Source organism: Pithys albifrons, chromosome 1 (genome assembly GCF_047495875.1).
Source record: "Pithys albifrons albifrons isolate INPA30051 chromosome 1, PitAlb_v1, whole genome shotgun sequence".
NCBI lineage: Eukaryota > Metazoa > Chordata > Aves > Passeriformes > Thamnophilidae > Pithys > Pithys albifrons.
This window is the reverse complement of record NC_092458.1, coordinates 77,859,834-78,436,549: the sequence shown is the minus strand read 5'-3', so window position 1 is coordinate 78,436,549 and position 576,716 is coordinate 77,859,834. Positions and strand designations below refer to the sequence as shown.

Here is a 576,716-nt window from a genome sequence, read left to right as displayed (position 1 = left end):
ATGTATGTGCTGAAAAGTGAGTCTGCAGAGAAAAGAACAGCACTGCAGGGTGCCTTGTTTACTTCATGTTATTGACATTATGTCAGATATGGTCAAAAGACAACAAAAATGATTATTTTTTTTTCTAACCACTACCACTGTAGACTTAGCGTGGAAGCTAAAAGCCAAAATATGATCTTCCTGGCTCAGGAATCAATAACACCAATAAGGCATTTACAGGTCATACACTTCCCCCAACTGCACCTGTATCATTCAATTGTGAGAAAAAATCAGCCTTCATTTACATCCAAGGAAGACAGCTGATCTGCTGCTGCTGTTTCACTGGAATAACTGGAACTCAAGGGCATTGTACTAATTTATCCAGTGGAGTATAAATCCCTCATCTTTCATGGGAAGGCTCAAAGGCTGAGTTGAGGCATTCTCCCAATAGACTTGCACAGGATTCAACTGGATAACATATTCTTTTTAAACCCTGTTGTAAACCATTGTGTGATGTTGCACTGTTCTTTCATGTTCAGTACTTTTCCCAGCATCTGCTTACATCCTACAAAGGGTGTGTTATGTAAATCCCCCACTGATCTCACAGGCCTTATCAGAGTCCAGTGGTGCTTTGAAGTTACTAAAGCAAAAGGGCTAGAGGAGTGCATGGTATTAATAGGTGCTACCACAAGGCTACATCAAACCCAGTGTTGAAGAACTGTCTTCGCATTCTACTGTCACAAGTCACACAAGTCTGGAATGAAAATTAATAGATAATAAATCTGTCATTCCAGAATACACCATTTTATTATAATGTCGACACTAGATGAAACTCATTGTTAGAGAAACTTCAGGAAATCCTCAAATCAATACATATAAGCAGCTACCATCCCTTCCTGAGCATCAAGGGAAAAGGGATTTGCTGAATATAAGTTCCCCTTTCACTGGGTCTTTAAGACCTCTATTCTCTGATAATGGGATGAAGAGAATTTCAGAGTTATAATTAGATTAGATTTTGTAGAAGTGAACTTTAGCATATGGATTGCAATTTACTCCTCCTGACAGTTGGAACAAAGTGCAGAGATGAACGATGCCATACCTGTTAAACAAAAGGTCAGATTCAAACCACAATTGAAGTGCCAGAAATAAGGCTTCCAATGAGTATTCAGTTGTGTATGCTCCAAATTTCAATCTTGGAAAGCCCATTCAGCTGCCTAGTGACATTGGCAGCTGAACTCTGGAAGGTCTCTCTTCTAGTGTTCCTCTACATACTTGAATCCCACCAAAGGACCTCAGGTGGGTACATAACCCCTTGGATAAAGCACTCTTGGGTTTGGCATTGGACTTTTTGCCTTGAGTTGGTCATTGTACTGAGATTAACTGTTACTGACTGAATCAAAGTCAGTAGCAAGGACCTGACCTTCAGATCAGAATTTCTGGTGCTCTCCTGGTTGATAATTTCAACAGTCTCAGGCAGAAGCTGACATTAAACTCAAATTTTCAATTCCCAGAGGAAGTTCTCTATCCTTTGGCTGCTACATTAGAGAGGGATGTTATCACCACCACTAACTCCTGTGTTTTGAAACAGAACCAATCTATTCTCTGTACTTGGGACAACAGGAGAAAAGTTTCTCTCTCAGGAGTGACCCTTACATCAGGAAGCACAGTCTTACCTACGTGAGAGAAGGGTGCAAAAATAAATCCCTGCCTTCTGCAATCCATTTTGGGCTTGTCTGGACAGTCCTCAGCCCAGAGTGTGACTCTGTTTGTGCCCTGTGTCTCATCAAGGCACTGGGAACTCCAAATTTAACAATTCAACAAGTTTGATAAATTGCTTTTCTGATCCTATCTTTTGTTTTGCCATCTGGAAAACAGGTACAGTGATGTTGTTCCACTATTGCACCTTTTAAGTGCAAGGAGGACAATTACTGGAGAGCTTTGTCAAGGGCTGGGTGATACTTCATACATGTACATTATATATATGTACACTATACACGTATGATACTGTAAATGCAATATTTTACAAAACACATCACAATGAAGTTCTGTTCTAAGTAGGATTCTAGTATTTTTCTATGTATTGCTTTCCATTAATAGTATATGTGTGACTGGAGAAGGGACATTTGAATGAATTATCTTCCTGGTTTTCATGTAAAGTGCACTCATTTCAGAGAATAAAAGTAAAATATATTAAAACTTGATTGTCAGATTGTCAGGTCAGCAATTTCTCCCAAGTTATATTTTTCTTTCCCTCCTTTGCAGCTTTGGTTGCAATTTAAATTGTCAATCTAAAAAGAGAAACTCCACTTTTCTCAATACTTGCTCCTGACCACACTGAAAGCAGGAAGCATTAAAAATTTCATGAGAAAGCATATTATGATACTCCAAGCTGGCTTGGCTGAGCAAAAGAATTCCAAAGAGAGCAGTTATGCTTTAAATAAAACTTGAAAATTTTCTTTATTAATTAAAACCAAACAATGGGATGATTCCTTGGCTGATATAACCTGTGATTATTTGGCATATCAACTTAGACCAGGTGAATATTGCACTCTGGGCCTCCTCCATTGATTTGTACATGCAAGGGACATTTCAAACAAGTATCTTCCCTCATAGCAGGAATGGATTTAAAAGTTAAAAAGGAGGTGTTATGTTTTTTTAAATGATTTTTAACTGTGCTTAACTTGTCTCAAAGGATTTCTTTTTTTAGCAATCCATAAAGTTTTTATATCTCCTTAGGATGATAAAATGGTGTTTAACAATATGGAAAAGGTGTAGTGGTCCTATTGGTATAGCAATGAATTCGTGGTCTCATCCAAGCTGCCAGATGGGAATAGTCCCTTGGCTATGCCCTGACCACTCCTGTATTAGCTGAAGGAGTGTTAGGTAGCTTGAGTCAAAACATTCCCAGAAAAACCTGGAAGAACCTTGACTCTTGAGCCTTATGATTGACCCCAGATCAGTGTTTAAATCATATACTAGTCCTGTCTTATTTGTTACTGTTTATGTAGCTTTTAGGACGATGAAGAAAAACATTATTTAAAATTCCTTTGTTGTACTGTCTTTATGTATAAGTTAGCAGTTTCAAAGACACGGGATAGGGAAAGATGAAAACATGTAAATAACTGTGGACTATGTACACTGTGACCAGAATTCAGTCAAAAAAGAAGGAAGAGCGACACACAGAGAAGGCTGAGTGAGATATGTTGTCTATACAGGCAAAAAATATTTCAGATTGGCATACAACTCCTTTGAAACAGGAAATTAGAAGTATATCTGCTCCTGGCCGTGTGAGTTCCCTGATGGCAAACACACCAAGCTATAAAAGTCTTTCAACTATGTATCCAAAATGTTTGTACCAATGTTTGCTGCTATTACCAGAACTAATTTTATCATTTGTTCAGCCTCTCTGGGGTTCATTGTGACACTTTTTTATGTAGCTGAGATGTAGCTGTTAACATCCCTGATGTTCCTTTTCCACTTTTTGTTTGCAGTTTTGTAGATTAAGAGCTGTCTGAATTTTTTGGTTGTGCAGATCTAACAAATATCCTTCTCATTCAAGCAGCTCTCTTCTCTCCTGCTTTTCCAGCTGGTCTGTGACACAGTGTAATGAGGAGGAAAAACCTCTCATTGCCTGTAGTCTTATGAGCAGTCATCTAATTCATCAGCAATTTTGTTTTGAAGGAGAAGCAATTTGTAGTCCAGGTGATAATGAAAGACAGATGATAATGGGAAGTAGCTTACATTTAGAAACTTGTGTTTGGTTTGGTGTCCTGTGGTCCAGCACTTCTGTCAATTTAAATTAACTTCTTACTTCATGTTATTTGATCATTGCACAACTTATGGACATTTGCTATTCTGTGAAGGAGGTTGCAGATGGCAAACAATAAAGCCATAAGGATCTCCGTCTTTGCAGTTTGTCATGCTTTGTCCTTAGCTCCAAAATTTGGAAAGTGCATAGTGATATTAGCAAAACAGTCCAATTGGGCTACACAGCTCCCTGAGAGTTCAGATTAATTGAAGTGTAGTGTCACGTCTGTTCTGTTCCCGCTCAAGTCTACTGCCCTTGCATGGCCAGACACACAAGCTTGTTCACATGTGGCGTGACAGGGTGCTGTGAGTCTTAACTATTGAGTGATTTGCTCAGTATCATAAAAATCCTCTGCTTGGGATGGGAGCTGAGCTCACTGTCTGAGGCTCCCACCACAGTACTGCAAGCATGAATCCTAGATTTCTAAGTACTGAGTGTGAAGAGGGATCAAATACATCTGGAGATTTTATATAATTGTAATTTTGTATCTTGATTTTGGCCTCACTGTATCAATCACTACCAAACACTATGAATTTCCAGCCATTAAGGTAGGTGAATGTTTCTGACATTCTGGGTGATGGCCTTTGAAAAAGACAGACATGTGATCAATAAAAGGTTTCTTCTCTCTAAGTGAGGCTCAGATAAAGTGTCACTACAATCTACAAATCTTAGTCTTTTCAGCTCAGACATGTCCCCATTAATAGTAAAACAAAAGTAAATAAAACTGAAGCATCTACTTTCCTGAAAGATCACCAAAATGCTTATTTTGCCATTTAGGCATCTCACCTGAGAATATATAGGTCTCTTTTTCACTTATCAGTGAATTAGAGGTAAAAATACTGGTAATGATAAATTTATTTGAGTATAAATCCTGGAATTCCCTTAAGAGCATCTTGTTTGTTTTTTCATCTTATTTTTCATTATTTGTTACTGAAATTTCAGCTTTTCAGTTTCATATCAAAACAATTAAATTTCCTTCCCCATGGAGGAGCGACAGGCACACTTTTCTATTTACTGTTATTGAGTAGAAACTATTCCCTTTTTCATTATGGAAATAGAGCCAGAAATAATTAGGAAGTATGGTAATAATATATGCAAATCCCAGCACTAACAATTTGTGAGATGTTCCTATTTCATGTGATAGCAAAGAGCGTTTGACTTTCAAACCACATAAATACAGTATGCTTTGTAGCACTAGAAGGAAACAACTCCAGATGATACACTCAGTTATCTTCCCAACAAAAATAAAAGCGAGGAAAGGAACCTTGCTATTCTCTTTTTTTTTTTTCTATAACAGTAATAAAAACAGGTTTTCTAGGTCAACTTGTCTCTTTGCCTCGTATCACAAGCTGCTATGTTAAATATTCCTTTCCCACAAAGTGGTGGAGAATGAGCTTTTACTTTTGTGTCTTCTTCTGAAAAGTAATTCTTCATGCTAAACATTTTCAAAATTTTTGGCAAATGTTGGTTCCAGTCCTAAGGACAACTTTCATGTAGCATAAAAAGTTCCCTGTCTCTTTCATGATTTGTTTATGAAAGGAAAGCAAACAAAAGCAATCTGAGGCTGGATGTGGCACTAAGTGCCATGATCTAGTAATCACAGTGGAGTTGAATCAAGCATTGGACATGATGATCTCAGAGGTCTCTTCCAACTCAGCTGATTCTATGATTCTATGAAAACTCTTTAAGCTTCTGTTTTTCTGTACTCAACAAGGTAAGTAGTTTTTATCTTGCAGTTAGGTTCTTTCTGAAAGTCTTGACTTCTTTTGCAGTCCTTCTTGAATATGCAGGGACAAAAATTTTGTCCAGAATCCCAGCAGGAGATTTTTTAGTGCTGAGGTCTGAATGAATAATACCTCTGCCATACATATCTCATGAAATCTGTCTAGATGATGAGATTCCAACATGGGGGCCCTTCTAATGTCTTGGTGCGTAGAATGCACAGTTAAGTAGGTGTCCAAAATCAGAGATTCAGTGACACATTGAAGAAGCAGAAAATGTGTTATGGAAATGATAGCTCAACACATGCTGCTTTCAAGTGAATCTCTCAAATGTAAGCCTGAAACGTAGCAATCAAAAAGGTGGTCTAGAGTCAAACTCTTCAGTTTTCCTTCCATCCTTGTGTGAAGTGGAGTGAGAGAATAAATAAAGCTCAGGCCCCCTCTGTTCACACACTCAAAACCTATCAGGATTTGGTTCCTTATCAGCATTGCTTTTTCTGAGCACACATCATTCATATAATTTTTTTGTCAAATCCTGAGTCCCTGAAGGATTAGTGCTCACTTTAAAAAACTAATATGAACTCAAATTTGCATTTCCCATTTCACTCTTCCTCTCTAAGTACAATGTAATTCAGACCCATTTGACTGATATAAATTGCATTTCAGAACTAGCTAGTTAATTATGCCAGAGTCAGACAAAAAGAAAATAAGATGGAGGAAAAGTAACTTAGATTTGACTCACTAAAATGTAGCCTCTATATTACCAAGAAGTTGTAGTTTTTAAGCAATCTTTAATAATAAAGTCAGCCCTTCTCATGTAGCTCAGTTTAACGTCCAATAAAGCGGAGTGAAGTAACATTTTTAGGTTTGATGAAATGAAAAAGTGAGTCGTGGAAATACTATGTACAACTGAGTCAAAAAGTGTTTTTCAGAATGTTCAGCAACAATGCTAAACAAAAACAAATGAAAATTACATTTTGCTGTTAGGTGAACCTGACATACTTTGCTTTACGTGGAGTTTTTGATCTCTTGGTGTCACCTCAATTTTCTTTTGGTTTCAGTCACTATTTGTAGGAGATATATTTTTCTGATTTAAGGTCTAGAAAATGCACATGACCACCAAGCAGTGCCTCCCCTTTCTCCTCTTCTGATGTCAGAAGCAGGTCACTGCATCCAAGCAAGGTTCACCTCAGCCTTGGCAAATGACTTTTGCTGCATCTTCTGATGGACATGAGAGCACATGTTCAAGCAGCACATTCAGCCTGGCTCTCATGCTTGCAGCTAGAGAGAACCCTTTCAAGCTAACAGTGCCCCTTACTGAATCTGTGATCTTAGGACATTTATGCAACTGTATTTCAAGCAGTTTGTATCTAAAAGGATGAGTGCTAGTTACTATCACTGAGGCCTTGTTATGATTGCAAATGAGATTTCTACATTCCCACAAGGAGTTTAACTACTTTCTCTGGCTGACTTCCAGGGAAGCCCAGGATTTAATTTCTTTAGACAGTTCTGAAAATTCTGTCCTGCTTAATTAATGTCTGTTCAATGCTTTGAACATGTTAAAAATGTGTATAAATGTGAAGTATTCTTGCTGTTCATGAAATATCCATGCAGCAGGTTGAAAGGTATTTCTGTGAACCATATAGCAAACACTTACAAAGAAGTGATCAGATGCATGGCTGTGAAGCAATTTTACAGACAATTTACACACTGTAACAGAAACAGAAATAACAAAATACGCAGAGTGAGACAAACATTTCAAGCAGCTACAGTTTTACTCAAAAGCAATAAGTGTTTAGGTGATACAGTCTGGAAAAGTGGTCTTTTGAACTTAATGAAATTCAGTTTAAGACTACATAAAAAAATCAGAGAAGAAAAATTTGACTCCCTAATTTCCTCTCTAGTGATTAAACAAAGATTTAGCACTTATGAGTTTTCCTGATTAAGTGCTGCATTGCCCTAATTTCCCAAGTGTATCAGTAGAAGTTGTTGGGTGCTCAGCACTGTTGAAAAATCAGGTCACTTTTGTATAAGATTATGGAATGAAATTTAAAAGATCTCAAAATGAAATTGTGAAAGCATATAGAGAGTGAAAGCATACAGGGGTTGGAAGCAAGGATAGGTATCCTGGAAGGATAGAAAAACTTTGTCCAGACATCCAAGGACAAACTTAGGAAAGATAAAGCCCATCTAAAACTATGTCTACCTGGGTATGTCAAAGACAAGAGCTTCTATAAGTAAAGAGCTGATAGAAGAAAAACTAGGGGAAATGTGGGCCCATTATTCAACTAGAGAAGGGACCTGGTTAGAAAAAATGTGATTGAATACATTTTTTGTCTTGTTTTTTACTGTCAAGACAGCACTTCAGGAATGCCAGCTCCCAAAGACCAGTTCCAGGATGGAGCAAGAAAATTGCTCAGTGGAAAAGAACCAGGTGACAGAGTATTTAAGCAACTTGAACTTATATAAATTCATTGGCCCTGGTAGGATGTTCCTGAGAGTACTGAGGAAGCTGGCATATGTCATTGCCACTTTTGATAACCTTTGATCGATTGTGATGATGGGGAGAAATGGTTGAAGTCTAAAGAAGAATAAGTATCACTCATCTTCAAGAAGAGGGACTCAGGAAACTATAGGATGATCTGTATCACCTCAGTCCCTGGAAAATTGAAGGCTGGAAAACCACTTCTGTGCACAAGAAGGACAAGAAAATCATCGGGAATAATCAGCATTCATTGATCAAAGGGAAGCCATGTTTGATCAACTTGATAAACTTGTATGATAAAATGACTGACATGGCAGATGAGGGGAGAGCAGTGGACATTGTCCACCTGAACTTCATTAAAGGTTTGATATTGCCTCTCATAAGATCCTGATTGACAGGGTGTTCATGTAGGGGCAGTCTACTCTAAGTAAGTTTGCTGATGACAAAAATCTAGGAGTGGCCATCCAGAGGGACCACAAAAGGCTGGAGAAATGCACTGACAGGAACTAAAGAAAGTCCAACAAGGAGATGAGCAAAACCTTGCACCTGGGGAGGACCAACCCCAGTCACCAATACATACTAGAGGCCAACTATCTGAAAGGCAGCTTGGTAAAATGTCCTGGTGGTCACTAAGTTGAATGTGATCCAGCACTGGGTCCTTGATGCAAAGAAGGCAAATGGAATCCTAGGCTACACTAGCCAAAGTACTACCAGCTGATCAAGGATGGTGATCCTTCCTCTCTACTTGGCACTGCTGAGGCCACCACATCCGTGGTGTTTCTCAGTACAGAAGAGACTTGGAATACTGGAGAGAGTCCAGTGAAGGGCCATGAAGATGACTGAAGGACTGGAGCAACTCTTCTGTAAGGAAAGGCTGATAGAGCTGGGACTCTTCAGCCTACAGAAGTGAAGGCAATTCCAATATCTATTATTTTATCATAATTTTATTTATTCATTTATTTATTTAAATTCCAAAGAGCTGCATGGTCTTTTTTTTTTCTTTTTTTCCTTTTTTTGGGGGGGGGTGGGGGAGGTGGGGGGAGGGCAGGAAAGGGGTTGTGGTTTGTTTGTTTATAAAAGCATAATGACATAATGGATTTAACTACTGGTGGGGTTTTGTTGGGTTGGATTGGGTTGTTTTTTACCTGTTTGCTTATAAGGGTCTTTTTAGCCCTATTTTTAAAATCTGAATCTAGGTAATATGTCCACAGTTGCTCTTAATCTTTGAGTACATAACTCCTTTTGAGAACCTTAAAAAAGGGAAATATCAGCTAATAGACCTCTTTTGAAATAAAAGAATAATATTCTGTTAGGATTATTTCAGCAGCTGTTAGATGTCAGTATTGTTCCATGGAAGTCCAATGGGAAGGAGATTTCTACAGCTTGTAAGCAAGATAGCTCTTCAACTGTGAAGTTTGGAAGAGCTAGCTGTTGGTGTTCAGCCCCTCATCTATTAACAAGAGACTTTAAATTACATACTCAGTGGAGCAGTAATCATTAGAGCAGACTCAAGATGCACAATAGAGATTTAATTTCACTGGAACTGTTCCTAATGAAATTCTGTGTGGTGCAGATTATTTGAATTACAATTTTGGGTGGGCCAAAGAAAAGGTATATGGAAAAAAAAAGTGATGCTGTCTAAAAATAATCATTAAGATCCATTCCAAAAAATTAAACTAAATATGATATGTTAGTTGGGCAGTCCAGCTTTTTTTCCAACATATAATGTATTTAACCTTTCTGTTTCTTTCATGTATTTGGTTTTCTACTGTCTGTATAATGAAATATCTTCTTTTTTTTCCTAAGTTTTGAACAGTGCTGCATAATACCCTGGGGAGTTCTCCAAGGTTATTAAATCCATTGCTTTGCTTCAAGTTACTAGAGGCTACATTAACTCTTGCCTCTGTTTGGAAAGCTGCTATATTATTTCTGGTCCTCAGCAATGAATAATATGATTATTACCTTAGGGAATACAAATGAAAACATTAGCAAAGTACATTTTCCAATATTTAAGAGTGTAAGCCAATCCTCAAAACAAAAGTTGCATGTTCTTGAACACTGTCTAATAACATTAACCTGAAATCACTTGATTTAATTGCCCTGTTAAGCAGTTTATTGCATTACTTATGGGATAATACAATGAGTTCAAAGTGGGTTCATTGCGTTATCTTATAAACAATGTAGCACATCATTAAACAAGATGATAGAAATCAATGTCTTTTATAAGAAACAATTATGAAGGCTCATGGAAAGTCTCTAATGTGAGCAGCAGAAAGACCTCACTGTGAAAAAAAGGCCTTTGCAATGATAAATAGACAAAGCAATGTCAAACTATAATTCCCCAGAATCAGATTAGAAGCACAATTCTCCAAATTTGTGAGTTTCCCTCTAGTCTGATATGCTGTTCTAAGTCTTCACCCAGGAGTACATGGAAATCTTTTCCTTGGCTTATGGGTAATATTTCTAACAGGAATCTTGTCAGTTTTGTTCTTAGTGAATTTAGCATAGATGTGTGACCACTTTCCAAGCATCTAACTTGCAAACTTGTGATATATTTTGACTTGTGCATCCAGAGGGAATGCAAATAGAAATGTTCAGGAGAGCCCAAAGAGAGAGGACAGCTGATCTGATCTACTCTGGAAGAAGTAATTTCATACAGTCTGAGAGAGCTGACAGCACAGAGAGAAATGCTGGCTCAATATCACTCTACTGACCCTCTGTCTAGTGTATCTGCCCTTTCCTGTCATGACACCTTCAGACTTGTTTTGCTACAACCCTGGGAACTTATATATGTGTTGTATGAATGAGGGGTCCACTCCTTCAGAAATGTGAACTAACCAAAATACTGGAATACCCTTCCCAAGTTTAGAACCAAAGTGGGAGTGGCTCAGTGATCCTAAATGATCTGCAAAACCTTTTGTTGCTGAGCTTCAGAGTCCGAAGGTGATGGAGGGAAAAAGTCTAGGAGATGTCAGACGTCCTGGCCAAATGCCTGTCCTACATTGGGAACAATTCACGCTCTGCCTTTCAGTAGCTGCTGCAATGCTGCCCATCTCACTCACAAGGCATTTCCATGTGCACTTGAGGGAGTTTCAATTAACCAAAGAAATTCTCAGAGTGGGGAACTAGTGGATAAGTGATTAGCTTCATACGTCTGCCTTTTTCCTGGTTTGCAACTCAGCTGTGCAGAGAATTCAGGGTTTAACTTTGGTAAAGAGCATTTTTCTCTGGTAAAAGTGAGGTCCTTGCCATAACAAATGTTGTAAACTTGGCTTCCAATGAAAACATAGGCTAGGTTCCTCTTAGTAAACTATACATTTATTCCTTTAGAAATTTTGGACATATTTCAATAAATGAAAATAAAGCATCTCTTTAATACAGGGTTTTGTGGTTTTGTTTTTTTTTTCTGGTGGAAAGTTATTAAATGGGAGGCGCAAGCTCCAATCAAAAACATTTGGCCAGTTCAAGTGCCAGTGGAATTTATCTGAAAGTTTGGTAGGGTATGAGAAACAAATTCTCTCTATATCATGGATGTTTTCTAGAAAAAATGATCTCATATGATGAGAGCTGGATAGTTTTAGTCACCAAAGCCATGGTTTATTGGCTATAAATGTTTATGAGGGTGTTCAGTGTGAGGAAACTGATTGGTTTCACATATAGTACTTGTAAGACCATCAGATAACAGCTTTTATTTACTACTTCAATAAAGTAACTTTAAACAAAGTGTCCTGATCTCCTGTGACTAATCTACACTGCTTTGTATCTCCCTCTGAGATTTATTCTCCGACCAGATTTATAGTTTTACTTAACCTCAGCTTCAAACATCATCTATCCTGATCCTGCAGCAGAATTAAATAGAATTTCTTCCACTCTCTTCCAATGGATGTTGAAAGCACTCCCTGTCCTATCTGTGTGATCCTGTGATCAAATAGAGCCATTCCACTATTTGGAAATTGGTAGTGCAACAGAGATAAATGATGCTACTATTATTCACATTTCTTCACTGAACGGGTTGTCAAGCACTGGAACGGGATGCATAGGGAAGCAGTTAAGTCACTGTCCCTGGAGGTATTTAAAAGATGTGTGCATGTGGCACTTAGGGACACAGTTCAGTGGTGGACTTGGCAGTGCTGGGTTAATAGTTGACTTGATGATCTTAAAGGTTCTTTCCAACCTAAATAATTCTGATTATTTTTAGCTTTGAAAGTAAAAAATACCTGAGGTCAGTAGATGAACACTTTCAGTCTATTCTATGGCCTGAAGAATTAAACAGCAGGAAAAAGGTATACTTTGCACAGACACATATATAGATGATCCACATGTGCCTGGCAAATCCAGAACTTTTGGCATTTATCAGATTGTCTGTGCGTGTGATACATATAGGACTTAGGCATAGGAGGCAGTCTGATACAGGATATATCATGTTTTTTTGTTTTTTTTTTTAAATTTGCCCATATTGGAAATCCTGATACTATGTTACGAAATTGTCAAATTCTCAGTTCTAGTATAATGCCTAATGAATGCTATCCTGATCTTTAAAAATCTTGCCATTTAAGGAGAGTCAATGTTAATGAACAGGCAAGTATGTTTTGCCTGCTTCTACTGAGTTTGGAAGCAATCTTCTTGTGAAATGGGAGGCTTAAATTCCTTGTCTTTACTCTTCTCCACCAAAAATAACTATGTTCAGCAGCAAGTCACTGAAACAAAGAGGCCCTGGTATATTTGCTTTTGAAAGAGTTTGCAGTTTTAGCTTTAGTTGCAAACCTCCCTTGGAGAGTTCTTCTGTGTAAGCGATCTTAAATTAATAGGGAAGTTTGGCCTCAAAGAAGATAATAGTGAAGTGCCCTTTACAAAAGGGCAAAGATTTTACTTTCTGTAATAATAGTCAAAACCTCTGTATTGACACTTCTACAACTCAAAAAGTTATGGACTGTATTACTGTATTACTGTACTGTACTATATTTTACAACTCATTTAGAATGAGCTAGTAATTGCTTGAGAAAAGGTAACATTAGTCTTAGTTTTTTTCTTTGAAACCCATGATTTGACTTCAACTTTACCAGTGAGGAATACTTAAGAATGGTCTGACATGCTCCCAAAGAAAGAAAATTCTAGTGACAGAAGGTTAAATCACAAGAGTCACATGAGTCTAAGCAATCCGCATAGGTTTTGAAATTGCTCTTCTCTGTTGTTGTCTGGAAGAAAATAATCAAAGAAATTCAATACTTTCCCTTTTTATTGATTTATTTTTATTTTTAGAACACAATTTCATTACTTGAATTAGGTTTCAATGGTCTGGTTTTAGCCCTCATCCTTGGCATGACATATTAAATAAACTTTCCAGCATTAAAAGGCTAATGCAATATTATGGTTGTTAGGGCATCTAAAAGTTAAACAATTGTAAATAGACAAAATTGGCAGCAGATTTTACTCTTCCATTTTCATGTAAAACTGCTGAAGGATTTCAGAGCAACTTTTCCTGAGATCATAGTGTTAAGAACTTTCTCACTGGGCTAAACAAATTTTCTCACTCTTTCTTGTCTCAGGCAGTGGCCAGCAATGGATGCTTAGGAGAATAGTATAGGGATATTAATTCATTAAATTGAAATGTCTGAAGCTGTCTTATCTGTGTGTCAGATAATAAGTCTATGGAGTTGCTCCTGAGCCGCTTTGTGCACAGCCTGGAATAATGTTATAAAGCAACAGTTATTTCAGCTTGCCATAACTGAATTGCAGTGCTCAAGAGATCAGTGCAAACATCTTTCACGTACACTCTAGCTCCAGGAGGGGGAGGCAGTAAACACCTCAGTCCTCTATACCTGCCTTTTCAGAACCTAAAACCTGGGCAAACATATAGTGATAGTCTCCCAACTAGCCCTGCCAACTCCTGGAACTCACAGTCGCCCTGCGCTGGAGACTATGAATAGAGCTACAATCCATCAGTCCAAGCTTCGATCAATGCAAAAAACCCTCTTATTCATCATATAATAATTTAAAGGGAATATTGGCATACAGTCCACCTGAGAATATTGAGGACTGAATGCCACAGTTTATCTTTAAAACAGAGAGAGATGTATTGGACCCAGCAAGATGGAGGCAAAGGGAAAAATAAGTGGAGTAAGATAGTCCCAGTAGTTCTCTCATTATTCTTTGTGAGCAGAAATGGAGTTATACACTATGTCCATGTGCTAAAATGTAGTGAATATTTTACCTGAAGGGCACCCTTCATCCAAACTCCACCTTTTCACATTTTAAAGAAGATAAACGTACTCCATTTCTATAATTTTTGCCAGCCAGCACAATGAAAGCATCTTACAAGCCTTAATGAATTTACCTTTTTGCATTTCAGCATGCAGAGGAAAATAATAGAGGAAAATTAGCACAGTTACATTAAATAAAGCACCTCAGTGAATGGTGCACTCATTATTTTAACAGATAGCTGAGGTGAAAAATGATGTTTTTCAGCATTTATAGTACTGACAGTCTGGATATTGTAGAGAAAATAAAAGAAAAAAAGGGTTGTAAAAGTGGAGTTTATCTCAAAGGCATCAAATAGAGACATCTCTCTTGTCCCATGTATGTTAGATGGCATGTTAGAAAAACTATGCTTAAAGTTCAAACAGCAAATTGGAAAACTACTTGATATCTGAAAAAAAAATCATATCATCATTGGGAGAGTAAAACTTTATACAGAAGCTTTTCACAGAACAGTCAGTTGCTCTATCCAGTTCAGTGGCTTATGAAAAACTGATACATAAGCTTTATAATAATAGACTTAATATTTTGGGGGTTGCCTGATCTCACATGGTTTTTTGCCAAAAGACTTCAGAGTAGAGGCTTACAGTGCCCAACAATACTGCCATTCACAAATACCACATGAAAAGAGATAAGCAATAGGCAGGTTAAGAGCAAGGATGAATCTTCCTTTTAACTTGCAAGCAGAGAATGTGGTAATTTGCAGTTTCTAACCATATTGTACGAACTATTCTGCAACAGCCTTGGTAATACAAGCATGTATCCTCTGAAGTATGGGTCCAAACTGATTTTAGCATCATTAACAACAAATTCTTGTAGGTACAGCATATTTCCTGTATTCCCTAACCCAGATGGGCTGCTGAAATGCTGCATTACTCCTTTGTTTCTTTCCAGCTCCTCCTGGTCACACACAGAGCTGCAGTAGCTGGGTCACAGACTTTGAGAATGCCAACTGTGAAATGAAGGAGCAAGAACAAGAACTGTTTGATGCTATTTCCCTTATTTTTTTTTGGGAGGGGAGAGGGGGGAGGTTTGAAGTGATTGCTTTCGTGCTGTGACTGTATTGACATGTGAAGAGTCAGATATTTGATCATCTTGACCTTTTACAAGCTTTTATACAATGAATATTTACATATACACAAGGATATATGAATATACATAAACACAGGTATGGGAATGTAGTTAAATGCATACATGTAGATCCATGTATCCATCCATTCACATGGAAAACCTTCTGAAAGGGAGATGGAAAGTAACTGTCTTGTCCCACTGCATCAGACAGTCCAGTCACAGAAAGGCACTGACACAGAGATAAACACATATGGTCCCTGCTCGGTGTTCAGGGCCTTGTTAAGTCCCTGTCACCCAGTGACTGGATAATTCCTGTGCGTAAAACAAAGAATTAGCACAGACAAGCATCAAATCCATTGTATGTGCAGGCTGCTGTTGGTCTTTTCTTGTCTTGTGGTAACATAGATTCGGAACCTCTGGATAAAACCAGTTTTATGTGAGAGAAGGACTGTTCTGCATATTGACTCCAAGCTTATCCCATGAGCATTTGAAAGGCTGCTTAGTTTTATCAGCAGTAACATGTGCAGCTGTATAAACCTGCATTAGCAGGTTTCTTGTCAGCCCACAATAGCCTCATTTTTAAATGATCCCTACTTCCTCAGGAAGTGCATTTGAAACTAATGTACTTAAAAATTTACCTCAAATGAGAAAAAAAGATGTGTCTGTGGTAAAACAATGTCATAAACAGAGACCTTGTCTTCATATTTTCTCACATACTGGAAAGTTTGGGGCTGGATTCCATTAGATGATCAACTGGGAGATGATACAGCCTAATATTTCTCAACAGTTTGGCTCTCTTGGGACCTCAGAAATCTGCTCCCTGGAGCATCAGGTGGAGAGTTAGCAGATTCAAACAGACAGGATACACCGGAAAATTACCATTTAATTCTCAGAAAGCCGAAATGCTGTGAATACTTACTTTCAGGATAGGTTTGTTCCCGCTTTTCAGAAGCTTGTTTTGTTTCTTGAAAACTCCCTATGTGATCTATTCATTTTCCAGTCATCTTTAGTCCTTTGACATTACCTAGAGTTTCTACAAGACATTAAGAACAAAAACATCCCAGGGGACTAGAAAGTTTGAAAACTCTTGGCTACTTGTTCTAGAGGAAAATTCTGGTGGAGACAACTTTAGATTCCTTCCCACTTCTCCTCACATCTGCTCTGAGAATCTCAGGGGATCTTGAAGAATGTGGAATTTCTTCAGCAACGTTTTTCAACCTGCTCATTGCTATTCTGCTCACTATAACACAAAAATGACACACCATTATTTTAAATTGGTGAGAACAGCACTTCAGGTATCAGTATGATTTTACTGAAAACAAATGTACAAGCATGGTGTTTGTGCAAGGAATCATGCACAAGTTTTGTGTGTGAAATAGAAAGGGACAGATTAGAGTTGGGAAGAAGGACAGAAATTTGTGAGGCAAGCCCTTGGCAGACAGAATGCAGGAGAAAAGAAAATGGATGTTTGCACATGCATGTTGATCTGAATGGCAGCTATGCACAGGGCAATCACAAGATGGCCATGTGCTTTTGGCTAAAACTTAAGTAGATTTGGACTTTGCTTTAAATTAGAAGTGTCTGGCCAGATTATAGGAAGTCATCAGACTTTGAGACCAAAAAGGAACATGAGGACACCTAGAAAACTCATGCATAACTCAGGGCTTATTTCTGTCCTATTTTAGGTCCAATGTTTTATATTGTTTTTTAATAAGTTTTTGAGACAAACTAGCCTTGATTTTAATATTTGCAGAAGTCAATTATTAAACCTTAGATAAATTGTGTCAGTGATTCTGAGGACACATGTACTTGCTAGCTGCCTGCTTGTGATCTGTTGCTGTCTTCCAGGCTGATGGTGGCCTCTGATCTTATGCATTCCTGAGCTTCTCCTCCGAAGATCCCGTGTTCAGCATACTTCACAAGACAGGATGGCATCTAAATGTTTGGCATGGGGACAGAGGGAGGGATGAATCTGGCTCAGTTTCCTGGGAGTCCAGGATATGCAGAGAAGGGTACACTGATTATTTCTTGCAAAATTTAGGTTATAAAATTGAAATTTAACATTTGAATATGTTGTGCATTTTATAATTTCTTAAGGCACAACTGAACAAAAATTTTTAAAGAAATATTTTTGATATTTCCAAAACATTTCTATTTTTGAGATAGAAATCCATTTTTTCCCCAGGCCGCCTTCTTTTTTTTTTTTTTTTTGTATTTACACAATTCAAACCCCTTAAAATCAAAATAACGATTTTAAATTTTAGTAATTTGAAATTATTTAATCCCTAGTGGATGATTATGAGTTTTGCTAGGCTGATTGTTTCGCATCCTTTGATTACCAGTGTTATGGATATAACTCATTTGCCCAGAACCCTGTTGTGAAACAGCTGGACACCTCATCACCTTGAACAACCTTTGGGTCTATGAAAAGAATAGAGCTCTTTCATTGGATGTTTCAGATTGTAGGGAACTGAACCACCCTCTCATAAACATACCTCTGTCTCACTGGCAATAGAGCATGCAAAATTCTAGCACAGCTGTCTCTAAGGTCCAAGGTTAGGTGAGATGGAGCTGATCTAAAAGTGCTTATGAGCAGATAGGTGCCCCCAGAGGAGCACACTCCAGCCTTCCCTGAGCTGATGAGACAGACAGTAGCTGTACATTGGAGGTGACAGAGTCACACTACCATGGGCTATTTGCAATCTAATGAGCCTACCTTTCAGCAGTGTTTATTAGCCAGACACCAGTCATCACACTAATGGCTTTCGATAGGAGCTTCCTCACATCTGGCTGTCTCTATGTGAGCAGAAAAAGTCTTCCCTCCTGCCAAAGTGTGAATTCTCTGATATACACAAGTCACTTTTGGGTACCCTTCTAAAATTCTTTTATCATTTTGTCCAGCTCATGAATTTTCCCATATTTATCATTTGCCCGTTTCGTTTTTGCTTGTTTGGATTCTCTCCTGGTTAATTCTTTACACACTTAAAACAAATGCAGAATTCTTTCCAAATATCTCCAAGACTCCTAGAGGGAGACTGTATCAGATGGAGTGACTAGTACAGTGGGTACTTTAAATTACATATCTCTGTTTAACATGGGATAAGATGTGCTCTGATTGAGCTGGGAGCCTATAGTGGCTGTACCATGAGCAATGACCAGATAATATACAAATAACTACATTTACTTGTCCCAAAGTAATTTGTTTTGAATCGGTTCAGGCAATTTAAAAAAAATGCAGCAAGTTCCTGAGAATCTGAAGGCTGTGCTGCCAACAGATGCATGACAAATGCTGAATAGGACAGAAAATGATTCAGAACTAGCCTGATTTTTGAACAATCTCAGGTTCAGGGCAAGCTGAGAAGAATTGTGGCTATCACAAATGATTAGGACCATTCCTAATGACAAATAGCCTGGGATAACTGGATACATGTTGCAGTGCTAGTAGTGATTGACTTCTTTAATTTAATTGAAGAGAAGAATGTTTACAGCTTTCTTGGGATGCTTGCTATTCAAGTGATATTTTTTAATTAGTGACAGAAAAAGTCTGATTTCTTACTATGATGACATTAAAAAAAAAAAGTGAAACACTTTTGACCCAGAATAATCAGAAAGGAAGACAGAATAATTCTTAAATAAGAAAAGGTGCTAAAATTTAGGTTTTAAGATAGAGGAGAAAGTGGACTGTTTTAATCCCACTGTTAGTCTTTTACCTTTAATCCTTTGGCAAAAGAAGCTGCAGCTACTGCTCTGCATTTGATTTAGCCAGCAGTAACACTGACTCGGTAAAGGGCATATGATACCCACTCAGCTAGCATCAACAAAAACAGTAGGATAATCACTTGATGTTCACAGAATTTCCTGGGAACCACAACCTAAAATTCATTAATAGACATGTTCCTTCTTCAAGTGTACACACCTGTGGCATAGATTTTCAACAAAACATATCCAGATGCACCTAATTGCAGATGTGACATTCTTTTTGCTTTCCTGTTTTTGTTTTGTTTTGTTTTGTTTTTCTTTTCATTTAATGTTGTAAGAATAATTGGGAAAAGGAGGTTAGGAGGTAACTTCTAACAATGCCAGACTCTTTAATCTGACAGGAAAGTGGATGATACAATTCGGCAACTGAAAGTTGAAGCTCAACAAAATTAAACCAGAAATGCACTGTAAAACTTTAGTGCCAGAGGTCAGGACAACATGCCTAGAATGAATTTTCCATCACTTGAAACCTTTGCCCCAAGTAAAGCCTTTGCGTCTTTCTAAGACATATGTTTCAGGACAAGCAGAAATTGCCTGGATCATTACAGGAATTAGTGGGTGTAATTCCAGTACCTGTGTTAGGCAGAAGATCCATGTAGACACATAGATTTGACTCAAGAGCTAAACCATCAGGAATTATGTTTATTGATAATTTCAATTATTGTCTCTATATAAGATTAAATTTTACACTAATGATATTACACTTAAGGCTAGTTGGGGATGCCACTATTGGAGGCAGCCTGGGCTGCAGTGACCATTCATTGGTAGAGTTTGCAGTCCTGGGGGATATGGAACAGGTCAAGAGTAATGTTAGGCCCATGAACTTTAGGAAAGCAAACTTCCAGCTCTTCAAGAAATAGTCAATATGACTGCCTCAACAACAAAGGAGCAGAACAGAGCTACCAAATCTTTAAGGAAATCTTCCATAGAATGCAAGAGTGACCAATTCGCAGGAGGAAGAAACTGGGTAAGGAAATGAAGAGACCAACATGGCTGAGTAGGGACCTGCTAGTCAACCAAAGGGGAAGAATCAAATGCACATAAACTGGAGACAAGGATAAGCAACCTGAGAAGAGTATGGAGGTGAAGGCTGTTTGTATAAGAATGGGTTAAAGAAGGCCAAGGTGAAGCTGGAACTGAACCTGGAAAAGTATGCAAAATTGCAAGAAGGACTTTTTAAGGAGAAAAGTAAGGTCAAGAAAGGTGTATCCCCTGTTATGCCTCAGTCCAGAAGCCTTAAGCTTTACCAAGCACTTCACCTCAATTTAGACCCTCAGTAGTTCCCACACAAAACTTTTGCAAGTGTCTTAGATCCTTGATACCTTGAATCTGGAGAAGAAGCTACACTTTTTTCTTCAAGAGAATTTCTTTTCTTTCAGTGAGAAAATGGATGTTTTGTCAAAATGGGTTTACAGGAATAACATGCAACCAAGGAACAGATTCCATGAAAGCATTATACCTAATAGCAGGCTGCTCAGAACAAAAGGACTCCCCTGCCTCCTTCCAAACAGCATTCTGAGCTCTGCTTCTATATCCTTCCAAGGCTTTTACAAGCCAACAGGCATCACTGTGGACTGGAGAACCTTTGTTGCACTCAGCAAGCACCAATCCACAATTTAAGTGAAATATCACAACTTAAGCAGAATACCGCTCAGTCAGTTTCAAGTTACTGACAAGAGGAAGAATAAAGGAAAAAAAAGAGAGATTGAGAGAAGAAAGAATAAAGAGAGAAAAAGAAGAGAGAAAAATGAGGTCACATGTTGGCAGCTTCCAGGCGAGCAGGCCAGGGCAAGACAGAGTCTATGTGTGCCTCTTTTATATGGCCTGGCTACTGCAGCCACTCCCTCTCTAGGCAGAACACCCGTGTCACTAACCAGTGAGTGACTTCCTGGCTAAAGTGAGGGTGCCAGAGCCAATCAGAGGCCCGGGGGTCATGGCGTGGGCAGGCTACTGTATTCATTGGCAGATGACTCATGTGGCTCCTGTGCCATGTGTATCCCACAAAAGCCTTGTTGTCTCCAGGCCTTTCCATATGGGCAGGCCTGGCCATGTGCCTGAGGCCTGGCCCTTTCCTCTCCCTGCCACAACACACACACAGAAAAGATGGCTGATTTGACCCAAGAATCAAACAACCCAGTGGGATACAAATCTGGAATCTAACACCCTCATGATAAACAATGTTGAGAAACAGGTAATAATGGATGAAGAGAAGGCTAAAGTACTCAAGAAATTTTTTGCCTTAGTCTTCAATGGCAACCTCTCTTTCCATACCTTTCAAGTGAATGGACAGCAGGATGGGGGCTGGGGGAGCAAAGTTCCTTCCACTGTAAGAGAAGATCAGGTTCATGACCACCTGAGGAACTTGAATGTACTTAAGTCTTATTGGATCTAATAAGGTGCATCCAAGACTCCGGACGGAATTGGCTGACGTAGTTGCCAAGCTATCCTCTAAGATACATGAAACATCGTGGTAGTCAAGGGAAGTTCCAGGTGTTTGAAAAAGGGGAAACCTACTACCCATCTTTAAAAAGAGTAGAAAGGAGGACCCTGGGAACTTATGACCTGTCAGCCTCACCTCTGTGCCTGGGAAGATCATAGAACAGATCGTCCTAGAAGCAATGCCTCTACATGGAGGACAGGGAGGTGATTCGGGACAGCCAGCACAGCTTCAGCAGGGGCAAATCCTGCCTGAACAACCTAGTGGCCTTTTATGATGGAGTGACTAAATCAGTGGACAAGGCAAGGACTCTGGTCATTTATCTGTATTTACATAAAGCCTTTGACTTAGACCTCTACAACTTCCTCATCTCTAAATTGGAGAGAGATGGATTCGATATGTGGACTGTTAGATGACTAAGGAATTGGTTGAACAGTTGTATCCAGAGGGCAAGGGTCAATGGCTCAAAGTCCTGATAGACATCAGTGAAAATTAATGTCCCTTAAGGTCTGTATTGGGACCAGTATTATTTAATATCTTCATTAATGATGTAGACAAAGGGACCAAATGCACCTTCAGCAAATTTGCAGATGACACCAAGCCGAGTGGTTAATATACCTGAAGGATGGAATGCCATCCAGAGGAACTTGGACAAGGTCAAGAAGTGGACCCCAGGAATCTCATGAGGTTTAACAGGCCCAAGTGTATAGTGTGGCACCTGACTCAGAGTAATGTTCCTGTATCAACACAGGCTGGGGGATGAACAGACCAAGGGCATGCCTGCTGAGAATGACATGGAGGGTGCTAGTGGATGAGATGCTGGACTTGAGCTGACAATGTGTTCTCACACCCCAGAAAGCCAATTGTGTCCTGGGCTGAATCAAAAGGCAAGTGGCCAGCAGGTGATTCTACTGTGAGGGAGGTGATTCTGCCCTGCTGCTGTGCCCTTGTGAGACCCCAGCTGGAGCACTGCATCCAGGTCTTAGGTCCCCAGCACAGGAAGGACACTGACCTGCTCGAGCAAGTCCAAAGGAGTGCCATCAAGTTCATTAGAGAGATGGAGCAGCATTCCTGTGAGGAAAGACTGTGAAAATTGGGATGAAATTCATTACAGTGATGGTGGTGAGACACTGGTACAGGTTACCTAGAGAAGTTGCAGATGCCCCATCCCTGGGAGTGTCCAAGATCAAGCTGGATGGGGCTCTGACCACCTTGGTATAGTGGAAGGTATCCCTGCCAATGGCATGGGAGTTGGAACCAGAGGATCTTTAAAGTTTTCTCCAATCCAAACCATTCTATGGTTCAGCGATCTTCTCTTTTGTGAAGAAAGAAATCTAGTAACTTTTCAAACATCTGTGACCAAATGGAAGCATTCATGCTATCTGACATTTTGGATATGGGTTTTAACATCATATGAGAATTATACTCTTGGGTGAAGGGGGATGTTGCACTGTACCTTAATTTCATTTTCTTCAAAATGTTGATCCTATTGTTCTGAGATCACATGACTGTTGGATAGAATCAAGAATGACACTCAGAGGAAGAATCATTTGATAAGATGTAGGTATCTCCATCTTCGGTAGCCCCTTTCAACTTTCTTTCTACGTCAGTGAAAAGAAATGGCTACTTTCATCTACTCATAACATCTCTATATGGAATAGACAGACAGTATGTCAAATGTTCTTCTGTATTCCCAGTGATTACACGATTAGAGAAGGAGCCATCCAGAGAATAGATCTAGTCATCTAAATTCAGATGATCGGTTCCAAACTTACAGTAAAAAATGCATGGGCATTTTTGTTTATTGCAAAGAGGATCAGGTCTCTTATTTAATTTAATTTACCCTTATTCTCTGTGTTAGAGATCTGGTCTTATTGAGAATCAGAGAAGACACAAATTCTCCTAAACTTACTTAAACTTTCTGATATCATGAGTTGCAAAATACAAGAATACTGTTGCAGAAAAGGTTACTTGAGCAACAATGAAGATACTAATAGATTTTTACTAGAATTGCTCTATGAGGGCTCTGGGCCTTGTTCAAAATCCACCAAAAGCAAAGGGAAACTTCAAAGTTTGATCGTTAATTTCTATTCTCTCCTGAAGCTCTTGGGGGGGGGGGGGGGGGAAGGATAATTAGTAGGCTTTAAAAGAATGAGAGATAAATTAGAATTCTTGAAGTTTTTAATGTTCTAAACTAGATAGTTTTCATCACTCAGTTCCTTAATCTTCTTCTTCCAGTTCTTGCCCATTTAAAATAATAACTGTGCATGTTTAGAAAGAGTAAGGAAATTCTTGAGCTCTTCTGGCTTATTGGATTGCTCTGCTAAAGAGGATAAATGGGCCATAGTGTGGTAACATAGTTATAATTGTTATTTATGGAACTTCTGATTCAGTCAAATTAGCTTGTCAGAAAGGTAGAGAAACAGTGCACACAGTTTCAAGATGCTATATACCGAAAGCAAAAGGTGTAGGAAAAGCAGCTTGAGAGGCTTTTTGTAGGAAAATGCTAAAATGAATCTCCGAGAACAGCACTGGGAAAGCACCATGAACCGACAAGCTGCATACATGACACACGTGTTGTTGAAGTTTTAAAATTATGCGTTTTGCCTGTAATGAGTTTTGGTTACAAAGTTTCTGTATCCCCCTCCCTGCTCATTATCACCTTCCTGCTGGGTGCCAGCCCCACCATGTCTTCCCGTGTTCCTCAGAGGCTTTTTGTTATCCCCAGAAGCTCGTTAAGCACAGCATTGTTTCTTCCCAGGCTGGGCGAGCCCCTCCTCGCGGGACCCCAGAGATCAGGACGGTCCCAGCCCCAGCCCTGCAAAGCCACTGCAGGAGCCGAGTGAACATGCCTGGCCATGCCTCCACCGGTCCAGGGAAGCTATTGTTTCCTCATGGACTGTCGCGGCCCCTCCCAGGGGGAGCCCCCGGCCTGCCCTCGAACTGCCCTCGCGGTGGCAGCAACCAGAACTTGCACAGAACCACCCTCGCAACTCCGGGACAAACTGGGGCGGCTCCCACCAGTTCGAGCAGGGGAGCCTTCGTGCTGGAATGCCTCTGCCTCGTGTTACTGCGGTGGCCGCTGCCCGCTTCTGCTCCATCCTAATCCTATGGGCTACCACCCCTGTCTGTCCCCAAACCATGGATTTCTATTGGATATTAGTTTCTCCATTTTCCTATTTGCTACCTGAGCACCTAAGCCACTTCCCCGTCAAGGGTTCTTACCCAATCCAGTTCCAGCTCCAGCACCTTCCTCTTCAGGACCTCATTAAAGCTTTGTGTGTTTCACAATGAACTGGTTTTAGCCTCTCATTTCCAGGACCAACCTGATTTCTTTCTCAGCACTCCCTTGGCTCTGGGAGTTTTCCCCCCAGTGCTGCATAGCTATTGTCTTTCTGTGAAAGTGTCGATCAATGTGTCAGTAATTATGGCTTTATAATTAACCTTCATCTTAGAACTCAGTTAAAGATTCATATGGAAATAGAGTTTTGGCACCATCTGGGGGGTTTGACCATTAAATTTTGCTACTTAATGTACTTTTAGCATAGGTTTCCTGCAACAGTTTATGCTTACCACTAATGGTCTGCTATGAGGCATCAATCCTGCTGGATTAAAGAGCAGTATTTAGAAATGTTGCCAGAAGCTCAGACTTAGGCTCAGGCTGGTAGGTGGCAATAGTTTTGACCAGTAGGTCCTCTGGGAAAGATCATTCCTCCTGTTGCCTCAGCTGAAAAGGCATACTGGCAAGCTACAAGATCCATAGCCAAATTCCCATCAATTCTTCATTCTCTTACTTCCACTGGTATAGAAGGGTACACATCAATTCAATTCTTTCTCTCACAATGCTGGAAGCTTTTGTATGGGCTGAAGTGGAACAGTTTTTATGGGGCAAAAGTGCTTAGAAGTGATCAAGCCCCTTTTCCTCTGTAAGGTTGTAGCTACCAGTGAGCCTTAGAAAGGAACAATTAAAGTTCATTGAGAAAAGTGATTTCAGAAAAATGTCTAGCTACAGTCTCTAAATTTTTAAAACCTTGTAACATGTGTATGCTTAGATATTTCCACTTGGGAATGATAATTCTAAACTGACAAAAACTGAGGAAGGGCCATTTATCTGTCAGTTGGACTACATGGCTTGATACCACCCAAAGACCCTGGACATTGAATGCTGACAGGGAAATCAGAGGTGGCAGACAGCAGAAATTTCTTTCTGGGTAAACTACATGAAAATGGGTAAAAAGTAGCCTGAGGTTCATGTAGATCATGTGTACAGTATAGATTTTCTTTCTTATAGTAGAAATGTTACCAGAAGAAGAGTTATTCACCATTCCTTCACAGATATTGTTTGTGGAACTCTAAACTGTCTATAAATAATTTTGAAAGCTGTACCTGCAGTGGAATCATCGTGCATGTGCTAGCATTACAAACAAGAGCATATTTATTCAACGAATCATAGGATGGTTTGGTTGAAAGGGACTTCAAAGATCACCTAGTTCCAACATCCTGTCATGGGCAGGCGTGCCCTCCACTAGATCAGGTGCTCACCCATTATGACCTTGAACACTTCCAGGGATGGAATACCTAAAACTTCTGTAGGCAACCTTCTCCATTGCCTCACTACCCTTACAATAAGGAATTTTATCCTAAATCTTATCTAAATCTCTGCTCTTTTAGTTTAAAACCATTCCCCTTGTCCTAGCAGTATCTGCATGTTTAAAGAGTCACACTACCTCTTTTTTATAACCCCTCTTTAAGTACTGGAAGGTTACAATGAGTTCTTCCCAGAACCTTCTCTCTTCCAGGATGAAAAACTCCAACTCTCTCAACCTGTCTTCATAGGAGAGGTACTCCAGCCCTCTGGTGATCTTCTGGACACATTCCAAAGGGTCCACATTTTTCTTTTGCTGAGGATCCCAGGGCTGGACACAGTACTTCAGGTGGGGTCTCATGAGAGCAGAGTAGAGGTGAGAAATCATCTCACCCAGCATGCTGGACATGCCTCTTTTGATGCAGCACAGGATATGGTTGGCTTTCCAGGCTGTGAGCATGCGTTTTGGACTCATGTCCAGGTTTTCATCCATGAGAACCTCCAAGTCCTCCACAGGACTGATCCCAACATACTCTTCTCCCAGTCTCTACTCATGTCTGGAATTGCCCTGGTCCAGGTGCAGCACCTTGCACTTGGCCTTGTTGAATGTTACAAGGTTCTTGTGGGCCCATTTCTTGAGCTAGTATAGGTCCCCTTCAATGGCATTCTTTCCTTCTGTTGTGTCAACTGCATTATTGCCATTGTCAAAGAATTATTCTTTGTATCCTTGCATCTCTTGAAGCCAAAGCAAGTGAATAATGTTTTTCTGCTTATGAAACTTTGGGCAGAATTTAGATTGTCCAGAATGCTCTACAGGGAGAGATGGGCATCACCATTAGTCTGCAAAAAGTACAGTCATCAGCATGAGACAGATCCAGGGCATTTTACCTGTGAAAGTGCTGAACAAGTATAGTAGGTATAACAAGACATATTTCTTGTGAAAAAGGAGAGGCGTGCTAGGAGAACTGTAGACACCTTCATTATCAGTGTCCAGTGAAACACAGATTTCTGTGCACCTGACTCAAAAGGATGACACCATTGCACAGCTCCCCATCTAAGATGAAGGCTCTTTCCTGCCTTTTGCACAACAGGTATGCAAAAGGTTGACATTAGCTGAGTGAGACTAGTCTCTTGCAAGCTTCTGCTGTAGTTAATGAAGGGGGCAATTTTGAACAGGCACCTAAATCAACATCCCAGTAATAGTCTCCAGAGGATCCTATTTCGTTTGACTGACTGTAGTGGGAGACTAAGGAAGATGTGAGACAAGATTTAGCCTTTGTGACTACCTTTCTCCGGCTTGAAAATACGATGTGAATGGAAACTTCATTCATCATCGTTAGGTTCTTGCATTAATGAGGTATTTTTGGTCTTTTATGTAACACTGAGGGAATATATTTAACATTGGTCCCTATTCAAAAAGCCCAAAATAGACACCTGCAATACAGTTCCGAGTTATAGCACTTCTCTTGCATCCATAGGGAGAGTAGATGACTTGAATTATTCACCACTGGTGTGATAGTAAACTCCGTCATAGACTTTATAGCTTAATTAGGCACATAATATTTTGATTTAAATATGGCCCATTTATCTGTATTTATTTCATGTGGGACTCATCTTACCTCATTTTAATTATAACAGTGTTTGCAACCTAGTGAAAGGGTTTCTCTGCAAAGTTGACAGAGAAGATCAAGCATCTCCAGAGTGCAACAAAAGGAGTTTTGTAAGAGATAAGTGTTTGTACTCCATGGGATGAATTGCCCTTGGGAGGTTTTGAGGATTAAATAAACATTTATTACTTATCTTTAAAGCAATTGTCATGAGAGGTCCTAATTCCATTCCTGGAATTTTGGAATCTATTTGGATGTGTTATAAAATAACAATAATGAGCATTAAAAATTTATTAGACTGCAGTGGATACTTGATAATTAAACAAGATTTTGGTATCTATCTGTGCTACTGTTTTGGGGTTCCTGCTGTGTTCTGCAGCAGAGTTTTGCCCTAATTCTTGTTGCCTAAATTTGAAAAAACATTATGTACCACATTATCTTACAATGAGGAAAGAACCTCAGGTTATAAACAAAGCATTTGCAGAAATAGTAAGATTTAAACACTGTGATTCTTTTGGAAGTATTTCTATCACAGGAACAGAGTTTCAATCCAGAAATCAAGCCATCCTTTGCTCTGGGGAAACTGTTTTAAGTCAATCAAAGCCCCATGAATAGGAATGCAATTGGAACAGATGCCTTTTTTTTTTTAATAATGCATTTCACTGGTAGAGGAGGCGTTTGTATTCTAGTTAATAATTCAAAATCAAAGAGGGGGTAAAAGTGAGAGAGAGAAACAGATGTAGGGGGAAGGCAAAGGAGTTCAGAATATCCATATAAATATTGAGGAAGTTTTTTGGAAAAAAATTGCTTCTGCAAAAAGCAAAAAGGAAAAAAAAAAACAAGCCAACAAAGTAATCAAATATATAGGCCCTCATTGTGTTTTAATAATCAACTCCATATATGAACTATGTCAAGATCAATACAGATATAAAGACCTCATTTGGTGAAGTTATGCTGCATTACAGAAAAAAACGAATAATAAAAAGGAAGAGCATTTCACCTACTGGTTTGTAGCCTGAAGCCCCCTGAGTCTGCATTGCAAAGCAGCCCAAAAATGTGTTGATAAGCTTCTTTGTGAAACACCTGCTACCAACAGAAGGCATGTGGCATTCTGATACTACCTGGAAGAACAGTTCCAAAGACATGCTTTATCTATCAAAAAAATGTACAAAGTCAATTTGATCTACAATTGGATTTCCCATGAATGAGACAGGAACAGAGTGAGGCAAAAATAGATTCTTGAATATTCCTTATGATTTTACAGTTGAAAGTATCTTCATATTGCAACAAAACCTCTTAACACATATAAACACAGGTTTTCACATAATCTCATTTCTTTTTCATTTTGACACAACCATTTCTTGGAAGAAAAGTAATCTGTTAGCATCTGGCATTGAAAGAGCTAGTTTTTGCTGTTATTTTCAGTTGGTTTTTGTTTTGTTAAACACAGAACAAATTTAATAAAATCTGTCTTGGTTGTAGGATTGCCTGCTGGTATAAATATGAAAAAAAAATTATGGCAGCTGTTTGAAACCTCCTTAAAATTAAAATCCGGTACCATCTACCAAATCATTTTGACTGCTGCTTGGGCAAGATCTGCAGATGACTGCACATTGCTTTAAAAAAGGCAAGATCTTGGTCTTTAGTGGTAACAGATTTCTGGATGAACTAAAGGACCCTTCGTCCAGAACTACAACTTGCTTTTTACCTCTTCCTCTGTTATATTTCTCCAGGGAATATCACGGAAGAAGAAAATATTTAAGGTGTTCTAAAAATATTCTGCTGCAATTAGCAAGCAATATGTTGCTGCTCTAAAAATGCCAAAGATAAGGTTTTTACACTGCATTCTCGTAAGTCCTGCCCTCTACAGGTTTCTACAAGGAGGAAAAAGAAAAACGTTGCAGATTTTAATTAAAAATACTTTCAAGAGATTAGACAAAAAGTATTAAATATTTATGCCCTAGGTGCATGAGGATTGATTTCCTTTTTGGGTTACTGCAAATAGGGCTGCTACATGCTCAGTAGTTATTCTTGAAGTAAGACCTTGGTGCCATGCAGATGGTGGCAGTGTCTGCACAAAATTTTCTAAGCTCCCAGTTGTGTTTTGAGAGACCCCATACCATATTAAACAGGAGTTTTTGCTGAGATAAATGAAGCTCTTTTCTCAGTGTACAGCAACAGTAAGGAACACAGTCAAGAAAGTAAATCTTACACTCAATCACTGTTTACACAAGTTTCATACAAAACCTGTGAAACTGAAATAAATTTAAAAAATAGAGATGACTTTTCTGTATGAGTGTCTGAAGGATATCTGAGCACAGTACAAATGCAAAGATCAATGTGTAGGGCTCAGAGCTACTTTACATGTTCAACAAATGTAAAATCTGCAATTAACTGTTAGAACTTGTTTCAGCAATTTAAGTTACCTTGAACAAAATGCTTAGGGAACAAATTCTTTGAGATGAGTTCTATTGCCTGTTCAGGGAAGACTTCAGTGTTGCCTTCTGCCCTTAAGACAGAACTGGTAATGCCATATAGAGGCTACCGTTACTATGGATCAGCAGGAAACAGAAACACGGGGAGAAAACTATCTCTGAAGAAAGACATCTTTTTTTTTTTCTTAGTTTCTGGTTAAAATATTCTAATTTTGACTGTTACAAAAATGTGAAAATGTCTGTGGGAAATTGAGATTTTTGTTTAATTACAGAAATAAAATTTTAAAAATGAAACGAAACCAAAACCAACCAACCAACTATACACACACACAAAAAAAAAAAAAAAAAAAAAAAGAAATCACCAAATCCCCAAACCAAACCAACAAACCAAAAAAAAAAAAAAAAACCACAAAAACCCCAAGGGAAAATAAAGCAACCAAAGGATGCAAAATGTTTTGACAGCACATTCTGTCATATCATCCTGAGTCCAAGAACTGTTCTATATTGTTATGTTTATTGTACAGGACTCTTCTCTTCAAATACAGTTGCCTGTATTTGATCTTTGGCTTCCTATATATCTACATAATTGCACACACACAGACACACACACATATATAGATATATATAGATATATACACATTGTGTACATCCTGGGTTTCTTCAGAACCTGAAGAGCTCTCTTCAGGAACCAAAGAGGGAAATTATTATATCAGAATTTGAATGGTCTTATCCTAAAGGCAATGTCTAAAACAGGTGAGTTGAATTGCTTCCTGAAGGTGCCTACCCTGGGCACTGGCTGGTCAGTTTTAAACATTAGCATTTGTGGTGAGATGGATTCTGTTCATGGCTTCGAAGTATAATTCAATTGAAATAAACTCACAGAAGCCAAGTTGGCAAGAAAGTTCACAGAAAGAATTTTAAAATATAATACTCCTTTTTCCTTCTATTTCTTCTTAAGGAAACTCATAGAACAGTGAGAAAGTAAGTTTCATCTAGCTGAAATACCAAAAATAAGACAGATGAACACATATGGAAAGTTTAGTGGCAATAATGTGCAAGTCTAGCTGAAGGTCTAAACTGCAGAAATTATGGAATTTGAAACATGGTCCTGGGTAAGCATTGCTATGAATTTGGTCTTTTCTTGTACCCTTCTGTGAGTTGCACACTTTATCTCCTGCCTGGTAACAGGAGATAGGACCAGTTCTGTGTGTTCTTATGTCAATGCCAGAATTTTACAACATTTTAAAAGGCAATAATATCCTCTGTTTCACAGACTAATTCAATCTCTTTTAGACAATAAACTGTTTGAGTTAAATGACTGTTGAGTTAAATCCTCTGCTTTTAGCAAAGACTTCCTGAGTTTTCCTTAACTTTGCAACATGAAAGAGGTTCCCCTGGAACAATACAGTTTCCTCATAAATCTGGTATTTCTGAATTCCTGTTAAAATTTATTTTAGGACAGCCTGACTTCTACTCATTCTCTTTGCCAGGTTGCAATAAATGTGTGTTATATTCACTACATTTGCTTCTCAAGCATAGAGCATGAAAAGACAGAAAATCCAGTTCTTTGATGACTCTTGATTCATTAGATATTAATTATCCTAAGCAATAATATTTTTTTCTTTGATAGGAATTGCATTCCCTTCTAAGCGCTCAGGATTGTTATTATTAAAATTCACAGTTTGAATGAAAGGGTCAAAAGCAAGAAGTGGATATTTTCTTCCATACATAACCATGGTGACAATCACTTCCCTGAGAAACAGTTTAACTCTTGGCACTGCTAGCTTTTTTGGCAATGAAAAAAAGGTCATGTGATCCCAGTGACATCTATCATTTTTGACCTCTAATAAAAGTGATGTTTTCCCTTCGGGAAAGACAACTAGATGGATTATGTTTGGAATAGGTTGTATCATCAAATCAGCTTACCGAGGCAGTGGCACACAATGGAGATGGCAAATTTCCACACTGCTAAACAGTGGGAGTCACTGGTTCAGGTCCAGTAAGCCGTGGGACAAAAAGAAGGGAGTCAGGAAGAAATATAGTGAAATAACTCACAAAATAAAATAGAAATGGCACCAACTTTTTATGGCAATTTGACCAACTGCTGAGAAGACTGGAGACACTTGCCTTTTTTTGTGACCTTAACAACGCCTCTGAATGTGCAAACTCTAAAATTGCTAGTGCAATTTGCTAGAGCAGAGTCAGCTCATTCCCATTGCTTTAATGTTACACTGACATCTGTGAGGTTTGATGGTGTCCAAAATTCCAAATAACATATGTTTCAAGTTCAGACAATTGTAATGTAAATTTTATTTATGTCAGTGGAAAGAAAATTTTAAAAGCAAGAATCAGTAAACTTATATGAACAACTAAATTGTGCCTCTGTCTTAAAGAAGAGAGAATGGCCATAGAAATTTTTTATCATACAGAGATGTTAGATGTGAAAATTTATTTAGTATTTGGATAAAGTTCTGTGACATTTCACAGACAAGCAAGATCGGGCTTATATGTGACTCAAGTATCGAGTTAGGAATGTAAGTCCAGACACTGACAAAACACAATATTTGAGGCAGTGTTTGAGACTGCACAAAGTTCCAAAGAAATCAACAGAACTTTTTTGTGGGTAATGGACTTTTGAACTATAGAAAACAGCCAGTAGGCAAAACCAAACAAACAAACAAAAAAAAAAAGATAGGTCTAAAAAATAAATAAAAAGTAGCTCAATTTTCTTGCCTTTCAGCAAGGGTTACGGTTAGTTGTAAATATTTCATTTTTGAAATGCAAATCAAAGCCACAAGTTTAGAGCTGCTATGAAAGTTTATTCTATCCTAATTTTTTTCTTTTGTTTATTTTTTCCTTTGAAGTAAAAACTCAACAATAGGTCCTTAAATATGTGAAGATAGTGTAGATTTTGAAAAGTTAGCAAGGAGGAGGATTTATTGGTATTTCAATCTGTAAATTGCTATTCATGCTGCTCATCTTGTCAAAAAAGACAGCAGTAAAAGGTCATCAGTTCAAAGAAGACTATGATTTATACTTTCATTTGTATGGCAGCTCTTATCCCATAGGATTTTAAAGCACAACACACACAGACACACAAACACACACAAACGCATAGACCATAGACTTTTACTGCATCATCTTTTGTTGTCAGAATTGTCAGAGGCAAGACAAGACAATGTTTTACAGAAGCACAGGAGTAACTTAGAGAAAAATGGACCATTTTTGGGAAGTGGTAAATACTTGGGTATCCAAAACAACCTGTTCAGTTACAGTCGCTGTGGCTGTATGTATTACCAAACAGTTAAAAGGGTAAAATATCTACATCACTTTCTTCAAAATCCATGTTTATGAAACTGCCTTGTTTACTCCATTCAAACAGAGAGCCTGTGTTTGCTTTTCTTTTGCTTTGATCTAAACCAAGTAGGTAAAAAGAAGGGAAAATTTGGGGGTTCATTCAGACCAGTTCAGCTTTTCATCCAAACTGTCACTGACTGAAGTGGGAGTTTGCATTAAAATGTATTTTAATGTAGTTAAGTGATGAATTATTTATCCTTTGTTTTTCCAGAATGCAGTAGTGAAGTGAGATACTGTAAAAGCCATAAGTCTTTGTGTAATAAGATTATTATCATCTTATATGCTTACCCTACAGCTGCAACTTATGACACCAGCTTTATTTAGACAGGTGCTGTATGCATCTGAACAATTCTAGGTCTGTGATCTGAGGGAGACACATAACAGATGCCAACTACTAGGCAGAAATGCTTTTTCTTTTTTCTTTTTTTTTTTCCCAGTCTGAAACAGCTTAGTTGCAAGTTACACAGCACAATGAAAACAACTCTGATATGGGGTATTTAGCTGACCTTCAAGCTAACAAAAAAGATTCCATCAAGATCTACTCATCTCCTCACCAGCAGACTGGTTGCATGACCTAGCTGCTTTGGAAACACAGCCCAAACTTCAGAGATCCCTTGGGAAGAAAATGATGTGAAAATATACTACTACGAGACAAATGAAAACTCCCACTCATCAGCACTGACCACTTAACCAGACACTGGAGGGCATTAAATTTTTACACATCCACCACATTCCCTATTGCATTCCAAGGTTAAAATGATCTGACTTTTTTTTACTGCCTTAGTTTATAGATAATATAAAACTTAGTATTGCAGTACACTAATTCATAAAAAGCCTCTAGTTTCTTTAGCAAAAAAAGAGAAAAATAAATGCTGTGTGCTATGTCAGCTGAAAAAAAGTTTTGCTCAGCCAGTTGCAATTTTTACTAATGCAGATACAGTAAACATAATAAATCCTTATAAAAATTCAAATTCCTATGCTCTCTGAGCCATTTCAGTCCATTTGTTATTTCCCTATAATTTATTCAACTCCAATCTCTTTTTTCACCTTCAAATCAGAAGTCTTCCTGGTGCAATGGATCTATTAGTATGTATTTATTAAATCACATGTTAATATATAACGGCAGTAACACTAGATTAGGGAAGAATTGATTAGATTAGATTTTGTTTGTTATCCATGGCAAATTTTTGAGTCACATGTCATTCTCTTTCTGAAAGTCCTGAGGTTCCCATAGGAGTGACACAGGCAGATGAAAGAAGTGTAGCTCCCTGGGCCCATCCTCTTGGTAGGGATAAGGGCAAAACAGGGTAAGTGTTAAAGGCTGTCTCGAATTCTGCAGAAGTTATCTATTACTGTGCAGATGTGAGAGGTATAATGAGCTCTGGGTAGGAAAAGGAAGAGCTGCACTGGGTAGATACAGGCTTGGCCAAAACACAGTATACTAAAAGTGAGAGCAGAGGAGCAGGTGGGATCCTGTGTAATTCTGTTTTGAGAAGCAGGTGCAAAATCAACTTGTATCTAAGCAGGAGCATCAATAAGAGCAAAACCACTGATGCTCGGCCAGGAATATGAATTTTTCTTAGTCAGGACTGGAGGTGTATCAGAGAGGACAGCTCCATACACAAACCAGCATGCCAGTGTCCAGGTAAAAGATACAGGCATGGCATGGTAAGATGCTCATCTCAGAGAGCCAGGGTTCTCAGCTGAGTGTGCTGCTTTCCATGGCCACAGCAGCAGCCACAGTGTAGGCAGCACTAGGCCTACATAACCTTATATTTTTTCACAGTGCAATGGATGCGTTGACCCAATTTCTCCATAGGCCACTATTTCTTGACATAAATCCATATTATTTCCAGTAGTTCTTAGATTTCAAAACTAGACTGTTATAATATTTAGTATAAATTTTATATTTTGTATAAATTTGACGTTTTATGTAAACTACATGTAGCTTATCCCTGAAATAAGGACTGTCTGAAATACTATTCTGCATTGTAAAATAAGACTCTTACTGGTTAGGAAAGTCCCTAGCATGCAAGAACTTTTTTTCCAGGTAAATAACATTGGAAATTGCTTTTTCTGGACATTGTTTCTAGGTCTAAATTCGTTTACTTTATACACCATTTAAGCACTGGAGTATTGTATCTCTTTCTGCTAAACTAAAGATCTCCTGATTGTCATAATTCTTTATGTAGAATCTAATAGACAAAAGTTGTTCATTACCTTCTCTTTGTTGAGCTAAAGAGACTGAAGTCCCTGAGTCCAATACTGTGTTCCAGTAGCATCTTTGTTGTTGTCACTGAGGGCTTGAAAAGTTTTGAAGAGACAACGGGCCAAAAGAAACAACCCTGATTATAGCAGCAGAATTTTGTTTACAAAGGCCATATTGTCTTTTCCTGCATAGAGATTTATTGTACTAATATAGCAAAACAGTTTTGGAATCACAGTAGTATCCACAATAGGAATGTTTTGCAATATGTAATGCTGAGTTGCCTCGCTTGAGAGCACTGGAGAACCTGTGACCCTAAGGAAAGAGTGTGGTCCTCTGACCCTGAGCCATGGTCTCTCTTTAGTGTCATCCTTTTCCTTCAAAATGACCTTGATTAATGCATTTCATCCCTTTTTTACCTTTTATAAAATAAAGTTTGTTTTAAGAGCTCACTGTATGTATGGCTTTGCTTCAGGCAATACTTTTGATCTCTGTGAAACTTTAAAAACTGTAAAAAACAAATGGTCAGGCCAGATGGCCTCAAAATGATCACTGTGGAATACAGTGAAAGAGATTTGAGGTATCCACATTACTGTATAGAAATTACCTCTGTCTTACATTTGTGAGTAAAGAATGAGTGTGATTGACATTGCCTCCTTGGTAGCAGCCAGGCTATACTAAAGCAATAGCATACCCCAACTGGTGTAAGATGATGTGGATACTTAGAGGGTGTTCAGGCTTGCTTGGAAATGATAGCTGCAGACTACTTTTAGTTTACTAAATCAGGATCTCTCCAACTAACAATTTGTCATGCCTGATTTGTAAGAGGGTACAAAATGTTCGACTTTCTGCAATTCTTTTTCTTTCTTTCTTTTTTCTTTTTCTTTAAAGAAAAATAGCTTATTAACCTGTCATTGTTTCCAAGCAGAATTCTTTGGAAGTTTAGTTCACAGAAATGCTTTCTAATACACTCAAATTTCTCTGACCTAGAAGGCTTTCAGAATTGATCATCCTTCATGGACAATTCTATGAGTGGTTTTCTGTTTCTTTGGCTGAATTTAAGATGGAAAAAAGGTACAGAGACTGTTCTTCTAGTGAGAGGTAGAAGATCTTTAAGTCAAACTGCAGGTTTAGACAAGCTTTAAAACAATTAAATTTTTAAAGTGCTGAATAAAATTAATTTATTTTTCCAGTTGTGTTTTGTGAAATAAAAAAAGGATAGCTTAATTTATTTTTCTTTTGATATTTGGACAGTTTTGTGCAGCAGGTAGATTAACATCAGTGGGCATCTCTGGTGTTCATCTGTGAAATTGATATTACATGAAAGAGATAGTGACAGGGGAGAAATACCCCTTTCCAGAGGAAGCACTTCCAAGGACTGGTTTGCTGCTCTTACTGATTTAGTACCAACCTTGGAATTCAAGTGACTTGTTGCTTCATATGTAGAAGCTGGACTTTGACATGGAAGCTTGGCTGAGAAGCCAGAAGTTCAGCAAGAACATAGACCAAAAGGGCAGACTTGGTGATGAAAAGCTATGATTAAGCAGCCTATGATTAGATATTACAAATTATGTGAATCAATTCCTCAGGACCTGATGGGTTACCCATAGCTTTGTCCATCATTTTAACTTCAGGTTTTTGCAATCATGAGGTTGGCATAAATCACCTGTAACACTAAAGGCTCTAAGATGGAGTTAGTGTGTAGGATGGAGGAAATCTATAGACAAAGTTGTGTTACTCAGTCTGTCTCTGCATTGTTGATATGATATGCATGCACTCCACACTTGCTTGGCAAAATAGCTGAACAGCTAATTTTGATTGAAGAAACACAGGAAATATGATAAAGATATGGAAGTCTTTATGGACATGTTCAAAGTATTGAAACAATGGAATGTCTTCTTACATGTACTCTACATGTTCTTTTGTGTTACTCCACCTACAGTGTACATAGAATTGAAAACAAAAGCCCAAACAAGCTATCAAACAAAAGCAAAACAAAACACAACCAAAACCCCCATACAAAACTAACCCTCCAAAACACACCACCACCACCAACAAAAGAAACCCCCAGCCATAAGACATCCCAAACAAGAACTGAGATGTTTAAGAAATGTTTTGACCAGCAAAGTAACAACTGTTTATGCTGTGCACACTATTGAATACCTCATTTGCCTTAAAAATAAGGGACAAGTCCAGCTGATGTAATTAAGAGTCCAGTGCTAATACAAATGTTTAAGACCTGAGAGTGACTGAAAGCAGAATTCTTCTGTGGCTGTGAAATGGATTCATAACAATAACCTAGGAATTCAAAGGTAATAAAATCTAATAAAAACTAAGCAACTGGAAAAATATTCAACTGTTAAATTTCCTTAAAGATTGCAGTTACATTCCATTGATTCTAACATGTTTGCATTTTTTCAGGTAAGAATCTGACCATGAATCTTGCTTATTAAAGCTGTTTCATTTCATTATTGGTCTTGTCTCATTCAGGACTGAAGGTGAGTGGGGGTGAGGATGAAAATGAATAAGCCATGTCATTTGAGGGAGTGAATCTGAGTAACAGAAGGAGTAAGGCTGATCCTACAGCACACTAGAGACTGCCAAATATTGATGTGAAATTCCCTTTGCCTGATGAAGGCTAAGGCATCTTTTCCTAAAGGAGCAGGCTGGAAAGAAAGCAAACCAACTAAAAATTCTGCCCTGTTCTTAGTAGACCTCCATGGCTTTCAAATATTGAAAACCAGATATTCTTCAAAATTGAGATCATATTTTCATCCATATGCCTGTAGTTGGATGCAAACCCTGTCAATCTGCCTTTACTTGATGAAAAAAATGAAGCAAAGAAACCCTTTCAAATGCACAGTACAGTCATGTGTGTAAGGTTTGGCACACAACGAGGAGCTGGTGGCTGGGTGCTGGAGGCCTTAGTGTCTGGATCAGCATGCAGTGGATGCTAAGACTTGAGTAAGCTAGGTTCAGGAGCCCTGACTTTTAAAAGGAGCATTACTCTCACCCATCCTCCCACAAGACTTCCTGCAGGTAGGATTAGAAAGATAATGTGGAAATAAGGGGCAAAAGGAAGGCAAGAGAGTGATTTGTGAAATTTAAACAGAGCTTCTCCCAAGAAGGACCATAGAGTAATACACAACAATCCCCCACTCCCCACCTAAAAAAAAAAGCAACAAAAAAAAACCCCACCAAAAAACCCCCGGGATCCATAACCTTCCACACCCATACAAATGGAACACTTGAAGATCTCTGCCCTGTTTCCTTAACCTACAGGCAAAAACAATTGTCCCCACTCATAGTTACTGTTTTCTTTCCATTTTAAATATCAGTTTTCTGGACTTACGTGCTATTATGTACCTATTTAAGACAACATCTCATGTAGCTTAGTATTGTGTATATATCTTTAGTGAACCTAAAAACTAAAAGAAATATTAGAAAAAAATCATTGCCTGAGCCATCTGTAAGGATATATTTTTAAGGTCTACATTTTTACTTTCATTTCCTGGAATTCTGGGTTCATTAAATTTCAGAGATGACACTTACTGTACCTTACTGTGACTACAGAAACAAGGAAGCTATTCATAGGTACTGTGCAGACATAACACACTGTGCCAGTGTCTATCAAGAGCAACTCCTGGGTCTTTTTCAGTCTGCTTTTCTGTTTGGTTGTTGATCATACTGCTTCATGAAGTATAAAATAAAAAGTAATACAAACTTATATTCACTTTAAGTTTGACTGATGCCAGTACACTGGTATTGGATGAGATTAAAGGTGCAAATAGCCTGATGTGGAACAAACAGTAATGGATTATGAAGAAATTACTTAAACAGTGATGAATGAAATTATTGGAGATTTGCAGACTTCCTGAGGTGAAGCCTTCTTCTTCTGGACCATTCTATTTAATACTCCTTGCTGGACTCAGCCTCCAGGGAGATCCCTGTACTTTTTAAAGCCTCTTTATGCTTATCTCCATAGGATCCTGTGGCAATGAGTTTCACATTTAATTTTGTGATTTGCACGCTCACTAGGCTCAAGCTCTTACTACTGCTAGTAGTGCTGTTACTAGTCCTACTACTATTACTATTGTTTTTATCATTACTAATTTTCAGGTGTTGCGCTTATTAGTGTCTCATCTGGACAGGAAGCAACTCAGCATGCAGGGCAAGTCGATGGCCCTTATAAGAGGTTTGATATACAGCTCCTCAGCCAGCACAGCCTGTCTGAAATAGTGTTAGAAGAGACTAGCAGCTTCCTTATCATTGACAAAGGGTTGGGTGTTGACTGGGTCAAAGCTTTTCACCCTGAACTCCAGAGAAAATGTTCCAGGCTGTGGCAGTCTTACCCTGGGCTTTCAGATACTTGGCTCTTCTGTTTTGCTACTCCTATTATGTTCAACTTTCTAAGTAGATTGTCCAGGAGGCCTTTGAAAACCCTCTCTGACACTTTTAAAATATTTGTAGACATCTTGAAGTGTTTCCTACTTGCGATCATATAGGATCTGATCGCTCCGATTATTTGCTTCCCTCTAGTTAGTGTGTGCTCTCCTTTGGCCAACCTTTCTCCTGACTGAGGCCTTTTGAATGCATTCCATTTGTGCTGCAAAATCTCTGGAGAGGCTGAGAGCAGATGAAGGCCATGCCCTTCTCAACACATCTCAAAACACTTAACAAAGTTCAGTATCATTTATTCCCTTTCTGTAGATAGGGACAGTGAAATGGAGAGAGAGCCAAGGACTAGTCTCACTTGCCAAGGAAATCAATGGCATAGCTAATGCCAGATCTCTTAGACCCAGAGAGTATTTCTAGATGCCAAGCCTGTGCTGGCTGGGGAAATGTAATCCTGAGTAGCAGCACAGCAATTGCAGACAATGCCTGTTGGGCTTTCCAAAGAATTTTAGGATTTTGATGGTTGACTTTCTTTCCATCTGGAACACATTGAAAAGTTCTCCAAGGAAAAATAATAAAAAAATTAAAAATAATAGGATGCTTTTCCTTCTGTTTTGAAATGTTTCATGTCAACAGAACTGAAGGGTTCTTGTTTTGATAGGGACTCAGAAAATTTACTTTTTATTACAATACATGAAAACCTCAAGTAATAAAACAAAGGCAAGGAAAGGGTGTAATTTCAAAATGAAAACCACAAAAGCACAGTTAATTTGGATGTCCTGACGGTTCTGCCTCCATAAAAGTCTTCACTGAGAGATTTTAAAAAACAATTGGGCAAAATGAGCTGACATCATTTGCTTCTTGGGTTTCAATGGCACCAAGCATTGGTTAGCATATGATTCCACTGTGATTTATCACTTGTTTAGCTGTTGTACTCAGGTATGGAAAAAACCAGTGAAATTACACAGTGGACATATGTAATTACAGATTATCCTTCCTGCTCTCCTAGAAATCACTTGGCCATGACCAAGAGCAATAGAGCACTGCTTAATAGTACTGGAAAAACAGAGATTTCTCAAGGCAGGCTCAATGAAATGGGAACACATGTACTTTCCAGGGTGCAACATATCAGTAGCTGACAATAAAAGTTGCAGTGACAACTTTCTAACCTGGTTCCAGCAAGGAGGGAAGACTCTTAGCTTTCCAAAGCCTTGTACTATTCATCCAAAGCCCCTGCTTTGCAATCATGGAGTTTTCTCAGCTAGGCTGTTTTACTGTGTGTTAGTTACAATTCTGAACTAGTTTGATATTGACATACAAATCTTTTCACAATTCTTCTCTGAAATAAAATTGAAACGCAGCTGAAGGAGTATGCTTTATCTGGTTAATTTAGCCAGAGAGGTGTTCCATTTTATAATAAAGAATCCCTAAGGGCATGTGATTTGGTTTAATTTTTCCCTGGTGTTTATCACTGTGTATACTTCAAATTCTGTTAGTATCTATAAACACAGCAGCAGGTACTTGGACCTTACAAAGATTTCTGGAGCCAGATCCAGAGAGATGTAGAGTAATGGAATGGCAAAAATCCAGGTTCTAAAATAAATGTAATCTGTCTACTGCTAATGAGAAACAAAACACCAGCTTCAAACTCTTCCAGAGGATGAAACCACCACTTGAATGTTTGATTGCACAAGGAATTTAAGTCTCCTCAACTGCATTTGGAATAAAACACAACATTTCTGAAAGACCTGTATTCAAATGAAGGCACTTATAGTCTGCTCATATAGTTTTATTTGTATTACAGGAGCAGCCAGGAAGCCCAGACAAAAAAATGTAAGAGGAGGAAAAGTGATGAAGCATGTGTACTTGGTGATGAAACAAATCAATTAAAAGTTACTGCAAAGCCAGGATGTAAAATAAGGACTCCTGGATTTCTGCATAGTAGCTGCTGCTACTTCTTTCAGCAGGGTACAATATTTACACTGAAAATCAGCCTATATTCTATAATTGGATACCTTTTAAATGGTCCCTTCTCCTCTATTTGAGGGAGAATGCTGAGAAAAGCAGAAAAAGCAAGGATTAAGTTGTTTCTGTTTTGAGAAATGGCACTGGATGATCTCACTCATTTCCTTTTGAGACAGAAATTATTAATGCAGGCTAGGTTTGGTTTGGACAAAATTGAAAGAACAGCATTCCAGGAGCAAATAAACCTCACAGGAGAAAGACACTCTGACAGGTCATTTTGTCTGTGAAAGGTATCAGCCTCAATGTGATGCTGAGTAACAAGGAGAGAAACTTGCAAAAGAGCCTTAAAAGGAAAGTTTAATGTGTTTAAGAAGTTTTACTGAATTGGAAAGAATTGTTTGTGGAATTGATGTTAATTCCAGTGAGAAGAACAATTTTTATGGGATTCAAACTTAATATTCAGGCTACAGAAGTGTATATCTGCAAACTACAGAAGGTGCTAGAGCATAAAAGACAGCTCCACAAAGCAGAAAGAAGACAAAGCAGCATCTGATATGGATGTTAGTATCAAAAGAGCTGTTAATAGAAAAATTGCATTATTATAATTATAAATTAACATAATGAGGAAGCAATAAGGAAAGGGAGTCTTCTGAAAAATATGGTACTGAATATTCCAGAAACAGATGTACTTTCTAATGGGAAATAAGATTCCCCTTACAACTCCATATGTCAGGTCTGAATTTGCTGAATTAAAGTTTAAATAATTTTAAATATTTTTTATGTTTGCATCCCTTACCAGATTTATGCAGACTTAGTTCAGGCACAGAACCTAATTGTCTAATTTGGGACGTCATATCTTAGTCAGTGGAAGATGCTACACACCTTTAGAGATCTCTTAAGCCATGAAGATCTGAGCTGTCCTAGCGAATTTCTGATTTCCTAGATAGACAATCTCTTGATGGATTTAGAAAGACATTAAAGCACTCACAGTCCTAACTTGTCTTAGTCTCTGATGTTAGGAATGGTGGATTCTCTTATTTTACCTACTAGTGAATGTCCAAAATTGTTCCTCCAGACTTTCTCTGAACTTTCTTAATGTCTCTAACACACAAACCCACTGAGGGTGTTAGACCCTTAGATGACAAGTCCATTCTCATACAGGAAAAGTTTAGAGGTTTATGTAATCCCATTCTTTAATTTGAATTATATGAAAAGTGTAGCTTTTGAAAGAAAATAGTCTGACAGAGAATTTTTAACATAACTGTAGAATGTTGCCATGTTGGACAAGAGCTTGAAACCAAGGCTCTGCTGAAATAATTGTTGTTACCACTTAGACTCAGTCAGTGAAATACAAGAGATGTTGCAGGGTAAATCCAGAGTGACATTTAACTTTAGGTGCTCTGACTCAGCCTGTACATTATGAAACAAGACTTCCTAGGTGGTCTTTAGAATCAATCACAGAGTATCTGTTGGATACTAAAGGATATATATAGAAATCCAGAATAAAAAAGCCAAGGGTAGGAGGGACCTCCTGTGATAGCGGAAATCGCATCAGTTAAACCTAAAGCTCATAGTTCATTTCCAGTGAGCATCTGCACTACTAAATATCATAGTTAATCGCACTTTGATTGATTACAACACGTACATTCTTGGTTTATAAACCCCAAAGGAGTTTATTTGTAGTATGTGTAAGTGAAGTTCAAGGGACTGCTTTGAATGCAGACATCTCCATTGTAGGAATATGTGCTTGGTTAGATGAGTCCTATTTAACCATTCATAACAGCAGATATGAACTCTATTTTCCAAGTGCTGTTCAAACTTAAAATACAGTCCCCATCCAAAAGCATGTGCAAATAAAGACTGGACTAGATAAAAACTGAGATAAGAGAAGGAACTCAGGAAAATAAAATGACTAGTATTGTAAATGGTAAGATTTGGTGTACCAAAATCTTGTCCTATTTGGAGGTATTTTTTAGGTTACACAGCAAAGAAAAAAAGTATTTATTCCTTCATTTTTGTTCTATAAGTTTCCTTATTTTAATGTGACTGTGTTTTATTAGCTCAAAATTGTCCCTGTGGAGATGGGCCACACTGTAATTTGGACAACAGTGGCCATTTTTCGCAATCAAGTTTAATTCATTGTGAATGACACTGTGCAACTGATTGAAAAGATGAACATAGAAGTAACTGATCACAAAAATACCTCATTGTGCACTGATGGAATGCTATTTCATGCATTATAACAAACTTGGGGCCATTAGCACCAGGTGAAGTTTAGTGTGCATATTTTAACAGAGCTTTTGGAAGGCTTCCTTACTTTCTCCCTATCCTTTATGATTTTAATGAAAACCAGCTTGTTCAATTTAAATTAAACAAATTATAACAGATGGCTAAACAGACCCCATATTTCTTTATGATTTCATGAAAAGTATAGATGCAGAAGTGCTGGCATGTCTGTCAAATTGAGTTAAGCTCATTAAAACTCATTCTATTAAACTAGTCAGATATTTTCAATAAGCCACTGTGAGGAAAACAATTTTAAGTGATGAACTGATACTACATGGATCTTGAAATGCTGTACTATGTCTGTCAGGATGCAGACAAAGAATCTAGAAAAGCAAAGAAAATCAAGAGATTCCATTTTAGATTTCTCATTTGAATTAAAAGATATCCAGATGTATATTATAGAATCATAGAATATTTTAGAATATTTGGAAAAATCCCCTAAGGTCATTGAGTCCAGCAGTTAACACACAACTGCCAAATCCACCACTAAATCATGTCCCTAAGCAACACATCTACACATCTTTTAAATACCTCCAGGAATGGTGACTAAACTAGTTTCCTGTGCAGCCCATTCCAATGTTTAACCATTCTTTCAGTGAAGAAATTTTTCCAACTTGAACTTCCCCCTTAAACAATTTGAGACCATTTACTATTGTATTATTACTTGTTACACGAGAGAAGTGACTGACAACCTCTTTTCACATAGTTGCAAAGAGCATCAAGGTCAGCCCTGAGCCTCCTTTTCTCAAGACTAAACAACCTCAACTGATTCATACACTCATACAAGATTTGATGTTCCCTTCACCAGCCTTGTTGCCATTCTTTGCATGTCCAAGCTTAACTAAGTCAGAGAATCTAAGACACTCATATTTAAAATTCATATTCCCTTTAATAACAAAACTAATAGTCACAGTGAAGTTTTCAAATGTGGTGATGTCAACTGTGCTCACACAGAAACTACTGTCTTCATAATGAGCTAGCTGTGTAGCCTGTTGTCTACCATGGTATCACAGTAGAATATGAAGAATTGATTCTGAGGTAGCTTCAAGTGGATTGGAGTCCAGTATTTTAAAAACATTAGGCCTCACTCTGCTTCTTAAATACTTTTGCTTTCCCCTACTCCAAAATATAATACATCTTTCAGGAAGGGTAATTAAGTGTTTTACTAAATTCACTTTTTGCCTACTTATTGTCCATTAGTAATGCAGCACAGCTCTGTAGACAGTTGGCTTGGAACCCAAAACTTGTCTCCAGCCTTGTGCTACTGAGCTCAGGTTCCACTTTCCTCTGAAACAGACAGAAATAAGCAATATTTAAAATGCAATTGTATGTCAGAACTATAAGACCTGTATGGATACAACAGTTCTTTCCTACGTCTTTCACTTCATGATTCTCATTGTTGCCTGTTCTGGCATTTCTCCAACCCCGGAAAGGGAAGAAAAGCAGTTTCCTGCCCTTGCACTGAAAAAGTAGTACATACAGATGAGGCCAGGAGATAATCAACTTCACTGCTGAGAATGAAGATATCAGTAAGATACAACTTCACAGCATCAAATAATTAATATAATTTGGAAAGATCAGATCCATTGGTAGCTATTAAACACCCAATGGTCTCATCATGGATTCCAGCTTAGGAAGTCTCTAATCAGGCCTTCAGTTTACCTAAAGCTTTTGTTACAAGCTGTTGTCTACCTTTGGATATTGGGAAGTTACATCATGGTCATTTTCGCCCCACAGTGATGGAAGATGGAGCCCTGTTCCTAGAAGGAGACCGAGGCAGGTGTGTGCATAGTACATTGGTTATCAAACAGCAACCATCGTGATCAGTTTTGATTTTTAATTTGTTATCAAGCTTACCTGTAAACAGACCATGTCATGATGTCTGGCACGTTCACTTTGAGACTGCACTGGTGCACAGCTGCAGTGTGGGATGAAAGCAATGCTCACACTATCCCAGTATTTACACGTGGCTGGTATTATGGCTTCCCATAATAGTAATAGAATGCAATGGCATGTTAAGGAAAGGATGGTATCATCAGCTACCTCACTACAGCACAATCAGAGTAATGACATACTCAAAGTTCCCAAAGAACTAAAAAGGCTTCAATTTCTCATTCTTTAGGGGGAAAGAAATAATGGTGATCCTTCAGGGAAAGAGAACCAGTGCCAGAGGGGTTTAGGTGTTAATCTCAGCAAAGTCCAGGTCACATTCTCAATTTGCACCACACACTGTACCAGCAGTGATTTGAGCTGTGAATGGAAGCAATCCTGCTCCTTCAGCTTACAGCTAGAGGTCACTGAGCATAAATTTTGCCTATCTTAGCCCCATATCCCACCAGCTGCAAGAGTTTCCATGGCTTATCTGGACAAGCCCAGGGGCCTCCTCTGCTCAGAGAGAACACAGTGAGATTTAGTGTAGTAAAACACTTTTAAAAGGAGTAAGAGAAACAGTGGGATAGCTGAGGATTTGCAGTAAAGGGGTCATCTGATGTAGTGGCAATAAGAACAAGCCACCACACTACATGGAACTTCATTCCAGTCCCATGTTCCTGCCACCATTATCATAAATAATATCAGTAACAAATATAACATCCTCCCCACGATACTCTCTATCTGCTTTTTAACAAGACAATCCAGAGCACTTTTCACTGCTGTCTGTTTAAAAAACTTCTCATCTGTAGGCAAAACATGCATTTCTTTATGAGTGTTTGATTTTAGAAATGCCAAAGCAGTATGTTTACATTTGTTGAAAGGAACTGAGGTACTTTCATCTTAATTAGTTAAAAGATAAATCCCTAGCTGTCCCAGCACAGTGGTGCTTCATCAGTGATGCAGTATGGACACTTCACGCTCCCGTTCTGGAATGCAGATTCAGCTGTTGCCCCATGGTTCATCTGAAATCCTGCAGCACCCATAGTGTATCATGGAGCTTTGTTAGATAAGAGGTATCAGTGGAAACACATGGAGGAGTAAGGAAATCAGCAGACTTCCACCAGTAACATCAGTCCACAGCTAAGCTGACTGAAAACTAAATATTTTAATTTTTGGTAAAGTAACATATTTTTTTCTTTTTTGAGATTCATCACAGAAAACTTTTATTTGTTAGATCTTCTATTATGATAAAATTTTGGTGCCAAAGTTTGAATTATTTAATGAGGGAATAGGGAAACCCCTTAAAATGTTTGTAAACCACTGGTTATGAAAATCAGAAACTTATTCTTTTCATTTGCCCCTTTTTTTTTAAGCAGAACTTCATATTTTGATTAAAAAATCAGCTTTAAAATGTTCAAGTATAAAACATTTTGCTTTCAGTGTAAAAAAACTTTGCTCATGAAATTTCCTTTCTTATTACTTTTTTTCCCCAACAACTGAATTTTTGTCTTTCAAGTCTGCTTATTCTTATGCACACCAGCACACACAAAGGTCATACCTCGAAAGATAGTTAAAACCCCATTCCCAACAGTAATGGAGATTAAATTGGAAAACATTGTTTTTTTGAAATGCCTTTTTCTCATTCATTAATGGGCAAATGTAGTAGAACCATTTCATTAGCAATTCAAAAGATGAGTGTGTGTCATGAGCCTTGTAGAACCAAGACAATTTTTCCAGTCTGTGCTGCATTTAGTGCTGTGGTTTCTTTCCTCATGAGGTGTATTCTCAATAACCACCATTAGGACTGTGCAGTAGATGTAGCAAGGGACCTAGTTTGGTCTGTGTGAATAATGTGTATGGGGATGAAAACAGAAAAGGTGAAAGAAAGATGATTGATAGAAGACCTGGGATGTTTTGTAATTAGAATTACTTTATAATACTTAATGCAACACCATCAATTATATATGTCCTGATGATCATCCTCTTCATCCTTGTTTAGGCCTTAATGAACATTATACTCAGTTTCAATTACTACCATATACAACCACTTTGTACAACTTCCTCGCAAAATGAAGGAGCATTGAAAACAGAGTAAGAAGCATTTAAAATGGCAAGTCCTGAGCAATTATACCATGTTGCCTCTTCTAGAGTCAAAATACATTTTCTTTGGCCTTAATAAGTCTCCGCTGAATGATTTTCAATCAAGAAGAAGAGGAAGATGGATGATGCAGCCTGGCGATCAGTGATCGATAGATAGTGCAGAGATTAATCCTCAATGGCACTTGGGAGCCATCCAGTGTGTCTGTCCTGATCCCCCTCTCATCCCCACTGAGATAACCATCAGAATGCCTGCACACCCTGTTTTTGATTCTGTGGGATGGTGCCTTGACCCAGCCTGGATGTGGCCAAGGACCATGCAAACAGCCAATGCGTGCACCCACCCTGTAGCACTCATGCCTCACAGGGAAGAAAAGTAGAGCTAGCAGAACAAATATAGCAGGGGTTTTCAGTGGCAACATCCTGCTTCCACTGATTTTTTTCCTGATGTGCTGAATTCTGTACTGAGGAAGGAAACACAAACTGAAACAAAACCCTTGAACCCACAAGGAAAAGATTATATGCACATATGATGTGGCATGGTGTATTGGAACCATGGAGACAGTGGGCAAGAAATTTCATCCTCCAAATCTCAGCTGTCTCTCAGAAAAAGAGACAGAGCTTCCTACTGCACTGTTCTGCCGCAAAAGAAAAATTAATTAAGGATTGCTTTTCGTTTGCTATGACCTCATCAAAATTCTGGCAGAAAGAAACAATAATGAAAGATCTTTATCAGTTTCTGAAGATTTGGAAAAGACAAAACAAAGGAAAAGCAGCAATTGACCAGCTGAGTAACTGATAATTACAATCTTGTGTGCATTTCTGTGCCTAAATTTAAAATAATTGTTTTGGACATGGAGTATCCAGACAGGGAATGAAAGAGACCATTTTCAAGTTCTGCACTTTTCAGGAAGCCAAAAAAATTTTATTTTCCACAGTAAGATAAGCTCCATTCAGCATTATTTGTTTTGTGGTGTGTCATGCCCCTATCCCCAGCAATTGCCTCAAAGGAATGGCAAACAAAAAGCTATAGAAATTTCACTGAAGTGACTGATAGCTTATTGGCCAAACTTAAACTAATTCATTTATCCACATGATCATAGAATCATGGAATGGGTTGGGCTGGAAGGTACCTTAAAAATCATCTAGTTTCAATCCCCCTGCTATGGGCAGAAAGACTTTCCGGTAGACCAGGCTGCTCAGAGCCCCACCCAACTTCGCCTTGAACACTTCCAGGGATGAGGCATCCACAACATCTGTGGGCAGTCTCTTTCAGTGCCTCACCATCCTCTGAGTAAAAAATTTTCCCTTACATGTAGTCTAAAGCACTGCTTTGTTAGTTTAAAACAGCTCCCCCTTGTTCTATCACTATGCATGAAACTTCTGAATTTTTGGGCATTTGCAATTAAAAGACAACTATTGACATTACCTAGTGTTAAAGGAGAAAACTCCCTGATAGCAATGGTAAGTACATTTATGCTCAACTCACTCTATTTCCTACGGAAAGGGAGTCTATGGCCAAGAGACACACCTATGCATCCTGAAACAGGTTCTGAAGTCTAATAGAGACTGACAGTATCATAAAGAGAAATAATCTGGTGTCTGTGCAATTTCTGAAATGCAGATCTCTTTTTGTTGATGTTTACATAAATGAACCTACCTGCTGATAGAGCTGGACAAGCCCCCCAGCCCGTAGTACTGAGGCTCTGCTGGTGTGTGGTTGCTCCTTGAGTATTTGTATTTCTCCTTATGTATTTGTTTTTATTAATTGGCACGTTTTCTTCACTCAGACTTAACAATCCACTGCCACAGGTTGGATTTCTTTAATATTTTTAAATCATCACAACCTGAAGTTTAAAAAAACTACAAAACCTCAATTTGTGAAACTCTTATGTTTTCCATTTAAGATGTTCCATACAGAAACAGAATCAAGTGCATATTACCAGAGATTAAATAAGACTATTTTTAGGTAGAGTTAAATTGCACTCACACAAAGAGTCTCTGATTATCTTTTTCTATTGGAAGTTTAATGCTGCTCAGAGAAAATAACAGCAAAGGGCTATGATAACTGCCAAGAAAATACGTTCAGAGGAAATAATATGAGTCAGGGGAAATACTTGTCTAAAACTAGAAAAAGGAAGAAATAAAAATTGAGCATCAAAATAAAAAAAAAAAAAAAAAGGTTTTACAGCTTTGCCAGTTAGGGAAGACAATAAATTAGGTCAATGAAGCAGCAATGAAGAAGATGTTAAAGGAAGAGATCAGGATGTTCAGAGGACTAGCACAGTGCCTATACATGCATTGTAAAAAGGAGTAGCACGCTCCTGCTTTTCCCCTCCAATTGTTCTGCCCCCTCAAATAAGTGAAATTCCTCCTCACTCATCTTAAATAACAGTCAAGTAGACAGGAAAATGGATATGGTAGAATCTATATCGCCATTGCCCTCACTTGTGGACTTGAATAAAAACTTCTTATGTACCTTTCAAAGCTTTGGAATGACTGAAGAGACCCCAGTAGAAATGACTGTACAACTGTCACCGATAGGGACAGCTGTGGGACAGGGAATGACAGCCAGCCTTTCCTGCCTCTGTCTGTCCCACTGACCCTTGCAGCAAGGCTTGTCCCAGAGAAGCAGGTTCAGTCTTGCCCTGTGTGGATGAGGACAGGATTTAAGGTCAGCCTCAAAGGGGACAATGGATAATTTAGGCATTGGCAACTCAGAGACAGACAGAAGTCTAGAAATGCAGGGATGGATCAGGGAGTGCTCTGGATTTAAGTTTTTTTTCTGACCTAATGCCTTAAGAGAACAATAAATATAACTCTCATTATAAGGCTCTCCAGCAAAGAGGCATTCTTTGAGGGGGACTAGATAACACCTTATCAAAGAATAAAAAAGTGTGCAAAACTATCCTCAGTATGATCACTTTGCATTCTTACTTTCCAAAATGCCGTTTACTGGGCAACATTTATAGAGAGAAGTAATTAAAAAATGAAAAATTACAGTCTCCTAATTTGCAAAGAGCAACACATTAAAGATGATTCCTTTCCTTGGAATTTAATTTTAACAAAGACAACCGGTACATTCCCTCAACTCCAAACACTTATTTTAGGGCATTTTTTGTTGTTGTTGGTGGTGGTTTTTTAGCATGTGTTTTTTGGTGGGTTTTGCAGGTTTTGTTTGTTGGTGTTTTTGTGTTTTTTTGGGTTTTTTGTTGGTGTTTGGTTTTTTGTTTTTTAGATAGCAAGATGCAAATAATAAAAAAAAAATTAAACCATAAATATTCCTACAAACCTTTCCCCCAGTCTGGAAGATTTCCCTTAAACAAAGGAGATATTCAGTGGGAAGAAAATTGTATGTTAATTCATTTTTCAATTTCTCTGTACATATTTCTCATTTTGAGCTTTTTAGTATCTTAGCAGTATTTTATTATTATCAACAAAGACAGCAATGAGAAAAAAAAAGTGTTTCTTTTCTTTCAATATTTGCTATAGCTTGCCTAATTACTCTGCTTGGCAAGAGACATGAAGCACTACTGAATTTTCCAACCTATTTCTTTTGAAGGGTAAAATACTTTTGCCTTCCTCTCAAAAAGCCTCCAGAATAAGACAGAAATAAATGTTGCTAAAATAAAGAGAAAAAAAGAAGAAATAAATAAAAATAAGAGTATATAAATGTGAAAATGTGGCTGAGTTTGGAGAATTCAGATTTCACGAGGTATTTGCACAAACAAGCCACTTCAATACCAGAGCATCTCAGCTGGCCCAGATTCTGCTGGCTTCTAGGCCCATTTGTTTGAAAGATGTGTACAGCAAACACAACTGGCATAAAAGCCTCGACTTTGCTGGAAGTACTTTTGCTATTGAGGAACAAGAGAGAGGCTATTGAAAATCCCTCTGTGGCTTTCACTTCCCTGCTGAAATCACAAGTAGATGACTACAGTAATAAGATCAAACCTCCTGTTTAATTCAGAGCTTGATTAAGATGTAGATGACTCTGTAGCAGCTTGTCCTTGTTCTGTCTGTCATAATATTTAAGACTTTATTCTAGACTAGAGCTTTGGTTCCCTCCTGATATTTTCAGCTAAGTGTATATTAGTGCTGTGGACACAGTATTTGACTAATCAGTGTGAAAAGCACATGGCAGTTATAGATCAGCCATTTAGTTGTGTTGCTGTGTGTTGGAATATTGATTTCTGTGGCTCTTTTTTTTCTCTCTGCATTGATAATGCTAAGTACAGGTGACACTTGCCCTCATTTTGCTGAATTTCTCTGTTCATGGAACTGACATATCTTGCTAAAAAAAAATGTCAGCACAGAGCAGACAGAATAGAGGCAGGGCAGCTGCTGCACATCCAAGGACCAGCTCAAAAGGAGCGAGAGGTCAGCCTGCTTCCATGCTGTCTCAGAGCTTCACAGCTGCATTGGTACAAAGGCTGCTGGGTTCTTGCTGGTCCACTGATTTCAAACATTCATTGGAGATCCTTTGTATTTAAGCAGGTAAATGCACAAAAATCAATTGGATGCTTTTCCAACACAGCCTGTTTTCTAGTTCTATTGAAATCCATTCACTCGGCTGAGAACAGGCTTGGGTATGCAGGTTAAAAACTTCCAGTATGCCCATATGAATTAAGTATCTACATCCCAGATGCTTACTATGAAAATTGATGACCTTGTTCCTCTCTCAACAGGGCCTGACTCTCCCTCCATCCTTACAACATCCATTTATGCCATAACTATTAAATCATTATAATTCACAGAACTGATTGGGAGTTACCTTTGCATGCTGTGCTGCAAAGCATATAGCAGCTCAGTAGCTGTTACAGGAACAGCAGAGGCACGAGCTGGAAGAGGGATCCTGTGGGCAGCCTTGGGGGTGGTAGGCAGATCACTGTAGTCCTTCCATGCCAAAAACCATTGCCCCATCCATCAGCACCTGCATGGCCCCCACAGAAAGGTCTAGCAACAAAACTGTGAAACCACATCAGTCAGAGGTGTAGAAGAAGCCCTGCAGTCTAACACCCTTTTAGTTATCTTGGCAAAACCCTGGGTACACATTGACAGACACCTGCTTTTCCTGGCTCATGCTGTTTCCAGCCATGGTATTAGGTACTGATGAAAAAGGTTTGGCTGAATTACACAGCTTCCACAAGAAAGGGCTCTGCCAGTGTTAGGCCGTGCTGAGAAAATGTCCTTCAGAGGCTAAATCTAGTGTGAAAAGAAAAATTGAAAGTGATTTCAAAGCTTATTCCCAAACATATATTCCTTCCAATCACTCAAATAATAGGCTAGAGGAAGAGGTTTTTTTGACATTTTGTGTCCTCAGTGGAAGAAAAGAGCTTGACTGGTGTCCTCATCTTCCAGGTCCAGCAAAGTTTGTGCATTAACCCTTAAAGAGACATCCTTTGTGTTTGGCTGAGTGGACTGACATTTGTGCTCAGGTAGCTCAGTTAAAGACAGGCATTACAAAAATCCTCACCAACCTTTTTAAACCATAGTTTGAGTTGGTCTTGGGCAGCCACTGAATGTTGCCAGTGCTGGCTCAGTTGATAACTTTTCCACAGTGTGAGTGCTCCAAGGAGAATTTGCCAAATGTGACAGGTGGCTAATAATGGCATGGTCCAGTGCCATGGATTGCACTGCAAGACGGTTGTTCCTACCAAGCAAACTTGTTGTCCATTTTTTCAATCACTTTAAGCTTGAAATGCATACACTAGGACATACCATACGTAACTGCCATGTACAGATAAAAATAGGTGCCTTAAGGGTCCCCTCTTCGATTCACAAGGATGCAATTTTTGTGCTAAAACAACAAAAGGAGGGCACTCACCTGAAACATATTTTAAAGAAGATTGCATGCATTATTGACACTGCTAGTAATATTTCATTCAAATGTCAAAATCCCCAAATAGATAACATGTCAAACTAAAAGAGAATTATAAGAAAAACCAACTTCCTCCTGCATCCTTCCTGATTCTGCTCTAGAAGTGCCAGTCAGATCCTTGAGGAACTGAAGTGTGAGGCGTAATCCACAGATTCCTTCACTAAAATCTGTGCTTAGGTCTAGAGCTGGAGATTTATGGACAGATTGTATTTTCCTGTTTTGATTTTTTTTTAATAAAACCCAGAATTTTTAAACTGTCTTCTGCTAATGGATTTTGTATTACACTCCTGTAATCATGACCCAAAAGGGAAGGGAAAGGTAGGGAAGAGAATATTGATTTTTATATTGTACAAGTTTCAAATTTGTATTAATGCAGTTTTCCCTCATGTCCTGCACAGCACACCGTGCATTTGCCAATTCCTACAACGTTTTTGCCTGGGTCACCCTCATTTAGACAAGGAGCAGGCTGCTCCCATTACTAATGCAAGCATCCAGCAAGTTGGTGCCTTCAAAGCTGTGCCAGACTTCTTGCCTCCTGCTCCAGTCTGCATCTTCTCTGCATGTTTCCTGCGGAGTATTTAATTAGCAATGGTGCCCAGGGTTTCCTGCAAAGCAGAAGGGGGAAAAGAAATATGCGTTAGCGTTACATCAAATATGGGAGTTAAGGAAAGGATGATTTAGAGCAAGCAGAGTTGCTTCAATTCTTGTTGTAATTGGTTCTTTCACAGAAGGTAGGAAGCACAGAAAAGGGGCAGAGAGAGGACAGGAATAGCTACAGAGCTCAGAGGATAAGTCGCCTTCCTGTTCATTTTGCTACCCCAATAGGTTGTGATAAAAAGAGATAGCAATCAATCTTAGATGAAAGATGCAATCTTCTCTTTCCTCATCTCCTCTTCCTCAGGAGTAACGACACCTGAGCCCATCTCTTTTCTGCAGCAATTCACCTGGTCTTTCAGGAGTTTTGGAACATTAAAAGCACATGGTACCATTTTACCAAGAATATCAAGCACCCAATGAGACTGGAGAGACTGTCAGATAATGACCAGAAGAAGACATTTTGCAAACACTGTGTTCTCATCTTCTGTGTATCTACTACCTCTCTGAATGGTTTAGGAAGTCTACCTCACCTCATATTTCAGACATGCTTTAAAGAGCCCAGTTACTCAGGACAAGGCTATGATTTCTCACTCTTTCTGTGAACTCAAAAAACTGCTTCTCCAGTTGTATCTTCTCTGCCCTTCTGATGCGAGCCCAAATCAGAGCATACCGCTTCCCTGCCCTTGCAGATTGTTTTTTTAACTTTGGCAGTAAACTTGATCAACTCAGCATCCTCATATTTCCCCTGCTATATGTCTCCAAGTATCTAACTTAATGCGGTCATCTCACTTTTCCAGTGCTCTCTCACACTATGCCACACTTCTGACTGTTTAATCTGTCACCGATATTTCTGTTCTCTCTTTCATTCTGCAGAATGTTTTGATGTGTTTTGTATGAAAAGTGTGTCATAAACAGTAAATGGCTCGGTCAATGTTCAGTGTAGGAACACATACTGACAAAAATGGCAGAAGGTGACAATGGGAGCCTTGGCCCTGTATTTGAATTGCCAAGTGCCTCTATAGTGTTTCTGTGTGTTGATAACACAGAATGAATAAAGGGAGAATATGGTTCACTTGTCATTTGCTTTGACATCTGGGATAGTACCATTAAACTCTCTAGTGTTTCTGCTAAGAAGCTCACATTAAAGAACAGAAGAGTTCTTATAGCCATTAAATGAACTTAATACCTTTGTCACTCTGGTGTCTGTTTTCTGGAGACACTTTGTTTTAGTTACATTACATGCTAACTACCTTCTACATCAACCTGTAACAAAACTGACTCAAAAAATGTTGTGATGGTTTACTTGTTCTGTGGATAAGGCATCTTCTAAATGCTGTGAAAGCACACTGCTGACTTGTGAGCAGCAGCTAGACCTCCAGCCCTGACATCCTTTTGTGTGAGCAGCATTGATCCATACATTGGTGCAGTGCCACAGGTCTATGTCATGTTTGGTAGTGTTAAAGAGCTCAGTTTTAACTACAGCTGTGTATCTTTGAAACTTGTGCAACGGCAAAGCCCAAGTCTCCTGTTTGAAAACTCTGATCAAAATCAAAATGTGTTAAAGTGACTTGAGGAATAGACAAGGGAAGAAAAAGAAGATAATAATTGAATTGCTCTTTTGACAGGATTTCCACCAGACTGTTTCTCTTTGTACCGTTTTGGTAGAAAAATAAATGTCATTTGACCTCATTGTTTCTTTTATACTTAGTCCTAGGGTAAATAGATTATGGCAATGCCCATTCAGAGTTTCCAGAACCATTAAGATGCAGAGTAAAATGTATTCTCAAACAATGCACACACATGGAACTTTAATTTCATAATAGCTCTGCCACCATGTGCAGGATACCATCCAATTCTGAGGACAAATTTCATGTCAGTAAAAGAAACAACTAAAGGAAAACAAAGTCCAATAGGAAAAGAGAGACTTGCAGCAAATACTCCAATATCCTCCAGAAATAGGAAAGAAGAAAACAAATATCACTCCTAATTGTGCTAAAATCCCCATCTATTTTTCTGCTGTTATTATTAAGATCGATCATAAACCTAACATAGATAGCTGTTTAGAAGGAAGGTAGCAAACTTTAGATGATGTAACAGAGAATTTGCACAGTCAGACAAAGGATTCAGAGACAACATGCCAATATGTCGGACCCCAATTTTTCTCCCTTTCTGTCTTGCTTTTTAAGATAACTACATCAGTTTGGACTATTCAGTTGCCCACACAGCACATAGCATGTATCTCTCAAAAAGTTAAGAGCAGAATTGGGATTCTTTATGATCAGCTCCCTACTGTGTACTAACAAGCAGTCATGTAACATACTGAAAAGGTGTGAGCATGTCAAGCTCTTTCTCCAACTGGATATAAAAATAGGAAATAAGCACCAAGACAAAAGTATGACAAAGATATCAGCAACAGTGTCATAGAATGGTTTGTCAGATGTGTGAGATTCATGATACTTGCAAGACTGCTCTGCTTTTAGATAAGCACTGTGAAAGCTCATGCTCTCAGAAGTAATTTTGATACCTTGAATCCAAGATGTTGGAAATTTAGTGAAGGCCTTATGGAAAGATTGAACTTTTCATCCATTATGCCTCTAGCATTAAGAAGATGAAGAGTCTTTTCCCTCAAAGGAGATTTGACATATCTTCCACATCATTTGCAGCCATTAATTATAATTTTTGGTTTGCTAATTTTATCCTCTTGCAGTATCCTCAGACCTGTTTGTATTTGTCAGTGTGCTCCAAGGAAAAAGATTTTAGTTCTGAAGTTGATTTGGGGGAGTGTAGTTTGGCATCTTTTTGTATATATGCATGAATATTTTGAAATACAAGGATGTGTTTTAAGTTCTTTGAGACTTTAAAATAAACCTTTTACATTAGACAGATATATTTTTAACAAAATTTTCATGAATGTTTTAATCCTGTCTGTCAAATGTTCTTTGTGGCATTTGGTTAGATAGATATACAGGGCATGAGACTCATTTTTGGTTCCCCAGGGAAAAAAAAAGGTGAAACTTCCATTTCTGTCTGCTATGAATAATCATGATTCTGCATTTGAATGTCATGCTTTGAATATCCTATAAATCATCACTCTGTAGTAAACTTACCTCAAATAAAATACGGAAATAAAGGTTTTCAATATCATTGAATTGTACAATTACAGAATGATTTATGTTGGAAGGGACTTTAAAGATCATCTAGTTCAAATTTCCCTGCCAAAAACACCTTCCACTAGACTGGGTTGCTCCAGGCCCCACCTAATCTGGCCTTGAACGTTTCTAGGGATGGGGCATCCACAGCTTCTCTGGGCAACCTGTGCCAGTGACTCACCATTCTAACAATAAAGTATTTTCTCCTAATATATAATCTAAAACTGCCCTCTTTCAGTTTAAAGCCATTCCCCCTTGTCTTGTCACTACAGGCCCTTGTCAAAAGTCTCTCTCTAGCTTTCTTGTAGACCCTTTAGGTACTGGAAGTTTCTGTTAGGTCTCCCTGGAGCCTTCTCTTCTCATGTCTGGACAACCCCAACTCTTTCTGCCTGTCTTCATAGGAGAGATGTTCCAGCTCTCTGATCATTTTGTGTCCTTTCTCTTGACTCATTTCAGCAGGTCCTTGTTCTTGTTGTGCTAGGGATGACAGAGATGGATTCAGCACTCCAGATGGGGTCTCATGAGAGCTGAATAGAGGGGCAGACTCATCTCCCTTGACCTGCTGGCCACACTGCTTTTCATGCAGCCCAGGATATGGATAACTTCATTGATCACAAGTGCATATTGCCAGGTCTTATTCATATGTAATCCACCACAGGGTTGCTTTCAATTCAGTCATTGCCCAGCATGTGCTTGTGATTGGTCCAGCCGAGGTGCAGGACCTTGTCCTTGTTACTTGTCATGAGTTTCACATGGGTCCACCTCTCAAGTCTGTCCTGGTTCTTCTGGATGGCATCCCTTCCTTCCAGCATGTTGAATGCACCACACAGCTGAGTGTCATCTGCAGACTTGCTAAGGATGCATTCAATCCCATAGTCCATCTCACTGACATAGATACTAAACAGCACCATTCCCAACACCAACCCCTGAGAAATGTCACTTGTCACTGCTCTGCACTTGGACATCAAGTCTGACCGTAGATCTTTGAGCATTCCTTACCCATTAGGTGGTTCTTCTATCAAATCCATGTCTCTCCAATTCAGAAATGAGGTTGTTGTGCTAAACACTGTTGAATGCCTTATACAAGTCCAGGTAGACTACATCAATTTCTCTTCCCTTGCCCACAGTGCTGCATCCCCATTGTAGAAGGCCACCAAATTTGTCAGGCACCATTTGCCCTTAGTGAAGCCATGTTGGCTCCATGGTCTTGCTGAGTGCAGAGAAAAATTGATTTAAGAGGAAAAGATGTAGTTAGCGTGGTTACATTCTTATTTCCCTTAGCTTTGGGAACTAAATGAAAGGTGTAGTGTACAGTAGTGGGAATAAACTGTTATTGCTCAGGGTTGAGTTGCAACCACTCTTTTTGAAATAAAACCATACTATTTTTCTTTAAAACATTATTTAATTAACCCATAATCTGCGAACAGCAGAAGTTCTCCAACAGTTCTACACAATCTTTTTCACAACATACGTAGAAGAGATGTCTAGAATAGATTCAGTTCTGAAAAGAAAGCCTCAGGTTATTTTCATTGAACAGTTTTTATCTTAGATATTGTGAACATTATAGAAATATCTGACCTCTAATTCTCCTTAAGGTAGAAAATATCAGCTCCTTGGGACACCATTGTTATATCTCTGTAAAGAAAAAGATAAAAAACATCAGAAAAATCTGTACCTCTACAGGAGAAGAATTCCTGCTGAATTTCAAGCCATTTCCTGACATCCAAGAAGCTGAAAGTACACTTCATAACTCTTATGTCCCTATGACCTTGGTGGACTTTAAAGACTTGGATGTCAGACTTTCAACTGTGGAATGTAAAACTAAGCTGTTTGACAAACCACATCAGTCAGTGCCTCTGAACAGTGGCTCAAGAATCAGGACTTACCCTTTCTCTATTGAATGATTTATCAGAGTGGTAGAAAATATTGAGCTACTGCTTAAGAAATGCCAGAGGACACTGGACCCAGGAGGGATAAATGCATTATTCATGACACTGATCAACAATATTCATAGGGAACAGTAACTACTTACTTTTCCCACTTTTTCAGTAGACTTACATTGTATAAAAGAAAATTGCACAGTCACTCATCTTTATTCATAAATCCCAGAGCAAATAGTTTCCCAAACCCTTCAGAAAAAAATGCATGTGCAAAAGTTTATTATGTATGTATTAGTTTCCAGGCCATGTGTATCCTGATCTATGGGGAATAACTGGGAGATGGGAAACAAAGAAAGGAATCTGCCAGTTCACCAGGCACTTTGGACCTGTAAAATCCACTGTCTGCCACCATGAATCAAGAGTAGGTTTGTTTCTTCTTTCAGTTGCCAGGTTTGCAACACAAAAACTAAAACCATAACAGTGTCGCTTAAAATAAAAAAAAGCTCTAAATGAGCTGAACTAAACAATGAAATGTTCATTCTCTGCCACAGATTAGTGCTCACCATGGTTATCAGAGGCCATTTGTTCTGTTTGGCAGGATGGATACAAATACCAGATTTAGGGCGAAGAGTTTTATTTGGTTAAATCTGAAGTTCTACTGTTATTAACTTCTCTCTGTCACTACCTACACAGGGGGAACTTCTTGCCTTAACCCTGCCCATTTCTGGGACGTTTTCATGCAGATTATCTTCTCTTACTAGGTAAGCTGAAATACCTTCCCCTATTGCAAGGGCAGGCCACTCACACACACAACACTGTGCATCAGCTGATATAAATGTGGTCATTTGACTATGTGGGAGTAAATACCATGTTTAAACACAGGTATATAGTGTCAATGCAGAGATTCTGGTATACCTTACCTATCTGTGGAAAGATTTGTCTCTTCTGTAGGTCCTGTGTCACATTATCTGCTCTTACATTGATACTTTGGACAACTGAAGATGTCTGAGAAAGTACTAGACATCTAGATTTATGTACTTGAGTTGTTCTTTTCTTTCTTTCTTTCTTTTCTTTTTTTTCTTTTTTGCTTTTTTTTTTTACATCAGTTCATTCCATATACTGGGAACAACAGTTGTGCCTCAAGGGCATGAAGTACTGAAATATCAGATTACTGAAGAAAATGCATTTGCCTTAGATCATGTCATGTGGAGCTCTTAGAAAATCATCTCTGCACCTAGAAAAACTATCTCAACCTGTCGCAGGTTTGGCCTAGCTGTTGCAAACCCTGGACTGGCCCCCTTCCCCCTCCCAGAACCTTCCCAGCAAAGGAAAGGGAAAAAAAAACAGAAAAGACACGCACTCTAAAGAAACTGAACTGAATAAAAAGAATAAATTATATTTACTAACATTTACAAACCACACTGTATACACACTACATAGAATCCCACCCCCCAGGGGAGAGGGGAAGGGAGAAAAGGGGATTGATTAGCCAGAAAATAGGGAAGACACCAACCCAACCTAAAGAAACCGAATGAATCAAAACAAACACAATTAAAAACCTCAAGGAAGGGGAACAAGAATGAAACAATCTCACCCAGGACAGGAGAACCACCAGGGACCGGAGGGACCAGACTCCAACCACCTCCCACAAGCTCCTCAGCCCAGGAAGGGAAGACAGGAACAAAACCACTCCCCCACTGCTATGTGGAAGACCCGTGTGGAATACTTGTAACTTCCTTAGATACAATGGTTACTGAGGAAGCCATGGGTCAAACCATTACACAACCATACTTTGAAAAAAACCAAAAACTAATGTTAAAGCTTTAATAATTCATCAAAATCCTGTTTAAATAATAATAATAAACCATATAACTAAATACCTAATCATCCAGATCCTGATTCTGGTGGCACACTGTTTATTAGGTTCTCAGTAAACTAATCTGTGTGATTTACCAAGCTAAATGCTTAAAAGGTTAATTGAAGGTTGGAGTAGGATACATTATTGAGTCACTGACATATTGCCTTGATGTTATGAATAATCTGGAAGTAGTTAAATAGAGTTGCAGCCACCTTTCCCAAGTCTAAACTTGACCTGCAGTCTTTCTTGCGGGAGCGTTGTCACTTCTTTATGTCTTACAGGGTTTTGCGTAATTTGGTTTTTACCTCCCTTCTCAAGAATATGAATTATTAATAACATGAATACATTCAGGGAAGAAAAAACAGACCCTATCACAGTTCCTCAAACCTATAAGAATTTGAAAAAAGGGAGAACAAAAAAAGTTAAACAACCATACCTGAGGTTGCTCGTTTGCATGCCAACAAAAGATAGTGAAGGAACTACAAAGAAGCTTTGAAATGAGGATTATTAGAACAAGAAGAATTTTGAATTAATCAGGACCAGCTTGTATAAGCAGATCCAAGATGCCAGAGGGTTTGGAAACTCTTTTTCTGTAAATCACTTCCTATCACAGAGACTCTTCGTGAAAGGAAGATGGGAAGGTGAGCTTAGGGGGCAGATGGGGAGGAGGTGGTTCTATCTATGACATGCTCTGAATTAATGCAGATGTCAGGCAGCAGCTGAGTGTATGGAAATAGAACTCTATATCAAAACAAAGCTTTTGGAACTACTGTGCTAATGATGAAGGGCAGACCTGCAGCAGGTTTTATTTGTCAGAGATTCAGTGCAGGTAAAGCAAATCACACTGAATTTCTATCCCTCCATTTTGTGCTATTTCTCCTCCTCTTTCAGCCTCATCTTCTTTCATTTTTATGATAAACAAGACTTGAACTCTGCTGAGCCTCACAATTCTGCATTTCATTGATGACTCATTAAGATTTTATCATTCCAGTGACATGTTATTGAACCCAGTTTCCTTAGGGGGCTGGTCTGGTGATTACAGGAGTAACCAGTGACTGCTTAATCACCCACTTCATTATATGCATATTAATAATAAATACCAGGAGGTAGACAGTTATAATTACATCGCTAGTTTAGGAAGACATGAGCCTATAAAATTTGGCAATACTGAAATATAAATTCAGTCATAAATATCACACAAATAGATGTGACTTGGAAGGTGCAGAGAAAGGTAAGAACATAAGCCTGGTTATTTTAAAGAGTTATTGTCATGATAATTGTGATACTGTTTAATTAAGCAGAAGAAAAATACTTCCTTGAGCATGAGCACCATAGAAGAGAAGAGGCAATATGATATTCCCATATCTGGTTTGGAACCATTTTTTATCATGGAAAGAGGCCCCAAAGAACTCTTAAAGCTGCCTTGCTGTGATATTCTTTGGAGCAAGAGGCTGCAATTTTCTATGTCCATAATGTCTGTGAAGTATGGCCCATATGTCCAGGGTTGCTTTTTCACGTTTGATCAGAAGATGCTTTGCAAAGTTGGGATTTTCAGCATTGTGTGCAGTTCACCAGACATGCCAGCAATACTTAGCAGATAGCCTCTTCTAACAAGCTGTGGCAAACATGCTGAAAGGTTTGACACCATATGATTCACCACAGTGGCAAAAATGCTGAGTTGGATGTGTGCTGAACTGCAGACACAGACAGGAGAGGGCTTTTTCTGGCTTCCTATATATACCTATTTTAAGTTTAGATTAACTGCCATCTGAACTACTTGCTAGAGAAACACAGGGTGACTATATAAGTTTTGATACTTAAGTTAAAGACAATGTTGATTGAGGCCTTGTGAGGGAACATATTGGACCAAGAAGTCATAAACAGCAATGTTATTACTCCCAAAGCAAGATTATGCTTTCATAGCTGAGGATTTCTGAAAACTAGAGGTTTCTAATCAAACCTGATTTTTCTGAAAATCCAGAAAAAAATGCCTGCCTGTTCCCCACTATGTTTAAAAAGAGGCTTGGCTTTATTTTATTTTGAACAGATCAATTTTTTGGTGCAGCACTTTGTTTGCACATAACTGAAAATATTATCTGCACCATGCAGCTAAAGTAGTTGTCAAAAGTAAAGTGAAGACAGTTCTATCCTGAATAGGACTAAGAAAATTCTAGCTGAAGTTCAGAAGGTAGATACTCAGGCAGCTCATTGCTTCATTAATTTCCAAGAGCTTCACTATTTACGTGTCACCTTAAAAGTCAGACAGCTCAAATGAGCAGAAGCTGGAAATGTTAGTTTGAGTTTCTTCAGGTAAGGGCTTTAGTGCTCCTGACAGCTAGCTATTTCATAAAACAAGAGGTTCATAATTGTGCCAAGCCTTGCAGACAATTTAACATAATTTGAGTAATATGTGAGCTTGGCCTGTAAGGAAAATAACCAGTGTATATCCTAAAAAGTCTTAGACTAACAACCATTGCCAATACCTCAGTGATCATTTGTCTGAAGTGTCTCTGGTGCAAGGCTAGTTTGACACCTACAGGCTTGAAGAAATTGGCTGGCCATACCACCAGTCCCGGAATATTTTGTCTCTTGAGGCATCTTAGTATTTCAACTCTTCTTGCCTAGCAATCCCTCCAAGCGTGTGCATCCAGAGACAGTCCTGACTGTACACAGCTTCTGGCTGGTGTGATGCCTCAGTTTATAGGGAATTCATCATCACTTGTCAGGTTTGTACTTTTTCCCAGAGAAGAAAGGTTTTGTGAAGTTATTAAGCTTCAGTAGTTTCTTTTAAAATATAGAACTTGGGAGAAATATGGGGAAGTGGATCCAATGAAATAAAAGCAACAGTTAGAAAAAACAGAATCAATGATTTGTGGAAAAAAGGTCATGTATATCTTAGACTTCTTGAAAGACTGTGCATTAAAACTGAAAACCATTGAAGGGTTGACGAACACGAATGGGAGATAAAGGAATGCATCTATAGGTGAGCAGACATTCTTCAGGTAGACAGAAGCACATAGGGATGGTTTTGAGCAATGACATTCTTTGTGCTCATGTCCACAAATGCATACATGAAGAAAAGAACTGTCAGCTCATTGTCCACCAGAAGAAACGTATAGAAAAGTATAGGAAAACTGGGACACAAAATTTTTTCTTTATTGAAATGGAACCACTGAAAGTTCTGGCACCAGAATATGTATTAAGTGGATCAAGAAAAGAAAAGCAGCTATAATCCAGCCATTTAAAATTTACAATACTTTTATAAAAATAGATTCAAACTTTGCTAATATGCTTTTTGATTGACTATACATTTTCATCTCACTTCCATTGCTCCCTCAGGCTCCACATCCCTAGTTAGGCAAATAGTTGGCCTTTACCAGATGGCATTAAATTGAATTCACTATCTGAGTTACAATTAGATAAAGCACTCAGTTTTAATCCTTTATTCTTCTGAGTTACTGAAAAGATAAAACCCCTACAGTCTTGGCCCCTGAGGCTTCCCACACAATAGCATATTGCCTCACCACAGTGAAATATGCATGATTGGTTAGACTCTTCTCTAAAGATACAATTAGTAACTTGAATTCTGAGCTGTTTTATTGAAAACAGAAATAAGTATTCCAAAACCATGCCTCACAGTTTCCCCCCTAGTTTCAGTAAAGCTTTGGTTTGAACAGAACAAAGTATAAGAGTTACCTGCTTATAAGTAGAGAGATAACATCAGTCTAGACAAGACGAAACTGCAAGGAATTTTGTAGCACACAGTTGAACTATCTACTGAAGATGAGCTGGAGAAGGGATTTCCAAGAGCAGAGGCAAGAAAGAAAATGTACTTCAGAAATTAGTACTTTGAATAAACAGAATAAAAATAATCCTTATCTCAACAAAGGTTAAATCTTACCTTGACACTTATTAACCTCCTTTGTGGTAGCTTCTGCTCTTTTTTTTTTCTTTTCTTTTTGGAGGGAGGCACATCTCTTTTGGCTTCTAGTTCAACCAATGGCAGAAAGAGGGATTACTTTCCCATTCTCTTTCTTCACTGCACCTCCCATAAAGAAAGCCAAAATGGGCACAATAGTGAATAGTACCACTAAAGATCTCTGAACTAGAGTGTGTTGTTTACTCTTGGTTTTTACTCTGAGAAAATTAACTGTGGAATATAAGTATTCAACTACACCACTCAGCTCTTAAAAAAGATAATTTGCAGGACGTTACTTCTTATTAAAGCTCCAAGTATGCAATAACAGGAACGTTCCAATTCAAGCCACTTCCCATGTAACTACATACTCAGATTGGTACATCTATTTGTATTCCATATGTTTAAATGACCTTCATAACCCCGAAAAAGTCCAGGTTGCTTGTCCATTAGCAGACAGATCTTCAGGCACTGAGTTACCAAAGCAAAACATAGGTTCACAGAAAAAAAGTTAAATGCACTAATACACAACTGAGAATTTGTCAGTTTTCCAATGACTTTTCTAGACAATATGATATTTCCAGGCTCAGTACAATGATGGATTTCATAGGAGCTATACCAGAATAAATCTCTGATGTGAATCTGCAAAGTCAAAACGTCTACAGAGTTTGATTTACTCTAGACTTACTTTCTCAAGTCCCATTTTGTTCAGATCAAATAAATCTGCACTAGAGATTGGCCTGTGGCCAATATTAAAAAAACAGTAAAATGAAGAAACTCTCCTTGTAAAATTGATTCAATCAGTTGTTAATGCTGCATCTTTTTTTTCTTTTAGTTATTAACCTCAGACAGTTTTGTGGATGTGAATTCCTTCTTCTTTATTCTGAACATTTTTAAGGGCTCTCATGACATTTAATAAATGTTCTGAGTATGACAACATGATGATGGTGTGGGGCAGGGAGGTTATGTTTGAAGTGTGTGCTGTATGCGTAATTTCAAGAATGTATCTGCCCCACAGTTAATGCCCAGCACATACTTCCTTTAGGATTCTAGTGAAAAATGAGGATGCTTGGTCATGTTCTGTATAGTGGTGCGATTTCTTTGTTGTGATTAATTGGTTTGGAATACACAGTAAATATTTGAAAAGAACTCTCTCTTCTTATTTATGCCCTCTTCAGCTTTCCCTTCATGTATGCTTTTAACACCCACCTTTTAAAATTTGCAGCCATGACACCTTCAGAAGATAATCTGAGTAAACTATGTAAAAGAACAAAGCCCTGGGACTGCCTTCATCCTTATACATCTGTATAATATTGACCAAACATGAGAGAGTTTTAATCTGGTTTTGATTCAGAGGAAATGAGTAGACTAGAAAGTAATGAGAAATAAGAATTTGTGTGGTAGATTCGGAGAGGAAAAGAGAATGGGTATATTCATCATGTCACTGTACTCCTTTCTCAAGCACCATTTTGAACATTTACCAATCTCTGAATACTCAAGACAGGAGCTATAGTTGTCAGGCTTCAAAAGACTTCTTTGGAAGGAACAGTACTCTTGCAGTACCTTCTGAAACAGTGCATTTTCAATTAATTAAGTTAGCATAAAATTGCTCCAGCGTGAGTGGGAAAAATTGATAATTTAAGTAATAAATGTCAGCTTTGAGGAAGATGCAAGAATAGTGATCATGTAATTGTTAATGTTGGAAGAGAACTCCAAAATCATCCAATCCAACCTTTGACCAATGTCCTAGTTACGGTGGCCTGGACCAGTTTATCACTATGTATGTCTAATCAAAACTGTATTCTACACCCTCTAAGTAATTTCTCATGAGCTGTTAATAATGGCTTGTTTGCAGCAGCTGCCCAGGGCACACCTGATACCTCAGGTTACAAGCTGGGTGTTAAAGAACACTGTGAGACAGGGGAGTGTTTCTGTCTTCACACCAGTGACTCAGGTGTGATAACTCCCCTCTGGTGAGGCATTAGCACTTTCACACCGAGCCTGAGGGGTCATGTCTGCTAAAGGGCTATTAGGGGTTGGCACAATAGGCAGTTGCAATGACCTAGACCATCAAATATTCCAAGATATTCTATGAGTCACAGAGCTAGATCACCAATTGTGGAAGTCCCTGCCCTGGAAGAGATACAGGACATTCCCACTTGAACCTGAGCATATATAATCTTTGGGTTTTGGGACTTCGTGTACTACTCATTGGACCCACAGTAGGATCAGAACCTCAATAGGACTGCTACTGCCATTCTCAACAACACTCTGACCATCATCCTCACCAACAGGTTTTCCTTTTTTTTCACTTTGGATTCAGGGGGACCATGCAGTGCTCAGCACAGGGGCTAATAAACACCATTCTGTTTGTGCCCCAGGGTCCCAGGTTAAGCATCTGTTCCTTGTGGGCTAAAACCATTTATTCTCTGTATTATTGTATTTATTGTAGTCTTTATTAGTAAATTGTAACTCTGATTTATAATCTGTCTTGACTCGGGCTCATTTGTCCTGCCAGTTTACCTTTAAACCAGCACAACCAAATACCACCATGCCCTCTAAACCATATTGCACAATGCCATGTCCAATCGTTTTTTTGAACACTTTCAGGGAGGGTGACCCCAACACTTCCCCGGGGAGCCTGTTCAGTGCTTAGCCACTCTTTCAATGAAGAAAGCTTTTCTGATATTCAGACTAAACCTTCCCTGACATAACCTGAGGCCATTTCCCCTTGTCCTATTCCTAGCTGCCAGGGAAAAGAGTCCAATCTCTAACTCACTATAACCTCCTTTCAGGTAGTTGTAGAGAGCAATAAGGTTTCCCCTGAGCCTTCTTTTCTCCAGACTGTACAAGCCTATTATCCTCAGCAACTCTTCATAAGACTTATGTGATGTTCACTTTCCACTGAAGTCTCCTAAACTTGGTCGGATAAGAATCGACTCACAAACTTGAAGTGAAAGAGGCACTTCAGCATCCTGCCATCTTCTCCTGCACTATTTTCTAGCTGACTTTTTGCAAAGTCTGTATCATGTACTTAATGAACTGGAAATTCCACTCTGGAAATTTTACTACCCTGATCTGGAACTATTTTCAATATATTCATCTGAAATTTCCCATACACACTCCAGATCTTATGGCAATTTTATTTCTTCAGTTTGTCATAAATGTCATATATTGACAAGCATCCTACCTCTAGGATCACTGTGCCAGCTCACAGAAGATGCTAAGGCACAATGGATCATCAGCATTATTTTTTTTCGGGTCATTGAGAAAGAAAATGAGAGGACAAGATAATAAAGATGGAGAGATGAGTAATTAATTGAATAAATGATGACAATTCAACTATATAGAGGTGTTCATGGAAACATGCTTCAGCTTCATACTTCAGTAGAGAAATGTTCAGGTAAGGCCATTGAGATGACCTACTAGAAAAGCTCTACAGTAGGAATACAAAGAGAAAACTGGGAGCTGTGATACTTCCATACTTGATCTTTGGGAAAATAAACAAGTTCAGTTGCTACTATGAGACTAGATACCCGAAAGGAAGCAAAAACTGTTATAAGTAGCCAGGCTCCCGAAGTGATTAGAAAAAGATTATGTCCCTTTTCAGCTGAGATTTTAAGTGATTTGTCTCTGTGAAAAAAAAAAAAAAAAGAGGGGGGAAGAACTTGATCTACTACAGGCTTGGATTTGGACAAGGTCAGAGAACTTCCTCATGTTATTTGGAAAGTAAACACTATGGAGAGAATATAATTAGGAAGCCTTTATTTTTTTTCCCCAAGAGATCAGATATTACTGCAATGATTGTGATACTGTTCCTGAAGATGCCAGTCAACTGAGTTTTCCAGGAAATCACAAGAGAATATTATGGCTTTAGACAGAATCTTGAGAGGAAATAAAGATATTATAATAGTCCTTTTTCCTCCCACAATTTTTTATTTTTTTCATGTGATCATGGCTCAGTTTCAGTTACCTATAGAAATGAACAAATAACAACTGCAGTGGAGGACCCTGCTTTTGAAACTAGCTTAGAAAGGAATTGGAAAAAAACTAGATTTCTAGAAGGCAATTACATCTGTATTTTTAGTCCAAGGACTGTACTGTCAAGAGCCTATTCCTAACAAAAGGAAATCTTGTTGGAAGGGACTTTATTCCTCACCAGATGATTATTCAATCAAGAAAGATGCTAGTAAGTAAGGAATGTGCATGCATAAAATGGAAAAAGAAAGGCATCATTATAAAAAGTAAGGTTATATCCTAGATACCAAGAAGTGTGGAAGTGGAGAGAAAATTATCCAAATGTGGGCTATGCTCATCTTTGCAAGACATTTTAAAAGAAATGGCTAAGTACTATTCAATTAAATGGAAAATTACCTGCAAATTATATTTGCTCATGACTCGGTTATATTGTATATCATTAATGTATAGGATGTCACAATGTTACACCAAAAGATGCAGGGGAACTCTGAGATCAGAAAAAGTAGGAAAACAAATAGCATAAGGATGAAACTCACATACATTGCTATCAGTGGAGATACTATCAGTAGGAAATAGCTGAGAAAGAGGAGAAAGAAGATGTGTGAAATGACTGTAGCAAGACAGCAAATCACCAAAGTTTTTCATGTAGTAAAAAGAGTTTATTCTCACAATACTGCAAGAAACTCGGTTGGTGCTAATAACATCAAGGTTGTTGCTTTGATCTCCATACGGGCCTTTCACTTAAGAGTTGGACTCGATGTTCCTTGTGGATCCCTTCCAACTCTGAAAATTCTGTGATTCTGTGATTCTGTGAAATGGAGACCTCCTCTGGTGCTGTCCCAGTCTCTGATGTTCAGAAAATATTAATTCAAACTGAAAAGGAAGTAGAAGAAACCTTCAGAAGTGCTCAAGAAATAGAAGAGTGAAAGATCTTTGTTTGATCAAACTTGTAAAATAAAACCTCAATAGGTGATAAGATCTTTCTTTGAAAATGTTTCTGAAGAATGAACAGCAGGAGGAGGAAAAGTCACACAGTCTTCGGCAGAAAACCTGTGTGCAAATACATAGGTATGACACAGATGCAAGCAAACGTAGCCTGAAAATTACAGAGGTTTATGTTTTGCAACAGCTTTTGAATGATAGTAGTAATGGAGACAAAAAATATGGAGGAATTCAGAACAGCTTGCTAGGAGTATTAGTAAAGCTGAAGTGGTTAACCTCAACAAGAACAGGGAGAGCTGACTTGATCTTATTTTCTCTTCTTGAGCTTCGAATCATTACAGCACTTTGACAATTATGTTACCGTTTTTCAACCCTATGTCTGGATTTAGAATGTGAAGGATTTTGTATCCCACCTATCCCAAAGGTTTGAATACTTTAACTGTGTGTTTCTGCATCTAGGAAAAAAGAAACACTCTTCACTTTAAAAAGTGCATTTGCTAGCACCCAGACTATGAAAACTGTAGTCATCTCTTTTAATTAGACATAAATTTTAATGCCAGAATCAAACTAGTCTTAACAAAAAATGAGAATGAAATTTGGGATGTAAGTTAGAAATTAAATGGCTCATCAGCAGTCTTTTTGTTCTTTTGTGAGGATAAGCACCTTCCACAAACATAACCAATTGCCTGAACACACCTGAGGGATTTTTTTGAAGCACAGTATAAAGAACGTCTTTCATAAATAGCAGTAAAAAAAAAAATCAATCCAAAATGTGAGATATACCCAGTGCTTTAAAAAGCAAACAAACAGACCAACCAAATTGATTTGACTTCCTATAACATTCATTTATGTTGTACCAGTTTAAACATCACCAGTTATTAGTGCTACTTTTGGCTTCTGTGCTGATACTAAATGTTAGTAAATCTAACCCAAAGAGCTGAATTTTTGTAGCTGTTAGGTACTACCAGTCACACCAGCATAAGTAACTTTAGACAGCTCCACTCTGTTATCATATACAGAGCCATTTTGAATATTTCACTAATTAATTTATCAAATACTAAGTTTCCAGCAGTAAGAAACAGAGCAATTGTTTAGGCTTCTCTCTGTGTGTTTTGTCATTTTCTTTTCTATGCCAAGTAAATTATTGCTGTCTTGATTATGAATTCATGAAAGCTCAGAAGAAACTTAATTATAATCTGTATTTAGAAGGTTAGCGTGTTGCCTATATATCTGATTTGGGAAGAATTACACACAATATTGATTCTGGAGAATAAAACATTTCCATAGAAAGAAGGTACCACTATATTCAGTGACATCACTACATTTCTATTGTCCTTCAGTGATATTTTTTTCATTCAGAAAACCTATGGGCTGCCACAGAAACATGCTGCACTACCTACCCTTTGCTTTGAGTAAATTTTATTCTCGGCCATAATTAATCCATTTCTCAGTAATGGCAAAAGTAATGGCAAAACAATGTTATTCTTTTATTATTTAATAAATGCATTTCTTCAGTGCCAGTAAATTAGATTGTGGAAAGTGGCATGGGCTGCTGAAGGCTTGGAGAACAGATTATTTCTTTGCTCAATACTCCCAGCAGTGGCTATGGGTACCAAGGAGGTTCAGTAATGATACTTGACTTTGGTATCTCTTTTGTTTATTTGCATAATTTGTCACTATCTTTTATTAGCAAAACTTCAGGGAAGTCAACCCAGCAAAGTCTCTTTGCATCAGAGGGTGCCTCTCAAGAACACGAGGAACACGAGGCAGTGTGCTGGTGCCGACAGTAATGATGCCTCTGTGCTCCAAGCAGGTGCCACCAGCCACTGCTGAGTCCAGAGCTAAGAGATTGCATAGTCACTGTGCTCAGGAGAGGCCAAAGGGCCCAAACAAGAGGCCAGAGATGCTCCCTCAGAGTAGTAGTGAAGCAGGTACATGATTTCTTGGACCTGACTGACTGCAGAACAAGACCAATTGAAGCAGGATTGAGTTCTGACTCATTTGCCTGTTTTGCAGGAACAGTTGTAAGCTACATTATATAAAGACTAACTCTCTACTGCACCACACTAGTGTTATTGAAGTATAATGCTATTAAAATAGATACAATTGCCTTAAATTAAAATGGGTGTCATGCACTGGAGAATCAGATCTGCAGGAATGAAAGGATTTCTTTTTTGTAAAGGACAGGTTCTGAGGCAAAACAGATTAGTAAATGCAATTGATGTACTTTCTTGTCAGATATTATAATAGCTTCCATTTATTTGTGCTATTTTTAAACAAGCACAGAATTAGACTTGTAATTTTTTTCCAATGAACTAAGAATCTCAGTGAACATGACATATTATAAGACTCTAATCCTGTGAATTGCAGACTGGCAATGCCAGACACCATACAGAAATATATCAACATGTTATGGCTGCTTGGAATTGCTTTTTCTTTCACAGAGTTATGTATTGTCTGTTTCAGTTTGGATTTTTTTTGGTTTTTTTTTTGGTTTTGGGGTTGTTTTTTTTTAATCTACAGGCTATTAAAATTATCTAGAAGGAAAAACAAAGTACTTTGAAAGATTTCTTTCTACACGCCATATGTTGCTAGAAAATTGCTTACTTATAGATGTAGCACATATTAGAACAATGCAAAACTGCCAAAAAAGCTTCAGGTAGTCTTCCTACCCACACATAAAAAGTGTCATATTTTGAAAAAGGTAAATGCATCATATATGAATTTTTCATCTCATAAGCCAACGGGACTGCCTGAGTAGCCTCTAGAAAACCTGTCCAAGACGTGTTTTTGCAGACTAAGGGCTATATGAACAAATGAGGGAACCACAGGGCTGGAAATATGCTTTAATACAATATGTATGAAATGTGGTGGGTCTTGGCCAAGCTTCTGGAAAACATGAGCTCTAGATTAGAATAACAACTATGTTCAAGTGACATCTTCAAAATCACAAAAATATGATGCTTTCTTAAAAGCTGATAAGTTTTAAGGGCTTAGCTTGTGAGAATGAAACATTACGCTTGTTAGGACATCTGCCTCTAAGCTCAGCAGGAAGATGAGAAACTCTAAGAAATGAAAATAGGGCACATTGGTTGATCTAATTTGTCTTTTCCTCTTTTCTCCCAGCATTGCAAATAAGGATTGTAATTCCCTCTTCCCCAAGATATCAGCAGTTAATAATTCACTATGATGATTTGGGACATTTTATATTTAAAGTCTGCATACAATCTCATTAAATAGCATTATGAATACTTGGATGAATATCTTCTTAAAAAAAATACTTTCTTCTGCCACCACAAATTGTATGCATTCAGCAAATGACTGGCCATTTTTAACAAGAATGAATGCAATTATTTTACAGTCCATACCTATTAAAGGTGAAGTCAGTGGGAATTATTGGAAAGGAGGATTTTTAAGGTTGTCATTTGTGTCTATAATTTGCAGAAAATTACCTTGCCCAGAAAAATAAATAAGATGTGGGGGACTTCAGTGAAATCTTTGAATGTGAAAACACATCAGTCACTGATCTTTGCCACAACCCCATGGTGATATTTTCATTCATTATTTTATTAACTAAACCAAGAAACAAACAGTAAAAAAGCTAATATGGGCAAAGAAACCCTGAAGCAAAGCCAGAAGAGTGGATTTAATTCTTCTGCAGGATATATGAAATCAGACTAGCAAAAAAATACCTTAACTTTGTGTCTTTATATCAGGTTTAGTCTCAGATAATTTAATCTATTTTAATAGCATAATGCTTTGAATTGCTGTAATTCATCCAAACTGTGGGGAATATCTGGGATGCTGCCCTTGTTCACAGCAACTGCAGAGTGGGAGTCACCTGAAGTCCATTTCACCTTGCAGGTACCATGTGGCTGTTAATGGTAAATATCAGACAATACATAATACATAATAAAACATTGCACCAGGGTAAAGATAGATGACAAAATGAATCACACAGATGTAAAAATCCAAAAGAAAAGTGAGAGGATGTAGGTATCTGTCACTGAAGCCCTAAATAATGTCCTCTTTCAGCTACTGTGCCTTTGTGAAAATGGAATTCAGATTTCTAAGTTAGATATTTTTGAAATATCTCTGATCTGCTTTGACCACAGAACCAGACATGTATAACAAATGATCACTAGCCTCTCTATGTGTTATAATACTGACTTTTGGAAAATCCTTGAAAAAAGAAAATGTGGTTTAGATCTTCAGGTCATATTGGCTTCAAGCTATAAACCCATCAGTCTGCAAGGAAGAGACCTACTCTATGCTTCCTGCTCCATGATGTGCAATGAAATGAGTATTTGCTGCGGTAAAAAACTGATGGCAAAACTCAATAGTTAGATAAAACCCCTGACTTACAAAGGTACAAGGCTAGAGTCTGCCTGAATGAGAGCAGAGGTAAGTTGCGGGTCACCCATATCTTATATAGTTATAGGGATGTTAATAAGGATGGGGCTGGATAGGAGAGGTGGAGCTTCAGCAGTTCTAGTTTTGAGTGGGAAATCCTCCGCTCTAAAAAGATTTTAATGAAATAGAAAAATTCCCATTATGTAAGCACATATGTTTGTATACATATGTGTACAAATATTTGTGTATGTTTGTATATGTATATATATATGTGTGTGTGTATTTGTGTTTACATAGTACCATGATTCTGGTTTGCAGCACAATTTGCTTGAAGTGGAAGCAGGTGAAGATCCTTAGATCAGTTTTGCCCATATTGCTACTCGTCCTGTTCACAAAAAAACCCAAAAACAAACAAACAAACAAAAAAAACCCAAACAAACAAAAAAAAAACAAAAAACCAAACAAAACAAAAAAAAAGGTGTTTAGACAGGCTCCAGACTAAAGGACAACAAGGTCTCAGAGATGGAAGCTAGTTGAGAGGAGCATTCACACTCACTCACTGCTCGTTTCCAGCTCTTTGTCATCCCTCCCTCCTTCTACATATACTTCAGGCATTTCTTAGTTCCTAGAAAGTATCAATGGTTTTGATGTGGCATATTGGAAATGCATTACTGATGCTTTAATTGGCACAGGCAAGACCTGTGATGGTGTTGATTCCATCTGTCACAGCAGGTTGTCTTTTTACACCTCAGTATTTTGAACATTGATAAAATACTTGATATTAGATTTCCAGGTAACTCAGTGTGCTTAAATAAGCTACCTGACCTTCCATCAACTCAATTTCATCCAACATTTCTCTGAAATTGTTCTTAGGTTATGACCTTATTGAGTAAGTTTCAATCAAGAGTGAATTTTTGTGACGTTTTGCAAAGCTGGGAAATTGAGTATTTATAATGGGAAACATGAAACATCTTTACCTATAACTACACTGCTAGAAGCTGAAATATTAAAAGTGCTTATCCTTTTTTTTTCACTTCACATTGTATAAGCTATTATACTGAGGAGTTGGAAGTACAATTTAATTTCTCTCTCCCAGTATATTAAAGGTAATATATTTTTTTAGTTCCTTTCACTGGTGCTGTTTTACATTTTACCCTTTAGCATCCAATAAAAACAAAATAAGAGAAAAAGACAGAAGAAATGAAACTGCTGCAGAAAATAACCTCAGAGAACAAGACAACTCCATTTACAATCTAATAAAATATTTTTCATGAGTATGGAGGGGTGGAAAACATTCTGTAATACTAAGTAACTCAAATCTGTTGTGTTGGGAGGAAATGAAAAAGTCAGCTGTCTTTGTGAGAGGGGCCATGCTTCATACAACTGATCGGCATCTACTAACTAAAGAAATTAACTGATAATTAGGAGACAAAGGCACAGTAGCCACTATGTTTGATCAGTAAAACTCTACAAAGAACTTCGGTATTGACTTTTTATCAGTCTTTTTACATTGTTTATTTGTTTGTTTGTGTGTGTTTTTTTCTCTGGCTGACAGATCTCTTGTGAAGCAGTTCTTACCCTACTCTGATCAAAGCCTGATGTAAGTCTGCCTAGCAGTTCTGTTTCACCCAGATAGCCTTAAAAGCCAAGAGTTATTTTGTCCACCCTATAAATGTTCTTTCAGTTTCTCTGCACCCTCAGGAAATGAACTCTGGTCCACTTAAAACTCATTTACTGCAGTTTCTCAGGTGCAGCTGAATTCTTCTTGGACAATATAATGGGTTTTTAATCAAAAAGAAGACTCTAAGAGATGGTAATAGAAACAGGAACTTCTATTTGCTATAAAATAAATTTCTATTCTATTCTTTGTGTCACAATTGACAATTTGTACAAATACACAAAGACCTTCCAAAGACAATTCAGCATTTGTGCAGGTAAGCTTAAAACAAAAGTCGCAAGTAAAATTAATCAACATGTGGTCTATGTAATTTGTACTGAAGATGAGGGTTATACATTTTTGCTAATCTTCTCATCTGTTGCAAAGCTTGTGTTTCCTTTTTATCCCTGTCATTCACTGCAGGTCTTGTTCTTTCCATAAACTACCTACATGCAGAGGTGAAGGGAAACCAAGAGTGCTATTCTCCTTAAACTGAAGTTTTACTCTCAAAAAGAAAGATAAAAATTGCATTTGATTTCCTGCTGTAATCAGAACTATACACTCTTCTTTGTTAACTAACTCTATTGTTCATCTCCTCCTATCCTTGTGAGAATCTCAGAGACAATGTGCACACACATATATGCTTCCGCTCAAGCACTGAACAATTCAAACACAAAATCTTTATTCCCATACAGGGATGAGAAGAAATGCAGTTCGATTTTTCAGAACCTAATTTTTTTTGTTTACCTGCAAATTCTTTTTCTTGTAGGCAATGAAGATTTAATCAAAAGAATAAAGAAAGCTTTGTGATGGCTACAGACTCGCATCTCTTTCAGCACCTCTGTGAGTCACTGAGATAACTTCCAGTGAACCGAACCTTAGCAGTTCTCCCAGTGTTCATACGCTTAGACATGCCTCTGCATAACATGACCTTCACTGCTGCACACAGTCAGTAAGTAAAAACGTAGAAGAAATCAGTCATAAGTCTGATTTTGTCACACAAGCCTTCAAGGTTTCTGTTTAATGCAAAACCGTTTCTGTCACTGCAGTAGTGTGGGAGCTGCTCTTCCTACAATGTTGCTATTCAAATGAATCTGAAGAAATCAGTTCCTAGTCCATTTCCTTACAGGTGGTTTTCCATATCTGGAAGGACCAACCAAGATCCTCAATGCTGGGGCACTGTCTTCAGTAAGAGCCGAACATCACTGTGAAACGTGAACTTGCCAGAACACTCCAAACCCTTGTTTTCTGCCTATCCTTGCTGCTTTTTCTCAACTTGGTGTGACTAAACTTCAAGGAATTACATTTTGATGACAGGTTTGGGAAAGTCACTGTCATCTGTTTTTTTGCCACTCGACTTATCTCAAACAAGACAAGGTCCAAACAAAAGCTGATGACTGCATCAGGAAGCTGAGCACACTTAGTTTCCAAGTGATTTCAGAGCTTGGTGCTTTGTTGTTCGAGGTCATGTCTTTACAAGACAGCAAGCTGAGCAGTACAGAGGTTTGCAGCTGAGAATAAGCTGAGACCTACTTTTCACCAACAGTACACACCTGGCCATGAGTATTGATCACCTGTGCCTATCATTTACTTTTTTTCTTATTCCCTTTCCATGTCTTTTTATTAGTTACAGCTGTCAGATATTTCTCACCTCTCCAATGTTGCTGGGAAGTACAGCAATGGGAACAAGTGAATGTGTGTTCTTGCCTGACAATTTTCGGGAGGCAGAGCTTGACTTTTTGGCAGTTGAAAGAGCCTTGGGGGAAAGGTTTGGGGCCACCCAGCTGAGCAGATGTGAGGCAGCAGCTGGGGAGTGCTGTTCCCAGCAACTCCTCCAGCTGTAATCGTTACCCATTAGTGAGCAGTGGCAGCGTTGCTCCATCACTGTGTTGGATCCAAATGCAGGCCTTCTGCTTCCTCCACAGAAATGATTCCTTACCTCCTGCCAGTCAGCCTCATCTTCTCTTTTATTAATTACAGGCTCAGCTGTGAGTCCTTCCACATGCCCACTCTGGGAGTAATGGTCCGTGAGAAGTCTCATTAGTCTCCTGTGTGGACTGCCCACACTTCCAAATCCCTCAGAGGAAAGAAAGGAACTGTTAACTAGAAGCTGCTCTCCTTTCCTATACAGGTGAGATGTGTCAGGTCCAGTAAACAGGAAGGAATGAGAAAATCTGATGCCATCTCTTCTCAGTGTAGTCTTTGCAGGCCCAAGCACGAGAGGAGGCAGTAAATAGCAGTAGCATGCTTCCATGAGCACCAAGTCTCTGTCCTTCTCTGTCTATTTTCATCCTCAATATCCTGAGAAGCAATTAAAGCCCAGTTCAACATTGCAACCCTATTATTCTGAGTGGTATGAATCTATGCTAAGTCATAGGTCTCTGCTTCTACCATTGAGAATTTAATAAACCAACCCACTAATCATGAAAATATGTGGATGCTGCATTACTTTAGGCAGGTATTGAACCTATGTGAAGTAAATCTATTGGCAGAGTCTCTCTGTATAAAAGAACAGCAACAGGCTATACCAGTGTGCCGAAAGGCCAGCCAGAGGGGAAGACGGCCAGCTTGGTTAAATAGGGAGATTCTGAAAGAAATCAGGGATAAAAAGAAAGTTTACAGACTATGGAAAAAAGGGCTGGCTACTTACGAAGAATTTACAGATAGAGCTAGGTCATGCAGGAAAAAATTAGGGAAAGAAAAGTGGAATTTGAAGTAAATTTGGCTATTTCAGTTAGGGATAACAAAAAGTCCTTTTATAAATACATTAATAACAAAAGGAGGGGCATTCCATTCTCTGTTGGACTTTGAGGGAAATATAGTTAAGGAAGATGAGGAGAAGGCTGAGGTACTTAACACCTACTTTGCCTCAGTTTTCACCAGTAAGACAGGTGGCCCTCAAGACAACTGGCCTCTGGAACTGGTAGACAGGGAGAGGGAGCTGAATAGCCCTCCTGTATTCCAGGAGGAAATAGTTACTGACTTCCTGAGCCAGCTGGATCCTAACAAGTCTATGGGACCAGATGGGTTCCATCCCAGGGTGATGAGGGAGCTGGCAGAAGAGTTTGCCAAACCGCTCTCCATCATCTTCCAACAGTCCTGGCTCTCTGGGGAGGTCCCAGATGATTGGAGGTTGGCGAATGTCACCCCAATCCACAAAAAGGGCTGCAAGGAGGACCCTGGCAACTACAGGCCTGTCAGCCTGACCTCCGTGCCTGGCAGGGCTATGGAGCAGTTCATCCTGAGTGCAATCACACAGCACCTTCAGGGTGGACAAGTGTACCCTCTCCTGGATTAAGAGCTGGCTGGAGGGTCGACCACAGAGAGTGCTGGTGAATAGAACTGCATTCAGCTGGCGGCCAGTCACCAGTGGTGTTCCCCAGGGGTCTGTGTTGGGTCCAGTCCTGTTTAACATCTTTATTGATGATTTAGATGAGGGGATTGAGTCCATCATCAGCAAATTTGCTGATGACACCAAGCCGGGAGGGAGTGTCGATCTGCTGGAAGGCAGGAGGGCTCTGCAGAGGGATCTGGATAGACTTGAGTGATGGGCTGATTCCAACGGGATGAAGTTCAACAAGGCCAAGTGCCGGGTCCTGCACTTTGGCCACAACAACCCCCTGCAGCGCTACAGGCTGGGCACAGAGTGGCTGGAGAGCAGCCAGGCAGAAAGGGACCTTGGGGTACTAATTGACAGGAAGCTCAACATGAGCCAACAGTGTGCCCAGGTGGCCAAGAAGGCCAATGGGATCCTGTCCTGGATCAAAAATAGCGTAGCCAGCAGGACCAGGGAAGTGATTCTTCCCCTGTACTCTGCGTTGGTGAGGCCACACCTTGAGTGCTGTGTTCAGTTCTGGGCCCCTCAGTTCAGAAAGGATATTGAGGTGCTGGAGCGAGTCCAGAGAAGAGTAACAAGGCTGGTAAATGGACTAGAGTTGGACCAAGGGTTGGACTCGATGATCTCTGAGGTCTTTTCCAACCCAATCAATTCTATGATTCTATGATTCTAAATTTATAATCAGAGAATCACAGAATCACTTATGCTGGAAAATACCTTTACAGTCATCAGGTCCAACCATTAACCCATCACTGCAAAGTCTGCCACTAAACCATTTCCCTAAGTTCCACATCTACATGTCTTTTAAGCACCTCCAGGGATGGCAAATCAACCACTTCTCTGGGCAGCCTGTTCCAATGTTTAACATTTCCATGAAGAAATTCTTCTTAATATCCAGTCTATCCTGGTGCAACTTGCGGCCATTTCCTCTTGTCCTGTCACTTGTTACTTGGGAAAGAGATCAACTCCCATCTTGCTACAACCTCCTTTCAGGTGGTTGTAGAGAGTGATAAGGTTCCCCCTGAGTCTCCTTTCTCCAGGCTACACACCCTCAGCTCTCTCAGCTGCTCCTCATTAGACTTGTGCTCCAGACCCTTCACCAGCTTCTTCACCCTTCTCTGGGCATGGTCCATCACCTTAATGTCATTCTTGAAGTGAAGAGCCCAAAACTGAACACAGGATTCAAGGTGCTGCCTCACCAGTGTCCAGTGCAGGGGGACAATCTCCGCTCTGGTCCTGCTGGTCACACTGTTGCTGGCACAGGCCAGGATGCCACTGGCCTTCTTGGCCACCTGGGCACACTGCTGGCTCATGTTCAGCTGCTACAGACCAACAACACCAGGTTCTTTTCTGCCAGGCAGGTTTCCAGCCATTCTTCCCCAAGCCTGTAGTACTGCTTGGGATTGTTGTGAAGGACCCAACACTGGCCTTGTTGAACCTCATGCAATTGGTCTCTGCCTGTTGGTCCAGGCTGTCCATATCCTTCCATAGAGCATTCCTACCCTCCATCAGATCAACACTCCCGCCTAACTTGATGTTGTCAGTAAACTGACAGAGGGTACACTTGATCCCCTCATCCAGACCGTTGATAAAGGGAAAGATTTGGTTCATAGGTCTCAGCTGTATCAGGGTCCACAAATTTGTTCACAGTGAAACATGGATCTGGGATGAATGGCAGGCTCAGTAGCACTGCTGGCAAGCCAATTTCCTTATGTCCTCCAGATCTGCTGTGAGAATTACACCTTTTCTGCCTGGCTCCCTAGCCTTGTTTGTGACATGGCTGTGAATATCTACAGACACACACATGTCAAAGACACAGGCAGGAAAAGGGAGCAAAATAGTACCATTTCAGAACATTTTTCCCCTCTCCCATATCTTGTATATCCACACTGAAAGTTCTGAATTTCCATTTTAATTATTTTTATCTCTGCAGATAAAAATGCACTCACGCATTCAGAGGTGGCATTATACAAGATTGAAAATGACAGTGACAAGTTGTACAATCCTGGGGGTGATGATTTGAAGTTTTTTTCATGGTATTATGTGAAATCATTACAATAAAACAGTCCATACAGTGCACTCTAATAGCATCCTCACCACAGTATTAAATCCTATAAGTAAATTTCCTTGCATTTCTGCTGAGAACTAATGAAGAATGAAGATTGCATTATCTCATGACCGTTTAAAGATAACTCTTTAGGTCGCTTAATTAAATAACTGCTTGGAAAGGACTCACAGAAAGATTTTATTTTGCATATGTCCACAGGACGAAGTTACCCCCTTCTTCCTTCACCCTGTAACACACTCAGAGTATGTTTGGGTACTGGAACAGGCTTCCCAGGGAAGTGATCACAGAACAAAATCTGACAGAGTTCAAGGAGTGCTTGGGCAATGCTCTCAAGCACATGGTGTGATTCTTGGGACTGTCCTGTACAGGGTCAGGAGTTGGACATATGATTCTTGTGTCTTCCATCTCATGGCATTCTATGATTCTATGCACGCACAGGGACATCTGTGCCCACATGCACACCAGTGTGTGCACACAGAGCCACAGCATCCCACAGAGCCAAGAAAACAAAGGTGTGAATGCATGTGGTGCAGGAATGCACAGAGACCCCTGTGCATGCATGCTGAGCCGTGTCACAGAGGTGTAATCATGCACCCAGCCACGCACACACAGAGGACTGCATGCACAGTAAAGTAGGAAATTAAAAAAGGGTAGCAGGCACTCTTAAATTTTAAATTCATTGCTTGCTCTTTTAAATCTACAAGAAGTTCATTTCATGTGTTGGACACTGCTGTTTCTATTTTTTTTTCTTTAAATTGAGGTCAAGTCAGATGGAGGGAAATTGCAAGTGTCCTAAACTCCCACTGAAGATCCAGGGACTGATGAAATTAAGAAATTTTGAAATTCATTCCAACAAGGGTTTAATAAGTGACAACATTAGGTTTAAAATTTTCATATAGAAAATTATGAGAATAGAACAGCTGAAGGCTGGGTTATGCCTAAATATTCTCCATTCATCTCTTCCTATTTTACATTTTCTAAAGGAATAACTACACTGACATAGGCTCTAGAAGAGGAACTAGGAGAAGAGGAGTATATTAAAATGCTACTTCTGACACACACCATTTCCATCACTGATCTTATTTTCAAACAGTGCCAGCTTCCAGCCATTCTTTGTTCATAACTGGTGACTTGGAGTATTTTGAATACTTCACAGTGAATGTTTCTACTGATGGACAGTTCCTGCATGATAAATCCATTTCATTGTGTTGCCAATGGTTATGTGGGATACATAATTATTAATGTGTAATTCCCATATCTGTCTATCTAAGATGCAATATAATTGGGTGAATAATTTATAGCAAATAATTTAAAATTTGTGCCCATTTCCTAGTTACATATGATCCCTAAATACATTATACTTCTCTGAGATTAATTCCTTATTCAGAATAACTTACTTTAATTATGAAAACTCAATATCAAATATATTAAATCAGTAGAAAGTATTTCATTGAATTCTATGAACTCTGCTTATATGTAAAATTATTAGTCTGCTCAATAAAAGTACCCACAGTCATAATTTTCCAATTCTTTTGACTGGAAATCTTTCATTGCTTTGTTTGGATATGCACCCATGGAAACAGATATACCATGGACATTCAGCCTCATATTTAACTTTACATAACTCAAGACCCTTTAAAGATCCCATCAACCCATTTTTCATCTATTTAGGCATCTAAATATCTCCTTTACATAATTCTTCAGATAACTCAATCCTACCACACCATACATGTTTCACAGCTCTCAGCTTCTACTGCCTTATGCACAGGAATGTGTTTTCTCCCAAAACTAAAGTATTAAAGAGCCTCCAGTAAGAGACCAAGCAATATAAGACAAGTTAAGGGAAATTCCTAGTTAAAATACTCATACACTATGAACTTTAGCTAATTTTGATACAATCTAAAGGTAAGGCTAATGGAAGAGACTAACAAAATAGACAATTAATGGCTGACAATCTATTACATTGCCAGTAGTCAAAATCAAAACTTGCCAATATAAATTGCTTGTTTCCAAACCAGTAAATGCTACCAAGAAAAAGAAAACCCCCAAAATTCAAAGCTGCTTTTTCTCTGTGTAGTAGATTTGGGTTTACATTTCTTTGAATTAATAATTCTGCTTTGTTTTTTATTGTGCCTTAAGCAGTCATCTGGCTTCAAAGAACTGCTGTGCTTGCTTTAATTCCTGTACAGTAGAAAATACCTGATTACTGTAATGATCTAATGGTTTAAAACATGGCCCTTTTAAGCTTAATGGTGGCTCATTAAGTATTCATTCATTAGACAATGCTGTTTGTGATAAATATACCATTAAATCACTATAATGCACATTGTCAACTACCAGCATGAATTAAAAGGCACATGTGCCAGTAGTCATATGTACTGCCATCATCTTGAACAATTATGCCTTAAAATATTACTGTCATAAAATTTCCTGTATTGAAAACTAGGATTTCTAATCTCTGTAAGACGATGCTGTTTGATTTCCAGCCCAGGCATTTGGTGTATATTGGGCTTCTGTGAAAAGATTGTCCTAGTTATCCTGAATAAGGTTTAGCGACACATTTCCTTACATAAAGCCAGGTCCTCAAATGAACTGGGAACAAGTCTTTAGAAAGGAGGATTAGAAATTACTCTCAAAGGAAATCTTGGGATCAGTGGGAACTGGGATGATCTGGGTTACCTCCTTTGAGTCTGTGCATTCCAGACTGATTTTGATAGCCTGTACTAAAATCACCACAGAGGAAACCATGTGTATTGAGTACTTTTGTAGTCCGATAATACACTATTACCGTGGCTAGTAACACATTATAGGATTTTACTGAGTTTGCAAGGCCTCAAGAGTGATGGCTACCAGGCTTGCTCTGCCTGAACTTGGCCAGCTTGCACCTTTATTTAATCAGTTTATCTGTGATAGCAATTTGTTTAATTTATAGGTGTCAGTGGATAATTTGGTTTGGTTTTGTTATCTTTGCAAGGTATGATCATAATTTTATACGGATAGCAAAAATTATCATGATCAATGATGTTGTTTAGAGAAATACAGGCTTGGTGTGACAGAGGAGGCCTTGAGAGGTGGAGAGGTGTGATATGTCTCAGAGAAGTGCAGCCGTGGAGTAATAAGAGATGGGACACAGCCTGGTATTTTGTACCCCATGGTTATAAACAACACACAAATAATTAGTCAAAAAAATGCAATCTTGGAGTTGGTCAATGATAGACTTTAGGGAGAGAGGAGTAATAGCTAATGAATGTAAAGGGCATAATCTATAGTAAGTACAGATGTAATGTGGAATTAAAGAATAATGTAGAAAGAACTAGGTGTAAAAGTATGTTAACAAACATCAAAATAATCTAAAATGGATCCTAGAATGAAGAAACACAAAGACGAAACACGAACTCAGTATTCCTCCTGGTGAAAAATACATGTGCTGACAACTCAACATCTTCACCCCATCCCAGAACTGAACAACTGAGCTTAAGACTCAGGAAAAGTAGAAAAAACACTAGGAAAAAGGATGTGTATAGCATTTTTAAATTATTGTGTTTGTTATTTTTATAATTACTGTAACTTTTTTTGTATTTTTTCTCTTTGTAAAATAGTCATATCTGAACTAACAAAACTATCAAACAGACTGTTCATACTAGCAATGAATTCTTGACTCTTAGTCTATAAACAGATATTTGAGCATGACCAGGACATTGCCACTAGGAATGTCAGTGCCTAATGTCTGTCAGCTAGTTGGGAAGCATCAACTATCTTGCCCACAGTTTTTTATTTTGTAGATTGGTGTTTTTATAGCCAGTGGTGGGTGTGGGACTTTGTCTGCTACAGACAAGGGCTAAGTCAATAATTTTTTTATTGTCCAGTGTACCAACAAAGTGTGCATTGCTCTTAAACACAGAATCAGTCTATAGGTAACTGTTCCCTGGGGCATCCCTTGATCCTGAATTCATGCATTATCAAAAATAACCATGTAACTGAGAAAAAAATTGAGGTCTTCTTAGTATGAGTTATATAGAGTCTGCTCTGCACTAGAAAAGTGCTTATTTCTGCTAAGAGCTGTAATGTGGTTTTGATGTTGTGTCAGCTTAAAGCTGGATCTCATTCTTTATGACAAACTCCCTGATCATCTGTCATGTGCTTGGACCAGCTCATACTCTGGCTTAAGCTTGGTGATAGTTAGGCAGTTGGTTCCCAGAAGTGTAGAGACATATCTAAACTACACACACTCCCATCCTGTCAGTATGGATACAATTAGCTGGAGTTGACTGAAGGGGAGAAGATGAACCCTTGCTTGGACATTTCAGAGATGTAAGCTGAGATGCTATGAAGGTTTAACACTAAATTCTCCTGCCATGCCTTACCTCTGTCCTGTTCTTATCCTCCAGGGCCTCTAGTACATCCTTACAGTTCATTTCCACACTCACACAGCCACCTGTCCAAAGGCTCATGTAGGGCTCTGACAGTCGCACAGCCTCTGCTCTCTGCTAGAAGGACCTGTGTAGACTGGGCCACGCAGTTGATATCCATTGCACATGGACTTCTTTAGCTCAGTCAGCGGGGGGTAATGCTCCTGGGATCAAAAAGTTCAAAGTTTTAACCCTTCTATCTCTGAGTAGCTTTGAATAATTTAAAATGAACATATCTGGCAATTCTAGAGGAATTACACTGTTTTAATTTGCATAATATCTATTTCTTTGGAAATGAAAAACAGAATTTCAAAGACATATATGAAGGATGAAATTGCTGAGTAACAGGGATGAATTTTTTCTAATGCTGCTTGAAACTCTTTGAAGTTCAGGCAGGTAAAAGTCAAACAGGCAAAGCATAATGCTACAGAATTAGTAAAAATTAATCTGGAATTCTTTCTTCTTGATGATTTATTGCAATCTCTTTCCAACTTAGTTGTGTTCTTGGTTCTCCGCTAACTAGCTGATGTTAGAAAATACAGATCAGATACTTCCATCATGGGCTGTACAGTACCTCATTATTACAAATTTATATCACAAGCACATAGTTTTCTTCTTTTCTTCACTCCTCCCTTTAGCTCTGTGAAACATACAGCAGGATCTTGTACAAACACAGAAGAGGTAGAGGAATGAAGTAAGTAATGACATATTTTATCTTTTCTGGATGCTCTCTCACTAGAGCCAACAAACATTTTCCCAAGGACAAATTAATTCTTACCTCAGACCCATTCCACTTCCCTCCTGTGTGTGTTCCAGACCATCTAACTGCATCTCCTTCTGTACCTGCCTCTTATTCATCAGACAGCTGTGAACTTAATTCATCCAAAGTGCAGAAGCAAATTAATGACTTACACATTTGTGGTTGTCTTGTCCTAAAACATCCTGAGAAAACTGCTATGTGTACACTTTTTCAGAGATTAGCTTCTGCTATGGTCTGATGTAACATTTGATCAAAATAGAGGACAGCAATTTGTCCTGCTAATGCCCAAAACACACCTCAGGAGACTGAATTATGTGACTGAAAATGTTCCTCTACTCCTTTATTTCCCTTCTTTTTGTATTCATGATTTTACTTATATTTCTTAATACTAAATTCACACAACTTCTTGCAACTGATTTATTTCCCAACTGTCTGCTTTTTGTATTACGCATTTATATTCTTTGGAAATCATTGGAAAGAGAATTAAACAGAAAATAAATCAGGCATCTCAATCATGTAAGTTTGCTGCTGGATAATCTTTTGTTTCAACCTCTATATTTCATGGGCTTAAAGTCAGAAACCAGGTTCTCTCTTTATTTTCCTGCCTTCTATCTCAGCACATGGATTATAGCATGCATGGATCCTTCTATTTATATATAATTGTATGATATTTGGAGCTTTATGGTAAAGGACTCAAGTGAAATAACTAGACCTGTGTCAATTAAAACTAATGCCGAGTCCAAACCAGTATCCAAAAAGCAAAGGGCTTGCTAAAAGTGAAGAGAGAAACTGTTCTCTATGAAACAGTCTTAAGTAAAATTAAATCCAATATAATCCTCTTAGTAAGTAATATTTGACAGTTCAGTCATGTTTCTCCTGGAAGAAGGGACTTGCTTATTTTAAGCTCCCTGAGAGACAATTTGCATAATGATGATCTTCTCAATAGTATTAGATTGATTTACCATTTCCAAATGAGTATCTACAAAAACAGTGTTTGAAACAGGTGCTTACATACTTGTTTCCATGGTCTATTGAGGCTTACAGCAGGACAAACTCCTCCCTGTATGTATTTCTCTCCCAACTAGTATGGTCTCAGTCTCAAGCCACAGCTGTCCATTTTTTTATGCTTTTGGCCAGTCATCAGTCCCACAACACCTACTTCTGTAGGTCTCTAGAGATAAGGACAAGCATGCAAGATTTTGCCTAACCAGACAGAAATGGTAAACTTTCCTTGTAAAAGAATCACAGGAGTCTTGCTCTACTTCTGGAGAAATATTCCTTCAATCAATACAATGGTCTAAATGTTATTTAAATGTTATTTAATGTCAATACAGTGTCTAAATGTTATTTAAATGGTTCTTCACCCATAAAGGAAATGAGAGTAAAAAGTAGAGGTGGTGGTAGGAAAACAAAAAGACAAGATTTTAAAACTTTGACAACACAGTCAATAGAGAATATACATGGAAAGACCAATTATATCTAATTACACATCTTCCCTGTTCATTGGCTATATGCTATAATTCTCTATTTAGGGTCAGAAGGCGCCTATGACCATGTTGACTTGTAAAGTGAGTTTTTTAGCAACTAGCATGAAGAGTTCTTGCAAGGCTTTCCTGTCTCAGTAGCTGTGAATTTGAGCACACTGAAGGTGATCAATCATATGAGATGCAGCTTTGCATAACTCTGTCTCAGCAAGGGATGGTAAAAGCTCAGTGGTTAACATACCTCATGTCTTCAGGCACAGGCCATTTTTGTGCTCCCCACACGCTGGCTCTCAACCAGAAGATATTTCTTGTCAGAAATGGGAAGGAGGAAGAGCAGAGCTGCTTCAAAGCTTTCTCCACCAGTATTAGAACTTTTATAGGAATAAGGCCATGGTCTTACTTAGTCTGATATCAATTGGTTATGACTTTTCTCCACTATTGCAATTTCTACTGCATTAGACATGAAAAGGTAATCCTTGGGTTTACTTCATTAGATATGGATCAGAGTTGAGCACCAAATAAATTTTAACCCAAATTTCTTCAGACAGCTTAAATCTTAAATATTTGTCTTTCAGTCTCTTCTAGAATCTCTGATCCCTCTAAAGCAACATTTCAAAAAGTACATTTCTACTAAAAGAAAGTGTTCTGCTAAGTGTGTTATCATGACTGGCATGTGGATTTACTTTCCAGGTCTTCTATGATATTGGCCTTTACTGTTACCTTCTCAGATCCTGATCTTTACTGTTTCCTTCTCTGATGAAACACATCTCTTTGGTTGCTTTTCAGATTTTTTACAAGCATTCATCTTACAAGTTTATGCTGAATGCTTGTCTCCAGACTGACTGCTGGTGAGGTAAAGGACTGGTATTATTTCTTCAGTGTTGAGACTAGCTCCAACTCATGTGAAAAGTCTTTTTACCTTCGGACAGGCTCTATGATAGCCCTTAAAGTTTCTCAAACTCAAGAAGCCCCCACTGGCTTTCCTTTCAGAACATATACCAATACTGAATGAATAAACTTGCTAGGGTGCCCAAATCCTGTACTTGTAGTTTCAAAGGTAAGCTCAGTCTCTATCTAAAAAAGAATAGGCCTGAGTAGCTGCACAATTGTTCTCATGTCAGAGGCACAGACATACATGGGTTGTAATAGGCAATACTCACGTTAAATCTGGGTCTGGAATCAGATGTCTTTGGCAAGGCCCCTAACTATAAGTCGAGATGAACGAGGTGGCTCTGTCACTGGTGCTGGTGACTTCATGTGCATCAATGACCATTTCTGAGATTTATTGGTTACTATTGTAGGCACTTGGGACAGATAAACAATCACAGTGATTTTTATATTGCTCCAGAGCATGAAGTAAAATTGTTAAAACTGTCAATGTGCATGATTCCAATTACATGCCTTGCTGAGGAATTACAGCAATTTTTGTTGGCTCTGAATTGAGACCATTCCGTGTTGACCTCCCCTGTCTCTGTACTGCTTAACTGTGCCACCTGGGGTGACTGTTGTTCTTCATTGTTTTTTATGCTTAAGGAAGTTGTTGCCTTTATGATTAAAAAAAAAACAACACACAACAAACAACAAAACAAAAAAAAAGAAAACAAAACAACCCCCCCCAAAACAACAACTAAAAAACACACACACACACAAAAAGAACAAAAGTGTTTTCATTTTTTCCTTTTGTTAACATTGCAGACATCATCTTCTAGCAACAGAAAGTCTGTGTGTGTATCTGTGTATGCATGCATGTTTCAGCTGCCTACATGGGAACAGTGTTCAGCACAAAAAGACCTTTGTAGTCCTTGTTCCAGAGTTGCTTTAGTGATACATACACAAAGAAGCTTTGGGAATGAAAAATATTGTGTCTGTACAGAAAATTATATTTTCTTTCTTCAATACTTTTCAGTGGCACTTAACATGGCCATGTTGGTTTTGACTGGAGCAGAGTTAATTTACTCCACAGTAGCTAGGATGTGACGGTGTTTGGATTTGTCCTGAAAATGGTGTTGATAATATAGGGAAGCTTTTGTTATTGCTGAGCAGCTCTCGCACAACATCAAGAGGGCAGGGCATGGGAAGTTGGGAGGAGACACAGATGGGATCGCTGATCCAACTGATCAAAGGCATATTCCATATCATCAAAGACGTTATGCACTGTCTTTATCTCAGCTCATGAATTTTCGCATTTTCTCACTCTCTTGTGTGGGGCTGAGCTAGAGTTAAACACCAAACATGAAGGGAAGAGTTAGTACTCTACAGAGATGTGGGAAATGATACCTGTATTATTGATGACCACCACTGAGAACTCTCAACTGCCTAAGAGAATGCCTTCTGCCAGGGTACTGTCTTTCCCTGGAGCTTCAAAACTGCTCCAAAGACAGAACTATTATTTCTTTGAGGAAAAAAATTGATCCTTACAAGTAAGATCTACTCTAGTTATGTCATACATTCTGTCAGCTTTTATTTAACAGCATGACATGCATGTTAGCAGCAAAGTGAGTCTGACAAAATTGTTCTACTTGATATGGAAAGAATGATCTGGTTCTGCACATAAACTACCAGTTTGCTTTAGAATTGTTATTTGGACAATAAATATTGCAAAGAAAATTGATTTCTTATTTCTTCTTCTACAAAAGAACAAGGGCATAATCTCTATAGTACTTCATAAACTTGATTTGATTTTTTGAAAGCTCTCTCAAGTGAATACCTCTTACCTAGCAAAGGAGTTTAGCTCTCTTGACTGCAATATATTCTCTACTTTAAAGAAAAAAAATCTAGTGTATAAAAGGAGATGAGAATATAATATTTTCTTATCAGAAAGAAAACATGAAAATCCAGTAGTATTTTCCAGTGGGGAAGAACATTACAAAATTATCAATAGCTTAGCTTCCTTCTCCTAGACAAATTTAGAGATGGATAGAAAAAAACTATACAGTATTTTAAAAGATGGCATAGAATGAATAAGAGAGGTTGGGACAGAAGACCATTTGTAGAGCAGAATTGCCATCAATGCATGATATTTTGCTAATATAATCTGATCGATGTTATTAAAAATATTTGAAAGTTTTCACTTAGATTTATATTGCCAGGCATGGAGAAACTACTTAAAAAAGACTCACTTGTTTTGGAAATATTGTCTCTCTGTGTCCTATTCCAGAGTTCCTACTCAGAGACTTGAAAAAGGTGGTTTTACTTTTTGCTATCACATTGTCACTTGCATTCATTCCAGCTCTACTCTCAACTCACTCCCTGTCTGGCTATTATTGGAAAGCATGATGGCCCTTCTGAACAAGACTTTTCATGAGATTACGATTTCTATAATCAGCAATGGATCAGGTAGAAAAAAGGACATATAAATGTTAGAACCCATCATCCTATATATGCTGTTTATATGACTCTTTAGAAACAGATATTCATCACACAAACTTTAAGTACCTAAGCAAGCCATAAGATTATAGATGTCATAGGCATTTATATTTATTACAGACATTATAGTCATTACAGACATCACTACATCTTGGTCAAATTACTATATAGTGAGCACAGGACAACTGGTCTCACAGATTCATCACCTCCATCAGCCACACAATTGAAATGTGATAAATCCAGGCCTTGAAATTTCAGAAGGCACACCTAAAAAGTCTGTCTAAGAACGCAGATTCTTAATGGCAAACTCTAGAAATAGTCCTGTGGAGGCATCTTGAGTATCCCTAACTTACAAATCATGGCTGAAGAAATTCCCCGTAAAAATCTTAGAAGAGTTGAGTAGCATTCACTTCCCTCCAGATACAGGACAAGAAATCACAGACTACTTCTGTGTGTTAAAAATATCTCTTCTTTGTTTTGATGCCAAAAGGGTTTTTTTTTAATTTTTCAATTTTCATATTTTGTAGATTTTAAGAACACAGTAGATGGAATGCTGTAGATTTTAGTGAATTAATATTCAGCAGCTTGTAGCATAAAGTCCTTCTATCTCTACCCCTGCTCCAGAACAGGCAGCTAAGATCTGCCAGCTATTTAGTCTCTTCCTCAAGGTACCTGATTAAAGCATATCGGAAGAGAACATAAACATGGAGCAGCATGACCCAAAGCCCTGGAGAGCGTCCAGAGAACCTTTGTGTGCTGAAGAAGAGGGGGTGGATGAAGACAGAGGGTCCCAACGACCCCAGCCCCAATTCAACAGGGGTGGGAACTGGGAGGGGACAGAGATGGAACTGGACATTTGGACAGTAGTGATTGGATAAGTTATAAAAGCTATAGAACTTAGAGCTTGCATGCACACGCGTCGATGTATTCCTGGATGAGCGGGGTTGCTCATTAAAGTGCCTGCCCATTATCTTATCTCCTACAAAACTTGGCTTGGAGTCTTTTTTTACAGACTTTTATGGCAACAGTTTCTTAGATTGTTTTAGAACATAAGAGCTTATTGATACTGAAGGACTTACAAAGCAAGCAGAAGGAAGAAATTTTTCTGTACTTTAACAGAGGTAAGGTGACAAAGTATACATTATTTAACACAAAATAGCTATGTGTAAATAATGCATATAGTATGTTCCTGAGTATTTTTCATTACTGTTTATATTAATTTTTTTTATTTAAACATTGAAAATTAAATTGCAATCAGTCATTGCAGAAGTCCTTTCAAAGTTAAGGCTACGAAAATAACATTGGTTTGGGTTTTCAGAAAATATAGCTGAAACAAAAATAAAAAACATCTGCAGCAACAGATTATGTATGACCTCAAGGAGATAATATAAGAACTTAGCATTGACAGAATGGAAGATAGAGAGCCAGAGGATGAAATTTTAGAAGCTGTTGAAACAGGAGGCTTAGAAGATGATATTCAGGTAGTGGTCTAGACGAGTGTCTGGGAAAGCATCGAGTAGAGCCAAAGGAGAGATGCATGCTTATGACTCTTGCAGGGTGGTTAGAATGGAACAAGTGATATCATATGAAAAAACTGTGGTGAAATCTAGTGAAGTACTCAAAGAGAACAGGGTCAGTACATACTGATGCAATATGCAAGACAGGGCAGCCAAGATGCAAGGGTTATCAGAGCTATTTCATGTCAGAGGAAGGCACAATGATGAAGAAGCAAATCTGAGCTATCACGCAGTGGAGTTGTTTACATACACTTTAGTTAGAACAAGGACTTCAGTGAATCTGAAGGAAACAATTCACCTCTGGGCTTGTTCTCATTCCAAGGTTATCACACTTTGACGTGCTACATAAAATTAGCTGGAAAGAGTAAGCTTGCCTGAGGTCCTTTTCTGCTCTTTCCCAGTAGAGTTTCTGTTACTCTTGTGACAAGTTGATTGAAGATTATCCTCTTTTCCCCAAGCTTTTCTCTGCCTTTTCTTATCCAGCCTTTCATAATCCCAGATTGTGCAGGTGCCATACATAATCTTCTGTGTTATCAGGAAACAGCACTGCAGGGTTCCATTCAACCAGCACAAATTGTCTTCTTCCATTGCTGCAGCTCTATAACTATAAAAAGACAATTATATATACTGTGAGAGAGCTGATGACTGCACCTTGGAAGGTCGAAAAATTAATAGTGTCTTCAGTCTTCTGGAGATTTAATAGCTTAAAGGTGAAAGTTGAAGATCAGTGCTTAAGATGTTGCCATGCTTCTCAAATTAATTATTTTGTTACATTTTTTGGTGAGGAATGTGAGCAAATTGTTGTCTATATTTTGCAGATGTGTCCCCTTAGTTTGGAGTGCAAGTCAGATGAATAACTACTGTATCTTTCTTGGTGTTGTGACTATCAGACAGCTACAGTTAATGACAGAACTGATAATATATATATAATCAGAAAATAGTGAGACTTCACAATGTTGGTAGACTTATTGTGTGAAGTCTTCAGATCAAGTTCACACATGTTGCATCATTACCTCAAGTGTATGGTCATGATGTGAAGTAGAAATTTCTCATTAGCTTCCCACTGTGTCTTCATATATCTTCATATAAACATTGAATTTAATTTGTCAAGGAAGTATTAAGACCTTAATCCAGTAACTGATCTCTTACACTTTCCACACTGAGCCATAGCTTCAAGAAGAAACTAAAGCCAGATTAAACAAATGGATGAAAAATAACACCAATTAACTGATCATGAAAGCCTCACTACCTCTTCTTTCTTCTAATGTCACTAGAATTTGCACATACTAATTATCAAAAAGTGCCTTCCTCACTGACAGTATCTAATAACCTGGTCTGGTCTCTGACAGGGTATAGGCAGGGGCCCAGCATGAACATCCTGATGCTGATTTCAGAAAGAATCTAAACATTGCTTTAGCATCTGCTTCAAGTCTTTATGCTGCTGGAGATGCTTAGGATCACAGACTTCTTCAGGACAGGATGAAAGAAATAGGTTTCCATCACCAAAAGTTCAAACAAAAGGTGTGAATGAATCATTATTACCATTTGTAATTTTTGGCAGTGTAAGAGAAAATACTCCTGAAAGGTTTGTTCATTTTGTAAGACACCCTCACACTCTAAAACTAAGGATTTTTTATTTTCCTTTTTGTGAGCTATAATAACCATATATTTCCCTCAGTAAAGGACATGCAGGATGTTGAATAGGTACATGGGCACATAAGATTCTTTTTTATCATCATTTCCTCCAGTATAATTCAAAATAAAATGAATGAGGTGCATCCTTATGTTAGTATTGCCCTATGTGACACTGGCAAGGTTGGTATTTGTATGGTTTGTCTATTTCACAAATGCTATGCATGTCAATTAAAGCTGCTTGTAGGCAGCTTTAGCCTGTGCACCTGACAGAAAGGCAGATTTGTTTGCATTGTAACCATGAATTGATGCATTTTACTTGGTTTTTATTAACTATTTCCTCTTCTGTTCATTTCTCAGGATGTTACTAAGCAAAAGTTTCCCTGTGTCTACTGCATGACAAAAGTTAAAAAATGTATATTTCTGCTGGATTATACATTGTAATCATACATGTTCAGGCCAGGCTCTGAATGAATTGATTAATTTCCAACCTTCTGGAATCTGAGTCCTGAGGCTATGCTCATATATAGTCAAGATATTTCAATTTGTGGAAAGAGGTATTTTATACAGTCTATAGACACACAATCACCGTAGATAGAGGAAAAGTTATCAAAACAGCATCTGAAAGTAGAAAAAACCAGCATACCTCACTAGAGTCCAGAGTCCAAATCTAATTTTGATTCATCTTCTAGAACACCAGTGTCTCCCTGTTGGCTACAGAGAGAACATAGAAAGACCAGCTTTCTATATTTGGCATCTAATTTATATACCTAAAATACGATGATGTGATTACTCTCTGAAGCCTGAGTTCATCTACCATAAATTAGCCATCTGGAGGTTTTAAATGATTAAGTATCAATCCATGATTCATACTGCCTATCCTCAGCGCTCAGTCAACATCAGCATCTGCTATTCATCCAGATTTAGGCAAGTGAAATTTCTTATCATACATGCTTAAGCTGCCTATTTTGTTCATCTACAGAACCCTCCCACCTCTGCCCAAATTATATACCTATCCCTTATAGAAGTCCAGTTACAAATAATCCCCTTAAGGCCAGCTGTCAAAATCTAAAACTTTCTGAATGTTAGAGAACTCTTAATTCTTGCTGAGTCTCAGACTTATGTAAATACCCAGCAATGGATGATCTCAGACAGAACACTCACGCTTAACCCTGACGTCCTCCATGCCATCTTGACCTTGGAGTTAATAGTGAAATCAGAGAGGCAGAAGAGGAAGTGAGACACCAAAGGGATTTTTTTTTTAACCTAGGAAACATTCTTTGGACGGCAAGGCCAACTGTCCACTTAATGGATGATATTTTTGTTTTATTTAGCTCCACATTTTTTTAACGTGATGAGGCACTGGAACAGGTTTCCCACAGTAGCTGTGGATTCCCCATCCCCAGAAATGTTCAAAGACAGGTTGGATGGGGTTTTGAGCAACTAGTGGAAAGTGCCCATGCCCATGGCAGAGGGATCTAAATTAGGTGATCCTTAGGGTCCCTTCCAACCTAAATGTTCTATAATTTCCCAATCCTTCTGTGGACCTAGAGGTATTTGCATTTTGCCACTGATGGTGTCAAATTCCAGTATTCTTTTAACTTTGGCACTGTCCAATCATCTAGTGACAGACCATGGCAAGTATTAAGTGACTTACCTTTTTTGTTGCCTACTCTGAAACAAGGTTCTGGGTGTAACCTTTGTCAAAGGAGACAAGAGGAACACTGGCATGTACAAAAAACTTTTTACTGGCCTTCAGGTGCCATCTGCAGAGGTCAGGCAAAAAGCCAGGGGCCTTATTCAAGATGAAATCCTATTGATCCAAAGTACTGTAATGGCTACAGAGGGGAATTGGTTGTTTGGCCTGGAGAGGAGACAACACAACAAAAACCAGTCAGCTGCCCTTCAGGAGCTGATTTATTTCCCTTGACCATCTGATTTAGGAGAAACAAATCTAGCTTTGCATTCATGTAAATTTTCTCTGATTATTTCTGGATCAATCAATCCTATCCCATAAAAGAGTAATCTGAGAAGTCTTAGAAATGCATAGTCATTATATCGCAAAATCTTGTAACAGTATGCACCGCATCAGTTGGAGGGATCCAGTGAAATTATAAAATGCAGGTGCCCTCCAACAGCCTTCTGTGAAATTCATTCATATGAAAATGTTTCCAGGGAACTTCCTATCTCATGTACAAGTAAAAAAAAAAAAAAAGGCTTAAGAAGTATATCACAAATAAAGATCCTGGGAAATAACTTTGTTCTTCTGCTTTATCCTTAGAACCATGCTTATGAAAAGGTATTTCAAGTTAGAAGTGTGTTTGAGGTGTATGTGTGAGGTACGTATGACTGTGTTTTGAACTTGTTACATTACGTCTACCATGCAGAAAATATGAGCATAACTGTTAACGAGACAAAAAAATCTAGTGCATTTACATTTACTACTAACCTAAATGAAACAACAGTTACTAAAACTAGAGTTACCCTGATTGTGATGTAAGCACCAATTTTTATTTCAGGAAGAGATGGAACCATATGGTATTCAATCAGTATCATCTAGATATAAAGGGACAGATGTGGAGAACGGGGGCATGATTATAACAACAAAGCTCTTCCTGCTGAAGTTTATAATGTTACCTGAATAAACTCTTTCCATAACAAAATTACCTGTTAGCAAAACACAGATCTTTCTGAATCCTTGAGACTTTGTCTGGATATTGCCACTTTAAAAGATGGTAAGGTTTAGGTAGAATGCTACCTAAAACTTTGCTTGCATTCCTGTTCTCTTTTGTGGGTCTCAGCTTCTGTTTTAGAGGGTTTTCTTCCATGAGTTAAAAGCACTATTGCTGATGTATGGTGGGCACCATACTTGGGGGAATCACAGTAGCCTCCCTCCTTAAGAACTGTGAGGTTAAAGTTGTTTATTCATAAAGCTGGAGTTAAAATTACCTTTTTTTCCCATAAAAATGTTTTTATTTTAAAATCTGATTTATTCCCCCATCAGGCTTACCTTCACTTCTGTGATCAGCCAGAAGTTATTTATTTCTGAACAACTTCTTTAACACAGTTTCCACTAGTTAAAATCATAAGTCAGAAGAATGTTTGTTGCACCCAAGCTCTCAAAGAAAGTAAATGTTGTGTGTAGTGCTCCCTTACCTACAAGATATACAACGATTTTTGAAATTAGTATCATTAGCATATTTACAGTCAATGACCTTCATTTTTCATTATTTCCTCATTTGTCTACGAGCAAAGAGAAATGCACTAAATTACCCATGGTGTTAATCTATCTAGATGGAATCAAACTAGTACCTGTGTTTGTCATTCTAAACGTGAAATACATGGAAAGAAAAGTTTACTTTTCAGAGAAGAGTTATTTGCTTTATTTTCTTGGACTTACACATTGTTGTTCGTTATAGTGTTAAGGCAGTGAGAAAAAGGAAGTGTTTGAACTGTGGTGCATTGTATATGAGGCTAGAAAGCATTAAAACAGGACTCCAATTTTTTTAAAAAATATATCTATCTATATATAACACATATATAATAAAGATGCTTTAATTTGCATTTCTTATTATTTGAAGTTCATCAAATTGTGAGCCAGAAAACTTATCAAAAAGTCACTTTCTGAATACTGGAACTAAAACAGGAACATATTAGGAAAGAAATACAAACAATACTCAGTGGTCTAGTAAGAACTAATGCTTCCACGGCTCAAGTGAAACTTGCTTTATGGTGGGAACTAAAAAAAGTACTTTCAAACACAGTAAGATATTTATTAAGACTGAAGACTATGGAATTCATCCAGACTTAAACAGCTAGTGTCAAAGGATTACCTTCAGAGTTAAATCCCTCTGTTTTGCTCTGGCTGCTAGGAAAATTCCAAGAGAATTATGTTAGAGACTTGCAACCCAGAGTGAAAGCACAACTGATTAGATAAGGAATACAAAAATGCTAGTATGACTAAATTATGTCTTGATCATACTGTGAAACTAGTAACAGTATTAATTTCCATTTTAAATAACATCAATATCTCAGCTCCACTAGTTTTGTTGGGCAAAGATAGCCTGATTTTAAGAAAATAAGACAAAGAAGGGGAGCCTGTATTGTTGGCATGGCAAGTAATTGGCTACAGTAAACCTCAAATTTCATCACAAATTTAGTGTCAACAAGTCATCCAGATGATTAGATCCAAACTTGTACAGGACTGTCGGACAAACAGAATGTTCTCAACACAATGCAGCTTCTCAAAGTTACACAATGCAGGTTCTTAACTACATGGCAGCCTGTGTGAAAGGCTTTTCAGTGAGTCAGAAATCTGGCAAGAGACTCTGATTCCATTAGATGAAAAACAGACAAGACATAGGAAACCTTGCAAATAGCAAAGAAATAGATTTAAATATGGTCTCATAATAAGAAGCACAAAGCCTCACAAAGTTTATAAATAATAAAATTATCTCTGTCTTCTCATGTTCTTTGTAGACAAGCAAAAACATATTTTGTAATACTTTGTTTCATTCCAACAAGTATCTAACAATCAAACTAAGGTTTAAGAGGTCAACATTTATATTTGTCTCAAAGGGTTCTGAAACAATGTCTGTCTTTTGCAGCTGCCAAGCTCTGGGAAGTTAGGTTTTGCAGACCCATTTAGCATTGAAGTGTGTACCCAGTTTCTCCCAGTTTCTGCCAAAGATTAGTCAGAGTTGCCAGGTGCCTATGGGACTAAAATTAAACCATGTGACAACCCAGAACAGATGAGCTCACCAGAGCAGCAGGGTAGGGAACAGGCACTGGGTTTTCATTTGCTATGTCTGGATGGCACAGTGAATTGCACCAAGCTGCAAAACAATTTGTTTTAAGGCCAAAGGCTCTGACTGGTCCTGTCTGCAGAGAAAAACTTTTCATTCTGATGACTATCTCATGTTGTATGTTGTTATGCACCACCAAATCATCAGGTAGTAGGAATCAACAGTAGGAACAGTTACAATGCAGCTCTCATGTTAATAAGGACTAGTAATTAATGTCACTCTTAGTTATGGATATGAATAATTCTTCCAGTGTATTGTTTGTGCACTCAGATAGGAACCACATGCAACTGGAGCAGAAGAAAACATGGTACTACAGAGTTCTGCTCAAGCTAAGTGTGAGTTCTTTCTTTGTATCCTAGATTGCTCATATCAAGTTCAACTCTTGAAAAATCATGGAGAAACTCATGTTCCTTTTCCCAATATTTAGCATTCTAGACCTAAGAGAAAAGTTCTGTCTTCTTAAGGCAATCAGTCTGGCAGATCTCACTGACACTTTATAAAGAATTAAGCTTGACAAAACCAAGTAATGTCTAGACATGAGAAATTGTACATGGACACCTTTAAAATTGTCCTGAGGGTATGGAACAAAAGTTAGGAGTTTTACACCCCTTGAGGTTTTTTTTTCCTTTTATTGGAAAGTAAGGTCACAAAGCTGAGACACAAAGCAAATATTATCCTAACATATAAGTAGGAAATTGAAAAAAAAATCCTCTAATAACTATTACCACCTTGATAGCAATTCAAGAGTGCATTGTCTGATCTAAATTTAGCCAAATACATAAACTACAGCTTTTGCTCAGTACAAAGGTCAAAATGCAGGCAGAAAATTTTCAACACAGGTAATTTCCTCTGAAACATTGTGATATTGTATTTCATTAATATTCTCCAGGTATCATGCGTCAAAAATAAGTAATTTACACAATTCCTTCTCTTTCTCTCTTTTTTTTTTTTTTTTTTTTTTTTGTGGTGGGAGTGTGGAGAGATAGCAAGGCATTTAATACATTTAATACAGCCCCCTAATAGCAACTGAAGCACACAGGAAATAGTGCTAATTAAGCCAGAGGCATCGTGTCAGGGTCCTGTTAATCATATGTTTTCATGTTGGTTTTGGGCTCAGGGCCATGTTTACACTCCCTGTTACTGATATCAATAAAAATGTACTATGAACAAAAATGTCATAACAGAAGACAGAAGGTCTCTGTGGAAATTAAAGTTCTGTGTGATTGAAGATCCATGAGGATGAAGCTACAGAGCTGACATACTATTCTGGCCCTCCCTTCAGAACCTTGTAACCAGATTACCTATGGTACCTCTAATCTGAAGACCAGCTGCATATTTTCTGCTTTTCCATTTACAACTTTGTTTTCTCCATCATTGAGACCTTTCATCACAAGGAGAGTCTCAGTTCAGAAAAGCACTTTGGTGTCAAAATTCAGCACAATTAACAAGAATTTAATACACACTTAATTTTGACAGTAATGCTTACTAGTTAAATGACCAGTTAAGTTTACTAGTTAAATTACTAGTTTTTTTTTTTTTTTCAGGGGGAATTTTGTTTTTTTTTCACTCTGTATTGGGATTTTTTTTCATTTGCTATTATTCTGAGAATATTTGGAGCACTAATAAAATAGGCATTGAAACCCACTGAGACAGAGATTTATAGCTCACACAGTCTGCAGCAGAGCAAGGCTTTCAGCTAAGTCACTGGGTGCTTCAACTTCAAAGGATGCTGAGTGCATTGAGATCCTTCCCAGAAAGATGTGTAGGCCCAGCTGGAAATATGGCACGCACATACACACCCCTTTAAGACTGGCACATGCAGTTAGTAATACAGTCATTGTGTTAAAGGGGAGAGGAGACAGGCAGGAAGAGAGCTGGAGTACTGGGGGATGGGAAGTAAAGGTGTATCTGGTTGCCCAGGGGAGCATCGTCCAACCAGCTACCAGTGGTTTCATAAGTAGAACATTTTCACTCCAGGAATAGATGTCTTAGGGTACAAATTCCTCTGGCATAGTCTGGCTAGCTTTCTGTGCCCTGTGCCCCCAATTCATATAGATATCTCTGAGAGAGTAGAATACATGTTGTCACAGCACTGACATTGAAAAGATATGAACAAGGCAAAGTCTGTAAAAAGAAGCAAGATTTTTATGAGACCAGCTAATGTGGCTGGAAAACAGAAAGGCTTTGAGCCACATGGAGCCTTGAAGAACAGCTTGCTTGCCTGGAAGTTCTCTGCTTTTTTTTCAGATACATCAGTTGATTTAACATGAAGGATTACCTGTCAGCACAAAATGGTGATTCTTTTAGATATGGCAGCAAAAAGTCAGTGATAGTTGGTAGACAGCTTATATGGGAAGACTATAACACACAAAGACATTGTCTGAGACCCGGAAATTAACTCAATCACAGAACAGGACATACTTGTAAAATCTTGTATTTCATTCGTTTTGTAGAAAAATATTTGTAATTACAAGACTCATACAACCTTGTGATAATGTGTAGTCTGCTATAAAGGAAAAAAAAATCCTACAATTTCCATTCTGAGCCTCAGAATAAAAGGTGAATAACTTTACGGAAAATTTATTCCACCTATAACATGCTTCTTTTATCAATTTATTTCAGAGAACTTCCCGAAAATTAATGAACACCACTGAAATGATTTTCTTGCTGACTCGGTGCCTAGGGGATTACCAGCCTGACAGAAAGAGGAAAAATATATATAACACACTTCTGGGTACAGAAATAATTTTCTTTTTATCATAGATAAACAAAAAGCAGCAATACTTTTTACTCCAGTAATTTATGAGCAAATAGTTTCACTGACACTATAATTTTGCAGCTACTCAAACTCAGAATGATTGCATGATGGGATTTTATTTGAGATGTGTAAATTAGAATTTCATCATAAACTTGGAATATTCAGCAAGGCTCTCTGTCTTCACTTGAATTCATTTATATACATTAAAAGAAAACAGAAACTCCATAAAGATCTTAATGAAAGACTACATAGAAAAACAAGGATTTTCAAGTACTGCTGCCTGGCATTTCAACATAACTAACATTAAAAAAAGGAGTACAAGAACAGAATCACATCATCTTATGTTGTAAAAGCCTTCAAAGTAAAACTATGGGGAGCAAGAACACAGCACATATTTGTGGGTTTACAAATTCTGTCCATGTTGTATGAAGTGATGAATGTTTCATAGATTGCTGGATTTTGGACCCTTGGTTTAATCATGTAAACCAATGCATGTTTCTTCATCCATATTTGTTACAAAACAGAACTCACAGGCCTCCGCCAAGAGATTGGTACTGAAAAAATATAGTGAGAGACATCTTGACCAAACAAAGTTTCATCTTAAACACCCAAAAAAATAACAGAAGTTTCTAACAGCAAGATCTTGAGATGGAAATTAAGTGATTTTACTGTACTGAATGTGGAAAAACCTGTACTGAGCATGGAAAATCCTCCCAAACATAGGGTGAGAACAAAAAGATCTTTAGTTCAACCAGTAAATAATAAGATATAGACAGATTTCACATTAGTTTCTCTGTTGGACATCAGAGGCATCTTGGGGAGGTTTCTGGCCTTAGATTCAATGTGCTTGTCCACACACTATGAAGATCTACATCTGAGCCTGTATTCTCAGCTGTCCACTTTGTCAACAGGGAATAACAAGTTCTTTTAGAGCACGATTCATCTTATCTATCATAGACATCTGCTGTGGGGTAAATTGAATTACCCTGGCAATGACTCAGTCACTCTGGGATTGCAAAGGGAGTCTGGGATGACCAAGTCAGGTGAAGAGATTTATAGAAAAGGCATGTAAATTTGAATGAATGAATCTTCCTCCATGTGTCAAAGGTGTAAAATGCCTACAGTGAAGCAAAAAGGAGAAACAAAGGCGGAAGTGATAATTTGCTTCTACAGTTTTTATTTGTATATTTGTCAGTGCAATGCTAACAAGGTAAAATGTAATTTAGAGCACATGTTTGACCTGGATGAATTTCTTTCATTTCTTCTGCTAAGGAATATTGCAGTCCATACAACAGCACACAAGTGAGCTTTGGGGAATGAAATAAAGGCAATATGCAGGCTGCCTTCTTCTTTTCACTCTGCAAAGTCAATTTACTCTACACTAAAAGGACTGCCACTAAATATGACCCCCTCTGTGTGAATTTGAGGAATATGATTATTCTTAGAACAGAGCCCAATTTTTTTTTCTTGCAGAGCAGATGATAAATAGGTTGGCTACTATAAATTATTAACTTGCGGCTAATTGTATAGGTTAGATGCTTAGTGGATAAATCAGAAGAGAAATTATTTTCTAAAAGAGAAGAAATAAAGCAGCAGTGAAAATTACAGCACCGTTGGCTGCTCTTTTCTAGTTCATCTTAAGAGTAAGATCAGGATTAGGCAAATATATGAAATAGGAGAGAATTTGAAAAATCAGAGTGAAGTTGCAAAACTTATAAAGTCAATGAAGTAATGAAAGACATTAAAACATTGTGAAAGTATTTGCAGTATATTATACTTCTGTGTTTTGTCAATGGGTGGTTCTTCAGTTACATACTTGGATTAATCTTCTTATGACTCCTGCATATTTCTTTTTTTTTTTGAGACTATTTGTGGGTTCACCAAATAAGTTTCTCTGATGCTAAACAAAAGCAAAAGTGTAGCTTGTATGGTAACACTTCACAAATCTGTTTAAAAGCACAGAAGGTGTGATAATGTTCAAAATATGTTTTTTCACATGGGGTATTTACCTATGTCTAGAAGACACCATTTACAAACTTTTAAACTACATTAGAAGCTAGTTTTACACGGAATTTAATTAATTTTCATATTTCTAGCTTCATCACAATTATGGTCATTGCTACACCTACCAAAACAGGAAGGAAAAAGGTGAGGATTTGAGGCCCATTGTTTTCATAGGTCCCACACTGGCACACCACAGCCCATTCCATTTCTGTAGAGTTCATAGGGACAAAAATATTGATAGGAAAAGTGGAGAACATTTTAAAAAACAATTATATATGATCCAGTAGAATACAACACAAAACCAAAAAATTTTTAGTCACAAATGTAACAAAACTAGTTGATGGAGATAAAGGCAGAAATCATGTTAATCAGTAGTCATGCCAAGAAGTAGTGAAGCACTGGAGGTTGAAAATTGCAAAAAATTGTGGAGACACGCCAGTTCTGCTTGTGGAGCAGAAAGTAACAGTGGAGTGGAAAGTAACTGCAATACCATCAAGTGCACAGGAGAGAAAGTTGCTCATGAGCTGGTTGTGTCTATGAAAAAGTCTGTGAAAGAATCTCTTTAAAAGATCTCAGGAGAAACAGAATATCATGAAGTGCCCTATAGTGCCCATGAAATGCAAGAGTCTCTTCTTATGAGTACAGTCCTACCACTATCCCAGCTTTCCCCATTGAATAGAACCATATAGAGAAAATGGCAGTGTGAAAAAATCTATTTCAGGTAAGAGAGGATGTGAGGAGAGGAAAAAATCCTGAATGCATAATAGTTATGACTTTGATCACTCTCCTTAACAGTTTCTAAAATTGTGGCTACTTTTATACAGATAAGAGAAGTGGAATGAAGAGTCATTTTTCCCTCTGAAATAGCTTAATCATAGTAACAATTTTACACTGAAGTTACCTGATGTATTTTTGTATTTGTTCTTGCCATGTTGTATTTAATATTACTTCAATGAGGACAAAATAAAAATAATTGAGTAATATGTGGATTCAGATTCTAATGGGATTTCTACAAAAACATGAAGTACAATATTTGACTACAATGATATTTCAGGTCATCATTATTTTGTGATTTTAGGACCTATTCAATATGCTCACTACTCTCCGTTCCAAGTTTTCATATTGCTGAAATCTTGCGGTTACACAACTTTATTAAGCTGGTATTATATACAATGTCAGACCAAAGTAAAGTACTATGATTCTCTTGTAGATTTTCATCATTAAAAGGAAAGTTTTTAATTGTGAGATTTGGAAAGAAAGAAATCTAACTAATTAGCATTCAGATTGTTTATGACACTACAAAATCAAGAAAATAGTTTGAAATTAATACTATCCTTAAGTGTGAGACGTTTTGTGAAATTATGCATCTGTTTCTTCACTGGAAAATCTGTATGCCAGCCAAGGCATAGCAAGGCAGAGAGATTGCAATTAAATCAGATAAAATTTTATTATGGTGCCCAGTTCGGGATCTCAGTAGTCCAGGTAAGGGATTTTTAGCATTCTCAGTATACATAAAATACACTTTGAAAATAAAGATAGACTGTAAAAGCTCTATGTTAAGGTTCCCATACCTACTTACAATAACTTGAATTTTTAAATTGACAGACATTCTAAATATTTAGAAAAGGCTCTAAATATCTAATCTCATGACCAATTACCATAATACTGACAGGACAAATATTTACCTGAGAGTCCGTAATAGCTTAGTTAAACACAAAAAGGCAATCATGCAAAATAGAAGAAATACCTCTTAAAGACCCTAGTCACAATTTTTATAAACTGAATACAGACTGCAGTCAAAGAAACAGCCTTTTTCAACCACTTGTAAAAAGCTCTCAATTCAAACTGAAAAAAACCCAAAACATTTATTTGCCCAGCTGAGACAAGTCATAGTAACAGTTTATCACTTTCATGGGTCTTGATTCAGACATTAGTCCCCAATGAAGGAAAATATGAACATACTTAAATTTAATTTCAGAGGCATATCTGCATATACCTAAAATTAAGCATGTGCTCAAGTAATAAGCACAAATGAATCTTCAAGGCCTAGAGTCCAAAGACCTGTTTTGCATATCATATTCAATATTGCCTAGACACACTAGTTTTATTAAATATTACAAATGAGTTTGGTTCCTCTTGTTTTCATTACTGTATCCACTTTTATTTTACATACACTTCAAGTAGCTTATTTTTGGTCGGTTATGCATTATGAAAAGGCTCTATTTTTTGTGTGATCTCTATAAAGACATTAACTACCTGAACAATGGAAAACACATATATTGGTATATTAAAAGCAGTCCTTGAAGCAGGTTCTTATGATAAATTGAGCCATACAGTAAACTTTATAAAATGTTAGTAAAAGCTTCTAGTTTTTTATCAAAAGTCCAAAGAATATTATTTACTGCTGATTAAAACTTACCTACTACAGGTGTTTTGAACAACCTGAAAAGTTCACACGACTGAAGAGAAACATTGATCAAGAAAGAATGAAAGATAATGCTGCATTTTATGTGTTCTTTGGCTAAAGCAAAATAGAAAGGCTGAATTCAGCCATGTACCTAAGTGTCAAGTGATGGTATAATAAAAGATCCACAAAACTCATACTTCAGTAACCCTGACTGAGCAAAGACCTTAATGATCAACTAGGCTCATTTACTCACAGAATCATGGTTTGGTTTGGTTGGTTTAGTTTGGTTTAGTTTAGTTTGCTTTGGTTTAGTTTGGTTTGGTTTGTTTGGAAAGGACTTTAAAGATCATTCAGTTCCAACTCCTTTGCCATGGGCAGGGACACCTTCCAATAGACCAGGTTGCTCAAAGCCCTGTCCAACCTGGGTTTGAACACTTCCAGGGTTAGATAAGTGCTCAGTCCTGTGAGGCAGACTCAACAAGCTGCATTTGAGGGATGTGATATTCAATTTAGACTTGACTCACAGCACAGATCACTCATTTTTCTGAGTTGGTCATTCTGTATGTATGAAAGGGAAGAAGGCTTGCCTCTAAGCCTTGGGTTCACAAAAGTGAAGATAATGAGTGTTGAAACATGAAGTTCCAGGTTGTGGCTGCAGGGGTACTCCTGTATGAGCTCAGCCACCTCTGTGAGTCTACAAATCAAAGCCTGCTGTTCCGTGACTTAAGAGTACAAGAAACACAGTATAAAATGGAGTAGAATCATAGAATCATAGAATCATAGAATCGATTGGGTTGGAAAAGACCTCCAAGATCATCGAGTCCAACCCTTGGTCCAACTCTAGCTCATTTACTAGATCATGGCACCCAGCGCCACGTCCAATCTGCATTTAAAGATCTCTAGGGATGGTGAATCCACCACCTCTCTGGGCAGCCCATTCCAATGCCTGATTACTCTCTCTGTAAAAAATTTTTTTCTGATATCCAACTTAAATTTCCCCTGGCAGAGCTTAAGCCCATGCCCCCTTGTTCTATTGCTGAGTGCCTGGGAGAAGAGACCAGCCCCCACCTGGCTATAACTTCCCTTCAGGTAGTTATAGACAGTGATGAGGTCACCTCTGAGCCTCCTCTTCTCCAGGCTAAACAACCCCAGCTCCCTCAGCCTCTCCCCATAGGACTTGTGCTCCAGTCCCTTCACCAGCCTTGTTGCTCTTCTCTGGACCCGCTCCAGCATCTCAATATCCTTTCTGAACTGAGGGGCCCAGAACTGAACACAGTACTCAAGGTGTGGCCTCACCAATGCAGAGTACAGGGGAAGGATCACTTCCCTGGTCCTGCTGGCCACGCTATTTTTGATACAGGACAGGATCCCATTGGCCTTCTTGGCCACCTGGGCACACTGTTGACTCATGTTGAGCTTCCTGTCAATTAGTACTCCAAGGTCCTTTTCTGCCTGGCTGCTCTCCAGCCACTCTGTGCCCAGCCTGTAGCGCTGCAGGGGGTTGTTGTGGCCAAAGTGCAGGACCCGGCACTTGGCCTTGTTGAACTTCATCCCATTGGAATCAGCCCATCTCTCAAGTCTATCCAGATCCCTCTGCAGAGCCCTCCTGCCTTCCAGCAGGTCGACACTCCCTCCCAACTTGGTGTCATCAGCAAATTTGCTGATGATGGACTCAATCCCCTCATCTAAATCATCAATAAAGATGTTAAACAGGACTGGACCCAACACAGACCCCTGGGGAACACCACTGGTGACTGGCCGCCAGCTGGATGCAGCTCCGTTCACCAGCACTCTCTGGGCCCGACCCTCCAGCCAGCTCTTAATCCAGGAGAGGCTACACTTGTCTAAGCCATGGGCTACCAGCTTTTTCAGGAGTATATTATGGGAGACAGTATCAAAGGCCTTGCTGAAGTCCAGATAGACCACATCCACAGCCTTCCCCTCATCCACCAGGTGGGTCACCTGATCGTAGAAAGAGATCAGGTTGGTCAGACAGGACCTGCCCCTCCTAAACCCATGCTGGCTGGGTCTAATCCCTTGTCCACCCTGAAGGTGCTGTGTGATTGCACTCAGGATGAACTGCTCCATAACCCTGCCAGGCACAGAGGTCAGGCTGACAGGCCTGTAGTTGCCAGGGTCCTGCTTGCAGCCCTTTTTGTGGATTGGGGTGACATTCGCCAACCTCCAATCATCTGGGACCTCCCCAGAGAGCCAGGACTGTTGGAAGATGATGGAGAGCGGTTTGGCAAGCTCTTCTGCCAGCTCCTTCATCACCCTGGGATGGATCCCATCTGGTCCCATAGACTTGTTAGGATCCAGCTGGCTCAGTAAGTCGGTCACTATTTCCTCCTGGAATACAGGAGGGGTATTCAGCTCCCTCTCCCTGTCTACCAGCTCCAGAGGCCAGTTGTCTTGAGGGCCACCTGTCTTACTGGTGAAAACTGAGGCAAAGTAGGTGTTAAGTACCTCAGCCTTCTCCTCATCTTCCTTAACTATATTTCCCTCCAAGTCCAACAGAGAATGGAGGTTTTCCTTGCCCCTCTTTTTGTTATTAATGTATTTATAAAAGGACTTTTTGTTATCCCTAACTGAAATAGCCAAATTTACTTCAAATTCCACTTTTCTTTCCCTAATTTTTTTCCTGCATGACCTAGCTCTATCTGTAAATTCTTCATAAGTAGCCAGCCCTTTTTTCCATAGTCTGTAAACTTTCTTTTTATCCCTGATTTCTTGCAGAATCTCCCTATTTAACCAAGCTGGCTGTCTTCCCCTCCGGCTGGCCTTTCGGCACACTGGGACAGCCTGTTGCTGTGCATTCAAAATCTCCCTCTTAAAACATGTCCATCCCTCCTGGACCCCCTTACCTTTAAGGGTTGTTTCCCAGGGTATGCTCTGAATCAGTTCTTTGAATAGGCCAAAATCTGCTCTCCGAAAGTCCAAGGTAGAGGTTTTAATGGTGACTCTCCTTACATCCCTGAGGACTGAAAATTCTATTATTTCATGGTCACTATGCCCCAGGCGGCCTCCAACCACTACATCATCTACCAGCCCCTCTCTGTTTGTAAATAGTAGGTCTAGCAGGGCCTTCCCCCTGGTAGGCTCATTTACCAGTTGATGAAGGAAATTGTCCTCTATACACTCCAGGAACCTCCTTGACTGCCTCTTCTCTGCAGTATGAAGCTCCCAGCAGATATCTGGCAGGTTAAAGTCACCCACAAGAACAAGGGCTGGAGATTTTGAGACATCTGCCAGCTGCTTGTAGAATAATTCATCCCCTTCATCATCCTGGTTGGGTGGTCTGTAACAGACACCCACAAGGGTGTCAGCCTTGTTGGCCTTGCCCCTGATTCTGGCCCACAGGCACTCAACCTTGTCACTGCTGACCTCAACTTCAACAGAGTCAAGAGACTCTCTAACATATAAAGCCACCCCTCCACCTCTCCTTCCCTGCCTGTCTTTTCTGAAGAGCTTGTAGCCCCCCATAGCAGCACTCCAGTCATGTGATTCATCCCACCACGTTTCTGTGACAGCAACTATGTCATAGTTTTCCTGCTGCACTATGGCTTCCAGCTCCTCTTGTTTGTTTCCCATACTGCGTGCATTGGTGTACATGCACTTCAGCTGGGCCATTGATTTCATTCTCAACTCAGGCTCTATGCTCTTAGGCCTGTCTCTGGAGAGCCCAGTTGCCGTCCCTTCCCCCTTCAAACCTAGTTTAAAGCCCTCCTAACTAACCCTGCCAACTTATGGGCTACAGTTCTTTTGCCCTCCCTAGATAAATGAAGCCCATCTGCTTTGATGAGACTGGGCAACACGGAGTTCGCGCCATGATCAAAAAACCCAAAATTTTGACGATAGCACCATCCCCTAAGCCACCTGTTGGTAAGCTGGGCTTTCCTAAACCTCTCCTCATTCATCCCAGCTAGCACAGGAACTGAGGCAATTACTACCTGTGCTCCTGTCCCCTGAAGAGATCGGGTCAGTGCCTTGAAATCTTTTTTAATTACTCTGGTACTCCTTTTATTAATGTCATCACTTCCAACCTGGACAACCAACAGTGGGTAATAGTCTGAGGGTTGGATAAGTTTAGGAAGTTTTTTGGTAATATCCCTCACCCTGGCCCCAGGAAGGCAGCAAACTTCCCTGTGGGACGGGTCTGGCCGACATATAGGGCCCTCAGTTCCTCTCAGAAGGGAGTCACCTATTACAACAACCCTTCTCTTTTTTCTCTTACCTGTAGTCGTAACCCGTCCGGTAGGCTGGGGGTAACCAGAAGATCTTGTAGATAGATCCTCCTCCTGACTGTCCTCCAACAGACTGCCCGAGTCCAGGGCCATATACCTGTTTTTTAAGGGCACCCTGGCAGGTGAAAGGGGTCGAGAGGGGGTGTTTTTGCCTCTCTGACCAGGCACCTGTTTCCATTCATCCCCAACCCTATGGTTTGTTCCGTCTGCCTGATGGCAGGAGGGGCTGGGCTTCACCACCTCCTGCTGGGCTTCCTTAGGGGTGGAAAGGGTGTGACTCCACCAGTCAATTTCCCTTTCACTCTCCCTTATGTTTCTGAGCCTATCAACCTCTTCCTTTAGCTCTGCCACCAGACCCAGCAAATCGTTCACCTGCTCACATCGTATGCAGGCACTTCTCATACTGTCCTCTGGTAGTAGGTCCAGGCTCAGACAGTCTATGCAGCCGGAGGCCTGAGTGGCTGCATCCTTTTTAGAGGGTTCTGTCTGTATTGACACCCCTCTACTGGTGACAGGAGCAACAGCTTTCATTTTTCTGGGAGGCATGACTGCCTTAAGCTGGGGGGAAAGGTAGAAAGAGACAAAGAAACAAATGAACAGAGGAGAGAAAAAAAAAAAAAAAAAAAAAAAAAAAAGAGTTGAAGTGTCCTCTTATTGCTATGTAGCAATCGACTTACAATATCTGGAATGGAAAAAGTCCTGTCAGAAGTTGACTTGTGAAGAAAATGAAGAAGCTGATTCTAATGCCTTAACAACTGAGGTTTTAATGTTGTTTAAATGTACAAAATAGTTTCTATTGTCTTTTTTGCAAAGTCACTGCTTCTCCTTCCCAAGATCCCTTGAGACTGATGTTATCGGGGATCTGGAAGGAAGTTACAAAATGGATGTTATCTACCCCCTTTCTATTGGATGTAAACTCCTGATTCCTATTGGCACATAGCCAAACCCCCTTTGTTTCCTATTGGTAGATTTTGGATCCCTCCAAGGTCCATATAAACCCTGATCCTTTAGCAATACATTCTCCTGTCCCTCTCCTGTGGTCTCTGCGTCATCCTTGCGGGCTCCCTGTGGACCACATGGTTGGGGGCATCGGAGGGAGGACACCTCTCTAGGTAACAAGCTAAGTCCTGGACCTGGAGAACCACCCAACCATTGCATTACTCCTTGTGTCATTTCTAAGTTGTGGATGGTTTTTCTACAGAAAACTCCAAAAACATAACAAACTTCCACTCTGCATATCCAACCAGTCGGATACATCTTCTTCCCTTCCTCGCCGCATCTCATGCAACTGTAGCCTCCTGACCTGGACACTTATGTGAAACGTAAGAGCTGTGGGCTCATCTCCTGTTAATCTGAGGTAGATGACTGCTCTAAGTACTGCCACCACTATTTTTACTGCTTGAATTATAGTTGAAGTGAATTAAGGTCTAAGAATTTAATTGGAATTTTCCTAAGACTTAGGCCCATACATAGCTGTTTTCATACCCAAACTTAGGAAAAGATTTTTTGTTTATTTGATTTTTCTTTAGGCAGTAAGTTCCATGAAGACTGAAATGCCTGCCTTGAGAAGATTTGGATGGGAATGTTCAATACTTAGCACATTACAGGTACCGAGTTAGCTTAGACAGCTTTTCGTGAAATCATCTCAATACTTAGGCACCTACTTAGCAGCAGACTGTTGAATGTGAATCTTAGGACATCTGTGTATCAGTCTCCACTTAACCCCACAGTTTGTACCTGTCTTTCTTATATCTCAGGGTCTGTTTAAGCATGAAGAAGCTACAGGAGACTGATTTTGCCTTTATATTTGAATTCAATGGCACTGCCCAAGGCACATCCACTCAGTTAATCCCTGAGGTCTCACAGTAGTCTGGGGGCCACAGTACCCCTAGGGAATCATAGCCATACACTTTTCCTCATGTCAAGTGTCAGAGAAAAAGCATATAAAGGGACTTCAGCCAAGCATGAGGTAATTCAGCCCCATGGTAGACAGCAGCACCACATCCACCAACCATCCACAAATGGTTTGTGAAAGGCGAAGACAATGCTTCTCTAATAATACAAGTGGATGGATGCTGTGCTTCAAGTCTTGGAAAGAGATCAGTTCTTTAGACTTGATGGGTAACATGTATCTTTTTTTTGAGCTGTAAATGAAAGGTAAAAAATTAGGACAGATTACCAGCATGTACCAGCATGTCGCATTGCTTAATTATTGTGAAAAGATGAAACATAAGAGGAAAAAAATGCTCTGTATCTCTTTATTTTGCAGAGTTAATACGTTTGTTTCTTGGGTACTGCAGCATCTTCAAAAATGTGAAAATAGCTCTGTAAAAATTGGAACAAACTTTCCTAGAATTTTTTTCTATATTCTTTATCCTCTTTTATCCCCAGCTGAAGAAGAGATTCAGCGCAAACCACTTTCTGCATTTATTACAAGCCTTGGCACAAGACAGATTTGTTTGAATGTTCATATGGACTCGAGCATGTGAAAAATATGGTAATGGATTAAATTTTTCTCCTTTTTTTGGACATTATTTATTAATTTTAACAGCTGGATGGTCCCATTAAGTGCAACCAGTCTCACCAATGTGTAGGAAGGGATGACACCAACAGCCTTGAGCAAAATAGCCTAAATAAAAGCTGAAACAGAAGAAAAGGAGAGTGGGAGGCTATTTTTTTTTAAGTCAGCATTAACATTCCCTGATTTTGTTGTCATGACAAGGGTTGCAACAGGAAGGGGCACAATACAGATGTGTCATGAGTGACAGAAATCCAAATTGGTGGAAACAGTCTTCACTCATTCCCATTACATCCTCAAGGTTGTAATCTCTGTTCTCTCCTTAAGTACTTTTTGCTCCATGTGAAATATTCTCAACCCTTCCCTTCCCTTCCCTTCCCTTCCCTTCCCTTCCCTTCCCTTCCCTTCCCTTCCCTTCCCTTCCCTTCCCTTCCCTTCCCTTCCCTTCCCTTCCCTTCCCTTCCCTTCCCTTCCCTTCCCTTCCCTTCCCTTCCCTTCCCTTCCCTTCCCTTCCCTTCCCTTCCCTTCCCTTCCCTTCCCTTCCCTTCCCCCCTCCCCTTCTCCTTCCCCTCCCCTTTCTCTTCCCCTCCCCCCCTTCCCCTCCCCGTCCCCTCCCCACAAAAGGCAGTTCTGTAATACCCAGGTTTTCTAGGCTGCTGTTTCCACAGGACCTACTTGAATGTGCCTGACCCCATTTCAGTGTGGTGTTGAATAGCATGGCATCAAGATTAGAAGAAAGAAAGAAAAAAAAGGACAAACATTATACAATAAAAACCTTAATCATGTAGTTATAAGTTTAAAAAAAGGTTTGAAAGTCTGTTGCTTTGTCTTTCCCATTTCATATGGTCCTGCTGTTAAAAAAATTTCCCTGAGGTTCCTGCTGCAGCTCTCCTATAAATGATTCTCTTTGATCTGAATCCAGTGGAAGCAGGGCTTTTTTTCAGTCTTACAGAGGCAACGATTCCATATCACAGCACTGAAACTCTTGACAGCTCAGTGGGGGTAAGAAGAAGAAGCAGGATTATCTAAAAAAGAGAAAAAAAGAGGAAGCAATTCAAAGTCAGACCAAAGATGACAGGAGAATCAGGACAGCAGCTGTACAAAATCGTACTTGATCTCTGCCAGAGATGTAATATGTAGGGGTGAATGACAACTTCTAATTAAAGTTGTGAGTGATTACCATGGAAAAAATTACACAAGTTTTTGAAGACCCGGAGTCGAAGATGAATCACTTTTATTTGTGATAAATGCTAATTTAAAGTTATGAATTTTTAGAGGAACATCTGTGGCATTTTTTTTAAATTCACTCCATAATTAAATCCTTCATTTTTTAACTGAAACTTTTAAATTGTCTTTTATCCAAGCACTGACTGTGCACTACTGTAAATAAGGAGGAAGACATACTGAAAACAAAATTTGGAAGAGACCTCATATCAGCAGCCCTCATTTGAAATGCCAGGAAGAAGTTATAAATACACTATCTATTGTAGTGTAATAGATTCACAGATCTGCATCAAGCAACTCAGGATATTATTTTTCAGATATTTTGGGTTGTTTACTTGTCACATATACATGTGAACTGAATTCATATCCCTTTTCAACGAAACACACATATATAAGCATTATTCAAACACATGTGTCGACTCACTAGAAAGAATATTTGGAAAATGAATTCACAGATTAGCCAGCTTCTGTGCTGTTTTCTCTGCAGAGTTGTCTCAATTGTTGTCCAAGGTGATATTTTTCAATACAGAAGTCTAAATCATGTCACTTTCTACTGATTGCTTCACATTTCTCAGACAGGGCAAAGGCCTAAGGAAACTAGCTAGTACAGTTTGCTTAGCATGAAGTCTTTGTATGGCTAGATGCTGATTTGCCACCTGTTGATCTCACATGTTGATCACCTCAGTTGATCTCAGAAGGAAATTTGCAGGAAGAGCAAGCAATGCGTGGGAATACTTGAGTATTGCCATGTTCTTCCCTCAAGGCTCCCTGGGCACAGCGTAGGGTGGTATGAAGGGCTTGGGCACAAAACACCTATCAGGGACCATACCAAAGGTTGCACAGCATAGATGTTCAGTAAACAGTGACCCAACACAAAGCCTCTGTAGGCTTTTTGAGCTATATGTGCAATTCTTAAGCCTCAGATGATATCAAGATTATAGAGAAAATGAATTTATTTCTTAATCTATTCCCTTCCCTACATCTGGTTATCTAGGTTCTCCATGCTATTCCTATGTTTCTAAGATACTCTCCATCCATCATATCAACTCTATGTTTGTTAGAGTAAAAATAAATAGGTTCCAAGTAGTAGTGTCACCTAAGCATGGCAATAAACATAAAGAACAATTTTAGAGTTGGTTATGTACAGAGGAATGCATGGGGTTTTATGAGACCAACTTGAATCTGAGTCTTGTTTCCTTCTGTTGTAGTTTGGGATTATTATGTAAATTCTCTCCCCTGCCACTTAACTGCCCAGGCCAGCGGTTAACAAAAGAAGCAGTTAACTGTGATCGCTGGGGTGGGGGCAGGTTTGTCTCTTTTGGTTTTTTTTTTGGATATTCTCCTCAGTCTTGGCTCGGCGGAACGGGGGAGTGGGGGCTCCAAGGAGGCAGGCTGCCCTGCTGGTTACTGCTGGGGTTTTCCCTGGCTGTCTTGCCGCTGCCTACTTCGGATTACTTTTTCCTGCCGTGCTGCTACCTGCCTTGGATTTGCTGCTGGTTGCTCGTACCTGTCTGCTTCTTGGACGGGGAACACAGGGGAAAGAGACTGAGTCCATCTGAAAGCCCACTGCTCGTCTGTTTCGCTGGAGAGGGACTGAAACTCACTCTGCAGCCAGCGGGCTGTGACAAGGACACTTAAGTATAACCTTTTCTCCCGGAGGAAAACCTGCTGGGTTTTGTTGTTGTTGTTTTTTTTTTTTCTCTTATGGTGTTGGGGAAGTGGGTTGCACTAGTCTGTTTACATATATATATATATATATATAGCAGTTATCCTTCTTGTATTAAAATTCCTTTTCTTAAATTTGATAAAGAGTGGTGTGATTATTGAGGAGGAGGCCCCTCCCCTGCTTGTGGGTAAAACATTTTGGTTTTTCCCCTCAAACCGAGACATTTCTTGGCGCCCAACGTGTGGGGCTTGTAAACAAAGAAGGATAACTGCTATTTTGTGGCACCATGTGGGTCTTGAGCTTAGGGTTCATCAGGACCATCCTGTATAATATATTGGCTTTTTGTTGGTACAAATTCATGCCAAAAGGAGCGGCAGGTTTAAGTCTTATCAACAAATCAATGAGCAAAACTCAAATAGCCGCAATTATTATTGAGTTCTTACTCTGGATTTATGGTGCCATGAATTCGATGCCTTTGGATGTCATGTGGGTGGTGCTCTCCAGGCTGTTTTCCTGCCGCAACCTAAGCTGCTACCTCTGGGGATTCAGTGATAATAGTACGGACCCTTGGGAAGGAACAAAGGGGAATCTCTTCTCCCAACCCTTTGTCCATTCCCCATTCAAGTCTGCTACAACAGCTTTTGAGATGTTTAAATTCTCCCTGGATGCCAGAGATATCTTGCTCTTTATGGTTTTTCTGCAGGGTTGTATCCCTGCAGCTTACAGAATGTTTGAAGGTAGGGCCAGGGTTTTTCCAGAATGCATTCAGAAACCTAGCCCAGTGAAGGGGGAAAAGCGAGAGAATAAAACGCCTGATGCCACAGTGAAGGGAGAAAAGGATGAGGCTAAACCAGGAGGACAGGCCAAGCCTATGGAAGTTGCCCCTATTCAGAAAAGGAAATATAAGACCAAATTAGACCATCCAGCAGACGATGAGGGGGCTGCTGCACCTCCACAGCAAGCAGACCCAGAGCCTGAGATCATCACTGAGTCATTGTCATTTGATAATCTCCGTAGTTTGCGGAAAGACATTGCTCGACACCCGGGTGAGCCCATCCTGACTTGGTTGATCCGAGTTTGGGACCTTATGGGTGAAACCTTACAACTGGATGGTGCTGAAGCCAGGTTTTTGGGGGCTCTGGCCCAGGACGTGGCTATTGAACAGGTGTTCGTGAGGGAATCAAAGCCCCTTTCACTCTGGGCACGACTTCTAACGAGTGTAAGAGAGAAGTTTGTTTATAGAGAAATCCTGCAGGAACATCATATTAGGAAGACTTGGAAGACGATGGAAGAAGGAATTTTACGTCTGAGGGAGATGGCAATGATGGACGTGCTTTTTGGAAGAGGTGGGTAAGCCAATAATGACCCTGACAAGGTCAGATGCACACCACATATGTGGTGGGACCTTTCACGCTCGGGGCCAGCTGAATACACCGATTTCCTGGCATCCATGTATAGGGAAGAGAACCATGAAACAGTGGGCGCAGTAGCAAATAAGCTCCGGATATATGAAAGCATGACCCACAGCCCAATGCAGGCCCGTATTTCTGCTGTAGAGACATTGGTTGAGAGTCTCAAGACGCTGCCTGCAGAGGTAAAAGCGATCAGAGAGGAAATTAGGGAAAGTCTCCAAGTGGCACCAGTGCGAATGAGAACCTCTGAAGTCAGAGCCAGACGCCCCCCAGCCAGAGGAAGTGGACAGACCTCACGAACTGAGATGTGGTACTTCCTGGCCAAACATGGAGAAGACATGGGACGGTGGGATGGGAAACCCACCCGTGCCCTTGCAGCCCGAGTACAAGAACTGAAGGAGAATGGAAGAAGGTCAGTGAGAGTAAGTGCAGTCCCAGTTTCCCACGGGCAAGAATCTGACCCACAGGAGGGCACCTCCCAGGTGTACTCATCGAGAAAAGGTTCTGACCGCTATGACCAGGATCAGTGTTAGAGGGGCCCTGCCTCTAGCCAGGTAGAGGCACGGGACAACCGTGTCTATTGGACTGTGTGGATTCGATGGCCTGGTACATCAGACCCACAAAAGTATAAGGCTTTGGTTGATACTGGCGCTCAATGCACATTAATGCCATCAGGACATGTGGGCTCAGAAACTATTTCTATTTCTGGGGTGACAGGGGGATCTCAAGAGTTGACTGTGCTAGAAGCTGAAGTGAGCTTGACAGGGAGAGATTGGCAGAAACACCCCATTGTGACTGGTCCAGCCGCCCCATGTATCCTGGGCATTGACTACCTCAGGAATGGATATTTTAAGGACCCAAAGGGGCATAGATGGGCTTTTGGAATAGCCACTGTACAGACAGAAGGGATTGAACAATTGAACTCATTGCCAGGTCTCTCAGAAAGTCCTTCTGCTGTTGGACTGTTGAAAGTTGAGGAACAGCAAGTGCCAATTGCCACCACGACAGTGCACCGTCGGCAATACCGAACGAACCGTGATGCTGTGATCCCCATCCATAAGATGATCCGTGAACTGGAGAGCCAAGGGGTGGTCAGCAAAACCCACTCACCCTTCAACAGCCCCATCTGGCCTGTGCATAAGTCTGATGGAGAATGGAGATTGACTGTGGACTATCGTGGCTTGAATGAAGTTACCCCACCGCTGAGTGCCGCTGTGCCGGACATGCTGGAGCTCCAGTATGAACTGGAGTCCAGGGCAGCAAAGTGGTATGCCACTATTGACATTGCTAATGCGTTCTTCTCCATTCCTCTGGCACCAGAGTGCAGGCCACAGTTTGCTTTCACCTGGAGGGGCGTGCAGTACACCTGGAACCGACTACCCCAGGGGTGGAAACACAGTCCCACCATCTGTCATGGACTGATCCAGACTGCACTGGAGAAGGGTGAGGCTCCAGAACACCTGCAATACATTGATGACATCATTGTGTGGGGGGACACAGCAGAAGAGGTTTTTCAGAAAGGAGAGAAAATCATCCAGATCCTTTTGGGAGCTGGCTTTGCCATCAAACGGAGTAAGGTTAAGGGACCAGCCCAAGAGATCCAGTTCCTGGGAGTGAAGTGGCAGGATGGACGCCGTCAGATTCCAACAGAAGTCATCAATAAGATCACAGCAATGTCTCCACCTACCAGCAAAAAGGAAACACAAGCCTTCCTGGGTGCCATAGGGTTCTGGAGGATGCATATCCCAGCATACAGTCAGATCGTAAGCCCTCTCTACTTGGTAACCCGTAAGAAGAATGATTTCCACTGGGGCCCTGAGCAGCAACAAGCCTTTGACCAGATCAAGCATGAGATTGCTCAGGCTGTAGCCCTTGGACCAGTCAGGACAGGACCAGACATACAGAACATGCTCTACTCCGCCGCCGGGAATAATGGCCTGTCTTGGAGCCTTTGGCAGAAGGTGCCTGGTGAGACTCGAGGCCGACCACTTGGATTCTGGAGCCGAGGCTACAGAGGATCTGAAGCCAACTATACCCCCACAGAGAAAGAGATCCTAGCCGCCTATGAAGGAGTCCAAGCCGCCTCAGAGGTGATTGGCACAGAAGCACAGCTGTTTCTGGCACCTCGACTACCAGTGCTGAAGTGGATGTTGTCAGGACAGGCTGCCTCTACACATCACGCCACTGATGCTACCTGGAGCAAGTGGATTGCCCTGATTACGCAGCGCGCCCGTATAGGAAAATCAAATCGCCCTGGGATCCTGGAAATCATCACAAACTGGCCTGAAGGTGAAAATTTTGGTCTAGCAGATGAAGAGGAAGAGCAGGTGACACGTGCGGAAGAAGCTCCACCATACAATCAATTGCCAAAAGAGGAAATACGCTACGCCCTCTTCACCGATGGCTCCTGTCGCATTGTAGGGACTAATCGCAAATGGAAAGCAGCTGTATGGAGTCCCACACGACAAGTTGCAGAAGCTACTGAAGGAGAAGGTGGGTCGAGTCAGTTTGCAGAGCTTAAAGCCGTGCAGTTGGCCCTGGACATTGCTGAACGAGAGAAATGGCCAAAGCTTTACCTCTGCACCGACTCATGGATGGTGGCCAATGCTCTCTGGGGATGGTTAGACCGATGGAAGAAAACCAATTGGAAACGCAGAGGGAAACCCATCTGGGCTGCCGATATATGGCAAGATATTGCCACCCGAGTAGAGAAGCTGATTGTGAGAGTCCGCCACGTAGACGCACACGTGCCCAAAAATCGGGCCAATGAGGAACATCTCAACAACCAACAGGCAGACCGAGCTGCGCAAGTGAAAGTATCACAGACAGATCTGGACTGGCAGCACAAGGGAGAGCTGTTCTTGGCTCGATGGGCCCATGATGCCTCGGGCCATCAGGGCAGAGATGCCACTTATAAATGGGCACGAGACCGAGGGGTGGATTTAACCATGGACATTATCTCTCAGGTTATCCACGACTGTGAGACATGTGCTGCCATTAAGCAGGCTAAGAGAGTGAAGCCCCTGTGGTATGGTGGACGCTGGGATAAGTATAAGTACGGGGAGGCCTGGCAGGTTGACTACATCACACTGCCACAGACCCGCCAAGGCAAGCGCTATGTGCTCACCATGGTGGAAGCAACCACAGGGTGGCTGGAGACACACCCAGTGCCTCACGCCACTGCTCGGAACACCATCCTAGGCCTGGAAAAACAAGTGCTGTGGCGACATGGCACCCCAGAACGAATTGAGTCAGATAATGGAACTCATTTCAAAAACAGCTTAGTTGCTACCTGGGCGAGAGAACATGGCATTGAGTGGGTGTATCATATCCCCTACCATGCACCAGCTGCCGGGAAAGTTGAGCGGTGTAATGGACTGTTGAAAACCACTTTGAAGGCGTTGGGTGGAGGGACTTTCAAACACTGGGATCAACACTTAGCAAAGGCTACATGGCTAGTCAACACTAGAGGCTCTGTCAATCGAGCCGGCCCTGCCCAATCAGAACCCCTTCACACTGTAGATGGAGACAAAGTCCCTGTAATACACCTGAGAGGTATGCTAGGGAAAACAGTCTGGATCAACCCTGCCTCAGGCAAAGGCAAACCCATTCGTGGGGTTGTCTTTGCTCAAGGATCTGGTTCCACCTGGTGGGTGATGCAGGAAGATGGAGAGACACGATGTGTACCTCAAGGGGAACTTATCTCTGGGTAAACGACTCATATTACTGTATTTGTAAATACTTAATTATTTGAAAGAAAATTTAAGTTTAATGTAGAGTATCGGCATGGAAGAGAATTTAGGGGTGGATAATGTTGTAGTTTGGGATTATTATGTAAATTCTCTCCCCTGCCACTTAACTGCCCAGGCCAGCGGTTAACAAAAGAAGCAGTTAACTGTGATCGCTGGGGTGGGGGCAGGTTTGTCTCTTTTGGTTTTTTTTTTGGATATTCTCCTCAGTCTTGGCTCGGCGGAACGGGGGAGTGGGGGCTCCAAGGAGGCAGGCTGCCCTGCTGGTTACTGCTGGGGTTTTCCCTGGCTGTCTTGCCGCTGCCTACTTCGGATTACTTTTTCCTGCCGTGCTGCTACCTGCCTTGGATTTGCTGCTGGTTGCTCGTACCTGTCTGCTTCTTGGACGGGGAACACAGGGGGAAGAGACTGAGTCCATCTGAAAGCCCACTGCTCGTCTGTTTCGCTGGAGAGGGACTGAAACTCACTCTGCAGCCAGCGGGCTGTGACAAGGACACTTAAGTATAACCTTTTCTCCCGGAGGAAAACCTGCTGGGTTTTGTTGTTGTTGTTTTTTTTTTTCTCTTATGGTGTTGGGGAAGTGGGTTGCACTAGTCTGTTTACATATATATATATATATATATATATCAGTTATCCTTCTTGTATTAAAATTCCTTTTCTTAAATTTGATAAAGAGTGGTGTGATTATTGAGGAGGAGGCCCCTCCCCTGCTTGTGGGTAAAACATTTTGGTTTTTCCCCTCAAACCGAGACACCTTCTGTCAAAGGAATTCCAGTGAGATCTGGGTGACTATTTCTTTGACCAGTTTGTTGAAGAACCCCATGAATTACTTTGAAAATTTAGCAGGATAGATATAGCATAGATGCAGAAATACTAAACTGAACATGATGTGTCACATATGAAGGCTAAAGTGAGGACAAAGTCAGCAGTTTAGACATTTGCAGTTCATAAGGGTAAGTGTCTTGGCTTTGAGAGGAAATCAGTCTCTTAACAGACTTTTTTCTTGTTTTGAAGAATTTACTGGTTTCTCTGAATAAAATGAATCAGCATGTATATCTCCATGGTATTTTTTTATCTCTAAATATCTGAAACATAATGTATGACATTTTCAATAAGATCAGTATGTTAAAATGCAGTCACATAGATAAATATTTTCCAAACGCCTTTCTTTACTGGCTTACTCCAGAATTCAAATTGCTTTTTATACTTAAAAGTAAATCTGAATTCTGAGATGTTAATTATCACATTTTCATACTATTCAGTTATTGTATACATGTAGGCTGTTGTTAGATGATCTTAACTTTAAAAATGTGGCAAAAAATTTGCATGTTTGCTTCTGCCATTGTTTACATTTATACTTAGCTTTACAAAGCAGAAAATGAAATTGTGCTTTTCTTTTGCAATTCTCTATACTTTGAGAACAGGATATAAAACATGCAAGTCAAATTTTAGGTCTATATTCCTGGTTTGTTTTTTTCCTGAAACTACATACTATTATGAGTTACCAATTAAGTTACATATGCAAGCACTTTGTCTCCCTGTGAGAATCAGGAAACAGGTAATTAAGGCAATTAATTAAGGTAAAATTAACATGCAAATATAAATGTACATCTGCCCAATATTTCTCTTTCCATCTAGCCTAGGAAGCATGGCCTTGAAGCTGTTATCATTTTCTATATCAGCACATCTCAGAGCTATGGCAATAAGATGTTTGGAGCACCATTCTTACCTCAGCAAGGTCTCTACTGCACTATATTATCCATGATACTTAAGCAAATTACAGAAGAAAATAAGACAAAAATCTTAGAAAACTTTTCAAAATAAAATAAAAATCTGGACAAATAAACAAGGGGCCTTTTCTCATTACAGAATCACAGAATGAGTAAGGTTGAAAGGTACCACAGTGGGCTCATCTGGTCCAACTTCCCCGCTCAAGCAGGGTCATCCTAGAGCACACATCAGGAGATAGTATCCAGATGATTCCTGACTATCTCCAGTGAGGGAGACTCTACAACCTCTCTGGGCAATCTGTTTCTGCACACAGTAAAGAAATTCTTCCTTGTATTCAGATGGAATTGAATCCTTCTTGACCAAGGGAAAATCTCTTCCAACATTCCTTTACCATGGTGTTCTGGGACAGAGATTTCTGAGGGTTGATCTTGTGAGTGAAAGACCAACGCAAAGAAGGCATTCAGTAACTCTACCTTATCTGAGTCCTCTGTTACCAAGGTCCTCCCCCCAGTTAGTTATGGGCCCACATTGCACTTTGTTTTCCTTCAATTATTGATGTATTTGAAGAAGCTCTTCTTGATGTCCTTTATATTGCTAGCTAGATTTAATTCCACATGGGCCTTGGCCTTCTTGGTCTCATTTCTGCTTACTCTGACGTACTCTCTTATGTGGCTTCTATTAGTCAACAGTGGATATTAACCAAATAAGGGTTTGAATCCTAGGAATACACAAATGACATTCCTTTGTTTAGGGGAGAGAATCAAGACATAAAATCACCTAAGTCCTGGTCATATAATCTCATGTTAAAATTCTTCTTGAAAGGGTTTGTATTTTTGAGAGAGGACAAATATTGCATTTTTGAGAGAGGTCAAATATTTTATTTTTGTATATTCATTTACTGTTGTCCCGAAACCAGTCTGGATTTAACTCGCTGTTCAAGTACCTCATGAAAATGCCTCAGCTGTTTGTTGACTCTTTTTTCCACTGTTAGGATGGGATTAATCACCCTCTGGGAATACTGGCCTCTATTCTTTACTCTCCAAGTTTCTTAGGTACCAGAAAATATCTTTGAATCATTTTAGTTAGCAGGAGATATTCTTATTTCCTGTTTACACACCAGTGTACTCAGAAAAATCAAAATTTTGTCTTTAAGAATTTTCAGGGTTTTTTTACTAGGTTAATCAAATTCTATCATCTTCATTTCATATATAGATTGAAAATTGAGCAGCATTTCCTGCACCTACTTCTGCTTGACTTCCTGTTTTTCAGAAATGGGTGACTAGAAAAACATAATCCCGCAGATTAGTACTCATCAAGGCCTTGTATAGTAGTACTACTATTTCCCATTCTCCCAGTATCAACAACTTCATATAGCAAAGCCTTGCTGTTCTGGGGCTTATAATGAGATAATGTTATTTTTGAAATTATAGAATTTCCACAGGAATATTCTTTATGCAGCATATGAAATTGACCTAAGTTCACTGCACTGCCTGTGTTTATAATATTACAGCTCTCAAATACTGGCCTTGTTTTCACTTGAACATTTAAATGCCAAAGTGTAAGTGAAATTTACAGAGGAGACGACAACTAGAAATACTTTGTAATCTTTAGCGACAGCTCTGCTAATTCAACCTGAATCCCAACCACTAACTTGAGTGACGCTCTTTTAACTCTCATCACCCATATGGAAAGTTCTGTAGGAGAGTTAAGATTATCAAACTCCTTTTATACAGTCCCCACTTCTCAGGAAGTTTTTACAGGTGCCATTAATTGCCAAGCAGTTCTGGTATGGTAATGGTGGTGCACACCAACAGTCCAGGATTTTAAATAATATTTGGATTTCTGTGCTTTTTACAGAAAAAAAAGACATCATTTCCCAGTAGTCCTAGCAAAAATTATTCTGAAAGCACATGGGAACAAACTTTGCTCAGTACACTGATGTAAGTTTTAGAGAGTGCTTGCCTTTTAAAGAAGATGCTTTGCTTATTGTTTAGCATTAGACTTGTTCTAATACTTTAAATCTCCAATCAAGGACTAAAAGACATCATTATTTAAAAAATGTAAAAAATGCAATTAAAAATATTAATTATATTTCTAGATAAATATTGAAAATATTATTTTTAAGGATAATATTCTCTAAAAGCTGTAAAGTATTCACTGTTCCAAGAATTAAATGCTTCTTTTAGGTTTTTACTGTATCACACATTTAAATAAAATATGTAAAGCTGACATTTTATGTCATCTCTCTATAAAATAGGGCAAGCTCATAAACCAGTCTGAACGCAGATGATAACAATATACAACTTGGGTTCAGAGAGCACACATTCATAAATCCAAAAGTGCCTTTTGAAGTTCAATCCCTTATATTTGTCCCAGCCTTATTCTGCCCCCTTATGATAGAGGTCTCTTCTCAGTCCTACGAAAATCAGATTTGGTGGGAAATGCAGTTTTGATGGCTAGTGTTTTGGATTACATCACAAGCAGCTGTACATTGTCGGGGCAAAGGTCATTGACTTGTGCAAGGTAAGCTGCAAAGCACAGACAAACTCCCTTTGTAGCATTGCATCAGGCTGTCGCCAGATCAAAGACAGAAAAGAACTCATCAGCTTCACTCATTAGCAAGCAGTCTCTTTTGTGTGCAATCCTTTGGGTGTCATTATCCAGGGACATTTCAATTTCATACAACAGTGACAGCACACTTCAGATTTCTCAAACACGCTCTTCTGACTGGTTTCACATTTTTGTGCCTTCATTTTGCACTGATGGAGGAGATTCTTGATGAAAGCAATGATACTATGAGCCCCACAGACAGACTTGAAAATGAGAAACAAGAGATGGTAGAGGGTGATTACACAGCTACATCAACTACAGATATCCTCAGAGGAAGCCATGTGAATCCATTGCACCAGCATGATTCACACCCAGACCCATTAACAAGTTGGCTGATTCAAATACTACTGCAGCAGAAAGAATAACCTCCAGAACAGAGTAGAAAAGGTCAGCCATCTGTCAGAGTCAGTGGCTGCCAAGATTAATTTTGATCATTAACATCTTACAAGCAGGTTAGACATGAACAAGGAATAGTTTGATATCTTCCCTGGACCCAGAAAATAGTTTGCTGCTGAAGTCCTAAAGTGGCCCACCAAGAGATAAGGCTAAGTATCCCAGAGGGTGCTGGGGAAATATCCAGACTGTCATGAAGAAAATGGCTATGCAAAAGGTTTCGTACCCCTTGATTCAGAGCTATTCTCCAGCTTGTGCCCTCTGTAATAGTGAAGGTAAGGGAGAAGAATCTCCTTTATTTCAAGTTCTCAGGACACCAGTGAAGATCTTCCATTGTTGTAAACCAAAGTAACTGGAAAATAGCAATTTGCAGCATATTGTCAGCATGTGCAAGGCAAGCAGAAAGGTTTTCAGTGGGATATCCAGCTGGCTTCCTTTGGCCAGAACTCCCAGCTGTAGTTAATCAAGCACTTATGTCAGCAGAGGTACATCACTTTCTGCTAGCTAAAAGTCTCATACAAAAACTCCAGTAATGAAGTATTGATTTTCACTACCTGATGACTTCCAGCTACAGGTTTTCAGATAATACGAAGTTAAAAGTCTTTCCAAATATTATTATTATGGCCAGGCTACACATGACAATGATAACCTGGGAATTTCACTGTGTTCTCCATTGCTATTGTGCTTATTGGAAGAGGGTTATATTTGTTTGTGAGGTCTGTTTTCATACAGGTCTTTAAGTTTAAAAAGGGTCTCATCTAATTGTAAAATTAAGGTAATGATATTATTTTCCTGAGATTATGAAGCCAAGTTAATTAGCAGTTAAAAAGAATTTTGACATGTCCCGATAAAAGGCAGGTTCAAGTAGAATTATCTTGGTTTTCTCTAACATGGTCTAGCTCTGTAATGCATAATTATTCCAACATGCACCTTATTAAAACCACATGTTTTATTTTTTGTTCATTTTTATGTTTTCAGTTTAAGTTTTACAAATTTTATAACAGGCCATTCTAACTTTAAGGATCTTACAGGGGTGGTAAATCTTTAAATCAAATTGACTATATCAGGGAACTGTAGACAGGTGAGAAAGTATCAGTTACAGCAAATACAGGTCACAGATGTTTATAGAGAAAAAGGAGAAAGAGACAGATTTTTAAAGAGGGTTTAGTTCATACTATATTTTATGACTTTTAGAAAAATTTAAACACTTCAGCTAAAGATTTGCACCGTAAGGCACTTGATTTTAATAAAAATGCTTAACTACAGAATGACAAGTAAGCAGTTGTTCCAAAGCCATCAAACACTATTTCCAGATTAGCATTTTGTTAATAGCACTGGCTTATGGAATAAGACAAAAAAGAAGCCTTGAATGCACATCTTAAGGCAATATGAGATATGGTTTGTAGAAAGCAAAACTAAAATTTGTTATATCAATGAAAAAATCTATAGATTTGAAAATTACTGATATATTCCTGCATCATAAGCAATGGGCTTTTATTCTAACTAGAATCTGGAGTGCTTCATGAGAAAAAAATATCTCTTTTTTTCCTGTAGAACTGTTGCCAAATATAGGAAAACTTACACTGAGCAGGCTGATTATAGCTGTTGTGCAGTCACTATCTGTAGTGACATCCCTGAGCAAAATAGTATGGAGTTAGGCAAAGATCAGCTATTAACAAATATGAGTGAAGTTAATATCCTTGATCCAACAGTTTTAAAGAGATCCCAGGACTGCAATGTCATTGGTGACTTATATGTATATGAATAGAACAGGTTGCCCAGAGTGGTGATAGATGGCCCATCCTTGGAAACATTTGGACTGGGCTCTGAGAAATCTGATCTAGCTGAAAACGTCCCTGCTCATTGTAGGAGTTTGGACTTGATGGCCTTTGAAGGTCCTTTCTAACACGAACTATTCTATGTCTCTCTATGAAGGACAGGCAGAATCAGAGTAAAATATGGTGTGCTCTCTGGCAAGAAAATACTGTGATACAATCTCAACATTAACTAACTGGACAGCATTTCATGAACATGACTTTTTACCAATATCAGTTGGTTGGAAGAAACTGGTTTGTCTTGACAAACAAGCAAGCCCTTAGTATTTCATATATTTACACCATCTACTTTGGAATATAGAAGTTCAAGTAAGAAGGAAATCTTCCAGACTGAAATTTCCATCTGGTCCAGAGCAGTGAAGCATGACTCCTTGTTCTTGACATAGTATATTGCTTGCCTAAAGCTATAAGACTAGATTCATGGTCTCCATCCTTATCTTCAAGGCCCACAATATCCCAGAAGTACCATTCAAACACCAGGTACTCCATATTTCCATTGTAACCTATATATAAAACTCATGCATGCTTATAAACAGGATTCAAAACAAACCTCTGTTCACAGTCTGATTATGAGACAAAGGTGGTGAATTTAGGCAACACATTTAATGCTGTCTTTATAGGCAGACAGGTATTCTGCTAAACACTGAAAAGCACATGTAAAACAATTGAGACTCTCAGACTGCCTTTACAAGTGACTTCATATGGTAGCTTAAGACTTCCTTACAAACATAACAGCAGGTCATCTTGCTGTATTCCCACACTCTCCTCTTGCAAACATTATTTTGTAATTTTTTAGAGAAACAGACAAAATAAACCCAGGATGAGAATTTGACTGCTGTTGATGGTAGAATACATTTAGAAACATGAAAATAAAAGAAAATCTGTACTACAGTAATTGATAAACCAGCCATTAAAGGAAGCATGGAGTAATTAAGGAGACAGGAAAGAGCTTCCATCACAGAAAAAGAAAATAATAACTACATCTGTTCTACAGAAAGGACATTGTAAACTAGTAAACTATATCACTCAAGATTAAAGTTCCCGAATTTGCTTTGTTTGCTTGCTTGTTTTCATATGAAGTGTCATTTATCAGAAGTAACTGCTTCATAAAAATTGGCTGCAATGCAACACTTTCATTTTCAAGCATGGCTTACAGTAGGGTTACAGAGTATCAGTAATGAAGGTTCTACGTTATTTCCTAATCAAAACTTTAATAGGTCTGATACAGAATCTTTTGTTACAACTCAGTACCAAAGGTGTCCTATTGAGAAAGAGATTAGAAATTAAGGTACAAATCAAAGTCCCTGAAATATAAAAGCATCCATGAATAGTACTTATAAAAAGTATATGACACCTGGAATTCTAGGATCTCATCTCAGAGGTGAAAGATTAACTAATAGACTGGATTCCTTCTACAGTTAACAGAGGGAGGTACTGCTCTTGCAGATTAGGAAAATGTGTTATCTCTCTGGAGTTCATTGAAGGGATCTATTCAGTTGGCACATGAGGTATAGATGCCCAGTGGACAGCATTCCTATTTCTAAGGTTCAAGCACTTACAATTCAGTAAAGCAAAAACAAAGTTAGGCAGCCAATTTGGGATTAACTCAATTTTACCATCACCAGATAGAGAAATAGTAGTTTGCACTGACAGCAGCTCATTTGACCACATGATTAGATAAACTATGTGAACCCCTGCTATGGTTTGCATTGGTCTTCATGCCTTAAGTGTATGTATATAATTTTAAAACCTGAAATAAAATTTGATGGAAGTTATGGATATGAAAAAATAGCAGCATCTACAATTTATTATGATAGCATCAGACTTCAGGATGTAGGTGTAAATCCATCCTTCAGGGACAGAGAATTCTCATCCACCATTATCATGTCACTGCCTGATGCAATAGTAGCTGTATCCAAGAGAAACCCTTACCATCTATAGCCCAATCTTATGCATTAGGATAAAAGATATAAGAAAATATAGAGGGCGGATTTAAACCAGGAGTTATCAAGCTCTTTATGTCAATGGTGGAATGTATTTAAAGGATATGTCCATTCAATTAACATGTTTAAAGTGATTATTTCACAAATTTGAGTTAGGGAGTTATGTTTTAAGCTACTGTGATATTTCAAATGAGCAGCAAGTGATGGGAAATTCATAAAACTAGATGATTACATATAAAACATTAATTAGTGATACACTAAACACCTTCTCTGGCAGTTAAATGCCTCCCTGACATCTGATCCCATCAGATCTCAGAACCTAAGCAGGGTCAGCCCCGGTTAGTACTTGGATGGGAGACCTCCTGGCAATACCGTGGGCTGTAGGTTCTAGTCCTGAGGACTTCACTGTCACCATCCAAGCTTGCTCGGCCGTGGCAGATGAACCTGAGGAGTTAAAGGGTGGGGCCAGTTCTGCTCATGCTATGCCTCACCTAAAAAATCCACTGTGCAGGCTCAAAGGACACACCCATGTGGGGAGAGCCCTTCCTAAATCTTCATTCGCAAAGCCGAGCCATACATATATACATACAAACACCTTCTCTAAAATTAAACCAGCAACAGTCCTTCTCCAGTTGTACCTCTGTCATCCTAAATAGATTTCTGTTTTGGAGATGGACAGTTCTGCTGACTCCAGGAGCCGTGTGTTGAACATCTCATACAGTTAAGTGCCACATAGCCATAGATACCCCATAACCATGGAGATGAAATATGGTGTAGGCCAGGACATTTCACAAACTGGAAATGACTGCTCATCCACAGGCATCCTGGCATTCAAATTATAAGACAAGGACAGCGTAGGCAAGCATGATGAAGCAAACCAACCATGCCAGCCCGAATAATCCCTGCTTGCTCCTTTCTCACAGCCAGGCAGCTCCTGTACCTACTGACTTGTCAGCACAAGTGGCACAATTTAAAAGACCTAATCAGGTTTCTGTGTTGCTTAAAAGCCTCCTCTCCATCATTGTTTATTTTTGCTGTCCTCCCCCCTTTCTTCACTTTATGCATAAAGATATATAGAGTATTCAAACATACTACCTTGTAACTTGATAGTGATCTGCCCCAAGGTGGGATGGTTTAACAAGTTTTTAGTCTGAGGATCTCTATTAACACCAGGGCACAACAATGATTAGGAGATCAAAGCCCAATACAGTAAAAGAAAATTTCTGTCTTTTACTGTCAAAGCTAAAAGTTACGGAATTTGAATGCATATTTTTGCCATCCTGATGTTTTCCCCCGTAAATAATTATAGCTCGTATTCATTATTCAGATATTTAAAAAAAATTCACTGCTTTATTTATTGACTTTGAATCTATTTGCATGCACTGTGCCCTCTCATCAACTCAAATGCTAATAAAGATTCCGTGTACCATTTACAACAATAATCATATTTTTATTTTTCCATATTTATTGGTGAGCCTGCTTTGTCTACTAGATTATACATATAATTCTACTCTAGATTCACTAGTAAGAAACTATTGTATGATGAGAACAATGTTTATGAAAATGTAATTTACATCCTTTGTGTTAGGGAAAGTCAGTCACACTAAGTAATGTGTATTTTAGGGGACATATTAGATACCAGGAATACTATTCATGACTGAGAACTCCCAATCATTGTGCTGCAAAAGATTGTTTTGTATCATTTGCAGAAGGCTGAATCCTAGGACTGGGGTCTCCTTTCTGCTATATCTAACATCATTTAAATTACAGTGAAGGAAGAAAGGAAGTGATGGTTGGTGTGGAGCAATGGGACTGTGTGATGACTGATTTATTACGTCAGAAATTAAGATTGACTGTGATCTTTTAAAATAGATTTTTCCATCAAGAAGTAGCATGCATTTAAGTTCTCTATTTGTCTGCTACATGCAGTGACATTGGCAGCACATTTTCTTTACTGAATTGCAATGGTCCCTTCAATTGAACGTGTCTCCATCTTCAGTTAAGTTAGACCTTCCAATGAATTCTGCCTGTTAATGCTTGTGTGGTGAATTGCTTATACAGGCAGCAAAAATTATAAAATTGAGCTGAAAATTCTTCTTCTTTATAATAATTGTATATAACTATGAAATAACAGAGGATTGGAAGGTCTTTCTCTGTCTGACCTTGAACTGTTAATAAGCGGAGAAGGGAAGTTTGTTACCAGGTTTTGTCATTCTCTGGCATGAGGGGAATATACCTCCTTTCCCATAACTCTTATAGAAAACCTAGACAAGGCTTTGGCTATTCAGACTCTGTACATGGTGAGTGTGATGGCTGGAAATTTCAATTGAAGTTAGAAATACAGAATGATAAAGATTTCCTATGGATAATATCTTGCTAAAACTGGAATTATAAAAACAGTGCTCTTGAATATGAAGGAAATAATTTTTCTTTACCTAGAGTATTTTCTGGTTGGGGAAAAGTTTGAAGAGACTTCTTTCAAGATACAGAAGTAACCCTTGTTCTAAAAGAATGGTTGCTCTTATTTTCACCAAAATGCTTTGAGAAATTCAGCCACTTATATTTATTACAACAAGATGTGACTATTGGTCTCGATGGAAATGGTAGAATTTCCCACCTGTGAAGGGCTTCATGTAAATCTCTATTTCTATTTCACGAAATCTCTATTTCTCCCCTTTCTTACCCTACCATGTGTCCTTCACATCCCACACCAAGTAGGATCCTAGTTCCATCTCTTTGTTTATTTCCACCTTTTCAGTTCCATGGTTTATTCAGTTTGCATGGCAAGGTTTTGCTAGTGGAGAGCTTCAGGAGTGGCTTCTGTGAGAAGCTGCTGGAAGTTTCCCCCATGTCCCACAGCGCCAAGGCCAGCCAACTTGAAGATGGACACACTGCTGAGCCTAGAGAAAAAGAAGGCTGGAGGGAAAGTGTTTTAAGGTTTGGTTTTTATTTTCTTGTTATCCTACTCCAGTTTTGTTTGGTAATAAACTAATTTCCCCACATCAAGTCTGTTTTGCCTATGGCAGTATTTGGTGAGTGATCTCTCCCTGTCTTTCTCTCAACCAACAAACTTTTTGCTATATTTTCTCTCCCCTGTCCAGCTGAAGAAGGGAGTTATAGACTGGTTTCAGTGAGCATCTAGTCTCCAGCCAGGGTCAACTCACCACACCTTGTCATAATTCACCCTGCAATGTACCATTCCAATGGTATGTTAAGACACTTTCCTAAACTGTAAAACTGATGAACGTATAGGTAGCAAGAAAAGTGAACTAACAGGAAGGTATGGGATGATATGCAGCAAAGCACAGATGATATAACTTCTACGTACTCAAGTAATACCAGCTGTGACTCCCTACCACCTATTTCTCAGTAGGATAAGGTTAGTCAGCCTGTAAGAGTCTGTGTTAGTGATTCCTAATTCCCACCCCCTGCAACTTACTTAGGAATTTGCACAGCTTGCAGCATATGAAGCATCATATGCCCTTGGGTAACATAGGAGGATAGTTAATTTCAAAAATCAGAAGGAAGTTTTGGAACTCACTCAAATGTCTGCCATTCTTGAAATAGAGATATTTCAAAAACTTAATGGATAACTTAAACAAAAATCCCAAACAAACAAAGCACTAAGACATTTAAAACAGAGAAGTTTGCTATGCAAGGGACAGCAGTCAAAGCCTTGAAAGCCTTGATTCAGTCCCCAGGCATGGTGGGGGAGTACAACAGTCCTGAGATGTTACCATGTAAAATGAACAGAAGAAAGCAAGAGAAGGTTGTTTTTACTTTAATTTATGACCAATACTTAGCCCCAGAGGCCTTGATTAAGCCTAAATTCCACATAAACCTTGGTACCTCTTTGTTGGCTCTAGGCTTTCAGAGGCAGCCAGCCAATAGGAAATACCAGGCTCAGAGATTTAAGTGGAATTTAGGCTGGCAGAAAGTTGGCTGAAGTATGATTTTCATATAATTGGTTTTTCTTATTATTAAGATAACTTTAAAAATATATTTACTTGGACTCTAGAATAATATTTCTTAAGTTTTCTCTCTATGACCAAGTCAAAAACATGTTCAGTCCTTTTCATTTATTGTAAAAATCTGGCAACACCAGTGATAATAATGACAAAGCCACGTAATTTAGCCAAATGTGTTTTAAAGACATACCTTCAAGCAATGGGAAAGAAGGTGCTAATTTTTTTTTATTTTGCTTCCAATAACATTTCAATGTGTAAGAGAAGTTCCAATGTGGGTTTTTATGAATTTACAATCAGACTAGTGAAAGACCATGGTTACCAATAAATTATTAGTAGTCATTGAACATAACTACAATATGTCTTGGCTCTGGGAGTTTACTGAATGATTAATTTCAGTTTTTCCTGTGTATTGTAGTTTTGACCATTTAAAAAATTTCCCCCTCCAGTACCACACTAGTTACAGCACCACACCAATTTAATGGAAAGCACAGCTGTGACGAGTATCAAGATGACATCTTAACTGTAAATTTACTGAAGTCAAACAGCAAAAAACTTTAAGAATGCCTTCTAATGTCACTAAAGGTTTCAGGATGTGGAAAAAAATTAAAAAAATACCTTCATCTAACTTCTTTTCTGTAAAATGAATATTCATTTAGTGATTTCATATAAGCTAATAACAGTTAGAAATACCTCAAATCATTCAGACTCCAAGTCTTTTTTTAAGCAATTGAAAATTTTAGGTTTGATCCAAGTTATCTGGTTTTGTCATAGTCAGCAACAAAAAAATCATTATTCCTCCTGCTCTATTCTCAGGAGGTAGAGAAAGCAGGTCCAGTTCACCACAAATTCTGAGTACAAAAGATGCTGCTTAAAAAGGGTAAAATAAGATTGATCTAGCAATATAGTTAAAATATAATGATCCAGATGAAACTAGTACTTGATCTTGGACCAGTCTGTGAGCACTGAGCAATGCCTGAAGACTGGGATTCCAAAAGTCATTTTAAAAGCTTCGGACTGTGCTCTCAGTTACAAAAGTGTGTTTGAAAAGAGAATGATGCAGAGGGAAGAACAATAAAGGTCACATTTCTCTGAAGCCTCAGAGAGTGTGTTTAACAACAGCCGAGCCTCCAAGGATTTTAATCTTTCTTTTCAGGGTATCACAACAGCAGAGTAAAAATGAAAATGTAGGTAATGATTTACCCAGAACTGGAATTATTTTAGAAGCCAAAGGGATAATTTCATGTTAGTAATTTTCTGACTATTGTAATTATCCATTTTTAAACAGTTGGACAAGTATTTATAAACAGTTATGTGGATACTCAGGGCTGGAAAGCTACTACAACACTCTTTTCCAAGGCAGCCATACAGTGATGTTCACAGCATAACTGGATAAATCTTGCTTGGCTGATGTATCACCACAAGCCCGGAAGAGAAAAGACAGATGCTAAAGCCTCAGAATGGGTCTCCCAGGAAAGATGTGATCATAACTTATTAGGAGCATGCTCTAATTACAATGGAAAAACATATAAACCATTTTAATATTTATTTTTAGCATAAAAACTGCTATCTTAAATACTGATGAATGAATCACTTGAAGGAAGCCATATGAATGCTTGAAGAAAAGTTACTTATCTAGAGTGACTGGAATATTTCAGCCTTGTGAGAAGCCTGAAAATCTGTTTCATTGCTGTGTGAATTTCAATATGGATCATGCATGACTCTGGACTTTAAACTAGCCTATTTTAAATCCATAATATGGGCATCTTCCTGCATTTTGCTTAGTTTAGAAAAACTTGTTTGTCCATTCACTTTTCCATAATGTGTTTTGCTTTATACTTTGAAGTGTACAATACAATCGGAGGTAGGTGAACAGGAAGGTGGGCAGCAAAATTGTGCCAAGAAACACATTTTAGGACAGGATTTACTAAACATGTATGAATGCTTTCTTCTCAGTAGTCATTCCTACTACTGTTTCATTGGAAATGACCCACTATCAGTCTCAAATGGATGCCTGAAGTACTAATACATTGTAGACTGAAGGATTATACCTCCAACAGGAATCCAGCAGAGGTGCTTATCTAATGCATTCTGTCATTAGAAGAGAAAGATACAGAGGGAAGAACAGTAAAAGAGGCTGTTTGGACACCAGTGAACAACTCACAGCACTTCAAAAAGAAGCTGAAGTTGTAAGACAAGATTTAGTCAAGTGTTCTGTAATAGTGAATAAGTCCTGATGTTCTGTGTAATACAAAGAGATGAAAAAATTCCTGTGTTAAAAACAGAATTATCTTTATTTCTTTTTGGTATGAGAAAATTTTGTAGCTACAAAGGATTATTCTCCCTGGGTTGTCACACAGCATCACATGGTTCTTAGCTTATTCACATAAAGAATTTCTTGAATATTTGTTGTATATTCTCCAATTTCCCATGTTTCTGGAGAGTTTGTCAGTAATATAAATTATTGGAATATGGTCACATTTCAGTGTAACTTCAAACATTCATTTTTAATGTGAAATAGTAACCTTGCTGATGAACAATTTTTTCTTCCAAAGAGATTCTTCTCCCCCCCTTCCTTCTTTTTGACTGATGCATATTCCTTTTATTGACTACCATGGCAATGAAGAAATTTACGACAGGATGTGAACAAAAACCTTGTGCTCCCTCAGGTATAAAACTTTTGTCTAAGTTTTCTTTGAAGTAGCTGAAGCAGCAACAGAAGTCTGCTGAACTACTTAAGCCAATTGTAGAAGTATTGTATTAATAAGTAAAATTTCATCGAATTCTGGGGAACATTTGCTAAATGAATGTGGAATTCTCTCACCTACTCTTAGAGTATTTTTAAACCATCTGTGTTGATCACCTCATTATTATAAGAGGTTCACAAAGCCAAGTGCCAGGTCCTGCACTTGGGTCACAACAACCTGTACAGTGCAACAGGCTGGGGGCAGAGCGTGTGAAAAGCAGCCTGACAGAAAAGAAACTGGACATGTTGGTCAACAGCAGCTGAACTTGAGTCAGCAGTGTGTCCAAGTGGCCAAGAAGGTCAATGACATTCTAGCTTGTATCAGCAATAGTGTAGCCAGAGACAACAGTGCAGGGATCATCCCCCTGCACTCAACACTGGTGAGGCCACACCTTGAATCCTGTGTTTAGTTTTGGGCCCCTGACAATAAGACAGACATTGAGGTGCTGGAGCATGTACAGAAAAGGACAACAGAGTTGATGAAGGGTCTGGAGCACAGATCTGATGAGGAGCAGTTGAGGGAACTAGCTTAGCCTGAAAAAAGAAGGTTCCGGGGGACCTTATCACTCTCTACAACTACCTGTAATGAGGTTGTAAAGGACTGGGAGGTCAGTCTCTTCTCCCATGTAACAAGTGGCAGGACAAGAGGAAATGGCATCAAGTTGCAGGAGGGAGGGTTTAGATGGGATATTAGAAAAAATTTTCTTCATGGAAAGGGTTGTCAAGTATTAGAACAGGCTGCCCAAGGAAATGGTTATCATCATCCCAAGAGGGATTTAAAAGACACTTAGGGACATGGTTCAGTGGTGGACTTGGCATGGCTGAGTTAATGGTTAGACTAAACAACCTTAAAATGTCTTTTCCATATGAAATGATTCTATGACTCTGTGGTTCTGTGTTTCTAGAAATGTCACTTAGGGACACAGTTTGTGGGTAGACTCTGTCAAGTTAGGTTAATAGTTGAACTCAATGATCTTAAGGGTCTTTTCCAACCTAAATTATTCTATGATTCTATGATTCTTTCCCATAAACTTTAAAAGAGGGAGTGTGAAAGATAAAGCTGCTGCTGATTGTGTGTCTTGGTGAAAAACAGTGCTGAGCAGGGTTGAGCTGATTCTTCAGAATTTTTCCTGTTCAGGATGACCTCTGTTTTCAGGGGCTGACCTCCTGACTCCAGAACCAGCAAAGCATTTTGGTGTGTGTGAAGTGCTGGAAGCATTGTAGAAATTTGAGATCATCCCTTGCATTGTACCACAGGAGTTTTCTCTTTCCCAGACTGTAGAGACTGCTAAGTCTTGAATCTTTTGTAATGAAATACATTAGTTTCTTCTCTGGTCAAGTCAGTGGAAAATGAGTCCTGGGCACTTTCATATATCCAGTAAAGCAATCAAAAATCAATTAACAAGTTGTTAAAGGGAAGTAACAACTTTTAGTTTTTGTCACTCTGACACTGCATATCAGGCCATTTAAGATTTTTATCCATAATAGTGCCAAGGAGCAATAGAATCCTAAAAGCATAGAATGGTTTGGATTGGAAAAGACCTTAAAATCACATAGTTCTAAATAGCCTGCCCTGGGTAGGAATACCTTCCACTCGACCAGGTTGCTCAGTGCCTCATCCAACCTGCCTTGAACACTCCAGGGTTGAGGCATCCACAACTTCTCTGGGTAACCTTTTCTAGTGCCTCACCACCCTCACAGTAAGACCCACAGAGGCATCTCATCAGGTCCCATGGACTTTTTCAACTTTAGGTTCCTGAGATGTCCTCAAACCTGATCTCCTACAGAGGGTAGTCCTTTCTTCTTCTATTCCCTATCTTTGACTTCTGTGACTTGGGCGGTGTGGCTGGAGCACTTGATGAAGACTGAGGAAAAAGGTTTTTGAGTACCTCAGCCTTCTCCAAATCCCAGTAACACAGTTTCCCATTTTATTCTGGAGAAGGGTTGCTTTTTCCATATTCTTGCTTTATCACCAATATATATAGAAGCTTTATTTGTTGCCCTTGAAGTTCCTGGTAAGATTTGTGTTATGGGTTCACCTAGGTGGGCCTAAATTTGAGCTTTGAAGTTTGGACTAGGCCGAAGCTGTCAGCTGACGTGAGCTGGGCTGAGCTAACAGCTGACCTCTTCTAGCCAGTAATTTTGTATTCCATACCACATTATGACATCATCTCCAGGGAAGCAGGAACCAGTGTGGGAGTGGTTAAGGCAGTCGTTTCTCAGCCCTCCTCTTGGGAGGACGCACGATGCTGTCCCAGGGGGGATGGAGAGGACCAGGCCCACCACTGGCTCACAGGGTATCTCAGGAAAGTAAAATGTGTTGTTCTGGGTCTCTCCTTTCTGCTTGAGTTTGTCTCCCTGGGGAACAAGTCTTTTCTTAAGTAATGTGTAGTTAAGACAGTAGAATTTGTGTGTTCGTTAAGAAGTTGAAGTGGGGAATTTGTTGTTGCAGACTCGTGTGAGTGTATATTTGTACTCTCTTCTAATTGTCTCTTTCTTTCTGTGAAAAATATATGTCGTTTCAGTATAAACGCGGTTTGAAGTGTTTTTTTTTTCTTTCCCCTCTCTTTTCCTCCCTTTCCCTGATGTTAGGAGGGAGGCTTTTCTCTCTGTGCTTGGAGGGGTTGGCAGTTGCTTATCTCAAACCAAGACAATTTGATTCTCTCAGGGCTTCAGTTTTCATGATCCCTCTCTGCTCAGACAATCTATCTGTATTCCTCCCAGGATAACCATTCTTGCTGCCATCCTCTGAAGATTTCGTTTTGTGTTTGAGTTTGTCTATGAACTCCTTCATTCACACAGGCCACCTAGTGTTTGTGCCTGAATTCTTCTTTCTTGGGATGCATCAATAAATATCAACCAGCCTTCTTGGACCCCTCTTCCCTTCAGGACTTTATCCCATAGCACTCACTAATTAGATCCCTGAGGAGGCCAAAGTCTGCTCTCCTGAAGTCCAGTGTAGTGAGCTTGTTGTGCACTCTCCTCACTACTCTAAGGATCTCAGACTCCACTATTTTGCAGCAACTGTAGACCAGGTTGCTCTTGAGCTTGACAGTCCCCACCTTTGTTGGTTAGAATAAAGTCCAGCATGGCATAAGGGAACAATGTCCAGTATAGCACACCTCTCCTTGTTGGCTCCACTATCACTTGGAGAAGGAGGTTGTCATCAATGCCTTCCAGGGACCTCCTGAATTGCCTGTGCCCTGCTGGATTGTCCCTCCAGCAGATATTAGGGTTGTTGAAGTCCCCCATGAGGAAGCACGGTTTGTGAACATGAGGCTGCACCTATCCCCATAGAGGTCTTCCTGGTCCATTTGGTCTTCGTGGTTGGGTGGACGCTACCAGGCACCCATAGAATGTCATCTCTCCCTGCACTCCCTTCAATCCTGATCCATAAGCTTTTGGTCATTCTGACTTGGAAGATCCTGCTAAGCATGATGTTTGAATCATTTAAATTTATTGGCATCATAGATTTAAGCACTTTCAGCTTTATTGCTGCCCTTTCTGTTTCAGAGTAGGACATGTCAGGTTTCATTGTAGGAAATGTTCAGCTGAGATCTTAAACCCTGATCCAGCTATCTCAGCATGATAGGAAGAGCTAAGAGTTTACACAACTTTAGTTTTCTTGGTTAAGTAGGCTAATAAATAAATTTTTGTGGTCAGGTACAGCTGCAAGGAAAAGGGTTTCATTTCACATAATACTGGTTGTGTTCAGTATACCCCAAACCACTTAGCAGAATATGACACTTGTACACTGCAATGCCATATGTGTGTGAACATGGCAGCTCAGTAAAAGCTATTAATTATGGTGAGTTTAGCTCCAGAACTGTCTGTATTGTGCTCAGTTCTGAACACATTCATTTCTAAAGCACATTCAGAGCTCTAAAGCAGCTGAATCTCCTACTTTGTAAGTAGTTCTTTTGCCTGTTTGAGTTCTGAAGCCATGAATTTCAGTTACCAAAGGATGATACAGGGTAGAATGATAGATGTTGGCTCATACCTAAAGAGTCATCCAAGCAATGGAGTACATAGAAAAATTAATGTATTTCATCTTGTCACATTATATGCCAACAGATTGATGCCAGCCTAAGAGATCAAAATAATCCTTAAATGATCATTTTTTTTTCTGCTTAACACTTCATACACGGGTTTTAAATGATGCCCTGCTTCACAGCAAGTTACAAAGGGAATTTTCCTGAAGGACTTTATCTGTATCAGGAATTTAAAGAAAATAATTATATTCTTGAGTATTTCAACTACCCTTTGACTCAGAACTTGACATTCGTAACAGAAGCTAGTTCAGAGTGGTTTATGTTATTCCACTAAGAAATCTTCTTTGTCAAACTGAATAATTTCAGTTTAGAGATTTTTTTTTGTTAATTTCTCATTTTGACAAAAATCTGTTTTGTTTTAAAAATTTTAAATGCATCATTTTTATATTGCTTCAAATTACTCTTTCTTTCAAATGTGTGATGTAATACAAAACAATAGAAAAACAAAATTTGAAAATTTCAGATAAAATAGATTTTTTAGATACTATAAAAAAATTATACAAACTGAAGGGAGGACTTAATCTGCTAGGATGGCACCCTCATTTTGATTTTTGCTTTCTTTTTGTGTTCTGAAAAAGTCTCTCTTCCCACCTCTGCTTATTTAGGAAAGAACTCGTATGAGCAAACACATAAAGAACATCTCAATAATTGGAACTTTCAAACAGTTTTTACTGCAAGAAATGTTATTTTTGATGTACTAAAAATGCCTTCTGGGTCCTACTGTGCTGTTTTAAGTTCTTTATGTTTCATAATCCAGTCAGTTTCTAAGATGCTGACAGATTACCTGGTAAGGCTAATATATAATGATGCTTATTAAAAATGTGTCTTTGCCACCAGATCAAATTCTAATGCTGTGTTTAAGGCATCCAGCCTTTCTTTATAGGTGACAATGAGATACACACTTTCCTACAGTCTTCACTGGAATCTTATAACAAAGGCTATTGACACATCCCTTGAATCTACAGGAGTGTTGTTTTCCCTCCAAGATAATACCTGTCGGTAGAGTCCTTGAAGTACTTTGCACCTAGGCTCACAGCACAATGCCGGGTTTTTGCCTTTCACTCCCCTGTTATGGGCTGGCAGGATAGCTGAAGAACTGGATTTCCCACAGAGATGAAAGCTGACTTAAGTGTGTCACATGCTCCTGTGTGGACAACTGCTAATTGTCATCTCTCAAGAAAACATCTTCCAGGAAGAAGATAGAGTCTAAGTGGCAGTTTTTATTCTTTAGATGTCATAAAAGAATGTAGTTGGATAAAGGACTTTATAGAAAAAAAATCTGCTCTTAGCAAGAAATTGCTTCAACTGAGGCAACTTTTCCGTAATCAATTCCCCAAAAGTAGAAGGAGTAGGTAGTATTCCCCAACCTCAGTTTCTTCAGGAATTTTTTTAAACATTTCTTAAGAGGTATGCTAACCAAATATATTAGAACAACATTAGATTAATTAGAGTTGTCCTGTATTCCAGCCAAATAAACAAAAAATCTGACCACGAATTCTATAGCAATGCTTAACCTCTAGAAGCAGTAAATATCATCTGATCATTTGAGGCTAACAAGATCAGTAGATGCCTAAGCATAGGGCCCTTCCTTGTTCCCAAATTTCAATAGTTCTTGCTCCTTTCTAAACTGTGTAGCAGCAGAGAGAGAGATTTTCCTACAGAAGTATCAGATCTCCCTGTAAGTCCCTGGAGGAACAGGTGCCTGCAGTAGGCAGTCTGAAAATTGCTCAGTTCTCCTTTCTTCTACTTCCCTTGTGCTACATCTGTGAGACTGACAGCTCAGCTCATGAGGATTATGGTGGGACAGCTGGAAATCATTGCCCTGAGCTGCTAATCACTAGTCCTCAGGCAAAGATGGTTTCCTGACCTAGTTTATGTTTGTACTGAAGTAGATTAAGCATGTTCCTACAAACATCTGTCACATCTCAGCTCTTGGGGCTGTCACCTCTACTGCAGGATAAGGAGCAATGATTGAGAGCTCTCCAGTGTTGACATTGAACTGAGGAATAAGCAACTTTATGGACCAGGATCTGGAAGAATATCCTTGTCTGATTATTTGAATTACTCAGAGTGGTGACAAAATAGGATCCTTTGGCCAGCAGTGAAGCCCAGTGATAGAGATACCTTCCTCCCTTAACAGCAGTAGTGCTCAGGCCCTGGAGGACTTTGTACCTTTTCACCTAAGATGCTGTAATGCTGGTTTTCCAAAGTCTCTGTGGCACTTTCCCCTTGTTTTTCCCAACCCAAAACTGAGGTGCTATTGCCCCCACAGCCCTGTCCCTGCCAAACCCTGCTGTTGGTATTCTCATAGGTTCTCATGAGAAGCAATGGCTACTAGAATGGGAAACACCTTGCTTCACTTCTTGCTTTGCATGTTTCAGGTTATACAAAAGAAACCAAAAAAAGCAGCAAACTAGATAATAGTAAATTATATACTTGACAAGTACTATCCAGGGCTACATGTGCAGAGGCTTGGCAGCCAACTGATGTGCAACATCTGTGCCCAATTAGCATGCTCCAACCAAGACTAATAGTTTCACAGGCAGAAACAAAGAACAGGAAGCTTGAGAAGTTGCTGAATAAAAGTATTATGATGTTAGCGTAAAAACACGGCAAAAGTTGCCATCATTGTTGTGATCATCACCATCATCAAACATCTCTGCCAGGGGAGTTTTAAGTTGGATATAAGGAAGAAGTTCTTTACAGAGAGAGTGGTCAGGCATTGGAATGGCCTGCCCAGGGAGGTGGTGAATTCTCTGACCCTGGAGGTTTTTAAGGTCAGACAGGACATGGCACTTAGTGCCATGATCTAGCAATCAAAGTGGGGTTGGATTAAGCATTGGACTTGATGATCTCGGAGGTCTCTTCCAACCCATCTGATTCTATGATTCTATGATTCTTTGCTGTTGCTTCTTTCTGCATTGGAGAGAACCCTCACTGGAGGACACTCATCCTGGACACCCACCATGGTTCCTCCTGCCTGGCTACTGGAGAGTTTTCCCTTTCTTGTTCCCTTTCCTCTTCCTTTTCCCAATGCTTTTCTTGTTCTCTTCTCTTTCTTTCTCTCCTTTTTTTTCTCAAAATGTAGCTTTCAACATTGGAGTTGATGTGTACAATCTGCTAAGGACCCTGCTCACACATCTTCATGCATGTGGACATGTCTCACCTTCCTTCGTGCAACAAACATCCGTACAATTAATTGTGGGCCTGTTAGCACAATAACAGGGTGTATCAGCTGCGAGTATATGAGTTACAAGACATCATGATCTATCAATGTTAGAGTGAGAATGTGGAAGATTTTACTATTCCATGGACCATGCTTAAATCGAAGTCATCCTGCGAGCATCAAATTCACTTAAAGCATAAAGTTATACAGGTAAAGTGCAGTACTTGATAATTTATAAGATGCATTTTTAAAGACTTTTATTAAAATAATTCTGCTATGTCATAATTTTTACCATCCTTTCAGCTATATCTCTTTTGTTATTTCATAAAATTACCAACATGCTTTTAAAAATATCTGGAATAATTAACCTCTAGCATTTCAAGGATATAACATCTTTTATTATGCAACCCTTTTGCACTTCGGCTGTGGTGTGAACTCTGATCAAAACTAACAATTTAAAAATGTGCTTAACTGTTTCTATAACCCAAGTTCCACTGGGCTCAGAAAACTTGCAAGTGTTTTAAGATAGGAAGTATAGGAAGCAGCATTAAGAAGTAATGATGCTTTCAACACTAATATTTTTCTGAGTTTTGTGCAGCTTTGGCTGCTTTTCACTCTTTAATGAAATATCTATATGATTCTGTTCCAGCCACACTACATTGTGCACTACAATGGTAGATTACTAATTAACTATTTACTTTCCAATTAGCCATTACATTGAAATATAGCATGACCAAAATTTTAAATACACATCTTTTAGCTTCTCTCATCTTCTTAAACTTCCTTTCCCACATCAGTCTTTACCACAGATCACCATAGGATCAAACTTGCTATTTGGGCAATCTATGAAGCTAGACTTTAATACTTGAGTTCCATCATCCTTTTTTTCTCTTTCAGATGATGAAATTTACAAATGGGGATTGGCAGGTTCTGATCCGGCTACTTGAGAATTTTATTAGTTTTTCCTTGACCTAAATTTCTTTTAGAAAAATAAGAATAGGAAAACTGAAAGTTCAAAATAAATTTGAAAAATACTTAAACTTTCAAATTATTCTGTATTACCTTTCTCTTCATATTTTCAGTAGTCATTTCCACCTCTAACAGAATCCAAGTGTAGAAAAATAATCTGTCTGATGATTCATATACATTCTGTATACCAGCAATTTCAAAACAAACAATTTCTACCTCCGTTCTCAACTCTTTTGCCAATTTGAGGCTTGAAAAGTGTGGAACACTTTGGTAAAGCTCCAGAAAAGTATCTTCAATTATTTTTATTGGGATATTAATTCAATAATGGGCTGTAGAAAATGGTCTACAGATAGAAGACTTTAATTTGCTTTACATTTCATTTTGTGCTTTTTTTTTCCTGGGAGAACTTTGCAACATTTAACAGGCCCATTACATTACAAGAGTGAACAGCATGACATATTTCCTTTATCTTAACAAATCCAGAGGCATAGTTGTTGCTCTCCCTGGTAGCAAATTGTCTGAGATTACTGATGTAGTGCAGAAAGTGTGGAAGAAATCTTCTTTGGCAGTTCCAAAGTGAATCATGTCTTTTGCATGAGATACCATTGCTCCATTTACTTTATGTTGTAAGTTAGAATAGAGCATTTCCAATTGGTAATAAATTTATTGTGAATTAGTAAAGATTCAGTTTACAACAATACAGCAAAAATCTGCACTGGATAGACTTTAGTCACTTGGGTATCTTTCACACTGGTGTGTTTCTATAATCTTCAGCAAGCTACAGTGTCAGTGACAGGTAAGCTTGTGAGTATCTATGCTAAGGGGGATCTACCATCTACATGAACAGCTGGAGGCTGTTTCGGGCACCCTTCACATCCCTGGCTATAATGAGAGCATGGACATTCAGTTCAGGGGTGACACTTTCATGCAGATGCCCAAATTAAGGTATCTTAAACTGAAGTAGCTTTCACTGATTATTTCTTATGGTGCTATGGGACATCACATCTGCTGACAAGGATGGATGACAAAATTAATTAAATTGCTTTATTGTTTCATCAGACTTTCTATCTCATGGCTTGTTTTATACTGAGATAGTAACTTCTGTTGACTAGGAACCACTCTAGTAAATGAGCAATACTGCTACAAAGTCCTTGGCTGGTGTTCCTAAGTGTAATAATAATACAATTATATCTCTAATTTTCTGTGATGTTGCACAGTAAAAAAAGCAGTGCCTATCAATTAACTGAACATAATGACTAGAAGAGAGGCTTGGGAGCCTGGATGAATCAAAACTCTGGGTTGTGCTCCTGCTTTTTATGCACTCTCATGAATTTTCCATCAAAGTATACAGCAAATGAAATTATAGCAGACATCACTAACTGCAAGCAAATAATGAAAAATATTTACAGAAAATATTTCTAATCCCATTTTATGGATGAGGAAAGTGAAACATACAGAATTAAGGGTTTAATGCAAACTCACCAATGGAGCCTATAGCAGAATTGAGAGCTGAGTAAAAACTTCTTTCCCATTACAACTTTAAGGTTTGTTTCCCCATTTGTGTACACTATTTGTTCATCTGCTGAGAAACACTTAATTGACAAAAGCTATATTGAGTGCAGAGCCTCAGACAACCAGGAAAGTAAAACGGCACAAAGTAATTTTTTCCACTAAAAAAGGAAGAAATTAGTGTCTTCATGTGTCCCCCTTCAAATTCCTCACCTCTCAGTAACCAAAACTCCCTGTAAAAACTTGAGCAACAGCCCAGAAAATTGATTTGTTTGCACCACAGATCTCACAGATGGATGAAAGGAATGGAAATTGCTCAAACAAAGCAAGAAGACTGACTCAGAAAATATGGTAATAAAGCTAATAAAGTTCAAAGTCAAAGTACAATTCTTTGAGTGTCTGGCAAAGAGAACAGTGGTTTAAATGCAGCATGCAAATGAAAAGTCTTTTGGAGCCTGTGAAACTGAGATCATTTCCACTGGCACCATAAAATAGTGATTTCTTAGGCCACATTCTGGTCATGACTTTTTCAACCAGAAAATGCAGTTCTCAATTAAAAAGTTCTGAATTAAGATTTGAAAGTTCTAAAATATGTAAAAATCCTCAAAAGAAGCTGATCTCTATATATCCCAAGACATAGAGTTTTGCTCTGCAATTACTATGTCTAACCCATAGCATGTTTTCAAAGTTCGGTAGATTTTGAGAAAAGCATAGTGTAAACAAATTGAAGTGCCAAAAATTTGAACTTATTTGTATTAACCACATTTTATCATGCTCAATTACAAAAATTGCTTGCAATTTTTAGTGTGATTTTCTTTCACTTTCCAATATTACAACTTTGTATTCTTTTCTCTTTCTATTGATATAAGAGCCTTCAGTCTCACAAATCTCTTGTCTGTGGTAACGAGTGACAAGACCTGAGGGAATGGCCTGAAGTTGTGTCAGAGCAAGTTTAAGTTGGATATGAGATAAAAGTTCTTCACCCAGAGGCTGATTGGATGCTGGAACAGGATCCCCAGGAAAGTGGTCACAGCACCAAGCCTGACCGAGATCAAGAAAGTGTTTGAATGATACCCTCAGGCACATGATGTGATTCTTGGGGATGATCCTGTGCAGTGCCAGGACTTGAACTCAATGATTCTTGTGGGTCTCTTGCACCTCGTCACATTTTGTGATTCTGCAAAATTATGTAGGCAGCCATAGAATTTGAATAGAAAATTTTTTAGTCCTTCATGGGTAAGCAATGAATCAAGCACGTCAGAAGGAAGGTTTCCCGATTATCAGACAATTCTTATTGCTCTTTCAAAAGTGATTTACAAATTTCTTCTTATATTGCCCATGAAATTTCAGAATCAATCCAGATATTACGTTGAAGGAATGGTCTAAATAGCATTTTCTATTCACTTCTTATAGAGGAGAACTTAAGAAAATAAACATTCTTTTTTTTTTCTTATTACTAATACTGTGATTTCCACTATCTAGAAAAATGCATTAATCCCTATATCCCACAACTGAGAATTGCTGTTTACTTATTCAAATTATTCAGACTGTGGGCCACAAAACCCAATCTAGCTCTAGACAGTTTTGTGAATAAAAACCTGTAAATAATTTTCAAACATAGATTTTTGTAGGGAAGTATTATAATACTGTGACTTTAGTCTCCCCTCTAACATTGTATCCTTGTCATTTTTGTAGTTTATGAGTTGTACATCAAAAAGAGAATCCTAAAATGATGCATCCACAGCAAGTTTTCTCAATCAGGTCCCCCCTCTCACAACTGCCCAGGAAAAGGAGAAAAAAAAAATCCATATTTCAATTATAAACCTTGTAAAACAAGCAGATTTAGAGATTTCAAGTTCCAGTTCAGCCCAATCTCCAGCAACAATGGAATTTCTGGACATTAGGTTGAGGTGGAATTTACTCCAGTGTTTAATCAATTGTAAACAATGTTTTTTGTGTCATGTATTCAAGTGCTATATTAGCCCTTGGACAGATAAAACAATTGAATTTCATTTCCCTCCATTGAGTCACAGTGAAAAGAAAGTCAGCTGTCTAAAATAAAAATTAGGGAAGATATACATGCTTTTTATAGCCCTATTTCATGATGCTTTCAAGAACCAATAGGAAGTGATGTCCAGCTGTCAGAATTAACAGGCATAACATGCTCTGGCAGAAAGAAAACAACAAAAAAAATCACTTGGGGCACTCCAATGCCATATAGGGTAGACATGTTTGAAAAGTGTTATCTTGCATTAGTGTGAGTAGTAGACATGAAGATATAGGAGTGATGCTAAGGAAGTCTGACTTCAGGCTCCTCAATTTGGTCTGAAAATCAGCTTCCTAATGTGGTTCTACTAAACTTCCATGTTTTATAAAACACAGGTACAGTCTGAGTTGCCTTAGAATATTTCTCACAGAAATGAGAATGAGTTGGATGTTCTCTTTTCTTTGGATTTATTTATTTGTTTGTTTGTTTATTAGTGAATGTGGTGTAGTCTTGTCTGCACTCAAATCTGCATTTTCCATCAGTAGACCTCACATAAATAGGAACATGGATGATCAGCAAGTAAAATATGCCATTAATCCACTGAACTCAATGGACTAAAGAGTTGGCCCAAAGCTTTCATTCTGTTTCATTTTGGTACAGATTGACAGGACATATTTCTGGATGAGATTCAGAGACCTTTCTCTAGCCATTTAACAAGGTCTTTCCTGGGGTCTATAAAAACCAAAAGCCAAGCTCAGTGCCTCTTTTTACCATAGTTCATCCTATGTCCCCTGTTGTGTATCTTTTCTGGCCTTTCTGTTAGAATTTTCATTACAGAATATACAAAAGAAGGTAACAGTTACCTTGTGAAGAGGCTATGCTTGTCATGAGGATATTTTTTGTAAGATTACATTTTCCTGTAGCCTTCTAGGGTTAGGTATGAAAATCACCAGCCTTGAAAATAAGGACGTTACTTCCCCAACTTTCAGATTAAATGAAAACAGCCAACCAAAAATTATTTTTCATTCAAAGATGATTATAAGAAATACTGTTGTGGGGAGTAGGGGTTGTCTTTCTTTAATTTTATGTTGTACCTTTCTGAACAGGTTGCACCCACTAAGTCATGTGAATCAGATAATTATGATTAGCCCTCCCAATAGTCCTGTCAAAAATGAATGTTTATACAGACAGTGTGTTATAACCATTTACTATTTTTCTCTAGCTCACTTGGCTGTGAATTTATATGGGAAGTATTTAAATAAGTGTTCCACTTGGTAGAGCTGACTGTCTAAAAAAATAATATGGAGGAAGCTCAGAGAGATTTATTAGAAAAAAAATTTTAACCATTCTACTGTAAACATATCAGTTTTTATGCTTTTGTGCAGAATCGTGTCTTTACTCAAGATCAGATTGTACAAGTTGTAACATAGGACTTGGTAGGTAAACTGAGGCAATAAAGCACATACCTAATAATCACATTAATAAAATATAGAATTAACAATCAAGGTTTTCTTTCTTCTGTCCAGTTGCGTTTCATATCTTCCCCTTTGTCTGTATCCTTTAGGTTAAAAGACCTCTGATAGCGAGACTTTTTCCCCCTGTATCTATAAAGTAATAGCACAGCCAAGCACAACTTCAGTTCCCTTTGGGACATTTGTGTATTGGTTGGAAATATTGGTATCGATTTTTTCCCATTATTTTCTTTTTATAAATTTTCTTTTTAGAAATTTAAGTCATGTCCCCCTCTTTTTTTTTTTTTGTAGTCTCTAAACTGATCAATTTTTGTTTACATTCTATTTTTTTAAAGAGACGCATTTTCTAATTTTTGATTCCTTTTGTGAGTTTTAAGGACAGAAGTGAGATATTTATTTCATTTACTCAAATAAAGTAAATTGGAATTTGGAATTCCTTTAGTACAACAGGAAAAAATGTAATTGGGAAAATATATTCTTTCTCAAGCATTAATATCTTTCTAAAAATTCATCATTCTCCTTAATTTCGTGCTCTGCCATCTTCAAGAGAGTTAAAAGGGAATTTTTTGTCCTGCATATTGAAAAATTCTGATTATTTTTCCCTTTTCATTCAGAAGCAGATTGAAAAAATAAATAGTTTTTTGTGGCATGATTTTTCAGAAAATCTTTTGGGGCTGATCAAAACAGTCATGCTTTGTTCTCCTGAGATATTTTGAAATGAAAAATCAAAACATTTTGCTAAAAACACTAAAATGGGACTTTTCAGCACTTCTGAAGCCTGTCATTGCTGAGTTTGATTCTAAAACTAATTTTGCCAACCCACAGACAGAAATGCTGAACTGGTGCACACTGGTGCCCACAGAAGGGAGCAGTGTGTGTAATGATAGTTTTCATTATGATGTTTCTCCTATAGTTTTACTCACATCCAGTTGGACAGTTTTGAAGCACAGATTTAACTTTGAATTCATGTATAAGCATCACTGTATGAAGCAGATATTTAAGCATGTACTTACCCTTCTCTTAGGAATACATAAATATGTTCAATTCTTTACTGAGTAGGGATACACTTAAATTCCTCAACAACATGTTGCAGGGCTGAGGCCTCAGGTTTTTAAAGAAGGACGCATGGATATGACATGAAAGAGCATCAACCAACAGCAAAAGTTTGGATTTTTCATTCCATTGCTAACACATTAAAAAAACATGCTTTAGAAAGATCTATATTGGGTTAACTACTTCAATGGTAAGATGATAGTGATGTAGCACTGTCTATCTGCATCAGTTACAGAAGGCCTGAATTGATTTATAATACACTGCATGGCTTCTCTTACAAACCATCAGATCTTTGACAGGGGGTTTAAAAACTGGGTCAATTCCAAAAAAAAAAAAAAAAAGGCAGAGAAAAGAAAAGATTAAAAAGAAAAAGAGGCATTCACTAAGAATAATGTTTAAAAAAGAGTAGGTCATATGTTTAACAACAGACATTTTCTAGGCAAATCCTTGTGATCTCCTTTGCCATAGTGTTTTATTCTTTTTTTTTTCTGTGAAAGTCTTTGCTTATACAAAAGGGAGATAAGGTTTTGTCTCGGTTTGAGGGGAAAAAAACAAAATGTTTTACCCACAAGCAGGGGAGGGGCCTCCTCCACAATAATCACACCACTCTTTATCAAATTTAAGAAAAGGAATTTTAATACAAGAAGGATAACTGCTATATATATATATATGTAAACAGACTAGTGCAACCCACTTCCCCAACACCACAAGAGAAAGAAAAAAAACAAAACAACAACAAAACCCAGCAGGTTTTCCTCCGGGAGGAAAGGTTATAGTTAAGTGTCAATGTCACAGCCCGGCTGGCTGCAGAGTGAGTTTCAGTCCCTTTCCAGCGAGACAGACAAGCAGTGAGCTTTCAGATGGACTCAGTCTCTTCCCCCTGTGTTCCCCATCCAAGAAGCAGAAAGGTATGAGCAATCAGAAGCAAATCCAAGGCAGATAGCAGCGTCAGCACGGCACGAAAAGTAGTCCGGGGTAGGCAGCAGCAGCCGCGTGGCCAGAAAAGCAGTCCGGGTACAGCGGCAGCGAGACAGCCAGGAAAACCCCAGCAGTAACCAGCAGGGCAGCCTGCCTCCTCGGAGCCCCCACTCCCGCGTTCCGCCAAGCCAAGACTGGGAAGAATATCCAAAAAAAACCCAAAAGAGACAAACCTGCCCCCACCCAAGCGATCAACAGTTAACTGCTTCTTTTGTTAACCGCTGGCCTGGGCAGTTAAGTGGCAGGGGAAAGAATTTACATAGTAATCCCAAACTATAACAGGTTTCTTTTTTTTTTTTTTAAAAAGAGGAACATGTATCCACCAAATAAGATATTATGACAGTGTTACTAAATTTCTGCATGGCCTGACTCAGGTAGTCTTCTTTAAAAATCCTGTTCTTGTCACTTAAACTGATAGGATTAGGGTTAGGTGGACCTTTAACCCCACTTGACAGGGCCAGTTTCATATTCTTATTGGATGAGACATAGAGGACGGGAGAGATCTGACATGTTTCATTAACAAGCCTGTTCTTTAACTGTTTGGTGAAGCCTCTGTCAAGGTATCCTTTCTAATCCCCTTGTCCTGCACCACTGGGGAGCCTTATCTCGCTAGTGTGATGTAAGCAATCTGGAAGACTGATAGTAGAGGCTGAAGAGTACAGGTCTGTACTCATTTAACTGCTAAGTCTTATATAGACTACATAGAAAACTGAAAACTGTAACAACTACTACTGAGTTTTTTAGTATTATTATGCATTGTTTAGACGACAATTCATTTTTTTTCTCCTTTTCATTTCAATCCTTTTCTGTTCAATTTCTTCAAGTGCACACTATGGCATAAACATAGCATCAAAGAAATCAATACACTGAACAAGCCAGTCCCATTCCCAGTTTTTAACCAGAGTTGGACGATACCAGAAGATTCAGGGGAGGCTTTAAACAACTAACATCGTAGAAGATGGGATCATCTGCCTCACACTTACCTCACACTCTAATAGTTTTTATTTTTATAAACACTGAGTAACAGGATTTAACATATTTATTTTTGTTCTGATTATTCTTGTTCTCTAACTATATCTCCAAACTCTTTTTGAAACTTGTGGTATTTTTTGTCTCAATAGCTTATTATGAGAATGACTGCATGGTCTGTACCCATGAGAAAAATATTTCTTTTATTCATTTTGAATTTACTTTGGATGGTATTTATTTCTTTATCGTGCTTCTATTCTTACAAGCTCTTCTTTTTTCAGTGTCTGATTCTTTTCATCAGAGAAGACCATAAAGCTCTAAGAGTATTTCTAAACCAGAACAAAGTCGATTAGTCCAGTACCTGCCTCTAGTAGTCGACAACAAAGAATTTGAGAAATTTCTGTGGCGTTTACAAGCCTGTAGAAATCTTCACCTCATGGCGGTCTCTTTTCTGTTTTGTTTTGGGTTTTGTTGCTTGATTTGTTTTTGGTTTTTGTTTTATTTTCTTGAGGATTTTCTTTCATGTATTTTGCCCATTCATTTCTCACTCATACAGGTTTTATCAGGTACAATATTATGAGTATCACAAGTTATACGAAGTACCACTTTGTTTTGATTTTCCAGACATGCCACATGCTAGTTTATTTAAATTCCCTTAGTTCTTGCATTGGAAAAAACAGTAAATGATGATTCCCTTCTGGTCTACTCCTTGACTCTCCTCATTTTATTGACTTCTGCTGTGTGTCCCTTGGTGCCAAATAAAGGCTTGTGCTGACCTGTAAGGAAGAAGGACTTATGCCCAGATGATTAAACACAGCCTCCTGCACTGTTCAAGCTCCTCTCCCCATGATGGCACAGGGCCACCTGAAAATCAGGAGAAAACCAGATATATTACTATGTGATTTCTTTGTGCCGGTTGACTGTGCCAAGGCTCAGGATATATTTGCTTCTTTAGACCATTGTACCCTGCATCCAAAGCTAAATGAAGGATCTCCCACTGTAGGCATGACCCAAAAACAATTTCTCTGAGGAAAGAACAAGCCCTGAAATCATCCTTCATGACATTATTTTGCATGATTTTTTTTTTCTAGAGAAAGAGCTAAAAATATCTGTTTTTCTGGGCTTGTTAAACTCCCAAATGCCTCTGATAAATGGAAATGTTTTGGAAAGTTCAGCAAACACTATTACCATTCCATAAATATGAAAAGAACCTCACAGCCAATGGAAAAGGAAAAAAAAGTCTGTTTTTTCATGCTGTGGACACTCTGACCTAATGAACAAAGCTGCTGGATGAAGAACTAAATACTGATCCTAACTGACTGACTAGTCAGCTTTGGGCTACCCCATGTCTTATTTTCTTGCCTGCAATGTGGTACACCCTTTCTCAAGGACAGTCCTTCCCTTCACAGGTTTCTTATACTTTACCTCAGTAACATTTAGAGTTTGCAAATGTGATGGTTCCCTACAATAAATGGATTGGTGAACCTGACATGTTAACTGACTTTTAACTCCAACATTTATTTTTTTCCTGTTCTATCTCATAGTGAGGTCAGGATAGCAACAGGGAATGAAATTCAAAGGGAATAAAATCCCTAGTTCAGGTACAGCTGAGAAAATTTTCCTTTTTTTTTTCTTTCAATTAAAAGAGTAATTCAATATGAATTTTATTTTGCTTAAAAATAAAATTGCTTGCATGAGTTAATGTCAATCATTTTATTCTGTTTTCTTTATATTTTAAAAGACATTTCACGTTTTTTAAGCCAAAAATACTGTTTTAATACCAAAGAATTGACTGATTTTCTCTAAGGTGTGTTGAAAATAACATTCTCATATTTCCACGGTAAAATATTTTACTTAATATTAGATACTTTGAAATGTCAGAAAGAAATGATTCAGCATTTTAATTTCCCTCCTCCTTTATTTCTAAGTTGAAATTATTATGACTAGATTCATTTCCACCTACTCTCACTCCAAAATCTTCCTACTGTTTAATTTTCTTTTCCTCAAATGCACACTGATTGCACTGAATACAATGGCTTGATCCAGCCTAACTATCGATTTCTACATTGCACATTAATCCTGGTATTTGGAAGGTCTTACACTGTTAATCCATCACACTAGTAGGGAAGTTTTAGTGCCGTACTGCAAAGGAGACCTCGAAATATCAGAAGACTCAAGGAACGCTCTGACCTTAGTAATTTTCATTAATTTCAGTTCCTACAGACACCAAAAGTCTTCCATTCTCTCACTGTTTTAGTGAATGAACAACAGGTTTCCTCAGTTAAGAAATCCAATTTAAAACTCATCAGGGAATTATACCATTATCCTGTAACCCACATACAAGGGAGAAAGCAAGCATGAAGGAACTGTTCAACCAGGGACTAAAGTGAGTGGGTTATTCTGCAAGTAATCCATTCACTGATCAATTTTAGTGGGAGTTTTGACTAAATCAGGACAGAAGAAGCACAGAATGAGTCTAAACCACCACCACCTGCACAGCAATATTTCTGAAACAACTACTTCATAAGCTTTTTAAAGCAGCTGGACAAAATCCATGCAAGTAATTTCTCAAGGGATTTGTTCCAGAAATATTGCTTTTAATATGTATCATTCCAGTTACTACTTTTTGACCTTGCATATTTCTGGATCTCTGGCATATCCTATAACATAAAATAAATATTTTCCCCACTAAAATTGGTGTCTGCTTTAGATTTTGTGTTTTATTTGAAAAACTGTGTAGTAAGTGATTTTTCCATCCCAGTTTTAATTTAACAACCTCTGGTTTCTTGATGTATATCTTGTAATACAACTCCATCTAGTTTCTGTGGGTTCAGGTAAATTCCTATTTTTGTCTGTTCTTAATAAGGTCATGCAGGTCTTTGGCATTCTAAGGAGGCCTTACACCATTCATTTAAAGGGTTATTAAATCTTAATGATTTCTCATTTTTTTTCTTAATGAATTTTAAAAGTACTGCCCTCTCAAGTTTCCTTATTTGTCACTACAACTTTATCAGAACTCACTATTCTTTCCAGTAGCTAAATGATTTACTTTTGATTCATTGCCCTTCCCTGACTCTTGATTTCAAAGATCCAAAATTCTCAAAGGAAATATTCAATTTTGCTTTTGGACAGTTAAGCACTTTTTTTTTTCTTCTTCTTTTTAAATGCAGATACATGGTACATCTTTGTTCTAACTCTAGTTTCTTAAGGAAATGGTCAGTTTAAATTGTCCTTTTTTTTTTTAACGTTCCCAATATTTTATGCTGTCATCTTGAAACACCTCATGGGTTTGATTCTCCTCAGCATTAAGTGAAATCATTCCACAAATGATGCAGTCTGGCTGCAAAGCTGGTCTCTGGGTGTAGCAATATTTCTCAGTGGAGTACTGTCCATAGCAAACTCTCCTTCTCTTGAGTGGACTTGTGCACCTTTGAGATGGTCTGAGGCTGAGCCTGGAGGACTCTGCTCTGGCACCACATGCAGATAGCTGCTCTCTGGCTAATCCTCCATAACGTCTGCAGATAGCTAACATATGCTCTAATCCAAGCTTTTATCCATCGGCTTTGGTACAAACTTTGATCCAACCTTATTACCTTGCCTTAATCTTTCCATATTGAACATTCCTTTGAAGCAATTTTTACTTGGGACATTGACACACTTCTCACTAACTCCCTCTCCTGGTTGCACCTTCTCTGCCTCACTGAATCAAAACTACATTGCAAAGATATCACAACACACCATTCCATGTTTCATATTTAAACCTCTGCCTCCATTTTGCTAATTTACTCTGTCTATAAGCAAGAAATTTTTGCTTTCCTCAATCTACTCCTCTGGTGCTATCATATCTTGGAAACTGTTATCAGTTTTTCTTCCTTCTCATCCTCCGTAAGGGTATTCCATATTACAAAACTTCACAGGGGTTATGCCTCTAGGACACAGATACCACAGACATGCCCCACAATACTTATTCTCTTTCTCTCTGCATGCAGTGTCCTAGAGATATATGGTATCTCTTTGTATTGTTATGAAGCCACTTTAGGGATCATCTAAAACAAGACTAAAGTTATCTCAGTGTTGTTTATCTTTTATCCTGTTGAATCTTCATGAGGAATTAATTACTTATTGAAACGCAGTTCTTGTTCTTACTTAAGTTTTTTTTTTAATTTTATTTTATGAAAAAGTATGTATATAAATTCATGTATACTCAGAAATCATGGAAAATGCTACGTGGATTGATCTGCCAGGAAGAGGCATGCTCATGAACTTGTATGTAGAAGGCATTGGTTCATAACCTGCAAAGCATTAAGAGAAGCAGATTTAATTCAACACAATAATATATCCCTTTTATGAAAACTGTGTCAGACAATTCTAGTTTAGGTGACAGGAATTAAGAGGTGAGACATTTTTCTAATTAAATTAGTAATCAAAAATATGAGATTGAAGAATTCACACAAATTCACATAAATGTGGCTAGAGGAGTCAGCATTGTGCTCTTGCAGCCAAGAAGCATAGCAGCACCATGGGCTTTACTATCATAGAATCATGGACTAGTTTTGGTTGGAAGGGACCTTAAAGATCATCCATTTCAAATCCCCCTGCCATGGACAGGTGCCACTCACTAGGTCAGGTTGCACAGAACCCCATCCAACCAGTCCTTGAACACTTCCAGGAATGGAGCATTCACAGCTTCTCTGGGCAACCTGTGCCAGTGCCTCAATACTTGATTCTTTGAGTAAAGAATTTCTTACTAATATCGAACTTAACTCTCTCTTCTTTCACTGTAAAACCAGTCCCCTTGTCTTATCACTATCTGCCTGTGTAAAAAGTCACGCTTCCTCTTTTTTATAATCCCCCTTTAAGTGCTGGAAGGTAGTAATGAAGTCTTCCCAGAGCCTTCTTTTCTCCACGCTGAACAAGCCCAACTCTCTCAACCTGTCTTCACAGAAGACAGCCCTCTGATCACCTTTGTGGCCTCCTCTGGACTCGTTCCAGCAGGTCTTCTTATGTTGGGGACCCCAGAGCTGAATGCAGCACTCCAGGTGGGGTCTCATGAGGACAGAGTAGAGGGGCAGAATCACTTCCCTAGACATCTTGGCCTAGCATAATCCTAGCCTGCAGGTCAAGAGGAGTGATTATTCTGTCTCCTTACCACTTCTGACATTGTGTTTGGAGTACTGCACGCATTTTTTAACTCCCTGGTACTCTAGAAAAAAATTATAAGTTTCATCAATTTGCCCATTGGAGGACAAATCTTGTGGTTAGAGCATGAGACACCCAGGAAGAGGCTGAAGGATCTGGGCTTGTTCAGTCTGAAGAGGAGAAAGTTGGGTAGATACCTAACTGCTGTCTTCAGCTACTCCATGGAGGAGTTTCAAGATGACCAGAGTTTTCTGAGATGCCCAGTGAAGGAAGAAGAGGCAGTAGTCAAAAGCTGCAGCATGGGAAATACCAGCTAGGCATAAAGAAAATATAAATCATAATGAAATTTGTCAAACATTGGAACAGGTTGTCCACAGAGGCTTTGGGAGCTCCATTTGGGGATTTCCAAAGCTCAGTTGAGGAAGACCCTGAGCAACTTGTTTTAAGTTTGAAGTTAGACCTGCTGTGGTCTTGTTGGATTAGACGACCATTAAAGATTTCTTCCAACCAAACTGACCCCATGACAAAGGAAAATTTGAGGTTGTTCGCTCCAGGATGGAATGCACTCTGGGAAAAGTAAGGTTTGTTATAGACCAAATTCTGTCCATGGAATCTATGTACAATGCCCTGAAACTTAATTTAACTGGATCACCTACTATAAGGAAAGCACTCAGACGGAAAATTAAAATCAAAACTAATTATAGCTTTCCATTGTTTGATTTATCAAATACAATAACTTGTTACTTACACCTGGTAGTTAAGCATAAAAAAATAAATTTACCTTATCTCTTTCTATCTCATAATAAGAAAGTGAATTCATGTTCATCATGGTGGCACCTCAGTACTCCAGCACTAGTGATATTAAACACACTTACTGTTCCCACACTGTGATTAGGAGGGCCAAGGAGTAGCAGGGTAGCTCTCCACAAGGTTGTGGGGGGAAGGAGTTTCTCAGACATAGTCATGATGAGTCATCACCCAGGACAGGCTCTGGCTCTCTATTCAAGCCTCAGAGCAGCACAGTGGGAAAAATACCTGTATCATAAGGGACTCCTCAGAAAATAATAATTGTCTGTTATTATTCATAGTCTAAGGATCTTGCAAATCTTGGCCCATAAAGGGGCCTCTTCTGTACTGAAGCAATAAAAATGACAATGAAAAGAAGATTGTTCTGCATCAAAAAGAAAAGAACATTTGTTGAATAAGCTGCTCTACCAATATAAATAATGATGTCATGGTCTAGATCTTTGTCTCTCTTTTTGCTCATTTTTAATTACCTTTGTCTAGTTTACTTCTTGGACATAAAAAAATAGATTTTTTTCTTTGTTTCACTATCCCTTGATTTTTCTTTTTAATTTTGTTTTGATTTGCTTTATAATTCCAGGTGTCACTAACTCCTGTATAAATTATATGCATTTCATGGAAAGAGCAGGCAAGATTCTGCTTGTACTCTGCAGGGAAGCAACCCTCCAGATAACTATATCCTCTTTCATTTATTTCCCACTATATTAAGCAGCTTTCCTGGATTAAAAGTGTTGTATCAGGAAAGATCCCAGTTGCATCAGCTCATCAAAGATGCCAATGCTGGAAATGTAAGATAGCACCACTTTGAAGGATTCTACACAAAGTTACACATATGCATATTCAACAAAAGGATCAGACACTTTCAGACAAAGAAGGCAGTTTTGAAGAAATGAAATTGAGAATGTATTACACTTAAAGCACTCTTTCTCAAAACAGAAAGAGAGAAATGGAAGGGACAACCTTGCCTTGTCAATGCCATGTTCTTCACTTTCCTGAGAATATCTTGTATTCTGGTTCCTGAAAAATATTTTTCTAATACTGTGACAAAATTCTTTCTCTGAGCTAAACTGAGTATCTGACCATCATATGTACAAAACAGAATACATTCACTACATGAGATTTTTCTTTCAGTTAGCTGCAGATATATGATCTTTACATCCACTAACCTAGAAACAAAGGACTCTATCCCTTCACTTCCTAGTACCAGAATAATAATCACTTGACACCAGAAAATGAACAAAATGTACAAAATTTCTCTTTCTGCAAAGCCAGTCACAGCACTCAGAAATATTATTCCTCCTAGCTAAAAAGCTAGTAATTCTCATCTTTTTTCCATTAAGTTTCAGAAAAGAAATATGAGAGTCTCATACATTTTCTTCTCTCATTTCCACTCTCAAACCTCATGAAAAATTGAATAATGTCTGTAGCAAGCACCCCTTCCCCGTAGTTTTGCATGATTTGTTGATCTATGGAAATTAATTGCAAAATATCTTGACTTCTTCCTGCAAGGAAGCACAAATCAAGCTTCCTTCATGTCAGAAAAAAATGGAGCTCTTTCAAAGAAATGGTAAGAGATGAACTGTATGACTTTGACTGATTAATCAGACTGTTTCTTTCCCTAGCAATGCTTGTATAAAACTAGAATAAATTCTTTGGCTTCCTTGGTATTTCTAGAGTTTTACTCTGACCTGAAGAAACACAGAATGTCAGTGAGAAGGTGATATCATTCTGGTATGACACCATTTAACTCAGTTCATTGTAGTGGAGATACATCTGGTGCATATGGGCTTGACAACAGACTCAGGTCCAAACTGTTGATTAAGATTAAGACCAAAAAAATAAGTTTTTTACCCTCTGAGGTTATTATGCTTCTTTCCTTTTAAATTAGATTGCAGAAATATTAAATGCTTTAGAAGATTTGAATAAGACTTCAATGTATTTACTCTATCATTAATAATGCTTCATCTGTATTATTAATTATTGGGGGGGGGGTTTCAAATTTGAGTTAAATATGTTTTTAAATTTTAAAATATATATATATATATATTTATATTTATATATTTATATATATATATGTATGTATGTTTCTGTTAAGCCCCACAATCTTTTAAGTGATAAGTATGGGTCCCATGTATGTGTTTTATATTACATTTCTCTGTTCAGTCATGCCACAGATGGGACTAATTTGAAGTTTTAAAAAGTACATGTTCCTGGCTGTCTTTATATTTTGTTTTATATTCTTTTTTTAGTATTTTTGGAGAAGAGGTAGACTATAGGATTAACTTACGCAGGAGACTGAGGATTAGATACCTATGTGAGAGTAAATCTGTGATTTGAAAGCAAGACAAGATTTAATATTTTGTAAATGAAAATATCTAAGGAGACAATTATATGCATATAGGGTGCTGACTTGTTGAGTGGTGGGACAGCCAAGCCGCTGTCTTTGAGACTTGATTTATTTTAGTGCTATATAATAATATTTACAAGCTCGAGGCAATAAGTTTCTTTCGCCCCAGAAGAGCCCCACTGTGGGTTGACACCTTTGTTTGGACAGGGTGGAGCATTGGCTGGGAACTGGTATCTGAAAAAGCAGGCCAGCCAAAGACTTTAGCCTCCTAGAAACTAGGGATAAAAAAGGCTTTTCTCATTTGGGGCAAGGTGGTAAGAAAAGCTAATAAATAGTCTGCATTAATGCAAGAGAAGGCCCAGGAAACCTGTTGCTCAGAGATGAAATTAAGACAGCCTGTCTAGATATGAAAGTTCTCATGTTGCCTTTCTGGCCATGAATGTATATTGTTCAGGCAGTCTGCATGAATGTTCTCTCATGGACAATTTTAACCTGCAATTAATGTCAGGTGTCCTAATTCAGTTTCAGATCATAATTTGCCCCTGTCTTCCTTGTCCAGAAAAGTTCTGAATGACCAGCCTTCTTCTAACAGCATAATTAACTGTTCTATTCACTTCTAAGCACCTAAATGGGGGACTGAGCCTCACTGAATGGGCTACATTGTCCACGAGCACAAGACTCAGTTTTTTTTCTATTCCTTTCTAGTGCAGAGGCACTGAAGAAAAACATGCTGCCATCCACCCTGATACAGCTGTTTATCATCTATAGAGGACATACTCCATAAGTATGTCCTTTGAAAACAGCCTAAAGGAAACCTGAGGAAGACTCTGAAGAAGGAATATACCCAGCCAAATATATTTTTAAGATTGGTGGGGTGTGGGAGCAGAGAGCTATGAGACACCTACCTGAGAATTTCTGTTCTATCCAGTTTATTTTCAGTTTGTCAAAGATGTCTCTAGGTGGCAATCCTTAAATTTAATACAATCCTTAAATTTAATACGAAACACAAACCCATTTTAAACTGTCTATGGACCAGACCAAAAATATCCCTTAAAACAACAGTTATGGGCCAAATGTTACCTAGATTCATTGTGAGGAGTGGAACCGAGAGGGGCATGTGGAAGTGATCAAGGGTTCTTCTGAGCAAAGAGAATTTTTTGTGCTCCTTGTGAGCCCAACAAGTTTACTAAAAGAAACAGGGCACAGGTTTACAACCTTTGGTTCTTAGTGCTAACAGTTCAAGATAATGGACAAAGGAGGAAAGGCATATAAGTTCAAACATGGGTTGTATTGTAGACAGTAGCAAAACTCTCAAACAGAACAACTAAATGGAAGTGGAGAATGGACAAAGGCACATGGTGAGAGCAAACAAAGCAAGATAAAAATGTGTGTTGGTAAGAAAAGAGAAAGATGAGAGAGAGAGAAAAGAGCAAAAATATAATGAGGGGTTTTATATATAATGTAGAAGAATAGAAGCAAAAAGGAAACTTTCATTAATGCCCTTTTGGTTAGTTGATCTAGACAGCACACAAACGCATGATGCAGGGAAATTGAGGAATAATCTAACAAGGGAGTAAGCATGCCTGCACAGAGGAACAAGTATGGGTGTTCAATTTCAATGGAGCAATCATTGTTAGAATTGACACTGCTGGGTAAAAGTGTAAGAAATAGAATCATGAAAAGAAGGGGCGACTGGGAGAAATTGGAAGGTGCTCAAAGTAAAATTCATGCTTGCCTCAGGGAATGTTGTGTGTGTGTATGCTGCCTACCCAGAAAATACCCTGTAAAGGAAAAGGTACGCCGGTGTGAATGAAAAATGCTCTCTACAAAGTAATCAAGGTTACAAAGGGACTAAATGTGACAGATAAAATGTGGATTATGGAAGGGAGAGATGAGAAAGTGTAGAGAAAAGAGTAACACATGAGGAGGCAAGAGAAGTAAAAGAAATGTGTTAGGGCAGGAAGGTCATCCAAGGAGATTATAGACTAGAATATTGTAAATATAAGATATTAACCAAAAATAGATATGGCAATGAAATCAGGTTAATTCTCTGCCTCACAAAGTAAAAATAAAGGACAAATGTTAAAACCAGACTTGAAATTTCCCCAGGGAGGAAAAGAAGTATTGGAAATAATACAGGAAATCTTGGTCATGCCAGAACAGGTAATCAAAAATAATGGTCAAAACCATACATATCAAGAATATGTATAGAAAAAAAATCTCAAACTACCTCTACTCAATTATACTTTAAACTTTCTTTGTAAGGGAAAAAAAAAAGAAAAGAAAAAAAGAGGTTAAAGGAGAGAAGAATAAAGATTTCAACTCACAGATCTCTTTTAAAGCATATTGATGACAAGCTAAAAGCCATATTTAAAATATCCAGCCCACCAATTCTTCCCTTTTCTGATAAAATAAATGTCTTTGGGAAAGAACACAATAAAACCACCTCTCAAAGTCTGTACTTTTCACTCTCTTGTAATTCACATACCCATTAAGGACATAATTTGCTACCACTGAAGCCAATGGAAGCATATAGTGCTGATTTCACTTGGCATTGAGTCAAGTCCCAACTAACAGTACAATCTGCATGCCTGTACTGGAGCAATGGTATAGACCATCACTGCCCTTTGTGCTGAAGGTGTCTCCACCACCAAATTCATGCATGTTCATCACTTTATGTCTCAGACTTCCTAGGCTGAAAGAGGGACATGTAATTGGTGCCTAAGTGTTTGAGATCACTCAGTGAAAAATTCTGGATTTTACACATATGAAAACTGCTGAAAAAGCTGCTTCTTGGGACACACAGAGGAATAAATCACTAAGTATTTCTGGATTTCCCTTTTTTGCATGCACAGCCTATATAAAATTACAGGACAGAAGACCAGTTGCATCTACTCTCCAATGCTTCTTCAGTTACTCATATTCCCTTGTGTGCACTGAAGTGCAGGTCAACAGGAGGGAAAAGTGCTATTTTTGTTCTCATGTTCTTCCCTAAATTCCTTCTCTACTGCCAAATAAGTGTAATGATACACTGCCACTTCCTCAGGGAAGATTACAACCATTGTGTTTTCAAGCAGTACTCAGTAAAGATATCTAAGACCCATCAGCATAGTAGTCTCAGAATAATCAGCTGTGAGGAGTTACCTATTTGACACTTCATGCGAGGTCTGTGGTTCTAAAGCTATGGCAGCTTTTTATTACCCCTTTTTTCACTGTTCAGAAGCAATAGGGCCTCTTCTAACAAACCTACAGATGGCTGAGCTGAATCCTGCTCTGAGTTGTTCTGGAATTAATTCAGAGATATTTCAGCACCAAAGAAGGTGTTTTCCTCAGCACAGCATACTGATATGGGCATGTAATGGTTACACTCTTCCCCCCCCACCCCACCCCCCTCCCACACACCCCCCAGTTAAAAGTTCTTAAAGGCCATTTTCATGGAATCAGAATGGAATTGGATTGGAAGGGACCTTAAAGATCATCTAGTTTCAATCCCCCTGCCATGGGAAGGGATGCCACCCACTAGACCTGGCTGCTCAAAGCCCTGTTTAGTCTGATCTTGAACACTCTCAGGAATGGTGCAGAGACACAGACACAGCTTCTCTGGGCAACCTGCCCTGTTGCCTCACCACCCTCACAGAATATCACATTAGATATTCTTCCTAGTATCTAACCTAAACCTGCTCTCTTTCAGTTGAAAGCCATTCCTCCTTGTCCTATCACTACAAGTCCATTCCTCTCCAGCTTTCTTGTAGCCCCCTTTAGATACTGGAAGGCTACTGCAAGGTCTCCCCAGAGCCTTCTCTCCCATAGGTTGAACAACACCAACTCTCTCAGTCAGTCTTTGTAAGAGAGGTGCTCCAGACTTCTGATCACCTTGGTGACCCTCCTATGGAATTGCCCCAATAGGTCCCTGTTTTTCTTGTTAGGGGCCACAGAGCTTGAGTCTTTTGAGAGTCTTTAAATGTCAGTAAATAACTTAGTCACACAGTACTCCTCCTTCTTTGTTCCCTGGATGACAGACATAATGTTGCAGAAGTACTGGACTGCAGTTTTTTCTTGCTTTTATCTTAGGTATAAGTGGTGTCTCATACCTTGCTGGAAGGGAGAAAACATATGTGGAAATGGGACATGGACAGCAACAGAAATAACACTTCTTTGAGTATATTGAATTAAAATTTCTACTGAATCCAGACGAATAGTTTTCTTCCATATTCTGTATATCAAGAAGTGATTTCTGATCCATCTGAGAATTTAACCAATGGGGTTTATGTGGATATTTTCAGAGGTGTGAATCCCAGCTGGTGGATTCACACTGCCTATACTGAAATTAGACTGATTTGCACCAGATGAGAGAGATTAAGTAGCAAATCAGGAAACCAGAAGCAGAATCCAGACTCCCTTGAATCACATTCCCATAAGCATCTTGAAGACCTTTAACCTTCCTAAGTGCCCAGTTATACACTTCCTGGTGTATATATTTAATTAGATATCTTATATTTGAGACTGTATTTAAGCTCAACTCTATCAGTAGAGAAATTCCAACTTCAGAATAAGAAGGATCTGTACAAATGAGCCAGCCCCCAGTTCAAGCAGAGCAGCCAGAAGAAGGGGTCATTCTATAAAAAAATGACATTGTCAGTGAGGTTTTCACACAAACATCCAAGCTTTTGTACCAGAGGCTTCTCTGCAAGAACCTTTTGAAATAAACTGAAGATATAACTACAAGTGCTCAACACATTAAAACACTAGTAGATGGCAGAAAATGTGTATTTGGGCTACATTTAAAAGACAAATGAGGAAGGTACAAGCAATTGATAAAACAAATGGCCACAGTGTAGGAGAATATTATTGAACATGCTAAGCTGCTTGGGGAGAATCCAGATAGCATGTGAGCAACTGCATATTCTGGACAATCTTTTGATAATTAATGGAAGGAAGACGGGAGGCCAGTTACAATCACCTCTGCCCACTGTTTTGAATGCGAAGCATAAATCAGCTTTTCAAAGTCTCTGTGGAAAGCACCGAGTAACTTTCAGGTGATAGGCAACTAGGGCACTCACCTTCAGTAAGCAGGCACATTGTTCTAATGGCTCTTTATGAGGAATTAATTATAAACAAAAAGATATAATAATATAGGAGAACAAGAGACTGAGGAGTGTTTTGTAAAATATTGCTTATATATTAGAGAAAACATTTGAGGTAATTCATCAGCTCAAGAAGTCAACATTTGCCCAGGCATAAGACAAGCTATTTAGGCATCTCCAGTGTAAGGATCCATTCCAGATATCGAGGATTTCCTTTGTTTTTACAGGAGAAGACACTACAGGGACATTCTCTCCTATTCTATTTCTCTGCACCAGGATAAGTTCAACTGCACCTAGAAATGCCCATTTCTCTCTTCTGACTATGAAGTGGATTGCCAGTAAAACAACCCCAGATCTAGATGACTGTGTGCAAATGTCCCATTTAGTCAGATCACACACCCATACACGCATGACCAACACCAGTAGGAAATGCTTAAACTGGACATACAATTTTTCATGTTAAGGTTTGAAACTGAAAGGAAAGACATTTGGGATGGAAATTGTTGGCTGAGTTTCTTCTCTTCTCTTGAAGGCTCTGCGGTTCCCTTTACACTGAGACATGGAGTGTGATCCAGAGATCCTCAAGCTATCAGCAACCCATGTGTGTGAATATAGTCCCACAGCAAAGCTTTTTGCTTAACACCTCATCTTCAGAAGTGGTATAATCATGTTATCAGAGCCAAAGAACAATATGAACAGGAAAATACTATTTTGATAGCTTAGCATCATGCTTTCTGGTGTGTTGGATTTCATGACTCGAAGAACCAGTATGAATTTCTCTGCATGCATGGCACAAAATACAACTTCGTTCTTCATTTATTACTGCAATGACCTCAGTATGATCTCCAGTTCATTTTCTTCACTAGTGCCTTGGTCAATAAGAACATTGGGAAAGGTATGGATAATATAGTACACAGTGTATTCTATATTCTCTTAGGGATTGAAATCAGATGATTTTTAAGGTAATTTCCAACCCAAGCCTTTCTATAATTATAAGGGTTTTTTCTACAACTAAATGAGATATTTTAGCTGCAGATTTTAGTGACTGAAAACTGGAATAAGAAACAATGAAATATGTAAAGATTGTTTTTCAAACGTAAGTTCTTACCAAAAAGAAAAAGTTTTCTGTTCCTAAATTTAGATTGCAATTAGTAGACACTTAGGGGGAAAAAACAAAACAAAACAAAACAAAAAAAAAAAACAAAACAAAAAACAAGCAAGCTAAGTATTTTGAAAAGTCAACATTTGATCTAAAGTAACATCTTTTCAAACTATTTTCATTTCATATTCACAAAATTTTGGTTTTAATATCACTAGTCCCAATAAAAATGAAAAATGAATGTAAGTATCTTCATATATTGAAGTTTCAGATAAGAGGCATCATAATGCAGAAGTGGAAAGTTTATGAACTTCTTTCAGCAGCTTAGACTAACACAAATGCCTAAACAAAATTTTCTTGTGGTAGTGTTCTAATATAATCCATCTATAGAGATTCTGCTCATCTTCTGATTGACTAGTGTTTGTACAACATTACAGCACCCTTCATGTTGTCTACACATATATTTAACATATGTGATATGTTAAATTTGGGGACCCCAAAATTACCATATTGGTACTAGGCTAAAAAAAACACCTTCAGAATTAGTTTACAAGCACCTAAATCTTGCCTTGCTGCTTGGGTTGAAATTAAGCATTCATAAACATTCTGATATGGATGGGTACAGGCACCATAGAAACCCACAACATAGTGTTTCAAAAGAAGCTGCTTAAACTAATGAAGAGACAATCCCTACATCTCTCCTCATTAATGAACTACTGTATATATCTAAAAATCTGCCTGGTTAGGCCATACAAATATGACAGGGAAGGATATGTCCAAGAATCACAAGTTTTAGTGATTGATCTCAGATGCCATATAATTGTACATTTTAGCACTGTCAGAAAGATATATCCTCATGGGATTTTGATGCTGCAAGTACAAGGTGGACACGAGAAAAGTTCTATGCATACCGACAGATGCCAATAGCAGTCATAAGGCTCCTTCAGATATAATTAATCTCTAAGGCATAAAAAAAAGGACATCCTTTTCATGCAAAGTATTATTTGTTCACAGTGCAGATCAGTTGGAAGGCAGACCTAAAAAAGCTGCGCAGCTGGCTGTGCTGCCATAAAATGAAGTTTAAATGAGAAAAAGGGCACTATTTGTCTTCTGATTTATGAGCATATAGGGTTCACTTGGTTCACATTTTCAAGTTTTTCTGTACACCTGTGACAAAAGAAATTTAATTTTCTTAAATAGAAAGAAAGCTGAGAATTTTACTTAACCACATCATTTTGCAAGCTAGATATGGAACACATCATCCTTTCCTTTTAAGTATTTTCCTAGGCTTTTACATAATGGTCTTGATTCTTAACAAAATTCCTTGTAATTTTTGATTGTAATACTGACTGCAGTTGAGCCTGATCACCTTATATCTGATCCCAAATCTCACCTTCAAAGCAAAATTTTGTTTTTAATCTGCCTCACCAATATTCTGACTTACCATTTCTAGTCTGATGTCATATTCTTTAACTGTTCATATTCTTTCTAATCAAGATGAATTATTCATCATTTGGACACACAAAAAGCGTAGACAGTTTTTAAAGACTGGAAATAGTTCATACCATTAAAATAAACGTCCCTGAGAAACATGCTTTCCTTTTCTGATCCTGTCTCCTGTTTTCCTGCAGAAAATGCTTTCAGCTTTCAGAGCCTTTTTTCTGGATATGGTCTTCATTCTTCATCAAATTACCCATTCATTGCTCTGCACAAGCATGTGGTCCCACATTGGTCTGGAACATATAGAGGGTTATTGAATTACATGGTTATTTGTGACCTGTAAAATTGATACCAAGTTTATTATAGTGCAGCTGACTTAGTTTCAGGTTTCAGACATTATTAATCATAATAGAAAAGAGTGTAACAGCAGGAGCATGTCTCATGGAGGAGACTTCAGACTTAAATTTGTCCTATATGTAGGTTGAAAAACAGTTAAAACGATCCATATTTTAAGCAGAAATGCTAACCTGTGAGATCTCTAGTTCTTACATTTTCTCTTCTGACATCTAAACACATATGGATAGTTACAGCCTTGGAAGTTTAACATTGTTTTATCTGGGGAAAAAAAAATTATAAATAAAGCTCAAGATAGACAAGAAAATCACCCAGTTCAGGAGTTCTTCATTCACACTAATTGTTGAAATAGTTTTGCAAAATGAAAATTTATGAAATACTGAAGGATAGATTAAATTTACCATAGGGCAAACAGGAATTATTCCTATGTAAATGAAAACAGAAGAGTTTTGGGAAATCAGTTGCCTAGAGATGGCCTATTTCCATTTCACTCAAAGTCATTAGTATAAATCTAACACTTGAGCAGGTAAAAGCCCTAACATACAAAGAGAGGGACCTACAGTTAGTTCCTCTTCCAGTGCATTTACAGAAGTAGTTAGAAAAAAAAAAGGTATACAACAAGTATTGCTTTTTCTTTTAAGTAAAATGTATATTTCTATAACTTCTGAGAAAATCATCATGTAGGAAGTGTTTAAGGAGCTATGGCTCACCCTAGAGCCCCCTTAATGCCATGTTGTAGGGCAACAGCTGTGCTATCAGGGGCTTTATGATAATTTTTAATCTTGACAGCTGACTCTAGATGACCCTGTTTGAGCAGGGGAATTGGTTAACATGAGTTCCAGGCACCCTTGGTACTGAGGTGTGTCGGTGAAACTCCTTGCTACACAATGACATTGAGGCCAGCAGACAGGGAAGGTAAACCCAGCTTCTAGTTATAATAGTAAACACTAAGATTTTGAAGATAGACAATGTGTTATCCTTCAAAGGCTCAGGCTACAGAAAGACAGTTGGCAGATACCTTTAAAGCTGCATTCTTGACCCATAGTTTGTAATATGCAATGCTCACTATGTCATCCTCAGGATCTTTGCACAGACAACATATAGGACATTCATTACTATGCTACTATGCCTTCATTTAGTCAGGGTCACTGTAAGAGTCTTCTGCATAGTGTGGAGGGAGACAGTGAATCTACCATGTAAATAGTTTGGTGCTTTAAATTCATGCTTACTTTCAAATGTGGGATGAGTCTTACTGAAGGCAGGAGGATTTTACAGAGTATGGGAATACTTTATTTAAGAGACCTCACCTTTGCAGTTTACCTGAAACAACACTAGGCAAAATTTATGGAGTGGTTCACTAAATATTATTGCCCAAGACTCCTCAAGAGCTCAAAGACAATGTGTTGACACTACAAACACAGGAGAGAAGGAGAACATAACACAGCCATTTATACTGTGTTTCTTTACTCTGTCAGATCCTCCAGACTGCAGAAGCTCTTAGAAACTGTCAATTTATTTTAGGGGTGTGCAAGGATATTCAGCACTGATAGCAAATAATTTTGCATAAAGCTTAAAGTTCTAGTATATACAGGAAAGCTAAATCCCCAGAGTACCTCTCAGCTTCAAACAGTGCTGCTTACGAAAAAAAAGTGATTGTGCATGCAAGGGAAAATCAGAAATAAAACCCATCTATGCTGAAAAATGGAATACCAAATGGGGGGATAAATAATATGCAGCTTCAAAGTAAGTCTTGCCACACAAATCCTATAATCACTGTGAGAAAAAGGGATTATGTAAATATATTTGGTGCTTAGAAAAATTACATATTCAAAATTATTTAATTTCAATATCCACTGTAAGTTACACAAATAAATACCTACTGTACCTGCATTTTTCCCATCTGCCTCTTTGTAATTTTTGACAATTACTATCTAAAAGCTAGACAATGGACGGCCCATGTGACAAGTTAGATTTGTTTAACAAATATTTATCATGTATGCACCATGTATGCATCATGATTTTAGAGCAAAAAGGACTGATGGTTAGTATACGAATGACAATCAAGAAATCCTGGAACAGCCTTCCCCTTCTTGTTAGCAGGAAGATATTTTTATGTCTCCCTGTCTGGCCACTGGTCCACTTGGTCAAAATGTACTGCATCAGATGTGGAAGGAGGACACAGGAGATAGAAACAGGGGAAGAGAAGGAAGGTTGTGAGGTACAGTAATAATGATGGCTTACATATGCATGTAGCCAAGGCCAGAAGGAAAAAGGAACACCCTTGGACTATCTCTTCATCCCAGAAAAAGTCTAAATATTGAAAGATACTCAGCTTCTGGTGAAACTATGGGGCTAGAAATAAAAAAGGAATGATAGGCCTGAACATCTAGAATTTCATGGTTCAGTGTGGTAAGGGTCTTTTCTGTTAAGGAGGGAGTTACAGATTGGAGAAAATAGTGTAGCAGTAACTGTCCAGGTAACATAACTCTGTCCAGACATGCATGGGTTGCATGGTGACCCAGGGATGAGGACAACAACCTCCAGTACTTGGATGAAAATTACACGTGATCCTAAAATGAAGAGACTTCATATAAGAATCTTCCCTGAGAAGACAGAAGATAAAAGTAGAAGCTGTCTTAATTCACAACTGCAATTTTTAAGAAGCAAAGTGACTATAAGATGTGCTAGAATGAGTCAGAGCAGCTATAAAACCAAGGTAAGGAAGACTGCAAGACAGAGCTTGCAGCAAAAAGGACAGCCTAAAACAGCAGGGTGGCCAAGGGAGAGGAGATTGCTAGGTCCTCACCAAGTGATGAGTTATGGCCTTGCTCCTTGGAAAGCTTTAACAGCCTCCAAATACAGCAGCAAATGATGTGGGAAGGAAAATCTCATGCTAAAATGAGGTAATATCTTGGCCTGGAGATTTGTAAGAGATGCCCCAAAATGTGAATCTGATCCTCGATGCTGACAAATAAGTGACAATGAAGGTTAAATGCAGGTGTCCAACACCAATACTCATACTCAATGATGTCTGAACACCAGTCCTTACTATACATGTCTTTAAGACTGCTCCACAAGGCAGGAAAGCATCATCTTGTGGCAGCAGAAGCACAGAAAGACAGACAAACTCAGGGATAGGTCATTGTGATGCAGGAAAATCAAACAATACTGCCTTGTCTTCAGAAAATACTCAGATCACTGAAAGACCCTTCATCTCCAGCCAAAACTCCCATGAAAATAAATCACAGGGATAGATTAACAGATAGGATTTAGAACTTAGAGGAAATGGGGTTGAGTTTTGATTCAGGCAGCCAATATCTGTGGTATTTTACACTGCACCTAATTCAGTGGCTCTTCAGGTCATTGTCAAAGAGACAGACACCCTCTCTTTTCTCCTCACTCCACCCCATCAACTTGGCATTATGTCTCCTTTCATATGAAGATCAAATAATCCCCTACAGGATTTAGATAAACAAGGAGATTTCATGAAATTTTTTTTTGTTCATTTGTTTGTGTGTTACCAGTTTAGTTTTCTACAGATCAACTGGACCAGCTGACTCACAGATCAGCTTCATCTCTAGTATATGAGAAATGTTAGAGGTGTACAGCTGTGGATTTAAAGCTGAAGGACACATTTTGGAGTGCACTGAGAAGTCACATCAGTTTGAAACATTCAGTAGGTTACAGATCATGTCTCTTCTAGTCACAATTTCCTTAGGAAGAATGGAATTATTTTTTTTTCCTTCTATATAAGGAGGTTGGAAAAACATAACTCCATAATGATTATGGACCACTAATCAGTGAGGACAAAATAGATAGGAAGTAGATAGCAAACAGTGCCTTACCTCAAAGTCTTTCAGTTTAGCAGAGTTCTTGTTCGACTGTCTGACTTTTTAATCAATTACCAGTAGAATTATTTTTTCTCCAGAATGGAGGCCAGAAAATAAATTTTTTCATCTGTCAGCAGTACTGATATTTAGTGAAAATTTAAAAAAAAAAAAAAAAGAAAAAGAAAGAAAGAAATTGTCCTGAATCAAGTTGAAAACTCTTAACACAGCACAGGAGGTCTAAAAGAAATGAAGTAAGAGAACTATGAATTATTGCATCTCACTTGAGTTTAGTGTTGACAAATGGAATGTCTATCAGCCAGACACCCTGACCTGTCTTTCATCACCCAAGAGGAAGAGTCTGTCTAAATGCTCTGTCAAGGTCAAACACTTTTCTTGAAAGGGAAAGCTCACTCTTTATTACATTGACTACCTCAGGCTTAGAAGCCTAAGTATCCAAGTCCAAATATTCAAGTCAAGCAGTCATTTTTCTAATCAGTCACTAAATATTTAACATGCATATTCTCAAATATAAAAAACCCAAACAAAGTTAACATGACATTAATATTGATGTAGGTTTAATGCAAAAGTTAGAACAGAGTGAAAAAAGAGAAATCAAGTTTCCTGCGCCTTCAACACCATCAGGGAAAACATTAGTCAGTGTAATCCAATTCTTTGACTCTTGCAAGATTGTCTTTCCCATCAGAGCTAACACAGCAGTCTTTGTCACAGGGTTCAGGTCACTTTGCCTACAAGTATCCATCCAGAAAGCTGCTACAATGATTATTCCCTAATTTATCATTTCCCAGAGCACCAGAACATGAATATCTTAACTGAGGCATCATGCCACTTGTCCATCTTCACTCCCATTCCGCAAACAATCTTTGTTCCTCTCCTGATTTTTAGCACGCATTCAGGATTGAAAGTTTTGGAGAAAACTGTGGCCATCATACTTCAAAAAACCCACAGTGTCCTTTGTCCTCTGACAATACTACTGCTTATAAGGAGCTCATCTTAAACTTCTATAAAGCCACTTCCTTTTTCTTATAAATAATTCTCTATAAAATCTTACTTTGCTGTGGTGCTCACAAAATATCAGTGGTATGCCCTGATATTTTTTATTAAGTAATGTACTGTATCCTGATCATGATGGTATCATTTCTGTACTTATTGGTGTTATTTGCCATTTATTGACATCTGCCCTTATCTTATCTGCAGGCTTTAAGTACCAAGGATAGGGACTGTAGTATTTGTCCTCAGCTGCATCTTACCTTGGCCCATGGAGTGGAAGCATGTAAGAAACACAAAATTTGAGTCCCATTTCCTTCAAATAAAAATTTATAGGTTCTGATTCCTCAGTCATGTGCCTTATCCTAATAAAATATTGCACCATTATTTTGTGTGGAAAGCTGGCACTTTGAATGGGCCACCATCTGGAATTTCATTTTTACATATGGTCTGTACTGATGACTGAAGTTAATATTGCACCTACATTTCCATTTCTAAAGTACATTACCACAAGCTTTTAAATTTAACCTCTAAAAATTAAATTATGTGTTCTGAGACATCCATAAAATGGCTTTCAAAAACCTGAATGTAAACAGTTGTTACGTTTGAGGATGAAAAATCTGTGTTTTATTGTTACAGGATTTTTGCAAATCATATTGTTGTAGTTTGGGATTATTATGTAAATTCTCTCCCCTGCCACTTAACTGCCCAGGCCAGCGGTTAACAAAAGAAGCAGTTAACTGTTGATCGCTTGGGTGGGGGCAGGTTTGTCTCTTTTGGGTTTTTTTTTTGGATATTCTTCCCAGTCTTGGCTCGGCAGAACGCGGGAGTGGGGGCTCCGAGGAGGCAGGCTGCCCTGCTGGTTACTGCTGGGGTTTTTCCTGGCTGTCTCGCTGCCGCTGTGCCCGGAGTGCTTTTCTGGCCACACGGCTGCTGCTGCCTACCCCTGACTGCTTTTCGAGCCACGCTGCTGTTCCTGCCTGCCTTCGATTTGCTTCTGGTTGCTCGTACTTTTCTGCTTCTTGGACGGGGAATACAGGGGGAAGAGACTGAGTCCATCTGAAAGCTCACTGCTCGTCTGTTTCGCTGGAGAGGGACTGAAACTCACTCTGCAGCCAGCCGGGCTGTGACCTTGACACTTAAGTATAACCTTTTCTCCCGGAGGAAAACCTGCTGGGTTTTGTTGTTGTTTTGGTTTTTTCTTTCTCTTGTGGTGTTGGGGAAGTGGGTTGCACTAGTCTGTTTACAAATATATATATATATATATCAGTTATCCTTCTTGTATTAAAATTCCTTTTCTTAAATTTGATAAAGAGTGGTGTGATTACCGTGGAGGAGGCCCCTCCCCTGCTTGTGGGTAAAACATTTTGTTTTTTTCCCCTCAAACCGAGACACATAAAATACCTCTGATGACTTGAGAGGAGAAGAAAGAGACTTGAAACTTGGACAGTGAAGCATGACTTGCTGCCATGGCTGCATGTAATCCCAAGTAAAACTGTTTTAATTTGGTTCTTTTCTAGAGTTTTAAAATGTGTTTTTCATACACAGTGTTCTTCATATTTAACTGTAAGCATCTTGCCAAAGCTCCATTGCCATGGAACATGTGAGAAATTTGATTAAAAATTTCCAATAAATTGTCAATCCCTGTGCAGTACAGGTCTTTTGCAAAGAACTAGAAATTAAAAGGAAGAATTTTTAAAGTTATATACCTATGTAGAAAATGAATCTGAAATGCCTATACACATGAAGCATGTTTAAAGAGATATTAACATACAAACCCACTAAACCTCAAGAGAATCCATGTAAAAGAAACAGATGCAATTTGTAAAGCTGACAAAATATGTATTGGTGCAATCAGAATTAATTAAAGAGGAAGAGCATATTTCTCCAAAAAGAATAAAAGTTTCTCCTTTAAATTTATCCATTCTCTTATAGTAAGACTCATACTTTATTTATCATTAAATAACTTTCAAAACTTTGTAATTACTATGCATCATATGTGTTTCATAAATTTTTATTCTTGTGATATCTAATCAAGTAATTTGTATTTTTCATAATTTATAGCATTTTAAGGCCAGGAAAATCAATAGCATGATTTAATCTGAACACTGAATAACCTATCTTCAGATGGACCTTGATAGGCTAGAGAGATGGGCTGATTCCAACGGGATAAGGTTGAACAAGGCCAAGTGCCGGGTCCTGCACTTTGGCCACAACAACCCCCTGCAGCGCTACAGGCTGGGCACAGAGTGGCTGGAGAGCAGCCAGGCAGAAAGGGACCTGGGGGTTTGGATTGACGGGAGACTGAACATGAGCCAACAGTGTGCCCAGGTGGCCAAGAAGGCCAATGGGATCCTGGCCTGGATCAAAAATAGTGTGGCCAGCAGGACCAGGGAAGTGATCCTTCCTCTGTACTCTGCGTTGGTGAGGCCACACCTTGAGTATTGTGTTCAGTTCTGGGCCCCTCAGTTCAAGAAAGATATTGAGGTGCTGGAGCGGGTCCAGAAAAGAGCAACGAGGCTGGTGAAGGAACTGGAGCACAAGTCCTGTGGGGAGAGGCTGAGGGACCTGGGGCTGTTTAGCCTGGAAAAGAAGAGGATCAGGGAAGACCTTATCACTCTTCTCTCAGGCAACCAACAGTAGGACAAGAGGGCATGGGCTTAAAATCTGCCAGGGGAGGTTTAGGTTGGATATCAGGAAGAAGTTCTTTACAGAGAGAGAGAGTGGTCAGGCATTGGAATGGCCTGCCCAGAGAGGTGGTGGATTCTCTGACCCTGGAGGTTTTTAAGGTCAGACTGGATGTGACACTTAGTGCCATGATCTAGCAATCAAAGTGGGGTTGGATTAAGGGTTGGACTTGATGATCTCAGAGGTCTCTTCCAACCCATCTGATTCTATGATTCTATATAAAATTTCATCCAGTTGTTTCACACAGAATACTACCTTCACTCAGGTGCCTGTTATGGCACAAAAATCTTTTAAAATTGCATCAGGTACAGACACCCAAAAGTCAATTTCTGATGCTTGAAAAGTCCTAATATGGTGACAAAAATCTCAGAAGAATAGAAAATCACAAAGTAACAGAAGCTCAGCAATATGCTTCAGTTGGCAAGACTGAAAAAATATTGAAATATTGAAAGAACTGATTGGGGGAGAGGAAACTCAGTTCTATAGCCTAGGTCCCTTCTGAGATTTAAAGACAATTCACAGAATTAAGACAAGTAAGGGATCATGGGCATAGCATGTGCCTAAGGTGAGAAAGCCCTCTCTCTAATACACTTTATGGTTTTATACTTTATTATAAATAGGTATGAGTCCTGGAATCTGATACAGTCTCCTAATGCCTGTGCACCTCTAACTAACAAGACATGAAATTACTTCCAGTCTAGCTTTTTACCCACAAACAAATGTATATCTTGCACCGTTATATTGCATAACACACAGACAGACAACACGTGCACATGTGAAACAGCACCACTGCAATCCCACATGTGCAGCTGAAACAAATGCATTTCCAGGAAATTCATTAAACTGAAGTAATCCTAGTACAGATTCATTCAGCTGCATTTTGATTAGGCTATGAGGGCAACCTTCTTTTTTCTACTAAAAATGAACTTTAAAACCCAGAAGAGGTGCAACTTTATTTATGTTTTAAATACTGCATTACATAGGCTTGCCCTCACTGCATTAACATCTTGCAGCATTAAGACCTTCTAGAGTACTAAGGCATGTTATAATAATAAAAGTGACCCACCAAGATTTAATAACTCTCAGTATAGGTTTCAGGTGAAAAACAGTAGCTCTGTGCTGTAGGTACTTTTCATACTCTTATAAAAAGTCCTGGATTTATTTGATGACTAACATGACAGTGATCATTTGATTCTTCTTCAAGCAAAATATTATCAATAAAGTTTGACATTCAGTAGAACATGAGTTAAAATTGAATTATAAGCATCATTTGAATCCTAAAGAGGTTTTCTCTTTCTTGATATTACAAACAGAAAAATAACTGTATTGAGAATGCCCTTGAGAACACAAAAAAATGGCTACTTCTGAAATGAAGTGCAAAATATTTTAAGAAAACAGATGTGTCTTTTGCTGATGCACTGAATGATACTGGAATACTGTCAAGCTGTAGGCTGATAATTGGTTTAGTATAGAATTATAATATTCTAATAGACATAAACAGGTGGGTTGAAGAGCAAAACACATGCTGAGCAAATCTGGAAGTTTATATTCACTTCTTCAAAAAGAAAGACATACGTATGGCCTCTGATTTAGTGATCTAAAACCAGCTCACTTCCATGTGCTCATTTCATCCTCCTGCATGTTCACTTTGAGGCAGCTGTGCATGAAATGACTCATGCATTAAGAGAAGCCCAGCTTCCGAATCATCAGACAATGACTTTGGTCTTACTTTTTTCTCACCTACTCAGATTTCCATCCATACTTCACAAACTTCTCTTGGTTCTATTTCTTTTTATAAATCACATGCTCTACAATTATTTTCCTGTTCATATAATTCCACAGAAAGACGATCCAGTGGAAAGCTCCTTGTCGTATTCACAGAAGCTGTCCTTTCACTCCGTCTTTTTCCCATGTTGTAGTAACAGCACAATTTGCAGCCATGGAGAAATATTGTTCAGTGAGCCTTCAGTGCCTTTTTAATCTGTCTAGATTTGATTTAAAGACTGCAAACAAGGAGAAACATTAGATTATGGTCAGTTTCAAGAGACTGAGTTAATGCTATCTTAGTAAATTACTGCCCCTTAAATTGAGACTGTGTAATTGACTTTGAGTATCCTCTAAATGCTTGGCTTCATTTAAAACGCTTTAGTTCTTTTGGTCTATATGAGTAGTGATTCAGATCAAACTCTTCAATTTTGAACTCCATCAGACTAGGGAAATAAGAAAGCAGGTAGACATGAGTACTAGTATCAGTTTTTCTCTCCCTTTCTACCCTTAGCCATGTCCACACCTAACCTCTGCTAATTCACTCTTCTCTGAACATCCCAAGAAAAGATCAGATGCAGTCTGTTTACCTTAAAATCTGAACAGTGAAATTATTTTTGTGCATAAAGAGCAAAGTCATATTAAAAAAAAAAATCCACACTCTCTATATCCATATATTTTAGGGGCAGCCTGAAGAAAAATTATTATTTTTTCTTGAACTCAATAGAGAAAGTTTGGAAAGTCTTCCCCAGGCACTAAGCAAGCTTCTCTTCTTTGAAAACCTTACGACCAGAGTTACTTCCCAGTCAGCAGTTATTTTAATTATTATCTTCAAGTGGAGAACTGAATTAAAGTAACTGCTGTGCTGGGAGTCCCTAATGTGTGCTTCATCTGATTTTGAAGTGTTTGATACCTCTAGAAAACTTAAAGAGACTAAAATCTTTGCAAAATACATAAATAAATAGATAAATAAATAAATAAAATGTTCTAAAATTAAAGTTGTTTCAGAATGAAATTAGCCCTTGTTACAGTTCTCAAGAATCAAAAGGCACTAATGAGAGTGAAACCCTTACACAAAAGATGATGTACAGACTGTTGTATCCTACAGACACTTCATAGCCTCAGTGCTGTGTCCCAGAGGAGTCCGGTTTAGCCTCAGGTCCTTCACACATTTTCATCTCACCACCGTGGTCCTTCTCCAAGCAGAGAACCCAACATGTCAGATGCAGCTGCTTGGTCTGGCTGTGGTGTGTATGTTGAAGCCTCCCCACACCCTCTGACAAGATAACACCATTCCGCAGTCCAACAGGCAGTATATCAGGTACCGAATCAGAAATCATTGAGATTGCTGCTTCTTCGTGGGGGATTAGAAATGGTTAAGAGCAGAAGTCCATTCTGGTTTTGTGTCCTGTCTGGAACAGTAGCCAGAAATGGATACCAAGGCAATAGCTTAAAAACAAAGTATTAGGGCAATACTTCCCTAAAAAAAATAGCTTCCCAGTCTCCACCGTTTTTCACCTCAGACTTTCCAGTAACAGGTGCCTTGGTTTTCCTTGATCTCCAGTTAATGGTTTAATCCCATTTCGAACTCATTTAAGTTTGCAGCATCTATGTCATCCTGAGACGAGGAGTTCCACAATCTAACTATGTGTTGTGTGAAAAGCCAGCTTCATTTGAAGCTTTTGTCTGTAGGTTTCCCTTTCATGTTCCTCAAATCTCATACTGGAAAAAAAAATCACACATTCTCTTTACCTTTTTCATATAATTCATGCTTTTGTAGAGCTTTAATGAAACTCTTCTTCAGTGTTTCTTTTTCCAGAGGGATGAGATGTGGTACATGTTTAATTTTAAGTCAACATGCATATCTCTGTTTCATGGGTTCAGGAGGATTTCCATGCATGAAATAAAAGATGCTAAAACACAACTGAGGTAGCAAAGCAAATTTATTAGTAAACAAAGCAAATGTATCCTGTTACTTGTGATAGAAAACAATACATACTGATCCCTGTACTCTTAACAAGCCACTGAACAGGGGAAGGAGATGGAGTGTGGTACTCACCAGGGAGGGTAGGCAGGCAACACACCTTCAGGGTGTCCCCTGGATCAAAATGATGTGCATCTGGTTCTCATCATCCCCAGCCTAGAACCACACCTTATGTCTCCTCTCTCTGGAGTGGAATTTTGCCAGCTGCAGCATCAGCCTGTGCATGGCCAATGTACCAGCTGAGGCTGCAGCAGCTCAAGATGCTGACTCCAGGTTAACAGTGGCTCTATTCTTTATTAGTTCTTCGTCAAAAGCTAAGTTTTCAGCAGTTCAATGTTACACTAATTTTTCTTTCTCCAAGGCTGTTTTCCACAGTGAAACTATGCAGTATTTTCTCATACCACATTGACAAACACAATCATGGACCGAATATGACAAGGTCTTAGACACGACATCTCCCTGACACACTCTATCTTCCAGACAGACACTGAGTCTCCTAGTGCATTATAATAGTACCCTCAGTGTTTTATGTGGACCCAGAGACCACACTGGCTGTTATGTGAGAAAGCAAAGGTTTTCAGCACGAGCAAGTTTTCCTGCACTTGTGTGACTTTGTATGTTCAGTCTAACAAGAGCATTAAGTCTTCATAAATGCCTCTTTATACCTGTCTAGTCATTACCTTCAGCAGGTCCAGAAGTGACTCTGCTGATGGAGCACAGATGTCTGTCTCCCACAGCAAACAAGTTTTCAAAGCCATCTCTGTAACTGATTTATGACTGAGGTACAGTTTATTGCTGGGTATCTCTCTGATTATGCCTCATGAAGCCTTTCAAGACTTAAAGGCATTGTGTTCTGTAGAGACCATAGAATGGTTTTGGCTAAAGGGAGTTTAAAGATAATCTAGTACCAATACCCGTGCCACAGGCAGGGAACTTTCCACTAATCAGGTTGCTCAAAGCCTCATCCAGACTGACCTTGAACACTTATGAGGATGGAGCACCCACAACTTCTCAGGGCAACCTTTTCCTGTACCTCACCACCCTCATAGTGAAGAATTTCTTCCTAATCCCAAATCTAAATCTACTCTCTTTCAGTTTAAAGCCAGGTTGTTTGAATGCTGAATCCATATTTAATCCCAGTGCTGCAGAGTTGCAGACAGGCTGTGTGCACAGGACATTCAGTGCTGAACACCAGCATCATGAACATCTCTCTCTGTAAGGTGGACATTGAGACATTTTCTATCTCTAATAATCTCAGCAGGATAAGGCTCTCCAACATTGCTGAGCTCATGCTTCCTGCTGACAGTGGCTCATTTGACAATGCTCCTTGACTTCTTCACTTCCTAGGTACAAAAGGAAAGGGCACCAGCTTTTGCAGATCTGGTTAGCACTAACAGCATAACCACAGCACTTCTCTTCATCTTTCTTGCCTCTGTCATCATTTCTCCGACAGGCTAATGCCTCTTGCACAACAGGCCTCAGCCTGAGTGGGGTAACCAAAGTTTATTGAAAGTGTCTAAAACTGTAAAGAGGCTCCTGAAATTTCAATCAATGTTTATTCAGAAATCTTTCAAATTGAATCATATATGTAAAGCCCTGCAGCCAAGACTCAATTCAGATTTCTTACAATTACCTAAAATAATTTCAAACAGAGTAAATCTTCTTCTTTTCAAGCTCTTTAAGATCAAAGAGTCAGCCTTCATCTTTTATGGCTTGTCACATTAAAATCCTGAAGTACCAATCAAAGGACACCTTTTCTAATGCACTTCTATTATATCCAGACTATATAACTGTGCCAAAATAGAAATTGGGTGGAAAGACATTTGCTTTATTTGTTATATTTCATCAGTTGCCTTTAGCTTTTAAGAACATCAGTCAAGTTTCTGAAAAAGCATCTCTCCTCCTCTCTCCAGTTCCATTTTCACAAGTCCAAATGGATATTTCCCTCAAATCTGTAAAAACAGCCTTAAGAATACTCTATATGCCTCAGGTCATTCCAGTTGCAGAGGTCAAAAATTGGGGCTACTCAAAATTAGAAGTCTACTACATCTTTATATTTTGCAGCGACTCTACAAAGTAGAGAACTCTCTTGAGTTTCCAGCATAGCACACCAATCTCTGTCCTGATGAACAGTAATGCCTTGCAATCTTGATCTTCAGGACTTTCCCCTCCTTTTTCCTCCCCCTCCCCATAAGCATTTGAGTACACTTCTTATTTCCCTACTGCAAAAAAACTGTTAGCTGAAAACAACCTGCTTTGTGTAGCATGTAGGATTGCCAGCAGTTACTGCCGGTTTGAATTTACTGTTCTCTTTTAAAATAGAGAAAAAAAGCCTATTTCCAGCTTTAACAAGCTGGGGACACTAAGACAGTGTGAGTCCTCATCAGACTTCATAAAATCCATTCACAATTGAGCCTGGACTTTGGCATTAGCTGTTGGTGTCCACTGAAATTCTGTTTGTGCAATCAGATAGATTTGGTACAGCAGAAACAATCTGATAACACCGGTCACAGAGACAGAGAAGCAGGAGAAGGCACTTCCAGCCAGAGGCCACACTTCTAGTGCAAGAATTGTAATGATAAAATGAAATAAGTGTTTCAGATTTTGGCACTGTCCTTTTATCTACAGGGTAAATAATTAGCTTTCAACTGGGCAACGTACAAGGCCAAAAGAAAAATGGCAATAATATTCACTGAGGGCCAAGTGGGTAGCTGGTTAGATCAGGAGAAAGGCAAAACAATCAGCATCATATTGGGTTCTGGTTTTGTTTATGTCCTTTTTAAAAATAAGGTAAGTGTTGCAATTCATCAGTCAGGGAATGAAAAAGTCAGCATGAAATTAATCAGCTGCCCCCATTTTGCAAATGCTGTAAAACAACTAAAATGCAGATTGCCTTCTTACACAGGTCATGTTTGTACCATTTTAGACTCATTAGATGGATTTCATCTCCAGGAGGAGAAATATACTCTGTTAGATAATGGCAGTAATCATCACATACACCAGAGCTCCAGTATGGTTGCATATGTAAGCACCTAGCATTTAAGGAGCACTAATTAAGGTCAAATATTCTATCTTCTTTTATTTTCCCCACTTGCATATGTACATTACAGCACAACCACTGATTATGTGACATACAGTATATTAACTGCAAAATAAAATCATTGCTGACTATTTTTCCTCGCATTTAACAACATGGGGCAATTTTGTAAAACTATTTCAGCCAAATCTCAGAGCATTTCTAGAATTTAATCACCTGAAACCCTGTAGAAAAGCTACTGATGGAGGCCCTAGGGTATTTTTCATTGGTATTCCCAGAGGGCTTCATTCTCCATCTGTTCTGCATGTCTCTGTGTCCTCCTTCCCTCCTGCTGCCAGGCACTCACTCTGCCTTAGGCCAGTCATGGGATTAGGAGTATGATCCTCAATTTCTCTTCTGCTTACACGCCTAGGTAAAAATCTGTTAGCTTCAGAGACTCGCCTGCTGGGTAAAGCCACTAATTAGTCAGAGATAGGACAGCACTGGCCCCAAACCAACAGACAAGAACACACAAAGAAAGCTGCAATGTAGAAGTTCTAGAGACAGAAGTTATCCTGACAGAGGTGTTTGTGCTGAGCATGTCACTCTAGTATTAGTGTCAGAGGCCTGTGCTTTATGGCATGCAGGTTTCCATGCTGCTCCTGCTCTTCTCAAATAGTTTCCAGGTGGATGTGATTCATGGTAAAGAAACAACTGTGACATTTCTAAGCAGCAGTATTTTGCCAAAGGACTCTGATCCTTTTTATAGGTGTGCCGGAACTTAGGCTCATAGCAGCCAGGAAACTAAATCTTTATTTAGATAACCCAGGCAGTGGCCTGATTTTCTGCAGCTTCTACTCCCCTGAAGAGAACAGGAGCTCTGGGCACTCAGCAGGGCTGAAAAACTACCCATTAACTTCTAAATCTATAGCCATTTCACAGTTGTATCTCTGTTTCACATCATGCTGCTCTGTTTTCATCAGCACCAGAGACAAGCCTTTTGTACACAAAAAACCCCCAAACAACCAAGGCTGAAGGCTGTTCACTGCACTGATCTCTGGTGTTCTGCTTTGGAAAATGCAACCCACATGGCTTGGTCAAAGTTGTTCACAGATTGCCTGCTGCAATTCCCCCAGTTCTCACTCCTGGACCTCACCCTTCCAGCATCTAATCCTTCCCTAATATCATCGTTGCCTGTAAGACAAAAAAGAGATCATTTTCTTAATTTACATGTAGAGTACAGAGTAAAACATAATTAAACCAGATACTACAGATGCACTATAATAAAAAAGAGAAAGAGTAAAAGCAATTATAGGCTGGCATACTTACTGCTTCACATTTAAATAATAATATGAACTATTAAGTAAACGAGGACATAATCAGCTGAGGTTCATTAACTTATCTCACTGCAGAAATAGTACTACAATTCAATACAATTAGGTACATGCTAGTAGGAAACAGTGTTTTTCCTGCACCATGCTGGGTCCAGTCTTAGAGATGCTGAGGTCTTTCATCTCCCATTGACTGCTCAGAGCATGCTCTTTCCCCCTCAGGACTCACCCAGCACCACCCTGGACCCACACCCTTGCAAAGCAACAGGCATTAAGTATGTCAGTTCACTCTGGTGCTGCTGTTAGCCATGGAATCCTAAAAACCCTGCTAAGTATAGGTAAGAATAGGCCAGGTTCATGGGCTACTTTCAGCTGGCATAGCATTACCTGTCCATGCTTAAGGTAAGCGGCAATGAAGGCATTTATGAAGGACATATGTATGACATTAGCTTGCATACAGCAGGGACATTGGCCTGACCAGACCCAAAACTGTTTTAAGGAGAAAATCTCCAGGACACCTGTGGCTCCTGAAAGCCCTGGGAGAAACCAATTATGAATAGTTTAAAATAATCCAGGAAAAATGAGAAAAAGCCAAACAATCCACATCAAGCTATGTATGGCACTTCTTTGCACATGTCTGATTCCACAGTAGATTCTTTCCCACCTACAAATGACCTTTTGAATCTCAGAAGACTTTTTTCCCTGCCTTTACAGAGCCTCTAAAAGGGTGCCTAAAAATATCTCATTACATTACAAATGAGCCTCTTCATCATACATGTGGTCTTCCTGGCTGTGTCTGTAGTGTTTAAAGCAGGCTAGAGCCTGGCCACTTACCCTGAGAGCAAGTGGCATGCACAGCTGATGTCTGTCCAGATGGAATTTTTTCCACCTCAACAAAGATTTGGAAAAGCTCTCTATCTTATAAGGTTCCTGCCTGTCCAAATGTGATCTGGTACAGTGGTAGTGGACACAGGAGAAACTATGCCCCAAAAGCTCAAGCATTTAAACAATATGGAAAATCACACATCACTGTTTGACTTAAAGGCTTCACCCCATTTATTTGTCTTTGGTTTCCTAAGAGCTAGCCAAGGCAAGATTTTGATAAAAGAGATTTAGCTTGAGTTAACAGAGGATGCTGATTTATTGTAGTGAGCATCTGGAGGATTCTTTGCAAAAAATGTCTGAAGAATTTCTCTAATGTTTCTTGAAGTGCTCCTTACTATCTGAAAATTTTTGAATCTCTCATTTCCTCAGTCTTTACATAGTTTGTTCAGGAGAATTATTTTCCCTCTCCATCTGTGTTTAGCAAGCAGATACAACAATGTACCATACAGATGCCTCCCTGAGACCTCCAGATAGAGCGTGGTCTAAAATGTATGCAAAAAGATATTACTCTTTTTGGACAATATTTTTAATAATAGTTTCTATGGGTGAAAATAACAGTACATGGCACAAGAGAGTAAAACATACTGAGTAAAAAAAATACTCTGTCATTACAAGATAGGGCCCATAAATATTATCTATTAAATGAATTTATAATATACTCACGGTCCTAAAAGGCATTCAGTGATGTCTCCAGGTTATATGAAGAGATTATGAGTTACAGCTGCCAATGTCTTCAAGCAAAGGGACATGGAAAGAGATGCTCCATGGCATCTTTACAGCAGGTGTCATGCAGAAAACTCAGCTTAGGAAGGGGATGGTTTTAAATCTGGTACCTATACATGGCCAAGTAGAAAGTATGTAATGAAAAGTTCAGATGAACAAGTTACAAAAAAGTCCTAAGAATCTATTCAATAAAAACATGAGCCGAACAACAGGTCAAGCAATTGCTAGCACCAAAGGAACTCATGTTTAAATTAAATCCCTCTGTGTGTGTGCAATTAGGGACAGAAAATGAAGCTTAATTGTCTGAATACATTTGCTCCAAATTTCCCACTCAGAAGCCTATACTAGGGAGCTAATAAGCTGGAACTTGAACTTCATGGAAAATTCCACAAGTCTCCTATGCAATTGTCTTCCAGACAGGGAAAAAAGACAAGCAAGGGAAAAAAAAAAGGATAAATCTATAATGCTTTGGAACAGGTGATTTTAAAAGACAAGATCTTATTTTTAACATACTGGAATACATAGCTCCAACAAAATCAATAATTTTTCTTTTTGCGTCATTTTCAACTTTTTGAGTTTCACAATTAAATGAACAATAATAAAACCAGATTGAGATAAAGAAAAAAAAGAACCCAAACATTTCAAAACTTGAAAAGCTTTCAAAAAAGAATAGCAGTAAACTCCATTCACAAATTAAAAGTTCTCCCTATACTATTGAAGTAACATAGAATTTCTCAGCATAAAAATGTTCTTTTGGAAAGCATGTGATCAGACCACAAGGCAGCTCTCTAAGGCATATCTGTGACAGAGTTTGTTTCTATGATTATAGTTCTTCAGAGGAAGTTTCTGCAGTATATGCTCTATAGACATACATCATAGCTCTGTGGGTAAACATAGGAAATCTTAGGTCAAAGGGAAAAAATCTAAGTACATTTCAGGAAACAGAAAATAAGCAGTCCCTCTGGATTGCCATTCTCAAGGTTTTTCTCCAGTTCTGCTTCCATGATGTCTTGCAAATGGATTTACCAGGACTCCACAGCCCCCAGGTGATTAAACTACTGAAAACAGGGCAGAATATTCCATTGCACATGTGTGAAGTCCATGGCTTAATCATATACAACCTCATAACTTTTAGAAGCATGTTATAGGCAATTTAAAACTGGGCAAAGCCCAACTGCTCCCTTTTTTTCACTGCAGTTTATCATATCCAGATCAAACCAGAGCATTTTCTTTTTTACATCTTTATTTGTTAGGCTTGTAAAACATTTCAGCTCCTTTCGGTTTTGACACCCCAATAAATAAGTTACATCACTGGCTCACCTGCGCACACAGTTCTCTACTTTTCGACCCTGATGATACAGCTCTGCACATAATGTAAATTACCAAAACTAATTTGGTAGTCATTAGGATGTCAATGAATACTTCCTTTATAAAATGCTTTGAGATCTACTGACACAAGGCATTATATCAGAGTTGGCACTAACATTCACTATGTATTTATGATTATTATACCTCTTATAAATATAATTGATTTTCCATGTTATTAAAATTCCTTATACACTTGTAAAAATGCCTACTCAGGTATCTCAAAATCACATGCATTGTTTCGTCTTTTTGGACATTCTAATTAATCTGTTACATTGTTGTGATTAAAGCTTTTCAAAGTTCTGGTTCTTGTGATATAATCTCTATCATTTTTGTTCATTAGTTGTTGATGGGAGTGACCACAAAGTGCTCAGCAATTTCTAGACATTCATAAGGGAGAATAACTGTCCTAAGAAGCTGAGAGTCCAAAAAAGAGCTCATTAAAACAGTATTTAATTTTTTTTGGAATCACCGAAAATCTGTATTACACCCATTCATCTTTTGATTTAAAGGTTTTGCTCTGCAAAAGATGCAATGTGGGGCTTAGTTAAGAAACAAGCCTGTAAAGCAAGAGAGGGTGTATGCACATGCTCTGAAAAATGAACTGCAACCTCTCATATTTAAAATCCCAATTTTTTGTCTGGTTAACGTGGAATATGCAAAGTCACAGCAAGAAGGTGCTGTTCTCGTGTGGCAGGCAGCATGTGCCTACTACTGATCCCCAAGAGCTCTTTCTAAAGCTTCAGATGCTTAAGCAGTCACTCTATCTGAAAGAGCACAAAAATAATCACGTTCTATAACTCCAGGTCAGATGCCTGACCTAGGAAAGCATTTTTTCTGGCTTTATGTCAGTATAATGAAATCCCTGCATAAAACACTTCTTAAAAATCAGCTGCCCACACCTGACCTGCTGTCTCCAGAGACTGTATCCCCTCAATCACAACCTTTCAAGATCATCAAGGGCTAGAGAGATGTGTGTGTGTGTGTGTGTGTGTGTGTGTGTGTGTGTGTGTGTGTGTATTTTATGATTCTGAAATGGCTGAAGAGATTTTCCTCCAGGTTTACAAATGTATCAATTTAGTAGTCCTATAAAAAATCTCAACCAGCATTTTCTTCAGTCTAAGCATAGAACAATGAAGAGGGTGACCAAGCTTTCATCAGAAATGGAAATAGTACCTGGCAAGCTGTTTATAGATGCAATTCAAAACAAAGGACAAAACATGTGTTTCAGGGGTTTCGTTCAACATTTTCTGTTATTTGATTAACATAGTTTCTATTAGCCTAGGAGCAGCTGGGATTCGATTCTGTTTATGCAGCATCTCAAAAAATAAATGGTGCTTCTGAGCAAGCTCATGTCTCTCAAATCAGTTTTGTGATGTGGTAATAGCAATGTCTCAAGTCCTTCCTTTCACTCTTGTCTTTCTGTGACTTCTGAATAAAAATGTGTAGGCTAGAAAATAGAGGTTATCTAGACAAACAGACTGAATAGCTTTAGGTTTGGTTTTGGTTTTTGTTTTTTTTTATTTTCAGTTGATACCAAACAGCACCATGAGCCCCAACTCTTAATATTCCTTTTTTATCCTTTCAAATCTGACAATCATTCACTAGCCTTTTACAGTTCCCTGTCCTGTTTTATTTTAACACTGATTTTAATGCAACTGTTTTGATGAACATTATCTATTTTCATAGAACTACATATAATATCAACTTGTAGTAAATTAAAAAGAGGTTTTGGAAACTGTTACTTATTAAGGCTGGAACTACAAAACATATACATTCCCAGATCTGCCATGTCCACACAATTTGACATATTTAATTTATAAAGTAAAATTATTTTTAGATAGCTTATATAATACTTCTAGAAGCATTTTAATCAGGTGCTGAAACAAGTCTGTACTCATCTTAATGGGACTTAGAGTACAGGGCTATCAGTAAACAAAGAAACAAATGAAATAAATCCCATTAATTTGGGTGAAAAAGTAACAGAGCAGTTTTGGTTTTACAGATGGACAAGATGTCTGATTGAATTTCCCAGGCTATGCAGATTGGCTGCAGATGGTGTGGAAAATGGTCCAGAACTCAGAATTCATATAATCAAAAACACGCTTAGATTCAAACAAGAATGTTTTCCCATGTGATGCTGTATAGCTTGCAACCTTATCACAAACATTTGGTAACTTTTCAAATCAAACCATAACATAAACCTCACACAACACAGCATTCAGCAAGGGCTCTCATTAATGATGCTATTTTATCTCATAATTCAATAACAGCACAGCTCCTGAGGGCAAGTTATAATTTCCTATTGAAAATGCTGACTGATAAGTGTATGGGCCAACGGGAGATCTCAGGAGAAGTGCATTCTCTGAGTAGGCAGTATATGAGCAGGACCTGTTATAATTAAGAAAATAACACTGGAAGAATTTCCTGCCAGTGAAAATGTCCTGAAAAAAAATCAGCAAAATATTATCATATTGTACAGCTAAAATCCTTAGGATCTGAATCCTGCATTCTGGATACTTTTTGAATATAAATATTAGCCTGTATTTATGAAATTTTATTTGCAATAGTGACATATCAGAGAACAGTAATCTTTTGAAAAGGTAACTGTGCAAATATGGTGATGTCTTATCCTCTGAAAGGACATTGAGACTCTTCTGTTGACTTCAGAAGCCAGAAAATGGGTGACTGAACCACTCAACACTGTTCAACTTGCAAGCTGATAGCCCTTTTTACTAGGAAGTTGCTTCAGTTTTAATTTAAAGACAATAAACTCTCTTTGAATAGTTATTACAGGCCCCTTGATGTTATTCTGGAGTTATAAAAAGACAAAAATATGTGCAACCGCTATCTTGCCTAACATAAAAGTTCCTTGCTTCACTATCCTCAGGAAGGATGAGCAAGTCTGCGGAATGCTTGAAGTGCAGTAGTGCACAGAACATAATCTATTAGTGCTTTTCCTTACACTTGCACCTAGAACTGGCCTCACCTTAACTCACACTAAGACAGCAGGTAAGACATTTCTTAACTCACCTAGCGCAGCCTTCACTTCTGCACTAATTCAGCTTCATCTAATGGAAGAGATTGGGATTGACTGAGAGCCAGACTCAGTGGCTTTGCATAGGTGTACCTAATATTGTAGCCATGCCTTTGGGCCTTTTTTCCTCACTCCTTTTTCTTCTAACAATAAAGGAGAGATGAAGTCTTCAAACTCTATAATCTTTGAAATAAATAACCAGAAAAATTACACACTAAATTATGTAAAACATGATACGAAAATACACAAGACGACTCAGGTAATTAACTCATATAATGACAGTTGTTTATTTCTGCAGGAACAATTTTAAAAGTTACTCAAGTTCAAGAATTTGTCATTGAGTCTATTGTAACAGACTGGTAGTGATTGAGGTAGCTAGACATCTAGAAGTACAGCAAGAAGGAAAATAAAAATTGATCTCATATATTAATTTGTACACTCAGTTTCAGAGAAGAATCACATTTTATGTGAAGGCATTGAGGTTCACAAAGAATGAGTTTTCAGTGGAAGTTTAATTTTTATATTCCTCTCTAAAGGTCTTAATTAGGAGGGAATGATGAAAGTGATATTGAAAGAAAATCACCAAAGTCACTCTGTGAAAAGAAATGCCATTAATAAATCCCCATCACTTGGCATTTTAAAATTGAACTTGACAAATGATGGCCTAAAATACAACTGATAGAGATTCTGCACTAAGGTATCTTCAGAGCTTACAGGCCTTACCAGATCTTATAGCTGGGAGAAAAAGCACATAAAGTCATGAAGGGGAAAAAGGAGAAGGAAAAGGACAAGCTCAATATAGTAAGAAAAATTCACAAGTGAGAAATACCTTGTGAAGGTATCTCAAGGGGAGAGGGGAAAACCTGTTTCAGAAGTAGCTGTCGGTTGCCAACTATCAGCAGAAGAGCTCTGTCAAATTCCATTTCCAGCAGAAACTGACTTTCTGGCAGAAGGTCAATTTGACAATTTTCCCTCCAGCTGGGCTTCAGGGCTAGGGCACTTGGGGAGCTGTGCTCTCTTTGCAGCAGCTCTGCTTTACTTTCTCTGCTTTTTTTGGCAGATTCAGATAAATATTACTTTCTTCCTAGATGTGAAAGTGAATATGACAACAGACTTCCCAGTTGAAAGCTACAGAGACATCACTTTGCTTTTCTTGAATCACAGCTAACATTTTCAGTAGAACTGAAATTTAAATTTTGAACAGCTCCAGGTTTCCCTGGTGTTGTGGAATTAGAGGAGTATGGAAATTACTTCTATAAACTGTAAAAATCTCTGAATAAGAGACAAAATCTGTGCCATGATATAGTGCTCAAAAATAATTAAGAATAAAGAAACAGCAATTACTGCATCAGATAATTGGGAAGAAGGTTAAAAGAGTAGAGAAAATGGAAACATATTTTCTGCTCTAGAAGTATTAAACTGCGAAAGTCATTAAAATAATGCAGAAAAGCCAATGGATTCAGAACAGGATTCCTCATACCATAGAGAAGAATTCCTATTTAAGAGAATGGACCACATGAAACTTATCCTTTCAGGAAGTCCTTAAAACAATTAATGCCAGAATCCAGCAAAGTTTATGAAGCATCTAACTTGTTTCTTGTTTTGTACTGAATGGGTTTGGCACCTCAGAGGCACTAACCATTAGAGGCTGTTTTATGTATTTATAGTGAAAAAATGTGCAAAACTCAAAGGTTTTTTTAAACTAAGGTGCAACAGAGGCTTATCTTCAACTTGTTAATGGGAGGTTACATGTATGAATCATCACATGTAAAGAGGAAAGTGAACGTTCCCAGATGACAAGTTAGTTTTACCAATATCCCCACTCAAATATCACTAATTTTCTCACTTGTAATTAAAACTTATGAAGAGTCAGATTTTTAATTAAAAAAAAATCTTGCCTACCACATGTCCTTTCCACTTTTTGTTGGAGAACATGCACGTTTTCAAGTTGGTGAGCCAAGGGCAGATTCCCAGGTGGGAGCTTCTGAGATAATGGAATCTATCTGGAGAACCTGGGCTCATGAAAAACCAAGATAATCATAGAATCATAGAATCATAGAATCATAGAATCGATTAGGTTGGAAAAGACCTCCAAGATCATTGAGTCCAACCCTTGGTCCAACTCTAGTCCATTTACTAGATCATGGCACTCAGCGCCACGTCCAATCTGCCTTTAAAAATCTCTAGGGATGGTGAATCCACCACCTCTCTGGGCAGCCCATTCCAATGCCTGATTACTCTCTCTGGAAAGAATTTTTTTCTTATCTCCAACTTAAATGTCCCCTAGCAGAGCTTAAGCCTGTGCCCCCTTGTCCTATTGCTGAGTGCCTGGGAGAAGAGACCAGCCCCCACCTAGCTAGAACTTCCCTTCAGGTAGTTCTAGACAGTGATAAGGTCACCTCTGAGCCTCCTCTTCTCCAGGCTAAACAACCCCAGCTCCCTCAGCCTCTCCCCATAGGGCTTGTGCTCCAGTCCTTTCACCAGCCTTGTTGCTCTTCTCTGGACTCGCTCCAGCACCTCAATATCCTTTCTGAACTGAGGGACCCAGAACTGAACACAGTACTCAAGGTGTGGCCTCACCAACGCAGAGTACAGGGGAAGGATCACTTCCCTGGTCCTGCTGGCCACGCTATTTTTGATACAGGACAGGATCCCATTGGCCTTCTTGGCCACCTGGGCACACTGTTGGCTCATGTTGAGCTTCCTGTCAATTAGTACCCCAAGGTCCCTTTCTGCCTGGCTGCTCTCCAGCCACTCTGTGCCCAGCCTGTAGCGCTGCAGGGGGTTGTTGTGGCCAAAGTGCAGGACCCGGCACTTGGCCTTATTGAACTTCATCCCATTGGAATCAACCCATCTCTCAAGTCTATCCAGATCCCTCTGCAGAGCCCTCCTGCCTTCCAGCAGGTCGACACTCCCTCCCAGCTTGGTGTCATCAGCAAATTTGCTGATGATGGACTCAATCCCCTCATCTAAATCATCAATAAAGATGTTAAACAGGACTGGACCCAACACAGACCCCTGGGGAACACCACTAGTGACTGGCCACCAGCTGGATGCAGCTCCATTCACCAGCACTCTCTGGGCCTGGCCCTCCAGCCAGCTCTTAATCCAGGAGAGGGTACACTTGTCCAGGCCATGGGCTACCAGCTTTTTCAGGAGTATATTATGGGAGACAGTGTCAAAGGCCTTGCTGAAGTCCAGATAGACCACATCCACAGCCTTCCCCTCATCCACCAGGTGGGTCACCTGATCATAAAAAGAGATCAGGTTGGTCAGACAGGACCTATCCCTTCTAAACCCATGCTGGCTGGGTCTAATCCCTTGTCCACCCTGAAGGTGCTGTGTGATTGCACTCAGGATGAACTGCTCCATAGCCCTGCCAGGCACAGAGGTCAGGCTGACAGGCCTGTAGTTGCCAGGGTCCTGCTTGCAGCCCTTTTTGTGGATTGGGGTGACATTGGCCAACCTCCAATCATCTGGGACCTCCCCAGAGAGCCAGGACTGTTGGAAGATGATGGAGAGTGGTTTGGCAAGCTCTTCTGCCAGCTCCTTCATCACCCTGGGATGGATCCCATCTGGTCCCATAGACTTGTTAGGATCCAGCTGACGCAGTAAGTCAGTAACTATATCCTCCTAGAGTACAGGAGGGCTATTCAGCTCCCTCTCCCTGTCTACCAGTTCCAGAGGCCAGTTGTCTTGAGGGCCACCTGTCTTACTGGTGAAAACTGAGGCAAAGTAGGTGTTAAGTACCTCAGCCTTCTCCTCATCTTCCTTAACTATATTTCCCTCCAAGTCCAACAGAGAATGGAGGTTTTCCTTGCCTCTCCTTTTGTTATTAATGTATTTATAAAAGGACTTTTTGTTATCCCTAACTGAAATAGCCAAATTTACTTCAAATTCCACTTTTCTTTCCCTAATTTTTTTTCCTGCATGACCTAGCTCTATCTGTAAATTCTTCACAAGTCTTCCCCTCCGGCTGGCCTTTTGGCACACTGGTATAGCCTGTTGCTGTGCACTCAAAATTTCCTTCTTAAAACATGTTCATCCCTCCTGGACCCCCTTGCCTTTAAGGGTTGTTTCCCAGGGTATGCTGTGAATCAGTTTTTTGAATAGGCCAAAATCTGCTCTCTGGAAGTCCAAAGTAGAGGTTTCAATGGTGGCTTTCCTTACATCCGTGAGTACTGAAAATTCTATTATTTCATGGTCACTATGCCCCAGGTGGCCTCCAACCACTACATCATCTACCAGCCCCTCTCTGTTTGTAAACAGTAAGTGTAGTGGGGCCTTCCCCCTGGTAGGCTCATTTACCAGTTGATGAAGGAAATTGTCCTCTATACACTCCAGGAACCTCCCTGACTGCCTCTTCTCTGCAGTGTGAAGCTCCCAGCAGATATCTGGCAGGTTAAAGTCACCCACAAGAACAAGGGCTGGAGATTTTGAGACATCTGCCAGCTGCTTGTAGAATAATTCATCTCCTTCATCATCCTGGTTGGGCGGTCTGTAACAGACTCCCACAAGGGTGTCAGCCTTGTTGGCCTTGCCCCTGATTCTGGCCCACAGGCACTCAACCTTGTCACTGCTGACCTCAACTTCAACAGAGTCAAGAGACTCTCTAACATATAAAGCCACCCCTCCACCTCTCCTTCTTTGCCTGTCCTTTCTGAAGAGCTTGTAGCCCCCCATAGCAGCACTCCAGTCATGTGAGTCATCCCACCACGTTTCTGTGACAGCAACTATGTCATAGTTTTCCTGCTGCACTATGGCTTCCAGCTCCTCATGTTTGTTTCCCATACTGCATGCATTGGTGTACATGCACTTCAGCTGGGCCATTGATTTCCTTCTCAACTCGGGCTCTACGCCCTTAGGCCTATCTCTGGAGAGCCCAGTTGCCGTTCCTTCCCCCATCAAACCTAGTTTAAAGCCCTCCTAACCAACCCTGCCAACTTATGGGCTACAGTTCTTTTGCCCTCCCTAGATAAATGAAGTCCATCTGCTTTGACGAGACTGGGCAACACGGAGTTTGCCACAAGATCAAAAAACCCAAAATTTTGACGATAGCACCATCCCCTAAGCCACCTGTTGGTAAGCTGGGCTTTCCTAAACCTCTCCTCATTCATCCCAACTAGCACAGGAACTGAGGCAATTACTACCTGTGCTCCTGTCCCATGAAGAGATTGGGTCAGTGCCTTGAAATCTTTTTTAATTACTCTGGTACTCCTTTTATTAATGTCATCACATCCAACCTGGACAACCAACAGCGGGTAATAGTCTGAGGGTTGGATAAGTTTAGGAAGTCTTTTGGTAATATCCCTCACCCTGGCCCCGGGAAGGCAGCAAACTTCCCTGTGGGACGGGTCTGGCCGACATAGAGGGCCCTCCATTCCCCTCAGAAGGGAGTCACCGATTACAACAACCCTTCTCTTTTTCCTCTTACCTGTAGTCGTAACCCGTCCGGTAACCCGACCTTGTAGACAGATCCTCCTCCTGACTGTCCTCCAACAGACTGTCTGAGTCCAGGGGCATATACCTGTTTTTTAAGGGCACCCTGGCAGGTGAAAGGGGTCGAGAGGGGGTGTTTTTGCCTCTACGACCAGGCACCTGTTTCCATTCGTCCCCATCCCTATGGTCTGTTCTGTCTGCCTGATGGCAGGAGGGGCTGGGCTTCACCACCTCCTGCTGGGCTTCCTTAGGAGTGGAAAGGGTGTGACTCCACCAGTCAATTTCCCTTTCACTCTCCCTTATGTTTCTGAGCCTATCCACCTCTTCCTTTAGCTCTGCCACCAGACACCGCAAATCGTTCACCTGCTCACATCGTATGCAGGCGCTTCTCATACTGTCCTCTGGTAGTAGGTGCAGGCTCAAACAGTCTATGCAGCCAGAGGCCTGAGTGGCTGCATCCTTTTTAGAGGGTTCTATCTGTATTGACACCCCTCTACTGGTAACAGGAGCAACAGCTTTCATTTTTTTGGGAGGCATGACTGCCTTGAGCTGTGGGGAAAGGTAGAAAAGAGAAACAACCAAACAAACAGAAAAAAAAAAAAGAAAAAAAAAGGGCCGCAGAAATACCTAGTCTTATGCCCTGCCTGTGCGAACTGCCGTGCAAACTGCCGTGCCACGCCCTCACTGACGTGCCACGCCCCTGTTCACCCTCTCCTGTTCGCTGCGCTCCAGGTCGCTTGTGCTCCCTAGAGATGTTTTTAAAGCCTTCTCACTCTCCTGCAAACGAGCAAGCCACACCTCCAACTCCCCTTTGAGTCACCTGCTGATAGCTGAAGGAGCAGCAAACAAAGCCTGCCAGGGAATGAAGCCTGCTAAACTCCATGGAGAAATACATATGGAGAGCTCTTTTTCTGAAGTGAAAATAAGATAGATAAATGCTGTTTGTATCCAGCAATTTTGTGAAGTGTATATTAGTCGATGTTTGGCTGTAGCAGTGTGTTGTTGGATAGTTTGAATGGTGTGTGTAAGTTTTAAGTTTGTGTGCAACTGTGTGGAAAAATAGTTCTGCATGCAGCCCTTCTTTGAGTTAGTAAAATCCCTGCACAGGAGTAGATACATTGCTTTAATGTAAACATAGATTGCCCTTTTCCACCCATTCTTCAAGTAGCTGTAACCTACGATGAAGAGGACTTTGAATAAACTACTAAAAATTAGATGCATGTTTTATTTAACAACTAGAGGTTTCTGCCTCATAAAGGCCACTGAAATCTGTGTCTGTGAGAGATTAAGATGTTGTGATACTTTTGACTTTACTGTACTTTCTTCTTGGACTAAAAATTTCTTCAAATTCAAAATATAAATTGCTTTTGAAACTGCTTGATTTGAATCTGATTAGGATCAAGTATTTTCAGTGGACTCTCACTCTCTCCTTGACACCCACAAAGAGAAAAGGAAGTAGTTAATAAATCCTTTTCTTTATCAAATGATTTCAAACCAAATAATAGTAGACTGAACAGTACCTCAAAATAGTGAAAATTTGTTACCAATTTTTACCTCAGTTACAAAAAAATTCTTTTTCACTTTCACTTTCTTAATCCTACTCTTTTTCATTTCTTCATTTGTAAAATGACACAAAATTTCCTGAAATACTGTAAAATTCAGTGTTTGCAATGTCTGCCAAGGACCATACAGTAAGCAAAATAGAAATAAAACCCATACATTGCTTCTATTTCACAGGACAGTTAGAAAATTATTAAAAAATCTAGATGGGGCTACATACCTTGAATTCACTTAAAGATTGACACCATCAAAGTTTTGTATCTGTGCAAACCTTTAGGCATAATTAAAAGCAGTTACCTGCACACTGTACACTTTCAAAATCTGCTTTTACCAAATAGCATTTCATGAGGGTGATCGATGCTTTAATTGTCTTTAAAATTATTATTTAGGACATAGATATGTGCATGAGAACAAGAAGATTTTGAAGGCTATTGCCCATGTGGTTTTATTGCATATTTTGGAAGAAGGCATTTGAGATGCATGCCAAATGGCTAGTCAATCTCATATTTAAAAGTGTGTTGCCTTCAATGTAGCTGATAATAAATGCTAATGATGTTCACTGCTTGTTTGCTTTTCTTAGCAAAGATCTGTGTGCTTACACACAGGAGAAGGAATATTTAGATCAAGTTTTACAATAACCATGTGCATAGCCCTGAGCATCCCTTTAGACCTATAAACCTTATTAAAAGGCTTGGGTTCTTAATAGCATCATATAATAGATGATCTAATAAATTATATACACAGCTCATGGCTTCTCCACCCAGAAGACCATAACCTTCTGGTGGCTTGACTATGCCATTACTAGGGTTCAGATTATAAAAGTCAACAAAATGAGATGTGACAGGTAATACTTTACATGTTGCAAAACAACCTGTATAGATAGAGATAAAAATTAAGCCTCCATATAAAGTCGTTTGAAAACATTGATAACATTACAATGCATAGAGATGAGGGAAAATACAAAAAAATAAATTCCACAAATCTGGGAATTACAATTGAAATCTCCTAAATTCAACAGCGGATTCAGACTTTGTTCTTCCACTATAAGGAAAACTTGTGTCCAAGTTGTGTTCATGTCGCAGTAACTGTCGTATTTTACATCCCTGAAGTTCATGCTCCTTCAAGTACTGGAATGCATTTTGCTTATGCTAGCACCTTTCCCTGGCATGCACACAAAAACACAGATTCATTTTACCTAACTGAGCACATTCAAGTGAGATGCTTAAATTAGCAGTATAACCATTCTAAGGAGAAGCTCACTTTATCTGCCTCTAGTCATCTGAAAGCTTGACACTTAGTGATGATCTCTAAAACTGGAGGAGGTAAGAGAAGCAAAAAGGTAAGAATCTAAATGATTCATCTATTCTAGACCTGCATCTAAAACACACTGGCTATGTCTCTCTCTCTTGAACACAGAAGGAATTTCTTATTCACACTAAGACTTAGATAACTTTGATAAGCCAACAGGAATTAAGTCAATGAACCTCTACCTTCTTTTGTAGTTAGGGGACAAAGGTGCCACCTATGGACAAAACAGTCACACTCTCGTGGACATGTCATTCTCTATTCAGTGAAATTTTCTTAAAATAGATTAATTTCTGTTGTGAAGCTGCATTTATTTATTTATTTAATAAAATATATAGATTGGTATGATTTTCTATCAGGATTAAGAGAAATCTCTACTGAAACCTCAATTTCTTCCCCATTTTTATGATTGATTGAAATAGTCCAGAAAAAAAAATCACATGACTCCTACTCAGGATATTTCTGGGTTTATTTTGAGACTGATTTTCAAACACCAGAAAAATATTCTAACAGTCATTTTTACTCTATTCACCTGTGATTTAAAAATCCTTCTTAAGTAAGCTACTGTAGTAGCTTTTATAAGAGAATAGTTAGTACTCTGTCTATAGTGTTCTGGACAAATTCCAAGCCAAGTAATTACATTTACATACCTAAATTCACCATGGTAGTTTCATCTGGATACTGAAATATTATGTAATCTCCTTTAACTAATTTAGCACCCATATGAACAGCACAGGTTCAAAAGTTCAACTCAAACTTTATTAGGTTTGTAGTCCGCTTAATAACACTTAGCACTTAATTAATCTACACAACACCATTATGAGCTACTTAAGTTAGTATTACCAGGAGAGTCTCTGTAAAAGGAACAAAAAGACAGCCAGGAAGAAAAATGTACATCCTATAATGTCATCTCTCATACTCAAATCGGTGTTCAGATGCCTATAGCACTTATTTATAGTTCAATGATATCTAATCTTGATAAGCCATTAAATCAAAGCACACAAAAGGCAACATGACAGTCTACCCCATTTTATTATTTCAGTTTGCCTACGCACATGTCCAACAAAAATCTGAAAAAAAGGAACACATTCTCATTTTCTTTTACATATATGGAATCATTGAATCAATACATAGAACAGGAGAATGCATGATGGGGACAAAAGCCAATAATGGCAATAAGGTAATACAACAATAGCATGAATACCTGACTGATGTACTTAAGACACCACTGATCCATGGTATAATGCAGGACAACCAAAGACCAAACATCTTTAGTAATAAACCACTGAGTCCCATCCTCTGATATATGAGAAATCCTCTGTGCTCAAATTCCCATAATTGTAGGTCAGCACCATGGCAGTAAACAGACTGGTGTAATAGTCCACATGCAGTGCATTTACAGGTTATCTGGGAGGCTGCCATGTGAAAAATAAACAGGTGGAGGAGGGCTCATAGGCACTTCAGAGATTGCTCTACCCTTCTGCCTAACCCCTCCATTGCTTAGAGAAGTATTCAAGACACCTAAAAGTTGTTAATCTCTACTTGTGTCTCCTGTCTTGTGGGAATTGTTCTCTGTATTGTTTCTGGAGATCCTACTGTTTGGTCCAGCTCCATTTATCAGGACCAAGTACAAGTCCTTAAGGCCTGTTTTCAATCTAACAGTGCCATCTCCTCTGTGCCATTGGGAGGCACAAATGGTTAATATGCTGCAGGAAACTCAGTAAAAGAAATCTTTTTCTTAAAGTCTAAATCTAAACTGTAAAGGAACTTGTAGAACTGTGTACATACATAATATATAAATAAGGCTGAAAGAGCAGAAGATATAAAATCACCTTTTCTTTTAAAGCTTACGACTGCAATTACATTCAATGATAGATACATACCGCAGTCTGTATGGACTTAAAATTAGGTTTACATATAGTACCTATCACAGTAGGAACCTCTCACATTTTCAGTAACTTTATTTTCACTGAATTCTTAATAAAGGAAAGCGCTTAACATCCTGCTTTGCAGAGGCTGCTGAGCTTTTTGGGCTGGAAGTCAGCCTGAAGAAGACAGAAGTTCTCTACCAACCTGCACCTCAGGAATTCTTCCATCATCCCCACCTCACCATAGGTGAATCAGAGCTTAAGTCAGTCCAGCCGTTCACCTATCTGGGAAGTATCATTTCCTCAGATGGTAAGATTGACAAAGAGATAGAGAACAGGCTAGCAAAGGCATACAGAGCCTTTGGAAAATGCCATAAAAGAGTCTGGTCCAATAAACGCCTGAAGAAAAGTACAAAGATCAGTGTCTACAGAGTTATTGTACTATCTACTCTTTTATATGAGTCTGAGTCATGGGTCATCTACCGCCACCACCTGGGGCTATTCTCGAACGCTTCCATCAGTGCTGCCTCTGTTCAATCCTAAACATCCACTGGTCTGATTACGTGACCAATGTGTCTGTTCTTGAACAGGCAGGGGTCAGCAGTATCGAGGCCATGCTGATGAGAACGCAGCTGCGCTGGGCAGGGCACGTCTCCAGGATGAAGGATCACCGTCTCCCGAAGATTGTGCTCTATGGTGAACTGGCAGGGCTGCCACAAGAGAGGAGCCCCGAAGAGGAGATACGAGGACTCCCTGAAACAATGCCTCAGCCTTGGCCATATTGACTGCCACCAATGGTCCACTCTGGCCTCCAATCGGGATTCATGGAGACACACCATTCACGATGCTGCTGCTTCCTTTGAGAATGCACAGAGAGTCAGTCTCGAGGAGAAAAGACAACGCAGAAAGAACCGTTCCCTGCCAATATCACCTAGGGAGACGTTCTGCTATGCCTTTTGTGACCGGACCTGCCTATCCCGTATCGGCCTTTTTAGCCATCAGCACACTTGCAGCAAGGGTGGGTAGTGCCCTTCCCAAATCTTCATTCGCAAAGCCTAGCCATGATGATGATCAAATAGGATAACAGCAAACCCATATCCTGACAAGATATTGTGATTATATCTTGGGTTTGTTGGTTCATTTTTGCATGCTCCCTTTACATACCCCTCTTCTTCACTACTTTTCAGAAATTAATTTCTTTCTAAATTATTTGCACTGAGACAATCAAGTCAAGAACATAAGAGGATGGTAACAAAACCTGTTTCCTCAAGCATCTATATACTTCATAAGTCAGGATATCTAGGGAAAACTTACGTGATCCATGATTCTCTTGAGATCAGGCAGTATATATCAAATATTATATATATATATATATATATATATATATATATATATATATGTGTGTATATGTATATATGTATATGTATATGTATATAAAATAATACCATCTTTAAAGAATTATGTTAACTCGGAGCATAAACAGCAAGGATAAACAAGATAGTCAAGCCTTCTCTTTCTTAAAATGTGTGTTATCAGAATGCATTGTTTCATTTTTCTTCCATACACTTAGTCTATTTTGTAAACCTACCCATCTTGGATTACCATTACTTTCTTTTCTGAAGCCTGAAAGAAAGGGAGGGTTACACCTTTTGATCCTCAAGACATTCAGCCCTTCAGCAAGCTTTCATGGCAGAAGTGATGACTTCTCATCTTTATACGGCTTCAACAACATCCTAGCAATAAAGGACTTTTTCATGCCAGTGGCACTTGAAACTGAAATGAATTCCAAAACACTGCAATTAAAATACCAGGAAAAGTGTACTGAAAGACGCTTTATAGCCATTCAGGATACCTGAAGGCATGATAAATCTTCCCTCTCTGTAAAAATGCATCCCACTGTTCACTCAAACCCACAGCAACAGATGTGATCCGTAACCCAAGTTGCAGATGCAATATAAGTTTAGGGAAAGTCCAAAAGAAAACCTTCCCCAAACTTTGAGGAAGGCATCACTGAGATCATCCAGGGTCAGAAAGAGAGTTTAGGTCTTTCCATGGTAGTCCTGAAAAGTCCCCATTTTTCTGGGTGGAGTCAGGTTGTTCTAGCCAGGTTTATTAGCTCAGAATCCTTGCAAATTCTACTGGAGGAAGTATTATATTTCTAAGTCAGGCAATAGAAAATCATTTCCCATCTAAATGTCAGTCTTCTATAACCTTCACATTTGGATGAAGACCACATCTCTCTGTCAGTAGCAGACAAAGGCGAGACAAAATAGGTACATGAGAAAACTTGATTAAATCAGTGCTACTCAGGGACTTAAAAGTAACATGGATAAAAGCCACAAATAGGAATGACTCATGACAAGCAGGAAATTGGAATGAAGTGTTTTTTTAAGAGCAACAAAAGGTGGGGATTCATTAAACTGGAAGTCAACAGGAAGTGTTAGAAGAACTACCAAACACCATGGATGCCTACCACTCTCTCTTCTTTCATCAAAGGACTACCTGTGCCTCATCCTCATTTATGCTGCTAGTTTTGGGACACCAGCTCTACTTTTGGGATGATTACCCAGCCAACACTTTTTGACTTGTAATTATGGACATGTAATTATCTTTGTATTCCCTTCTCATTTTTCAGAGGCAAGTCTTGGTGCTGTTTACTTGGTCCTCCAGGATAGGAGCAGAGTGAAGTTGCTCGGTTTCTGTAGGTCTCTTCTGCTATATTTGTACGTCATTAGAGAGAATTGTTCTCCAGCGGTTACTTCTGTCTCATGAGCTAAAAATAGCTATTCTGTGGTCTACCAGTGATGCACTGCATAATTAGGAAATGGATACGCTTTTCCTGATAAGAATATAATGAAGAAAAAAATATTTGATTTCACTAGACAAAATGTAGCCATGGCAAATTATTGCCAAAAATAGCACTACATTTCCTCTCAAAATGGGTGATAGTCCATGGGCAATAAAAGTAATCAAAGCTTCAACCTTTGATATAAGAAACTGGACAGATAAAAATTGCTAGAATTTTCACAGGAATGAAATCCAGAAAATTACCATATACAAGCAAAACTTAAGTACTTTTGGAGTTCTGTTGTGAAATTTGCAATTTATACTTTACATTCTGCCTACGGGCCCTTCTCTCAGGGTTTACTTCATATTTTGCTGGGGGTTTGTTGTGGTTGTTTTTTTTTTTTAATTTCTTACAAATTGTTTTGTCTTTTCCCTGGATGTTGTGGTAGTTCCAAGGGGACACAGAAGATTTCCAGCAGATCAGAGAGACCCCACCACCCATCAGGTCTGGCCAGTGGTTTCAGGCAGTGACTCCAGCTGCACTCTGTCACCCAGCATGTCCTTAAGATCATCCCTCCTCCTCCAGATAAAACTCCCTTTTGGAGCTTCCTCCCTACCTTCAGGTCTTTCCGAGGAAACCAGAGCTTCCAAGGGAAAGAGTGAACTGCAATTCCCACCTCCCCATGCAGCTAGGACAGCACCAACCCACACACACACAAGCAAGATTGCAGTTACCCCAATGGTAAACTCATAGTTTCATGGTGTCTTTACCATTCCCAGCTCATAAAATCTTGCATTCTTCCATCGTTGTTCCCTTCTATACACACATGCACTGCGTCATTGAACCTTTTCACATTTAGGGGATGTAAATTCTCTTATTATTGCCTCTTTACTTTTCTCTAACTGCTGCTTACAACCTGATCTCTGCTCTCAGGTGAAGGTCCAGCTGGAAAAAATAAGCTTCCTCTTCAGGTCCATCCTGTTTTTAATCTGTTGCTGTCGCATTAAATTCCCTGCGGAGTTTTTCTTACTTCCTATTGCTTTCCCTCTTCTGCTATAAACCTCACAAATATTAATCTCTTTTGGTCCTGATTTTCCCTTGCCTCCCATCTTTTATTTGTCTAAAATGCCTGCCAGGACTTTTCACACTTCATCATGTCTCCAGCAATACCGGCTCTGGGCCAATGCCAGAGACTGCAACTTCACAAAATATGTTGCAAGGTGGCTTTCCTTCCACACCGTCTGCAGCTGTCATCTACTCTCAGGGCCTGATACTACAAATTAGGCAGAGCTGGCAGGAGACCATAAGTTTTTACCTCCCAAAAGATGGATTTGGAACAGAATTGCCAGGGAATTTTCCTTTTAGCTCCTTGCATGTGGGATAAGCAGCTTGGGCATCAAGGCTCTGCTTGAAGACGTTTTCCTGTTCTTTTGTTTGTTGTGCTGTACCAACTTGTACTGCACTATCATGATGCAAGGCCAAGTCAATTTGCAGGTATCATCTCATGCTATATTAGCCTGGCCTGTGAAATCAATTAAACAGAGGACAAATCACAGTGTGAAAAGACCAGAAGACCAGCAGTTTCATGCTACAACAAGCAAAGAGTAAATAACCTGGGGACTTTTGGATGTTTTGGTTCATTGATTTGCGAGGACTGGGTCCATATGAGCATGGAGATGGAGTAGATGTTTGTATATCCTAGCAATTCCTCATTCAAACACATCCAGTAGGCCCTAGATTATGTAGCTCTGTTTTTCCTTTGATCAATAGCTAGAAATGATACCCTATGTATAGTTTGAGTTGGGAATTATCACAGCTTGTTCATGACCTTTGATCATCTACATGTACCTGAAGTGCATGTGATCAAGCTGGATCAGTGAGAGAATAAAAAATACCTAACAATCCGGGTTTTTTTTGTCAGTTAAGGTTACAAATAAGAAAACTTGTATGGAAAGGTGAAACACAACTCAGCTAAACCCAGCGATGTTTCAGAGCTCTGACTCATCCAGTACTGAGCAGAAAAGGGTTTCCTGCATAACAAGCTGTCACAGAGCTTCCCACCAGTATGAAGAAGGTGATTTGCACTGTCTGCTGAAGACTTGCCAACTGGAGGCTTTTAGGTTGTTGGCTTACAGCCCTGTAGCTTACACTTTGATCCCTAGAAATCCACAGATTATAGTGATAGTAAAACAAAGTATCAGAGGTGTATAATTCGAGCTGATGCTATAGGAGAAAGTTGGTATCTCAGTGCACGAAGAGTCTGAAAAAAAAATACTTGCTCTATGATGGTATCAAACATCTTCTGAAATAAAGAAAAAAAATTTTCTGTGATTGTTGTTCCCATGGGTTGAGCGGCATCTGGCAGGGTTGGAAAAGGGATGAGCAGTCACTGAGAGAAGACTCAAGTGAGTACTAAAATGTTTAAAAAGGTCTATGAAGGCTCTGGGGACCCTCTTTGAGCTCATCCCATCAGTCCCAGCTTATTTTAAGTCAGATCTTCCATTTGTTCAACTCTTTATCAGAGTATTTTTCTTTTTTTGTTGTTATTATACTGGTATTGCATTAGGATTATTGTTGTCTTTTTAAATTCCAGTTTCCTTAAGCTCAGTTCATAAATTCTGATGACAAACTCTTTAGCAAATTATACTTATAGGTGGTATAAATACATGAATCTATCTTGACTTCAGTGAGGTTTGGTTGATGTCTGCCACCTGCTAGTTTTGACAGATTATTTATACCCAATGGGGATAGAAAGTCATCTTTCCTTGGACTAGTTCAACAGCTGATACAAATGGGATCAGCAATCCTGGACTTCCCCAGCAGCTCTGATTCTGATCTGTTGTATGACCTTCTGAAAGTTACTTCACTTCCCTGAGCTGTTAATTCCTTTCCCATACTTCACAGTTTTACTAAAGACTTCCTGTTGGAGAGATTATTTTTCTGTCTAATCTCCTACTGCCTACAATAGTGGCAGCCTCACTCAGCTGGCACACTACTATAATAAAAATAAGATATAATAATACCTGGTTGCATGCAACGTTGATGAAATGAGAAGCAAATTTCTCCCAGGATGCTTTTCCAGCCAATGTATGCTTATATTTATTTGAAGAAAGCAAAGCATATCCTTGTGGGACCATTACCCATTTCCAGCCAGCTGACATACCAGTCTCAGAGGAATGCCAGTTATGAAAACTACAAAAATAATCCAAAAGGAAAATGCATCTAAGTTTCTAGTTTGAAAGATTTGAACATTTTTGCTGCCATGAAAATCTTTCTTTAATGCAAACTCGTGTCACTTGAAAGTTTGAACGAGAAAAAATTCTTAACATGAAAACATAAATATTTGAAAATCAATTCTGTACTGTGTGTGTTCCTGAGCACATCTCATTGTAACATTTATTGGCTACATAGTTAGATCAAACACCTCTGAAAATGAAATGAATACATCAATGTGATATAGACTATTTGCTTTTTTTCCCATTTTGAATATCTTTGTTTCAATTTTTATGATATCCAAAGAAATAAGCCTTGATGTCCAGTCAAATTAACCAACATTATCTGTTATTTCCAAACCAGAAGCAGGTTGTTCTTTTGTTCCCAGAACCTCCCACTGATGTGTAAGGTGCACATATAAAGATCAATGTATTTATATATTCTTATTTAATACATTCTGGCATTTCAACACTGCCAGGGCTGTGCTGCATATCTGTATTCAGCAGAGCTAAAAACCAAAAGGAACTACTGCATAACCTAGTCCATTTTTGGTACATGGTGTCTTCTTTATGAAAACATGCTCCACAGTCTCATTAATTTACTGCTCAATCTGTGTTTTTACTAAGTTAAAATGTTCTCTGAGTCTGTTGCTAGATGACATTTCCTGTAGTCTTTGAATCAGAATATTGTTACTCTCTGTAATGTTGTACTCCCTGCTTTCTTCTGATAATGGCAAAAAGTAGTTCCATGCTCAATACCCCCATGCTTCTTCCATCAGTGGTTCATGAAGAAGCAAAGAGAACCTTCTACATACCATTTCTATTCATTGGCTTTCGACTTAGGAAGCTGTGAATGATACTGGTATTTTTGGCCCTAGCTTCACATGAGACCCTGTATTTAGTTGTTAATTCACTAGGAAATTCAAAGCTTTTCAGGACCTTTTTTTACAAGAATGTGTAAAAACCCCAAAAAGTTAAGATGTTGAAATATGGAGATAACTGGAAGGACAGAGCCATAGCAATGTAAGACAGGTTTTTCTTCTGGGTCTGAACCCACCCTGACAATATTCTCATCCCCAACAAAAAAGACAAATAGTTTAAAAAGTTTTGATTAATTTCTATTGGCAAGAGTGTAACTCAAGTATTTTCAAAGATGATTCATTCTCTGGTGGGCTGGATTTGCAAAAGAGATACATGAACCAGTCCCTAAAGGTAAATCGCTCTCCCTTGTTTTCATAGAGAGCTACTACATTTTCAGGCAGTTAAATTCTGTGAAATTAATCTGTGTCAAACATGCTTTCAGCTACCTCTTCTCTGTAAGTTCTGTAGACATGTCTTTCATTTCTTGACCCTGAATATGCATTTTGTACCTGAAAAAATTTGTACAATTTGTGACTGCTTTAAAGAACAGTTTATTTTAGTAAGCTCAGCTAACCAAGTGGATGTCTGTAGGACTATGTTGTTAACTGAGATAGGTCATTTTCCCATACTTTGTACTACTTGCCGAAGTTAAAAATACTAAAATATCATACTTAGATCATAGAATCATAGAAAGGTTTGGGTTGGAAGAGACTTTAAAGATCATCTAGTTCCAATCTCCCTGCTGTGGGCAGGGACACCTTCCACCTGACCAGGTTACTCAGACCTCCATCCTGACCTTGAACACTTCTGGGGATGGGGCATCCACAACTTCCCTGGGCAATCTGATCCATTGTTTCACCACCCCAAGAGTAAACATGTTTTTCCTAATATCTAATCTAAACCTACTCCTTTCAGTTTGAAGCTATTCCTCATTGTCCTGTCACTACATGACTTTGTATAAAGCCTCATCACAGTTTAAATTATTAAAAAAAAAAAAAGTTGGATCTTATCCATAGGACTGCAGAACACAGATAAAAACATTTCCACTTGATTTATTGTTGAGACCTGAATTTGGACTACACTAGTTATCCAATTTCTAATGTACAACATGTTTGAGTTGTTTTGTTTTGGGGTTTTTTACATTATTATACTCTTACTCTTCATCAAAACCAGGGGTAAGGCTTGACACATCATTTTTTAATAACTCATCAAATTGATAAAATCAAAGACAATTCAGATTTGCCTTTTCAAGGTACCTGTGAGAGGTTTACTAATAAATTTATTTAATCTCTCTTGAAAATACTGGAATAAATTAAATTAACATTTTAATCCTAGTCTCCTAGAAATATGTTTACAAGTCACAGGAGAGGGCAAGACATGTTTCTACACGTACCCTGTCCTCCCCGCACACATACCATATATCAACAAACAATTTTCCTGTGCAGAACTTCTCACATAGAGGTTGGGATGTTTGTTAGCTATGAAGCATACATTCATCTTCACCAATGTGATGGAAATGGAGCAAGAGACAGCAAAGGCTGCTATTCCTTCACTCTGCTTTTCACCAAATACTACACAAAAGGTAAAATTCTGTACTAGATGTTCACATAGCGATGCTAGGAGGCCAAAGAACAGAATAAAAGTTTCTCACCATCCTATTATAAATGTTAACTTCTCTACCATAGTACTACTCACATGTTAATATTTTGAACTGATTAAAATCTGTCTGGAATATTTCAGAAGGTAAAGTTGTTCCTACTGAGAGTGTGGGGGTTTTCATTCCTTTCTCTTTTTCCTTTAAATAATCAGAAAAAACCCAACCTTATTTTGATTAATTGAGTAGTTTCCATAGCAGCTGTGAGCCAGGTGGCTGGAACCAGTTACTTAGGATGCTAAAGTAAGGGTAATTAGTTTATTTTTAATCTTCTAATTCAATGGGAGTGGAGTTTAGTGTGTTAATGGGAGAGGTTTTGCGGAGAACTGTCTTGCCTAATGTGTTATTATCGTTTAGTTTTATTGATGAAGCTCAGGATTTATACAAAAAGAAAATGAGTGGAAAATTCTGAGGCAGGGCAAGCTACAATATTCATTCTATCTTAAAAGTCCCTAAAGGGCCTTTTTATATTTTATTTTTATCAGGATTTTTTATAACTGAAAACGTGAGGGATTTTTTTCAAAGAGAAACTTATGTTCATGCAGAACGACCTGCTCTAACATAGCAAAAAAATGCATTAATTGCAGAATGAGAAGGCATGGAAAACATATTAACTGTGTCATTTTTTTACCGGCTCCTATTGTTGAGGGAGGGCTGATTTTGATTATTTTACAATGTGTACATTTGCTGAGCCAAAAAGTTTTTTACTACTTAATAGTCATGTTTCTTGACTTCCCAACCTCTTTTTTTTTTAATTCCTCCCACTAACTTCTGGTTTTAGTTTTTTAAGCTACTTATTCAATTACTTAGTTTTCCAGGTTAAAGCCGTACATTTTTTGGCTTAAAACATAAAAATGGATTGATGCATCATTCCAGTATTTTCCATGTTCTATGAAGGCTTTCTTTTCTGTGGATTAAGGCCAGTTAGCAGATGGAGATTTTTGAGCTGGAGTAAGTCCAAGGGGGAGGAGGCGCTTTCTTTCATCTAGATGCTCACTGATTTTACATCTACTATCAGCTAAATATTTTATTAGAAAAAAAAAATCCCTTCTCAGGGATACTTTTGCTGCCACTTTTCTTTAGCATGCTCTAAAGCTACCTAAACCACTGAACCATACATGTTTTCCAGAGCTGTGCTCTGCTGGCCAAGGATGAAGGGGGCCAAATTCAGACCACCTACCATATTTCCTGAATCAGGCATGGTTATTCCTTTCCTGTAATAGTGGAGTCACAGGTGTGCAAGTAAGGTTAGCAAAGGCTTAGAAGTCTTCCTGATTATCCTGAATTCACTTATCTGAATTAAAAAACTAAGTCAAGTACCCACAAAAACTCAAACTTCACCTGCAATCTACTTCCCTTGTACACCAGTTGTACAGGCTGTGGTTGCATTTGCTTTTTGTTTCTAATCTAGAGTACACTTCTGGAGTAAATCTCTCATTTACTACGCTTTGTTTCATTACACAGAGCAGTCGCAAGGCACATTTTGGGTCAGATTAAACAAGATGAGCTCCAGAAGCACACCTATTTCACTCTCATCTCTAATAAGTGGTTAGTTCAAGAAAAAAAACCCAAACCAAACAAAACAAGTACAGTGCTTATACTAGGTCCTCAGCACCACCACTGCACTCTACAGATCTCTCTGCTGGGTCTCACTACCTACTAATGAAGTCAGAGCCTACCAGGGCCATGATTGCTGCTCCCAAGCAAAAAATGTACATACAACATGTTTCTATACAGTTAAACTGTCTCTTCTTCAACAAAATCTTTGTTTCAGATTCACCAACTACTGGCTCATGGTATAACTATCCCCCCAAACTGTCAAGGGTTTGTGGTTTGTTTTTTTTTTGTTTTGGTTTTGGTTTTGGTTTTGGTTTTGGTTTTTTTTTCCTTGCAGATTGCTTGTTCTACACCCCTAATCTGTACCATCGAGTATGACAAGAGTGTCCTGTTATGGATAACTGTGTGTCAGTGCTCCACCTCAAGTCTTGGTTGTCCTAAAGCGCTTCAGCTTCACTATAAATGACAGAAGTGAAAAAAGCACTGCCTTAGCAGGTCAGAAAAAGGATTCTTTGCCTGTTTCAGACACTACTGAAGGTGAAAGTGCACCTTCACCCAGTTGAGTGCTTTGATGAATTTTCTGCCATCAGCTTGATGCTGTGTCTCTGTGCACTACAGAGGTTAGAAAATAATAAAGCAAAAAGAGGATCCTAATTCTGTCTCCAATCTAAATGGGAATACAATATCTTGGTTGTGTATAAATAAAAATGCATAATTTTAATTGTCTTTTTAAAAGTGCTTTTAATTAAACCTCAGTAGTAGAGGTCATCATGCTAGACAAGTACTAGACATTACTAAATTACTCTAATTCCACTGTCATTACACTGCTGAAATGCAGGACATTTTTGTAACTAGGTATCTCATTCTAAAAGAATTATGTACATACAGCCAGCATTTGCATATGGATAATAAATGAATATTTGACAAAATTTTAATTTGCACTGATGATTTGCACTTATTTTGAATCTTTTCATTTCAGTGTCTAGACACACTTACGCACGTAATTAACAACTTATGAAGAAGAAAACAATACATGTGCCAACATGTGTCTACTTTGTTTTTCTCTCTCTGAGCCCTCTTTCCACACCCACCAGCGTCCCTGTTTGCTCACACGTGCTACTCAGTGAAGAGCTTCATTTTCAGAGCACATAATTGTAACTCCCATCCCTCGCTGGCCAGTTCTGTTCCAGGTGGTGTAGTAAGCAGGTTGAAAAAAAAAATTCTTCCATTTTGGCCCAAATCCTATTTTGCTCCATCTCATCCTTTTATAATACTTAAAATCAGGAAAAGAAATAAAAATCTGTGGAAGTACTGTGAACCGCTACAGGAGCAAAACTTCACTACACCAGTGGCTACTTAAAAAAAAAGCACACTAAAGTGAACAATGCCATAGCCTACAACAAACAGCAGGACTGGTTAAAGCTCAAATGTTTTCTTTTCTTCTTTGTTCACTGGCAGGTATTAAAAAGCTCCTCTTATTTTACATATGTTACCATCTTGGTTTTGTCTTATTGTATTGTAGTAATAAAACCTTAATTGTATTTAAATAATGATCTGAGAGTTACAAATTCTGTAGATTTCAGGGTGAGGGAGAGGTCGAGGAAGGGTTGTTTGGTGAAAAGAAGGGAAGGGGAAGGGCAGGATAAAGGAAAGGCTGAATCTTATCCAGCTGAGCTATTTCTGTTGCTTTTGACCCTCTGAAAACATAAGGATCACAGCACTCCACTGTGTAACTGCTGCACCTCATGGTTTGCTCTGTCAGACAGCATTCTCTCCCCAGGAGTATTTTTGGACTGCATCTTCAGAGAATATTTTATTCTGCCTCACTCACACTGTAAAGTGTGAAGGGTGTTAATGGAATGCTTTTTCTTTTCAACTATAGTAAAATCCATGAAAACTAATTAAAACTGTATGTTGCAACATTTTTTCAACTTGATCTTTATTTACAAAGTGTTTCATGTATTGGGAAATTGAAATTCTTTAAATACTTCTACCTTCAAAGAATAAAATAGTAATGAAATGTACACAGAGAGGAGCATAAAAGGGACTCTTGTTGAAAACTTCAGATTTAGGTATAGGCTAGAGAGTTATCAAGTTCCATAATTCTCAATAAAAGACAATATCACTAAACACAACTCTTTAAAAAAAATTATTCCTACCACTGTCTGAATTTAGATTCTAAATAAAAAAGTAATGTGACATGTCCATTCTATTGTGAAGCTGTCTTAGTCCACACTAGAGTCTTGAATATGAGGGGAGGGGTTATGGAGTATAAAAATTGCAGTTCACTCTTTTTCTTTCTTTCTTTCTCATACCCCTTTCTCATGGAGTTGTATTTCTGTCATGCCTTGCTTGGTTATTGAGACTAAGGATATGTCTGTAGAAAGGCTGGAAGGGTACAGAAATTAATGAAGCCACAATAATTTGCCACAGCTGAGGTTCTGGCTTCTGATTTACCCTTTTATGCATTTTGTGAGGCACACCTCTCTCTCTCTATTCTAAAATATTTTGTCTTTTCCAAGCAATCCCTCCAAGGACTGATAGTCTATTATAACTGCAGTTGATTATATCTATTTCTGTTTCTATTAAACATAAATGAATAAATATATCCATGTATTTGTCTACATGCACATAAGAGATGTCACCAGAACAGTTGTTGGCAATGATAAATAAGCATGTATTTATTTCCTGATCTGTATCTACAGGGCTTAGAAAAAAAATCAGTTTAAGTAAAAATACTATATGTCCTTATGTCAACATAAGTTTATTTTCTCAGTGATTGGCCTTATTTATTTTCTTACTGAATATTTTCTTTTTCTCCTTTGAGAAAAGCAATTCTGCCAAGATACTGTATTTTGAGATTCAAAATAAACTTGAATTACTTTAAATTTTCATCATGTCCTATGTTTTGTGGCTAACTGAATAATAGAAAAGACAATGGTAAAACTGAGAACAATCATCTCAAGAAAATGCTATAGGTTTAACGCCATTATTATTTAAAGAGCAGCTTCCTATCCTAATACAAAAAAGTGAGTTGTGGTAGCTGTCTTTCCTTTGAAGACATCAGTAGACACTGCTATTTCCTCTGAATTGGATTCAGAGCACATATGAACCAAACTATACCTCTCCTATAGTTTGATGACAGTAAAAGTACATCTGGCAGATGCTATTTCATAGATATAAATTAGTAATTCTGCTCAGTAAAGATAGATTAATGAAGCAGAAATGTTTGAACAGTAGGTATCACTTTTTTTAACATCTCATTTCTTGTAAATGCTGACAGTTTTCAAGCTGAGGTGTATATTTCAGAGATCAAGGTCTTGATGATATGAGCATATTGTACTATATAAATAATAGCTTCTGTGAGTGGGTCTTGGCATATTCTTTACAGTGCCAGATTCTTTTGCTCAAACTGTTCATGTGGTGAGGAAAAGAAGGACTTGCATTTTTCAAACAGGCTTTGTTCTTGTCAGACTGTCAACATTTAAACAAATACAATCATCTGTTTTGTCATCATTCTTGAGTGCAAATAACTTCTGAGAAAATATTTGCCTCATTTTAAAAAAGAAGAATTGATAGATGCATGGGTCCGAAACCCCAGGGCCCTGGTTAGCTGTCCTTACAACTTGAAAAAGCACATCTTACTAAAGACAGGGTATTGACTTCATGGTACCATTCTTCTTTTATTGATGCCCTCATTACTGTGGGATAATGCATCATTAAGGCATGAGGCCAGGATCTCATATCTTTTTCCCTGCCCATCTGGGGTGGCAGAAAATCTGCTGCTGCAGCTCTCTGCTAAAGCTTATCACCTCCCCTCGTCCCTAAGAAAAAACCTTCACAAGAACTCCTTTGGGGATTGCTTTCTAAACCACCCTGGGAATCAACTAACCTGTTTGCTTTTTTTTTTAAATAGATTAAATAATCTTAACAACTCTGATCTGTTTTAGCCTGTGATGGGGCATGGGGCCTTTCCAAGAGCAGTTCAGTCAGCAGGTGTCTGAGGTGGTAACTGGTGTGAGACTTACACAGCAATAGCCAGAAAAAGTCACTGGCCTCGTCAGCACTGGAATATCTGGAATATCTGGAATCTGTCTCACAGAACTCCAAGAAAAACAGACAAAAAAATATGTGCTGTAGTAGCTGAAGGAGAGAGATACTTCTCAAGATCCATACCTCCAAGGATGGTGTTTGGCAGATGAAAAAATCAGATTAGATTGACTGAAAAAGCATTTCACAGTACATTATTTGCCCTGGTTCAGCAAGTACAAATTTAACTTTTCCAAGCACTCACAAATAAAAAAAAAAAATTCTTCCATTTTGACCCAAATCCCATTTTGCTCTATCTTATAGAGGTAAAGCAAAACAAAAATAAATTCAATTTCCCATGTTAGCTCAAATGTTTTCAGAAGGTTTTTCTCTTTCTCCTTACATAGTCTCATCCTTTTGTAATATTTAAAATCAGGAAAAGAAATAAAAATATGTGGAACTACTGTGAACCATTACAGGAGCAAAACTTCACCAGTGTCTACTTTCAGAATCTAGAACACATTTTGAAGTGTTTTATAGAATCTTATTTTTAGCCTGAAACAATGGCATATCAAATTCAAATTCTGAATACATTATACCACTCTACTCAGGTCTTGTTAGGCCACACTGGAATACTATGTTCAGTTTTTGTCTGTGCCATACAAGAGAGATGTAGACAGGCTGAAGAGGGCCCAGAGAAGGGCTATGAAGGCCCTGACTTTCTGAATATTTAATAGAGCTAAAAAGGTTTAACTTTACACTCAAATCTGCTCTTGCCTACCTGAAAAAACACTTTTATCTGTGCAAGCACTGAAGAAGAAAGTCTCTGAAACTATCAAAAACTTAATTAGCTGTAGGACTGGAAGTGGAAATGGAGACTGGGAAGCCTGCTATATGAAAAAATGCTAAGAGAACTGGATTTGATCCCTCTTGAAAAAAGAAGACTTAGGAAGACCTAATCACCATGTTCTAGTATTTAAAAGGTGGCTACAAAGAAAATTAAGACTCCCTTTTTACAAGGAGTCACATGGAAAAGATGTGGATAATAGGTACAAGTTACTCCTGGGAAGTTACTCCTGTTTTCCTAGAAGGGCGCTTCTTAAAACCAGCATAGAGCATCTGTGAACTTCTCACACTTATTTCAGAAATGGATTTGATTTTCATAATGACTAAATAATGTGATCTCTGTATATAAATCTTTCTGCAACATTCAGAGAAGGAAGATCCAATGATTATTACAAGAGAAGCCTGCCTTGCACACACATGTACAGTAATGAGGGTAAGCAGATTGCAAAAGCAGAAGCATGTGATATAAAGCCAAAGCTTTTATGACCTACTGTAAAGAACTGGTGAAATTCAATCCATCTGGAAAGGATTATGACCCAGAACCTAGTAAAAGCTGGACAGCCATGAAGATCTGACCATGTCTGACCTGTAAAATTTTTGCAAACACTGAACTAATCCTCAGTAAGTGAACTACAGGCTTGTTTTCAGTCTTTGTATCTCTACAGAAGTTTGGCAGGGGTTCAAATGAAGGACTGTGCAGTAGAGCAAAACTTGGCTACACCAGTGGCTAGTCTAAAAATCTAGGATACATGTTTTGAAGTGTTTAATAATTTCTTATTTCTATCCTTAACAGTGTTATTGGTCAGAGCACAGAGAGCTTTGTTAGATGAAAGATTTTACCCTGAGATAACTTGATGGAATACAAAATAATTCCCTTTCAGTGCCACTTCTTAACGGTACATTGCTGAGGTATTTATAGGTGTTTCCTCTGCAGGCATCACATAGAAGACATTGTAATGATTTTCTTTAAAAGATGTTTTTCACCAATAGGCACAATGGGGAGAGCAACTGACCTCTTGCATAGTATGAGAGCTCCGCCTGATATGTCTCAGGTTATTATTGTCCTCAAGGCTGGTCAAAACTCTCTTCAGAGAAATGTATCTGTGGCGGGGCATAAGAAAAATCACCAACACTAAATCCCAAGAAACAGAACCAAGACATAGTATCTTGGATGTTGTGTGTAGTATGTCCATTCAATTTCCTGGAGGTTTTCAGTTTCAAGGCAATTTCCTTATAGCTTTAAGGTTTAGCACTTTCAGGTACAGTTTGTCTTACAAAAAAAATAAAGGGAAGGAATAAAAGGCCTAGAAAGCAAAGAAAAGTAATACTTTTTCACAAGGGAATTCTCAGTTGTAATCCAGCAGTCTATCATAAAACAATACTTGTGATTGCATCACAGGCTGTTTCAGTATGATTTATGTGTTCCTGAACTAGTCAGTACCATGCTGTAAGAAATATAATTTATTAATTCTGGAAAAAAACACTTTATTAACCCAGACTTAAGGTTAAAAACAGCCATTGCTTATTTGGTCAAGGATCTCTTTAGAAAAGACTGAAAAGACATCCATGAGAAAATTTAGGTTCCAATTGTCACGAACAAAATACTAAACTCAAAATACTAGAAGGCAACAGCTCAGCTTTTGCAGTTTATTTATTGTGATCTTGATCCTGTTCTACAAATAAATGGAAAAGGTCACTTATTTGGAGGAACAAATTCTTTGAAAGCAGACAGAAACCCTACAGTGTCACCTATCTCCCTGATGCATTATACAATTGAATTTAATGGGTGAAATATTTTGTTCTTACAGTATTTAATAGTTCTACAACCCCCACAGTCTTCTGTAGTCTCTCCTGAAACCCAGTATGAGTTCTAAACCCCATGCTTTTGTAGCATGTGTACAGGTCTTGTCAATGTTGTAAACTGGTAAGTTAGGTCTTATATGAAGACCCATTTGGGGGACTTGCGTGTGTGAGGCAAGACAGCTAACAAATTGCTATTGATTAACACCATAAATTATGAATGTACAGCTCCTAAGTCACTTTACAGCAATAAAAGAGATACTTGCCTCCCCCTCCTCATACGACTCCCTGCCCCCCACAGTATGTTCTGATTATTCTCTTTGTTCCAGACACTTCTCCAATTATCCTTAAAAAGAAACAGTCTCATTTGGTCTATGAAATGCCGGCTATTCTAGTTCAGTTTAGATAAAGTTATTGGGTAGTGAGAAAAAAAGGTCAGAACGCAAAGGAATCTTTCTTTCTTCATCCAAAAGCTAAAGTAAAGCTGGAGTCTTTCCACAATGTAATTTTTCACTGTCCTGTGTATCACACTTTCTTGTATAAGGGATTTTGCAGCCAAATAGGGTAGTTCAGTTACTTTAGATAGAATGCATTATTTATTGACCAAAAGGTCAGAGGGGACCATGTGGTGCAGGGAATTTTCAGGAGGAATGGTGATCATTTGTCAAGAGAGAAGAAATGTATATTGATATGTGAAGTTATTATACTACTCCTGATCACAATTTGACCTTTCTCTTGCTTGAACTATACATCACACTAGGGGAGAGGAAAGTAGCATACAACCCACAAACAGGCAGGAGACAAGGTGTTGATTAGAAGAGCTAAAATGAATGGATAACCAAGAAAAAATGGACCACTTGTGCACAAAAAGATACATGTGTTTTACAGGATGCAAGACATTTTTGTCATAGAGACTTGGCAGTATGTAGTCCTTTCAAAATTTGAAGATTTATATTAAAATAAAAAGAATCAATTTTTAATTTTAAGGCAAACATTTAAAAGTATTGCAATTTATAGACATCTTCATGAAATTACCTGTTCTACTGAACCCAGTTCTTCCATTATTTGCTTTGTCCCATTCTACCTCTCTTTCAAGATATGCTATTCATACCTATATATCAAGAATGGAGGAGGGAAAATTACAAGAAATGGCAGATTTATGAAGGGTTGAATAAACCACAGAGATAAAAGCAATTTTGTTTTGTTGCCTAATGGAATACAGAGATTATACATGTGGCAAGTGTAAGAACAAAATACATCCTCTGTTATAATCAAACCTGGAGCACTATTCCAATGACAGGATGTGGTACCTGGCACAAAACCATGCAGTTGCTATACAGAAAGGCAAGTAAAATTTGTCACTTTAGGAACTGTGTATTTTTTTGCTTCCCATCAGTTTCAAGTCACTTAGGAGATGCCTAAAGTAGTCACTGTTAAGAAAAAAGTATTTAATTTTTAAATCCTCCCTTTAGATAAAGCAAATTTGTAGCAACAGGAATCAGGGGAGGTAGAGATCAAAGATGCATCTACTAACGTATGAGTAAGACAGTACAAAAGTTACTTCATAAAACTTTTGCATTCTTCTAGTGGGTTGGCCCTGGCTCCAGCTAAGCCCCATACAGGTTCTCACTCACCCCCCAACCCTCAGCCCAGTGGTCTTACTGTAATACTGTCACATAGATATTTACAGATATAGACTATCCAGCAGTATGGATGGAGTTTATCCAACTCCATGGCTAATTTTGCAGTTCTTTGTCTCCTGCTCAGGTACTTTGTCAAAGAGATTTATGCTGTGGCAAATCAGGAATGAGTGAAATATAACATTGTAGAATATTCAAGTACATCAATAAAATACAACAACTGGGATCATTAAGTTGTTTTCCATATTAGTTGGTTCTATTTTCAGATTCAAAAGTCCTTAGAAAACCAGTCTTTTCCATCAAGCATTTTATTTCCATTACTAAAATCTGAACCCAATCACATCACTGGATAATGTATCTTCTGTGTAACATATTCAAATAGCAATTTAGAACCTTTTCAAGCAAAACAAAAAGTATTATGTTTAAAAAATTGTTACATGCAGACTGAAGAATACCCTTTCTGGTTAATATACTGCCAAGTATACTGATAACTCTACTGAATCCTTCATTTCGCTGGAATTGCTGATGGTCAAAATTCTTTCTGGTAAATGATATAAAAATCACTTAAACTGTTGGTTTCAATTCCATTATGAAGCTGTCTTAGGAAAACAGGAGAGAAAATTCTTAAGCCCTTTACATCCAAATGAAAGGCATTAAGTTTAGTGCAAAGAACCTCCTAGCGCCAGCTATTGCTGAGGATGATTGTGGACTATGGCTTGTGCAGTAACTCATTACTTAGGCAAATCTTTGGATGGAGACATTGCACAATGCATGCCTGACAGAAGTTATGCTTTTCTAGAAGAGGCAAGTCAAAATACATGTTCAGCTTCACATTCATCATTTTGCCTGTACTGAACCAAATTATTAAATCTTTTCTTTTCAAAACTATCATCCATAGAACCTTGGGTCTGGAAATCTATATAGCAGATGCATCCTTTTATGTCAACAATGTGACTTTTAGTTATGCTAATTAAAGTTTCAGTTCATATTATAATATTCAAGCCTCAGGCCCAGGTAGGTTTACAGTCAGCAGGTGCTGATCCTGTGCTGGATGAGAGTAAGAAATCTTTCCATTCTTCCAGCATTTGTTCTTCTGAGCCCAAAAAATTGATTTAAATACAGAAAGCAAAAGAGCCAGATGTGTGATAGTAGGGAGATAGCAGATTTATTTACATAGTCTGTTGGGGAATAAAGAATGTTGGCAACAAAGATAAAATTTTATTAGTTGGACCAGAATACATGAAATTGAGAGAAGACTGGGACAAAAGAGACTGAAATTAAGTGGAGGCTGGTCAAGGGTCATGCCTGGCAGCCACTCGGTTAAAGGAAGCTAAGATCAGAAGAGCAGCTGGCAGAAGGCACACCAGGTCTGGGAATTGGTTTTGAGTGAAATGAGAAGCCTGAACAATCCTATTAGAAAGTATCACACATCAATGCACATTTCCAAACAAACAGTTCTTTTTCTGAGGTTGAAAAGTAACCTTAAAGTCTCATTATTTTCTGCTATATGAGTGGTGGTTTTTTTATTTATTTGTCTGCTTTCTGGATATTCTCTGGAAAAAGTCTCATCTATGACATTAGTCTCTAAGACAAACAAATCCTTAGAGTCCAGAAGCTGCAAGAAAAAGGATTTTGTAAAGTAGGTAACTTCTGGAAAGATGCACTATCTTAGTTAAAGAACAACAATCCACATAAGAAGATATTTTAAATTTGCTTTTGTGTTAAGAACAAGGAATTGTTAAGAAAATATTTCTGATACTGGGGAAAAAAATATAATCCATATAACAGGTATTACAAAACTGAAAGTTGTCACATGCCATTGATATTATGATGCACAGGTACTTCCTTCATCATTGCTTTACAGTCATTCCACAATTTCAAAGTTGTCTCAGGTCACTGCCAAGCACTTCCAAACTTCAACAATATTCAGGAAAAACTGAAAGAACTTGGAAATATCTAGACTCTAGAGGTAACTTCAATGAAGCAAAATGATTATCAGTACACCCTATCTCACTAAGTTTCATGTGAATGAGGTACAGAGACCAGATCAGCTGGAGTGGCTCTGTATTGTTTCTTACTCCAAAGGTCAGATTTGTCTGAATGAAGATGAACTGTAAAACTGTAATTTGCTACATTTTCTAGGGATTTAACTTTCACTCCCATAGGATCCTTGTCTCAATCATTGTAAGAAATGAAACACAGTTGACAGTATCTTTATACCATGAGGGATGCTAAGGAAATGTCTGTAGGATTTAATATATAATTTTATAAGAGATTCATACATAGCAGTTCTAAAGAGAGGAAAATTTCATCCTTAATAATCTATTAACGATTAAGGTTTTGAATGAAATAATGAGAGTTGACCTTCTTTTTCACTGAATGAATTATTTCTTTTAAAAATTCTGAATTAAATTAACCAGAATGGATGGAGATTTATAAACAGTCAATATGACATTTTTTGGCTTTTCCAAATGGGACATTAAACAAAATTCATTTTTTCTTCATTAGCTGACTTCACCGAGTTTCATTTCAGTTAAATTCAATGAAAAATTATGTTTTTGTAATGCTACCCCAAAACTTTGGAGTTTAATGGCCTCCTGATTACATATTGCAGAACTCATCTTGAATGACTGCATTCCCCTTACTTATCCTATTCTGGGGGAAGAAGTATCCAATCTTAACATTTAAAAAAGACGTTTTCTTATTGTAGACAAATAACACAAAGTATTTCAAAATATTCTAAGTTGACTTAAGCTGATAGAAAGTAATTTTAAGGTTGTGCTGTGGTTTTTTTTTATCTGCTCTTTCTATCATAAATGATACTATTTAAAAATTTCAAACCTGTATATGTGTGTTCTAAGCAAGATAGGAAGTGTATTCTGCATTTATTGACTGTATTCCCATGCGAAAATTTATAAATAGTTGGAAGAAAGAAAGGGGATCGCACAGATTTTCCAAAGAGGAATATCTACATCAATGAGGTTGTCTGGGAGGACTGAACACAAAGTTCCCATGGGTACATGCATGGTTAATGGACTGATAGGTCTGTAGCAGTGTGTAGGACTAATGCACGTAATTTTTTACCAGTGGAAAAAAGTAACAAATAAGTAAGAGAAATTACAATAAAGAAGAATTAAACAATAGTTTTAATTGCACACCATGAGGAGTTCAAATTCCAGTTTGAGGATTTTCTGGCCACTCATTACTGATTCTACTTACATGCCTTAGTCATGTCTATGACATTTGGGGACTTTATACCATGCATTAGATAGGTCTACTGAATCAAATCTGTTGCACAGAGGCAGATTTAGTGCTGTGGCGCTGGAGATCTAAAGATGGTACTACCTCTGAATTTCTTTCAGCCATAGAAGTGCAGATCCTGTAATTCAAATAAGTAGAAGTGGAATTCATGCATAATGTTTAAGAATCCACAAAAAAAAATGTAATGGGAAAAAAAATAAAATTCATAACTGATGAATGCCACCTGTGACAAAACACAGCGATGAGAGTCCTTATGTTCCCTCTGTAGGTGAAGAATGACTCTATGAGAAAAGATAGAGTGTCTGGAAGAAATAATTAACCATATGTTCCTGCAGCCCTCATACATCGCTTGCAATTTGTATAAAATATGAGCCAGGTCAGATACAGCAAATGGATAAGGTGACTGCAGCATACTTCTCCCACACGTAAGTGAGTACTATCAATAAAATGAACTCTCAGAATCACAGGTGTGGCTTTCCAAATCTGTATCACAGATAACTGTGCATAACAGTCTGTACAGAAAAAGAAGCAAGAGAAAATCATTACAAAGAAATAAGACAGTGGTCTCAGGAGTGAAAGTATTCCAGATTCGGTTCACCTATGGTGCTCTGTATTGCATAGTCATGTCATTTAATCTACCTGTTCTCTACTGATTTCCCTATAAAATGGGTTAATTTTTCCTAGGTTTATGAAGGTTGTGTTTAGATGAAAAAATCAGTTAATCGCTTTGATCTTTTCAGCTGTTACAGACACAAGTCATAAAACTAGACAAAAGGAGTCTCTCCAAGTGGATACATACAATGCATAGAGATCATTATTTCAAATTTCACAAATTTCTTTGAATTTATTCACTTTCATGTACATATTTTTTTTTCTTATTTGACATGACGAACAATCAAAAAAGACCTGTAGGTCATGGAACACTTTCTGTTATGTTGTTTTCCAGTGCACACTCAAAATAAGATTTCAGCAGACAATCTGAAAATTACAGAGAATTCTAAATCATGTATCTGTCTGTGAGGATTTCCATGAGTGACAACATTCTCCTTCTTAGAATCAGTAGGAAAAGTCATATTGTATGACTCATACAAACACAATTTTCTGTGGAAATAGAGGTGCTATCGTTTTGGAAGTTTCAACAAACGGCAATGTATGATAGCTTAAAAATTATCTTTGTTTTTGAGAGAATCAAATTACATTATTTCAGATAATATGTTAAAAAGTAATAGCTAACAAAAGATAAAAAATAAAGAAGAAATATTACTGAAGTAACAATAAAGTAGGTTGATTTATTCTACAGTTATACATTAAAACATGTATTAAAATATCAGATACATTTTGTCCTGAATTTTAATGAACAGCTCAAGTGAACTGCGACATGTAGAAGAATTAGCTCTACTGTAGAACACAAGGTATACAAAATCCTCTTTCTGTTTGCAGAAGCTCACATCACAAAGAGCTGGAGTTGCTGAGAAAAGTCTCCTGTTCGATTAATGGCACCAACTGGTGGCTGCCCTCAAATAGTATGTATCAAAATATGAATGTCATTTTCCTCCACTGTTCTCTTTAATTTTGTCATTTATCTATGTCTTTTACATTTCCAGACAAGGAAATCTTGATAGATCCATAGAATATAGATATGAGTCCCATTAATTCATAAAAGGTTGCAAGGACAGCATTCTTGATCATGTAAAGTTGACTAACTAAAATAGTCCTCATGCAACAGAAAACTATGAAATTTTAATCCACTTAGGCTTGTTTAAAACTCTTGAATCATTTAGTTTCATAATCCTCACAAAGTTTAGAGTACTAGACTATGGATTTGGGTGAGGAGGGGTAGTTACATTGTCCTGCTAGTTGCAGGGGAAAATGGGAGCAGGGCTTTCTCTGTTAATTTTATGATTTCATGTATTCACAATATAAAAGTCCTCCAAGGAATACCAAGGACAGCATGACACACTGAGTGCTCTATAGCGTTGTGACGTATTTGTAGAACCTATTGTTAGACTTGTCCCCCTATAAGAGTCATACTAATAACAGTTTGAAGAAACCAAGATGCACATGAGAAAGATCTTATTTAGCCATTTTGGAGTTGTGTTGTTGAGATATCAAAATGATTTAATGCATTTAAATAACAAGTCCACACAACTTCAATTGACCTTTGCAAAACTGCTAATAGTTTCAAGAAGTTTGGGTGGACAGAAAAGGCACATAGGAGTGTAGGTCTTGTTACACAGAAGATTTGGGGTATCAAAAAGGATGAGAAACATGAGAGGCATAGGTGATATATGCTCATTCTCAGAAGCAAATTTTCGTGTTCTTAAATTCTGTTACACTGGGGTTTTCTCAATATTTTTATCATCATACTGTGAAAAAACCTCATGAAAACCTGTTACACAATTCATTCTTTCTTTTTAATGTCTATACACTTATTAAATGAGTAATTTTTTTCTCTTTTTTTGTGTGTCTTATTATGCTGTTATTCCAATGTGAAGTTAGAAAATAACTTCATTTTCAAGTATGTATATTTTGAAGGAAATAGATACAAATAATTGGCTTGTCAATTTGTAAAGATAACAAATCAAATCAAGAGGAATGAACAGTTTCTATTTTTCACCATTTTCATGCTGTTTATCCCTTTTTGCAGGATTATGTGAGGGCATGCAGATTGCTCTTCTGCGTATTTACTTTAATCAAAGAATCATAGAAAAGTCTGGGTAGAAAAAGACCTGTAAATCTCATCTAGTCCAACATCCCACATTTTCAACTAGATCAGGTTGCCCAGAGCCCAGTCCAACCTTACCTTGAGTGTTTCCAGGAATGGGGCATCTACTATCTCTCTGGGCAACCTGTGACAGTGTTTAACCACCATCATCACAGAAACCTTCTTCCTTATGTCTAATCTAAATTGACCATCTTTTAGATTTAAACCACTACCCCTTGTTCTATCATAAGAGGCCCAGCACAAGAAAGACAATGACCTGTTGAAATGAGTCCAACTGAGGGTAACTAAGTTGATCACAGGGGTGGAGACCCTCTCCTAAGAAGACAAGCTGAGAGAGCTGTGTCTGTTCATCCTGGAGAAGAGAAGATTCTGGGAAGACTTTCTAGCACCTTCCAGTACCTAAAAGGAGCTTACAAAAGAGCTGGAGAGGGAGTTTTTACAGGGGTGTGGAGTGACAGATCAAGGAGAAAAGGCCTTAAACTGAAGGAGGATAGGTAGATTAGATATAAGGAAGAAATTCTTCACTGTGAGGGGAGTGAGGCACTGGAACAGGTTGCCTAGGGAACTTGTGGATGTCCCATTCCTGGAAGTGCTCAAGGCCAAGTTGGATGGGGCATTATTTTCAAAAAGTACAATAAGGCATTTTCTGTTATAATTGTATATCACAGAAGTTAAGAGTAACTCTGCTATTAAGATTTGAGCACTATATCTGAGGCTGGTGCAGAGGCAAAGAAATCATATGGCAAAACTTATTTCACGCAAAAAATATGTATATAAATACATTGTATGTATTATAATATAATCCAGTTACCTGCTTCTTACACTGCACAAGAAAGAATACTAATGAATATGGCCATACATAATCAGCGCTCATCAAGTTATCATTTAGTAAAAACCTGAATTAATGAGTTAATGCAAACCTAAAATCATGACTTTAGAGTTGTTATCCCATGCAGATTAACTGTTGCATGATTAGCAAGTATTTGTGAACATAAATGATTTATCTTCTCTCTAGGAACAACTCTGTAGGTAAGACATTTTGTTACACTCCAGGATCACTATAAAAGAAACGGAAAGATGCAATGCTAGTTAGGTGCTGATGTCACTAGCAATACACATGTTCTTTCTATCTGTACTATTTGCAACAGTAATATTGAAAGGTTGTGATGAAGTCTGAAGAAAAAAACATGATCTCTGTGTAAAGGCTGGAATTCTTAAGAGTAGTGGTCAAACGGATAGTGTCGTTATGAGGAATGAGCAGAACAAGTTTTATTTCTGTCTGCTGCGGAGACAAACATATTAGAGAAAGTGCACTGTGTGCGTATCATTTTTCTAAAAGATGGAAAGATGCAGTTAGATGTTTATCTGAATTCAGATGGAGTATGGAGTATGGAGTACTGGCAAAGACCAGAGACTCAAAAGCAAAATAATAATGAAAGAGAGTGCTCATCAGGTTTAGCTAAATTGAATAAACTACTTTGCAGATAGATATTCTGGTCTGTAACAGAATAATTGAAATAAAGAACCTATTCCAAAGAGATAAAAGCACTTACTAAAAGACAAGACATAAATAAATCATAATTTATTATGCTTAATAAAGGGACAATTAAATAAAATTCAATATGATGCCTTATGTTATATGTAAGAAGCCAAAACAGGTTGCCTAATGATCTGTATTTAAACTTCAGTGGCTGTCTAGAAACTGTAAATCTTAAGTGTTCTACATCTTCTCTCTATTTTAAATATAATGAGGGAAACAGCATACCAATTATGACATTTAATTTAAATAGTTTGGGAATCTTTTTTTTTTTTCAAATTAAATTAGTGGCTGGCTTGTAACTAAACCAAAACATTTAATTTTCTTATAAATAATGCTAACAAAAGCTGAAATATAATGATGCCTTCAGTAGTTGTAGTAAAGATGGACAAACATTGTAGCTAGCACTTAACATCTCATTAAGGGTATCGAAATCTTGGAGTCTTCCAAAACTGACCCAGAACATCACCTGAGGTTTACTGTTTTCTGATTGCTATGTCAGGAGTGTAAAGCTACATTGAAATTGTGAGACAAAGAACATTTCTCAGATACCACTGTACACTCTGCTGACATTGTATTTTCATGGTGAGATGAGTCTCTGATACAGAACTTCATTTCCCTTTCTCTAATACAAATAATACAGGTGAAGCGATATTATAAGGCAGACAGTCACCATGTGAGTCAGCAGATTTGCAAAATAAGTGAGTCATGAAGCTAGGACTGGTGATTGTATTGCATTGTATTGATCATGACTCCACAGCTTTAAATTTCTGTAACTAAACAATGTGAATACCAGAAATAAATATATATAAATAATCTATTTTTTTAGAACATATGAAAAAAGTATATATGTTTGTGCATTGCACCACTGATAATACAGAGATTTTCATAACACATATAAGAGTATGAATTTTCAGGAAAAAGTTTAGTAAGAATATTAGAATGTTATAATATTTTATTTTAGAATATTTAGTGTTTAGACTATTAGAATATTAAAATATTTTAAAATGTTTGTTCACACAAAAATTCCAAGCCTAAGCCACACTAATAAAAATGAAGAATAATTAGGAGAGTTTGAATGCATTCTCCTTGAGGATTCCTGTCTGAAGTAGATTATCATGTGAATTTCATCTGACTGCAACTGGGAATTTCTTAATTTCTCATTTAGAAGTATTGCACCACTTGTTAGACATATACTTAATCATCATTAAAAACCTAGAAACAATTTCTGCAGCATACAGTATAACTGTACATTGATTAATCTTCTGAGAGATTGTTCATGTACCTTGTTACAATTTACACCAGAGGGTATTAGAGGACATAAGGATCACAGGATATTGGCCTTGCAGACAGCTAAAGTGGCACTGGTCAATATGTTGGACACGTGGAGGGCTCCCCAGTGTTTGGGCACCACATTAATGTGTCAACACCCTCATGCCAGGCTCCACGTGCCCCTGCCCCTGCCCTGACAGCAAGAAGGAGGCCCAGGGGAAAGGGGGTGGTCTGCAGGCAAGGAGAGTCTGAGATGTGACTGCAGCCCTGGTGTCATGCTGTCCCTCCAGAGAAAGGAGTGAATGCAGGCTGTCCCTGTTGGATCTTGTCCTCATAGGCCCAAGTTATCAGAGCAAATCTGAAGAACAAGCCCTTTTTCCTGGGGAGCTGAAGGCTGTCCTTTCATCAGCCCCTGGCACCACCCTGTCTCCATTCTGTAGCAGCTCTGCCACAGCAGGCAGAGTGTGGCCGGGGCCCTGTCACAAGGGGTTGGTGACATGGACAGCCCAGGCAGAGTATAAAAAGGGCTATGCTGTATAAGATTTGTTATTGCAAGTCCCACAGCTGGACACAGTAGTCATTAACAAGATTTAGAAGCAATAAGCAGTTTGTGGTTGTGGTGGGTTAACCTTGGTTAAAGATCACAGTCCTACCACACTGCTCAATCACTGCCCCTCCTCCATGTGATGGGGGAAAAGTAGAATGAAAAATACTTGTTGGTTGAGATAAAGAGAGGGAGTTTGCTGAATAGTTACTGTCCTGAACAAAATAAACTTGGCTTGGGGAAAAATGATATAATTATTAACTAATTATTATAGATTTGGGCACTGAGAAACTAAGGCAAAAATTAAAACAACAGACTCTTTTCCCAGTCTCAGTTTCACTCCTGACTTTCCCAAAACCCTCAACCCACATGGCACAGGGAGATGAGGAATGGAGTTTCTGGTCACTACCTAACCACTACTCTCTGCTAGTCCTTTCCCTCTTCCTGCAGTCCTTCAGGAACTGCTCCATTGTGTGCCTTTCCCAAGGGTTGCCATGCAGATTTCTGCTTCACCATGGCCTCTATGAGCTGCAGGGCATCACCTGTTCCAGTGCCTGTAGCACCTCCTCCCCCTCATCTGCTCTCAACTTGGTACTCACACAACTGATTCTTGCTTTTCCCCCCTCAGGAGAACCACACACTTGGCCCACACACTTGTTAGTTCCTGTGGTGGGTCTGCTGGAGTCAGCTGAAACCAAACTGTCTCTCCTCACAGATACCCTTGCAGCTCCAGTCCCACCCCACAGCCAGTGCACCTACCATGTATGTGCACTTTTATGTGGCTCAGCTCCTTCATCTAAACCAATTGTGGATTCTGTGTAACTGCACTGGGAAGTTTGAACTCTCCATTTCCTAATGTGAGCAAGAGCACAAAAGGAGATATATATAAGTCAGACAAGAATGATGATGCAGAATATACCAAAACTTCTGTTTTACCAAGAAGCATCTCCTGAGAAAAAAATAATACCTTATCTATCAACTTACTGTTATAACTCCTCAGTGGCAAGATTTCTGCACATCACACAGGTTTTTATAAAATCATCCATTTTCTGCATCACTGACATACTGGGAGACTGGTAATGTAATACAGAGTGACACAGATACCATGGGTGACAGCTATGCATTACAACTGAGCAATGCAAGAACTAGCTGGCGCCCTTTTAAAACACTATCTTCAATCCAGTCAATTAAAATCACTCCCATTTTGATTTACTGCTTTAATTGGTACTGCCCAGAAATGCAGAAAGACATTAAGCTGTTAGAGAGCATCCAAAGGAGGGACACAAGTATGGTGAAGGCTCTGGAGGGGCGAAGCGGCTGAGGTCACTTGGTCAGCCTGGAGAAGAGGAGACAGAGGCAAGAACTCATTGCAGTCTTCAAGATCACTGTGAGGGGAAGTGGACGGTCAGGTACGGATCTCTTCGCTCTCATGACCAGTAACAAGATTTGAGGAAACAACATATAGCTGCATCAGGGGAGGTTTAGGTTGGATATCAGGAAAAAGTTTTTCACCCAGGGGTTGTTCGGATATTGGAACAAGCTCCTCAGGAAAGTGGTCACTGCACTAAGCCTGATAGAGTTCAAGTAGCGTTTGGATAATACTCTCAGGTGCATGGCATTACTCTTGGAGTCATCTTGTGCAGGGCTAAGGGCTGAACCAGATGATCCTTGTAGGTCCCTTCCAAATCAGGATATTCTGCAATTCTATGATTTTAGAGGTTTTTTTAAATATTGATAACAATAACAGAACTTAATTGTTACCTGGGTTCAAACTTTCTCCTTATAGCATATCTGCTCTTACAAGACGCTGGACTACTTGATTTCCTAGTAGCAATCTTCTCAGTCTATGGTGTTGATGGGAGGGAAAACAATTCTCTAGTGTTCTTCACTTAATAGTCAAGATATCTTAATGCATATGTTCAGGCAGCATGTCAGTCTGGGGAAAGTAAATATTCTTCTCCATCACTCTGTCCCTTTAAGAGTACTTTTTAACTGCAAGTGTTATTGGTGGAGGGCTTTGCTAATCTTTCCGGAGGGTGACTAGATACATCTTCAGGCAAACCATTTGTGTTCAGCTGTCATTCCAGTACAATGAAGAAATCTGTCTAAATGGTTGTTGTAAAAAAGAGTGACAGCAATTCTTTAAAAGTAGTGTAACTTAGCAAAATTTAACCCCAAAATTTTTACACAGCCAGGAAAGCAATATGTTGTGATCTCTAATTTCTTTTGTTATTTTTAATAGGTCTGTTAAGCCAAATGTAGATGAAAGAATTTTTGTCTTATAAAAGCTGTAAAATACTGTAAAATTACAGAACTTCTAAATCAGCCTGAAAAGAGGAATCTTTAACAGATCTCCTGTCTTAAAATACTCGTTTGACTCTGTATGCAGCCCCTACCCAGAAAAGTATGTATTTGGCCTATACTGAACAAAAATAGATGTACAATGATCTGGAAGTACTGGGTATTAATGTGTTAAGAATATATCAAAAAAGGTGAAGCAGTTGCAGTTAAGACTATATATGTTTCTGAAATCAGCAGATGTTATTAAAATTGAAACAAAGGCAAGGGTGTGCAGTGTTGTAGGGAAGGGAGAAGGGGTCTCTGCTTTCCCCTAGTCCAAGGGGGTGCAGAGAAGGGAGACGGAGATCACAGAAGTCCAGGCAGTCCAGGCAAGAGAGAGTTTATTGGGACAACCCACCAGGTATTACAAGATCTCAGAGGGAAGATGCCAGATCTGGGGCTCGATTGGGTGAAAACTTAAGAAGGGGCAGGGTCTAAGGTCCATTAACCAATGGATTTAGGACAGGGACAGGGCTGGCTGGAGCCTTGGCCCTGTCCCCCCAGCCATGAGGCATAGGGGTCTTAACACACGGGGCTTCCCACCTTGGAATCACAGGGCAGAGAGGGGAGGGGGGCTTGGGAGCCCTGGGAACCCGGAGGCTCCTGACTGGGGAGAGGCACTGCCTGGCCCAGGATGAGGCAAACCAGCTTACCGGGTACCCATCAAGAGAACAAAGAAAGCTCAAGGGATAGGATGAACAGGATGTGGTGGTTGTCAACACAGCACAGAGGAGGTAACAGAACCAGGGACGGGATTGCAACAGAAAAAGACCCTGTTACAAGTAAAACTACGCTTTAAAACTTTAACAGCAAGTCTCATAGTTGTTCAAGGTGTTTCTCCAGTGCTGTCCTCCTTGGGATTCATTCCAGCATTTTCCTACACAAGGGAATTTAATTTTAAATTTGTTCCACAAAATGATAGACACTTTTTTACAGTGGTGGATCAAGTTTTAATGTCTCTCAATATTCCACTTACTTTTAAATAATTTTTCATTCCTGGGGATTTTTTGTTGTTGGGTTTTTGGTTTTTTTTTTCAGTTTTGCTTGTTATATGCACTTAAGGTGATGACTTTTTAATGATCTTCTGCTAACATTTGTTTCCATGGAAACAAACAGTTTAGCCTGTTCAGGACATTCAGAAAAGGAAATTGATTTGATCAACTTTTTAAAAAAATACATCATTTTCTTCATCTAAAAGCTAGATACATTCCTTTTCAGCTTAACCACTGAAAAACTATTTAACTTCAGTCTTAAGATTTATTTTAAAAGCAGATTCTATAGTAGAACTTTTCACTTAATATGTTAGAAATATCTGCTTTAATTATAGAATCATTTAGATTGAAAAAGATCAAGTCCAACTGTTAACCCAGCACTGCCCAATCCACCACTAAACCATGTCACTAAATGCCAGACCAACATGTCTTTTAAATATCTCCATGGATAACAACTTAACCACTTCCTGGGTGGTCTATTTCAATGTTCGATAACTCTTTCTGTGAAGAAATTTTTTTCCTAATATCCCATCTAAACCTCCCCTGGTACAACTTGAGGTCATTTCCTTTTGTCCCATCACTTGTTACTTAGGAAAAGAGACTGACATCCATTTCTCTATAATGTTTTAAAATATATTCTTCTTTACAATATTTTTTTAAATCCCATTAATTCGTCATCAAAAAAAACCCAAACCCCAAAACACGCTCTAGTGGCTAAATCTGTATATAATTGATGTTAACATCATTAATCAAAGTGGCTGTAATTTACAATATTTATTTTACATATTTGGAAGTGGGCATATCTGTATATACTTTTTTTTTATATCTGTATACAAAGTCAATTCATTATATCTAAAAATATGTTTGAATTACCACAACATCAGTAGACATCAAGGAAACTTTTGCCAGGTAAATTCAAGCAAGTACACAGATATTTATTCTAGTATGCTGCATTCTGACCAGTATATTATACATATATGAATGCGTATACTCTGCAAAGGAGATCAGGTTCTGGTCTCCTATTGTTGTATTTGTATATTCTGAAGTTAATTTATTTATTAACTATCAGGCAAGATAGAATAAGCCTTTTCTGTCACTCGAAAATATTCTCTGTTCTATGACCTGAAACAAGACATGCCTTCTAAGAAGTCTAAGTTATCCAAACTACATGCCACATTGATCAATTTTTTAGTAGGAATTTTTTAGCAGTGTGTTTCTTTAATTCAGACTGGTAGATGCTGAACCTAACAGATGGTGTGGAATCAGGAACTCTCAATCAAGAAAAGTTAGATTCAGATCTTGTACATATTGAGTTTCAGTGATTTTAACACTTTCAGTTGTGAACTGGATCATGGTCTTTCTTTTCTCTGGAAGGTAAGAAGCTGACAGTGTAAGGATAAAACTAGTTCAACTATCTTTTCTACAACATATCTGAAACTTTTGGGAACAGTATGGGAGTTTGCAGTTTTATGATTATTCAAGATTATTTCATCATTTCATTATTTTATCACACTTTCTATGTGAACTCCTTACTTGTGACTTTACACAAGGATACATAGCCTGAAGAGAAGAACTTTATTGCCTTAGCTGCTTGTTTATGCTAAGTAGTTACACATAGTTTAAATTCAGCAGTGAGATAAAGCAGAGTTTTTTTATTTTGAGATATCAGATAAAGCACAGGTCTTTTAATCTGAGATATCAAGAAACCATACTGAATTGAGAGTGCAAATTAAATGGCATAAGGTCTGTGTAAAAGGACCTTTATTGGAAGTCATTTCAGGACTCTGATCAGGTCTGCTGGGAAATATATTAAGTCACTTGAGAACCTGTATACTTACACAGCTAATAAAAGTGTTTTTTCTTAGGGCAAACTCAGATCCTGAGTTTATGCCACATATTAGTTGTTTGCTATCAGAATTTGTACTTCTAAACAACAGCAACATTTATTATAGAGAATTAGGGACCCATTGGGCTTCCTTGATTCCTTAGTAGACCTGCTGGCGCATCTCTCCCTGAAACTTGATTAACTGAATTGCCATGTGGAATTATCTGCTTGGCAGTGATTTGGGTCTTAATGAAGATTACTGCTTGCAGTTCATTTATTTATGTACTCAGAAGTGTGAGGGTGGGAGAGAGAGCTATTTGTGGCATTTTTATGAAAATATGGTGGTCAAAACTGACAAATCCACTATACATGTGAGTAAGATTATGAGTACTTGATGCTACTTGAAGTGAGTCATATCCCTAAATCCCATTAAGGAGTCACCCACTGAAATTTTGACTGACATAGGAATTCAGCCAGAAAGCAAACCAGATTTGACAGAATATTTTCTTTGACTGAAGGACATCCTGGATGAGATGGCACAGTATGGGCTGTGGACAAGGTCTGGGCCTTGATGACCACCCAATATTGTAAAACCTTAAAATAAGTACATTGACAAAAAAAAAAAAAAAAAAAAGAGAGACAACGATAGACCTTAAATGTAGGCTATTAATATTTTTTATATTCTCTGGTCATTTTCAACATTTCCAGTTGCTTTATATTTTATTTCTGTGTTCAGCATTGCCAAGTCTGCACAGATAAAGCCAGAACAAAAAAAAAGGAAAAAAATTATTTTTCTATAGTTCTTGGATGTTATTCTAGAATAGAAGGGGAAATGGGTATCTTTAAAACTGAATTTATAGAATAAAATGAAATATTTATAGCGAGGAAACAGACCCCTCTTCCTTCTACAAGGTGAAATCCTGGCTCCACTATGTACAGAGGAACTGTTCTAAATACCTTCAGTTAGATCTGGATTTCCCCACATCTTTTCAAAGTAGTTTTAATATTCAGTAGACCGCCATGTCAATCCTTTTCAGTTCTGTTTCATCTCCATGCACTTCTACGAAGTACATGCATTCATCTTTTGCTGGACACAGATACCATGGAGCTGTCAGTCACAACAGCAGTCCTATCACAGTTGAGGGCCTTAAAATGTTTATCCTTTACCAGTTGTGATTCAGTGAGTTTACTACTGGAGGTCTTGCACATGGGAAAGCTTACATGGCTAGATGGAGGCAAGAAATAGTTAATAACCTTCCTGTTTCTGAAAACAAGAAAGGTTTTATTCAAAGTCCCTAAGGAAGTACATCCCTTACTAAAGAATTTGAAAACTTTGCTATTTCTATTATGCTACTTTTGCTTCATCTACCTAATTGATAGGTTCATTAAAAAGGAAAATAAGAGATACTGGAGGATGCAGGAAATAATTTACATGCAAAAGCAAACAGTGTATAATGCTCTTAGAAGGTCCCAGCCTCTAAATCCTGGCTCCCCTCTGCCTCCAAAACATGACTGCAGAATAAGCACTTTCAATGAACCTTTTCCACAACACTTCAGTTTACAGCCAAAGATGGAAGGAATAATTCAGGACTTTATTCCCTTCCACTGAGGCTGTTAATGATGGTTCCCATGAAGGGGAAAGGCTCAGATTTGTACTGTTGTGACTTAGGTATCCCTGAACCTGACTGTTTTAATTACTAGTTTCCTAATAGTTGGTGATTAATGTTCCCTTGGTTATTTAAGATGGAAATGATAATATTTCATTGAAAAATAGAAAAATTCTCAAGGTTATAGTTCTGGAACAGAAAATGTATTGAATTCAGTAGGTAATCAGGGATGGTGATAGTTTTCTAGTATTAATTCTGGTCTTTTTGGAGGGAAACTTTTCCATTTTGTGCTTCAAAATAGGAGTTTTCCTTTAGAAATTTTCTAACATTTAAGAGTTCAGATAAAATAATAAAATAACTTCAAAAGTAAATAAAAGACACCATTTTGGATCACACTGAGAAAACTGAGTTTTATCCTTCTGAAAAACAAAGGAAAAAGTACGTTTTGGCTCAAGCCAAATTACTACCTCCTGGAAATTATTTTCTCTCTATCCATCAAGTTCTGTCTCAAAATCACAGGGCAGTGAGTTAGAGCATCTTTTCTTCTCTTTCCTATTGCTGCAACAATATGGCTTAATGTCAGTGAAATCATATTCCAGACTCTTGTTGCAGTTTTGGTAAGCACTGTACTTATTTAAAGCTATGAAGCAAAAGAATAAAATTATTAAAGAAGGCTTTTACCATCTCCATCAGCACAAAAGTAAGCAAATACCTTCTAAATACCCAAGAATTTTCTAAGGGTGCTGAAAAGTTTTCTCTATTTCAGTAAACATCAGAACTATAAAAACAATTATATTGATGTAAGAGAGAGATCTAAACCTTTGCTCTGTTTTTACCTTTTTACTCATGGTGAATATGTTAATTTTTGTATTTTAAATGTACCTTATTTGCCTGAGGATTTTTTTTAATCTCTTCTTTCTTTTAGTTATCACTACATTTTATATCAGTTTATCTGGCTACCTGGAAAATATTCTGTGTTTCTAAGAGGAAAAAACCAGAAATTAAAAAACAAACAAACAGAAATCCATACCCAAAACACAACAAAAACAAACAAACAAATTTCCCCCTCAAAAAACCAACCAAAAAACCAACTAAATCATAACCAAAGAACCTGAATTTATTGCTTCAGTTTCTGCATAAACAGTGCTTATTTAGTATAGGTTCTTATGTACATGTTACAGAGACTGTCATATTGATCAAAAAAGCATGTTAATGGATTGACTGAACAATAGATTCCCTAACCTACAATCAATTTGACACCTCTTCAATATCAGCAATGTTCCTATTACAGTGTTCTGTCTAACCTGCAGAGCCACTTTTCCCTGCTGTCCGCCTTATGTTCCATATTGCAACTCCATAAAGGCCCTACATTTTGCTGTTATTCTTCCCATGATTCTAATATGTGATACTTTTGCAAGTACAGAATATTTTGTCTGAATTCTTGCCACATAAACCCCTTGGACAGACACCATTTTTAAAAAGTTGTTGTTGAACAGGATGCAGCAGAGTTGCACAAATCTCTCTAACTCAGTGTGATGGCTGAAATGCATGATGAAAACTGTAATTTTGCTATGAAAACATAACTGACAAGTTCAGCTATCCATCAGAAAAATATTCCCCACGTTACAACTCATATTCTCTTTACACTTATTTGTGGATACAGGTGCAGAATGTAGCACACAGCAAAAAGGAAGAGTGGGGGTATGAAGTGTGTGTAACCAGTCAAGGGTGTGGAATGACATTGTATTGACAATGTAGAGGAATGGAAGGCATATAGGGAGGAAGGGGGAATGAGGTAATCTGCTGAGTTACGCAAGGAGACCTAGAAACAAATTAAAGTGACATCCCATCTGCATGATCCACAGCTCACATTTACTCATTACAGTTTAAATATCAAACACTGAAACACAGCTGGTAAAACTTACCTTCTGATGCTTTTAGAAAACATAGAAAACATCATGAAACAATGAAAATCCTATGTGAAAGATAATTCACATGGTGGTTAACTTGATTTTCAGGAAATATTAAGGACTCAATCTTGCCTATCACTGTATGTCATTTATACTCAGTGATAGCCAAGACTTGGCTAATGAAGGATCAGGATCACGATATTTGCTTTCAAAATTACTATGAGGCTCAGAAAAAGGGTCAGGTTAAAGGGGAGTATTTTTGCAAAACAACACTATGTGAGAAGTAGAATGTCAATCACACTGGTCTCATAATTCAAGTAATTAGTCATTATATCCCCTAAGAGAGGGGAAGTATGGATTAACATTTGGTATCATCTCTCCATTATAAACACACTAAGAATCAATTGCCCATGTGGGATCTCATTTTGCCAAGCCTAGAAGAAAAGATGTCCTTTCTCTGTGATTTTATCAGCACTAAAGTCTCAGTGAACACACCTTCACAGGGGCACCTGCACAAGTGAGAAGCTCCACAGACAGATCTTCAACTAGTATTAGTGCAAATTCTTCTAGATCTAGGCTACCAGGCAGTATTGGAACAAAAAGGTTAAAAGTACTGCTGATAATACAGCTGGGTCATGCTGTTCCAACAGAAGCATTAGTTGGTGTGCATATTCTGTCATAATCTTGGACAATAAAATTTATTAAAATCACTTTTGAAGAACAAAGAATTTAACTTTCACTTAGCCACTTTGTGAAGGATTCATCTGTTTTAATTTAGGAGTTCAAATCTCAACTAACCACTACAGATTCCCTTCATAATCAGGGGGAATTTGATACCTCAATTCCAATTAATCTCATCATAAGAGAAGCATCTAAAATAGCATAAATAACTCAAAATGCATGTTTGAGTACTTGCTAGCTCAGGCCACATGCCCAAAGCTTAAGTTAAATCTTGCCCTTTCTCATTAGTAATAGAGCACATGTGATAATTCAAGGACACTAGATGTCTTGGCATACTTTACTATATTTCAAACTATAATATCAAAGCAAAAATGTCATTATAACAATGATCATGTTTTATGAGACCATTTCACATATGCTTAAATGGTGCTTCACTGATTTGTAGTTTCAGACAAAAGGCTGATTTTTTTTTTCTTCTGTAGGAATTGTCTCAATGCTGGAATATCCCAGAAAGCAGAATTTTCCAGATTTTTACATATATGCAAGTCTAGCCACTGTCTTTGAGCAGGCTGAAAGTATCCATTTTTTTCCCTAGTTTGTATTAATCTACTGTCCTTTTGAATTTCTTTATTTTACATATTCAAAAAGATAAATTTTACTTGGTTTTCTTGAATTTACTGCCCCTTTTGTTACTTAGGAATGGGGTGATGCAATCAAGTTCTTAATTCCAATAAAAAGAAAAATAAGCCACCCTAAACTAAGGATTTTTTTTAAATTTGATTATTGGATTTATATGAAATTATCAGTAAAAGACAAAGAAAATCCAGCACATTGGACAAATCCATTACCCTGTTGAATATCTACAGGCATACTATTAGTGTTTGGTGATTTTTTAACTTATTAATTTATTTCATAGGAAATGGAAATGATAAGCTTGTTTATGAGTAATGAATATAGTACAGGCTAAACTACAAATTATTAAATTTGGAATTTTTTGTTACAGAAATCAAAGGTTTAATTATTATTAAGAGTTTATTTTTATATATTCCAGACTTTTGAACTCTGGTTGACTGCTACACTGCTAGATAGAGAACATTATTGGAAATAAACTATACAGGTGATATCAGGAGGGGCAGTAGGATCCAAAAGGAATCTTAGCTACTATTTCACTACTTGTACTTCCACTAACCTGAGGGCTCCTCTTATATCAACTCTAAGGCTGATTATGATACCCTCTGCCTGGAGTAATAAAGAAGAGAGGCAAGGAAGCTACTTTTTCATTCTTTTTATTCTCCAGGGTAATCACAGATGCAGTACAACAATGGAGAGTGGATTGGAAAGCCATCCATCTCTGGGACTCAAATTAATGGCCTTACACATACAGCACAAAGGCTGTGTTCTTCTATTAGTCCCCTACCTGTTAAATTTTACGGGGAAAAAGGAAACTGAAAAAAGGCAAGATAAGCACCAGGGCTTCTTCTGAGCTGACCCTCTTTGAGAAATTTAGTTTTAATTCTAATTATTAAAGAGAGGAGCAATAACAAACAGCTGTTCCAATAAGAAGCCATTCACGAGCTTTAAAAGGACATCACTACTTTTCCAGGAGAAGAAATGTTTCAGCTTTCACAGCACGCAAAAAATTCAGGCAATATCTATCAACAAATAGTAAAAAAATAAGAGTAATATCCAGTTTTGCTGATGTTTTAGCCAAGGCTTCTTATTAAGAGATGAGTCCACTTACAGTAGAATTTACTTCTGCTTTAAAAGTTTAATGCTAAAGTTATAGTATCATTAATTTTTTTATTAATTTCTATTCCTTCAAGAGTGTAATACTTAGAAGGAGACTAAATCTAAAGACATGAAGGTTATTTATGCTATCAACAAGTATCTAAGGACCAGCCCAGAGCTCAGCCCAGAACTTCCTATTCTTTTGTTAAGTGACTCCAAGAAAAACTTTCAAAGAGCGCAGTAACTATGCAACAAAGTTTTACTTATGGCAGTACCCCTATGTAATAGGAGAATGTAGGAAAAGAATAACCTGATATCATTAAGCAGAGCTGTAAAGTAAGATGAGACCTGATAATTTCATACCTTTGTTCTTCAGTACAAACTAAAGAAACAGACTGTTGCACTGAAAAGCAGAGTTTTGTCTTCACATAGATAAATCTGACACATTCTTTGCAGAAACACATCAGTACTGCTGCCTGGAGGGCTCACAACTGATGAAGTAGAAAACTGGAACTGTGTGATTTGTCAAGAAATGTAGAGGTAAAATAATAAGATTGGCTTAGAAGTTAAGATTTCTTAAAAAAAAGTGTAAAGTTACAATGTTTTAAGTAAATTTATTATTTTCTTAAAGGAAAGCTGAAAATGCCATGTAATCACATTTCCCAGATACTGGGCTCTAAGAAACATGTAGAGAGTATTATCATTCATATTTATAAGGTGAGGAAGTACCACTGTGAAAAGGTAGTCTGACCTCCTACACAGCACAGACCCCCTAGGAATTCTTTGACCAAATTCAGTATTTAAATTACAAGCAGTCTTAATTCTAACTTGTCAAACAACCCATCACAGGCACTGAAGTGTTATTGAAAAAATTAGTCACACTCTGGTTTAAAAATGAGAGTCTAATTCCTGTTTTCTATGGTTTAGTTTCCATTTTCAGCCACTGGATCAAGTTACATCCACGCCTGCTGCAATAAGACCACTTAACTCAGCCTTGGGGAAGGGGGAACTACCAGAAATCCTCTATGAGAGGAGCTGGAGCAGATGCCTGGCATGAAGAGGGCAGAAATATGCATCCATGGGTCTGTCAAAGTCACTGCTTCAGAAGTAGAATCCCCTCAGAGAAGTGCAGCTTTCACTCTTTATTCCTGCATTCAGAATTTTCATCTCAATGTAAAAAGTCTTTACTTATGCTCTACTTACTGAAAGAACGACATAACTCTCCATCTCATTTATTATTTATAATTTTTTCAATCTTTATGTTTCCGCCAGATGGATTGTTAATAATTTTATGGGGGTTTGGTTTGGTTTGGTTTGGTTTGGGTTTTAGCTGCTTAATTGTTTTGCTCTGTTTTGTTTTGTTTTGCTTTGCTTATATAGGATATGACTAAAATCATTGGACTATGAAAGGAAGAAGAACCAAGACCTCTGGACTACTTGTGGCACCTACCCACCTATTTACTGTGAGCTGTTTACTACACTCAGACAATTGCTTCTGTAGAGTTAAGTAAAATTCAAAGGAAAATTCCTGTGCAGTGTATTACATCACAGTACATTATGTTACATTGCTATTTGCATCAATCTGAATATAATTTTAATCTAAACAGGTTAGTTACTGTAAGTCTGTTTTCCACAATTCCATATTGCTTGCCATTCTTTATAATATTTTCTTTATTTCCCTATTAGTCAAGCCTCATACCAGCTGTTTCATTGTTATGCCTAGACTAAATTTGAGACTGATGAGCCTGTAATTCCTTGTGTCTTCCTCCTTTTAGAGTTGGCACAGCTTTAGCATTCTCCCACTTGGCTTGCCCACAGCTACAAGACTTAATGAAAAATAGCTTAATTTAAAAATAAAGGTACTTAGGAGCAAAACTAGAATATACTCAATTATTACTTAATTCTTGAAACTGTATTTGGTTCTTTCCGATTGAGAATTAAATTACATATAATTTAATCTGTACAAATAGATGGTCTTAATATAGTCTTATAAAACAAGCAAACATCCTTTGGAAATGTTTTTTACTAACAACACATATACATAGAAAAATATACCTACAATTAGCCAGATTTTACACACTAACATGTTCTTCATCCGTTACAGTATTTCTGAAACAGATGAACTGATAAAAAAACCTCATCAAAACCAGAAAGTATCTTCATGCAAGATAAAAAAGAAATCTGATTTTGTAAGAAACAGGAATGCAAGGCTTAGAAATTTTAAATTAGGACACGTAAATGCAGATTCATCTGATCAAATCCATTATACTGGGATTTTTTTTTATTCCACGCTCCTAAATTTTCATTACTGTTAATTTTCCCATTTTCAAGAAGTATGAGAATAACACCATCTTCAGAAGTCTTACTGCTTGTGCAAATTATCATACTTAACTGTTTGACATAAGTTTCCTCATGCATTATGGTTTCCATTAAAGATATTAGGATCCTAGATTTAAGTGTATATTTGTTGTTATATACTGCCTACAGAGATTATTTTTTTATATTATTATGTTGAACCTTCTACCATTGGAGTAGTTAAAAATAGCTAGAGCTAGATAGATTACTATATGCATTTTTAAGTATATTATGAAAATATTTTATATGTATTCAAATACATGGAGACTGAGGGAAATACACATCATGTTATTTGTGTATCCCTTAAATAGCAACATTGTCAGCTTGGTTCTGTGAGGTGAGGGATCAGGAGCATCCAATCACACAAGATTTTGGAAAACAAATGAGTTTCTGCAAAAGCAATGGAGAGGCACAGCTTGGAGGAAACCATGAGGGAAAAATCACAGAATATCAACTACAGTTGAAGAAGCAGGCTTTGACAGGCAGGTAAGGGAAAAGATGAGCAATTTAAATCTGATTCATTCAAGGGTGAAGCAGGGATGAGTTACCTGCAGAGCATTCAGAGTTACTAAAATCAAGATTTGTCCTTGGTTAACCCAAAGTTGTTTTTTGTCTCCTTCCTAAGTAACTATGCTTTCTAATTATTGGCAGCCTTGTGCTTGTTCTCCCATCCTTCTCTTTCTACACCTTTGAAACAGGACCTTTTCAAACTTTTATGTTGTAGGGTTCAGTGTCACACATTTTTATTATTTTATTTTAAGTCTTGTGACTTTTGGACATCTTTTTAAAACTACAGGTTCTCAAAACAGTAACTGTATTTTTTTTAGTTTTGAAAAAATAAAAGACCTTACAAAGTATCTAATTATGTTTCAAGTCCAGTTGAAAGACATGATAAAATTCTGTTCTGAATGTACAAAAACTGAAAAGCAGATAAAGAATACTGCATATATTTTCTCATTGTTTCTAGTCTAAGCTTTTCAGTTCTATCTGTAATCAAATTCATGAAATTTGAACTTCAAGAGTTAAAACACTAACATTTTTCAGTACGAGGACCTGCATTTTTCAAAAGTATCTGAACAGATGAAAACATGGACTAGTGCAGCTGCGTAAGGTTGGGATCAGGCAGGAAGTTAAAAGAGTTTAAAATGACTCCTTTATCGCGCAGCTTCTGCCTTTGTGTTGTGGCAAATTCCTTTTCCCTATGGCAGAGATTTACTTTCGCATGTGGTGGGCTTATGAGACAGATGTCAAGATCTGTATCAGGGAAAAGTTGTAATGTTGCATATCATGCAAAAAATTAGCTCCTCTCTGTCTGAAATCCTGTGGTCCATGACCCATCTTATATAAGCACATGGAGAGTATGTCTCTACACTTGATACAAGGTGGGAAAAAGGACAAGAATGAAGTGGACAAGCATTTGTTACCTGACCTAAACAAAAAAATACCATTGAATCTTCCATCTGTATTTAAAAACTGAGCCTGTCTCTCCTGCTTAAGACCAAGTTCTACTCATATCAATATTCCCCTGCTATTTATACACAAACTTCCTTATATGTATTGTCATCTTGTCTTCCTCCATCCACAGTTACACATACATGTTGTGTTTTCCATCCCTCTGTGCACACATATGGAGGCAGAAGGGCTTGGTTCTCTGGAGAATCACTGCACAGAATGTCATCTGCTAGTTTATCTAGCCTGAGAGCTGGCTGAATGGAAATGGTTGGGTGGATCATCTATCCGCCTCAGGTGTAAAGCTGAAACACTGGAGACTTTGTGTAATCCCATTAGAATGCATTGGCAAATTGGCACAGGCTTTGTCTTTAATGCATGTCAGCTGTTTCTTGGGAAATTAATTGCCTATTCATCCTTTAACTAGGAGATGTAATGGCAGCGGTAATGATGTACAGTGCAGCTTTTGATGCAGGATTTATAAACCTATAAGGGCTGATGTACGCAATTCTAGGAACAAGAGGCTGAAGAGATTGCAAGGTTGGAAAGAACCTTTAAAGGTAATCTACTTCAACCCCTCTACAATGATCAGGCACATCTTGAACTAGATCAGAATGCTGAGAGTCCCATCCACCCTGACTTTGATTATTTCCCAAGATGGGGCATAGTGTTCCACTGTTGCACAACTCTCATTGTAAAAAATTCCTTATTTATGTCTAGTCAAAAGAGACTTCCTTATTTTAAAGCCACTACCACTTGCCCTATCTCTAGAGGCCCTGCTGAAAAAATCTGTCCCCATTTTTCTTGTGGTTCCTTTTTAAGTACTGGAAGGCCACAATAAGGCCTCCTTCAGGCTGAACAACCCCAACTCTCGACTGGTCTTTGTAAGAGAGATGCCCGAGCCTTTGGTCATTTTTGTGGCCCTCCTCCAGATCCACTCCAGCAGGTCCATGTCTTTCATATGCTAAGAATCCCAGAGCTGGACACAGTACTGCAGGTGAGGTCTCACCAGAATAGAGTAGAAAGGGAGAATCATTCTCCCTCAACCCACTGGCCATGCTGCTTTTGATCCACCCCAGCATGCTGTTGGCTTTCTGGCTGCAAGTGCACATTGATGACTCACATTGAGCTTCTTGTCATCAAGTACCCCCAAGTCCTTCACCTCAGGGCTGTTCTCAATCTCTTTATCCCCAGCTTGTAAATGAGGCAAAAGAGGCACTCAAACAAATCTGCTAGCTCAATCATTGTAACCCATGCAAGGTATGATACAGCTGAATTGCTGTTCATGCAACAATCATACATCCATTTCGAAGAAAAAGCAAATCCTTGATTCCTGAGGTTATTCCACTCATTACCTCATGCAGAGACTGTCATCAAGCTTATTAATAATTCCAGCTGCTGTTTCTGGGAAAGTGGACACTTATCTCTGCAGAAATGAGAGATAACAGAGCACAAGCCTCTCAAGCTTATTTCACGGAGCTGCCAAACCACAATACTTAAAATGGAGAGTTTCTCAGAAAATAAAATGGTAGCAATTATTGACAGTAGCCAACAGTGGTGAAGCATGACATGAATAAATTTGTGCATGCAGGATTCCAATACTGCACATCTAAGAAAAAAATAATTTAAATCATTCAGTTGAACCCCAAATACAAGATCAACAGATCATTTCCAACCAGCAGTTTGCATTTTCCCTCACTTTTTCTGCTGACAAGGAAATATTTGTTAACTATATAAGATGAGCTATGAGTTATGGAGTAATTATGCTAAGTTCAGTATTTGACAGAATGGTTTTGGGACACTAATCATTGAATTTGACTGTAGTTAAGAGGACAGAACATGTTGGGGTTTTTTTCTCTTAATCATTTGTATGTGCATACAAGTATGAAAAATGGGTTCTGCCATCCAGCTGGGAAGCTATAAATTCACCCTTTTAATCCTCCCAGCAAGAGCATGTGTAGGTCTCCAAATATAACTTGTTATGATCAGTGGATTGGCACATCACTACAAGGAAAAAAAAAAGCCACTAAAATAAAGTCACATTAGGAATATGGGTGAGGACTATCAAGCCATTTGAATTTGAATTTGTTAAACATGCATTACTGGGTAGGTTTAGGGACCCTCAAAATGTGAAACACTGGAACAGAAGTGAAGTAATGCCTCTTGTTTAGATAATTTATTATTATTTCGGAAGCCTGAGGGAGCTGGAGAACTGTCATAGCAAATGGAAATTGGTTTTGCTAATGTAAATTAATTATGATTCCAAGGAGGCACTAATGGGAACAAGCAGAAATATCTAACATCACTGTGTAAGACAACAGAAGAATGACATCCAAAGATCCAGCTTCACTTCAAGTGACAGCATGGACTAATCAGACTGGAGAGGCCAACAAAGCTCAATTTGTCTCAGCTTTCCTTTTCTCTTAGATCTTGCAGACGGCTGATTTCACACATCAGATACTTGCCAATTGTGCAGAGTAGCCATGGTCTAATTTAAGATAAAAACTCTGAAAAGATCTTTCAAACTTTAATGCATATACAGTGTATGTGTTTACAGTTGCCTGTGTGTAGATATGATACTATTTCCAGGCCAGGGTACTTGGGTATAAAGTATAGACCTATAGATCTTCTATAAACTCTTCCTTAGAAGAATATATTGTAACATGTGTAGACAGACAGAGTTGTATGTACATGTTTTTCTTCATTGTTGCAAGACTGATGTAATCCTTCAACTGTCCCACCCATTCCATTTCAGAATAGTGCATTTATTACAGCCCAAGCCACACTTTGAAGGCCCTACAGCAGACTTAAAAAAAACAAACTTGTGAAGCCTATAGACCTTTACAATTTACATGTTCTAGGGTAATGGTTTCAACTTGCTTGTAAGAATCCATCAGCACCTCTGCACATATTCTTTCACTTCCTGGCTAGCTAAAGAGATGGTTGCAACATGTGGTGGACCATGTTTCCAAGAGCCCTGACCTTGCAGGGCAAAGCAGAGCTGCAAAGAAAGACCAGGTTTTGAAGGCATATCTTCATCAGCACATCTCTGCTCCTGACTTGATGTACTTTTCAGCAAAGCTAGTCATGTTGGCTACCATGTCAGTGCCACTGGTCCTGCTGATCACCTGGAGTCACTTTGATCTATTTCTCTTCTCAGCGCATAAATATTCTCTTTAAGTCCTCCATACATGTTTCTGCTGAAAACTGGAATAATTATAGAAATGTTAAACTGTACTCCACCTCCTTTTCAGCCATCAGATGTGAATAACAATTTGAGGATGATTCTAAATTCTATGCTTGAATTCTGGGCTATTTTTTGGGATGAAACAGATAATAAAGTCCTTAGGGAACAACTCCACAAGGCAGTCTTTAAAAATAATTTCTAGATATGCAGTACCTCCCTACGCAGCTCTGAGCTACAGCTTCCAGGAATTTTTATGGCCAAAAACACATGTAATTGTCCTGGTTTTGTCCTGAAGGGATGTAGAGGTTTTAACTAGGCCTCAAATTGGCAGGCTCAGAGAATCTATGTGGATTGGGAGACAGCTATCACCTGACTGGGTAACCAAGGAAGTATTTCATACCAGATGACGCAAACTTAAGATATGTGTACAGCAGTGGGAGGTGTTAGGTTAGTTCCACTATGGCTGGAGTACAGAGAAGACTGCTGCAATTGTTCTCTTCTGTTAGGCCCTGCTCCTGCTGCCACTACATCGTATTTTGTTTGAATTCAGGAAAGTAGAAATATTTTGTTGTTATACTTTCTCTTTCTTGCAGGGTGTCTTTTAGCGTACTTATAGATTTAGACTAATACACTTTGTATTAATTGGGGAGTGGGAAGTTCTTGTCATACTATACATAACTTGTGTAAGTGTGTGTTATATTGCAGTTTTAATTTTCTCTTTTCTGTATAAATACATGTAGTTAGTTTCAGCATAAACCTGGTTTGAGGGTTTTTTTTTCCTCTCCCTCTTCTTTTTCCCTTAGCTGGTTGGGGGAGGAGGAACCCTTTTCACTCTGTCCTGGACAGTTGGCGTTTTGCCAGCTCAACCCAAGACAAGGGACTATGTAATTCCATATTCTCTACATTCAAATACAGAGAGAAGGAACCAAGATGTGTCAACTGTTCCTCCAGGTATTGGCATGGTCTTAGCATTGAAGAGTGTGCACATTCTCCCCAGCCAGCAAGTGTGGCTTGGTTTAGTCTGCTGCACACTCAGAGCATCTGTTTGCTGCCATACTGTGTCTAGAGCTATAGACTAGCGCAAGTCTAGAGCTATGGACAAGAGCAACAAGGAGCTACACGGCTCTAGTGGGTTGACCTTGGCCAGTAGCTAAGCCCCTACACAATGACTCTGTCACTGTCCCCAGTGGAATGGGGTAGAGATTTATAAAGTCAAAACCAAGAAAATAATAACGGATTGACATAGAGACAGATCAATGAGGGAAGAAAAATAAAAAAGGGGAAAACGTTATAAAAAATAGAAAAAGAAAAAGAAAACACCAAAATCCCAACACACAAAGCTAAAACAAATTAAAAACATCAACTGGTGCAGACAATCATGCACCACCTCCCACTAGCAGACCGATGCTTAGCCAGTTTTTGAGCAATGGCTACTTTGAAAAATTTGCCTCCCACACCCCTCAAGTTTTATTGTTGTGTGTCCTAGTTGCAGGGGCTGGGACCAGTTCATCACTGTGTGGGTGTAATCAAAACTGTGTATCCTACACCATCTATCTCATTTCTAAAATAACTGTTAATAATGGATCATTTGCAGCAGCTGCCCAGGGCACACCTGACACCTCAGGCTGCAAGCTGGGTCTTAGGACCCTGTGAGATAGGGGAGTGTTTCTGTCTTCACACCAGTGACTCAGTTGTGATACCTCCCCTCTGAGGAGGCATTAGCACCTTCACACCGAGCCTGAGGGGCCATGTCACTAATGGGCCATGAAAGATTTGAAAATATTGCTAATCATATATAAAACTTAGTATCCTGCCTGACTTTAATACAATATAAGAGAAATTATCATTTTTTTCCTATCAGTATTGGGAAGCTTTATGAGTCAGCCTTTAGTTTAACTGGTTGGTTATGCTTTATCCTGAAAGAACTGGATGAAGACTTCTTTTGCCTAGAAACTGATAGTCTTGGAGATTTTCTTTGTCTCACAGTTAAGCAACAACATACACAACACTAGAGAGAACTGCTTTTTAAAAAAATTAATACCTTACTGGTTCTCAGCACATTAGGAGACAACTCAAAGATCCAGAATTATAAAGTACATAAACATGTCCCTTGTTTGCAATCCACTGTATAGAAGGTACTACATTTCTGGCAGTATTTCTAAATATTTCACAAGTAAACCTTCACAAAAAGGAATGATAAAATGATAAAAATCATGGAATCATTTGGATTGGAAGCAACCTCAAAGATCATCATTTTCCAAGCCTTCTGTAAAGGACAGGGACACCTCCTATTAGACCAGGTTGCTCAAAACCTCACCCAACCTGACTTTGAACACTTCTTGCCTGAACTTAGGCATCTAGTGCCTTTTGAGATTCCTAAATAGTTTAGGATCTCTGACATTCTCCCTTAAACAGGGAGATGCATGCTCTTCTGAAATAGATGGGGCTGCAGCATCAAGGGCAGCTCAGATAAAACCAGGCAAGTACTCCCATGGCTTGCATAATCAAGGCACTTATTCGCAAAATCAGTTTGAGAGCATTAAGAACTTTTATTATAGAGCAACTCCAGATAAGAGGAATTTGATTTGCAAACAGATAAAACTAATTTTAAGAGAAACCAGAGGATTTTTGACTACAATTGTGTAGATATTAATCCTAAATACTGTAAAAGTACAGTCAAGAGCTTTTCCGAGTCTTTGCTAACCCAGACATTTGGTTTGCCTGTTCTTCAGTAAGACAGTGTTTAATGACTTGGATCTGATTATCCAAGATTACATAACCTCACCAAAGGCACAGCCTATGAATAAAAATAAAAACAGGAAGAAAAAAAATTGCACTTTCCATCAAATAACTAAAGTGAATAGTTTTATATTTAGGTCTTTTGTGAAAAGTTAACACCTTCATAGAATGTGAAAGCATCCTGCACAAGAAAGAAAAGTGAAAATATGAAGGTGAATGAAAAATATAGTTAAGACATTATTTGCTGGATTTCATCCAAAGAAATTCTTTAAGCAAGATACAATACCTTCTTTTTTACCAATTTTATCTATGTTTTATTTCACTGAATTCAATGAGTTCAGGCAGAGCTACATAATTCCACATTCTCAGAGAAAGAAAAGGAGGAGCAAGAACTGTTTCTTCAGCACTATTTAGTGGGAAAAAATAAATTCCACCCTGGCCTGAAATGTGTACTCATCAACATTAAGCAGAGCCAGCTGTATGCCTCACAAACTCAAAGTTGCTTTTTGTCTTCAAAATTACTTTGTAAGGGACATGATGGCTATACAAATGATCATAAAAATTTGCTCTTGAGTAAATTCTTATTGTCTAAAGGCTAGTTGGGAAGAGAAAGTGCGGTCACCTCTAAGTAACCGTGAAGAGTTTAGTGAGGGAGATAGACTACAGAAACTACCCAAATGGAAGAATGCCTGTTTAAGATGTTTATGAACAGATCACTCTTAACTGTCTCTAAAGTATTGAAAAAAGATAGAGAACTGCCAAGGTGAAGTATCATTCCCTTGAAGGGAAGTCATTTATCATTATATTTAAGAACTTGTGCTGTCAGCCTCAATAAATGAAATGGTCTATTGATATAACTCAAATCACTGATGCGTGGCTCCAATATATAATGCTTAATTAGGTGTACTAGATTAACTTATTTCTATGTAAAGTGTTTGTGTTTTATGGAATGAGCCATTCAATTAAAAAGCCCCAAGTAGAATATTGTCTTTTGTCATAGCCCTACCCTTTAATTACAAGTAAAATTCCCAAAATAAAAATAATCAAATCAAGGAAGCTTCAGCTAAGTTAACAGTTGTGAAGACTATTGTCTCCCTGGTGTATATATGTTCTTTAAATATTTTATAAGAAGTGCTTTGAAACTACTCTAGCTGTAAAGGTGACTCCTTTCTTTGGTCAGTTCAGGTCTGGAATTTAGAGCATGAAAACAGGCAGAAAGTTGTTTCACTTACCTCTTCTAGTTCAGGCTATAATGAGCTGAGAAAGATACACCTCTCTAATGCCTATCCCATTCTAGAATATGTATCTAAGATTAATATGAATAGTTGATCTTTTAGGATACCTTGTCTTTTCATTGACTGTAGAGGAATTATAGGCAACAGACAACTATTAGCTCAGAATAGTCATCTCATGTACTGAGAAAAATAGTCAAGTTAAATGGATGCCCATTATAAAAAGCAGTTAAAAAAAATTCCAAGGAGGTTGTAAAACACTTCAGACTTACAGTGAATAATTACATTATTTTTTTTGTCAAAATGGTTGGGAATAGTAGCAACAGAGGTCATGCAAATAAGGCCACACACTTGTTAGGTCCATGATAAGAAGGAATTTGGAAAGGAGACTGAAAGAGAAAGCTATATGATGGGTCTTTTCTGATAAGAGGATAGATACACTCCTTAAATATACATATTTTCCTGTCACAGTTTCCTTATGAAAGCCCTTTTGTAAAAAAATCATGGTATGATATGATAATTTTCATATCTATTACATATTCTTTATGGTTCACCACCATAAATTTAAATTAACTGATGCCAAAGGGGTTTTTGTTCTGATTTTCACATTTTGTAGATTTTAAGAACATAGTAGTTGTAGATTTTTAGAGGGTTAATATTTCTAACAGTTTAATGCCTTTCTATCACTACCCTTGTCCCAGAACAGAGAGCTCAAATTCCTTTAGTTAATTAATCTTGTTTAGACTCCTTTCCAAAGTAGAGCTGAAGGATATCAGAAGGCCTACAGAATGAAACATAAACATAGGTCAGAGTGACCCAAAAGCCAGAACTGGATGAACTCCAAGAGACCTTTGTGTGCCTGAGGAAGAACAGTTGATGAAGACAGAGGGTCTTGACGACCCCAGACCCAATTCCAGGGGTTGGTCCAGGGGTGGGACGGAGGCTGGACTGAGAAATGTGTAAAGCAATGTAATGGTTTGACCCATGTCTTCCTCAGTAACCATTGTATCTAAGGAAGTTACAAGTATTCCACACCTGTCTTCCACATAGCAGTGGGGGAGTGGTTTTGTTGTTGCTTTCCGGTGCTTGGCTGAGGACCTGGAGGGAGGTGGTTGAAGTCTGGTCCCTCCGGTCCCTGGTGGTTCTCCTGTCCTGGGTGAGATTGTTTCATTCTTGTTCCCCTTCCTTGAGGTTTTTAATTGTGTTTGTTTTGATTCATTCACTTTCTTTGGGTTGGGTTGGTGTCTTCCCTATTTTCCAGCTAATCAATCCCCTTTTTCTCCCTTCCCCTCTCCCCTGGGGGGTGGGATCCTATGTATTCTGTATACAGTGTGGTTTGTAAGTGTTAGTAAATATAATTTATTCTTTTTATTCAGTTCAGTTTCTTTAGAGTGCATTTCTTTTCAGTTTTTTTTCCCTTTCCTTTGCTGGGAAGGTTCTGGGAGGGGGAAGGGGGGCCAGTCCAGGGTTGGCAACAGCTAGGCCAAACCTGCGACAAGCAATGATTGGAGGGATCTTATTATAAAAGCCATAGAAACAAGAACTGGGGTACATGCATGTCATCCTGTATTCCTATGGGCTGTAGGCCCTGTGTTATTAAAGGACCTTTACGTTTTATCTTACCCTACACTAACGTGGCTCGAAGTCCTGTTTTTGGGGGAAAGGGTCATTTACAGCATCAAACTGGCATTGAAAATTACAGTTGAAGTCTGAGTTCCTAATGTATTTTTAAATTGTTGACCCTCTATATATGTTTGCAGCAACTGTGACAAAGACTTATGTTATACAGATGGAACAGGGATATAGAAACTATGTTATTGCATCAGGTTATCACCCTATTGAGTCTTTCATCTATCTTCATATTTTCAGACCCTCAGGATGGCAGAGTTGTAGCCACTTCCACCAGTGACAAAACTTCTGACAACTTTACTGGTTTAGGATATAATTCCTAGGAAAGAATAATATGTATCTCTAGGCAATGGCAAAAGCATCTCAAGACTCTCTTAGTGAAGGTCTTTGTTGTTTCAAACCTTCAACATTGATAAACAGGAAGCACAAATGTATAAATTAAACCAGTAAAAATCAGATGTAAAAGTAATACTTTTTGATCTAAAGGTGAGCCTAAGTGAACTAATTTGCCTAGATTAAAGTACTTATTTTCTGAAGATGTGTTTTATTGATGTTAGATTAAAATTAAAATAATTTTCAAAAAATTCATAAGGTGTATCCTCTTTCTCATATATCTCTATCCATGTACATATTTTTTAACTTATCAGCTTCACAGCCATTTCCTATTAGAAAACTTTAAATCCATTAGTTTTCACTAATGGACATTTAACTTTATAAACACCAAATTGAGAGCTAAGATTAATTGCACGTTGAATGAAAATCTGTTAAATCTCAAAATATACTGTTTCAGAGGTTCAAAATCACAAGTACTTTTACAAAAACCAACCAACCAAACAAACAAAAAACCCCAAACCCACAACTGAGAACTTCTCCATGTTCAGCTTCTTTCTAATTACTCAAATTTCCATTCAGTAAAATACAAAGCCACATATATCTTATTTAAATCTTTAAATTCAAAAGTTCTCTCTGTTGCTATTGCATTTTGCTTATAGTTTCCTTGGAATCTTATCCTATAATTCAGTCCCTGTTAATGGAACATCATTTCCACAGACAAGTCTGAGGAGAAGGAGTGGCAGCTTTTGCTTGTAAAAAAACATGAGATGTGTTTATGAATATATAATTAAATTTATTCCACCCTGGCAAGGGATTTTTTTCCTTTTTTCTTTTTAATTTTAATTTACAAATTCACAATCAAAATTACCAAATGCCAGTGAGGTTGTTTGTAGGTAGTCTTTCATCAGCTCCTAATTCCTCTTCTGTTTTTATTTTATTTCTCTAATCTCTTTGTAATGGTTCAATGTAAATTTTTTGTTTCACTGTCCTCAAAATATAACTTCCACAGAGCAAATTTTGCAGCCATACGTCCTCCAGCTATTTTCCATCCAAGGTCACAACATTCTGTATCTGAAAAGGTGTGAGAACACATCTATAGAACCTGTGTCATTTAAAATTAGTCAGTTGATCGAGAGTCTTTTGTAATTGAATATAGGATAAATATTAAGAAAAGTTACCTGTTGTTTAAAGAGGGAGAGAAGGGTGAAATACTGGTGTATAAAAATTAGTATGAGTACAAATAAAAACAGTTTGACATAAAAAGGCCCAAAATATAACACTGAAGTCATCATGTAAGTATTAAAATTGTGTGCCTCCAAAACTCTGTGTTAGGGCTTCCTTCTTAAGATTAAGAATGAACAGATGTGTTTTTCAGCTTCTGTGGAACATAGATCATAAACTGAGAAAAATCAAAACTTTCTGTTCTTCCTAAAGTCTCCACTTTTAAGAAAGAGATTATCAATAAGACAACAGTGTTCATTTCAAGATTTTTCTTCCGGCTTTGTTTTTTTTTTTTCCTTTCTTAGAAGTATTTTACTCTCATCTTCAGGAGATCTGTGCTCACGTCTCTTATTCAGGTGAGAAACCTAATGCCTCGATCCTTGCTCCTCATACCCTTGAATTTACTTCACTGTTTGTTTTTTTTTTGAAAGGCAGAATTGTTTTATCCCTGTTTTACAGGTGAAAAACTGAGGGATTGAAAGTCCAAGGGAGAGATCAAGGCACCTCATTAAATACTTTCCATGTAAGCATTTCAAGTATCTCAGGATTGGGGTTTAGATTCATCTTAATTTTAGTTAGTATGCTGAAGCTTCTAATTTAGAAGCCTATTTGTCTTCACTAGTTTTTATTGTCAACCAACCAAGATAGGTTTCATCTGACTGAACATTTGAATGATCCCTAGAGAACAGTTAAGCTCCTGTATGTGATTTCCTTGCTACAATGCCCAGTGTGCACTGGGGTGAATCCATGCTTCGATGTGTGGATCTATGGGACTCAGAATGTCTACCTATGCCTCTTATGCTTCTTCTTGGAAGGAATATTAGGAAGGCCCCTCTGCTGGATGCCAGATACTCTTGAGTTCAAGCACTCTAGTCACCTGAATGCCAAATCCCTAAACTGCCTGAGAAATGAGAATCAGAGCACACTCCCTCATACCCCTGTTAATTAGTCTGACAACTGATATTCTGAATTAACTTCTTTCTTCTTTGTCATCCTTCTTGTGCCAGGGTTGTAGCGTTTTGCCACAGCTTCCAAAGAAGCCACCAGTGTCTGTATGCAAGCTGACAGTAGCCTTCTGCTTCAATGGGGTCATGAGACCACGGAGGATTGAGAACTGACTGATGTATCCTGCTTCGTGAGCACTCTAAGTGGCTGTCACTTTTTCTGTAGAGGATCTCTTTCTTAGTTAAAAAAAAAAAAAGAATAAAAGAAAAAAAAAAAACAGAAAAAAAAAGAAAAAGAGATAAACTAAAAAGAGAGAAAAATGAACTCCAAGAAGACAAGTGTTGGATATGAAAACAATTGCAGACCACCAAGCAATGTTCAGCCAGTCCTTGAGAAGTGAACTCCCTCCAACCTTCCCCACAGTTTATTGCTGAGCATGATCCCACATGGTCTGGAATATCCCTTTGCTGTGGTGGGGTCAGCTGTGCCAGCTGTGTCTCCTCCCAACAACTTGTGCACCCCCAGTCTACTTGCTAGTGGGGTGGGATGGAATGAAGAGCAGAAAAGGCATTGACACTGTGTGAGCACTGCTCAGCAATAAGTAAACATCATGAATTATCAAGACTATTTCCAACATGAACCTGAAACACAGTTCTATACTTGCTACTGTGAAGAAATTTAACTCCACTCCAGCCAAAACCAGCACATTGTTATTCTAAGTGGGTTTTATGAATGAATGTTTTATGCTCTGTAACATGTCATATATCTTCAGTACAATTCTTTTCTTAACATGCATGCAAAGTGCATTTGTTGAAACAAAGTAGATGTGCTATATATGAAGTTTTAATTTTGCAAATGTGATATATTCATAAAATTTGTGGTAATGTTGCTGTTACATGTTAAACAATTATCAGTTTAGTGAAACAGTGAGATAAATTTTCAGTATATTTTTTAATGGTTTTAGCATTATTCTGCTAATTTCCCATGCATCATGCTGAGTTTAAATAGCACTAAAATCTTACTCAGAAGCACAAGAAAAAAATTTATGAAGGGAAGACTGTTCTGGAGGTTCTAATTCCTTTTTTGTATAAGGCAGAGCAAAAAGTGGGAGTAATGTAAAAGTGAAAATTCTCACTTCTCAATTTCACAGACAAATGCAGATGATCATCTGTAGTTGAAATATAATCCACTGGAATCTATCAAACATATAAGCATATGTTTGTTGACAAATAGAATGTTATGTACAGCAGAGTGGCAGTTGGGAGACTAGGACAGGACTTTAAAAAAGGACAAACAGTTTTATTTCATCATTTTCTGTCGGAGGATACCAAGGCGATGAGTTTATCAGATGGCAACGATACTACAAAAGATGGGTTGATGAGGACGCGGAGGTCTGACACCCTGCCACTTTGAATCAATTCAACAATTCAACAAGAATTTGATGGTTTTAGAAGTTATATTGATGTTTCCCCTGTTTGAATTCGTACATGTTAAAATGGCTACCCTATGTATTTTCCCGTTAGTCACCCTGTCCAAGTTTCTTCTTCCCACAACTCCCTAGGGCATTTTCCCACCACTCTTTCCCTGATTGTCCCCAGTTTGGTGCAGTGCACCATTTCCCATATAAGTTTGTGTTTTGACCCTGGTCCCCCATTGGTTCTCCCTCCCCTTAATTTGCATACCAACCAATGGGATGCCTTGCTCCTCCCTTTCTCCACCCTTTACCCCTCCCATGTTCTAGAAAGTTCCACTGTACCCTATATAAGGCCAGGCATTCAAATAAATCTTGCTTCTTTTTGTGGGCTCCTGAGCTGTGTGATTGACTTTCTTCAGGTCATCAGCACCGGGTCAGGAGTGGGAGAAGCCGTCCTGGGCTTCAAGGGGCTTGGCTAAAAGAGCTGCTACCAGTTGAGCTTATCACCATCTGCCCCTTGGAGCCAAACACCTGAATCACCATATTGGTGAATATCAATCATCCGCTGATAATTTTCCTCCTAGAAGTGAGAAGAAAAATAGTTTTCCACATAGAAGACTAATCTGTAGTGTACTTTGGTTTTCTCTAAAATACTAAGAAACTGAATTAATAATTTAGGGATAAAGTTTATCAACCCACTGGAAAATCAAGCCTCTTTCAATAAGCTTTAAAAACCCCAAAGGAGGGAACTATAAAACATACTTGGATATCTATTTCCTGTTAAGGAGTTACACCATCTTATGTACCTCTGTGTCCCTGTTGTCACACAATCACACTAGAGTAACAGACTGGTTATGACACAGAGCATAATGCAGCTGCTTCATCACATTTCTTATACAGTGGCACAAATTAGATGGTGGGAAAATGCCAGGCATCCTTGCTGTGACAATGTTTTCCAGAAAAGTATGCACAGTCACACAAAATCACTAAAAAAGCAGATGAAACTACTGGCAAAAACAATTTATACTACAGGCGGGTATAGTGCAGTGTTCTGACCAGAAGGTAGTTTATGTCCAAGAAGGTGAAATAGTACCCCAGCTCTCCTTGGGCAGCTCTGGAGCAGCTGTCAGTCACTGGACACCAGGAGCACTGCCCCACACCACATCCCCTGAATCCCCTAACCCAGCCCCAGACCGGCTGGCACACTGGAAGTCCCACCTGGGGGGGGGGGGGGGGGGTAAGGGGATAGGGGAGTGGGGTCCCATGGAGCCATCATATGGTTGTGGCCCTGCCATTTCCTGGACTTCTGGTAGCTGGATCTACACTGGATCTGAGGTGGGAACTGTAATTCTCTTGTTTTCTCTTTCTTTCTCTCTCTTTGTTTACTTCTTTTCCTAATTTCCTTTCTTGGCATCTGTGTACTTTTAAAACTGGAGGGGTTGGATTATGCTAAATTATATGAGTTAGCATGTGCTAAATTAATGCTTTGTGGAATGCTTTATTTTGATTGAATGATGCCCTTTAAACTTTTGCCGTTTCCTTATTTGCTGAAGTTTGCCAGTAAAAGTGTGTTATTTGACCTCCATAGTTTGTTACTTAGAATGCTTAACAGATATCTCTTTCATCATCTCTGCCTTTAACAGGACAGTCTTTGATCAAATTCTAACCTAGCTTATTGGCAGAACTGACATATAACTCCATGAAATGTGCAGGAACTCTGTAGCTTTCCTTTTGGACACTGGAATTTTACACTTCAGGTCTATCAAGCCTTCTGGTGTTTCCCCAGTTGTGTTTCTGAAAAGTTTTTGGTATAATTATTCTCATGTGTGTTCTCATCATTACCTGGCTTGTTCTGCCTAGTGGGAGGTAGCATCTTGCAGATGTTCCTGCTGGGTTCCCATGGAGCTGAAAAGAACAATTATCTACTTGCCATCCAGATTTTTTACAATTTTGTAACAAACTTCTTAAAATTAAGTAATTTAAACACAGCAAACCCACTGCTTTTTTCTGAGGACGTTTGCAAATTTCTTCCTGAAATAGTCTGTGACTGTCGCATTCACTCGCTCAAGTCCCTCCATGGCTCAGTTATAAATATTGCTGCTAATATGTGAAGTATTTCAACAATTTGCAAACATGTAACTTTCCTAAGATGTGTTTACACACTGTAGGAAAGCGTCAATCCTTGAAAGCATGAAGCAAAAAACATTCTAGTTCTGCCATCTTTTCTGCACCTGCTTAACTTTTAACGGCTGAATGAATCTAATGATTTCATTCAAGTCTATAAAACAGTATTACCAGATAAAGCATTCAGTAGGATACTGAGATGCTGAGTTTAAAGCCTGGACTAAAATATTCAGAAGAAAGAGGCAGACAGCTAGGGGAGACAACTTAGAAGATGTATGTTAAACTGCAGTTATAACTTCTCTTTTACTGATAACTTTCAAGGGAGCACCTTAGTTGCTTGAAACAGGTCCATTCTACTTATATTTGAGAATTTAGATGTGTTATATTACAAGACTTGGTGTGATTTTTGTCTGTGTGGTGGATTTTTGGCTCTGAAGAGAAGCAGCCTAAATCTCCTCCAGTTCCTGCCTCCAAACTCAGTCCTTGAAATTACCACTACAAATTAAGGTAAACACTAGAAACTCCAGTCCAGAAAATCAGAGAAAGGAAGTGATTGATTTTTTGCAGCTTTACCATGTTGATTAAATGTTGTTCCTTACTTCCTGTAAACATTTGTAAATGGAGATGGAAGCACCACAGAGGGACCACAACTCAGTGAGGTTTTATATCTGCTGCTGGAAAATAATCACAATCTTCTCTAACCCATTTAGGGATGTAATGCCTCCATCAGTTCATCTTCTTTCTCATGCTATCTTTTCTTCATATTTAGAAAATTTCTGTATAAAAGGCAAGAAATACCTTTCAACAGGAATGCTCACACACGGAAAGCTATTGATGAAACAACATCTTTGAAGCAATGACTGTGTTCGTGTCATTCTAAGTGTATTTCAAACCAGTGTTCCTTGACACAGATGTAGACTAGATCTTATTTTACTCCTTGTCTTACTGTCCTCTTCTTAACATGCAAGCCTTTGAGGGTAGGCATCACTTTTCATTGTATATTTGTACAATTCATGGTTTAATGAGGCACTGGGCCACATGCTGATCAGACAGTCCTTGCAGACTGGAATCACCAGTTATTTAATCTCTTTGGTTATGATTAGGTACCTTCTTTGGGTGAGAATCTATGCCAAAGCCTATGTGCTTTGTTTCGGCTGTGTATCTCAAAAAAAACCCCTTGACACACATTACTTTTTCCTATATATAATGTATTGTCGCATTTAGGATTTGGAAGACATTTAAACACTAATTGAAACACAGTCATTATTACAGAAATTACTATTTTCTATTTGTTGGGTTACAATATTGAATAAAATTTGCAGGCAAATGTGAGTAAGGACATAGCCACTGCCTGGGAGATATTACAACCTATAGAAATCAAGACTCAAAGGAGTAAGAGCAGAAAAAGGGTTAGAAATAATAAGCAGGTCCTGCAAGAAGATGATTTAATAATATTAGACCATTTTTAAAGCCATTTTCTCTAAGATCTGAAACCTACATCCAGGGTCTACTTATAAGAGAAGCTACAGGTTATATTTCACCTTTCATTACAGTGAATAGCAGATTTCCATTCATTTTAGAGCTCCATTAGGTTATTAGGGCAAAGGTTGATTAATGCATGTCTTTTTTTTTTTTTTTAACAGCAGACAAGTCTGGCAGTTCAATCATCTTTACCCTGCTCTAAAGATTTGAAGAGTTTTAAAATATTAAATGGACACTGTGGTACTCACATAGCAGTCACCCATGTACAGTTTTTGTTTTATTAAATTCTGAGTCAGGTTTAAATATTTACAATTTCAAATTAAGAAACTCAATTTATACTTTCTGTTGAGAAATTTTCTGTTCTTAAACATGACTAAGAATTTAAAGTTGTTGTTGTTTTATTCATAAGATCTCAAAGGTGTTTTCTAAGATGACATATTGAAGTTAATGAATTAGATTCCAAGGCCACAAAACTTTTCATGCCCTAATTTACATCCCTTCCTTTTTCATGGACATACCTAAACTCACAACAGTCTCTTAAAGCTGATAGGTGCAACCATTCCCTTTTTGCTGACCTCTAGAGTATCGAGACTGCTATTTTGTCATCCACAAAGCGACTCAAGAACGCCATAGCAAGAGATGAAGGATAACCTAAATGGCGACAAGTGGGATCAACACCATCTTGCTACTCATATTTCTCAAGACGGAAGGCAAGAATGTCTGTGGTGTCAAGGATCAAGATAGAGGGAGAATATGGGACTATTAGGATACAGTTATTAAAAGATGTCTCTGCACAATTTAAGGTCTAAACAAGACCGTATGTCAGAGTCAATAGTATGGTTTTTATTTAATAGTAAATATGAGGTAGAGAGTGACAGAAGGTGAAGGAGAAAGAGTGAGAGAGGGACAGAGATTAAGTGAATAGATAAAGATATCACCACCGCGTGGATTCCAAAAGCATCCCATTGGGTCCTTTTTCTGGTCTTGTCAGTGGTGAGAGTCCCAAAGTTGTGCTTCTGGGGTACCGCTTTTATACAGTCCAAGTCCCAGATATTTAAGGGTTGCCTTGGATGTTCTCACAGCTTAGGATGACATGGTGTCTTGGTTTGAGATAGGCAACTGCCAACCCCCCCAAGCACAGAGAGAAAAGCCTCCCTCCTAACACCAGGGAAAGGGAGGAAAAGAGAGGGGAAAGGAAAAAAAAACCACTTCAAACTGCATTTATACTAAATCTACATATATTTTTCACAGGAAGAAAGAGACAATTAGAAGAGAGTACAAATATACACTCACACAAGTCTACAACAACAAGTTCCCCACCTCAACTTCTTAACGAACACACAAATTCTACTGTCTTAACTACACATTACTTAAGAAGAAGCTTATTCCCCAGGGAGACAAACCCAAGCAGAAAGGAGAGACCCAGAACAACACATTTTACTTTCCTGAGGTACCCTGTGAGCCAGTGGTGGGCCTGGTCCTCTCCATCCCCCCTGGGACAGCATCGTGCGTCCTCCCAAGAGGAGGGCTGAGAAGCGACTGCCTTAACCACTCCCACACTGGTTCCTACTTCCCTGGAGATGATGTCATAATGTGGTATGGAATACAAAGTTACTGGCTAGAAGAGGTCAGCTGTTAGCTCAGCCCAGCTCAAGTCAGCTGACAGCTTCGGCCTAATCCAAACTTCAGAGCCCAAATCTAGGCCCACCTAGGTGAACCCATAACACATGGGTGTAAGCAATTGTTTCCTTTCCTGCAGCCTGCACAGTGGAATTTTGTCCAGTATGCTTATTTCAAACCTTTGCCTTTCTTTAGTTCTGAAATTAACACTTCCCTTTCTCACAGTTTTCCATGGTGGGAATACTTGTTTGTATCTTACCCACATTTGCCTTAACACGCCTGGTTCCTGTAGTTGCCCTCTGCTCCTATTGCAAGTTTCTGTCGTGGTGGCTTATCTTATGGGAATTTCCTTCTTTGACAGTGCTTTGAGACAATTCATTGCATCCTTTAAGTCCTGTCAGGGGCTATTGAGGGATATACCTTAGTAGAAATGTTCCCACAAACCTCACATCCCCATGTATTGCTTTGTCTGAGCTCCTTCACATTCCTCTGTACTACTATGGAGATTTTCCTTCTGCTCCAGAACAAAGATGGACATTCAGGGCAATTTATCTATCCTCACTTTTTTTAAAGAGTGTTTCCTACCATTTAGCATAAGTGATCTTCACTCCTGTATGCCCAAAGCAACCTTCCATTGCCATCTTTATCCTCCTAAATATTCAGTTTAAAACCATAGTTATTTCATTAACCTGTTGCCTTTTATCAACAGTAGATTACCTTATTTCCCCTGAAATTGTGCCTTCTGCAGGTCTGGATTAAATATTGTTTTTCCTGTTTACCGCAAGGAAGATGTGGTAAAAACAATGATGTTCATTTCTGGGTGTTAGTCCAAGGCCTAAATAGGCTGAGCAGGGTGTGCAAGGGAAGGGAAAAGTTCATTGTCCTTCAATTAGTGCATATTCCAAAACATAACTTTTTCTGTTCTATATATTTCTACACAGCAACCAAAAAGTTGGCTGCCATAGATTGTGTTCCAAACATCATTTTGGTAATCTGAAGGCAACGATCATTCTGTCTTCCCAAGGCAAGTGCTCTAGGGGTGCAGTAGGAGTAGGCAGGTCTGAGTCTGTGCAAAGGATTTCAGACTTTTCAAGCTGGGCTTAGAAACACTGTTAATGAACATTGGTGCCATTGTAATTCATGGGGTTAGTTTCTGTATGACCAAAAGAGCTAGAAAGGTTGGAGTAATGTTTTGAATTCCAATGTCAATTGTAATTTATCTTATTTGAAATAGGAAAGCCTCCTTGCTGGGTGATCTGAAGAAAATTTTTCACTGCGAATCAGGCATGCTAATAAATCACTTCTTGGTTTTCTCACATGAATAATTTGTGTCTTGTTATGCAAAGCCTGGAAGCTAATTTGAAGTTCAGAGCAGAAATACACAAATAATCAATGTCTCTCATCCCCAGATTTGTTTTTCAGAGAGGCAAGAGCACTGTGTAAGAAATCAGAATACTGAAAGATGAAGGAACAAATATCTGACATGTTAAGGCTTAGGAATTTTAATACTGCAACACAACAAGCAACATAGGAAATAATGTGATTGGGGCAATGTCACCCTGAGCTTCAGTCCCTCCCTCTAGATTTGTATGTGTCTTAATGAAAAAAAGAATCATAGCATTTACACTTTACTCTGGAAAGAAACTGACCACATAATAGACAAGGTCAGGGCACTTTTTAAGCACTGAGTTATAGAAGAGAGAAAATTAACTTCTTTTTTGTGTGTGTGGACAAGTAATTTTTGAGTCTGATTGGTTCCCTGGTCATTTCCATTGCACAACACTCAAATACATGTGTCAACACAACATCAAGAGTGGAAGGGGGCCACAACAAAGCAGGTGGAGTGAGAGCAGCTGAGGACTGCTTCCGATGACTGCTCTGGCTCATATCAGCTGAAAACATCCATCAAACTGCATATGAACTGTTGCCTGCTCTCACTTTGGACAAGCTGTGAGAAAGAGTATGACCTTTAGTTGTAAACACAGAAATCTGCCAAGTGATTTTTTGCTCCTGGAATATCACAGTGTATGGACCAGATTCAGGTGGCCTATTCCCTAAAGCTTTCTACCAGATGTTTCCCATCAGTTGCCTTGATTGTGCCCCACTCAGCACCTTGCTTAGCCCATCTGAAAAGCTGAAGTGTAAAGTGTCAAAGGTATTACATTCCATCTTCTGACAGGCTCAGGAATATTGCTGAAATAACCTGGGTATGTCTCTATTTCCACTGTCAGCCCTACAGCCCGCTAAGTTTTCAAGGACAGTTTCAGAGATTCTTCTTTATTGAGAAGAACAATCAAGAGAAAAGAGGTTTTCCAGTAGTCATGAACAGTTTTCAATACAAAGTTAAGATTTTTTAACTCTATTTAATATTCAACAGAGAATCAGGATGGCACATGAAGGATGGTGGTTGTGCATTGAGTGGCTTACTGTTCTAGTTTCTCTGTTTTGTACAGTGTGGAGCCTTTGTAATACATTACTTTATGCTTAAAGTTTAAATTTGAAGAGATAATACACAATTTATTAAATATGTGTAGGAGAAAATGGAATTTTCTGGATTTGTTTTGCTGCTGCTTTGTGATCGGATTGTATTTTGTTTTGTGTTTTTGTTTTTTTTCTTTTACAACTGAATAGTGAGGAATTTAAGAATACTCTGAAAAGTGTTTGGCCAAAGTACCCTTAACAATGTGGAAAGAAAAGTTCTCCTTTTCTTTTTGAATCATTAGAAACCCAAGGTCAGACTCAGTCATTTTTCTTTCCCAGTTTTGCTGATTTCAGCTCAGTATTAAAAAAAGTATACTTTGCTACTACTGAACAACCTAGATCTGTTCATACAAATCTGAGCTCAGTTCATTGAAATATTTTATATATTTCCTTACATATGTACAAGACCTGTTAACTTTGATAATAAAATTAATTATGATTGAAAATATTGCATACCCAAAGATGGAAAGGTAGATAGCCTCATAGTCCAAACACTACTGTTCTATCTAAATAATCTTTATTCTAATTTAGACTATGTAACAATTTTAATGTTTGCAATTTAGCAAATCTTCTACTCTTGTTGGTCCATATTTATCTTACCTGAGTTAGTTAGACACTAAAGTAAGTCATTACAAAAATTCACAACTGACCCCTGCTGACCAAGAAGAGAGGCTGGCATGCAAAATACAGTTACAAAAGCAAATATTTGTTCATGGTGTCAGGTGTCCCAGCCAAATTTAAGCACACTGAATGTGGTTTTATACAAGGTTCTTATACACATTCACAGGGTTCTTACCTGTGTTGGGTAAACATGATTTGACTGATCACTAGCTCATATACTACCAATAACTAATATCTGAAAAACTTGCAAAGCAACTGTATTTCTGCAGTGTTCTTGCTGCTTATCTATTGATCCAGGCATCCTAGAGTCAGTCTCTATATAATTACTTGTCTATGATCCCAGATGACACTGGAAGCATTTCAAAGGCTTATTAAAAAACCAGCAATAGTGCAGCCAGCAGGACCAGGGCAAAGATCATTTCTCTGCACTTAGCACTGCTGAGGCTACACCTCAAATCCAGTTTTCATTTTTGGGCTCTTCACTGCAAGAAAAACATTGATGTTCTGGAACAAGTCCAGAGTAGGGTAAGGGAGATGAGTAAGGGTCTGGAGCAGAAGTTTTAGTCTGGAGAAAAGGAGACTCAGGGGGACCATGTTGCTCTCTACAAACACCTGAAAGGCGATTTTAGACAGGTGGGAATCAGTCTCTTGTCTCAAGTAATAAGCAATAGGACACAAGTTGTGCCAGAGGAGGTTTAGATTGGATAGCAGGAAATTTTATTTTTCATGGGAAGGGTTGTCAAGAATTGGAACAGGTTGCCCAGGAAGGTGGTTGAGTCACCATCCCTGAAAGTATGAGAGGTGACACTTGAGAACATGGTTTAGTAATGACCTTGCCAGTGCTGGTTACTGGTTGGACTCAATGATTTTAGATGTGTTTTCCAACCTAAATGATATTATGACTCTAGAGGGACTAGGAGGCTGGTGTCATCTTGGTTTTCTCGGGGTGTCCATCCTTCATGGGCAGCTCTAAACAATGACGTCTTTATTTCTGTTCTTTACTTTGTTTTACCTAAACATAAATAATATCAAATTCCACTAGCTCACTACATTACAGGGTCTAATGTGAACTAATTTATATTAACTAAGTTAATACACTTTCATACTATAAAGACTGATTGAGAGAATAGAGAATTTTTGTAACAAAAACCTGCATAAATTCCGCAGTCAGTGGAGGGAGACAGACTTTCAATAGGTGCTCACATCTCAGATCTTCTGAAGTGAACTATGAAGGTGCCATTTTTTTTCTGTAAGCAGCAGAGGATGAATTGTGACTGTATATCTAATGACAGTAACTTCAAATTGACTATATACCCTTGAATATGTTTCTGTTATGGAGAACCTGAACTGGTTCTTAGTGAGATAATGGACCATAGAGATGTCTTTGTATGGGCAGCTGTGGGAGTACTGTTGTGAATCTCAGTCCTATGAAGTTCTCTTCTAGATGCCTTTGTGTGTTTTAGGAAGTATTGTGTTCTGTGTATCTTCTTCCATGCGCCTTTATATCCACAAATATTTTTTTCCTCTTCGGGAAAAAAAAAAAAAAGGTGGCCAGGTGTATTTATTATCGTCATAAGTTATAGATCTTACTCTTCCTTCATATTTTTCACTACTATATTTCAGTAACACATATTGTTATGGAATTATATTTGTGAATATGAGATGAAAATAAATCAGACAATGGGATTTATCTAACATATTAAACATCGACAGTGTTAGCAGACATGATGATACAAATTGATAATTCTAAGCTACTTCCCATAATGCAAGGAAAATGAAAATAAGCCTGTCTATAGTGAGCCATGTGAACTGGTTTAGATGATTTCTTTTGCCCTGTCTGTATTCTGCTCAAAAAGTTCATCTTCTCCACTGAATTGAGTGACTAGCTCAGATGTAAACATTTCCAATGTGGATGTTTACATTTAGTGAGACTCATGCCTTCCAAAAGGCAGTGAAATACTGAGATATGTGGTTTTTTCTTATTCAGCTTTTGACAGGTCAACTCCAATACACATATGTCATACAATATTTCATACTCCATACAATGTGCTTGTCAGGTCTAATTTATCAACCTTATAGTCTTCCGCATCAGTATCTACTCAACATGGTCTGCCGGCTGGTGGGAAAAGGTGACTATGTCTTTTCTGCCTGATTTCTCTCATGAGATTATCTGTCATTACAATTCAAAATGCAGGTATGTTCCGAAATCTGAGCAATCTGGAGCATTTCTACGTCTTGAATCATTACCTAAATGTTTTTGAAGCATACAACTTCACTGTCTCTCCCCTATTATTAAGTTTTTGGCCCTTACTTGGGCCTGGTGCTTCAAATGAAGTTTGGAAAGCCCTGTAATGTATTTAAACATCAGGGTAATGTAGCAGTTGGTGAACACTTTCCTTCTGGAACTACACAGATAAATGGCTTGTGATTCAAAGATGAGATTGATTAGTTTTCGCAGCTTGATTTCGCATCTATGCTGTGCATCATGCTGGACTAGCTGGAACATTTAAATAATATTACACAGTGCTTGGCAGAGATATTCAATTGGACCTGGCAAACAGGACAGCATTAATCCATCACAGCACATAAGTTAATTACCCTGGTCTGTTGGCAACACTAATTAACCAGGGCACAGACACAAACTTACTTGGTTATTTCTCTTCTGTTTCCAGAGCAAACTTGCCTGTTGTAGTTCATTAATGTATATACCTTTATCCTTTGCCTAAAAGAGATGAGCTCTCAAGTGTCTTGGATTATGATGAGTGTCAGTTCCTGGGTAGCCTCTTTAATTTCAGTGTTTTATAAATACATTAAAACTATCCAAATGTACCTATGCTCACTTATTAAAAAAAAAAAATTGGAGGGAGAATCATGTATTTCTTGGAGAATCTCATCTAAGAGTAGGTAGAAGCCTACAACACTTAGCCATTTTTGCCAAAATTATTAATGATTTTGAAGTAATAAGCCTTTATAACAAAACTTGATTCAATTTGCATTTTACGGAACTAAATGAGTTAGCAGTGTGGTAAGTAATTTTTTTTCTGTTTGCATTACTAAACATCAAATATATATTTGGGGACTAAGACACTGTTGTAGAAGGAACTGTCTGATTCTAATAGAGATAGACAGTTTTTTCTTAAGGGATACTGTAGTTGAATAGCCAAGAAAGATAAAAGAGAAACAGAGACCAAGGGTGCAATAACTCACCTAAACTCAAACAGCAGATCAAGGGCAGAGTTATATTTTATTTCTCCTTCCAAATGTTTCCTGTCCTTCCTTATGTATTTTTTTCCAAGACACTAAATTAATTTTGTGATTTTTAAACTCCGTGTGAATTCTGGGCCCACGAGTAGCATGAGAAATTCAGAGATGAAAATCTCCTCAACAGCTGCAAGAAGAAGTAAATTCAAATTCACTTGTCAAATGCAAACCTGCTGCTGGGTGCTCCAGTCTCTCAGGGGCTGTGTGTATGGATTGTCTCTACATCACCCTGACTGCTGATTAAGCAAAACACATGTTTGAGTCCATTCAGTCATTGAGATCCATGGAAAGCTTGTTATGTGAAAAACTGTAGAAAAGCAGGGAAGAGAAACAGATCAAAAAATCATATTTACTTCATATTTTAGCAGCAATTCAACTTACTCTTCCAGAGCATGGACAGTGAGTGCTGGCTTCTCAATGACTGGCTCAGAAAGTACATTGGAAATGTTCCTAGGCCTTCTTCCCATTGGCTCCAGACAACCATGGCAGCAAGACTGAGCCCATTCTGTGTAAAGTATTTTAGAAACAGAGGAAAGCAGCATATTCCCTGGCAGTCAGAATTTTATTCCTTTTGAGACTGATTAATTTACTGAAAAATGTGTGTTTATAAAGATGAAGATATGACTCGTGGCAAGGAAAATCCTAAACATCTGACCTTGTCATATAATCTTTCCTATTCCTTAGTTTCATACAGCTGAAGAACAAGGGGGATTATTAAAATATGAGCAAGGGGGCAGCTGATGTCACAATTGTGCAATTAAACACAAAACAAAAGTGACTTTTAAAAATCAGGATAACGCCTAACTGCTGAAATGCTCTAATCATGCAATGGAATAAGTGTTGTCACTTTAATGAAAAGCTGTTTTCTGTTCAACTGTGCCTGTCACAAGCCATCAAATATCATCTACTTACCTGCATACAGAGGTCAGCCATGTAGTCTCAGATCACTATGCTGTGTCCACCTAGTGAAAGCGAGAGAAATTGGAATGGTATCAATACTCACAGCCCAAAACAGCTTCAAAACCTGTCTTCATCAGTGTTCTTAGCTTACCGCAAAATTGATCAGATGAACTGATACAGCACTTCTAATAAACATCTGTAACTTAAAGAAAGGAGAACTTGGAAATACTGAAGATGGTGGATGTATGCATTTATATATATGTTGTAGATTTGCATATACCTATATTTATGTATCAGAATCTAAGTAAATTTCAGCTCCTTTTTTTTATCCTCAGATTAAAGTGGAATCTGTTTTCAGAAGTTTGTTCTTAAAGTAGACTTTAGGATTTTAACAGCTGAATAGAAATGTTGAGATACCTCTTTAGTTTGAGAGCCTTTAAAAAGCAAATCAAGTAGCTTGCTAGTAGTCCTTGAACAGTCTAAATTAGACAAGATCTAACACTGGGAAAAAAATTCTGGCTCCTGACAGTGCATGATGTCTTATCTTCTATGTTCTTGACTTCCCATTAACTGAGTGTTCCCTAACCTGGATGTTATCCACTAGCCCATTAATTGTCTCTCTCTACTGCCTGACACACTTAGCACATTTCACATTAATAAAGGTTCAAAAGTTCATTAACATTCCAGTTCATGGTGCTTTAAGTATTGATAGCAACAGCACCTTATAGTACAAGTTTATTCACAGATTTAACACAAATATGCATTACTGCACAGAAAATTTATATGCATGCAAGGCAAACTGCCTGAAGCTGGTTTTTCCCTACTAAAAACTTAAAGTTCTACCTTTCATTCAGTTCTGTTTGTCTAGAGCCCATGTTCACCCTCTACCCTAAGGACAACTGACTACAGGCTTGGCACATGAGCTTTGATTTTCACTGCAGCCTTAACATTAAGCCACAAGTGTTATCAGTATTCTGAGGACTTTGTATGCTTTTCTGCCCTTTCTGTGGCCAAATCCAGAACTAGACAGAATATGCACAGATCTAGATCTGCATTAATTCATTATAGGGCCAGAAGGGGCCACCAGACCTGTACAAGCTGTAGCTGGATAAAGGCATCTCTCTTGTAACTGACATCCAATTTCATTTGAAAGATTTCAGGAGATAGTAGATCCTTCACAAGTATAGAGACATTACTGAATAAAATGTTTCAGTGCTTTAATTAACTCCCTAGTAGTATATCATACATTAATTTGTGCAACTTCAGTTTTCAGGTGCTGAATCTTGTTTTTCCTCTGCCATAAAGGCTGAAAAAAGTACCTCCTCACATCATCCAATTCTTTCTGTGCAGAATTCAGAACAGAATAGAGCTCAATAGAGCACAGAATCCAGCTTCATGTTGCAATGTTGTTTTCTAGTCTGTGGATAATTTTACAGGGATCCTATGGAGTACAAGTATATCTACAATCTTTTTGCCATGAACAATGTAAGTGGGCAAGATATAGTGATATAGTGTCACTGCTGTGTGAGCAGTGACCAGAGTTGAAGGGAATTCCTGTTCATATATCTAGGATAGTTTTAATCCTTCAGATGACAGAAATGCACTGTGAGCTCACAGTAAGGTGAGTACAGCTGCAAAGTCTTTCTTTAATTTATTTCTTTTCAGAAGTCTTCAGTTCTGCAAGTGTAATGTGCTTTCTCTGTTCCTGTATTTAATCCAGCTGTCTGCTTTACTTTTTCTGCGTCACACCAACTGCTGTCAACTGCAAGTTGAATCAGTGTATATTTTCTATTCCTTTATGGATCATTTATCCTCACAACACCTTTCTGGAACAGAGGTGTTCCTTTCCCATCTCTGTAAGCTCTTTGAGGTAATACTGAGAAATACTATGGCTCATAAGCAAAGTAACTTTCAGGCTTTATGGACCTCTGGTGAATAACTCTGTGTTTTGCTTTCGATTAGGCATAGTAGGTCTCATGAACTGTACTGCCTAGACAAGATGGACAGGATCAAAGACAAGTTGGAGGTAACCAAATGGCTTAATCCTTGCAGGACTGAATGTGTCTTTTGTTAACTGACATTGAGGTTTATGGAAAATTTTCTAGCAGAAAGGTAAGCACTTAAGAGAGTTTAAGCAGCTGAGCGGAGTTTCAAGATTTGAAGTTAACCTGGAAAAAGATTATTAAAACATATCAGATTTTTATAGACCTACCTTATGTGTCTTGATCTTACGATGGAACTGGGTATAAATCACATGACAGCTAAATCTGTGTGGGGCAGAGTGGCTCAGATGACACACAGTGTACATCCACATTAATAAGTAAGAGAACTAGGGATGTTGTCACTGAACCCTGTGCTCATTTCCTCTACTTGGTTGCTAGCTCATTCACTGTCTTTTTTTTTGAACTTTTCCAAGTAGCTCTACCAAGTCCATGACCGAAAACTTCTCTCAAGTAGTTCAGTTGAGAGTACTACTAAACCTCAGTGAGAATGAAGCAACTTTAAATTGGCTTTTTCTGCCATGTACAGGTTTTTATTATCCTATCAAACTTTTCTCCCTCAGATACCTCAGCACATGCAACAACGGCTATCCGGTACTGTGCTATGAAACCTCCATTCTGGTGAGCTGATGCACTGACCTCACATTATTTCAGAAAGTTTAAAAGGGGAAAGAAAAAAAAAGGAGAAAAATTACTTCTCTCTTTGGGCTACCCCCTAGGGTACAGAAAAGCTGGAGAGACCTGGTAAGTAGTATGAATAGAGTTGGGCCATGACACTTAGTGTCAGTGAAAACATCTTTGCTCCTCTTTGATTTATCATTATAGGTGTAGCCATTTGTCTCCATCCAAAACTACACACACCCACTGAGAAAAAACCCCCGATTATAATCCACTTGGTCTGTTCCCCTGACTGTTTTGTGCTGACACCTGTCAGCAAGGGAGAATTCTCCTGCAGGGAATCTCAGTTTCATTTTGTAAGCATTTGGTAAATAGGGAGATAAGTTATCCACAAAATTTATTGTGCTGTTAACAGCTCTCCAGAGTCTCTCTTGGCTCTGTTTTGGGCCACTGCATTGCTCTTTCTCTCACATGCTTTCCTGTTTTCCCAGAAAAGTCCAATAAAGCAGGATAGCCCTAAGAAGTGATTACCTAAGCCAATCCAGACCACTTTCTCTAAGAAACAGGCATCTTTTCCTGCATTATTTTTCTTTAACAGTAGAGGCAAGGCTGAAAAAAACAAAGTGTTTGTGTACCAAAATTATTGCTTCTTACCCATAGTAATGCCTATGTCCCATTGAAGATCACACTGGAATATCCAGGCCTGCAGTGTGACCCTCCCTCCCTGCTAGGCTCTGAAGACAGTGGGGATCTGCAGCTTGTGGCTTGTCAAGGAAAAGGCAGGAGTGAATTGAGCAAGCACACTGACACTCTGCCTGTAACTAAACAGCAAAGGACTGCATAATTAATATTTTATCTATCTCTCTCTGTTTGCACTGCATAGTCTCTCTTTACAGCAGAATGAGGTCTTAGAGAAAACAGTTGCGAAATGGAATTGTTCAAGTGCATGTTTTCTTGAAAGGGACAAAACATGACTATGCTTCTTGCCGAGTAGTAGAGAACATTTTGACTTGAAAAGGAACTAGTCTGGAATGTCAGAAACTTGAAAATGTAGAAGTAGATTCATTTGGCTGCTGGGCTCCACAGACTTCAATGAAATTAGCTCAGGAACTCCAGGGTTACTTAGTCACATCCTCGGCTTTTGTCCAGCTCTCCACTCAGAAGGCTGTTTTGTACTTCATGAAGGCACAGGAAGAGATATGTGCTCTGTCACCTTCTCTGTCAAGTGAAAGATGTGCCAATAACATAATGGGACATGCCAACAAACCTCTCATGACCAACACTAACATTAGCTGGTGTCAGTTGATCAGTGCATGTCCCTTCAGACACATAAAACAAGGCAGGAACTGGGACCTTCAGTGAAGAAGGTCTCAGGGAGTGGACTATAAGGCAGCAAAGATCTTTCCCTTTCCCTTCCTGAGGAACTTGAGGCAAGGCATCAGGGATCCCACAATAGCTCTGGTGTCTGGTCCCCCAATCCCAAACTCAGCTGTAAATCATGCTGTATGCAAGAACACAAGTTAACTGGTCTCCTGGTTTCCCACCCCAGATTTCTTGTTCAGCAGACCTCTAAATGGTCAGAGTTGCCGTAGACATCAATTTTGCCTCATCTGCAGTGGAAATCCTACACTATCTGTAAACCTCCATTGCTATTCTTCTGCTTCTCCTTCTTCTCCTTCAGAAGAGTGTCAAATGAAAGAAAAAAACACAAGATATACAGTATAAAGTATATTATTTTAATTTTTTTATCTTTCAAACCATCCTCCATGCAACTGTCTACATAAACAAGTTTTAAATAAATCTTAAAATTTCTTTCTTCCTTCCTCAACACACTTTTAAACTTAGATGTCAAACAAGTCATATTTTTCTTCCCAACAGCAAACTCTGTACTGCCAAAAATATTCACAACACTTATGTAACCATTGCATGGTTATCCATGTGAAGGATTACTGCAGGTCTGTGTACATGCTGTGCTGGAGAGTCAGTCTCCACAGACCCATTCATCCTGACGGTGGCATTGCTTTGGCATGTGTTAAGAGCTCCTCATTTAAAAATGCTAGCTGATGCATTTTAATTTCCTTTCAGCCTTCCATTTCTCTCTTGAAAGGCAAGAAGTGACAAGTTTTAGGATTTTTTTTAAATCCATTTCTGCCTTTTACTTCTAAGGCATTCAACAGGCTACGAGCTTCTCTTTTTTATTTTTAGGGTACAGAAGAGTTAGCTAAACTAATATTAAGAATGATCATGTATTAAGAAAAAGCTATTGCTTTTCCAAAGTTTGATTTTCGATCCATTCTTTTGTTGTTGTGGTAAATTATTGGTTCTCTAAAGTATACATTTAATCTAACTGATATTTGCTATATGTAAAGCAAATTACAAAGGCAATTTTACAGATAAACAGAAGAGACTTGGGGCTGATATATTTCAAGATTTTTTTTCATTCCTACTTGCAGCATATAGTCTGACAACTAATGTATTTTATTTAGAAAAATACAGCTCCAGGGCTAAAGAGGAGTGTCTGGGAGGAAGTAAATTTAATTGTCTCTCACCCTAGTTCTGATAACTCTGCTGTTGTATACTTGCAATAAAACTTTCTGTTGTTTTTACAAGGAAAGCCATAGCCATGTGTTTTTGAGGGGCTTGATCTTGTCAGCATGTCTGACATGGTCTGAGAATCATGGGCAGACTGAGCTACACAGTTTAAGCAGGAGTGTCTTCCCTAGTTAGAGATGTTTGCAGTGTAGCCATTTACTTCTGAACTCATCCTGTGTACTTCTTTAAAAGGCAATGTGAGAATCAGGCACCCTCAAAACGTGGTTCACTTGAACCACTTGAACTAATTTTTTGTGAGATTGTTCTCTGAGATGAGTCAGCTCACTAATGAAGAAAGTGATCCTGTCACTCTTCCTCAGTAACTTCTTAGCCAGGTTAGTAAGTTAAATTAACTCACAAAGAGGTGCTAATAAGAGAGAGGAAGAGAGAAACAACTAGATTTTCTTCAGTCTGCAGTCCTTGACATCCAAATTCTGTTCATCTTCCCATTTACACAGGGATTTGTATCATGTTTATGAATCACGATACTCAGCTGTTTCTGTTGATGGGGGCATAAGCAGTGTTACTTGACACAAACAGTATAGTTTCCAAGTTAAATGAATGCAGAGAATGCACTGAACATTGCAGTTTTTGTGGCTGAGATGAAGGTATGAATGAGAATGGGGAATGGTATTGAGTTGGTTTGATGGTAATACGTATAAAATATTGTTTTAAATAATATAGATGTCTGTGAAAAATGTAATGACATATTTGGTTTGTTTAATTTTTTAAAAGGAAGAAGTAAGAGACATAGTGTAGACTCAAAATCAGTCCTAGTCGAACTCTCATTGAAGACAACAGATAAATTTTCTTTAAGGTAAACTGCAGAATTTATTAAAAAGAAAAAAATATCAAAATATTGTCGACTGAATGAAAATGGGGTTTTGTTGTGGTTTAACTCCAGGCAACGTCTAAGCACCATACAATTGCTTGCCCCGCCCTCACCAGCACGCTGGGGGAGAGAATGAGAAGGGTAAAAGTAAGAAAACTAGTGGGTTGAAATAAGAACAGTTTAATAATTGAAATAAAATAATAATAAGATGAATAAATTAAAGGGAAAATATTAAAGGGAAAATAACAAAGAGAGAGAAATAAACCCAAGAAAAACAAGAGATGCAACTAAAAACAGGTGCTCACCCCCAGCTGATGGATGCCCAACCTGGTCCTCAGCAATGATGCCCCAGCCAAATTTCCCACCGTTTTCTATGCTGAGAATGATGACATATGGTATGAAATATCCCTTGGGTCAATTGACGTCAGCTCTCCTGACTGTAACCCCTCCCAGCATTTTCTGGTCCCCAAACTCCTCGCTGGCAGGGCAACATAAGCAGCTGAAATGTCCTTGACTTGTGGTAAGCACTACTAAGCAACAACTAAAGCATCATTACATTATTCATTATTCTCTACTAAATCCAAAAGATAATACTGCACCAGCTAACAAGAAGAAAATTAACTCTATTCCAGCCAAAAGTGGGACAACTTGACAATCAGTTTATAAAATACTTACTCAGAACACACAGACTACTTTGCCAACCAAATACAAAATATGGAGATGTAAAAATTTCAATTTTGATTTTACATAGAAATACAGTTTTAGGAAAAAGGCACAGATACAACTACAGAGTATTTTGCTGATGGCATGTCCAGTCTCCTCTGTCTCAGACATACCTGAACTAACTCCAAAGATACAGTTGCAATTTATGCACTTGTAAAAGGCAGACTCTACTAGCTCCAACTCAGAAACACAGCCACATTCCTAAAAAGCCTCTAGTTTGGAGCTGAAAGTGCTACAGTTCAGTAATTTCAAGCACCTGAGGAAAAAAAAAATTAACACTGGAAAATTAACATAGGGATTTATTCAGCACTAAAACTGACTTCAGGATTTTTCAAGGCTATAAATATATCTGAATAACTAAACCCAAGCCTGGAAAAAATCAGTCTTGGAAGTATATTTATTCACCTCACTCACAGGGGTATTAGAAGAACTGATTTGACCTAGACATGTAATATACATCAGGGTTTCTAGACAAAAGAATGTATAAATTCAGAGTTCTATTACAATGAACCAGCTGAGTATGCTGAGAGTGTTGTTGCAATTTTAATAAAATTAATTTAATTTGAATTGGTAAGTAGTTGCTGAGAGACAGCAGTTCTCGCTTCCACCTGTGAAGGAAACCAGATCTTAACAGAACTTTGCAAGAGACATAAATGTGATAATGACTGCATAAAAAAAAGTCTACAAATGAGTTGCAAACCAAGCATCAGAATACTCAAATCACATCTCTTCTCAATGATTTCAGCTAATTCTTAAAGAAACTTCCCATTATGAAAGTACAGACCTTTTCAGATAGTAACACTGAAGTTAAATACTTATTGTAGGCATCAGTCAGACTTGCATTTGGTCAGCTCTCCATTAAAGCTATACTTACATGAATGTTTTTTTTCAGGATCAAAAAAGCCAAGGCACAGTTGTGATGGGATGGATAGTGTGAGTAGCAGGATTTGTTCTACTCTGAGGAAATTGTATTCAACATAATCGAGAAGCAAATCTAGACTGTAAAGGAAGGATGCTCTAAGAGACCAGAAAGAAAGGAGGCATTGCCAATCAATGTAACAGAAAAAGTTACATGAAAGATGAGATGACAGACTAGGCAGAAGTTTGCAAAAAGGAAATGGAAAATGGTAAGAAGCCTTTGAGAAACAGGAAATTATACAGTTGTAGGAGCAAACTTTTCCCTTCCTGTGCTATTTTCAAATGGAAATTGCATCTTTTCAGGAGGTAAAGTTACTCTGAAAGATGTAGAGAGTGTTTTTCAAGGCCTTAAATGAAGAGATTAATCTTGGACTAGTGATAAAAGAGATGGTAGAGTCAGAAACTGCTATAAAAGTCAGGCCTTTAGAGAGGCCATAAGAGAGGTCCAGTGTTGAAGTCATAAAAGGAAAGAGACTGATTGAATCAGGAGGGTGGGAGGTCCTCTAAAAGGACTGAATATCTCTCCTGTTTGGCAAGTAAGAAAAGAAAGCAGGGTAAAGAAAGACAGAGGGATCAAGAAAGAGAAAGATACTTGGCTCAAAAAGGGCACCAGCTTCCCACCTCCTAAGCGCATGAAATGACCCCAGAGTTCCTGAATGATATTTCCATCTTTTACCTGATCTCGTCCTGTGGAAATTATTTTTTTTTGGACTTCATCACAATTTTGGCAGAAAAGGTGGAACCTCTACTAACGGTGAAACAGCTACATGCCTGGTAATTGGGGTTCTTGTAGACAAAGGATGTTGGGATGCAATTCTTCAGCTGGATAAGAGTCTAGAGTTTCATTTTCCCATCAGCAGATTGCATGGACTATTGATTTAGTGTAGAAGTCTGGGGAGACTGCACTGAAAATATTGTCACTGTACTATAAAACAAAAACAATGACATCTTTCTGTCTTGAAAAGCACTACTGAGACCATGCAGTCTGCATGCAGTGGTACCAATTTGTAGTTAAGCTCTATAAGGCATTATCTAGCTCTAGAAAAACAGAGCTTGGCATCTATTTTACTGCAAAGAACAGAGTCAGTGTAGATGTACCTTTGGACACCAACCTACTGTCTGTGAAGATTGGCCTACATTTAGGAAGATTTAGAAACTTTCCTGTGACCCAGTACTGAGACACTCACCATGATTTTCCAGAAACTATTCTGCTTTCTTTATCAGTTCCCACAGTGTAGCTTCAGCTACTCCTCACACAGCTCTCCTGAAAGTTTGGAATCCTATTCAGAATGGCTTCTCTCTCCATCTAATGCAGGACAGGAGTTTCTGCTAAAGGATGAGGACACCTAAATGTTGGGTGAAATATCTAAGTCACTTTGTCTCACAAAGACATTGTGACAATAGATTTAGTAATGACCATGAGGTGCTTAGATAATTTGGAAATAGGAGCTCTTTTCATGCTTCAATAGGTATTTTTTTTAAGTAAAAACTCCATTTCAGTCCCTTTAGGACCTACACGTCTTTCAGATCTCTTCCCAGTCCAGCATGAGCCAGGAAACAGGCTCTGCAGCTGAATAGCCCTGGCATGGTCTCCCCTCGTCAGCTGATGCCACAGCTTCTGCCAAACCCAGACCAATTCTCTTTGGAGGCTTTGGACCAATGCCATGTCTGTTGGAGGACAAAGTCACTGCCCTAACATTCTCATCTTAACTAAACAAATCTCAATAAAAGTCTCTACCAGAGTAACACCTGGACCCACTACTGGTTCTCATATTGTTTCTACATATTGCTGTTGATGCCTTTGTTTTAATCTCCTGTGGCTCCTTGTATTTGCACAGTAACTAGTGCCATTATTGCTGGGCTGTGTAATTGCACAGTGGATCTCTCAGTAGCACTAAATGTATAATTATGAAGTTCTCCCAAGTAGAAGGACAAAACAACTGTTCAGTGTTTGCAGGCAGTGGAGTTTTACTGTATGTGCTTTTCATACCACTTAGTTTGCTGCCTACTTAGTTTTCCATAAAGTGTAATTATTTTCTGGGTATGTTTGGAAGACACATAAGAGTATAATATATTAACTGCACTTCTTATTCACAAGGTAACAAAGACTCTGCATCAAGTTAATGCCAACAGTTTCCCTTGGAAATAGCACAAATAATTTGTCACTGCTCATTACTCTCATGCTTCTATAGCACTGCTGGCTTTTTGAAAAGACAGTTTCTAAAATTATCCAGAAGAGTTGATTGCTGGTTTTGGTATTGTAATGTTTAAATGGGCCAAAACAATTCAAGATCTATGCATTTAACCCAAGCAAATGTAAGTGTTTTGCTTTTGCATTTGTCTTTCTGGCAGGTATGGATTGTTTTCTTCCTTTCTGAAGGATAAAGAGTACCCAGTGGAATTCAGAGACCAGAGAGCCAGTACAAGGCCTCTGTTTAACTGAGGTGCAGACATCTGTCTTTTGAACAGAGAGCAGTCTGACTTGAGCCTTTTACCAGTGACAGGAATATTGGCTCTCTGAAAGCAGGGACAGCAACAGGGGTACAGCCACACTACATGAGAGGCTTTGACAAACTAACTGAGGTTTCTTTCTGAAGGGACAATTTGGACGAAAATAGTTAAAATTACTTCTCCAAGGTCATGCACAACATCCTTAAAACAGAAGAAGGAATGGAAGTGAGATTTCCTGAATGCTGTGTTAGTGCCAGGTCTAGTTGTATACACTGTTTAGACTCTCTGTAGCCCCCTCTGGCCCACCCAAAATTGATTAGAACCTCTTTTCAAAAGAACTGTGTGTTTCAGTGAGCCTGGCTTGGTTCAACAGTCACTGGACATATTGATGCTTCTTTTAGAAGCACACCCAACTATTCTCCATGCACAGTCTTTGCACTCAGGAGAGCTGGAAGGGGGAGCTGGTGCAGCCACCCTTTCACATACACAGGACAAAGAGAGCTGATTCACATCACTTGTGGTTTGTCTGAATCATAGGAGTATTCCTTACAATTGAAATAGTATTCTACCTAAGTTAATAGCTCTTCTCTTCCAACAAACATCCCTGTCTGGGATGGCTAGAGATATACTCCCCTCCTGTTTCACCTTAGTGCATGACACGCTTCAAATACTGTGCTATCCTGGGAGCAGATCAAAGGCCAGTTGTGATGGAGAGACTTATTTTTCTGCAATTTTGGAACAGAGAATGCTCTGTTTAAGATATAACTACTCTCCCCCTTGAATTCCCAAATGTGAAGGGCTGGCTGGAGTCAGGGCTCCTGCAGCTCTGTAGCAGACACTATAGGTGGGCTTCCCTTTTTCCCATCTCTAACCTTCAAGCTACAGACCTCACAGAGAAGAGAAGCCAGGAGTGCTTTCTTGCAAATCTGAACAGAGATGGGAATTATCTTCCCAGTGATCTCATTGCATTTATTGTCTCATAGAGAAAAGTGAGCAATACAAAACTGGATTTTCAGTCTCGAGTTTCAGTCCCATCCCTTTGGTCTTCTGACATGGAACAAGTGGACCACTGAAATCTGGACATCTATTACAGTAGTATCAGCCCAGAAAACCTAAGGGAGACTGGAGGAAATGGTAATTGACTTAGAAGTGATCTTTTCTAGTACAGAGAGAAATGCTTTGATGGACTATTCTGAGTTAGCTAATACTGCCTTACTTCAGCTTTCCCCAGCTGCAATGCCTGCCTTTGCTCTAGTAATGCACTTCACAACAATTCTGGAAGAAAGGGCTGTTGTGGGAAGAGATCCCATTTGAAAATTACTATCCTAAACAGTGAGCTTTAATTTTCAAAGCTGTCAATCTCCTCCATTTCATATGTATTGGGCATAAGAGAAAATAAAAAAACCAGGGTTTAGATCCTGTTTTCTAATACTTTTGCTTCAAAGATGGTATTATTCATAGAGTGCTCACTTTCCCTCTTTTTTATTTGCTTTTTCCCTTTAAAAACTCTTTTCACTTTCAGAACATGAATGCATGTAATGGTTTGACCCATGGCTTCCTCAGTAACCATTGTATCTAAGGAAGTTACAAGTATTCCACACGGGTCTTCCACGTAGCAGTGGGGGTGTGGTTTTGTTCCTGTCTTCCCTTCCTGGGCTGAGGAGCTTGTGGGAGGTGGTTGGAGTCTGGTCCCTCGGGTTGTTCGTGGTTCTCCTGTCCTGGATGAGATTGTTTCATATTTGTTCCCCTTCCCTGAGGTTTTTAATTGTGTTTGTTTTGATTAATTCGGTTTCTTTAGGTTGGGTTGGTGTCTTCCCTATTTTCCGGCTAATCAATCCCCTTTTCTCCCCTGCCCTCTCCCTTGGGGGTGGGATCTTATGTATTGTGTATACAGTGTGGTTTGTAAATGTTAGAGAATATATTTATTCTTTTTATTCTGTTCAGTTTCTTTAGAGTGCGTTTCTTTTCAGTGTTTTTTTTTCCTTTCCTTTGCTGGGAAGGTTCTGGGAGGGAAAAGGGGGGCCAGTCCAGGGTTGGCAATAGCTAGGTCAAACCTGCGACATTATTTGGAGGTTCCACCGAGATAGACCTTGGATTGTTTTGTAACTAGTTCTCTGTTTAGCGAACAGTGTCCGGGAGAACTGCCAACTGAAGTGGTATTATCAAAACAATCACTGTGAAGGCAGCCAAGAGTACCTTTGTGATATAAACAAGGCCTTTTGTTTGGGAACAGAGGACTCAGGGATAAGGTAAACAATAGAAAGAATAGTTTTCACCCTTTTTAGCAAATACCTGAGAGGTACCAGAGGAGGTCACTCCAACCATGCTGGCATGGCCTGGCAGTCTTTTGTAGTGAAAGGCCTCCTGTTAAGTGTCTTTCTATTCTTTTACATACTGATGGTGCTAACGCTTACTCCCACTCTGAGAGGTCTCCTGGGGACATACCTAGGTCTGCCTGATAATTGTCATCCATGTAAGGCCCTCCTGAATCTTGGCATTAAAGGCCTGTTGACATGTGACATTAACGGCCTATTAAGAGAGATCCCTACTGTTACAATTGGTCCCAGTTATTACCTAAATTGTATTGTGACAGCACTAGTGTTTATGAAGGTAATGAAACTGTTGTACAAGATTGGAAGAATGCTGGCACTTTGGTGTTTCCCTTGTTTCAGACCTAAGAAAGGCTATGCCTCTGGGGGACTCACTGAAACTTCGGAAGGGGCTTTGGATACGCCAGTCTTGGGGTGGGATGGGGCTTGGTTGGATCTCAGTAAAGTGCTAGGGCATATCTCACCCCCCATTTATTGGAAATTCACGTCAGAACAAGCATGTGACTCTGTTGAGGTGGCCCGCTGTTTATCAGAAGGGAGTTTTTCCTACAAGGACCTGTAGATGCAAGTCTCTGCTCTGTGTTGGGGCCTGGCTAGTGCTCATTTGCCCTGCCATGGACTACTGTCACTGGCTTGAGGACAGGATAGAAAATGAAAATATGGCGTCCGAGACCCATGTAGTCCCTGTTCAGACTACACAAAGCGGAGTCCAAACACAGCATGAGGTCAATGCTGTTTCTGTAGAGACCCAAACTCAAGTAGCTGAAACTAATACAGCCTCTGTTTGCTCGGTAGAAACCCAAGCTCAGGCTTCAAATCTGGACAAGGCTATTTCTGCTGTCCCTGCTACAACCACAGCTGAAACTCAGACGCAGGCTGAAGCAAATACAGTCTCTGTTTGCTTGACAGAAACCCAAACTCAGGCTGCAAACCTGGACAAGGCTATTTCTGCTGTTCCCGCTACAACCACGGCTGAAACCCAGACGCAAGCTGAAGCTAATACAGCTTCCGTTTGCTCTGTAGAGAATCAGACTCAAGCCGTAGATCTGGAGGTTGCCATCTCTATTAAGCCTGCTAAGACCACAGTTGAAGTGTAGATGCAGGCCAACGCTAATACAGCTCCCATTTGCTCTGTAGAAACTCAAACGCAAGCTGAAGATCTGGAAGTTCCCATCCCTACTAAGCCCACCAAGACCACAGTCGAAGCTCAAACTCAAGCCGACACGGATACAGTACCTATTCGCTCTGTGGGAACTCAAACTGAAGTTACGGACCGGAAGTTTATCATTGCCCCCATAAAGAAGAAAACAACGAGGATGAAGGAGACTACAAAACCCATAGAGCCACCTCCGCAATTGCAACGAGAAGAAGAAGAAGAGGAAGAAGAAGAAGAAAAAGAAGAAGAAGAAGAAGCAGACGAAGAAGCAGCTGTGAGAGCGGAAGAAACTGCTGTGACGACGGAAGGAGCGACGGCACGAGAGGAAAGACTAGTCACAGTAGAAGAGGGAGCAGCCGCCAGAGAGGTAGGAGTGGTCACAAGGGATGGGGCACAACTAATGGGACTGGGGGCACGTCCAAAAGAGACCAGAGGCGTGCCTGGAGAAAGGAAAGGGACGGTGGGAGCATCCTGGGATAGGATAACATTTGACGATTGGTGCTCTGACTACATACGCAAGTACCCAATGGAGGAAGAGAGGAGGTCAACGCGTTTCCGTCAGCCTGAGGAAGGACCGTTTCAGCCTCTCCAAAGGCAACCCTCCTTTGGAGGTGTGATTCCACCTCCCCATACTAGACCTACATATGAGGGAATAGATGACCGGGGAAGGCCCGGTGCTACCTCCATTCATCAGACCTGATGAACAACGCAGGAGCTCCCTTTCACGGGGTGCACAAGCTAGGAGTCTTTCCCCATGGCTCGAACGAAGTAGAAGTCTCTCTCCACAGCGTGGGCGACGTAGGAGCCCATCCTCCCGGAGTGAACACCATAGAAGCTCGTCCTCACGGCACGAACAATCCCCCTTCGCGTGAGAGGGTCAGAAAGGAAGTGAGAGAGGTTCCACGGAGGAGTGGAAGAGTAAAAACACAGGTAGAGAGAATAGTACGTGGGAGAGATGGACAGGAAATAATGAGGTAAAGTGAAATTATATGAACATTGACCCCAAAGGAGTTTCGAGATATACGAAGGGATTACAGTCGGTGGCCCGATGAACGCATCCTGACCTGGCTGGTGCAATGTTGGGACCAGGGGGCCGGTAGCCATGTGCTGGAAGGTCATGAAGCACAACAATTGGGTTCTCTTGCCCGAGACCGTGAAATTGAACAGGAAATGGGACAGGGGGAGATGGCACCCAGTCTCTGGACCCAAATCCTTCGTGCCGTGAGGGCAAGATACCCATTTAAAGAGTATTTGATGAGTGCTCCGAGGGAGTGGAATACCGCAGAAGAAGGCATCCAGTATCTGCGGGAACTGGCCATGCTGGAAATTATATACTCTGATCCAAATTACTATGACATCTTGGTCTCAGAGAAGATGCCATGCACACAGCCGATGTGGGATAAGGTGATGGATGGGGCCCTAAGTCTTATACGCCGTGTCTGATATCTGCATACCCTCTAAGTATGGACGAGAATGAGATACACGTTGACAGAATGTGTCACTGGATACGGAGAATATCGGAAACCATAAGGGTCCCTCTAACTACCAGCATTCTTCCCTCTACAGTGGGGAAAGGGTAGGGAGGAATCCTAGACACTCTTTGTATGAAGAAGAACCTAGAGGCAAAGGTTCTAGAGGTGGCAAAGAAAAGTCTCATTCTCACTCTCATTCAAGTTCCCGTTCCCGTTCTCAGTCCCGTTCCTGTTCTCGGTCACCTCATGCAGCACGAGGGAAACTAGAGGCCACCAGAGGAATACTAGATGCTCTGTATATGAAGAAGAACCTAGACGCAGACGTTCTAGAGGTTGCAAAGGAAGGTCTCGTTCTTATTCTCGTTCCAGTTCCCGTTCTTGTTCCCGTCCCCATTCTCGGTTATCTCATGCAGCACGAGGGAAAACTGGAAGCCCCAGGAGTAAGACACAGAGTGAGCGTGGTTTCTTGTGGGCCCTTCTGCGCAAACTAGGGGAAAACATGAGAAAATGGCGCAGTGAACCCACCTCTAAACTTAAAGCCCGAGTGCAAGAATTAAAACGGAAAGTAGCTGGCAAGAAAGATGTCAACACAGTTGAAGCAAAGAGCCTGGAAAAGAAATATCGATCTCTGAGACGCAAAAGAAGCAACTCCCCCCATGCTGATGAAGGAGCCTCTGACAGAGGCTCATGTCAGATGGAGAGTGCTCCGACAGGAGCAGGAACAACAATAGAGGGGCCCTGCCTCCTGCCAGGAGGAGGAGAGGGACAAGGATGATAATCGGGTTTACTGGGCTGTGTGGGTTCGATGGCCTGGCACATCAGATCCTCAGAAATACCAAGCTTTGGTAGATACTGGTGCCCAATGTACGTTAATGCCATCGGAACATAAGAGTACAGAGACTGTGTCTATTTCTGGAGTTACCAAAGGGTCTCAGGACCTGTCGGTGGTAGAGGCTGACATGAGCCTAACAGGAGACCAATGGGAAAAGCATTCCATTGTGACAGGCCCAGAAGCCCCTAGCATCCTTGGAATGGACTATTTAAAAAGAGGACACTTTAAGGACCCGAAGGGGTACTGGTGGGCTTTTGGTGTAGCCACAGTGATTGAAGGAGAGTCCAAACAGTTGTCTACTCTTCCTGGTCTCTCAGAAGACCCTTCTGCTGTGGGATTACTCCGAGTCAAAGATCAAGAAGTACCGATGGCCACTGCAACTGTACATAGGCGACAGTATCGTACAAACTGAGATGCTGTGATTCCCATCCATAAAATGATCAGGAAGCTGGAGAGCCAAGGGATGGTCAGCAGAACACACTCACCCTTCAACAGCCCTATCTGGCCTGTACGTAAATCAGATGGAGAATGGAGATTGACTGTGGACTATTGTGGCTTGAATGAAGTCATGCCACCGCTGAGTGCTGCTGTGCCAGATATGTTGGAGCTCCAGTATGAGCTGGAGTCCAAAACAGCAAAGTGGTATGCCACTATCGACATTGCTAATGCGTTTTTCTCCATTCCTCTGGCACCAGAGTGCAGGCCACAGTTTGCTTTCACCTGGAGGGGCATGCAGTACACTTGGAACCGATTGCCCCAGGGGTGGAAACACAGTCCAACCATTTGTCATGACCTGATCCAGGCCACATTGGAGAAGGGTGAGGCCCCAGAACACACCCAGTATATTGATGATGTCATTGTATGGGGAGACACAGCAGAAGTCTTCGAAAAAGGACGGAAGATTATTCAGATTCTCCTCAAAGCTGGTTTTGCCATCAAAAAGAGCAAGGTCAGAGAGATTCAGTTCCTTGAGGTGAAATGGCAAGATGGACGTCGCCAGATTCCAACCGATGTCATCAATAAGATTGTAGCAATGGCTCCACCAACTAACAAGAAAGAGACCCAAGCGTTTCTGGGAGCCATAGGCTTCTGGCGAATGCACATCCCAGAGTACAGCCAGATCGTGAGCCCTCTCTATTTTGTGACCCATAAAAAGAACATTTTCCAACGGGGTCCTGAACAACAACAGGCTTTCAAGCAGATCAAGCAAGAAATCGCACATGCCATGGCTCTTGGACCAGTCAGGACAGGACCAGATGTGAAGAATGTACTTTATTCCACAGCTGGAGAAAGAGGTCCCTCCTGGAGCCTCTGCAAAAGGTGCCTGGTGAGACACGAGAGCGACCACTTGGTTTCTGGAGCCGAAGCTACAGAGGCTCTGAGGCCAATTACACCCCTATGGAGAAGGAGATTTTAGCAGCGTATGAAGGCATACGAGCAGCCTCAGAGGTAATTGGTACTGAAGCACAGATTTTCCTGGCACCTCGACTACCAGTGTTAAGCTGGATGTTTAAGGGAAAAGTGCCCCCTACACACCATGCCACCGATGCTATGTGGAGCAAGTGGATTGCTTTGATTACACAACGTGTTCGAATTGGGAGCTCGAATCACCCTGGAATTCTAGAAATTATAACCAATTGGCCTGAAGGTGGGAACTTCAGCCTGGCAGATGAAGAAGAGGAAGAGTCAGTGAGTCGAGCTGAAGAAGCTCCACCATATAATCAGCTGCCAGATGAAGAGACATGCTACACCCTTTATACCGATGGTTCTTGCCGTATCGTAGGGAGGAGCCGGAAGTCGAGAGCAGTTGTGTGGAATCCCACCCAACGGGTGGCAGAAGTCACTGAGGGGAAAGGCGAATCGAGTCAGTTCGCAGAACTCAAAGCTGTCCAATTGGCCCTAGACATTGCAGAAAGAGAAGGATGGCCAAGGCTCTACTTGTACACCGACTCATGAATGATAACAAATGCTCTCTGGGGATGGCTAGACTGGTGGGAGAAGATGAATTGGAGGCGTAGAGGGAAGCCCATCTGGGCTGAAGATCTGTGGCAAGACATTGCTGCCAGAGTAAAGAAATTGAACGTGAGAGTCTGCCATGTAGATGCCCATGTGCCCAAAGGTCAAGCTAATGAGGAACAAGATAATAACAGACAGGCAGACCGAGCTGCACAGATCGAGGTGTCGCAAGTAGACCTCGACTGGCAGCAAAAGGGAGAAGTGTTCCTGGCTCAATGGGTCCATGATGCTTCAGGCCATCAAGGCGGGGACGCAACCTACAAGTGGGCACGAGACCGAGGGGTGGATTTAACCATGGACACTATTTCCCAGGTTATCCGCGATTGTGAAACCTGTGCCGCCATTTAGCAGGCAAAAAGGTTGAAGCCCCTTTGGTATGGTGGACGTTGGGACAAGTATAAATACAGAGAGGCCTGGCAGGTTGACTACATCACATTGCCACAGACTAGCCAAGGTAAGCGCTATGTGCTTACCATGGTTGAAGCGACCACTGAATGGTTAGAGACATATTCGGTACCACATGCAATGGCCCAGAATACTATCTTGGGCCTTGAGAAACAGGTCTTGTGGAGGCCTGGCACTCCAGATCACATCGAATCAGATAATGGGACTCATTTCAAGAACAATCTAGTGGCCACTTGGGCACGGGAGCATGGTATTGAATGGGTTTATCACATTCCATATCATGCACCTGCTGCTGAAAAGGTTGAAAGGTGCAATGGACTGTTAAAAACAACTCTGAAGGCACTAGGTGGAGGAACCTTCAAGAACTGGGATAAGCATTTAGCCAACGCCACCTGGTTGGTTAACACTAGAGGCTCTGTCAATCGAGCTGGTCCTGCCCAAGCAGAATCCCTCCACATGGTAGATGGAGACAAAGTTCCAGCGATTCACTTGAGAGGCATGTTAGGGAAATCTATCTGGATTACTCCTCCCTCGGGCCAAGACAAACTCATTCGTGGGATTGTTTTTGCCCAAAAGTGTCTGGAAACACCTGGTGGGTAATGAGGAAAGATGGTGAGATCCAATGTGTGCCCCAAGGCAATTATGTACTTTGAGTTGTGTTTTGCAGGAAACCAGGCACCAGATGAGAAAGACACAAACAAAGCCTGTACTGGTATCCCATGATGTCCAATGATAAGGCAGCCCTAAACTGTGAACTAGGCCTGAACTTGGAACTGTGACTCTAACCAAAAGGCAAAGGACTAAAGCTGAACTGATGCTGGTGTTGATCTTTGATGACAAGACATCTGCCTCGAAGGACCGCATATGGACTATATATATATATATATATGTGAGGGATATAAGCAAATGCAAGAATACAAGGATTGCGTGGAAAGACCAGTGTGGAATAAGGGGTGGAGAATGAAATGGTTTGACCCATGGCTTCCTCAGTAACCATTGTATCTAAGGAATTTACAAGTATTCCACACGCGTCTTCCACGTAGCAGGGGGGGGAGTGGTTTTGTTCCGCCCTTCCCTTCCAGAGGGAGGGCTCGGAGCCTCTTGTCCGAAGTGGGATTCGAACCCACGCCTCTCTCTTTTCCCTATTGTTGCTTGTTATCTGAGTGCTCACTCAAACACTCAGCGTGGTACTAGTTCTCTTCAGTAAATCTATGTTTCACTTAAGTGAACTACCCATCCCTTATTTAAAGAGTTAAGCTTCAATTTGCTTAAGACAAGTTGATGACACGCTAAACAGAGGCATACTGCAACTGACCCCAAACCTGCAGGAAATTCAGAAAACAGTAACTTCTCAGTTCAAAAGTTTTCTAATAATGATTTTTTTTTTATCCTGATAGAGAGAAAAAGTCACTTAACTCTCTCTGCTTATCTGCCTTCCACCACACTCAAGTATATTGTGTAGGACTCCACAGCTTTATACAGTGCAGCACAGTCTCATCAATAATGACTATAGTTCCTTGCCTGCCTTTAGTATCTTTGTTCAGGAATGGATCTGAAACACAGTCAAAACTGAAACTGCTACCAGCAATAGCACACAATGACAAAAGAATATGAAAGCCTTAAGCTTCAATACCATAGCAATGCTTCTAAACAGCATGACATATCAATATGAAGTCCTTAAAATGTAGTTTAGAATGCTAAATAATAGCCTTACCTCCACTAACAACATGTGTAACAACACTGAACTGAAGCAAATGCTAACTTGAATAGCTTCCAACTATAGGTGTTTGCCTTTTCCCATTAAAACCATTTTAATTTTCATAGATGACTGTCTTGGTTTGAGATAGGCAACTGCCAATCCCCCCCAAGCACAGGGAGAAAAGCCTCCCTCCTAACACCAAGGAAAGGGAGGAAAAGAGAGGGGAAAGAAAAAAACCACTTCAAATGGCATTTATACTAAAACTATATATATTTTTCACAGTAAGAAAGAGACAATTAGAAGAGAGTACAAATATACACTCACACAAGTCTGCAACAACAAGTTCTCCACCTCAACTTCTTAACAAACACACAAATTCTACTGTCCTAAGTACACATTACTTAAGAAAATACTTATTCCCCAGGGAGACAAACTCAAGCAGAAAGGAGAGACCCAGAACAACACATTTTACTTTCCTGAGATACCCTGTGAGCCAGTGGTGGGCCTGGTCCTCTCCATCCCCCCTGGGACAGCATCGTGCGTTCTCCCAAGAGGAAGGCTGAGAAGCGACTGCCTTAACCACTCCCAAACTGGTTCCTACTTCCCTGGAGATGATGTCATAATGTGGTATGGAATACAAAATTACTGGCTAGAAGAGGTCAGCTGTTAGCTCAGCCCAGCTCAAGTCAGCTGACAGCTTCGGCCTAGTCCAAGCTTCAGAGCCCAAATTTAGGCCCACTAGGTGAGCCCATAACAGATGACTAATTATTTTCTTCCAAAAATATTTATTCACACATACTTCTTTGTTTTTCAAAATAGTCCCCATTCTACACCCGAATTTATTATTCTTCCTTCCCAAGAATCAAATTTTATTTGAAAAGCAAAAATATTTGAGTCAATTTTAAGTCATAATTTTCTGTAAGAAAGCCATAAAGCCATATCTACATTGTTTTATGCATTTCTGTCTGTTACAGGAAATCTTCATTCTGAGGTAAGCGTTCCTTGTGTCTGGTTATTATTCCTACCCAGGTATCTAAATTTCACATCCTCTGTGAAATCCTTGCTGTTGCTAAAAAAAGGTGAACTTGGTTTTTCACTGGAAACTTTCAATCTTCTCATAAAGTTTGGTCTCCCCCCTGAAGACTTATTTGCTTAGTTAATTTTATGGGGTATGTCAAGTTCCATTTCCATAACATTTCTCAGAAATATTTTCAGTACTGTAACCTAAGATGGGATTTGACCAAACTTTGACATCTGCCTGTTAAGATGGGCCAAAAGGTGATGACAGGTTTACAGGAGGAACTAAACAGAAGGCATAAGAAATATTGAAGAACACTGGTCAAGTGATGCTTGATACAAGAATCTTTTTGTAAATGAAGACTAAAAGACATTTGGATAAAAAAAGGGCATGTAACAAATTCCCTCTAACTACATTAGTTTTCAGGACATTTCTAACATTTAACAACATATATTTTCCTCAGCTGGTGTTTCCACCTTCCAAGCATTTCCTTCACACCTCCTTTGCTAGGTTAAATGTTGCCAGGAAAGATGCATCTTCAGGTTTCATGGCACAAAATGATCCCTGCCAGGCACCAGGAATCAATGGTTCCTATTTCACCTTGAGATGATGTACATTCAGTTTCCTTACTGGCTAGAAAAGGCTTACTGAGGGAATGATGTTTCCTGCTTAGCATGCTGAATAAACTGCTGTCTTGCCATGAGGTGCAGAGGAAAACTGCTACCATTGCAGAACTTCAGTGAAAAAAAAAACAAAACAAAAAAACAAAACCCAAACAAAACAAAACAAAACAAAAAAAAAACACAAAAAAACCCACAAAAACAACAAAAAAACTGGCAAGCAAACAGAAACTGAGCCCTATGAAATGACAGGTCATTTGTAGACTGGAAAAAATATTTTGTATTGAAGTTTGGCTTACTTTTAACTTTTCCTTTAAAAAAATACTTATAAACAAGCATCAGGCTCATTATCCTATTTCCTATTTAAATACTCCAGGAACAGAAAATTCAGGAACCCTTTAGTAGAGTTCTTAACTAATTATAAATTGTGTGTTTTCTAGTTCAGTGTCTGGTATATAAGACCTTGGTTCCTCTTAGGAATCATGCAAAAACATTGATGTCTTGGCCACAACTGCAGGACAGGGAGAGAAGGAAGAAGATGAGGATGAAGAGATTCCAGTTCGTCTCTTTATTCAGTGCTGGAGATTACCCTTCTCCCTTCAGTGAGAGAAAAATGCTATTCCTTAACATATTTTGAAGACAAAATCAGGTATGGGACATGATATTTATCTGCTACTTTGAGATTGATGGTATGGGTGGTGCATTCTTTTTTATAGTCCTTAGTGAACAGAGTGATAGAATATAATCCTCCCATTGTGTCTCCCACAAATGCCATCATCATAGAGAGAGTAGCAGTAGTCACTGGTCTTTAGACCCCACACTATGTTCCTACTCAGAAAAAAAAATCAAATATCATAGCAATGTTTAGATAGGAGATACTGGGGGGTTTTATGCAGAGCCCACAGAAATCAAGGAAACAGTGAAGAAGGTAATCGTCTCTCAGACAGACTGATTTACTGGCCAGAGAAAGTTTACGCTGCTTCAACACAGTGCAAATGACACAACATCATTTGTGAATATTATTATCCCATGGGAAAATATCTACCAGTCAAAAACTTTTATCATAGTCTGACAGGTCAAGTCAACAAAACTTGTGAAGCAAGATCATCGTGAATATAAAGACTGCTACTTCAACAAGGCTCTTGGCTGGTGTTGTACAACTCACACCTCTCCCACGTTTACCCCTGCCAGCCCTGGTACCTGCGTAATTTCCCATGTGGGAATGCTGTGATGGTTGCTGTTGTACAAAGTTATCTCAGAAAACTTCTTATTGCATTGTACAATTTCAGTGCTCTACAAACTGAGTGGTAGAACTTGTCCTGGCTTTGCTCAGGTTAGAGCAGATATCAAGCCACATAGGATCTCAGGACATGTAGTCAGAGAGAAGATCGAGTTCTTTAAACTTGGCAAACTGTTCTTAAACTGATCTAATGCAGACATGCCAAAAATGGCTTCCTGCTGTCTGCCACTCACCTGTCACACAGTCCTGACTTCCCCTTAGGCTGGCACTTATTTGGGTGCATGGCAAATGCAGGGTGTTGTGAACACCAAAGGGACTATTTTCCATTAGGTTGTGGAGCTGTTTGTGTCACTTCCAGCAGCATAATCCCTGAAGTGAATCAGGACAGCAGCTGTAGCATAATCCTGTCTGGGAAGCAGGGGAGGAGAAGGGAAAAGTAGAGATGAGCAGGACTCCTTCATCAGGAGCACAGTGAGGTCACATAAAGCATAATGCAAAACCACATTGCTGGTCTCAATCTGCTCAAAGCACATAAGGAAGTTTTTAACCACCTTTGCACTGCTGGTGTCTTGGGCTTGGTAACCCCGAGGCAGAGCTAATTATGCTCATCTGATTGCATTACACCTGTTTTATCTTATCAATGTCCCCTTTTTAGCCCAGGTTCTCGATGGAATCCCAGAAAGACTCCACAATTTTTACATTGCATGACACAGCATCACTTTCCACAGAGAGCACTGTAGCAGTTTTAGAAGAAAGGGGGTCTGACTCAGACTATGAAAAATTCCTTTCTTTCCTGAACCAGTAACATTTTGGGAAACAGTGTTTATATAATATTTAGGAGTCAAATGTATTGAACTCAGTATGAGTTATACTGTGTAAGTAATTTTAAAAACGGGTCTCATAAATATGTACAGGGGCAAGAACTGTAGTTGTTCTACAATAGCTAAGCATAACAGTGAAAAGCAAAGGAAGGAAAACAAAGCAAAGAATTGTGATTTTATTTTAGTGTCTCAGTAACAAAGAAGAAAAAAGCCAGGTGCAAAATCTGTTCTGTTTAAAAATTTTATTTGATAATATTTAAGTAATCACTTTTCAAAAGGAGTAAGTCATAAAAACTGAGGAAATTTAATGGTTCTTATATATATTAAAATTGAGAGCAATTAATTACGTCTAAATGTGCCTCAGTAAATGTTCTTTTTAACCTAAAGGAGGCTTGCAGTGCTGGGCCATAAAGGTCATTGGGGAAAGTAAGAGCTAAAAATTTTCCTCTGAGCAACAAGGTCCTTAAGTAATCCCATATGCTACATGAACCGCTGTTAGAGATGAGAAATAACAAAAGAACAGGTGCTATTGCTGGAAGTGTGGGGTTTAGATGAAACAGTTGGAAACTCTATTAGCTGTGGCAGTGCAGATGCAGCTAGTCAGGGTGACTGGCTAAGCAGGAACAAGATCACAGAATTACAAAATGGTGGAAGTGGGAAGGGACCTCCTGAGATCATCTAGTCCAGACTCTTGCTCAAAGCAGGGTTAGGGAGAGCAGGTTGGTCAGGGCTATGTCCGTTTAGGTTTTAAATACCTCAGGGATGAAGACCCTGAGAACTCTCTGGGCAAACTCTGTTAGCTTAACGTAATAAATAAATTTTTAAAACCCCTGAATTTTTAAGTGGAATTTTTTGAATTTGTATTAGTTTTTGCCCATTGATCACACTGTGAACTCTGGCTCCACCTTCTTTACTCCCCACCATCAAGAATGAGTATTCCTGCCACTTTTACTTGCCTTCCCTTCCCACACATCAGAATGCTTCATGCTTGAGCTTGAAGGAAGTGATCCTTGAGAATCAAGCAGCTCCCCTTGACCTGTCATCTCTTCAGGACCATCTCAACAAGACAAGCTCCTAGAAAAGGTCAAAGTCTGCTCCCTTCAAGTCCGTGGCAGTGATCTTGGGTTTTGCCCTGATTACTGCTCTTGAAATTCTGAACTCTACCCTTTAAAGATCAGTGCCTCCAAGACTGTATCCAGCTTTTCATTCCTGAACCATTATTCCTTGTTTGTAAGCATTAAATTATCAAACCACGTTTCATCATGGGCTAATCATTCAGTTGCACCAGGAAGCTGTGGATCATGCAAGCCAGAAACATCCTGCGTTGCTTGTGTCCAGTTAGATTGTGCCTCTGTAAGATTTGGGATTGATTGTATTTCCCCACGAGCACCAGGGCCTGTAAACCCCAGGTGTTGTGCTTTCTGATTTGTGCTATTATCTTGATGCAGAAACTCTTGACTGGCTCCTCTCCTGTGCCCAGACAGAGCTGCATGTGTTCCATTTGCTCTCTCAAATGAAAGACAAATCCCTCTCCTTTGCCTTCCTAGCCTGTCTTTCCTAAAGAGCCTAAATTCATCCATCACAGGACGGCAGCTATGTGAGCTACTCCACCATGTCTCTGTCATTCCACCGAGTGAGATGGAAGCCCTAAAATTATGCACAGGCCTCTAATTCCTCCTGGTTTTCCCTACACTACGTGCATTAGTATACAAGCATTTCAGAGTGGCATCCACCCATGCTGTCCTTTTCCCAGAAGTGGTATCTGTATCTTATCCCTATTATCCTTTCCTGCAGACAATTTTTCCTTTGTGTATGTATACTTGGGGGCCTTGTTTTGTACTTTTTTCAATGTCTCTTCTGTCCAAATCATCTGTACCCTTTGCTTGCCAACCTGAATTGCTATGTCCTCACCTTCTCCCTCCCCTGTCATTCCTCGCTTACTTGAGGGTTCAATAACTATATGCAAGGTAATTTATTCAATCAGTAAGCTCTTTAATAAAAATCAGTGCTCAATCAATGAGTAATTGAGGACCAACCATGCACACAGTACTGTCCCTATTGAATATCCTAAATGCCAGATTCAGCCATCTGAATCTAAAATAAGAAAAGAGCCTTTTCTTATCCTTATTATTTCCTAATATATTTTGGTATTAAAAAAAAATGTTTCCTTTTGTCAGGGCACCTTGCCATTGTGCCTCTATCAAACCATGAGAAACAATGAAAGTAATTCTAAAAACAGTGTGATGCTGTTTTGAAAACACTGCTTAATTAATTCAGAGTTTCTGTTCCAAATCAGTTATTTTCTGTTTTTCTCGTTGTGAAGACATAAACCAAAACCAGAATCATTTATGCAGTTAGGGATGGAGCTCTTACATGTAGCTTTCGACATGTGGAAAGTTGAAGGGGTATGCTGCAAGCAATGAAAGAGAGATGATTGGAAAACAAGGCAGTGTCCAGGTCCAGTAGCATTCTGCTACTACTGAAATAATTCACTTAGAACATTAAAAACGTAAAGAAGTTTTGCATGTGGACTTGCACAAGCTCCTCTGGGTTAGTTAGAAGCCGGTTCATGCACTGTCAATTGCAGTTGACTGCCCAAAAGATCCTTGAAATATATAATATAGTGATATGTTATTGTCACAGCAGAGATATCTGCTGTTAGTAAATATGATCACTATGCACTAGAAATAAATTCCAGCACTCAGCTAATAGGGAAAATTTGTTTGGGTTTTTTAACATGTAGAATTAAGAATATGAAACAATTTGTCACAGGTTTGGCCTTGCTTCTTACCAAACCTGGACTGCCCTCTCCCTCCCCCTTGAGACCCCATAGCAAAGGAAAGAAAAAACTGAAAAAAAAAACTGAAAAGAGAAGAACTCAAAAGAAACTGAACTGAATTAAAAAGAAATTATATTTTCCTGACATTTGCAAACACATATATACAATGTGTACACGCCACGTGGGACCCCACCCCCAGGAAAAAGGGAAAAGGGAAAAAGGGAAAAAACAAACCAAACAACTTGTTAACCAGAAAAGAGGAAGAAACAAAACCAAACCTAAATAAATGAAACAGACAAATGCAATTAAAGGAGAACAAGCATGAAATGATCTCACCCACATCCCAGGCCAGGAACACCACAAGAACAGAACAGACCATCCAGGCTTCTCCCACACGCAGCTCCCCGGAAGAAGGAAAACCAAACTAAAATTCTCCTCTGTTACGTGGAAGACACATGTGGAATACTTGTGATGTCTGCTTCCTTAGTTACACCTAGTTACTGAGGAAGCCATGGATCAAAACCATTACACAATTCTCCCTAACTATCAATTCTAACCTAACTATCTGTACCTAGGGGACCTATGCTGAAAATATTTCAGTAAGTGATTTAATCAGGCTCAAAAAGTACTCATATGCTTGGACTTCAGATTGGTTGTTTCACCCAAATGCTTTGGTTTTTCAAGGCTTTTACTGATCTTAAAAAAAAAAGAAAAGAAAAGAAAAAGGAAAAATGCTGGTCAAGTCTGAAAAATGGAATGCTTTAGAGATTGCAGAGGTTATAAAGGACCCAGACAGCTCCTCATACTGCATGCTCTTGCATTTTTCAGCTATTGTCAAAACCCTGAAATATTCATATGTTTATGCTCTGTTAATTATCAGCCATTAATTATTTATAGAAATCCCTATAATTCCATTTACTGATAGAAATGAGGAAAGGATCTTTGTTGTTCTGTGCTTTTAGCCAAGCTGAACAGACAAAAAATGGTGCCAAGGGCAGAACAAAAAGAAGGAATTTTTTCTCATCAAGTCAGAGGCTGAATGAAACCTGAAAGGAGCACAAGAGGAGAATCAGGCCACAGGACTGGTTTCTTCTGAGAGAGGAATTTGGTGGCAGAAATTTAACTTGGAAACATCTCTGATTCCCCAGATAGTAGATCAGGACTATTGCACTGTTGGTTTCTCTGTCAGCAAGATCGAAAATTGTAACATGTTAAGAACCATTACATTGGTGTTTCATACTCATACAGAATACTCCAGAACCCGCTTCACCTGGTTCATCATTTGCCAGATTGCACCAAGGAGGACAGCCATTCAAAATGACCCTGAAATACTTAATATTTTTACAGTCATCCTCCTCCTCCCACTCTTACCTTGCTTTCACTGCAGCAAAGACTTTTCTGCCAGAAGTCAAGTAAGGATCAATGGCATAAAAGCTCAGAGAAAGAGTTCAAGAAAATTACGGGTATAGAATGATTGTCGCCATGGTTATACTTCTACAGCTTTCAGCAGTTTAGGAATTCACTGAGCTGGATATTGCACCTGAGCCAACATTATTGCTTTAAAAGTAGCAATCATTTTTTTTATTGCTTTAATCACTTATACATTAAAAGCCCCATGGACTCCTCAGCACCAAGGCGAAGGTGGTAGCAGTGTTTGCCCTTTTGTGGGGACACATAAACCACAAGGAAGTGCACCTCAGTCCCTAGCAGAAAAGAAATACTTCAAGTTAATATTCATCTGAAGACTTTTAGGATGGGAAAAAAAACCTCAGTGTCTTGCTGTTCCACAAATATTATAACTGTTACAGGATATAACACAATGTTTCAGCAGAATATAAAACAATAGCAGGATGCAACACATCATTATAGACAAAATATTTGGAATATAATGTGAAACTGCAGCAAATCCCATTTCTCCCACTATGGACTCTGTTCCAGCCATCATCATAAAGGTATTGACCGTACATGCAGGCAGTCCATTCTTGATTTTTTGTAAGTACATTAGTAGTTTGCACAATAATCTAGACCACATTTCCTCTCTAACACCATGGGCTGGAGAAAAGTCTACAGAAATCCCTTACTGCCTATTTCAGGCCATGTCAAACTGCTGAAGAAATCAATTTACAAGATTTATCAAGTCAAAAATGATGCATTAAATAAGTTTCTACAGATTAATTTAAATAGGTTTTGTGTTAATGACAGTCTCCCTTTCTTGAAAATACTTCATGTCACTTTGACTTAGGATTACTGAATGCTGACCCTACCCATGTTAAAGAACATACTTTTTAGCTGTGCTGGTTTAAAAGTAAACCGGTTGGAGAAATGAACCCAACACAAGAGAGATTGCAAGTAAGAGTTGCAATTTAATAAAAAGATTACAAGGAATACAGTGATACGGAAAAAAACCTGGTTTTAACCCCAAAGACAGATGTATAACCCAACACCCTGGGACTAGAATAGAACAGTGTTCAATAGCCCCTTGGTGAGCACCACATGATCCCCCTGAGTACAAAGTAAAGGGAAGGGAAACCTGTTGGTGAGGATGATGATCACAGTTCTGTTGAAGTAATGATCACAGTCTTGTTGAGAGTGGCAGTCACAGTCCTGTTGAGGTTCTGGTCCTCCTCTGGATCTGACAAATGGTACCAGAAGTCCGAAATCCCAAAGATTATGTATGCTCAAATTCAGGTGGGAATGTTTGGTACGGCTCCCAGGGCAGGGAGTTTCACAATGGGTGATTTAACTCTGTAAGTTATATGAATCTTTTATGGTCCATTAGCCAGCATGACCCCTCAGGCTGGGTGTGAAGGTGCTAATGCCTCCTCGGAGGGGAGGTATCACAACTGAGTCACTGGTGTGAAGAAGAAACACTCTCCTGTCTCACAGCGTCCTCTAAGACACAGCTTGTAGCCTGAGGTGTCAGATGTGCCCTGGGCAGCTGCTGCAAAGGATCCATTATTAACAGTTAGAAATGAGATAGAGGGTGTAGAGAACACAGTTTTTGTTATAACCACTTAGTGATAAACTGGTCTGTAACTAGAACACCTCCCTTCTACCATGAAAGAGGAGCATGATTTCAAAATGATCTTAGTGTTCTACTTCTAATCCTTTTTGATACCTCAAAAATCTTGGCAGTTAAGCTGTTTTGTTGGGTGGTTCTAGGAGTGCAAGATTTGGAATGACCAAATTAAAGTTTTTGTCTCTGTGTTTCAAGTGTATCTGACCAAGTTCTGCAACAAGATTGTTTTAGAGATGTGAATCAATTTAATACTACATTTATTATGACCCTTGACTCATAACAATCTCTCTATTCACTATCTCCAAAGCTATCACACTGTGCAGAGGAGGACATGAAGACAATCAGAGGCCTGGAGCACCTCTGTTATAAAGGCAGGCTGAGCAACTTGGGTTTCAGCCTGGAGAAGAGAAGATGCTTTGGAGATTTTGGAGCACCTTCCAGAGAAGAGAATGCTCCAGTGAGACCTTGCAGCACCTTCCAGTACAGCTAGAGCACTGGAGAGGGACTTTTGAAAGGGTCGTATTAGAGGACAAGGGGGATTGGCTCTAAACTAAAAGAAGAGAGATTCAGACTAGGTTAGGTATTAAGAAGAAATTTTTTACTCAGAGGGTAGTAGGGCATTGGAACAGGATTCCCAGAGAAGCTGTGTTTGCCCCATCCTAGATATGTTCAAGGCCCAGTTGGATGGTGCTTTGAGCAGCCCGTTCTAGTAGAAGATGTCTTTGCCCATAGCAGAGAGGTTGGAACCAGGGGATCTTTAGGATGTCTTCCAACCCAAACCATTACATGTTTCTATGATTCTGTTTGATTTAGGGAAAGGAGTGTAAACCCCAAATTTTCAGCCATGTTTCTCTAGATTCATGAGAGAATTTAGGGCTTTACTTTTGAAAGCACTCATATTTGATGAAATCACTATTTGTAGTGAAGCAAAAAGCTAGAATAAAAGTTACCAGCCATACCAACCACCAGTAGTTGAGCTCCAAAATACTTTTTTTTTTTAGTGTGGATTGGCAAAATAAATACTTTTCTTTAACCAGATGGGTTTGCTATGCTGATTCAAGCCTTACTTCATAAAGAGAGTATTTAAAATTATTTACTTATGGAATTATAGAGCCATAGCTGTGCAGACTCTTTGATATACAATTCAAATAAAGCTGTGTTTTTCTATCATCTTAATCTTTTTGTAACTGACTGTATTGATGATAAGCTTTTTGCCTTTAGCCAATGTATTTAACATTGCTGGATGAGTAATTCATTAAAATGCAGAAATTATTCCTAGAAAAGATATTGTATTGGTTTGTTGTTGTTGTTTGTTTGTTTTTTTTACTTTTTGTCAGTCAGAGCAAAAATTTTTGATTGAACTTGACAGCAAGAGCTGCAAAATAGTTTTAGAGTGAAGAGTCAGGTTCTTTTATCCTTAAGTTCTAGCAGACTCTTGACTTTCTTTTCCAGAGGCATGAGATAATAGCTCCCCTAGGACTTTGGCTATCTCCCAGAATAAAGGAGCAGAACTGTTCTTAATGATATTTATCTGTGAAAACAGTCTGTATTGATTTTTTTTTCCAATAAAATGTGGAATGAGACTTTCAAGTAAAGCTACGCTCCTCCTTCAGAGTTCTCTGCTGATCCAACTGGGAATTTTATCTAAAACTATTCCATGTGAAGACACTGACAGTGTCAGGATTTATTAAGTGCTATAGAACAATTAAATATATTGAGATTTAGAAAGAAAATTATTATAGGAGAAAAAGTAAAGGGCATCTTTATAGGACTTCTAGTTATCTACCTGAAGAAGTTCTTCATGGTTCTATGAAACCATATATGTGTTTGGAACTTTTATGCTAAAGTCACCAGTGCAAATCCCACAGTTCCAAATTCTTAAGATTTCCTCATGCAAAATCTGTCCTGTTTGTTTTTAATTCCCTTACCACAACATATGTATGCATTATATATGACCTTCTGCCTGAACACACACTTGAAGACTACATCTCCCATGGTCATTTCTTATTGATAAACCTTGTTGCCTTTTGACTGAATATTAAACTAAGTTTAATATTAATAATTCTTATATTATCTTCACTTTATGAGTCATTGCTTATCAATTCTTTAGTCTCTTTTATTCGGGTTAGTACTTTGACTTTGTTCTAGTTAGCATCCTTGTATTCTACATTTCTTTTAGCTAAAATAATTTCCTCTGGGTCACTACATGAAATTCTCAAGGAAAGTGCATACTGCTTAGATCTATTAACTTTGTCTCAAAAAGCTATAAACTTATAAAATACATATATCAAATTAGTCTTAGTGATTTATTACTAAAATTCTTCCTGTTGATTTATCTGAATGGGACTAACAGGTTTTAGACTTTTTAAAAGTCAGAGTATATAAACAAGTTTTCTGAGTTTTCTGTTTCTCCAGAAAACTCCACTATATTTACACCCCACCTTGTCTCAGAGAAATTTGAAACAAGGATTTAGGCCCCTGAAGTATAATATTTTAGCAGTTTTTATGACAACTGATAGGTGGGATGGGTATACAGGGCACAAATCTTTTTAAAAGTCCCATGCTATTGGATCTGCTTCCCTCAAAGCTATTTGCTCTATCCCTGGTAACATACATGTTAAAGCCCATGTTCTGGCGTACCTAATTGTCTCATTGTGCCATTGTGACTATGCTGCTTCCATGCTGGTGGCCAAAACCATATTGAGAACCTTGAACACAATGAAATACTTGAGTCTTTCCACATCTAACTTTCCTTCAATCAAGCTGTTTCTCAGACTACTTAAGCAATGCATTGGTCCTCATTTGTCTTTTGAAAGAAAGGACTTTACTTTCAGGATAACTTTTTTTTTCATTCAATGGAGTTAGATGAACTTGCAAGCCCATCATTTACATTGTAGTGTATTATTACTTGATCTCTAATTGCATCATTATTGACTGTAAACAATATTATCTTGTCATATTTTATTATATATTGCCATAGAAATCTCCCTAAAAAAATACCTTTAATAATCTGGTCTTATGTGCTTGAAAAAGGCTCTTCAATGTGTAAACAATCATTTTTTATGGATGTGGAAACAAATGTGTCTGATTTTCTCTCATATTGATGAAAATATTTCCCTGGGCCATTCCTTAGACAGTCAGGGAAATATACTTAAATAAGAGTAATTTATTCAACTCTTGTCATCTAAACTTTCTGTAGTCTTCATCCTTTTGAAGAACTGTAATTAGAATTTATAGTCTCTAATGGAAATCCAAATGTTACATATTATTCAACAGTTGGTTATTGCTTTAAACTAACATTACAAAAAGTTTTGAGAAAAAAGAAAGAGAAAGAAAAAATAATCCCCCATGATCCAATTTAATCTGCAAGTGACATTTAAATAGGCAAAAAGTGAATATATAATTTGATCAAGATTCAGAGATGTTTTATTCCATCTCTTGTGATAAAAGCCAGAGGCTTTCAGCATGTATAACTGCTCGATTGTGCTGAATGTTTTACATAGCATAAGAAAATTTAAGGCCCCTTCGTGCTTCTGTATAAAGAACTTGTTAGAAGATAAGTAAGGGTCATCCAGATTCTAATTCCCTGTGCTAGCAACAAGTATCTTAAAGCTTTACTACTTTAGTTTTAAGATTCCTCTTATTAACAAAAACCTGAAATCTAATAATACAAAAGACAAAGGGTAGATACTGACAGAGGAAAGAATAAGAAAAAATTAAAGAATCCTATAGCAATCTTAGTACACAAAACATTGGCATTCATCTTATGTTGCTTCATATTGCTTAGGCACCCAAAATTGAACTCAAAGTCTAAGGCTTTCTTCACATCCAATCACAAGAAATCAGCATATCTAGACTGAATCATGTAACTCATTTCAATAATTTCAGCTCTAGTGTGATATGTATTATGCCACACATATTTTTTCATAAAGTGAGTCTAAAGTGACTAGCTCAGATTAAGGGTATATATACAGTCACATACAAGTGTATTAAGCATATTATGCATATAAATAATTTTCTGGGAAGATTTGGATGATGATTATAGCCAAGAAATTTCTTTTGGAAACAATATTTGGGCAATTCTATCTTCATGTGAAGAAACTCTGCAAACAGGATACATAAAAAGCTAAAGAAAAGAAAAAGAAAAAAAAAAGAGAAAGTTGTCCTGGTTTTGTGCTGAAATAAAGTCGATAACACACTGAAGATCTAGCTACTGCTGAGCAGTGCTTGCACATTCTCAAGGCCTTTTCCTCTTCTTACTCTGCCCCTCCCAGCAAGTAGGGGCAAGTAGAAATTACGAGGAGATAGAGCCAGAACAGCTGACCCAAACTGAGCAAGGAGTTATTCCATACCATATGGTGTCATTTCCAGCAACAGAAGCTAAGACAAGTAGGAAAGAGAGGCATCCTATGTGGTGGCATTTGTCTTCCCAAGTAATCATTATGCATGAAGCACTCTGTTTTCCTGGAGGTGGCTGAAAACCTGCCTGCTGATGGAAAGTAGTGAATTGATTCCTTGTTTTTTGTTTTGCTTGTGTGTGCAGCTTTTATTTTCCCTTTTAAACTGTTTAGCGAAAACCCACAAGTTTTCTCACTTTTACCCTTCCGATTCTCTCCCACATCTCATTGGAAGCAGGGAGGGTAGTGAGCAGGTGGCTGTGTAGGTCTGAACTGCCTACTGGGGCTAAACCACAACATAAATATATACAACTGCAATAATAAAGCAGTTATTTATGGGCTAACACACTAACAATGGCTAGAATGTGAGGTGCTCCTAGCATAAGTTTTCATTCATCATCCTAGTAAGCCACCTAAATACTCTTTCATCACCAGTCAGGCATTAATCGGAAGCAGAAGGCATGGGTTCTACTGCTTACTAAAATGTATTCCTCCATGTTGCTGAGTTACTCTCTTCCACCAGCTTAGTCAGCAACTAGTGTTTTGCTTTAGGATCTTATATTTTGCAATGTTGATGTTTTCTTTCTTGCATTCTGCAATCTCCATCTCTTGAATTCTGTCTCTCATTTTTCCTTCATTATCATGTGTCAGCTCTAGGGCCTTTCTCACAGTTCTTTGCCACAGCTTAGCAATTTCCTCTGAAGTCTGAGCCAAGATTGCACAGCTGGGCCATATCAGACCCCAGCCTTGGATCCTTGGAGGACAAAAACAAAGCCATAGGAAGAAGGAAAACCTTGCAGAGTATTTACAGAGTGAAGAATATAGAGCATTTGTAGCAGAAAATTGGAGGGGAAAATGAAAAGGCTTTGCGGACATACATGTGGTGTTTGTCCTATCTGAACATAGCTCTGGTGAATGTGAAAATTAAAAACCTGGAAAACGTAATTTGTTGAGGATAAGGAATGGCATTCTAGAGATCTCAGAATGGAAGAAAAAAAAATCACTTGATGCTACCTTCTACAATAGTAAGAGATACTAAAAGACAAGAAGGAAAAATAATAAAAGGATTTGAAAATTAAGACCAAAAGCAATTTGTATTTTCTATGATGATGAAAAGGAAATGACAGAAAAGAGACAAAGGAATATACGGTCTGGGTAGAATATGACCTTTGCTTCAATATAGTGAAAGAGGGAGTGGTCAGTGGAAGGCATCTTCCAGTGTGTAATGGTTTGACCCATGGCTTCCTCAGTAACCATTGTATCTTAAGAAAGTTACAAGTATTCCACACGTGTTTTCCACATAGCGATGGGGGGGGGGGGGGGGGGGGTGTTTTGTTGTTCCTGTTCTTCTTCCCTTGCTTGGCTGAGGAGTTGGAGGGAGGTGGTTGAGGTCTGGTCCCTCTGGTCCCTGGTGTTTCTCTTGTCCTGGGTGAGATTTTTTCATTCTTGTTCCCTTTCCTTGAGGTTTTTAATTGTGTTTGTTTTGATTCATTTGGTTTCTTTGGATTGGGTTGGTGTCTTCCCTATTTTACAGCTAATCAATCCCCTTTTTCTCCCTTCCCCTCTCCCCTGGGGGGTGGGATCCTATGTATTGTGTATACAGTGTGGTTTGTAAATGTTAGTAAATATAATTTATTCTTTTTATTCAGTTCAGTTTCTTTAGAGTGCGTTTCTTTTCAGTTTTTTTCCTTTCCTTTGCTGTGAAGGTTCTGGGAGGGGGAAGGGGGGCCAGTCCAGGGTTGGCAACAGCTAGGCCAAACCGGTGACACAGTGTAAAAATCCAAATTATATAGATGAGAGATTTTGCCTATGAACAAAATATAAATCTTTCAGATACCATGGGAAGATGCCATCAGCATTGAGAGGGAGGTCTTTTCAAAGAGAGGGCCAACATGCTGGAGTCATTGGCAGTGGAAAGTTTATTTTAAAAATGTCTGCATTAACAGGGAAGAGTAAGAGAAAGGATCAGTAAGATTAACTTCAGCTGTGATGATTTTATACCAGGAGATAGCATTTGTGAGGAGATACTGCAATGGCAGCCTGAAAACAAGCACTTTTCTTTAGGATTCATTGAAATCATAATGTTTCATAGTTGTATTTCTGCCTTTACACAGGAAAATGCTTATGAACCTGAACCTCAAACATGTCCTCATGAATCCCTTAGCACTATTGGCAGCAATCTGCGGCAACTTGTCTTTTTATCCAGAACTGGGATTAATTGTCTCTGAGGGGACAATTCCTTGTTTATTTAAATAGGGTATGCTGGAAGGATGGTGACAGGAATAAGCAAAAACTATAGAAGGAATGGAAAAAAATATGGTTTCCAACCCAGCAAAAAGTTAATATTCTTCATCCATTCTCCAGGTAATAATTCTGCATCATACTTTGTTACTGTCTGATTAGTATTCTTTTATCATGCTTTATGGAAGAGACTAATATGATTATTCTTAAACTGCATTAGTAAAACAACAAAACCAGGAAAATTATAAGATTCAATTAAAAATTATGCTAATTTGATAGGATGAAAAATTGCTTATTTAGAGTACAAACTTATAACTAAGGTATATTGCCTGTTCTTAGGAAAAGTTTCACAGTGCTCAAATTTATTTTACAGTAGTTCATTCCACGAAAAGGAACAGACCAGGGAAAAGAAATCTCCAGTAAAAGATAATACCTCTCTCAATGTATTATTGAATTCAACAGAACCAGTTCTAACAAAGAGCCTGGAGTGGCAATTTGGATATGTTTAGCCTGCGGTACTACAGAGATACTGGAGTTTGTTATGAACAAGCTCATTTGCCTTATAGGGCTAGGTAATATAACAACCACATGGACCAACCGTGTTTCTTGGCAGCTCTGAGTGCATGCCAAGTGCAGTGCTAATTTGGCTCTACTACATCTCTTTCCTTAGGCCTCTGAAGATTTAAAAGCTTTTCCTTGGGGCAGTTTTAGGTACCAAAAATGTTTGTTGTGCTTGGGGGAATGTGCACACTCTTTAGTTGTGTTGCACAATTTTAAGGTTTATTTTTTCTGTTTACAAGTGAATTCATGTGCTCCCACCAATAACACAGGTCTATGACCTTGATCATCCAGCCTTATATAAAATGTGGTAATAATGATATATTTCTAAAAAAGCTACATACTCAGAAACACACCTAATATAGACACCTTGAACAACATTAAGGTACTTATTGCTAACAAGAAGCAAGACAGAATGAAAGATGTTTACATTATGTTCTTCTTTAATTGACTCAGTGTTCTATAATTCAAACTTTACATAAAATTATTTTAAAATATGCTTTTGTAGAAACTGTATTTGCATTGATTCATAGGTTATAGCCGGGTGTCAGCATGCCTTAAATATTTAATCAAGAACGTAACACTGGAGCCTGCACAAGAAATAAAACATTATGACTTGAAAAAAATAAAATTTTCCAAAAATCAAAACTCAACATTTTCTACTCTACACTATTTTCTACCATTTCTGGTAGAAGAAAAGCAAAGAAATTCTCCCAATTAGAAAGATTAAGGTTGTCTCCTTCTCACCTGCCCAACAGCCTGACTTTCATGCAAGACAAAAAACCTGTAGCTTCTTCTCTCACTGGGAAAACATAAATTAAGTCTTGCCATGGCAATATCATACCATCAAGTGAAGGCGTAGAGGATGGACTAGCAATCTCCTGTATGAGTTTCCACTTTGCAAAATATGCAAACTTACAAACCAATCATTGCAAGCCACCTGCAAAGCAAAACTTGATCTAATTAATCTCTGTTAGAAAATCAGGACAGTATGGGTTGGATTGAGTGGCATTTGAACATATTCTAAAAGCCCTGGAGGACTAGTCTCTATAGCGCTTCTCCTGTGGGAGTGAGATCTTGCTTTAAAGGTCATTTATGAGTCAAAAAGGAAACAGATTTGAACTTATGCTTCCAGAAAACTTCTTCAACTTCTAGGTTGCATTCCACATTTTGGTTTATAAAGCCTCACTGTTCACATGAAACTATTTGCAGAGTGCAAAAAGATTTGTGCACAGTCTTCAGAGAAATAAAATACCTTTAATTGATAAATGGATTGTTTTTACAAAATAAGCCCAATACTAGTCCAACTGAGTAGGATATACCTCATTAAGCTCAAGCCATCTGAGAATTTGATGTTTAATGTAAAGTAACCCCCCTCTAGGTTAGTGGTGAGAGCATTAATTTCAAATGCCAATTTGCCCTGCCCAGCTCAGACACCTGTTTTAAACACTGTAAATCGTACCTTGATGTTCTTATCAAACAGCAGAAAGTTGTTTGGACATGTCTCCTGCTGGTGGCTGATGATAGGGAAAATGAATATCACACAATGATTCCTATTACTGCCCATTCTTAATACTAGAAGCAGTAGTTTATTTGTCCTTCAGGCTCCTTCTCCACCTGCAGACCCACAATTCTTGGACTTGTAGGAACATGAAGAAACAAGACCATCAGAAGCAGAAACAGCTGATCCTGAACCTCATTCACAATGAAAGGGAGAAGTTAAGTTGACAGTCCTGGAAAAGGATGGAAGCACCCATCTACAAACCTGCCCTGACCTCTCACGAAGTATTGCTGATTGCCAGGAGTTCTCCAGGCTGTCAGTCCTTGCTGCTTATCCATGAGATTTCCAGCAATGACACTGCCAGGTATGACCTCAAGAATATCAAGAGTGATTATTGATGTCTGGAAATGAGGGCAAAGCATTTCCAGTTTCTCTGAATTGGTTTTTGTTCTTTCTCTCTCATACTCCCTGTGTTAGTAGAAAGAACAGGTCCCTTCAACACTGTCATCTGATTTTGGCAAATATGTGTTTCAATTTCTGATTGGTTCCAAAGGAAAGGCTATTTCAGACAGATAGATGAAGTCTGCACTGCAATTAGGTGTTCTGTCAGGTGTGACCATCAATCCAGATTTAAATAGCTCTTGAAGATCTCACTACTGCAGATCAGCCTAAGAATTAAAATATACAATTAAAACACTTGCTATAATTTGCTTCCAACTACTAAATCTATATCTCTTTTTAAAAGATGGCCAACAAAGGACACTGATTTCTACATGATCAGCAGGAGTAAAATTTGTCTATACGTTCCCTTCTATCAAATTAAATGTAAAAATGTGATAAAGTTACTGTATTTTTTTCCTGTCAACATCATTCTGAATAGGAAGGATTTCACTCATTACTTGTAGATTGCTGCTTTACAATTATATCTTAATTGACTTGATCACTAACTTGAACATTTAATATTACAGTATCATTAGCCCATTTATTATTCTTCTAAATCATACAATTACAGCAATTAAATTGGTTGCCTTTAAAACACTTGGTTCAGTGATCTTTAATTAGATGTCTGTGAACTGAATTACATGGAAAAGGTGTTAAATGTTACAACTGCTGTGAATGGGTTTATTTGCCATATTATACAGGACTGATTTAGATAAATGTCATATGTATTACAATGTGCCGCCTCCTTGTTACTTCCTGGTTACCTAGTGATTCAGAGACTACCTACTAAATATCATGGTAGGAAGCTTCATCATTTTTAAACCCAGTGTAGGCTATATCTAAAAGGAGCATAAACATAATGAAGCAATTCAAATCCAGAGCTTAACCTGCATTATAGTAAATGTCTCTGTAGAAACCATGAGAATTTTTAATTTGTCTTAAACTCTGTGTACAGCTATAATTCCCTAATCTCTAAGAAAACAATGGACATGAAAAAATTTGGGTGAAGAATGATCAAAGATATATTTCTTTGTTTCCTCCAATATGAGGAAGAACTAAGTCTCTTAGGAACTTCAGTCTGGATAATAGATGATCCAGGGGAGATACATTATAGATCTATAACATCCTGAAAAGCATGAAAAGGGTGAATAAAAAATCATTATTCATTTTGTGTTCTAAAGCAATATTTGGAGCTATTAGTCAAAGTTAGTTGAAGCAAGGTGCAGAACAAACTAGAGGAAATGGTTATTTATGAATGGATAGCGCAGATATGGAACGCCTTGTTAGTGATTATGATGAAAATGACAGGCTTCAGAGGAAACTGGAGAAAGATAAGAAAAGGATCCATTATTATGCAGTGCAGAAAGCTGCATGTTTTTAGTGGACAGTTTTTAAAGTTGGGTTTGCTTTTGGTTTTTTTTTCACAAAATCTGTTTTCACACAAAACCTAAACAAAAAAAAAGACAAAACAAAACCAAAAGAAAACCAACAAGTAAACAAAGGCAAACATTTTTGCTGAGAAGCACTATAATACATTTGGGACGACATTTGTCCCTGTCCTCTTCAAAGCAATCTGTTTGGACAAAGTAGAAAGTCTGTGATGCATTCTGACTTCTGCCTGGATTGGTTATTTGGCTGTCTAGTCTGAGACAGCCTGACTGTGGAAACAGTCAGAAGAGGGACCCAGAACATCTGAACTGCATTCCCTGTAAACATATCTTATAGTATTTCTCAGCACAGTATTTTTTCTTTCTCTGATGAAAGTTTATCTGGTATAGAAAAAGTAATTGAGAATATTCATATCCCTTGCATCAGAATCTATATTGTACAATGTTTTGCTGCAAATTCAGCATTTCCAAAGCTTCAGAAATCTGAAAAGGTACAGTCAGAAGCTTGGACTAAGTTCTGAAATGCTAAATAACATGGTAATCAAGAGACATGGTCAATCACAAGCTGAGATAACAGGTTTGGTTTTTTCTTTCCATATTATCTTGAACAGTCTACTTAATCTAGTCCATTTCACCTCTCCTTAAATAGAATAAGGATAATATTTCACTATTTCCCATGGATATGAGAGGTCAAAAGTCATTAATGACTAGGAAGTGTTCAGGTCTTATTTTGATAGAAATCAGACAAGTGCTTAGCAGGATAATAGAATATTCTGGCTGAGCTTTCTTAATGAAGCCATTAACAATTCAAAAAGCCAATGATGAATTTTAAGCAATGAATAGAACTAACAATTGGTAATTACACAAAATCTTTGATAACATTCTCAAACTTCAAAATGAAGAGTATCAAATTATTATCAGGGGAGTTAATTAGAAGTGATGCAATAATACAGGACACATGATAGGTGAGATCATTATATGGAGTCTAGTGACACAAAGGTTCTCCAAATCAGATTAATTTTTCTACTACTGAATGATAAAAGGGGAATATCTAATTAATTAAAAATCTTAATTGAGACTTATCCAGTTGTACAACAAAAACTGAAAGATCATAAAACTGATAGCTATGACTAGGAGTACGTCAGGGTACTTCAAGCTGTATCTCAACTAATGGCACATTTTTCCACCTTTTTTTCCCCAATACCTTGTAACCTTCTTTGTCTATGACTTGGGATGATATTCCCTACTGATGTCCCTATGGTGTTGTTTCAGAAACGTCTTTATCAGGTTAACATTTCCCATAATTTTCTTTTTTCCATTGTGTCTATCTTTTCTTTTGTGAATGGAAGGTCAACATAAACTTCAAAATTCCATTTTTCTATTTCCATTTTGCACTGCAGCCTTTCCACCATGACTTACAGACTATACTACCAATGAGAAGGGTCTATGGACCAAATCCTGGTCTCAAGGGTAAGTGATACTAATTATCTTGCATTTACCTTTTTTTAACCCCCTCTATAGAAGGTCTGTCTTGCAGACTGGGAAAGTGAAGATTTCTTACTGAATCTCCTCCATCTAACAGTGAGGATGTATCCTCTGCCTAAACATACTGCTGTTTATTTTTAAATAGTTCTTTTGCAGAAAAAAAAAGGAACAAAGACTTTAGTGAAGTATATTCATGACCAAATTTATAAAATATATCTAAATTGAAGAATATTCTTGTCACAAGGGGATTTTATGAGTCAACTATGTACATATAAAAGCAATTGTTTAATTAATTAAAAAGAAGCAAGTCATATAGCATCATGATTTTAATTCCTTCAATGGTGTCATGCAGTTTGTCATTTCCAGCTTTTTTCTTCCCCTAGAAATTTTGGCCCAATTCAGACAAATGAATGATTTTACTCAGGTAGACCACTATCATTCTAACAGTCATGTGTGTCAAAGAGTTCCTCAACATATTAAAAAAAATTAATTGAAAATTTTGAATGCATCAACATTTATCTTTCCTTATATTTAGACATTTTTCCACTTATAAAAAGTTTCTTCAAACAACACATCACATAAAATAGCTACAGAATCTGTAGATTAATCCAAGAAAATCCTAAAATATCAACAGAATTGAGGTGGTTATGTGCTCTCAAAAGTTTCTTCAGAACCCATACTCTTTAATTACCTACTTCTTTAGTTATCCAGCTGGTGTTTCTGCCAGAGGATACTTCTCACCTTCACACCCATGTAGATACTGAAGTTGTCCTGCAGAAATGTCTTTCTCTCTATCCCAAGCTCCTAGGATATGGATGATTCCATCCTAGTTTTAAGTGCCTTTGTTAGATATCTATTGTTACCTGGAAGGAATAGAAACTTGCCTTTTCTTTACCAAGAGTACTTCAATAGATTACTTGTTTAGACATTTCCTCATATTCACTTTGTTTTCTCTCAATCTCAGTTGCAGCTCTAACCATGTAAAGGTATATGCTTACTTAAATAGTTGTTCTATGCAGCAAGGTTTTCTCTGAATTGAGAGAATTAAAATATCTCATCTTTCAGTTATTAATGCAAGGATTAGTATGGATTAATTGATTAAAGCACTAGTGTGCTCCTATTTGAAAACAAAATGAGCACGAGGGCTTATTTAGAGTACACAGCATTTTGGCAGTGATACTTTCATCATTCTGAGGTGCTCTGTATCCTATCTAGGACCAACAGCTGTGTTTATTTATTTGCCTTCTGCTGTTCAGGGGTCACTGTGACAGGATGGTGTTTCCATCTTTAAATATTGATGCAAAGTTAAGCTACAAAAGTAAAAGTCTCAAATCTCTACTTCCTTCAGAGTGAGGCAAACTTTTGGGAAGCTCTGGAGATGAAGAACTATTTTGAGGATAACTTTAAAGGGTTTGTCCTGGAAAAGCATAACCTGAAGCTAGGTAATGAGCAGAATCAGAAATCTACTCCCAAGAAAGAAAACTGTGGGCAGTGGTCCAGTGGTGTTGCTGCCACTTGTCCATAGTGTGAATCAGCTGGGAAAACTTCATCATGTAAAATGGTGTCCCTCGTCAAAGGATAATTCATGATGGCAGTGCTCATACAGAGTTTCTCAAAGAAAATGCTCAAACAAAATGCTCATTCATTGTGCAAATTTCTGGATAGGTACCAAAGGATACCCTAAAATATCTGAATTCTCCTCAGTCACCCTTCTCCTATGCTTGTTAAAGTGCAGAGTCTTCAGTTTCCTACAGGGGTTTCACTTAATACCTTTTTTCCAGTCCCATTAGATTCCATCTTATCATGAGCATTTTGTATTTCCTACTATGAAAAATGGGAAGTATTTACGCTTCAGTTGTTGCATTTTCATGTTCAGTGGATGAAAACTATTGTCCTTTGTGTGACCTCTTGTTCTCTCTACCCTGCCTCCAAGTGATAAAAACAGCTACCACTATGCTGGACTTGCAGAACAACTGAGTGGGATATTTGCTCTTAGCAAGCTCCTCATCTTTCACTGACTTTCCCACTCTCCGTTTTACAGCTTCCACTCTCATACTGTCAGAATAGGACAGGACTGGTTTCTTGCCTCAATCAGAAAAAGTCCTTCCTGTAGTGCACAGGCATATGACTACACTGGTGAAGAAGACCAGTGTACAACTTGAACTTTCACCATCCCTTACTTGAACTGCTATTTTTCTGTACCTCCTGAACCCTCACAGGGATGAAGTGGCTTTCAGTGTAATAATGGTTCAAAAAGAAGTAAAGTGGAACCACCAACCTGCCCATTCCAAACTACTTTCTCTAATGAATGCTGGAAGTCCTGTCCTCCAACTAATTGCAATACAAAATAACTCTGGACTGGCAGTCCAGGACATCTCTCATTGCCTACAAGCACTGCTAGAGAGACTGATGCATGTAGACTCCTTTCTTGCATGGTTGTAAAATGTAAATTGGCTGGCTGAAGGGATTCTCTCTCCTGTGTGGAAGATGTGACAGCGCTGTCTTCAGACTGACTGTCTGGCAATTCCTGCCCCTGTAACAGCCTAATATGGTGTTTACTGGTATGTACAGTGGACAACAGACAAAATTAGCTTTGCTATTTTCCTTGCTTTGCACAGGAGGCCTGACAGCAATACAGGTCTCAGAGGACACCTGAGCTAGCCATCACTCAATACCTTTGTGTGATCTGGGAAGGCAGAAGGAAAAATCAAAAGAAAAAATGTATGGCAAACTCTCAATTTTTTTAAATTTGGAAATGGAGGGGATGAGATCTTTCTCAAGACAGAGAAAGAGAAGGACATTAGAGTTTAAGTCTATCTTGAGAACCACTACACATAGTCTGTCATAGCCACCAAGTTGTCTAATAAAGAGCAGACAAAGACTTTGAAATGGTGCTGCTGACCACATGAAAAGACAATTTGGAGAAATTTTCAGTATAATGAAAAGTACTTCATCCAAGTACATTTTCCTCAGTCCCCTTTCCTTTTCATGGCACAGCTTTGAGTAGCTACAGCTCCACAAATTTCAAAGATACTTTCTACATGATCCACCAGCTGTGAGGGCACCATTTCCTTCCCACATAGCATTAGATGCAGCAGCATCTGGCCTTGCACTTTTGAATTATTTTGCTGGTGAAACCAACATTTTCTGTTGAGATTTTGCAACTCCCATTGTTCCTTAAGAGTGGCTGGGTGAAAGAAAACCAAACCAAACCAAAAACAAAACCAAAAAAAACCCAGATAGATGAATGAATAAATACAAATTAACAGAACAGCTACAAAGTCATATTAAAGAATAATTGCAATAAAATTCAAAGCTGTCCTCAGGAATTTCCTTCCGGAGTCTTTCCAATATATTCTACACTGCATTGCAGAAAATTCTCAAAATGCCAACAGGAGGGGGGAAAAAAAGCCACTGCTACCCTGTGTATCTGCCAGGCAATCCATGTAACAAAAGTCCACATATCCTTTGAAGAAAATCAGTGCAAAGTAATACCCTTCTTTATTGTCCAAATAGACAGGCCCTTTAGAATAAGACCTAGGGCTGTGTTCTAAAACCTCTTTGTTAGGTTTATTTCAGCATGTTTTTCTCACAATAGTTTTCTTTAGCAAGCCAAGACTGCCTGTAAGCACAAGATATAAATGGCCATAAGCCTACCTGCCAAAGTAACAATGTTTGGAAGTTTTTTGTTGACAAAGGTTTCAGAGTATGTTAAAGATTACTCAAATAGCATTTGGCTGTCTACTTACAAATGCAGCTCCCCTCTGTCTATTTTTCAATAGGAAGCTGTTCATTACCGTTTTGTTCACTCAAATATCTGAGACCATCATGCATATAGTAGAAAAGACCTAATGGACAGTTCAAAGAAAACTACTGTGCCTGACCATTTGTGTCACCTTCATGCTCTCAGTTCATCTTTCTAACCCTTCATTTTCCATCCCATGTTTTATTTCCTCTCTCAATCTGAAGAAATCTTTGTGATAGACTGACAGTGTGACTAAATAATGCCTGGTAAAACAAATTTCCTGTCTTGCAGAAGTCCCAGTACACTGTTTTAATATACCAAGCAATAACTATGGCATTTGTTATTAACAATGGAAATTCTACTTTCCTTATTTCCCATGGTAAAGGTCATATGTTTGTAAGTACCTCAGTGATTTTTCCACCTAAAACCTGAAGAATAATATCTAGGCTCCTACATGATATACAGGTTTTTGTAAAATTATTCTGATTCCATTAATTCAACCTCATTGCCAAATTTTGAAACAAAATACCAGAATTGCTTTCATTCTTCACTCTATGCACTCTTGAATAAAAGTGTCTGTGCACTTAAATACTCTAGCGTAATTTGTTAGGAGAGTTTTACAGGTCCTTTTGAAAATGTGACCTTTAATGCTGCTGTGCTTTGGAGAAAAATGTCAAGTTTTATTATTCAATTGTTTTTTTAGTTAGCCTAAGTTGCAATACACTGACAAGAAAAGATACATATTGACTGAACAAAAAAAGTTAAAATTCCAGGTAAAATGTGAACTTTTGCCTAAATGAAGGGGCTGTCAAGCTTTAAAGAACAACAAGTTGTCTGCAGAGTGAAAGACACAGACTGTCTCATATAATACTGCAGTAAGCAGTAAATCACATATGCCAGAACTGCAGGTGTTTGTGTAATTTTAACCTGTCTCTACCAACATAACCTTTGCAACACTTCCACTTTACAGAAAGGAGTTAGTTAGTTGCCTATAATGTTACACATGCTAAAGGTTAAATAAAAGCACTGCAAATATACAGTTATTGACATAGAGATATAGTGGGGGATAAATATAGGACCATTGTTCCTTACAGACACAGTATGTTCATAAATGGCAAAAAGAACTATCAAGCACTTAAGATCAAAATTACTGGTTTGGGCAAAACAGATGGTACTTTTAGGCTTTTGAAACTTTTAAAAGTAACTGCAGGAAGAATTCCATAAAAAGCAATTGGTGAGACGTGCCTAAAAAACTCCCTCAAGCCTGAGGGAATCTATAGAAATATGCCCTGAAGCATAAAGCTGTATTTCTTATACATTTTTATTAAATCACATTCTTGTGCAAAAAGAGACACAATATAAAGATAAGGTAAAAAATAAAATATGTTCTAGTACATCACTTTATTACTCTGCAGGAGTGTTTACTAAGAGGTGCTGTTGCTCTTTTCTATGATGTTGCCCACAGCATGCCTTCAACATGTTAAAGAGACACAGAAATTAGAGGGCTGTATTGAAACTCTCACTTCTATCAGTTTGTGCAATGTGCATTTTGAGAGTTATAATATCTGTCTGGAAATATTCCTGAAAGCTCAAAATGTGTACCACAATGAAAAGCAACCAAGAACAGCTGGCAGCCCTTATTCCTCCCATGAATGCTTCTGTGGAAGATTCTACAACACAAGCACAAGGATCCTGAACAGTACCCCCACATGCACATGTCCACATGACCACATAATAAATGCTCATTTACTCACAAGTGTCTGATATAGTATCTACTGTACATTTGTGGTTTGCCCTGAGGCCCCAGAAACATGGTACAGGCACAAATCTTTGCCTGTCATTGTGTCGTACCATGGAGACAATAAAATGGATATTATAGGAAACTCTCTAAATATGCTGGGGAATGGAGAAAAAATGTTCTATCATACAGAGCAACATATCAAACCAAGGTGCATTGGCTGTAACCTCAGGGTTTTTATTCTTGGTTCCAGTCCAGCATGAGTTTTCTCCAGGGCAGGGGGCTGGATTTCTGTGTAGTTGCCCAAAGCTTTTACACACAGGCCATTGTTTCAGTCATTCATCCCATGGGTTGCTCTGTTCATGCTGTCATTATTTTTGCCCTTGCTGTATCTTAAACACTTTGTGAGGCTGGTTTTTCCAGTCAATGAAGGATATCAGACAAGAGATAAGGATTTCTCTGTATGTGAATGCATGCACATGTATATTTTGATCACAATATAAAGATAGAGGAAACACATCTCATTCTCACGCTAATTTTTTTCTTTTTTATTTTTTCTTTTTTTTTTTTTTTACAGAATGTGGGTCAGAAGAAACACACTGAACAAATCTTCTTTTCCTCATTATTTCCATGCTATTTTTTTAAGAGTACTGCTATATGGCTGCAGAGATTTGGGGAAATGAGAAACTTATTGTACTTAGGGAACTCATCACAATTCTTTCATCCTGTCTACAGAATTTGTATTTCTGTTGTGAATCTCTTTGACTTTAAGGAGGTACTACAATCTTACATATTGCTTCACAGAAATTAAATAATAACACTGAAAAGAATAATAGCAATTGTTCCTATTCAGACAGTCTGAAATTTTCTACCAAAGAAAGTGTCAGTGCAGTGATCCAGAAACACTGAGTTCAAAGTGACTCAGATTTGAAGAATTTTTAGGGGATTCAAGGCAATATTTCAAAGAAACTATTGCTGAAATCATGGCATAAATTATCTGGTTACAAAATGACAAAACTAAAAGCTAGGACCTACATGTAGACCTGACAAGAAACAGCTGGGTTTACCTTTCAGTTGCCTTTTAGATCTGAAAAGGCTATTGTATACAGGGTCAGGAAAACCTAAATGATGAAATAAAAGAAAAAACAATTACATTGCTACAGAACTAGAAGTTTCATCTTGGCTATGTCTGGTCTGCCATTAAAATGGTTTCCTGCTACGTGAGAATGCTCATGTTCTTACTGGTAACAACCAGTTTTTGAAGAAAAACATGAATACAAAATGAAGTTGTTACACCAATTTCCTCAAGACCACTAGATTTACTCCTTGAGATACTTGGCTCAACCCATTCTTAACATTATTAGTTATGAAATCTGCACAAATAATCAAATATAATACTTCTTCTGTGGTCTATGCCAGGAATAGCTCAACAGGAGTCATGTCAATTGCATTGTCCTCCTCCTTCCCTTAAGTTTCTAACAAAAGCTTGAAAACATACCCTGAACACATCTCCTTAACTCAGATGAAAAAGAAACTAGAAAGAAAGTATAAAATGCTGTAACATACCTGAAAACCAACAAACAAATAAACAAACAAACAAAAAATACCAGAACAAAACCTAATTGCATTGCAATTTCTCATAACTGGGATGTGGAGGAGAGAAGGTAACTATTTAAATGGCTCAAAAAAGAGGAGAAGCAGGAGGTTAAAATCACCTAATAAATTCATGGTGAGTTTGGCATAAGGCAAATGGACACAAGCTAAGCAGTAATACATTCAGGTTGAGAACTCAAAGATATATTCTGCTTAGAAAAAGATTGAAGCTCTGGAACTTCCCTCTCATAGTATTAGGAGATAGAAATCGACATGCTTTTGAGGTAGCATGCAATTAGCTTGTAAAATGAAAATCCATAGCATGGCTGCATGGGATAACAGCAAGCTGGCTCATGCACAGACCTTTTCAGTCTTCTGCCTGTGACCTCCTGCTGACTCCTACCATTCCAGAATTACATCATCTTTTTTGGCTATGTGGAGCTTATCATGAAAGGTTTAGGTTTTAATTTTTTATTAAAAATGGAGGGCAAAATTTGTACATAGAATAAAAGAATTTTTGCATATTTCTACATCTATCCACAGATGCTTATATGTGGATAGACCAGACTTTTCCATCATTTAAAGCATTTTTCTTACAGAATTTCTTAATTTTTAAACTCTATTTATATTTACAGTATATTTATTCTAGACTAAATCTAGCTGATTCTTGGGAGGAAAAAAAGAGAGGCAATCTTTTAAGTGACACATCAAGTGTCATCCTGTTAGCTGCAATAAAATAAATGGAATGAGGTGGGAGAAAGTTTCCTTATAACCTCCATTTCAGGGCAATCCAAGCAATATACTAGACTTTTCTGACAGAGAACAACATAAGCACATTTTCACAAGAGGCTCAAACATTCTTACAAAGTTAATATTTAGTATACGTTGACATTTTTATCAGTTTTCTGTATAGGACAGGGAGGTTTTCTTCCTACTCTACTAGCAGAGAAGTTTGGTTTCATATTTCCAACAGGAAGCTGTGAGCATTAGGTCCACCAGCTTTGGGCAAGCACATGATTGGGTTTGGCTTTGTGTGCCAAAGGTGCTGTAGAAGTGGACAAGATTTAACCAGATCTGGTTGTTCCAAATAATCTCTCATTGAGAATTATATGCAAAAAGAGTCAGACATGGGGAGGACTGATCCCATCTAAATGTAAGCATCTAGAAAACAAATGGGTGCACAAGACTCCTGCATTCAGCAAGGATAAATCTTGTGATAAGTAGCAGAGCAAGGAATTTGCTATGCATCATTCTCTTTTGAAGACTGACTCCATACACTCTTATGCAGTTGTGCAAAAGACATCTGCTTCACACTGGCATTAAAGCCTTGCACTAGGACTATAAGAATGGTGTCCTAGTTCAGCAGGTGGGACCAGTTATCACTGTGTGGAAGTGATCAAAGCTGTGTATTCTACCCCCTCTATTCATTTCCCAAGGACAATGGACCATTAGCAGCAGCTGCCCAGGGAGTCATTAGCACCTTCACACCCAGCCTGAGGGGGCGTGGCTGCTAATGGGCCATCAATGGTTCAGGGATACCCCATGACTCCCAGAGTTAATCACCCATCGTGTGAGTCCCCGGGGAAGGACTGAGTGCTCCCTGAGGGTACATAAGTTGTAGGTAAGAAGATCTCAGGAGCCTCTCATTGGATCCAGAGGAGCAGCAGGACCTCGACAGGAGGAGAGCACCACTCTCGACCAGACTACAGCCATCACCTGCACCAACAGGTTTTTAACCTCCTTTTGCTTTGGTCTTGGGGAAACCATGTAGGGGTCAACACAAGGGCTAACAAACCCCTTTGGGTTTGTGCCCCAGGACACTGAGTTATACTGCTGGATTTTGTGAGTTGAAAGCAATTTCCCTTTGTGTCAGTGTATTTATTGTAATATTATTATTAAATTGTAGCTCTGACTTACAATATCTCTCATGTTGAGTTCATTTCTCCTGCTGGTTTACCTTTAAACCAGCACAAATGGTTAAAAGCCAGTATGCATGTTAATCAAGGAAAGGAGGTTTTGTAGATATTTTTTCCTCTATTGTCTTTTTTCTCTTTTATTTGCCCTATATATAGTGAGTCCTTCTCTCCTGGAGGGAAGAACATTCAGAGCTTACAGTACATCCTGATTAATGCAACAACTTTTCCAAATAAGTGAAAAACAGGGGAAAACAGAAGATCTAAAAGAAGTAGAGGCTTGAAGGAATGCATTGCTGTCCAGTGCTCTTTCCTGAGAAGAAACCCAAGAACCATTGTACTGGTTTAAAAGTAATTTGGTGGGACAAATGACCCAAACTCAAAAAGGGATTATAAGTCAGAGTTACAATTTAATAAAAAGATTACAGTAAATGCAATGACACAGATGTATAACCCAGCACCCTGGGGCACAAACAGAATGGTGTTCCTTAGTCCCTCTGCTGAGCCCCACGTGGTTCTCCTGAGTGCAAAGTAAAAGGAAAGGAAAACCTGTTGATGAGGATGATGATCACAGTCTGGTCGAGAGTGGCAGTCACAGTCCTGTTGAGGTTCTGGTCCTCCTCTGGATCCCATGGGTGGTACCAGAAGTCCCAAAACCCCTCGATAGTACACATTCAGGTTCAAAAAGGGAATGCCCTGTACCTCCCCCAGGGCGAGGAGTTTCACAATGGGTGATTTATTCTCTGAGTCATGGGATATTTCTCAAATCCTTAATGGCCCATTTACAGACTTGACCTCTGAGCCTGGGTGTGAAAATGCTAATGCCTCTCTGAAGGGGAGTTATCACACCTGAGTCATTGGTGCAAAGACAGGAAAACTTCCCTATCTCACAAAGTTCTTAAACACCCAGCTTATAGCCTGAGGTGTCAGGTGTGCCCTGGGCAGCTGCTGCCAACAATCCATTATTGACAGTTCATGAGAAATGAGATAGAGGGTGTAGAATACACAGTTTTGTTTAGACCCACACAGTGCTAAACTGGTCCCTGCTACTGTAACTAGGGTAGTCATATCCAAAACAAAATTGCTGTGTCCAAGTGAACCCCACCACATCACACTCTTGTTCACCTACACAGCTCCAGTCCTACAGCCCCCATCAAATGTCTCTTGTCTCAAAATGTCCAGGTCCCAGGCTTCCTGGCCTACAGTTTCCCATACTTTCCAAATCCAACACAGACCCCCAGGACTCCTGTCTTCATCCCTCCCAAGATCTCCACCATCAACCCAAATACCTCCTTGTCTAATTCTCATTAACATCACTCTAGTAACTCTACAGCTTCCTGCTTCCCTAAACCCTGACCTAAATCCCTTCCTATACTGAACCTCTACCCTCAGTCCCCAGGTATGCTCTCCCCTAGTGCCAGCCTTGCTCACATCTGGGCCTCTGGGGACCCAAGTCAATCACAGCAGCTGCCAGCACTTCAGATCTAATGCTGTCTGAACATCTCCCGCTTCCTTCTCCCATTGCCTGCCTATGCTCACCACTGCCCTGTCATTGCTTGCTGCAGCCTGCCAAGCTCCTTGCTGAAAATTCCCAAACCCCAGGCATGAGCTGCACTTATTCAAAATTCTGCTTAGATGGTGCTCCAAGGATAGAAAAAGAAGATGTATCAGGGAAACCCAGGCAGCTGATAGCTCTGCTCCTGCAGAGAGGCAGCTCTGTTTAGTAGCAATAAGAGCTCTTGTTTTAATAATAGAACACAGCCCTGAGATTTAATTAGCACTTATAGCAACATATGTCAGATAGCAATAGCTTTCAGTAGGCACTTGTGAGAATTGTCAAGACTGCAGACTTGGTGCCAGGGTGATTCTCTGCTCCTGCTTGTGGTGATATAAGTCCCATGTAACTTTCATTGCTGATTGTGTTTTTCACCCCTTTCACTGAGAAAAAGAAAAAAAAATTGAGATGACTGTTTATCTATTCAAGCCACCTTGTCTGTCAATTTATTTTCTCTTCTTGTTTTAGGTGACAACTTTTAGCTTTCCACTCTAGGGTCTTGACTGCTGAATGATGAGTAAGCAGTAATACTGATGCTAATCAATTACAGTGCCTGAATTAAGATTTTATGGCTGTCTGTGTCAAACTGTGTTCTGCCTTGCAGCAGAATAGAGCATCACATCATTCTTTCATTTGTTCAGATGTATTCACTATCAGAAAGTGTAATTAAATTGAAATATACCATCTGTGAGACCCCAGATTGGTTTTAATCACCAGTAATATGAATGATGTGAAGCTTATGTGTGCCATACCACTGATAAGAAAACACTGGACATACAACAAATCAGATGTGATATTCATTGAATCCTAGAATGGTCTGGGTTGGAAAGGACCTTAAAAATCATCTAGTTCCAACCCTGGTGCCATGAGCAGAGACATCTTCCACTAGAGGATAGCTTTGTTATGAGTGAGACACATGAAAAGTAGTCAGGAGATATTTATTTCTCAAGGTGTATTTCTAACCTGTAGCTTCACTGCCAGGCTATGGAGTACAAGGAACACACTGACCCCATTATGAATCCTACATCAGACGCCACTGCAGGCCATTGTGAGTGGTCTGCCATACCATGAGAACTCAACATGTGAATGACATGAAAAAAGAGTGAAAAGACTTTTGTGTGGCTCATTGAAGTCTGATTTTTCTGTGCGTACATGACTGTCAGAGGGAGAAAAACGGACTTCCTTTTGGAGGAATGTGATGGAGTGTGCAGCAAAGTTCTGTCTTTAAAGTGGGTATGTTCATCTTCATGTCTTTTTACTTATTTTACACAGAAAAATGCAAAAGTTGTTCAACTTTTATTACTCCCTGGATCCAAGATTCTGATTCAGGTCTTACAACTAATCCCATTTTTCTTCTTTGGCTTGTACAAAGCCCTGGAAGTAGGCTGGAAATTTCTATTGCAAACACATCTTCAGGAAAAAAGCTCAAAAATTCAAGCTCCTTTGAAATTATTTAGAAAGCCACCTTTTTTGTTTTACATCAAACTGTCATTTTGATATGAACAGATTTTCCTTTTTTTCTCCATTTTCATCTAATTCTCAGCCTTGTAAACAGACAGGATCATTGTGTGCACTTCACTGACTAGATTTTGTTCCCCTAAGAGCATACACATAAAAGGAGAGCCTTTTCTTCCCATTTTAATATAATTAAAAGTCAAGATATATTTGAAGCTTTGAGCTGATCTAGTGAGAAGATGACTGATTGAGGATATGTTAGCAGAGCTGTGGGTAGCAAGGTTACAGCCCTTCCCTCAGTAAACAGAAGGGCAGGCAACAAGTTAAAAAGCAGCTTCCTGATTTTCACAAAATATATTTGTTAAAACTAGTCAGGAAGGAGAAGATAAATAAGAGTTTGAAGACAATGAGACCTTTACACTATTTGAACCTCCAAAGGTAAGTGAACTCTAATGGCCTTCAGGCACTTGTTCAAATAATTAGAAAAAATTCACCAGACAGAAGTTCTGCACTTATTACATCTATTAGTGTCTTACAGCCATTTTGAACAGGTGCTGTGTTCAGCAGCTGTGCTACGTAAATTAGTTTACAAGCATTTTAATTCCATTGCTCACTGATGGATCTGCTAAGCCATGCTCTTTCAGCTAATATGCCATTATCCTCCATACTTTACCTCAATACCTTTATTAGCTTAGATTTTACCCCTGCTGCACATCAGTATAGCATTCAGATTGTACTCTACCAACCATCCAGACTTGCTGCAGTGGTACACATGAACCAGTTTCCAGACTGACACCTGCTTGAGCTAAAAAAACCTCTTGAATATCCTCACTCAAGCTATGCAATCTCTACTTTCCATGTGATGTTGATTTGTCAAAATTAATTGCAAACTGCATCCTGCTTTTCAATGGGCTGTGACTCATAAAACACACCCCAGGTTTAAATATCAGATTAGAAAGGTATCCCACTGCCAAGTCATACTAAGACATTTTCTTTGAGGGAGTATCACAAAAGCAGTGTGTTGCTTTTCTTAATGGAGATGACAGTAAAAATGATAAAAGTCAGACAAAACTTGCATTTACTAGCAGCTGCTGAAATCTTTCAAAAACAATGTCTAAGTGCTCTTGTAATTTTATTTCCAAGAATGTAGATGAATCTGTCTTGGGGAACTTCATTCAGCACCTGTAAAGACAGCTGCAAACCTGCAGGACTCTGAGACAGCAGAGCCCTGGGCGGAGATGCAAGCATCCTTCATTTTTCAGAGCATTTGTCTTATTTAGAAGTCTCCTCCATGTCCCCAGACTGTCACAGTTTAATCAGTTTATTAAACACATCCTTGTAGTTTGAAGTCAATTGTTTTTCTAGTCATCTCAGCAGCACCCATACGGTTTCAGTTTTCTACAAAGCCTCTGGGATATCCATGGTGTGCTCTACATGGCTGTCATTCCAACTCCTTTTCTGTCAGCAGCACCTTCACACTGTGAGTCCTATTTATGGAGCTTCCTGAATATTTTATGGGGACCCATGCCTCTGCTTTGGCAGCAGAGTTACACCCTGAAAATTAGCAGTATCACAGCTGTCTTCACCAATTCAGTATATTATTTGCACAGGTGCTTCTCTTTGAAAAAACTTGCCTTAAACATCAGACTGCAGCCTATTAGAAAGTACTACAAAAAAAAAAAAAAAGAAAAAGGCATCTCAATATCTATGACTTTGAAAGAGAAATGGTTATCCCCTTTGTTTTGTTTTTGGGATTGTTTTTGTTTGGTTGGTTAGTTGGAGTTTTTGTTTTGTTTTGGGGGTTTTTTTGTTTTGGTTTGGTTTGGGTTTTTTTGCTTCCATGGTTGCTTCCACTGCCTTTCCCTGACCATGGAATAATCTCTGTTGACAGAAACCACAACTAGTTCAGAGTAGCATTACAGGGTTGCTTTTACAGTGTGCATGATTCTGGAGATCCTTAAAAATCTTTAATCCTATGAAGTTAAACAATTTTCAAACTCTGTGTGAAAGGAAACCTATCCATGAGAAGAAATATTCTTGCATGGACAACTAGATTCTTAGAATTCCATTTAATAGCATAAATACAGGTTTCTAGTGTGTTTTTCAATTCACAAACATGAACAGTACATCCACTAAGCAATAATATAAAAAATTATATAGGGCACCGCACCACTTGAGAGGAGAAAGTTGCAGGGGAACCTTCAGTATCTCAAATGCCGCTTGATGCCTTGGTTGGACAACTGAAACAAGTCCTAAGATCTGAAATTCATCATACCTGCTTTTAGATGTCAACAATGTCTGCATCATATCTGAGTGGCCAACTGAGAGAAAAATGCACTTTTAGAGCAAAAGTCCTCTGACTTGTCTTAGGTATGTACCTTAAAGTGAGATGAACCATATACTATAAATGATTACTTTTTCTCCTGTGATTTCTTAAAATGGGTTATAAGGCCAAGTCAGATATGATGCTGACACTTTAATCTTCTACATTAAGTGAAATTAAGCTAATTGGTCACATGTTTAATTGCAATGCAGAGAGGAGTTAGAGAAAGAACAAAGTTTCTTTTGTACTCTGGAAGATGACTGATGTGGCAGGATTGCAGACAGGGAAATGACAAAAAGAGGATACATCTGTTCTCCATTCTTCCCACTCACAAATCATTTTTTAAAAAAAAAAAATCCAAATTTTCTCTTTATTTTTAGCATTATTTTTGGGCAACTTCTGATCAGTAGATAATTTGGTAATTACCCAATTTTTTTTGTTCAGTATTATGAGACACTGCATTTTTATATTAATTATTGGCTCGAACCAACTCAAGTGTGGGGGAGAGGGGTGGGGAGGAAGACAGGTTGACTTTCACAAAGGTGAGGTGATGCCCTGTCCCATGCCCTAGCCCCTTAGAACCTCCTTGGGCAGCCCTGGACCAGCTGTCAGTCTCTGGCACACCAGGGGCACTGCCCCACACCATGCCCCAGAGCCCCCAGTTCAACCACAGGCTGGCTGACACACTGGTGGTCCCACCTGAGGGACAGGTTGAGGCACGAGGGGCCAAAGCAAATGAAAGCAGCAGCATGTGCTCTCCACGTGTTTCAGACCCTGGCTTCTGGACACATGGAAGCTGGACTTGCACAGGACTCTGGGAGGTAGATATGATTCTCTCTTTTTCTATATCTTTCTTTACTTCTTCTCCTAATCTCCTTTCTAATTATTTTAGATAACTTAAAACTGGATGGGTTGGATTATGCTAAATTTTATGGTTTAGCATGTGCTAAGTCAATGCTTTGTGGAATCTTTATTTTGGTTGAATGTTGCCCTTTAAAAATTTGCCAAGATCCATTATTTTCTGAAGTTTGTCAGTAAAAGCATCTTATTTTAGACCTCATGAGAAATGTGTGCAGCATCTTCTCCATTGTGTTCTCTCTTAAGGTGTTAAAAAAACTGTAGGCTCTTCTAAAATTCTGGCATGTGAACTTTTAGAGCTTTGTATATTTTTAAAATAAAACTCCTTCAATGAGCGTGTAGTTCAGAGCCTACAGTCTTACAAGTACTGAAAAATTAGAACTGGTTTATATGTTGCATGTTATATTTCTGATCTTTTGAAGGTAAAGTTTAAGGTTTCTTGCAGTCTTGGTCTCTTGGGGAAGGGACCAGACCAGCGACAGGGGTTCACAGACTGTCGACAGAGCTGTCGTTCGTCGATTTCCAGGCCCTAGGTAAGGTTTGCCCTCGCACGAGAAACAAACACCCAGGAGCCAAGGATGGTCTGTGGTGATCAGAGACGATCCGCTGATCTGACTTTATTAACAGAACCGGGTATTTATATAACCTCGGGTAGGGAAGGTTCTGGAAAGGGGGCGGAGCTAGGGCGGAGCATGCAAATCCGCTACAAACTCCTGGGTAAGAGAACTGAAGGGGTGTGAACAGGGGTGTGGACTGATGACAGGCAGGATCGGGACCGCCCCTTAGAGGGAGCCGGCCAATGGTAGCTGTACCTTTGGTGACAGCTCCTGCCTGCTGGGGGAAACTTCTAGAACAGGGAGAGGTAACATGAACCCAAGAAAAAGGGAGTGGAGGTAGTGACAGGCACAGTCCGTGGTATGTAGACATAGTCCGAGTTAGGAATGGTCCTCCCGGACCTTCCATACATCAAATTCAGTCCAGTGATCCCTTGCCCTCCTCCATTCCTGCATATCCACGCAATCGCCATCTCCAACAGTTTCTGATGGGAAAAAATCCTGAATAAAACTTTCATAATTGAGCATGTCCTATGATATTTTCTTAAGATTCATTACTTAGACAGACTGCATACCATACTCAAAGTGAATATGAAGGTTCTAACTGATAATCTAAGGGATTTACCACCTTGCCTGATATTCTGCCAACATTCTGCCTGGAGCAGCCCAGGAGACTGTGAATGTTCTTAGCCATGAGGGGACATTGGTGATTCAAAGCTGCTTTCCAGTTGTCTGGTGCCAGCCTGTTGCTGCCTGGGGTTATTTCTCCTTGGGTGCTTGACTTGGTGTTTCCCACTGTTGAATTTCATGACGTTTTCTTTGGCCAAATTCTCCATTTCAGTTCAGGTCTTCTGAAAGGCAGTACAACCACCTGAAGTATCACTCACTCTTCCCAGTTTTGCAACACTTGTAAACCCACCGAGAGTGCACTGTGCATTATCTTCTAGGTCTTTAATGAAGATACTAAGCAGTATTGGCACCAGTATATAGCCTTAGGGTACACAGCTTGTGACTGACATACAGGTGGACCTTATGCAACTCATTGTGTTTTAAGCCCAGCAGATCTGCCACTTTTCAGTCCAACTTCCTGCAACCTTATTTAGTCTGTTCTTCATCACTTTATCAATGAGGGTGTTGTGGGAGAAAGTGCTGAAATCCTTATTAAAGTCAAAAGAGAGAATATCATCTGCCCTCCACTCATCCACCCGACGTCATCATACAAGGCTGTCATGTTGCTCAGAAATTATTTGCTCTTCATAAATATATACTGATTACTCCCAAGCACATTCTTGTTCTCCATGCTTTTGGAAATCTCTACAGCTTCCTGGGAAAGGAAAGAGGAGAGGAAGGTGCTGATCTATCTTTTCCCTGGTATCCAGTGACAGGACACATGGGAAAGGTTCAAAGTTTCTCCAGGAGAGGTTCAGATTTGGAATTAAGATGCATTTCTTTGCCTAGAGGGTGATCAAACAGTGGTACAGGCTTCCTAGAGAGGCAAACAATGTCCCAAGCCTGTCAGCATTTACAAGACATTGGACAATGCACCTAATAACATGTTTTAATGTGCTTCACCCTTAACTGGTCAGACAGTTGGACTAGATCATCACTGTAGGTCCCTTCCAAATGAAATACTCTACTGTATTCTAGTCTGTTTTAAATTGCTTCCGGGACTATTTGCTCCATCACCTTTCTAGGGGTGTGGGTGAGGCTGATTAGCTTGTGGATACCTAGATCATTCTTTTTGCCTTTCTTGAAGATAGAAGTGACATTTACTTTCTTTCAGTCTTACACTGGAAATTAAAGAATTTAAGATGAGATGATGGGTTTATCTTTAGTGACTAAAGCACTAGCATGTGTTCAAAGAGAAATCCCTGGCACTAAGATGAAGTGGACAGGGACATCAGTAAAATCTCAAGCCATCTGCAGTAATTATGTATAAGGGCCCATTGCTTTTACTGCTCATCATAAAACATATAGTTAGAGAAAGTCAGGGCAGGGAGAGTAAAATTCAACAGTAAAAATCTGCAAAGTTAATCCATGAAGTAGAAAAATGGCATGCCACCCAGCCCTGCTAATTACCAGCTCTGTTAAAATGCTTAACTAAGACTAGATGGAAATGCAAAACAAATGGAGGCCTAGCTTTAGTCATCTTTTAAAACTGAAAACAGAATAAAAAAATCCAAAGAGCACTTCTGAATGGGAGCTCATAACTGTCCCTGATGCTTTCACAGATAAATGTTACTGAACTTGTAAAAGGGAAGTTAACACTGATGCTGTCATGCTGTTTTTTCTCTCTGTTCTTCTCATGGTAGCTGTCCAACAGAAAATTTAGCCCCTGAACTAATAACATACTCCTACATTCATAAAAATTTTCATTTATAGCCCAACTACACCTTTAATTATCCTAGTTAATTAATGGGTTTCTGCTAATAGTACAGTGATGACAATTTACAGTGACAAAATACCTTCTTAAAGTATTTCTTGCCATAGAAAGCAATTCCAGAGAAACAGGAACCTTCACCTGGGAATGTTAAACTATACAAATTGTACACATTTTCAGGGTTATCACCATAAACAATCCTCTCACTTTCACAAGACATGCAGAGATTTAAACACTTAAACCTAGACAAAATCTATGACTTTCAAATCTGCTGAATATCTGTTTTCTCTCTTTATATCCAGTGCTAATTCTCTGCTTCTATTAAGTTCTTTAAATCAGAAAGCAGAAGTGAGATATATCTCTCTAAACTTCTGGAGGTAGATATAGATGACAATGTATAGTATGGATGGATGGATGTATGGCCAGACTTCATGAACGAAGATTTGGGAAGGGCTCTCCCCACATGGGTGTGCCCTTCCAGCCTGCGCAGTGGATTTTTTAGGTGGGGCACAGTGTGCACAGAACTGGCCCCACCATTTAAGTCCTGAGGTCCATCTGCCACGGCCGAGCGAGCTTAGACGGTGACAGTGAAGTCCTCGGGACTGTCACAGCACCCGGTACTAACCGGGGCTGACCCTGCTGAGCATCTGAGATCTGACGGGATGGGATGGCAGGGATGCATTGAACTGCCAGGGGGCGGGCCCCACTGAGACTCAAACTCAGGTCGTTGGGATTGAGAGTCCAGAGTGCTCTCCTTTACGCCACGGGACCGCCCTTAATGTACAGTAATTTAGTAACATTTGAAGGGTACTTGGGTGTCAAACACTTCTGCATAAGGGCTGGCAGAAATGACACAGTAGCTAGAAGAGATCTGTGACCTACTAGACTAATAATTGAAGGCAAAGAAGAATACATTTGTGCCTCTCAAATCTCTGTATGTATGTGGGCAAGTGAGTTCAGATCTTCTGGAGGCACAGTCTGCTTCAGAAGGAGATTCATCTTGTCCCGCAACAGAACTAAAAGAGGTGGAATGAACCACAGTGTAAGGCACTTCTCTCCTGTTCAGAAAATGGGACTACTAATTCAGACTGTATAATTACCATTCAGCCAACTAAATTTGGTGACATTAATGCCATTCACTTAGTATTCTGTATGTGATTCTGTTTCCCTGGAAAGAGTGCTTCTTGTTTGACAAACCTCAGGGAATCTTGCCTGGTCTCCATCTGTTGCTTCAGAAAGACATGATGTTCCTCATGCCTCATCTGCCATTCATGTGGTATATCTCAGACTCTTGCAAATGACATTGGTGCCTGTTTTTAAGCAATTGAACGTGACCCTATTTAGCAGTGCAGTGGGGAAACAATGTTCAACATCAGTGGATAGAGAATTTTCCACCCAAGCACCTGAAGCCAGCATGACAGGAGACAGAAGGTATTGGCAGAACTCTGAAAGGGTCACATGGCCTTGGACTTCCAGGTCTAATCAGCTCTTCTAGATCAGAAAATTATGCATGACATATTGAGTACTATCCAAGGAGTCAGAAATCTAAGCAGACCCGGGATTCAGAAGTCACAACTTCCAAACTGTTGTTAAAATATGCAGCACTATTTGACTTGGACCAGTTGCGCAACTGGTTAAAGGTCTAGGTGGAGAAGATTTCTATTGATTTCATCTATAGGTTGGACTCAATATGAGCTATTCCTTCAAATATAAATACTCATGTTGTACCTTCAAAGGTCCATGAGGCATCCTGGGAAATATTTCATGCTTTATGATGGTTGCTGTCTTTTTTGTTGTTTGCCTCTTGTTCTGGAGATCAATTTTAGAGATTTGCTCTTGCAAGGGTTAAGAGCCTGTTCTTAGTGATTGAATTATGCCATGATAATCTACCCCCTTGAGCTATTATAAAAATTGACTTAATGACATTTGAATATGATCAGCTGTCTGAATCATATTGTTATAACTGCCACTTGATTGCCAGAAAAACAATTCTAATAATTCCTCTACTATTCCCATTACTGTGATGAAAAAACACCTCTGGAAAAAAAAACCCAACAAACAAACAAACAACTCCCTCCCCCCCCAAATAAATTTTAAAAAAGTTCCCAAATAACACAAAAGCACAGAAAATTGAGCCTTCTGAAAACTTTTTTTCTTAAAAAAATTGAATTACCATATCCTTTAGATTTTTTTTTATGTCTTTCTTAAGTGAAGGTTTTGACTGCAGTGCATTGACATGTTTGAAAATTCTGTTCGCCTAATCCGATCCATATCCAAACTGTTAATGGGGAAAATCACCATTTCTGTCCAAGTTGTGATGGAAGCATCCATTCCTAAAGTAGTACAAAAAAAGTATGAGTACTGAGTAACAACTTGAAGAGACTTGTATCCAGCTACTTCTGACTTGGAAAAACAGGCCAAACTAAGCTGATGTATGCACCCTGTAAATGCTGAGCCAACACAAATCTCCTGGAGATATCTATATTTGCCCCTGAGGACAGTATCAAGGACATCTTCATGACTAGAGTGAAAGCTGCAAACACAAAAACCCCAAGCACCCAATCAGGGTACTGTCAGAGCTCACACTCCTGAAATGGTTCATCTCCTTGTTTTAAGCCTGTTCAAATGAAATCACATGTTGCAGCATACCCCAACAGGTTGTCTGTCTGTCGGCACTCCAAAGGAAGCCCATAAGGCAGGTAAGTGGACAGTATACTAATGGCACGTGTAACATACCATCTGCACAACCACCTGGAGATCACCCTTCCTCAGGGTTCAGTTTAACACCAACGCCTCAGTCTTCTTTCACTGACATGAAAGGAAATTTCATAGAATCATAGGATCCTAGACCCGTTTGGGTTGGAAGGGCTCTTAAAGACCACCTAGTTCCAAGCGCCACTGCCATGGGCAGGGACACATTCCACTTAAACCAGGTTGCTCAAAGTACTGGTCTTGAACACTCCCAGGGATGGGACCTCCACAGCTTGCCTGGGCAACCTGTCCCAATGCCTCACCAGCCTAACAGTAAAAAATTTCTTCCTAATGTCTAATGTAAATCTCTTATTTTTCAGTTTAAAGCCATCGTCTTTGTCCTGTCACTACATGCTGTAGGATTGAGGCCCACAGCCATGAGCTATGACATGAGATTATGCAGTGGAGGGATTTCCAGGAGATACAGCCTGAGCTGTGTGGATGTGGATTGCCGTGGGCATGGGGGCATGCTGAGGGGGTGATAGGTCTATAAGGCAGAGGGTAGATGACCCTTATTGCTGCAACTGGCTAGGTGGACGAGGGAGTGATACTAAGGTGTCGTGATTCCATTCCCTCTCTTGCAAGACTCACAGTCCGCATAATCATCTCTCTCTCTGTAACTCTCAATATCTCTCACTGACATATAAAGTAGCTGTCTCCTCCATTTATGACAGCAGTAACAGGATATTTGTCTACAGTCTCACCTCCACTTCTCCCAAAAGTATAAAGTGACATTTGAAATTTCCATGACAAAGGATGAGAATATGATCACCTTGCAGACAAGTTGATGGGATTACTCCTCTCTTGTCCCCAAAACAGGAACAACTCTTCGTAAAGATTTATGCCTCCAACTGCATCAGAATTTCCACAGAAATACTTGTACACAGAGCTATACTCTGATATCTTCTAGCTCTAGTGCACTTACCATTGGCAATCTCACAAAAATCTATAACCTGACTCTTCAATAAACTATAGTATTTGTGAATCTGTGATCATGAAAGTTCTTAATGAACTCCCTCTGATTTAACAGTGATGATCTGTGATCCCAAATGTGACCAGAACTATAGTGTAACCCACACTATTGATGCATCTGATATCTTACTGAATGTGACCTGAATCATAGTGCCAAATTGGTTCTAATCAGAAATTAAACTTAGTCGCAGCCAGCCCCTTTGATCTGTGAGGACAAGCTGGAAAGCAATGAGGTTTATTTTCTGCAAAATTTCTATACCTTTAATGCAAAACATGCCATGGTAAAACATCTCTGTCCAGCTTTCTTGTAACCCCCATTAGGTACTGTAAGGCTGCTATAAGCTTTCATCGGGGCCTTCTTTTCTCCAGGCTGAACAACCCAGACTGTCTCAGCCTGTCTTATAGAAGAGGTGCTCCTGCTCTTTGATAATCTTGGTGGCCAGCCTCTAGATCTGCTCTAGTAGGTCTAATAGGTCTAAGAGGTTGGGGTCTGAATGCAGTACTTCGGGTGCGATCTCATAAGTCGAGCAGAGGGGGAGAATCATCTCCCTCAACCTGCTGACTACTCTTTTGATGTAACCAGGACATAGTTGGCTTTCTGGGCTGCAAGCACACATTGCCAGGTCATTTTGAACTTCTTGTCAATTAACACCCCTGAGTATTTCTTGTCGGGGTTGCTTTCAATCTGCCTAGTCTGTGTTTCTGCTTGGGCTTGCCCCAAATCAGGTAAAGGACCTTGTACTTGGCCATACTGAACTTATTGGTTTTCAGAGGCCTACCTCTCAAGCCTGCCCATGTCTCTCAGGATGGCATCTCTTCCCTCCAGCATGTAAACTGCACCACAGAGCTTGGTGTCATCAGCAAATTTCTGAGGACTCACTTGATAATCTTGGTGGCCAGCCTCTGTCTGTGTTGCTGCAGGATGTTAAATAGCATCAGTCTCAATATTTGTCCCAGAGGAAGGCCAGTGGTCATTGGTCTGCATCTGGACATTAAGCCTTTGACCACATTTCTTAGAGTGTGACCACCTATCCAATTCATAATTCACTGAGTGGTTCATTCATCAAATCCATTCCTCTCCAGTTTAGAAAGAAGGATGTAATGCAGGACATTGTCAAAAGTTTAAACACATTATCAAACTCACTGCCTACCTTCCCTCCATGAAGGTATCATTAATGAAAGCAGAATCAGGGCCCTGATGCAGGCTAGAGAGAAAAGTGTTCAGCACTTGGCTGATTTTTTTTACTTTTTCCTGCTAGAGGTTGTGATGTAGCAGCAAAGGAATAAAACCTAGCTGAGAAAAGAATTTTCCAAACCTATTAATAAGTATTTAGTATAACCAGGCAAGGTGCCTGGAAAATACACCTACAGTGCAAGGTATATATACTTAGTAGACCCTTATTTCTAGAAATCCTTTTCCTATGAATGCAATTTACAGAATAACAACTTTTGTTGGATCCAAAACAGCCCCAAATATCTTTGTTTCCATTTTGATCTATCTTTGACAGGCATTAATTACTATGGGATCACAGGACACAGTGATCTCAAAAACAAGGAGACTTTCACAGAAAATATCTCTGATGCTTGCACAAGAATAGCAGTGTTTTAGGAACATGGTTTTATTTCCTGTATATGTTGTAGTCCAACCTAGGATTCCTTTCTTCTGAATTCAGCTCCTTTTTAAATGTTTCTGTAATGCCAATACAGGAAGAAAATGTAATTAAAGAATCTTGCCTCCAAAACCAAGAAAAATAGAAATAAATCAAAAGGTTCTGATTGCAACTTTTTTTCCATGTCACATGTCTTTTCAATGAAGTCATCTTATGGCAGTGATGCTGCCTCTATGGCATGAATGTTCAAAGTGTTCCTGGCTGTGCCAGGAGAAGGTAGGTGTCATTCATTGGACCTATCAGTAAATACTTTAATATGACCAGGAAAGTACACCTCCAAAGTAAAATGTATCTAGAGTAATATCTTATTTCTATAAATACCTTTCCCAGAATGCATCTTTAATCAGGTTCAAAAAACACCAAAACATCTTCTTTTCCTTTATTTGGGGGCTGTTTGGGCAGGTACTTCCCACAAGGCATCCCAGACACTTAAATCACATATCATGCAAGTCTGAGGAGCACCTTAGAAAGCCGTGGTTTCTACTCCCTATCCTGGTCACCTGCTGAGATTTTGCCCCACTGAGGCAAACACCTAGATCTCAAAGGTTCACCAAAAATTAATGTGATGGGCATGTATATTACTAAAAGTTTGGTTTCAAGTTAAAGCAAACACTTCTACTTCCTCTGTGTTCAACCAAGAGATTGGCATTTTTATATAACTGTTCATCCCACCTTTTAGGAGTTGTCTGTCACAGGATGACTTCTTTTCAGAAGAAGTTCTCTCATTGCACCCACTAGGGAGTTTGAAGGAAGAGTAGATAACCAGATAGGGGTAGGTGCCTAATTTCTTGATTCATCAACCTCAGTGAGATGATTCTCAAGTTATTAGTCAAAATAGTATTTTCTAGGGAACTCAGTGATTACTTTCAGGTTTGCTCCTTTGTTAAGTATAAAAAGATAGCAGTAATTCTTCACCCATTTAATATATACATATATATTAGATAGTGAATACATAATAGATACAATCTTTCCTCTCCAGGTTGATATTGTGAATCATCTCTTATTTTCTGAACAACTAAGTTCTATCAAATAGTTTTTCAGGTCTCTTTATACTCACCACAGTTCATCCAGGGTTCTGTCTGCACAACATGCAACCAGTCTCACAATTTAAAGAACATTGAGTATGCTTCTAATAACCTAGAATATTCTTTTCTCCCTTATCGAGCTGCTCCACTGTCTCACAAAATATTTTAAAGCCTGAAAATATGGAATCTAATTTCCCACCTAAAAGCACTTTATTGATCATAAAGACTGGCATGTGACAACACAAAATCCATTTAACCTGTGCTAATCTGTGTTGCCCAATCTGAATGCTGGCTACTTTATTCCACATTTTGCTAGGGAAATAAGCTACATGAGAAAAAAAAAAAAAAAAGAGGCATTTTTGTCATTATAACTTTATAACATTAAGCGGTTTTGTGCCTTACTCAAAGATCACACCTCATCAAATGCCTGTTTCTAATAGCTGTACAAGTAGGAGGTTACACATAAGCAAGGAGCAGACAGATGTTTTCCTAAAGGACCTAAAGTTAAGATGGTGACTACCCTCAGTTCCCATCAACAAACAGATCTCACCAATTTATACAGTGCATCTTATTTTCAGGTAAGGAAATGTGTTTAACTTTAAATGTGCAGTTAAATCCCACTGAAAACAAGAGGTAAATAGGTAATTAAATATATTATTGTAGGAAGACTGGATCAGTCATGTACTTAAGAGCTTTTTTGTATCAGAACTTTTGGCCAGCACGGAATTCCCAATTTCATCTTTCGCATATATGGATCCAAAATTAAAACTGTCTGGCTAAGTATTCACACAAGGTAGCACAGTATATTAATACTTCATCCAGAGGGTAGGCTGCACTAACTTTGTTTCAAAGGACACTACTTGTATTTCTTTCAAAAGTTTTATCACAATAGCTTGTGATACTGACACCAGGAAATTAAAACCTATAAATTGCCTGTCTGGTTGGATGCAAACCACCACACACACACATGGGCACACACTACATGGTTTATCCATATGCAAATGTTACAAGTAGGGAGTATGGCTCTGGAAAGTTAAAAGTCTAATTAGTGTATCAGAAGGCTAATGGCATGTTCTACCAGTTTTCTCAAAAATGCATTTCAGGGATATTATAATGTTATTACCAGGCTGATAAATAACTTTATCCTCTGAGCTCATATGAAAGTTTAAGAAGGGGAAGTAGGAGAATGATTATATTTGCTTTATACACAGGGGGAATCAGGAACTGTGCCATGGCTCCCCTTGAAATAAATTGTATTTGCTCTTTTTTCCACTTTTGGCATTTCCAGGTGTCTGTCTGTTTTTAACATCTTCTTTAGCCTCAATAAATTTGTTGAAACAAGACTCTGTCATACATTCAGTGAGTCACAACTGAAAAATAAAAGTAATCCCTCAGTGGAAAAAATGTACTTGAGCAGGAGACTGGGAAAAAATATGTTGGTTTTTAAAATTGATGGTGATACACTTTAAATTTGTTTCCAAGCTTGTTTTGTTTTGAAACTGTCAGAGAATATTCACTGAATGTTTCATAAGGAAAACAATTCTCTCCTAAGGCTATACAAACAGTACTCTAGAAAAGAGATACTTTGCTAATGTTGATTAAAAGAATCTGTGATCTTAGGGGAATCATTAGTTCAGATCAAGTTCTCAGGCCAGATTTTCCCCTGAGGAGATGTAAACTATTGCGCTGATTGCCTGAACCACCTCCTGACCAGGAGACAGACATGGGAGGTCAGGCAGATAAGGCATTATCTACTTAGGGAGGCAAACACAGGACTTGGGCATGAGTATCTCTTGTACACATTTTTTTTCTTGTTCATGTTAATGCCTTGCAGTCCCTCAGAATACCTGAATCAACTTCTCTTCATATGAACCCTTTGTATTGTAATTTTATTTGCATTTATTGGACATTTGAGAAGACAGCATGTGACTTGCACAGATAGCAATGGACATTGCAAGTTTGCAAACCTGGCATAGAACTTTTTGGACTGGAGAGCCAATGGCAAAACAGACTTGAGGAACTCCTGTTCTGCAAGCATGTCAGGTGAGGTTGGGTCTTGCCACACAGTACAGTCCCTCCGAAAACCCAGACTGACATGATTATTTGTTCAATTCTCTTTGCTCTTTCTGCAATGTTGGTAGTGTTATGTCATGATTTAACCCCAGCTGGCTACTGAGCCCTCTAAAGCTGCTTTATTTCTTCCCCCCCCCCCCCCCCCCCCCAGCCCTACCCCACTGGGGTGGGGTGGAAAATAAAAAGGATGAAAGTGAGAAAACTCATGGGTTGAGATAAAGACAGTTAATGGGTAAAGAAAAAGCAATACACACAAGCAAAGCTGAATGAAGAATTCATCCCCCACTTCCTGTGGGCAGGCAGGTACTCAGACACTTTCCAGGAGAGTAGGGCTCCATCACCCCTAATGGTGAGTACGTTCCCTCTTCATTCTTCTTCTACCCACTTTATATCCTGAGCATGATGCCATATGGTATGGAAAATTCCTTGGTTCACCTGTGGTCAGTTGTCCCAGCTGTATCCCCTCCCAACTCCTTCTGCACCCCCAGCCTCACTGGTGGGGTGGAGCGAGGAGCAGAAAAGCCCTTGTCACTGTGTAAGTGCTGCTCAGCAGTAACTAAAACATCCCTGTGTTATCAACACTGTTGGCAGCACAAATCCAAAACACAGCCCTGCAGTAGCTACTATGAAGATCGTTAGTGCTACCCCAGTCAAAACTAGCCCAGGTCACCTCTAGTACTGGATTTAATCAGTAGTGCTTTATTGCAAAGCCAGAGATGGGTTGATTTGTATTCCAGACACGAGCCTATGGAAACCTTACATAGTCTCTCTTTTTGTTTCTTTATTTCTCTTGCCATCATTTGCAGATGTTTTTTTAATGTATCATTTCTAGGTAAGCTGGTCTTTTTCACAGCCTCTCTTCTGTTTTATTCACTTTAAATGCTCAGTCTTATTATTTGTTTCACCCCTCAGTGCTGCCTACATATTCAGCTGCTCCAGTACTTTCTAGAGTTGCTCCCTCTGTTGCAACATAGCACAAGTTTACTTTTCATTCTTTTCTTTTACTAACTTAGGGGGGAAAAAACCAAAAACAAAACTACATCTTTTTAGAAAAGAGTAATTTCTCACATACCCAATATACCAGAACAGGTCTTTAAGAGATCACTGAATGCCTTCAATACACTAACATGAAGCAACATAGTCAGTAGTAACATATATTATGTGAAAGAACAGAATTTTGCATTGTACACCCTGTGTAGCACTGGTGAGACAGTGTTTTGCAAAACAGTGAATCTAAAAGAAAACATATTGCTATGTCTTTATAATAATCTATTTTAAAATAAAGGATAGATTTTCATAACACCAGCCCCCAACAAGGATTGAATATAACAAGATTCGACAGAATAATTAGTATTCAAAGCTACATAATAACAATACTTTGTATCTTTTATAAGAATATCTCAACCTGTTAAAAGCTCCCAGTCACCCTAGAGATGCTCTTGTCTCTCTCTTCAATTGTGTAGTTATTACTGTATAATATTCCTGTTCCAACTGGAGTTCCTGGTGTACTTTCTCTCCTTAATGAGGCGAGCTCTGAAAAATTAGCTCCAGTGTGTCATCTACATATATTGACTTTTTGCAGATGCTAAAGAGCTTTTGTCAGAAGCCTTTTGCTCAAGTACAGCCAAATTTACCCTCTTGGTATTTCTGATTTAGATGGGTGCCAAATCTGAGAAGAGATTTAAATTGTCATCTTCTTGGCAGAAATTAACCTCGTGTAACTCCAAAAATGAGATTCAACAATGGAACGCACAGTTGACTTCAGACATCTACATCATTTTATTTCACATGTCAGCTCCAACTACCCTCAGTATAGACACCTACACTTGATCAGATAAATCAACCACTTTCTAGACTCCATTGATTGTATTGATTAGAGGTGCAAAACAACTGCCTAAACATGTGTTCCTAACACTCTTTAAGCCTCCATAGAGGCTTACCAACATCTGTACATCCTGGCAGATATGACACAAGATCTATGGGACACATCTGTCATTGTGGAGTAAACCATAGAGGCCAGCTGATACCATTAGTGTGTTTCAACTGACATTATATGCCTATGTAAGGCAGCTAAATGGCTCCCTGACACCCGATCCCATCAGATCAAAGAAACTAAGCAGGGTCAGCCCCGGTTAGTACTTGGATGGGAGATCTCCTGGGAATACCGGGGGCTGTAGGTTCTAGTCCTGAGGATTTCACAGACACTGTCCAAGCTCACACGACCATGACAGACAAACCTTAGGAGTCAAAGGGTGGGGCCAGTTCTGCGCACACTGTGCCTCACCTAAAAAATCCACTGCTCAGACTCGAAGGACACACCCACGTGGGGAGAGCCCTTCCCAAATCTTCGTTTGTGAAGCTGAGCCATACACATGCCTGTATGCAGACAACTAAATGAAGACTTCCATCGACCATGCCCATGGAGAGTTTAGACAAGTGTATATCCCTACATATGGAAAACACTTAAGATTAAGCTTCTGAATCTTATACTGAAAGCCAACTTTTTGTCTCCAACTCAGAATGAGATATCCAAAACTGGTGTCTTGCATTGCTCAGATTGTTGCCCATCATGAAACAGGGGTAAGAGCGATGAGGCTGAGGTCACATTATCACTAACTCAGGGTTTTATTAGGCAGTCAAGATCGTTGTTGTAAAATATCAGCCAATATATTCTGACTTTCTCCAGATCTTTTTATTCTGACCTTAGTATTGCATTGCTCAGTGATGTTCTGGTCATAGCAGAGCATGAGAAAAACTACAAATTATTCTAGACTTCTCCCCAGCACAGGAAAAAATTGACTTTGGAGCCTGAAGGATAAAGTCAAAATAGCTAATATACATGTCTTCCTTCTCCCCTCCCCTCTAACTTCACTATTGGAATGGTCCTTCAACAGTCAGGAAGGTAAAGACAGGAAAGGAACTGGTATATTGGGTACACACGTGGCAGGGCCATGACCATCCATTATTTCAGATAGGAGTCTCAGTTTGTCTTTCATCCTTCAGAGGTGATGTCATGTGAAGGTGCCACTGATTTAACTCCTACACATTATCTTTTTCTCCAAGAAAAGACTTACACTATCTACACTAAAATCTGGAAGAGTGACAAGTATTGCACTGTGCCCAAGTGCCACTGCTCACACTTCCAAATCTCCCTGTGAACCTCCTTACAGCCCTGTTATTTTATTTCTCTTTAGATTTCAAAGAGTCTTATTATCAGGGTATTTTTACACATAAATATTAGCTAAGGGTGAAATACCAACCCTCTTACTGAAATAGAAATAACTTGTGTGTCTGTTTAAACCTTGCCTCTTTACTAAGAAATGTTCTCAAAGAACATGAGTTCCTGTGAAGCAGTTGCCCACTTTTGAACTCAAGCCTATTCTTTATCATATTAAACATTTCTGAAATGATGCTTAATCCCCCAAATTCTTATCAAAATTTCCAGCATGTTTCCTGTGAACAAATCACACAGGCTTAGGGGCACTTCAGCATCTGGAGTTGATCTTACAGATATCTGATGTCTGGAGTCTGTCTGAAGCATGGACACAAAAAAATGCTCTCTGCTGCAGAATCTGACCCTATTGATTGTCTGCTCTGTATCCTTGGTCTTCAGCACAATGCTGTAAACCTAACAGGTGCACTACAGCTCCTGTAGAACAAACTCGAGCCTCAGTTTAAGGGAAAGGAAAAACCTTAAGAATAGCAAGTCTGGGCATTATGTGCTTTGTCCTAGTTTTAGCACATATTGCATCAATTTAATATTGAGCATGAGCCACCAAGGAACTGTGAAAAACCCAAATGCATTTATGGGGAAGTAGTGTGTAAAGACCAAATATTATCATTTTTGCCTGTCCAGATTCAGGAATAGGATTTGCATGGGACTGCAGTGTATCAAAATTCAATTAGTTGTTCTCTCAAGGTGTTATCTGAAACATATTATGTTGACATTCTGAGAACTTGCTACGTTCAAATTTTTTTCATTATTACTTACATTGCAGGTGTACCCAGAAGGCTCTGTGAGTTGTATTTATTGACCATAGTAGTTGTACATCAGAATCAGGCTTCCAGAATCATCCATTCTGCCACTTCAGGAACTACTCACTTTTAGCTTAAAAGTTCTTCTCTTTTAAGATAAAAGTTTGATTTCAGCATTCGTCTCAGGATTGCCTTGAGCATGCCATACTGTGCCTTTGGCCATACCAGCCTTTGATTATTTTACTTAATGTATTTTATTTATAAGAGACTGATGTAAAGAAATAATGGTGAACAAGAACCCTTTGTACTGTAGAAATGTAAACAAAAAATTACTCGCTGGCCTGAGGAATTTGTACTTGTAGTATAAAGGAGCCAATAGGTGATGGATACAAGTAGACTGGGAAGGCTGATGATTGAGTAGCATGTTTTGTTTACCTGCCAAGGTTCTGACTAAACAACACTGCAATTCTTTCAAATAAAAGGCTTATTTCATCTTTATTATCTCAATCTTACTTTAATATATTCTCATTCTTTTAGGCTGTGATCAATAAACCTTTTTATTATGTTTCCTTTCTGATATTTTAGGTTTCTGAAAAACTTATTTGTTCCTCCTGATCTTATTACAACCTTTTGTAACAGACTACTCACACTGGTCTGTTTTATTTCCATGTTTATTAGATAACTCATGTTTATGAACAACCAAGTTTTTTTTCTGAAATGTCTATCTCTCCCTCACTACCTCATCCCACTTCATTGTATTGAGTTGTGTTTGGTTTTCATAGCATAGTTTTGATAACAGGTGGGCTACAAGAGTGGCTTCTGTAAGAAGCTGCTGGAAGCTGCTCCCATGTTTGACCCAAGTCAGCCAGCTCTAAGATGGACCTGCTGCTGGCCAAGGCTGGGACCAACAGAGACAGTGGTGGCACCTTTGGGATAATATACATAAGAAGGGTAAAAAAACCTGCACAGCTGCAGCTACAGAGAAGAGTGAGAGAATATGTGAAAGCAGCAGCCATGCAGACCTCAATGCCAGTGCAGAAGGAGGGGCAAGAGGTGCTACAGGCAATGAAGCAGAGATTCCCCTGCAGCCAGTGGTGCAGACCTTAGTGAGAGGCAGCTGTGTTCCTGCAACCCATGGAGGTCCATGGAGGAGCACAGATCCATCTGCTGCCCCTGGAAGACCCTGTGCCAGAGCAGAGGGACATCTGAAGGAGGCTGTGATCCCATGGGAAGTCTATTCTGTCACAGGGTCCTGGAAGGACTTGTGGCCCTGCAGAGAGAAGAGCTCACACTGGAGCAGGTTTGCTGGCAAGATTGTGGCCTCACAGGGGACCCACACAGGAGTGGCCTGTTTCTGAAAGACAGCACCCTGTGCAAGGAACCCATGCTGGAACAGTTCATGAAGAACCATAGCCAGTGGAAAGAACTTACATTGGAGAAGTTTGTGGATGACTGTCTCTCATGGGAGGGACTCCACGCTGCAACAGGTGAAGAGTGGGAGGAGTCCTCCTGCTGTAGGAGGAGAAACAGAAACTATATGTGATGACCTGGACGCAGCCCCCATTCCCTGTTCCACTCTACTCTAGGAAGTTAACCCAGGAAAGAAAGGGGAGTGGGTGGAAGGAAAGGGGTAGGGGGGTGGTATTTTAAGACTGAGTTTTATTTCTCATTACCCTACTCTGATTTGATTGATAATAAAATAATTTTTCCCAAGTTGAATGTATTTTGCCCCATGATGGTAAGTGATGTCTCACTGTCCTTATTGCAAGCCACAAGCCTTTCATTGTATTTTCTCTCCTTTGTCCAATTGAGGAGAGGAGTGCCAGAACTGCTTTCATGGGCATGTGGCATTCAGCCATGGTCAATTGACCACATCAGTAAATCTGAAGTGCCCTCCATGTATAATAATCTTACCAAAGTTAGGTGGGTTTTTTTACAGTGTTATGCTTTCTACTGATTTTTCCCCCCTGTGGTTATTTCATGGTCTAATTGTTCTTTCTTGTTATTGGATAGTCTGGTGCTTAACCTTGTTTATTTTCTGAACAAGCTCCTACCTTTTAACAGCCACTGTCTATTCATTCCCAAGACTGAACAGTTAAACTGTGCACACAGTAATAATAAAGACTTGAGTGACATGTTCCTAAAAATAAACAACCCTCTGAAGCAGTTATTTAAAAAACCTCATTATACATACACATACACACACACACAAAGTATTTACTTTCTCTTAGAATTGATAAAAAAATCACCTTATGTGAATTTTTGTTTAATTTTTTTTCCCCTCTGAATGAACAAAGCAAATAAAGAGAGCAGAGGAAACAAACTCCAGTGAACACAAATCCCTTAATTACGAAGCCAGCCTTTCTGACTAACATCAAGACTTATGCAATAACATTCTGCTAAAAGAAAAAAAAATCATTACAAAGTTAATTTTTAGGTCTTCCTTATGTACTTTGTTAGTGTTTGGGGTGAACATGACATACATATGGGGCCCAGAGGAGACACATGGTCAAGTGATATGTAGCAATCCCCCAGTACCAGAGCCACAGTCTGTCTGCCTTCTAGGACTAAGACAAAACTGTTTGGACCTGAACCACTGTGTGACTGCTGACATGGAGTATAGGGTTAAGTTCTTTTGCCTTTCTCAATTAGCTGTATAGAGATTGACCATGGCATTTTCAGTTCTTCTCAAAGCTCTTTTTCTCTTCTCTCAGCAAAGCCCCAAAATAAGATGATTTTAATGATCTCTTCTGGTCATGATATCTTCCTGATATCTTCCTAATAATCCTTTCATTTATCAAGCTAAAAAATCAGTTTGTAAGTGGAAATATTGACAGGAATAACTGAAAATTAGCCAGTGTTTGCTATTTCCTATCTCTATGCAAGTTTAAACTCTGATGGACTCTGGTGGCAACAAAACTGTGTAACAGCAAGGTCTTTTCATTTCAAAATGTTGTAAATAGAAATAAAGACTGTATATTTACTTTCTTTTCTAGTAACATGTCTTAGGGATCAAATACCAGCAGTCCCTTAATGACATTTGTAGCACAATTTTATCAATGTACAAGTCATACATAACTCTTTCAGTGAGGGATCCAGAATAAAACTGATAAAACAGTTCATATTATACTGTTTAGAGCATTCAAAATTACCACAGATTTTCTGTTCCATTATGTTTCTGTCTCTATTTCCATAGAATTAAGTTATCCATAAACCCATAAGATCATGCTCTCCTGGAGTGCATGCCTGCTGTTATTATATCAATTCTCCAAAGCTCCTAGTATTTGCATATGCAAATTGTAGCCATGGTGCTATTTTCTCTTGATGGACATAATCCTGCTGTTAATATCCACAGAAGTCTTAATGTGTATCTGTTTTATCTATTGCCTCCAGTCTACCATAAGTCTCCAGCCATATTCATTAGATTCAATTAGTGACATTCTGCTCTGTGAGAACCTGTCAATAGACAATAGGCACAGTAATATTCAGAAAATTGTCAAAATAAACATTTTTTAAAAAGCATTAGATGACTGAAACAACAGTAGACTAAAATCCATCACTACCCCACTACATGTACTTTACGGATGATTCTACAAAATTCAATAGAAATATATAATAATAAATAAATAAAATTCAAATAAATAAAACATAAAAAAAAAGAAAAAATTAGAGATGAGAGGAATGTAGTAGAACCTAACAGTGTCATTTAATCCATTACTCTACTTTAAAACTGGAGTGCTGACACTTAAACTTACGCTGAATTAGTTTCAGCATTCATTTCCTTTTGAAAATAGACTGTTAATATTTTTGCTAGGGTTTGTTTATTGATAGTTAGCAATTCTGAATGATTTCAGAATTTTTATCCTTCCCCTTCTGTATACCTTTTAATATTTCCATTCTTCTAATTTTGCCTAATCTACAGTCACCATTCCAATTGTCTCTCTCTGAGGTTTTCAGCCTCTGATTAATTTTATAGAGAGAACTTTTATCATTATTGTTTACTTTGGATCAAAATTCTGTTAAGGAGTGGTGAAATATTTCTGCCCTTGTCCTGGTTTCTTTCAGACTGTTTCTCTAACTACCAACTTGAATTTTAGTCTTGTTCTCTGTCATACTTACAGTTCCTATAAGTATGATGTCATCTATGGACTTAATAAGCATAACTTTTATTTGTATATATAATATATGTAATTAAAATTCATCTTGAAGGGAACTGTGCTTCCAGATGATCTGGGAGCAAATCATAACTTTACCTGGTTATGTGGCACTCTACACTCTTCCCCAATCGTAATTTTCCTGTCTCCCCAGTTTTCTTTCAAGAATGCAGCATAAGGCAATATAAAAAGCCTTAGTGAAAACAAAATTATTACTTCTCCTTTGTCTACATCACCCAATTTTCTTTCATAAAAGAAAATTAGATTGGTTTGACAAGGTATTTCTTGTAAATTCATCTTTTCTGCTACTCTTCTTGTTATCTTCAATTCCTTGAAAGTCACTTCTGTTTACTTTAGATTTTCTCTAAGATTTGAAGTTCAGTTGACTTGTCTATAAATTCACACTTCATTTTTTTCCTCCCTTTATACAGTTATAAATTAAGATTGCCCCTTTCCAACTCAGCAACACCTTTTGCATTCTCTATAAGTTCTCAAAGACAGCTACTAAGGTTTCTGAGCCTGCTTTGGGCCATACAGAGGTTGGAATCAGAAAGCTTAGGCAAGCTGAAAACCTGCAAATACCAAAATATGATCAAACAAGACCTGTTTCTGTTCCATGTTTAGCTGTTATCCATTGTTGTTAATGTTTCCTTCTTGTCATAGGTAAGCTTTATAATGAATGGGGAAAACCCCCCATCCTTTACCTCTTCAATTTTCTTTATACCATTTAGAGATAGCTATTTCTTTGTACTGAATAAATGTCCAGCACTTTCCTTTGAGTCCTCTATTGATAATAATCCAGTCAAGGAATTATTTCTTGTTACCTCCAGTTTATCCTTCTAACTACAGTTCATTCTGTATTATCCAATCTAGTTTTGCTCCTACCTGCTCCTGATTCTCAGTATGTCTGTCTAGCAGTCTGTGCTCATCTCTCCTTTACCTACTCTATTTTTAGAATGAATAAAGACATCATAATTTAGCCAAAAGTCTTCAATACTTTTCATAACCTTTATCTTCACTGAAATACTGTATGATTTCTTGGGAAACTACAACTTCTGGATTTTTTTAACTTTTATGAGATCTTCTTGACATTTTTCATGTATCTATCAAAACCTCCTGGGCTTAGAAGTTACTAGTGGCACATAGACAGAAAGACAGAGAGAAAGAGAACAAACTGTAGAAACTTCACTGAAGTGTCCCCAAAGGATCTCTCTGCTTGCACATAAGCCCATTTACAGATATGAATGCAGTCCTACTCTACCTACCCAGCTGAGTCAAGTCTATACAGTTACAAGGATTCCTGCTGCTGCACTAACCAGTTTGGAACTGTGGCTCCCCAAAGCACTTGGCATCAACAAATGAAAACAGCTACAGCCTGCTGAAAACAGCATGTTCAGTTTTGCATTCAGTGTGTAAACTGTAAGCTGGTTTCAACCATATTTTGTTACCCTTTGAAATGTTTCCTCAATAGTAGGTTGCGCCATCTGTTGCACTGTTTGCCTGCATGTTTTGCTTGTTAAACTGCTCCCCCAGCAGCACACAAAAGAGGAAGAACAGCGGTGATGCCTTTCAGGAAGATCCCTGTCCTCCGCCTACCTCCTCCCACCCCAGTGTTGCACTGTACACGACAGATGCTTTTCTAGTCCTGCCTCATGCTTATTTATTTTAGGACCTAAGCCAAAGTCCACTGTCAAATCTATGAGGCTTTAAAATGTGGCAGTCTCTTTCCTTGTGAAGCCTATAGATATGTTTTATGTGCTAAGGACAGAGCACTCCACATGCCAAAAAAATTATTAAGATGAACCATCTCAAGATTCACCATTGAGCATGAGCTGTGTCACAGCTAATCCAGAATGCACATTTAAACATAGGAGAAAGTCCAACGTTGATCAGAAGTCATTAAACTTGCTTTTCTCAATAAACCTCGAGATAAAATTATACTTACATAGTTCTAGGATGAACTCTGTCTTCTGGTTAAATGTTGACATATTATAACAGAAAGAATACTATGTCTTGGTTCATGAAATTAAGTGGGGCTTTCCATCAATTGCCCTTCATCCTTAGTATTGAAGCAGCAGGAAAACTTAGTGTCAGCTTTTCTTTTTCCTTCTTTTCTGAGCAAATAACATACAATAATTATACATAAAATATTCTCTGAAATGTGTTGACAAAGCCTTGCACTATTCTATATAGTCCCAAATTATTCTCTTCATGAACTGGATGAATGAAGGGAGGAAGGGGAAACCCAGTGAATAGTGAATAAGGCATACAAAGAAGATTGTAGAATGGTCTGAGTAAATTATGCAACTCAAAGATATTCAGTCAGTTCTGCTCTGAATAACATGACATAGTTTCCTCATGGCTTTAAGCCACCTCAGCAACAGGGACCAGCGAGGAACTGAACTCATTGAATGAGAAATGTTTTTTCAGGATGTTCATCTGCCTTGAGCTAGCAGGGCCTCTGTCCCAGCTCATATCAAAAAACTTCATCCTGCAGGTATACAAGGCCTTAATGTCCTTTACAGAGAAATGAATATTTTTCTTTTGCCAGCTTCTGCCGAGGGGTCATACCCATCACACATGGTCAGAGGATTGGTGTGAGATATTATTATGACTCTAAAGTTTCTCCTTACAGCTATTTTAAAAAAGTACTGTCACATCCTTGTTTTTTCTTGAATTCCCATACAAAAGATTGTCATATAGGCGAACATAAATATTAACCACCTACCTAGTCCTGGATAGAAAATCAATTAAAAAAACTCAACAAGATCACCACAGTTGAGCTTGATGGCAACACCTGAAATATTTCTCCTTAAACAGAAAGGCAGATGAAGGAGAGGTGTTCATACATGCACTACCCACTCCGGGCCTTTTTTGTAACAGAGAAAATCAGATATTTCTAGAATGAAATTAGACTCATTCTGAGTAGACATTTGAATCAAACCCTATTACTTTCCATCGGCCAAAAATGGAAGTCTCTGATACAGAGACTAAACATGTGGATACCTAACCTGCAGTGAGATTAATCCCACCCACAAACCTGGCTGCACACAGAGGCAGGTGCAGGTTCCATAATAGAGTTAGGCTATAGAGTGTGGGAGCACATACCACACCAGCTGGTACTAATAATCCCTGAGCTTCCCTGGGGAGTGTGTCCCAATATTTCTGTGTCCAATACAGTGAACCAGACACCAAAAGAAGATCTGGCCTCTTGCAGTTTATTTCCTTCTCAACAATCTTTTCCAGGTGGCTGAGCCCTGATCAAATATTTATAAAACTAAATATTTCTCTTCTCTGTGGGAGGGAAACAGTAAAAGTACAGATCCTAATTTTTTTTTGCAGAGGGCTGGAAATAACAACAAACAGGTCATTAAAACTAATCCTCTTTTTCGTTGTTTTTTTTCTATTTTATTTTATTTTCATCCCTTGCAGATGCGAATAAACTTTCCAAGGACAAATCTGAACTGCTAAGTTTCTTTCTCATAGGAACATTAACAGGTGACTATGGTTGTTTCAGGAAATCTGCACTGCCTCTTCCACCAGAAGTACTCCCTGGATTTTTATCCATAGAATTTGGATAAATGAATAATCCCAAGCATTCTCATCACTGAGCAGACTCTCACATAGCAGCATCTCCACAAACACAGACACAAAAATACAGTCCTCATTTCAAAATGTTTCTGTTCTAAGACAAGGGACTAAACCTGACAAGTTCTTTTCAGAAAGTGAGGCTATTTGAGGTCTGTGCCTGTAAAAATACACTCTAGCTACAACTATTTTAATTAGTGACATTTTATCAGGAGACATTCCTAGGCACAGTAACTTCCCTTACTTAGAGTGGTAACACTTTTTCAGGTACATTTTGATTTATGTCAATGAAGTTCATAAAAAGTAATTTCTGGACAGGGTTCAGGTAGAAAATTGCATGTAGCCACGTCATTTTGGTGGAGAGCAGTATACATGGCACAGATGTGGGCTGTTCCACATCAGTACCAAAAAGTTGTCCTAAGTATGTTTTCTTTACTAGAAATGACATAGTCTTATGTCTGCTCTTTCTGAAGGTATTGCCTAACTAGAATATAAATTTTTTTAGACTTTCAAGAGGTGAAGAGCCTGTCCAGGAGAACATCAGTCTTGGTTCACATAGGCAATTTCTTTCTCTTTGAGTAAGTGACTGCTTGTATTACAAAGCCACTTAGAAGAATCCACAGCTTTCAAACTGACAAGATGAGACATAGACATGTTGAAGCCTGTTTTGCCAACTTCAGTACCTCCTGTTACATGCCATTTCCTCAGTGATGTGGCTTTCCTTGAGATGCAGCACTACACACCCACATCACTCAGATATTGGTCAAAAAGTCCTGTGAGGAACTTGCATTTCACTTTTGTGTAGCATTTCAATATAAGAAAAAAGTGATTTAATTTTTTTTGAAATAAAGTGGGTTTTTTCTTCTTACATGTTAGGTTTTTTTTCAGCACAGGCTGCCATGGAACTTGACATAAATCTAAAAAGCCTGCTCCTACCAGCATAGGAGGACAAAGAGCTATATTGTGACTATCTTCCCTAGTAGTCCAAATTTAGTCATCCTCACTGATATATCGTCTAGGTGATTGAGCAATTCAGTTCACTGCCACCCACCACTGCCAGACACTTTAAAATATTCTGTGAAAAGATGTTATAAAAATATGTAAATTAGACAGCAAACCGTGCAGTTTTCTCATAACATCTAAAGTGTGTTGTGTTTTTTCTAAATCTCTAACTGGAATTTTGAGAGTTTAGAAAAACTGATTATATTGAAAATACAGTCTTCTGATTATATTGAAAAATACAGTCTTGCTCCATACTTCAGAGGAAAAGAAAATAAAAAGAAAGCTGAAGTGTAAGTCAAGTGTAGGAAGGACCTAACATTTTACATTCATTCTTTCTACTCAATCTGCTGAAATGGCAGAAACTAAATTATACTTTTACAGTTTTTTTAAGAAACAAACAACAAATTATTGGAGAGCTAGTAGCAGAATTTTCATGATCAATTACTAAACTCCAGCTTATTACAATACTACTGTAATAACAAGAAGAAAAAAATATAACAGTATCACAAGTCAGAATGTGGATAACAAAAAGGTCCTGCTGCATTTTTTTTAGTTGTGCAGGGTCCCATTAGAAGTCTGTTCCCATCAAGCCCTTTTTATGTTCACAGAGAAGGTTCAGATAAAGAATGTCAGCTTAGTTGAAATATACTGGCATTGGTGCTTGAACAGTGGAGAATTAAGACTGACAGAGAATAAAAGGGAAAAAAATTTGGATTCATCTAATCTAACTTCTACAGTGGTCACTCTATCTCAACTAGTTGCGCTCACTCTGGTTATATAGATAGTGGAAAGAATCAGACACTTGTAGGTTCCACTTGGAATTTGGGTCTGATTTACCAGCATGTCACATCACATGAACCTCACTAGACTGATCAACACAATCTGAAAAAAATGACAATGATTTGGCCAGCAAGGAGCTGAACTAAGCAGTGACCTGTCAAGATTTTTGCCGCCATCAGCTAACAGCACAATGTAAGAGCACATCACAGAGAAGAACGAGGTGTCATAGTGTTCCAAGGAAGCCTTGCAATGCTTTTGCTACATACCAACAGACACCTCACAGACCATGACCCAGCATGGAGGATGTGAGTAGTAAAAAACAATCCACAGGTTTGCAAATGCAGCTCTTAGTTTCTCAGGAGATTTTCAGAGGAAAAGTACTTAACAAAATTGAAGAACTATTATTCCAGTTCTTAACATTTTTAATCATAAGCTTGGGAAAAAGCACACAAATCAACAAGAACTGGCAGGAGCCCTGTCTGTTTCTGTTTAGATTTCACACTGTACTTTAACTGTCATCTAATGAAATAATGTATCTGTTAAAAGCTCATTGATTTTATTTACCTTTCTAACAAGTCAAAATTCATGTTCCTTGCCATGCTGCAGGACCATATTTGCATACAACCTTTTGTGGAATTTCATTTATTTTGATTTATGAGAGTTCTGAAATCACTGCACTTTTGTTGATAGTGGTAGGAACAGATCAGCCACCAGAAACAGCCCAAACTTATGCTTAGACAATATTAACTCCATCCAAGAAATTTTTTTTTACTTGAATTGTCTTTCTCAAGGTGTGATAGACTGAAATGTTGTTCATGTCTTAAACATTGTCCAAATCATAGAAAGACTTTTTATCAAACTTCAAAAAAGCAATTGCCTGTTGGGACCACCAAAACACTGCCCCCTCCCTATGCCTCCTAATTGGAGTTTGAACTGTGATAAGAACTTGAGATAAGACTATTGTCCAATTATCTCTGACCTGAGGAGAAGTAAACAAGGCTCTGGGAAGAGGAATATGTCTATGTTAAGAATCACCCCTAGTTGAGCTCAGCGGGTGTCAGGGGAGCCGTGTTTTGGGTTTGTGATGGCAAAATCTTTCCACACCAAACCAAAGGAATAAAGCCCCCCAGCTCTGGAAAGACCATAGTACACATGGGACATTCATGTGACAGACAGCTGAGAAGAGTCATAAAAATCAAAGACCCCCCAAAACAGCCCCTGACTGAATCCTGACGCCTTCCACCACCAAAGGACTGCACATGACCCAAGTAAGGCAACAAATCCAGAACTTGTCACAAGAGACTGCAAAGCCTTCCCTGACACAGACATGCCTGGGCATCTCCTGAAGATATATTAATCCATTCACCTCTGTGCTCTGGGGGACCCTCACCACTAAGAAGACCATAAGAACAGGATCCAGGGGATGCTGCTGGGTTCCACTGAGAGATGACACATTTGCTATTTAATCTGCCTCTGTCACTATCCTCTTCCCTGTCCCCTCCTTTTTCCTATTTCTGGCTCTCTTTCTCTGCCTTGCATTTACTGTTAAATGAAATCCATACTATTGACTTCAGCATATGGTCTCGTTTGCACCTTAATTCAGGTGGAGGCATTTCTAATAATTTAATAACCAAATAACAATACAAGGCAACCCACACAGTCCTTACAAATGTCACAAATATCTTGAAGTAAGTAAAACCAACAAACACCAGGAGATAAGAATTACAGTAGCCTCCATTTTATATCTCTCTCTTTTTTTTCAACTCTTATACAACCTGAGCATGTAGAAAATTTAATTTCATTTAATTCAATTAATTAAGGATCAGAGCAGTTTTGTTGCACTATAATTGTTAAGGACCAGCAGGATCCAGCTGCTCCCTGAGGATGGAGGCTGGGAGCTGAGTGTGATAACTGTGGTAGAGAAAGCGCCCAGCCACCTCAGAGGTCCCCAGGGACCAGGTGGACTAAGGGGAGAAGGAATTGGGCTGGGGTCAGCCCTGATGGATGTCAGAGGCTGTGTAGCACTGGAGAGGAGGGCAGTGGAAGACTAGAATCAGGTCCACTGAAGGGTGCCAGTGTCAGACACAGCCCTGAGATGGCCTGGCAAGGGCATGGGGCCAGGAATGTTGGTCCATGGGCTGGAGGAGCCAATGGGCAGGAAGGGCATGGCCATGGGAAGATAGGACCAGGCTTCTACTGGGACAGGGAATAATGGCTCTGGGGGGCTGAAATGGGGTCCTGGGCCATGGGCAGTGTTGGTGGAGGCCCTGTAGTGGGTAGGGCCATTAAAGCCTGGCAGTGCCCTGGAGGCTCTGGCAATAACTAAGTATCATAATGCTATTTTTATTTATGAATGATTGGGCATTTCAAATGTGTCAAGTATAGATTTCATACATGTGGGGAATTGCTAAAGAAAGATTTTTTTTCTGGCATATATCTGAGTAGCTAATACATTATTCCTCTTCAGGACAGATTATATATTATCCAGGAGAATGGATATTCCAAATCTGTCAAGATTTAAAGCATAATGGTTTCTAACTGGGGAGTGAAGAGGGAATTTCATTTAGTGAGATGCCATTTCTAAAACTGAGTTCTGACTGTTAAATTCCCAGGTTAAATACAAAAAAGATTACCCTTTTTTTTCATGCTCAGCCTTAAGCTGACAAATTCAGAAATTTCAAAATCTGACTTGGCACTTTTCTTAAAGTATTTCTGAATAATTATCAGACTCATCTTTTCTGTAAGTTTTCTTCATTTTCTGTAACCATTCTGGCACATGATGCCATGAAAGTGGCTAATGCACAGACATGCAGAAGAGAACATACTGCAAACATGTTGAAGAGGATGGTGTTGTTAAGGCTTGTAGAACTAATATCATAGTCTTAAGGAGCACCAAATAGTACTTCTGAATGGTTTCTTCTTAGGAAGCAAAAATGAATCTTTATCCAGAACTTTCACTATTTAGAAGCACACAGAAAAGATCAATTATCCTGGTTTAAAACCTGCAGAAGATGCTGAAGATGATAACTGCAGTGGGCCTTTGATTCACTGCTTTACTGGTTCTCTGTTGAAGGCGGGATTAAAGCACAGCTGTGATGTGCTTCTGAGCAGAAACTGTCAAACACCTGAACACAGCATTGCTCTTCAAGCCCATCCCTAACTGATACATAAAACACAAGGCTTGAGTTCACACTAAGTTATTTATGTCTGAACCTCACATAGCGCCTCACCAGTTTCAAAGGCTCATAGAGGTTTCACATAGAAGGAGATTCTTCTTTGAAATAAAGGGAATGACATATTAACTCTGCCTGAAGAACCCCTTGCCACACTGAAGATTGCTGAAGCCCCACCTCTTCAGGAACCATAGACTGTTTCTTGTCCTTCACCTGATGTGATGATAATTATATACCTGTCACCCTACTTACTTCTTTTAGCATGCAACTTGCACGTTTTCTGCAACAACCTACCACTTAGTTCTCTTCCATTTTTTAAATAGTGCTGACTGGTGGGTTTTAATTAAGACTTGACAGTTGAAATTTGCATTCCAAAAGCCAGATGAAGGTGCTGGCATTGGATTGTCTATGATTTTTGAATGGACTTGGACTTTTTATTATTTCATAATGGAGAGCATTCTACTTGCACACAACCCTGCATGTATACACACATGGATACCAGGACTTTCCAGGTTCTACAGACACTGTGTGCAAAGGTTTAAGGCTATTTCCCTGAGAGCATTGTGAATTGGCATTTCATGCTTTAATGCTTAGTTAATGGAGTATAAACAAGTATGTTGAGTGATTTCTGTAGCTCTAAGAGGAACATTGTTCTTGTCTGGTTCCTTACTCACTTGTACATGCCAGTTCCCCAAATTGCTGTGAGCAGACGGACAAACTTCTAAGAGTAGTTTTATCAGTTTCAAGATTTAAGGGAGAAGTGACCCAGGGAAAAAACCAAAGGACAGATGACTACAACATTAAAGAGCTACTGTATACTCAGTTTTCTGTAAAAGGCTCTGAGTACTGCTAGAAGTTCTCGACATACATTTAGGCAAATTTTCTCTTCATATCCACTGACTTCAGTAAATTTTGTTCTTGACATTGGTATAAGTCAAGCAATTTTTTATTAGGTTCTTCAGCTTAAAGCTTTAAATCCACATCAATTAATGCTTCTTTTGATGAAATGAGGCATATATTGTGCTTAAAGCTAAGCCTCCAGCTTTTTAAGGATTTTCCAAACAATTCCGCTGATGATTAGTCACTGCAGGTATCTATAAAACCAAACATCTTTTGTTGCTTTTATGACCAGCAACAACAGAAAATTGCAATTATGATAGAATAGCAAAGATGGAGGTTACAGTCACCTCTTCTGTCTAGCATTAACTGCAAAGTTAACAACTACATGCCTGATCAAATTCCTGGGCTGAGAGATAATTTGAGCAAATGTAGATAATTAGTTCATACATTGCATTTGTGAAATTTCTTTTTTTTCCACTTACAAACTATGTATTCACCTTATTTCTCATTAATTATTTCTTGTGGGTCCTATATGACATCTGAAACACAACAACAGTATAGCTGTGAGGTGAGAGCTGAGGTCACACATCCAAAGCAGGAAGCTGCTACTGGCCACCTGTAAAAGAAATACCACAGACAGCCTAGAAAAATTTCCACCCTATGTATCACAGTACTTATTTGAATTCTTTATATACATTGTGTCTTTTGGATCAAAATCAACTATAATTTCTACTGTATTGCTTTTACAGCACTAAATAATGTTGATTGGATCTTTTTCTTTCAAAAAAATAAAAGAACAGTACTCCAGTTATGTGTGGTCACTGTAAGAGGATTTCATGGCAGAAATAGTAATGTAAATAAAATTGGTAAAATACAAGTTGTTAATTTAGATGTTGCTATCAGGTACCATAGCAGATATTTCCTTGCAGCCACTCATGAAGACTACAGCACTGCAAGTCATCCCCCTGAAGTACGTGGAGGACCATGTTGGAGCATATAAACATACTGCCATGGAGGACCTCAAGCTGGAGCAGGTGGGTGTGTCCTGAAGAAAGATGCAGGCTATGGAGATTTCACATTGGAGCAGGCTCCTGGTGCCTATGAAGAGAAGTCCATGCAGGAGCAGGTTTTCTGTCAAGACTTGTGACCCCCGGGGCACACACATGGGAAGAGTTTGTAAAGGAGCTATGCTGGAGCAGTTTATGGAAGACTATGTCTCATGGGAAGGAGTCCATGATGGAGCAGAGAAAGAGTGTGAGGAGGAAGGAGCAAGAGAGGTGAAGTGTTGTGAACTGAACTCTACCTCCATTCCCTTTTCACTGCTTGAAAGGGGCCAGGTGGAAGAGTCAGGACTGAAGTTAAGCCTGGAAAGAGGAGGGTTGGGAGGAAGTATATATAGTATTGTTTGATTTTATTTCTCATTACCTAAGTCTGTTATTAACTGTCAATCAAATAAATTTATTTCTCTAAGCTGAGTGTGTTTCACTCATGCTAATAATTGGTGAGCAATGCTTCTGTCTTTATCTTGACCCATGAACTTTTCATCTGATTTTTCCCCCCTGAGCAGGGAGAGTGACAGAAAACTTAAAATTATTCTGATGTAATAATTTTGAGCTTTGTCTTTGAGAAAGATTAAGAAATTATTCTGTCATTGAACTACTTTTTTATGTTTATAATTCCTTTTTTATTCATTAGGACACACAGTATAAAGGAAAAACAGTCTAGACGAAGGTGTCCTATAGACGAAGCTGCCTTTGGTGCCATTACAAACCCATTATCTCATGCTGACTTAACACTCAGAACATGTGACTGAGTGATAATAATATGTCCAGCATTAGTCACAATTTATCCAAAGATTGACTTTGGCTTGAAAACATAGAAGTCATATTTAAATCTCAGATGATGCCCTGCTCTGGCTGGGTAGGATGGCCTTCCTAGTTCACAAGAGTGAAAAAGCTTCCTAAAGTAGAAGTGAAATCTGAAATGGAAGAAGGGGATATGGAAACAAGTGTTTAATATGCAGGCAGCACAGATGGTGCAGAAGGCTGCATTGAGCCAAGATGAATTAGCCTCCCCTGGCTTGTAAAAGAAAAGGAAACACCACCTTTCAAACAAATCCTTCTGTGCAACAGAACCAGCCCTTGCAATGAAAATTCTGCCAAAAGCTTTCTCTTGAAGAAGCCTATATTTCCTCAGGCCTTAAGCAGCAGCAGTCTTCAGATTATCTGATTCACCGCATGCCTGGGTAATAGCCAATCACTGACAACAATAACTTAAGCACAGCAAAGCAGTCACACACTTTCTGAGAGGGCACCCATGCCTCACCCATTCAGCAAAATGAGAAATCTAAACTCCACACTAGGAAAGAGCTTGGCTTGACTTCAGGTGAGAAGACCAGATCAGGTCTTGCCTGGTCTTCTCCCCTAAACTTTTGACAGTCAGACACCCATGTCCTCCAGCTGAATAGGTAAGACTTGACTGCTAGATACAACATCCCAGCTGGATAATCTTTTCAGTTCATTTAAAATCAAGATCTAACACATTTAAAGTAGACGTTGTGCAATTAGAATGTCTTAAATAAATAAAGGACTTTAGAATGGCAAGTCTTAACAAAGATATTTCTCATCAGTCTTTTCTACACTTTATGACTGGAGATTCCTCTGGGTTTGGCTCTCTTTGTGTCCATGTATGATCTCATCCCTGTTTGCCCATAGCCCCTTTTATTCTTCTACTTTCCTTTCATGTGAAATACATAATTTCATATCTTGGCTGCTGAGTCTAGGGGTCATAAGGAAAGAGATGGGAACTACATCTGAGGGCAAGAGCATCAAGATTCTCTTTGCAAATAACCTGAATTGTCATCTGAAACTGAGATGTCAGTTGAAATTTTTGCCTTATATTTAAGAAGATAAAAAATAGAGATATGTCTTTTGTGGAGACTTTTTTTTTTTGGATAGTACGTATAGGTCTTTCTGGGTGAAGTTCTGAGACTCCTGGCTGCAGCCACCATTTGGAGTCACTGAGACAATCAGCAGCTCAAGCTAGGATTGAAGTGAGCTTTTGAAGACTTGATGAGAAACTTTGATGGAAGTAAAACCTCTGAAAAGCTTCTTTGGAGTTAACAGCTGATAGGAAGTGACTACAGAAGACTTTTGAGGATGACTGAGCTGGTGAGATTACTCTTTTGATCCTTCAGGGCCTTAAACCCCTAGAAACCAAATAGTAAAGATTATGAAGATCTGTGTGGGTAATAAAAATAGTAAAATATTTGGGACAAGAGTAGTGGAACCTGTGAGGCTTAAATGTATTTGCCAGGAGGAGACTAAGTGAAGTGCAGATATTTAGATTGGGATGGTCATAGGGACTAAACAGTTTCTTCTCCTAACTATATTATATATCAGAATGTCATCAGGACACTGGATTAAATTAAAGGGAAATCCATGTGGAAAGAACAGAAAGAGTAGGAACTGTATGCAGCCTACAGCCTCCTTCTGGAATTTGCTCCCACATGACATCATTAAGTCACCATTATGCCTGCATTTTTTAAGGAAGTTCGATAACTTGGTGCATTGTCATGACATTTAATATAATAAGTTAGATAAAAAAGCTCTTATTTCAAGATGTAAACAACTCACTCATGCTGGTCAGTTAAAGGAATGTTTACCTGTCCCCATATCTGGGGTATTCCATAATAGCTTGGATATTTTTCTAGAGAAACTTTCTTTTTTGAGCCAGGAGTTCAACATTTTCAGAATCATGGTATGGATCTAGACAGCCCAATGGCTTAACCTGGCATGACAGTTATTAGGAACCAGTACCTGATCTCTGTGGATGTAAAAAAAGCACGCAGTAGGAAAGCTTATAGCTGGCTTCTTCTATAAAACCTATGGTATAGTGGAGAAAAATGGAACTAGGTACAAGCAGGTGTAACTTCAGTGAAGCCTATTTCCACGTGCTGAGAATCTAACCTGTTATATTTTGCATACCATTGTGGGGTTTTATTTGCCATTTATTCTTTACCTGTCGAACACGCATAATGGTGGAATACTTTATTTTGTAAATGTGACAATCAATGTCTTCTCCACATTTTTGTAGAGGATTAAAGGCAGGAGCTGGAAGCACCAGCATCACTGTCAGATTTTTCAGCAAGTCAGGCAGAGATGGCAGGTACTCTCTATCGACATAGCTCAGTTTTTAGATTCATTCTCCACATTCAATATTCAAAATGTTTGTAGCATTTTCTCAGCAGGTGTCATATCACTTCTCAGTCCCAGGTTATAATCAAAGCTCCTTATTTATCTGGGAAAGGTGAAAGTAATACTAAAAATAAAACCATATACTAAACTAATCTTCTGAACTTCTAGCTAACTGGAAAACTGGCAAATCATATTAACAGAAAAATGCCTTTCCCATCTCTGAAGTTACTACTGGTAGTTCAAGAATAAGCCTAAGTGCTAGCACAGTTAAAAGGAGATAATTAATTAATGGAAGAGCTTTGCTTCTTAGAGTTAGCTAATGAAAACTATTATAGTCTTTCACAGAAAATCATGTAAATGTATTAGTCTAAGACTGAAATACTGGGGTGCCTTGAGAAAGATTAATTGAAAAAACAGACATTTGAGTTTCAAAGAAAAAATATACTTAATTAAAAGTATTTTAAAAATTTCTTAAAAGGAAGCCCTCCATTCACTTAGTTTTACAATTGTTTATTTCTATTTAAGGTAACCACCGACATATTTCTTTCACAGATTTCCCTCTTTTCTCTCTAATTTGATTTTCTTTCTTAGGAAGGCAGGAGTGAATTTAAAAATAATTTCTTCCCACTTATTTTAATATGACATTGGATTTGTTTTATTTTCTTTTTAAATATGAAATTAAGAAAAATGTAAAATTCTTTGTTGCAATTCTAAGGATTAAAAAGTGACTATGAAAATTGTGTTCACTTTTGTAAAGTTGGGGGTTTTGTTTGGTTAGTTTGGGTTTTTTGATGTGGAGAAATATTTTGATGAGGATTTGCATGTCACCTCTCCACAACCATTTCTGAAAAAGTGTTCTGAGAAGTCTGAGTTTTTGAAAATTAAGGATAAGTCCAATCCTTAGTTGCTTTGAGCAAGACATAATAAGCATACTTCCCAAATCACAATGTAGGAGCGGTCATCTTAGAATCCGGAGGTGTGGACTAGGACGTAGATGCAATTAATTTATCTCACTAGAGCTATTCTGAAGTGAATCATCAATAACAAATGAGGATTCACTCATTCTTAGAGTGAACCTACTACCAGTAATGACAGGTAGAGCTCAGGGTCTGTAGTCTACTCCCACCATCATGCAGTTTAGGCAAACAGCTATGGCTGCTTTGATAAAGGTTCTTGAGAAGACAAATTAACCAGCCAGAAGTAGTCAGTTTACCCACAGGAAACCACAGGTTCTTGTCCACTGCCACAGACCTAGGGAAGGAAAAATCATCGCTTCATCAGTCATGTATGTCTCTTCCTTTGTTTACTCATAGACCAAATAAAGAAAAAACTGCTTTTAATCCTCAGGGGAAGCAGAGATCTTTTTAAATGCATTAAGTATGGATTGTAACCTTTGGCTGATTCCCAGTACACTCATTTTACTTTCCTGCAGGATGGTCACAATTGCACCTCATCTAAACCTTTATATTCTTTGGCAGAAATTCCTAGGCAATCATGGTAAAGGCTGCCAGGAGAATCTCAAATTCATTGCCAGTTTACACATTGAACTTTATGAGTTCCCTGATGCTTTCTCATTGCCCACAAACAAGTCAAAACTGAAATAAATTGAAGAACTGAATGCAAAGTATAGTGTCCAGATCTAAAACAGGATATTTCACTCCTAGCTTCCACAGTGTTAGTTCCAAAGGGGACCAGAATTACCAGCCCCATTTTACATGTTTTGAAACTGAGGTATGAGGATGCGATTTACACAAAGTCAGCTCATACAGAAAGCAGTCTCACATTTCCTGAGTGCTAGACCACTTATACTGAAATTAATTTAGAAAATCTCAGAAAGAGGAACATTCAGACATGGAGTCCCAAGCTGTGAGTTTATAATGGAGGTGGATGGAGAAGACGGGGAGGAAGAGCTAAGAAACAGTAGCACAGAAGGAACCTTCTTAGTACATAAGGAATCTAAGGCATCAGAAACAAAAGGTCAAGATACTTTCTCAGCCCCTGAATTAAGATATTAGGTTCAACTCAGTATACCGGAGCCATTGGTTACCAGCTGCATTTGACAGCAAATCAGGCAAGCTCCACTGATTTACAGCATAAACAAGGTTACATACACTTGGAGTGGTGGTCTCCATTCATCTCAGCCCACCCACAAAATGGGCATTCTGACAAGGGCAGCCAGCCATAGAGAGGCCACAGAGGGAGAGGGAGGGAGAACATCTGAAAATTCATCTTTGATCCACCCTGCCAGAGGATCACATGCAGTGACAAGCAAGAGTCTGAATCATTCAGAAGACACCAGAAACAATTAGTGGGCATGGGCACTAGTTTAGTCCAGTTATTGGGTTTACTAGTCTGAAATATTTTCTCCATCACAGAGTAAATTTTACGGTGTTTTTTCTGCCTCCCGTTGCTCTTTATTTATCCAGCTGAGGATTCCTGACTTCCCTTTGTAAACAGAAATAGAGAAATACACAAGCAATGCATAAACAGGCTGATGATCAGAACTGCTGATCCTTTCTTGTGGTAAATCCAAGCCAGTAAACCCTTCTGGGTGATGGACTGTAACAGACATCTTTAAAAGACCCATAATTCCTCTTCCACAGTTTTGCTATGAATTCAGTGTTATGCTGTGTGGACTCTCTGGACAGGTCTTTTCCCTCAGGATCACCAAACCATGGTATCACCAACCTTAAACACACAGGTGGCTGTGCTGAAAATGACACTGGGGTCCTGATGGACACTAGACTAAGCATGAATCAGGAGCATGCCCTGCTAGATGTGAAAGATCACAACACACTGGGCTATACAAATATGAGGGTAACAACTTCTAACTTGAATCAACTGTATTATTCTATAAAAACTGACAAAAATATGACACCCTAATGGGTGAGGCTCTATGTGTGTGAAGTCTGGACTCAGTGATCAGTTCTGCCACAGCTTTCTTGTGTAGACAAGCTATCTATCCAAAGATCCTGAATGATATGTGAGCATTTAACTGTTCTTGCTTTCTTCCCTTCAGGAGGATTCAGGTACCTATGAGTTAGAAACTTATGTACATTTGTGGAAATACTTGTTCCATTCTGTAGAACTAAGTTGAAAAGACAAACTACTCCAGAAGATCATTGCGATGATAAATTGATTGATACTTCTATTAGTGATGAAAAAAGTCAAAGGATCCTGCTAATAACAGTGAAGTTCAATTAAGTGTTGCTATGGTGCAGGGTTGCTGATGGATGAATAAATCACACACTCTGTAATTAAAATGTAAAGAAAAGCCCCAGACCTTCAATGTGTCTACATCACAGGTCACAGACCATCAAGAAAATCAAAACACCCACTAGATTTTCCATATTTTGGATCAATCCACTCCCAAGTCTCTGTTTCAAGATGAAGAAGAATTATCAAGCTGTTGCTCATTATCAGAAAGGCCTGATAAAACTTATTTTGGGGGAAAAGAAAGCAGTCCCTGAATTACAGTTAAACCAGGCCAGCCTTGAAAGCTGAGAAGATGAGACAACAACACTGTTTGACAGGAAGAGAGAAAAATAGGTGATAAAGCCATGAAGCTAAGATCAGAAATGTGTATTATGCTCAGCATTTTGAACTTCAGGTTGAACCCAAATTCCCAGTAGACACTGCAGCAATCCCTGTGTTTACTTCTGAGTCCCGCTTTGCTTTTTCCAGTTATTGAGCCTGGCTTTGCAGTGTGCTCCTCTCATTTCACCATCAACAGCTAAGCCCTGGAATCTTGGGACAGAGCAGAGAGAAGAGAGTACTTAAGATGTCACCTTCTCTACAACCCTCAAATTGTCCCAGTCCAGGTTGCTCTTCCCTATCACCTTGAGTGGTTTGAAATTGTCCGTGAAAAAACAGTGCACTTTCTCATTTCCAAAGGAACTTGATGTCTAAGTCATTTGCATCTAAAACACATGACTCCCCCTGAATATTTACAGATCTTACAGAGGATTCAATTTTTTACACTAGAAATATGCTTCAGGCAACACAGCAAATTTAGACAATGAGCACAGGTCACATACCTGATGTCTTACATTTATGTTTATTTAGGGTTTGGGTTGTTTTTCTTCTTTTTTTTTTTTTTTTTAAATCCTACAATTGTAGTCCCTACAATGAATTGACTGATTAACATTCTTGATAAATTGACAAGCCTTCACAATTACAGACAGGGCAGGAGTTGCTGAAAGACCAAGAGTCTTTCAGTATAGCCCCTTCTTTTTAAGTTAGGGAAAGGTTGCTCTAATTTGTTCTTGGAAGTTCCTTGGCACTATGTATATATCCTAACTAGATATTACTGGCAATTGTGCCTTAAGACAGGTTTCTGTATTTTTATTTCTAGCCTTATGTGTCAGTTATGTTGTTCCTACGGTGTTAAGTCCTTTCCTGACTTTTCACCAATACTACAGTCATCGCTTCTACACAGGGCAAAGATTTTACTAAGGAAGAGTCAGTAGCACTTTCTCATTTTGTATCTTTTCTACATGCCTTCAGTAACCAAATTTTTGGGGTTTTTTTGGTTTTTTTTGCCTGTGCCTAGAGCTAAAATTTTAAGCATCCTCATGCTTCTGTTAACAACAGGCTGTAAGTGGTAGGTATTTGACAGTGAGACCAGACATTTTTGAACACATCTGTGAAGAATCAGCATTTGTCTGTGAATTCTGCATGCACAACAATTTATTCCACAAAGCCATCTCAGCTGAATTTTTTAAAAGAGCAGCCCGTAAAATAGATGAACTCATATATCTTTTTTGGTGTGATGTCTTTTTTGGCAGGATGAGCAGACTCTTCTTTAACAGCAAGGTAAGATAGTGCTTGAACTTAAGTCTGGCTATTTTTCCCTCTGATCTTAGTTACAGTAGAAAAAGCCTTCACATTGTTTTCTTAAGAGCCATGACAAAATACAGGTGACCGTATTTTTATTTAGACCAGTCTGTGAAGTTGTATTGTGTTTGCCTTTACCTTTTGATTTACTGTGTTTTCTTGCATATAAGCAACAACACACAAAACCACAGGAGATAAAAAAAAAACACCAAAAAAAAAAGCGGGAGCATGTAGTTGTCATTTGGTCAGAAAAAACACCTGGGTTTTTTTCCACTATAAATAACTTCAAATGTTAAAAATGGTTTATTTTCCATGTCATGAGGAAAAGTGAAAAACATAGATGCAGGACCATCTACAGAGTTTTAGATAACAAGACTTACTCTGCAGACCATATCACTCCAAATGAAAAGCTGCCATCTCTCTGTACTTTATGATTTGAGAGCCAAGCTGAATATCAAGCAGCACAGGCAACTATGTCTAGAATTAAACTTCTTTCACGCTTTACATCATGGGACTTTGTACTCTAACTGCCAAGTTTTAACACTATAGGCTTAAATCTTCATGCTGAGGTTCTGCCACAGGTTAAAAAATTTTGACTTTTTAACTAAAATAGGAAAGCTATGTCCAAATGAAAAATATATCCTCTAGTACTTAAAAGAATAAATAATGGTTTATATTGCAACCACTTCACAGACTTCTGGACCTTTGACTTAATGCCTCAAGAACCTGAAATTTTACAGAGATAGAAAGGGAAGTCCCAATATCAAAGATACACCTATAGCTTATTCTACTTAAAATGAAAAGCATGAAACTAGCAAGAAAATTGCCCAAGGTTTCTGCCTTCAAAAGAATTCCAAATCAGATTTTGTTTCAGTTTGGCAGATGCATTCTCCACATATTGTGACTCCCATGACCATGTTCTCACTGCTTCCACCTTCTTCCTGCCATTAGATGCTCCACACAATGGGCACAGCCCTCCTCTGGGAGCTGAGTGAGAGCTTTTCAAGCAGCCATATGTCTCCTCAAGCATCATGCCATGTAATGACATGTTTTCTAAGGGAAAATGAGGAACTACATATATATGCAACATATATACTAAGAATGTTAAGAAACTTAAAAGGTAAGAGGTTGTAGAATTAGTACTGCTTTTGCAAATCCTCATTCAGCACCAATGTGCAATTACATCATGGTAAAAAGGATTATTCAGTCATGGTTTCCTGGGATATCATTCATCTCACTTCATGTTAACTGCCTAAAATGCAGATGTCAAGTGGAAACATACTGCTTTAATAGACAGCAAGAGACTGGTACCCCCACCATCAACTCATCCCATACCATAACAAACGTTAAAGGTATTCGTTTGAGTAAATAGGGAATTTAGACCCTTCTGAAGAGCACTGAGTCTACCTTAGTTATAGATCCTTCTCTGTTCTAAACATAGGAAATAGTGTGAATCTAGTCCTGTTCTGCCAGTTTTTGGTAGGACATAAGAGAGCAGTGGCTTTAATGAGCACCCAGGTTCACCCAGGAATACATCTACACACGTATGCAAAAGCTCTAATTTCCATGGCTTTTATAATATGATCTATCCATTCATTACTTTACACATCTCCAGTTCAACTTTTTCCTGCCCCGGTCCCACCCCTGTTCTACCCCTCAGGATTTGAGTCTGGGATTGGTGAGACCTCCTCTTCATCAGTCCTCCTTTTCCTTTCATTTCTGGAGTTCTTCCAATGTTCTGACTTCTGGGTCACTCTGCCCTGTGTTTATGTCTCCTTTTGATATTCTTCAACATTCTGCCTTGAAAAAGAGACAAAATAGCTAAAGGAATTTGAGCTTACTGTTCTGGGACAGGGGTAACAATAGAAAGACATTAAACTCATGCTGATAGAAATATTAACACACTAGATCTGCTTTAGCTGCAGCTACTATATTCCTAAAATCTATGCAATGTGAAAATCTAAAATCAAAAACCCTTCCTGCATCACCATAATAGTCATAAGATTAGAAGAGAAGCAAGAGGTTCAGTAATTTCATCTCCATTAAAGTGGACAGGACTGAATTCATATTGCTTAATAAATCATAATGTCTTCTAGTGCTAGGGATATCCCAGATTAAAATGCTTCCCTTCATCCTGTAGAATTTGGCCTACCTGCACAACCCCATAGTATTCAGAAAAACAGAAAGAAAGAAAACTTGTGTCTCATCCTATGGCCAAGAAATATCTGGCTCCAACCTTTTGACAGCCTCCCTTTACATACTTATATACCAATATATATACTTACATGTCATGTCAAGATCCTCTCACAATCTTCTCTTCTCCAGGCTAAACAGTCCCAGTTCCTTCAGCCTTTCCACATGAAAGAGATTTTCTAGTCCTCTAATCATCTTTGCAGCCCACTTTTCCTTTCAATGGGCAGCTCAAGTTAGAAATTTTGGAATAAGTAGGAAAAACCTTTATAAATGTAGTTGCTTATAGGATTAACTAAAGTGAAGTAAATTACTTTTTGAGACCTCAGGTTAGTTCAGCGCCTAACCCTATAGATGGAGAGGATTTAGTCAAACTGTAAGCTACCTGCAGCCATTACTAGTTATGCATACTGACTCCCTGGTAGTTATATCAAGGAATTTCTTCCTATCTCTCTGTCCTTAAACTCTTCTTCCCATATTTCTCACAGAGATGTGATTAGTGGAAATGCCTTCTGAAAGATTATTTTCGAATTTCATTGCAATCTCTTTGTATTTTTGAAGGAATAACACCTCAAACTTTGCTGGAATATGCACTAAATGATAATCTAGATGCAAATGTTTGTGTAACTCAATAGCAACTCATCACAAAGCTTCAGTACCAAACACCTGCAAACTTTAGTGAATCTGATTTCTGAATGTGATTTATTTTGAAACCTTAATCCTAGCATACACAATGGAAAAAGCTTGTGAAAAAGTGCAGACTATGGAGAGTCTGAGATGTCTGTACCAGCGAGCTGGTGGAGGATGGAAAATAAAGTATATTGATCCTGAACTTGACAGGTGAGTTAAAGTATTCTTCTATTTTTCTTAGAACCTCCGAGCATCCCAAATCCCTTTTCTGGAGTCTGTAACTCATAGAGCTTTTTACAGCTAATTTTTTTTTGCTCTGGAATAAATAAAATTCAGTAGACAAAAGGAACATTTCAAAGGCTGGGGGTTTGTGTGTGAACGCTGAAGTAAAGAGATCAGGTCAAATCTTTCCTATGTCTTAGAAGTTTAAGATGTTGATATACCACCATACTTAGTGCAATTCTCTCTCCTTCCCACACTAAGTAAATTGTAGAAAGACTGTTTCATGTCTTCTCTCTCTATTACATGAAAGAAAAACATATGTTCTCTTGTTTAAATATAGAGATTTCACAAGTTATAGTTATGCATTTCTGGCAGTTTTGAAAAGAGGTTTCCCATTTCTCTACATTCTGCTTGTCTCTCTTTCCTTTCTACTCTGAAGAGAAAAATAAAAATAAACCTTTTCTTCAGGAAGAAGAATTTTAAAAATATGTCTTTTATTGCACAAACAAATGCCAGTGTTGTGTAATCATTTCTTGGAAAGTTAACAAAATTATTTATTTCATCACTGTATTAAGTGCAAATAAACCCACATTTAAACAGTGTTGCTTGACTTTCACACAAAGAAAGACAAAAAAATTTCAGACAAAATTCTTATACAGTGGGATAAGATGATGTCTTAGACTTTATCCATAACAATAAACTAAATAGGAATTGTGTATAAACTCAAGCCTTTTCACGTGATTATTCACAAGTAATCTGGGTCCAAACATAAATTATTAGCAAAGTCTATTGCCCAGTTTTGTCCAGGATCAATTTCCAAAATAAATAGTCATAGTATGGCTTGGATTGGAAGAGACCCTAAAGATTACCTAATTCTGCTCCTCCTCACTGCTATGAGGTTCAATCTAAATGCAACTTTGCCTGCTTTGAGGGGGAAATGTAACAAAGGAAAATTGTATTCCATAGTTATGAAACACAGAGACTAATGTATTAACAGGGAGGTTTAGTTCTCTATAGCTTTGGCAACGTGACATTTAAAGAGCTGAGGCTAAAAACGAGTTGAGAAATATTCTTAAGGGAAAATGTTTTTTCACAGACCCAGTATGTTCTAATTATTGAAAGTATGTAAGAACAGTCACACTTTAATGTTAGGACTGAAAGAGGTGAAAGAAACAGGTGGAAAGTGCACTGGATTTTTCCCAGGAGCTGCAGGGCATAAGTGTTCCATTTTGTTTCCGGAATTAATTTATGACAATAATTTTGGTTTTCACTCTGAGTCTGTGAAAATCCCAATATTTGCTCATCTCTGACAGTCAAAAATGTCACATACAACAAACACACCAAGAGAATGTATTTGTCTCTCTGATGGATGTATTAATCAGTTTCTCATGCGTCTTGATGTATTTTTCTCCCTTCTATTGTAAATGGGTTTTCTTTAATTCTCCCACAAACTAGCCTTAGAAATTCAATCATAAAAATCATATAAGATTTTAATGATGCCTGACGAAGGGCTGAGAATTGCCACAAAGCACAGAAAAAGGCTCAGTATCCTTTCAGAAGTGCTTTGATAGTAACTTTTTCAGAGCAAGTTGTAACTTTTGAAAATATTCTACATTTAAAATGTTCTTTATAGAAATGAAATAAGTACCTTTAACAAATAAGCCCATAAAAAGGCTCCATATTAAGGAGAGGAGATACCGAGGTTCTGTGTATTCACCACACTTAGCTGTTTTATTCTCATGCCAGTAGGCAGACTTTCACTTGAACTCCCCACAGGAAAGGTGACACTGAGAATTGCTGAATGAATTCAGAATTTTTCCTGTGCATCCCAATTACAGAACACCTGTGCTAAATCACTCTGTGCTGATTCACTGTGATCATTCATAAAGCTCAAGAGCCCTCAATATGTCTCTTCCCTCATCTGTAGTGAGATGGTGATGGTGGGCAAGTGGCTTCACTATGAAACATGAAATATTGCTTGTTCAAATCCTACTCAAAGGGCTTTTATTTAATTTTTGTGGCAGCATTTGCCAAGAGCACCTGGGATAGTCCACTTATCTCTCATATGTAATTTATTTTTGTGTCAATTTTTAACACCCTTGAAAGGGGACAAGAGCTGCTACTGGCATAATCATACGTCACAGTTTCAAGTCATTCTGAATGTCGACGGTGCTCCCACAGTAGAATAAATGCATCTTCTTCCCAGTGCTGTGTCCTAAAGTAACTTCCTCTGGATTTGCATTCATACTGTGGAGCTTTCAGCTGCCATTTATGAGGGCTAATCTCTTATTTCAGCTAGTTAATCTGTAAAACGCTTCTTTTAAACTGAGAACATGAACTCATTTTGGAGTTGCGCCTCACAACACATTAGTACCACCTTCATGCTAAAACAAATACATATATAGAGAGTATACCTCATAATGGCAAGAACATGGCTTCTACTTCTATAAAACAGTGTTTTTCAATCTTTCTTTCCCCTCCTTTGTGAAGCCCTCACAATTTTGCAAATAGCAAATTTGTGTCATCTGACAATTTTCTACAGCAGTTTTTTGGGTTTTTTGTATCTCCATTGCGATTACTCCATATCTCCTGTAAGTCAGAAATTGAAAACCACCATTTCATTGTACTCTAAAATATCTTTTTTCTTCACTCCAGAAAGAATCTTGGATTTCTTGCAGGAAATATCCCCTGTAAAACAGGTTTAAGCTTTGAAGCATACTACGTTCCAGGCTGGTTTTATCCATTCATAGAGATTAAAAAGTAAAATAAGATGCTGAAAGAATCTCCTTGCAGTTTGCTGCATGCTTAGTCCAAGAGTGGACATTAGATTGAGGGCTTCATGGGCATTGCCCAGAACAGGTCAGTCCACCAGACAGATCCCAGCTATGGGTGTTAAGAAAGAAAGAAGGGTAACAGTAGTGAGCAACTCCTTTCTGAGAAGAACTTAGCACTGTATGCTGACTGAACCCATCCCATAGGGAAGTCTGCTGCCTCCCTGGAGTTTGAGTAAGAGATATTGCCAGGATACAATCTCTAGTAATTCAGCCCTCTGCTAAACCCACTGCTCAGTGTCCAGGTCAGCAGTGATGAGGTCAATGAGAGAAGTCCTAGGGAAATCAAAAAGGATTTCAGGGCGCTGGGGTGACTCGTTGAAGGGACATGAGCACAGATGGTGTTTTCCTCAATTCCTTTGGTCTCCGGGAAGAACTCAGAAAGGAACAGGAGAACCCATGTGATCAACACATGGCTCAAGGGCTAGTGGCATCAGTGGAATTTTGGCTTTTTCAGTCATGGTTTATATGGCATCAGGCCTGTTGGAGACCGATGGGGTTCACCTGTTTAATGAGGGAAAAGGATTCTAGACCATGAGTTGGCAGGGCTGATTGAGAGGGCTCTAAACTAGGTTTGAAGAAGGAAAGGGATAAGGCCAGGTTCACTAGAGATGAGCCATGGGGCAACATGTCAGTGTTAGGGGTGAAATCAATGGCCCAGCTGAAGTGCATTTACACCAATGCACACTGTATGTGTAACAAACAGGAGGAGCTGGAAACCATCGTGCAGTAAGAAAGCTATAACACAGTCACCATTCATGGAAATGTAATGAGATGACTGGCATGACTAGAGTGCTGCAATGAGTGGCTACAACCTCTTCAGAAGGGACAGGAAAGGAAGGAGAGGTGGTGGGGTGGCTCTATACCTTAGGAAGTATTTTTACTGTATAGAGCTCAAGGATAGTGATGGTAAAGTTGAGGGTTTTATGGGTAAGAATCAGGGTGAACACTAGGAAGGAAGATCTAGGTGGGAGTCTCTTACAGACCACTCAACCAGGATGAAGAGGCAGATGAAATACTCTATAGGCAGCTGGCTGACATTTCATGATCACTAGCCTTTGTTCTTGTGGGAGACTTTAACTTGCCGGATGTCTGCTGTAAACTCAACACAGCACAGAGGACACAGTCTAGGAGGTTCCTGGAGTGTGTGAAAGATAACTTCCTGTTGCAACTAGTAAGCAAGACTATTGGGGCAGTGCCCCACTAGGCCTCCTTCTTACAAACAGAGAAGGGCTGGTGCCAGATGTGATGGTTGGAGGCCTTCTTGGGCATAGCGACCGCAGTTATAGAGTTTTTGATTCTTGGTGAAGTAAGGAAGGGGGTCAACCAAACCTCTATTTCTGAAGGGCAGACTTTGGCCTATTAGAGAAACTGATTCAAAGTCCCCTAGGAAATAGCCCTTAATAGGTCTTTAAAAGGGATCCAGGAAGGCTGAATATACTTTAAGAAGCAAATCTTAAAGGCATAGAACAGGCTGTCCCTATGTGCCAAAAGACACGCCATTGGGAAAGAAGACTAGCCTGCCTGAACAGAGAAATTTCACAGGAAGTCAGGAAAGAAAAGAGAGTTTATGACCTTTGGAAGAAGAGGCAGACAATTCAGGAAGAGTGCAGGGACGTCCCTAGGTCATTTAAAGAGAAAATTAGGAGACAAAAACTCAACCAGAACTCCATCTGGCCACTACAGCAGAAGATAATAAAAAGTGTTTTTATAAATACACCAACTACCAAAGGAAGGCCAAGGAAAGTCTCCATCTTCTTTTTGGAAAAGGCTGAGGTACTAAAGCCTTTTTTGCCTCAGTTTTAAACAGCAAGACTGGTTATCCTCAGGGTAACAAAACTGCTGAGTGGTGGGGAGAAAAGTAGGTCCCTGCAACCTGCTCTGCCACCTAGACACTCATAAGTCTATGGTACCAGACAGGATTCATTCAAGGGTACTGCGGGAGCTGGAGGAAGAGCCCATCAAGCCATTCTCCATCATCTACCATAATTCTGGCTAACCTGGGACTCCCAAGATGATTAGAGGTTGGTCACTGTGACACACGGCCACAAGAAGGGCCGGAAGTAAGGAACTACAGGTCTGTCAGCCCGACTTCAGTGCCCAGGAAGATTATGGAACATATCACCTTGAGTACAATCACAAGACACATCCAAGACAACCAAGGGATAAGGCACAGTCAGAATGGATTTAGAAAAAGCAGGTCCTGACTGACCAACCTGATCTCCTTTTGGGACTAGGTGACCTGTCTAGTCAATGAGGAAAAGGCTCTATATGTAGTCTATCTGAACTTCAACAAAGCCTTTGATACTGTCTCCCATGGTATTCTCCTGGAAAAACTGGAAGCCCACAGCTTGAACAGATGCATTCTTTCCTGGGTTAAAGGTTGAGTGGATGGTCAGGCCCAGAGAGTGGCGGCAAATGGTGCCACATCCAGTTGGTGGCCAGTCACAGCTGGTGTTTCCCAGAGCTCTATAGTGGGGTTAGTACTGTTTAATATCTCTATTATTAGTTTGGATGAGGGGATAAAGTGCACCCTCACTAAGTTCAGGGACAATACTAAGTTGTGTGTGGATGTTGTTCTGCTGGAGGGTATGAAGGGTCAGCAAAGGGATCTGGACAACCTGGATTGATGGGCCTAAGCCAATGGTATAAGGGTCAGTGGTGCCAAGTGCAGGATCCTACACTTCAGTCACAACAACTCCAAGTGCCACTAGAGTCTGGGGGAAGAGTGGCTGAAAAGTGGCCTGGCAGAAAAGGATGTGGAAGTACCAGCTGACAGCTGCTGAACATGAGCCAGCAGTGTGTCCAGGTGGCCAGGAAGGCAAATGGCATTCTGGCTTGAATCATCAGTAGTGTGGCTAGCAGGACCAGGGCAGCAAATTCTCCTGTGCTCGGCACTAGTGAGGCCACGCCTCAAATCCTGTGTTCAGTTTTGGACCTTCACTGCAAGAAAGACATTGAGGTGCTGGAAGGAGGTCAGAAAAGGGCAGTGGAGCTCATGAGGGGTCTAGAGTATAAGTCCTTTGTGGAGTGGCTGAGAGAGCTGGGATTGTTTAGCCTGGAGAAAAGGAGGCTCAGGAGGGACCTTTTTGCTCACAATAACTACCTGAAAGGTGGTTCTAAACAGGTGGGGGTTGGCCTTTTCTCCCAGGCAACAAGAGGACATAACCTCAAGCGGCAGCAGGGACAATTCAGGTAGGATATCAGGAGGAATTTCTTCATGGAATAGGTTGTTAAACATTGGAATGGTCTGCCCAGGGAGGTGGCAGAGTTACCATCCAGGAGGTGTTCAAGAAACTACTGGACAGGACACTCAGTGCAATGCTCTAGTTGACAAGGTGGTGGTCAGGTAAAAGTTTCACTTGATGATCTTGGAGATCTTTTCTAACCTAAATGATTCTCTGATGTTGTAGCAAGAAAAGAACGTCACAACCTCATGGAATGCTATATTTTACAGCATGAAATCAAGAAGAAAGATTACTTGTTTTGAGGAGATTGTGGAAGTGCTTAAGAACACAGGATGTCCTTAAGTAATACCAGAAGACACGCCACAGGGCACAGAACCAATATACAACACAGTTCTGGCTACATGGTTAGCAAGATGGTTCCCTGGAGCAAAATGTTCCAAAAAGGATTAACCAAATCATTTAGACTGAAAAAGACTCTCATCTCACCTTTTCTAGTCCAACTCCCTACCCTAGAAGAGTCAAATATAGTATGTGTGCTGGGATTGTGGACAGTCAGGCTTTGAACACCCCCTCAGACAGAGACTGTACAATTCCTCTGTGCTGCTTGTTCCAGCGTTTGACTACCCTCATAATAAAAATGTCCTTTACTGTGTTCAGATGGAGTTTCCCATATTTGTGCCCATCAACTCTTGCATAATCAGAAGTCAGTGTGGAGAAGAGTCTGTGTTCCTGTTCCTTCACTTCCATCTGGTATTTTACGTATGTTTTGGTTTGAATACTTTGGCAAAATGTCAAGTATAAACCAGAGCGACAAAGGCTCTTTTCTGCCCCTGGCCAAGAAAAGGGAGGAAAAAACTGGACACTTAAGCTTGAAATAGAAACTGGGATATATATTTACACTAAAAGGGAAAATTAAAAGTAGACTACAATATAACACACATCCACAAAAGTTAGAAATAACAAACAATAACTCCTCACTCACCACTGAACACAAATTCCACCGTTCTAGCTACGAGTCACCCAAGAGTACTCAATCTCCCAAGGGACAGACCCAAGCAGAGAGAAAACTAAGAATGAACATTTACTTTCCTGTAGATAACATAGTGGTGAGGTGGTGCTGGGTCTAATCAGCAGAGCAGCACAGAGCATGTCCACCTAGCACCACAGCCATCAGCAGAAGGAGCAAGCTTTTCCTACTCCACTGTTTTTATATCCCAGTTTGCATCATCTGGTATGAAATATTTTTTTGGTTTCTCAGGTCAGGTGACACTTGTACCCTTCAATCCACATCGCACAATCTGGGCCTGCCAAACTGAGGCCTAACTAAAACTAAGGTGTAAACTACCACAACATACTTGTAAGATTTCCCCTGAGATTTCCATTCCCCAGATCTAGAAGGTTGTTGACTTCTTCACCATGAGGGTACCTTACAGGCTCATGGTCATCTTACTGTCCAACAGGATCCCAAGGTCCATCTCTGTAGAGCATCTTCCCAGCCAGTCAGCTCATTTCTCCAGCCTGTCCAGCTCCTTCTGAATGGTGGCAGCCCCATCTGGTGTATTAGCCAGAAACCAACATAGTTTTTGACATCTGGGACATGCCCCGTATTTTCCAGGGCCAATGGTGTCTACAAGTCTGGTCAGACTACAAGGTCAAATGACGTACACTCTGTAATCACACTGCAAGCCAAACCAGTGCCTGCTATTAGGTCTTTTCATTGTCTTCCTCTTCATTTATTTATTGACCTACCTGTTTATTTGTTTGTTTGTTATCTCCCCCTTACATCCCTCCTGTCTTTATTTATTTATTTTTGTAAGAACTCTGACACTTTGTATGTAATAGGAACACCTAGAAATAGAAATCCTGGTTCCACCGAAAGCCATGCCAAAATTCAAAATTCTGCATTTCAGTGTTAGACCATCCCACTTCATTAAAGGAATTACTTTTTTTCTGCTCTCCTCATATTGCTGTGCTGCACCCAACACTGGAATCTCAAATCCCTGACCCGAGTATGGATAAATTAATTCTGAAGCTGTTTTTCAGAGCAATGAACTGAAAACAAAAGACTCAAGAGTTTTTGGAGGTAGACAGTGGAAACAGAAATTCTGCCTTGTGCCCTCAGGAAAACAAGAATCAGAATTCCATGGCATGCCTTGAAAAGACAATATTTAGAGTAGAACATGTATTGTTTGACTTTAGCGGTGAACAATTCACTGATGATAATCCAAGTTAGTAATTCATGATCAAGTTACTATTAATGGAAAGTGACACCCCAGGAATCACACAATGTGCCTGGGTACATTGTGCTTCTTGATCTCTGTAGGGCTTGGTGCCACGACTGCTTCCCCAGGGAGCCTGTTCCAGTGCCCAACCACCCTGTGGGTACTATGCTATAGTATGTGGCTGCTGCACTTCAAGGTCAGGTTTCTTCGCCACATATGTCCTGCAGTAAAATCTGTGATCCAAGAGAAGACAGAAAACTGTAGACAAATAAAGCTACCCTTTTGATATTACTAGAGCAAGAAATATTGAGTGGTTCCCTTGGGAAACCGTCTCCCATATCCACTGGTATCTGAGTCTGTATCACTGAAGTCTTTGACTAATCACATTTGTAAGGTATTCATTCACTTTCCAGCTCCTCCAGAAGCAGAGCTGATGTTGGACACATGCCATCATAGGCCCCAGTGACATCTGCCTCAATTAGTACTGCTTTTACAAGTATTAACTCCAGCATGAACTTTGAAAATTTAGAAATCTGATGTGCCTATGGGGTAATAAAAGAGTAACCTCCTACATATTGTCTGTTCATCTCCTCCACAACAATCCTGTTGCCTCTTGACTCAGACAGGAGAGAGACTGTCTGGGAAGTGAAATGAATATCATGAAGAAAAACAAAACATTTGTACTTGAATTTCTATTTTCTCCCTCCCAGAGTTGGTTAACAGTGAGGATTGGATTTTGCAAGATTTTTTCCAGGCTCCATGGCTCAAAGAAACCCTCCTAGAAATGTCTCTCAGTCATTAATGCCTGAAATTCCCTCTTGTCTGAAACGGTATAAAATTAATATAGGCCTTAGCCCTTTCCAAAATGTGTTCATCCAATATTTAAGCTTTCAAAGTGATTATAAGGTTGGATGGGTTGTTCTTTGGCTTCTGGCTCTGGAAACCAGAAATGCCGCTATATAATTTGAAAAAGAAAATCAGATATTCTGATATATAAACCCCAGGAATATGCCTGTCTTGGAATAATATATCAAGGATCTCAGAATAAAATTTCTTATTAATTTAACCATCGACCCGGAGTCTTTCACTGTGGATATCTACCAAAAGGAGATAAGGTCAAGATGTACGTTCAGATACAGCTTTGTACCCATTGATGTTAAAGCCACACAAACAGATGTAATCCATGTTTAGTGAGATCTCTATCTTAGATCTTGACTAGTGGCAGTTTAACAGAGTGGAGTCTAGTTACTAGGAGGGAAGAACAGCACAAGTCAGTGAACAAATCTCTGATCTGGAAACTGGAAAATCTGGGCTGTACTCCCAGTTCTATCACCAGCTTATTGTTCAGCCATAATCAATTAATATTTTTCTTCTTTCCTCTTACACAATTTCTCTGTTTAATTGGTAGAAGAGAATCAAATAGAGGACTTCTGTGCTTATGGGCAAAGACTGCTTTCTCAGCCAATTCTACTCTTTCTAACATAAAATGAATGTGTGGTCCCAGAGAAAAGGAACAGGCAAGCACATTAATTAGTGGGATTCAGGATCCTTCTTCAGCTCCAGCACCTGCACTGGGCATCTCACTGGCTACATGGTCATTCAGCTTTAGAAGAGGAGTGAAAAAAAAATCTCCTATCCTGCTCTGCTTCCAGATCTTCTTCATGCACAGTTGCCTCACTGCAAGGTTATCACATGGCTGTACAGTAGCAATCTACCAGCCACTCAGCAGTTACAGAAGACACAACTTCAGCTACCTAATTTCATGCATTTTCTTTTGGGTATTTCCTATTGGATCACAGAGTGAAATTATCCAGTATGCTGGCTTTGGTGTTCCCCTTCCACTGTCCTTCATCACTGTAAGCCTGTTGATGGGAAAAGCAATAAGTAAAAGAGATGTGTGGCACAATCCCACAAGCAGTTTAAACAGCACTATTAAGACAGCAGTGAACTGGATTGTTATGTAAGAACAAACAGCAACATGAAGTCATACAGGTAGCAGTGAGCACAGACTTTGGAAATATCAGCACCAAGAAGCCAGAGAAGGCAAGGGAATCAGATGACCCACATACCTTCACAGAAGGGGAGAATTTCTTTCCATCAAAAATTTCATTGTTCTGCTGTATGCAAATCATTGAATCTTGCCAAATTTGTACTTGTTTATGTATTTTTACATTTATATTTACATTGTCATGTATATGTATATCCTTGTCTGTCTAAATTTCTCTGTTTTAAAACTCAGGGGCTCATCCAGTCCTGAAGTGAAATGTTTCATTTCAGATTCAAGCTTCCTTTGGAATGAAACTGGAAGTCTGAAGCAGAACACATCATTTTGAATCAATGTGATTTAGCATATGAATGGTTTTTGCTGCATTTTACATCTTAAGTTCCTAAACCAGACAACTGAGAAAAATATTTTAGTGTTGACAAAGCTTCATCTTTTTTTCATGAAAAATGTATTAAATTAATAGCTACTGTCTAGTTTTGTTAGGATTTCACCAAGCTATCAAGGTCTACCCATGGATACCTGAGAAAAATGAATTCCTGTTGCTCAACTCTATAACTGGAATTTGTGTGTATTGTGGACACAGCAAAAAATTACTGAAGAATTTCCCCTCATCAGGCACAGAGGCTTTTCTGTATCCTCAGATGTTGTTAACATGCTTCTCATAGGATGAGTAACAAGAATTCAATAATTTCAAAAAATATACCTTCATAGTTTAGGAGGCACTCCATCTTGTCACACTGACGGGATCTCAGTGTCATTGTTCAGAAACAAAGCAAAGGAAGCAACTGCTCTTGAAAACCACCTTGTTCTGACACAGAGAATATGGACTGTTTAGGTCCCAGCAATGTTTTCTACTATTGTCTCGGTGATTCCAACTTAGCTCAGCAAGCCCTGAGAGGAGCAGTACAAGGTCTGGTAGTAAATGACAAACAACAAATATTTTCCACATGTGAGTGATCCCAAAATATGTGAAGAGTTACAGGAATCTTCCTAGCAGTAGGGAGTAGTATAATCTATTTTTCCCATATCAAATAGCACTTTGCTTGCTTTGTAATAGCATGGGTTTCTTGTTTTCCTGTATTTATTAAAATCACTGTATACAGATAAGTTTTAGAAAGGGAATAACTGAGCAGTTTGTGAAATAAAGACTGAAATCCCAAGGTCCCTCAAGCAATGACTCCATTGTAACAAATTTTCCAGTGCTGGAACTGGTAAGAGATGGCTCCATCATTTGTATTTGAATACATCTATCCAGAAGTGACATAAAAGGTGCAAATAATACTTTATGGGGAGCAAATGTGTTAGACAAACTCTCCCACAAGTACCTTTGCAGAGCAGAGGGATTAATCCACAGATGGTAAATTGTCTGATGTATATGCAAGCTGACAAGGTTTTCCCACCTTCAATAACTGTACTAAATAATTTTCTATTTAGTATAAGATTTCTCCCCCTGAACTTTGCTTTATATCATGATTTGCTGGTTGACTGTTTTCAACTTCAGGGCTAAGGTACTTTTCAGACTGAAAAATGCCATTTACAGCTACTGGTTGCAGAAGAGAAGATAAAATTAGAATCTGAGATGACTTCACTTGTTCAGGTGAAGTCCCAAATGAGCCCTGGAGGCAGTTACTCTGGAACAAAATCGACCAACAGAAAATGTTACTGAGCTGCGCTTCGATCACAATTTCACCACAGTCAGTACAGTAAGCACCAAGCACACAGATGGCAAATCATCAGCATCAGCTGCGAACATTGCCTGGAAGCTATTGGAAGCACTCATTTTCTCATCCCTCCTTTCACCCCGGTGTAACTCTGCTGCCTCAAAGCTGGCACAGGCCTGCAGGAGGGGAAGCAAGTTCACTGCAGAAAGCCTGAGGAGTTTTAGTTTCTAAACACAACGTCAGGAAGGCTTGCTGCATTCTAAAGTACAGGTCAAAACAGGGTATTATTTCAATTTTTGCAGTTGTGAAGAAGCTAGCTCTCTGGGGAAAGGCAAATTGGACAAGCACTTTTTAAGGCACAGTTGCAGTGAACCATCAGACAGTGAGTTCCCAGGGGCCCTGGAGACAGTTTCACATGGGAACTTCAGAGTACTAAAGGCAACCTCGGTAGACCTGAACTGCTAAGAGCTGCTGTAAATGTGACCAAAATCCTTATATTGGTTATGAGTCTCTTCTGTTGTTCACTGTGCTGGTTTAAAGGAAAACCAGCAGGATAAAGAAACCCAACACAAAAGAGATTATAAGTCAGAGTTACAATTTAGTCACAGCGATACAATAAATGCAATGACACAAAGACAAATTGGTAATAACCTACAAAACCCAGAAGTGTAACCCAGCACCCTGGGGCACAAACACAAAGGGGTTTGTAGCCCCTGTGCTGAACCCCACATGGTTCCCCCAAGTCAAAAGTAAAAGGAAGGAAGAAACCTGTTGGTGCAGATGACGGTCACAGTCTGATCAAAAGTGGTGGTCTCCTCCTGTCATGGTTCTAGTCCTCCTCTGGATCTGACAAGTGGTTCCTCAAGTCCCCAACCCCCCAGGATTATATCCCCTCAGGCCCAGGTGGGACTGCCCAGTACCTTCCTCAGGGCAGGGAATTACAAAATGGGGGGTCTCACTCTATGAGTCATAGAGTATTTTGGAATCATTGATGGCCCATTAGCAGACATGACACCTCAGGCTGGGTGTGAAGGCACCAACGACTTCCTGGAAGAGAGTTATCACAGCTCTTATCTCACAGGTGTCTTTCACACCCAGCTCACATTCTGAGGGGTCAGGTGTGCCCTGGGCAGCTGCTGCAAATGATCCATTGTTAACAGTTCTTGGGAAATGGCATAAAGGATTTAGAATACACAGCCTTTGGTCACACCCACACAGTGATAAACTGGTTCCAGCTTGCTGAACTAGGACATTCACACAGTAGGTGAGATGTCTTGATGTTGAGTATGTTCTTCCCCTTAGGAATGAGCATAATTGTTCTTTATCTATTTTCAATTTAAAGTCGCTTTGACGTCAAAATTGCCAAAACACTCTTCAAAAGCCAAGATTATCATTCACTGTCTGCAACATTATTTCCTCTCATCCTACGTGGAAAAAACAGCATGGAATGTTTGTCCTGAAGCTTTACAAAAATAAACACTGCTAGCACCTCAACTGCATTTTCTTGGTTAGCTAAAGGACTTCACAGCATAGCATACAAGCAGTAACAGGTCTTAATCTTACTCAGTATAGAACGTGTGAATAATGTCAGCCAAACATTTATGAATCCAATCGAAATTAGCCTAGAGACAGCAGTCTGTTTTCTGCTTGCCAGTAAATCTACTCTTTGAACAGGAAATAAATTGCTGTGGTAATGGTACCATATTTTTTGTCATTTTTTGTTAAATCTTTCATTTCCACAAAGAAATAGGGTGGCTGCTGAAGATAAAACAAGTTTGCAGCAGGTGCTGCAAAATATATAGCGTAAGCTGACAGCCAAAGCTGCCTTTGTGGACAGATAAATGCACCTTAGCACAAGCAGCAATGCTAAAGTTCATTTAAGTATCCAGCAAAACAACTGACCAGAAACAGGGACCAAAATTCTAAAGGAAAAGTAGACACCCATGAAATGTCCTTTGACACCCCCATACACAGAGGAAAGTAAATAGAACATCAGGGTGTTTCCCACAGTTTTATTACCTTGGCAATGTGTAGAAATAGCATTGGGGTGATGACACCTACAACCAAGATGGTGGTCCATTTATTGGCCACCATTTCCTAAATTGAACAAATCAGCTACTGAACCCTAAGTATGATTATGCACTTGCCTTCTGCACAGGAAAAAAAAATTGTCATATACTCAGGCAAGAGCTGTCCTATGGAAAGTTGAAATAGAAAACAAGATTAATTTTGATTCAACCATACCATCTTCCCTGCTGTCATGTCTTGTCATTCTTGTCTAGCAATATCTTATCCAGCATCTTTCCAAAGTGTCTATGTTTAGGGCATGTTACTTCCTTTTAAAGTCAGCCTTTTGTTTTACTGAGGTGTTTTCAGACAGGAGAAGATCAAGCAAAGGGAGTTCCTGATCACTACTACACAGAATCTATTATCTTTGCCTCATTTTGGTTTTAGTGGTGGTTTTTTCGTTTGTTTTAGTGATATTATTCCTCTCAACCATACAACCATAAATGTAACAGCCATACAAACAGGACAACACATTGCACTTCTGAGACCAAAATAAGCAGGAGAAAGGGAATTTATCTCAGCCTAGAGAGGCTTTGTTGCTGCTGGGGAAAGTCACACATTTCAGTATTTAGCTGTTATGTGAGGTTTTTTTGCAAAATGGTTTTCCACATGGTGTAGCTCGATTCATCTTTACTGCAGTGTGCTAGTAATAAAGCTTACTACTTTCAGCAAGACTGAAGCTTATGCTGATGCAAACTTTTCAGATCCACTCATTAATCTAGCATCTGGAATCCTGTTAATCAGAGCTACAAGGTTACTTTAACACTCCCAGTGGCTTACATTCCTCAGCAAGCCTTTCCATTTTGTGAAATGATTAGTTACTGTGTTACACGGAGAAAAAAAGCTGAAATTTGTTACTGATTGTGCTCTCAGCAGTCACCCAGTTATAAAGCAATGCACCTGGAAATCACTTCTCTGAAGTGCAAACAATGAAGGCACTAAGTTGCCTGTTACAGCTCCCTTTGGTTCCAACTTGTGCTTATTTTTTAAGGATACTGAGCAGGTCATTTGAGACACTGTTAGCAGTAATTTTTAAAATCTTTAGAGTTTTCATCTTAAATGCCAGCAGGCTTATTTGAGCCTGAGAAAATACTGAGATCACTTGCAATCTCCTGAGAATGGACAAAACACATGCATTTATGCTCGTTCTTCCAAAGCTGTCTTTTGTATCAACCTTTGCTATGATTTAACTACAAGGCTAATGAAACACCACAAAAAATAAGACTAAAGGCTCTTTCTGGGTATTACTGTAGTATGACATATAAGACTGTTAAAAGAAACAATGAAGAAATGTAGGCTGATTTTTCTGGAGCCAAACTGAAATTAGGATTTGTAAACTAATCCAAATGAGACAGAGAAATTGAGTGCTGAGGAAAAGAAATTTCCCCTCAAGACAGTTCCCAGATGCAGCTGAGTTTTGTTAATTTTTTTTTCTCTTTTGACTTAGTAGGCATACATTGATGGCCTGTTCCAATGATTTAAGCAGTATCTCCAAACACCTTTTGGCCCTAGGACAAATTAACTCAAAACCACCAGAATTTCTTCACCTTTCCATCTGATTATAGACATATACTTTAGGCAATGGAGAAAGCATACTCCAAACACTAACAAGAATAGGTTATTCTGAGAACAACCCAAAACTACCAAGGAAAAAAAGAAGTAATCATGAAGCATATTCCTATAAATATTTTCTAATTATGAAACCTTATCTTAGGCTCAGTTTACAGCCATTCCAAAGCAATGGACCTATCTCCAGAGACAAATGGTTACCTGTGCAGTTTCCCCAAAGCTGCTGTCACCAGTTTTGCACTGAGTCTTTTTATGTTGTGGAAATTCAGGCACTTTAAGCAAGCAACATCATTCATAAAATGACTTTAAAAAGGTTCTGGTCACATTTCTCAGCATCATCACTCTGCATTTCCTCCCTCTGGCTGCTTGTGCCTGACCCTCAGAGAAAATCCTTTGCCATACAGCACTGTAGCTTGGCAAATACTTTGGAGAGAAAGGCAATGCTCTGGGGCAGTTATAGTGTTCTTAAGAAGTAGAAATAATCACTTGTTTGAAAATATTTTTGTAAAAAATTAAGGCAGAAATGAAAATGAAGGCAAAAAAATAAATACAGCCATTTACCTTGTTAAGAAGGATCACTTATAAATCATCAATACTGTCTTCCAGGGGACACTTCAGCTCCTTTTCATTAACTGTACTAAATGTAAATTGGAAGATTTTTTAAGAAGTAAATTTTTACTAAAGGGCTCACAGTGATTGACAGAAAAAGTGTACTCTTCTCACCTATCCTCAGACATTTATGACACAACATGAACATGTGAACCAGTCACCTCAAACTATCTCCTGTTAAAGTCACTGGAAAGAAGTAGAGCCAGTCACATACATGTAACTGGTTTTAGGAAAAAATTAGTCACATCCTATAATTTTTAGCTATTCTGCACTAAATACAAAGGAAGCCAAGGCAACTATCTCCAATATATATGTCTGCATCCAATCAAATGAAACCCTACAAAATTGTCCACTGAGATGAGCAAATTATCTCATAATCTGTACTGAGATTAATGAAGACTGGTAACATTTCTACAGTTGTATAAGGACTGTATAAGGGAGTATTGCAGTATATGATCAAAAATTACAGGAAGGTTACTGGGGTTTATCAAAATCTAGAGGACAATAATTGGTTTTATGGTCACCAGTCTCTTTCTCCATTTGCCTCCTATACATTGTGATCCAAACCCATCTAATGTAATCCCAGGCATAGTCTTTCCTGCAGCTTTCATCCTCCTGTAGTATTGTTCTTTCTTTCTTATATTATGGCCAAGTGTTGGTTAGAGAGGTCTTCATTACTCACCAGAAACACATGCAGAGATTGAAGTGTGTCTTGGGAAAGTTGTCTTGCACATAATTAACAAGAGACCAGGACTGCCATCCTATGTGTCTGACAGTTTAGACTGAGTAATTCAGGTCTTGATCTGAACACTTTCCAAAGACAAAGGATTTGAGAAGCCACACAAAGAATATAGAGGGAAATACACAGAAGGGACATTTCCCTGCTGTTTCAGACATCTTCTTGCTAGGCAGTTCAACCAAAAATTGGTATCTCATTTGGATGAAGCACACCTGTGCCTTTGAGTGGCAGTGTATCTAAACTGCCAAGTCACAGAGAAATAGCATAACCTTCCCATGGCTTCACAAACTTCCTCTAGTTGCTTACTCTGTGCATACTGTGGAATAACGTACTGGATGTAATTTCCTCCTCTCCATGCGTGTGCCTGGATGTTGAAAACCAGGTAGTCCCAGATCATGTAGTTTTATAACCTGTAGTTTTTTGCTTACAACGCCATCCTGCAATACCGCTAGAGAATTTTCATCAGTAGTAATTCTCTATAGTTATGGCACACAACCAAAACATGTCAATTCTATGCCCCACTTCAGTTTTCCCACAGATCTTTAGTGGAAAAACAACAGCTGGCCTAGTTCTATTGCAGTGAATGGACCTTACTTTGTGCAAATGTGTTTGATTTTGTATGGTTTCTAAGCCATATTCTTGAGTGTATCAAGCCATTAACATATTCAACTTCTGGGTTTAGTACTTTACAGTCATAGCAGATGTTTAGAAAATTGTGTTCATAGGGTTGGATCTATTGCATTTGCTTCTTCTGATACATGCTGCTTTTCTAGCTCATTGCACTACCTTTAAATTAAAAATAAGCATAAAAATCTGAACTCATGCTTTATACTAATCAGGAAAAAAAAAGAAGAAAAAGAAAGAATATTATACTTACATATACTTATATAGGAACTCATTTGTAAACCAGAACATGAATCAGAGTGAAAAAGTTGCTCAGGTTCTCTGAAAGACTGTTGTTCATCTCTGTCGGTTGATGAAAACCACTATCTAAATAAGCAAAAAAAATATTTTAATGATGGTTGAGATTAATATAATCACAAAAAAAAATTATGACAGGAGGTAGGGTAGCCAAGTCAGCATCAGCAGCCAGCATACTGCAGGCAGTCTTCTCTTCAGCCTCTTCTACAGCTTTGAACTCTGGGTGAGACTTAGCTGTGTGTAGAAAGGAGAGTAGAACAATTGTTCTTACGTCTGCTGTTAAAGGACTTACTTTGATATCACTTGACAATAGTGATTTATAGAAGAGCTAGCTGCTATTACTGCTTTCTATCCTGCAATCAAATTCTGCATACAAATGTTTTTTTCAGCTCTCAATTTTCCATTTTCAAACAAGTTTGGCCTGAAGATAAGAGAGATTACGAATCTTGCTGTCTTGTGTTTGCTCTGGTCAAATTTACTATACTGTAGGTGCTTTTTGTGCAACTAAAAGCATACCTGTAGTCAGACACAATTCTCTGATCATGTGGAAACTACATACTGGAGAAACTTTCACTTTTCCCTGTCCTGGATTTGCCCAGAATTTGTCTGGGTCAGGAGACATAACTGGGTAAGCCATTTCCAAACTGCTTACCCTGAATCTTCAAGTTATGCCATTTTGGCTTTAATTTATTCCATGTAATGTGGGGCACGTCAGATGCTGACATTCCAACTTACACTTTGAATGTACCCGTCTCTTACTGTTGTCTGTGGTTCATTGCACTTTTTAAATAGCTTTTTGTTTATATATAGGGAAAGATCACTGGGAGGGTATAGTCATTGATCTGTAAGTAAAAGCAAAAAAAAATTGGGTTTAGACTGGAAATATCAAGCATCACATATGAAATATATACAACAGGTGTGCATCAAGACATATTTACTGGATGAATTTCAGTTCCAGAGATATGAAATGGTTTAAGATTTATTCCAACTAGATTCTAAAAGTTAGGTACCTATTATAAAGAATTTAACTATACTTTTTCTATACTATTTGAGAATCAGAGGCAGTGTTATGGAACAATTATTTCTACCATCAGAGAAACTCCTTAAAATGAGATGGATAGCTCTCGAGCTCATTTTATCTTTTTTTCTCTCACTTATCTACAGAGAAAGTCTATGATAGATGCTCAGTTGCCCATACATGTATTTCCTCTTATTTCAGAAACCCTAGAGTATCTGAGATGCTCATAGGGAACTGGCAGGTATGGCACAGGATCTACAGGTTCTTCCAACATAGCAGAGAGCGACAGGGTGGGATATCTTAAATCTTCTCTAATCACAGAAAACACTTTGTATGTGGGCAGCTGAGCCTACCCTAGATGAATTATTAGCTTGGACTAGACTTCTACTTTTAGATAGCTAAATTTGGGCGAGGTTAATCCTGCTTTCAGTTTAGGTGCCTTGGACTGGACTTGGTTGTTCACACAACGCAGTATCTTTTGAGATGTTTCAAAGTATCCTGTCTGATCACCAGATGCCACTCCTACAGTGAGATCTTGCATAGCTCCTGCATCGTATCTACCAACCAATATATCCAATTACACTAGATACCTCTGTGTTCACAACTAACTCAAGTCAATATCTGCATTCAAGAGACTTCAAGAGTTTTCTGTTATCCAGGCCTACAAAATTTGGTTCTCTTTCAAAGAGAAGCAGCCATGCATAAAATCTAGACACATATTCTGTCTACAGCCACACAACATGCCTTAGAGTATTCCATCTTTTCAACACTGGGAGTATCTGTGAAGCCTAAAATTTCTGAAAATAACCCCAGAAATATCTCTTTTTTTACCTTTGCTTGTTGAAATTCAAAATGTTTTGGTGATGTATCGTGCTTCCCAAGATGAGATTCAGTATGAAATACAAGGATGTAAGTATACTCAGATTAAAATGGCAGGCAGTGGTCCCAAGTATCTCTGTAAATACAACATCCATTACACTTGATTAATTTATAAAAGTCAGTAGAGAGAAACAAAAAGCACAGATATCCAAAAAATGAATAGCAGGAGAAAAGGAATTCTGGTTACAAGAGTCATGTTGCGGTGAGGAAAGTCATGCTGTGGTGAGAAAACAGAAAAGGAGACCTAAGCAAGAAACAAAAACTAAAATGTTGGCTCACAAAAAAATTTTAAAGGGTGAGAGGAAGTGCCAACATAACTGTTGCCTGTAGCAAAGAAGACACATAAAATTCTAGGGAGAGGCAGAACTGTACACAGTAAATTATGTAAAAGACAGGAAGAACTGTTGAGTTTGGTTGAGACTTAAGCAAATGCGAGGCTGGGGATTTTTTTACTTTTATCAACATATTGGAAATACTGATGGAACATATATATGACTATTGGAAGTCAAATACAACTAAAGTGTTAGCTCGGAAAGTGATGTATAAAATGCCTTGCATGTGCTTACTAGTCATAATCAGATAATGTTCATAATTAAAAGTTCATATCTAAAGTAACTTCTCTGTGCCTGGCCCTCAGACGCTGTAGTCTATAAGAACTAGAAATTTACAGAAGAAATTAAGAAAGTTTATCCCCAGACATAATTTACAAATCTGTCTCTAAGTATAAGGTTATTTAAAACTGTAAGGTTTCCTAAGACAAAAAGACTGAAAAAAAGAGAAATTATTCCAAGTAACTTCCCATTTGGATGCCCATTGAGCTTTACATTGCTTCCTTCTCTAAAATATCTCAATATGTCTTCTGATGACTAGACACAAGTTACACAGACCTAATTCAATCCATGATTAATCTGCCGTAGTCCCATAAACTAAAATTTTTGCAGTAATTTCAAGATCATGGTTGCAAATGTCTTGGCTCTCAGAGAAACTAAAATCTGCAGAAAGATCTTTGAAAGTCACTTCGAAGCTTCTATAACCAAGCATACCACTATTCTGACATCCATGGGTTGCTGCTGGACTTGAATGGGAAAATAACTTCTTATCCTGTCAATGCTTTTCAAATTTCAACAGATTTTTTTTTCTCTGTGCTTCCAACTGGTATGTCAACAAAGTTTTTCCCAGTGATAATGAGGGAAAAAAGGGGAGACAGAGAAAACATGGAAGCCTGTTGATCAGCTGCTTCTGATCCTACTGCTACTGATCTTGAATGTTGTGACCTCTGAATTTGCCCTGAGGGTGTTATATCCTGAGCTGCTTTATAAACAATAAATCTACTTTCCTCAGTCCACTGAACATTCTCAAGCCCTTCAGACATCTTGCAAAAGTCAAGCCCCATTCAAAAAATGGAGACAAGTTAGAACTGACTACCTGTTTTCCAGATGGCAACTTAGTAGAAAAGGAGAATACTTGACAAATTAGTACATTCATATTTTGCTTTTCCAAATAAGAGGAAAGGAATATATGAATGTGAGGAGGTAAAGGTGAGGAGTTGCTTTTTTAAAATGAGAATTATTAGGGAAAAGAGCAATGAACTATGGCACAAAGAGTCAGTCTCCATAATGATCAACTTCCAACTTCGTTTCCTTTCTTTATCAGGGTTCAAGTGCCTTTCATACTGAATTTTTTTACAGCATCGGAGACACCTAGTGGCTGAAAAGCATAAAAGAAGGACATATCCCGACAGGTCCTTCTTCTCCCTGAAATGCATGAGAAAAAGATGGGCCAGTCGCTCAACCCAATTAAACTGAGGGAAAGAAAACCACTTTTCCTCCTGCCTTTACAGCTCCCAAAATATGGAGATGGGAAAAGAGAACAGAGGTAAATGAACGATGGTGCAAGGTACATGTGGGCATGGGAATGAGAAATTACTGAGAGATTCTGGTATTATCCTGAAGTATAAAGCAACTCAACTGAACCATGTGAAATGTTAGCCTAAATCTCACTCAGTTCTGTCTTGAATCTCATGCAAAATGGAAATTTGTTCAATTTTTTTACAAGTCTTGCATTCACCGACATAGAACACTACTGAAAGTATGACTCAGATCATCAGCTGTCATATGGAAATGAGAGTGGTTTGTGGAAAAGCCAAGTAAATAATCTCCTGCCTAGTGTTGAGAAAATCACGGTGTTGCAAATTAAAAAAATCATAACAGGTTGGAATTCAACACTTGGCCAGACAAAACAGAACAGTTTTCTACATGCTGCAATTTTGTTGAAATCAGAGAGTTATACAGCAGATCAATTTGGCCCAGTGTATTTCAATAATAGCACAAAGATTCCTACTTAAAAATAAAATAAAATAAAATAACAACATATAGTTTAAATGCTGATTTCTATTATGAGTAGTTATAAGTTGTTCCCAAAAAATTGACTTCCGTTCTTTGCATTTGCCTACATTATTCCTCAGGGAAAGTAGGGCTTACAGAGATGTCATGCACACCTACATCTTATCCCTAAAAGGAATGAAGAACATTGAGATTTACCCACTGTAGATGAAATCTACAGACTCCACAGGCAGTTTTGCTATTTTAAGTATCAGTAGGTATGGAGATTATATGTAGGGAGAAAAGGAGACAGCTCATATATATAAGCGCACATTTCTTACATTTTCCTTTAGGCAATTACACCCAGCCCAATTGGGATGAGATAGAATATCTGTTCTCTTATGTCGCATATAAGTTGCCCAGATACATATATATGGGTCACGACAGAAGGTGGATGCATTTTGTTGACTTGCAACATTTTGCTGTTTGGAGTAGACAAGGTGCTCTTTTTCCTTGTTACTTCACTCCAAGGCACACGCTGTCCTTTGGAGAGAAAAGACAAAGACACTATCCCAAAGAGTATCTGAGGATGCTGAGCTAGAATAAACCTTTGTGATTCTGCATAAGGCATAGAAAATACAGAAGAGGAAAGACTCAGCCATAAGGAAGCCTGTAGCATCCACAGAAAATGGGAAACCAACGAAAAGTTTGAGAGGAAATAACCCTGTCCAGCCTTAGAGGATATATAAAGCAAGAGATTTTTTATGGGCCACCTACATAGTTTGTTCCAAAATAAACCTTAACACTGAGGATTCAAAGCCAAGCCCTCATGGCATGTCCTTGGTGTGCTCTACTTCAGGGTACAGTGGTGGTGGATTCACTTTCTGAGGATTCATAGAATCATTGAATGGTTTGGGTTGGAAGGGACCTTAAAGATCTACATACCTTCTCTGCCATGGGTCGGCATGCCACCCACTACATCAGGCTGTGTGTCAAGCATTGTACACAAGAGAACCTGATTCTGCCAGATGTACTATGAAGCAAAATGAGGCCACGGTGGAATGAATTGTCATGGCACACTTTCACCAGCATAACCAGACAGTTCGGCAAGGGAAGAAGTCTGAGACCTGATCTCTTTCAGACTCTTTGATTAAGCTTTAGGCACGCACATTATCTGTGCTTCCAGAGAAGAAAGGATAAAATTGCCCTTGGCAGTTTTCCCTTCTTCCTAAAGAACACAGGGGTAAGTCAAGCCTGTAAGCTCGTGTAAAAACCGAACAGTTTGATAAGTGGAATCTACAGATTAATAATAACTTCTAAGTTTTTGAATTAATGGGAAATACAACAGGGTTTTTTCCCAGACCAGGACCTTGGTTTGTTATTTTTACAACTCTGTATTTAGTCTCATTATCCAAATTACCCTCTAATTGTCACAGCCTGGTTACATACAAGCATTTGGTCCAGGTTATCAAATGCAACATATCAGGTATCATGTACTCTACAGACTGGCCTTCCAGTGATAAAAATACAGTTTCTCTCATTCGGAAATTGTTAAAAAATCACTGGTTCTGGCATAACCATGGATGTCTCAATCTGCTTCTTTCTTTTTGTTCCCCTAAATTTCTCCCTGTTCCTGTCAATTCTATAACTGCCTCTTCATAATAACCATTATGTTCTGTCATGTCAGTTATCCAGAGCACCTGTTAAACTGACCCATCATACAGTAACTATGGGCCACTTACACCCTATTTTTTTGGCAGGTGACCAAGATGCCCCCCCTTTTTTTTTTTGACTAATTCCCAGCAAGATCAGTGCACAACTGAAATTCAGTGCTTCATCGCTGTAATCAGATAGCTGACTGCAGAATCAGGAGACACAAGGATAGCAAACAAATAGGTGGAATCGGAGATAAGGTACATATTACGATACAAAATGTATCCATTGCCCAAATGGCTTTGAGTTTACTGCATATTCCTGTCTCCTCCAAACCAATGCACTCACTTCCTGTAGGGACTGTACCACTGATCGCTGTTCATGTATCAAGCAGTTTAATTTCTGCATTGGTCTGTACCTGTGAAAGGATTCCTCTCAGTTATCTATGTCTGGGGACACAATTTGACAACATATAACTAGAAACTTGCAGATACATGTTGCAACATAACAAGGTACCTTAACCCTTATCTTGATCTCTTGGTAATAGCTCCCTGTTTTTAATCTCTCCAGTGGCTTCACTTTATCTATTGTGCTTTGAATTTATCCAATGTACTGCAGGGAACAGAATCAACACTTTACTACCTGATTTAAGTGACAAAATTGCAAAGATGATGCCCCTGATTATTCCTACATTAAAAAAGTAGTAAATAGGCTAAGCATACAGCTTCAACCACTGATGTATGATCACCTATCCTAGATAACTGCTGGCAAGCTTCTTGGCACGGCATGTCCATGCTCCCAGACCATCCATTTTATCAGTGACAGATAGCACAGACTGACCCAGTTACAATTTCCACTCACTTGAACATATAGAAAGAGTCATGCCCCTAGCAGAAAGACTTAAATCAGATACATGTGAGTTGGCCTTGTGCTTCTGAACCAGTCCAGTTTATTTTATGTGTTACACCCAGTGCAGATGATTGCTATCAGTCCTGTACGTCAGTCCCTCACTAGCCTGGAAGAACTCTCAAACAGAGCTAATTATAACCTCTAAGGGTGTTTTTCTTTTAGCTTGAGAGCCCATAGATCCATTATCATTGATAACTTTGTTTACTTCTTCCACTTATCCATTCACCTTTTTAAAGAACAGAAGCAGCCATATAAATATATTGATCAGTTTTGACAATATTGGCATGTCTCTGGGCTATTTTCAAAATCCACCAAAACCCCTACAGGTTTGGGGCTTGAAGAAAGGCTGTAAAATATCTCATGTTGGTTTTTTGCAACAAAGAAGAAGCTGGAATATAATAACTGTATTATATAGTGTTTCATTTGCTCTGATTTTCTTTTAAAATTATAGGGCATGAATCAGAAAATTTACAATGTCCCCTCAATGAATGGTTGGCTCCAGAAGACCTATTCAACTGTAGTCCACTGACTACAACATGGCTATTAGTTTTGCCCTCAACAAAATTAGCTAAAATATCAAGATTTATTTCAAACAATCAGTAATTCAAGCAAGCTTGTATTAAACAATTTCCCATCTCCTCTGGCATGGAAAGCCTACTTTTGGCAAGATTTCAGTACTCCACATATTTGCCTAAACAATCTATGTTGTAATATTTGCCATAACATTGCCCACCCTTCGTAACTGTGTTGTTCTGAATCAGAGAATCATTTAGATTGAAAAAGACATCTAAAATCACAGAGTCCAAATGGTGACCCAGCAACTGCCAAGTTACCAGTAAACTATACTGTTAAGTGCCACATCTACCTGTCTTTTAAATACCTTCAGGAATGGTAACTCTGCAACTTCCCTGGGCAGCCTGTTCCAGCACATGGCAGCCTTTTTCAGTGAAGAAATTTTTCCTAATATCCAACCTAAACCTTACCTGGCACAACTTGAGACCATTTCCTACTTGTTACTTTGGAAAAGAGACTTGATCCCCACCTCACCACAACCTCCTTTCAGGTTGTTTCAGTAGAGAGCAAGAAGATACCTCCTGAGCATCCTTTACTCCAGACTAAAACCCCCAGCTACCTCAACTGCTCCTCACCAAACTTGTGCTCCAGACCCTTTCTCAGCTATGTTATCTTTCTCTGGACTCACTCCAGCCCCTCAAGGTCTTTCTTGCAGTGAGGGACCCAAAACTAAACACAGGATTTGAGGTGTGGCCTCATCAGTGCCAAGTATGGGAGAGAGGATCACTGCTATGGTCCTGCTGGCCACACTGTCGCTGCTACAGGCCAGGATGTCCTTGGCCTTCTTGACCACCTGTGCACACTGCTGGCTCATGCTCAGCTGCTGCAGACAGGCAACCCAAGGTTTCCTGGACTCCTTTACTGCTCTAGGACACTCTCAACCAGTGTCATAAATAAACCAAATTTGCCTTCTGGAAGTCCAAGATGGCAGAACTGCTGATTCCCCTCCTTAATTCTCCAAGAATTGCTAACTCAATCATTTTGTGAGCCCTGCATCCAAGACAAGTCCACTAGTCCTCTGTCCACAAACAACAGGTCCAGATGGTTGCCTCCAGCTGTGTAGGGAAAACATTATATATCAGTAAAACACTTTCAGGAATTTCAATGTATTCTTTACTGAAATTTTCCATGTATATTATAATACAGCTGTTCTTATAAGCCTGTATTTTGGTGTTACTAGGAAAATAAATCAGATCAGATCTATCTCAGAAATAAATCAAGTACAGATCTAATACTTACAAACCTCACTCTTTTCATTAAATGTCAGCAGGCTTTTCATTGTTTGGGGCTTTTTTATTTAATTTTAAATTTTCTCTTAAATGCTCTTTTCTTAATGTCTTCCAAATCCATTACTCTCACAGGTCTTTGATACACAGTATATCTCCTCTGCAAAACCATACATGGAACCCACAGGTAACACATTTTTCAGTCTATATCATAATATTCTAATTACTGTCTAATGGCACTTCCTAGAAAAAAAGAAAACATAAAAAGGTGTAATTAAGCAAAGCATCCTAAGGCCATACCAATAATAGGGATTAACATTAGGATATTCATGTATATAGTAAATTAAAGTTTCTCTCTCTAAATTATCACCCAATGCAAATTAAAACATAGATTTTCAGAGAACCAGAGGTCATTAATCCTTAGTTACGTATTGGTACTCATCAGGAAAAAAATAAGAATAATCATTCCATGGTTTATATTAAAATGCATATTGTGTCAATATAACCAAGATTCCTCTTCAAATCAAATGATAAATAAGCTCATAAGGTTTTCTCTTTAGCACACCTCAGCATACAATACGTCCACACTTCTCACAGAAACAATTTCCTGACAGATTATTTGGAGTGAAAAATATTATCTCCAAGATGTATTAAAATGTGTCATTAATAGCACAGAGCTTTTTCAGTACTCTAATGATTCCAACATTTTAAAATTCAATTTTCCAAAACCCTATGTTTGCACATTTCTATTGTCTACTTACATAATTTATTATTTTAAAATTATGTTTATACACATCAAATTGTCGTTCCATCAAGAGAAAAATTACATGTGCACCACTAGGTGCTGGAGCTGACATTTTAAAAAAAAAAAGTGTTTCGCTTGTTTATGGAAAGTAGTATTAGGAGCACTAAATCATCTTGTCTCTTGGAACACATATGAACTGTAAATGAATGAGGTAGGCAATTTTGCTTAATTAGAATCAATAGTATCATCCTTTAATTAAAGATTATTGATTGCATTATGCAGAGGGCAGGCTTGCAGAGGATATGCTTTAATGTGATTTCTGTTTGACTTGCAAAATTTTGTCAAGGGTCAAATTGAACTTGTACATGGAATATCCCATTCAAGAAGAGCAATCACTCTGAATTCATCTAGGTCCTGTCCAAAAAGCATACATGAGTGGAAATCCAATGTTTAATCTTTACAAAGAAAACAGAAGGTTTTAACTGAGAAAGATGTGAGCTCTTTTACATTTTTCCTCCAGAGGGACTTCAGAGAAGTACAGTATCCTCTTTTTTTCCTGCTTCCTGTGTCAGGAAGATCAATATAGGAGTGCATGGATCAGGAATCTCATTGCTTTTGCAACACCTCCCATACACACACAACACATGATTTCATGACAGTTCAAGGCATGGTATGATGAGAAAACAAAGTCACCTCATGTGTCATCATTTTGTTTCAAGACCTTAATGTTGCAGCTTCCAGCTATTATTGATATAAGAATGACACACAGTCCCCAATGTTCCCATTTTCCTCTACACAGCCAAAGTGAAAGTAATCTCAGAATTGCAGAGTGCTGAACACTGAAAATGTATTAAGCCACCAATTAAGTGCTGAAATACACATTATTTCATGTCAATAACAGTCAGTGACAAGTGACATGCTCTTGAAAAAAAAGTTGCCTGTGCAACTCCCAGATGTTCCTTTACATTAACCAGCTAAGCCATACATCATGAGCAAAGTAGAATAAAAAAACTGTTAAAAGCTAACTGTATGCCTATCTATGAAGTCCTTGCAGCCTAAAATTTATCTGAGCTGTCCAAGGGGGGGAAAGTAAAATTATATGTTAGCAATTTCCAGGAAATATTGAAACACCAAAGAAAAAATTCGTGTTTGAACATATGTGGTCCCAAAGCAGTAACTGCAGGTCTTTTCAACAGCTACTTGTTTGCACACTGTAATTCTCATCCTTATTAGTCATTACTAGAATTACAGGGCTGTGAAATTCTACTCAAGATCAAACCAACATAATTAAAAATATTAAAAATTATACGAACTTATACAAAGAGTTAGTCACGATTCTCAGAGGTCCTCTGGAAGAGAACAGGAGGAGGAAGAGGAAAACTGATGCAGAGAGATGGAAAGGCTCCCAGTCTCACAGTGGATCACAAATGACAAATCTTACAGTCTTCAGGATCCCAGTTTAGTGCACTCAGACCTACTTTCCTCCTTTCTTCATGTCAGCAGGGACTAAATGCTCAGATTTTGCTCTGAAGACACATCAGTTACACCTTGAATTAAATGTGAATGTGTACTGGCTTCTGTCATTAAAGAGCCCATGTCACACAATGGTCAAACACACACATGTCCAGACCTCCCCTCCCGGAGTACATTAAGAGTGGAAATCAAGGACATATAAAGAATGGATGTACATAGACCCCTGCACACACAGATTATATATGGAGGATTTCCATATGTCAGTGTACATGGCATTACATAGGATAGTCTGTCTGTGCAAGCCCCTGCTGCCTTTGCCAGACCATCAATAGAAATGGTAATGCACATGCTTCAGGTCTGGAACACAGTTGTGCATGATGGACTATAAAAATGAGCACCTGCTGATGGAAAACATAAACGTCAGTAGTTACTCCCTTCAATAAATGGGATAACAGTACAACATCTTCTCCATTAGCAAAACAAAAAGGTGGTATGAGCATGATCATCACTCCATTAGCAAAACTGCATGGGCAACAGTAATCAAAGATACCTTCATTCATTTCCATATATTACGCTGATTGGGAGTAACACTCAGTCAATTTTACCTCCAGTCTTCTAAATGAAACCATATATTTATTTGATTGATCACATCCTAAGCAGTCTCCGTTTCAAAACTTCACTTTCTGGATTATTCCCCCCCCCCCCCAGCTATCATTAATACAATGCCAAGGCTAATGAAGCACTCAATAGAATGTAAATACTAATGAGATGTGCTGAAATCCTAATTAACAAGCCTGTAGGGGGAAGAGAATTGAACAGGTGAATGAAGCCATGTAAATGTATAGGTGTTATGGACAGGACAGTCTGGAGGGTGTTTAGATTTATTTCTTTAATCCTTTTGTCCTTCATATTTCTTGTTCTTCAGCTTCAGTTTGTGCACATGTGCCTTTGGGTTGAAACAAACCCAGGAGATTTCTAGGTAGAAGAGATGCTGAGTTGCTCTTTTTCCAGTGTAGCCATCTTTTTCCACAATGACATGAGCTATTTAAGATGAAAATTAGGTATTTGGAGAGTTTGGCAACAAAATTATGCCCATTAAAGACAATATTTTCATGCCTCTTTCTGTCAGATGAGCAAAGCCTTGCAGACTACCATTGATATTTGTGGAAAACCACCCCTCATGTATTGGTGAGGAATCTGTGTATTTGTTCTACAAGGAATGACCTTGAGGCTCTGCAAAACTCAAACATAAAGAAGTGCTCTGGCAGGAGTTCAAAGTGGCTTTTAGTTCCCTGCATTGTGGTAGTCAGAAAAAAATATGAGTTTCTGCATGTAACCTGACTGGTTACAAAAAAGATAAACCAACAGCCTAAAGCAAACTGAAAAAGTACAATTAGGCAAATGAGGTTGTGTTATGTCTCTGGAATTAATGTGGTTTATGTTGTACTATTGCACTTTGGCTCCTGCCTTGCTAGTGTCCTACAAACCACCACTAATCTCCTCTCAACAGGAGAGGTGTTAACAGCTGAGTAGCAGCACCTTGTGAAGACAGGATCGTATGTAAAATAATCGTGATTGACAGCTGATACCTTAGGTATACTGATTTGCCAATGCATCTATATTATTAATGATAAGAAGCAATCTTAGTGATTAGTCATATGACTATGGCATCTTTTCTTTCATACAGATTTAGGTCAGGATCCAAGAGAGTTATTTCTCTTTATCATAGTTTCTTAACTGTTACTGTAATAAACCTGCCCTCTTCTCACCAGTTTTTGGGCTGGATTAGCATACTAGGTATACCTGTACAAAAATTAGTGTAAGGAAGTTGAGGCGTCAACCTAGAACTGAAGGTAGTACTGCAAATTCTGACTTCTAAATTGCCATGGAGAATATGCAAGTCTATCGGTTGGATGATAATCCCCTTTCCTGTTCTGGTCCAGTTCTACTCATGGAAAAGAGATTAGAAAGGTATGGAGGGTTCTCATGAATGGTTTCCCAGCACAGGAAGCTCTCAAGAAAAGCATGAATAAGGTATTCTCTATGCTTTCAGCCAGCACTGATGTAATGACCCTATCATGTAACACAAATCAGTGAATTAATTCCCTGCTTTGCCTGTTAAAAAACATTTGTTCCCTTTTAGGTTCTTTGACAAGAACAATGAGCTAGTCCCTGCAAAATATTCTAACTCCTACTCCCACACACACAGAAAAAAAAAAACAACCAAAGCACCAAAGCACAGAATTTGTCAGTCTTTGTCAACCTACCATCTCCTTTTATTAATAGAACCTTGACATGGAAGAGTTTCCTGGCCAGGCATTTTTTCACACTCAATAGGCTCAAATAAAAAATTATTGCCAGCACAATGATTTAAATGTAAGATGTAACACTACAGCACTTGACTAGTTTGATTTTTTAGTGTCAGCTCCCATGTGTCTGACACATGCAAGACATAAATGAATATCCATATTTCCTTGGAATTAAAGGTTCCCTGACAGCTCATGGTATGGAGCATACAGCACTCATGATGGGTTGTTACTGTGGACCGGCATTATTTTCACCTCCTTCATTCTTCCCCAGACAGCTTTACTAGTGGCAGCCAAGACCCTCACCCCTAACTTTAAGGGCACTCATCTCAAAATATTTGATATAAAGCAGTCTATGCTAAATTTGCTAATTGTATTTGTCAATCTCCTTTGCCAAAATATTCTCAAGTAACAAAACCATTGGCAATAAACATGGAGGTCTATATATTTGGGTAAAGGGAATGTTTTTTTACTGCTTATAAGCTAAGGGTTATAGAAGAGAATTGAATCCTTGTTTTGTAGAGTTGGTCCATAAAGCTTCCTCAGCCCACACAGTGTCAAAATTGGCACCTTTCTCCTTTTTAAAATAACTTTTTGTGTTGTATTTCTAGTCATCTTCTTTCTCTGCCTCCTAATCTCTGTTCAGCATTTTCTTGCAACACAGAGTCATCACACCATTCATCTGCATCAATCTGTCTGCTGCTTACAGACTTTGCTGGGTCTGCCTCATCAAGTGCAGTCACTAAATTCGTATCTTTTTTCAAGTCAGTAATTGCCTTCAGCTTCATGCTGTCATTTTTGCTTGTTTTGACGTCTATTAGATTTTTGTCTACTCTTTCAGAAGTCTGTGTTTCGTTCCTTGAGTCACAAACTCGAGCTCTGCCAATGATTTACTAGCCTATCTTGTCTGAAGCTGTAGAAATTACATTTATGCAAATACAATTCCTTGTTCATCATTAGAAAGGTGACATATCTAATGCCTGTAACCATGTGCTCAGATATCAAGCACAGGATTTATCTCCTCCACCTCCATGGTGTGCTTCAGTTTGAGATAAAACTAATTTAATATGCCTACATATTACAAGGAGTCTGCATGTGAAGGAGTGTCCAAGCGCCTATTGTAGCAGCACAGACTAACACCATTAATTTGTCCCCACACAAGCCTCTGGTGCTGTCTGAGATGCCCTTAAGCCTTCTGTCTAGCTTCCAGCCCCAGGCTTCAAGTCCCTTCTCAATATACAAAGATGAGTCTAGAGCAATTCAATTTCCCCTAACCCTGGCTAAAGCCAGAGGGTCAGCAGAGTTGCTTTTCAGACTCCAGTGTAGTGATTAAATTTTCATTGACTAAAGCAGGACCTTAGGCACTTAACTCACAGGTAAACACCTACATGCAGGCATCTGAGTTTAAATGTCTTAATCTGGAGCTGACTTCCACCCTACAGGCTCTGTTCAGTTGCCCAAACATATGGTGCAATATGCAACACTATGGAGTGTCCAAATCATTCACAAAATGCTGACAGAATGACACAAGCTACAGGAACACTACTCAGAGCCACATGGAATATCCTGGGGCATCTCAGATGAAGCTAGAAATCCACATCTAGGCTACTGAATGACTACACGTCTTTAGTATAGATGCCTAAAGAGAGTTCATTGGGTTCAGCTCTGCATCTGATAAGGAAGGTGGGATGAGATTTGAATCATGACCAGGAAAATTCAATGTGATGCAGGCATATTCAGAAAAAGGAAAAGAAGCCTTGGCAAGAAACACTTGGATATATTTGCCATCTAAACATAACTACCAAGTCTGAGCTAATTACCTAAACTCACTCCACGTGTTTATATGTTTATATATTAATATAAACATACTTTCCTTCAGATGACCATTTATACCACAGTAAGAGATATGTCTAAAGTAGACAGGACAAATTGCCATCTAGAGTTGTCTATAACTCTCTACAGATTGTGGAAGGAAACAAAATAATCATCTTAAATACCTGATGTTTAACTGGCTAATGCTGAACAAGATTGCATTCTGCCTTTCCCCTTATTATTAAATAATAAATACCCAACTCCCTAGGGGCTAAATATGTGAAAATTATTTTCAGTAGGTGTACATTTTAAGTATTTGTGTAAAGGATGAGTTTGTATAACATCCATCATGACAAGATAGGTGGCAAACATTGTGACTTCCCTTTATAAATCCACTCTGAGTATCTGTATCTGGAATCAATATTGCTGGTTTTGCAAACAGTAGACCTACTTGGTTATAGAATTCTTTATCATACGCTAAAGATTTGCTTCTACAAGACTGAGCCATGAGTCTACAAAACTGGCTAAAAAGCCACATACTTACACACAGGATAAAGCGGACAGGATAGCACTCTGATAAAGAAAAATCTATGCAGCAGAATTATGGGTCTTTCTTTTTTCTTGTAAATCACAGTCAAAGCTGTCCACCTTTCTTTAAATAGAATAGGGAAAAGTTAAAGACTTGACTCACCAGTAGAGCTGGCGTGAGTTGCCTGCTATCCGATCAGATATCCTGAAAGTGTTACCAGTCCTGACCATAAATCTACTGTCTGCATAAAGAAAACAAAAAACAACCACTGGAGCACAAGCTCTGAAGAAATGAAGTAGAATTCAGTCCCTTTGTGTGTGATGACAATTGCCTTCATCTTTTTTCCTTACTGCTTTTTTCAATTATATTATATGCATGTGTCAGCATTTGCATAAACAATGCCTTTAATAATTTCCTTAAAGTAAACAGCACAAAATTAATAGATTTTTCAGGTTAAAATGGTGTTATTCAAAAGCAGTTAATGTGTATGATTTATCCATCACCTCTGTGTGAAGTCTTTAAAAAGGTTCTTTTGTTCTAAAGTTAGGGGGTGGAATAAGAACAACCACAGTAATGCACAGCAGTAAGATTTAAGGAGGAGACGTTCAAATGGCATTCATCTAGTCATACTCTGCTAAGACAAACAAAGGGAGTTCATAACTTGTAGTTTCTGAATTGTGTTGTCAAAGGGCTAAGCCTAGAACAAATGTTCAGGCCCGCATCAATTTTACCAATCATAAGAAACAAATAAAAATTAGATGTCTAAAGCAGGATTTTTCATACCTAAAAGAGTTGTCCAGATGGAAATTATCGTGTACATACTCTTTGCACAAACAGAGATTACCAGTGTGCAGTTCACCTTGCTCTAAATTGAACCTTTAATATCAGAATAACAGAATAGATCTCTGTTTTCTGCCTCTGTCACTTCCACAAGGACTACATGACTAATTTAATCTTGCTGTCTAATGTTCAGATAAGCAAAGTTAAGGGAGAGACTTGCCCTTAAATTAAGTACTTTTCCATCTTGTGGAAGCTTTTATTTTTTTCCCATGAATATTTGTACTTATAGATCATAGAGGAAAGAGATCTATCTCCTCTGTATTATTTTGCAAGAAAAACAAACTTAAAGCATTCAAATAGTGTCAAACTCATAATTTAATTTGATTACCTGAGCTGTTAGTTTGAAGGTTTAATAATTTGAACATTTGAACTCATTGATTAGTTCTTGGTTGTGACCTCAATTTAGTTGTTGCTTTGTGCCAATTTTGATTAGCTTAGTGAAACTGCAATACATTTGGCTTAGCAACATGTGTACATGTATATTTTCTTTTTCATACTGTTTTACAAGGGCGGTCCCGTGGTGTAATGGTGAGCACTCTGGACTCTGGATCACAAGGTCATGAGTTCGAGTCTCAGGGGAGACCATACCAGGCAGTTCAATGCCTTCCTGCCATCCCATCCTGTCAGATCTCGGATGCTCAGCAGGGTCAGCCCCGGTTAGTACTGGGTGCTGTGACAGTCCCGAGGACTTCACTGTCACTGTCCAAGCTCACTCGGCCGTGGCAAATGGACCTCAGAACTGAAACGGTGGGGCCAGTTCTGATGCACGCTAAGCCTCACCTTAAAAAAAAAAAATCCACGGCGCAGGCTCGAAGGGCACTCCCCCACCTGGGGAGAGCCCTTCCCAAATCTTCGTTAGGGAAGTTTGGCCATACATATCTTGTTTTACAAAATCTTTTTAAATATTCCCAATAGGCTTATCCATCTAAAATGCCACATGGAACACAAATGCTTAGGAAAGTGCTTTGCCTTGTTTAAGAAATTTGCAAGTTGATTTTCCTTGATAGAAAATTAATAAATTATTTTGTTTAAAAACTTAGAACTTTATGGATTATGTGGTTTACGGTCATTTCCACATCCAAGCCTTCTGGGAAATAAGCAGTAGAGAAAAGGATCCGGAGAAGAAGTGAATAAAAAGAAAGCAAAAAACCCACCGCCTCTGAAAAGAAATTCTACAAGGCAAAAAGATTGAATAGATTATGAAAAAACAATTCCCTTCAGTTTCAAAATGAACACCAGAAGTAAACTGATTTTAAAAACTTTTCAACAGGAAGTTTGAATAAATTTTATCTAGGCTCCTGTTCTGTTCTTAAGATGTCATTCTCAATTGTTAATTGTATAGTACAGAACCAATTGCAACTCTATACACATTGGAGATTGGGTTGCCAGTCTTCATGACAGTGATGTGATATAAGAGTGTATGCCATGCTGGCCAGAGGCATCTGTAAGAAAAGAAATCCATTTAATTCCTGTCTCCCACCAATGCCAGTAAAGAATAAAACCCATTTATGGCAAATTGCCCATTTTCTTTGGAAACAAGGGTGTTCTTCAGCATGCTGAGGCAGAGAAAGAAAGTCAAGTACAGCAAAGCACAACTTTGCTGAGGCTCACTGAGCTGTGAAAAGCAGCAGTAAAGAAACAAGCTGTCACACTCTGATGTGCAAGTTTTCATTTCACGTCTGGAAAGCTGAAGGGGCATTGCTGTAGTAACAAATGTCTAAAGTGCTGAGGGAGAAAAGGAGTTAGTACTTTTGATTTGACCACTTCTGGGTAAAACAAACTGGTTTGGGAGGACATGATAAATAAAATACTCAATATTCCTGTTCTAAATACATAGAAGCCATGACAGAGTAGTGAGGATTTAGGTCAGAGGATGCTTGAGACTGCTCCTCTGTGGCAGATGAGATATTTAGTTCTCTGTCTTTCCAGGTTTTTCTTCTATCTTCCTTCAATATTTTTTCTCTTTTTCTTTATTTTTTTCCCCCCTGGCAGCACTGCCTACTTCTTTTCTATCCAGTGAAGATGTCATTTTCTCTTTTATACATTACTTCAGTCCTTGTCTAACTAAAATGTGTGATGGCCAGGACAATGAGCATCCCAGGGTTCTTCCTCTTCTCTCTTGCCTGTGTGCAATCAGGTCCTCAGCTATGACTTTCTCTTTCCCTGCCATCAAGCGTGTCTGTTCCATGGCAGTCTTTGTTCTCTCACTTTTTCACTAACCTGTAGGAAAAAACAGTGACACCCTACAACTGGGAGTTCTATGATTGCTGCACACACATGATTTTTCTCAGTCCTGTCAGATGACTCCATTATGTCACCTGAAATCAGTGATCTCTAGGCCTGACAGTCTATACTTTTCAATCCTTTGGTCTTAAAAGGAAGATTTCTGTTAATAATGCACATTTATTTGGGGAACAAGGAAGAAAAAGAATCACTAGGACTCTGCTAATAGCATGTCACATTTTGTTATTGTGCTGCACTTGCTTCTTCTGCCTCGTGTTAAGAACATTCAATTCCAGCTCCTGAGGATATTGGTTCCATACCAATGAAGCTAAAAATATTTTCAGAATGCCCAGGGGCTGAATATTTCTATGTCCTTTCACTTAGATGAGACTGTTTCAGGATGATGCTGTCTCACACACAATATCTCTTGCATACTAATCAACACAACAATAATTCAGGTCATTTGATTTCAAAGCGTGTTCCCTAATGCGTTAACCTTTCACTGTTAACCTGCAGTATCCTCCCTCATGTGGCACAAAGGGATTGAACCAAGCAACTGGATGATGGGTAAAGACAACCATAAATGGAAACTAAAGAATGAGGCTTAGATTTTTTGTATTACAATATATTTAGATGAAGGAATTGAACTCTGATATTCTGAGTCACAGTCTGCTAGTTTAATTACGAGGTTATCCTTCTGCTCCTCTTCTGCAGACAATGAAAGCTTCATAACAGTCTCTACAACACTTAGAATATTTACATAACAGTCAACACAATTAAGCTTTTGTCTTGCTTATATGTGTTTCATAGAACCATATAAAGAGAAATACCAACACATCCCTTCAGTAACCAACAACATTTGTTGAAAAAACACATTCAAAATCAGCAGCACACACACACACACAAAGCAGTTTGAGACTAAATCAACTGAAAGTCATTAGTGTAAAACATCTGGGGAATCACTGCAGATATATATATATTCTCAACCGTAATAACTGATCAGTTGCACTCAAAAAATGGGTAAAATAGTTTAATGAGTTCTGCATTAAAGCCAGACCACTGTGCTCTACTTGCATGGTCACTGCCTTTAAAGCTTTTAAAAGTAAATGCAAATGATCTTAATGTTCATAAAAAGGATCAGGATGGTAGTTCTTTTTTTATTTTTACATGGGTCAACTGCATTCATTGCAAAATCAGATGAGAGTGAAAAATATTTAATTCCCAAAGCAGAAAGAATTACAACTCAGTGTGGACAGGGGGGCATCATGTAAAATTTGTGACATATTTTTTCCTCAGCTGTGTTAAGCAAAGGAGCTGAAGCTATAGGACAGGGTTTCTATCAAGACTGATTTTAGTTTTATGAACTGTATAGGCCCATTCTTTTAAAGTGAAATTGAGTATACTTTTCCAATAGTACTATCAACATATAAGGCTCATAAAATCATAGAATAATTTGGACTGGAAGGGACCTTAACCATCATCTAGTCCAAACTCTGTCAGGGTCAGGGATACTTGCCACTAGACTAGATTACTAGTTACCATCTCTCCTGGCCTTGAACACTTCCATGGATGGATCATCCACACCTACTCTGGACAACTTGTTCCAGAGCCTTGCCATGCTCACAGTAAGGAATTTGTTCCTAATATCTAATATAAATCTACTCTCCAAGTTTAAGACCATTCCCACTCTTCAGCTGTCTTGTAGACCCTTAAGGTACTGGAAGGCTGCTATAAAATCTTAACAGTCTTCTCTTCTCCAGGCTGAACAGGCCCAACTTTCTCAATCTATCCTCATGGCAGAGGTGCTCCAGCTCTCTGCTCATCTTCAAGGCTCTTTTCTGGACTCAATCCAATAGGTTGTCAGTACCTTTACAGTGCTGAGAACCCCAGAACTGGAAGCAAGTCCTCCAGGTGGGGTCTCATGAGAGCAGAGTGAAGGGTGAGAATCACTTCTCTTGATCTGCTGGCCATGCTGCTTTTGATGAAGCCCAGGACAGGGTTGGCTTTCTGGGCTGCAAGCCCACATTGCTAACATATTCAGCGTTCCATCAACAAGAACCCGTAAGTTCTTCGCCTCAGAGCCACTCTCAATTCATTCATTGCCCAGCCTATATTTATGCTTGTGATTGCCTGGATCTATGTGCAGGACCTTGCCCTAGGCCTTGTTGAACTTCATGAGGTTCACATGGGCCCACCTCTCAAGGTTGTCAAGCTCCCTATGGATGGCATTCCTTCCCTTCAGCATGTCAAAGGCACCACACAGCTTGATTTCATCAGCAAACTTGCTGAGGATACCCTCCTTCCATCTGTGCATGCTGCCAACAATGATGGTAAACAGTGCCAGTCCGAATACTCATCCATGAGGAATGCCACTTATCACTGGTCCCCACCTGGACATAGAGCCATCAACCACTACTGTCTGAAGGCAGCTATCCATTCAATTATCCACTGAACAGTCCTTCCATCAAATACACATCCCTCTAGTTATGTAGAAGGATGTTGTATGGGACAGTGTCAATTGCCTTCTTATTGTTAAGGAAACTTCCCTATAGGACGATAGAAAACCACTGGCAGTCACTCTCACACCACCTAAGCTGGGACTGAAGCACGTTTGCAGTTACAGACCAGGTTTCCATACCAGCTCGACCCCCAGTTTCCTATCACAGAGACTTAGACATCCAGATCCTTAAAATAATTTAATCATGGTGTAATAACTAAATAATAAAATAACAGCTCAAGCTGATGCATCCAAGGAGTGACCCCAAACAAAGGAACTCCTGGGCTTTTATACACTTACTGTCTAAATACAGATAAATCAGGGGTCATTGATTTCTCAGTGTCTCTGAGTGTCCAGTCACCCTGGACCCATTGTTTTACAAAGGGTCAGTAGTTCACAGCCTCTTGCCTAGGGCTTTGGCTTCTGCCTCCTAGAGCTCAACCTGCAGCTCACACTAATAGCTTGCACACCAAGCATTAAATGTTATTTAACATTATTTTCCATGTAACTTAGTATAGTTTCCAGGAGGACCTGCTCCATGCCAGAGAGAGAGGTGAGACAGATTGGCATGTAGTTCCCTGAGTCTTCCTTTTTCCCTTTTTAAAAGTGGATGGGGGTGGAAGATTCCCCTTTTCCAGTCAGTGGGAACTTCACTGGCCTACCAAGCCTTCTCAGAAATGACGGATAGTGGCTTAACCACTTTGTCTGCCAGTTCTGTCAGGACCTGTGGATGCATTTCATCAGGTCTGATGGATTTGTACCCCTTCAGGTTCCTTAGATGGACTTGAATCTTATCTTCTGCAGTGTGCAGTTCTTTGTTCTCCCAGTCCCTGATTTTGCTTGCTGAAACTTCGGCAGAGTAACTGGAACACTTCTCTGTGAAGACTGGGCCAAAAAAGTCATTGAGTACCTCAACCTTCTCCATATACCAGGTAAACAGACCTCCTGATTCCTTCTGAAAATGGCCCACATTTTGCCTAGTCTTCCTTTTATCACCAATGTATCTCTGGAAGCTTTTCCTGTTGCCCTGGCCAGATTTGATTTTATCAGGGTTTTAGCTTTCCTAGCCCAGTCTAAGTAGCCAAACCCCTGGCTCTGGCACCAGTCCTGTAACCATTTGTTGTTTTTCCAGATTTGACTAACCCTTTCCAATCCCTTCTCTTTCACCAGGGGAATTCATAAAAACACTACCTGTTCTCCAGAGTCCCTTAGCAGCACTCCCAGGGCTCTGTAATCCTTCTTTATACTCCTCAGGCTGCTCCTGTCTCTGTCCCTGGTTCCCACATGAAGCAACAGCAGTGGATAACCGCAAGTGAACTGTACAAGACTTGGTAGTCTGTCAGTGACAGTCCTAATAGGAGCCTCCAATAAACAGCACACCTCTCTAGATAGCTCATCAAGCTGGCAAAGGCAATCCTCCATACCTCACAGAAGAGAGTCTGTCGCAGTCTTGGTCTCTTTGGGAAGGGACCAGACCAGCGCCGGGGTTCGCAGACTGCCGACTGAGTTGTCGTTCGCCGGAATTCCCTGACCCTGGGTAAGGTTTGCCTCGCGACATGAGAACAAACACCCAGGAGCCAAGGATGGTCTGACCTGATCCAAAGATCCAGGCTGATCCAACTTTATTGAGGGGGGACAGGGGTTTATATAACTTGGGATAGGGAAGGTTCTGGAAAGGGGGAGGAACTAAGGCGGAGCATGCAAATCCGCTAACAATTATAGGGTAGGAAAACCGAGGGGGAGTGAACTGGGGTGTGGACTGATGACAGGCAGGACAAGGCCTGCCCCCTAGAGGGAGCTGGCCAATGGTAGCTGCCCTTTTGCTGACAGCCCCTGCCTGCCTGGGGAAAGTTCTGGAACAGGGAGAGACAGAGGCAACATGACTCCAAGAAAAAGGGGAATGGGGGTAGTAACAGGCAAAGTCCGTAATAAAAAGCACAGTCCAGTTCAGGAATGGTCCTCCTGGACCTTCCAGATGTCAAACTCTGTCCGGCGATCCCTCGCCCTCCTTCATTCCTGTTTGTCCAGGTACTTGCCACCTCCAACAAGAGTCATCTACTACTGTCACCCTTCACCTTTACTTAATTGTGATAGCTCTTATACACTGAGCAGTTTGAGCTGCCTTACTTAGCTCTAGCATATCAAAAAAGTCTTTTCTGTGTTAAACATCCAATGAATGAGCCTATCACATTTTTTTCATACCTTGTTGAGCTGATGGGACTACTGAGTCAATTTTTTACACATGGCTTTAATTTAGTACTTTCTGTGGAATTTATTTAGGACATAGCTAGAGATTACTCAAATCTTAACAGTGTATGAATAAGTTTCCTTTCTTTTTTGGTTTCAGAAACTGGTGCTTCCTTGGTTTTGCATTAGCCAGCTTTCCCTAAATGAAGGATACACCTAAGCTTTTAGGGAGAGTTCTGTCTAGTGTTAAAAATGTATATGTTAAAAGAGATAATTGTTCACTATCAATTGCTTGGTTAGGAAAAATATCACTCATTCCACAGCTGTGGAGTCAGCGGGAAGCTGGAGCTTACCCTCTTCTCAAGTAACAGCCCTCCAACACAATTCTTTGTGTTACAAAAGGAAAGATTTACATAAAATTTCCCACAAAATTAAATGCAAGCAAATTTACTCCAAGGTGATGTAAATATTCCTTGAGAACAGAAATCAGTTTCTATTCCAACTTTACCTCTTGCATTGTGGGTAAGCATTACCCTCACATATCATATAGAGAGATGGGCACATCATTTTGTGTACTTATATCTAAGATGACATCTTACAATGGAAACAAAACCATTTGAAGTCAAACAATAAAAATGTCCTTTACTGAGGTAAATTTTATCCTGTTTTCAAAATTAAATGAAATTAAAATGTATTTGTTCCTATTAAGTATTTGTCTTTGCCAAATTCTGATAAGAAAAAGAAATTTTTCCACTCTGAAGTTATTTTATAGCACAGATTTGAGCTATCTATGGTTTTGCCTAAGTTCACATTTTTGACTGTCTCACAATGTGTGTAGTATTGCTTATAGCACCGAGAGCCACTTGTCAGGATATGAGATTTGTTGTGCTAAACACTGTGTAACATGTAAAATAGTGTAAAACTGTCCGGGTAGGAATCAGCTGCCTTTTTACAGGTTCCTAGTGCAAGGTGGGACACCCGAGAATGTCCTAAAAACACATAATGTACAGCTCTTGAGGACCTCCAGCCTTCAGGAGCAACAACTGAAGGTCTGAAAGGATACACTTCCATGTTTACAATGATGCTAACTTTCTGTATTTAGGCAACAAACACAGAGTCTGAAAAAAAAAAGGACTATGGGATTACAAACTGTGTATTTACAAGAAGACAATGATAATAAAGCAAGGACAGGAACTCTGGGAATGTAAAAGATGCAGAACAGCATCAAACCTAAGATCCAATTAGCCCATTAACTTCCCTCTGGCAGCGATCAACAGTAAATGTTATGGAAAAACAGAACTAAACCAGGCTATATATACAGAGACATTGCCTGCAGTATAAGACTGTAAATTAAGAACTTCTTAATAGAAGCATATTAAATTGCAAATCAAAACCTAACAATCTTTTACCTGGTATTTTATGAATAGAAACTTTAGATAGATTAACTGCTAGTAGTTTATCTTGAAAAGAAACCAAAGTTTGGCTTTGCTAACTAGTACCAGACATAAACATAAACATGCATTGTTAACCTGACACCTCTGTGCTCTATAACAGCACCTTGTGCTTATGTTGACAGCTATTAAAAACTCAATTGAGAAGGATGCAAGTAAGAATCTGACTTTAGCATATAACACTAAGTCAATGTAAAAGGTGACATGCCACCCAGACCAAATTTCACATTGGTGTTAGGAAATGCTGTCTTTCAAAGGCATGTGACACTTTTATTAGTAGAAAATTTTATTATTCACAGAAATATATATATGTATGTGTGTGTGTATATATATATATATATATTTTATACTCAGGTTAAATATTTCACTTTTACCTGAGTTTGTCCTTTGGAAGATCTGAAAAAGTTTCAAAAATCTCTATACTGAAAGTGTTTCAGAGTCTGATAATCAAAAATTGTGAAGAATTTTGTTTTGCTGAAAACTAAGTTTTTGAGCTACTGATTTTTATAAACTAAAAAAACTGTCTCTCACTAAAAGCCTCTTAGGATTCTAGTTATAATTCTACAGTTTAAAATAAATAATTTATGTGACTTCTTAACTGGTAAGCTCAGGACTTCAAATTTTAAATAATTCTGTTTTTCAAGATTTATGTGGTCTGATGATGATGACATATATTCTAAAGCTGTTATGCTGCTCATCCATTTCAAGAGAAAATATTGATCTTGCCACATAACAGTGATTTTTAGAGGAAATATGATAAAGTGTTTCAGTTTTCAAAGGTTGCAAAAAAAATTATTCTTGTAACCTGATGTCATTGCTGCTAAATGCTATCCCATCAATCCTTTTCTCTTCTGCTCTGATTCATTGGCACAATGCTTCCAGCATTGATGATGTTCTGGCTGAACCGGCTTCCCTAGGTCACCAGGGGTTTCATCCTTGATCTAAATCAAGTTTACTTAATTCACAGCTGGTAAGTCCTGCATACACATAAATGTCTCAGAAAATGAGTAGGTCAGCACTGAGGACTAGAAGGGTACTAATTGACTTCTAAAATCAAGTACACTGATGTCCTCAATGAGCAAACAGCTCCTCATCAGTGAGCAGGGTACAGCTAAGGAACACCTAGGCTGTCCTTGCTTCAGAGAGGTGACAAGCTGGTAAGCATAATATCAAGGACAGTGCATGTAGGTAATTACACAGCTTTTGACCACTTCATGAGAATGGGAGCCCAGGTACTCCCTTGGAAAGAGGTTAAATATTGATTGACAGGGTTCCTCTAAAGTGTGCCATCATTAATATTCATTCAAAGCCATTGTACATATTTTTATGCTTACAGAGCAACTCAGAACACTAAAGTTTTTGACTTCTGGTCATTTCCAGTCTGTTGTATTAGCAAGTATGTGCAGCTTCTTGGTATAATTGTAGTAATGTTTAGAAAATGATTTCCTGGTTCTACCTGTCATATTTTTATTTAGCAGACCTACCACAGTGGTGCCTGGGGATAAATGACACATGGAGGTCTAATGTTGCTGGGCATTGCACAGTCTCTGCCCTGTCAAGAGAACAATGTGACCCAAGAGAAGATAATTCATCAAAGAAATTACTAATTAAGGAAAGAAAGAGTTATACAAGGAGGGAGCAGTGTGAGAAAAGAAAGAAAGCTGGCAGAAGAGGTAAATGAAGATTCAGCTTGGGATACAGAGCCTGAGGTAGGTACAAAAATTCCATTGGCACCACTGTACTGACAGCTCCACACTGACATCATTTTGCCTGCTGTCTACTGGTTCAACTGCTTCTGTAGCTGTTTTCCAGGCTTGAACCTCCAGCTCACTCTTTCATGAAGTTTTCTTGTCCAAAGTAATTAATTTCTTGGGGCTAATGAGACTAATATGAGTAGGTTTGCTACTATGATTGGAATGTAAAAGGGGAAATGCATGTATGATAGAGGCAGAGGGTTGACAGTCCTGTCTCTGAAAGCAGAAAGTATTAACTGAAGATAAACAGTATTAATTGAAATAACTGAACTTCATATCAGCAGAGCTTGTAACAACCATATATTCTTATGTACTACCTTTACTTACAATTGTTATCCCTTACAAGAACCTGGACATAAAATCTCAGCTAAACTTTTCCTTTGGCTGCCCAGCAAAATAAAAAAAAAAACCAACCAAACAAACAAAAAAAAGGAAGGCAAGTAAGAAGAGAAGAGAGGGACAGGTACTAGTCTTCAGAAAATCAGTAGGGACACTATCAGGGTATAACAGTTCCCAACTTCTTCTTTTGCTTCTCACATTTGAATGTAATCCTGCTGTTGAAATACCAGCTTTCTTTACAGACAGCCTAAAGGTTATATGCATGAAAATTGGTGATATAGAAGAAAGCATGTATTATAAATTATTGTGACGAGTAGCTCTGAGTCTTTGGACACTGGAATAGAAATAGAATGAACAGTACAGAGCTTTTTAACAGATTAACTATTTTGTCAGTTTATACTAAGACCTTCTGAGAAAGAGACAGCTCTAGAGTGACACTTGTTTTGGAAGGGGCTGGGATACAAATCATGGAGCAATTCTCACTCTCTCTGCAGCAAAGATCATAAAAGAGTACAAAGGAACATGATGTCTGCATGCAAGAATGGCTGCTATATCTATAGAGTCACCACCTCACCTTTCATTTATCCGTGGAGCTAGAAGTCCATGGAAGCTGTTACATGTACAGTAGAGCTGAAAACACTAGATAGAGACCCTTTTTTATTATACTGACATCTGTGAAAAAAAACAGCTATGGAAAACAGAAAAAAAAGTTTCAAAGTATTTGTGGGATTTTTTCCTACTAATTTGCTTTCATAAAAATAGAATCCTGCTGGCAAGATCAGTTGCAGTCTGTTTAATATGATAAGTTTTCTTACATGGCTTTTTCTCAAGACAAACAATATATCTTTGTTCTCCTCCTTGTACAATCAAGAACACATTTCTTTCTTTCATGCTGACTCCTTTTTGGGAGTCAGAGCCCTGCCAGTTCTTCAAGGCAGGGTACCTGATCTAAATCCTGTCCTAGCTTGCCTGAAAGTAGTCTGGAGAACAGAGTATGGATTTGACCGAAGTTGAAAAAGGAGCCTACCTTCCCATTAACAAGAATAAATTAGGTTTCTTCCTTTTAGAAGACTATTCATTGAGAGCTTTGTGGAAAATTTGAATAGGAAGCAAGATTTTAGCAAGCCTGGAGCACTGTGCCAATGAGTTGGCATGGTGGGAACAATCTCCAGTTGAGAAGTGTTCTGAGAAGGACTATGGGAGACTGACAAGGGGAATTAACTCCAGGTTTGGGACTGCTGTCTGAGTGAGAGATCCAAGAAGCTCATAAAATATGGAACAGGATCAGCACATAAGCTGCTTTGTATATGTGCAACAGTGGAAATTTAGTCATTTAACCCTCTTGAGTTAATCAGCAGCTGAGCAGTGGGTTTTGAAGGCTTTAGGTGGCTTAAGATACATATATGCGTCTCGGTTCATCAATCTTAAAAAAAAAATCACAGCCTGGAGTAAGGGAAATAAAATCCCGTGTGCTTCTTATGTCCAGGATGCCTTGATGGCTTGAAGTTCCATTCAATCTCTTCTGACAGGACTTATCAAAACAACAGATCACTTTGGCTAATTAGCCAATATTAGAGAACTATGATTTCTACCTTCCTGAAGTAAGGTTAGTTGTGACTGCATATTTAAAAAAAAAAATTGTATTACTCTGAAAGGCTGAAATTCTCATATGTGCCAAAAATCAGCAACCATATATGTTTCTTTGATTTTCAGAAGAAAAAGACACTATGCTGCAACCAGCGACTTCCTATGGCTAGGCTAGCCAGTCTTTCAATAAGTGGGGAAGAAACTTTGTGAGCCATGACACACGCCACAAGTTCCCCATGGTGTGGAATGGGGATGTCTGAGGTGGACAAGGCAGGATGATGCAGACTTGGTGGAGGCTGTTTCAGGAGCAGGCCCATATGTATCTGCTGACCCACACATACTTGGTCCTACAGAAGACAGCACCACCCTGAAGTCACCATGGCAGTATGGTCCCATCAGCACACTATGACAGAAAAACCTGACATAGCAGCTGTACTTGATTCACTTGTGCCTCAGGAGCTACATAATGGTCCCCATGATACTTGCTGTTCACCTATGTGAAAAGCCCATAGTATCCAGTTAAGGATTTTAATAGTATTTCCCTTTCAGTTGTGGTTATATGGATATATAATTGCATCTATTTTGTCGCAGACAAAATAAATTAAAGGGGGGGGGGGGGGGCGGCGGGAGTGGGAAAGGAGGAAAAAACTTTCAATGAAAAGGAACTTTATACGGTAACATGAGTTCCAGAACTACAATAATTACCGTAATATAAATCTCCAAAGAGTAAAAATGAGACATTGCAAAGGAACAGATTATGCCATGTCTGCATATGCTGGGGTTCATGTGTCTTCCTCTGAGGCAGCCTGTCCTGATTGCTGTTAGAGGCAGGATGCCGCGTGGACAGACCTGGAGCATGATCCAGTCTGACAATTACTGTGTTCCTAAAACTACCAGATAGAGAAAATACACCTTATTTATTTAAACTACCCTAATTTTTCCTTTTCTTACAGGCAGATTTAATTTCCTTCTGGAAAGCAGTTACCCAGCTGTGGCTATGAAACTGGTAATAAGCACACAGCTTCAGTTCAAAGGTGATCAAATGCTGCTCCTATGTTTAAAGTAACACAAGATGGGAAAGACAGGAATGGAGGTAGGTAATGAAGGCACTTCGTGGTGTTTGGATTGAGCATACAGGGACTACGTCACAGCTGTCAGGATGAAACAGCAAGTTCTGGTCTTTTTCAGATAGAATTATTTCAAAACAGACACAGAAAACATGTTCATTCTGCTAAAAGACAGGGGAATGTTACCTGAGTAGCTATATGCAAAATCATTTCAAAGCTAATTTCACTCCCTTCTGTGTGATACTTTCACCTTTCTTAATAACAGCAGAGTAGATACACATAAAACTTTATGTTTTTAAAATAATCACTCTCTCCTTTGAAACAGACATTCAGGTCTTCTGTTAAGGAAGATTGAAACAGATACATTGATTAAACGCCGTTAATCCAGCTTGCACTGCCTTAAATTCTGTCTCCGGTTCACTTTTTTACAAAAGAAAGTGCATATGGAAAACCTGGCAAAGGTCCATGGTTGAAAACTTTCTCCTTGCAAGTCTTGCCATTGAATTTAGAAGAGCAGGAATCTCACACATATTGCCTGCCCTTTTATTCCTTTTGCAAAACAAGTTTAAGAAAAACAAAGAAAACATTTAACGTGTAGCAGAATAGAAAAAAAAAGGTCAAAGATTAAAAATTTTGGAATATGTTTCTTCTTTTCTTTCTATGTTCAGCAAACTGTTTTGAAACTACAACAAGAAATCAGAACTTCATGCCTGAGCATGACGGCTCCAAGTGGGCAGGAATAATGAAACTGAACTGGTTACTAATGAAATAAGAGGGTCCAGGACAACTCTTCTGTACTGAGAGACCTGTTTGCATGTGTGTGGTGTGTTTGTATGTGAGAGAGAATTGTATTGAGTACCAGCAGCTGGAGTGAGGCTGCAATTGCAAAGGGTCATGTGCCCAAGCACCAGCAACTGGGGAGACTGGAGTCCAGGAGTGGCTGTTGGGCAGACAAATTAACATGACATAGCAGAGCGTACCACAGCATAGAATATTTAAGTTGGAAGGGACTTCTAATGATCATCTAGTCCTACTGCCTGATCAATGTGGGGCTGACCAAAAGCTAAATTGTGTTCCTGAGGGCACTGTCATCTTACCCATTGAGTCTTGGGGCATCAACCACCTTTCTAGGAAGACTGTTGCAGTGTCTGACCACTCTCAGGGTAAAGAAATCCTTCATAATGTGTGGTCTGAAACCCCCCTGGTGCAGCTTTGAACCATCCCCATGGATTCTATCGCTGGATACCAGGGAGAAGAGATGAGCCCTTATCTCTCTGCTTCCCCTCCTCAGAAAGATTCAAAGAGAAAAAGTCACCTTAAGCCTCTTTCTCTTCAAACTAGACAAGGCAGTGTCCTCAGCACTCCACCAAGGGTGTTCCTTTCAGCCGTTTCCCCAGATTCGTTGCACTCCCCAGGATGCATTCAAGGAGCTTCACATTGTTCTTGAATTGGGGGACTCCAGCTCTGCACACAATACTCACAGTAAGTCACACCAGTGCTGAATACAGTGTTGAATCAGTTCTTCTGACTGGCTGGTGATTCTGTGTTTGATGCATCCCTCAATGGGGTTTGCCCTCTTGTTTGTAAGGGCACACTATTGGCTCACATTGAGCTGCTGCTCACCCAGATCCCTGTCTGCAGGGCTGCTCCCCAGCCACTTGTCTCCCAGTTTGTACTTGTGCCTGGAATTGCTTCATCCTGTGTGCAGAATCCAGCATTTTGACTTGTTACATTTCACCCCACTAATCATAGCCCAATGCAGCAATCAAACCAGATCCCTCTGCAAGGCCTCCTCTCCCTCAAGAGAGTCACCACCACCCCCCAGTTTGGTATTATCAGCAATCTTGCTAATGGTGCATTCAACTCCTGCATCCAGATCATTGATTAATATGTTGAATAGGACTGACCCTAGAATTGTACCCCAGTCCAATTCCCCAAAAGCCAGATTTAGCCCCATTCACTGCAACTCTTTGTGCTCTGCCCTTCAGACAATTCTCCCAGAAGGGTTCTCTAAGGAAAAGGTCCAAAAGCCTTATTAAAATCCAGAAAAACTACATGTTTGAGTGCAGCTGCTGGAGGGATCTACATGGTACAAATTGTGCATGTAGTGTAAATATATATATATATAAATACAAATATATGCAGATATATATAAAATGCATTTGTTTTAAAATGTATGTATTCATATACATATTATATGTCCTCACTATCAGCCCCAGAAGGAAACAGAATAAGGCATCTGTGCTTCTATTTGTTTAACCCTGTGTTTTCTCTCTGGTTGTTCTTTATGACTGTATGCTTGTGTGTGTTGAATGTATGCTCTGTATGTGTTTATGCCTGCTGGGAACCAAGGCTCAAGCTCACTGCTGGCTGGTTCTGGGGACAAAAGGCTGCAAGAGCCCTGTCTCCATTGGCTTATTGGATTCAGCAGTCATGCCTCTTGGTAGAAAGGTGCTGCTTTGTGGCAACAAATAACACAAGCATGCAAATGTGGAGCTGTGACAGTTTCTTCTATATATCTGAAAGATTTCTGGGCTTTGCAGCCTAGAAAGCTTAAAGTCCCTTTCCTTGAACCCTTCCATGGGAAGAAAAATAGTTTTGCCTATGTCATTTTATGATTTGCTGTCCTTGCTGAGATTTCCTGATCTTGGACCAGCTCACATGGCAGTTTTTGTCCAGAACATAAGATCAAGCTAAGTGTTTGTACATGTCTATATGATACTTTTCAAATCAAGAATGGATTCTCTAGGTTGTGTCTGCACAAGCCCCCAAGATTCGTACATATAGGATCTTTACTGTTGCATTGGAAATTCTCAGAAACCTTATCATACAATTTTTTTCTTTAAAGAGTCAACACAGCTTACTTTTGGAAATAAATCCATGCGTTGAATTACAGATGAAATTATGGGGGCAAGGGGTGGAGAGTTCAACTTCATTAATTTCCCTTAATAATTGCAAACTAAGTTTTTTATAGCACATTTTAAAATTGTTATTTTAAAATCCTAGTGAATACAAAAACTACACAGAATGGAAAGGATTAATCAGCCCATATGTAATTATTGATTATCCTGTTCTGAACAGAATCAGGGACTCAGCTAGAGCAAAGGCAAAACTGCTCATGTTAGCTAGCATGCTCCCAGACTATGTAGGCACAATTCAAGGACAGCACAAATGAGGAACTGTTCCCAAAAAATCATTAGGATCAGAGAGAGCCAGTTCTAAGAACAACCATATGCACATAAACTGTGACATGCTATCTACCCCACTAGCAGGGAGAAGACCTTGACCTTTTATTTCTAGTGTACAGGTAGTCACACTTTCCAATAGGTGGGGAGGATGAGTTATATAAAATATATATATACTACATCTATATATGTACAGGTATGTATCCCCAACCTCATGCCCACCCCAGTCATTCAAAATAATGTTTTACCTGAATTTCACTCTTTCTATTCTGAGTATTTGACAAAACCTCCTCAGGTCAAAACATTACTCTGTCTCTCAAACAACAGATAACTCAGTCACAAGATTTGAGAACTAGCAGTAGTTCTTCCAACTCTACCTTGGTAATAAGCTTCAAAGGCAAACCTAGGACCTTGAACAATAAAAGAGAACATAAGATGTCAGTTATACATTTTCTATAATATTAATAAACCCTGCATATTTAGGATTAATGCATGGTACACAAAAGTACTGGTTCCTTCACTACGTATAAACACATGCACCGAATAATAGAGAGAAAGTTCCACTTTCCTCAGAATTTACAAGTTATGAATATTACCTTTCTCATCTGTGTGGTGTTTAGCACTTTGAATTACTACTGTATGATTAGGTCAATCAATTATAACCATTTATGTGATGTCAGAGATACACATAAGTCTAGGTAACTCTGTGTCACAAATATCCTTAAGAGCATCTGTACTGCAACTGATAGATACACAAATCAGAATGAAGTCCATGTCTTGAAGGGTTTAGACTCAAATTCTCTTCTAACCAAGCAAAATTTCTGTTGAAAGTGCCCAATACTTCAAAATATGTCATCTCTGCTACTCTGCAGCGTCCACCATCGCTATTCCACAAGGCAGCAGCTAAGAATTATATATCTGATCTTGTCTGATTAAGTATGATTTCAGAATCATTGAGAAGGAATCTATTTTCCGCTCAGCACTCCACAAGATTTATCAGTAAATGCATCATGTCCCAAAGCACAGTGATACTGGGCTATGAAATATTCCAATGTCTTATTAATAAGTTAATTGAATACATTGTAATTTTCATAGTATTCATGCAGCTCACTTTGTCATTGACTGACAGAGATAAATTTGAAGATATTTAAGAGTTTCACAAGCAGATTAACAACTATATCTGAATTATCATAAACGAGAAATAGCTAAGAAGGGGCTGTAATAATCTTTCATTAGAAAATTTGAGGTAGTTCCCACCAGAAACCTAATCCTGTTCCCACTGGCAGCAAAAGGAATTCTGCCTGCAGAATTAATGCCATTTTGAGTTAAAAATTACCTTTCCCCCAGAAGTCAAGAAATCCACAATGAAATGAGATAAATAGCAGATGAAAGTCTGTCAAAGCCAGCTATAACTAAATCACATGGTTGCTGATTGACTCATACATTTTATTTCCACATAGATTATTTATAATCCAGAATTTTAGTTTTTCAAGGCTTGAGTAGTGTTGCAGAAACATCAAACCTTCTAAACTTGCATAAGAATCAGTCCTACTCAACATCTCCCCAGTTAACACCTAACATCAGAACACAACCATATGACTGAGTTATACATCTGATATGGTTCTGGGGAAGAGTGGACCCATTGCAGCCTACAAAACATGAAAAAAGTCCTATCTGAATGCACTAAAAAGTCTCTTTTTGACTCAAAACAATATGATCACTCTGTATCAGAATGAGGACTGTTTTGTTCTTACAAGGAATTCCTCTTCTGGCCATCTGAACCTCATTTGCAAAACTTTGTTAAGTTTTTGAGACACCAAGAAGCTGCCAGAGGCATCCAGGATTTCTTACTAACAGATGATGATGCACACGTGGTGTGTCATTGTCCCTGAATGTTATGAAGATCCAAAGTTCCTAAAGGTCTCCTCAAGACATACCCTGAATTCAGAGGTCCCTAGACTAGAAAACATGTTGGTTTTATCTCAAACACAGTCATTATGTCAGAGTCATAATCCCCATATAAGAGACAAGGATATCTGTACATGTATAAAACAGGTCTAGATGCCTAGCGATCTCCAGCTGATCTTTCGAGCAGTGCTAAAGAGTAGTGAAGGTACCAACTTCATCCCACATCGTGCCTTCTTTCTGCAACATCTATAGGGATCTATTGTGAGTGCAGCCCTTAAAATACTTGGTTATACATCTGAGCTGTCACCATTAGTGAAAGGACAATGTATCTCCAAGAAATGTTCCTTGGATTGCAGAGCAGTCAGCTCAGAGTACAAGCAAGGTTAAAGGGGAAATGCCTCAAAAACCAAAATGTTCTAAAAGCATGTAGAGACTGTTGGGACAGGAGGTAACAGACAGGACAAAGTCTAGGTCATGGCCAGAGGTTAAGCTAATTCAATATCATGTAGAAAACTACTGGACATAACAAGAAATTTTCAGATGTGACAAAATCACTGGCAATGCCATAAGAGATGACATGTCACTGGTGAATAACAGAGACTTAGTTGAGGAGGGACAGCAAACCACACAAACACTGGAGGGGAGCCCTAGGGACCTTCAGAGAGTGGAGCTAGCAAGGCATGGGGAACCATTTCAGTAACTCCAAGCTACGCTGAGATGACCACAATGACAGTGCTAGGAAAAACCCTTAAAAATGCTGATGTATAAAAATTAGGACCAGTGTAGAACAGTGACTCGGGTATTAAGCGGCTTATTTGGGAAGAGGCCTGGAGGGGCAACAAAAATGAGCGTCAAGAAACAGTAAGTGGTATACTAAGAGGTGCAAATCTTAGAGGTATCTATCTGGAAGCTCTGCACCCACTCATCACAGCCTGAATGAATTAGGGAAATAACACAAACATAATGTTCATACAATGATACTATTCAAACATACTGTTCATACAAGTATGAATCATAACATGCTTGAAAAACCCACCCCTACCATCAGGAGGAATGGTGACAAGAGCATATTTCCACTGCATTTTTGTTGCATAATGAACTTAAGTCTCTGTTTTACTTCAACAATTTTTCTGTCTACCCATTCCTAAAACTAAGGTTTGCCTTTTGCCAACATGACAGAGGTGAGAAAACATTATTTGATGCCAGTACCAGTTTAACATCACACTGTTCTTCACATGTTGCAGAAATGTTATTAGGGACTGAGTGACATGAGAAAAGCACTGTAGAGAGGGTCTCAAACAACCAGTTCTGGGTAGCAGAGAGCTGGGAAGAAAGAGATGAGCAGCAGAGCAGGAAGGCATTAAGCTGCTCAGGGCATTCTTAGTGAGATCTTTTCCTGGAGTGTAGAGTGTGGATTATGCCTGGAAGAAGAGGAGTTCAAAATGTACTGTGTGGTATTTCATGAAAAAAAGAAAAGCTGTCTTCAAACACACATACCCCACCCTGAGGTGAATTGGCTATTTCAGCAATACTGATTTAACCAGCTAAAACAAACTAAGCACCTGTTTTGCAAACAGCATAAAATAACAGCCAACAAAATCCTCATGATTCCCCAATTTCTCTCAGTCTCCACTTTACTCACAGAGTATCTCTTAATAAAGGTAGTGAGACTGATTCAGCTTCCTTACTAAGCAAATACTATCCTAATCAACACTGAATTTTATATAAAATTGAATTAAATCTGCCTTTACTTCAGTCTGTGTAAGAATAAGGGAGGTTTGGTGCATTTCTTCTGTAATGATGTCCTATCTATAACTTGGGACTTCAGCAAAGACCTCAAACTTCACCTGCAGTGAAGAAAATGTTTATAAATGTTTATAAATTAAAACTGGTGCCTAAAGTACTCTAAAGACTAATTCAACTTACTTATTTAGCCTGGAGAAAAGAAGGCTTAGGGGGGACCTTCTCACTCTTTACAGCTACCTGAAAGGAGATTGTAGTGAGGTCGGGGTCTGTCTCTTCTCCCAGGTTACAATCAGTAAGGCAAGAGGAAATGGCCTCAAGTTGTGTCAGCGCAGGTTTAGACCAGATATTAGGAAAGGTTTCTTTATCAGAAGGGTTGTCAAGCATTGGAAAGGGCTGTTCAAGGAAGCAGGATAGTCACCATCCCTGGAAGTGTTTAAAAGACATGCAGATATGGCACTCAGGGACAAGGTTTAGTGGTGGCTGTCAATCAGTACATTAGAGAATACTAAATATCTAAGCTCCTCACCCTATTCACACCATCAGAATGTCCATTTTCTGCTTACAATATATTACACTGTAGTTCAATATTTTCAAATTACAGGAAAAAAGTCCCCTGCTGTGTAATTAATAAACTCGGTAAAATACTCCACAGTTCTCATCAGAAAACATAAATAACCTAAAGAGCTAAGCTGTGATTGAGTAGGATTTTTTTATCTTTTGGGGGCAGTTCATTAGAAGTTATAACCTTATGCCTTTAGAACTGTTGCAATGTTCTGAACTGCTAGTTCTATAAATTTGAGAAGCTTCGTCTCGATTTTCATAAGTGTAAGTAATTTAGACAGAAATTAAGGTCTGTAACTCTAGAACAACTGCTTGGAAACTCTGGGTACATAAACACCAATTCCCTGGTTTGGTAAGAAGCACCAGTTGGGTGTTTCTCCTCTCAAATGCTTAGAAATGTTGTTCTGTATTAATTTAATACTTCTTCAAAAAATATCAATTTCATAAAAGAGGAAACCATTTGAAAATGACTAAACAGTACCTGATCTGCCAAGGCAGATTTTCTATTATTTTAACTACATTTTCCCTCCAACTTGCTTCTCATATTCACCCCTGAGACTTTGCTTCTGTAACCTAAAAAGCCAGTGGTCAAATATGAATTATGTTTGTGGGAACTTTAAGTGATTTATGTCCTTGCACAACAATACCCTAGGCAGATTCCTTGCATGATGCAAAGCAAAGCTGATTTGATTTCTGAGAACTGCTCCTCTCATGAGCAAATCTTATGAAGAAACTTACATTCTGCACTTCCCTCAGAAGAGTTAGAATAATTTTTTTTTAAGGAGAAACGACTTCTTTCTGAAATAAAAGTTATTGTCCCATAAGGAATTCAAATTTAATTATAATTATGATAGCATTATATCTGTGGGAATGTATCTCAGTGCATATTTTAAGATGCATAACAGGTATACCTCTAGGGAAAGCTTTTTTCTATTTAATTTAATTGAGGTGTGCATACCTTTCCCTGCTGGTTTAGAGGAAGGGCATAGGGCTCTTTGTATTCTTTCAAAGATGAAGTTTCTTTAGAATTTGAATCCTTAACCCTAACTCCTAGTTTCTGTACTGCATATTTCTCCATAATTAAAGCAGTTCACAACATTTCTATTAAAAAGGTAAACATAACCAGTTAAGAAATGGCTCTAAGGACTGATATGCACACTGCTTTCAGGAATGACATATACAGCAATAAATGAAAAAAGTCCAAGGGAAACATCAGGCCCTGTCCCATGGCACCCCATTTTCTCACCATTAGCATGCTCCTGAAAGAGTTTTATCCACCTTGCAGTCCTCCAGCCAATGCCCAGGCATGGCTCAGAACATCACCAAGACACAAAACTCTTTCCAGGAAGCTCCATGAATTAGGCAAACTTATTTTTGGGGTGAGGAGTTTAGCTATCTGGATGCAAGCTATGCCTTGCCACTTACTCTCTGTACTTGACAAGGGTACTGACTGATCCAGTTTATCTGGCTGACTAGGTCCAGGTAGGACCAGAGACACCCCAGGCTGTAGCTGAGACAGAGCTCAGATGATCTGAGCTTTAAGTCTGTTACAGGTAACTTGGTGCTCTCATAAAACACTGGAGAGTGGTAGGTGTCTCCAAAGGACAATTCAGAGAACATCTATTAAATGACTGAGGGCAGAAGACATGAGTATTGGGTCACCTCACCTACATGAAAGGATGTGAGCTTTGATTTCATGGGAAATCTTGGCAAAGCAAGAATTATGGCAACAGCCATTTATAACGGATTGAGAGACATTTCCCTGTCTCAAAGTTATTGACAAGGAGATGCATTCTGCTCACTGCATACACACTCCAGAAGATTTATCAGAGTGTGGATCATATTCCAAAACACAGCACTAACAGGATCTAAAGCATCCTGATGTCTTACTAATAAGTTAATTGAATGCCACCGTAGCTCTCTCAGTATCAATACATTTATGCTTGTCATTGACTGATAGACAGAGATGAATATGGAGATATTTTAATAGCTTTTTACACAAACAGATTAAAATCTATATACACATTATCATAAAAAAGAAAAATTATTCAGGGAGTGCAACCCAAATTAAGAGGAAGTTGATACAGTAACCATTGCAATCAAAGTTTGTTTTTCTTGATGTCAGGGGAAAAATGTGGGTTGACTTCAGGAGGACTGGAATCATAAGCTAGAATTTATGGCAGCAATTAATCTTAAAATAATCATACTAGGAGATTGTATCACTGTCTTTGGCAGCTGAACACCTCTAAAAAGAGAAAGGAATTCTGACTGGTAGGAAAATGTACTAACATGGAGACAGTAGGCTTTCTCCATTCTGTTTTTTCTGGTGAGTTTGTAGCTGCTTATGGTAATTTTAAGCATCTAGTTGGATGTCCTCCACTATTCAAGTTGTCAGATATTCCTCTTGGATTTCTGCTTTGAGTCTATAAAACTGTGCCTGAACCAATCCCAAACTTTGATTGCTCCAGGAATCAAATGTGAAATGTGAAATGCCAGAGCAAAACTAAGATGGCACAACAGACCATCAGAAAACTCTTTCTTATGTGGAAGAGCAATGGGCTAAAGGTCCCAGAATGATGGACTACAGATGAAACATGGGCACAGATTAGTGTTCCCCAGCCAAGTAATATCCAATTGTATTTCTTCCCTGCAAATGGTGCACCAAGATACAAAAACAACTTTACCCAGGCAATTTCCCAGGTGACCACAGAGAATATACGAATACCAAGTGATCAATAACTTTATTGTCCAAATGATTCAAGCCACTTGAGAAACTTTATCTGCACAATGCATGTCTCTACACAACATAATGCAGGAAATAGTTCAAGCTCCTGAGCCAGAAGCAATATAGCTATGAGAAAACAAGACACAGAAGGATTCACTCTAGCATCAGGTAATTTCCTATAGAGGTTTGTTAAAACTGCACATTACCTCAAGATGACCTGCCTCCCTCATGACTTCCTCATGTGTAGGATGCAAGAGTATAACATAAGGAGTAAGGCCTGAGTTTGTAACATTTTCATAGAGACCTTGTGGTCCATGCACAGGGGTTAGAGGTCCCTGGAACAGAGCACTTCATTCACTTTTCCTCCCCGTTCTCCACGTCCCAGCTGCTCCCTTGCTGATGAATAAAATGTGAGCCCTCCAGTGGCCAAACTAATGTAATTCCAACTGTGTGTATGATTCTGGTCCACCCTACAAATGCTCAGAGAGGTTTTTCCCTCTATGCTATAACTAAGGCTATGATCAGAGCTAGCAGCTTGATATCCAGAGAATGCTAGAAAAATGTTGGAAGGACCTGATTACTCAGAAAACACATGGAGAGATCAGCACTACTGGAGAGTGCAGCCAAAAATTCCATTGTATTTTCAAAGTATATAAAGAGCGGCCTCTGGGGCTGTGTTCCAGGATGGAAAAAAGGGACCGTCATCATAGCACCAGCAGGACAACAGAAGATCCTGGATGAAAGGCTCTGTCGCAGTAAGGCCTTTCCATGCTTTCTCATCAAAAGCATTGATTATCCAGCATGTGAAATGTGCTCAGCAGCTCACAGGACACTGAATAGTCTTCAACTTTATCCAGAAGCATTACCATTGAAATTCATGGAGAAGGGCTAGAGGAGAAGACGGATTATAAATTAACAAGCAACAAAACATAGTCACTCTGTGTGCTTTACAAGCCTGTTCCTTGGTGCATTTCTCTGTTTAAAAAAACCCCTTCCCCAGACTCACTTTTGATACCTGTTCTCTAAGAGCAAGGGAAAGTAAGAAAAAGGGTTTCCTGCACCTCTTTTCATCCTGCCCCTCATGGCACTGGGTGTATGTTCCCTGTGAAAAAGCACCATTATTCAAGGGCCAGGAACTAGCAGGGACTCAGTGATAAAAGTTAGGTTTTACAAGTTAGTTGCCACACCTCATGCTGTAGGGAACGCATTTCTGCCAGTATGCAGCTGTGTCACTTGGACAGAAGGGAGCTTTGCAATGAATGCACCTCACAACCACCACACACAGAGGCTAAGTCACAGCCTCTGATGAGGAAGCTGCAGAGTTTATTTACAGCTGCACCTCTGCCATACACTCAAAAGAATTTAGACATAGGTACATTAGAATAAAAATATAGAGTAATTACTGTTATTACCACTGCTTCTCAGGGTTAATGGCTGTAAGGTAAAGACAAGACTGTGGAGGCTAGAAGTTGAAAGACTCTCTTTTGATTCAGAGGTATTAACTTCCAATCCTTTTAAGGCTGTACTTTAATTACAGTTTCCACAATCTTAACTCTTTTTTTTTCTTTCAGTGCAATTATGAAGTAATTCAGACTACTCTTCTAAAGCAAAAACCAATTATTTTTCATTTGAAAAATCTCTGTGTGGGGGAGTTTTTGGGTAATTTTAAGTGCAAAATAAAAAAAATTGAATAGGCACTATATCTAAAGACATAATACTTGTTTCTTAAGCCTCATGACAAATGGAGCTAGCCATTTAATACAGCTCTTCACACTGAGACATAATTAAAGCTGAGAGCATCTATAGCACTACATCAGAGTATTTATGGACTTACAAACATAATTCTGGGTAACACTGGCTGAGAACAGTGTCAAAATTATCTATATCATTTAAAGTCCTTGCACATTAAAATGTCTCCACAGTCAAGAAAAGAATCTAGAAGTCTGTGTTTGGGGTTCCATGTCTTCATCAATAATTTCCCATGTCAGATAAGACCAGACCAGACCTTGACCCAGGCACTTTGTTACCCTGCCTTTCCATGAATAGAGCCAAGGATGGCAACTTCAGCTGTGTTCCAACGAGCTCCAAAAATGAGGTTCACCAAGATCAGCAAGGTACTTGCATTCCTCTGAACAAAGCAAAGAAAGATGCAAACATTCAGAAAGGTCCATTCTCTCTTCTTTCTATAATCATGCAAGAGATGGGACCATACAGCTCTTGTGGCAACAAGATTTTGCTTCCTCTGAAGCCAAAAACCCCTTCCAGCTCTTGCCTAGTCCCATTCACAAGAGTGTGTACACACCAAGTACCTGTGTGCTGCAGGCTGAGTCCAGGGCTATCAAGACCCTACACCTGAAAGAGGAGGCCTAGACCACTACACTAGATTTGTCAACTCCAGGTAATGCTTGCCAAGCCTCTGCCAGTGTAGATATGCCCTGAGTCACAAACCTGGAGCCGTCAGGCAAGACTCTATGTTACAAAAGCAGATTGTAGCACAGATTCTCTTCCAGGGATCCTACAGACAAAACAGAAGGCAGGAGAACAAATGGACCCAGATGTTCTCAACTGCTGTGAAGTGTGCAAAGAAATGAACCTTAGCAAAACATTTAGTAAGAGAGTGTCATACAATATTCCGGTTTTTAAGATACAACCTTTGCTTAAAAATCTTGGTAGTGTTTGATTTTTCAATGTATTCTGTTAACAGGTATGATAGAGATCTAAAATATCAGTATTATACTAGTAGTATTTTAATTCTTTTCCATTCAGCTGCTAGAACTATTCTGAACAAATCTGACTGAACTCTCAAAGTTTGTCTAGAAGAGGAGGATATCAGAGCATGGAAATTTCATTTTTGTGAAGGACTTCACAAACTCTAAAAGGACAATTCTGATATCTCTGGCAATATATTTTCCATCACTGGAAATGTTTTGTTCAGATCAAAGCATTTCAATTTTTTCCCCCTTTTTAGACTACATCATATGTACGAAGTGTTTACAAATATATAACATAGCATATTATTCATCTAGCATATTAATGTAAAAGGGTATATAGTTAAATATAGAAGAAAAAAAATAAAAATAAATGTGACTCCTAAACAAAATTACAGCAGAATTTTCTGAGTGAAAGAGGATGCTTCAACACTGGAAATTTATTAAACTTTTCCCCATTTTCACTCTGATTAGACTGAAGAAAAATGGGTCAATCAGTTTCTCTTTCCAATTAGTTCTACTTTCTAGCCCTGTCCTCAGAGCTGTTCCATATAAGCTTGTATTTTGAGAGATATAATAATAGTAATCTAACAGTAAGAATTTGTGGTTCCCATGGAGTCTTAAGACATACACACATCCTACTCAGTGAGCAGTCACATCACAAATACAGGTGAAGCAAAAGATATTTTGCATCTTGCAAGGAGAGAGAAGGATGTGGAACATGTACAGGTAAGGGAAGATGGCCTTTCACCTTTCTCATTTCAGTCTTCGCCATGAAAGTTACTGGCTCACAAGGCCTGGGATTACACTTTTTTGCCTTATATTTTTTTTCTCTTTTTCATTTTTCCCTGAGGTCTTCTTACTCTGAATAAAATCTATTATGTAAGTTATACTATTACAAGACATGGTCCCAATGAGTGTTAGTGAATCTTTGGCATCTGAAGACAGACAGAAAGACAGGTCTGCATTATTCTTCTTAAAGCACAAAAATATTAAGTTTAAAAATGTGTAATTTTAATTTATAGACTGTTTAAATTAAGAAATGAAACATCAGAATGTGGTATTTCACTGGTGACCATCTTTCCAAAATGCAGGCTGTCTGCAGGTGCTGCAACCTTCTCCAGGTGCCTACAATAATCAAGGGCTACTGTACTCACAAGAGAGAGTGAGCAACAGTTGCGTTTTGGCCAATGGCCCAAGATACCCTATCCCATTACAGGACAAGCCAGTGGAGTTTGGCTGCCATGATAACTTATGTCAGCAAGGATTGGATAAGTGAGTTTGAGATTGTGTTCTCTAACAATACTGGAAAAAAGAAACAAAGAAATGAGAGACTAAATTCTTTGAAGGGGAAATTAAAAAACAAATAAATTATTTAGAAAAATTCCACTAAAAGAAGTTATTCACAGTTCTAGAGATATTTGTCTCTGCCATGAGCCAATCATGATGATGTTTGAACATATCTACCAGCTCAGTGAATCCAAAAGAAAAATTTCAAAGTAGCCCTGATCTTTGAAAATATCATTATCCTTTCTAAGAAATTATTCTTTTATCACTGCATTCCAACAAAATTCTACTATGTGCAATTTTATTCTGTTGATTTAAATTTTGAAATAATCTACTACTGCCTTAGTCTTCTGCCTTTTATTGCTGTTTGATTTTCAAAGTAATGTCACTTCAGCAGTCTCAGATGGATCCCAGAATTGTTGCACAGCATTGTCAGAGTCCAATACCCTCTGACCAAGCCTCTGACCAAGTTCTTTTAGATTTTTCCCTACATGGAGTGTCTAAGGTGTAATATCAAATTATTAATTTAAAGAGGGCATTCCTGATTTAATAGTGATAAATATATGCTGCGTAATGCAATACAAATATAAGGCACACTTTGCCAAATGTATAACCATTGCATTATCCAGTTCAATCACGATACCAATGTGATTCACATTACTCATCCTTGTAATATGCTCACCGTCATGACACTTCCGAACTGCCAGAAAGGAACGCATGGGTTGAAGCCAGCTCAAGCCCATTGCTGTCTTTCAAATTCTTTTGTTAGTTATTCAGATTTTATATTCTATGTTGGACTGAGCCACATGTCCACCTTCCCCAAGGTAGCCTGGCTAACTCAGGGAGCTGTAAGCACTCTAATGAACACAGAGAGAAATATTTACACCACTAGTTGATCTACTCTGCTGTTGATAGTTGTTTATCTACAACAAAGGCCTCCTTTCCGCCTCCTTTTTTTTGAGATAAAACACATTCTTTGCAGCAGCTGTGGCCCGTCACACCCTGTGTTATTCTCTGAGCTTCATGGGCACATAACCCTTCTTCATGTCCTCTGAGTTCTCTTCTGTTTTAGAGGTTTACTGTTGAGTCACAACTGTATGCAAAGATATGTTTAAAAGTACAACCCATTTTTGGGAAGCCCATATGAAACAATGTTCTTTGCACCCTGAGGATACTGAAAAGATTTTACTTTCATGAGCTGTGCTGGTGAACAGCACCGAAAAAGGGAAAAGAAAAATATCAAAGGAGGAAAGAGGTTATGGAAGAACCTTCAATATATTTAATATGGAATTATATTAAATCCAAACAGAATTATTTCATTATTACCAGCTTTTATTGGAATATTCTCTTGGTAACAGACTAATTTTAATGCAACTGCATATTAGATTTCAGACTAGAAAGAAAATGCAGATTAACTTGAATATATATATTCACCAATAATTGCTACCTAGTGAAGAAAAGGAAAAAAAGTGGATATAATTAAAATAGAATGTAATGAGTTTTGTAACTTCAGTGACTTTTTAAAGAATATGAAACATTTAATGTGCCTATAGGGACTGAATGAGAAATGACTTTGAGTTATACTATCTCACAACCCTTGAACATTTAAGCCAAACAAGAACTGTCAATCATGCTCCAAAAGGTCGGATGCAAGTATTGCACTTTCCTCCTGACCTATCTTGATTCTTGGAGTTGGGAACAGTACTGTGTTTATAAAACCTACAGTTTGCCTTGCTACTTAAAGCAGCATTTTCTGATGGAAGAGGGAGGAGAAGAGTGTCTGGGACAACTGTCCTGAATGGATTAGAATAAGCATGTGCTCCTCCGGCTTGTATCTGGCCCACTTGCTTCTAATTAGATGTTTTCTGTCTTTCCAGCTGCTCCTTCTATTAGAATCCTGATATACTTTTGTTTCAATCTACTAACTCCAAGTTTTATTTTTATGGAATGTTTAAATGATTTTTTGTTTTGCTTTTCCCAAGTAAAGTGAGCATGGTGTGATAAAAGCTATCCAGAAAGACAAAAGAGGATGAAATTCCAGCAAGACTTCTCCTCCAGTTGCTACATAGTACCCTTTTCCCAGGTACTCAACACAGACACAGGATTTTCATGAGTCATATTCCACTACAGGGATGGTGGATGTTACCACCTGGAGGTACCTTGTATTTCATAGCAGGTCATCACCAATTTAAAGGTGGTTACTGGGTTATCCTCCAGAGGATACCAGCAACATCACAGATCCGGAAGAGATGCACCAATGCAGCATGGCAACTGCACAGAGTGACAGACAGTCCCTCAACCTGCAAGTGTGCAGGGCTTTAGGATGGACCTGGGATTACCTTTGCTGTGACTGAGTTGGTATATGTAATGACAGCAGCTGCCCTCAGATTTTAATGCTTGAGCAAGAAGCCTATGGTGTCTATTTATTCTCTTTGAGGCCAGTTTGACTGATCCTTATGATTTTAGATAGAACTGGTTGGATGTTAAGAAAATACTAACTTTTTAAAAAAGCCCTAAACCTAACAGCATTGAATCAGAAATTTTCCTGAGTATACTGACTGAATACATTTTAAGAGAAAGAAAATAAATTTGAAATTCCAGTTATCATTCCTTTCCCTCTCCTCTCCCTAAAACATAAAACTTTAGAAAGGAAAAAAAATGGATCTGTTTAGATGCTTATTCTCAGAACTTTATCTGTTTTACACAGAGGAAGACAAAAAGAGAGACTGAAATTATTAAGAAGAATAGAGAAAAGAAAACCACTCAAGGCTCTTTCCTCCCAACCTCATCAAACACAAAGAGGGAGACAGGTGCCTATCTACTCTATTAATACACATTTCAACATGACTAAATACAGGAGTGCTGCTTGCAAAATGGTACTAGGCAAATTGCCCAACAGATGGTACAACCTACTAGTGAAGAAACATTCTAAAGGATAACAAGCTACAGCAGGAAATACAGATCTTTTTATATTGCAAGGCAGGCACTCTGTAGGGGAGATAGAATTCTCTGAAATATGAGTCTCATTTACTACTCATATGTACCTCAGATTCTAAAAAATGCCAGAAGCACAAAGGGCTCTCCAAGATGTGGTGCCTAGGTTTTTAGGAATTTCTGAGGTGAAATAGCTGTAAGACAATACATCTGTGATCTAGATGATTAGGGAAAAGACTGCTAAGGATTTTTTTTCATGTTTTTGTTTTCTTATAAAGGGACAACATGGGAAAAACGGCTCTACTTTCTCTGAAAAAAGAAAAGAAAAGACAAGAGAGAATTAAATTCTGGATAGGATTCTCAGTTTTAAACCCTGTTAGCCAGAAAAATTCCACTGAGATTAATAAAACTGTTGATTTCTGACAGCTGAAACCCTTTTCCACTCAAGAATGGATTTAAAAAACAAAAAGAAAGAGAAAGAAAGAAAAGAGAAAGAAAGAAAGAAAGAAAGAAAGAAAGAAAGAAAGAAAGAAAGAAAGAAAGAAAGAAAGAAAGAAAGAAAGAAAGAAAGAAAGAAAGAAAGAAAGAAAGAAAGAAAGAAAGAAAGAAAGAAAGAAAGAAAGAAAGAAAGAAAGAAAGAAAGAAAGAAAGAAAGAAAGAAAGAAAGAAAGAAAGAAAGAAAGAAAGAAAGAAAGAAAGAAAGAAAGAAAGAAAGAAAGAAAGAAAGAAAGAAAGAAAGAAAGAAAGAAAGAAAGAAAGAAAGAAAGAAAGAAAGAAAGAAAGATCAAAAAATTTTGCTTATTCAGTATTGTTTTTCTTCCCATAAAGTGTCTGGCCTATACTTTCAGCAGACATCATATGCTGATCTCTAATTAGCTTCATTCATTTCATACAGTAACTATAGGTACAAAAAAAATCTTAGCAAGAGTCTCCTCCCTTCTTTCTCTCTTCTAACCATTGTGCATGAGGCATAGCTGGGATTTTTAATTCATTAGGCCCAAAAACACATCACTTCTTTGTGAAAACGAATATTTACACTGCAAAATGAATGAAAGAATCTGTCAGCCCTAAGTACACTAGTACTGTAGCTGCCCAAACCTAACAATGCACAAACAAAAAGTACCAAATACAATAAATACAGCTCCATTCACAATGTAATACTATAATATAAGCAATAGCAGTCTGGCAAAAAGTCTTTTATTGCTATTGGCAAAGAGTTCTTTAAGTATGTGTGCTTGTTCATCCAAACGAAAAACAAAACTGCAGTGAATGAAAAATCATAGTTGCTTCATTTTTTTCTCTGGTTATATACTCAGAGAGCTAAAGATTGCTGTCTTATTGATTAAACAGTCTATTCTCAAATCTTTTCCTTAGGAGTCCCATCATTACTCACCTAACTATTCTCACTGAAGCAAATTCTGTTCTGAGCAACATTCAAGTAGAATAAAACAGAAATAACTTCTCAAAGTCTCTATATTCCAGTTTTCTTCCACTGACTTCAATGTTGCCTCTTATGAGCTTGACCTATGATTTGTATGTGTTTAATTTAAAGTGTGATCTATATATATAAAAATCATACGCACTCTTTATGTAATATTTGTGCAACGAATGTCTGCCAGCAACTTGCACTAACCATCATGAACAGCTCTGACTCTCCTGTCACTCACTGGGGCTTACAGCAGTTGTTCCATCAGACTAAGGTACCTCATTGGAGAGCTGTTAAAGTATCAATAGATGAAAATCTAGCCCTTTGCTTTCAGTGAGCATGAGCCTAATTTCCATCAGCAGAAGTGAGGACATGAAGGACAAACACCCCAAATTGCTACACATGGACCGAATGTAGTGTACTTCCAGTTCCTTTGCCATCGTAGCAATAGTGGTATTTAGTGTGCCACCCTGACACCTGATCCTGTCAGATCTCGGAAACTCAGCAAGGTCAGGCCCAGTCATTACTTGGATGGGAGACTTCCTGGGAATACCAGGGGCTGTAGGTTCTAGTCCTGAGGACTTCACAGTCACCATCCAACCTCGCTCGTACGTAGCAGATGAACCTTAGGAGTTAAAGGGTGGGGCCAGTTCTGCGCACGCTGTGCCTCACCTGAAAAATCCACTGCGCAGGCTGGAAGGACACACCCATGTGGGGAGAGCGCTTCCCAAATCTTCATTCATGAAGCCTGGCCATGAAAACTAGGCATTTCAAAGTGTCTTGTCTGAAGTGCACCTGGATTTCTGTCAGCAGTAAAATGTATTTTGTCTTGTGGGTAAATTACAGCAACAGTTTATATACTCATATATATTTTCCTTTAACTGTCAGAGCATCAGAAAGATAACTGAGATAATTGAGAAACATAACAATTTACTTTGGGTTTTTGTTACCATTTAACTGGGAATATTTCCTTCTAAAATATCAGCTTATGTTGTACAAACCAGAAAATATCACATTCTTAATCCGAGACCCATAGAAATCTATGAAAAAACTTCCCCTAAACTCACAAGCTGTGTTTCTGTCATTCTATCCAACTAAAAAGAAACAACTTGACAAACATACTCAGATACAATTTGCTGTAAAAAATCTGAGTCCTTGGTCTTTCAGTGTATAGATTTAAGGATAAAATTATCACCTTACTAGACTGATTTAATAGCTTGAAGTTATCATTAGAAAATCTAAACCAAGCCTTTTCTAATCCTACAATCAAGTTGGTCATTCTGGAAGCATTTAAGTTGTGGAACATATGTTCTCCCATGCTGTCTCCATCCCAGGGACTGCACCACCTTTCTCTACCTGACTCCACATCCAGATTTCTATTTTCCAAGCCCAAGCTACAGGTGGAACAAAAGAGGGCTGCATACCACGTCTCATTCCAACAAGAGGTGAAGATTTATTGACCACAAGTTCATAGAATCATAGAATCATAGAATCATAGAATTGATTGGGTTGGAAAAGACCTCCGAGATCATCGAGTCCAACCCTTGGGCCAACTCCAGTCCATTTACTAGATCGTGACACTCAGTGCCACGTCCAATCTGCGTTTAAAAATCTCCAGGGATGGGGAATCCACCACCTCTCTGGGCAGCCCATTCCAATGCCTGATTACTCTCTGGAAAGGATTTTTTTTCTGATATCCAACTTAAATTTCCCCTGGCAGAGCTTGAGCCCATGTCCCTTGTCCTATTGCTGAGTGCCTGGGAGAAGAGACCAACCCCCACCTGGCTAGAACTTCCCTTCAGGTAGTTCTAGACAGTGATGAGGTCACCTCTGAGCCTCCTCTTCTCCAGGCTAAACAACCCCAGCTCCCTCAGCCTCTCCCCATAGGGCTTGTGCTCCAGTCCCTTCACCAGCCTTGTTGCTCTTCTCTAGACTCGCTCCAGCACCTCAATATCCTGTCTGAACTGAGGGGCCCAGAACTCAACACAATACTCAAGGTGTGGCCTCACCAACGCAGAGTACAGGGGAAGGATCACTTCCCTGGTCCTGCTGGCCACGCTATTTTTGATACAGGACAGGATCCCATTGGACTTCTTGGCCACCTGGGGCACACTGTTGGCTCATGTTGAGCTTCCTGTCAATTAATACCCCCAGGTCCTTTTCCGCCTGGCTGCTCTCCAGCCTGTAGCGCTGCAGGGGGTTGTTGTGGCCAAAGTGCAGGACCCGGCACTTGGCCTTATTGGACTTCATCCCATTGGAATCAGCTCATCTCTCAAGTCTATCCAGATCCCTCCTTGCTGAACCACATTTAGGCATAAGGTTTTAAGTGCAAAATTAGCAGATGAAATAAGATTTGCAGTCTCTGGTTACATTCAATGATTCTTTTGATTCAGTAAAACATTTCAAGGAGCCATATCCCATGCAGGTTGCCCCACCTGATGTGGGTTGTCATTCTCTCTCATCTGTGGGATGTCAGGATTATTATTCCTGCCCTTATCTGAATGCAGTAGAAGTAATGTATGAGACCATCAGTGAAGAGTTCACTGTAAATTCAGACAGTAAAAAGGAATGGCACTAATGCCTGCTTGAGCAAAACACAGATTCTGCTTCCTTCCTTTCCTCGTTCTCACAGTCTCTCAGCCCTGGCTCTCTCAGATTTACCAGATAAATGCCACAGCTCCTCTCTTCCCACTCTGCAAGGCACAGAAAGGAACTTTCTTATGCTAGGCACTAGGCACTACTTTAGAGGGAATGGTAAATAACAATTCTGTAAATAAAGAACAAATCCAATAACAAAAGAACCCAAGAAATCAAAAAATAAAACAAAACAAAAATCAAGAGCTAAGCCTGTGAAAATAAGAGGCTGTATTGCTGCTTGTGAAAGCAGTTTGAGAGACATCCAAAGGGAAGTTAATTCAGGATTGTGACTGATGTTTCATGTCAGTTCTGACAGTAACAATTGTTCCTGTACATGTTGACAGCTGAAGATGAGTGGCTAAAAAGGAGACATTTTCTGCACTCAGTTCAGAAAGCAGTTACTTAAGTCAGTCGAAACAAGTGACTGGGAATTAATTCAATAATTTTGAATGTGAGCTATGTTAAGCACTCAACAAATTGATTCCTATTTTTTTTCCTCCTACACCTACTATTAGATGGCAATCTTTGCAAACCATCTGACCGGGTTGTAATCCACTTTTGTTTGATTGTATATGTTGATGAGCGAACATTACAGAACAAGAGGTATACAAACTAATGAACATGTTTGAAGGCACGGAGTTTTTTAATTCAATTGGAACAAAGTACAGAAATTTATAAGCCAGTCTGAGGCAATTCGATCTCACAGATCTCTATATGTATTAGTTGGCTAACACATTTATTCCTACTCCTGATTTGTTTTCCACTAGCCTTCAAACACATGAAAGACAAATACAGACACTCAAAGGAAGATGCAATATCTGCACCCAAATCTGAGTCAGAACCATTCTTTCATCTATGATTTTCAGATACTTTTTTGACAATTATTCTCCCATTTCTGGATGTATTCTGTGGCCAAAGTACTATTTGAAAAACACATTAATCAAGTATAGAGAATGGACATCAGCCTTGAGACATAAAACCAAGGTTCTACCATTTATGATCCTTAAAGACACATGGCAGCTTCTTTAAGATATGACGTAAAGCCATGGCCTTGCTGTTTGCTGTCAGTAAAAAGGAACAGCTTGGTGATGAAGGAACAACTGTGGCTGGTAACTCATTAGTTTTGAGCTGAATAATTGCATTCTGTTTCCATACAATATACTGTCCTTCTAGTTACATTCCCCTTCATCCATTGTTCTCTTCTGTGAAATGCTGCCAATTATCATAGGAGCAGGTTGCCTGCTTGCAGTATCATTAGCTATGTTTGACTTTCCAGGCTCAATTTTGAAGAGAATTTTTGGGATAGAGGTGGGACAGAAAGATGTTTTTCAGCACATTGAACAAGCAAGCTGAGCAAGAAGTTTAAATAGTGTTAACATTATGCATTGTCTTCCAAGTTCAGCCCCAAAAACAACTGTAATGTTTTTGAGGACACACCAGTTCTTAATGATTTCCTCCTACATCAAGTGGCTCTGCTGATTAAATCTGTGACAAAGCTTTATTTCATGAATTTTTGAGTCATTGTTTAAGAATGTACATTGTGCACACTGTGTATCAATGTAATGTATGGGATGGTTGAAATGATGCCATGCTATGATGTGCCTAAATTTATGTGTTTGACACACTGTAACTCACCTCTAGACACAAATCTACAATTTCTCTGCAGGACCTTGGGAGTGAGATGATGGTTATGATAGGTCTGAGCTTAGACTCAACTGAGATAGTTAGGATAGGTATGAGTTCCAACCTCACAGAAGTTAGGAAGAGGATGGTGCATGTGTTCTGACCAAGGAAGTGGCAAGTTCTCCATGCTCTGATGGTAAAAGCTTTTCTGAGACACAAAGGTGGCAATGGTTTCTTTCATCTCTCACTCCCAGGGATTGTGGTAGGAGACATACCCACTTAATCATCTGTGTTTCCTAAGATTACTAGGAGGGGGAGTAAAAGGTTTTGGAATGCTTCATCCTCTGTTTGCAGCAGATGACCTGCATCTTATTCTCCACATGGTTTAATAGCCAGGCAATGCAGATTTTTCTAGTTTGGATGCTGTAGCAATGCATTCTCAATACATGGCTTGGAGGATGTCATGCCAGAAATGGGCTGATGAAGACAATACACCAGCCACTGAGAATGCTTTAACAACTGATGTTTTTAATGTGGTTTAAATGTACTAAATGTATAAATTGCATAGTCATTGCCTCTTCTTCCCATAAACCCCTGCCAGGCCAGGGGGCTGGGAGAAGGACAGTGACCTCATATTTCCTGTTACCCCCTCCCATTGAATGTAAATCCCCTTACTCTTATTGGCACAAATCCAGACTTCCCTCTTGTCCCTTATTGGTGAATTTGTATCCCTCCAAAGTCCATATAAACCTGTACCCCTGATTAAATTCGCTCTTTGTTCCTGCCTTCGCCGGTGGTCCCTGTGTGTCCTTTCTGGGGGCTCTCAGAGACCACATGGTTGGGGTAAGCAGAGAGCACACACTTAACCTAGGTTAATGGACTGATAATCCAGGACCAGGAGAAGTTCCATATCGTTGCAGATTCCTTCAGCACACAGCATAACGAGGCTACAAGAAACCAATCCTCATAGGATGCAACATGGTTCTGGGAAACGAGCAACCATTGAAAGTTTAATCCAGGTGAAGCCATTGCAATATGGGTTAAAAGAGATCAGTGAGTAGCACTGCAGAGAGGAGCTGGACAACTTTTAGGGTGGAAATGTGTGGGTGCTGTACTCAATTGCTCCCAAAGTCCTAAAAATATTTTCTGTTATTAAAGTGAAATAACCCAAACATGGAGCAAAAATAGCTCAAACTTTGCTAGTGACATTTTGAAGTTTATTTGTAGTTGAGCTTATTATGACATGTATCTATTTTCTGCTTATACTTAGAGGGAAAAGATATTAATGAATTTTTAGAACTGCAGAAATTAATAAATGTGTCAAATACAGGAATTATTTATTAAGTTCTGTCAAAAAATATTTGTTCTCATGGTTTCAGAGCCATTGCCACACACCCATGAGGTGGTAGAGTTCAAGTGGCTCTAGAAGTTTAATACAGTTTATAATACACCTATGATGGAAGAGATACTTGCATGTACAAACATGAGACTAGTTTTGTATTGAGGGATTGTTGGAACAAAGGTGTCCAGATGATAATACAACAACACAGACATGCTGGCATAGATACGTATGCAAACTCAAACACTCTCAAACTGGTTCCGCTAAGCCAATCCAGCTGTTCCAATGCAAAATTGCAAAGAGGTTTGGAGTGTTTCAGACTGGAGGGATTCCAGAGGAAAGGGACTTATAAAGAAAACTACAGTTAAAATAAAACAATTATTCAACAATGCAAAGAATTTGAAACAACTTCTTATTATTAACTTTGGAACTGCTACCAAGATATGTTTTAATGTAGAAGTGAGACAAAATAGGACTGCTACAAAGGATGTGATTTTTTTTTTAAATTGGAAAATTAACAGCTTGATGTATAATAATGCTAAAAGAAATGGTTGCTCATCTCCTTTGGGAGTGTATCAATGACCAAAGTTATTGTCTTCTACAGACAATGCAACTTAGTATAAAAGATCTGTCCTCTCTGCCTGGTGTTTTATGGTTGAAGAACAGCCCTGCAGGGAATTACAACAGAGAATTGCTTGACCTGGACACACAAAGATGTTTACTTAAAAACACTGAAAAGAAGGGGTAGATAAACTGCCTGTGTTGCCATTGCACCCACTGTTCACTGTGAATTACTGACCCCTCCTATAACCTGGATATCTAAAGGTCTACAGGGGAGTTAAATAACTGCTATAACACAGAGAGTGGGTTGAGCCTCGTAGGAAATAAAAAAAAGCTTACAAAATTACATTTAATCACTATCAGCTATTCTTCAGTGCATGAATAAATAAATGCTTCTGGGTTATATCCAGTCAGGAAGCCACATCACAATGATACTCACAGCACTCTGAAGACACGAATAACTTTTGTCAGTGATCCTAATTATTCCAACAGGAGCTAAAGGTCAGTTACTAAGTAGAAAGTGTTGATAAAAGAAGCATTATTTTCTGGCAGAACACACTTTAGCATCTAGCAGATAATGAACAACTACTTACACTCCACTGTAATGTTTTAGTATAAATTAAAACTTTTTTAAAATATTAATAATGTGATTCTTTCATTTCTATGATGTATTTAATCCTGCAGCTTACCAAAGTATTGTACATATTCTTCTACTGGATTTAGAAAGTCCAGTGACCTCTCAGGAATTTTACTTTTTTTTCCTTTTTTTGCTATGGTTACCAAATTAGTCAGGAGTTAATAAATAAACCAGTGGCATATCTGTGTTTTTGTAAATGAAGCTGAACTCCTCACAAAGTCTCTTACAGCAACCTTATCCATTAGCAGAGAACAAGAAATTTTAAATGTTGTCTTGCATGGAAGTTATAACTGGTATATATTTAAAGCTGGAATGCACCCGTGTCCTTAAAGGAATAGACCAAAGGACTTTTCAAGTCACAGGGAGCTGTTAACCCACCATTGTCCGTATGAGGAAATGCCACATCTTCTTAATATAATGTCTCAGCTTCAGCTTTCTATTAACTTGTGTTCTGGGATCAGTTCTTGTCTCAGTTAGGTGAGCAAATATCATTTATTCATTGGGTATTTCTCATAAGAGCATTTAGTGATTGAGGCACTGAAATCCATAGCTGTCCTGCAATCTTAGTTTTTGAAATCAATCCTGAGGTGATTTCATTATTGAGGGCTTTGCCCCATACAAATAATGTAAGCTGACTGTTAGAGCACTGAATACAGAAATTATTGTAATACATTACAAGGACTTTCTTGATTGATTATTTTTTCTTAAATAGATGCTCCTTCTAAACTCCACTGCACATCTGAAGCTCGTGGAACAGATCCTAAAAGGCATGCAGGAGCCTTAGGCAAAATTTAAACACATTCAGGAAAAAATGAGGGAAAACTCTAACTACACTGTGGAGGCAAATAAATATTTTGCAATCCATCAAGCTAGACAAAATAGATACCCAATCTCTAATCTAGTTGTTGAGTTGCTCAGCTGAGAAAGAAGTCATCCTGGTCCTTTGTCAAGCTTTGTTTTACATCGGTACTCTAAGCAAGGTAAGTGTGACAATTGGAAAAAGCAGAAACCAAAGTCTTTTATGGGAAAGCAGCTGGATTAGGCAAACTCTGAGAAGGATACACAAAATCATTAGGTTCTCCTTAATTATGACTCCTTTCTGCTCACATAGACATTTTTCTGCTCTTGTTTTTAAAGAAATTGATATTTCTCTTTAAATCTAGAATCGCTTCTGGGTCATCTGGGTGTTTCTTTCACAGGGTCTTCCAGTTGAAAGTGTCAGCTGGAGTAGTGATGGCTTTAAGTTTTGTCACAGCTGCCAAGACAAGTACTCTGAGGCACTAATGCTGTTCTGTTCAACTCAACAGAACATTTTCATATCATTACTAGGTACCCTGAATACTTTCATTAAAATGGATATATGAATCATTAAAAATAATATATGTTTAAATCTCTTTCTTACATGGCTAGCATCAGGAAAACTGTCATCCTGTGGTATACTAAAATATCACGAAATTCACTCATATTTCAGAACACTCATGGGCCCATGCATGCATACAAATTTCACAGAAAATATATCTGAAGAGCATAAATGATGATTCCTCCAAGAGCAGGCATGACATGGATCCCTTCAGTTCAACTTTTTATTCACTCACTATGAGAAGAGGTAACTCTCAGTCTGAAAAAATTTCACATGAATCAGGAAAGAAAGAAGCAAATCCCAAAAAGATATTGTGGTAAAATCACTGAGGTGTTCTAATCCCAGCCCCCAAGTAATCTTACTCTCTCACTCAGTTTTAATTTTCATCTCTTTGCTGATAACCCTGTAAGCACTCTCCATTCCAGTCTCCGTCTTTTCTTCTCATGCCTCTTAGTAATGTTTCCTTTCATGTATCACAGAATCATCCTATTTTTAACATGGAGAAAAAAGTTCATAATCTTCTGTCATTTTCTATTTTAGCTCCTAGCTTTTATCTACACTAGTAATACAGTAAATTCAGCTCTCTTCACAAACCTCAACTATTTGCCAGATTTCTTACCTTTCTCCATCGTAGTTTTTGTCTTCTTTCCTTCCTAATAATATAACTGTTTTTTCCAGCTGTGAGTTGTACCATCTCCTTCAGCAACCACTACAGTCTCTACTTGGTCCTCTAAAGAACAAAACTGATTCTCCATAATTATCCTTATGAGTGCCTTCCAACTCGGCATATTCTGTGATTCTGTGATCTCTGCCCACAATTGTTTCAAGCAATCCCTGAGTACATATATTACTGCACAATCTTTAATGTGGCTCAGGCCAGAACCTTATACAAATAAAATTAAATAAATCTCTCCCATTAAATATCCAGTCAGGGGAAAATTATTTGAGAACATTGACCAGTAAAACAAGTATAAGATTTAGGACGGCTTAGAGATTTTCTTTGCATGGGTATGTTGTTATGCCTCATTTCAAAACCTTTAGAAATGTTATGAGGATCTATTGTTCATTGTTTAGGAAAGAAGAGTAAGTGCATTAGATATTGGAGAAAGTTTAAAATTAAATGAAACCCCTGGTTTCAAAAAGATCTTATAATTCAATTTAACATAACCTTGTACAGAAACTGCAAAAAAGATATTGAGACACTCAGTTCAGTGTTCTGCTCGTCCTCCTTAGGTTAGCACATAAAAACTAAGGTTCTCTGAATGTAAGAATCAGTGGGTATTAATCAGTTTCATGCCTTAGGGCCATGTTTCCTCAGTATTACCTCCTGTAGATGTGGTCTTTTGGTCTGTCACTGTCCTGAATTGGCACACACAGCAGATACTGTGAGGACTGAGCTGTATGTTGGAATTAGGATTCTCTGTGGAGAATGGGATTTCTTTTTTTGCTTTTTTCAAGCAGAGAAACATTACTGCTTCTTTTTTTTCCCCCATCTGTCACCATACTGAAAGCAGTTTGCCAGGGACTGATTCTGATGCTATGCAGCATTGTGAATTCAGAGACATTTAATAGATACTTGAGCCTGAGATGGAGTTTCAATGCAAGTGTGTGCCAAACTGCCACTTTCTACATTGAACAGCACCACACCATTGCTCCTGCATGAAAATGCCATATTGTCAATGGCTGTGACAGCTCAGATGAGCCCCTGATGACATAGTTTACACTTGTTGTGGAAAGCAGGCTAGCCCAGGAGACCTTAAGAGAGCCAAGTTGCAAGCAATTGCTTGAACCACTGCTAGCATGGACAGTATTAACTTTCCCTGACAGATGACTGTCTGCATCTGCTTTCCTTGTGAAACACCAACTCTGATTGTGCTAGGAACTCGTCAAGAAATGAAATTTCTATCCAGAACATGCTTTTAGACATTCTCATGGAGGCACGAAGAAGCTCAGAACTTCTAGTGAATCTGAATTCACACAAACTCACTTTGAGTGGCTGAAGGAATTAGCAGTGAAGGACAGTACACTCCCTAAGCATAACCTATCCCCTGTCACAGCTCTTATTTGGTACTGGATGACTAACACACTCAAAACCATATTTAGGAAAGGAAAGCCATAATCATCCTGGAAACGGCATTTCCTATGGGTGAATATGGACCCTTGATCTCCAAGCAGTTCTGTCTGCTGGTTCTCAGTGTCTTTGCAGGAGAATCTGGATGGCAAATCTGATGAAGAGGCAGAAAGATCAACAGTGGTGGTTCAAAGAAAAACAAATGCAAATAAAGACAATCTATGAGGAATGAAAATAGCTTGCTGGTCATGAGGGCTGCAGCTGGAAGGCATAGAGAGAATCAGGAGTGAAGTTCTGTACAATTTTTTAGAAAATCATTCACAATAATGCTTAGCATAATCTGCAACAAAATCTCCTTTATTGCTCCAGTAAAAGTTTGGAATTTGTGTGTACATGCTGAACATACATGGAAACAGGCAGGAAAAATAAACATAAATTAATAATTACATGATGCAATATACATGACAAAGTACTCAGAGGTTCATTAATAATGGAACATGTGCAAAAATAAACTATGGCAAAATCCCAGTAAAATGAACCTGGAGTGGTCTTGCAATGTAATATTAACTGATGTGATTAAACAAACATGTGACAAAGTAATAGCAAACACATGCATTCAACTACTGTGGAACTCAGGGCTGGCCTCTTAGGCTCAGAAATCACAATTTCACATATTTCCCTTTTTAGGAGAAGCTAAAGTCACTGGTAAAATATTTTCTTTAAGTATATATCTAAATATTGCCCTGGAATAGCTGGTGATTGCAAATCAGTGTGAAAAACAAAATAAATGTTTCTTTTTCTCTGTCAGTGATGCAAATCAACAGTTTTTTCTTATTGAATGTGAAAACGTTTGTCACTGTCAGAAAAAAGAGCCCTCTAGAAGCACATGCCTCTAAAATGTAAGTGGTGCATGCGTATTAACTGTAAGATTGAAAAGAGCAAGAGAGAACACATAACCTAGACCTTAAAAGATAATATTTCCTATTTTTACCACAAATGAGCAAACTTACTGGAACCTGCCCAAATATACTCTCTTTTGAAAAATCATACAGACACGGCCTGGAATACCTCCATAGTAAATCCATGGCTTAGCCTGTGTCACACGGGATTCACCTTCTCCTAACTGCTGCCAGAAGTTGCAACTTCACACTGGGCAGGTATGCAGCACCTCTCGCATCTCCAAACCATCAAAGGCCACCAAAGAGAAATATTTAGATTTTGCAAGGTCTTATGCACCGAGGATGATATTTACAAAGTCCTCACATTCCCAAGCTGCCAGTGCTCCTCCAACAGAGCTGCTCTTCTGTTTTGTCAACCCAATCTCCCATTCAATTTGTGCTAAGAGAAGTAACACGCTAAGTGGAAAAGGCTGCTATCACACATCCTCCATTGCAACCAGACCTATCCTTGGGTCAAATATGGGGATTGGGTTTTCCATTTTGTGTTGCTGCTGCTGTCTTTTATCAGAATCTGGAGAAATCAAAATATTCATATCAAAAATATAAAAAATTTATTTCTCTACACTCTCCTACTCATGAGATTCTGTGTCTATCTGCATCCTGTTGAGGTCCCAAGAGTGGATAAACACCTCAACCACATATCTTTTCCCTGTCATGATGAAATCAAGTTCATGCTGATACCCTCACCCACTCACATGCCTACTGTTGTGTCAACAAAACCTCTTGTTATTTCAGGAATTTACAGCCTGTCAAAAATTTTCTAGGGTTAAAAGTTCAAAGGCCTGGGATGGGAGATGGCAGTTAAAAGCAGTATTGATTTGTACTTACAAATATTGATGGATACAGTTTAATAAAAATGTTAGTGCATGGTACTGCTTCCACTGTATCAATGTAAGACTATTAACCATTTCACTGTGATGAAGTTCAGCTCCAGGTATAAATAGATAGAAAGAAAGAAAGGAAAGAAAGAAAGGAAAGAAAGGAAAGAAAGAAAAGAAAGAAAGAAAGAAAGAAAGAAAGAAAGAAAGAAAGAAAGAAAGAAAGAAAGAAAGAAAGAAAGAAAGAAAGAAAGAAAGAAAGAAAGAAAGAAAGAAAGAAAGAAAGAAAGAAAGAAAGAAAGAAAGAAAGAAAGAAAGAAAGAAAGAAAGAAAGAAAGAAAGAAAGAAAGAAAGAAAGAAAGAAAGAAAGAAAGAAAGAAAGAAAGAAAGAGAAAAATAAATTGTGTTATAAACTTCTAAGAGTCAGCTAATGTAAAAAGCCACTATATGAACAAGTTCACCACATAGAAATGGAACATTTTGGCAAGAAAATCTGTAAAGTTATCGATTTTCCTTTTCTCTCATCTTATACTGATGCCTTTTCAGCATAAGATTAAACAAAAATGGTAAACTTTAATACTGTGGAAAAGAAACTGCTATAAAATCACAAGTGTAAAACCCAGCAGGCAGATGTTGAATTTCAGATATAACTAATAATATACAATATACATTACTCAGAAGCTTATCAATCATTCACATAAGAAAATAAATAAAATGAGCACTGATTTATGTGGGCAACAGCTGCAAGCAGTGACATTGGCTCCCTAGAGTCAAATGTCAGACCAGCACAATCAAGAGAGCCCAATATTTGATGAGCAGGTACATATATTCACAACCAATCTGCCCTGTGGACTAGATAAAGCAATGTGGTCATCTGTGTATCAGCTCCTAGACTAGGACGATGAACAGGAGGACTTGCTAGACGTTCATTATATGGGTATTGACAATTTCATGATCTGGCCCTATGTGGGTCAGTAGCATCGAATAATAGAACCATTTGGGTTGGAAGATACCTACTTCCAACCTCCCTGCCATGACGAGGGGCACCTTCTATTACTATACCAGATTGTTTTAAGACCCATCCAGTCTGACCTTAAGCATTTTCAAGGATGCAGCATACACAACTTCACTGGGTAACCTGTTCCAATGCCTCACTACCCTCTCAGTAAAGAATTTCTTCCTAATGCCTAATCTAAAACTACCCTCTTTCAGTCTGAAGTCATTCCCTCTTGGACTGTCACTACATGCCCTTGTACGAAGTCCCTCTTCAGCTGTCTTGTAGCCTTCTTTAGGTACTGGAAGGTGCTAGAAGACCTCTCTGGTGACTTCTGTTTTTCAGGCTGAACAACCCCAACTCTCTCAGGCTGTCTTCACAGGAAGTGCCTCTGATCATCTTTGTGGTCTCCTCCAGAGTTGCTCCTATAAGTTTTCATCTTCCTTGATCTGAGGCTTCCAGATTTGGACACAGCACTCCAGATGGGGACTCCTGAAAACAGAGCAGAGGGGCAGAATCACCTCCCTTGACCTGCTGGCCACACTGCTTTTGAAGCAGCCCAGGATACAGCTGGCTTTCCAGACGCAGGCACACATTTCTGGCTCATGTAGAGCTTCTCATTAGTTTTCTCTGGAAACTCATGAAGAAGTCTGTCCTATGCTAAGTGTGAGTATTCACAGGTCCTTCTGGATGGCATGCCTTCCCTCCAGTGTGTTAAACACAACACACAGCAGGGTGTCATTGGGAAACGCACAGGCTGTGCTCAACCCCACAGTCCATGAGACCAAGAAAGATGTTAAACAGTTCATCTTTGGAGATAAGATATTACCAATGCAGATAAATGAAAACCTCTGAGTGTGTGATTATGTTAAGTAATAAATACATCCACAATTCCTGAAATGCCTATAGGACTGTGAATATTGTAGGCTTTACTCAGGCAAAACATAGAATTTAATGAACCAAATTTATCAGTATGAAAGTCTTACATATATAAACATTACTAGCATTATGCTGCCAGAGGAGTGTTTGACATGAATGCTTAGAAACAAAATACTAAAAAAAAAATCAACTTTCTTCTTTTGCTTCTGAGTTGACTGTCTTCATTCCTTCTCTCTTTGTAATAGTTCTTGTGAGATTGCTCTTCTGTAAGTGAATCCACACAAATTCCTGGCAATTTTTAATACAGGAAAGCTACCACAATTTCATGCCTCTTCAAACACACAGTGAGAGCAATCAAGGGAAAAAAGAAATTAAAAACTAATTCTGCTATTTATTCTCCTCATTTATTTTATCAGTCATCCCACTGTCACACTGAATAATAATCAACAAGACTTGATACACACACTTAGCACAGGGCAGACATCTTTACGGCTTTCCAGATAAGACTGCAAGCCCAAGGCAAATACTGATACTGAAGGAAAGATTGGATTAATCACAGCAAACATGATGCCAGTGTTAACATTTCTCTTCACTCAGCTATCCAGGCAGGCTAAACAATCTAGTCAACACAGAGGGAAAAAAGGCTACAGAGCAGTTTACTACTGCAAACTGCTGGTATAAGGTAAAATACACAGAATGCCTACAAAGAGGTCTAAAATTACAACAGAAGTATTGTGATGAGCAGAAGACTAGAAATAGTTATTGCTTATAGTGGCTGGCTGCAATTATACAATTCTGTACCATTTTACATTTAGTAACTTAGTGCTGGAATTAAGAGGCTCTGATGACCGGAGGAATTCCATTTCAGTTTCAGTCACTTTGTGAGGTTGGTTCAGAATGCCTCAGATAAAACACAAGATCAAAGTAAAGCCATTATTTAGTTTTATTTAAGATCCATTCTTCCTGGGGAAACTGCCCATGCAATTTTAGCTTTAAGGAATCTCAAAATCCTGAAGGATTTTTGTCTTGTTTTTGTTTGCTTATTTTGGCTTCTTTGTATGTTTGTTTTTCCTTTTTAATAAATCAGTTATGAAAAGGATGAGTTTAGCAGGGTAAGACATAACTGTACAGGAACTTGGGTGTTGAGTGGTGCCTGAATACACATTTAAGATGCCACTGTAATTTGTCTGAAACATATCTCTATGAAAGACAATGGCACTTGTCGCAGGTTTGGCCTAGCTTCTTACCAAACCTGGACTGCCCTCTCCCTCCCCCTTGAGTCCCCGTAGTAAAGGAAAAAAACAACTGAAAAAAACTGAAAAGAGAAAAACTCAAAAGAAACTGAACAGAATTAAAAAGAAATTATATTCTCCTGACATTTGCAAACACATATATACAATGTGTACACACCACGTAGGACCCCACCCCCAGGGAAAAGGGAAAAGGGAAAAAGGGGAAAAAAACCAAACCAAACAACTTGGTAACCAGAAAAAGGAAGAAAAAAAACCAAACCTAAATAAATGAAACAGACAAATGCAATTAAAGGAGAACAGGCATGAAATGGTCTCACCCACGTCCCAGGCCAGGAACACCACAAGAAAAGAACAGACCATCCAGGCTTCTCCCACACCCAGCTCCCCGGAAGAAGGAAAACTCCTCCGTTACATGGAAAACACGTGTGGAATACTTGTGATGTCTGCTTCCTTAGTTACACCTAGTTACTGAGGAAGCCATGGGTCAAAACCATTACACACTCCAGCATCTCCTGATGGAGCAGGCTCCAGAAGGATCATTTTGTTCCGTGTGACAGTAGAATAACTTTGAGTGGACAAAGTATAATGGAAAAAATGTCCCCAGCTCTGCAGGACTAGAACTACAAAGATCCCTTAAGGCATCTACTGTGACTTCCATAAGTGCCCAAGTTGTCTAATTCCTTTTAAAATTAAAATCACACCCCTAGAAGCTCTTTTAAACCTCTGTAGATATTCAGCTGCCTTTGCATCACTGACTAACCACCTTCACAAACCTGGCCCTCAGAAATTTTGTTCCCACAAAGTGAAATTATCTTCATTCATGTTTCTATCATTTTCTGTAAAAAGTTCTGAGACAGCATTGGCTCAGGCCAGAGACTGTCTGAAGCCAGTTTGTTCTCCTCTGCAGTGAAAAGGAGCAGGTTATCATTTACTGTGCCTCTGAGCGCAGTATTTCCTTAAACCGTTGTACAAAAACACACCTGTCTGTGCCATTTAGAAGCTGGGTTTTTATCGGACACCAAGGATCACTGAAAATGAAACACCAAGAAGAAACAGATTGATCCAGTAAAGCTCTAGACATTAGAGAGCTATCCTACTTCCTAGCAGTTCAACCACCAGGTCTTCACATCCTTCTTGAAAAGCTGACAAGAGACAAAGACCTCCAAGACCAGTAGCCCTTCATTTGTCAGCATTTCTGAGTATGGAGTTGAGACCAGAGGGTTTCTGTGGTTTACAGCATGACTAATGCACCAGCTGACCTTTCCCAGCCATCCCTTTCCTATGGAAAATTTTAGAGCAGTATTTAAATTTCCAATATGGTCGATTTTTAACATTATCTCTCCCTGTCTTACTCTATTTCAGAAGGATCCAAGGAGAAGCTGAAGCAGATCTATGTCTGCAAAAGTGCTACACATTTCATTGTACACATAACATATTTAGAAACTTTCTGGAGCCAGTGCATTTAAATAGGGAAAATAAAATAAATAATAATTTTTTAAAAAATTAAATTTCACTGCTATTCACTCTTCCTCTTTCCTCCTAGGAATCAGGCTTTGTACTCTCAGATTTTTTATTCCTTTGCCCTTGGTTTCAGAAATCTCTTTCCCACAGGTCTCTGTGTGCTTTTTCTCCTCCAAAACAGTCCAGTCATCTGGGCTGTTCACATCCCTCATGAGATGCAACATACAATGCCCGATTTCAGAGTACTAGAGAAAAGACACAGGAAGTACTCTAGAAGACATGTAGCTGCCTAACAACTGTGAGAAGCTGGTAGTGCTCATTCAATAGCACCAAAGCACCCTGATTCTTACTGCTACTACTTTCCAAACCTTCATTGCTTTTGTAAACCTCACTAGGTGCCTGCCTTGAACAAGACATGTAAATTCCTTTTCCAAATGTAGGCCAGATATCCTTACATAAAATAAAATATACACTGCAGATAAAGTCTCTGTGCAGGTTTAATGACAAACAAATATTATTATTGCAATTAATAATGTCCTTAAACACACACAAACCATTTCACAAAAAAAAACTTTAAAAGAATTTTGCCTTTTCCCTTGGATATAGCTTTTTCCTAGCAGAGAGAAAGAATTATGCTGTCCAAAAGGAGAGTTATAAATTTTACTACTGGGCTAAATACAATGTGTGTGTAAATCTAGCAACTGTGAAGTGTTGTTAAATAGATAAATGTTTTGGGTTTTAGCCCTGCCATATATCAAAAGGACCTTCTCCTACACTCTTCATCCTGACAGCTGTGAGCATTTTTAATCTTGGAAAAAAACTATTTTTATTGTTTGAAAAATACCTATAGAAAACTAGACTCACACAGCTAAAAAATACCATCCTTCATAGTTCAATGTAAGCAAGCTGCAGTCTGCTAGATTTCCCAAATGTAGAGGGGCTCATGGCCATGTCAGAGTCTCTTCCAAAGCACTTATTTTGCAACACAAAACTAAAGAAAAATGTAAAACAAAAAGCCTTTAGCTCTCTCTACTGCTACTAGGGAAACTTGTTTCCCACTGTCATTCGACAGTTTCCACACCACAAACCTACCCAATTATTGCAGATACAGTCACCCCTTGCATCTTTTGCATACAAGGACATATCCTGTTACCAAATGGTCAGTATCTGTGGATTTCCCAGTGTTTGGCACTCCACGACCAAAGATGAAATTAAGTCCTATCCCCTGAGCTCATGGTCTGCCTATAAGACATGCCATAATGTGCATTCATGCTAACTACCATGACTTACAGCCTAGAGCCCAGCTCAGAGACTTTCTTCTTATCACTTTCCAGCAATGAAGACTTTCCTGGGCATCAGTCCACACTCATATTTCCCAGTATTTTACTTAATCAATAATATAAAAGAGTGAAGAAGTAGTCAACATGATCCATACATTAGTGGATATACAGAATCACCTCTTCATCACTGTAGCCATACAAATTTCTTTAGTTTATAGTCTTTACCAAGTTAAATCAAGTTTAACATCACAGGAACATGCCATGTCACTTATCCAGAAAGCACCATTCACAATTTAAAACCCTATAAAAATGATAATCAGAATAGAAATTATATTTCTCATTGACTGCTACAGTTGAAAGGAAGCTTATTCCTTTTTATTAAGTACTTATATGGCCCTTACACCCTCTTATCTATTGCCTGAGGCACTTATTCTCTCCAAAGAAAATCAGTATTAATCCTTGTTTGTGCCAAGTCCTCATGTACAGGCGTGTGTCCGGACAAAGGTGTCATTTAAGAATAAAGTTTAAGGTTATTACAGAAAAAGTTTAAGCAAGCATAAATCACCTGTGGCTTTTGATTCAGAATGCTTGAAAAATTGTTCATAATAAAAGAAAGTCCCCAAATATTATGGTTATTACATCAGAGATGATACAAAAGCAGAGAAATCTGGCAAAAAAAATTGATTATATGTTTTAGAGATTCTGGTTATAGGTCTGTGAATCTTTACACTTCGTAGATTGGTACTTACTAAACAGATATTAAATTTATCTGATGTTTCAGGTATTTTGCAAATTCATCATGAGGGAAGGTATTTCTTTTTTGTGGGAGATGTTTTCGTGTCCTGTGTAGGGAATCAGTCCTCTGTGTCAGGAATTTGCAATGTCCTAAAGCACTGGGTCCCATAATCCCAGCAAGAAAGAAGAAAGATTGCACATCCATATTTAAAATCCTTCTTTCTCTGTATGGAAAGGATTTGTGTTGAACAGGTATTCATTTGTAGAAACAGAGTGAGAAAAATATGATCATGACAAAGAACTGGTCCAGGCAAACTGTGGGCAAAGAGAAAATCATAATGCTAAAGAGACAGGAACATTTCTGCAGGAATTTGGTGTTACTGGAGTTTTCTTCAGCTGTCTCTTCTTTCTTTCTACTTTCCGTCTCTCTCTTTCTTTCTTTTCTTTCCTTTCCTTCCTTCCTTCCTTCCTTCCTTCCTTCCTTCCTTCCTTCCTTCCTTCCTTCCTTCCTTCCTTCCTTCCTTCCTTCCTTCCTTCCTTCCTTCCGAATTCCTTCCTTCCTTCCTTCCTTCCGAATTCCTTCCTTCCGAATTCCTTCCTTCCTTCCTTCCTTCCGAATTCCTTCCGAATTCCTTCCTTCCTTCCGAATTCCTTCCTTCCTTCCTTCCGAATTCCTTCCTTCCGAATTCCTTCCGAATTCCTTCCGAATTCCTTCCGATTTCCTTCCTTCTGAATTCCTTCCTTCCTTCCTTCTGAATTCCTTCCTTCCTTCCAAATTCCTTCCTTCTGAATTCGTTCCAAATTCCTTCCTTCTGAATGAATTCCTTCCTTCTGAATGAATTCCTTCCTTCCTTCCAAATTCTTTCCTTCCTTTCTTCCTTCTGAATTCCTTCCTTTCGAATTCCTTCCTTCCTTCCTTCCTTCCTTCCTTCATTTCCTTCCTTTTCTTCCTTTCCTTCCTTCCTTTCCTTCCTTCCTTCCTTCCTTCCTTCCTTCCTTCCTTCCTTCCTTCCTTCCTTCCTTCCTTCCTTCCTTCCTTCCTTCCTTCCTTCCTTCCTTCCTTCCTTCCTTCCTTCCTTCCTTCCTTCCTTCCTTCCTTTCCTTCCTTTTCTTTCTTCCTTCCTTTTCTTCCTTTCCTTTCTTTCCTTCTGTTCCTTCTTTTCCTTCCTTCCTTGAAAAAAAGCCCAGAATAATTTGAAACTTCAGACTGAATTTCCCCAATGCTTCTGGCTTCAAACTGGAATAAAATGAAGTGGTGAGGCTCTTACAGAACGTTGTCTCTGGAGTGTTTCTTAAAAGCATTTCCTCAGAAATGGGAGAAATAGGCCATATTCCTCCTTTTCTGTGGCAATATGAACACATCAAAAATGATTTAATCTACATAAACAGGAAATTCTGTGAGGGATGCTCACTTCTCTTGAAGCTGAATAATTCTATATAAAATATTTTGCTGTTGAGGGGAGACCGACAGAAAGACTGATTGTAGGAAAGCTTGTTACTTAGGGAATGTATGAAGAATATCAAGCTTTCAATTAATATTTCACAGAAGAATTAGAGGTTTTGTAAAGATGAGACGATATATTACATTCTTATTCTTGAATGCCACTAAAGCTAGCAATTTCTGAAAGGCAGACAACTGCATTTCAGGCTGGTGTTCTGAAAGACAAAGTCAGTTTGTACTTGGATTTTTCATATGCCACATAGTGAGTCATATTCTTTATTTCCTTTTATTTTTTCATATTTTATACAAAATGTAGCAGACAAACTAAGAGCAGCTTTATCTTCAAATACCCTATGCTATAATCAGCTCACAAAGAGGCATACACCATCAGAACAGACAACATGCAAATTGTTAATGAGTGATGGATAAAAAATGAGTCAGATAAATAGGCATGGCTGAAAATTTTGCCTTTTATGGAGCCTGGAAATTTCAGCATACATTCACACCACTGCCCGGAGTCAACCTTATGGCTAAGTGCACACAACATTTCCACAAACCCCTTGCACAGGAAGTTTCTCACCTCTGGACCAAAAAACCCGATGAATGATGATGCATAATATCAAACATTTCTTTATGAAGAGTGCCATGCATATCATAAAATATGGGCTATCACATCCTCTTCTTATGTGGTACTTAAGAGGCACACAGGACCAGGTTTTTTCATGCTTTTTCTTGTCTCATGTATGCCCACTACAAGCCATATTCACAAGAACTTATATATTCCTGTGTGGCTGTGGGGATCCCAGAAATAGTGAGTCCCTGATTAAGACATCTGTCATCCAGCACAGGTGGTGTGCCTCTGAGCTCATGAACCAAAAGGGAGAGAAAAAGTACTCTCTATATTATCAGATTGTCTGTCCCAGCCCCAGCTCTCTTGAAGCATACATCCAGTGTAGTCCAGCAGATAGAGCTGTCAGAAAGCCAACTATTAAACTATCCCAGAATCCCTAGTGATGTTTCAGGGCATCTTCCCCTTTTTATATATCCTGTAGTTAGAGAACTTGAAAGATTGATTCCTGGCACTCCCCAGAAGGACTCATAGATCATGGGGGCAGTTGCTGTGAAATAATGAGGTATGTGAAGGTTTGTACACCATAGTGGGGATGTCTTTCATGATGCTCCCCAATATCAACATGTATCAATCCTAAATATCAGACTGCACAGCTCTTGGTTTTAATAGGAGTCTTAACTACCTTCTTTTCCAGCCATTTTGTGTAATCTAGGGAAGCATCCTTGAAACACAGCAAGTGTGAATGTCTGTCACTCTTGCTCTGTGAAGTGGAGCTTAAGCTCAAGCTGTAATTGTGTGAGTTAAAAGCATTTTACTAATGACCTCAGATACTGTCTGAAGACTGGACACAAGGGAGGATTTTCCACTGAAGCGAGAGGAACTGCATTTGTGACAGGAGACTACATCTAAATACTCAGGACTGCCTCAACTACAGCCTCAGAGGCAAAATCCATGTGCACAGGGACAGGATGTACAAACCCCAAAGGCAGATTTGGACAGAGAGTGGGCAGAGATGTTACGATCTTTATATTTTCTTTTCTAGTTCCTCAGTCTCTTTTTGTGATGGAGGGAAGTTCACAGCTGCATTACCTGAATTCAGGGGTTTTCAGGGCAAAGGAGTGAGGCCAGCTCTGGTAAATTAGTTAATTCCTCCGGCTCATTATATCAGAAGTGTGTTCAGACAAGCTGAGACTGGCTGCTATTATAAATGTACAGTCTGGGAGGAAAAAAATACCAGTGTGAAGGTTTGGACCTTTTCTCCTTAAAGTTGCTTTAATTAGAAAACCAGACTCTAGGAGGCTTTGTACTGTGAAAGTGCAATTGTTAAAGAGAACTGGGGGTGGAATACCCACAATTGCCCATCAAGTTACTGAGCTGGCCATGCCATATATCTCAGTTTGTGTCCTTTGTCCGAAAGTGGCTCTTATCGCCTGAGACCACAAAGGGTAGAGAGAAGAGACATTTATTCCACAAGCACAAAGAACCACTTTGAAGACACAGGCCTTTGTTCACCTTCAAACACTCCTTCTGGTGTCAGTTAAGGAGTATTGAAATTTGTCTGGGTTGGTTGTTTAAAAAAAAAATTGTACAGGTGGCTAAGAGACAGAACAAGTCCCTGTCCCATACTTCTGCAGTGCTTTACATTGCAGGAAGTCAGTCAAAACCCCAAGAGGAAGAGAATGGGTGTCAAAATGGTCATAGTGCCAGCCCAGGATGGAGGAGAGTTGGAGCTCTTTGTGTGGCTACTGGTGCATGTGTTGTTGCACAGGCTACAGATGCCTGAGCTTTACAATGTGTGTCCCTCACCTCATCAGTGATGAAATGGCCTTACTAGCAGTTTTTTAACATTTATTTACTATAAATAAGTAAGGGACTTTCAGGAATTCAGGGGAAGATCTAAGAAAATATCAGGGTCCTTGAAACAGTACAGTATGTATTTCACTGAAAACAGAAAAGCAAGTCTCTGCTCTTCATCAACTACCTAATTGCCAGGGGTATCTAGATTTACTTCGTGACACGTGTGCTAAAGCTGATGCTTCCATAAATATCAAACCTCAGGCAGGTAGTCAGTGCATGTGCAATCATGGTTAATTCTTTTGAAAACCCTTGGTCTCACCTGTGCACACATCAGAGCATGAATAAACAGCTTGGTGCTTCACAGAGTGAGCAAATTCATGTAATGATCAGAAAACAGACAAGAACAAGTCTGACCAGCTCAAGTTATGGATGGAGTGACCACAAATGGGCATTTATTTACTCATGCAATCTGTCATGAATTCTCCTATGCACAATTTGCTGGGCTCCACTACCACAGGACATACATGAAAAAAGCAATAACTCCATTTCTTCAACTTGCTGTTAATACTATAGTGACTTATGCCCTTGGAAGCACCGATGAGAGATTTGCCTCAATTTCAAAACTCCAAGGATGTTAAAAAATTAATTATTATTTTGAACAGTCTCAGATAAGCAATCTGTGTTGAGAAGGGCTAGAGAGACAGAGGGAAGAATCCAGCTGAGAGAAAATTAAAATTCTATCAGGCAAAAGAATAAGGAACACTGTCAACATAATCACCACATTTTCCTTGAAGTTCCAACAGAAGGTAGAACTTTTAGTAGAAAACACAAGTTTAGCTATTAAGTAGGAGAAAATGTGTGTGTGTGTGTGTGTGTGTGTGTGTGTGTGTGTGAGAGAGAGAGAGAGAGAGAGAGAGAGAGAGAGAGAGAGAGAGAGAGAGAGAGAGAGAGAGAGAGAGAGAGAGAGAGAGAGAGAGAGAGAGAGAGAGGGAGAGAGAGAGTGTGTGTACATGGTTTCTATTTTCTTCAAATTACCAAAGGACTGAGGAGGCAGATGTGAGTGATGAGGAGTGCATGATGGAGGAGCAAATATCAAACTAGTGTGGCATCTCTCCAAGGCTAGTAAGAGATACTCTCGAATCCTGAGGGACCATAAAATTCCCCCTATTTTAATGATAACAGTCACAGTATCTCATTAGCTTTATTATAGCAAATTATTTCTCTGCCCTGGGATTTTAGTCATGAGCCACTGACTTTGACTGTGCTAGGAAACAGGAGTGTTTCTCCAAACAGTGTTTAAAACACTAGTGTCACCCAGATGTGTTGTATCAGCAACCAACATTGCTATGAATATTTTTGCAAGGACTGTTCAAGAATAAAACTTCTCTCCAACACTAACTCAATTCATACTGTGGGTATGACTGAGCTGAAATAGAAGGAAGAAAAAAAAAAAGATGAAGGAAGGAATAAGTTCTACTTTCCATGGAAAAAAAACTAGGATGAAGATAGGAGTTAAAAGCAGTGGTCAAATGAAGCTGTGCTCTGATCCTCCAGGAACATATTTAATCTAATGTATTGCTTAAGTGTAGCTCCACTACTGTGTTTTGGAAGTCTTGCCAAGGCTCCACTCATAGATGATGGTGCCTTTCCTGTTCAGACAAGTTTGAAAATCTACGTCTTTAACCAGTGGCCTTATATATGACCACACAAGGTTACACAGGCATATCTTTTCAATGGGATATCTGATGTAGCAGTGGATAGGAATAGAGGATAGATCAGAAGATGAGTGTGAACACATGCATAATTTCCAAGAACATTTACATGGGTAATCTTTGAATCAAGGCTTATCAGTGCCATGAGAATGTGCTTCAGGGTCTTTTCTTAAGCAGCCTAATTTTGGAAGTCTTTACAGTTTATCGCTATAATGTATACTGCTTAAAATAAAAAATCAATGAGAAGCTAAACTACTCTGTAACAATACAAGAGGTGTTTTGGGAGTGAACTGGTGCCCCAGGAATATGCTGTACTATATCAATTTATTTTAGGTCATTCTTCAAAGCACTTAAAAATATTTTCAGAGGTCTTTAGTAACTCACTTGCATTCAGATGTTTTGCTAACATACTTTCATGCTTAATATTCTGTATCTGGTGAAAAACTGTAAAGAAAAGCTCTCAGTAGTATCTGAAAAGTGGCACGACTGACACTCCTGGTTTGGGGATTTAAAGACAGCCAGAAATGTTGCCACATCAAATTAACATCCATGACCAGACTGAGCTCATCAACCTTTTAGCCTTCTTGTTCCCAGCCCAGAAGGTATCAGGTCGCTGTCCTGGTTTTAACATAATGAGGCTAATCCTCAGGTGAATGATGATTCAAAATCTTGTCTAACCTTCTAAAAGACATTCTGTAAGCTTGAGTATCAAGAGCAGGTGGGGCAGGACAGGCTTTGATGGGTTCTGAAGAGGGCTCAACCTGAATACTGAGCAACTGCCGGTGCACGATGAAAACCAAGAACTGAGAGGACTTGAATGCGTTGGTAACACCATGACAGCTAGCAAGCTGGAGCTGCCCAAACTTTGTGGGGGGGTCAGCAGTCTTAGACCAGGATAAAACAAGATGTACTTTATCTGAACTTCTGGGTGATGAGATCTGGCTATCATATCTGAATAGACTCTGTGTGGGGTCTGTTTCATTTTTGTATGTTTACCTTAATTCAGAGCTCCTCAGACAAATACAGAGAAGACGGAGACTTCACCACAGATAGGTATTTGCTGTTTTTCTCAGCTTATCAACAGGATAACAGCCTTTAGTAGCTGCAAAGGACAGATTTTAAAAAGGGGAAGGTATAATCTTGCTTTAATTATAGTATTCCTTAGTATTCCTTTACATTTTAATTTAGATTAAGGAACACTTAAAGCTCAAAGGGATATCAGCTCAGTCTTTCAGTTCCAAGTCAGTTTTGCAGCAGTGGCCTTGACATTGACAATCAATATGTAATGAGAAAAAACTGCACAGAAACGTGAAACTGAGTAAACAGGGAGATCCCAAAAATTCAGTTTGACATTCTGAATTTGGCAATTGGAAACATATTTAATGAAAAATATTCCCATTTTATTATGCCAATATCTATAATAAGAATCAGCAATGTGATGATGTATCTTCAGTTGTTTGAGAACTTACTGATTCCTGAGCATTCATAACAGCTTTCATTTCATAGATAGAGCACTTGCCTTTAAGATGGAAAAAAAGAGGTGTGTTTATATACACATTTAAAAGTTTTAAAGAAAAGTTCTGGGATCAGATTTCTCCATTTTATGGGTTGCTGTGGAAACAGATTAGCCCTCTGGAAATAAAACCCTGTGTTTGACTATAATGCAAAGAACAATCCATAGCATGAAAGGAAAGAACAGCTGGGAGTTGGAACAGTGTAAGCTGACATGTCAGACAGTAGCCAGACAAAGTGAGCCAGGGACTGTCTGAAAAAAAAGGGGTGGGGGGAAAGAAAAAGTAAGAACTAAGCACTGTCAACAAAGTCTGCAAAATGGTCCAGCTGTTCACTCTCATCATAACTAAGAAAATAAGGAGAGAATTCCAGGGCTGAGGATTAAATTTATGAAGAGAAGAAAACCTGAATGGAAAGAGTGAATAGTGTTTCAGACAAAGCCGACCCTGCATGGAGGTCTTTATTCGGAAATAGCTTGGAAAGCACAACACTGGGTTCCGGACAAAAAACACATCCCTCCATAACCTTGCTTATAAAGGGTCAAAAGGAATCTTAATACACTGTATTAAGCAGACTTTTACAGAAAATATTTTTTGTATAATTTAATTGTTTCAGACTAAGAATTAATGTCCTAGGCGGTTAAATAGATTTAGAGAATTCGAGAAATGGCATAACCAGCATCAGAGGAAGGGCTAAAAGGTGAACAAATTTCACCACAAATCCCTGTTAAAACCTGAAATGAAAGCCCAAAAGACTTCTGATATACTGTAAATAGTCAGTCAGTTCCTAGAGCCTTAAGTGATGTCTGGTCTTTTGTTCAGACAATGGACAATTGAATCTAAGATGAACAGTTCCCAGGATTACGTGCACACTGAGCAGCACAGAGGGAATGAGAAGTGTTAGAGAGGTTAATTCAGAGACATGCATACATCCCAAACGAAGGCACTCAGCAATACAGAACCTGATTAGGGACTCTTCAAAAAATACAAATAATGTCATTCACATTGCATAAGCAGCTAGGGCTATGCATGTGTGCATAGTTAGAAAATAATAATGAATGCACTTTCTTCCCTTTGATTTTTTTTCTTCTTTTTGAATAATGTCTTCTGTCCAGTGATCTCTTAAGAGCAAAGCCAGCTAAATATCTAGCAAGATGATTGATTAAGAAGCTTTGTTTCCATTGTCTATGTGATCACTCCAGGCATTCAGCAACTTAATCTGTTAACTCCTGTATCAATAAGTATATTACAAATCAGGAATAAATCCCATAAATGACTAATGAGAAAACTTCATATTCCTTAGATGAAATTAATTACAAGTGTGGATTGCATTAGTGATAGGACAGCTATGAAATATAGAATCATAGAATCATAGAATCGATTGGGTTGGAAAAGACCTCCAAGATCATCGAGTCCAAACTTTGGTCCAACTCCAGTCCATTTACTAGATCATGGCACTCAGCGCCACGTCCAATCTGCATTTAATCACTAGGGATGGTGAATCCATCACCTCTCTGGGCAGCCCATTCCAATGCCTGATTACTCTCCCTGGCAAGAATTTTTTTCTGATCTCCAACTTAAATTTCCCCTGGCAGAGCTTAAGCCCATGCCCCCTTGTCCTATTGCTGAGTGCCTGGGAGAAGAGACCAGCCCCCACCTGGCTAGAACTTCCCTTCAGGTAGTTCTAGACAGTGATGAGGTCACCTCTGAGCCTCCTCTTCTCCAGGCTAAACAACCCCAGCTCCCTCAGCCTCTCCCCATAGGGCTTGTGCTCCAGTCCCTTCACCAGCCTTGTTGCTCTTCTCTGGACTTGCTCCAGCACCTCAATATCTTTCCTGAACTGAGGGGCCCAGAACTGAACACAATACTCAAGGTGTGGCCTCACCAATGCAGAGTACAGGGGAAGGATCACTTCCCTGGTCCTGCTGGTCACGCTATTTTTGATACAGGACAGGATCCCAATGGACTTCTTGGTCACCTGGGCACACTGTTGGCTCATGTTGAGCTTCCTGTCAATTAGTACTCCAAGGTCCCTTTCTGCCTGGCTGCTCTCCAGCCACTCTGTGCCCAGCCTGTAGCACTGCAGGGGGTTGTTGTGGCCAAAGTGCAGCACCCGGCACTTGGCCTTATTGAACTTCATCCCATTGGAATTAGCCCATCTCTCAAGTCTATCCAGATCCCTCTGCAGAGCCCTCCTGCCTTCCAGCAGATCGACACTCCCTCCCAGCTTGGTGTCATCAGCAAATTTGCTCACAATTATTCATCCATGCTCTGGAACCCAAAGATAACACTTGCAAATGCCATGGTAATAATAGGATAAACAGGTTTAACTAATATCCAAAATAGTATGTCATCTGGGTTTTCAATATTTACACTTGATGCCACTTAAATGAGCAGGACATGATGAGGAAGAACACAAGATATACAAAGCTCTCATAAATCTCTCACTTTTATCATAGTCATGGTGCATTTATGTATGTCACCTACCAGTTCTTGCTTTTTTTTATGTCCAGCAGCACCATTACCTTTGCCAGACATGCCCTGAAGTATGCTCATTGGCTTGGGTTTTTCCTTTTTTAATTTCTTTCACTCAATAAAAAAAACACCCCATACATCTCTCATGACTTTCACAGTCTTTCTGTATGTTTCCTTTGCCAATGTCCTTAACTGCAACATTACATAAAAAGGGTCAGGTTTCTAGGCAAAATGTGTGGACTTTGAATCAGCAGGCAAGAGGGAACCTCCAAACATGATCCTAGATTCTATGTAAAGAAACAATTCCACAGAAATAATGTCCATGTACACAAAAGCCAGGGGCAAGCCTGGATCAGGCAACACTCTCACGGTTTAAATTATGGGTGGGAGTGCAACAGGGTAGAGTCAACACACTGCTGTGGAAAAGGTATGAGCCTATGGGGACACTGAATTTCCCTGGGGAACTACGACTACAGTAGCAGCCCTATGAAATTCAAGATGAAAATGCTAAGTGACCTTTAAAGTGCCTCAGTGATATTTCATGCTGCTCATGTAGCACATATCATATCCTGGCAGTGACATGGCTCACTTAAAGTGAACCCAAGCCTAGATGGAAATTTTAGGGTTTTCATTGAGGATGTTAAAAAATAATCATTTTGCTAAGCTTAACTCTGTGATATTTATCTCCAAAACTTTCCTGCTGCTCATGGAGAGAAGAAATCACTACTTTGACTTGCATTTTCTTGTGACCAAGATCACTCATTTTATGGACCTTTATTCTGATAGCTGCTTGAGACATTTTCGTGCTGTTTCTTACTCCTGTGTTGTAACCCATTTAGAGGGTTTGAAGTCCACTCAGTTGGCCCTGCACAGTGACTTTCATACCATAAGATTTTCAAAAGCGGCAGCCAGTGTCATGGCAACATTTCTAGGTTCAAGATCTCAGGCTGAAAACTGTGCTATAGATCCAGGAGAGGCTGTAGTGACAATTCTATGTGTAGTACTTCTGTGTGGTAATAGAAGAGTTATGCTCACACCCTCTGGAAGATTTTCAGTGCTACTATTGCATTATCTGTTTAGGATTCATCTACAACCTCAGTGCTAGAGGACATAAGAAATACCTTCACCATGGGAATCCATGGGGACCCAACTCCAGCTCCAGGTAAACAAAAGCTGTAGTTCCTCTTTAATACACACAACAGTGTGGCCATACCAACAGCTGGAGAACTGTGCGTAAGTCAGGTATGAATTCCCAGACCAAGTTTGGATGAGCAAGAAGGAGCAAGAAGGAATGTGTAAGATGGAGGAGGTGGTGCCAAGCACCCAGCACCCACACTGCGAATCTCTAAGGGACACCTTGCAGATGACTTCCAGCATGGTTTTATGGAGCCTAGCTGATGGAGTGTGCTAGCTGTACACATTTTCTGGATTAGTGTCATCCAAGAACAGTCCAGCTCAAGTTCTGCAAGCCTTCTAAGTGATATAACCAAAGGGTGTACAGGGAGATTCAGTTCAAAAGCAGACTCATGATCTATATGGAAATGCTAATGCCAACACAATAACAGAATCTTAGCCTGTCTCTTGGTGTGGGAGGCCAGTGTGCAGAGTACTGTGCATTTCCGCAACATTTTACCCTTTTGCTCCTCAGAATATATTGGCAGTATACACACTGTCTCCTGGGAACAGTGCTTGGCCTGTGTTTGCACCTGAAAAATAGATAGTAGTCACTTAAGAGAACAGTATTTTAATGTGAGCCAAAATCATGCCAAGAGCCATTCCAAAAATTGAACATGTAAACAATGCAGATGACAGAGCTCAAGTACCTCAAATATGCTGCTTGGCAGGGTTTAGTGCTGATACAGATGTAGTCCTGGTTCCACATTGTCCCCCCTCAGGGGGCTCCCAAAACCAGGTTGCAGTACCAATGCCCTGATCCAAGTCTCACAGCGAAGCCATGAGCAAACACAAAGCTTGGGATAGCTGAATGTTACTTTCCTCATTTTGTTTGGCTACTCAACACTAAGAATAATATTTGGCCTTTAGTAACAAGGACATAACCGAGCTAAAATTTTAACTGTCATCTACGCTGAACTCTTTTGAGTTAAAAACACCAGAAGTCTGTATTATCATTTTAGAGAGACTGTCAGAAGCAATAGCCTGATCACCTTTAACCGAGAACAATCAGTTCTTAGAGTGAATTGACAGAGTCTTTAGAAAAGTGGGTGGAATTGATTAGTTGCTGATGCCTCTTTTTTACTTTCTTTATCTTCCTAAACAGCAGTCATTTCATCAGAATAACTGATGTTAAAAAATACTAAGAAGTACATCAATAGGGAAAATGCCACCTTTTCATAGTGGAAAGGACTGAATCACTATTCGAGCTGTCCTCGTGCTAACAGACATTTGTCCATTGTAGAGAAGCATATCTCATCTCCTCACAAATTTCTGTTGACTTCTGTCCTCCTGCACACAGGACAGCTTGATTAATTTGATTAATTCCTACTGCCCTTACATGCTCAGGCCTTAGACCTATAAAAGCAGAAGGAACAAAATGCACAATCTCTGCCTGCAGTAATAGAAAATGACCTTAAGATCCTGTCTCCAGCATGCTTAAAAGTGCAGGCTTCAAGGTCAAAAGATAAAAAGTCTGGATTCAGCTGAATATGAATGTATTATATCTTTGTAATGGGGCATGATGGAACCATGATGGCACCTCCTGATCTGTGCCATTATCTAAGCCGTCCATGTGAAATAAATGAAAGAAGCTTCTCTGCTGAGCAGACTGCCTGAGGTGGTATATTCTGGCTCTAGACACTACTGTATTTGGAGGGGGAAAATAATTTCCAGCCAAAAGTCATATATCCACAAAATGTGAAACAAAAAAGAGTGTAACACAAAAGTTGTTTCGGTGTTTTAATATTCATGTTCTGTAAACAACACAAGGGAAGAAATTCCACATGCTGTATTGGACCAGTAGATAAAGTTGGAGCTGTTTCAGAAGATGATGGATGGACCCCATCACTAGGTACACTAGGCTAGGACAGAAGAGATATGAGTTCTGCTGACAGCACTGCCAAAGATTTCTGTCACGATGTCAGACATTTCACTTAATCTCTTGCTACTTCAGCACCCCATCTCCAGTCCTGCTGATGGATGATTTTCTTTCTTTATGCTGGGACAGGTGTATTGTGTGTTTGTGTAGCAGCTGGTGCAATGGACCAAGCCTGGACTGGGATACCTGAGGCTGAGAGTCCTCTAGAGGAAACTCCACAGAACTCAGTCAAAATACAAATATCTACCTAAATCTCATGTACACAGTCCAAAGTACCGTATTAACCTGTTTTAAGTTAGACAGATTTTTACCCAGAATCCTGCAATATTTAGCAAGTTTAGCTGTCCACCTCGCTCTTAATCCAGGGGACACATTACTGTCTAATTATTCAATCTTTATGGGAAGAAGAATGTCTTGTGTTCCATTTGTACTGACACTGCAGTGGAATCTCGCCTTCACCTGATGCCAGAGGGGATTTCAAGGCAGATGCTACCAGAACACACTTATTTCCTCTAAATAAAACATTTAGTATCCCTACAGAGGAAGTGGCTTTTTTAAGCCACTGAGATATGGTGAACTTTTCAGCAGTTCTGTGCTCAATGAATCTCCAGGGATATATTGTCAGAAGGGGCAGAGGCAGAAGGAACAGGTGTGTGATGAGATTGTATATTTTGCTGTTTCCTTTGGATTCCTTTGTTTTCACAAAAGACTAGGTCATGCACTGTATTGCTCCTCCCTCTTTGTTATTAATTCCTACAATTCCTATCACTCACAAAGCCTTAGTTCTCAGTTCCCAAAACTGGAAAAAGCACATAAATTACATGTACCACCCACCCTGGTGTTTTCCAGATTAAAAGGACTGTTGCTGCAACTGTTGCCATCAAGCACACCCTGGCCAGCTGTTAAGAGACGATAGAATACAGGCACTGACAAAAAAAGCCAAAGCCAGACCAGAACAAAAAGATCAGGCCAAGTGAATGACAAAGCGAAGCATCCTCCAGCCTATCCCATGCTCAGGCTGAAGCTCTGCCCCAACAGAAGCAAAAAATTATGGTCCTCATTCTCAGTGGGGGGATCCTTTCCCTCCAGAATCACTGCAGATCCTGATTGCCAGGGTCTCCCCACTCTTCCCCATGGATGATAAGTATTATATTTACACTATTTTAATAAGAAAAGTGCGAGGTTTTGAGGCCTGCAGAAGGTAATAAAGGATAAAGATTCCCGATAGTGGTTTGCTGAAAAGGCAAAAAATACCACCAAGTCTTACAACACCTAGTAAGCTTCATGGAGAATAGGTCCATCGTCCATGTGCTGATGAACAGTAGCCTGGTCATCATGTTAGGGTTGTGGTAGCGTTACTGTTCTGTACAATTACCATTCCAGCAAACATACAGCATCGATGCATTGTTAATTACCAGCTACTTCTTTCTTCACCTGCTCTTTCCTTTCCATCCTCAGAGGAAACTTGCATTTCCCTCCCACTGCTCATTTCCTTGTTAGAGTCCAGTGGCTCCTGTTACAAACCGATTTCTGAACCTTGTCTTCTAACTGTCTTGTATCAGTTTCTGTTTATTTTAGGTTGAAAAACCTCTAATCCTTTTATAGTCTCTAATTTTATAGTACAGTAAACACCTTCATCCCAACTCACTCTTCCAGTTACTACTGGAATAGGCATAGTAATTAATGAAAAGTTTATAACTGAAAACAAAATAGTTTTTGTTGTTGATAAAAAATAGTCACCCATTTCACTCCATAAAAGGCAAGGGCTGAAAATGCCAATATATGAGATCACTGTTATAGTATTTTATCTGTATGCCTGAGTACTAGTCTGGGCTTTTCTTATTTTTCTGGTCTATATAGCATGGTCGTTTTCATACTGCCTGTGAATTATGGATTTTCTTTCCAGATATCAGTACATCCTTCCAGGGTCTGAGTCAGTTAGCAATTACAGTAATTTACCTTCAGGTTTAGAAGGCTTTATGTTTGTGGGAATAAATGAATTTTTCATACAGTAGCCAAAAAAAAAATAAATAAAGGAAGAAGAAGAAAAAAAAAGTAAAGAAAAAATCAATCACGTTGACCTGACAGATTCCTTTCTTTTGTCTTCATCCTTCCACTCCTCAAAAAATGATATAATGTATTTCAGATCAAACAAATATCTCAGTTTCTTTCTAAAGAAAGTTTTTTGTTCATTTTCAAGTACTTATTTCTAAGGTTGAGTTAGTTTGGTTTGCTTTTTTTACAATTTAAACTTATAAAGACATAATTCTAAAAAAGGAATTCAATTAATTTAAGGTAGAAAGCAGTTTTTTAAATCCACCCTATTTTTTCTATTTTTAGAAGTCAAATTATTTCTTTAATTTAACCTGAATTAGCACATCTTGGTGCTTACTTGGGGAACAAATTATTACTGATCACAAAAACATTGCCATACTCTACCTTTGACTGAAAGGGGTGTTGAGTGAGACAGATTTGGGGTACATCTACAGGAATGTCTGTGAACAGCACAGGCACTGACTGTGCTTGAGCTCTGCCATGATATGAGGCAAGTACAGTCCAGCAGCTGCAGTAACAAGGCCACACCTCTGAGCACAGGGGCTCTTTTATATCCCCATATGTGATACTCTGCCATATAGCACAAAAGGAAATGAGAGTGATTTTGAAAGAATTTTAGCATTTCTAATCATAACTCGTCCTGTAGCCTGCTCCTTTCACTTCAAGCAAGGCCGTTGCAGGAGAGGGAAACTGAGGCACACAGAGAGTTTGCACCGGACAAGAGGTAAGGCCAAGCTGTTTCATCTGTAGAACTTCAGAGCTCATTGACTTCAAAGTGGGTTCCTGGCCTTCTTTGCTGGCCTTTTCCATGTGATGCCATTCCATCAAATCTCTGCACCAAATGCTAGGACCTTTACATCTGTCATAGTCCTCTCAAACCCCTTCTCTCCTAACATTGCTGTGTGCTAACTTTTCCCCCACCAAATGGGAATAAACAATATAAACAATGTGAACAACAAGAATGAATCAAGAAAAAGGCAGAAGAGGGGTATGAGCAGCTATTTTCTATCTGCTGAATGAATGCATCCCAGTGGAAAAATGATAACAACTACACAATTAACAGAAGAGAGTCCTGGTTTGAAAGCACACCATGCATGTCACAAAGACTTAATGATGACATTTATCATGCCACAGTCTTTGCAGAAGTAAGTCCAGAAAATAAAACAATATCTTTTGAAGGCAGCTAATCACATTAATTAATTATTAAACAATGCTCATGGACTATCTAAAACCCGCATGGTTTCTGGCAATGTCAGGTTCGTTAGAAAGCTCTTCCTATTGCTAAAACAGTAGGAGCAGGGCACTGTGATATTAGCCAGTAACAGTGGTGAGCTATCATCTCTTTTACAGAGCTATGAGTATGTATGATTAAAAAATAAATAGGGGATCCATTTTCCAACTCTTTCTAAGACAAAGAGAAGGGAAATACTGCCAAATGTAGTGAAAATTCTTGCTTTTTCTTCTAGCCCAGCGAATTTAAATTGAACTTTCATAAACCAGGAGCATAGAAAGATACATCCTTTACATAATGTACCAAGAGGGAAAAACAAAAAGACTGAAAAAGATTTTAAAATGACAAAGAATGTACTGTGTCTACAATACAGGTATGAGAGAGCTGTTAGGAGAGGGAAAGGAGGCGTTTATGGGGCCAGACTTAATGTCTTCACTGGGACTGATCAAGTTATTCCAGAAGAATGGATTTTCCATTAGCAAATGTGATTACCTCTGTATTGATATATTCTGTGGAAATATACAGAATTTGATTATGTTTTTCCGGAGAAAAAAACCAAAACTATTTCTATTGTCCGTAAAAGTTTGTTTTGTTACAGTGAAAGTATTTCAGATATTTCTTCAAATTTCATACTGCACTGAAGTTAATCTCATTCTTGCATATATTTATATTGTAATTAATATTGTACAGCATGTTTACCTTCCTACATTAAAATGCTGTAAAAAAAATTAAACTTGCAACTAATTGAACTTAAGTATGCTGGGAGCTTTTTTCCATGAGAGAGTCCCTTTTTCATATTATGATTTTGCTTCACAACAACATAGCAAGCATGATCTGAAGTTCCCTGTTGAAAGTAGGTCTGAAATTTAGGCACATGCAGGTGCAGTGAAACATATACCACAGTAAAGTATATTCCTAACAAAAAAAAAAATGGCTAAATCAATAATACCTTTGTAAATCCCAGACTTCCTTAGGCATTAAAATCCCTCTGTAAATCTGGCTAAAGGAGACTGCTGCCTGAAGTCATGTAGCATAACCCTTGCTCTCCCAAGGAAAAGGTTATTTCTGCTGGTGGTGATGACTGCACCTAATGGAGGGTGGAGACTCCACACTGGTTGTCCCTCCCCCCCAGTCAGCAGAGACAACTCTGCCCACCTGTCTGTCTGGACTCCCAAACCTGCTGTTCTTGGAAGCACAACCACACCCATGTCCCTGATGCCCATTTGCTCCTGTACATGCAGAGAATACCTACACACACCACCAGGAGGTAAAACATTTGCTTCACTTTCTGCACTAGTGTCCTTCGGAGACAGATAGTGTGATTTGGCCACTGCTTTACAGGCACATTGGCACAGAATTGGACTTATGAGTGTGGAAATGGGAACATGTTGGGGCTGTGCTTGAAACATGGGGACTTGGAGCCACGTTTTGAAGGGATTAAATGGCTAATTCTTACTGAAAACAGTGGGAATTCAGCATGCAAACACTTTTTAAAATGTCAGCCTTCTTTTAGCAGACATCAAAATAACATCCTCATATACTTGGACTTTAAAAAATAACTGGCTTAGTTAATTTTTCACTAGAATTTTATCAGACTTCTGCATGCATTTTTGTATTATATTCATGTATAAATCTTGCAGATAGCTGAAACATAAACAACCACCTGGAAATTCATCTGGGGCACTAGTTGCTACTTTTTTCTCCTAACCATACAGAATTGCTGGCAATCACACACAGCTGTGTCTTCAGTGGCAGCTTACCCCTCACCAGAGTGAAGGTAAATTGACAGGTCTCTTTACTCCCCAGTCCAAAGGTGTGACAGTAGAAATTACAGATCTACCACAGCCTGGCATCTCAAGGTTAAGTCCAAGCTTCATAATGGCCTTTAGAGGCTATCTGGGCTGCTGGATGGGATCACAGCACCTAAGATACTACACAGCCGTGTTCAGGCAACAGAATGTCATTTCAACATCTCTGTTAACAGTAGTGTCTTCTCTGCACCTAGCTCGTCTGGAACTGCACCAATGGATCCTACCATCAAATCAAGTTATCATTCTGGATCAGGCCAGCTAATTTTATTGGTGTTTACTGAATGAGGAAGGTCTTAGAAATAATTGACAAAGCTGTGACAATTAAAAGGTTTAACTTTGACGGCTGGTCACTGACTTGCAAAATGCTTGTTTTCTTGGTCTTCTCTGAACTGCAGTCCCAAGTATGATTTCTGCTAAGAAAACTGTATTGGAATACAAACACAAGACAGTTCTGGCAGCAAGGACAGTAGCTGCAGCTAACTGTGAGTATTGCTGCTATTAGTAGTACTCACAGCTACTAGTCCTAGCTACCAACACACCTGTACACATCTACATGTAGACATGTAAATGTAGATGCCTGGTTCTGGAGTGGAAGCCACCCCTACACTGTAGACACTTTACAGGGAATCTAGTTGACTAAAAGTAGGCTTCTAGCAATATTTGGTATGTAGCAAGGTAGCTCACCTGGCTTCCAGCTGCCATTTCAGAAACATGTGCAACTTGCCTAGGATAAGCTGCTGTAGCTGACAGTCCCATGTGGATGTCTTCTTAACCCTTACCTTCCAAAACCTGTGTCTAAACAGCTAAAGCCCTTCCCAAAGCTACATAATATGAACCCCAAACTGATTCAGTCCCTCTCCTATTGGAGTCAATAACATAACTTGCATTTTTATTGGGGTTTTTTAATATCCTTTTATTCTTTCATGTTCCGTTTCTTTGAGGAAGATAAATGCAGATACATACAGAATAACACCTTCTATATAAAATATTCCTCCTCCATCAGAGTCTGGAATTTTAATTTCAAAATCCTTTCATTTACTATGTTTGTCACTTCTTTTAAGATTCAGTTTGATTTTAGTTTAAGTGACATTTAATCATTCTATTATTGAATCAAGTTCATTGGTACTACCTCAAAAGCACTCTATCCTTTCCAGTAGAAAACTACCTACTTTAATTTTCTCTTATATTATTTAATTTAACCTTTACAAACATCAGTCTCTTATTTCCTAAAATATGTACTGCACTTTGCTTACACCAAGTAGGTGAGTAAAAAATTAAACTCATAATACTGAAGACAGTCAGATGCTTTCTTTTTGGTTTTAGGTTTTTTCTCTCTTTAATTCCCAGCAAGACTTTTGAAGAGAATGAATTAGACAAATGGGCAGAGTTCAGCAAAAGCAGCTTTGAAATTTAGTGGCTCTATGTTATTACACAGTGCTCCTGCTTGGAGCATACTTTCTCTTTACTATAAGACTGCATATATATCCTATTGAGCAAGATACTGCTCCTCTTTGATTTAACTCTTCCTTATATGACAGTATTTTACCTGTCAGTAGGTTTATTATTGGGACATCTTCCACATGACTTGAAGGATTTGTTTATTCGAGGTTTTGAAAGACTGCTCCAATTTTGTTCTCCTCTCCTTTCAGTGACAGATCAAATCTGAGTGAAATTACCCTCGTGTTGTAGAGAGTTGCATCACCTCTTGTGGCTCTGTAGGTGCAGTTGCATTACCTGTGCATCTTAGATGTGCCTGCCATACCTGTCACCATAGTATCTGCAATATGATGGATTTACAAGGCAGTCCTGTCTCAACTGTCCAGTTCCCATCAACAATGAGGGAGTCTTAAACTAGCAAAGACTAAAAGTACATAAAGTAACCCATACCATTTCTGGGTTTTACACTAGGTGGTCTGTGAAGAATCTAGAAGGGGGTAATGAGAGCATTGAACAAAACAGCACATGGGTGCAGCCAGGAGTGAAGGCTCACAGTAGTCATCAGCATAGCCCTGACACAGGTCTGGCCCATACCTGCATTCACACTCCTACCCAGCGGGCTGAGAGGCAAAAGAGAGCAGCCCTGGGCCTGCATCCACTGGTTTTTGGGGAGAAACAGACTCAGTCACAGGCATAAGAGCTACAAGCTGTGCCATGCAATTCCTCAGCAAGCCAGGAAAATAGTCCCTCACCCATTTTAACAACTGGTATGAACATCACCTTAGCAACAAATCAATTTTGTGCAAAGATCCAGCAAAGCCTCTGAGCGATTTCTTCCTCTGGATGAGTTCCTAGTCACAGCTTTTGGTGGGATTTTTTTTCACATTGCTTCTCAGCTGGCCTAAAAGCTTTGTTAGACTGAGACCTAAACAAATATTGAGGCCAAAACAGGGGTTAACCTTTGTATGCAGAAACAACCACCATGGTTTCTTTAAAAAACCAGGATATAAAAAAAAATATTTCTTTACTCTTTCTCTCGATTTCAGGTACTGTCTTAGATGTTTCAACAAAGCAATCTTCTCTTCTACTCAGAGCAGCTTTTCAGAAACTTCCTTTCTTCATTTTTCTTTTCAGATGAAAGTTGAAGCTTTATCAAAGCTCGAAGGGTCTAGTCAAGATGTACAAACCTCAGGTGTGAATCAGCCTGAATGTTCAGTTCCATGTTACAGCTGAAAATGTTCTTTATTATATGGTACATAGAAAGCTTAAACTTCATCATTCACAATCCAAGCAATTAAAGCAGCAAACAGATGTCTGTGTTGTGAGAACACAAAGGTAAGGAACCACTTAGTTAATTTCTCAGAGGTTATCAGTTTGGGACCACTCCACCCTGAGACTACCCAAGTTTTACCTCATCCCTGAGCCTGTCTTCTACATTGGGCATTTATTTCCTGTTCCACAAGCTCAGCTTAAGAGTTTCAGACAGAAAAAGCCAAAATTGCTCTTAGCATTTTAGTTAAGTCTACCTTGGTAAAGGATAAAAGAGTGCATATGAGTGGATTTAATAATACGCTTGCTTTGCTTAACTTAGTCTTACCCTGACCTATGTGGCTTAATCTAGTGATATTTTACATGATCCACTCCACCTGGCATTGTATCCATCCCTTTTACTTGCAGTACTCTACTTCACCCCCTCCACCCCTTGTGGGAGGCTCCACACACCAGAGTTTGACTCCCATGCTATGGTTCTGCACCCTCTGGGAACACTTTCTTCTCTCTAACCCACTCCATACCTCTCAGTCCTCTTTAAATTGTTCCCTTAAAGCTTTCCTGTACACTTCAGCTTCTGATTAATGCTAAGCACCATTTCTGTTCTTTGTATTTCTCCATCATTTGCAGATAGTCTGCAATAATACATTTCTGGCACCTTTGCTTCTTTTAAGTTCCAATTTTTTCTTCCCTCATCTCCGTCTCTGTCTTTGTAAATTATTTTCCTTGTCTAGCAGCAAAAGTGCCTTTGTTGCCCACTCATTTCTTATGTCTGTCTTTATTTCTTTATTTTACATTACTCATAGCAGGGATCTGAAGGAAAAAGAAATTGTTTTTCTAGATGGAAGGCTTTTTCTAGGTGCTACACTGGCTGTTTCCTCTACTTGATGTTATATTCTAGCCTTGGGAAACTCTATATAAGCAGTAAAAAGCATACCAAGTGGGGAGAAAATAGGCTTTTTTGACCAGAAATGATCATGCACAGTAAAGAGGAAGGCAGTAACCTCATTAATTGCTGTTTCTGTTCAGGCTTTGCATAGGGTGAGAAGCTTCTCGGAAGCTTTGACCCAAGTTCTATTCCTATTGCTGTGTTTCTCTATAGAAGCATCAGCCACAACTGAATGTCACTTTGGTACTGCAGTGGCAAAATCAAAATATTCTGAAAACTGAGAATTATTCCCTTATTCATTCTCTGTATTCAAAATTATAGTTGTTGTTAAAACCCTAACCAAAAATTAACACCTCTAATAAGCCTTCCAAGATCCCCAGGTTGGGTTCCTGAAGACATAGTGACAAAACTGTGTATCTCGTGCCTACATCCAGCCCTGCTTATCTGCTTGCAGAAATGACCAGATGCACAGTTATATCAGGACTCTTACCCACACATGCCTTTCCACATACCTTTCAACTACCCGCCCTCTGGACCAAAAAGAAAAATCTCAAATATTGTGATGATGGCATATCTTTTTAATGGCATATGTTATTCTGAGATCCCACTGACTGCTGACTAACCATTATTTCATTGACATAAATTGACTCATATTTGCAATTAGTATAAAAATATATCAGTGAAACTATGACTTGTATCTGGTGTTTGTGTGAAATTAAAGAATTTGAGAAACAGAAAACTTTGCAGCACGAGACTGTCTTTTACATCAGACTTGGACTCTGTGTTAATCCTCAGAAAAACACATCTCAGAGGTCTGCAAAGGTGTTTCTATTAATTTAAATTATTTCATTGGATAAATGAGCACCTTCAGGAACTCTAATCATTGCCAGCCCATGTCACGGTATGAAACAGGAAATTGGAGCGCCCTATACCTTTAAGCGAAGAGTTACACCGGGAGCATATATTATTCATAGAACATAAAATGCACATTATCAGAACAAGGGAAAGCTATTTTCTTTGGCAGAGTAAAATAAGGCAGCCTGAAAAATATGCAGTGGTATGTCACTTGGGTAGAGCCCTGAGTTAAACAACATTCCCCACCTGTCAGGACCCATGTTTCACACGCCTGCTGCTGGAATGAACGGGGATTTGTTTTCAGAAAAGACTTCTGGTTCATCCACCATGGTACAATTTGCTTAATTTTATATTCATGTCCTGTAATTACAGAAGTGAAAGAGATGGCAGGGGTATGCCATAAACCTTTAGCTGGTGTAAATTTGTACTGGGAAACAGCAGTGTGAAAAAGTGAAAGTCCTTTGAAAATAAAAACTGAGAAAAATGAAATATTAGGTGAGGAGAAAGTTTTTGAAGAACAGAATCAAGCTGCAGTTTAAATCAAATCTAATATTTTTACATTTACATGGAGGTAAAATAGTTTAAATTAAGGTGTCCTTGAGCGTATCTTGGATTTTTGACTAATATGTCTCTGAAGATCTCAGTGCTGTACATCTAGGATATTGAAATTTGTACTGTGAACCAATAAAATAGGTTGGTATTCATCTGAACTAACTTCATTAAAAGTTAGGCATCTAGTTGAAATCAATCCTTTCCTTTTGAGGTCAAGGGGAAAAGAGAGGCATTGTCAGAGAATAGTTCATCTCTTCTTCTCATATTTGCTGTCCCAGGAAGGGATAAGCAGCTCTTCAAATATGACTCTAGCATAGATTTAGATGTCTAGCTCACATTAAATGTTAAATTTGTACAGTCTGAAGCAAAATGAGTTGAATCCATCCCAAAGGCATGAGATGGTGAAATAAAAGTTTAGGTAAGGTACAGTTCAGTTTCTCTGATGGTTTGCTCAGTGAAGGTAGGCAAATCATTTCAAATATTCATACTCCTCCTCCTGCTTCCTTCCTTCATTTAACTAAACTGTAACTACCTAATATGACAGAGTCCCTTGCTCCTATCTGTATTGTCTAGACACTGTTATAATAACAATTAAAAAAAGTCTGGATAAGGCTGGATATTAAGAATGCTGTGCTGCTTAGCCATTTACACAAGCAGCATATTACTTATGGTGGTGATTTGCAATATATTCACTTGCCACATCAGTTTCTGTTTCTTCATTATTGTACAGCCTTTTATAACCAAATGAAATATCTAAATATGTCTATACAACTCATGAGGAAGGTCAGAAAGGACTATATGTTAAAACTTTGATATTTTGTCATACGTAACAAATGCTAAACAAAATTCAGAAACAAAACAACAAAAAACCCATGGCGGTGGGTTTGCACAGCCTCATACTAGTATCTTCAGCAGTACTTCTATCCTGAGTCCTGCTCTTGAGCAACAGCAGTTAATGGAAGTCCTCTGTCTCTGTTAGTGGAATTATATGAATAATGCAACATGATATTCATTTGCTTTTTGCATCCCACCATTCTTCCACTAAGACAGCTGCCAGATTTAACTGTCATTTCCAAGGACCTAAGGATCAGGTGGGATTATATGATCAGGCTTTTCTTATTAATAACTGCTTGAATCAATAAGGGGTGAGCCATTTAGCATAATATACCTGTGAAATACCAAGTTCCCAAGCTCAATTTTTGGTTCCTATTTCTTATGCATCTTGATATAGATGTGTCTGTTAAAGTGGAATAAACTGTCATGGTTAGGGAGTAGATAGGTTCTTGTGTTATGCTAAGTACTTTCTACTTTCTTCTTTCTTTGACAAAATACATATACCCATCAGGAATTAGAAGCTTTTAGAAGTGTTATGTTCAAGACTATTTTTCAAGAATGCCAGCAGACTTTGGATGATGTTATGAAGAGAATGCTTCATTAACAAAGAATTAGATGCTGCACTTTTAATTTTTTCAGTCAGTGAAATTTCTTTGAGTCTTTTCCGTATTGTTTTTTACCTCATGAGCTTCGTTATTTAAGATTAGAAAAAAATAAGAAAGCAGCAACTTTGAAAGAGGGACCAGTTCTCCATTCCACAGGGGAATGGAAATCTGTCTTATCTTACTTACCTGATGCCTGTCCTAGCTCTGTTCTCATATCTAAACAATCAAGAAGTGGGAAACTATAACAGGGTAAAACAGATCCACTGAAGGGACTAGAAGCATACAGGAAGTTATAGGAGCTCTATATCAGAATAAATCATAGACTCATAAAATGGCTTGGGTTGGAAGGGACCTAGTTCCAACCACCCCACACCATGAGCAGGGGTGCCATTTTGATGACTAACATACGAGTTTCCTCCTTGCTGTGCCTGAGTTGTCTGTTTTGGCTGTGACAGTGACATCTCTCTATAGCCTGCAAAACAAACACACTTGAAATTACTGCTGCAGACACAGTAAGCAAAGATCTTTCCTGCCACAGTCCTCATCAAAGCCTGAGATTGATATCACATCTTCCCAGATTTTTTGTGATGTCTAAAGGCAAGAGAGCTGCAAGAAAGGCAAGTGCATTTGACAAGACCACAGACTGGTCATCTCTGCTGTGATTTTCTCTTTTTCTATCTCTTTCTTCCTTTTCTTGTAACTTTGTCATTTAGCATCGTTGTACTCTGGGACTCAGTGATTTAATGTACTGTCACTAATGGCAATTCAGTCCTCATATTTCAGAAGTTACACTACAATTCTACAACTGTACTTATCAAATGGGGGGGGGGGGGGGGGGGTTTAGGGAGGGAAGCAAAGGTTACTAACTGGAGCTCTCTTTAGAAATATTGTTCCTAATTGGAGAACAGCATTAATGAACTAACTGGGACAAAATAAAAAAGTAGTAGTTGGAAGAGCCTGTTCAGTAATGAACTGTCAAGGCCTACTCTCTTCTCACCTAATTGAAATGCTGTTTCTGCAGTGTTTTTTATTGAGTTGCCTTTGGCTTTCAAGATACTTCCCACAGACAGATGACATGTGGATCTTATATTAACTTCTGGATTTGCTGCACTTCACTTTTATAACATTGTTTAGATGTTAAGGCTTTTTTTTTCCCTATTTCTTCTCCTAAATAAAAGAAAGAACATTTTGACCTTATTAATGACATTGAAAATACAAATTTTCAGGCAATTTTTAGGCCCACGCAGCTTGGCCCACACAAACATATTCACATAGAGGCACAGACTACACATAATCAGGAATCTGGTTGTTTTTTCAGTCTAGAATGGTTATTATACTAGCTGATGATTAAGAGACAAATTAGTTTGTTTTGCATTTCATTTTCAAGTATTTTCTATGTTTATATCTTCATATGTTTTTAAGTTTCTAAGTGGCAATTTAAGGATTGCTGTTCTGTGCCAATAAAAATAGAGTTTTGGTAGAAAAGGGAGAACTCACCCAAACTCCTTATGCTAAATGATGCTACTTACCAGCACTTCTGTTTCATCAACAAAAATTATAGTTGCTTCTCTCATGAGAAATAAAAAAGAAATTTGTTTTCCTTGCCACCGTTGTAACCTTAAATCATTCCTCATGAGAGAGAAAACATTGTTTTTTTCCATTTTTTTAGTCACTAGAGTCATTCTGAGAAGCATTTGGACAACAATAACATAAACTTTGTTTTCATCTCATAAATTTCCTTTGTGTGGGGCTGCAGCCTCTTCAACAGGTCTCCCCTCACCCTCACTGGGGTTGCCACATGGAGACTGGGGAAAAGTCTTCTACAGAGGGAAGATCTAAAGCTTCATTAGCTTTTGTAAGAAACATGCTACATGTCTGTGTAAGGTATCACTCCTAGTAAAGTCAACAGAAGTTTTACTGTAGATTTCAGCAAAACTAAGGTTTCCTTACTTCCTTGCTCTGTAGCTGATGTTTTCTACATGTAGGCTACTGGGACTTCACTCCCATATTCTGGGATTGACCTTTTCATCATCAGATTAGAAAACTTTTGGGGTGTGACACCAGGTTGATGTTTCCTCCCTGTACAAAAACTGGGATGATGAAGAGGAGAAGAAGTGTTGCTGGCCTGAGTCTCAGCCCAGGGTGGAATTCAGACAGATCAAGGACATGAACTGTCCTAAGATTAATGTTTCTATTCTTTTAGAAGGGTAATATTTCTGAACTTTAGGACCCATCTAAAAATATGGATGTCAGATCGCCTTTGGAAAGAAACTCAAATGGATTCAATGTTGAGATAATTTACCCAAAATAATAAAATAAAATATTAGAAAAAAGGCTGCCACATACGAAGTAAATTATAACAGTATAAGCAGCTCAGAGTCCTTCCTGGAACTGCCTAAAAGAACCTGGTTGAATTAAACCAAGATAGAATCCACCCTGCATTAATTACCATTATAACTGATCTTCTTTCTTAAGCCTTGGTGTTCTTTATAGTGCACAATATGATTTGCAGTGTATTTTGTATTTACTTATCACCACTTAACTACAAGTCTAAGAATTACTAACACCACAGGTTTAGCATAGTTTAGTGCCATTTCTGCTTGTATCATAATTATTTTTTACGTTTCATTAAGTTTTTATGTGATTTTATATGTTCTCACAATTTTTTTACTTCATCTATGTTAATTTGTTTTATTTGCATTTCTTTGTGATCCCTTTACAGCTAACTGCCAATTACTATAGAATTAGATATTAATTCCATCATAAACTACTATATTTATTGCATATAGCTTGGAATAAATAATAGATTATGCACATTTAAAAGACTAATTTCTCCTTCTATAATGTTGTCTATAGACACATAGCAAAACACTCTAAATATCCTGATGTAAGTAATTATTAACTGTCCTCATGTGAACACACAAACAAATAGGCTGAGAGAGATAAAGTGACTTGCTTATAGATACTAATTTTAACAACCTTATTCAAAATCCTATTGAGTCTACCCACTGCCTCCAGTAGAATTTGAATCAGTCCCCAAAAGTCAGCAGGAAGCAGAAAACAGTCTCCAGTATCTTTGTTAGACTCAGGTCTTCTAATTATCAATGCTGAAAATTATTCATCAAAACAAGAATTTAATTTTATTTGTTGTAGCAAGAAGCAAGCTATTAACTTCCAGTGTCACTTTGGATCCCAAAGGTTCTTTTCCTGCCAAGGCTGTGAAAAGAGACTACACTTGTAAATTCTGACTGATTAGTTTTGCTGCTGAGATTTTATGTCATTTGCTGTCCAGTAGCTCATAATTTCTTTCTCTCAGCAGTTACTGTCAATGAGTTTCTAGTCAGAAACAGTCTCTTGGAGACTGAAAAACAGTTTTGCATCCTGTCATCCCCCTCATTTTTGTAGTTTCACAACTACAATAGTAGATGTACTGCCTGAATATAGCAGATGAAGTACAGATGTAGCATTTAACATCCCTCATTTATTTTTACTTGCTAATGATAATTATTAGCTAAAAATTGATGGATTTGAAACCAAAGCTCCAATCCTTGGGTCATCAGTAATGATGTAACTAATGATGTTTGGCGACCCTTTAATATTTTTGAATGAACCACATCAGACTGAACCCTTGCCAAAGTGATCATATGGCAGCAAAAGGGCACCAAGAAGCAGAAAATAACCTTTTCACACCTTCATGGAAAAGCATTGGCCAAACACCAGAGTAGAGTCATTTACAGACTCAGCAGTACTCTGGCAGACCTGGGACAGCCAAACAGCTTCCTTCAGGAGCCACAGAAAAGCTTTGCTAATGCTGTGCATTTCTGCCAGCCTGTAGTTCCTTGCAAGCTTTTTTGGTGAATACTGTCAAGATTCTTGACAATATTAGCATTTACTCTGGGATGTACAGATCATTCTTAGCTCCTTTTTTAGCATGGAAGCAGTGTCAAAGATAAATGTATCTCTTTCCAGTATGCCCACCCAAGGATTATGATAATATTTTTTTTGAGAGATTTAACTTAAACTGTCATTCCAGTTTATTTTTTCAGGAGCAAGTATGCAGCTACATTTCAATCCAATCACAGTAAACATGACTGCACAAACAACATGATCATTTTACAGTGTCTGACTTGTGAACAGCAATCCTAAATCCATCATTAAGTATGTCTTGCCTTCTCTTAATAGGCTTTTTGCAAAATCCTAGGAATGTAATAAGCCCTCAAGAAGCAGATTACGTTATTGCCTACTACTTCACACGGTGTTGAAATTATTTAAGACAGAAGACAACACTGAAACAGAGCAGAGTACAGAATATAAGAACTTCTGAGACAACTTGGCCTGCTGCAGACCTGCTCTGGATCTGTTGCATCACAATGGAGAAGTTACTTCTCATCTTTTTCTATTTATCATCCATTGATGATTTATCTGTCAACCCTTGATCATCTTCCAGGAAAAGAATGACTCTTGCCACATAAATATGCAAGCAGAGCCCAGCACAAGGTCCCCTGCTTCACAGTAAAGAATCATACTTTAATAGCTGAGCCTGTGTCTAAATTTGATACACAGGTTGCAGGTAACTGCATGTGTCAGTGTTTTGAGGACCAAAATCCAAGATGATCAACAATGAACTTAATTTGGCAGTTTAACAATTTAATAACTTCTTCTAGTAACCCCTAAGCCTATCCTTCCTAGCAGAAGTACTGAAGCAAGAGTGTATTTCACCACAAAGTATGCCAAGTCTGAAACTAAGCACACTTTAACCTGCAGTTATTTTAAACCACTAGAGTTTTCACCAAAGCAGCAGAGATTCACACATCCATCCTGTTCATTTGTATGTGCCTATTGCTCTGAGGTGTTCTGGCTACACTGCAGCACATTTGATGTCATGGAGATGAGCCAGGGGCTCCCAAGGCAATTGGAGCCAACAGGGAAACTCCAGTGAAATACCTCATAAACACTTCCTCTAGGAAGGCATCTACACCAATGAGCTCAGCATCGGAAACAAACGGGAGGAGTTTGAAGCCACCATGCTGCTAGAAAGGTACAACCTACTTGTCATTATTGAAAATTGATGGATGAATTCATGACTGGAGTGTGGCTATCGATACCTATATGCTATTCAGAGGAACAGCAGAGGACAGAGGGGTGGAAGGGTTACCCTCTATGTCAAGAAATGGGTAGACTGTTAAGGACAGAGAAAAAATAACCATGAGCAGGTGAAAGCTTATGGGTAAGAGTTAGACATCGAGGCAACAAAGGGAACCTTGTGGTCGCTGTCTACTGCAGGCCATCTGATGAAGATGGGACTACTGATGAAGCCTTCTTGTTCTAGCTAGAGGAGGCATCACTCTATTCCTGCTGGGGAACTTCAGCCACCCCGATACCTGCTGGTAAAGAAACACAGCGAGCTGTAAGCAATCCAGGAGACTCCTGAAGTGCATTGAGCATAACTTCCTAGGCCAAGTAATAGACAGGTGTTACCTTAAGTTGCATAATAGAAACAGCCATGCAGACTCCATGGTCAGTGCAGAAGGAGGGGGAGAAGGTGCTCCAGCCCCTGGAGCAGAGATTCCCCTGCAGCCCGGGGAGCAAACCATGGTGAGGCAGCTGTGCCTCTGCATCCCAGAGAGGTCCACAATGGAGCAGAGATTCACCTGCCAGCCCTGGAGGACCATACACTGGAGCAGGGAGATGCTTGAAGGAGGCTATGATCCCATGCAAAGCCTGTACTAAAGGAGACTCCTAGCATAACCTGTGGCCCTGCAGAGAGACGAGCCCATGCTGGAGCAGGTTTCCTGGCAGGACTTGTAATCCCATGGGAGACCAACACTGGAGCAGCCTATTTCTGAAGGGCTGCACCCTGTTGAAGAGACCTTCTCTGCAGAAATTCATGAAGAACCACAACCCATAGGAAGGACTCACAACGAAGAAGTTCGTGGAACACTCTCTCCTATGGGAGGGAACCCACTCTAGAGCAGGGGAAGAGTGTGAGGTGTTCTCCCCCTGAGGAGGAGGGAGCAACAGAGACAGCGTGTGTTCAACTGACCACAGACCCCATTCCCTGTCTCACTAAGACACTGGGTAGGAGGAGGTAAAGCAAATGCGCAGTGAAGTTGATCCCAGGAAAAAGGGAAGAGTGGAGGGAAGATGTTTTAAGATTTGTGTTTTATTTCTCATTACTTTACTTTGATCTTATTGGTAATAAAATAATTTCCCTAAATTGAGTTTGACTTTGACAGTAATTGGTGAGATGATCTTTCCCTGTCCTCATCTCAACCCACAGACTTTTAGTTATGTTTTGTCTCTTCTGTCCAGTTGAGAAGGGGAGCGGCTTTGGTGGACACCTGATGTCCAGCCAGGATCAACCCACCACACAAATCTGAGTATCTCATCAGTGGGGATTTGTGGCATTTTCTACATCTGGCCAAGATATGGGTCTATCCAGACCAGAATCACCAGCACAAGCCCAGGAGGAGAAGGAGAGGATGGTGATAGCCTGGGACAAGCACCTCCTGAAGGTACTGAACATGCATGCTCAGAGCATCCATGTTGCCGTGGCACACTATCATCAGCAGTTTCCATCACATCGCACTCACTGTGAATATGTCACCTTGAAAAATGTGAGGCAGTATCTCTGTCCAGTAATTGCAGATGGAAGCTAAAGCAGTCAGTAAGTCTACCACACATTGCAGGGTTGCTCCAAGCTACTTTGGGGTTCGCTGCAACACCCTCCATTGCACATTGTGCACTCAATGCTCTTCTTTGTGAGGTGGTATTCACATGAGCTGTGCATGTTTCTTATCTAGGTGTGTGCTGTATGGACAGACCAACTTACTGGACATGCTCCTCAGTTTGTTGTCATGACAGGTTAAACAATTACTTTGTCGTGGTTGAGCTCACCACTTCATCCTAGAGCAAGAACATGCATATGAGAATAGTAGTTGCAATTACGACAAGCCAAGACACCAACCAAGACTTTTTAATCAACTCTTTCTGGTTTTACCAATACAGCTTTTCTTCTCTAAAATTGTTTCTATGTCACTTTCATCTATTTTTGTTAAAGCTATCTGCTTTCAGGAGAAAAAAATCCAACTGGGTGTTGAAAAAAATTTTTTAGAGAAAATATTTGATAATTTACTGTAGCTAATTAACATTTGGAAAGTATTTCCAAGATGGAAAGAGTTACAGAAATGCTAAATATAGTAGCAGTTTTCCTCTTCTGGTCAGCAACAATTATTATTTACCAGCATTTCTAGGTGGCATACCTTCCCCACACTTCTTCCATTGACAGATAGACACATATATATGGACAGCAGCATAAATAACTCATATATAATAACTCATTTCTCAATCTTTCCATTAGTGCCACATGTGGAAGAGGGAAATATGCAAAAATTGAGTTTTACAGAGCTGCAGAAAGAAGCCTACATCACAGCATAGGTATAATTAAAGTGGTATTTGAAAAGCTTCAGTCAGGCACACTGTCTCTACTTCTCTTGGTTCTCTTCAACACACTTATGTTATTGATCAGATGATTCTGTGATATGAAAAACAGAGTGAGAAGATCTACTGTTAAGCACATATTTCTATAACAAGCCGTCTAGGCTGCTTGTTGGGCCTTCAGAGTCTTGTTTTCAGTGTTTTGATTGTTTGAGAACAATGTCAAGAGTGACCTGCACAGTAATTTCCTTTCTGCCAAATATCTTCTATTCTTAATTAAATGTTGCACTGCAATGTGTTTGGACATATTCACTGACCTGTAAAAAAGGGGGGGAAAAAAGGATATTCAAAGAATGACTTGCCCAGAATAGATCCCATAAGTGATAAAGTATCCTTATTTCCTGTAATTTATTGCTACATATGACTGTAGGTATAGCATCAAGTGGTGAGACTTCATTAGGTCCCTTAAGGTCAGTCTAAGCTTTTACTCAGACAGAGATATCCAATAAAGACTGAGATATCCAGGAAATGCTTAAAGCATTTAGTTCATTTTTCTAAATCTAAGTCACAGCAGATATTATAGGTCCCCCTTGACACTGGCACTGGTAAAGGTGCCCAACTTACCTTTAGCAAACCTTCAGTATGCAATTGTTTTGGTCTTAGTCACTTTGAGTGTGGTACATGGCAGTCAAACCAATTTAATTAACCCCTTCTGTGGAAAGTGGAGGGATTTCCCCTTCACAACCACTCTTCATGAGTCAGTCTTTTCCCCTTTTTTGCTTGCTGTTGCTGTCCTCCTCCCCTCCATCTCTTGTACCAGCTTTGGTGCCCAAGTGACATCCTTAGCTCAACTCACAAAAGCAATTTTGGGCTTATATTAATGAACTAAATCAATACACCTATTGTGCACCAGAATCAGCACAATGCAAGTGGTGGAGACATAGAGTCAGAAGTCAAGAGGAAAGATGGAGATAGGAGGACGGAGTGGGAACTCACTCATTCAGTAGTAGTGAACTTCTATCCAGGCCCACCACATTTTATACAAATACACCAGGATTAATCTCACTTAACTGCAGACAGATGGGAACAGGATCAATTTTACGCTGTTTCCTCACCTCGGTAATCAGAAGAAAAAGAACGGCACCTCTGAAGAATGATTCATCTCAACTCATCCCTCTCCACTGACTACAGAGACTAATCCATCAAGACTGGATTAAATTTACTTCTTTTGAGCAATTTGAGTATATAAAGAAGTGTGTCTAAGTTCCAGATGAGACACTCTAGGGTGTCAAAAACATCAGCCACATACAGACATTTTGGATAACCCAAAACATCTATAATGGTCCTGATTCCTAAGTGTAGGCTCCTATGTTGTTCTCAAATCTAACTTTTTGAAGTTCCCCCATGTCTCACAACAGTATCACCCTGTGAATCCAAAAAGAGCTGAAAATATAGAGAACTCACATATAAGCAAGCATTCTTTCTATCTTTGTTCTAATAGCCTAGTCTAACAGAATTAGTTAAAGTGATTAGCTGGTAAAGACTTTGCATGTTCTTCTCTTCTGTCTGCAGAAGCAAGTACTTGAGGGGGTTTTGTTACTGCTCTGAATCCCCACTGAAAGCCATCCAGCCCTATTGAATTCTGCTTACCCAGAAAATGTCTATGGAAGTTGTCATCATCATGTTGCTGATTCTGCTCAATAATACAAAAAATGTTATGTTTGTGTTTTCCACAAAGGTTCCCTTTGCTATTGTATCTAAATTTCTCACCATATGTACAGCCTCTCACATCTCACTGTTTAGAATGTCTCAGGGTCTACAGTGGTCATGTCCTCATACTTTAATATGTAGCCATTTACCTGCATATACTTTGGAGTGTCTGCCCACTCTGCCCAGGCTTTCTGACTAGGATTTTCAGCCTTTGCAGTTGTACTTCCCAGAAGTGGGCAAAGCCTCCAGTGCTTGAAACCCACATCAACACAATTCAAAACACAAAAAAGACAGGGATGTTTTTAGTAAAAATGCTCTTGTCCAAACCGCACAGTCCCTTCATATTATAATAAAGAGAATGGATTTGAGTGGGAAAAAAACCCAGAACAACAAGAAGAAGAAAAACAATTTGGTTAGAGATGTTTTTGCCCTAATGCACATGATACTTGTTCCAAGCACTGAAATTCAAGTTCACTTCTTTGGCTAGAGAATTTTTGAACACTTTTCCTAGGTTACTTAACAGGTTCAGAAACACTGGATTCAAAAATGCTGCTGAAATACTTCGTTCACTATCTCCAGCTAATTGTACCTGACTTTAAACAATGTTCTCCACTGAGGTAAGAATCAATTTTCAACACAAAGTATGTTCTAAAAAACTGCAGATCCCTTATTTGCATCATTCAGGCAAGATCTCTAACTTCCGCCACTTAGAGTGTTGTCTTAACACTCAGACTAGTGGAGTCATTCCATCTCTTGTTCTGTTATTTTCTTTTAACAGTGTGTTAATGTAACACTCAGAATAACTCCTGCCAAGATGTGTAACTTCTGAATGTTTTTATCTCTGCAGTATCTCTTGCCTGTAGACACAACCTGTATAAATATTTTCCTCTATTTTGTCCTCTGCAATGTCCCAAGTGCTTCAGCTCATTATATTGGATAGAAACCAACACAAACCAAGATTACACCTGACAACTGGGAAAACCAGAAGGAATTCCGTCTTTTTACAAATATGCAAAAAAGTAGGAACTGGTACTCCAGTGGCAACATTATTTCATATGTACATATATATTTTCTGGGAAAATAAGATTTTGGGTGACTGTTCAGTATGAGTATTTTTATTACTTTTCAACTATTTCTGCAGAATCAGCAAAATGAACTTTAATTCTTAGGCAGACCTGTGTCAGGAAGCTCAGCACTCAAAAAAGCACCATGTGTATAAGGTCATTATAAGCAGAATCACAGAATAGTTTAGGTTAGAAAATTTTAGGTTGCCCCTTGCTTGGAGCTAGATTCAGGTTGATGAAGTTTTTTAGAAACTCATCCAGTTGCTCTCTGACTATCTCCAGTAGTGGAAATTTGACAATCTGGACAACAGCTTCGAGCCTATTTCCTTACATCTTAACAGAATTTCACATATTCTAATTCATGACTGCTGACCATTGTCTTAAAAACCTCTGTATCTGTACCTCTGAGAAGAGTTCAGTTCCATCTTCTAGGCAGTTCATTAGGTAGCTGCGGACAACAACAAGATCTCCTCTTGTCCTGTTTTAAGGCTCAAACTCCCAGCTTTCTCAGCATCATTTTTTAATTTACATCCTATGCACCAGTCTCATGACTTTCTTAGTGATCTGATAGACTTGCTCCAGTACATCCATACTAAGGAGGCAAAATCCTTTTCCTTATGCTAAGGAGGCAAAATCTGGACACAGACCTCCAGATGTGGTTTCACCCATGCTGAGAGGAACGGGAGCTCTGTCCTTCAGTTCCTGCTAATTTCTGTCAAGGTTATAATACAAAAGTATGGCTTCAAATATGTGATCCAGAGAGTATCCAGAAAGATTCTGATGTAACATTAAATGTGAAAGCAAAGTAGAAATGTTCCAGTCTTATCAAGATGCAAGATGCTTCTTAATCAGAAGTAATTTTCCTTTCCTTGAACAGATTCCATCTGGGGAGTGAGATCTATCTGGATGTTTATTTCTATAGGTCTCCTGAATTCTTAACAATGAATTATGGAACTTCGTACGGGATTCTGCAAGCAAAATTTGCAGTCTATTTCATGTATGAAATCAGTTAATTTTAAAAAACCCTTTTGACCCTAATTTTTTTTTCCTTCCAGATGCTACTGGTTGCTTCAGGCATAAACTGTGCTTGATTCTTATGCATAGCAGGACCCATTAACAACATTCAGACAAATAACTATAAGAATAAATAAGGGTAGTTTTAGCAATAAATTTGGATGCCATGAAATTAGAGCATGATATGTCCACAAGCAGGACATTATCTAGCATTCTTCAAAGCAGTTGACAACCAGGAAGTTGTTCCCAGTACAGGCTCACAAGGACAATCAATTTTATTCCTCTGGACAAGCTGTTCACTGATCATCAGTGTCATTTCAGACAGCAAAGAAACAGAATTTCTCTCTCCTTCACCACGACATTAAGAGACAAGGTATGAAAGGCTTTGCTTCTCTGAGATCTGGGCAACGAAAGCAGCACGGTAAAGAGATTAGTACCAAGTGAGCTCTTGTGCTAAACCAGGGCTCAATGAGACATATAAACTTACTCCAGGTACATCCTCTTTGGAGATTTTCTCTGTAAAGTCACTGTGAAGTGCCATGTTCATCCACCCAGAACAAACTGGTCATGTACCCATTGGGTTAAATAGACTGAGATTACCTAAAATGAATCAAGGATATTTATGCTTCTAAGGATTTATATTCACTGAGAAATGCACAGCTATGTGTTATTGTTCTTTCTGCTGTCTCTTCTTTCAGCTACTTAATTGCTTGCTAGTAGTTTTGTAAGCATTTGTTTGGTTTTATCCTATTGTTACACTATACATGAAAGAAAAAGCAATTCTCTAGACATCTCTAATGGTCATTTCAGCAAATACACTCCTCTCTCTTAATGCTGATTTAAGACAGGACTCATTCCAAGACATACCAGGGCAGCACAATGTTATACATGATGCACAGTCAATTTAAGTGAAGAGAATAAGCCAAGGACTGTTCCAAGGAGATTGGAGCAGCTTCCAGACTCATCCTTTTTTATTTAAAAAAGGCACTTCAGTAAGTCCTTGGTGGCATTTTCAGGCTGTAATTTAGTGAATTGAGTGAATAATTTACTGGGGGTAGCAGGTTGCACTTTTACCTTTTCTATCTCTGCTCTCTAGGAGCTTGACCTCCACAGCTGTCAGTCGCTTATCTTTTTCTGTTCATGTCCTCACTTCTTCAAAGTAATAACTGTAGGGTTTTGAGCATGTGCTCATATGGCTCCACTCATAGGAATTTTCAAAACTAAACTTATTGTAAAAATATTCCTCTATCTTCTGTTAAAAAGTTCAAGAGTTTGTTATTTGCTATATTTTTACAGTGTTCTTAATGGTACAAATATGTTTATGGTAAGAAAAAATTAACAGAAGTATTTTCACCAGGTAGCAAAGTAAGTTGTGAATAAAAGGCTGCATGTCTCCTTATACCCCCACCAGCACAATAAAAATATCCATCTATATAGGGTATTAAACACAGTAATATGAATTGGAAATGTAACCCCTTTTATTATTATATAGGAAGCCTCAACAATGACAGCTGCTGGTGGTATCTGCCACAGCACAGCAACAGAGGTTAAAAAGGACACCAGGCATGTCATCTACTACAAAGCGCAAGAGGTTTTGCTGTAGTAAACCCCTTTCCTCTCTCCCACCCCTCACTCTTGTTTTTGGGCGGAGTGCAGACAGGAGGTCATTCGTGATCCTCTGCACATCTTTGTCTAGCCCTGGGTATGAACACTCAAACCCATTGTCATCAGGTGAGCTGGTGAAACAGCAGATGTGTTGGGTCACACTGAGGTCCCAACTGGCCCTATGCTCTGTCTCCAGCAGTGACATAGCAGATGCCCATGAAATAGTTAAAAGTCAGAGCAATCATCATCACAGCTTCCCAGAATATTCCTCTAGTGTTCCACAATCTGTAACACAGGAAGCCCCAGAGCCAAAACTAGTGTCCTTATAACGACTTTGAATATGTTTTTCTTCCATGAATTTATCCATGCAACTAATAGAAACTTTTTCCATTTATGTAAATGTTTAGTATCTGCAAAAGCTTTTGGCAATACATTATAAACCCTAAGTTCATCTTTTGTGACTATAGCTACCTTCCTGTATTTGTTTTCAAGGCATTGACTTCAAATGTCATTTGATAATCACAATTCATGTGTGGGAAAAAGGCAGAAGCATCATCTCTAAAACTACTTACTCTCATTACCAGCCACCCAAGGAAGGGAAGAATTTCAGCCCATTCACTGGTGGGTTCCTAAAGCAGATGGGCCAGGAAACCTCAGTGAAGGTAAATCACTGGCTAATCCTTGCACTTCAAAGAGCAAATGAAATGAGATATGATCACCTAAGGTGTAACCTTATTGTCAACAATTGCAAGATTTATCAAATCAACTTTATTCCTACAAATTATCAGGGCTAATGACAAGTAAGATTTCCCCAGCTTTTATACTTCTACATATTGGAGTTAAGGTTTTTGAGAGAGGGTTTTTTTTCAGATCCCTGTGGTACTCAGCTGGGAATTTCTCTTGGCATGTTTTTTTGTTTTGGTTTCTGGTTTAGTTTTTTTGTTGTTGTTTTAATTCTTTCCTCCCTCCCACTTTATAAAGTCCTAGGTCTTATGCACAACTAATATCTATGCGGTCTGAGACTTTATCATGTCCATAATGGACAGAGAGCCATCACATAGTGTCCTAGTTACAGTGGCCTGGACCAGATTATCACTGTGTGAGTATAAACAAAACTGTGCATTCTACACCCTCTGTATCATTTCTGACAAACTGTTAATAATGGATTGTTGGCAGCAGCTGCCCAGGGCACACCCAACACCTCAGACTACAAGCTGGGTGTTAAGAGAACCCTGTGAGACAGGAGGATGTTTCTGTCTTCATATCAGTGACTCAGATGTGATAACTCCCTTCTGGAGAGTCATTAGCACCTTCACACACAGCCTGAGGGGTCATGTCTGCTAATGGGCCATCAAAGATTCCAAAAATATCCCGTGACTCACAGAGTTAAATCATCTACTGTGAAATTATCTGCCCTGGGTGGAGGTACTGGGCATTCCCACCTCAACCTGAGCATATGTAAGCTTAATTTTTTGGGACTTCTGGAACCACACATCGGATCCAGAGGAGGACCAGAACCTTGACAGGACTGTGACTGCCACTCTCAACCAGACTGTGACTATCATCCTCACTAACAGGTTTTCCTTTCCTTTTACTTTGGACTCAGGGGGACTACATGGTGCTCAGTACAGGGGCTATCAAACACCATTAATTGTGCCCCAAGGTGCCAGGTTATACATCTGGTTGTTGTGGGATAAAACCAATGTTTCCTGTATCATTGTATTTAATGTAATATTTTTATTATTTTATAACTCTGACTTGAAATCTCTTTTTGAGTTGGGTTCATTTCTCCTGCCAGTTTACCTTTAAACCAGCACATATAGTTGTTTCCATTTTATGATTTTCAGAACAGACTCAATCCATTTCCTGTTAGTTTAGCTCAAGGTGAGTAACATGGTCTTTGTCACAAGGTCTGCTTTTCACCATTCCTTGCTTTCCAGCTTATTTGGCAGTGGTTTTCTTAGGCATACAATAATATCTCCAAAACACTACCTTTAAGTTATTCTCTAAAGTGGACTTGTAACACGATGTGCTGTTAAATGTTCTACATACATTTCTCTATACCCGCTGATGATTGTATGGACCTTCACGATCTCTTTTGTGGGTCAAAGAGCTTTGATCTCTTCCACCACTGTTTGTACAAAAGTATTCTGAGGGAATTTTCCTGTTCTGTTTTGGTTTTTTTCCCTATTTAGTACCTTTTTCTAGCTTTATTATATCTTTTAGTTGGATTAATGGGGCTAGAGCCCATACCATGCTGAAGATGAGGACAAATCCTGGACTTCTGCAACCACATTACCACTCTTTCTGGTTTGGTTTTATTTCCTCTCCTAAGAGTTCCTACCTCCCCATTTTCTGTGTATTTTTTTTACTGCTACTCAACCCTGAGCCAGGGTTTCTGTATACTTAGTCACAAAAATGTCATCCTTGAGTCTTAGTCAGCTCAGAGTGCCATCATATTTGCAAAGCTGGATCTACCTATTCCCCATGTATGTATCTAAATTGAATGTTATTTCCCACTTTTTTCACCTGGTCATTCAGAATGGCAAGGACATTCTTCAATATTTCAGATAATCCTCAACCTTGAATTACAGTACTGTCAGCAAACTCTGTCACCTCATTGCTCAACTCTTTAACTAGACCATTTACAAATGTGGGATATCACAGGCTGTAGTGTACACATCTGTGGGTTTATTTTGATAATATTTTCCCTGTGAGAAATGAACATTTATTTTTACTTTGTTTCCTATCTTTAGTGAGTTTTTTTTATCCAGTTACTTTATCCTTTCACATCCTTATAGCCTCAGCAGTCTTCATTGAGAAACTTTCTTGAATGTCTTTTGCAAATTTTAATAGACTACAATAGTTAGAGTTTTGCATGGCACTTTTTTGTTTTCTCTTATCGCACACGTACCACAGCAGATAAGTGATCTACAGCATGGTTTTCTTGATAAACTACAAAAGGTACCAGCGAAATGGCTCACATACAAGTTCAAATCCTGTTTACTCAGAAAAAAAATACTTTATGCCAAAACCTTGAATAGTATTTTTTCAATTAGCCAAATGTTAATTGTTAGTTCTTTCTGAATTCTAGACTTGACATTAAGCTTGTTTGGTGATATCCTGTCTCACCAGGTAGGATGTCAATTAGACAATCACGTTAGCCCTTTCTCTCATGCTCACAAAAGTCCTAAAAGCTATTGGCAAATCTCAGTAGTCATATAAAAAAAACCCAAAAAATCGCTCTTGATGATCACTCTGTGACATTAGTGAAAAAGAAAACAGCTCCTTAATAACCTCTCTCGCTGTTTTTTCTGGTCACTTTTGTGAGGTTCCACTCTAAGAGCAATTGAAAAAAGTAGTCCATACACATAAGGGAGAGCAAGGACTGAAACCATACTTGAACTAGCACCTAAATAGTAAAGAAGGACCATTACTTTCATGCATCCTGACTCCTAATGAGTGACCGTTGATAGAAGAGGTCATAGTATAATGCACGATTGACTAAAAAATATCATGGAAAACAGTAGCAACAGGAGGCACTATGCACAGGTACTTGTAAGTTGAGCAGGAGCCTAACCAAACTCTGTATTTAAAAAAGGGATGTTTGGCACCCGAACTGACCATCAATATGCTAAAAGTTCAATGATAGCTACAGTCCCACAGCACTTAGACTTCTGGAGAAGAGATCTAACTCATTCCCTCATTCTATTCTGCTTATATTCTATCTTTATTAAAAAAAAAAAAAGCCTGTTATCCAAACTGATCTTCCTGCTCTTAGCAGCTATGGGACATGGATAAACCTTAACTTTCCTGGCTGACTTTGCCACCTAGGATGAAAGGATTTTGATAGTGGCATCTAAAATATTATCAAAGGTAATGTTTGAGGGAAATTACCTTGAAGACAACATGATGGGAAGCCAAAATGTTTCACTGTGTTTCTGGGTATTTTACTGCTGCAAAGCCTGATGCCACTGGAAGTACTAGTCTTCTATAACACTGTAGCTCATAATTTGTCCCACAACTTAATGAAGGATTCTATGAATAATAATGGAGCTGAAAACACAAGTCACCATTCTCATGCTACTGTTATTATTCTAACAAGAAAACATTGGATCTGAGAAATCATTTCATTGATAAAAAACAAAATAAATATTTTTAATTATTTCAATAATGTGATAATTTTGCTAGATGATTTAAAATAAATAACTCCATAAACTTGGTTAAACAAGCAAAAACATCAAGATGACAATCAAGTGGAGAAATATCCTTATTCTATCCAGAAGCACATATATTCTATGGTCCTAAAATTGAGCTTTATTTGTACTGTTTAGTATACAAGGAATACAGTGAAGGAACAGTAGGCATAAGATGAAATACTGACTCAGGAAATGTTTATCCAGAAGGATTATTGATAGGAAGAAACATGAAAAATATTGTAATGCTCTTAAAAGAATCCATAATGAAAACACCTCTGGATGACCATATATGTTACAGGCCAAATGTCTCAGAACTCAGTTTAAGAGAAGAATAGTATGTCTAAAGACTGTGTTTAAGAGAGATTTAAAGAGTACATTTTTTATTTTTTTACCTCTGTGAATGGAACATAACACAACAAAAATATCGACTCTGAAAAGAACAGAATGGGGTGCAGGGGAAAACCTCCAAATTAATGATTGGGAATAAAAAACCTGTGCTCAAAAATGTAAGTCTAATACATGCCTTGTGATTAGCTCATTGCCACAAGAATCAGAGAATCCTAGAATGCTTTGGATCAGAAGGTACCTTAAAGATCACCTAGTTCCAGCCCTCCTGCCTTAGGCAAGGACACCTTCCACTAGACCAGGTTGCTCAGAATCCCATCTAATCTGGCCTTGAACGCTTCCAGGGGTGGGGCACCTACCACTTCTTTGAGAAATTCTTGAGGCTATAAATTAACACAACTTAAAAAGCAGTGGATATTTTATCCATACCTATATCAAACAACAAAAAATGTCTGATTATGATCACTAATATGAGTCAAAACTTACAGTATATTCATTCTTGTATTGCAAAACAAGAGAAAATTTCATTTTTTTAAGATTCTGCAAAATTTAACATTCAGAAATCAGAAAGGCAGACTGACATATCTGTCTGCTGCACATTTTTTTCTTCTATGTTTCTGGTTGTAGGCATGCTCTGAGACATTGTGGAACTGCAAAATGTCGCACTGGGGAACACTTGAACTCTAATTTGCAGTCCTATATTTATCTTTGTTTATTTGTTCATATGCCAGGAAGCCAGATACATCTATAAAACTTCGAATCACTGTATATTCTTGTAGGTCAAAGAGATAATGTGAAAATGCTTTTATGCTCAATACCTCTGATCTATTCCCAAATCTGCCACACCAAATCCATGTTTTCACTTGACACCAACGAATAGACTAGGTCTTTTGTGGATATGAATCAGTGTAGCTTCATTGATTTCATTTTACTTGAGAGATTTGTGACAGCTGAGAATCTGGCTCAAGACTTTAATTGTCCCTAAACAGCGAGGGAAAATGAAATACCAAAATAAATCAAACTAACAGGTATATTAAGTCCTTATTTAATACACTAAATCTTATACTCTTTCATCAGCAGATCTCTGCACTGTCCAGCTCAATGTCTTTTTGATGTTGTATTTCAGTCAACTAGGGAATGCAAATGTGAAATACCATGTAGAGTTAAAGTTCTGGAAACTGAAGGAAGAGAAAGGAAAACGAAAATTGTCTGTCCCATAAATGCTACTTATGTGAGTAATTGACTTGAATTTCCTAATCCTCTCTTAAACTCATGGACAGAGAAGGCAGCCAAACACTGCCTTTTAATAAGATTCCTTCCCTTCGTGCTCATGAGATATTTAAGCTCAAATGAGCAACACTTACTTTGTTTGTGCTTGTTATTACACACTTCTCAATGGAGAGTGGGATAGAGTCCCAATTACTCAGGTGCTGTGCTTTGCAGCCCAAGATAAATTAAAGTCAGCTAAGCCAGACATTGAACAAAACACAAAGACTTTAAGGACTGTGGAGCAAAACACACAAGAAAAGAAACAGCAGTGCCCATCTCTGCAAAACCCATGAGCACTCAGAGGTTGAAAACCATGCTCAAAGCCCTCATTGAAGACTCCTTTGCACTGCAGTTTGGCTAATGTGACCAGGAAAGGTTCTGTGGAGTTAAGAACAGCACTCCAAGTCAAAAGCTGTCCCTCCAGCTGGAGTTTAAAAGCAGTTGAGAGATGGTATAATCATGAAGACAATAATTGCAGACTCCAGCTTTTCATTTTATGGATATGGGTTAAAGGGGACACCTAAGGACTGCAATCTGCTATGCATACACAGTCCTGCAGCTAGTGAAGAATACAAGCCCATCGCTTGACACATATTGGCCATGTGACAGCTCTTGTTCTCCATTTGCACTGAGGCCATGTAAGCATTTTTGCATGCTCTTTTCAAAATATCTATTTTGCAATTCTGATCTTTCCAAATGCAGCATTTGGCATTTTTCCAAGAGCTCAGGGCTCTATCAGATATTTGTTTTAGGGATCTCACTAGAAAAACACAGATGTGGGAGAGTCGTCCAGGCAAAACATTTATTTTTTTCCAAGATGATTCCCTTGTAAGCCAGTCAAAGCTTATTGAAGTTTGAAAACATTTTGTAGTCAGGTGTCATCATAAGCAGGCTCATCTTTTGGTTAATACCACCTCCAAACTCCTCTGTGTATAAGAAAGACAAAAACCCATTTAGGAAGAGTCACAAGCCCCACAATTAATCATTACAATTATTCAAGAAAATTAAGACAAGAGACTATTTTATAAAGAGCAAAAATAAAAAACTTATCAAATCTATCAAAGTTCTGAAATTTACTTCATGTTCCAGGACTCTGAGCAAAGAAGTGATGTTTTGTGGTGAACACAACAAAAAGAAAATTATCAATACTGACATTTTGCTTCCATACACCTCAGTGGGCCAAATTTTATATTGCTGAAAATTGACTTTAATATATTTTAAAAATTATTTTAATGACTTTATGTGACTTTTTCTCCAGCTGATGTTGGCAAATAGAGCTAAAACCTGGTATACAAAACTGATTCAGACAAATGGCAGCGTCTGCTTCTTTATTCCCTCTCACCAACTTCTTTCCAAGACAGCTGCTCCTGGGCTGCTAACTGGTAGTTATACTACTTGGTAAATAAAGCCAACCATGCATGAGCTGGTTGTTGATTTGGGCCTGTATTCTCAGCACTTGGCAATGCCAGAATTCTTCAAGCCTATGCCAAAGGCCAAGCATGACATGGCCATGAATAATGAACCAAATCTTTACCCTCTCCAACCAACTTCTCTTCACAGGCAACAATTCGAGAAATATATGAAGTGCGGTACTGATACCTAAATATTTATTCAAGCATATTATTTTGATTTCTATTTGGGTCAGTGCTTTCTTCACAAATGTAGACTGATCTTGCATACTAATGCTGAAATTTCATAAACTCTATCTTAAAAACAAGACATACATCTGAGTGTTTTCAGGACAACTTAGGAATTTGTTTACTTGATTTATTTCAATGTAGTCTCTTTGTCTATCTTCTCTGGACAGTATGTAAGACTGCTGTCTTATAGAGGGCATTTTAATAACATGGGGGAAAAGTTTCCACTCAGTGAGAAAATTCTATTGCATGACAAGAAATAAGTAAATAATCTGTATAAATGGTTTGATCATTTGAAGGAAAAGTCTTTTAGACAGTCATCACTCTCATTGGAAGGAAGTAAATATAGAACTCGTTAGATGTCAGAACCTGATGATACTCTGTTTATTTAATGGACCATATTTAGTTTATGTTTTCCCATTGAAGTTTGGAAGCATAAGTTCAGTACTCAGGACTGCAAGGGAACTTCTAAATTATGCCACCCAGTCCTCTGCAACTGCAGGTACCTGGACCAGCATCAAAGTGACCTCATAGAAGATATACTTGAAGTCTTTAAAATACCAGAGGTGTTCTTTATTCAAATGATACTATATTTCTAAATAAAATTCCACTTTGAAGTGGTTTATAAAAGGTTAATAAATTATGCTTGGAGCTTTAAATAATAATGGATGTACATTTTATGCAGTCCAATGACTTGATTGATTAGCTCTTAGAACATTCAGTATTGCCATCTATTGATGTGCTTATAACTAAGACATGGCCCAAATCTATAAAGGATTTACAGTCACTATCAATCATTTATTAACCCCTTACATATGTTTTATTAGTAGAATCTTAATATAAAGCCAAGTTAACAGTCTGTAACATTTTTGGGAGAGATATCAGCAAAATGTTATAGAATAAATCAGAAGTAGTCTTCTCTTATATTGCATAAAACTATTTCTAAAGGTATATTGAGATTCATTTTCTATTTATAACTTCTTAAAATATTGTGGGATTAAGAAAGACACTGATTTCTATGGCAATGTATAATAAAACCCCATTATTATGCTTGCTGTGTTATTTTCAGGAAAGTAAAACCCCTTTTTTTTGATCTTCCTTTTACATCAATGAAACTCTCAGAGGCAAGCTACATGATTAAAGGTCTTAAACACTGTAATGAAAGGGAAGTGAGGATCTATAGACCCTCTCTGGACCATATTTAAAGCTATTCATTCTAAACTGATGAACTTTACAAAGCACTGTTGAGAATCAAGTACTGTTGAAAACAGCACCACACAGAGAAGAACTAACACATGTATCTGGTGAATAAAATCCATATTTCTGTAAGAACTTCCCCTTACCACAGAATTACAGAATGGTGGAGGTTGAGGGGGACCTCTGGAGGTATAGCCCAAGTCCCTGCACAAAGCAAGGCCAGCAGAAACAAGTTGCTTGAAGGTGTGTCAAGTCAGATAGTGCATATTTCCCAGGATGAACACCAGAGAATATTTTGGGGCTAAACTGTTTCAGTGCTCAGTCACCCTCACAGTGAAAATGCTTTTTTCTTACATTTGAATGGAACTTCTCTGTTTCAGGTTGTGCCACTGTCTACTGTCCTCTCACTCAGCACCACTGAAAAGAGCCTGTCTCTGTCCTCTTTGCATCCTGTCTTCAGGTATTAAAGATATTGATAAGATCCTCTTGAGTCTTCTCCAGGTTAAAAAGATCCAGCTTAGACACTTGTATAGCAGATGCTCCAAGTTCTTAATTACTTTAGTGGCCCTTTGCTGGACACGTATGTCCATGTCTGTCTACTGCAGGTGGCTCAGGACTGGGCACAACACTCCAGATGTGTCTCACCAGCACTGAGCAGAGGTGCAGAATCACCTCTCTCATCCTGCTGGCAATGTTTTTTCTTTTTCTGCAGGTGACTATGCTGTTCTAACAACTTTGCCCACTGCCCTTATGCCAAAGATGAGATTTACCTGTGTAGACTCTATTTATCTACCTCATTCCCTTCTGCCCTCTCTGCTTTCCACTGCCACTTCCTTCTGTGTATCTGATGGTCCACATATGGAAAGAGGGGCAATGGTAAGTCTCCTTCCCAACATCAAATCTCCCTAAGCAGCTCTTTCATGCCATGCCTTCCACTTCATGCATGCATCTTACCCACATTTTATGTTCACTCAGTGACCATCTGTGGTGCTCACATTTCAACCCTAACACAACTGCCTCTGGAGCTGGACCAGGTGCTTCCTTCCCAAGACAGAGCTGAGCAACTGTGTTTGTTACCTTTGCCTCTGGAGCAGGAGAAAGGCTCAGGTTCATCCTAGCCCCCAGGTAGAAAATTCTCTGTATAAACAGATGATATTGAGGCAGTTTCTCTCTCCATGGAATGGGCCTTTCTTTGATACAAGAACTTGTTTCCACAGAAATCAATAACTATAATACAACTGTCTTCCATTTCAAAGAATTGCACAAGTGTAACTATAGACAATCTGTCTAAATTTCCTTTTCTTTTCCCTTGAGTCTAGCTATGAACTAAGAGAGTATTGTAACCAAGAAGTTACTGATTTATCTTTTTTCGAAGTGTTTGCTAGCCTGAATGCATTTGACAGAAGACAGCTAAGGAATGTTTTCAACAATGTTTCCAAAATACATTTTAAAACCTGCTGGTTTAGTAATTACCAAATAAGAAGGACGATAGAAAGTTTTTATTTACCTTTGAAATGATGCTAGGGGCACCAAGTATTAACACAATTGATTCTCTTTGCCTTGGCATCCAGCTCAAATCACACACATGCAAATCAGGTCTTCTTGTACTGAACTCTTTGAAAAGCAATCATGTTTTTTCCAAAAAGTGTTTCTAAGTCTGGAGGCTGAGCGTCAGAGACTGCAGGAGAACAAGTGACCTCAAAGATGGTATTGGCCATTATCTAGCACAGAAAAAAACCCAGCAGTATTGCCAAAACGAGGACAAATGATCACAGATTTCTGGGGGATTGTCATAATTTTTCCCCTTTTAACTTAACATGCAAATGAGGCTGAGTGGCAGACCACCACTGTTCATTCCCAGCATGATAGACTGCATTGCAGCAATGGAAATATGAACCAGTAAGAGGTCTTGCAGGTCAGCATGAGGACCCAGCTGAGCTGAACTGAAGCCTGCAGTCTTCTGAGGACTAGCTCAGTTTTGCAATGATTTTGCAATCTGAACTAAACCCTTTGAACTTGACCCACTATTTGTCATGCTGGTCTGGCCAGAAGCCACATCTGAAAGACACCCAAGCAAGACATACAGCAGTGGGTACAATATTGCTGTAAATTTAAATCATCAAGGAGGTACATAGAATGAAATGGACAACAAAAGTCATGTCATCGACTGCATCTGCCTGGAGTATTCTCTTGACTGGTTTCCCAGGTGAGGACAGAATTTTAGTAAATACCAAATGACTTCTGAAAACTTTAAGTATTTTTTAATTGCCTTTCCACCCAGAATTTCTTGTCATACTGTACTTTCCTAAAGTCTGTTTTTAATTCCTCACCAATACATTCCACCATTCAACTAGTTCCCATGAAAAATATGCAAAACCAAACTGCAATTGTAGTAATATACAGAAAAATCTAGACAATAAATTCTGCACAGGTCCAAACACAACCTATCTCTTATTTTTTTTTACACAAACACACTCACACACATGTGAATGACTAAAGAGTCAAACAGCCATGTGAATCTTAAAGCTTCTGGTTGTCCAGCCTGCCAGATCAGTAGTATAGAATGGGAACTGTTAACTTAGCCTGACTTTTGAATATATCCAAAATTAGTTGACAAGGCAGCATGGCATTTGTAAAGAAAAAATATTTTTAGAAGAAACAGAGATTATGAATACATTTTTTTGGACAGCATCCAATTTGCCCAGTTTTTTGTGCAGCAGGAAGCCCTGATCTGAGCTTTGAAAAGACACAAGATTGAGTGTGTTAAAGTACTAAGCAGACCAAAAATAAGCAGTAAATTCTGTCTGCATCTAGCCTATAATATTTGGTGTGATTACCTGACCATTCTTTCTCTGTGTCCAACAGACTTCCTACTGGACTGTTATTGAGAATATGGGGTAAAGATTTGTGGGTTTTCATGCATATTGAATTAAAATTGGCTTAAAAGCAGCAATCCTAGGCCAGTATGCAAGTTCCTGATGTGCCTCTGATGACAGTAATGCCTAGTGAGAACAATCATAACCCTGGTAAAACATCAGTGAGCTGTTTGCACCATGCTGACAACTTTAATGATAGCCAAATAGTTCATAGATTGTCACAGTAAGAAAAGGGCAGACAGTTTTTCAGATTTTGCTTCATCCCAGTGCTGGCGGCTAGATGCAACATGACAGCAGTTCAAATACATACATACAGGGCTAGGTAGCTGCAGGTAGATATAAAGCAGATATTCTGTAGAAGACAATATGCAAATCTGTGTTAGGAGTACGATTTCATTGTAACAATCCCAAAACTGTACATGCCTCTCTCAGCAAATCAATTTGCTCTTGGAGTTCTTCCTCTGTCTTCTGCTGGGTGTTATGTTTGCTAATCAAACAAATTATTAGAAACAAAAACCTGTCAGGAAAATAAATAGCAGGAAAACACCCTACATCCAATTCATATTTTATTATTTGACGTGTCTCTCCATGCAACCAGCCTTCTCCTCACCACCACCCTGACATCACCACCAGCTCCTGTGTCTGATGAGACTGTCTGATGGGAAGCATTAACAGTTCAGCATGGGATTTATTACTTGCAAAGAGGCTACTGTTAAAGAAAACCATGCCAGATTATCATTTTAATAACTGGAATCAGTGTGACTTGTCAAGCCAGTGCAGCCCTCCTGCTGTGGAAGGTTTCACTGCACTGCTTATTCCTGCTCAAGCCTCACCCAAGCAGTGGCAATAAACACTGGGGAAAGGGGACGGTTTGTGTCCCATTCTGTTATCACCAGTTACATAAATAAAAGCAATATCCCCCAAGCTACCACATGGTATTTATTCCACGACCAGAGAGGAATTCTATTGTAAGAGAACAATGGAATGTAAATGAAGGTGAAAGTCTCTATTTCTCCCTTTCTCTTTTGCAGAACAAGTAATAGACAATGTTCAGTGCTTCAAAGCTAACAACAAAAGACCGTCATCTTATTCAAGTTGCAATGTTCAGTGCTTTTGTTCTCCAAATCTATTTTACCACGGGGAAAGGCTTTCTGAGGAGTTAATATACACTGTATAAGAATTGCATTCTTGTAAAAGAATTGCTGCAGTCTAAAAATAGTGGCAGCTCTGTTATATGTATTTGAGATTTTTTTCTGATGTTGGGATCAAAGTTTGCAACTTCTGAACAAAAAATTAGTTACCAAAACAAATGGCGCTAACTTATAAGCAAGACTGTTATATGGTAGATGAAAGTGAGCAAGGCTCACAGCAGGTAAATAGGTCTCACCTGATTTTTGCTAAATACAGCATGGTTAAGTGTAGTATTGCAGAGTAGAGTAGTGCAGTGCTGTATAGAGTAGTGTAATGTCCCGTGGTATGGCACAGTATGGCACGGCATGGTATGGCACAGCACAGCTTAATGTAACCATATATGTATGACTCTCCTAGAAACTACACTAAAGCACATGGAGAACAGAGAGGTGATTTGAGACAGTCAACACAGCTTCACCAAGGGCAAGACCCGTCTGACCAACCTAGTGGCATTCTACAATGGAGTGACTCCATCAGTTGACAAAGAAAGGGCTATGATGTCATTTATCTGGACTTCTGTAAAGCCTTTGATACAGCTTCACACAACATCCACTCTAAACTGGAGAGATTTGTATTTGATGAGTGGACTGTTAGATGGATAAGGAATTGGTTGGATGGCCGCATCCAAAGGGTAGTGGTCAATAGCTTATAGTCTTGATGGACATCAGTGATGAGTGGTGCACCTCTGAGGATCTGTATTAGTACCAGTGTTATTTAATATCCTCATCAGTGACACAGAGAAAGGGATCAAGTGCACCTTGAGGAATTTTGAAGATGACACCAAACTGAGTTGTGTGGTTGACATACCTGAAGGATGGGATATCATCCAGAGAGACTCAGACAAACTCCAGAAGAGGCCCATGGAAGCCTCATGGGGTTTCACAAGGGCAGGTGTGAGGTGTTGCACCTGTGCTGGGGCAATTCCTCATATCAGTGCAGGCTAGGGGCTGAACAGATTGAGAGCAGGCCTGCCCAGGACTTGGGAGTGCTGGTTGACAGGCTGAACAGGAGCTAGAAATGTGTGCTCAGAGCCCAGGCCAACTGTACCCTGGGCTGCATCAAAATGACCATGGCCAGCAGGTCCAGGGATGTGATTCTGCATCTCTACTCTGCTCTCATGAAACCCCACCTTCAGTACTGCATCCAGCTCTGGAGTACTGCTACAGGAAGGACATGGATGATTTGGGGAGGGTCCAAAGGAGTGTTGACAAGGTGATTAGAGGAATGGAGCACCTCTCCTAGGAGGAAAGATTACAAAAATTAGGATTGTTCAGCCTAGATAAGAAAAGATTTTGGGGTGACCTAATTGCAACCTTCCAGTACCTAGAGGGGGCATACAGAAAAGAGAGAGAGAGAGAGAGACTTTTTTCAAGGGCATGTAGGGATAGGACAAGGGAGAGTGGTTCAAACTGAGGGACTAGGTTTGAATTAGATATCAGGAAGAAATTCTTTACTGTGAGAGTGGTGAGGCAGTGGATAAGGTTGCCTGGAGAAGTTGTAAATGCCCAGTACCTGGGAGTGCTCAATGCTGGGTTGGATGAAGCTCTGATCAACCTGTTCTAGTGGAAGGTATCTCTGCCCACAGCAGGGATGTTGGAACTAAATGATCTTCAAGATACCTTCCAACTCAAGCTGTTCTATGATATATTTTATAATATTGTAACTTAAGTCCATGGCCATATCCACTGTCATGTCTCCAGAAATCTTGAACTGTTAAGAGTTGTTCTGCTGTTCTTTATATCTTGACTCTAAAACATCATTATTTATCAATTACAATGCCTCCATACAAGATCAAAACTAGGTCTAAAACATCACTATTTATCAATTATGACGCCTCTGTATGAGGTCATGAAGGTTCTCTCATTTCCATCAAATCCTGAGAATTTTTGTGCCTCCAATTTTTAAATTGAAAGAAATACAGTGCTCTTACAGCTGCAAAAACCACCAAGAAAACTTTGGCTATACAAGGGGTTGGGGTTAAGAGAAGCAAAACAAGGGTTTTTCCTAGTCAAAAAGTTCCCAGAAGGAGGAAGAACACCTACTTAATGCTAACTACCTTCAATATCAGTCGTTCATGCTCTCAGACGTCTCTCATTCATTTGCAAGCTGCCACTGACACCCACAGATGAGCTTTTTTCTGGAGCATGTGCTCTTCCTGCTGGTGATCTCCCATGTCACAGCTGAGTTAGCTCAGCTTTCTGCTTCCAAAGCCTGACAGTCGACATACATCTTGATTTGAAGTCTAGGATTTCCCAGTGCTGCTTAGCCTTGCCCTGTGTACTTCATGAGGAGATAGGGAGTTTGTTTATTTCCTGAAGGCTGATTAGGCTCTGTGTTGATCCAGTGTCAAGCAGCTTATTCTCCTCAACAAATTGCAATGTATAACCAAACTGTCCTGAACATAAATTCCCCCATCAGTCGTGGTGGGATTTCACACATCCACACCAGTTTTATTTACATTCTTTTTAAAAGTCAAATCAAGTCCTTAGCTTAAGCAGGAGGTTTTGAATCATGTTCTTGAGAGTAGTAGGAGTTTTTGTCATGCCTTCAGTGGACATAGGCTTAGGCTGACAGATTGGTCTAATTAGGATCAGATGATGGTCCTTTATGTGTTTGGAAATCTTACAGAGCGCATTCCTTGCCAAGGAGTTTTCAATAGACCTTTCATGATAAAAAGAATCATATGATATAAAATTTTCTATGCTCCAATTCTGGACATGCTCAAAGACTGGCACAAGAATGGTGGTGGCTCAGTAGCTGTATGAATCAGTGACTTATATGGAGAACAAAATCTATTATTCAACTGTTTTCAGGAATATATGAAAAGTGTTACCATGAAAGAAAATATGATCATTCAGATAGCTTTACTGAAGGAAAAAACCCAAAACTAATAGTGATAATAATGAAAGCAATAAAGAGATATGAAATACAATGTTTAGGAAAATTATCTACCATCTAAAGCACCTGGACAAGATCAAGAAGTCTCATGAGACCCTCATAAGGTTTAAAAAGGCCAAGTGTAAGGTCCTGCACATGGGTCATGGCAATCCCCAGTATCGATACAGGCTGAGGGATTAATGGACTCAGAGCAGCCCTGCCAAGAAGGACTTGGAGGTGCTGGCGGATGAGAAGCTTAGCATGACCCAGAAATGTGCACTTGCATTCCAGAAAGCCAACTGCATCCTGGACTGCTTCAAAACAGTGTGGCCAGCAGGTCAAGGGAGGTGATTCTGGCCCTCTACTGTGCCCTTGTGGGACCCTGTCTGGAGTGCTGTGTCCTGCTCTGAGGCCCCCAACTAAAGAAGAACATGGACCTGTTGGGAAGAGTCCAGAAGAGACCACAAAAATAATCAGATGTCTGGAGCATCTTTCCTATGAAGAGTGACTGAAAGAGTTGTGGTTGTTTACTGTGGAAAAGAGAAGACACTAGTGAGACCTTAAAGCACCTTCCAGTGACTAAAAGGGTTTATGTGAAAGATGAGGATAGATGTTTTAGCAGATCCTGTTGAGACAGGACAAAGGGTAATGGTTTTCAAAATATTTTAATCACTTTAAAAACAATGTACTTTGGAGTTCTTTTTAATGATTTTAAAAGAGGGTTGTTTTAGGTTGGGTATAATATAAGACAGAAGTTTTACATGATGAGTGTTATAAAACATTGAAACAGGTTGCCCAGGGATGTGGTAGATACACCTTCTCTGGAAATATTCAAGGTCAAGTTGAATGGGGCTCTGAGCTCTAGTCAAAGGTGTCCCTGTCCATGGAAGGGAGGTTGGACTAGAAGGCCTTTAAAGGTCCCTTACAACTAAAAGCATTCTATGATCCTATGATTCTATATTCTGTGTAATAAAGGAAATAATTTTTTAAGAAGGGTTTCATATAAATTGATTAAAATTGGAATGAAGAGAGCAAAATGAGTAAAAACTGAGAAGAGATTCCCAAGCAGACAAATCACAATGTACTAACAAGCTAGAAAATAGAATTCCTAAAATGAAATGAAGATATCGTAGCCACCATGTCCTAAGGCAGAAGAGTTAAAGAGACATGGTATCTCTTACTAAATAAAATAATACAAATGAAAAAAAATAGACAGGCTTCAAAATCAGAGTCTTTGTTAGTCAAACAAGAATTTTTAAGCAGAAAATAACATTTATTTTTCCTCAGCTGGCCTGGTAAAATATCTCTTCTCCCTTAAAAGCTTGCATGTAAAAATAAAAACAGATGTGATTCTCAAACAAATGACAATTTTTTATGTCCATCCAAGATGTAGGTTTCAGGAATGTCTGAAACATCAAGTCATCTAAAAATCACTGTCCTGAAACTACGAAAGAAGAAACAGATCTCTGGGAACCTACTCATCCTTGTGCCATGGAAAGGGATTATTAAGCATAAATCCATTCATGCAAAAACTTCCCCTTCTCCTCTTACTCAGTAGAAACAGTTTAACATAGGATACAAGATAGAAAGAACATTAAAAGGTAGTGCATCTGACTTATTCAAACCACCTATCTAAGCACTTAAATGAATAAAAGGTTGAAAAGAATAAGAAAGAACATAAAAGGACGAACATCCCATTACATCACCACATAATGCTGAACTCTCAAGGTGAGACGATATTGCAATTCACTTAATAAAACATCTGTAGTGTCTCAAATGAAGTAGCAAAATGCAGACAGCTCTTGCAAGTGTGTATGCTCTTCTGCAATTATAGAAAGTACAATCTGCTTTTGGCTTCTTTAGCTTTCAGCTAAATATAAGAAAACAAACACCCACTTCCTTATGTGTGTTTCTGCCTTGTTCTCAAATATACAAACACTATAATCTCGTCTTTTTTTTTTTTCCCCAAAAGAAAGGACTGCTAATTTGTTGTCTTTTTTCATTTTCTTCTTGTCACAGAGTTCACATGTTTTTGTGTAACATCTGTGTTCTTTCAGACTACTATTTACCACCTACCATTCCAGGGACCCAAGTCAGTAGGTCAGACAAGTATAATGTCTTTTCACATTCTTCCGCCTCTTGACTTTTCCCCCTAGGAATGGATACTTCCCAATGCTCATTGTTACTCCATAGGTGTTCTTGGGTTCTTACATGCTTTATATTTAATTCTCAGGAAAATTAGCAGAAACTACACATTTTCATAATATATCAAGTTTCAGAGTTTATAACAAAACCTTCTCCCTAAGGCTGATGAGCTAAGAACTAAACCTGTAGAAATATCCTTTTGCAACTTCATTGGTTTTCTGCTGTGTCAACCTCCTTAGAGGCTGTTTGGAAAAATCTTGTCCATCTCTTACATTTATATCCAGCACGAAAAATGTTGATTTTCAAGTATTATTTTATATTTTCTTTAATAAAGCATAAAGTTTCAAGCAAATTGTAACAAGTCTTCAAGCTGCAGTAGGACAGACCCAGATAGAAATGGAGAACTGAGAAGCATGAGGGTCACTACTCTATTTTCTGTTGACCTGTCTTGGCAATCTTGGTTGGTTTCAAGTCTTAAACAGTCTGATGATCAAAATATGCAAGGCAGCTGCGTACATCTATATTTTTGTGTTTGTGTGCTTGCCTATATATTTTTCTTTACTTGCTCAGATCAAAGAACAATTGTGCTGTAGCATCCTGAACAAGCTTTGAAACTGAGGAGTCCTGCAAAGAGGTTACCAGGGAAATGAACCTGTGTGTTTGCAATAGTATGTACTGAAGCTGCAAGTTTGTCAACAACTGTAAGAATAAAACTAGCTACAACTTTCCTTGCACAAGCACATGATGGAGATTATAGGGAAAGCTTAAGGACAGAGGAAGATATAACACAAAGCAAATTACAACTTGCTTTTCTATCTCCAATAGATGGTACAGCCATTTAATTGGTTCCTAGTCTCTGTTTGCCAGTTGTGCTGTGCTCTGAATAGAGGAGAAATAGCATCCTCATGGAAAGTAACAGAATAACCACAGCTGGGTGAAACTTCTGGAATGCAATAGCACCAAAAGGGAATTAGAAATGTACAGTGAGTTCAAACACAGAAAGGAAAATCCAGAACATAGCTGGAGGGTTGCTGGCAACTGAGAACATAGCAGAAGTCATATTAGAAAAGTGATGTGAAGGTTGCTTTCCTAGGGATCCTTAGGGTACTGTGGAGTTTGCTTATGTCCACAAAGGATTATAAGAAAGAAAAAACCCTACCCTGAAAGGACAGAATGTGTAGGCAAAGGGAATAGACTTCTTTAAAGCATTTAATTTCATCTGCCTCACTCCAAGTATCCTCTATATAGAGTTATGTCATGGTAGCTTGCTATTTTGTGTTCTAATGACATAAAAGCTTTAGAGATTAGTAATATTTGGTACTTCCTGGCATGCATATTTTAGAAGTTAGAAGTCATTCCATCTCAAAGGCTTTAGGCAGCCCAACATCAAACGCACCACATTTTCTCCTTTCCGTGAGGCATTTATAGAAGAAATTGGCTGGACAGGGCATTCAAAGAAATACTTCTTTCTAAATGGATAATAAAAGAATTCATAGAGCATGAGATTAAGGAACTTGCAAATGAGAACATTTATTCTGGGAAAAAGTCTCTAAAGAGCTTATCCGCTAATGCAAAAATATATAAATGACTGCTTCAGATAATACAAGCAGAGTTTGGTTAAAAATACTGCCATGCCACCTACAGTCTATCTGTTGTAGACATGTACCTCAAGATAACAGAAATAATTTCCTTTAGAAACCACCTCAGTCGACCTGCTTGGGTTTAGACAGCTCCATTCTGCCAGAGAATCCCACCGCACACACCTTACTCATGGGCACAAAAATGGCTGCTCCAGGCCAATAGAAACTTGTTCATCGGAAAAGTTGTTTGGGGTTTTTAGTGGTTGTGGGGTTTTTTGTTTTTTGGGGTTTTTTTTGCAGTGCCAAATAGTTAGATTGGTTTACTCTCTGAAAACTGAACTGAAGAAATAGAAGATCATGGTGGTTTCTTCCCTGTTTTTGAGAAGTTTAGACATTTCTACTTTAAAATGTGTGTTATAGTTAGAGCTAATAGAGGTTTTTTCATCAAAACCATTTTCCTCTGGAAATACCATCGGCTTAAATCAAAACATTTTTTCATTAAGTCGTTGGTGAAAATAAAGTCTTCATGAAAAAACATTCTAGGTCAAAATACAAGGGGAAAAAAAAAAGAAGTGACTGTAATCCAAAATATAAAGAACAAAGATTTATTCCATTTAGTGATTTACAGTCCACTTGGATAACATTGGGGTACCATGAAAGCCTAGCACTTCTTTGGTGAGAAATTTCCAAATGTTTGGGGCTTTTTCTAAATTTTAATTAAAAAAAAAAAAAGTTGGAAGAAAATTTTATTGCCTAGCTCTAAATATAACACAGAGAACATTGGCTGTGACAAAATTTAATGAACATCAATTAAATTTTGATTGAGGAGCACTTGCAAGTAATTGTTTATAAACAATCCAGAAAGAAAAAAGTGTTTATCAAAAATATGGATAAAATTAATTTATTTAGAAGTTCAAATAAATTCAGAGGCTGCACATTAACAATTCATGAACATCAAAAAGACTAAATTAATTCTATGAAGGACTTGATATTAGTTGTTATTATCCCCTTATTTCCAACAGAATGTGATTGTTCCAGAACAATTCTGGTCAAGAAGTTCATTCTAACACTCTCAGCTGCAAACAATCAAAAATAAGTTTTGGCCCCAATCCAAAATCCCAATCCAGTGCCATAACAAATGCTACCATTTCCTCTGACTTTACCCAGACTATCAGCATTCCACAGAATTCAGATGATCCGTGAGAGTGTTATTACAAAACAAAATAAAATTAGAAAATGTGTTTCCTAGACACATTCATTTATGCTACACAAAAATAATTAGTAATTTTCTAATTCTTAAAAATTACTTCATGCCAAGTTACTCTCTCTCAACTAGTAGTCAATAGGAGTTTACTACGGTTTGTTATAAAAATTGTCTCGTGTGTGTCTATGGTTTTTTGTTTTTTTAGTGAAATTCACTTAATTTTGTAGGAGTAATACAATATAAAGTGTTTACAACAAAGACAAACAGGTTGATCAGGAGCTTTTTCCATGATTGACTCTTGCTTGTTTTATGGCATACTGAGAAGATGATTCTGCCAATAGATCACTGAAAAGGGAACTTGTTCATTCAGAGTATGTGAGCAGAGGTCACCCAATAGGATCTGACAAATCCTATATGCCTTCTGTCTCTATTGAATGTTTAGGGTGACTTGCTACAGTCACATGCATTAAATCTGGATGTCAAACCAAAAGATATTTTTCATGTGCTGTACACAATTTGCCTTGACTTTTTTGAATTGAAGATCAATGAAAATCAGTTCATTTATTACAATTGTTAAATATGAACATGGGACATAATGGTTAGCAGCCATTATTAAAAGAAGAAACCCTAATGTCTGTCAGACCCTCTAGTATAAAGTGTCTAAAGTACCTACCAAAGTCATAGAAAGTTACCAGTCTTCCAGAAGGCATTTATCATTTTCATTAGAGAAGCCTCCCTGAAGCCAGATGGTCCTTTCCAGAATGTAAAACCCATAAGGAACAACCAAAGTAATTGACAATACCCAGCAAACAAACAAGCTACATTTCATAGTTCATGTGGGTGCAAATTTCTTCTGTCAGCAAGAAAGATGACTCTTCCTGGCACCATGTGGGTTATAAACTAAACAAAGCATCCTTGATGATATTTCTCAGTACTGTGTGGTGCACTACAACTGTTCATGTACATCCTGCAGAGACACACATACACCCAGAAGAAACCAGAAATGAGACTGTTTTTAGTCAGCAATTCCTAAAACCAAAAAATCATGTCCCTTCTGTACCTCAAAGAAAGCAATGATGAGCAGTTCACTCCTGTGAAGAAATTTAACCATCAAGGTCACTTCAGCAGAAACCTGTTAGTTATGACATGGTGGGAGATTATATCAGCTCTTACACCTGCCTTTCTCTTACCTTTCATTAACAATGAACTGTCCTGTGCTGGTTAGTTTATTGTCCGTATTTTATTTTTTATCTCATTGTCTCATTGCATTTATTGATAATTAGAGAGAAACCTACAGTAACAAAGACAAATCAAACGGCTTCCAGACAACAGCATAGAAACACATGCAGAAGACCTTATTCTCCCATGAAGACAAAAGTGGAAGCCACCACCCTATGCTAAGCTTTGTAATGCTTCATATGACATTCCTTGGGGTTTGTTTTCTTTCAATGACTCCCAAAATTGCTTCTTCATTTCAGTTTCCTCTTTGCACTATGTGAAGCTAAATGACATTTCCTCAAACGAATAGTGACATCAGAAACATATCTTCTAGTTTATACACAGACTCTAGTTATTTTCCATACATGAAAAGCCAATTAATCACACCTCTGTTTCATGTTAGGGATGAAATAGAGGCTTATGTTCAGTACTATGGGGAGCAGCTCTTTTGATTATATAGAAAATAATATAGTCCAAAAAAGACACAGGATTTAGCAACCATTTCTGACATGAAATACTTCCTTTTCTTTTTGGATAGTCAGCTATTTCTAGTTTTGGAAATGCCAACAATGAAATCCAAAGGTACAACACTCATTATCTATGAGGTGGAACTTGATAATGATGCATCAAAATAAAATGAAAAAAAGTGAAAGAAAATGGCCAACTCTAGAGACATAAATAAACAACCAAAAGAAAGTAGAAAAGAAATCAATGCAGATTCACACAAGAAATTGAAAGTTATTTCTGAAATATTGTTGTACTGGAAAGGTCTCTTTCCCCTCATCTTCTCATTCCATCATTTAGCAAATACAATAAATATTGTCTAACCTTCTCAGGATACATAAAATTCCATCCTCTTTATCATTGCATTTTTTTCCTGTTGATGCTCCAAAACTTTCACAGAGCAAAGAAAATAGGTATGGAGTATGAACTGGGGGAAGTTTAAGAAGTGGAAAATTGTATAGGGAGCAAAAAGATAAGTTCAGAGTAACAGGTTAGACATGTTTCATATTATTGCATTAACCAAATCTTTAAACATTCAGAAAACATAAAGAAGCAACAACAAAAAAAAAAATCAAAATTTTAAGAAAAATATAAATTTCCATTACAAAATACTTCCCAAAGCTTTTTCATTTTAAAAAAATCATAATTTTCCAAGACTTCTAAGGGAAATAGCATGGCAAGGATTGCCATTTAAAAAAAAAGAAGTAATATATATATGGGCAGTGAATTTTGTGTGGGGAATATGTAAATGAACAATGGACACAATGTTACACTGGAGTAAAAGAGAGTATAAAAAAAAGTTGAACCACAAAGAATAAAAAGAAGACTGATAGCAACAATAACTTCTCTGCTGTTGTGAGTGACTCAGAGCCCCTGGCTGGTTCTTATCCATTCACTCAGACCTCCAGCAAGGATGTGATGTCCCCTATTAACTTTTCAAGAGAATTTTTTCCTCATAAATAAAATACAAAAGAAAAGAGACTACAGAAAAATTAGGCAATTGATCCAAAATCCCCAATAAAAAATAGACTAAAAGGAATAGTCCAAATCCAAGAAATTTATAAGCATCCTCAACACTTTGGAAAAACTATTATGTTAGGAGCCCAAATAAAATATGTGCCATAATTCAAAAAGAAAACAAAGCAGTCTAATAATCCCCCTGCATAGCTCAACAGGAAAGTTAAGGAGGCTGTCAGAAGGAAAAGGCCAACAGTTAAAAAATTGAAAGTTTGCTCAAATAAGGGAAACAGATCAAAAGGAAAACAGGTCATTTGAAAGGTTAGAAGGACTGTATAGCATCCACCAGACAGCTTGTTTATTGATAGTCCCACGTTCATTAGATAGGTCAAGAGCAGGATGCAGATGAGTGGATCGGTGACACTGCTTGATGACCAAAGTATGAAAAAGAGACTCAGAGAATATTATCCCACAGTGAAAAAAATGAATGAACTCTTTCCATCAGCCCTTACTACATGGTGGAAATACCAACATCCAACTTTTCCTGCAGTAGGTAAATCAGAGAGGCTTGACAGGATACAGATAAATAGATGGGGTGTTTTTAACCACACAAACAATGAACACATCACCAGGACTAGGTGGCATTTACCTGGCAGAACAGAAGAAATGGTGAGAGTGCAAAGTCACAGCTGGTACATGTCAAATACACCACAGCTAGAATCCCCTGTGCTAGAGGAGTGGTGGGGTGTCAAGGTGACTTGTCTACAGAAAAAGGTCAAACAGGGTCTTAGAAGCATAGATTGCCAAGTCTGACTGCCAGCCTGAGCATGACAAGACAGTCTGTAATACAGTGGAAGGTCACAGAATCAAGACAGCCTGTTGGCAAAGGTCGGCATAACACCTGTAAAGGGAATTCCTTTACAGGTTTAGTGACCATGTCTCTAGGCTGGTCCAATGAACATCATAGGTTTGGTTCCCCAGGAAGATTTTTGGAAAGACCATCAAAGAAGCAGTGATAAGAGGTTGGAGGTGATGCCTAAGAATGTGATTTAATGTAATTTTAGAAAGTTTTAGAATCATATAGTCTCTGCTGAGTTGCCCTGATCTTAAGTCTGAATATTAAAGTGTCTTTCCCACCAGCTAGCAGGCTTTGTTAAGGCCGAGCTGTTTTTCAGCAGACACCTGCAAGATAACAGAAGACAAACAGCAGAAGAAGGCCTAACTGCCTCCCCATCAGAAGGGGGCAGATTGGCAGGACTTCTGGGTGGGCATTAGAGAGAAATGGGAACTTCTGCTTGGATGTCCATGAGGGGTATAAAACCCGGTGACTTCCTGACCATAGGGTCAATCCTGGGGTCAAACCCCCCTTGGGTCTGATCGCGGAAGGTCCTTCTAATAAAACCCTATATCTTTCTCCATTAACTTGTCTGCAGTGTGTCTCTGTTCACAGGGGTACGCAATCTACAGGCATCAGAGCGAAAGCCGTTTTATGAATTAGCAATTGTTTATAGGAGCCAGAAGGCAGGGCTCAATGGTCACTTCACAGAGTAAAGAAAAATCACTATATGTGTCCTCAAAGGATCAGCTATGGGACCAAAAAGTGATAGGTTCATCAGAAAGGACTCTGAGACCAAAATACAAACCTTTAAGTTACCACTGTATAAAAACTTCACACAGCCACATCTTGATTATTGTGCATGCTTCTTATCTCCACACATCCAGAAGGACATTGCTTAGATAGAGAAGATACAGAGAAAAAATTTTTATAAAAACAGAGCTGTTGTATCTGGAAAGATTAAATATATCTCTGTTTTACAGTTTGGAGAGAAGACTCAGTGAAAATCTGACGAAATTTAAAAAGTCATGAAGTCAGTAGATTGTCAGGATGCAGAATTATTGTTCAGCAAGTCCTGCAATGTTAGAACTAGCAGGAACACTTCAGAACTAGCTTCAGAATACTGAAGCTTGCCTAGAAGAGTTTAAAGGATGCAGGTCTTTACATAGCCGCTAGTGAAGTTGATGCTGTGGGATGTTATGGAAACAAACAGGACCAGAAAGTTGGAAACAGATTAGCCACAGGTAACAAAGCCACAAACAGATGTGCTACTGATTGCAGCAGGGCATGCTTGGGATGTACAGGGGAAGGGAAAGCATACCACAAATGGTAGATGAACTCATGTTTACTCCTTGCAAAGTCTCACTTTTTGCACTGTCAGAATCAGAAGCCTGTGCTACTTGGGCCACTGGTCTGACCCAGCAGGATATTTCATTTTTTCCTAAGACATGAAGTAATGTGACATAAGACCTGCCTCGAGGACATCTCTATAGCAATGCTTTATTTATTATTTTCTTCTTCTGCTCTGATATCATCCATCAGTCTGGTCTACAGCATCAATATAACCAAGATGTCAAAGCAGAAGTCTAGACCTAGATAAATGCTTTATCAGGGTGGAAGATTCCTTGCCATTTCCTATCTCTCCCAGTTATTATCCCACATATATTGTCCTAAACAGAGAGGATGTTACTGGGAGAAATGCAAATATACAAAAGCTCATTAAATAAAGAGACGCTTCAATCCTATTTCATTCTTACATTTCGTTCTTGTGTTTTCCATAGGCTGCCCATGGACCTGATAGAAAAAGACTAAAATGAGGAAAAAAATTTTCCAGGGTTTGGTTGGTTAGTTGCTGTGGTTTGTGGGGTTTTTTTTTCCATCTTGTCTTGATTCCTGGCATAGCTATAATACAGATGAAAATAACAGACTACCTTCAGGGTAATGCAGAATTCTTGCCACTCAAATTTCCTTCCAATCTCCGCAATGCCTACTGATGTTCACCTTCAATTTTCCCGGGGTGTAGGGTCCCTTATCACCTTGGATTATTCAATGTATAAGGAACTCAGGATAGAAAATGTCTGATTACCTGTGTGAAAGGCATACTGATGTTTATGACTTTCTAGGTATCAGCTAGGGAGAAGGAAAAAAGGAGCAAGGACCTAGACATGCCCTCAGACACATGCACACACTGATCAAAATGGAAATTAAAAAGTTCTGCTTTGAAAAACTGAAAAATATGGGTAACAAAATTTATTCACCTTGCAATCTATGTTTGAAAAATGCTTGCATGAATGTATGAAGTGTTGGCACAGCGCACTGTCACATGTTGGCCTGTTTCAAGGACAGTACAATTTTGAGCCAACTGTAATCCAGAATGGCCTTATTTCTGTTGGTCTGCAGCAGAATATTTGCTTTACTGTACAATTTCCTAAATTCTTGATAACTCTGATTTCCCTCCTGCTTTACTTACCTAGCCAGTAGAAGCAAGATAAAATGTGACAACTCAAATACTCCAATTTATCAAGATACATTTTGCTAAATCATCCCTATGCATCAGAACCACTGTCTATTTATGTCTAGCAACATCTGGCAAACAAGCACTGATATATTATAATGTTTATCATGCCAGATGGCAGTGTGTCTTCAATGTCACCTGCAGGATGAAATAAAACCTTTCTTATCACTGTTTCTTACCCACCCACTCACTTCCTCCTTCCCTCCCTCTCCAGTCATCCTATATGAGCTCAATCCTCTGCTGGCAGAGCATGTGTGGTTAAATATTAAAACAAATGGCAACAAGTCACTACATCACACTAATTGCTTAAAGATATAAAGTATTTAATTACTATGAATTTTATGGTAATTCAATGGCATACCATTTTCACTATAAACATCACAATTTTTCATAATTAAAAATTACTTGTAAACTCTCATTCTGGACAGTGCTAATTGTGTTCTGCAAGGGGAAAAAAATAACCAAGGTCATGCCTATTTGAATGCATGCTCATGAAGTCAAAAGGAAGCATTTCCAGCTGCATCCATGGAATATCAAGTGCTTTCTTCTTCCATTTGGGATTCCCCATATGTTTCCTCCTTGAACAAGGGCAGTTTGAAGTAATTTTAATCTGCTATTAATGGGGTTTACCTATCAGGTTTTTTTTCTGGGAGCACTCCTTATGATGGATTTAAGTTTGGGCTCCAAAACAGTAAAGTGGAAAAAAAAATTGAGTCATTCTCTTGGCTTGCTGTTCAGAAAGCTTTTTTTCCTCATTTCCTTTGGTTGCCAAGTGAATATTCTATTATACTTTATCAACAAAATCTTGGTTATCCTCAAGTACAGTGTGATTTATTTTGTACATTTTAGACCAATTGGGATGAAAGCTTCTATGAATCAAGCCTATATTTTTAGCCTAAAGGATATTTATTTACAAAAATCAGTATTGGAAACCATCAAACCTTGCAAGTCTCACAATTTTTTCATATTTTAAGCATTCATTTTCCAGAATAAAAATTAATATGCTGTGTTTCACTATAAGTTCTCTGTTAGCATGCAAATTAATATATCTGCCATTTATTAAAATATTCAACTTCCACATAAAAAATTCAAAACTGAAAACCACCATCCATTTTAAGGTGGATCATTGCTAACATTTATAGATGAAGAGGAATATTAACAACACAGTTATCTTTGAGTATGTTTCTTAAGACCTGAAATAACAAAACAAAAATGGTGAAGCACTCATGCTTCCTCTGGCCTTTTTATTCAAGACCTGTAGCCCTTGGCCTACATGTCATATGAGCAAAGAATTGCTCAGTTGTGTATTTGGTCCCCTAACAACTGTTTAATTTCACTTACATTCTCACAAAATGAGTGTTAAAAATGAAAATGAAGTAGTGATTAGGGGGCCAAATGCACAATTGTGCAATTCTTGATAGCTACTGCAGCTACTTAATAGTGGTGGCAAATTAAGCATGACATCCAAGCAAATGAACCCTTCTTTAGATCATCTGGAGAAGGCCTTATGACCATACACCATTTGGAAATCAACACAAGTCCTTCCTTTGACTTTAGAGATGTGGGGATTGGACCTTGCTACACAAAAGGAAAGCTGGAGTGGCTGTAAAGGCATATGTTTCCCACGTAGCTCAGTGCCTGAACTGAAATATATAAATTTAAAACTAAGGATTGAAACAGAAAAAAAGGGTCCAAATCTAGGGTATTTTTGTACCTACTGCTATAAAATTAAGTAGGGCTCAGAAAATAGGAAAATTATTTCCTATTTATAAAGATATCTACCTTCAACTATAGATTGTTCAGTTTTGAACCTCTAAGCTTGGCAGTCTGGCTCACTTTCCCAAGTTGAGAGTTGCATTAAATTTAGCTCCAAATGATGGAAGAAATTAGCTGCTTCTGATAATCCCAGGAGTATGTAGGTGAGAAACATATCAATTTTGTCTTTTAACAATCTTTTTAAAATAAGAACATATTGCTTTCTTATAACATGACATATAAATTGAAATTGCATATATTAAACTGAAGACAGTGAAAGTTTTAATGAAAGTTCTATTTCTACAGTATGATCCTTCTGAGCCTGTCTGATTGCAACATTGCTCACAAGATAGAGTAAAAGACCATGACCTTCTGTGCAAATACAGAAAATAGATTTGGTCCCCACTAGAAAGTCTCAAAAGACTTTTGAGATCAGATTTCCAGAGCACAGAAAAGAAAAAAAACCCAAACCAAACCAAACCAAACAAACCAACCAACCAACCAAACAAAAAAGTTATTAGGTAAAACAGAGGAAGAAAATCTACAAGTGCAGTCTCCCCTGGTCTAAAAAGATGCTGAGGATTCATTTCAGATTCCTTCTCTCACCTTAGCAGGCCACAAACTGGGCATCTCAGTCTAATGAGTTTATATGCTCAGACAGGTTGTCTGGTAGAGGCATCTACCTTTGAGCACCACATGGATGCCATAAGGTTGGGCTGGATCCTTCACTTTCCCTCAGTGACTGTCCAGGGAGAAGTTTTTTTTCCCAAGATCACAAACTCTGCTTTAATGCTACAGGGAGGTGAACTTGCCTCCTGTGAGCAAAGGGGAGATGTACACAAAGAATGTAGAGAAATTCACTTTATACCACCTAAAAAGTGACTGCCAAGCTCCAGGCAGCCCCAAGCTCTCTTCAGTGAGGGTTAAGCTGTTGTCTTGTGCCAGAATATAGTGTTGTGAGCTACTCTGAGGGCAATGCAGATGTACCCTGAGTCCAGTAAGTCTCTGTGGGATCGTTCTTTGCCTTACACAGCATGTCAAAGCTCACGGAAAGCAATTTTTCTCTCAGTACCTCCTTTTCAACTGGGAAGCATTTGAAGGGAAGCACTTGCCCCTTGAGTGCTCAAGTGTGTACTTTGTATTGCCAAGAAAGGGCACTCCAATAGCTCTTCTGGGAAAGCACACCATATTTCACATCACCCTGTGCACTTTCAAGGGGCTTTGCAGAAATGGCTTGTTCTCAGACATCTATGAAATATAATTAGGAAGAAAAATAAAGAAGCTTTTTTTCTCTTTCAGGCTGAGATAACTCACAGTGAGAAAAATAAGACTCTTTTGTTTTTTTCCTTTCCCAAAGTGCTCCAAATGCTGAGAGGTCATCTTTGAGACAGAAGTGTTTTAATTTCCTAACTTAAAAAGCAAGCAATTTTGATATTCAGGGAGACAGTGCAGGGTTTGTGCTATTAATTTTTGGGCAAGGAAAGCACTAGTGATCTGTATCCACAGACCACCAGGTATTCCTCTATGGGACCATCAGGGTTAGTATCTGCAGTAACAGCAGTGGATACAGCTGGTACCATGTTGGTTATGCTACTGTTCAGTACAGGGGCTACTAAGACTAGAAATGACTTGCCTCTTTGGTCATCTCTAGAGCAAACCACATATGGAGTGAAAAGATAGTGTGTAAGGCAATATGAAACTTCAGCTTTTTAGACAGGAAGGTAGGAGGACAGCAGGTGAAGAGAGGGGAGGGAAGGAGGGGTATCGATTCATAGACTCTGACATACATTACTGAGTATGATTTTGTCTGGATGTCTCAGTCTTTGAAATTAATAAACAGGGTGTTATCTTCACAGAATATTCTGAGTTAGAATGTACCCATAAGGATCATTAAGTCCAGCTCTTAGGTGAATGGTCCATACAAGGATCAAACCCTTGGCTTTATTAGCACCATGCTTTAACTGAGTTAATCTCGGGGTAGTTCTTGACACAGCTTGAAGGAAAGAAAATAAAGGAAAATAGGGGTACATGTTGCTATACCAGGAATGGGAATGGTCCCACTTACTGTCAGAAGGAGCTCAGGAAGTCAGTAAGAGGTTCCCTACATGCCCCTGCAACTCATGAGTCCATGCCTGCATGAAGATGGCTGCTATATGCTCCCAGACACAAGCAATGAGAAGGGCATGGACTGGCCGTTGTTAAACAAAAATCTCTTCTCTCAGCCTGGATCATAACTCGGAACCACCAGAAGAGAACATTTTCCAAGTAGAATAAAGCAGGATATGTTTCAACTGCTGCTTATTAAGTTAGAAAAGCACTAAATGAGTTGTGTGTGTGTGTGAACTGCCAGATCTGCTGGATGATAGGGTCGTTCAGAATGATCTCCCCTTGCTGGGGATGCACACAGCTCTGCACAAGCTCCCTGCCCAGCCAGTCAAGTCTGCCACTTGGATAATTTCTGACCACCAACAAAGTGGCTTTTGCCACATAAACTCAGACACCAGTTAAAATTTTTTAGCTGATACAGTTGTTTTATATGAGGTTTCACTTAACATAGTTTAATGCCAACTCAATAAAATATGAGAATGAATTGCAGATTTGTTTCTTTTTCCAGTTGGTAATAGCAGGGCTGAGAAAGGCTTTAGAAAAGAAGTCTGATTGAGAAGTGCAATGAAAGATGAAAGAAAGATGTGTATTTACAGGGATAAAAATAGCATTTTTTTAACTGTGATATGGCTCATTTGGACAGTGTTGAAAAAAAAATAGGTCTTTTCATGATGTTTTGCTTTGGTTTTTTTGCACCAGTGTGAGCTACAGGGTGAAAACATGATGTTTTGAATCACCGTAAACAAAATCAATTGCAATAATGGCATTTAATACTCTTTACTACTTTTTTCTCTGGTTATGTGTTCTCAAACACACAGATATCATGGGAGGAAAATTATGAGCACTTTGGCTGTTTCCAGGCTTTCTTCTGTATTTGTGCAGATCACACAGAGTGTGGATAACAGGGGCTCATTAGGTCCATGCTGAATGACATCCTGCACAAGGCTGGTCCCAGGCCAGGCAGCCATAATGAGAAACAACAATACCAAGGTGCCATGTGAGGGCAAAGCACCATGGCTTGTATTATCTTTTGTGTGTGTGTTTATGGCTAGCTAGTCTCTCTCCCTTCTGACTTCCTTCCTTGTATGCAAAGAAGCCTCTTGAACTTCTGGAAAACCTGGAGAGTTTTTCTTCCACAAAACTTTGTATTTATGAATATATTTGTGAAATATAGTTGTGTATACTTTTTTCTGAACTCTCCTTAACTTTTCTGTGTTGTCTTTGCAACACAGTGTTTGTAATAGACTGCTGTATTCAATTATACTCCCAGCAGTGCTATGTAGAGAAAAAAAATATTTTGCTTCTCTTATACGCAGATAACCATCTTCCTCATTCTTCTTGTCACCAGCTTGAATGCAAAATCGCAAATCTATTGTAATATTTCTTCAGCTCAAATAAAAATGTAATTACTTTTCATAAGCAGTTTTAACCCTGCAATATTGAAACTTCCGGATTTATTGAAATTGAGAAGTGGTGACCCAACCTGTTACAGCGTGACTCAGACTGACAGCTATCACCCACCTGAACTGCACAGCTATCGCTGCCAGCTGCACATACAGCCAGCACAGCTCAGGGGGAGCCCTGCCTGGAAAAGTAAGAGGCAGCAGAGGAAGATGTTCCTCAGGCTGTCTGAAGGGTGAGATGGACAGAAGAGCATGTGAGAAGTTCCATACAGATATGGATACCAGAAATAATCTTTTCTATCCTTCAGTGTGCCTTATATACCTTGAAATGAAGGTAGTACATCTAAGGAGGAAGGGTAGGAGGGACTATGTAACTTTTGAGCTGGTCTCAAAGCAACTGGGTTGCTCTGTTCAAAGGAGAGAAACAGATGGGGTAAGAGGAACTAGGAAGTTACTTATGCAAATGCATGTCTTGGCCTGGGTTACCTTCCAGGAGTTACTTTTTACAAAGTAACTCATGTTACAACCCAGTCCAACTTTACTGGGTGTACATTTTAATTTTAATTTTAGGCCGCGATAGATTTCACCCACACACACCCTTGTAAACCTACTGGTTCTAGGGTACTTTGAGTTTACACCCAGAGCATAACTACACATCTTGCTCTAAGGGATTTCTTTTAATTTGGTGAGAAAATAGGTGTTTTGGCAAAAAGGATTTTACAGAGATAACATGCAGCTTTACAAAAGAATTACAACACTTTACCAGGACTAACAAGCATTGCTATAGTAAAGAACTTTTATTACACCCTGATTTTATGTGCTCTGGTCTCTATGGCCAAACCCTCCAGGTGGGGCCTCTGCTCCACTGGCCACTCTGGGGTCCCAGCCGAGGGTGAGGGGCCATGTTCTCACTGTCCCTGCCAATCCGAGCTGGGTCAGGGTCTTCAGGAGCTGTGGGATGTTATGGTTTTCCTGGGCTGTTTGTGACTGACAACCATTCCAGGGCTTTCCCATATGGGCTCCAGGAACCTGCCATATGGGATATGACTTCACTCCCCACCAGTGTGAGGTTCAACCCATCCCTTCCCTTTGCACACACACATACACACCGCATGTGGTTCTGACCCAATAATAACTGATCCTGTGCATAACATCTCATCTACAGTGTGTATGTGAGCAACTAGCCTAACTTTAGACTGCTTAATGGAAGTGACAAGAACTTCATCCTATCAGTCTAAAGCACCTAGCTTCAGGCATACCTACATTCTAATTGCCTGAAGATCATGGAGACACAGGACTTCCCTTAGAATCCAGCATAAAGACAGTGTATGTCACTAAAACTAGGAATGATATTACAAAAAACATGTCTAGACCAACATGAGGTGATATTATGGAGCCCTTTGCTTATGAACATTCACAAGAATAGGCCCTGGAACTTCAGACAAGTCTGACTTTATACTCTGCTTTCACAGAGCTTGGTCCTAATCTCCTTTGTATAAATCAGCAGCAAGTTTATTTATGTCATTACAGTTTTATCAAGCAAATCAAGGTGCTTGGGCCCAGTTTCACTTCCTCCTTCTAATATTCTGCCAGGATTATTGATAACTCTGGTGCACAAGCAAGGAAACTATGAAAAATATTCATTTCAAGGTCCACTGCAAGCAGAGTAAAATAATCAATATACACTTACAAACAAGAAAAAAAACCAACAAACCAAACTTGCTTTGGAACCACTCTAGACTTACAAATCGAATGCAGTGTGAATAATTGGAAGAAAATAGTAAGTATACAATTAAAATAATCTGTATAAAGGAACAGTCTCCAGATAAAAAAATATTCATACATATTTTGCTTCCACCATTTCTTTTTCTACTTGCTGGTTTCCTTTTTCATTCAGCTTTCTTTTTATTTTTTTTTCCTTTGTACCTCCATTAAATGCAATTTTTGTCATTTTGGTTCTGTCTGAAGTAAGTTTCACGTCCATGTTCTTTGCTATTGGAATATAGTTCCTTGGCTTTGCCACAGATATCTTTGTAGATAATAGGTAGCTGAAATAAATGATTAAGTGTTTTGTGCTTGCCTATCCTTTCAGTCTGCACAAAGACTTATTTTCCTTTTTCTTTCCCCTCCCAGGCATCAGTAAAATTAGTTTTCATTTCAGACAAAAGGGAAAGTTCTACCAGCAAAACAATAACAATACTAAACTTGATTTTGGAAAAAATAAAACATGCTATTTAGTCCCATGTGTTTCAATATTTATTTGAACATTGTTTTTATTTAATTGCTTAATACAGTTTTCAAAATTTCTTTAGAACATACCCTTATACCATCTAAATGTTGTAGAGTTGTTGGTTTCTGTTAGATAGACCATAAAATGCAGAATAATTTTGTGACTGGATGCCCAGCTGGAGTTATTCCTTACTTACCACAGAAAAGCAGATGTTTCATATCCTCTGGGTAACTGTAGACCATAAAAAGTCATTGAAAATTTTCTCCTTTTTAAAAATAAAAAACCCCAAGCTAACTATTTAATGGTTCCATGGTATTTCCCATCCTAAATACAGGGACTCATTCACCAGGAACAATGAAATATGACAACCCTCTATGAATTTGAAGCACATAATTAGAGCAAGCCTCAATAGCAGAATCTTATTCCTTAAAGCTTTCTCTTCTCTATCCCTATGAGCTATAAATATTTGCTTCTGTACAATTCAAACATATTACTCTGTCACTAATAAGAGTGCAATATTGACTATTAGCAGGAGAAAAATACTTTACTGGGAATGTCCCAAAGATGAACTGGAAATTAAGAAAACTGCATGGCAATATTTTTTTAGAGCAAGGGTATATGGACAGATGCCTTTGCATAACCTTGGCTGTGAATTTGTTAAGACTCTAAGTTGGTCTGTGGTGTCCTTATAAACATGACATCAAGGAGTAACGTCTTAAACAAGGACTCAAAATGAAGGAAGGTAGGTGTAGATTAGATATCAAGAATAAAGTCTTCGCTTTGAGAGTGGTGAGGCTCTGGAACAGGTTGCCCAGAGAAGCTGTGGATGCCTCCCCCCCCCCCCCCCCCCCATCTCCCGGGTGGGGGCTTTTGAGTAGCTTTATCTAGTGGAAGGTGTCTCTGACCACGGCAAGGGGATTGGAACTGAATGATCTTTAAGGTACCTTTCAACCCAAACCTTCCCCTGATTCTATGATTTTAGCTGACATCATATACCAGCTACTTGTCCTACCAATGCAAGAGAGAAAAGGTAACACTCATTTCTTGTGACAGAAACATTTGCCTTGAAAAAAGAGTAAACCATTTTGGACAATTGTTGTAGACCTCTCAATATGCAGCAAGCTCGCAGCCCATAGCCCAGGCTTTGCTCTTGATATCTCTCTCTGGAATTAACACTCCTTATTCATACTGCAGGAGACATTAACAGCCTAGAGGCAAAAAGCAGGGTCCCATCCGGCTACAAAACAGGCAGGGCAGTAGCAATGGAAAGCCCCTTCCCATACAAAAACAGCTGAATGGGCAGGTGGCTAGATTCAACATGGAAGTAAGACAGCAGGTGGGAAGATGAGATAGGAAAGGAAATTAATGGGGAGAATAATCTTGTTTCATATGTTGGACCACAGCCTCTGTGCATCGCCTGGTGCTATCCTGTTCAGCCTCCAGGCATTTGTTGCACTATCTGTTACTGATAGAGGCTCTGGATGCTGCAAGCTCTTGGACAGCCATGAATAAATTCACAGGGCTGTACCCTGTCTCTTCCAGTAATGCTGTATGTGCGTGGTTGGGAGTTTTCCTGACACAGCCACTGACCATTTCATCATCATGTATTCTCCATGGGAGGAGAGATGACCAGAGACAGATAACATGGGCAAGGAAGATAAAATGCTCTGCTAGAAATTAAGGAAGTGGAAGCTTTTGTTCATCAGTGGGAAACAGTTACCTGAAACATCAGAACAAAATCCAGATTTGAATATTATTAGTCAGGGAGAGCTTAAACTTCCCCACCAAAGTCCAGTTAAACCTACTTTTCATCAATTAGATATGGATACACGCAGTGTTTTAGTTTTCCCTTAGCCAGATATCTCAAAGCACTCAACAAACCTGGTTCTGCGTTACTCCCCTTGAGTTACAGATTCCTTCTCTCTCATTTTTGGGATTCTCCATGGTATCTGAAAGGTCACATGCTCAAAACTCTGTCCAGGTTTGGAGCTCCATTTCTTTTACAACTTTATGGAAGAAACAAACGGCAGGATGACATCCCTGACTCCAAAATGTCTCATGTTCAAACTATAGCCTGGTGACTGGCAGTGTGCCACTCCCTGTGAAGGCTCTATTGATTACAAGAGGGGTTCTAAGCAGAGAAAGTTTTCTCCTCCACAAGTACAATAATCAGAGCCAGCTTGAGCAAAACAGAGGCTGATAGCAAAACAGAAATCAGAGTGGAAGCAAAGGAAAATTAAAGTCACAGCAATAAGGTTGTGTAGATGAGATGTGTACAAAAGCAACATCCTGGGCAGACATTTTGTGACAGAGGAGTAGTTAAGGAACATGTCTTAGCCCACATAGCCCATTGGTAGCGAGGTCAAAAACCAACCACCAGATCTTTTATTCTTTTCCTCTAACACCCTTGAAACTGGGTATCTCTGAGTAACTACTAGAGCATTAGCAATGTGTTGAAGCAATGCTTTTTGTCATTTGCGCTTACATATTTGTTCTCTTGTAACTCACCAGGCCTTGTGACTAACAACATTGGATACAGATCTGAAAGTATATGTGTTTCAGAACTTGTTTTGCCAGAAACTTATTACAAAGTTGAACAGAACCTTCAGCCACAGGACTTTTCTTCTTTAATTTCTTTTGTTTCCTTCAGCAAAGCCCCTGTTGAAACAGTGAAGAATTCCACACAAGGCAATGAAGATTCAATATACTTTGCTTAGAGAGAATTATTTCCCTATAAATTAATTTCAAAAAAAGATCTTGGCATTTTGACCAAAAGCACATCTCTTAAATTATCTCATATCCCTCCAAACACATACTCCTAAGCCCTTTTTTGTCCATAGTAGAAAGACAGTCATTCTTTGGCACAATTTAAAAGGTTTTGAGAATGACGATGATTTAAAACAAAGTATTCCCCAAGCAGGCTGTGGACTTGAGCAGAAACAGCCGCAGAGTCCTGCAGGGACTTCACAACATAGAATTGATTTAGCAGGGAAGTGTGTAGATTGAACAGTGATGGATGCTATAGAAAACTGTATGATACATAAGATAGATGGTCATTTGAAAAAGATCAAGGAAAACACACTGAAAACTGGTAGAGCCTCCAGCTTCAGTCAAATAATGATCAGTATCAGACACAGTAAGGTCTCAGACACAAAGTACACGGACAAAACCAAGCTCTGCAGTGCTGCCTCTCTTCAGAAGGGCTGCCCCAGTGCAAAAAGCTGTTACTGCAGTAGATATCAGACACAGCTATATGAAATTTCCTCTTACAACATAGGGACATGCACATGGTGTGTTCGCACACTGAAGTATTGATGTTGCTGGTGCCAGATAGAAGGGAAATAAGCATTCAACATCTCCCAGCTGCTCCAGGAGTGGGGCTGAGCCCTCAGATGTGCTCCCAGCTCCCTTTGCTGCCTGGACTGGAGCAGGTTCTGTGCAGGAGGTGCTACACCGACTTCTCACCACGGGGCCAGCATAGGAGAGGAGGGAATGGAAGGCACTCTTCACTGGTTGGCACCAAGAGCTCATTAAATACATCTCTTATTGCTTTCTCTTTTGTTGCAGGAGAATTGTTTGTTTGTGGTGACTAAAGATGAAAGCTACCCATTATTCTTACTCTTAGAAAGCACTTCAAGCCCTTTTTATTCTGCAAGTAGAAGACAGAGTGATAGAAATATGTGTTTAAATATTCCCTGTCCTCTCAAGAAAACATATCCCTAGACAAAATGTTGTACAAAACCAACCACAGTTTTTGATAAATTCCTACCAGCTATATAAAACCTCATCACATTTTGAACACCAGAGGATGGAGTTTTTGCAAAGACACTAACAGAAAATATGTACATTTGTGCTTGTAAGTGTAAGCTAAATTCAAAGGGCTCATTTTGAGACTCACTTTCAGTTCTTAATTTTGCACATGCTGTTAATACTTTCAGTGCCTCATTAGCATATCCTGTATGCTCTTTAAATTATACAGGCACTGCTATCAAAAACCTGCAAAGGGAGATTCCAGAGACCCCTGCCAGACAAAAAAATATGCTTAATATCTACATTTTAGCATTAGTAATAGCCTACATAGATCAAAGATATATTCTTGGTCAGTATGATTATAAGCCTGCACAAGTGAAAAATAAGAACCAAATGCAAGGACAGGACTCTGAGCATCTGCATATCTGTAGAATAAATACACTTATAACGGAAAGTGCTTTGGGAGACACTAATGAGCTGTACACTTTTGTCCCAGAAGAGCTGGGACAAAAGACTGTCACTGGAATCCTAAAATTATAGCAAGAAAAAATTTACAGTTTTCTTCCTCAAAATTTCTGCTGCTTTCCATCTGGTTCTTCATAATAGCAAAATTCTCCAATTATTGTAATATTTAAATGAAGAAGACTCAAACATAAATAAGCAAAAGGCTTTGTCTGTGAAAAATTCTTACAAGTGCAAAATTTGTAACAGGAAACTTTGAAATTCAATACATTTCTGTGAAGCCTCTAAAAGATATTGTGTGGACAAACAGGTTTCTTTCAAAACATGTGAGCAAAAATAGAGCTGATTTTGAATGGGCTGAAAACATTTTCATGCCACAGGAGAGGTTGAAAATAATGTCAATGTAAGAAAACTCATGAAAGAGGGTGGAATAGTTTTTTAAAAGGATTCACAAAGTAAACTTTCAGTCTTGGAGTAATGATTTTCAGGAGTTTAACTCAATGACCATGCTACTTGGCTCATTTGCTGATGGCAAATTTTACTGATTATTTCTTGATCTGAATAACTCCTCCTAGAAAAAAAAAACCAACAAACCCAAAAAAAACCCAAAACAAACCAACCAACCAACCAACCAAACAAACAAACAAACAAAAAACAAAACAAAACAAAAACAAAAACCCCAAACAAGTATGTAGCAGACTCATTTATCTGTCCTGTAACTACTAATCAATTGACTGATTTCAATCTTCTCATTTGAATTTACAAATACAGAAAAGCCTCTGAATTTCTTTCTATGCTTATATGCCAGAAAAAATTTGCTGACATTTTTCATTCCCAAGAAGTGCAGAGTTTTACACGTTGTGGACAAAGATCATTTTGCCAGCTCACAAAATAGTTTTATGTGAGGAAATACAGGAGCAATCTCTTCTATTTCAGAATTAAGGAGTGGGTATCTTAATTAGACATAGGGATAATATCAGCTAGTTACACAGAACAGAATAAAAATGCATAAAGGGTATAAAATCTCATGCTTCAGGACATTAGTCAAGCAGTAATGAATGGGTTAGCACAGAAATACCCCTGGGTAATTGGCAATTTTTTCATTTCCCCCTTCATTTGTTGCCTTTGAAAGCTAACTCATCTGAACAGGTGTAAATGAGTCCAGTGGGTCTAATGAGAAAAATGAAAAAGAGGATGGGAGTTACAGTGAGGATCGCTAGTTTGGAAATGAAGCTTCGTGAGAAGAAATAGCTGAATTATGCATTAGCCTGCCTGATAGCCACCCCTGCTACTTTACCCCTGCTCCTCGCCCCACATTTTGTCACTGATTACCAAGGTGAAGCAATTAGGCATGTCGATTCTCAACTACCCATAACCTACTGCTAGCTCCCCAGCAGGGATGAGCCTATTATGCACATATGAATGCAGCAGCTTTCCCATTTGTATGGACCAGTACATTTTTAGGATCAATTTAAGCTCACCATTATAATGTGCAAAAGAGATGTAATGTGTCTTCTTACTAAACCAAACAGTATGTATGACTGAATTTTTTGTCTCCAACCCAGCGTGTGCTCTTTCCATTGGGGAAACATTATGTGATATATGAATTTTGGTGTCAGTTATGCTTGTCTTCAGTGATGGTGTTTCTATACAGAGATGACTCTTGCTGCAAAATCCTAGTGGCAAGGCACAGACAGTATCCTCAGTACAGCTAAACAAACTGAGCCCCACAAGCCCCAGCAGCAATTGCTTTTGGCTACTTATTTGTAGCAAAAATTACTTGCATTCAGTCTCTATTAGTGTGTTACAGGAAGATAGCTGTAAATCCTGCAGAAAACCCCCTCTCTGCACTGAATACAAAGCCTGTGTGCATAAACTAAGCTGCCAATAAATTCAATGTAAGTTGTACGTAAGCCAGATTCTCAGCTGGTGTCGACTGGCACAGCTCCACGCATGTCAATTACAAGCAATATGATGTCTGTCTCTGCTGATGGTGGGCCATGTGCTAATTTGCAGCAGGAGGTGACACATCACACTGGATGGCTCTTGCTGGGCTGCAACAGAGAACAGTGGTTTTTTAACTGTTTGCATGGTTTGATGGTCACCCCATTTTATCCAGGACCACAGTGGCTAAGGCGTTGACCCAGGCTTTGTTTCCAGCCCTGCTGAAGAGGCTCAGAACCATCTCCCTGGTTGCACTAATTGACCCCTTACACTGGACAATGTGATGAGTAGCTGTCAGCCCCTCTTGTGCCCACTGCAATGTTATATTTAGAGTCAGGAGAAGCAGGGATGTAGATAGCTCTGTAGCCTGCCTGGTGCAGAGACACTGCAAGCAGGAATATAAACATTATATGAGCTCACAACAATTATTTATCAGCTAATACACACAGCAGGCAGCCAGGGATAACAGGCTACTAGGCTCGGCAGGATCATGCTTGCTACCATGTCAGAGGCAGCCCATGAGTGTCTGCTGTTCAGGGAGCTGTCAGTCAGATGGGGAAGTGTCAACCTCCTTGTTGGACTGAACCTTGATCTTGTTGAACTGCTCTCCTTTCTTGGAGTTTTATGCCATCACATGTCAGTAGTTTTCTCCCGAGGACTTAATTTATGGCTCAACAATTTTTGCTTCACCTGTGTTTTCACTTTTCTTATTTTGCATGGCTTTGGTTTATGTTCCTTTATAGCTCAACACCAACTCTTTCCAGTGGAGCTAAGTTGAAATTAGAGCTCAGTTTCACAAATCCAAGCCGTGGATCACTGACAGCTAAAACCCTGGGCTGCATGCTCCATTGCTAAATCCAGCAGTGCAGTACCACCCTTTCCTTTGCACCAGTCAGCAGCTGAGCAGAAAACCTGGAGACAGGATGGGACCCAGGCAGCAGACATTATTATTTTCTCCCACATGAATTTAGTTTGCAGCCAGGACGTATTCTCAGCTATACAAGTGTTAGCAGCAGTGCTAAGGAAATGGAACAGCCACCCGAGGACAAGGTGGGAGGATAGCAATCCCACAGCTTTAATCAGAAAGGGAACCTGACTACCAATTATGAAACTATAATTTGAGAACAACCTCCACAAAAAGCCTAGTAGGAAGTTAATTAGGGAAATATCCATAGGAGATGTGAGTCTTTCTTCCCCTAGACAAAGCAGGAAATTGAACTCAAGTCTTCCAGTCCAGAAAAAGCTCCTTTGATATTGAGCTACTGATTACAAGGGACATATTTCACTTTCTTCCTTTTTTTGGGGAAACGGCCACTGGTACCATTTTTCCTAAAGATTTCCAAAATGAGAATAAGGATCTTCATTTACAGATCAAATGAAATGTTTCCAATGTTTTAGAGATTTTTTATTATTATTTAGACAAGTAGAAGAAAAAAAATTTATGTTGAAAAAAAGTTACTCTTCCATTTAGCAGCCAGATCAAGAAAACAATTATTCATGGAGTCCTATCCTGCTGTGCTGCTCTGATATGTATTTTATAGAAACCATTTCCTCTAGTTCACACTGTTCTCTGTTTTCTCAGTGATGTGTCCCAAAAGATAGTCTTAAGGAAATACTTGACCTCTAGTGTCCCTGAGATTTCAGGAAGAATCTGCTAGTGATACTTACTGAAACAGAAGGTGGAAAAGAAAACAGATTGAAGACAGTTTCTACAGCTTTTTATCTCAGAGACCGAGTTTAAGACCACCTTTTTGTAAGAAAACACAAGGACAGCCTGATTTTCCATATGAATATCTGCTCCTGGAGGTAACAGTAGGAAAAAAGAGCTTTCTGATGCTTCTTTTATCTGTACTGATGCTTCTGAAAAAAGATTGCATACAGACTTCATCACCTTTTAATATTACTAGTTTTGATAACTTTTGCTATTAGTTCTCATGAAATTTTCACCTCAAGGAAAAATTAGTTTCCAAACCAAATCTTGAGAAGAACTGGCAAGAAGATTAAACCCACAGAGAGATTTATTTATTTGTGTCTGTTTTCATTGAGATGTCTGTGTTCATTAGACTGTAATTAAAAATTCTGTTTGACTGATGCGTAATAAAAACTTTTTCAAAATTTTTCTGCATCTGAGGACCCAAGGAATTGCTTTGAAAGAACCAGGCTGAGGGCATATAGCACAGCAGGTGGGGACACATGATCTAACAAGGCTAAGTTACGACAGGTGAACAAATTGCCACTAGGCAGCTGAGCTCTCACATCTGGATAGTTGTACCTACTGGCTTATTCCAATAATGAAACAGAATATAATAAATGAAGCAAAATGTGTTTCCCCAGTGGTGAGGAAAAGCACGAAGAGTTGATTATTAGCATCCAGCTGCTGGACAACGATTTCTTATGCCACAATGATTCAATCATTCTTAAAGATCGCCAAAAAGATACATATAATCGGTGCTAGGAGCCCAGATGACGGGTGGTAATTTTCTGACTTCACATGGTTTGAATATATTTCATCATGTGTAACTTTAGATTAATTCTCAGGAATAATACAGTCATTTGTGTTCACATTGCTTAAAGGGGCTTGTGTGGGCTTTTCATAAGCACTTTGGAATATTCAAAACTTAAAAAGAGGGAAGTATTTACATATGATACAGTGCTTGTCCTAATGTATACCTGCCAAATTGCTTCGTCTTGTAACTTGTCAAATCAATGCTTCAAGATGCATGACAAGATGTTTTATAACCTTAAGGTGTTTCTGTTTGTGAATTATTTTACACTGAAAGAATTTGCAATGAGTGTTTGCTCAATCTGGTTATTTTTGTGTGCAGCAACTTGCAAAGATTTGTATTTCTGCACTCTTTTGGGGAAAAACTTTCAGTGTAAGATTGCATTGAGAACAATAATATAAAAATTATTTCCACTATATACTTTTCTTTTGTTTCTCTTCCTTCTACCTTTTGTTGTAACAAAATCTCTCAATAAAGAAGGAAGCACAAATAGGAGTGTGTAGTAGTCATTTCCATTGGAAGGTCAATGTATTACATCTTGATCTGTGTTGTAAGATGATTTGTTGACTCTCTATCAATATATTATACAGTTATAAAGGACTTTTGGCTGTTATTTTAGTTGAATTTCACCTGATTAAATGTCTTTAGTGTAGACATCAACACCTAGGTAGATTCCTAGCTTCCCCTTAGAGTTTGGTTTTTTTAAAGAAATAAGCATTGAAATGGAATGAATTATTTTACCTTAAACTGATCATCTAAAAGGAGGCATCCAATTTATGCTCCTAAATGCCTAAATCATTCCACTGACTAAGGGAAGCTGGTGATGACAGAGATTTATTCAAAGCAGGCATCCAAAATTGAAACAAAATGATCTGATGCTTTTGCAGGTTTTTCCCAGGGTCCTGTTGATGAAAGGAAGTGGAAACTGTACACAATTTATCACTGCTGCCAGATCTCTGCCATTCCAAGCTTCATCCCACCTGCATTTAGCAAACAAATATTGCCAATCATCATGATGATAAGGAATTAAACATATGTGCATTGCTACCATCCCAGCCTCCACAGTTATAAAAATATCCCTTCTTTGAGTATCAGTTATAAGTATTCAGTTGAAATTAATTACCACTTCAATGTTAAATAAAGGTTATATAATACTTTATTTTGGAAGTGGGGGAGGGATTTCCAAGCTCAATCACATAATAATATTGAACAAATTGCATTTCAATCTTTTTGTCCAGTAAAACATTGATTACACAGCTGATGCCACAGTAGAAAAATTTTATCTCTCTGAGAAAGCTTGTGAATATTTCACACAACAAAGGAAGTGTACTGTGCATAGAAACATTATGCAATGTTACACAAAACTAACATAGTGTGGAGTGTATTATTTCCTAATATTCATTTTTATGGTACCTCTAAGAGGTCTGTAAGTCATCTGTTTAGCCTGAAGAAATACCTCCTGAGTGTTACAAAGCCAGGAAATATCTGCAGCTCAGAATTCATAGGCTTCCAGTAACACTCATGAACATTTTAGAGGCCGGCTAAATTCCAGCTCTGGTGGAGCATGTGGTAAACTCCACAAATCCAAATTCTGGCTTCTTCTGCACAACGTTTTCCTTCAAGCCTGGTCCATTAACCATTGGTGAGTCACATTTAATAGAGCTTCTGATACAGTCATGCATTGCCACTTCAGAAACTCCTCTCTGAGAGAAAGAGAGTAACTCTGTATGTTCTTTACATTCTCTTATTTGGTTCATATTTGGAAAGACTGAAAAATATTTTTGTGTTTTCTGGAATAGGAAGATTTTTACACAATTGAACAGACATAGTGGAGTCCATGGAAGTGACATTCTTCAGTGCTCCTCTGGTAATCCTCTCTCTATGCCGTAGGTGGCCATGCCCAAGGAAATAAAACTTGATTTTTTTTTCCCCAAGGAACTACATTTCAAAAACATTGAAAGATATTTCTCTATGAGGTCTTTAGCTGTTTTTGCAAAGGAACTTAATGAACTTTCTTTTTGGCCAAGATCTTCAAAACACATCCTACCTTCCTTCCCTTTGTTGATGTTTGAATGCTGTATAATCAGTCACAATAAAAAGGGAACAGAGCTAAACAGAATGAAAGGAACAGAAGAGGAAATGTGGGATCAAATGATCTAGTTCTTTTCATGCTTTATTCCAGAAAACATCAGCAAGAGATTGTCTGATTGGTTCCAATCTCATTTAATAGCCAGCTAAAAACATTCCCAAAAGAAGCCAGTAACATTCAGTGACTCTGAGCACAAAAGGGCATTCAGGGATTTTGTTTCTCAATCTGAGGAAAGTGCTCAGAATCCTTCCTGATAACATCATTCAGTAGCTTTAATTTCTTATTAGAGCAGTTTTCAAGAAATCTAAAGTCAGATTTCCATTCAGATGCATCTTGTGAATACAAGTTACTGTGCTGTTAAAGAGTTTGTTCATTTAAAAGAACATGTGGTATAGATGTGTGTGTTCTCTTGATCCACTTTAGATAAGTGTACATGCTCTCTTTGGAGCATTGAGTTATGTGTTTTACTGTGTTCTTTCTCAGATGGGACAGCTAATAACCTGTGTGGCTATTGGATGAATAGGTACTGAACAGTTCTGCAGCATTACAGGCATGTTTCTGACTATAATAAAAGGTGGAAAATTCATACATCTTTAAATAAAGAGAGAAATTCACTTGGAGGAATTTAAATGAGGTAGCAGTGAGTCTCAACGCACATGTACAATGGTAGCACTTTGTTGTTAGCATCACATTGTGGACTGAGAAGAAAAAAGTTATATAGTTTTCCCATTCCAGCACTGGGGCTCTGCTTCAGGAGAGAAAGAGTAGGGAAGGAGTGCAATCTTGACTTGTATCTCTCTCATCTAGGGCAAGTTGAGTAGATGGTTATGCCATGAGGTTTGCCTTCAGCCTTAGAAGAGAGAATAGATAACATGGACCTTCAAAATAAATGCTCCTAAATATCAGCTTGCTCCCTTTGCTAAAGACACACAGTGATTCCTCGATTTGACCCTTGAGGGGAAGTAATGAAAAGAGAAAAAAAGAACTTTCTTTTAACACCACTGTCTTGCAGCTCCATTGCATCCTCCATTGCCACAGCTGAGGTGAGAAATTGCCCTTGCAATACCACCTTTGGAGTTCAGAGCCAACGGCTCTCCTTGCAAAGGCTCTGCTTTTGCTGCCACTCTGCAAGTGGCCAAGAGGCACTCAGTAAAGTGAGAGACGACAAACAGCAGGGTCCCACATCAAATACAAGGAGCCATAATTGTGTCTGAAAAGGAGGAGGAGACAAGGGAAGGAGATGCCTTGCACAGTATGGGAAGTATCACTCGTAACAGATTCAAGATAAACCCTTATGCTTTTTTGCTACATGCAGCTTTTCTGCTAAGCTGCAGCCTGCTTATCATTTCCATAATTTATTCCTGAAGAAGTGCTTTCTGCTGTGTATCACATGGAGTGAAGCATGGTCCTCCACAGACATGGTAGGTGTTTTCAGCAATGGATATCTGAAAACCCTGAAGTACCCAGATAGATTTAAGTTTCTAAAAATTACCTTCCTGGCAAGCTAAGATCCTCAACAGAATAGAAACCACAAAATTACCTGAATGTATTACCTTATATCTGACTCTTTTAAAAATGCTTAAGCAAAATTTTAACACCTGTGGCAATGAATCTGAGTGTGCCCAGGAACATTCCTGCACCCAGGATCAAGGTCACCTTTGCTAGTAAACTATTAGATTGTTCCCCATTATGCATATGGACTTTTTACTCCATCTCTTTCACTGAAATGCCAGGTATGTCTTGGAGGTTAAACTGCCCAGGGACCATTCCCAGTAGACAGTTGGCATTCAGTCACCCTCCTGTGGTGGCTTGAGCAACTACCTAGAGCAAATGTGAACTAATCCACAGCAATTTGCATCCACACTCAGCAGCTTTCACCACCATCCTTACCCCGGTGGGAGAGCCATAGATCAAATAGGCTGAGGTGGTAAATGCATATCTAGAAGATGAATAAAAGTAACCTCATTCTCTCAGTTGTAGAGTACCCCGAACTCCTGCTGAGGTCAATGTCAGTGACAGGGTTCCAGTGTACCTGAAAATTAACCTTGTTCTATTTGTGTAGAATTTTAGATGTCTGATGACAAATTTGGTCCTTTTAACAAAACTGTGTGACAGTCTTTAATACTAGCTGTATTATTCCCATAATCTCTTTGAAAATACAAACATCACCTTGACAGCAAAATACAAGGCTGATGTGTTTGCACTACCAGAAGTTGAATGTGGCTGAAAATTTAACCTTGTGTGGCATAGGAATACATGCTGCAAAAGTTTCAGCCAGTGAGACATTACATTCTGAAACAAAATGGAGAAAGGCCTTTGCAGTTCATGGTTTGCACCTGTTTCATGAAATAAGAAGCAGGTTGAGGCTATACTTTGTCACATCAGGTGGGATCTGGAATGCGAAAAGGATTTTTAGGTTCCAGTCTGTGGCTGTTAATAATTCTTTTGAAAATCCTCTGTTTATGCCTCATTTCCGAGTTGAATGTGGTTTCTACAGGAGCTGCACATGGAATGACCATTTCCTATTGATATTCTTTAGCCTTGAAAATAGCCTGTGATTAACCAAAATGAACCCTCTGCACAAATTTAGAATATGTTCTCCCTTTTCTCTCTAATTATTTGGTGTAAAGTATATAGTGATTCCCTAGCACCATTGGGTTATAACGTGCATGGCTTACAGAACTGACAATACTTTCTATATTTTAATTTCATTTTAGACCTCTGCCTTTAAAAGGTAAGTTATATGTTTGCTACCCAGCTATTAAATCCTACTTTCTCCATGGATATCTTTCTGAATTATCCTTATTAATCATTGTTGTCACAGCAAAGTGACTGGAGGCAAAACAGTAAGTCAGTAGTGATTAAAACAAATGATGAGAGAAATAAAGCCATTACATGGACACAGGGCTTTTAATCTATAATGAAGACTGATGCTTACACCGGAAACAAAACTATCCTGGTGGTCTTCAACTCTTCTTCAATCAATAAATATCCCATCTGCATCTTAAAAAGCAAGCTTGACTCTGTCTCTCTCTTCACAGAGGGGTGTTTGTGATCGAGGCTGTCAGCTGGTTCTAAGTGGTGTCATTCTATTGGCTTTCATAGACTTTATGCTGCTTTAGGCTGGCTTAAGACCTCAATATACATACCAGCAATGTCAAAGGGCAGGCGAAAGGTATGTGAAACACCTGTCTTAATACAGTGGGATAATGAGCTCTTCTCACCAGGTGGTGATGCTGTGTTGATGCACCCCAGGATGTGGTGTGCCTTCTTGGCTGCCAGGGCACACTATTGGGCCACATCGAGCTGCTGCCAACCAACACCCCCAGATTTCTCCCTACAGGGCTTCTCCCCAGGAACCTCTCTCACGATTACACTTGTACCCAGCTATATGTTTGTTTTGGCACTTTTTCTCTCTCTGTCTCAATACTGCTGCTCTTCAGCCCTGTGTAAGTGAGAGGAGATATCACAGGGTGGGTGCTTTATAAATTCTCAATTCAACACTAATTTGCTGAAATGCAACTCCAATGAATTCCTTTCCTAATTTTAGGACTGCCTGAATCAGCTGACACCACCGTTGCGTCATACTTTACCACTTGTAAAAGAGGGATAGTTTTACCTGTCACCTTTGTCCTGCACTTCAGAGCCTCCATAGGCAAAGTGTTACATAAATGCAATGCATTTAGTGTTTCAAATAGTAAATCAAAGGCAGGACAAGTACAGCAAGCTGGAACAGGTCTTAAATCGGCAGACATAAGCAGAGTTGTGTGCATGAAATGTTTCAAAAATAATATAAAAATGTGGGACTAATTCTCAGTAGGGAAGGATCAGGAGTAATTGCAGAAGTGTAGGGGTGAGATGGGAATCATGGGAATTATAACTCGCACAAAATTAACTGCAACAGTGTTTTGCAAGCACACAGGACATGAATATGAAAGATCAGTCAAAAGGACTGGAAAGGTGATCCAGCAGAGCTGTAGCAAAAGCCAGAGTCTTGTGGCTACTGTTAGAAATTGAGGCCTTTATGGTTTTGCTTCATAGGAACTAAATGAACATTACTGACAGGACTCTGCTTATATTGGCAAAATTCATTTTCCCCACTAAAAAAAAAAATCCTGTGGCAGCTAAATCCATAGGAAAATTTCTATTAAATAAAGTATTAGGTCATTGCATGTGGCTTCAGACAGCCATCACATAAGTGATCTCTTGGAATACAGTGGTGCAAGACTTCCTGGAAGTCAGGTTGTTGGATATCCTTAATTTGTCTGAAGAAGTACAACTGCTTTCCACATGCAGGTCAGGTAAATATTCTTTACTTCAGAAGATGCAGAGGAAAGTTGGTATATGTTAAGTAGGATAGATTATATTTCCACAGAAAATATACTGAGATACATATGAAAATATGAGGGGGGCCATCTTCCTGGCTTTGAGTATGCCTTGAGTGAAAGAGGAGATCAATCTTGGACATGGCAGAACCAGTACAGGTATACTCTGGATTTGAAGAGCATATGCAAAAAAGTTTCAGCTCCTGCGTGCTGTTCAGTACAGCTCTATTAAGGATTTACTGATCACAGGATAAGAAGATTTGTTAATCAAAAAACAACCCTTCACCAAAAAGAACGCTTTACAGGAATGGTTGTTTTTCTTTATACAAGCATCATAGGATTTCCATGTGGTTTAAGAAGAGAGGCCTGAAATACTAAGCTAACTCATGTGAAAATGCAATAAAATAAGTTACTTGTTAAACTGATTAAGGACAGGTTGTGACCACTTCCTTAAAGGTTTAGCTCTGATTGTAACCTCTCTAACACCTCCTCTGTGCTTTCCTAATGGCAAAGGAGGAGGCTGCATGCTGAGACCATGGGCATTGACGTGAGGAAACTCTGTGCAGGAGCAGTACATAGTACCAGAAAAAGCAATGTTCCTCCTAGGCTCCTTTCTGATACAGAAGTTCCACTGTTTGTCAGCAATGCTGCAGGTGCTTCTGGAAGCTGCTGAGACTTCTTAATGCCCAATAAAGTAAAAGGAAACCCAGGCTGTGCTCCTCTGCTGAAAGATGTGTTCAACTTTTGAAGAAATGATTCTCAGAGTCTGTAATATGAGAACATGCAGCCTGGGACTGGTGTGTGGAGGCCAAGAGTTTGAAAATAATTTCCTTCTTCACATATAATATCTGCAAGACAAGAACCTTGCAGAAGAATCATCTTTTCCTCATGCAGACATCAGCTACAGCTCAGACAGGGAAGGAAAATAGCATTGTAGAATCATAGGTCATAGAATCATGGGTTACAGAATCATAGAAAGGCTTGGGTTGGAATGGCCCTTAAAGATCATCTAGTTTCAACCCCTCCTGCCATGGGTGGAGATGCCACCCACTACACAGCCACAAACACCTTCAATTCTAACTGTTGGAACCCAAAATATGCCCAGGATGTATAGTGGAGGAGGGGTTTCCTTCTCTTGTGAAAGTACTCAGTCATCAGGACATACACTTCTCCAAAGCCCAGAGGTATTTGCAGCTATGAACAGTATTTCTTGCAACTGAGTTCCTAGACCTCAGACCTCTGAAAACCAGGAAATAGCAGAGATAGGCCATACATATACACTATTTACCCAAACAACTTAAATTTTGCTAACCCTGGCTGAAGTGATAGACAGGAAGAATCAACTGTCAGTAGTTTAGCTGCACCCAGTTATTAGTTATAAGTGTCCTGAAGGGCTGAAGATAATATGGAGCAATCAAGAGAGCTGTGGTTGTGATGTGAAGTGCTTTAGGCATCCTCTGTGTACATGGAGAAAGAAAGAGCTGCAAACGCACCTCAGCAGGGGCTGCGGTGTCTCATTTCAGTAGCGTGCTGAATAGATTGTTCCAGAAGCACAGCATAATTTCTCTTTTTGTCTTGGGGATTATAATCCATTAAATGTGAGATGAATGAAATCTGTGGATTTTATCCTTGGAAAATGAAAGAGGGGTGTTAGAATGGCACTGTGTATGAAAGGTGAGAGGATTACGAAGTGAAATGGAAGAACCATAAATATTAGCAGATGTGTTGCTTTTTCAGAGCACAGTAAGTATGTTACACCAGGCATTTCCCACCCTATCCATTTCAAAGACAGGGAGCATGCATGTGTGGTAAAGGCACAGCACACCACTTAGAGATGGCAGAATTATGGATGTGCTTCCCACCTTTATTTGCTTGTAGAGATTCAAGATGAATGAACTCAATGCTGCAGAAGGATGTGGAGCACTGTGAAAAGTCTTGTGTCTAATTAACAAGTTCTGGCACTCTATTTACAAGGAGCTGGTTTGCTTGGTTTTTACCTTGCCTACCTGCTTTTGATGAAGGAAGGCTGGAAGGGCAGCAGGGCATTGGTATCTGTTTCAGAAGGAAAAATGACATTTCAGACAAGATAGCAATCATGCACAAAGTAGTTTTGCACTGAGTTAATACCATGTTTAGATTTTTAAACAGGATACAACTTTATTCTGAAATATTCGTTTGCCTGTTGTAAGCATGGTGTGCAGGGTATGAATGTGCTTGGAAATATTTTAAAGGGTTCATTAGACCCCTGAAAAAATCACAAATGTAGTCTATGTCCTCACATGTTAGCACTTCTATTCCAAGGTGAGAACAATGAGGGGTAATTACAAGTGTGAAAATCATCTTTCTAAATACAGTTCTCTAAGCAGAATGATAATATCCATGTGTATAAATATCAGTGGAGGAAGGAAGCTCAAAATGCTTTGAACTGCTTTCTTGCTATCACTGCTACACAGTAGTGCTAGCACCAGAGAGTCTGTGTTGTGCATCAGGAGTACCTGTTCTCAGCTACTCTATCCAAGTAGTGTCATTAAAGTATATTTCAAGCACCTTTTCCTCCCTTTATTTTCTTTACAGTGAGACAAGGCAAAATGTACAAAAGAACAGAAGTCCTTAGATTCACAAGTATTCACAAAAGATGGAAAAGGGGAATGCAAAAACCTGTTAGATTGGCAGTTGCTGGCAATTCACACACTTCCAAAACCAGAGCACACTAGAGCATGCAGGAAGCCAGGCTCATGTATCCCTCACATCAGTACCTATTAGATCCCATGAGAAAGCAAAGTTCCCATATCCCACCTATGCACTGTCTTCTTACTTTGGGCATGGCCCCTGAGCTTAGGACCAGTAAACTCTTTCTTCTGTACCTCCAGATGCTTCCTCTACTAATTTTGGCCTCCCTCTTTGAAAGCATTTCTATTTGAAGCTCACTGTATTTTGCAAGTACATCTTTAATTTCCTGCTGAGTTCAGATGAGTTCATTCCCCACTCTCACTATTCTCCACAAGAATATTCAAGGGTGACAGATATGAAGATTATAACAATATGAATAGCTTATAGCAATAGAATGATTTAATTTTCCTTTTGGTTTAACACAATGGAAACACATTAAGAAAGGAGAAAAAAATTGTCCACTGTGTTTTCAGAAAAGTGTGCTCATTTTCAGACATTGAAGATAGAAGAGCAATTAGCTCATTTTCATAGTAAAGTGAATATTCACTTCTTAAAAATATAGCTCAATGTCATCAACAAACTAATCTGTAGAAATGCAGAAGCTACCAACTTGGTTCATCACTTTAAAACTTTGATTTAAACTGTGATTTAAAGGCCATTAATGTCAGCAGAAGACTTTCCACTGATTTGTAAAGGATTTTTCATCAGATCATTACAGATGTAACATTTCTGGTCTGTGGAAGAAACAGAAGCCAGACTTGAAAATTAAATCATTTAACTGTGGATGTGGACAGAAGAAAAGTACATTCAGCTTACTAAGATAAAACATGCCTTTTCCTCTAATGCATGGAGGAACACAAACAAGCGTAATACTCTAACTTTTTAATAAATTACCTATTCAAGCAGTGGTGTAAGCTTAAGTGGCAGACATCAAGATATTTTCAGACAGACGACACCATCCTGTCACTTAGCACCTTGTTGTCACAGCTGTCTTCTGCTTAATTCTAGTCACACCTCTCCTTTGATAGTGTTCTTTTTGTAAAGTCACCTTGTGTTTCTCACACAACCTGATCCGTTTTTTGCTTTACAGCTAGCCTGATCTGCTTTCTGGGTCATTACAGACGAGCTCCACCACAAATATGTGCTCAGTGGCAGCAGATAAACTGTGGGATATTTACAAGGGAGTCTTCATAAGAATGAGAAACAACAGGGCTAAAATAACTACAGGAGGATTAAACGTAAGGGCCACCCAGCTACAGTTTTTCAATGTAATATCTGTTCAGCTTGCTGATAAGAGTGACAATATAATGAAGAGTGGAAGCTAGTACCTCTGCATCTGGTTTTTATTCAAATTGAAAGCATGCAGATGAAAAATACCATACTCTAGACATCAGATTTTCCTCCATTCTAACAAAGATACCACCATTCTCCTGGAGGTAATGGGTTTCTCAACAACACTGCAGTTGTACAGTAGCCATTTCCTTCTTGACCATAGGTGCTGGGAAGCTTTCACATCTGTTGTGTGCTCTACTAAACAACACTGTTAGCAAGTGTTTTTCCATGTGAATTGCTAAAATAAGTAAAATAACAGCTTTTGTTGATCTGCAATGTTAAATACAGGGGGAAAAAACCTTTTATAGGGATGAGGAGGGAGAAAAAGACCAAACTGGCGCAGAACAAACAACCCCTTAAAGCAGTTCCCACACTGATATAATTCTCCAAACATTTAATCTAAGAAAAGCTGAAAGTTTCAAGTAATCCCATGACTCCTGGAGCTGTGACTTTCATGAAAACAAAAGAAACACCAATATTTTGTTGAAAATATCAAAATAGTAAGAAATACTAATCATTACAATTACAATGAAAAGTTGTGGGAGAGAGATGACACCGATGTAGCTGAAAATTACTGCACATGGGTGTTCATTTCATGGGTATTGAATACCTCTCTCCATTCCCTACTATTTGAAAAATGAATACTGTTCAGCATACAGAAGACTGAAAGGAGACATATGAACCTTTAAATATGTAAAAGAAAACAATAAGTTGTTTTTCATGTTTTCTGGGAATAGACAAAAAAATTATAGGATGACATCAATACATGGCAAAATTATTCTGAACTCATAGAATTTCCCAGCAATTACTCATGCAAAGAGACTGCTGAATCTCCTGACTGAGGAGGTAAAAGATGAATATTGGTAAAAGTAAAGAAGGATAGCAGGTGAGGCAGAGGGATGGGCTAGATGACTGATGTTCCTCTGAATTCTGCTGTTTATGATTCACCAATCACCATTATTCATTAGTTATGAGTTACTCTAGGTTCAAATCTTTTTGAATGTCTGTTACCTCCTTAAGACTTACTTAGATATGGGGTATTACCTTGAGATAGAACACCTTGACCTCCACCAGTGCAACCCCGACTAGCCCACTGTCATCTTTAATGATAAAAGGCTCCTGGTCATGACTCTGGTCCTGAACAAAAGGCCATATAAAGCATTTATGGTCATAGTAGACTATCCCTTCTAAAACCTGAAGGCTTTAACACAGGAAGAACTATCAAGGTTAAACAGATTTATTGAAATGAACACAGTTATTTTCTTGCCTGTGATGAAGGTCAGGCTAAAGTAATATTACTTGTGATTTTCAGTGAATCATGCCCACACCACTTGATGGCTGGAGGATGAGCAGAAATGGAACCTCCTGAAGGGCAGGAAGCCATATCTGTGTGTTACAGAGCTGGACTATAGCATAGATGGCCTTTTTCCTGTTCATTTCCCTTGTCTTGACCAATAAATAAGCAAGCTTCAGCAATTAAACCATGAGGGGGAAAACTTGCTGACTAATGAACTGGATTTTTTCTCATTCCTGACCTTGCTGGGCCATTCCACCAGTTTAGAGGATCATTAATCAACAAATCTCTTTCATTTTATCTTTGCCTGGAAAAGGTTCACACTTTGTATTAATGTCATACACATATAGTTTATAAAGGCTTATACAATGAATAAATATTCACTTTAATAAATGGTTTACCAGTTGTTGCTGACCTTGGTCAACAGACTGCCTATATACCATGCCTTCTCAGTTCTCACTATCACTCCTCTTTTTGTATTCTGCTCTGTTACTTTCACACAGTTACTATTAACTATTTTACACATTTACTATTAAATATACATTTAAAATTTTAAAATATTCCTTTATATACAATATGACTGAGAAGACTGAAAATATTTTATTTCAAGACTCCTTCTGTTATCAGGAAACAAATACCTTATTTTTTTCTCACTCCTCTTGCTGAAGAGGAACAATAGATACTGATGTAACCACTAGCAAACATATATTAGTCTCTTGGCTTTATTTCTGAAAGTTGTCTATTAGAGCCCACTTAATTAGATGCATAAATCCTGTAAATGATGTCAATGTTCATAATTAAATGAGACAATTGCAAAATCAGCTGCAGCACAAAATGTAGATAAATGTGGGAAGGAACAATAAGGGATTGCTTTATTATAAATCTGCATGACTAACATTACTATAGTGATGTAGCAGTGAACCTATAACATCTGCTTCATACATATGAAAATTCAATTAAATTATCAGCCATGAATTACTGCAGCAGAAATACCAACAATAAAAAATTTGACCTAATTATTTTAAGATTTTTCAGCAGGAAAAGGTCATATTTCAGTACTATGAAGCTGGTAGATTCATTTCTGTGATGCTTAAACTGCTTAATCCTATAAGTCTTTTAAAAATATATCTTTCACCAATGGAAAGAGTACAAGAATAAAGAGACACTTAAAATTTACTGCTGCTCAAAATAAAATCAAGTAACATAAAAATACAATTTAAGTGTAAATTATTGTAGCAATTGAAGCTCTATTAATTGGGATTTTTTTATTGGGATTTCAAATGTTTCCACACTCCACACTTTCGAAGCTTAAAGAGCTGACAGAAAGATTGAATTTGCTTGCAAAATGTATAAATACAAATTTATTTGTATATTCACACATATATGAATACAGAGATATACATGTGCATATATATGTACATACACATATATGCATATGTAAAATAGACAATCCTTCTCCTTTTGCTCCGTTTTGGCCAACTTTAGACCACACTGGCATCTAGTCAGGTTGCCATGCTTAGAGAATATGCACAAGACAGATACTATCCTACCAGATCATAAGTAAATTTGAATATTTATCCCCAAATAAATCTTGATGACAGATGTACTGTTCTTGCCATGAAAAATAATTAGGAGTTAGGTCTCCACCAACTCAATTTGGCAGCCCTCTTACAAAAGCAAACCTCAAAGTCTTTGGGCAGATTCTCAAGTTCACCACTATAAAGTTCCAGTTGAAGGACTGACTCCTGCATGGGTAATATCTTAGTCCTCTGCAGTTCAGTGCTTCAGAAACACACTGCTCCTGATGTCACATTCCCTGCTGTGAGAAACGCAAGAACTGAGCCCAGGGGCACAGCTAAACAATGTCCCGTGTCCACAGTCTCGACCTTGGCAATATGAGAAAACAGCATCTTCTGCTGTTCCTTTTAGGCTGCCAAATCCATTGTCAGTGCTCAGCAAAGAATTATACTAATGGGGCACATGTAAAGCATTGACTTCATGTTATCAAGTGGGAAGGTCACAATAAAGGGAATTATCCCTGAAGTCCTCAAGTGACTAAGCAGAAACCTTCCTTTTGCACAAAAGGAACAGCTCAGCATGGCCTTGATCCTTGCATGAGCACATGGAAGAGAATAGAATTTCTTACCCTCCTCCTTTTCCAAATACCAATTAAAACCTTAGGGACAAGAGTTATCATAGGCTTAATGGACAGCAGATAGTACACATCCTTGAATTTCAGATTTGTTGCAGAACTTAAAGTAGGCATGGCTATACCATAGCTGCTGAACCAGGCTACTGTTTGGCTTTGGAGAAGACAGCTCACTGCCCTGGTATTCCCCTAAGGTTTCCTGAAAGAAGGTCTGTTCACCTAAACTCACAAATGCCACAGAATTTCTATTCACAGACTTACACACACAGACCCATAAAGAGAAAGCCCTTTAGATATAGAGGCTTCTTGTCCCTGAGGTAATCTTTAGGTCCAAAGACAATGAAGCTCTAAGAAAGGTGACCTGAATCACTGAAACAAATTTGCCTAAAGAAACCCACAGGCTATTCCAAAGCTTGCATTCAGTAAGAGTTGAGGAGAAGAGAACTCAGGATGTCTGGTAAGGTGACAGCACTTACTCTGTCATAAACTGTTGATGAGTATTTCTCTCTGTGCTCAGTCTATTGCCCTCTAAGTTGTACTGAGGGTATTAAAACTTATGTGTGACAAACCCACATCTCCTGCACTTCCCAACAAGTTGCCATGGCCCATACACATTCCTTTCTTTAGCTGCACTGATATTTTATTAATGTGTATTAGCACCTGCTTTCAGTCACAATAGTAGATGTAATACTACAGAAACATGGAATGGTTTGGGTTGGAAGGGACCTTAAAGATCGCCTAGTTCCAACCCTCCTGCCATGGGCACGAACACCTTCCACTTCCAACTTGGCTGTGAACACGTCCAGGATGAGGCATCCACAGCTTCTCTGCACAATCTGTTCCAGTGCCTCACCACTCTAAAAGTAAAGAATTTCTTCCTAATGCCTAATCTAAACCTACTTCTTACCATTTGAAGCTATTTTCCTTTGTCTGATCACTCCATGCCCTTGTGAAAAATCCCTCTCCACCTTTCTTGTAGCCTCCTTTAAGTACTGAAAGGTACTTTAAGGTCTCCCTAGAGGCTTCTCTTCTCCAGGCTGAATAACCCCAAGTCTTCCAAATCCCAATTTGAGACCCAGCAAGCCTATCCTGATAGGAGGAGTGCTCCAGCCCTCTCCCTCTATTTCTGGCTTCTCCTGGGTTCATTCCAACAGGCCTGTGTCCTTCTTATGTTTCATTCCAGAGCTGGATGCAGTATTTCAGATAGGGTCTCACCAGAACTCTCGCAATAGCAGAGGAGAGGGGCAGAATCACCTCCACGACCTGGTGACCCCATTGCTTCTGATGCAGCCCAGCCCTATCTCTCCAGCCTATCCAGGTCTCTTTGGATGTCATCCCTTCCCTCCAGTATGTCGACTGACCACACATGTCAGGTTAGAAAAAATTCTTTCTGAGGAATGTAAGTGATTCTGGGATCATTACTGATTTTTAACAGCTTTTGCTTGTCCATCTTTTCTTTTACCTGAAATTACATGTGATGCTTTGGGGCAGTCTTGTGGTGTAATGAAGAGCACTCCAGACTCTGAATCCCAAGGTCCTGTGTTCGAGTCTCAGTGGGGACCGTCCCCTGCCAGTTCAATGCCTCCCTGCCATCCCATCCCGTCAGATCTCAGATGCTCAGCAGGGTCAGCCCTGGTTAGTACCGGGTGCTGTGACAGTCCCAGGGACTTCCCTGTCACTGTCCAAGCTCGCTCGGCTGTGGCAGATGAACCTTAGGACTTAAACGGTGGGGCCATTTCTGCTTATGCTGTGCCTCATCTAAAAAATCCACTGCACAGGCTGGAAGGGCCACTCCCACGTGGGGAGAGCCCTTCCCAAATCTTCATTTGCGATGTTTAGCCATATATATAAACATGTGATGCTACTTGTTAACATATGTAGCAATACACTCCTGTCACTCTCCCATCACTCAGCCCTGATGAGTCCTGTATCAACTTTTTTCAGTTTTAATTCACCTAAACCAGGAAAGCCCTAAACCTTCTCCCATGACTATGAGCAACTACTGACATCCTGGTGAGATTCCTTTGATTGAGAGCAGACCTCCCCTTGCAGCATCCAAGGCTGAACGAGTCACCCTTCCCTTGCCAGGGGATATAAATCATGCAATTCTATGCATCCTCACGATATTGTTTTCCCCTCCAGTTTTGAATGCTTCAGTGTGGCATGTCATAAATGGGCCTTAGAAATAGATTTCTTCAATTAAATTAGAGGGGGAAAAAACCAAACTTAAACCCCCTTGAATTCAATGATTTGTACTTCACTAGTAGCTTAACAAGACCAGACAGAAGAACTATGATAGGTTTGTTCCAGACAGACTTTAAATTCACACGTATTATATTCTAAAATTACAGTTTTAGTTAATGTCTTCCCTTTCCCAATAAATATTCGAATAACTCAAACAGTAAAGTACGAGGTATGCTGAGATTCAGAGCTAGTCAGAGTCCTTTGTGTTTTTACCCTGCTAGGGTCTGGCTTCTCAATTTGATTACACTGTTGTAAATCATGACCTGGTCAATAATGTCACACAGAAGTGGGACAGTCAGGAAAAACTGTGGAACCTATACAGGAACTACATGAGCTTCGCATTCCAAACCTACAAGGCCTCATGTGTCCTGAACATCCTGAATTTCCCTGAGTTTTGCAAGTATTTTTGTGCTCTCAGTGTGTTTGAATTTTATGGGTGTATTTTTTGGCTACTGGATTGTCTCAGATTTTTACAGAAGAATGTAAATCAGTCTTGGCATGGCAGATTAAGAATCGGCCTTCAGTCAGGTAATAGAAGTTGTAAGATACATAAAACCCAAGACATTATGTTGCTACTATATTGTAGAGATAAATCTTAGGATTAATTTGACACTTTTCAGCTAGTTCTTTTTTTTATATTAATTCTTTGGCAATAGAGTTTATCTAGTAAAGAGCCATTTAGCTAATTAGAATTCCAACGCTATCTCTCTCTGCCTCAATGGTATCTTATGTGGCCAGTGCTTACCTGTCTCTTTTGTCCATCTGGCAGCAGTTTCAAGGGAAGCACCCCAATCCTTGGATTGGCTTTGAACAGCAACTGGCATGGTGACAGCACAGATAAGTTTACACAAATCACACCCTATGGCTATCCAGAAGCAGCAGCATATTCACACTTTAGCTTCAACGTTTCCATCTCCTTGAAATTTCAGAAGTATCTTTCTTGCAAAATAATTAAAATATTTATGGGGTCAAGACTAGGAATTAAGCTTAATAGCCAAGGAGTACAAAGCCTTACTGGATTTGGATTCCTCTGCGACCATCAATCTCTACAAAGGCACTTCATATGACATCTTCCAGGACTCTGGTTGGTTTTCCACTTCAGAATCTAATTTTCCTGGATTTTCCTTGCTGACCAGTGTACTGATAATGTGTTGAACTATAACTATCTGCATCTTTACAAATACTCATATGCGTTTCTCTCTTGGTATTCAAGAGACCTTGTCTAATGTTGCAGGAAAGTGAGGAAAATGAGCCTTACCTTTCAGAGTTTATCATCCCAAAACAACACAAGGGCCAAGTGGATCCAGTTAGAAAAGGATCCAGTTAGAAAAGCACAGAGACCACGAGCTTCTGTTTCTTTACATTCAGATCCATTTCAACTAGCAAACTGAACAACGAAACAGTTAAATAGTCTGGATTAAACATTTATCTTAGAGTGTTTGCCTTTTCACACATAAATTAAATTTTCTTGTTTAATCTCTGCTTTTCTTCTAATTATCTCTCTCCACACACACTGTTGGCTCACAGCTAGCATATCTCTTCAAGCAAGATGATTAGGAAGTGTCTGTTGTTGTTGGGCTTTTTTTTTTTAATTATTTTTTTCTCCTGGAGATAATAGTACTATTCACTTGCTATGCAGAAGTGGTTATAATAATATATATATAAAAGGCAAGAATAGACCAATAATTTAGGCACCTTCTCCCAGAGCAGGACACAACTTATATTTTTTATATCACATTTTTACAGATTCTTTAAAATGAAAATTCCTGTAGTAGTTTTTCTGCCTTGACATATATGATTGATTTTTCAGCTTAAACACTGATCTTCGTGTGTGTGTGTAGGTAGTTTTAGAACTCCCTGGTAGGACTTTACTACAAAGAAGCACAACTTTGTTTCTTATGTATTTTAAAAGTGTGGGTAAGAAAATGGGTAAGAAATGTGAAAATTCAGGCCAAAGGATGTAAACATCATCCTTCTAGAGGCCACATGGCTAACAGAAAAGAACCATAGGGATGGATCATAAAATTTCTTTAGTTGCATAAACAATAAATACAACTCCACTCTTCTAATGAAAGACAGTCTGCAGCCGTAGATTGAACTTTGAGAAGCCTTCCTGAAGCACTTCCTTTTATATATATAGAAAGACATGTACAGGTGTAAATATATATGTGAAAGCAATATACAGAAATAGCAATACAAAGCATTTGTGTCATTGTCTTCTACTAGGAAGGATTAGATCTACCCACATGTCAGATACGTACTGTTGCATATGCACCAAGCTCTACCTTTGCTGTTGGTAACAAGTTTTGTGTGATCATGTCCTTTAGGAAAGAGATAGCCTTAAAATCCCCAAGTGCACAGAGATATAGATTGATAGACAGACAGCTACATCCATCCATGCATACTATCAAAAGCATACATACTTTTCTGCAAGGATGTGTAACTCTATAAGAAGTTATTAAGCATATTGTCCAAATGCCCCTTAAACATCAACAGGCTTGGGGCATCAACCACCGCTCTAGGAAACTTGCTGTATAATATAATAGTAAAATTATGTTAAAGCATAATAATATGATTTAATTTTTGATCAGCCTTGCACTGGCCAGGCAGTTGGACTAGATGGTCAGTTTAGGTCCCTTCTAACTGAAATATTCTATTTTATTCTATTCTACTCCATTCCATTCATTCCATTCTATTCTACTTTCTACCTTCTACTCTATTTCCTTAGTCTCATACACTGTAGAAATACTAGGATGCACAGAAGAAAATAGTGTATCAACTTACCGTGTCTATATCACTGTGAAGTTCAGTCCTGATGTGCTTTTTCGTTTCAAAAACATGGTTTTGAATTGACTTTTCTTCATATACATCACAAACAAGTGCTTCTCACAGCTCATCAGAGCATTTGGCTATCATTTGGCTCAAAGCATCTCCAGCCTTGCCAATTAATTGATGAAGAACCATTATGAGACAAATATATCATCTGCATTTTAACTACTTGAATGGAAGGTTATTGAAGTAATAACTGGCAACATCAAAACCATTAATAAAATATGGACTGGGAATAGCAAATTACAAATTTCTATACCTAGTTCCCAAAATAAATTTGCTCTTGAAGGTAGTACTCGCACTCATGATGACAGAGATGAATGATGCTGATTAAAAAGGAGTGAAGAAAAGATTATCACTTCAGCATAGAAACCACTGATGTCATTATCGGTTTCATCCATGTAAAAAGTGTTAAATTTTTCAGTGGCTTCCTACCCTTGCTCTGAAATTGCAGGTGTCACTGTATAATGGTAGTTGAGCAGAAGATAAGGCAAAAAAAGTGACAGCTGAAGTCGGTCAGATTATAAACAAAACCCCACAAATCAGGAGAAAATATGATAGTCCTGTGGCTTTAAAATGGGCTCTTTTGTGGGCTTTCTTTCATGAATGAAATATTTTCATTGCTTCTGCTGGTGATGAGATGTTCCTTGCAACATGAACAGACACAATCATTTTGAGAGAGCTAATATCTAATGAGTAATGATGTAAATTATCAAGAGTGTTTAATGTTGTTAACACAACCCAAAGACATGAATAAGCTTCCTAGAGAGGAAATGAATAGGACACAAGGCTCAGAAGTCCTGTCTCTCTCTCTGTGCCACATAATTTCAGGGAGACTGTAGGTAAGCTTCTTTCCTTCTGTCTACTTGTCTTTCCTCTCTCACTCTGTCTTCCTGTCAATTTAAAATTTAAACTCATTGCAGAAAGACTGGCTCTTACTATGTGGTTTGTACAGTCCCTCACACAATTGCACCAGTGTAATGCAAATTGTAGTATTAAATATTCATACAAAAGCTTCATAGTGTGACTGAATGAAATCAGAACAATCAGGGAACAGGCATAAAGCTGAGCACCTAGGTAAGATGAAGCACGGAGATTTCTCTTACAATTGCAGCCTCATTACAGAGAGTGTGCTGACATAAGCTGTGTTTTCATTGTTGTGAGTCTAATTTCACAACCATGTATTAGAGTTATGAGCTCTTCTAGCAAGCCATAATGTTTTCACTTTTGGCTGTGCAATCACATATTGTTAGCTGAAGACATTTAAACTTCATAAATGTCTTGGTAATATGTGGTCTTTTCAACTATAAAATTGTTCCTTAAAAAGTAATCTGAGGCATCGGTCAACACAGTCAATGTCACCTAACAGCAAATAAATTTTGGCAATAAATCAGAAGTTAACTACATTAATGTGAGCATTTCTTTCAACTAAGAATTATTCATATATTTTCTTTCTGTCTAATAAAAACATCACTAAAGTGCTATGCAGTGTTCCTGTTCCTGTCTGTTGCTTTGCTTCAGAAATGGTAAAGGATGTGTCTAATAATGAATTATTTCCAGCATTTTGCATTACTTTATGCTGAGAATTTTAGCTAGAGTGCCTGGATTGATGCAGCCTGTTTAGGAAAACTTGCCTTCCTCTATAATCCAGACAAGGAGACAGAACACCCACATTTGAAAGGCTTGGTAACAGAAAAATACACTGAGTAAAATCAAATTCACATTTAATAAAAATGCTTTTTTTGGCCCTTTACTGAATGATTGAGCTTGTCTGTGGCTATATTATCCATCTGCTTAGGCTGTAAGCTGTTCAAGGCAGCTTTTATCTCCCATTCATTTTGAAGCATGCTTTTCCTGTAAATTATAGCTCTAGAAGCTCATTCTTCTTTGATACTTCCAACTTAAACTGTTTCTTTTTAGAGAATGAAAATAAGGCTGTGTGTTCATCATAATGAATTTATATGTAACAGAGTTTACATAAATATATTTTTATCACAGTAGATATGTCTTGAAATCTCAGAGATTTGATTTAGTGTTAATACTTTGCAGTTCAAGGTTTTAGACCACAAGACCCCAGTGTGCTCTCTAAAGGCAGCTGTTGGACAGAAAATGACGAAAATTCTGCATTTATAAATGATCATCATTTTAAGAGATGACAGCAAGCTGTTACATCTTTATGATTCTCACCTTCTTCTGGAATTTGATAGGAAAGCAGATCATATGCACTGCCTGCACAGCCTTGAGGGTGCACCTGTGAGATGGAAACCAAAGCACAGCAGGGCCAGGGCCATTGTGTTGCAACGAGCTTGACCAGGAAGCAATAAAATCCACTCAAACCCCCTCATCCATGTCACAATATTATGGATTGAATTTTAGGGTATTCAGAAATCTTGTCCACTGTAAAACTGAAGCAGGACTCACAAACATCCTCAAAACTCACCTTTGTGAGAGCTCATGAGTTCTGCATCTCTGCCACCCCAGTCCAGAGCAATTGAAAAGAGCACTGATGTGAACTTGCATGAGGTGGCTTCCCCAGAGCTGCGTGGTCTGACCTCTGACCAAAGCTCTATGATAGCAAAAGCTTCACCAGCTCTAGATTACAGGTGTTTTGCACCACAATCCAAATTACATACAAAATATATTTTTCTTCAAGCATTAAATGCACAGATATAACATTGTGAGAGAGAACCTTGCTGTTGATCAGAAAGGAGAGATCATTCATTATTTCCACATTAAAAAAAAAAAAAAGGATGTTTTTATGGGAGACCTTCATAGACAAAATGTCACAGTGGCCAGAAATGAGAGAACGTAGAGTGGGTGGCATGAATGTTCCAGCTTTGCTGGTGTGCTGCATATTGGCACAATGCTGTGTGGTATGTCTCATTCCCCTGCTACACATAGAAAGAAAATTTGGGCATATGGTGTGTCCAGGAAAGCCCTGAACTGAATCCAGGAAAGTCAACAAGTCTTGACACAGACTGAGATCTGAGCTGGCTGATATCCTGATCCTGTGAGCTTGGACAGGATACTGGCAGCACACAGAGCTAGAATACTTCTGCATTGATATCTTTGGGAATTGTACTGATGGTACAGACCAAAAAAAAGCCACAATTTTTTAAAAATCATTTTACTGTCAGCAACTGTTGTTGCTGCTGCTGACTTCTGATTCAACAACAACATGGACATATTTCTTTAATAAGAAAGGTTGTTTTTTTTCTCCTGAGAACTTCATGTTCTGAGTGAGTTTATTCATGAACTGTGCAAACATCATTAACATTCACTCTGAGCAAAAGAACAGCTTTTACTGCATCCACATTCATTGGATGTCTCGCTTGATCCCATATGTTGCCCATCACATTGAGCACTCATTCCCCTGGACCGCTTACATTCAGTAAACAGAGAGCAGGTTCTGGGAAGTACAACAATGTATCTTGGGAAAGCAAACAGTTTTTTAGCTGCAAGAGAAATACACTACAAATGTTTTGAGTGATGAAGAAGACAGGACATTTTCAACATGCTTCAGAGGAGTTCCTGCAACACTGGCACTGACCTATTAGGATTCACAGAAGTGTTTAACCATGTGGGGAAGTGTCTGTGGCATAACTCAGCCTTGTCAATCCTGAAGTTTGGATTTTAACACACACTGTGTAACTTTCCCTTCTCATTCAAGTGTGAATTTCCCAACCAAAATACTGAAGGAAGTCAAAAAAAACCCCAAAAAACCAAAAACAAAGGAGAAAACAACAACAATAGCAATCCCCACAATACTCTGAGGTTTTTTAAGCTTTTCCAACATTAACCTGTGCATCAGAGCAATTCTTGAGAACTGCTGCTGCATTTATATTTTTGATACTTCTTGTACAAGACATATTTCTTTCAATTGCATTTGTACAACAGGAGTTCATTAAACACACACCAAGGGCAATTAGACATGATTGTAATTATCATATTTATTAAGTTATTACTACCTATCCATTTCACTATTGTTATCAGCTTCTCACACTGAGTGAGAATCAAAAAAGAATAGCGAATTTAAGGGAAGATTTCTCCTTCAGAGTCAGAGCCATGAAGATTATTTCCTGTCTTTCTTCCCTCTCTTTCCAAGTCTTACCATTTGCACATTTATGATGTTCAACCAAAAACAACACTCTGGATTTCTAGGTTTTCATTCCTTATTCAGATGAAGCAAATACATTTGTGTTTGGTCTCTCTTTGCTCTGAAAAGTCTGTTAGTTAACCATCTTTAAGACATTTCCAGTTTCATAGCAATCTTAAATGAACCATGTCTGTAGACAGGCACTGTAACAGAAGAGCAACCTGCAAGGTATTCAGATATATCACTGTTTCTGACTACAATATTACCCAAGTATTTCTAGGTTGTCTGATTTCATTCTCCTTATCCACAGTAACTATGAAAAATTACCAAAACCAGACACATAAAATAAAACACTCTACAAATAGAACTCAGATAAGTCATGATGGGCCAAATCTGTGATAGCTTTACAAACAAGCCTTAGTCATTGCATGAAGGTCATAAAAAACCAAATGTGATTGGCAAGAAATAAGAATCATATATGTAAGGTATCTGGATAAAACAAACTGTAAGGTTTTTGGATTAGTGTCTAAAGTAAGTGTCGTTCTTTAAATTCTCTGCACAAATTAATAATAAATCTGCTCTGGGTTATCACTTTTAACTGGGAAGAGGAGATTTGTGAAAAGAAAAAAACAACTTGAACCATGCTTTATTATCTATTATTTTGAGGTAAACCAGCTGCAGTAATGAAAGGGATCAAATAAAGACGTATGAAAGCATGAAGAGTGCAACCTGATAAGCACCTTCAAAGCCTGTGGACAGTAGCTAAACTGAGCTGAGGAGTATATCAGTTGATGATTAACTACAGTAAAATAATTAGAAGCGACATTCCCTATTTTCCATAGTTTTATATTCTGTTCCTATGGCCTACAGAAAATCACTTGTGGCTGGAGCCAGTCATCAGCATCATGTTGGGTTTCCAGAACAGGAGACAGTACCCAGCACAATGTAAGTTCCAGGTACCAGAAGTTCATGTCCAAAAAGCTGGCTTACCAAAAAGGAATCTCCTACTGGATCCTGATCATAAGGTTGACCTCAGCATCCCATTTATAACTTTCCTCCTTTTCAGAGAATGGTGCAAGACTGTGCACTACAAATCTGGTAAAGCTGGTGTCTTTATTTTTTGATTGATAGCTGACAGCTGACAGCCAGTAGACAGTAGCTCTCCCAAGGAGAGTGTGTTGGCTCACAAGTCCACTATTTGTCAAGCATGAAAATCAGTCACCTTAACAAAAGCATTTGTCACTTGTGCTTTTTTTCAGTTGCAGCTGGAAAAATAGTTATTTTGGGTGTTTTCATAGCTCATAAAGACCCAGGTTTCCATAGCTCCAAGGACTCTTTAGGATGGTCTACAATAACCAGATTTTTAGAAGCACTTTAGTCTCTGAGTTGTCAAACTAAGGGAAGAAACAAAAGCATGAGGGAAATGGGAGCACTGGATGGAGAAATTGCTGGCAGAGCAAGGCAAAGAGTTTGACTTTCCCAGACAGAGCTTGGTATCCTGCTCCAAGAACATCATGTGCTTTAGCAGCTAAACACTCACCAGCAATTTAAACAAGGGGCTGTGGGCAACAGGGACAGGAAGGCAACTGTGGAGCTCAATGAAGCAGAGAGAAAACACAGGGTCCCTTTGCAGAAGCCTGTTTCCCCTCAGTGGGTTGAGAGTTACGGGTGGGAATGGGGCCGGGTGGAGGACTTTGGTGCATGTGGACGGTGACATCCCCCAGAAGAACCCCCTAAAAGAGATGAGTGGTTGGCTTGTCCTTGAGAATTGCTATCTACATGCCTGTCCCTTGAGCTCCCTGATAGATCTGGTTTTAAGGTATTTCTGCCAAGCATTTGATGAGGTTTCTGTCTGCTTTATAACTCTATTTAGTATCAACTTTCTCAATACATCTTTTACATCTATAATGATAAAATAAACTGTTATAAATTTAAGCAAAAGATGACATTTCTCAGACATTCCTACCAATGCAAAGAAACTGCTTTAATTGTAGCTATTTGTGCAGAAGGCATTCCTAACTGCAGCTGATCTGCCTTTAAACACAGAAACATTCGGGTTGTTTATTCCTACAGAGGGAAAATATGAAGCTGATAGAAATGGTACAACTGAAATATTCATAAACTCGTGGTCATTACAGACTTCACCACTGCTCCACCACGACATGTCTCATCAGCTGCCTCCACAATGGGACCAGGTTCAGCCCTTCAAATACTTCTCCACCACAGAACCAGGTGAACATCCACATCCTAAGTGAGCTGGCCTGCAGCCACTTTCACTCCTTTGTCACTTAACCACTCCTTCCCTTGTTATAGCAGTGATATTATTGGGTTTTTACTCCAGTATCGATTCATTGCAGATTGACATTCTGAAAGCATCATCATCCTCAAATCACATGCCAGAAAGTCAGACTGGAAACCTTCAATAAAACTATATATATTTTTAATGTTTCTTTACACCTTAAAGCTGACCATCAAAAAATACACCCTCAAATTCCTCCCTCTTTCTTCACAGCATGCATAGCAACAGGAAATCTATGCAGTTTTTCAGCCTACAAACTCCTGTCACCTCCACTTTTCCTTTCCAATGGGTAGCAAGCCTGGAATTAATGCTGTTGGCAGCACTGTTGAGGAGTAGAGACACCATGCCCATCCCCAGGACAGGAGCCAGCATAGGCTTGGCCATCTGGGGAAGCCTGAGTCCCCACAGCCATGTTGTTTATCATGTCATAAAATGACAGGAAAACCTCAGACCAGAGATATGAAGACTAAGAGATTAGCTGACATCTTCCAGTATCTAGACTGGGAAAACAAATCTGTGCACAAATAACTAGCCAGAGTAAACAGCTTTATATCACATTCTTCTGTCAATGAACATACTTGTGCAGAAACTCTCACCTGCACATGCCTCTGGATCTTTTCTGAAACTCAGTGCCTGAACAGCATTACTCTTCCTCCTAATAGGTGAGACAAGTTGCAAGTGATTTCTAAGGAAGAACTTTGAATCCTCTGTGTATTAAATGTTTGATTTTCTCACTTTAGCTTGCTGTCACTAGATTGCATATTTCTTTCCTAGACAGACCACTTTATCTCTCATTGCTTTATTTTGGAACTACTTATCATACTGATGTTTGCAATTTCAGGTAAAGTTCTGTTTAACCTTTCCTTTGACAGTTGGGCTTTCTCTGTGTTATATGAAAAACTCTATGAATGTTTATTTTCCCAACTCATATCTGTGGTGAGCTCTGACATTAAATATATGAATTGTGAAGAAACCAGGAGACCTTGTGAAGAAGCCACTGATGGTGAAAGGCCAGCAGTGCTCAAACTCCTTGCCATGGCATATATCTTAGCCTAAAGTTCCTGCCATGATGTGTCATTGTTTAGGAATGGTGCTCCCCAATTCAGTGCCCTGACCAAGACTCTCCCAAACCAGACACCACTTGCTCAGTTCCCCCTTCCTCTCCTGCTTCCCACTCTGGAAGGATGGAGTTCAGAATTGGAGCCAATAAAGATGAAGATCATGTGTTGAGATAATAAAAAATTACTGGAAACAGCAGTGAGATAAAACGAACCAGTAACAGCAAAAATATTAATAACAAAAATATACAAAGAGAGGGTGATTTACATGCAAAAATGCTCACTGCAGACTCTGAGACAATGAACAATGGCAGAAAATGCCACCACGTTTTTTGACCAGAAGCCACACCCTTCTTCTTGAAAGTCAGAGAGAGTCACTTTCCCCTGGCCCTGGCAATTACATGAGGTGTTATCAAGTAACACAAAGGTTCTGGCCAAAACCAGGACAACAAGTGATCTGATGACACGTGTGTAAAGTGAGCAGCTTATCTCTGTATGTGCAACAGTTAAGTGTCTTTCCCAAAAGCTTTAGAGACAAGAACATAATTTCAGACCTGTCCATTTTTGGGAGACCTTTACAAGGAAGTCAGTAGCAGACAAGAGGCCAGATGAACCCTCTTGGTGGGTCAGACACCCACCACAGGTTATAAATGAGGCATTTAATGCATGTAATGGTTACACAGTACTTAATTACATGACTGAGAACAAAACCTAATTGCACAACAACAGAATTATGTAGATGTAAGACTTAGAAGTTTATAATAAGACAAGATCATTCAGCAGGAAGAACATCAAGGTCAATAAACCAGCTCACTATATTGTCACAGCTAGTTTCTGTAAAAGTACAGATCTCAACCCTTCACTGTCAGCACTGCAGAGAAGACATGGTTACACTCTGCTTTCCTTCCAGGGAAACCTGTGAAGTGTCAACAGGCAGACTAATTTTCTCTGTTCCTTTTCAAGAGAACATGCCATTGTCCTGCCAGTTAATAAGGGGTAACCACTTACAGAAAGCTGCAATAGTCAGAGCAAAGATTGGTCAAGCTGCTTACAACACAGTTCTCTAAACCACTGAAAAAATAATCCCTGACATTGACCATCACAGTCAAAATCCAGAGTAGTGTCTACCTGTGTATTTTCAAAGCTTCAGGTCTTTTCTCCTTCTCCAATAAAGTAGCTTTCATGAAACTGCAGCATCTCCAAATTTATTACTTTGGGGTTGAAGGCAATAGAGAACCATTGCCAAGATAACCACAGACTAGTTTAGATCTGATCCAGCCTCCTTCTCAGCCTGACATATAACCAGGTATTGTAGATAAAGAACTATACTGAACTAGAAATTCAGCTGAAGGTTTATGAAATGTTAAACCATATATTTCTACTTATACATAAATTCAGTAATTGTGATTAATTGTATAACTATTTAGTAGTTGATATTTTAGACTGAATGATCAGCCACCACAGAAAGAACAGCTCAAGGGCTGCAACTAAACCAGCTGTTTCTTTCCTTTTTAAGTAAGACAGTGTGAAAGACTGGATTCATATCTCACTAGATTGTTTAATTATTGTGTTAGATCAACCACCTTGTTTGTGTGTGTGTTGGAGGAGGGGTCACAGTCAGGCCTGCAGCCTCATGACAGTGATGGGAGGCACATGGTCTGCAGTCAACATGGCTGAGTCCATGGAGCACACATGGCAGGGGAGTCACACAGCTGGGCTGTCATTTAAATAAGGCCTAACTGGTAGGCTGCCCACACCACACCCTCTGAAGCCTCTGATTAGCTGACTTACTCCTCGCTCCAGCTAGAAGGACAGTGAGCAGTGAGTGAACTGGTTGTCCCACCTGGGAGCAGTGGCCACACTGGCCAAACTATATAAATACTGGCACAGAGGAACGTCATTTTGTCCTGTCTTCTCTCCTGGAAGCTCCATGTGAACTCTTGGTGTTAACTATTTTTTCTTTCTTTCTCTCTTTACTTCTTTCTTCTCCCTTTCTTTACTCCTTTTTTCTCTTTTTCTTCCTTTATTCTTTTCTTTCTCTTGTGGGTAACTTAAAACCGTTGGGTGGCATTTCACTAATTTATGGGCTGTCATGTATTGGGTACTTTAGTGTAATACTTCTCCTTGGTTGGTTGCTACTCCTGGAAAACCCTTTTGCTAAAACACCTATTTTTTCACTAAATTAAAAGAAGTCTCTTGAGAATAAGTGCGTAGTTTTTTCTCTTCATGTGATTCAAGGTATTCAAAACAAAATGCTCTGCAAGACATCAGTTGAGCAAAATGTCTTAAGTATTAGATAAAACTCCCAGTAAAGTTTGAGGCTTCAGGACCAGCGCTTTACAGATGGCCAATACTGAAAACACTGTTTAAGTGATCAGCTTCTCTGTTATCCATTAACTTGTCCAAGAATATGAAGGGAAGTTTACTTAGAATCACAGAGTTTTGTTATACCTTTTTCTCTCTCCCTGTTTTTAATGATGCTTACAGTAAGAATACATAATACTGGGATAGATGCATTCTAAGGCTATATTGTCTATTTTATTGACACTGAAGAGTAACCTTCTCTCCAAGCACTCTTACTGAAACCAGTGGGATCACTCCTGAAGTAAAGAGATAGTGGTGAAAAAAAAGATCAAACTTCATCTCATTAAAATGGAAAGAAAACATGAATATAATTTTTATGACTTCCTGTTGTTTGAATTTTATTATTATACTCAACATAAAATTTTGAGAAGGTACTTTGGTTTAAAGATAGCTATGGAGACCATCAAAATGACAAATGTTAACAAAAGGTAAGAAAGAGAGCTATTAAAATATAAGAATATTGAAATCCGTATCGATTGACAGGCTACTCAGAGCACAGACTACATGGATCATTACATATTTCAATTCAAATTCCAAGGCTGAGATGCTTAATTCTTTTTTAATAGGCTCCAAGTAATAACATATCTTTAATCAAAGAAGCTCAATATTGCACATTATAGTGTAATAATACTTGGCTTTAAAAACTCCCTTCCAAATAAATTAACAAAATGCAGACACATTAAACAAGTTTAGGGAGAAATCCTTTAGAGACTCTTTTTATTTCCTAGTTCTGCAACAAAAAGCCTTTGGAAATTAACAGATACACTTCACATAGAGCTACATTCCATCTTTCATTGTAACAGAACTGGGATAGTGATGTTGGATATTGGTGTCTTGACTTCCTCTCCAACACGATGACAAATAACATTTTATACATCGGATCAGATAGCATTTTACATAGTATAAGATAGATTCTGGCAGTCTTGGAAAACAATTATAATTTTCTTTTTATGAACAGACTTTATTAATATTGTGTAAAAATCTGATAACCATGGTGGCTGCAGAACTACTCTTGACCATAGAATCAATCCATAAAACTTCCAAACGTACCTACAAGGTTTAAGACTCCAAGTCCTTGTGTTCTTAATAACAAGTTTTGCTCTGAGAGTGAAGGGTCTTGTTGCCTATTTAGGAATGCAAGATCAGAATCCTACAACAGAGTCTTCTTCTGTGCCTCTAAATGTGCCTTTTCAAATAAAAGGAACCTTTCATCTTCATGGAAAATTATCTGAACTCCTGGGGTCATTCTGTGTAAGGGGCACCCAAAAAAGGTTTCCTGCAGTTAGCATAACCTCAGTGCATTTCTCTGTAGATACCTACCAGGTAGATGCTGACCATTTATCAATATATCACAAGAGACACTGAGCTTTTCCAGATTCTTCTTTTCCAAAAGATAACTTGGGAAAATCAAGAATCAACACAGAATCCAAGCACACAGCCAGTGACTTCATCAAAACAGATAAAGAAAAAAAACCAACAAACCAAAAATGCCAACCAACCAACCAAATACAACACCCCCCTACCCCCTGCCCCCCTGAGCATTTAGGTAGCAAGGTTTTCCAGAACTTACTGGGCAGACCTAGTGTTCTTGGATCTGTTTGAGCTGAGTCAAGGCAGAAAACTAAATGTCTCTGCTATCCTCCACCAGACTTCTTGCAGAGCAGAAATGAACTCTTCAGGTAGCTAAAACGGGAATTTAATCCAGTATGATCTGTAAGTATCACTTACAGTAACACCCTGTCCCCTAGCTATCTTTCTTAACACTGGCTCCAGAACAGTTGCCTTTCATAAGAAGGCTGTGAAACAAACAACCCCCAAAAAACTGCTCTTTGATTTATAATGACTTGCAAAAAGATAGGACTTTTTTTTCAGTCAAACTTGAAAACATTCTCTGTTTTTAATAAAGATGACACTGGGACTCTCCATGCCTTCTAAGGAAAAAGGAAGAATGATTACGATTTACAAAAAAAGCCCTCAACATCATCTAAATTTAGAGCATCGCACTGCTGTCTCACTCACATACTTTATTTCTCACCTGTTAAATTATACTTGCTGGGAGCACAGCCAAGGAACAACTGCTGGCATTGTTGCTCTTTGTAAGGAACAACATTACAGATATTACTTAGAGAACACGGGTGGGTTGTGGGCTGTTTTTAAAACTTGGAGTGGAAAAATATCTTAGAAGCTACTAAAGAGAAGACAAATTAGCTAGGAACTTAATCCTCTGCTTTGTTCTTTGTAAATGGCTAAATCTAATTACTGTGAAGAATTATTATGGATGTAAAATACCTCGCTCAAGAAAATATCAAAATCTATCTCCCCACCACTCCAAACCACAAAATGAGTGTTATGAACACATCTCAAGGACATGTGGCACACGAAAAGGGAAAGACTAAATATATTCCAATACAGAATTAATTCTTTGAATAAGGTGCAAACAACTAATTTAATTAAAAATTTTCTAAACAGTACATATCTGGAAGTGGAAAAGAAAGTTCTTGGTTTGGCTTGTGACTAAGCCTCTTTCTGTTCCTGAAATGACATAGACAATGACAAGAGGGATAAAATGGCTTGCCTGCTCTGCCCAGGCTGGAGAAGCTGTGGGGGAAAGGGATCAGATTGCACTAGGGTTGTGGACACAACCTACCGTGGCTGCTCTGAGAGGCCACAGATGATCTCACTGTGTTGAAGCAAGAAACAAATATTGTGACTAAACTTCTACTCTTTCTGAGCTTCACTTTTTGTGCATTTTTTTCAATATTTACAGAATTTTTATTTCTTCTAATGCCAATTATTCTTAACTATTTCCTAATAATTTTCCTGGCAATAAATTGTCACAAAATTAAAATAGTAGAAAACAAACTCAATATCGTTATTTTCCAGATAAGGATCCTCTCTATAGCTTTATCTAGCACGTGTTTGACAATTTTCAGTGTAGAGTACAATTGGATGATGCTTGGATTATGTTACTTTTCAGCTCTTGACACCCCATTTTTAGGACCTGAAAATACTGAAATGCAAAAGATGTTCCCAGTTAATACAGGCTTTTACACTGTATTGAACTGCTTGTGATGAATGCAAATGTGCACTGTCACTGCACATGCAATGGTCATATATATGCAAATCCTGCATCTCTAAACTTTCAGTTTGAAAACACAGCTAATCTCACCAGAAACACTTAGTGTAAGAACCTAGTATAATAATGCTGGGTATGAAATCAGAGAAAACAAAGAATAAATTTTTCAAAACTATTATTTAAATATATATCCTCCCCCCTTGTTTATTAAGATGTAATATTGAGCAATTGTTAATATTACAGATATAAAAATAAAAACATTATTAGAGCTGTCAGGATTATATTGGAGGTGTCTTTCAGATTTCTCAAGCTGCTTATGTAGGTCTCTTAGTAGAAATGGAAAAGTTTGTAATACTTTTAATGTCTGGTGCATGCCTATAAATACAGTCCCACCCTGAATGGCATTGTTTAATTTTTAAATACAATCCTCAATAACCACTTGCAAACGGCTCTGCTTCTAGGCAGTTAGAAACTCAGATGCTCTGTAAGGATTGTTTGTCAAAGATAAGTACTTCAGAAGGTTGTAAACAAGGTTCAGATATAACACAAATGCATTGCTATTACAAATACCTGGTCTTTGGAGAATTCTTGGAACCATTGAAGTTACTGGGAATTTTGCCATTGACCTGTCTGGTGCCAGTATTTCAACTATTTGTTCTGTTTTAATGCAGAACTGTTGGGAACTTCAGAACATCCCCCAGAGAAACTGAGATCTAATGCTTAAGGCACAGATGCCTACTTCAAAATCCTCATGCAAGCAACATAACTGCATCACCTTTATCACTGCTGGAATGGCTATGAAAGCTGAACATCAGCTCTCAGATTAAAAAAGATTCCCCTTCCTGCAGCATCCCCAACTGGGAATGGTTGAGGAGGAGCTGAGCTTCCCTCCAGTCTCACAGAATCACAGAATGGTGGAAGGGGAGGGCACCTCTCCATCTCCGCTCAAAGCAGAGTCAGTGAAAGCAGGCTGCTCAGAGCTGTGTCCATCTGGGTTTTTTTAATATCTCAGTGGTGAAAACAACCACTCTGGGCAGCTCAGGCCACTGTTTGACCACCCTCACACTGAATAATTTTTTTCTCATGGTTAAACAGAATTTCCTGTAATTCCGTTGATGCCCATCACCTCTTGCCCTCTCACTGGACATTACGGAGAGAAGTCCAACTCTGTTGTTTAATCTCCTCCATCAAATATTTATAGACAAAATTTTCCTGCACTTCTCTTCTCCAAGCTGAGCAGTCCCAGCTCTTTCATCCTCTCCCTGTGAAGTCCTGATTCAGAAAGCACTTAAGTATGTGCTTATCAGATCTTTCTGTTGAAAGGTCACCATATTTCATGGGGGTCTGCAGAGAGGTTGAAATTCTATACAAATTCAGAAAAAAAAGTTCCAATATTTAAAAATTGTCCACAAAAGTGAGAAAACTATGGGCTCTCTATCTAATCTCTGCAGTTTCTTGGCAGCAAAGCAAGGAAGTCCTAAAGTATCCAGCCTCACAGCTATGGAGCTATGGAGTCTGCAGCAGCCCATCTGGAGAGATACCCTTTGGTCTGGACTAGATACACCCCTTCTATACAGCTCTGCAGTCCAACTTCCATTTCATATATTTGACACAATATAGTTCCATTGCATAGCTTGTTTATTTCAAATACAATAATTTACTTGGAAGTCACAAAATAAATAAATTTCCCCCAAGAGATTTTTTAAATTAAAGCATTTCCTGTAGAACAGAACTTTAAATTAAAAACTAAAATCACATAAAGTTGACATTTTGTTTTAATTAGGAAGACTACCATACAAATACTTCTTGTTAATGTCAAACCAAGTCAGACTCCAAACTGCTGGTAATAATGAAAATAAAATTAGGTGCACAGATGAGACACTGAGTTAAAATTTGGATTGCTCTTCACTAATTCTGATGGTCAAAATTTATTCCATTAGGAAAGATCAATAAATGGTTCATATATGACCATGCACCACCTGAGGCCTTGTTTCACATAGTGGACATGGTTGTCATATTAAAATTCAGAAATGTGATCTCTTGAATGAACATTACTAAGGTGGTAGAACCCTGTGATAGTGCTTTATATTTCAACCCAGGAAAATTATATTCTTACTCTCACAAATTATTATGTGACCTACATATGCCAAGCTTTAAAAAAACCCCACCAGGTACCATAAATGGAAAGTCTGAAGAGAATACGTTGTGTGCTGAGCTCATGTAGAGGAACTGATTTTCTCCATTTAGAACATTTCAATTTACACTTACTTCAGACAGGAACTCCTTGTGTCATGCTAAGAAACTGAAAATTATCTGTATGAATGTGTCCAACAATATGATACTTTATTACAACAAAAGGAATAATGTTTCATTGAATGGAATTCAATTTAAAAAGCAAACTGCATCAGAAACAGCACAGTGGCATTCATTCAGCTTTTTCTTTGGTGGTTCCGGGATGAAAATATTTATAGGATTGGGGTGTAAGTAAAGAGTCTCTGTGAATAACGTTGTCAGGTATGTACTCAGAATTCTAGCCCCCTTCTAACCAGCCCATTCACAAGTTTAACAACCACACAGGCTACACTTCTCATACAGCACCTGCAGATGGGCAGACACTTCTTAAATGGTGCTTCAACCTCCCCTTGAGCATCATGCTCAAAATGCTATTTGTTGCTTGGTTTCCCCTGTGGCCAGGAGAGCAGCTGGGACTAGCAGGACAGCAGGTCTAATCTCACCCATCGTTACCCTGGCCACAGAACTGCATCACCACACAGAGGAAAACATTGTGTGCTGGTCTAAAAGTGGTCAAAAACACACACTGAGGACACAACGACACCAGATCATGATTACTTTACTCAGACTTGCTCAAATCAGTGTTCATGATGATGCATTTTTAATTTGCAGTCTACAGCTGAGCTCTGAATAAGACTCTAAACAAAAGAGCAGCAGCAGAGCAGCAGAAAGACCTGTGTGAAAGGGGAATTCTGTTTGGTTTCATTGGTTTGTTGTTTATAGTTTTTAAAAAAACATTTCAACTTAAACGTAATACCACATTTTACAAACATGCCCTTTCTTTGTTCATTTCTGGTGGCTCTCAGTGAAACATTGACTTTCTGAACTAACTAACTCTCGTGACCAGACAGTTTATTTTATTTAATTCTTTGAAAACCATTAAAGTGCCTACAATGGCTTCATACAAAACATACGCCTCATCAGGCATTTTCAGACACGATTCAGGACTGACTTCCTTTCCAGTCAGAAGGGAATTAAGAGGCAGTAGGAATATTAAAGGCACATCTGTGGGAAATAAAGTATCCAATTTGCATGAATTCAAATATACAAACAAGAAAAAAAGCCAGAGAACATCCCAAGGGTGCCCTTTCAGAGTGACTTTGTGGTGTGAGATGTAGCCCTTTAAAGAATAACTCAGTACAACCCTCAGGAAAGATGAACTCCAAAGAAAACCCTGACTCATGATGACACTTTTTGTTCTGTTGCTAATACTGTTGAGATATACCTTGTACAGGCCGAGTACTAAGATACAGCCTCATTTTTCTTGGTACATACAAATTTTTTAAAAAGTACATCCTCCTTGGAAACACTTGCAGTCCTCTGATGCTACATTCCACGCTGCATTTTAATTACTGTAGTTTGGGCAATCCAGTCTCCTTGTATCATACTTACTGTTAATAATCTGCAGTTTATCAAGGAAGGTATGAGAGGCTGCCACTGACACCTGCCTTGGATATAGAGCCTAACTCTTGAGATCCCCTGCAACAGGGCAGTTTCACCATTTTGGCCAAGTTAACAGGCTGAGGAAGGGAACAGGGACTAAGTCACAGACCTCATGGCAAAGCATTTGGATCACCATCCTTGTTAACCACTAAGTGATCCATCCTTTTGAGCTATAAGGAAATTACATTAATTATGAAAGAGAAGGCATCACACAATAAAATCCTGTGGAGATTTGCCACCTACATAATGTTTATGCCAAATGACCACAGGCTCCTGTACTTCTGAGAACTATTCATGTGAAAGCTCAGCAGATGGACTGATGAGGAGTTTTCCAGTGATTGGGTTACTATCCAAAAATACCATTAAGGGGAGTAATCAGAGCAACCAAGTTTGGGCCAACTTATCTATGTAATTTCCACTGCAGCTTTACCTATATTGCATAGAAAAGCAGTTTCTCCTGACCTCTGACCCATCTTCTCTTCCCTAAAAATGACAAGAAATTCAGTAGGAAGCCAGCTAATTATCCTAGGCACCTAGATTTAAGAGTTGAATATTATCTTTGTCTACATCTAAATATTTCATCTTGATTTCAGTTCTACTTGACTTTAAAAATGGAACAGAACATTTTGACTTCCAATGACATTTTGTTTCCATATTTAACTTTTGTATTTTACATTGGGCAGTGAAGAGTGTTTAAAGAAATGGAATACTTTACACTTTGTTATCAAAACAAATCCTTTCAGTTTTCTTTATATTAAATCTTTTCCTTGAAGGTTGGGATAATTGGTTTTGTGGTTTTTTGTTTTTTTTATAAGGAGTTTTATGGATATTATTTTAACACGCACATTGCTTTAATTCCATTTTTGAATTAAAAAAAAATTCAGCATTGCAGAGTTACCCCGAAACAGAAAATCTTGGTTATACACAGCTTCACTCAGCAGTCATTCACCTCCAGACCAGAAATAACTGCTTTATTCTAAGCCAATTTACTGGGACTGTGGGATGGAAACTGGATGAAGTGTGTTACATTGGGATGAGTATAGCAGAGGTCAGGTTAGATGATGAACTGGCCAGTTCTGGCCTTAACTCCAGGAAATTTTGCAGCATGTTTGGGGAGTGAGATATTGGTTTCCACAGCCTGTGTAAAGCAATTTGTCAAGTCTCAGGAACATGAGTAAAGCCAAGCTTCTTACACGATTTCTAATATGATCATCAATTGTTCCAAGTTAAAATAGGGAAAAGGAAGAAAAGACTTGTGATATATTTTCAGGTCTGTAGGGTAGCTAGTCACTGGATTTATGTCTTGCCCCCAAGTATTGAAGCAGGTCTTTCCCTGGGTATCTGAAGGATCAATCAATAACTGATTCAGTTTCCAAAGTAATTTCAGAAATACCTCTCTATTTCATTCCAGCACTTCAACATTTTGAATTTTCATTCTCAAGCAGCACTGCAGCCTCCAGTATTACCATCACAAAGCTGCCCGAGGGCCAAACCATCTGCCCAGAGCCCAAGACAGCTGCTTTCTTTCTAAACAGCTTCTCATATGTACCTGGGACTGAGCTGAATGCCAGGTTAAAAATTTAGGTATGCTTCAGCCTGGTCCTCATCTTTCTGTCTCCTGAGGGCTCTTCAGAGCCTCTTCAACTACGTGACTGTAGATTGATTCATTCCTCCAAAGTGTCTGCTGGCATATGTTGCTAAGAGCTCAACATATGGAGAGTGCACATCCATCCATTCAGGCACATGGCAGAGCTTGTAGACACTGGACCATGTGCACAAGAACTGCCTGCACATCCTCTCACAGTGCCTGACTCATTACTGTCTTGAGACAGACGAAAACAGCTCTGGTTATGTGATGGACATGCATCTGGGCCACTTCTTAGAGGAATGTGTAAGAATTTGGTCAAGATGCTCCATTTCAATACATACAACATTTTTATATATGTACTATGCATTCCCTGGATAATAAATACCTGCCTCGAACTCTGAGCATATGATGGGATCAACCTCAATGTATATTGATCTTAAATGGTACCACTGGAGCTTATGTATGGCACCTCCCTTCGAGAGCTTTTGGTACCACAAGGCTAAGGTGACTTTATCCTGTAGAGGACACTGTGACAAACCTGGGCAGGAGAAATGGAGGTTGCCAGAGGTGTACATAGACAAGCTTCTAATCTGTGGATTTCTCTTGCCATAGTACATCCAAGTTTACAGGCCAATGATTTTTTCCTCAGTAAAACCTGGTAGGTGTTCATGCTGCTTGTCACACAAAACAGCTGGACCTAAGGGAATCTTGGGAGTTGTGGCTGAACATCAGGGGCTGCTGATCTGTATCAGCACTAGAAAGAGATAGAAGTACCCAACAATAAGTGAGGTGATTAATCATAGCACCATAAGCTTGTTAATTTGACTGATTAGATCCCATAATGAAATGTACTCACCCTGTTTCTGAGCTTGTCATTGAAATAATTTTTCCCCTTTTTTTTAATACTCAGATGAAATTTCAAGAGTCCATGATGTGGCTATGGCCCATTTTTTTGAACTGTCTTTTTTAATTTTAGCTGCCATTTAAAAAAAAGATTTAGGGTCCTATCTCCCTCCTGCTTTTTAGCACATTTACATGGATATCCTCCTAATTCCGAAGTCTTAGGTGACAATGGCAATTTAAAGTCTTGGATGAACTTTCAGCATGGAGAGAATATAAATGATTTTCTATTCCAACAGTGCCAAGGAACAGAACAAGGTCATGTACTGTCAGATTTTTTTTATTATTAATATTTCTTTATTTATTTTAAAACCAATTCAGGCACAATGCACAATTTTTTCAAAATGGCAGCCAAACTCAGTTCCATCTCCATTACGATTCACTGGATCTGCACCTACCATAAATATAGAAACCCAGACTTCTTTCCACAAGCAAATAGGTGCAATTTATCTCCCTCCTAGTCCTCTGCTGTTCTGATTTCTGCATCTGAGATAGACCTGGCAGGTCCCTGCTGTAGCCATTGGTCTCCTGACTGTACATCCATTAACTGTTCTGACATTTGACTTAATGGTCACTTACCCTATGTGGAAATTATAAAGTCATGTGCTGAAGGATGCACTGGATGCATGGATGGACAGATGGACGGATGGATGGATGGATGGATGGATGGATGAATGGATGGATGGATGGATGGATGGGTGGATGGATCTGTGGTCGCAGATCAAGAGCCCTGTGGAAGTAGGGGAGAAATTGCCTCTGTTAAGGCATGTTTCATCTCATCTATTTTAGCCATCCACCTGAGAAAGAGATGAATCATACCCCGGAGGTTCCTGCTCATCTTGTTTTAATAAGCAAGGATTCAAACCTGACTGTTTTTCACACAGACATCTCCACTGGAGAAGTTTAAATCTGAACAAAGGAATTTTTACCCTCCTTACTCTTCCTCTCCCACAAATATATGGCAAAACTTAATTAATATATTTCATCTCTGTAAAGGCAGAGGGCTCTCTTTTTTTGTACACTACTCTCTCAAATTCTACCTCAAATATTGAAAAATAAAAGATGATGCCCTGTCTTTCGTTTGGTTTATTATACTGGGGAAAAAAAATAGTTTATGCCCTAGATGTGCTTTACACAGAATGATGTGCAGTATTTTTCTTCCTTTATTGGGTGTGCCAACATTTTTGGAATAAATATAAAAGATGTGGAAGTTCTAATATGTGTGTAGGTGAGTTTAGTGCCTTTATATAGACAAGTTAAACTAGTCTGCATCAGTCAATTTATTTCTTGGCAGTTTCTCCATTTTGAGGTAGAAAGTAAGTTGTTTGTAAAACTGCCTTACACATCTTTGCATGGACTAATTCCTCACTCCTTTTCTGTCTGCAGCCAGTAATTGTTTTTAAATCTAAGGGCTCTGTTCTTGGTTTATTTTTGCTTTTTTTAAGTGGTGATATACAAGTGGAAATTGCCACAGACATCAGAGCTCAGTCATTAACAAAGATAAATAACAATCAAGACAGATTTTTTTTTAATCTCAAATTTCTGTTTTGCATCAGCACTAATTATATCAACTTAGGGCCTGGCACAACTCAGCGTTATAATGGAAAGGAGGTTTCAGTGAAAAAGTTTGGCTTTAAGTCATCTCCCACTGAAACATCAGATCAATACTGCACAGCGCCCAGTGTACTGGATTATTGTGAACATCCTGCTGGCTACAATTCAGATTTCCATTTAATTGAGCTCTTATTTAAAATTCTGCTGTCCCCACAGTACAGCAAGAGAAACCCAATAGGCATTTTGTAAAGTTATGAACAATGAAAACTCCAGATAAATGTCAGAAAAAAGATAGTAGGCCATAAATCATCACTTGATGGTATCAGATGAAATAACTTGTTCTCTCTCCCACCTCCCTGGGGCAAGCAACCATGCATGTGCTAAATGCTAAAGTTATCAGTGATGCAACATTTCCACTGATGCTAAGATAGGAGGCCATTTCAACAGTGATGGAGAATTTTTTTTCATCTTACAATTCTTTTGATTTTTTCAGGGACAAGAAGTCTCAGGCGACAGATAAATATAGGGCAGATTGGCAATGAAACTTAAAAATCCAGCCTTACAAGTGATTGCCTTGAATCTCCCTCCCAAAGAGTTGTGAAATAGATATATTCATAAAATGAGACTAAGAAAAATTCTTTTCCACCATCTCCTTCATAATCATGAATGCTAATGGTATCTCTGCAATGTCTTGTCAAATTATGGCATCCCATGAACTAGGACTGCCTGATATAGTCTCTCTGTACCTAGATACATGGAAAGTAGTGAAGCAAGAAAATCATCCCAGCCCAAAACCAAAGGGAGAATCACTAACAAATGCTTCCAAATCAAAACAATTTTGACATTTGCCTCCACATTTTCTCCTTCATTTCATTCTACAGTGGCAGAGGAGAATGTTGTCATTTGGCATTGGCAGAAACATCATAAAAATGCAATACTCAAAGGAAAAATAATATTCTTTTTTGATTTTAAATTGGAGTCAGATTTTCAGAGGAAGGAAGCTAAATCATGCCTGCCAAATAGTGAATCCTTGCAGGCACATGCAGCCACAGCCATGCAGTGCATACACATGAAGTCCTGCCAAAGCTGGGCTGAGGAACTGCCACACTCCTCCTTATTCCCCCCTTTATTTCTCCCCACGGAGTAGAAATACAGCCCTCGAGTCTCTTTCCTGCTCTCCGACTCCTAGCATCCTGTACAGAACACAGGATCTCAAAACAGGATGATGGCCACTAACTCCTGCCTGGAAACTGGGAAGAAAATGCCTCCCAGAGTAGGTGTCTCTCTGCAAAAAAGCCCTTGCAGACTGGACACCCTTTGGCATCCCAATACCTCCTCAGTTATACAGACAAATCATTTGACTCAGGTGAATCTTTTCATATGAAACATCACACAATTTGGAAACCCATTGCATGTTTGCACACTGTGGATGCTTTGGTAACTTTGGATAACATTCCTGATTTCAGCCATCTAAGAAGAAGAAAAAAAATGGGTCCCTCTTGTTGAAATTAAAAGACCTATGTGTAAATATTGTTGCTCTGTATTTCTCACAAGTAGAGTCCTGCACATGTTATGCCGTGAATGACCCTTCCCCCCAAAAACAGGACTTCGAGCCACGTTAGTGTAGGGTAAGATAAAAAGTAAAGGTCGTTTAATAACGCAGGGCCTACAGCCCACAGGAATACATGATGACATGCATGTGTCTCAGTTCTTGTTCCCATGGCTTTTATAATAAGATCTCTCTAATCATGGCTTTACACATTTCTCAGTTCAGCCCCAGTCCACCCCTGGTCCAACCCCCTGGAATTGGGTCTGGGGTTGTCAAAACCCTCTGTCTTCATCAACTCTTCTTCCTCGGGCACACAAAGGTCTCTTGGAGTTCATCCAATTCTGGCTTTTGGGTCACTCTGACCTATGTTTATGTTTCATTCTGTAGGCCTTCTGATATCCTTCAGCTCTTTACCTTGGAAAGGAGTCTAAACAAGATTAATTAACTACAGGAATTTGAGCTCCCTGTTCTGGGACAGGGGTAGTGATAGAAAGGCATTAAACTGTTAGAAATATTAACCCTCTAAAAATCTACAACTACTGTGTTCCTAAAATCTACAAAATGTGAAAATCAGAACAAAAACTCCTTTGGCATCACATGTTTGAGGGTGGAAGTGTGACTCAGGATCTCTCAGATCCCTGGGCACACTGACAGTGAATGTAGCAGCTTTCAAATAGCATGGTGGGACCATTCTCCTCCTCTGCACAGGCATTATGTAGCTGCGAAAGCCAGCCCAGATAGCTGGAGTTGGCCACATTGCACTCCTCTGACTTGGGTACAACGGTGACCCACAGGGCTGAAACTCTGGAGACAATTTTCCTGGGAGGGGGTGCCCTGCAGGTTGAAAAACAGCCAATCCCTCTGCTACTTTAAACTTTGTTCATGACTTTCACTTTTGTAGGTTTTGAAGAGCATCCAAATAAGTTAAAGACACAGATGGAATGAAGTGAACTTGATTTAAATTTGGATTTCACACTGCACATATGCATACACACACATGCACACAGCACAGCAGCTTCCCTGATCTGAGAGACATGTTTGAGCTGCTCTTGAGACAGAGATCAGCTATGACACTGCATCTCTAAGTCACCCACACCCTTATGTATTACAGCCACAAATACTGGGGGGGACAGGCAAAAGGGAGAAGAAAACCTCTTTACCTCCGCAAAAAGAAGTTTTAATCAATTCACAGAAAATACCTCCTGTTTCCCATATATCTCCTCATTACCTGAGACAAATAAAAAGTAACACCTTCTCTCGCCTCCAGGGTTCCACTGCTGACCTTCTATGTGGCGCCTTTCATGTATGATCAGACAAGGACCGAGCCATTATTTGTCACCACAGCTTTGAGAGGTTTATGGCTTCTTTCCCTTCCCACTAAAGGGAAATGCCTGAATTCTAAGGGACTCCTTGAATTTTTCAACAGCTTAAATTTCTCCTTTACTCCTTTGCACTTACATATCTGCAAAGAGAACTGGGAAATCACACTAAGTTTCTGATTTGCACTTATACTACGTAGTCTCAGAGTTTATTTGAGACTTTGAAAGGGACTTTCAAACTGGGAGAAGAGTTTGTTTTTTCTTATTTATTTTTATTTCCTGTCAGGTTACATCAGGTGAAATTGCCACTTGCCTGATCCTTCAGATAGGACTGGATGGGCTTTTAGGCACCTGGATTTCCCAGAAAGAAGGAATGGTGCTCTCACACCCAATCTTGGAGACTGGAGAACTGGGTTATTTAATTTTCTTTCTCTGGAGATCTGAGTGATTTGGGGGAAGAAAAGTTGTCTGTCTTGTACCTTGTCTGTGCCACTACACAGTCGTTCAGTGCAAAAGGGCTTTAAATCAGAACAGCCAGGTTAGGCACTTGTCTTACACAGGTGTAAATGATGTAGTGAGATAGACAGGATGTAAGGCAAGACATGGTTTGTGCCCTTGTTTCATCACCTGTGAAGTTTTGTGTGATTTGATTTTCTTTGCATTTCTAAGGTGAACTCGAGATCATCAGTAGAGGAGAAAGCATATGATACAACCATTCTTCATATATGAAATAAAATTATACCTCTGGCAATTGCAAATAAATATCCCTGAATACTTCATGCAAGAATGCAGCTTCCATCTTAATGTTGGATTATATTCCTACTTAACCAATTGTATTTCGCATTTAAAATATCCTTCTTTGATGGTTTTAAACATCCGTTGTCAAATATTTAAGAGGCTTCACTTCAGAAACAGATGAATTTCAGTAGTGGAAAAAGAGGTTACATGTGCAATTTAAATACCTCTGTAAGCACGTGGAGGTCACTGGTCACTCGAGATGAAGAATACTGAATACTGAATACAATATGAAAGTGTTTCATTTATTGCATGTCTGATAGTTAATAGTTTCTTCTTCAATTGTGTTACTCATAAAATATGCATTTTTACTCCAAGGCAAAAATGGAAACTTTGTGTTATTTGTGATACGACTTTTCTTCTTCCTGTTCCTGGGTATTAAAAAAGGAAAAAATACAAAATTGAATAACCCACAAAAAATTTGAGAATTTCTAATACAAAAACCAAGATAGTACCTTTTATCTTTAACCTCCTTCAACAGTAAGGTGTAATAACTACAGGCAAATAGTATTGATTGAGCAAGATGAGGCTGTTCATACAGGAAAAAACAAACTTCCAACTCAAAGAAACATTTACAAAATGTGGATGTGCATATACTACAACTTTCTCTTGCAAAGAGCATAAACATAAACTGCTTGTCAAGTTAATTAGGGTTGTATACTGGGTCTTCATTTGCAGCAATTGGTTCTCATTGGGATGGATATTGTGACTGCAATTTTGAAAATCAACCCAGAAAATCTCCTAATCTCTCCAAATGCAGCAGAGACACAGCAACTATGTCCTTACCACTAAGAAAGAAACCTATTGCTTCTCCAAAGTAAACAAGAGAATAAGTTTCCTAACCCCGCTAACTGCTGAAACTTCTTAACTATGTCAGTGCCCCAGTTAAAAACAAACAAAAAGGTTGCAATAGCCATTGGAGCCTTTCAGCTTCAAGTGTGTACTTAGAGAGGTTCTGCTTGTGAAGTTAATGTCTAATGAATATTGCAGGAGAACTTGCTAGTTCTGGCTGTATCAAAATCTGGCTGCACAAAGCCAAAAACACACAAAAGGGAGCTACAAGTGGACCTTTCATACTCATGATGGAAAAAACGTTTAAGTGGGAAAACACTTCAGAGGCCAAATTTGATTCCTAAGCACTTTCATTTATGGTGTTTTGTATTTATTTATCATGTCATATTTAAATGGGGGGGGGGGAAAGATGAAGTTCTGTTTCCTAGTTGTGTGGAAAGTGATATAAGGGATGACAAAAAACTGGAGCTGCATAATGCAGAGCATGACAAGGGAAGTAATGAATGGAAACTAAGCATAATAGATGAATTGTTCAGTCCAAAGCCATATAAACACAGAACTTTGCTATAGGGGGAGAGGTGCCCTAGAAAGAGAAACCCTAAATTTTACTATAAACCATATGTGGGATTTGGAGGAGATATGAACAATTATGAGATCAATAAATTTCATATTGAAGTGAAAACCAGAAAACTTTCATGTAATTTCTAGAATATTGCATATGCAATATATGGAATATACCAGCACCATTTTTCTTGATTGGCTTAGGTTAAACCTTCAGTTCAGTACGGTATTCAAATACATGAATAGCCTCCTTGTCTTCAAAAAGTCATTTTCAGATAGGTGCTTAAACACAACAATAAATCAAAACCTCAGCTGCCCCTCTCATGCCACCCTCCAGGGCTTTCTCCTTGTTACTTATCTGGGTAGTCTCCACTGCTGTGTCTGAGTACATTGCCCTCATAAATACAGTCCAACCAAGGAATTCACTGTCTGTCAGCAGCTTAAATGTGTTCCCTGATGTTCTCCTCTTGCTCTCAGGTTTGATATAAGTTAATAATAACTTCATAATATTTGTATTGTCTACTTCTCTCAAATTTTTTTCCTTAATGAGGTCTTTTATGCATCTCCAGCTTTCCAAAGAATCTGCTGCAAATTCTCCATCCAACATGAATACCAGTGAGTGACCAAGCTGCCCTGTTGCTTGGATTGCCTTCTGCTGGAGCTTCCCATTGCTGCAGCTCAGTTACACAACAGCTTGCCAGAGCAGATCTTGGCCTTGCTCACTGCCCACGCTGTGGCTGAAAGCTTTCTTACATACTGCTTGAAATGCCCCTGTTTTGACTGGCTGTGTCCCCAGAGATGTGGACAAAACATGAACAGGCACATGGCTCCACAGAGAGCAGGATGTCAGTCATCACTGACTGAAAGCTGAACATAGGCTAGATGTGGTATACCTTGTTTCATTGATGAGAGCAGTTGAGACTGTTTACAAGGGTTGGAGTGAGTTTCTCCTACTATTAATTTAGAAATCAAAACTAGATTTATTTTTGTTTGTTCTGACACATTTACTCCAGTGCAAACAAGAATGACCTTGGAAAAGGAAACATTACATTTTTATATGAACAGGTCATCCCAATAAACATCAGCACTCTCAAAAATTTCCCTTACCCTCCAAGGAGTCTACAACACTCCTTTCCAGACCCCTTGTCATGTCCATGCTACCATAGAGGCACCACCACTTTATCACATCTCTCAGCAATTAAGCACAATAACATTTGGCAGTTTAAGGCATTGGGATGTCGTATCAGGGCACCAAATCAGCCTGACAGACTAGGAATGAATATCAACAGCTCCTGAGTG

General features: G+C 38.8%; 1 long non-coding RNA gene across 4 annotated transcripts; it reads right to left on the bottom strand.

The window, feature by feature from the left end:
• Positions 1–268,414: 268,414 nt before the first annotated feature.
• Positions 268,415–561,198, bottom strand: LOC139679638 (uncharacterized). Of its 4 annotated transcripts, XR_011699216.1 has the most exons (7): positions 561,119–561,198; positions 400,300–400,378; positions 386,543–386,666; positions 385,429–385,535; positions 384,650–384,762; positions 269,151–269,200; positions 268,415–268,545 (listed from the first exon to the last, which is right to left on the bottom strand). It is a non-coding gene; the product is annotated as an uncharacterized lncRNA (long non-coding RNA). The 4 variants fall into 4 exon arrangements; XR_011699217.1 differs by lacking the exon at positions 400,300–400,378 and having other exon boundaries at positions 561,119–561,196; XR_011699218.1 differs by lacking the exons at positions 268,415–268,545; positions 269,151–269,200 and adding an exon at positions 383,019–383,061.
• Between the last annotated feature and the right edge of the window lie 15,518 nt (positions 561,199–576,716).